Source organism: Tenrec ecaudatus, chromosome 10, assembly GCF_050624435.1.
Source record: "Tenrec ecaudatus isolate mTenEca1 chromosome 10, mTenEca1.hap1, whole genome shotgun sequence".
Lineage (NCBI taxonomy): Eukaryota > Metazoa > Chordata > Mammalia > Afrosoricida > Tenrecidae > Tenrec > Tenrec ecaudatus.
This window is the reverse complement of record NC_134539.1, coordinates 16,664,588-17,241,303: the sequence shown is the minus strand read 5'-3', so window position 1 is coordinate 17,241,303 and position 576,716 is coordinate 16,664,588. Positions and strand designations below refer to the sequence as shown.

The window sequence follows — 576,716 nt, the reverse complement described above, 5'->3', positions numbered from 1 at the left end:
CTCTTCTCTCAAGACAGATTTTTGGTTGTTGCCCCCATGGGAGTTCATGGGACAGTCGCTATTGCCGGCCCCGTAACTCAAATGTATCAATTCTTCTTCAGTCTGCCTAACCAATTATCCAGCTTTTACTTGCACATGAGGTGTTAGATCAACTGTAACAGTTAGTGCTCCTCCGTGTCAACAAGGCTGGTTGATGATGCTCAGTGCTTTAGCAGACATTGGACTAATTGTTCTTCCAAAACGCAACATCATTTAATCACCCTCTATTTTGTGACTTGGTGTGAATAACTAAGCTGTTGGAAAGCAATGTGGTCAGGCCACATCCAGCCTAGGTGGCTATGCTGGCAAAGTTGCCGCTGTCTTGATCCTACATCCGTATTGTCACCTCTCTGGCTTACAGTTTATGGAATATGAGTAAGCATCCTGTTGCCTGATATTCAGATTTTTGGAATCACCACCTGTCAGCACCCATTAACCACAGCATCCCATCTGACTAGCCGATCTGGAGTTCATCAGCCCCTGAAAGCAGACGATAAAGGAGAAGCCCCAGCCTGACACATGACTCACAGATTTAGAACTTGCCAGATTCCATAACTGCCTTTTCCTTGAAATGAATATCTTGATATCTAGTTATACATGCGCTCCTCATTTATCACCACAACGAAGCTCCAAAAACTAGATCATTATGTAAAATCAGAGTTATGCAAAAATACTACACCTTTGGTGCCAGTGGACCCCCTGGTTACTCGCCATCCACCCCACTGGACATCCTTTGGGCAAACTTTGAATGTATGTAGCACAGCGGGCCATCTTCCCTATCACCCCATGGCAGTTGTGGGTGATGGTGGTGAGGGACCCCACTTGTCCTCCGTCCGTCCCTCTTTTCCTGCCTCCCTCAGATGCTTCTTGGCTCTCAGCTGAGCTTCTCCTGTCCGCCCAATACACTGAAGCATGCTGTTGTCATCCCATGCAATCTATGGGCAACATAAGACATCACAGACTAACAGAAAGAAATCTGTACCACTTGGACCTCATCACTGTCTGGCACAGATATTGCCAAGAGCTTCCCGTATGAGCTTGCCTGTGGAAGGTGACCCTAACCTGGCCCTGGCCCCACCTATGGTGCAGATCATCAGAGAAACCACCTGGGAACTTTTTTTCAAACTTACCATAAGTTCCCATTGTCGGAAAAAGAGATAGGTTTAATGATGAAGATAAAAGACTACAACCTTCTTCGTGAATGACACCTTTACATAGAGAAAGCAAAAGCCTCGCCTCTGGAGCAATAAGTAACCCCACAAAAAGACGGAAACGGTCAAGGATTGTGTTTAACTTGGATTCACAAGCAATCTCTGTGAACATGTCAGTAAATCAAAATATGTATTGCATGGTATAAATCTGCTGCAAAATAAGGTTCAGAAAGTATTAGAAAGCAAAACGTCCCCTTGAAGAGTCAGGTATGTGTCTTGGTTTGGATCCTCAGGAGGAGAAAACCAGTGGAAACACCTCTCACTTGCCATCCATCTCTCTGTCCAGTATGTAGCGTCATCCTCCAATGATGGCTGACCTGGAGCCCATCGGTGCACCGCTGTGCTAGGCCGTCTCCTGGAGGGGCTCGCTCTGGTTCACTGCCCCTCTCCTGTACGCAACATGACGTCCTTTCTCCAGACTGGTCTCTCCTTATAGCATGTCCAGAGTATGTGACATGAAGTCTCTCTGGTCTTGCTTCCAAGGAGCATTCTGGCTGTACTTCTTCCAAGACAGGTTTGTTCGTTCTTCTGCCATTCTGGGTACTGTCAATATGGTCCATCAACACTACAATGAAAATTTATCCATTTTTCTGCAGTCGTCTTGCTCATTGTCCAATTTTAACAGCCACATAAAGCGACTGTAAATTTCACGGCTTTGGTCAGGCACCTTTATTCCTCCGAGAGATGTCCTTGCTTTTCGACACTTTAAAGACGTCTTGTGCAGCAGACTTGCCCAATGCAATGCACTGTTTGAGCTCAACTGCTGCTTCCTAAGAACTGATAGAGGACTAAAGCAAGAGGAAATACTTGACAACTTCAACCTTTCCTCCATTAATCATCTTGTTATCTATTGGTCTATTGTGAAGATCTGGACTTTCTTTAGGTTGAGTTTTAATCCCTACTGAAGGTTGCATTCGTTGATCTTCATCAGCAATTACTTCACGTCCTCCTTGTTTTCAGCAAGCAAGGTTTTATATCACCTGCACACCTAAGCCGTTGGTGAGGCCTTTCTCTGATGTGTGCTGTGTTCTTCTTCATGTTATCCAGTTCCTTGGATTAGTTGATTAGCATCGATTAAATAAGAATAGTCAAAGAATGCAGCAGTCCTGAATGTAAACCGCTCACTCTTCTCTCGTTTGTTCAACTGATTGCCTCTTTGTTCACATACAGGTTCCACATGAGCATAATTAAGTGTTCTGAAATTTCCATTTTTCTCATAATTCCCATTATACATAGTTTGTAATGGGATAGTCTTCACTATCAATAGTTTGCGATGATCCACACAGTCAAATACCTGTAGATAGTCAATAAAACATAAGTAAGCTTCTCTCTGGTATTCTCTGCTTTCAACCTAGACCCTTCTGACTAAAAAAAAAATGACATCTTTCATTCCATATTTTCTTCGGAATCAGCTAAAATTGCTAGCAGTTCCTTCTCAATTGACTGCTGCATACATTTTATAATGTCCTTGAGTATAATTTTATTTAACAATAATATTGTTCAATCATTTCTTCATTTTGTCAGATCGCTTCCAGTTGGTTGGCAAGGTAGCTTATTATTACATTCCTTTGTTGAAACATCTAAACATCAGTTCCAGGAGATTAATTTTTGGTCAGTGTCATCAATGAAGTTTGGACTTATTTCTTCAATGTCATTGATTCTTCTTCATCTTGCGCTGCTTGATGAAGTGTTTGAATGACGTCAACCCTCTTTGATGCCATGATTGTGAATTCCTCTCCTTCTGTGTTGACGCCTCCTGCCTTATTAATGTCTTGCTCCTAGAATTCTTTAATATTGGAACTTGAAGCTTGAATTTTCCTTTGGTCCTTTTTGGCTTTAGAAATGTTGAGTGTGTTCCTCTCTTTTGATTTCCTAGATTTACGTTCCTGTACATTTTACTCCTTTCTTTTTTCTTCCCCGAAATAATTTTATTGGGAGCTAATATAGATATCATATCATTCCACAGTTCGAGCACATCAAGAAGTATTGCACACTGGCTACCACGATCAGTTTCAAAACGTGCTCTTCCTTCTTGAACTCCTTGATCTCAGCTCCCCTCTATGCAACCCTTTCCCCCACTGTGCCCCTAGGAATCCTTATTCTATTTGCTGTCTCTATAAGTTCATCAACCCTGGATTTCGGTTTTTGTACATTTTGGTATAATGCTTTGCTTGGTCTCCTTTACATGCCTTTTGAAATTTTTTACTTTTATTGGGGGCTCTTACATCTCTTATCACAATCCAGACATTCATCCAGTGTGTCAAGCACATTTGCTCATATGCCACCATCATTTCCAAAGCGTTCTCTTCCCACTTGAGCCCAGTATCAGCTCCCCATTTCTTTCTCCTCCCTCCGCCACCCTTCCTCATGAAGCCTTGATAAGTTATAGATTATTTCCATATCTTACATCACCCTCCGTCGCCTCTCTCCCACTTTTCCATTATTCGTCCCACCTTTTGAAAGCTAATGCTTATCATTTTTACTTTTGTTTCCTCCATTCACTTTCGATACTCTGTATCGAAAAGCAAGTTTCAAGTCTCTTCCACTATCCCCTTTGGTCTTCTCTTTCTTTTAGTTCTTTTTCATTACCGTTTGCTTTATTTAATGTATGGCGTTTGTGATAGATAGGTCTATCATGCCAATCTGGCCAATAGGAACATGTGGGATTAATCAGGTCACAGTTTGATTGGAGGGCAAAGAGATAAATGGCTCTGCAAGGCCCACCCCCCTCATTTTGCTCTCTGGCGATTGAAGCGTTCTGAAGCATCCGTGCTACTTCTGTAGCTAAGGTCTCTGTCTCAACCTGTGAGCTACACCACCTGTGGGCCAGGCCAGGACAAGGATTGCTAGAGTTTGAGGCTCCTTCGAGACCTGCTTTGCCATGCTGCCAGTGTATACATAGTATATCACTTGAGCCTAGTGAATTCTGTCCCCTTGCAATTGCTTGTGTTTGACATCTCATCAGAGCCTGCTTCACTAAGCTCCTGAACTACTGAGGGTCGGGGACACTCCCTGCTCCTTGTTGCCTGTGGGCAGACTCTTCTTGCCTTGCCTCAGGGAGGACTCTCCTTCTTCTTCCTTGACCTTGGATCCAGAAGCTCACAGGAATTGATGGTCAGTTTTGCCGACAGCCCCTGGCCTTGGTTTCACTGAGGATACTGAACTTTTTCATTGACTCTTTCCACAGATGTTGATTTAGTCTTCTGTACTCCCTCTGAAGAGGTCCATGTGTATAGTGAGCATTTACAAGTATATTGTTGAGAAATGATATTGGTCTTGCAAAATGTTGTCATTTCTGACATCATTACTATGAACAAGTCATATTTTCCAGTTACTAATCCTGGGTTTCCAGCTTTTACATTCTAATCACCAGTAATGACCAAGGCATCCTGTCTGCATATGTGATCAATTTCAGATGTCAGAAACAGGTGAAAGTGTTCAATCTATTCATCTTTGTCATCAGTGCTTAGTAAGTAAATTTGAACTATAGTCTTATTAATTGAACTTCCTTGTAGGCATGTGGATATTATCCTATCTCTAATAGCATTGTACTTTAGGATAAACTCACTGACATTAAGTGGCTGGCTCATTGTGACCTATAGGACAGGCTAGATAATCCTATGGGTTTCTCAGACTGTTTATGGGAGTAGAAAGTCCGCCTCTGTCCTAAGGAGTGACTGGTGGTTTTGAATTGTGGACCTTGAAGATCTCAGCCCCACTCATAACCACTATGCCACCAGGGATTCAAGATAGATCTAGACATTTTATTTTTGACAATGAATGTGTAGTATTACTTAAGGGTCCATTATTGTTATTCTAGTGTCTTAACCTTTAGTTCCAAAGACAAGATTAAAATTGTCCTCAAATTAGAGATAAAAGCAACAATAAATGTTTGGGTCAGGTATTTCACCAGGATATTGAGTAATAAGAATTCTAAAATATAACATTCATCTGCTTGGGCTATAAATCTCATATGAATATCTAGGAATTCTGAATAAGATAGAAAAATTACCTTACCTAGAGTAGGAAAAGATGACCAATTTTTCTTCCAAAGGAACAATACACTGCTAAGGAAACCTTGACAAGTAGAAAGATTGGGAGATTTTAAATTGGAGGATGACAAGCTCAGAGTCTAGATTACAGAAATTAAATCCAGGTGTTTGGGGGAGATGGGGTGTCCACACCATGTTCTGCACCAAGGTTGGTCTCAGAAATAAACCCCAGAGAGGAGCAAATGACAGCTTGTCATTTCCTTTTCAGATTTCTCTTCCTCCCAGCTTTGATGGACACTTTCAGGGTAGACAAATGAATTCTGTATCCTGAGTAAATAGGACTGTGGATTACTTAGGCTGCATTTAGTATGAGGTGCCATTTGAAGGACCTGCCTCTTCTCACCCAAGCCCTTAAATACAAGCATTCAAAACCCAAAAAGTATAATTCACATGTATATCAATTCGAATGTGCAACTGGCATTTCACCTCCCAGACTTCTACACCAGGCATGAACAAAAAATTAACTAAGAAAAACTAAGAAAATGTCTTCCAAACAATAAAAAAATTAAAATAGAATAAAAGAAAATGTCTTCATTCTTGACTCAGTATGAGTTTTTGTTTTGTCATCCCAGTTCTACATACTTCAGTGGTTCGGCATCTCAAAATGCTCCCAATACCACCTGGATCGGGTAATAGTTATCCAGTAGGTTAATGAACTATTAAGACTGAGATATCTCTGGCTGTCTAACATTATTAAAAGTTCATTTCTTCCTAAGTAAACTTTGTCAGTGTACATTTGTGTGTGTGTTTCTGCTCTGACTTACAATGTCAGGGATTCCTTTAAATTCCCAAGGCACTGGTGTGTTAATGCCCTCTGAGATGAGTGTATCCTGGATCATCACCAACCTAGGACATCCTGGCAATTTTAACAGATATTACTTAGATGAGTGTTTTGGATGACCTCAACTTTCGGTAGGAAAGACACCACCTCAAGAAACAATTATTCTGTTTTATTTCAAAGTCACATTAAACCCCCTACTAAAGCTTTGCCCAGTTCAATGTGGGCAACAAGAGCAGAAAGGGCCAAAGGAGGATCCCAGCACTATGAGGGAATTAGACGCTGAATCCTGAAAAGACTAGCCAGTTGCTCAGCTAGCCTTGCTATTCCTGCGCTATTAGTTCGTGGACATGGTGAAGTGCTGAGCTCAAACACCCCATACTACAGCGCCTGAACCAAACTACAAAACATCTTTTTTTTCTCTTAAGAAGCAGTGCAGAAATAAGTGGACAGCCCTGTTCTGATAGATAACATGGACATCCTTCACGTACGACTCCCACTGTGGCTGCAGGCAAAAAGAGGAGACCTAGTTCTTCTGAAGGAAAGACTTGGAAGAGACCCACATCATCCCTTCCAGTATCTCAGCAGCCAGAATTCGGTTCCATGACCACACTCAGCTAAAGGGGCTGTAAGGGGTCTGGGAAGCTGTAAGCTCACTCAGGTGATGAAGATTCTATTGTTATAAGTTTCATATGGATAATGAGAAATAGCCAAAAGTCCACTGGCCTAGATACATTAGGATGGAACTTATCAAATTAATATTAATAAGCATAGTAATTACCTAGGGATCATGCTGCAATGCAAATTCTTACTTAATAGGTCTGGAGTGGGACTTGACATATTGCATTTCTACACTTGACCTTAGCTAAAAGGCCAAGAAGCAATGAGATATTGTATTTCTAACAAGCTCTCAGATGGTGCCAATGCCACTGGTATGTGGGCCACACATTCAGCAATAAAGAACTAGAACACTCTCTAGAAACAAGAACTTCTTTAGCCTACTTTAAGAAATCACTTCATTTATTATGCAAAGACAATCAACCATGTGGATCATAACAAATTTTGGGCCACGTCACAAAGGGGAATTCCATACCATTTGGTTGTGCTCGTGCAGAAACTCAGCATAGATCAAGAGGCAGCCAGTTGAATGTATCTCTCCTCGTAATACCAAATACTAGTAAAGCACCTGCTGCTCCTCTGTAGTATGACCTTGTGATGGAGCGGAAGGACTCTTGTCCTGCCGTATCCCATATCTGAAGTTTCATCTGGCTTACAGCGATCGTTATCACTCAAGCGCCAACTGCTACACCAATAGTAAGGTCATGCATAGGCTGAAACCTCTCGTCTGTATACTGTAGCAATAAGCACGATTTGCCAGCCCCTGTGTCGCCGATGATGATGTACTTGAAGAGATAGGCGTACGCCATGGCACATGGCTCCTCCTCTGCACCCATCGCAGCTCCTCCTCTGCACCCATCGCTGCCACGTCTCTCCACAATACCTATTAAATCTGTATGCTGAGAAAATAATGAGAGAAGCTGGGCTGCATGAAAAAGAATTCAGTGTCAGGAAGAAGGCTCCCTAAGAACCGGCAACATGTAGATGACACAACCTTGCTTGATGGAAATAAAGAGGAAAGTGTTTACTGATAAAGATCTAAAACTACAGCTTTCAGTATGGATTACACCTCAGCATACAGAAAACCCAAATCCTCACAGCTGGATCTACAAGCAACATCGTGGTAAACAAAGAAAAACACCAACGTTGGCAAGAATTTCATTTTACTTGGATCCACACTTAATGCTCATAGAAGCAGAAATCAAAAGGCATGCTGCATTGTGCAACTCTTCTGCAAAAGACTAAAATGTCAAAAAGCAAAATGTCACTTTGAAGACTGAAGTGTGCCTGGTCCAAGCCACGGGATTGTCTATTGCTTCATATGCATGAGAGAGTAGGGCAGCGAAGAAGGAAGACCAAAGAACAATTGATGCATTTGAATTACGATGTAGGTGAAGAATATTAAGTATACCATGGCTTGCTAGACAATGAACTGATTTGTATGGGAAGATGTAGCCAGAATGCTCCTTCGAAGGAAGCATGTCCGGACTTCATCATACACACATTGGACATGTTATCAGGAGCTACCATCCCTGGAAAAGGACATGAAACTGGGCAAACTAGAGGATGAAAGAAAGAGAGGAAGACCCTCGTTGAGGTGAATTAATACAGTGCCTGAAGCAATGGGTTCAAACATAACAGTGATTGGGAGGAGAGGGCAGCACTGGGCAGAGGTCCCTCTGTTGTACAGAGGGTCACGATGAGCAGGAATCAACAGGACAGCATCACACAACAATAAGAAATCATTTACTCTGAGGAAGATTGTGTAGAATCCTGACAACTCAAAGCAATTTCAACTCTCTTTCTTGACTATAAGTCTCTATTTGTCTTGGCAAGAATACACTGTACTTCTCTCAGTCCAAATGAGACCATTCTTTTCATGTTCTGTGTTCTAAAATCTGATAGAAACATCACTTCCTGCGCTAGACCATGGCCCTCCTCTCAACGTAGCAGCCTAGGAAGGGGTTAACTTTAGGTATCTGTCCACAGGTGGTACACTCAATGGACTTGAAAACAGATCCCGAAGCATATCACCTTACATTAAAGGGAAGCTCTGTAGAAAACTACAATCAATTTAGGAGGGCATTATACAAAAGTATAGAACGTAAGCTTTGTGAATAAAAAGCTGAGACTTATCAAGACACAAGATATGATGAAATATAATTATTTGTACTTGGTAAAGTCACTGTTTTCTAATTATAGAATAGGTGCATATTGTTTACTTATAGGTAAAGCAAAACCAATCATTTTAAACTTCAATTATTCATGGTTTTAAATTAACTTAGAAATGTAGCTTAAATAAGTGATACCAAGTTTAAGAAAGGGAAGTTTTTAGTAGCAAAGATACATTTCTCATACAGTATAGACCTCACAATGCTTTGTTCTCTGTTCTTATTTAAGACCACACTAGTGCAGCTTTTATACGTCATTTAAGTTGAATTTACTAAGTCTGATTCTTGATTCTTCAAGCATCTTTATTTTTTCACAAGGACCTTGGCTTCTGGGAACTCCCCTGGCAGGCGTCCCTTTTCGTTTGGGGTCTGTCTTCCTTATTTCCTCGCGGAGGAAGTATATCCCACCGTGACTAGATGCAGCTGCTCTTAATTAATCTCTTCAGCTGTGCTCCAGATAAATGACTCAATCTGACTTGGGAAACTTGTGGTTTCTGAGTTGTTGTTGTCTAGGTGTTTAAGATTTGGTTCCGAGTTGTTGGGAGCCCATGTACAACAGAACAAACACCATCCCAACCAGCATTTCTAAGTTGGAGCCCGTTGTCCTAGCCCCGCTCTCAATGCAGCTCATCAAGGCACTTCCTCTTTCTCCGACCCTCTAGTTTACCCAGCAGGACGTCCTTTTTCAGAGACTGGTCCGTCCTGATAACATGTCCAAAGTACATGAAAGGAAGTCACCCCATCCTCCCTTTTAAGGAGCACTCTGGCTGTCCTTCTTCTAAGCCAGATTTGTTCTTCTGGTACCCAGAACCACACCCACTCCCATTAGAAACCTGAGACTGTGCGTCATTACGACACCTTTGTGTGCCTCACAACGTGGCTGGTCATCTTGAACCCCCAGCTTTGTGACGAGCAGCCCAATGCTTACCCACCGCCTGTGATAGTCCTTGGTATATTCAACACCTTCCCTATAATTCAAAGGCTTCTTTTCTTCGGTCTTCCTTATTCATTATCCAGTTTTTGCGTGCCCAATAGGTAACTGAAAATAATGTGGCTTATGTCAGCGTGATGTGTTGACTTTTGAACCCTTTGAGCAGGTGTTTTACATCAGGGATTTGTCCATTGCAAGACATCATCTAAATTCTTGACTGCTGTTTGCATGGCTATTCATTGTGGACCCAAGCAAAATTAAATTCTTGATGACTTCAATGTTTTCTCTATTGACAGCGGTTTGACTTATTGATCCAGTTGTGAAGATTTTTGTTTCCTTTCTACCGAGGCACAATCTATGATGAGGATTGTAGTCTCTAATCTTCATCAGTAAGTTCTTCAAGTTCTCCTCACTTTTAGCAAACAACGTTGTTTCGTTTACATAGCACAGGTTGTTCAGGAGTCTTCCTCCAATCCTGGTGCCACAATCTTCCTTGTATAATAGAGCTTCTCAAATGATTTGCTCAGCATACATATTGAATAATTACAGGCTTGTGAAAGGATACAGCCCTGGCACACATCTTGCCAGATTTTAAAGCGTATAACATCCCATTGGTCTGTTTGAATGACTGACTTTGGGTTTATATTCGGGTTCTACATGAGTACAGTTAGTATTCTGGAATTCCAGAATGCTTCTGGGAAATCGGACATATTTGCAACACACCTACCTATATGCTTGATAAAGTTAACCCACTTTATACCAGCAGTGCAAGATGACACCAGTCTCCATCCTACTCATAGAACTCTCAATCAGTGACCTACCAGGTTGGAATGTTATTTCCCAATGAGCATCCGGGTGATCCTTCCTGTCTGCTGGATGAGAGCCTGGTAAGGTGTGAAGAGGACCTGACTGGGCTCTGTTGGCACATGGGAAAGGGCACCTTTTTTACATGACTGCACATCACGAAGATGAGGGGAAGGGAATTTCAGAAGAAGGGACACTGAATCCAGGACATGAGTCAGAGGACCACACTGCAAGCAGGAAGCTGTGGGAGCCAACGTAGGGTCAGGAAGAAAGAAGTGCCAAAGGTTGTCAAGCAGTGAAAGGACCAGAGCCTTTGGGAGAAAGTCTAGGGAGAAAGATAGCATTTGCCCCTTCCTAGGAAGGGACTTTTAATGTACTTCTCCTGAAAGAGGATGAAGGGCAATAATAAGGGAGCACAAGAGAAAGTGTCAGAGAAGTATGACCCTGCACAGTAGTAACAGCTAAGGCATCTGGCTACCCACCTAATGGTTGGAAGTTCAACTCTACCCACAGACACAGCAGAAGAAAGGTCTAGTGATGTCCTTGGAAAAGAAATCCAGTCACTGAAAATCACATGAAGCACAGTTCTATCACACCAAGGAGAAGCCAATTTTGCTCATTCCACAGGATCTGATGATTCAACAGAACGAAGGAGATCAAAAGGAGCATCTTCCCAAAGCAAAGAGGCCAGGCCACTGCCTGGAGATGACTGGTGAACCAGGCACAGGAGGAGGAGCAAGCAGCATGAAGAGCTCCCCCCCAAAAAAAACCACTTTATGGGCTTCATACCTTTTTAGGGCTTCATGCCTTCATATTACCTAGAAGAGACCCCTTCTCATGAATAACAAAGTGAAATACAAGTGATATATATGGTGAAATATAGTTAACCCACCGAAGATTACCTATAAGCTTTTTCATAGTTTACCTATTCACCTGTAGCCATTTCTTATCCAGCTTCCAACACTGAACTAAACCACCGCATCTGTGTGCAGGCAGCTATACACATCCATTCATCAGGAATAGGATCAGTCTTCACCTCAAGCTTCAAATAAAGAAAAGCCAGTTGCCATTGGTGTTGTGTGTTATGAAGTTGATTCTGACTCACTGCAACCCTGTAGGATAGAGTACTAGAAATGATCCATAGATTTTCTAAGCTATAATCATTTTAAATTAAAAAATTTTTTCTTGTGATTTGGGTGAACACTTACATAGCAAATTGGATTTCCATTCACCAATCCATACTGATTCTAATTCATGACGTTGACAGCTATCCCTGCAATATCAGGGCATTCTTCCCACTTCCTCCCTGTGTTGGCCATTTATTGTCCTGTGTTGACCACTTATGGCCAGCCTTTTTTCCCATCAATTCTTGCCTCCTGAGCTTTATTCTTGTGAAAATGTTGTCCCGCTCGATCTCAGCTGTAATCAGGCTTCTCCTGACTGGCAGTTGCAGGGCTGAGGGTTTCAGGAGGTCGGACAATGGGCTTCTGGCTATGGAAATGGTAAGTCAAGGCAGACAATCTCAAGTTCCAAGAACTGGAAGTCCGATGATGACCAGCAGGATGAAGGATCCAGAGCAGGAGAGAAACGCAGCCCGACCGTTCACATAGAGGATACACGCCTCGGTCGTTGAATTCTATTCATTCCAAGTTCGTGTGGGAACACAGAAAAGTTCCAGAACTAAACACATTTTCCCCATAAGAAACCATGGGAAAAATAAATAATTTCATTGGTTCTAAGGCCCCCACAATACTTATAAATAAATACATTGTTCCAGGACTTTAAATCACTATGGAGGCTTTTAGTCTTCTCCCATATCCCTGCCTCGGATATGCTGTCGCCGTTGAGTTATTTCTGATTTATCCAAATTAACAGTCACTTTTCAACCTCTTCCATGGCCTGAGTGCTTTGTTTTGTGGGTAATGATTTCATACCTTTCGCTCCATTAGCCACTTTCATCACATTTTTATCCCCGAAAATATTGATCATGTCAACTTAGCCATGTTGTATTCAGCCACCAAATTAGACGAGCAGCAACCTGATTCAAATTCCCCAGTGATTTCTCTTTAACTCTATCATGGTTCTCACAGGTTTCCTTTTAGCTTTACTACTGGTATCACTAATTTCTTTGGAGCCATGGTTCCTATATTTTATGCAAATAGAATGCAAAATCAAAAGTTCATGATGAATGTCTTATCGCACTAAAACAAGCACTGTACATTGAAGCGCCATGATACGCTCTCAGCCAGCCAGGCTTTTTCAAGTCAGGTTTTGGTTTAAACTATTGAGCAAAATTATGAACCCAGAGCAGGTGTTTTTCCAACTTTGCTGTTTGTGTTGTGGAAAGTTTGAGCTTAGAGCCTTTCCCTAAGGCAACCAAGGTATCCCTGTACCACACCCTCAAGGTGTGCCGAAGGAGGCATGCAAAAGAGTGATTCCATTCAGAATGGAAAGGGCAGTGACTGGGATCAGGGAAGGAGCTTGTGTCACACCCTCTAGTAAGGTAGTAACTCATGGCCAACAGCTGCTCAGTGACACCAAACTGGAACGAAACTCACGCAGACGCTATGGTCTTATTGGCCTAAACAGAATTGGAAAATCCATGCTGCCCTCTGCTATTAGGAAATGCGAAGTGCCCATCCCCACGCATATTGACATCTACCATCTGACTCAGGAGATGCCCCTTAGTGACAAGACACCACTGCAGTGTGTGATGGAAGTGGACACAGAGCCGGCCATGCTGGAGAGGGAGGCTGAGCGGCCTGTGCGCGAAGATGCAGAGTGTGAGAAGCGGATGGAGCTGTGTGAGCACCCAGGGGAGCTGGACGCCAACAAGGCAGAGACAAGGGCCTCATGGATCTTGCGCGGGCTGGGCTTCACACCCGCCACACAGCGCAAGAAGCTCAAGACTTCAGTGGAGGCTGGAGGATGAGGGGTGCCCTCGCCAGAGCCCTCTTTCTTCGACCCTTCCTGCTGCTCCTGGACGAGCCCACCAACCACTTGGACCTCGATGCCTGTGTGTGGTTAGAAGAACTCGAGACTTTTATGCGTATCCTGGTCCTCGTCTCTCATTCCCAAGATTTCCTGAACAGTGTGTGCACCATCATCATTCACACGCACAAGAAACTGAAGTATTAGACAGGTAATTGTGATCAGTACGTGAAGACTGGACTGGAGCTAGAGGAGAACCAGACGAAGCGCTTCCACTGGGCACAGGACCAGATCGCACACATGAAGGACTCTATCGCCAGGTTTGACTATGGCAGTGCCAAGTTGGCCTGGCAGGCCCAGAGCAAAGAGAAGACACTACAGAAAATGATGGCATTGGGCCTGACAGAACGGGTTGTTAGTGACAAGACACTATCCTTTTCCTTCCCACTATACGGCAAGATCCCTCCACCAGTCATTATGGTACAAAACGTGAGCTTTGGGTATACGAAAGATGGGCGGGCCTTGCATCTACAACAGCCTAGAGTTTGGCACTGACCTCGACGCACGAGTGGCTCTGGTAGGGCCCAACGGAGCAGGGAAATCAACACTTTTGAAGCTGATAAACACTCTCATGACAAGACCGGACGTTCCCATCAGCATGGACAAGAGCAGCTGGATTGAGGCCTCTCTCCTTTAGAGTACATGATGAAGTGCTACCGCAAATCAAGGAGAAGGAAGAAATGAGGAAGATCATTGGACCATACGGTCTCCCTGGGAAACAGCAGGTGAGTCTAATCCAGAACTTGTCTGATGGCCAGAAGTGCTGTGTGTGCCCGGCCTGACTGGCCTGGCAGAACCCGCACCTGCTCTTCCCGGATGCGCCTACCGATCACCTGGACATTGAGACCAGCAATGAGTTTGAAGGTGGCATGATGCTGGTCAGCCATGACTTCAGACTCATTCAGCAGGTGGCACAAACTTTGGGTCCGTGAGAAGCAGACAATCACCAGTGGCCTGGAGCTATCCTAGCCTACAAGCAGCACCACAAGTCCAAGCTGGTGGATGAGGAGCCTCAGCTCACCAGGAGGGCCCACATTGGGTGAGCCCTCTGCCCAGGCTTGGGTCAGGAGTTCCACTGCGGACTTGACAGCTGCTACCTTGACCAGGCACAAAGGATGGGACCCCAGGGCTACACTCTGCATTGCTGCAAACTGCTCCCCCGCCTCGCCTGCCCCTCAGCCGGCCTTAGCTGCACTCTATGTACAGCTGGACAGTACCTTTCTGTTTCCTGGCCTCTTCCCAGTGACCTTTGTCCGTGTCTGGACTCAGCTGGCTCTTCCCTTCCAGCCCCTGGCTGGTCACCTGACCTGTATAGTGATATAGCCAGAGGCATCTGGGGGTTAGTCCAGGGGCCCAAGCCCTGGATTTGACCCGTGAAAGAGCTTAGGATCCTCATTTTCTGGGTTTGGGTGATGTTGGTGGAAACTAACAGCCCCATCACCCCCATTCTTTCTGCTTCTCATTTAGTGCTGTAGACCAAGGCTTTAGTCCTGGTCAATTTTTAAATAATGATTTCACTGTAATCTCTAGACCTGCGTGACATCTACTAAGTGTCCAATAAAGAAAGAAAAAGGTGATAACTCAAAATACAGCCCATCATAATCTTTCCCCAGTGAAGCCATGACCACAGATATAGAGGCTAGAATTGACAGCTCATCATGAAATGAAGAATAATTACATCACATCATAAAACAGAAGACAATTACATCACCGCATAACTGTCAACCCACTGAAACCATGACCCAGTCAGGTGGACACATCAACGTCACCACCACAGGCTCCATACACTTTGCTTCTTTAGCAGCAAGCTCTCAGACACCCTTTGGTGAGCCACAAGCACTTAAGAGTCTAACCCAATCACTGTGTGGGAGTCAGAGGGTCTTGTTAAGCAATTCGTGGTACCACAATAATCAAGAGCTTCTTTTGAAAAAATTAAATGCCTACATAGGAAAACTGCTGCAGTGGTCAAAAGAAGGCAGGCAGAGATGAAATGAAACAGATGAGTAATTTATTCAGGCCCACTAAAAGTGACTATTCAAAACAAAGCAATTGTCCCTGCAAGGAAAGCACTGGGGAGCTCCCCTTCACAGCACCGAACACAAAGCGCCGACGTGGAAATTTCCAAGCAGGCCCTTCACAGGTTTCTGCAGGACACATCACTAAATGCCCCAGTCACACAACATGTGAATCCATGTTGTGTGATGCCTGGGAAAATCTAGGGCCGTCAGGGAAGTTCCATATTTATGAAAGGAGCTGAACTGAATCACTTAAGTTAGGTCCATTTTTGCAATTCTTAATTTCTGCAAGGCAAGAAGGGTTTTCTGGAGGAGAGAGAAATCAAGACCCATGAACTTTTGGATTAACGGAGTTCATCAAACATGTTCCTGGCCACTAGCCTCGTCAGTCATGCAGCGGTGCATGCCTTCCTCAAACGTTGCATGGTGTCTATCACATGACCGACAGCTTCTTTTCTATCACAAAGGCCCTATAGTCCAACTACCAATTCCTCCCCTTTGTTTCTAACTTTTGCATTCCAATCACCAACAAGTATTAATATATCCTGATTGTATATTCAATCAATTGCAGATCGAACCTGGTAGAATTCTTCAATTTCTTCATCACTAGCTTGAGTGGTTAGTGGGGAGATTCAATGAGAGTTGTATTAGTAGGCATATAGACATTACACTGGCATAGACATTAAATTTCAAGATACATCTCAAAATGTTCTTTTTGACATTGAACATGAAACTATTCCTCTTTAAGAGTAAACCATGGGTTTGTCTGATTCAAATTGATCAAAACCAGTCCATTTCAGCTCACTAATACCTAGTGTAGAAATATTTTAAAATTAGTTACTCTAAGTACATCCTGATACAAGGGGGGTTCAAAACATTTGTGGGCAAATTCCATAATATTGTGATTCCATTTTTCCATAAAGTTTGTTAAGCCCTCTCATAGACTCAATTTAATTTACAAACCCCATGCCTTTTGCTCTTCATAATATTGGCCCTTTGCTCATTGCAACTCTCCTGTTTGGCTTCTATGACTTATTTTATATCATGTCCTTGATCCTTCACACTCTTACCTTAATGTCTACTGTTTCTAAAAAAGAATCTGTTAACAGCCTTGGGAATCCTTTCCACTTCTCTTCAGCCCATCTGGTGCGATGCTCATTATAAGACCTCAATAAATAGTTAGGGAGTAAATGAATGTAAAACATCATTCCCGCATCAGCCTGTCTTGAGGCATTGCCCTTAGTATCATTTGATTCAGTCGTACATCCCCAGAGAAACAACCTCAAAACTCAAACCCACTTTCATGAGTATGGAAATTTTTCCAGTGTCACTAGGATGCGCTGCAGCAAAGCAGAGAGCAAAATTCACCAAAGACCATATTAGTAAGGAAACCACAACAGCTGGTCTTATTGAGAACATAAAAAGCATAGATTGGAGAAATAATACCCACATCAACTTTGAAGAGCACGAAACGGAATCTCACTAGGGCAGTTCCATTCCTTCTACGAATCTCTATCCCGGAATGAATGAATCAGAAAATTCTGCAAATGACTTACGATTTCCCTTATATCTGGATAGGGAATATGAGTGAATAAGAGGATGGCCCGAGAGGGTCTGTGGATGAGCGTGAACATGACAAATGGAAGACAATTAAGAGAATAAACACCGTCATACTGATGAACCCCCGACCTCCTGCACATCCTGAAGGAGACTAGACGCACTGTTGGTTAAATGGTTCCATTCGGTAATTTCAGGAATTGCACCTAAATAGTACACAAAACAGAAGCCAGCAGGGTCTGTGCCTAGCTTACAGGATGCCCACCGACCTATGGAAAACATGGCCCCTTGTGAATAAGGAAGCTCAAAGAAGAACTGATGCATTTGAAGCATGGTGCTGGCAAAGGGTATGGAAAGTACCCTGAGCTGCCAAAGAACACACAGAGCTGTCTTGGGGAAGTACAGCCAGATGCCCCTCAGAGGCAAGGACAGAGAGACTTCATCCCACACCCTTTAGGAATGTTGTCAGGAGAGACCAATCCCTAGAGAAAGTCATCATGCTTGGTAAAGTATCGGGGCACTGAAATAGAAGACGACCTTCGACAAGGGCACTGACCCAGTGGCTGCACCGATGGGCTCAAAGAGAAGAGCAGTTGTGAAGATGGCACAGGGCTGGGCGTTGTTTCATCCGGGTGTACACAGAGTCGCTATGAGTAGGCCCCCGCTCCACGGCACCCAAGCACAACTGCGTCCCAGTTGACTGGATGAGGAATGAACACTAATCCCAACCAGGTCAATGGGATCCATTTTCCAGAAACCGTCAACTTTGACACGTGCTGGTGATGCCCGCGTGTCAGAGTAGAACTGTGCTCCGTAGGCTTTCGAGAGCTGCTTGTTAGGAAGCAGACTGTTAGATCTTTCTAGGCGAACTCAGGCCTCTATGCTTTGGGGTAGCAAATGAGTGTGTTCATCGTTTGCACCACCCAGAAACCCCAGAGGAACCGGAGCCCATGCAGGAAACCCGGATCAATCAAGGATGAAGACGCAATCCAACGTCGGTCCATCTAAACTCAGGCTCTTCTACACCACACCCCAGGAAGGAGACCCGGCAGACCCAGCGAAGCTGGGCAGACGCAGAGCTGAGCAATAGGGAGCATCCCTGCCGGCATCGAGGCTTGGAGTTCTCCAGCTTTCCACAAACTCTCAGCAGAGTAGCTGCCCTAAGGTCCTTTGAACTCTGCTACTCTGTACCCTTCCAACTTTTCCTTTCTCTTTTCACTGCCTAAATGTGTTTCTTGCACCTACATCCAGCCAAGAAGATTTCGCCAAGGCGTGGGAGTGCGCACATGGTAAGCACATCTGTAACATGCATGGAGCACTGGCGTGATGCACCCCACACCCCCCACGAACTCATCTGTGAATCTGAGCAAGAAGTCACGGGCTTTGGCAATGAACAGTCGTGCTTGAAAACACATAGGAAACGATTTTTACCTTCACCGTCTGAAGTTCAAGAACAAAAAGTGTAGAGGTGAAAACTATGTTTCCTAAATTCCTCAGAGACCTGGAGGCAGGGGTCCCGGGGGCCTTAAAGAAAAAGCACATGGAAATGAAAGGATAAAGGTGAGGAACTAGTCACTGGGAAAAAATAAATAAATCCAGAATCTAACCTTTTCTGCCAGTTAGACTGTTGGGGTTTGGTGTATAATTCACATAGGATCTTGCTCTAGGTCAGGTGGGAATTCACTCGCCAGAGAGTTGGAGATAATGTCACTGTGAATATTAAATCAAGCGGCAAGAGGTGGGAAGGTGGTGACACTACAGATAAGATCAGACACAAATCCCATGAACTCATCAATAAAGAAAGAAGTGAGCCCAGAGGACCATAAACCACCACAAAGCGAAGGGCAATAAAATAGACAAGGAGAAGAAGATACTCAAATGCAAGATGCCAGATTTAGAATGACTAGTGCCTGGCATGCTGTTTTAAGGAATAGGAACTTGTGCAACTAGAGCGATTACAGATAGTTGACTGGTTACCTAAAACTCTGCCGGAATCAACATGGATGGAAGATGGCTTAAATAAGTTGGAACTGTTTGTCCTGGGACTCGAAGAAACCGGGCAGAGAAGGGTAAAGTGGTGTGGATCTGGCAGCCTTCAAGCGGGCCTTATGGTTACGAGGCTGGAGGGGGAAGAGTCCCAGGCCCTTTCCTAAGGAGGAGTCTACCTTCCTTGGAAGATAATAAGCTCTAAGGTGCATGGGCATAACACCCTACTTAGTTTGCTCCGGTCTACAACTAAGGTCAACGTGTCGGGTTTTTCCCAAGTGTCGCAGTTGGCCAGTAATTCTTACTCTACAATCAAGATTAAGTCTTAGTAGTAAGCACGTAAACTCATCCGTATGGGAAATTAAGTCCAAAGAATAGGGAAGGGCTGTGATGAAAATCTGACCTCTCTCGGGAACCCTGCTGGCATAGTGTGACACAGTTGTGTTGTGTTGGGCTGCTGACAGCGAGCTCAAGAGTTGGCAACCCCCAGTGCCCCCAGGGAGCAAGACAGGGCTTTCTAGCCCCAGAAAGAGGGGCAGTCTCAGACTCTCACGGGGGCAGGTCTACCCTGTCGTATGCGGTCTATGTGAGTCGGCAGGGACTTGAGGACAGTGCTTTTGGGGGGGGAGTTTTATAGATGAGGAGTTTGATACACGACTGTCAAATCCGCAGGCGTGGCCAGTAAGCCACACTCACCGTCATCGAATCAGTTCTGACTCAAGCTTCAGGAAAGTTCTTGACTTACAGGCTTCAACTCGAGGGTCCTTACTCCTTAACTCGCTGCCATCCAGTCAATTCTGACCCACCGTGAGCCTGTAGGAGACAGTAGATCTGCCCCTGTGGATTTGGGAGACTGTAAATCTTGACAGGAGTCAAAAAAAAAACAAACTCACCTTTCTCCAGAGCATCCAGTGGCTTCAAAGCCCAACGCGTAACCAGCTCCCAGAGTCAAACGGCTCAATAAGCAAGTTAAGCATGAGCTTGGTTGTAGTTTCTTATTAAAAGTACAAAGAAAATCCCTGCTACTGAGTGGATTCAGACTCATAGGTACCTGATAGGACAGAATGGTATTGTCCCTGTGGGTTTCTGGGAGTGGAAATCCTGGGACAGGAGTAGAAAGTGGAACCACTAACCTTTCGGTTAACAGTCCAACGTTAGTCAACAGCGCCACCGTTTCCCATGTCTTTCACTGCACCTAAGATAGTGTGAAACCCAAGTGAAATTGTTCAGACGTGGTCAAAAACATTAAACTGAGAACTACGGATTAGTAAATAAGAATGAGTAAGCCCACAATGAAGGGAGTCCTGGTGCCGGAGCGGATTGCAGTTGGGCTGGCGCTGGGCTGCTGATGTCCAGGACAGCAGTTCAAAGCCACCAGTTGCTCTGCTGGAGAAAGAAGAGGCTTTCTGTGATTGAAGACCTCAGAAACCCACAGGGGCAGCCCCACCCTGTCCTATAGAGTCACTAGGAGTCTCGAGGGACTTGGCTGCGGTTGAGTTGTTTTGTGTTTTGTTTTTTATGGAAGCCTATATTTGTCTTTCTCACTGGGTGCTGGCTCTGTCCTCATCATAGACTGTAAATTTGAAAAGAGGCTTTGATTCTGAATGAAGGTGCTGTGGGTTGAGAAAGAGTTGCCAGTCATACCTAGAATCAGCACCTTTGATGAGTAAGAAACAGATGAATTGTTCACTGCAGCTTTCTAGATAAGCATTAGGCCCGGCTACTTTGCTAATTGGGTAATTTGACACTGCCGGGTCACACTCTTCCTGCTGCCAAGATGCCCAAGAAAAAAGGTCTAGTCAACTGCAGGGACACTGAAGGAAGAGCCAGGAGAAGCTGAGCAAAATTCTCAACTAAACCTGCTCTTGTCCAAAGAAGAAACAAAGCTGGAAAGGCTAGACCTTCTGAGCAGAAAGTCCGAGCAAAAGGAAACCGGAGCCAGGGGGAGGCAGGTCAGAGCGACCAACCAAGAGACTGAAGAAGATATGCCCCCACAGAAAACAGCAACAGCCTCTGATGACAGGACAAAAATCCTATGCCAATGTCTTACCAGAGGCCCCTGGATCCCCCCCTCTTAGAAAATCCAGCAGAATTTTTTTTTCACAAAAGAAAAGCTTGTAGTTAGTTCAGGGATCGTTTGCTGGCCCTTAGGAGCGTTTTCTAGTCCAGTCTGTTGGGGCACCACGCCCTGGCCCCAAAGTCCACTTTCAGCATTCCCTGGGGACCTTGCCACTCCATTCCATTGCTGTTCCGCTGCACTCCCCCAGTGCTTTGCCTCGGCGTGGTGGGATCAGGTCAGATGCAATTCCCACACTGGGTCTCCGGTGCTGTCCCCTGTATCGCCCTTAGTCACTGAGTGGCATCATTTCTCATAGTGGGGCCAGCCATGTTGTTCTCTCTGTGGATTGGCTGCTCTACTCAGGAACATCATCCTCACGGCCAGAAGAATTTTTTTCAACTATTTTGTAAATGCAAGTGTTTTAGTAGTCCTAGGATCCTTTTGAAAAGGATCATGCTTTTCAAATGTAAACACATTTTTTAAAAGAAGCCAAATAATTTGTCGGGTGGTGGTGAAGGTCTTGGATTACTAGAAAGTAGTGAGACATTAGATGATGGGAACTAGGGAGCCCTGGTGGCATAGTGGTTATATATTGGGCTGCTAAGTTCAAGGTCAGCAGCTTGAAACCGCCGGCTCCCCAAAAGGAAGAGAAAGCTTTCTACTCCTGGTGAGAATCGCAGGCTCAGAAACCACAAGAGCAGTTCTACCCTCTTCTACAAGGTCACGATGAGTCAGAGTCCACATGGCAGGGAGTTTATTGACTTTGAGTGTCTTGGAGTTGCTAGGTGGTGCCAAGGGTTAAGTGCTCAGGTGCTAACCTTTCTTTCCACCCCAAGCACCTCCCAGGAAAGGCCTGATGACCCATTTCTGAAAAGCCAGCCCTTACGAATTCTCTCAAGTTCAGTTCTACTCTGAGACTCGAGACTGCCAAGAGCTGTAGTCAGCTCAATGGCAGCATGTTTTTTCTAATATTCTTAAATGTCAACAATTCTATAGGTGAGAGTGGACGCCATTTTTATGCAACAAAATGTAAAGAATACTAAATGACTGCTTGAAGTCCTATGAAGCATGTCGCATGCCTTGAGCATTTACATGATTTCAAGTCCCATGTTAGTGTGTGTAAAATGGTTGCCTCAAGAAAACCACCTCCAGATGTTTTTCCCCATCAGAACTGCATGCACTCTGTATCGTCTTTGGTCATGGTCACCCAGTGTTCTTAGTGACTTTGTTACATGCTGTGAGAGGTGGAAAGGTCCAGTGTGTAAGGTGCACGGTGTGTCAGAGTGAAATGTGGGGCTTAATGATATAGCAGCTTATCAAGACTGATAGTTAATATTCTTTTAAGGAAAAGTTGCTTCCAAATGTTAAACTGAACAGTCAATGGAATAGTCATTTATAAAAGAATTAGCAAAAAAGGATACTCTTATACCAAAACTAGATAAAGACATTACAAAACACAAAAACTACATCGATATCTCTTATGAATATAGACCAAAATAAATCTTCAAAACAAATGCTACCAAATCTAATCCAGAAACATATGAAAATAATTATATATTATAACCAAGTGGGATTTATCCCCAAAAATGCAAGCTTGATTTAACATCAATTCGTGAACAAAATCATATTAATCAATGTCGCTTTAGAATTTTTGTATATATATTAAGAACTATGTTCACATTATTCTTAAGGCCTCCACACTGATATTTAAATTAACCAATACAATTATAAGAGAAAATAATCTAAATATTTTATACTGATAGGATTAAAGTAGTCAATAATTTATCCCAGTTTGTTAGTGACAAGAGCAAAACAAACTGAGCTAACTTGTGGCCAGATCTGCTTTGAGTACAACATGCAGATGCTTCTTGCCAGAGAAAGAAGAAGCTTTCTAGTCCCAGAAATCCCACAGGGGCAGTTCTACCCTTTCCTGCAGAGGTCCTTTGAGTCAGTATTGACCCGATGATCGTGAGTGTGGGGTTATGAACACTTCTTGCACCTCCTTCCTAAGAAAGCTATCTTAATAAGTGCAGAGACTCTCTAAATGGTAAGAGCACTTGGTAGATATATGCCATGGCTCCTGGCCTAAAATATAGCCAGGACCAAGAGGATTTAAGGTGTACTGTGATTGACAGTGTCCTAAAAATGATAGACTCATAGTCACAAAGATTTCATTAATAGAAGCTGGAGATGCAATCTTTAAGAAGAAATATTTTAAAACTCAATTGCTAGTACTGAGATTAATTATTTGATTGATATACTAGTGACTGTTGTTCTTCAAGATTAGAAAGAACCAATCATCAAGGCAACTCCGCTCAACGTGTATTTAGTGAGTGCCCACTGTGAGTAACACAGCATTAACTCATGTATTACTAATGCATGTATGTATTGGCATCCCTTCACAGAAGTGTAATTTAGTAATAAGTAGAAATAGAATGTTTATATCTCTGAGTCACTGCTTCCACTTCCAGAAATCTAATCTAAAGCATTAATCACAGGGGACCTCCAGGTCAGTGGACAATGCATAATCCACAAAGATCGTGTTCTACAGCCTCGTTCAGTGAGCAGCGCTGGAGTCTTAAAAGCATGTGAATGATCGGTCTCTTCCTGTCTGGAGCATCAGAGAATAAAGAAATCTGAAAACTCTAGGAAGTAATTAGTCCAAAGGACTAATATTCCACATGAACCACAGCTTCTGAGATCAGAAGAACTAGATGGTGCCCAGCTACTGTTACTGAGCACTCTGAACAGGATCACAATAGAGGGCTTGGGTTAGAATGGAAAAAAAAATTTTTTAAGTAGAACAAAATTCAAAGCTACAATTAAAAAGACCATAATCACTGGCCTGAAAGACACCCACAAGACGATTGCCCTGGGAAAATCTTCTAACTTGAAACTAAAGAAATTCAGGAGGCTGCCTTCCAACCAAATAATACATGGGACTATAAAATAAACATGGAGAGCATGCTCCTTAGAACAATCATTTAAGACCCCCAACCCTCGTTTGCCTAAAACCAAAGATGAGAAGTTAGGGAGGGCTAGGGACATCTGAGAAACAAAACAGGGAACCCAAGGGAGAAGTAGAGTGTGCGCTAACACATTGCAGAAATTGCAATCACTGTCACAGAACAATTGGTGAATGAGTTCTTGATTGAGAAAACCAAATTGCTATGTAAAGTTTACCTAAGCCACAATGATTATTAAATGAAGGGGGAAAAAAATCTGATCCCTTCACGAGTTGATCTTGCCAAACATGCCAAACAAAAACAAAAACAACTCACTGCCTTTGAGTCAATTCTGAATCGTAGTGACCCCATAGGACAGTGTAGGACTGCCTCCGTGGGTTTCTGGAACTGGCACTATGGGAGTAGAGAACCTTGTCTTTCTCCCACGACGGCCAGTGGTTTCAAAGTGCTGAATGTAGCCATGATGCCACCAAGGAGCATTCATGTCAGTCATTCACAAACACTTCCAAAACTAAGAGAAGTTATACCTCCCAAACCATTCTACAGGTGCATTAATACTCTGATTAAAAAAAAACTACATAAAGACATTACAAGAAAACGACACCAATATCTCCTGTGAATATAGACACAGAAATCTTCAACAACAGCCACAGAAAAACCCAAAACTAGCAAATCTAATCCAGCAGCATCTAAAACTATTAATACATTACAATCAAGTGAGGTCTATCACAAAAATAAAAGCTTAGTATGACATCAATTCATAGACTATATTGTATTAATAAAATAAAAAGTGACAACCACAAAATCATCTCAATAGATGAAGAAGAACCATATGACAAAATTTAAAACTGTGCCATGATTAAAAACACTCAAGAAATTAGGGAAAATTAGGAACATCCTCAGCAAGATAAGTGACATCTATAGGTAACACTATACTTAATGTTGAGAGATTCAATACTGTGGTAGTTACATAATTTCATGCCAACTTATTAAATAGGTTATAGGGGTAGAGTTTAGCCTGTCAATCAGGTCATGGCCTTCTCCTGAGGATTCTGAGAACTCTTGTCTTCCTCCCTGGAGGCTGGACACATACTCTCTCTGTTTTATCTTTCTGCCGACAAATCACATGGAGCTACACTAATGGAGCCAGAGCCCTGGAGCTGGAGGATCCATGTGGAGATGCTTCCACCACCCCTGGATCCACAAGACTTTCCACCCACTGACCTGTGATCTTCCTGCATTCTATGTCATTGTATGTGTTGTGTGAGTCTGAAGAGGAATTTATTGACTGATATTGGGCATATGGGCTAATATCAGAATTATGAACTTGATCTTGACTAGGCTGGGATGCTTTAATATACAATTATTCTTTATATAAAGCTTTTTCTTATACACATATGAGTGTCTATGAATTTTGTTTCTCTAGTCTACCTGGACTGACGCACATACTTTCTACTAACATGAAAAACAAAATAAGATGCCTACTTCTATTAACATTGCATTAAAAGTTCTAGCCAGGGCAAGCAGGCAAAATATAAAATAAGAGACATCCAGATGAAAAGGAAGAAGTAAAACTCTATTTGTAGATGAAATGATATTGTAATTGAAAATATTAAGAAACCCTAAAGCAATTAGAATTAGTGAGTTTTGCAAGGTGGCAAGATATAAAATCCAATATCATTTCTATATACTTTCAATGAATAATTTAAGGATGATATTCAAAAACATTTCATTCACAATATCATCAAAAAGAATAAAATACTTCTATGTAAATATAACCCCCCAAAGTGTGCTATTGATGCTTCGAAAAACCACATACCACTGTTGGAAAAAATTAAAGCAGTCTTAAATTAGGGGAAAGGCCTCCTGTGTTTATGGATTGAATGCTCTAATACTGTTAAAATTGAAATACTCTCCAAACCACTCTGCCACCCGGGCTGCCTCAAGGGACTACCAGGATAAAAACAAATTTGTAAAAGAAAAGCAAAGTTTTAGAAATACATTTCCTGATTTCAAAACTTACTACAAAATGATAGCAACGCGCTCACTGTGGTACTAGACTAGGCATAGACAGACAGGCCAATGGAAGAGCATTTAGAGCCTGGTGGGGGGCGTGGGGGATCTTAGATATATGGTCAATTGACTGTGACGAGTGCCAAAACAACTCAAAGAGAAGACCCTTTCCAACAAGTGGTGTCAGGACAGGTAGAAATCCATCATTCACGGAATGCTATAATATAAAAAGGAAAATGTCTAAGTTTAAGAGATAAAACTTGAACGAGAAACATGGGGGGAAATCTTAGTGGCCTTGCATTTGATAGTTGATTCTTAGATTTGACACCAAGACATAAAGCAACTGCCCCAAAAGTAGATACATTAGACTTCATCGAAAAATGTAAAAATTTGTATCTCAAAGGCTACTATCATAAAAATGAAAGGACAAATCATGAAATAGGAGAAAATACTTGGAAATTATACAACTAATAAGGATTTGTATCAAGTACATATCAAGAACTCATACAAATCCGTAACAACAACAAAACCTACTTCAGATGGGTAAAATCTCTGAAAAGGAAGATGTAAGTATGTCTGAGAAATAGAGAACTGGCAACTTGATAAACAAGTATACCCATTACAGCAGTATTTACTACAGCAAAACAAATGTATACATTATCTATATAGCAACAATGTATTCAAAATAGGGAATAATTATATAAAGTATGGAACATCCAAACAATGAAAGAGGATATAGCATTAAGTGTAGGGAAATTATTAAACCCAAGCATTCTGGCGACGACTGCTTAAGGTTAAATCCTAGCTCTACCACTTTCCAGATTCATGTCCTTGGGCAAATTGCTTAACATGTCTTAACTTCAGTTTCTTCACATGGAGGTTTTGGGTAAGATTAAAGGTGATTATCTATATGAAGTTCTTAGTACATTGCATCACACAAAATGTTAAATAAGTAGTTAAAGAAAATGCTTATGGTCTACTTTAAAAAAAAGCATGTTAACATACCTAAGATACAATACGGAAACATCGACTGAGTGATTAGGTAAATGAGTGCAGGACCCAAAGCCCCAAAGATTGCCGATTGCCGTTAAGTTTACTCCAACTCAGAGAGAGCCTGGAGCACACACAGAACTGCCCCATGGGCAGCTGACTTTTCACAGACATGACTGCCACACCTTACTCCCTTCTGCGCTGTTGGTGTGTTCAAACCATTAACCTTTCTGTTAGCAGTTGAGTGCTTAACTACTGCACCACCAAGGCTCTTAAATAGCTATAAAAGATGCATGAATGCCTGGATACAGAAATATGTGATGGCGTATTAATTAATTGCCTAATATTTTTCTAATAGGAAAGTCCAGTCCTCTAATGGAGAGGTTTATTATCATTGACAGTTCATATGTCAGACTTGTTTATCAATCTGTTTCATTGAAACATTTCCTTGTTTTTGTTGGCCCTCCACTGGACCAGATGTTATGTTCTTTTGTGGCAATTAGTCTTTCCTGACCAATTGATACAAGAGCGGCAACAATGGAGGCAACCATGCCAATGATCACAAAGATGGAGCTCCAGGGAACATTCTGTCCTGTCATCTGTTGGAAGGAAAGTTGCCCTGAGTTGGAAGGGACTTGATAGCAACTAACAACAACATGTCTGGCGACCTTTTCTTTTTTTTTCCCCTTTTTAAAAGCATTTTATTGGGGGTTCTTAAAGCTCTTCTGGCATTCCATACATCAATTGTATCAAGCATATTTGTATATATGTTGCCATCATCGTTTCCAAAACATTTTCTACTTGAGCCTTTGCTATAAGCCCCTCTTTTGTCCTCTCCTCCCCCACACTCCCACCCTCATGAATCCTTGATATATTGTTATTATTTTGCATTTTATGCTGTCATTTGTCTCACTTCATACATTTTTCTGTTATTCACCCCCTTGGGGGGGCTATATACCCACCCTTGTGATGGGTTCCCCCTTTCTCCCCCCTCCCCCCCTCACCATCCCCCTCATGATATTACTACTCCCACTACTGTTCCTGAGGGGGTTATCTGTCCTGAATTCCATGTGTTGAGAGCTCTTATCTGTACCAATGTGTGTTCTCCAGTCTAGCCAGATTTGTAAGGTAGATGTGTAAGGGTCATGGTAGTGTGTGTGTGTGTGGCGGGGGGGGGCATTCAGGAACCAAAGGAATGATGTGTGTTTTGTCAGTGCTATACTGCATCTTGGGTGAATCATCCTTTCCTTAGAACCCTTCTGTGGGGGTATATCCAATTGTCTACTCATGGACTTTGGGTCTTCACTCCAAACCCCCTCATTTACATCAATATAGTTGCTTGTTTTGGAACTTTTGATACCTGCTACCTGATCCCTTCGACACCTCATGATCACACAGGCTGGTGTGTTCTTCCATGTGGGCTTATTTGCTTCCCTGATGAATGGCTGCTTGTTTAACTTCAAGCCTTTAAGACCCCAGACACTATATCTTTTGGGAGCCGGGCACCATTCACTCTCTTCACCACATTTGCTTATGCACCCATTTTGTCTTCAGCAATCTTGTTGGGAAGGTAAGTATCCAAGAGTGCCAGGTTATTAGAATAAGGTGTTCTTGCATTAAGGGAGGCCTTGAGTAGATAGCCATTTGCTATCTTAATATTTAACATATAAATAAATGTACATTGGTCTCTATCCCTTTCATTATAAATCAGTAAATTTACATATATACATGCCTACAGTTATACCTCTATAAAGAGGTTTTGCCTCCTATTTTTTCCTCTATTTCTTATCACCTTTCTCCTACCCCACTATCATGCTAACCCTCCATTCAGCTCTCAGTAATTCCTCTCGGATATATTGCACTTGATTAAACTCCACCAGGCATTATATGCCCTCCTCACCATCAACCTTAGATCTCTTGTTCTCTTATCCCTGGGTTTGTTGGTGCCCACTTGCCCTCCCCTCACCCGCCTCTCCCATGCATTTGTTTCTTTTTTCCCCTTGCCTGATTTTCCTTTGGGTTTCAACTAAGGCCCTACGCAGAGTATTCTTGGATTTCAGAACAAATAGACTGTATTTCTACTGCTCAAAAAGCATAGTTGCTCGTACTATATGCCTATTAATGCTTCCTGGTTGAAGGCAGCCTATAATTAATATGTGCTACAGATATAGCCCTTTTCAGTTTACTAAATATTTTAATTCCCCCCCTTGTTGGCAATTAGCAATCAAAATATTATTTAGCATGAATCCACCTACCTGTGTTGCATCTAATAAATCAATTCACATTGAAGGGATGGTATTTAGTGCCACATTTCATTTATTACCAAATATTATTGGGGTAAATGCAGCAAAGACATGATATCCAAACAGAATTCTTATTCTCCACTGGTTTGCAGTATGTCAGGTAAGTGGAAAATGTAGTTCATGTCTTTAATGTAAAAGGGATTTAGCAACCAGCCTCTGAAGACCAAAGCAGAAATCAAGAGCGTAGTGTACTATGTAAGCAGGTTCATCCTTCAGGTTACAACCTTCTCAGATGTACTTGATGATGTGCAGTGTCGTTCATCTCAGACTCAAATTGCATTTGCTCAGTAGAAAATAGTGATATTATATTCTCTGTTGTTGAAATAAGGGTTGCTGAATAGTGGAATAGAAGTTCTAGGGACATGTCAAGAAAGAATTCCACATAATTATACTTTGCCCCCAAGTCTCCTGGTGGGTACATAGTTAGGGAAAGAGGGCACACTTACAATGAAAAAAACCCTTTCATTTTAAAAAATCAACTTGCAGAAGGACTTTCAAAGAGATTTTTTTTCACCATTTAATCGTATGTTTGTTTATTGAAGAACTATCTTGGAAGAAATAATAATATTGTACAGAAAAATTTAATCATCAAAACAAATACTTTTGAAAGGGATTGAAAAATCTAAGTAAAATGAAATAGATTGGATTTTGAAGGAAATATTATTGAAGGTAAATGCCTGAGTTACTCAAGCATCTTCATGTTTAGACGTAAGTAAAGAATATTAATCACTAGACTGAAAGTTAAGTGACTTAGTGACCTTGAATTGTTTTGTTTTTTAAAATACTTTCATTTGGGGCTCTTACATGTCTTATCACAATCCATACATTCCTCTAGTGTGTCAAGCACATTTGTACACATGCCACCATCATCATTTTCAAAGGATTCTCTTCCCATTTAAGCCCCTCATATCAGCTCCCCATTTCTTCCCCCTTCTTCCCTAACCCCACCCTCCCCCCAAAACCTCCAATAAGTTATAGATCATTTTTTCCATATCTTACATCGTCCTCCATCGCCCTTCACCTACTTTTCCATTATTAATCCCCCTGGGAGGGGTTCTAGGTGATCCTTGTGATTGGTTTCTCTCCCCCCCCCACCCTACCCTGATTCCCCTGATATCTCTACTCTCATTGTTGGCCCTGAGGGGTTTATCTATCCTGGATTCCCTGTGTTTCGGACTCTTAACTGTAGCAGTGTGCATGCTCTGCTCTAATCCAATTTATAAGGCAGAATTGAGGTCATGATAGTGGGGTGAAGGAAGCACCAAAGAACTAGAGGAAAGTTGTATGCTTCATTGGTGTTATACTGCACTGTGACTGGCTCATTCATTCCCTGTAACCACCCTGTGAGGGGATGTTCAACTGTCTACAGATGGGCATTGGGTCTCCACTCTGTGCCCCATGCCCCATTCACCTTGGGCATGGTTTTATTCTGGGTCTTAGATGCCTGATCCCATCGATACCACATGATCACACAGGCTGGTGTGCTTCATTTATGTGGTGTTCATTGCTTCTGAGCTAGATGGCTGCTTGTTTATCTTCAAGCCTTTCAGACTCCAATGCTATATCTTTCGATAGCCAGGCACCATCAGCTTTCTTCATCACATTTGTTTATGCACCCATTTGTCTTCAGTGATTGTGTCAGGAAGGTGAACATCACAGAATGCCAGATTGTTAGAACAAAGTGTTCTTGTGTTAAGGGATTACTTGAATTAAGGATCAATATCCATCTGCAACCTTAATTCTTAACATATAGATATCAGTACAAAGTTCTATTCCTCTCTGTCTCTCTTTCTCTGTCTCTCTCTCTCTACATATATATATGTGTATATATATATACATATATATATATGTATATATATACATACATACATACATGCCTGTATTGGGGCCTCTGTAAATGTCCTCACTCATGGTTCTTTATTTCCTTTTTATTTCCCTCTTGTCCCACCATCATGTTCAGCCTTCGAGTTTAATAATTCCTCACTGCTACATTGCCCTTGATCGAGCCCCACTAAGCATCCTACAACCTTCCTTCCATTGATTTTAGTTTATTTGTGTTCCCTGGTCCCTGGATTGGTTTCCCACCCCCTTTCCTTTCTCCCACCTCCCCTTCTCCCTTATTTCCCCCCAATCCCCACCCAGGAATCATTGGTCTCTGAATTATTGATCCCGCCAATCTTATCAAGATATACATGCAGATACATTAATAAGAGAAAAATCCAGGCAAATCCAAATAAAACAACAAAGGAAGTCAAAAGCAACAAAACAATAACAACAGCAAAAAACAAAATGACAATAACAAGAAGAAAGCCACTGACAAAAATGGAAAAGCCTATATCTAGTTCACGGTCTGTTTGTTGGCCTTTACTAGTGTTTTCCAGTGGAGACAGATGGGGTGCCACACTCTGTCTCCCAAATCTATTTTTTGGTATTCCCTGGAAGCTTCATTACTCTGCTCCCCCTGCTGCTCTGCTGCATGGCCTCAGTGCCTTGCCCCAGCGTGATGGGGCCAGAGCATGCACCATTCTGCACTGTGTCTCCAGTGCAGTCCCCTGCAGCGTCATGGTTCTGTGAGGGACACTGTGTCCCGTGGTGGGGCCAGCCCTACGGTCCTCCCATGCGTTGTCTGCTCCGAGCAGGAACATAGTCCTTGGCTTGGCAGGCCATGATGTCCTCTCCTTCCTCTCCATCCCTTTTCATTTCTCCTGTGTGCTCTAATTCGACGCGTCCCTCTCCCCAAGGGGTAGCCCCAGTGCTTTCCTCTGAAGTGCATTCTTCTGAAGTGGGGAGGGTGTCCACATAGTCTGGATTGGGGCCAGCCCCACAGACCTCTCTATTGGTTCCCTGGTACATGCCGGTATGTTGTACATCTTGGCACATCGGATTGAAGCTAGGTCTCTCTCTCTCTCTCTCTCCTGTGGAGGTATAAACAATACCTTACCCTTGGGTGGATTGGTGCCCTGCTCCCCCCACCCATGTCTTTTTTTCTCTCTCTCTTTCCCCCTTTTATTTAATTGGCTTGTGTATGTATCCTTGGATTGGGTTTGGCCCCTGCCATAGTTGCTGGACCTCCCTCCAGGGATGTATGTACATTGTAGCTTCTCCCCTATGCCCCGCTTTTTTTTAAGCTTACCTCAGTGGACTCCTGTGTACTTGTCCTTTTGTGCTTGACTTACTTCACTTTGCATGATTTCCTCCTGTTCTTCCCATGTGGCAATGTTCTTCATGCATTCAAATTGCAGCATTTTAGGGTTGCGTAGTACTCCATTGTATGTATGTACCACAGTTTTTTGATCCATTTTTCTGTTGATGGAAATTTGGGTTGTTTCCAACTCCTTGAAATTGTGAACTGTGCTGCAATGAACACTGGGGCACAGATGTCTGGCGTGGTTTGTTTCTTGCCTATTCTGGGTATATGCCCAGTAGAGGGACTACTGGGTCATATGGTAGCACAATCTCCATCTTTTTTAAATATTGCCAAATTGATTTCCATAATGGCTCTATAAGCCTACAGGTCCACCAGCAGTGGACAGCATTCCTATCTCCCCACAGCCCCTCCAACACTTGTTACTTTCTGATTTTTCTTAATTGGGCTGTCTTTGAGGGTATTAGGTGGTATCTCATAGCTGTTTTAATTTTCATTTCTCTTATGGCTGATGATCAGGAACATATTCTCATATGCTTCTTGACCATTCGGATTTCTGCCCCCATGAAACTTCATTTCTGGTCCTTCGCCCACCTCCTTAGTGAGCAGTTAGCTTTTTTCTTAGCAAGCTTGCAAAGTATTGTAGATTTTAGTAATAAGGCTTTTGTCTGATGTGTCATTGCTAAAGATGTTTTCCCAGTCTGTGGGCTCTCTTACTACCCTCAGTGAATTCTTTCGATGTTCACAGGTGACTTATCTTCAGTACATCCCACTTGTCAATTTGTGACTCCTCGGTATTTGTGTCCTTCTCTGTTTCTGGTAGTCCATGTATTCCCTGTGCCAAGGTTCTCAGGTTTGTCCCGACCTCGAATTGTTTATTAAAAATTTAATTCCCCTTGATATGATTGAACAATTGAACTACTCCATTGTATGATATGCAAATTGTGTGCCAATAAAACTGTTGAAAACAAATCCCCAAAATGTAATCAACTTATTATAATGCTAAAATATGGGGGTATGATAAACTGTGTTCATGCAGAACCTATACATAGACCAAGAGATAGATGTTTGAACATAACAAGGAAATAGTGCATGATTGAAAATCAGGAAAGGTGTGTGATGGAGCTGTATACGTTTGCTACACTCCTTCTATCTGTGTGTTGAGGACATACCATATATACTGATGTACAAGCCAAGTTTTTCAGCACAATTTTATGGTAAAATTAGGTGCCTCGGCTGATATTCATGTCTGCTTGTATTCGAGTATATATGGTAATCTAAGAAGCTGGACTATATGAAGAAAACTGTATCAGAATTGAAGGAAGCCTCCAACAATCTGCAGTATGCTGGTGATGCGACCTTGCTTGTTAAAAGTGCAGAGGACTTGAAGCATTAACTAATGTAGATTATAGACTCCAGCTTTCAGTATGGATTACATCTCAACTTAAAGAAAATAAAACTCTTGACAACTGGACAATAAAACACAGTCATAAACTGAAAATATTGAAATGTTAAGGACTTTCATTTTGCATGGATCATTAATCAATGTCCATTGAAGCAGGAGTCAAGAAATCAAATGAGGAGTGTGGGGAAGTTGGTGTCCAGGTAGTCTCTTGCCTAGAACTTTCCCAGGACCAACAGGTTGATGAGCTATATTTGAAAAATATCTCACTAGAGCTGTTATTAAAAAGCTGTTCATGTGCACATATAAAAACTTAAAATTTTGTAATTAAAAATAAAATAAATCAATGACATTGCATTGGGCTAATAAATCTCTTTAAACTGTGAAAAAACAAAAGATGTCACTTGAGGACTAAGGTTCCTTTGCCTTAAGTCAGGATATTACCAGTCCCTCATATGAATGCCAGCGCTGGACAATGAATAAGAAATGCCAAAGAAGAACTGATGCCTTTCATCTAGGGTGTTGGTGAAGAATATTGAATAAACTATGGATTACCAGAGGAAGAAAACAAAATCATCTTGAAATAACTTCAGCCAGCATGCTCCTCAGAAATGAGAATGGTGAGACTTTATCTCACTTATTTTGGACATGTTTCGGGAGAGAAGGACCTTGTGTTATGCTGTATTCTCTAGAGAGGTAAAATCTCACACACACACACACACACACACACACGAACCAGGAAGCAGTAAAAAGAACCAGGCAGCAAGCCAGACTTACAGCTGTAAGATCCACAGACATTATGGCAGCTCACTGATGTCTCCCAGAGTAGGCAGGCAATATGGCACGCCTTTTGCTTATGCCCCAAGACCAGGTAAGAAATCCACACCATCTAAATGAAGAAGGAGGTTCTTCAAAGCATCTAGTTATGTACATGAAGTAGGCTATACCCCAGAGGCTGTGACCCAAGTAAGGTATTGTTGCTGTCCATCTTCACCTCACAACTGTTTGGCTGCTCCCAACAGATTCCATTATGGAGCTGTTTACATTATGTCGTTAGTCTATATCATGGGCGTGATCTCAAATGGCAAACTACTGAGAATCAGCCCAGCCAAATTGACACAAAATCTAACCATCTTAGACACTGTTCTCATTTTTACAACAGAAAAAAAATCTATTAAACCATGTCTCAAATGCCTCATGTTGCTGAGTTCCACTTAGCAAACACACACACACACACACACACACACACACACACACACACACACACTGAAATACTGAAACATTGTATCATTCAAGGAGGCGGAATGGTCCCTGGCATGTACGTACTTGGGGCTGATGTGAGATACTATACAACTGTGTTACAAATGCAGCCTTTTCTCCAGCGATCCCACCAGGTCCTCACAAAAAAGACTGGAGACAAGAGAGACTGGGGGTGGGGGGGTGTAGGAAGCCCGCCTCTCAGGTGGTGTGGGTCTGGAGGAGGAGGGCAGTAGCCACAGCTAGAAAAACACAAGGCTCAGTCCAATCCAACCCCTTCACCTTAGTGAAATAAAAGCCTAACCCTTGGGGGTGGGGGGGAGCACAGGGGGAAGGTAAATAAACACAACCCTGGTACCTTCAGGGAACAGAAGAAGCTGGAGAAGGAAATGGAAACAAACAATAAAAACCTTCTGATCTATAAGAGAGCCCCTGCCAAGGGGGAAAATGTGGGTTCCCGAGGCCCAGAGACACAGTTCCTAAGACCAAGACAACAGAAAACCCCACTGCCCAACCTCCACCATCACGCTAGCAACCTTTGAGTAACAAGCAACACCGTTTACCACTGAGGAAAGGCCAAGAGTCTGGAGAAAGTTCTCGCTCTGACCCAAAGAGAACACCGGAAGCTGAGGGCAGATCTTGAGGGGAAACTGACTCGCAAACAGCCGCCCCCTTAAGGACAAAGCAAACCAGAGGAATTTGAAAATGATGGTGGTCTAAAGGTAACCATAGCAACAATAAAGCACAAATCCAGTTCGACTTCTGACTAATTTGAGTCAGCACCCCACATTAAAGACCTAGCAAAGAAGAGGCATGCCAGGTCCAGGCAGGAATATTACTGTCATGCAAGAGATGGTCAGCTACGATCAAAACAAACCACAGCCCTTGCCCAGCCACGGCCAAGTTGTGCAGAGGATCATGCAAGATTCCACTCCACTCTTAACCTCTCCTGGGGCCGAAGATGACCTGGCTGCTGGCGGTGTGATGGGCAGTGATATACCTTGACAGGAGCGGAGGAGGCCACCATCATCCACACTGGGCTTGTACGTGGGATTCTCAAAGATGCCATCTGTGTGAGTCTGGGTAGACTAGAGAAACAAATCCACAGACACTCATATGTGTAGAAGAGAGAGTTTTATTTAAAGAGTAAGTGTACATTAAGAAAGCATCCCAGCCCAGTCCAGTCCAAGCCCATAAGTCCGACATTGGCCCATATGTCCAACACCAATCTACAAAGCCCTCCTCAAACTCACAAAACACATGCAATGACACCAAACGCAGGACAATCACAGGCCAGTGGGTACACAGTCTTTGAATCCAGTGGTGGTGTCAGAATCTCAGCACAGGCAGGGTCTCCACGTGGCTGCTCCGGCACCCAGGGCTGCAGCAGGGTAGGTCCATGTGGCCTTTCCTCAGGGTTGCCTCCCAGGAAGTGAGCCTTGCCAGGTGAGGCTGAGAACTAGTTAAGGCAGCTTCACCCTCAGAGAGCAAGAGACAAGAAAGGCTAATGGCCCTTCAATTAATCCCACATGTGTTCATTGGCCAAGTTGGCACAATAAACCTACCTATTATGCCATCTCTCTTGCATCTAAGCCCATTTTATGGTATCAAACTATGCTAAACCTTTGTATGTCAAGTTGATAGGCAGAGATCTTTTGTGCTAAACACCAAATCAACCTGATTAAGGTTGATACCAATAAAAAATCAGGGGAGTGGGTGGGCTTCTACAACATTAACAGAGGGGAAATCTGGAAAAGTGGTTTGTTACAGTGTGTGGTGGTTAAGGATTATGGCAAAGAACCTCAGGTTATGACCACAGAAAATTTCCAATGCAAAATGAACAAATAAAAACTTGGTTCTCAAAAACAAAACAAAAAGCTAACCACATGAAGAAATCAGATATTTCCCAACTAAAAGAAAAAATAGCATCTGGAATCACACAAACTTGTCTTAAAACAAGCAGAGGCCACCCTCTTGAAGTGGTGTTCCATGCTTTTCTGTGTTTGGGTACATGAAACACAGGATTTATGGATCTACAGGGACACCGAGTAGAACATGGGTCTCAGGAATAGGGGAGCAGGGCACAGTGGTAGCGCAGGAGGGAAAGGGGAGATGATGCCAAGGAGTCCAGGAAGAACATGAATGTTTTCTACCACTGATTGTGGTAACTATTGTACAATTCTGCTTGATGCAATTGAACTATGGAATACGATATATGTAGTAACTCCCAATAATAATTTTTTAAAAACAATAAGCAGCCATCTAAGAGAGGTGTCAGCTAAGTCTACATGGAGAAAACACCAATCTGTGTGATCCGAGAGTGGTAAATTATAAAACTCCAAGATCAGAGGAGGGAATTTATCAGCATAGAAAGCATGGATGACACGAACGCCCAGATCCATTCACAAAGTCCCCACATGGATTAAGCCTCCATGAAACTCCCTTAGAACACAGCCGTGCACTCAGACCTTGGAAGTGGATTAATACAGCTATAGTTAACGTCAGTGGTTTTCCCTTCTAACTTATTCTTCATTTATTCTAGTTCATATTATTTCTTACTTTCTTTTGGATTAAGGGTTTTCTGTGTTTTATTTCATTGTAGTTGTTGGATTTGGAGTTTTTTGGGGTATGATTTTATACATATGAAATCCAGGTCAGGTAAATCTACAGAGACTGTACCTGTATGATAGTTCCTTAGGGCTACAGCAGTGGAGGTTGGGGAGAAATAAGGAACTAATAATAACGAGTGTAAGAATGAAGAAAATGTTCTAACAATATTGATTATTATGATGATTGCACAACTCTCTTAAATATATTTAAATCACTGAATTGTAGGCTATATGAATTCTATGTCAAGAACACTTAAAAATAAATTTTAAAATAATAATAAATACAAGCTAACCACAAAGGAGCAAAAGTTTAAAAAACAATGAACAAACTCAGCTAAGACCCAAATGTTGGAAATAGCAGACAAAGAATGTAAAAGAATGATAATGAATATGTTAAAGATGATCATGAAAAAGTAGACAATATATATAAACAGACAATTTCAGCATGAAAATGGAAATTACAGTACCTAATCAAATAAAAAGTAGGAAAAAAATCACAGTACTAGAGATGAAGAATGCCTTCAACAGGTGACCTGGCACAGCCAAGGAAAAGATCAGGCAATAAAAATTGTAAAAACTGAAATACAAAGAGGAAAATAAGTGTTAAGAGAAAAAGAAATTAGAGTATCCAAAAACTGTAAATAATATTATACTGTACTTGTAGTTTTATCATTGAACTCCAGTAGTACAAATTCAAGAGAATGAGACAGAAGGAACATGTGAAGATGTTGTAATAGTGAATGTTCCAAAATTGATGAAAGAAAGCATCTTAGTTGTGCCCTCCTGCCATTTCATTTCTCCTTGTGTCCTATCGCTCCTGTAGCTGTATCCCTGCTATAAACCCTAGCCCTTGTTTAGGTTTCTCTATCAGCAAATGTATTATTACTTACTCGCCATTCTAAATTTCATTAATAGACAAAACTAAGTAACCATTTTACTCTTTTCCATTAAGCCCAGAGTGTCAACCAGAATCCTTCTCAACAGCATGGTGTCCCCGTTTCAAGAAATCAATGTGATCCACAGTAAAATCCAAGTCTAAAGGAGGGAGTAGCATCAGGGCTTCATTGTGAACACCTGGTTTGCAGAAAGCTATGGGTGATGGTGGAAGTTCGAAATCCCCTTGATGGGCTCACACATGGACAAAGCAAAAGAAGAAATCGATATGAGTTGGCACTTAAAATAAAACCAACTTATCATGCCCTATGTATTCTTTAATTGTAGATTATCTGAAATAATATTAGCCCAGCCTAACTTAACATGACATGGCCCTGAGCTCTCCCAAATTATATCGCAGGCTAACAGTTGGCACGGGCTGACGGTTAAAAGCTGTTAAGTGACTAGTCAGAGGTCTGCTGCCGTCCTGCAGTTTACTGGGCACTGTAATATTGCCATGGTTTTGCACACGCTGTTATTTTTGCCTGGAATATCCTTTTGATCTGAGCCAAATTCTAAATTGCAAATGTAAATTCTCATGTCCCAATTGCTTATAAACGTTTACTGCTTCACTGTTCATTCACAGGAGAAAGCCCAGACTCATCAATACGGTATGTTGCTGTTAGCCACTGTCAAGTGAGTTTCCCCCAGGCAGACTGGGATCCAGAGGGTTTTCCTAAGGAAAGCAGCTCGCAAGGCCTTTTTTGCTAGTCGACCTTAGTCTGGAAACTCCCTGGAAACCTGTTTACCATTATAGCAACAAGCAAACCTCCACTGACAGGTGGGGAGTAGCTACCATGAGATACATTGTCCAGAAATCAAACTCAAGTCTCTTCCAGGGAAGGTGAGAATTATATGACCTTCACACTCTTGTATGACCTTCTTCCTCTGGTTCTTATCCATGGCAACCACCTTACAAAGTCACGGTTTCACCACACCTTTGCTCAGATGGCCCCTGAGTCACGAAAGGACCTATTAAAACTGGTGAATACGTAATCATAGCTTTTAAGTCCCAGCCTAAGGATCACCTTCTCTTTAAAGTCTTTCAGGACCTGAAAAAAAATCACTGTTAGAACTAATTTCTTCTTTGCATTTGTTATGAGACAATTTTCCATGGGTCTCTCCTATTCCCACTCCTCATGCAAGCATTCTGACTCCCTTTCTGGTGAATGATCTTGTCCAGGATAGATGTTTATATAGCAGTCCTGGAAGACGGAGAGAGTGTCTCCCTCCAGAGCAGAGAGCAGCTTTGTTTACGGTCCAGAACAGTAAAGATAATATCTTCTTCCAAGACAAAGGAGATTCCCTAAACTTGGAGATCCTATAATCCAACCCACTGCATGTTCAGGCAACTCCTGGCCTTCTATGCATTGCCCTGTGGGAACTGGGAGTTGGAGAACGAGCAGAAATGCTGACACTCTGGCTACTGCTGTTGTCATGAGTAATGCATTCCTTTGTCTCTTATCAAGGAGTCTAATGTCTTCTGCCAAAACCCACGGAACCGGGGCAGGCCAGTGTACTCGGACCGTTCACGTGTGGTTTATCCTGTTGTCCCTGAACTCCATAACACTCACAGAATAAAACATCGTTTTAAAAAATTTATTGGACACTTACTGCATGCTAAGACCCTTGGGTAATACTAATATTTCGTGCTCAGCTACTAACCTAAAAGTGGGTCGTTCGAATCCATACCTAGGTGACACAGACTTGCTTGGTGATCTGCTTTCATAAATATTAAAGTTAAGAATACCCCCACAGAGTAGTTCTCCTCTGGAATGTATTGGGTTCACCATGGGCCAGCGTCAACTTGATAACAAGTTTGTTTTTGTTTGGGTATGTTTGTTTGTTTTACTATGTTCATGATGCAACATCTGAAGGGGGCCCTAGTGCCACCGTGGTTAAAGTGCTTGGCCATTAACCAAAAGGTTGGTGATCTGAACCCACCAGCCACTTCCACGAAGAAAGCTTGGGCAGTGTGCCTCTGTGAAGATTTTCAGCCTTGGAGACCATGGGGAAGTAAATTTTCTCCCGCATGACTCCTTGATCCTTTCTTTAAATGCTCACCAAATGATTGTATGGGACCAGGCAAGCAGCATGTGAGATATATGAGTAAAGGGGTTGTCAGGCTTGCCATCACCCTGGCATAAGAGATGGCTCAGAAGCAGGAACAGAGATTTGAATGACTGTCAAGAGAGATGGGCCACTACTGAAACCAGGGAACAGTGAGGTAGAGCGACAGGGTTGCTAACTGGTCCAAAAAGGCAGAGGTCAAGGAACCTCATGCCCGAGAGACTGAAGGCCAGCAAACACACGGCTGTTAGCTGAGCAGACGTGCTGCTGTGGACACAACACTGTATCCTTAATGTTTTCTGATTCGCACTTGCGTTAATCCGCCAGCTTCTGTAGTAAGCCCTCATAATCACAAGTATTACTTGTCTGTGAGTTTTGTGCCATTGCGATGGATTATCATGCCCCACTGAGAAGTAGATGCCAGGGAGGACTGGTTGGTGCAGAACAGGTCAAGGAAGTTGTATTGTAGAGGCATGTCTGATGACAGTCAGCCTTGAACTACTGTAGACTTGGTCTTCCTTCTCCCTCCTCAAGCCAGAGGAGGTCCCCTGGGCCCCGTGCCATTTCCTCAGAAACCCCACAGGGCAGCTTTCCTGGGTCCTACAGGTTGCTATGAGTCAGAAGGAACTTGCTGGCATGTTGGATTTTGATACGAATGCTCCAACCTGACTGGGAATAGAAGTCAAAGAACGAATTCTTAGTTTAAAAACAGACAACAAACAGTTAAAATTCTCCGGCATAATGTGGAGCTTAGGGGAGCATGGATATGAAAGGAACTTAGCTGGTCTGCGGGTTAATGGAAGGTGTGGCAAGGTGGCGGTTTTAGTCTCTACGTAGAGAGTGCATACTTTAGGGCACCCAGTGCATGCTTCAGCACCTTTCTGTTCACAGAATCAGACCACCTTCCTCTTGATAATTTTCCTCATATTAACCATTTTATAGAAAGTAGAATATAGAAAAGTAAGAACAGGATAAGAATGATTTTTTTATGCTAGGGGAAAATATTAAGGCTTTGGGGAAAAGTGTACTTCGTATTTTGTTTTGTTTTTCTCACCTCTAGATCAGCGAGTCTCAACCTGTAGGTCACGACCCTTTCACAGGGGTCACCTGATTAATCACAGCAGCAAACTTGCTCTGCTCTAGACCATGGGAAGGTTTAGATTCCAGTTAAATAGAATGTAAACACAGGTCCATTTAGAAACCGTAGGATAATAGCCACACCCCCTGCTTTCTTTTCAATACTTAAATTTTGGGAAGAACGTCCATGTGTTTAAATGTTAGGGAGGATATTTTCAGAAATTAGATATTGACCGATTCGTTGATACAAATTGGTGAGAACTGCAATACGCTTATCTCTGCCACTGTGGAAGGCAGTACAGCAGATGGGGAAAATCCAGGCTCTGACAAAGCAGAGCAGGATTTAAATCCCTGTGGATTTCTTGGAGCATAGCCCCTAAACATTCAACTGGATGACGAATGCTGCTCTCATAGGGTGTCAGCTTGGGTAAATAAGTTGGCTTCCAGTTGATTCCAACTCCGAGTGACCCTACAGGACAGAACTGCCTCCATCAGTCTTGAAGTAAATGACCAGCTCTTTCTCCAAAGTAACTGATGTTGTCTCGTCGACATGGATGGAAGCAGCACATGATGGAATGCAGTGGGTCTCAACCTTCCTAAGGCCGCGACCCTTTCCTACAGTTCCTCAAGTGGGGGTGACCCCCCCCCAACCATTAAATTATTTTCATTGCTACTTCATAACTGTAATTTTGCTACTGTTGCGAATCGGGCGACCCTTGTGAAAGGGTTGTTCGACCCCCCCAAAGGGGTCACGACCCACAGGTTGAGAACCGCTGATGTAATGCATTGAGCAAACGTGCGGTGAAATATTGCTTACAGGTGCTTGAAAAGTAAGGTGGTCGCTTTGTGGGCAAAGGTGAGCTTGAATGAAACTGGCAATCTCCATGTCCTCATCTGTGTGTGAACCCTGGAAAATGAGTAAGAATAATTGAGGAATGATGATGCTGGCAAATCAGATTGAGTGGACCATGAACCGCCAGAAAAGCAAACAAATCTGTCTTTGAAGAAATCCAGCCAGAATTCCCTTTTAAAGTGAGGGTAGTTAGACTGTATCTCATGTACTTGGGGCATGTCGCCGCGAGGAGCCAGTTCTGGAGAAGGACCTCATGGTGGGTCAGGAGGAGTGGAGGAGCAGCGAACAGGAGTCAGGCCCTCAAGGAGATGGACTGATCCAGTGGCAGCAGCAACAGGCTCAAATATGCCAGTTACTTGAGGCTGATGGAGGAGTGGGTGGTGTGTCACTCGGTGTCCATGGGCTCTATAGTCCTTTCAGTTAACAGCTGAATGCTTAACCACTGCATACCAGGGCCCTTGGGAAATAAAACCATGCATGTAATGTGTTTCCCAATGCACGACACGGTCAGCTGGCTGCTTTTCTCACCAACATCATTATGATTCCTCTTGTTCCGTCTCTCCGTGGAGGGCTTTTATGAAATGAAAAGAGCCAAACACCTACAGTGAGATCTCACAAGTTTAGTCTTCCTATGAGAGCTGGGGAACAAAGTAATCATTAGTGCAATGACTGCTAACCTGGCACAGTCCTGGGTGGGTGGCAGGGACTCAATAAGCGACACTGGACAGTTAGGGTTCAGGGTTGAACAGGACTTAGGAAATGTATGGCCCACTGCGGAAATATATATTCAAAGTACCCTGAAATAGTAGCCCTTCTTGCTTCATTCTTACTATGACCTGCATTTAAAATTTCAAAAACAAAGGTGAGCATCCTTTGCCCACATATGTTGGAAAATCACAGCCTGGGTGTGCAGAGCGCTCCGTTCCCAAAGTACTTCCATTGCACATGATCTCTGCTGAGGCCATGCTGCGGGTTTCTGGATTTCTGAATCGGAAAGTTGGTGATTTTTCTTCTTCGTGGTGTCTTTATTCTCTCAAAAGTTTTGGAGACTCCTCGTGTCCTGCGGGGAAATGACTTGTGCAAGATTGCAAGAGAAGATGGACAAGAGAACACTGGGTTACCGAGACATGTTTGATCTTGAGGAATGAAGCTCTCTTGGTTCCCAACTGGTGATATTCATATGTCACAAAGTTGTCCAAAGGAACAGACCAGACTCCTCATTGTAGATCCAAAGGATCGTGTCCAGTATGGACAGGGACGTAGAAAAGATAAATTCACTTTACGCCCAATGCTATTTAAGATCAGCCCCGAGTTAGATTAAATTTCCAAATTCAAAAAGTCTTGTTTTGACCTTCAGTATCAGCTGTCAAATATAAGTGCCCAGTCCACAGATAAAATACCCTTGTCTGATAAGCTGTTTTCCCCGATTGACAGTACTCGGGAGCCATGTACTCTGTTCCCTGGACTCCCTGTCTTCAGGTGCAAACATCATCTCCCTACATTTGGCCTCAAAACTCAGCTTGAAAGATGATTACTTGTGTTTTTTTTAACTGTGCAAAAGCATTTGACTGTGTGGACCATAAGAAACTACGGATGACCTTGAGAGAATGAGAATTCCAGATCACTTCGTGGTGCTCATGCGGAACTAGTACACGCATCAAGAGCCAGTTAGAACAAGGGAATAGTGCATGGTTTGAAATCAGGAAAGGTGTGCATCAGGGTTGGGTCCTTTCACCAAACTTGTCCACTCTGTCGGTCTGGATGATGTGAAGAACAATGTGGCATCTGGATTAGAGGAACGCTTGTTAACAACCTGGGATAGTCAGATGACACAGCCTGACTTGTGAGGGGGACTTGAAGCATTTGCTGATAAAGATCAAGGACTGCGGCCATCAGTAGGGGTTACAACTCAATGTGAAGAGTATTAAAATCCTCACAACTGGACCAATAGATACCATCATGTTGATCAGCGGGTCTCAACCTGTGGGTCGCGACCCCTTTGGGGGTCGAATGACCCTTTCACAGGGGTTGCCCAATTCATAACAATAGCAAAATTACAGTTATAAGATAGCAACGAAAATAATTTGATGGTTGGGGATCACCACAACATGAGGAACTATGTTAAAAGGTCATGGTATTAGGAAGGTTGAGAACCACTGAGCTAAAGGGAGAAAAGATTGCCGTTGAATAGGATGTTGTCTTGCTTATTTCCACAATCAATGCTCATGGAAGCAGCAATCAAGAAATCAAAAGCCATGCTGCATTAGGTCAACCTTCTGCTCAAGACCACCTTAGAGTACAGAAAAGCAAGGGTGTTCTGCATACGGTGGCTATGGGTCGTAACCAACTCTATGGCACCTAACAACCACAACTCTGATTTAGGTGCAAGCCCGTCCTCCAGGACCAAGTTCTCTCCATCAAGCTTTGTGTCCTTAGGACAGTCGGTGCAGCTTCCTATCATGTCAGGAATAGCTCCCAGGTCTTGCGTACTAGGCACTGGCCCCCCGTATGTCACGGTGATAGTAGGTACAAACCAGTCGGCCCTGTGAGAGCCATTGCTGCATGGATTACCATACCGTCCCTGAGTAGTTTAGCTTTTATCACTTTAAAAGAACCTTCGATAGGGCTCCCTATGATAATGTGCTGTTTGAATTTAGTTACAGAATTTTCCCTCTCCTGGTGGTGTGTGGATGAGGTCACCTTAAAGCTCTGTGAGAGCAGACAGCCCCATTTCTTTCTCCCAAGGAACAGCTGGTGGATTTGAACTGCTGGCCTTTGATTGAGTAGTCCAATGCATATCCACAGTGCTTTCATATTCGGCAGTATTTTCACTGAATTAACAAATAGTCCAAGCCTTTCCCAAATCAGACCAAGGCCGGGAGACGTGGTTCTGAAACTGCATGGAACAGCAGATTCCACTATGTGGAGTGCTGGTTACAATAGATTGCTGGGCCCTACCGCTAGAACGGGGAGTCCTGGTGGTGCAGTGGTTGTATTGGCTGCTAATTGCAAACTCAGCAGCTCAAAAGCAAGCACCAGCCACTCCAAGGGAGAAAGGTGGAGCTTTCTACTCTAGTAAAGATTGACAGTCTCAGAAACCCACAGCGGGGGTTTCTCCCCAGTCTTATAGGGTCCCTGTAAGTGAGCATCATTTGATGGCAGGGAGTTTGGTTTTGTTTTTATACCTCTAGAACTATAATCAAGTAAGCCAGGATTTACTCTAAAATTTCCATTTCTAACATGCTTTCTAGTGATGTTGATATTGATAGGAAATCAAACTTGGAGAACTACTGACCTAAAGAAACTTCTCTTCTTAGAGACATGTACGTCAAGAAAATGTGGTCATAAAGTCCGATTAAGCAAAAGCCATACAGAGTGGGGCTAGGAGATCGGTACACAGGATAAATGCAGACAATAGGGGAAATAAAGGCTGAAAGAGCATATGGAGTGGAGCAAGGGAAAGAGCATGTGGAATGTGACCATGAGCTACTCACCAAACTGATGGAAAAGGACATGAGACTTGAACATACAGATGTAATATAAAGACCAGGTGGGTAGGCAGGCCAGGCAAGGGATTCGTTTGAATAATGCCAGGAAGGAGGAATGTTTACAGCATATTTTGAATGGTGTTCATAAAAAATGCACCGTCCTCAGAACTCAGTCAATGTTTGTTGAATAAATGAAAAACTAAGATTCAGGTGGTGGAAGCAACCAACTCCTTCCAAGTGACAGAGTAGAAATAAAAGTTATATAGCCAAAGTATAGTTGGTGATGAATTTTTAACATGAAATCAAGAAAATCAAGATAGAAGAAAGTATTCTTGCATAGTGAATGAGGGGGGTGGTGCGGAGTGGAGACCCAAAGTCCAGTTGTAGGTCACTGGATTTCCCCTTACAGAAGGATCTTGGGGAGGAGACAAGCCAGTCAGGGTGCGATGTAGCAACGATGAAAAATATAACTTTCCTATAGTTCCTAAATGCTTCCTCTCAAACTCGCGCTCCCCGCCCCCATCATGATCCCAATTCTACCTTGCAAGTCTGGCTAGACAGAGGATGTACACTGGTACAGACAGGAACTGGAATCACAGGGAATCCAGGGAGGATGATCCCTTCAGGACCAGTGGTGTGAGTGGCGATACTGGGAGGGTGGAGGAAGAGTGAGTTGGAAAGGGGGAACCGATTACAAGGATCTACATGTGACCTCTTCCCTGGGGGACAGACAACAGAAAAGTGGGTGAAGGGAGACATCAGACAGGGCAAGATATGACAAAATAATAATTTATAAATTATCAAGGGTTCATGAGGGAGGGGGTAGTGGGGGGAGAGGGGAGAAATGAGGACCTGATGCCAGGGGCTTAAGTGAAGAGCAAATGTTTTGAGAATAATGAGGGCAATGAATGTACAAATGTGTTTTACACAATTGATGTACGTATGGATTGTGATAAGAGTTATATGAGCCCCTAATAAAATGACTGGGAAAAAAAAGAAAATCAAAAGATAGACTTTAGTTTTTAAAGCCAGTGGGGATTCATCAATGACTTTGGACCAAGTATTGACATGAGAAAATAATACTTTAGGGTATCTTTGTATGTTGCTATCTGTTGTCATCAGGTCAACTCTGACTCTTGCTGACCCCACGTGTGCAGAAAAGTACCGCCATGTAGGATTTTCATGGTTGTGATCTTTCAAAAGCAAATTACCTGGCCCATCTTCCGAGGTGCCTCTGTATGAGTTTGAACTGCCAACCTTCCGGCTACTAGTAGAGCACATTGTTTGAACCACCCAGACACTCCTATCTTGTATATTGTTGTTTTTAGGGTGCTTGAGTCTGATCTTATGCATTTAGACATTGTGCACACCAAATGAAACACTCCCCAGCCCTACACCAGCCTCACAATCATTATTATGCTTGAGCCCACTGCTGCTGTACTTGCGTCAGCCCATCTCCTTGAGGGTCATTTTCCCTGTCACTCTGCTTTACCAATCACGATGTCCTTCTCCAAGAATCGGTCCCTCCTGATGACATGTCCAAAGTACATGAGATGAAGTCTAGCTATCCGCACGTTTAAGGTGAATTCTGACTGGTTTTCTTCAAAGGCAGATTTGCTTGCTCTTCAGGCAGTTCATGTTCCATTCCATCTTATTTGCCAACATCTTCATACTGCAATTCTTCTCACTCATTTTCCAGTTTGCACACATAGATGAGGTGATTGAAATTGCCAGTTTCATTCAGTCCACAGGGTGACATCTTTCCTTTTTAGACATTTGAAAGAGGTATTTTAAGCACAATTGCCCAATGCAAGACAACATTTGGTTTCTTGACTGCTTCCATGGGTGTTGATTATGCTACAAGCAAAATGAAGTCCATGATAATTTTGATATGTTCTCCATTTATTAAAGTGTTGATTATTGGTCCAGTTGTAGCTATTTGGGGGGAGGGGTAATTTTTAAGTTGAGATACAACCCATACTAAAGGCTGTGGTCTTTCATGTTCACCAGTAAATGCTTCAAGCTGCGTTAGCTTTCAGGAAGCAAAGTTATATCATCTGCATATCACAGGTTATGAATTAATCTTTCTCCAATTCTTATGCCGTTATTCTTCATATACTTCATCTTCTTGGATCGTTCACTCAGCACAGAGATCGAATAAATATAATGAAAAGATATAACACTGACAAACTTTAAGCAATTTTTCTGATAGTAAGTCATGTAGTATCTCATTGTTCTCTTCCAATGACTTCCTCTTGGTCTATGCACAAATTCCACCGGAGCACAATTAAGTGTTTCAGAATTCTTTTTTTTCACAACATCATCCCTCACTTGAATAATCTACATAGTTAAGTATCTTTGCACAGTCAGTAAAGCACAGGTAAGCATCTTCCTGGTACTGTCTGCTATGATCGGTCTGGCATTAGCAGTGATATCCCTCATTCTGCTTCCTCTTCTGAATCCAGTTTGCATTTCTGGCAGTTCTCTGTCAATGTACTGCTGCAATCTTTTTTTTTTTTAATTCTCTTCAGCATAATTTTACTTGTGTGTGGTAGTGACACTTTCCAATCATTTCCATATTCTTTTGTGTCACTTTTCTTTGATATGAATCTCTTCCCATCAGTTCACAAGGTCTTCCAAATTTCATGGCATAGATGGATGACTGTTCCCATCAATGCATCCAATGCTGAAACATGGCAGTTGCTTGTCCATCAGTTCCTAGAGCCTTTGTGTTCACCAGCGCCTTCCGTGCAGCTTGGGCTTCTTCCGTCAGTACCACTGGTTCCAGATGGCTTGAAACCACTGTAAATGGTTGCGCATCCACCATTCTTCATGGCACAGTGACTGTATTTTTTCCATCATCTTTTGATGCTTTGTTGTTCGGGTGTTCTGTCTTGGCACAGATCTTTCCTGGTTTAAAACCACACAGTACCGTACCCCTTGTTCTGTTTAAACATCTGCCTCACGGTCTATTTACAGGTTCTGCGTGAGCAGTATCAATTTACATTCTTCCCGATATTATCCATAATCTGTTATGAGCCACACGGTAGAATGCCTCTGCAGAGTCAATGAAACGCAAGCAAGCATTTTTCATGTCTATTCTCCTTTCAGTCAAGATCCATCTGGTGTCGGTAATGACATTCCTCGTTTCATGTCCTCTGAAGCCAGCTGAGTTTTGGGTAGCTCCCTTATGATGGATTACTGCAACCACTTTTGAAATGCGATGCCATTCTTCTTTAAACTGTCATAACAGACGGAGTCGTGCATCTATTTCATTTCTTCCAACTTCCGAGGATTGTATTTCATACAACCCACTGTTCCAATTATTAATGGGTGTTACCATCTGTTTCTTCTCACTTTGAGTTGTGCAACATCAGCCAACCAAGGCCCTGTAAACTTCCCTACATCTGTGCCACTCACATGGACTCATCTACCCCGAGGAGGCAGTGCTTCCCCAGCTGTACTTTTTGTGCCTTTCAACTTGAGAGACCTGTCTTCTGACACCACTTGAGAGAAGGCTTACTGCTCTTCAGGTGGGTGTCTTTGGTCACCTTCTTAGAAGAAGATCATAGTTCCTTCTTCCTCGTCTGTCTTAGTTGGAAGCTTGGTTGAAATCCATCCATCATGGGTGACCCTGCTGGTATTTGAACTACTAATATGAGTTAGAATTAAATTGATGTCAGTGACTTTTTAAATGGCATAGTGTTCAGTATCACAGTAACACACAGAAATGCATAGTGTATCAAACTGACAGGTGAATTGTAAGTCTTTGTATACTCACTTTCTGCCATCAAGTTGATTCTGACACACAGAGACAATGTTAAACAGGTTAATACTGTCTCTGTGGGATTCTAAGACTATAACCCTTTATGAGAGTAGAAAGTTTCATCTTTACCCTGAGGAGCAGCTGGTAGTTTTGAACTGCTGACCTTGCAGTTAGTAGCCCAAGTCTTTGTATTATGGTGTGTATGCATGTGTATATGTATATATATACATAGATATACACACTCCATAACATACATTATATAACACAATGGTATGTTAGATAATATATATAATGATGTGTATATATACCATTATATATATTTCTGATTTCTTATATAGTACCTATAAAACCAATGCAACGGAAGTGTGACATGTCAAAGAAGACTTAAAAACAAATTGATGGAGATAAGAAAGTCTCATGAATTTAAGTTTTTGAACCTGGTGAAAGAGGGACAGAACGTTACTGACAGATCCTAGTAGACCAGAGGCTATTGGAGAAGAGATCATGAGGTTTGTTTAAAGTGAGACATCTTGGGCCAGTGGACAGCAGGCAGGAAGGTTGTGGGCTTGGACTTCGGTCAGAAGGAAGAACTAGAAATAGCGAGGCAATCCAGTAATGGAAAAAGCGCCCATAACACTCACTCCGGTCTTTCTTCCCTCAGTCTATGTGCCTGTGCAGCTCCTTACGACTGCAACAGCAAGCAAGATCATGGAAAATAGAGAAATTGTTGAAGTTGTCAAGGATTTAATTTATGTTGGAACGTACCCGATTAAGCTAAGTGTGTGACCAAGTACCCTGCACTTGCCCTGGGCTGCAATTAAAGCATAATCAACATATAGCTGAGTGTTCCAACAGCTTCTAAGGCATTTGTGTTATTCCTCCAGTTTGGAGAACTTGTACAGTAGGTCCGGAGAAGACACCCTGCCTGGTCTTCCTACGGGATAGCAGAGAGGTCCTGGGGAAAAACCGAGGGAGGTAGCGCCGGGAGCCCAGTAGGACTAAACAAAAGATTACATGACATAAACAGGAAGGTGGGCTTTTAAAATGTATCAGGTCCAAAGATTGGAAATCTGGGAAAGAAGAAGCCCTGAGAGAATTTGTCAGTGGAACCTGAAGTGGGAAACCAGAGAGAAAAGATCATTTGTCTCTAGAAAATGGCCTGAGCATAGGTGTGTTAGACAGGGTTCTCCAGAGAAACAAAACCAGGACACTTACGAATATATATATGGATAGATATATACAGCATGAAGGAATATAACAGGTAATTAGTGCAGACAGCAGTACAGAGGGCTCAGTTCAACTCACTGCTGTGGAACAGTTAAAATACTGGAAGTCCTTCAACTCATGAGGACTGTTGGGTTCAAGGTCAAGGAAGGAAACAGCTAAGTCTTCCCTTGGGCAATGCAAGTAGTCCAGCACAGGCAGCAAACAGCAGGGTGGGTCACCAACATTCAACAACTCAGGAGCTTAGGGAAGCAGGCCCGGATGGGATATAAAACTCATGCAATGCAAGATGACAGGATCTGACAGCCTCAAGCATAAGGAATAAGTACACTGTCCACATGGCAAAACAGGTCTAGCTACACAATCCACAGGTTGGCTGTCCCACGGGTAGTGTAGCTCACAAGTTGAGGCAGAGAAGTAGCAAAGCAGTTGGTCTGATCACCAGAGAGTAAAGAGAGATACGGGTGGGGCTTGCCGAGTCATTTATCTCTTTGCCCTCCAATCAAACGGTGACCTTATTAATCCCACATGTTTCTATTGGCCAGGTTGGCACAATATACCTACCTATCACAATAGCATCCTGACTTCACTTCAACACCAAGAAGAAGTTAAGATAGGGCTGTTTCTATCACATCTTCTCTTATGACCACAGGATGCAATGTTCTCCCACTGAAATTAAACCAGAAATTGAACAAATGCATGGGATATAGTATTATTTTTCTTCTGTAATAAGAAATAGGGGGGAAATAAAAGTTGACTGAACTCTTACATATTACTTTAAAGACAGAATGAGTCAGCCCAAAAGAGGTCATTCTTAGCTTTTCCTGAAGCTCTGTTTTCTGAAGCATACACCCAAATATGAGATGAAGAGGGGAAAAAAGAGCTTGTGATGTCCAAAGAAAACCAGCCAGAGGCAAGAGTAGCACTCAAATGTCTTTTTAATCATTACTACTTTCCCTTCTACTTCTCCATAGGTAAGGCTAACTGCCAACCCACTTGGTGCTTGGGACAAGCAATTCAATAACTTTAGTAATTGTGAGCACATCATTATCATCAATGTATTAAAATATTTCACTATTATCCAAAGAAGGAAAGTAACGCAATTGAATCCCACAAACACTACTCATTTCATTGTTAAGAGTTTAATTTTAGAATGTATTGTTGTTAGTTATTTTGTCGAGTCTAACTCAGAGTAACCCCATGAGTGCAGAGTATAAGTGTACTCCATGGGGCATTTAAGGCTGTGACCTTTCAGAAGTGGGTCACTAGGCCTTTGAACTGGTTTTGTTATGGATTGAATTTTGTCCCACAAAAAATATGTCAATTTGGCCAAGACCACGACTCTCAGCAATATGCACTTATCCCCCATTTTGTTAACTGATGTAATTATCCTGTCTGTTTATAAATTCTAATCGCAATGAGGACGATGAGGCAAGGTTAGAGACACATTAATGAGTCAGTATACAATGGATTAAGATATAAAAAGTGAAATGGAAGCAGGGATCAAGGGATCTGACTTTCCACCAATAAGTTGAGTAGGGTAGGCGGGGAGTGCATCCTTTAGCCCCAGGATTCCTCTGCTGAGAACCATCTAGACACAAAGGAAGAATGATGGCAAGACATGTGGCTGCCCAAAGAATACCAGGCTCACAGGTGCTAAAGGAAATAAGGGCCTTGTCGCAGGGCCAACAAAGAAAGCAGGTCTTTCTCCAGGACGGACATTCTGAATTCAGACTTGCAGCCTCCTAAATCGTGAGAGAATAAATTTCTGTTTGTTAAAGCCACCGACTTGTAGTATTTCTTTCCTAGCACTACTAGAGAACTAAGACAGATTTGAACCACCAATTTTTCAATTTGTAGTCCACTCCTTAACCATCGTGTACTACCTAGGAACTAGGACTTTTAGAATACACCGATGTGCCTATGTAAAATTTCTTTTTCAGTCTAATGTGGAACTGGGCTCCAGCATGTGCTGTTCATATCACATCAGCTTCCACAGCAATGGCCGTGTCCAGGTGGGGAGGAGGGGTTCTCCTTGAGATGTGAGTCCGGCCTTGGGTCAAGGTGATCTTTCAAGACCAGATGTGAAGGGGATCAGGCAGCCAGGCAGACTTGGTCATGTGGGCAGGTGAAATTCAGCAAGCTTGTTTTCATCCTCTTTGGGCAGACCCAGGGTGCCAGGTGGGAGTCTTTGGGTTTCTGCCCAGGTTCACAGGGATTCCAAGTTCACTGGCAACCAGCGAGCGCATCCCTGATCCTGAACATGCTCGACTCTTCCGACCATGGAATTTCAGTCCTAGGAGTCACCATCTGGGCACAGAACTTTGGAAGGTACCCTTGAGGGATAAAGTAAGAGACTCTTTAGGCGCCAAAGGAGAAACGTCTTATTGATGATTCATCCAGGCAAAGAATATTCATGTGCTCACTGCACTTGAATGACATGTTATCATAAATGCTAAGGCTATTCCTTTGCCCTTCTGGTTTTCGACGGCTAGCCTTTAGCATCGGGAAGTAGGCTGCTTAATTGACCTTATGCCTTCTTGGGAAACTATCATTTCCTAAAAGGAAACCCATGTTCTACTCACTACGTCATCACTAGCAATGTTGACATCAAAAAGGACTCACAAAACCTTTTCAAATGTATACGTGTTCGTTTGAAAATGTGTCTCCCTTTTTAACTTTTTGCACAATTAGGAAGAAACAAGGAAAGCAAACTGTATATTAAAATAATTAAGTCCTAGGATGATAATTCCAAAGAACAAATGCTTCACAGCTGAATAACAAAAACAGTTAAGACTTTTACCCATGTGGAAGAATATGCTGATATTTTCATTCTGAAAATACACTCTGCAAATGAAGTTCTCGAAATATACTCGAAGTTCTCAAGAATGTATGACTCTGGAAAAAATAATTACCTTTTCAACTTGATAGAAGGAAAACTGTTGGAAGAGATTAGGCAGTGCCTATTCAATAATAAAAAAAATTTAAATCTTGGACCACAATCCATTTTCTAAACCTTCAAAAGCCCATCATTTATCATTAATTTTGAAAAGAAACAGGAAATACCTGTACTAACAGAACCTTTGAAAACGAGCAGAATAATTGGCAAGGAATATTTTGGGAGGCACTGACAATAATGTAATGCCTGGATTAGCCTTTAAAAGAAACATGAAATTGTAGCTGGGAGGCATATGTAGCTAAAGACCCAGCATTCCAGCGTGAGCATTGTAACTCAGTTCTCTTCATTTTCAGACATATCCTAACCAAAAGCACATGGACGACGTTCCCAGAACGCACCGACTCCTGCATGAGTCAAGAACTGGCTGTGAGAAAACTTACAGAGACATGACAAAGGGGTATTGAAGTGCTTCTGTGATGGTACGCTTTTCAATTATGGAAAGACACATTTGAACAAGGTTACATTGATGTATTTACGTATTTATGCATAAAGGCGCGCGTCCCTGGTGGCTCAAATGATTATGTGCTGGCCGACTAAAGAAATGGTCAGCTGTACAAACCCGCCCAAGGACACAGGCTCACCGCCATCGAGTCGCCTCAAGCTCAGTAATCCTACAGGACAAAGTAGACCGACCCCTGTGGGGTTCTGAGACTCTTTACTACCCTTGCAATGAGCAGCCCAATGTGTAACCACTGTGCCACCAGGCGTCAATTTCCCAAAGGTCAGAGCCATGAAACCACGAAGGAGTGCAGCTCTCCTCCGAAATGCAGAAGTCAGAACCAGTCAGTCCTACAACAACTGTTTCGGTTTTAGGTTTGGGTCTCTCTGCATCAATAGGTACACAAGTTTTCCTAGCCTCCTTTCGTCTAAAAGATGGCTGTCTTTTAATTAAACGTTAGTCTCCCACTGCCTGTGTCATCCTTGGGTACGAAGGCGTGTGTAGGATGGTCACGCCCATATCCGGATAAGATGCTCGCATTTATGTTTTTGCTTCGACCTAGGCTTGTCCTACCTCAAGACTCTAACCACTGTTCTAGAGCTGACTTACTGGTGTTTGCAAAGGCTGCACTGGCTTCTAAGAACATCTTCCTTTTTGTCTTTGCTCAAAGTTCATTCAAATGATACCCTCTCATGTGTTTGCGAGTGGATGTGATCACGTCATTCAGTTTTCTGTCCCTTTCTTATGAGACACGCGATGTCACTTTGACTTACTCATTAGTATGTCTCTGTCTTACTTCCCTTTTTCCTGCCGCCACAAACACACGTTAGCACAATTCTTGGCAGACAATGTGATCGTTTTGTTAGATTCGGGGAAGGAAGGCGAGCTTACCTTGGACGCACAGAATAATCATGACCAGTTGAGATGCAAAAGCGGCAAAGGGAGTTTATTTGCTAGCTCGAGCTAGGGCTTTCTCCCTCTGCTGCCCAGCTGCCAGGCGCAGCGGGGACCCAGCGCCCCGAGGGCTTTGTTCATGGGCTTTTATAGGGCCAGGGACAAGGGGCAGTCCAGGGTTGCTGTTCTTTAAACTTATTGGAGAAAACTTCTGGCGCCAGCATTATCCAGCTGTGATTGGTGAGTAGGTTCGCGCGTGCTTTCCTGATTGGTTGGTCACTGGTGGGCTGTCACTCGAACTCTATTGGCTAAGGCGTCATCAGGCGATGTGTCCCATTGGTTGGGTGGGATCAGGCGATGTCAGGCGATGTCCCATTGGTTAGGTGGATCAGGTGATGTGTTGCATCAGTGACCAGGAACTTGAAACCGAAACTGAAACCTAGGCCTACCTCAAACCCAGCTTTCATACAGCGGGTTTCACCCATGTCAGGAACTCTGGCGACATTGTAGACTGTAACCAACACAGGTGTGGTTCAAGCCATCGGTCACTCTGGGGAGAAATCTCTGCTGCCGGAAAGAGTTAGTCTTGGAAACTCCTAGCAAGCCTTTCTACTTCATCTAGATCAGTGGTTCTCAACCTTCCTCATGCCGTGAATCTTTCATACCATTCCTCAGGTTGTGGTGACTTCCAACCATAACATTATTTTCGCTGCCACTTCATAACTGTAATTTTGCTACTGTTATGAATCGTCATGTAAACATCTGATGGGCAGGGTGTATTTTCATTGTTACAAATTGAGCATCATGAAAGCATAGTGATGAATCACAAAAGCAATAGGTAATTCTATATTGTGAAATATTTATCTCTAATGACAAATAAATGAAATTTTGTCTTGAATCATGGCGTAGCATGGTTAACAGTCTTAATATAACAACAGTAAACTATACTGTTCCATTTGTGACATTATGAATAAAAAGGTAATGTCAGTAGGAACGTTGGTGATAGCTTCTTTCTCACAGATCAGCATATCTGCATGTGGACGGACCCTCCTGGAGACAGATAAAGGAGCAGTGTCTCCGTTCCTAAGACCATCAGAATATGTGTTTTCTAATGGTCTTAGGTGACCCCTGTGAAAGGGTCTTTGGCCCCTCCAAAGGAGTCACGACCCACAGGTTGAGACTCATTGTCCTAGAGAATCGCTATAAGTTGGAATCAACCTGATGACAACAGGTGTTCGGTTTTTTAACCTTGCAGAATTAGCAGTGTCTTTACACATAGTACTCAGTCCAAGCCTGTCTGTTGAGTTTGAACAAGCTTTTCTGAATTGTGTTGCTAAGCATTTTACATTATTTAAAAAGGACAATTCATTTCTCATGATTCTTGGGTTTTATTTACTTAGATTTTTAAAGCATTCCAAATGAACTGATAAGTATGTCTTTCCTTTTCTTCGTCTGAATTACAGAGGCCTCTTCTTTCTTTCCTCCCTTCTCTCTTTCACCATTAATTGAATGCCTGTTAACTGGCAGACACCAGAATCAGAGAGAAATACAGGAACCTGGGTCAAAGGTGATCATTTAGTCATTTTGATGAAAGCTAAGAATCATATTCTAAATGAGGACAAAGACTTAGTTGATATGCTAATCTTAAATCAACAGGAGACATTTAAAACCTTTATCCAAAAATGTTCAATGATCAAAATTTAAATTCATCCAATTCCTAAATCAGTTGCTTTACATTTCTTCAAGTTTTCCACTGAAGCAAAATCATTCATAATATGACAGTGGCTTAATCCTAAGCAAATTTTGGAAAACACATTGGGGGTGTAATTCTGTATTGTCCTTACCCCCACACCTCTGCCTTAGTCCCTAGTTTCAAAGAGCCTGCAGCTTACTCACAATACATTGCCACAATGGTAAAGGGAGAATACCTAGGTTACTTTATTTAGATCAGGTTCTGACTCACAGCCACCCCAGGTGCCACCAACCAAAATGCTGTCCAGTCCTGCACCATCTTCACAAGCAGTGCTGTAGTAAAGCCATCGCTGTACCCACCGTGGTCATTCATCTCATGGAGGGCATTCCTCTTTTTTGCTGAACTTCTCCTTTACTGATTAAAATCTACTGTAGGAACTGTACCCTGCTAATAACACATCCAGCCTTCCTTCTAAGGAGCATCCTGGCTGTACTTCTTACAAGAGAGATTTGTTCATTCTTCGAACAGTTTATTATTCTTTGCCAACACCGTCATTGAATGCATCAATTATACATATTTACTGAGCACCTGCTATGTGGGAAGCAACATTTTAGGAGCAATTGAATAAGTTTAATAAAAGAAAAAAAGCAATATTTCAACCCAAAATAAATGGTACTGGTTCTACTCTTAAAGGAAGCTAACTTAATCCAACTGAATTTTCTGCAAATAGAGTTACCATATAAAATACAGGTCATTTGGTTACATTTAAATGTCATACAAACAACAAATAAAATTTTGTATGCTTCATGTAATTTTTCATAAATATACTTATATGCATGCTAATTTATAGATAAATCTGTACATAAATGCATTTCACATATTTGTGAAATATGTGTAGTAAAAATATTTTCATTGTTTAACTGAAATTCCAATTTCACTGAACTTTTATTTGATAAATTGATAACCTTGAAGGGGAAAGGATTCGTGGCTGCGGGCCCTTTGCAGAAGCTGGTTGGGAGCTGGCCAATGAGCTCCAGAAGAGTCCCTTCCATGCACACAGAGGAGCCCTAGGGGAGCAGTGGGTCACCTGGGGCTGCTGACCACACAATCAGCAGTTCTAAATTGCCAGCCTTTCTGAGGGAGAAAGGTGGGATTTTCTGCACTATGCTCACATCGAAACACTTCCTTACTACCTAATTCACAATTAAAATTTCATTTAAAAATTATAAGCAATTAAAATGGTGTTTTTTTTTTAACATTTTACCCACAGGGTAGTTCCACTTTGTCCAATAGAGTCCCTGAGTTGGAATCAACTCGATGGTGAGTTTGATTTTGGAATTTCAGTGGCAAACTGATGAGGCTTTGAGTATGCAAAACTAGGTAGTGTTTGCAGAATCAAGAAGTAGGAGTTACCAAACTAGACCGAACCACTGCCATCCAGCCAACGCGGACTCATAGTGACCACCCTACCCCACCCCCCTTTGAGTTCTCCAGACTATAACTGCCTGTGGAGCAGACAAGCCAGTCTTTCTCCCTCTCAGAGCTGCTGGTGGCTTCAAACTGCTGACCATGTGGATCACGGCCCAACTTGTAACCTCTCCACCACCAGGGACTTGGCTAGATATGATCCCTAAATCTCTAGAGGTGAGAGAAAGCAAATTCTGAGCAAGAAAAGGGGGGAGACGTTAGGCAAGGCAGTCGGAGGCTGGAGCTCGTGTCAAAAGGTTTTAATGGTTTGCACTCTTGTGGTGGCTGCTTCATGTCATCTCCCCAAAGCATTGACAAAATCAGTGCCCGGTTTCTGCACTGCCTAAAGGAGAAGAGTCTTGTCCTGAAAGCTCCGCATCTCCAGCCACGATGACCTCAGAGTTTCCCGTCATTACTGCCAGTTTCCCTTGATTCAGTCCTAGCCACAGCAATTCTCCAAGTGCCCAAGTAGAACTGAGCTCCATACGGTTTGCAGTGTTGATTGGGGGGAGTGGATCACCAGGTTTTACTTCCTAAGTGACTCCAGATAGACTTCCAATTATTAGCCAACTGTGTAAACTGCTTGCACTACCCAGGGTCTCCTTCCTGGCATTAAATACTTCTTCCTTCTTCTGAAATACTTAAATAAAAACCAGTTGCCCATGCAAAACTTTGGGGAAAGCAAACGGAAGTACTGGGCTATTTAGATGATATGGTTCACTTCTGTATTCAAGGTTCCAATTCGTTCTTTGGTGTCCCAGCCACTGTCAAGTCCATTCTGAATCATAGCGACCCCGTGTGTTAGTGAGTAGAACTACTTCACTGCGTTTTCATGGCCGTAATCTTTAAGAACCCACACCAGCAGGTCTTTGTGGGGCAGTATTGCCGGGTGGTTTCAGACCATCCATCTTTTATGTTAGGCAGCTAGTGCAAACAGTGGCACTCATGGACTCTTTGTTGTGGATATAAGTGAACTCTCCAAAAAGCTCACAATATCATGACTGATAAATTTGCGACCCATTGTGACCTTATGGGATAGGGGAGAGCTGCCCCTGTGGGTTTCCGAGGCTGTGCCACTTTTCAAGACAAGGAGGCCAAGACTTTGTCTCACGTGCTTTGGACGTGTCAGGGCAGACCAGTTCCTGGAAAAGGACATCGTGCTTGGTGAAGCAGAGGGGCAGCGAGGAGGTGGAAGGCCACAGGAAGATGGCTCCAACAATGGGCGCAAGCAGAGGAATGATGGTGAGGATGGCGTGGCCTGGGCAGTGTGTCCTTCTGTTGTGCAGAGGGTGGCTACGGACCAGAACGCCAGGCCTTCTGGAGTTCGATACACCAGCTAGTTATCAAATGGCAGGGGCCTGTCTTCAATGTTGCCCCTGGTCAAAGGGCTGCCCCTTTGGGCACAAGAGGCACCCAGAAGAAAGGCGCCCTGGTGTGGCAGTGGTGAAGTGCTCCACTGATGACCCAAAGGTCTTGTGATTCCCCCTCACCAGCTGCTCCGCAGGAGAAAGATGTAGCAGTCTGCTTCTGTGAAGATTTATAACCATGGAAATTCTATGAAGGCATTCCACTCAGGCTTCTAAGGTCACTGAGAGTTGAAGTTGATTTGATATCAATGTTTGTTTTGTTTACCCAGAAGGCAGTTGTCCTTCCCTGACAAGAAGCCAATAAAAGTCTGCCCAACATCATGCCAGTGACTTCTTTCAGAGTCTGACAACCCTTTCCGCCTGCACTGTGCCCAAGGGCTGAAATTGGCACCTAGTGCTTCAGTGGCACTCTCAGAAGACGTCGTCGTGATCAGGAGCCTGGCGGAGCTGTTGGGCAAGCACTGCACTGCTAACCACCACGTTTGTTGTTCAGCTCTGCCAGCTGCTCTGCCCGAGAGCACCTCCTGTGTAGGGTCACACTGAGGTGAAATGACTCAATGCCAAGGGGTGGGTTTGGTTTTTGGTTGGCTTAGTTATCTACTGCACTTATGGCAAAAATTCCACACACACATGGCTTTGACAAACTAAATTGTGTGTGCTTAAAGAAGTTTTATCACAATGTTACGGTTCCACTTGCACGCTATGTACCCTGGCCTCATTAATATATAAAGCTGTACATGGGGAAATAGACCTATGTGCATATATTTATAGGTTTAGCATTAAGGTAGCAGAAGAACATTGGGCCTCCACTCAAGTAGTCCCTCAATGCAAGAACACTTTCTTCAATTAAATTGGCATTCTATGATGCTCACCTTAAGAGGTATCGAAGTGATCAGGTATCAGGCATCATCAGAACAAAAAATCATATCATTGTGAATGAGGTGGGGAGTGCGGAGTGGGGACCCAAAGTCCATTGTAGGCCACTGGACGTCCCCTTACAGAAGGGTCTCGGGGAGTAGACGAGCCAGTCAGGGTGCAATGTAGCAATGATGAAACATACAACTTTCCTCTAGTTTCTAAATGCTTATCCCCTGCCCATGATCATGATCCCAATTCTACCTTACAAATATGGCTAGACCAGAGGGTGTACACTGGTACAGAAAGGAAATGGAAACATAGGGATTCCAGGGTGGATGATCCCTTCAGGACCAGTGGTGTGAGCCAAGATACTGGGAAGGTGGAGGGAGGGTGGGCTGGAAAGGGGGAACTGATTACAAGGATCTACATGTGACCTCCTTCCTGGGGGATGGACAACAGAAAAGTGAGTGAAGGGAGACGTCGGACAGGGCAAGATATGACAAAACAATAATTTATAAATTATCAAGGGTTCATGAGGGAGTGGGGAAGGGGGAGAGCGGAGAGAGGGAGAAAAATGAGGAGCTGATGCCAAGGGCTTAGGTGGAGAGCAAATGTTTTGAGAATGATGAGGGGAATGAATGTACAAATGTGCTTAAAAATAATTTTTAAAAATTGGCAAAAGAAGAAGAAAACGCTAGAAGTGTAAATTCGTGAGGTCAATTCTATGTGAACACTTCCTCTCTGTGCCAGCTCTGGAAGAAGATCAAGTCTCTTCAGCTTGTGTTCTGGTTCCTTGGGGATCGCTGTGCATCTTCCTCTATAGTTGTTTCCCTCACTTTCATATCACAAAACAGACGAATCCTGGGTCATTAATATAACAAAGACAAGCCTTTCTCACATGGGATTATAGCCATAGGCCTCTACCACCCACCCCTGCCGTTAACTGGAGTCTGACTCCTGTTATTGTTCGATGCAATCGAGTCAGTTACAACCCATAGCAACACTAAGCACAACAGGAAACACTGCTGGACCAGCACCATCCTTACAATGGTTCCTATGCCTGAGTCCATTGTGGCAGCCCTGCTGTCAATCCAGCTCCTTGAGAACTTTCCTCTTTTTCCTGCCCTTTCACTTTGCCAAGCATTATGCCCTTCTACATGATCTGGTCTCTTCTAATAATATGTCCAAAGTATGTAAGGCAAAGTCTGACAGTCCTTGCCTCTAAGGAGCACTCTGGCTGTACTTCCAAGATAGGTTAGTCTTTCTAGCAGCTCATGGTACTTTCAATATTCTTCTCCAGAGTCACAATTCAAATGTATCAGTTCTTTATCTGCTTTTCTTATTTGGCGTCCAATTTTCCCGTGCATGTGAGGCAATACAAGTACACCTTAGTCCTCAAAATAACATCCTTGATTTTCAATACTCTAAAAAGGTCCTATACAGAAGGTTTACCTAATGCAGTATGTCCTTTGATCTCTTTACTGTTGCTTCCATGAGCATTGATTGTGGAGCCAAGCAAGACAAAATCTTTGAGAATTTCATCCTTTTCTCCAGTTATCATAATGTCAGTTATTGGTCCAGTTGTGAGGATTTTGGTCTTCTTTACACTGAGCTATAATCCCTACTGAGGGCGGCAATCCTTGATCTTCATCAACAAGTGCTTCAAGTCCTCCTCACTTTCAGCAAGCAAGGTTGTGTCATCTGCATATCTCAAGTTGTTAATACGCCTTCCTCCAATCCTGGTGTTATATTCTTTTTCATATAAACCCACTTCTCAGATGGAACAAGTGTGGTGAGAGGATACAACCCTGGTGCACAGCTTTCCTGATGCCAAACCTTGCAGTAGTCCTTTGTTCTCTTCACCCAACTGCCTCTCGATCCCTGGAAAAGCTCCGAAAGCATACAATGAAGTGGTCAGGAGTCCCCATTCTCCTCAAGATTATCCATAGTTTATTATGGCCCACACAGTCAATGCCTTCCCTAGTCAATAAAACACAAGTAAACCTCGTTCTGGCATTCTCTGCTGTGATCCAAGATCCATCGGACATAACAATCATATCCTTGCTCCACATCACCTTCTGAATCTGGCCTGAACTTCTGGCCGTTCCCTGTCAGTGCACTGCTGCAATAGTTGTTGAATGATCTTCAGCAAAATTCTGACACATAGCAACCCTGTAACGTGTTTCTGTTGTGAATCTTCATGGAGGCAAATAGCTTCATCCTTCTCCCACAGAGTGGCTGGCAGACTTAAACCGCTAACCTTGTAGTAACTGTTCAACACTTCAAACTACAGCTGTGGAAGTTAGAATTCACCTCGCATACTTTTGGAGGGACACAATTCAATCCATAACAGATGAATCATGCTAAGTATTTTAATCCATAAATACGTATTGCTGCGATTGTTCAACAAAGACCATGTGCTTTGTATTTTTCTGTCTCAAATCACAGAAATTTCTTTTCCTCAACTTGTCTCCCCAAACCCGAACATAGTTAATTTCATTCTTCTAATATTTCTTTTTTTTCTTGGCACTAATGATTAATGAGCTTTACACAAAATGTCAGAATGGCTCTTCTATTCCAGAGAGCGAAGGGAAAGAGTCATGCTAACAGCTACTTGGCCAGACAAACTCAAACGTGGGTGTCTGCCTACTTAAGAGTTTTTAATCTTTTTTCCTTTTTCAGTTTTTAATCTTGTTCACTTAAGAGAACTGATTGTCAGCTGGCTTTTCCTCTACATGTTAATTCTGGTTCAAGAGTCCTTCCACCTCTCCTAGGATCTCAGATTTCCCTGAATTCTGTTCACGAAGAAAGAGAGAGAGGCTTAGCAACAAATGTTTGTGTGGATGTAGTGGCACTGAGAAATGCGGTACCTAACCTACCATGGAAGTGGGGCTCATGAATCCCCTCTGAACACTGTCCCTCTGTCACCAATGGCAATGCTCTGTCTTTTCAGGAAATAAACAAAGCTTTCACCCTCAGAAAAAAAATTAATATAGAGAGATCCAGAAATTAATCTAGAGAGATGTGGGAACATCTTTCATGAATTGAATTGGGTCTTTCCAAACAGTATGTTTGGTCCCCGAGGGAGTGATTTGGTAGTGGGATCTTCCTAGGTCTACTCAAGATACAATGGGATCTGATTGGATGAGTGGACCCTTGCCCAATGTAAAGAGGAGAGGGGAAGGCCCAGAGATGAGGACGAGCCATGTGATGATACAACCAGAGGCTGGAATGATGCTGCCACAAGCCAAGGGACATTTGAGGCCACCAGAGCTGGAAAGGCGAAGGAGAGACCTTCTCTGAGAGGCTTTGGTTTCAGATTCCTGGTCGCTGGAACAGTGAGAGAATGCATTTTCTGTCGTCTCAAGACTCTATCGGTTCGTGGTACTTCATGACAGCAGCCCGAAGAATGCATACAGCTTTCTTCAAAGAGACCAAACAAATCGTGAACAAAAGACTCAGGTGGAGGCAGAATTGGACATAAAATCATCTGGGATGTCTGTGAGTCCTCATGCCGATGACCTGCTGGTGCTTGTCTGTGTGCACACAGCAGGAAGCACACCTGGCCTGGAGCCGCCTCAGACTCTGGCAGCTGAACTCCAGGGTTGAGTTCTACAACCATGTGAAATTGATCTCTTAACTGCGGACAGCGAAACAGACCTGGTTGAAATAAAAGAGAACGCAAGGTTGAGAGTCCCTTGGTGGCACAAAGAGTTAAGGGCTGGACTACTAACGTAAAAGTTGGCGACTTCCAACCGGAGGTGCCTTCAGAAGAGAGCCCTGATCCATGTGCTTTGCGAAGAGCCCAGTGCAGAGGTCCCGAAGCTCTGCTCCATTCTGGATGCATGAGGTTCCGTGTGCCTGAGGGACTTGATGGCCACTGTTTTCTTAAAGGCTAGCTGAGAGTCAGCCCATTTTTTCCCTATATATTCTTTTTTTAAAAATCATTTTATTGGGGGCTCATATAACCCTCATTACAATCCATCTGTCCATCGATTGGATAAAGCACATTTGTACTTTCATTACCCTCATCATTATCATTCTCATTCGTGCATGTAGGCGGAAGCTTACAGACCCATGCACCTAAGAACAGTGTCCAGTCATTCAACACACATTTTTTTGAGCCGCTCTGCTACCTCAGACATTATGTCAGAAATAGTAGAATATGCTGGGTCTCTGCTCTCCAGGAGCTTCAAGGTAAGAAAATAAAAAGAACACGTCAAAGTGGTCTCTTTTTTGGAGATGAAATTCTGCTGAATTTATCTTTTCAAACGGAAGAGCTAAATGTCAGCATCCGCTCTGTGAAGAAAAAAGCCTTAACAAATGTTGTATAGATTAACTGTACTGCTTGGGGGTAGAATCCATGTCTTTGATGATCGGGGTTGGTCATATTATTACTGGGTGGAGAGCTGTCTACATGGTGGTGTTTGAGAGATTCTGCAAGGTCCTTGGGGAGAAAGGATCTGCCATCACTAGCCTGACTTGGAATTTGTTAATACCTGGATCCATTATTGGACCTTATTATTCATCAGTACTATCCAAAAGAAAGGCCAAGGGAATGGCTCAGAGGACCTAGCATTGTAGGGGGGGGGGGCTCTGGTCTTGTCTTACAACCAAGAATCAGGTAGGAATGAGGAACAATTTCTACCTTCAAGTCAATCTGGTTGCAAGGTAGAGCCGTGGCGGTTCTCTGACAGAATTCTCACCTTCATGTAGGAAACCCAGGTTCTGTCCCAGCCAATAAACTTGATCAACAGTCACCATGCACCTGTAGCTGGATGCTTATGTGTTGCTATGACAGTGAACACGTTTCAGGAGAGTTTTCAGACTAAGAACAAGGGAAAAACCCTAGTGACCTGCTTCTGAAAATCTTCCAGTGATAATCCTGTGACTCACAACCACCCAATCCCCAAATGATTATGGGGATGGTGCAGGACCAGGCAGTGTTTTGTTCTCCTGGGCATGGGGTTGCCACGAACCCAGAGTTGACTCAAGAAGAGCTAATGGCAACAAGGACCGTTGTGAGCCTCTGCTACTCATGGGGATACACTTGAAGTTTTTGAACATCAAATGAGAAAGAAAAGGTGTGCATCTTTCTTCAAGCTTTAGAAGTGGCATTACTGATTTTAACAAAGGTTTTTTTTCCCCTATTAAAACAACAACCCAAACCCATTGTCACTGAGTCCATTTCAACTCATAGCAACTAGAAGGTCCTCAGAGCTGTACATCTTTAAGAGATCAGAGAGCCTCATCTTTCTCCCATGGTATGGTTGGTGGGTTTGAACTTCAACCCTTGCTTTTAGCACTCAAATCTTACATGACAGCATAACCGGGCCTTGTACACCATTCTCATCCCCATGGAGTTCATACTGACTCACAGGGACTGTATAGGATGGAGCAGAGCTGCCTCTGTGGGTTTCTGAGACTGTAAATCTAAAGACTGTTACTCTTCTGAGACTATAACTATTGCTCCAGAGGAGTGGCTGGTGTTTTCAAACTGCTGGCCTTGCTGTAATCCACCATGCCACTAGGACTCCCTGTGCGCCATTAATACCATGCCATCGATCGCATGCAAGGAGCCCGGGTTACCTGCTGGCCTGCTCATCACAAAGTTAGCAGTCCAAAATCACCAGCCGCGCTACAGAAAGAGAGGCCGGGCTTTCTACTTCTGTAAAGAGTCAGTCTTGGAAACCCATTGGGGAAGTTCTACTCTGTCCAAAAGGATCACTGTCAGTTGGGATCCAGTCCATGGCAGGGAAGTGTTTTGTTTGTTTTTGAGTTATCACATGCTCACTGCCACCAAGTCCATTCTGACTCGGGGTGGACATGTGTCATTCAGCTTTGATGACATGGCAATGCACAGGGCTTTCCCAGTTTATCAAGTATACAAAGTGCTTTCACGCTCCCAAAGCCCTCTGCATCTTCAGGTTTTCCTGCCTGGACCCTGCTCTTCTCAGGAAGCTTTGCCAAGAAGATTCACTATACCCATTCCTCACTTACCAACCAGGTCGTTATGCAAAACTGGAGTTGTGTGAGAGCCAGGGACCTCACTCTGACTTTGGCACTTGTGTCCACCCACCACAGTTGCTCACTGTGCACAGGGTGCCCCTAGTGGGTCTTGTGAGACATGTGACATAGCAGACCCCTTTGCCCACTACTCTTTCCCCACCATCACGGAGCCCTCAGGGATCCCCGAGTATGGTGGTGGTAGTTGGGTATTCGCACTTCTGAGGCCCTCCTGCCACAGGCCTTGGGCAGAAACCTGCTCATCCTTGGTCTACCCTTGACCTGCAGCCTTTCACAGTTCCCTTCCCTCTCCTCCCACCCACTCCCTGGCCCTTCTGAGCCTGCCCTGGCCTGCCTGCCCTTCTGCTCTATGCCTCACATCATACCACCATCCCCCACACCCTGTGTGGCTGGTCCAAGAAGCCATGAGCAAGCAGAAAAAGGCATCCTGCAGCTGGTCAGCTGCCTTCCCTCATGTGGCCCATTCTTTGCCAGGGTCTCCAGTGTTACATTCCAGGTGGTCCACTGAGGCGGCCCTGGCCTAGCCGTGGCCTCCAGTGGGGCCCAGCCCTTCAGAAGCCCCACAGACTGAGCACGTTTCCAGGGTTGTTGTAGACGTGAAATGTCAGGGACAAGAGAGTCCATACATGAGGGATTTGTGTCCTTGGAGACATAGCTCCATTCTCCCATAACCCTTTGTTGACTGACCCCTTTTAAGACCTTCCTGTACGTTATGGTGGATTATTATTTATGGGTTCCTTGTTTCCATCACTAGATGGGAAGGTGTTGGCAGTCAAGTGTGGGTATAGAAAATAACACACTGGAGTCAAACGGATCTAAAGGAGCCCAAACTAGACCACTCAGTAACTGTGACCTCAAACCAACAGTCAGCCTCTCTATGTCTCAACTGCGTCCTCTGAAGTGGATATTGTAACTAGTGGACTCCCAATAGTGCATTCTTGGAGTACGTTGTGCATAGCAGTCAGTGAGTGCCAGCTATAGTTATTAGGCTGCTACCTATTTTAATGAACCCCAGTCCTGCAGTGGGTTACATGCTGGTCTCTAAGTACAAAGTTGATGGTTTGAGCTCACCAGTCACTCTGGGTCCAGAGATGAGGCTGTCTGCTCCCATAAAGATGTACATGCTCAGAAATGCCATAGAGCAGTTCTATTCTATCCTACAGAGTCACTACGAGTTGGAACAGTGAGTCAAGCATGCTTTTTATGTCAAGTAGACGTCAGTGGGACTCTGTGCCTGCCTCTAGGGGTGACCGCATGTGGGCTGCCCAACCCTGAGATCGGTCAGTGTCCTGCCATGTCACCGCCACACTTCAACCCACACAACTCTGCACTCAGTGGCCTGTGGTACCCCTGCCTCCCACTTTTTTTTTTTTGGTATCACTGGCCTGTAGTTACGTGAGTCTACACTTGGCCCCAGCTAGCTTGCATTGGACAGGGTTTCCACTGGACTGAGCTGGGGCATCTTCTTGTTGTAAAGCTGCTTGTTGATATAATGTCCTTTGTCTCTCTAAACGACACAGTCTAACACAATTAGTTAATTAAATAATTACACGGTGAAGAAATCCGTATTATTAAAGCCAGTTTGCAGACTCCCCATTGGAGAGGGCATAATGTTCTCGGGATTGATTGTACAGCTTATCGACAGATAGAATCTGAATTTGAACCTCTATTGTGTCTGGATGAGCTCTCTTTCAAGGACCGTCCAGAAACACGTTGCCATCGAGGTTAGAGCAGAGCGGCCCCAGAGGATTCTCTTGGCTGTGACCTTAAGGACAGCAGTTCACCAGACCTTCTTTGCTCACACCTGCTGAATGGGGCCGGACCATCCATCTTTAGGTCAGTAGTCAAATACAAGCTACTTGTGTTACCTTTCCAGGACAATAAGACTCTTCTCTTTGCTCCTAGCCTCAGGTGCCCTGCGCCGTGTCTGGGTATCTCTCACTGAAACAAACAGGCTCCATAGGAGGTGGTACCTGCCTCAAGTTCATCCCAGTGCTCATTACAGAGGGAGTTCTTGGTGGGCATTGAATGCTTCGTAACTGAGAAACAGAACAGACCATCAAAGTAGTAAAAATCATTACCATGAGGAAATACTCAAATCACTCTCCTTATATAGAAATACCTCCTGAAATCATCATGATACAGCTCCTAACAATTGTGAAAGAATAAGAAGAAAATTAATCAAACTATATGTTCTGAGTGATACTGTTAATTCTCTGTACCTTAAGAGTCAGAAGCCAGAGAACATCTAACATAATATTGTGTATCCCAAAACCAAAGCCATGACCGCCAAGTCCTTCCTGACTCGTAGTGACCCCTAATAGATAGGGCTCCTGAAGCCATACATTTTTCTGGGAGCAGCCAGCCACATCTTTCTCCTGACCAATTGGTAGGTTTGTGGTTCACAGCCCACCTCTTACACACAGCACCACCGGGGCTCCTTAATGCTGTGCCTACTTCCCCTAAAAGGGCTCAAGAAGGTGATAATAACACTAACTCATGTTCAAATCCATTGGTTAAAATTCTCCTATCCTGATAAAGCGGGCAGACAGTGGAGACTTTAAAACATGTAAACAGCATTCTAATGTAAAGCTGAATTTTTATTTTTAAATGGCCTCTTAACAAAATCAGGCCCCTGCATCAGGCAAATAGTTAAAGCTCACTGAAAGGTTGAAAGTTCAAGTCTACCCAGATGTGCTCAGAAGAAAGGTCAAGGTATCTAGTTCCCTAAGATCAGTCTTTGACCACCCTGGGAGCATAAGTCTACACTGGAACACATATGCTGACTCTGAATAGGAAGAGGAATTGACTTTACCGCAACTAGTTTTCAATTTGGGAAAAAAATAGCTCATTTTATCATTCATCTGTATTCTAAAAATTGTTTCACAATCATATAAAGGTGATTTGTTGACTTTTTAAAAGAACATATTTCCCCAAGAAAGAATTGAAATAAAAGAATAATTACTTTTAATTTTTTTCTCCTCAGATACAGACCATACTTCTTAAGTTAATTTCTACCATTACAGAAAATATTTTAGCTCTGAAATATCAGAGTATTCCTTATCCCATGTAATATGTGGAGAATTTCTCACTTGATCTAAGACATCCATTTCAATGAGCTTTCTGTTCACTCAATAATTCAACCAATGTTTATTGAGTGCCAATTGCGTGCTATGCATTTTGTGCAGGGCTGAGAAAATACAAGGCTGGAAAGATACATTCCTTACACTTACCAAACTCAAAGAGGAGATTTAATGTACAATCTCATCTTCCTGTGATAGTAAAACAAGCAGGGCGCACTCCTCTAAGCTCATCTGTCAGCTTGTCAAACTGTGGTGGCTTGTGTGTTGCTATGATGCTGGAGGCCACACCACCACTACTGCAAATACCACCAAGGCAGGCAGGTTTCAGTGGAGCTTCTAGATTAGGACAAACTCGGAAGAAAAGCCTGATGATCTACTTCTAAAAACATGCATTGTCTAAAAAATAGTGCCAGAAGATGAGCCCCTCAGGTAGAAAACAGTCAAAATGCAACTGTGGAAATACCGCCTGGTCAACCATAATGACAAAGCTGGGAGAAAAGCTCTCAGTACCCTCATTTGCTGCCGTGGCACAACTCAAAAGGAGAGGACACAACCGCAAATATCCACGAGTAACCGGAATGTAACAAAGTTGAGAGCTGTCAAAAATAAACGATCCACTTGAAGACCAATACTGGAGGCATCAGTGAACTGAACTGGACTGACAAGAAGAGGACAACTATGCTGAAAACAACAAACCGAAGAGGAGCAAATGATGCACCTACTGCCAAAAGAGGACATTTCCAGATCTGTCCTGAAGCGCAAGGCTGTCTGTGCCACGTGATCAATGCGCTCGAGATGCATTGATTAGTATTGAAGAGTGGAATGAGAAAGTTGGAAACAAACAAGAATCCATAGTTGGAAAATAAAGCTTCTGTGACAGAAAAGACTCCAGAGATTGGATAGTAGAAATTTGCAAGACCAATAACTTGTTCGTTGGAAATGTCTTTTTGCAACAACATGAATAGTAACTGTACACGTGGACCTTGCTGGGTGGAATACACAGGAATCAAGCTGACTCTATCTGTGAAGATGATGAAGTTCAATGTCATTGGCCAAAGCAGGGCCAAAGGTTGCTTCAGAACAGTCTTTCTCACATTCAAGTTGAACCTGGAAAAAATTACAGCAAAGCCATGAGAACCAAAGTGCAACCAGACTACACTCCACTTACACTTAAAGACATCCCAAGAATGCGTGACACATTAAACACTAATAATGAAATCAAGGTGAGTTGTGAAATTAGATCAAGGAAATCACACATGAAGAAAGAAAAGGTCATTAAAAAGCCCACATGGAAGAATCACACCAGCCTGTGTGATTACGAGGTATCAAAGGGATCAGTTATCAGGCATCAAAGAACTAAAAATCATATCATTGTGTGCTCATAACCCTGATCCAATTACTGAAGACAAATGGATGCATAAGCAAATGTGGTGAAGAAAGTTGATGGTGCCCAGCTATCAAAAGATATAGCATCTGGGGTCTTAAAGGCTTGAAGGTAAACGAGCGGGCATCTAGCTCAGAAGCAACAAAACCCACATGGAAGAAGCATACCAGCCTGTGGGATCACGTGGTGTCGAAGGGATGAGGTATCAGGCATCAAAGAACAAAAATTCATATCTTGTAAATGAGGGGGAGTGCGGAGTGGGGACCCAAAGCCAAGAAGGGCCGTGGGGAGGAGACAAGCCAGTCAGGGTGCAGTGTAGCAATGATGAAGCATACAACTTTCCTCTAGTTCCTAAATGCTTCCTCCCCCTACCCCTCTCACTATCATGATCCCAATTCTACCTTACAAATCTGGCTACACCAGAGGATGTACACTGGTACAGATAGGAACTGAAAACACAGGGAATCCAGGATGGATAATCCCTTTAGGACCAGTGGTGAGAGTGGCAATACCAGGAGGGTGGAGGGAAGGTGGGGGTAGAGAGGGAGAACCAATTACAAGGATCTACAAATAACCTCTTCTCTGGGGGACGGACAACCGAAATGTGGGTGAAAGGAGACATCGGACAGTGTAAAATATGACAGAATAATAATTTATCAATTATCAAGGGTTCACGAGGGATGGGGTAGTGGGGAGGGAAGGGGGGAATGAGGAGCTGATGCCAGGGGCCTACGTGGAGATCAAATGTTTTGAGAATGATGAGGGTAACGAGTGTACAAATGTGCTTTATACAATTGATATATGTATGGATTGTGATGTGTTGTATGACCCCCAATAAAATTATTTTTTTAAAAAAGACCAGAAAGAATAGAACAAAACGGATGCAGAACAGACACAGAAGCACGTTCTTGAATGCAGAATAGCTAAAGTCAAAGGAAGTCACTTGAAGCAAAAGAACGGAACAGAAGATTTCAAAGAGTGGCGCAGGAAGACACAGCAAAGAATTATCATGAAATGTGTGTAATCTCACTCTAGAACGACCTGCTTAAACTGTGGGACATGTAACTGAAGTCGGTGGGGGGGGGAGAGGCAAGGGGGGGAGCAAAAATGTTTGCCAACAGTAAAGGTTCTAAGCATGCAGTAACCAAAATCAATTCAAAACCAAACGTGTAATGAATCCAAGGTGTTTCTGAGCACCTGTAGAACACCATGCTTGGTAGAGGCTCAGGAAGATTGAGGGAAGCTTCGGTCACATATATTAATACAGTAACTCCAATAATAGGCTCCAACATAGCAATGATTATGAGGATGGGCTAGGACCAGAGTAGCTATGAGCTGGAACCCAGAGACAGCATCTCAGGCCGATAAGAACAAGCATCACTAGGTAACCTCTCCTTGTCAATGAAGCTCTCTGGTCGGAAATCCCTACCACCTAATGCTCTCGATGCACTCTGGAAGATTTTCCATCAAGTCTGGGGTTTTCACAGTTTGATGTTAATCCACATTTCAGAAGGGGGTTTTGTTGTTCATTTATGTAATCAATGTTTGAGTGTCAATGGGCAGAAGGCAGTGTGTTAGTGTCTCTGGGGACTAAAACTGAGGGGTCTGAGCAATAAGTCGATGTAACATAACGGAAGAGGTAGACATTGACCTGGGACTTTGGGTAAATAACGAGGAGAAAACATTTTCTAGTTATTGGCACATGCCTGTTTCTAATGAGTTGACAGGAAGTTATTATCCATTTCACTGGTTGAGTAGTTCCACTCTTCAAGGGACTGGCTAGCCACTGTACTGAGCATTTCTTACTGAATGGAATCTTGACCTTGTCCTGGTTTTTTTTGCTTCCCTAACTGGACAAGACGTGACAGAGGTATCTGGTTCTTACAAACTGCTTACACTTGGCAGCTCATGGAAAGCTTAACTGACCGAATCCACTTACTGATTCCATGGAAGAAAGGACTGGCAGTCAGTGTTAATAAGGTAACAGCCAAGGAATTCCACAGAACTCAATTCTACTCTATAACATGTACTGCGACACCGAGTTGGAATTTATTCCAGGCGACAAGCATCCTGCGATGGCAGAGGGCACCGCCCCCACCCTCTTCCTCAAAGCTGCTTGTCTCCCATCCTTCTCCAAAGTGGAGAGCAAATGAAAGTGATTCGGATTTCATAACACACCATGGTATGATCTTTTCACTTAGATAACCCAATGTGTATTTGCTCTTTCATTTAAAATGTTTTTAATTAAAAGATTATAAAAGCACATTCTCCAGAGTCCAAGGCAGCTCTCAGTGCCCAAATGCCCCTCCCAAGTCTTAACATTCCAAATGCAAGATACCTACATGTAAAAAAGCCCAGGGAAAGAGGGAGCTTTGATAATTCAGAATTTCTTCTCTCACCCACTTCCAGCTGCTCTAGGCTAAGGAGGCGCTTTGTCTTCCCAGTGACTCCACAAGTTCCCTTTGTCCCCAAGCCTTCTGAAAGGGGAGGTAGGAAGGGGCTTCACCATCTTTATCTTGAAGGGCAGGTTGTGAAGACACAGAGCAATTCAGAAGGAGGCCCTGCAGGGGGAACGAAGGGGTTGTTACCTGGCCCAGGTGCTAATGACTCCTCTCCTAACACCAGAGGTTCTTCAGAATTCCACAAAATCAGCAGTGAAAACCTCCTGAGGCTCCACTGTCTAGAGGTAGACTGTGCTTGACTCAAGGGCAACTAGTTGACTAGTTAAGAGAAAAACTGGTCCACGGGAAAGATGGTGTTCCTACGGAATCTTGAATATACTGTCAAAAGAATGAACAAATCAGTCTTAGAAGAATAGTATGGGTTAGGTCCGAAAGTCTTGCTACTGGTGTCCCAGTTCACACAGGTCTGGGTTTGTAGGTCTGTCTGTTGAGTGTCTGGCCAAAGACAGTTCCCTCAGTGATGCACTTGCCTTAGTCTGGCTGGAGCATCTCTCCAAAAATGTCCATTCAAGGCAGGGACTGCCAAGAGGATTTGCCAGGCGAGGTAGCTTATAGGCAGAAAGGTCAGCTCAGAACGTTCTGGGGTCCGTCTTTGACTTCCAAAAGTGCAGTCTTGAGAGAGATTCTCAAAGGATGCAGCATGTTCACGGGGCTTCTTATGAAGAACGTTTTAAGAAACTTGAACGACCATCGGATGTCCTGTAAACCAAAGAGCTCAGAATGACTTGGCAAAGGAAGCACCTAGACTTAGATGGAGGACAAACAGAGAAACAACAGCATCACATTTTGATGTTTTTGTCGGTTTCTGTGATTTGGGTTCAGGCAAAGAATATGGAAAGTACCGTGGACTGCCAAAAGAACAAACAAATCTGTCTTGGAAGAAATAAGGCCACAGTGTTCTCTAGCAGTGAGGATGGCAAGACTTTGTCTCAGGTACTTTGGCCAGGTTATCTGGAGAGACTTCAAAGTCAGACCTCAAACTCAATGCCAACCGGTCAATTGAGACTCATAGGAACCTGGAAAGGGACATTCATGGTTAGTAAAGAGGGAAGGCAGTGAAAAAGAGGAACGCCCTTGACAAGATGGATTGATACTGTGGCTGCAGCCATGAGCCCAAGCACAATGGTGAGGCTCCTGCAGGGCAGGGTGGCCTTTCCTTTGAATGTGCATGAGGCCATTCTGAGTCAGAACGGCAATGGCCTCCAGCAAGAACAATTTTGTGACAATGTTTTTGACTTACCTTTGACCAGCTAGAACGTACTTACAAATGTGTTTGCAAGAGCTAGCAAAAGATATCTTTTTGGGGGGGGGGGGCGGGGGCTGGGATAAGGGCCAAGGAAAAGGAGGGACCCTCAATGAGACAGATTGATAGATTGCCACAATAGCGCCAATGACCAATTCAAGCACACCAATTATGGTGAAAATGGTGCATTGTGAGTTGAAGCTGACTCAACAGTACCTGACCTGTGAAGAAGCGACCTCGGGCATGTCTCTCAGGAGTTCAGTCACTGGCCTGCATCATGCCTAATAAATTGTGACGACTGATCTAGAATCTGGGTTTTTATTTGCCGCAAGTCCAAGATACCGCTTGGTGGGTGTCTGTCTCAAGTGAGCTCCGTCTTATCTATGAAATACGGTCTCGAGATGTGATGGATTTATAGGTTTGTCTGGAGACAAACTGTTCCTGCCAGATGAGCAGAAGGTTCTGTGAGTCCTCTGGGAGCTGATCTTTCTCGGGTAGCCAATTTACTAATCATTAATTCAGTGTCCTGTTAGCATTCTCTGTTCTCCACCACCAGTCAGGCCACACCTGCAAATAGCATGTCCTCCAGGAGGAGCCAGTTCGCTGAGGTCCCCTTGGGAACTGGAGGAAAACCGCCTGGAAGTGTTGACCCTCCTTCTCGACTGCCTGTTGTGCTTGGTGGAAATTCTTCTATCAGGAGCACTGTGCAAGAAGTATACAATCGGGATTGGGAACTCTTCCATTTTATCTCTGCATTATTAACTCTCTTGGTCTCCGAGGCCTGCCTCAAATCTTATGTCTGGTTTTCCTGTGATCTTGAATCAGTAGTTCAAAACCACCAACCGCTTCTTGGAGAAAGATGAAGCTTTTTACTCCCATAAAGAGTTATAGTCTTGGAAATCCACAGAAGTCGTTCTACCCTGTCCTATAGGGTTGCTATGAGTCAGTATTTACTCAATGGCAGGGAGTTTTTATATATAGTTTACAGCTCAGATGATGCTTTTATCACTTTATAATAGTGTGGATTGATGGTCACACACATTACCCATGAGTTATCATAATAAAATTTGGTGGCATACCAAATATTTTTTTATTTGACATCTAAGTGGGAATGATGGTCAACCTAAAGAGCAAAAAAACATCTTTGAAGCTCCCTATCACAGAGCTAATTGATTTTATATTGATATTTTCCAGGTTCCTCGTGTGCTTCTTCTTTGCTTGCTTTCTACGGTTATTTTGAATCCATGTTGGTATTAAGTCAGACAGCCAAGTAAACAAGCTGCATGCCATTATTAGTTTATCAGTAGAAGGATGTCTGGTCCATCGCCAAGACTCATTGATCTGTTTATTATGACTTTAGCCAGCACAATTTTAGTGGCAATTGAAGAAATGGTCTTAGGGTTTCACTTACTGAAGTCCAGTGGTTTGTTTATTAACCCACAATCGAGGGCTAGCTCAGTGTATAATCTTACCAGGAATATGATGTCCGTGGTTATAAACTGCCCCCCCCCCCCCCGCAGCCAGGGAGCAATATTCTATGTTCTGTTGTCTCACTTGTGATGAGAGCACACATTGTTGATGATAATTATGTTGATTTTCAGCAGCTTGAAAATTAATAAATTAGTACATTTAGAAATAGAAATATAGCTGGAGGCTAATATGTGTACTGGGGCTAGTTAAGAAGTATTTATTGAGTGCCTATGGTGTGTGGAGAGGGCTCTAACGGGCACATTAGCATGGGTAGCAGTGGCAGGGTAAAGAAACCAGGAGCATGTTACAGTCTGGGGAGATTGAAAATGAGAGCACCACCCTGTTTTGAGTTAATTTTTACTCATAAGAAACAATCTTGAAACTTAGTGGCAAAACCCAATCTTTTATCAATTCTCAAAAAGTCTGTGAAGGGCCAGTTGTTTTCGCATGGACACCTCTGGCTTTGAAGGGCCAAGAGAGCCATACCCAGTCAAGAGTAGTTAGTGTGGCCAGGAGTTAGGTTCCTCCCTTCCCCATGTCATCTCTCTTTCTACAGCTGCCAGACATTTTCTCAGGGCAATGGCCTAAGAAATGAGGAAGCTTGAAGCCTAACACTGGAAATCATATGGTATGTCTGTCCATCCTACTGATCTGAGGAAGACACAAGGCCAGCCCAGGGTCATGGAGTTTCATATCCTAGAAACAGACTGTACTTCTTGGAGAAAGGAGAGGCAGAGACACATGATAAAGGCATGAACATACCTGCATGGGTTCCCTCTGTGGCCATATTTGGCAGTCTACCCCACTTACTATGTGAAATGTGAGACCTGAACACAGGTTTAAAAGGTCCAGGCTTTTTCAATAGATGGTCAATACTAGATTAAAACTGAGTTTATGTAGATTCCTTTTCCTTTGTCCATTGATATTCCTTAAATCTGAAGGAATCTGTGTATACGATTTTCTCATCAAAGCTTATGGTCCAGTGAGCTGCTGTTTGGTTAAATACATGGACTACTGCTGTTTATGCTTTAAAAATTGCCAGTGTGCACTAATTTTAGAGCTCAAGAAATAGACAAAAGAATTAAGTTTGTGTTTCCCAATGTTAAAGTTCATTTATTATCAGATGCTTTTAATTGTGGGCACCTGAAGGCACCAGCTTCTTTAAACATTTAAAGAATGTCCTTTGATAATAGCAGTGGGCTCTAAAGTAATATCTTGTGGATTGACTTCAAAAAGTTAATGGAAAAAGGAATTGCAAGATAATGGAATTTTCCCATGAACTCTGTGAAGCCCCCTTGTCCAGTTCTAGAAAGTAATGTAATCATTGAATAGCGATTTGGATGTATTTTGTATGGAGAACCAATTTCCTTACATATGTTTATTTGGTCCCTGAGCATTTTTTTTAACACCCAATTGCGATTTGATGAAAGGATCTTCTGAAAACACATTTTTGGGGGGATGAAGCTGAGCATGAAATTTATATATTATATAAACTATTTAGAATAGGTTACTCATTCACACGATTCAACATATAAAAGGTATCCACAGCCAAAAGTCTGTCACTCATTTCTCTTTTGGTGGCAACTGGTGCCGTCAGTTTTCTGTGTATTCCGGGATATTTTATCCATACACATCCAAAGACTTGCAGACTCTCCCTTGGTCCTCCTTTTTTCACGCAAATGGTAGCATATTACATACACTGTGGGCCACATTGCTGTTTTTTTCCTTCCTATATTTAACTGCAGTGCAGTCTTTAAAGACTTTCTCATCCGTATTTTAGAGCTCCATAGACTTGTTGATCCTGTGGGAGAAGGGTTCTTCTACTAATGGCAAAGTCAATAGTCAGAACATACCAACCATTCTCAGAAGAAAGATGCGGCTTTCTGCTCCCATAAAGATGTTCAGCCTCGGCATCAGAAGATCCCAAAATAAACAATCATATCGATGCGAAGGAAGGGGGCCAGAGTGGAGACCCAAAGCCCCTCTATAGACCACTGGACATGCCCTCGGAGAAGAGTCACAAGGAAAGGAGGAGCCAGCCAGGGTGCAGTATAGCACCGATGAAATACACAACAGTCCTCTAGTTTTTTAATGCTTCTTCTGCCCCGCCCCCACCCCACTATCATGACCCCAGTTCTACCTTACAAATTCGGGTATGCCAGAGCATGTACACTGGTACAGATAAAAGCTTGGAATCCAGGACAGAGAAACTCCTCAGGAATAGCAATGGGAGTAGCACTACCAAGAGGTAGGGGGAAGGTGAAGGGAGAAAGGGGAACCACCGCAGAGATTCACTGTATTAACCTCCCCCCACCCCCAGGGTGATGAACAGAAACATGGGTGAAGGGAGGCAGTGGGCAGTGTAAGATAGGAAAATAATAATAATTTATAAATTATCAAGGGCTCACGAGGGTGGGAGAGTGGGGTGGGAGTGGGGGAAGAGAACCTGATACCGAGGACTCAAGTAGAAAGAAAAGGTTTTGAAATGATGGCAACATATGTAAAATTTGCTTGATACAATGGATGTATGGGTTGTTTTAAGAGCTGTAAGAGCCACCTCTAAAATGACTTATTAAAATAATAATAAAATATTTTCAGCCTTGGAAAACCTAGGGAGCAATTCTATACTGTCTAGAGGCAGAATTGACTTGATGGCAGTAAGGGAGTAGTTTATGGTATACATGTACTGTGACTTATTTATTCAGCTATGGAATGAACACTTAGGCTGAATCCTACCTTTTGTTCATACGAGGCTCTCAGGAATGACTACGTCACTTCCCTGAAGTGGAAGTGCATCTAGAAGTTCCCAAATGGTGGCAGGGCATGTCATTTGTCATTTGGATAAATAATGTCAAGTTATACTTCTATTAGCAATGTGTGGGCATTCTCCAAACCGTCCCAAGGAGTTTCTTTCCAAACGGTTGTGATGCACCTAGTTACTATTGCAACTTGCTTTTCTACAAACAATTATCGGCAGAATACTTAAAGCTATTCCGAATTCACACAACAGTGGGTTGGGTTTTTTAATTATCATTCCCTGGGGATGACCTGGAGGCTCAATCATAATTTCTCATTTGCTCAAGGCCATAAAATAAATCGGGGTGAAAGCAGAACTGAAACAGGCCTTCTGGATCCAAGTAAGGTTTTTAGTCATCAAGTGAAGCAAATTTAACATTTGCCAGAATCTATGTGACCACACGATATGTAGCCTTTGATGTCTGGCTTCTTTTATTTAGCATATGGTTTTGAAGAGCCATTTGCATTAGGGTGAATATCAGTTCTTCGTTCCTTTTTTAGGGCTGAATAGTATTCCATTGTACAGATATACAACATTTTATGTATTCAGTCATCAGTTTTGAATACTTCAATTCTTTCCACTTTGAGACTACTGTGAATAATGTTGTTGTGAACCATTGTGTGCAAGTTTTAATATGGGCATATGCTTTCAATTCCCTTACACATAATGTATCTAAGAGGGGAATTGTTGGGTCATAGTTTGACAGTATTTAACCATTTGAAAAATTGCCAGATTACTTTCAAAAACCGGCGCACCAGCTTACATTCAAAACCCTGTGCGAGGGTTCTCCATATCTTTGCAAATACATGTTATTGTCTTTTTACAGTGATCCATCCGAGTACATGTGGAAGGAGTGTCTGCGTGGGCAAATGCTTGAAAGCCCCAAGCCTCCTGTCCTTGAGTTGATTGCAGGCAGCCTTCCGAATCTGTCCGTCTGTGTGGGAGCAGATAGCCTCATCTTTCTCCCATAGAGTGGTTTGTGGGTTTGAACCACCAACATCGAAGTTAGGAGCCCAGTGCTTAACCACCGGGGCTTAAGTGCTCCACTAATAATAACCCAATTTGAATCACCCACAGGCATCTCAGAAAAAAGGCCTGGGGATGTGTTTACAAAGCGCACAGCCTAGCAAACCTGTGGCGTGCAGTTTCCACGCTATACACGTTCCGTCACCATAGGCCTGAATGAACTTGGAGTGTTCTCCAGGAAGTCTTGATTTACATTTCCTTCCTGACTAACAAGGCTGAACATCTTTTTAGGAGCTTATTCGTCCTTTGTACATCTTCTTCGGAGAAATATTTATTCAACTTCTTTAACAGCCCATAAGTTAGCGATTATGCTGAAACTCAAATTCCTGGTTGGGTTTGCCTGTGATACATCTCTAGGTAATTGTCTCTTATTTCTTCCCTCTAGAATCCCAATAAGGTGCATCAATTTATCACAACCTTTGGACTAATAGAGGCTTGCTTATAATTAATTTCTGTTCATGATCACTTCTTAAAGTCCTACTCATTCTTGGGTAAGAAAAAAATATATTAATTCTATTAAATTGGTTAAAAGTCATTTTCGAATTTATATTTTTTAACTACTGTTTCTTTAAAAATGGCTGTGAACATAGAGTTTAACAAACCCTTCATTTACTGTCATATTTCATTCTAATCAATCCTGCACACTGCTGCCTGAATAATTCTCAAAATTGTAAATTCTGATTTGCATTTGATCATGTGACTCAAAAGCTCTAATAGATCTTCATTGCCTAGCAAACTAAATACTATCTCCTTTTGGAATTCAGAATATTTCCATGCCTTTTGCTTTTTTCTACAGTAAAAAATAGCATTGTCTTTGTGACCCAGAACACAAATATATACATAAGCAAACAATACTACTCAATTACAACAAATCTTTCACAATGATTCCTATCCTGATTGTAGGCAATGTATTCTGACCTCTTAAAATAAACAAAGATACTTGATAGAACTCACTAAATTGATTTCCAAACCTGAAATATGAAAAACAATAATTCACTGCCCAGCCAAATATGACAAGACTCTTCAGAGTTTGGCAAAACTTACTCCAGTGGGTCCCTAACCTGGTTGCACATTAGTATCACTTGGAGAGTTGAAATTCAAAACAGAGATGTGAAATTGAAAAACAAAACAAAAAAAGCCCAAGCAAATTGAAGGGGGGAAAAAAACCAAATCACTGTCTGGATCCTCACTCTTGAGCATTCCCACTCTTAGTCTCTGTAAAGGGGCACAGAAACCTGTGTTGTCGTGTGAAGTTCCCAGGCAGGAAATTCTATGGAGAAAACGGCTTCAGTCTGTCCCACCTCTCTCTCTGGCATCGTGTACACTCTTTTCTCTTTCCCTGGAAGTCACGCCCTATGCCCACTGGAACCTTCCCAGGCCCATCTCAAACGCCGCTGCTTCCTCCAGCCCTGGGCTGAGCAGGCCCGTTTCAGTCTCCGCCCAGATGCCAGTCTTTATTTGGGTTTTGCTGATGGCACTTCTCTTGCCCACCTTACATTTTTGTCCCCAGTTTGCTTATCTCCCCACAACATTGTATGCAACTGGGTGAGAATTGTACCTCTATGTATGCAGAGGCAAGATTTGACAAATTCCCTTGAATTGAGGTTAAAATAGAACCTTTCCTTCCAGGGCCAAGTGAGTTAAAAAGAGAGTTTAAGCACCAGTAGGAAGGGAGCAATTATATTTTAATGCGATATTATGGGGATGAATAAGTAAGTGTTAAGCCTTTCTGCATAAGATTTTGTAGCCTTGGGTGATCTCGCTCTCAACTTTACGTTGATCAGACCTCTCCATAAGTAGAGACCCTCAGCCCCCAGATCTAAATGACCGTATTCCAAACTGCTCAGGATGGAAACCTTCTCCCCTCCCTGTTTGGCTTCCTTAAGGGTTCCCAGTGTCTGTCACCCCAAGGTTTCCAGGTCAGGTCTTTGTGCTTGAAGCACTCTAAATGCTGTATTCCCATCTCATGTGGCTGAGCATCGTTACAGTATTGTGTTTTCCATTTTGCACGGGTATAAATAAAATCACAGAGAGGATTTGATTAGCTCACGGTCCCAGAGTGACTGCAGTGATGGGAATAAAGACATGCTCCCCTGATTCCTGGCCCCGTTCACTCTGTACCAAACCACGGGCCTGCGGTCTTTGTGCAGATGAGGTCACACAGGGTTCCTTGAGGGGGTGCACACTTGCTCCGGGAGACTTTCTGGAGGACTGGGAAGCTTCCAGAGAGCTGTGCTGAGAATCGCCAGAGCAAAGGCCAAGAGTCTGGCGGACGTCTAAATGAGCATCTCTGAATGTGGTCTAGAAAACACGTGGTGAGCCAATACTGGTGTTTTAGGATATTTACTTCAAATGTCAGACTACTTTGCATTTATAGGTAATACCTAGTCCTGCATGCCTACCTCTTCCTGTAAGTGCAATGTAAGCAAAATGCTAGGCCAATCTGGTGGTGTTCAACGGACACTGTTGGCTGAATGCTTAGAAAACACTAAGACATGTAGAAGGACACCAACGACAAACCAGTGTGATCGTGCGGATCGAATTGTAGAATCGGGGGTCAGAGGGAGCAGGGATGGAAATTTCTTGCCTCCAGATCTCCCTGGGAAGAGGACAGAGGAGTAGGAGTTCCTCTCATGTAACTAAGGTTCAGTTGCCTTTCCAATCCAAGTGGCTTTTCCAGTGGATAAACCTGATCTCATTGGGAACCACAGACTGAGCCCTCTGTACTGCTGTGTGGACTAATTAGCTGTCGTATTCCTTCTGGCTGTATAAACCTCTCCTCTTATGAGGGTCTCTATGCACTCTGGGCCAGGCGTGGTTGCATGCATATGTTATTTCTGTCCAGCTCCTTTCTCCAACTTTAACTTCACCCCCTACTTCCTCTCCTTCAGGACATAGCAACCCCATTAGCTTCCTCTTAAATTTCTTGGACCCTTCAGGCTCTTTTTCACTGTGTGACAATTGCAATGATCGCCTTCTAAGCCCAATGGGGAATTGTTGGATGACACACAACTTGGCTAACAGAGCTAGAATTTCAAGTCTACCAGGAGATAACTTGGCATAAAGACCTGGCAACCTACCTTTTAAAAAACAGCCGTGGAAATGTCCTATGGAGCACAGACAGAATGCACTTGATGGCGACGGGCCCTTTTTAGTTTCTTTGTTTGTATGTCTTTAAAGAAGAATTAATCTTCCAAGACTCATGCTTTTAACCTCAGCCAAATAGCACTTCCTCACAGAAACCTCATTTGACTATCCAATACAAACTTCTACCCCATAGTGATCCGCCACCACCGTCTAACCTCCAATCACTCTCGATCCTAGCACTTGATGTACTTTCATCAAAGCAAATGACGACAATCAGGATGCTAATGTGTGTACTCATTCATTGCTTCCTGAAGGCAGTTAATTCAGTGAAAAATAGTGTGTCTCCTCTGGCCGTGGCTTTATTTCTAGCACCTCGAGCAAGGTCTCAAATCTAGTAGGTGCTAGGTGTGTATGTGTTGCGTGAATGAAGCATCCATCAATGACATCACTGAAGAAAATGCCTCTCCAGGCCAGGGAGTGCTGTAAGAAATTGTTGAATACTGGTCTTTGGAATGACTTCAACAAGTGCGTTAGGTAATATCCCTAACATGTCAGCTGACTACACTGTAAACATTTGGCCGGGCTTCATGGGGAAAGATGAGCTCAGGGTTTACCTTGCCGGTGGGGGGTCAGCTTCCCATTGGGCAATTGCTACAGAGGCAGTAAAAGATGGAGGGCAGGTGTCCTGGGCTTCAGGGAGCAGCTGGGCCCAGCTCACTGAGCCTGCTGCAGGCAGCAGATGAGCTCTGATGAAAAGCAGAGGAAATTACAGTTGTCGGACTCTGTGGTCACAAGGGCATGCGTTGCATTTGCAAGGTCATCATGGGATAATTCAGGGTAGAGTTTGCACACATTCTGCTGCTGAAAGTTTTTTTTTTTTTAATTCCCTACCACATCCGACACATGGTTAGCCAGAGGAAGGGCACGAGATCAGCAGCAGCGATGAGATGGCTTGGTGTTTTCAGGCCACGATTCTATCAACCCAATGACCCCGTCTGACTCCTCTGAAAGCGCCCACTTATTTATGAGCGAATGTGAACAGCCATCACACAAGCCACCAGCTTTATCTTTGCCTGCCACGCCCACGTGCACTTCCTGATAGATGCTTGAATAATCACATCTGCAACGGGCATTGTACTGGCATCTTCGAAGGGAAGAGTGTTAGCCCACTTCTAAGCGACGGAGAAGCATGCATCTTATTCCTGTGGTGTGCTCCTAGAAATAGAAAAAGAGAGGATACGTAAAGTTACGCTGGGAAGCTGCGGTGCATTTCATGTGCGGAAAGTAGGTAGACAGGGAAGCCAACACATGCTCGGGCCTCTGTGCTGGCTGGGACTGCAAGTTCATGCTACATAAATCATAGGAACGTCTCCACGGCAGAGGGCATGAATCCACAGAGGTTAATGGATGGGTTTGTGCTGTCATTCCTGGGCTTCTTGTGCCTGGGCCTTTTGTAAAACGACTTTGTCTGAGTTACAGTTTCTGTTTGGAAAATGGAAATGGTGACTACCTCAGAGCACTGTTGAAAAAATGAAAAACCAGATAATTTGATAAACTCGAAAGGCAGGATGCTAGCTCCGCATGAAGGAAATAAAACTGGAGTCTGTGGGTGGTGCAGCGTTAACTCGCCTATCTGCTAAAGGTTCCTTGGAAGAAAGGCCTGGCAATCCTGCTTGTGAACAGACACCCATGGATTTGTCACCAGTCAGAATTGACTCTAGGGCAATTTGGCTACCCAGTCAAATAATTTTCACACCTGCTCAGAAGTCCTGGATCCTCCTAAACCTCACCTGCTTTATCAAAACAGCCAGGTGAGCACTTGTCAACAGGCTCGTGAGCAGATTATTTCCTGTGCGTTTCACTTAGTTACAAATCCAAACCTTGAGGATTTCACTTTGGCTGGTGACTTGGGGAGAGGCTCCCCACACTGAACATACGTACATTGTTTTAGGCAGGCAAACTGAACCCTGGGTCCGTAGAAAAGAATAGCATCGGGCCAACAAAATAATGAATTTCTTCATTGTTATAACGCAACATAGAAGTGGCTTCTGCTTTCTGGGTTCCAGGTTAAGGCCAGGAACAAGGCCCTAATATTTAATCACCTACATTTTCTATGCAGTCTCAAGGCAGGGCTACATATTTATATACGATGGAGCATGAAGTGTGTGATGTCTAGAGAAGACACACACTTTCTTGCTATACAAATGCAGAGAACACCGGGCTAAGAAGAACACTCTAAGGGGGGCTGTGTGGTCCAATCATGCACACAATTCAGAAGAAAGGAGCTGTCACAGAGCCCCAGAGCCCCTTTCTCCAAAGTGAGAAGCTGGCCCCTGACCTGGATGAAGCAGCAAGCGACTACCTCAATCGGCACACAGTGAAGGCACAGCAAATAGAAAGTGTCCTGGCTGCAGTGGTCATCTGGGACAACCGGAAGAAAAAAAACTTGCTTGAGTACACACAATGCTAGACTCTGTGATGGCAGGACTTTTAACTTCCAAGGAAGTATGCCATTTTGCTGCTGAAACAATATCCTATCGCAGGAGTGAGAACTTGGGTTTTAGAAATTATTTCCACACAAAGCTTTCTTGGCTTATGTATCTGTCACTTGACCCAGGGTAGCCGAGAGAGGAGGGAGACCATCAAGGCCTCTGCCCTCAAGAGCATCCTTTTTCCGTAAGGAGGAAGACAGAAACACAAAACCACCACAGATGCAGGACAGCTTGTACATAGGTGACAGAATCAAAGGACCAGGCTAAAAATGTTGTAGGAAGTCTGGGGAGAGATAGGAGACCCATGGAAAACAGACACAAGAATTGAGGAAGGATTCTGATCGCTTACTTGAAAGATCAGGTGCCCTTCTGGGCTAGGTGGGACATTTGGGTACAACCTGTGCTTACATGCTTACCTGCCTGCGTTTAGGTGAAAAGGGCAAATATAGGGCTTGCCATCCAAAAGGGAGTGCTTCAAAGAGTCCGTGGAAATTTTAACAAATTCTTGAAAACAAAAAAGTGACTAGAGAAACTAATGAGATGTAAGGCGTAGTTTACAAAGTGGAATAGTAGTGAGATTCCCTGCTAAGTCCCAAAGTAACACCTGTTTGACTTAATAGATGAATGTTTCAGTGTTCGTATTTATGTTTTGTTCACGTACAACTTGAGGTTCTTAGAGTAGCTGGGACTGGCATTGTTCAGGAATGAACTCACACTTCATGTAAAGAAAAAAAAAAGAATTTTCTCATGACTTTTATGAAGCCCCATAGATGTATATTCACTACCATTCAGTGCATCCCAACTTCAAATCACTTTGGGAAGCAGGGACAGAAATTTGGAACAGAGAAGAAGTAAATAGGAATCAAGAGAAGGAGAGAGAGAGAAAAGTAGAAATAATCCTGCCTCATTTGTGGAGAATTCAGACTAGAGGGGCAGGCCTGTGCTGGGGAAATTGGTGCAGAGAGAAGAGAGGCTATTCTTTCATTCCATTCGCGTCCACTAGCTATCAGGAGCTACACTAGGCATGGGGGGAGATAGAGGTGAGCCTGGAAAATCAGACACTATAACTGGGCTGGACAAGACAGCAATACGGTGAGAAGTAAGGTTTACTTATTTGGCTACGACAGCAAGGTAGAGATAAATGAAAAATCAGAATTGAAAAAGCTTTAGTCAGGCAGCAAGTGGATTAGAAGGATGGGAAGCAGCCCAAAGGAGAAAAAAGAGAAAGTTGTTGCTGTCGTTAACCCACAATAGTGATTACGAGCGTGTGGATGTGGACCAAGTGGGGGTAGATGAACATGAAGAAAAAACTGAGGGACACTTGTGATTTAGCTAACGATCCCAAGATTGATGCCATGTCGTGCCCTTGACTGAATGCATTCTCCTGACAGACAAAAAGAAAGCTGGGGAGAGAATCTGGAAGGACCACTGATGTCTCATGAGGCATCCTTGAACATTCAGTGACTAAGATCCATTCACACAGGGGGAATTAAAATGGACATAGAGATCTCGGGATGGTTTAGAGATCCAGCTGGGATGGCTCAGATGGCAAAGAAAACCACAGTAAAGAAAAAAGAGAAAAATAGTCAGCTTTGACCTTTGGGAGGGGCGGGAGATAGATGTTGGAAGATGGGATGAAGGCTCTCACTCATTGCCATCGAGTCAGTGCTGACTCATAATGACTCTGTGTGTTTCCAGGGCTGTCACTGTGTCTAGGAGTAGAGAACCCAGTCTTTTCCCCCCAAGGTCCTGCTGATGGCTTCTAACTGCCGACCATACGGATTACAGCCCAACACATAACCACTACACCACCAGGGCCGTGGGATGAAGGCTAGGAGGAGCCAAAATAGAAGAGTGTGAAAGAAATCATCAGAAGGAGGCGTTTTTGAAATAAAGAGTAACGATACCCAATGTATCTTGGAATCAAAGAGAACTGGGTCAGGACAATTACTGCACTCATCCATGAAATATCTGATAACATCAAAACAAGGCAGAGTTTTGCAATGCCTCAAAGTAGAAAAAATTTACATATGATATGGGAAACACAGGGTATTTCCATATTCCTGACAGATATCTTTGGAACTTCAGAATAAGAAACTAGAATTGCTGGGAACCCTCAAAATCATGTTTTCTCCTGTATTCTTAAAACTTTGTGTTTTCAAATATGAGTGGCCATAATCATAAATAGCACTTCAGTTTTTGTACCAGAGCAAGACTAAATATTTCAGGTTTTCTCTTAAAAATAATCATAACAAGCACATAGTATATTAGTATTATGAATCAATTAGAAAAAAAAGCCAACCGTACTGCCATAGAATTGACTATGACCCATAGTAACCCTCTAGGAGAGAGTAGAACTGTCCCTGTGGGTCTATGAGGCTGAGATTCCAGCCTCAGCTTTCTCCCAAGGAGCAGCTAATGCTTTTGAACTGCTGACCATGAGATCTGTAGCCCAACAAATAACTACTGTACCACCAGGGCTTCTTCACTATGAACCAATATACTCCAATAAGATTACATATATCAATAACAAGTATCTGTGAGGATGATCTGATAAAGCCCTTAAAATTTTTATTTAAAAGAAGGAATCATTAACAAAATTCCAAAATTTTTAAAGGATTAAAATTTTATAACATCTAGGCTAAATTATTTAATAATCATTCTTAAAGTGACACTTGAAAGCTCACACCTCACTTGTCTTATCACATGGCAGGAAGCAAAATCACATACACATCGCCCTGTCTTTGGATAACGTTACACGGATGAATGCACTGTGCTGACAGCTTTGGGCCTCATGTTGTTGTGGTGGTTGTGCTTAGGTGTCAATAAATTGGTTCTGACCCATTGCAACCCCATGCACAACAGAATGACACACTGCCCGGTCCTCACAATTGTTCGTATGTCTAAACTCATTTTTGCAGCCACCGTGACAGTCAATTTCCTAAGGGACTTTCCACTCTTGCGCTATCCCTCTCCCTTACCAAGCATGATGTCCTTCTCTAGGGACTGATCTCTCCTGACAACTGTCCAAAGCATATGGGATGATGTCTCATCATCATTGCCTCTAAGGAGCACTCTGGACATACTTCTTCCAAGAGTTTGGTTTGTCCTTTCAGCAGTCCTCGCCAGCACCACAATTAAAACACATCAATTCTTAGGCCATCCTTATTCAATGTCCAACTTTCACATGCCTGTCAGGCAATTAAAATATCATGGCTTGGATCAGGCACACCTTAGGCCTCAAAGTAACATTCTTCCTTTTCAATAATCTAAAGAGGTTTTACAACAGATTTACCCAATGGAATGCGTTTTTTGATCTCCTAACTGCTGTTTCTATGAGCATTGATTATGGATCCAAGCAAGACAAAATCCTTGACAACTTCAAGCTTTTTCCATTTGTCATGATGTTACCTATTGGTCCAGTTCTGAGGATTTGGGGCTTTTTACTGAAGGTTGCAATCCTTGACCATCAGCAAGTGCTTCAATTCCTCCTCCCTTTCAGTAAGGTTGTCTCATCTGCATATTGAATGTTGTTATTAAATCTTCCTCCAATCCTGATGCCACATTCTTCTTATAATCTAGCGTCTCTGATGATTTGCTCAGCATACAGATCGAACATGTATGGCAAGAGGATGGATCCCTGACAACACCCACCTTTCCTAATTTTAAACCATGCAGGATCACTTTTTCTGTCCCCACAACTACCTCTCGTTCCATGGACAAGTTTCACATGAGCACAATAAAATATTCTGGAATTCATTCCCAGTCTTCTTAAGACTATCCATAGTTTCTTATGTCCCCCATAGTCAAGTGCCTTGGCATAGTCCACGAAACACAGGAAAACATCTTTCTGGTATTCTTTGCTTTCAGCTAAGATCCATCTGCCATCAGCAATGATAGCCCTTATGCCAAGTCCTCTTCTGAAGCCAGCTTGAATCTCTGGCAGCTCCTTGTCAATGTGCTGCTGCAACCTCTGTTGGATGATCTTAAGCAAAATTTTACTTCCATATGGTATCAATGACATTGTTCTATAATTTGAGCATTCTCTGGGTCCCCCTGCTTTGGAATGGGCACAAATATGAATCTCTTTCAGTCAGTTGGCCAAGTAGCTGTCATCCACATTTCTTGGCATAGACCAGTGAGCAATCCAGTCCTTTATCAGTCCCGTGAAACATTTCGATTGGCACTGCATCAATTCCAGGAGCCTTATTGTTGGCTAACTCTTTCAGTGCAGCTTAAACTTCTTCCTTCAGCACCATTGGCTCTTGCTCATATCCATCATACCTTCTGAACTGGTGGACTGTCAACTGTTCGGGTACAGTGATTTGGTGTCTTCTTTCCATTTCTTTTGATGCTTCCTGCATCATTCAATATTGCATCTGTCAACATTGCAACCCAAGGCTCAACTTTAGGAGGTCTGGGAACCCTTGGTGACTCACAAAGTACACTGACCTCACAAAGGTCACAGGGCACCCAGACCTCCTAAAAAGAGTTTTAGGGACCCCTGCTAACCACAAAATCACCACCTGCTCTGTGGGAGAAAGATGAGGCTTTCTATTCCTGAAAAGAGTTACAATCTTGGAAACCCACAGGGACAGGGGTACTTTACCCAGCTCTATAGAGTGGTTATGAGTCAGGTTCGACTTGGAGTTCCCAGGTCCTCTGATTTGAGAATCATTAGCAGTTGATCAATAGTCTTTTATACCCCCCAAACCTTACCCCTCATATTTTAGGGAGTCAGTTTGCCCTTAGGGCCATCAGGTCAAAAGCGTGATGATTTTCACATTTATTTGGCATTTACACAGTAGTTCAAGCAGCATTCAGAAGAGCTTCTTTTCAGCTCAACATGCAAACATGTTGGTTATAGTCCTAGCTCTCATGATGATTGCATTGGAGTTGAGGCAAAAAAAAAATCAACCCAAGCATATCAACATGTAAGACTGTATTAGATATGAGTATCTAACACAGAGTAAATAATGTCATGGGAGACAAGATTGCAGGGAAGGTGGGCAAAGAGCTATTTACTTGAAGTCTCCTCAGAAGAGCTTAGACAAAAACAATAACAAGGAACCATTGGAAAACAAGAGAGACTATTCTAGGTTGAAAGAAGCTCAGAGTTAAAGAGCAGCAAGAAGCCCGGCAAGTTAAAGGAACAGAAGGACAGCCAGTTAATATAGTCAGTGGGGGAATGGGAAAGTTTTTTTTGAATGAAAAAAATTTTCAAGAGGCAGGTAGAGCTGGTGGATAGTGCAGAAAAGCTTGACCATGGGCAAAAAGACTATGGGCAGATTGAACTCACCCAGAGGCACTGGGAAGAAAGGCCTGACAATCTGCTTCTCAGAAGTCGCAGCTTTTACTCTGCACACACACTGAGTCGGAACTGACGTGGCTGCAACCTACAACAGCAGCGTGAACTCCTCAGGAGTGATTCTAGATGTACCTCAAACAGCAGGTGAAGATCATTAAGGTGCTGAGGAAAAATCTCTAGAGTAACAGGATCAATGGCAGGAGAGGTTGTGGGGTAAATGCGATGTTATTAACAATGAGTACAAGACAGAAGAAAAATGTTCTCAATTGCTTGTGGGGATGCTTGTACGCTTTTTAATATGATTGAACTATTGAATTCTATGATCTGCCAATAAAATCCAAAAGTGAACTTATGGCCACTGAGTCAATGGGGACTCAAAGTGCACCCCCTTCCCACCCTGTGGGTTTTAGATACTGAACTTTTGACAGGAGTAGAGCCTAGGCTTTCTCCCATAGAGCTGCTAGTGGTTTCGAACTGCTGACCATGTGGAAATGTGAATGATATGCCAACAGAACTTTAAAAAAAAGGAGGTATGCTCCAATTGGTGGACATAACCATGGGGAAGGAAGGCATTCTTACATGCTGGACTTGGCTTTGGATAACTCTTCCACCTCTCCAAGAATTCTACCCAACACATTCGCTATCTTTATAAGGATGGCTCTCCAGAAAGGCATGTCCAGAACCCCAAGTAGACACGTCTTGCCTCCCATAAATTGTTTGTACGCTAACATCAAAAGCAGAGCGATCTGGAACCCATCGGGGGAACGTAAATTACAGGATGCTTGATGTGGAGTAACTAGTGCGTGTTGGCCAGCGTAGGTGCATAGCCATAAATGCAGTGAGAATACAATGGTTTGGCAATCGCTGGTCTGTCACTTGTCCAAAGCGGTAAGTGTGTGAATGGATTTGTGTGGGTAATGACTCTGAAATTAGCAACCAGCTTTTCTCCTTCGCTTCACCATGCAGGAAAACACATTGGAACTTGGCTCATCTCTGGGGAATCCTCGCGATGCGATGCTCTTCGGTTGCTTGGGAGGCACATTTGGTGGTCATTATCCCTGGTGTACTCAGTTTCTACAAACCATAGGATGATGTTACAGTGGTGTTTAGAGAATGGGGGCACATGCTCCCCACCTTCATCAAATCACTGAAAGTCTGTAAGTTAAAGATGAGCCTTTTTCGATAACATGCATTGAAATGGGTGGTCATTAGAGAGCCAGGCTGGGCTCGAATTTATGCCACGGTGGTGACTCGGCGCGAGCCACGTGGCTAGGACGCTAAGGTGTTTATTTACTATAGATAATGTAAGTGTTCAGCAGACAAAACTGTCCATTCAAGGTGATGCACAGAACCCACAAACGCAGAAGTGACTTGAAGTGCTGAAAAGCAGGGCCTAGAGCGGTCAGGAATTGGGGCCCGGTCAGTACTCTGCGCTACAGCTGCGGCGGCCCCACCGTGAGACGCTGGGTTCGCGAGAATAATGAGCCTAAATCACCTCGTCGGAACAGCTGCGGCTACTTGGGCCCTGGCCTCTTGCTAGTCCGTGCCTGCTGGGAAAACCTGAGCATTCACGGTTGGGAACGTCGCCATTTCCGCGCATCTCGGGCAGCGCGGAGAAGAAAAGAAACCCGAGCCATTTCAGGGCTACCTGTGCTCAGCACACTCCAGCCCTCTCCCCTCCAACCTAGCGGTCTCCCTTGCAGCCACTTCCGGGAAGGGAGGAAGGAGGGCTGGTTTCCTCGGGTTCGTAGGAACTGGCCCCCAGGCCCCTTGTCCTGCGAGGCGAGGCTTCGCGGACTTCCCGCTTGCCAAGCGGTCAGGCGCTGGGCTTGAGCCCGTGCCGTCCTCCAGCGGCGGGCGAGCCCCAAGTTGGCCCAAGCGCCGCTGCACGGGCGCGACGCGGGGAGGTTTGGGGCCCGGGTGTGTGGGCGGCGGCGGAGGATTTGGCCGCTGTGCCCCCCCACCTTCACCCCCCCATGTTTGCGGCCGGGTGCGAGCAGTGCCTGCGTTGCAGAAAAGTCCTCCAGCTGCGGCGCGCGCGCGCCCAGCCGGCGTTTTCGCGTCTCCGGGGCAGGGCGGCTGAGTGTCACCCACAGATGTGCAGGGTCTGCCCCCGCGAGCCCGGCGGCCCGCCCCCGCCCCCCCCCCGTCTGCGGCCCCGAGGCCCCGAGCCGGGAAGGGGAAGGAAGCCCTGGCCGCCAGCCGGCCCGTGGGCCCGCACCACGCGCGCCGCCGCCGCCTCTGCCCCAGCTGCGCCCAACTTCTGCCCATTTCCCCGGCGCGTTGGGGGCCCGGCTCGGCGTCCCCGGGGCCGCGCGCGGGGGGTCGCGGCTGAGCGGGGCGCGCGGGCGGCCCGGCCGCAGCGGGGGAGGAGGAAAAGGGGAAGAGGGCGGCGGCGGCGGGCAGGCGAGAAGGAACTGGGCAAAGGGGACGGCGACGGGGCGAGCGCCCGAAAAGGAGAGGCGCGGCGGTTAGCGGCGGGGGAAGAAAGTTCGCGCCCTTTCCTGCCGCTCGGCCGCCGTCTCCGCTCCCTTCCCTCAGGCTTATTCGTATTTTTTGACAACTGGGCGCCGGCGGTCAAACACCCCCCCCCCTCCATTCACGCCCGCACCCCCCGGGGGCCCCGAAGTTGTTTTTCCAGCCGCGCAAAGAGCAACACAGCCCGGGGGGGAAAGAGCCGCGGGAGGGCGAAATAGACGGACACCCCCCCTCCAACTCCCTGAAAAAAAGAAATATCCCAGGACACACGAAACAATCGCCCCCACGCCCCCAAACGAACCTACTTTTATTTTGCAAAAGGGAAGCAACATTGTAGTCGAGCCAGTTCTGCCCGGAGAAGAAACTTGGGGGCTCGGCGGAGCCGCCCGAGGCCACCTACCCCGCGGGTCTCCACCCTCGCGCGCAGCCCCCTCCCGGCGCGCTCCGTTGCCCCCCTTTCCCCCCTCCCGGGCCCGAGCAGGCCGCGGGGGCTCCGCGGGTTCCGGCTGGGGGAGCGGGAGCGACCCGGGCGCGGGTGTAAATCAGTCACCTGAGCGCAGAGGGGCCGCGGCGAGGGCGCGCGGGCGGGGAGAGGCGGAGGCGGCGCGGCGCGGCGGCCGCCGGAGGAGCCCGCAGGGGGAGGGCGGGAGAGGCCGAGACGGAGGCGCGCGAGGCGGCCGAGGGGCTGGTCCAGGCGCGGCCGCTAAGAGGAGACCAAGAGGCGGGGGCTGCACTTGACAACCAGCATGCCGAGATGGTAAGAAGTTGCCACCATCCTTTCCCTCCCAGTCTCGCCTTCGGGCGCCCCGACCCTGCGCCCGGCGCCGCCGCCGGGGACCGTGTTTTCTCCAAGTTGAGCGGTTCCGGGCGGGGGGTGGAGGAGGACCGGCTGGAGGGAAACCCCTACCCCGCCGGGCTCCCGCGGTGCGCCCGCTATCTCTCCCTAAACTTGGCCCCAAGTTTCCGAGGACGCGAGCTCCGGGGAGGAGGCGGCGGCGGGGGGTGGGGAAGGGTTGTGGCTCCCCCCGGGGCGTCCGCGGACAGGGGAGCGGCGGCGGGCGGGCGGGCGCTCCCGGGGTGTTGGGGACGGGCGCGGAGTGGAGGGGACGTGCAGGATGGATGGGGCGCTCGCCGGGGCTCGGGGCGGAGGGCAGAGCGTTCGGGACCCACGGGAACTTTTACAACTTGCCTGCGAGCGAGGGACCGGCTCGGTCGGGGCGTGGGTGCGCTGGGTGCCACGCCGAGAGGGCACCGCCACCCGATCCCCTCCCCTGGCCTCCCCCCTCAGGCCTTTGGAAACGAAGACCTTAGGACTTATTCCTGGAGGGTTCAGGAAGAATGTGCCAAAACGCAGGGCCGGAAAACCAGCTCTGGAGATCCAACCCCAGCCCCCCTCCCCCCGGCCCAACACCGAGGTGGAATTGTGCCGGTTGGTCCGATTTAAAGACACTGGCTGCTGCGTGGCATCTAGGGGTCAGGGGCAGGCGCAGAGCAGAGGAGGGCAGACGGAAAGCAAAGTGAACCGAAATGCCCTATAAAGTGATCACTTAAAACAGGAAAAGTTCCCGAGCAGGCGAGGGCGCGGGGTGGTTGGCCACGCCAGCCTCAGCCCAGCCTGGGTCCTCGCGCCACGGCTTCTCTGCAGCGAGGACGCGGGCTCCGGCTCGGCGGGTGCTGAGCTGCTCTGTCCGCTTTCGGGGAAGCGATTTGTTAGAAATGGGACGGACTGGCCGCTCCCGGCCTGCCCCTGTGCTTTCACTCAGCGCTGCTGTTTTTACCCCTACTTGGGGAGCCCGTCTCCTCCGTGATGTGCCCGGAGCAGCAGTATGGAATACACAAGAAAAAGGGAGCTGGCGGGATGACATTTTACGTCCCTTCCCTGCCCCCCTAATGTGACATCTCTTGTTTCAGTGATCAAAGCCACTATTGGAGTGTAGGCGATGCACTGTCAGATGCAGGCACCAAAAAAAAGCATGCGCCCAGGACTGTGGTTACAGTAACGCTGACAGAAATTAAAGTGGTTTTGAAAGCAGCGTGCGATTTATGATGGTTCCCATTTACCCTACAGTGAAGCTGTTGTAAAACTGATGTGCCAAAGACGGCAAACAATAATCTTGTGTACAGTGGTAGAAAGTGGTCTTTGGGGAGGGGGCAGAGGCATGGATTTCATGGTGGCTGGAACTTGCTTTTGGGTGGGGGGTGTCCAAACACAGGAGTCACTGTATCTGTATGGAACTTGAGACTTCTTCGCGCAGCATTTTACACAAGAACTGTTGTCAGAGCCAGTTGTAGGTGTCTTTATTTCCCCATCAGCCTGTTTCCATTCACGTCTGCATTTATTCCCACAAGCTAATCACTTTCAACAGTGGCTAAACCCATTTGTTACTCAGTTGTGCTTCTTGTGATTTCAGATGTTAACTGTGCACTGACATACTTGCCCTAGGTGTAGGTGAGGGTGGATTTCTGATCCTGGCTCCCTGTGTGAACTCAGCGAGTGTGTGTGTGTGTGTGTGTGTGTGTGTGTGTGTGTGTGTCTGTCTGTCTGTCGGTTTGGGGGGAGAGAAAGGGAGAGATTGAGATTCATAGATGAACTGCCTTATAGTGGGACCTTGTGCAGATTGGTGGAACTTCTTTGGAACACCTTCTGGAAGCCCCCAAAGTAGCTCTTGTGCAGCCTGACATCTGTGCGTTATGTTCTAATTTGTAGCAGTTTCATTTAACCAGTTCAGCCTTGATGAAGTTCATAGAGCTACTCTCTCTCTCTGATCCCAGAGAGCATAGGATTTAAAATCCAGATTGCTAATCACTTTACCAAAGTACCTTCACGATGATTGTCCTCACCTGCTGGAAGTCATCTTGTCATTGACTGGGAACTTATGTAGAGTATCTTGTTGAGAATCCCGCCCCCCCACTCCCACCCCCCCCAAAAAAAAGAGATCTTAAGTGTTGTTTTGCATGTGAAACTTTGAACAAGAAACAATCATGTGATCCAGAAAAAGAAATATTAGGAAAATATTAATAGCTGAACATTCCTAATACCTGCTCCCCCTCCCCCCACTTCTACCTGCGGCACGGAGACAACTGTCAGGCAGGGATATGTGCTTACAAAAAGCAGTGGACAAAAGCAGAGCTGACTGTTGCTATATTAAAATGTAAGTGTTACAGTTTGAATTTTCAAGCGAGAGTTTTTTAGTTCATGCTTTACATAACATTTTGTCCTAATCTTGCTTGCTGTCAGGGATGTTTCATGGTGTGCAATTGCTGCAGTCAAGAATGCCAATTTGCATTCCAGGAGTGTCATTTGATTACTTTTATCTGCACAGCTCCAAGACTGGCCCAGACCTCTCGTTTCATCTTGCCATGTCACGAGTCAATGCTGTGTCGTCGTCTTTTCAAAAATCGGCCTGATTTAGACAAGAAAGAAAAGTACTTTCATGTTGCAGCCGCAGTCCCCTGCTAACTTGTCAGCAGCAGGATATGATTCACTTGGGCCCAGAAGAATGGAACAGAGAGGCGGGTTAGGCGGTTCAATAAAGCCCACGGACAGGTAGTGTGTGACATCCCCAGAGAGCTGCAGTTAATGAAGAACAGGTCTGCTTAGTTCTCCACACGCTGACCTGGTGCTGTCCCCACAGTTTCCTCATTTGATCTTTCCCAGCAAATTGATCTTCCCTTGTATTTTTTTGCCTTCCAAGTTAGTCCTTGTGGGACTGAAATTAGCAGAGCAACTTAAGTTGGATAATACAGCTGTTCAGAAAAGAAGAAATTGGATACTGGCTCCAAAGGGGTGGGAGTGGGGTGGGGGTGGGGTGGTGGCAGGGGGCAGGGAGTGATTTTTTTTGTTGTTGTTCCTGAGAAGATTTCTTATATGGAGGGAGAGTACAAATGAGGTGATGGTTGGAAATGAGTGACTTCCTCTCCGTTTAATTTGAGAGCTAAGATTCAGTGCTCCTTAGTGATGGAGAGATGGTCATCAGGAGGACCAGGGTTCAGTTCGGTGGGTGCCGTGTACACTTAGTTGAAATGATTGCCAGTCGGCTCTGTGGCATTTGTGACTATCATCAGACAGACCATCGAGGGCATGTTTCAGCTGTATTATTGATAGTCATCTAAATAATGCCCATCCCAAAACATCTAAGACCGAATTACAGAGGAGATTGAGCAGTTTTTAAAAAGCCATTACGGCGCCGTGGAGAGAAGTATGAAGGCACATGAAAATGTTTTCTGCACATGACCCATCAGCTTTTTTGTTTTCCAGTTAGACTGCTAATACACCGATTTTGTGTGTGTTCCATTTCTAAGATTCTGCCTTTAAGTATAGTTTTTTTTTTTTTTTAAGAAAAGATCAGATCACTAGTTGGCTTTTCTATGCATTTTCACACACAAGTGGTTATTTTGCAATGAAAAATAATTTCAGACAAGATGGGCAGACCTAGGTTGGGAGTAAGGTTTCATTATCAAATTTTATGTGTAGAGGAGGTTAGTAGTAATGAATAGTTTCTTAGCTTGTTGTGTGTGTCGGGCACAGCGCCTTCTGAATTCCTCAGCAGATGGTCACATTAACCATCTACATCTTAGAAGAAACTGGAGTTGAAAACATACCCTGTTAGAGGGTAATGCCACCCCTCATCTTTCCTCTGCTGCTAGATATTGGTTGGTAACCTCCTCTCTGAAGAGCTAGAGGGAGCCCCATGATTTTATTCACTGAACATAATAGCTTAAAAAATAAAGCAATCACCTTGACTATCACACTGTTGCATTAAAAGAGTAGGTAATGAATACTGGAGTCGGTACCGTAAGGTTTTAGCTGGGAGGTGGTACTGTGCGGTTTTAAAACTGACTAAAGCAACAGAACTTTCTACAAGAAACGAGTGGTCTGTTAAGGTCGCCAGGGTTCTGTTTTGCAGATGATTTGAAAAAGTGGAACCACACACGTTTATGTCTGTTTTGTCTTGCAAAGGACCGTTTGGAGCTTGGTCACCTGAAAGAGAAGTTCTGTGGTGGTAGACCGGCGATCAAAAGTTCTAGTAAAACTGACCTCCTGCCAGACAACTGAGGCTGGTGATTCCTTCTTTCACATCACAGGGACAATCTGCTCTCTGTAAATGATGGTTTTTGAGGAAGGTTTACATCCAACAGCTGTACACGGAAGAGAAGAGAAAACTCTTTTACAATGTTTGCATTATAAGCAGTCATAGTAAACCATTTAAAAATGTGACGTATTAGGGACCCATAAGTAAATTGAAAGAAACAGAATTAAATGGTAGTACATTTAATGCTGGTGGTTTAATGTCACATTTGTATTATTACCTTTGCCACCCAAAAATATGCATGCATTCCAAATCATTGCTCATAATGGCTCTTCAGTATTTATATACCAGTTTTTATGAGCATTAGTTTGGACAAACTTTTTTACCATTTAAGTAAATAATATAATGCAGTGAGATAAACTACCCAGTTTTTGCTTTTGAAAAAAAAATCTCTTGCACAGTAGCTCTTATGTCGCTAGCCAATAAAAGCCATTATTTGTTGCACATTAGAAGCCCCAGTACACTCAAGAGTTCAGCGGTAATTTAATTTAGATGTTGAGAGAGACTCCCTTGTTTAGAACATGTTCTCAATACGGTTTGGCCCTTTGTTGTGAACCTATATTCCAGCTCATGCATATGCAAAGGAACGACTTTACAGATTAGTCCTTTTTTGAGGTTTTAGCACAGCAAAATCTTAACTTAAAAATAGATATATAACAATGACACATTTCTTTATTTTAGCTTATTTTTCCCTCATCTTGGAGTATTTTTTTCTTGCCAATTTAGTAGTCTTGCTTTTATTATTTGATAGCAGTTCCTCCCAAAGTACAACCTTCTCTTAGGTGTTGTGAACAGGACATCATTTTTAAAAAAAGAAGAAAAAAGGTACTTCAGTAATAACGAATTCTGTTGAGGATATATATCTTCGTAGTTGCAGCTACTTGAAAGCACACAAAGTTTGCCCCCCCTCCCTGCACTAATTGCTAGCATGATAGATTCCAGTTCCTTCCGGTAACTGCTGGGAGCGTTTGCAGGGAGGGTTAGGTGGCTTGAGAAGTTTGGTTGTCAAAGTCACGTTCACTAAAGACTAGAGTTTGGCTGTAAAATTATTAAGAAGAGTGTTAGGAATTCTTCCACAAGGCCTGCTGTTTATGGAACTGCTAAGTGAGTCACTGCATATCTGCTTTAGCAGTGGGATTCTCAGCAGCCCAGCCCTCTGGATACAGTACTTAATAGTTGTCGAAATGTCCCCTATTGTCTTGGAACTTGTGGTTCATGAGTTCATAGCCCCCTCTTTTTTTGTGTGTTTTGTACAAAGTTGTAACAACCCACACAAAACATTTTTCTCTTATTATGACCTTACATTTGCCAAAGTGCCCCATGCTGAAATTCCTTTTCAGTATTTTTTTTAAGTCCAAAGCCAGACATGTACCCAGACACAAAAGCCTGTGTGTATAGCAAGCTGCTTTAAATATTGTGGCTCCACGACATGCTGTCCTTTCTCTGCCTGAGCTAAGGATCTCTGCGCAGTGTCTGTGGATTACCAAGCCCCTCTTTATTGTACCTCTTGTCAGCTATTCCTATTCATTTAACCTTTCATTAGTGTCTGTGCAGCTTCACCGTCTGGAATGGCAAGGAAAAACCGAAAGGCCCCACCGACACAGTTATTGGATTTCTCGGTTACATCCCAGCAACCATAAAGAAGTAAGAGTTGACACCATTGTCGTGTGTGCTGCTGCCCTGGGGTGCAGCTCTTCTGTGCACGTCAAGGACATGTACCACATGTTGATCTGCATCCCGGGGATGAATGCACAACATCGGCAACAGGCCGGCGCTGGCAGTAATGAGCGCTGCAGGAGTTACTGAAGAGACCCACAGTTGTGAAGGAATTTTGCTTAGCGGGCCAAGGAGATAGACGGGGGTGCGAGTTGCCAAGATTGGCCTGTGCGGCGCCTGTCAGTCACACCGTGTTCATCGGAACTTGGTCTGCGGGGAAAACTGAGGATGTTTGATAGCAGTGAAAAGTCTTTTCTTTTGTTCATCTTTTTGAGGACAAAAGCATGATTTCTGATGACTAGGCTATTAAGATTTTTTTTTTTAAGTACTGGCTAAGTTTATGTTTGGGAATGAATCTCTAACAATCTGTCTTGAATCTGACATGTCCCTAAAAGGTATCATGGGCTATTTCATCGAGAGTGTAATGTGTATGCTAACATCCGTGAAGATAATGGGCTAGGAGCCCTGGTGGTGGCACAGTGGTTAAGTACCCAGCTGCAAACCCAAACGGTTCATACCTGGAACCCGCCAGCGGCTCCACAGGCAAGCTGCTTCCCTGAGGATGACAACCTACACTGTCCTGCACGGTCACTGTGTGTGACAGTTGACTCGAGGGTTTAGTTTGGGGTGCTGGGGAGGGATGATGGGGTGTTTAAAGGTAATTTGATTGGTTAGCTTCCCCTTTGGGGCTTCCCTCCAGCTGCTTAGCCTGGTGCTGTTACTTGGTTCTCCAGAAACGCATCCTCCTTAACGGACGGGAAGTAAAGGATGGCTATGGGATGGTTTTAAAGTCTTCATGAATGTAAACATTTGCAGCTTGGGGGGTTGAAAACTGTTCAACATCTTAGAAGATGGGTGGAATTGCTTAAGGAGTCTCAAAACCTTCATCAAGAAGATTATAAATTATAAAACTATCATCTCTCCTTTACCTAAAAGCTGTTTTAATTTGAAAATTGCTTTTAACCACGAATGGATAAAATACTCATGTCTTTCTCATTTAAATAGCTTTTTTTCCCTGCTCTGGATGGGTGGGGTCAGTTTTACAAACTCTCTGGGGATCCTCTAATCTCTTTTTAAATATACCATCAAATCCTTTTTAAGGTGTTTTGTAATTTTCCTTCCAACCTTACTTTTTTTAGCCAAGGCAAATTTTCCAACCATTGTTTTTAAATTTTTCCTCTGATAGTCTTTTCTCAGTATCCTGTGCAAGTTTGTTTCAGGGACAAGAGATGAACAGTTTTTATCCCCCTCTCCTGGGTGATGATGACACAAATGGTTGGCACCTGGGCTCCTAACTGAAAGGTTGGTGGTTTGAGCCTACTCAGCAGCACCACGAAAGAAAGTCCTGGCCGTCTGCATCCTTAAAAGTTACCAGGCAAGCAAACCGTGTGGAACGCTATTCTCCTTTGGAACAAATGGAGTCCCTGTCAGTTGAAATAATTTCTCTGGCCTTGACTTTCTTGTTCTTGGTTTTGCCCACGTGGCATGTCCAACCGGCTAGGTCCTCGTCTTACTCTCTTGGTCATTGGATGAGTGTTTTAGGTAAATGAAATTGAGGGGAATCTTCCCTGATCATCTGCAGAGATGTGTTAGGCTTCCTGCAGACTAGATAAGAGCATGTTAATCCTGCGGTGCCCCCCCTCATGTTCATACCATGTGGGGGGGGCAAGAGGAAAAGGGGAACAATGGAGGATAAGGGCTGTGATTTTAAGCCATCTTCCTGAGAGAAATAGAATACACTAGGTCAGTGCTCACGGGGAAATAACGAGCCCTGGTGGTACAGCAGTTAAAGCACTTGGTTACTAACGAAAGGCCGTTGGTTTGAGCCAGAGAGAAAGGATGGCCCTGCAGTAGCTGTTCTCCAGTGTCCTGGACCCGTCCCGTGGTAGTTCCGTCTGGCCCGGGACTGGTCAGATCCCATTTGAGTCTGCCCACCTGTGAGAGCCCGCCTCTGTTTCCCCATTTGAAAAACCACGTGAGTTTAGTCATGTCAAGAGTTTCTTTCCAAGTGGAAATTTTGTATTTTGTGTGGTGGGACTATAATCATCCAACCTCAAATGCAGGTGCCCACCACTGTCGTGATCCCACAGGGCTGAGGAGAGCTGTAAATGACTGTAGGGGCAGAAAGCCTGATCTTTCTTCCTCTGAGCAGCCGGTAACTTCAACCCGCGACCTTGGAGATCAGCAGCCTAGAGCACCGTCTACTGTGCTCTACGTGAAAAAGCTTTACTGGAGTAGATTTGTATACCACACCCTTCACCGGCTAGATGGCACCCAACAATTCACCCATTTAGAATGTACATTTCAATGTGCTTTTTGTTGTTGTTACATTTTAAGAATTGGGGTCTACAATCTATTTGAGAGCATTTTTATCACTCCCAAAAAAGCATACAGGTACCTCTAAGTCTCCCTCCACTGCCTTATGCAAATGCTAATCTACTTCCTGTTCCTATAGACTTGCTTACCCTGGACATTTCCTATAAAAATGGATTCAGATAATACGTAGCCTTTGTGGCTGGCTGGCTTTTATTTTCAAGGTTCAACCACATCATGTATTCGTACAGTAAAGGATCAGTACATCCTTTATTTTATTTCTAAATCTTATTGCATGGCTATGCAACCTTTTAGTTGTCCATTGATCAGTTGATGGACATTTGAGTTCTTTAAACTTTTTGGCTCTTGTGAGTAATGGTGCGATAAGCATTCACGTACAAAGTTTATCTTTTTGCTTCTCTTAGGTGTAGATCTTGGAGTGTGTATACCTAGAACTTAAAATTGCTGGTATACATGAGAATTCTATCTTTAACCTTTGGAAGAACTGCCAACTTGTTTTCCAAAGAATTGCACCGGGTTACATGGCCACATGGGTGTCTGTCTTTGTCAACACTTGGGCTGTCTAACTCTTTTTCTTTAGCCATCAGAGTGGTTGTGCAGTAGGATCTCATTATGTTTTTACAGTAATACTGTGGTTTTAGATGAAAGTTTTATCACTGTAGTTTTGATTTGCATTTCTCTAATCGCTAATGATGTTGACCATCGTGTAATTCACTTAGCCATTTGTTTATCTTCTCTTTTTTTGAGAAATTTGTATTAATATTCTTTGCCCATTTTTCACTTATTTTTTGGTGGTGTTGTGAGAGGTTTTTATATATGTACGATACAAGTTCCATACCAGATTTATGGTTTTCAAATATTTTGTCCCATTCTATAAATTATCTTTCAACACACAGTTTTACATTTTGATGAAGTCCAGCTTTTCAGTTTTTTTTTTTTTGTCTTTGATGCCCTAAGAAATTGTTGTCTAATACAAGTCACAAAAATGTATTAAGAATCTTAACAGTTTAAGCTCTTTGATCATCTGAGTTGCCTTTTTTATACGGTGTGAGGAAGGAGCATCCCCAACTTCATTCTTTTGTATGTGGATGCTCAGTTGCTGCCAGCATCATTTTTGGAAAAGACCATCCTTCTTTCCCCATTGACTTCCCTTGGCAACCTCCTTGAAAGTCAGCTGGCCATAATAGACGCAAGTCTCTCCTCCTGGACTTTCCATCCCTCCCCACTGGTCTCTGTCCTTACGTCAGTAGCTTGCTGTCCTGGGTAATTGTAACTTAGTGTAGGAAGTTCTGTGAGTGCTCCAGTTTCTGTTCCTCTTTTTCAAGATTGTTTTGACTATTCTTGATCCCTTAGCAATCTACTTTTCAAACTGAGGTCTATTGAGACTTGGAAGAGTAAAGGCTACATTAAGAAAGTACATTCTATTGTTTGAAGACAAAGCTTTTGGTGCTCTTCCAGGGGACAAGAAATATGTCAATAGGTAGCCAAAAGATGATAGTGCTCCTCGTTTCCCTGGGAAACACCCTGGTTTTACTTTGATGGGTCTTAATTATCGTTGCCTTTGAAAGCATTCTAGGTGTTCTGGATGATAAGAGACACACTTCATGCCCTGCAGGGTGGAATTAAGTACCTAGGAATAATTGTTTTTGGTTTTATAAACACCTCAAAAGGAAAGGGGGAAAATCATTATTGAGAAACTTTGCCTTCCTAGACATCCCGTCATGACTAGAAAAACACCAACAGAGAGAAAAACTGAAAATTACTGTATCTCCAACTCAGAACTGACGGGGCCAGTTCAGCTTTAAGTAAATTACCATGTTTAAATCTGACAGGCACTTTTAGAAACATGAGATTATTTTGCAGTTTACCTAGCAAATTTTGTAATGCCTCATCACTGAATTAGAGAAATTCTAAAACAAATGAAAGGTGACTAACTCAGTTTGGAGGCTGTTCTGTTGTATCATTGTCGAACTTGCGTCCTGAGGGTCTAGTTTTCTTTTTGTTCATGTTGATAATGGCGTATATTTATTGCCAGAAAAGAAACTGCTTTTCTATTCTCTTGGAGCACACTTTCTAAAAAATTTTACTTCGTTTCCCAAATCAAAGGTCTCACACAACACATTAGTCAATCTTTTAATGTGAAAAGCATAAAAACAAAGTCTAACATTTCCCAATACTTGATTAGATCATAGTAGGAATTTTTTTTAACTTGTTGTAGTACAGTGCCAGTGAACGTAAGTGTACGGCTATGTGTGTGACTCCTGAGAGACTCCGTCCGGTTGGTTCTCCACTGTCTCCTTGGGGTTGACCGTGATGTTATAACCAGTTTTCATTTGATTCCAATGTGGAGTTAGGTGATTCTGAGTTTGTTTCTTGGCTAGGTATCCCTTGATCCCCTGAAGGTCTGAATAAGAAAGCTGAAGGTGGCTAGAAAAGAGCCGACACCACTCTTGCCTTAACGACATTGACTTTTGTGTGTGTGTACATGTGCTTTTCATTAATCAAGTGGGCCTGATCTTTCAATTAGAAGGCTACTTTTGACAAAATGTATGTGATGATAAATATGTGCATCTAGCCCTTAGCAGTGTTCGCATTACACTTGAACGATGGTGCTGGCAAAGGCTATTGCAGATACTATGGTGTTTGCCAAAAGAACGATCAGATCTGGTTTGGGGGAAAGACAGCAAAATGCTCCTTAGGAGCAAGGACATATTCTTGCTTTGTCTCACATGCTTTGGACATGTTATCGGGAGAGACCAGTCCCCGGAAAAGGACAACATGCCAGCGCACCCGGTAAAGTAGAGGGGCAGAGAAAAGGAAAAGGACCCTCATCAACAATGGGCTCACACCTAACAATTGGGAGGATGTGCCTGGGGTCACTGTGGGTAGGAATCCATTCAAGGGCGCCTGACAACAGTAGTGTTTACCTATATGAATAATACATGAGCCAAATTAGATGACATAGCTAGACATATTTTCAGGATTTACTTTTGTCCCAGTCAGAATTCTGCAAAGGACCGAAATCACAAAAATTGACATGGCAGAAAATTTTATATTTATCTGACAGCTGGTGATTTGGGGTTATCTAGAAATTTTTAGTATACCAAATGGCACATTGTGTTTGTATTAAAACAAAAATTAGTGCTACTTTTCAGTTTATCTTCACATGTTATGGCATGTGCCCATAGGTACAAGGGGACTTCAGGAAGATCATGGGAAAATAGAATTAAAATATAATGGGATTTTTTTTCCCCCACAAACTTTTCAAAGCCCCTTGCATATGTTGCTTTATATGGAATGACAAAAGCATGTGAACTATTACTATATCTTCTATCTTTTACAACCAATAAAGACTTGAACCAGTAATTGACTTGAATATTATAGGTACATTCAGGTTTCTGTCACATGGTTCCAAATTTTCCTTTAATGGTAGTTTATCTAGTGGATGGTTGTGTGTGTCACCTCTGACTGTTAGAGACCTTGTAGGACAGAGTAAAACTTCCCCACACGGTTTCCCAGACTCTACTCCGGAGGGAGAATGTCACCTCTTTTTTCTCTGGAGGAGCTTGTGCATTTGAAGTGCTGACCTTTGAGTTAGCAGCTAAGCCCTTAACCATTGCACCTCCACGGCTCCTTATCTAATAGATGAGGGAAGTCTATCCATAGTGTGTTTGTATTGGATTTTGATATATTTTAGGACATACATGTTGGCTTATAGTGCACGAACACCAATGACTATTAAATGTAGATGCATAGTTTTAAAACCCTAGAAAAATCTTCTGCCAGGTGTTGAACCCAACTTGGCCTTGATGAGCACCCTATGCAGAATGTGATTTTCATAGAAAGGACTTGTGCCTACGCCCCAGTCTCTCTAGCTCCTCAACTGGAACCAACCCCTGGGTGACATGTCTGCCTACCAAGGACCCTGGGGATTAGATGAAATGAAATTAATTTATATGTCAAGAAACATCCTGGAGGAAAAAAATGGGTAGTTTACAACTTCTTAAGAAGCACTGTAGCAGATAGAACCGAATGGCTAACTGAATTTCATTTAGGTGTGTGTTTTTTGGTGTGCGTGTGTTGTGGGATGAAAACGAACTTAGCAGAAGTACTCAATTTCATAAGGTGCTTATTTTATTCAGTGCATATTTTAGTAGTTTCAGTTATATGTATGGATGGCATGGGTAAGTATTGAGGATGCTAGCTCACTATTTTATGATAAATCATTGGATATTTTACTGGTAATAGGGTTGAATTATGCCTTGGAACTACTCATTCAAACTCATGATTCGGACTTAAAGCGACTGGTTAGGACAAGATAGAACTTTGCCCCTGTGTTTCTAGGACTGTAACTCTTTAAGGAAGTAGAAATTTTCATCTTTCTCCGTCAGAGTACTTGATGGATTTAAACTTGTCGATCTTGCAGTTAGCAGCCCAATGCAAAACTCACTGTCACACTATTGAGCTTTTTGAAGTACAGGTATACTAAAATAATGCATCTGTTCGTGTGCTTGCTACATGTGTGTAACAACTTGTGGCAATTTGCATAACAGTTTGGAAATTGAGGATTATGTAATCACATTAGACAATGGTATCCTGATTTGATTTTAAGATTAAAATATATATATATATTTTATGTTAAATATTTGTATTTGATATAGACAAGGAGCTCCAGTTAGTTGTCTTATGTTTTCCAAAGGATAATGTAGCATTTAATTATCTTAGAATATAAAAGTTCAACAAATGTTTAAGTTTTGGCCACATGGCATGCCAATTAGGTGCTATAAGTTTTACAGAAGAAATTAGACGCTATAACCCTTACATTAACCAACTGCAGTTGGGTCTGCTTAGACTCATGGCGACCCATGTGTGTCAGAGAACATCGTAGGGTCTCCAGTGGCTACTTGCCTGGAAGTAGATTACCAGGGACAGCCCGAGCTCTCAGAAGCATAGAATACAAAATCTGCAGAATGTGGAGGTTATCCGGTGACGTTCAGCCCCTTCCCTGAGCCCAGTCCTGTGCCATACCCACAGTGGTTAAATTTGAGCGCATTGCTGCAGCCAATGTGTCAGGCTGTCTTGTTTTGAGGGGCTTGCTCTTTAAATGACATGTTTGCACTTGAAGTACTGGAAAGTGCCTCATCAGTAGATGTGCCTGAAGTGTGATGTTCCACTTCTTGAATGTTGGCTGTGAGTTCAAGGGAAATGGATCCTTGACATCTGCACACTTTCTCTTTGTCATGATGTTGACTGTTACACCAGTTGTGAGGCTTGTTGCTTTCTTGACATTGAATTGTCATTCCTACTGAGGGCTGTCTTCGATCCTAAACAGTAAGAACTTCAAGTTCTCCCTTGTAGCTAGCAAGGTTGTGCTATTTGCATATTTTGGGTTGTTAACGGGCCTTCCTCCAATCCTGGTGGCCGTGTTCCTCAGCTAGTCTAGCCTCTTAGACGATTTGCTCAGCACACAGTTTAAGTAGGGTGGAAGGGTACAACCCTGATGCACACCTTTCTTGATTTTCTTTTTTTTCCTTTCTTGATTTTTCAGTCATGCAGTATCTCCTTATTCTGTCTAGATGACTGACTGCTTTTGATCTATGTGCAGGGTCCACATGAGCACAATTATGTGTTCTGGAATTCCCATTGTTATCCTTTGCATAGCCAATAAAACCCAAGTCAACATCTTGCATTCTCTTGCTTGCAGCCAAGCTCCAGCTGATGGCAGCATTGCTACCCCCTTCCACGCCCTCTTCGGAATTGGTATAGCTCCCTGTCCATGTACTGCGGCAACTACTTTTGAGTTATCTTCAGTAAAATTTTACTTGAGGATGATATTAATGTTACTGTTTGATGATTTCTGCATTTGTTGGGCAATTTTTGAATGGACACACATATGGATCTCTTCCCGTTAGTTGGTCAGATTTTCCACAATTCCTTGGCATAGACGAGTGAGTACCTCTGGCGTTGCATTTGATTGTTAAAAGATTCCCATTCCTGTTTCACCAGGAGAATAGACATATCTTACAGGAGAATGCTGACATTTGTGTCCCCCACCCCATGCTCCTTGCTTCCCACTCTACTCTTAATTGTTGACATATTTATACTTCTTCCAAACTCACTGCCATGAGTCAATGTGGACTTAGGTTGACCCCATCAGTTTCTGAGAGGCTCTTTACTGGAGGATAAAGCCCTGTCTTTCTCCCTTAGAGGGCGCTGGTGGTTTTGAACTGCTGACCTTGTGGTGAGTAGCCCAGTGGGTAACCCCTATGCCACCAGTGCTCCTGTTGTGTTCTTTAAGTGTGTTGACATTATCAGCAGGACTACTTTTTAAGGTGCCTGCATGTATAAAGCACAGATGATATTCCTCATTTCCCCCAGATTTCATCAGGCTACCTCATACTACGTTACATATTATATGTTTTGTGTGTGGGTAGGAGAGAGTGGTGGAAGGCTACAGAATAAGGCAGGATCTTAGGGAGATAAAATGGACACTCACATTTTTTGAAAGTTCATGGGAAAATGGAGTGGGAAGAATAGAATCTATTAGAATTGAGCAGTGTAGTTAGAGAGATGTAGTACAGCAAAGGGTCAGATGAAAAAACAGAAAGCCACATTTAAAATGAGGCATTAAACATGTGTTTTACTCCCTCCCCCACCCCCTAGTTAGATAATGATCCCTCTTTTCCCCATGCTCTTTTTTCCCTCTTGAGCATGTTTCCATTTAACAAGGGGTTGCCTCCTCAGGAACCCCTCCTTTGCTGGGTAAAGCCTAGCAGATCTTCTGCCCCAAAGTACAGCCAGTGAGCCGTGTCTGCCACCCTCTACCTGTGCTTCTGTGTGCACTGTTGCTGTAATCCTGGGATCCTGCAGTGGCTTCTCCCACTAGTGCCTCCTCTCTTGCCCACCCTACCACCTACCCCCAGCCCTACTCCACCTCCGGTCTCCTCTCCACAGAGACCTCACCCTGCATGGCAGAAAGGGCTTTGTGATGCCAAACCCTTGCCCAACCCTCAGCATCATGTCCTCCTCCTCATTCTCCAGCCACATATAAGAATGTCCTTCTCAGTGAACATGCCAAGCGTGTATAGGTACCTTGCAATTAGAAACGATCCCCAGATGTTTATGAAATGAAGAAACTTATCTATGTAACGGTTGCCCTTGTTACCCTGAACAGCTCCACGGTCCATGATCAGATCTGATCTCTTCCACGGAGGTTATTTATGGCATCTATCGTTTCCTGGACTGAGGTTTAACTTCGTTATAGCATTGGGTTTTAGGGTAGAAACAAACACCCCAAGGGGGTATATGAAAATCATCCTTTGGGACTACAATGGAAAGTCTATGATCTTATTTTGTTTGAGTGGTTTACAAGGTGCATGATTAGTGTGTGTGTGTGTGTGTGTGTGTGTGTGTGTATCTATGGGGGTGCATTGTGCAGTTGAAAAAGTTTGAGACCCTGGATTGAGTAGGATTGAGACAAGATGACTGTTCATGAAACACCAAGTATATCTCCAGAGTCAAACCTCTTCCCAGATTTTGTGCTTTTGAGTATTGTGGTGGTGATGGTGGTACCACTGGTGAGTGTGTACATGTGGTCCCACTTTTCAAGACCATTGGTTTGGAAGTGAAATATTGCTTATACATTACTTATTAGGTGTGCATGTATGTGTGTGTGTATGTATATATCATTATCTGTATAATGTTTAGCAACCTCTGATGGAATTTTCCAAACTCATCAGTAACAGGACACGTGGAGTAGATCCTAGGTATGCTTGTTTTTATATCTAGGGCAACAGATGAGTGGTAGTTACATAACCATTTGTCAATTTGAGAAGGTTAAAAGTGAAGGGGTGGAGTCTAGCCTGTCAATGAGGTCACAGCCAATGAGGCCTCTGTATGGCTTTGGCCTTCTGAGGATTCTGGGAACTCCGGTGTTCCTCCTTGGAGGCGGAGACACTCTCTCCCCTTGCTTACTCCCTGGGAGACACAGCAGCTGATGAGGCACATGGAGCTAAGCTAGTTCCCTGAGCTGGAGAAGCACCATGGAGACTCTGCCAGTGCTGAGATGCTTACAACGCCACTGGATCCACAAGACTTCCCACCACTGGCCTATGATCTTCCTGGCATCATTGCATGTATTTCATGAGGCTGAAGAAGACTTTAGGGACTTGATCTGGGCTGGGCTGGGCTGGGGTATTTTCTCAGTATTGAATTGCTCTTGTATATAAAGCTCTTTCTTTTTTTAATAAATAATTTTTTGGGGGGGCTCATATAACTCGTCACAATCCATACATCCATCCATTGTGTCAAGCACATTTTTGTATTCGTTGCCATCACCATTCTCAAAACATTTTCTCCTTAAGCACTTGGTATCAGCTCCTCATTTTCCCCTCCATCGCTCACGAATCCTTGATAATTTATCAATGATTATTTCCATGTCTCATACTGTCCGATGTCTCCCTTATGAGTCTCCCAGTATTTGTTTCTCTAGTCTACCCGGACTAACACAGGATGTTTGGAGGTGCACTGAGCTCTGCCAGTGATGATTAGAAATTGTTTCTGGATGATTGGCCTGCTTTCAGATGATCCATGTTTTGTTTTGTTTCTTTTAAAAATCCTTTTACTGGGGGCTCGTACAACTCTTAACACAATCCATACATCCATCCATTGTGTCAAAAACATTTGGACATTTGTTGCCATCATCATTCTCAAAACATTTTCTTTCTACTTGATCCCTTGGTATCAGCTCCTCATTGTATCCCCTCCCTCTCTACCTCCCTCCCTCCCTCACAAACCCTTGATAATTTATAAGTTACTATTATTTTGTCATGTCTTAGACTTTCTGACATCTCCCTTTACCCACTTTTCTATTGTCTGTCCCCCAGGGAGAAGGTTATAAGTAGATCCTTGCGATCAGTGCCCCCTTTCTCCCCCACCTTCCCCTTACCCTCCTGGTATCACTACTCTCATTGTTGGTCCTGAGGGTTTTGTCTGCCCTGGATTCCCTGTGTTTCCAGTTCTTATCTGTACCACTGTATGTCCTCTGGCCTAGCCAGATTTATGAGGTAGAATTGGGATCATGATAGAAGGGGGGAAGGAAGCATTTAAGAACTAGAGGAAAGTTGTAGGTTTCATTGTTGCTACAGTGCACCCTGACTGGCTCGCCTCCTCCCCGTGACCCTTCTGTAATGGGATGTCCCGTTGCCTCCAGATGGGCTTTGGGTCCCCACTCCCCACTCCTCCTCATCCACAATGATTTTTGATGCCTGATACCTGCTCCCTTCGACACCTTGTGATCGCACAGGCTGGTGTGCTTCTTCCATGTGGGCTTGTGGCTTCCCAGCTAGAGACACTGTGATGATCGGTGGTTCTAATTACTTTTAGAAGTGGGTTTCCCTCATTTTCAATAACTCACCTATATTCAGGAGAGATTTTTGGTTCCCGTAGCCTTTAAAAACATAGTTTTATTGAGATACACTTCATGTACAATACACGTCACTTCTGTGACTGTCAGTTTGATTTTGGAATTACTGCATGTGTACTTTGTAAGAGATTTTTATGAGAAAAGATTTGGGAAGGTCAATCTAGGTTTATATTTCTTTTCTTTATTTCCCCCCTCAATTTTGGGTTTAATGTTCTGATCATCTGTGTACTATAAATTTGATCCATGACTGCTTGACCGTGGCTTATTCAACTACCTTTATTATACAAAGAATGTAAAACAGCTTTTTGAAAACACCTTAAGTTAAAGGAAGTTTTAAAGGATTTGAAGAATATGTTACTAATGGCTTAGTAGGATGCATAAACTTGAATGAAGCATTGAAGTAATTAATAGGCTAATAAATATGCTAAGGTTACTTGAAAACCACAAATAATCAGATACAAGGGAGTGTTTGTTATTCCTTATAAAAAACAGCCTGGAAGATCCCACAGTGAATGAATGCAGTGCCGGGCCCACAGCTGAGCCCGCTTTGGGGGAGAGAGCCTCAGTGGACAGTGGGTTCAGAGAGCCTCTATCTGATGCTCCCAAGGCTTTTGCTGCTGGTAGGTTTTCTGGGATAGAACTTCAGATGTTCTAGACTATTCCCAGGTCTTTCTCTTTAATTCTGATGAACGTAGTGGGGCGAAAACTGGAGGGGTGACTCTTTTTCTTGATAAGAAATAGCACAATTACCTTTTCTGGTAGCGCGTACAAGTTGGCGATAGAAGAGTAGTCGTGAATGAAGTCTAGCAGTCCTTGGGAGCCTGGTTTCCTCTTGGAATTAGTGAAGACCTGAGGTGACAACATAATCTTCTGCAATTTGCCTGTTTGGGAGTTATTTGGGGGTTCACATAAATGAGTTTGTTTATAAAAGAATCCGTATGAAATGTTACGCCTGCTCATAGGCATCTTCCCATGTACCACACTGTGTAGTTTTACATACTTCCGTTCCTTGTGTTAAGTCTGACTTCAAGGTAAATCTTGTGGAATCAGAGTAACATCATTCTAATCAGTACCCTGAGAAGGCCCCCTGAAGGCATTGGATGTTAAAGATTGAGCACTTAAAAAAACAACAAAAACATTTAGCACTTTTGTGTAGAATTTGGCTAGAAATTACAGAGGTTAGATATAACTAAAATGTCTAATTAGTTAAGCAAATCTATATGTGTTGGGCATAACAGTTCCAGAATTTGAAATAAGAAAGCCTAGTGGATTACAAATTTGTTTTCTTAAGTTACTATAAGGCACTTCTTATAAATATTCACATTTCGGGAAAGTCAGTAGAAAATGTAGTTGCCAAAGGGGCATAGGATTTTGTTTTCTTTTTGTACTGGAAATTTACTTTCAAATTGCTAGAAGATGTGCATCAAGGTAATAACACTTTACTCTCAGGATGACTTCCTGGTTATCAGCTAAAAGAGCCATTAGTTAATGTCTTCTTGGAAGGAATTGGAGAAAAGTTCAAAGTAGATTTTTCCAAGACTTTTCTCCAAACTCTAAATTATTTTGTACACTCTGCAAATCAGCATCATTTTATTATTTAAAAAGATGAGAAAACAGCCATGAAAATCTAAGTATTTCATGAAGTAGGATCTTATCTAGAAACTTGCAGATTTTTCCCCCCTGGGATGCAAGGGTCACGAAATAAGGAATAAAATAAGTCTAACCTGGAAGTGTTCAGTTCCCTTTCTTTACTCTTTGGTGGGTTTCTGAAATGGGAACATTGTATTTAAAAGAAGATTGAAGGACATCCTGTCTTGGAAATAAACACGAGGGCCAGCTTTCCTGGCGTAAACTGCATCTGCTGGGTGCTTTTTGTTTTCCTCAAATACAAAAGTTTTTTGCATCACTAATAAATCAATCGCACATGGTTCTGTGGAAATAGGGGAAGCTCTTTGTAGGTCCTGTTAAGAGAGGGGAGGCTCTGCTGGACCCAAACCTGAGTGCATAATTACACTGTGAAGGGACCACGTGTAGCGTGTTCATGGGCCATTTGGCTCATGAGATGGGATTTTTTTCATTGTCATGTACAGTAATTCATGTGGGAGTGTATAGGTCTGGTTGCTTTACCTTGGATGGGTTCTGAATGTTTTATCTTGTTCCAGGTGGGATTATTACAGTGGAGAATGTACTTAATTATAAGCTTTATGTTTCCAACACCTATTCAGAGTACATCCTCTTCAACTCCCCCTGACTTCATCGGTGGGATTCCATTTGCAGCTCGGGGGCATCTCTGACTCGGAGGATGGAAACTGCAGGTCGACATTACTTTTCCTGTGCCTTCCCTTCACATTGGGACTTAAGACCTTTCCGTTTAAAACCTATTCTTTTTAGGATTGCCTTTTTTCTTTATTCAAATAAATATTTCTATGTAGTAAGAGGCTGAGAAAAGGGCACCTTTGATGAACGTTGAGTGTGTCTCGGTGGCTGAGAGGTTGCGGTTGAATTTTGCCGTGGTTTCTAAGTCTAATGCGTCACAGATTTCGCTTTCATAAAGTGACTGGGCCCGTGTCTGCATCAGACCCTTCCTAAGGCCAGGGCTGGTTTGGGATTTTCTGTATTTCTCTCTTTTGAGATTGAGCACAGCAGTTAGGAGGGGTTCTTGGTTTCTAGGCATGTGTGTATGTAGTCTGACGCTAACTGGTCAATTTGCCCTCATAATGAGCTGAATCACACTTGGTTGAAATCATTGCTTGACACGCGTGTCACATGTTCCTGCTCTGTGGTTTCCACAGTGCACTCTTTGTCCATCTGCCTTTATCAGGCAGGAAGTCATCCTAATGAGTTGTAAAGGGCCCTGGTAACGCAGTGGGCTAAGTTGTCATTTAGAACTTTATATCTGTTGTGTTTTGTGTTCTGAGAGCCTTCTCTCCAGGGTTTTTAAATTGTACTGCCCTGCAGATTTTATGTGTAGACTTCAGCCCTTTATTCCTCATTGAGGAATCTATGCCTCGAACCGTCAGACCCTTTTGATTTTTCTAAATATTTCTCTCAACTACAGCCTTTGTTGGAAAGAGATTCTTCTTCTACCAGATTAATTTTATAAACTCAGCCTTTAAATTATGAAAACCATAGGCTTCCCCCCTCACTCCCCTCTCCCTGAGTAATCTTTAAAGGGAGGTTTAAACTAATCAAGATAAGTTTGTAACTTAAATAATTTGATGTGGCACATTTTAAATCGAAAAACAAGGACACACACACACAGACACACACACACAGACACACAGACACACACACACACACAGACACACACACACAGACACACACACACACACACACACACTAAAGAACCTTTCTTGGAGTCTTTTGGTTTAAGTCCTGTGTCATATAATGCCAAAAACGTTGTTCTGAGCTGCGTGTGTGTTGAAACATGTATGCCTGTCCTAGTGTCATAACTAATTATATCTCTTTGGTGCTTACTTCTAGTAATTGGGAAGTAGACCTCCCGCAGCATGTGCGTCACCATTTAGTTTTATCTTGAAGATGGGCTACAGAAATCAAGTTTTCTCCCGTGCAGCAACTTGACATTGTAAACATATCACCGTGTGAAATACACTGCCTTCTTTGTGTTTTGAAGAAGCAGTGTGCCTTCAGAAGCGTTTCCAGGGGTTCGTCAAAGCACGCTTGTCTTCCTGTTAGATTGTATGCTAATACAGGGGGCTCCCTTTGCTGTTTTCACTGAGATATTTCGTCTGCAGTCGGAAATCGATGTCATGGCCTTGCGGTATTATGATTTCACAGAGTTGCCTTTTATTTTACCCAAAGCTTATCACGAGATCGTTGCTCGTGGGAATCCTGCCGATGGCTTTGGCCGCTGAGTTTTCATGGCTTAGTCTGCAATAATTTGGGGCTTGTCCTGGGAAGACTTAGTGAACGGAATTTCATATGCCTCTAGACAATCCTACCTTGGACAGGCTTGCGGCTGGGGAAGCAAGGCGTCTCTTATGTGCACCGGCAGGCTTGAAACTATGTGCTCCTTGTCCATGCCTGCTGGAAGAGGGCCTTACCAATCTCCAGTCACGGAGCGGCAGCCATGGCGCAATTAAAGTCTTAGGCCTGGGAGCAGTTAATGCTGGTGATGGATTGTGGTGTTTGGCATTGTGCAGTGTTTCAGGGTGATCCAGGTCGGGAGGCTTAGACAACGCTTGGCACAACCTGCGAAACAATAGCATGTCATTGCTTTTGTGACAGTTGAGTATATTTTAAAGTGAGGAAGCCAGTGACCAATAGATCTTTGGGGCTTGATGTAAAAAAAGAGTGAAAGGTTGTTCCACTCTGTTCGTTGATCTTTTTTAAATAAAGCAACATTGAAAATGCTAGATTCAAAAAAAAGTATTCTTGTTGGACATTTCCTTTTATTCTTACAGTGTAGACCAGAACCCTTTAGCTGAGTGTTTCAATGTATTTTTTTCATGTTATGCTAAGTTCTGATTCTTTAAAAGTGAGTTCTGGGTTATTTTGATCTGATTGAATTTGAGCATTGTGTACTCTGGAAGACATAGGGTTTGGCCTCCTGCTATACAATTTCTGTGTTTTGAAAACTGAACTCCCAGTGGTTTCTCTCCGATCAGTCTTATTACGATTTGTTACATTTAAAATGTTAGCTGGTCTAAGCGACATAACTTTTGGAAGACTGGCTGTGAGAGAAATGTACAATACGGAAAGGGTCTTTTCACTTCCTTCCTGTCGATTTAACTTTAGAGTTTTGTGCCGCCCATCAGACGACTGCAGGTGTGTACTTTTAAGAACAGCATAAGGCAGACTGGAATTTGCAGATGCTAGGTCACGGAAGAGCCAGGGCTGTTTCATAGAGTGGGGTGCCCTGGCAGTGTCAGGGAGAGGGCTGGCCTCCTGCCACCTGATAGAACAGCTTCCCACTCAGCAGGTGACTAAGGGACAGACTGTGCTCAGACTTGTCCGGTTACACAGGGGAGTTTGGGAATGTTGGGAGTCCTTACTGTTTGCCACAAATGACTGGATTGGTGGTGCCCCCCTCCCATGACTGTTCGATGGCCAGGGACCCCCCAGAATGTCCAGAGTTTAGCGGAGTTGATGTGTGCGGATGGTTGGGTCTGGCCGCTGTGGTGGTGGCACCTCCTGACACTCGTTGGATATAGGTATTGGCAGAAAATTTAAAACACTTACTTAGAGATGCTTGTGATTTTATCACCTAAAAATTAACTTTTAAATGTGATTCTTTTTATCCTATTAGGTTCACACCTAACAACCATTTTTCCTCCTAAAGAATGGTTTTAGGTTTTCATTTGTTTGTTTGTTTTTTAAGCCTATACTGGATTAAGGACTCTGATGGCACAGTTGGGTAAGCGGTGGAAAATGTTGGTCAGCTAACGGCAAAGTGTGAGCTTCAAACCCACCAGCAGCTCCAAGGAAGAAAGGCGAGGGTGTCTGCTCCCTTGGAGATTTGTCACCTGAGAAAGGCTATTTGGCTGGCTTGTCTAGGGAAACAAATCTATGGACATTCTTATGTGTGAGAGCTTTCTATCAAAAGAGCAATTGTATATTGAGGACATAGCCCAGCCCAGTCCAGATCAAGCCCCTGAGTCTGATATTAGCCCATATGTCCTACACTAGTCCATAGTTTCCTCTGTAGACTCGTTTTGCACATGCAGTGATGTCGAATGCAGGAAGATCGCAGGCCAGTGGATCCAATGGTGGTGGATGCATCTCCCGGGCTCTGGCTGCCATCAGCTGGCTCCATGTGGCTTGTCAACAGAAAGGTGAGGCAGAGAGAGAGAGAGAGTGCCTCCAGCCTCCAGGGAGGAAGTGAGGTAGTTCCCAGAATCCTCCGGATTAGGGCATGCCCACCAGGAGACAGAGTCAGGCTCTGACTTGACTGAGGGCTGGACTCCACCCTTTCATTCTTTTATCAAGTTGACATGAAATTGTGTAACTACCACAGAAACCTTAATACCATTGTTGCGTCAATCAATTCCACAGCATTGATTTTTAGACTTCTTTGATTGCTACTGTGAACAAATTGAACCTCAAATCTTACTTGTTCACATTGTTGAGTAAGTGTAATTTGTTAGGCCCTATTGGTATTTTATACCTTTAGCATAACTAAAAATAGTTAATTATATTGATCCAAACCCAAATATACCTGTGTATTCACCACTTAAGGAAATTCTCATATTATCCCTTTAATGCTTGCTAAATTAGCACCACAGATGTGTAGAAATTTGCCTCGTGTTTTGTTTTAACCCTCTAGCTTTAGAAGTTAAATTATCTTTGCATGAGAAACTGCTAACCAACAACAAACTTCAGATTAAAGAAAAGCAGATTTTAATAGAAACAAATGTCAACACTTGCTCCTAGCAATGCCAGTTCTGTCTGAAATTTTGTCTGGAAGAAGCGGTCTCAGTATAAGGCCCCTTGGTTTTGAATCCTCCTTAATTGGCATTGCTTATTTAATTGCTAGCACCGTACCCGAAGGCTCTCATCATCTTGTACACACATTCATAGCCTCACGTGGTAACTTTAAAAGTACCAGCGGTTCTTTACTGTTCTAGCTACGACTACAGTTTTTAGTTACCGAAAAAAGAAATGGCCGCCTAAGAGGGTGTGGGTTAGTGTACAGATTTAGACTGGTTCTGAGTAACATCTTGGTGCTTTTATGAACAAATCGTGACCTTGGGGGAGACAAGAGCTCAACTGGATATCGATCATGTTGCTTAACTAAGGCAGAATCTTGTGCAAATACCTTTACCTTTTCAAGAAAGCCAACAAACAACAAAAACTTTTAATTTGAAATAGTTCAGGCAAAAGCAGCACCTGGAATTCCCTTATACCCTTTGCTCAGATCCTTTACAACGTCACATTTCCCATGACCGTGTAATTCTTAGCCATTGAGATACAAGTAGTATAGCATCAAATCCACTGTCAGGAAGTGCACGTTCAGGGTTTTATAGTAATTTCACAAGATTGTGCAGCTGTCACTACTGCCTAATTCCAGAATATTTTCATTTCCCTCAAGAGTCCCATCCTTGTTAGCCATCACGGACACCTCCTCCTCCTTCCCCTCCCCAGACCATCTGTTACTTCCGAACCCTCAGTTTCCTTATCTGTAAAGTAGGTTTGATAGCATTGATCTTTGGGTATTGTGAGATACACTGGAAAATATCTAGCATGATAGCTATCTAACGCCAAACCAAATCACTGCCATTAGGTCAGTTCTGATTTCTATTGGTCTTATAGGACAGACTAGCATGGTTTTTTCCCCCAAGGCTGGAAATCTGCTTCAGACCAGGGGGTGACCCTGTTGGACTGGGCAGAACCGCCCATGTGGGTTTCAGAGACCGCAGCTCTTTATGGGAGGGAAAAGCCTCATCTGTCTCCGAGGAACAGCTCAGCATGTACTCCATCACCAGGTATCACGTAGAGTAAGACAACCTGCAGAACACCAGGAATAGGTGTGTGCAGCAGTGGTGCTAATCATAGACTTAGGAAATAGATGTTCTCCAGTGGACATAGACTGTGCACACTGATATTTTCATTATTGTTTTACTTTAAATCTTTTCTTTCCTTGAATGTGCTCTATGTGGTTTTATTCAAATGTTTTAAAACTCTGCCTTATGCCTCAGGACCAAAAATGAGAGTAGTGATACCAGGAGGGTAAGGGGAAGGTGGGGGAAGAATAGGGGAACCAATCACTATGATCCACATATAATCTCCTCTCAGAGGGATGGACAGCAGAAAAATGGGTGAAGGGAGACATTGGTCAGTATAGCCATGAAAAAAAATATATTATCCTGGTTCATGGAGGGAGGGGAAAATGAGCTGATACCAAGGACTCAAGTAGAAAGAAAATTTTATGAAAATGATGATGGCAATGTACGCACAAATGTCCTTGGCACAATGGGTGTATGGTTTGCAATAAGAGCTGTATGAGCTCTCAATAAAATGATTTAAAAAATTAAAAGAAAACTCGAATTTTTGACTTCAAAAGAAGCCATGGTGAATGCACAGGATTTCTTTTGACTTGGAACGATGAGAGACATCTCATGACCCGGGCTCCGGATATGATGGTTTGATTGTGGATCTATTTTGCTGTGATTTCTTTGTTTTGAGGAAGAATAAGTTGGTTATGGTTCTGACTGGCCAATTTTTTCAAATGTTTATTAAATAAAGAGTTGTAAGAAGTAGCCTAGGTAATGTAGAGGTAGAGAGGATAAGTCTTGCAGGCTAGTGTTTAAATAGAAACTGACAAAGCACAGAATTTCTTTAAGCCTCAATTTCCACATTTGCGAATGTACTGGATAAGTGCGTTTCTTTCATAGGGTGGGAATGGCAAATGTGTTGTTTAAAGAAAGCCCTATTAGCACTGTCAGGTAAGTGGTTCAAACCTACCAGTTGCTTGGAGGGGGAGAGATGAGACTATCTATTGGCATCAATGTTTATGACTTTGGAATCCCTGCTTTTGGTCATTATGGGTTGGAAGCAACTCGATGGCGTGGGCTTCATTTCCCCTTTGGGGGCGGGAGGGATTGTTTAAAGAAACATGTTGTTTAGTACTAAGTTGCGCACACATTCTGGTGTCATCTACTTTATTTTCCTATTTTAATTTTATCTTGCTTAAATGAAGCTGATGAGCAATGGAACTATAACCCTAACAAAGGGTACTTTGATGGGATTGTAGAATTCTGGCCCAAGGAGTTAAGTTTGTTAGCGTCGCTACTTACCATCTCAACATAGGTCTGCATGTTGTGACGTGGTAAACAAACGTACATGGTATTTAAAAACAGTACAAAGCAATGAGCTGATCTAAGACTATGCACATTGCTGCGAGCAATCTCAGACTTAGTATACAAAAGAACTGCTGGATTGAATGCAATTGGAATGATGCGTTGTTGTCAGTTCTGCAGATGAAATAACCGTTTTCGGTAATGACTCAATCTGGTTAATTCTTTAAAACATGGTGCGTCTTTCTTTCGATGGTCAGAAATCTAAATGCAAAACTCTATCAAATTTGTCACAAATGTGTCAGGTTTGGAAGAGCATTCGGACCTTGCACTATTCTGCCCCCATGACATTGAGAGGAGATTGCGTCCTTAAAAAGGGAGGAGTACTTAAGAGCAGAGGCAAAGGGCAAGCGGTGGAGCAGCGGTGCTCAACCTTCCTCATGCCGCCACCCTTAATACAGTTCCTTATGGTGTGGTGAGCCCAACCATAAAATTATTTTTGTTGCTTCTGCTTTATCACTGTAGTTTTCTGCTGTTACGAATCGGGCAACTCCTGTGAAAGGGTCGTTTGACCCCCAAAGGGGTCGTGACCCACAGGTCGAGAACTGCTGCTGTAGAGTGAACTTTTGAATGGCAGCCAATTTAGGGTGGCTTAAGGGGGAAATGCCAGGTCGACTGTGGACATCTATTAGCTACATGGATATAAAATGACAAAAGGTTCTCTTTCCCCTGTTGTGCCAGGGATGTGGAATTCTCACACAAAAAGGGGAGAAGAGCCCATGTGGCCGCCAAGATGAGGTGGTAGGAAGTCATATCAGACCACGGCCGTGTGCAGGAGCAGACAGGCTTGAGTGTGCGTGAAGAGCGTTCCAGATCTTCATTGTGGTGTAGACCAGAAACCCACAGGTCTGGGCTTTGTTTTTCTTTTAACCCAGACTCTGCCATCGACTAGCTCCACGTTCCCCAAAGCAGGCCAGACCACCCCCTGGGGGGGATGCATCGATCCAGAGGGCCTACAAAAGCAGATTCCTATACTTTATCCTGTATTATGGGCCGTTGTACATCATTTTCCGGGCCTGTGTTGAGTAATTTTTTTTTTCCTGCAAAGGGCACAGTAGGCCACATGAGATGGGAACCTATAGCCCTGTGTTGTTTGGTCTTTGTGACATCTTCGTATTTAGAGTCTATCTGAAGAGCAGACTGAGGAAGGCCATGTTCATAGACTGGTCTGTGCTACTTGAGGAGACATGGCCTTGAGAACTCTACGGAGCAGCTCTACTCGGCACACACGGGGTCGCCAGGAATCAAAATTGATTTGGTGGCAAATGGCAACAAAATTTATGAAGAAGGATTCTGAGACAGGCCCTGGGACATTGGAAAAGAGTTTTGGGCATTAATTGGGCAATTGTTGATAACTGATGGGTTGGTGGTGTAAAAAAAGCAAAAAACAAATTTAAAAGAAAGAAGAGAGTGAGAGAAGGCTTCTTTATGATATAACATAAAATGTACATGGTAGAATTTACCTGTGTATTCCTCAGCATAAGGTACGTTTAAGGGTTGGTGGGGAAGGATTTAATGATTGTTTGAGTGTAAAGATATGTATATGTGTACACATATCCAAGTCCTTTAAATATTCAACAGATGGTGAGGTGGGCATGGAAATGAAATAGCCTTTGGACATGTAGTTGTCGTTCTTAGCATAAATGGTTTGCTGTCAACTAGAGATACTGTGGACCAGACCAAGTTTGCTTTTCAAATTGGGAATTTCATTTGCATATGTAGACTGACTGAGGTTGATGCTACTTAAAAATGGAAGGAAATGTATATATTTTTTAATTTATGGGATCTTAAAATTTGGGGGGTTATGCCCTTGTACTTAGTAGCAATTTCAGGTCAAATTTGCTTCAACAAAGTTGATGCCATTGTGAGATGTGAGCTTCCTTGGGACATGGGAGGTTAAATTCAGGTCAAATGTAATCAGCAGTGACCAGTGCCATTGATGTGGAGTGGCTTCCATGGGTGGCAAGCTCCTAGATGTGTCAGAGAAGAACTGTGTGCCACAGGGTTTCCAGTGGTTGATTTTTCAGAAGTAGTGACTTCCCTGTGAGGAGAAAGGAGGCATGAAATGAGTATTTTTTTAATTTGATTTTCTAGAGTTTATAATTCTTTCCCAAAAGAATTTGGGGGAAAGTGTCAAAGACATGAAGATAAGTTCGAGAATGACCTCCCATTAATTGCCACATCTGGACTCCCATTTGTGCATAGGCCTTTACGTTGGAAGGCTCCATCACGGTGCTCCGTTTCCCATCTGACTCCCTTGTTGCTGCTGTTCTTCATGCCTTTCAGCTGGTTCTGCTCATAAGGACCCCGCCGGCCCACCACCATCTTCACAGTAAATAGCAACTATTGATTATAAGTTTTAAAAAAAAGAGGAAGAAAGAAAAGACCGCTATTTCTTTGTCCACATCAGAATATATTATTTGTGAACTCAGGGCCAGGAGGCTACCCCGAATGTCCACAGGTTCAGTCCACCAAGGAAATGATGCCAAGAGTCATGCGTTTTGTCCTTCCCAATCCTAATCTGGGAGCCACTCACTAGCAGAGCCTTCTTGCTATGTGTAGCACATCCGTCGTATGTGAGGCAGTTTCCAAAACGGCTAAAAGTAATCCCTGTAGGGCTTCAGAGATTAAACCCACCAGCGTGTTCTGTAACCAGGTGAAAGTCATTATGCAGTGCAGCCTGCCGAGCCGGGTGGAGTGGATTTCTCGTGCCAGGATTGTCACTAGATGGGAAGGGTACTGTGTTTTACTGGAGGCTCCCTGCGGTGCAAAGCTTGATCCTATTAGAGCAGGCCTCAGAACTGGTAAGACTGGGAAAAAGCAATACAACTTTAGACACCAATTCTGCTAACACCCTTCTAACTTAAACCTGTGTTTCTTAGCAAGTGACTTAAGCCAACTCGTATTTAAAGAATGTTAGCAGAACAGTGCCTTGTACAGATTAATTTTTCACTGCTAGACGTGAAGTGACAAAGGCCCTCAAGGACCAAGCCCTTCAGGCTCGCTCTCCTCATTTATAAGGAGAGGGCCATCATGCTCTCTGTCTGGTGCTTGCTTTATTGGTGTTCAGTGTTTCTTGGGTGGGCAGTGTCTTAGGCTCTGAGTTTTCAAGGACAGTGAAATAAAAAAAGAAGTAAGGGTTCTCCTTGGGGAGTTTTCACCTTTCAGAGAGGAGAGTGACATCATCTAGAGGCAACTTTGGTACATGATAGGGATAGCATCAATAGGGCCTGGTCCCAATGTGGTACTTTAAGGAAGATGTAGCATTACTTCCTATTCATACAAAACAAAATGGACCCAGAGAAGGGAGTGGACTTGCCTAAGGTCAGACAGCAGGTAATTAGCAGGTTTGGCCTCAGTTGGATGCTGCAGCTGTCAGGTGCCATTGAGTTGGCTATAGCTCATAACATAGCAGAGTGACACACGGCCCAGTCCGGCACCATCCATACCTGTGTTCTGTTTGAGCTCATTGTTGCAGCCCCAGTGCCAGTCCATCTTCTGGGGAGTCTTCCTCTTTGTGACGGACTCTCCGCTTTACCAGCATACTGCCCATTTCCAAGGACTTGGTCTCTCTTGATATCATGTCCAAAGTACTTGAGATCGAGTCTGGCCATTCTTGCTTCTAAAGATCATTCTGGATGTCCTTTTTCCAAGACAGATTCTGTATGTTCTGGCATTCCAGGATACTCTGAATATTCTCTACCAACACCAGAATTAAAATGCATCTATTCTTCTGTGCTCTTATTCATTATCTGTGTTAGGGTGGGTTGTCTAGTGAAAAAAACCAAATGACACTCTTGTATATATAAGAAAGAACTTCAAACCAATCAATAATTTTAATTGGTCTACACAAACACACACACACACACACACACACACAAAAGGAAGTATAGTCAGAAGTCATACCAACTCGAGCCAATGGGTCTGATCCTATCCAGAGCACTCTCTAGAGCCACTTAGCTGCAAGACGATGCAACAGAAAGGTGGAGTAGGAAGCAGGGAGATCACAGGCCAGTGGGTGCACAGTTTCGAGAATACAAGGTCAGGGTGAACAGAGCAAGGCACTGATAACTCCCTGGGTCTGGAACCCACATGGGGCCATCTGTGGATGTAGGAGACTGACAGGTCACACTGTCTCTTCTATAAAAATGTGACACCCCCAAGGAGATATCACCTGATGGATAGGTTGGACCCACCCCTACCTCCACAGGTATTATCAAGTTGACATAAAATTGAACCATCAAACCGTCCAATTTCCGCACACATGAAGTGACTGAAATGAACATGGCTTGGGTCAGGCGCACCTTCATCTTCTTCAGAGTGACGTTTGCTCATTAACACTTTAAGAGGTCTTGTGCAACAGACTTGCCCATTGCAATCTGTCTTCTGATTTCCTGACTGCTGCTTCCAAGAGCCTGATGTTAAGCCGTATGAATTTCTTGCTCTTCGGCAGCTGCCAGTCATTGCAGCCAACAGTGGACAAGGAGGATTAGCATGGTCACAGTTTTCAAAAAGTATTGATTTTATTTTGGGAGTGATTGAAATGGATGTACACTGGCCCAAAAAAGTGGACATGAAGATCTAAAAATGTATGATATTGAATCATTTGTTAGTGTACTTTAACTTGAGTGAAATTTCAATACTGTAAATATGTGAACTGTTTGGCTTTTCAGGGAGTTTTGAAACCATCCATGATAGACAAAAACTTTTATTTAAAAAAATACAAAGAACTTTGGGATTCCTTTTCATTTTCCAGATGGAGTGTAACTGAAAACTCCAAAATATAGGAGGATGCCAAATGTGATTTGTGAGATTAAGGATGATGTTCCTAAAATTGAGTGTCTCTTGGGTCTAAGATCTGAAGGATGAGGAGAAATTTTACTGGGTGGGTTGAGAATGAGAATGGAGGGCACTGAGTATTGTAAAGAGTCAAAGGCTCGCAGATCATTGTGAGCCTGGGGGCTCCTATGGTAGAGAAAAGAAAGAGAAGGCTGGTGGTGAGTCTGTCCCACCATGGAAGGAAGGACTGCTAGTAGGCTGTGTTAAAGACCATTGTCTTTCTCAGTGTAATGGGAAGCTCTTTGGGGATTTAAGCAGAGTTTGAGCTGTTTTTAAGGGCTCACTTTGCCACCTATCAGTCCATTTGAGGTGGTCTCCTGGTACCGAAGGCATTTCGTCCCAAGAGCCGTAGTAATGATTCCTTGTGGCAAGCCGCCAACTAACCAGCAATTTCCAGCATGTCAGGGTCCCGTGATGGAACTTTCAAGGACAATAACTTTGAAAAACAGCAGAGGGAAAAACTGCTCTCTGCCCTTAGTGTACTAAGCTCAGAGGAACAATACAGGAATATAGTCAGCCATTACTACTCCGAGGCTAAGGACCCCGACACGCTGCGTCTCTTAGCCCCGCTCTTTTCTCTTGGCATTTCACTACGTGGGAACACCTGTGCCAGGAAGTGGACGAAGGAAGGAGGTCAGATCCAAAGTGGGTACTATCTATACTTTTAAACAATCCTGGGGAAATGCTTTTGTAACAATGGGAGGTTGAAGTTGTCCAGCGTACTTTTTTTTTTTAATACTCTTGTTCATGTCTCTTTTCTTGAAGCAGAGCTTCAGAGACAGTTCATCATCTAATGAATCGCCCACTGGTTGTGTGCAGATAATGTTGTTGGCAGGGAAAGGTGGGGCACCCCATGGATCCAGGACATTTTTCTCCCGGGGTGTCCTTCAAATTCTCCTGCAGAGACAGAGCTGGGTGACAGCGGGTGAGCTTCTCTACCAGACTGATTTTGTTTTGAGAAGGGGGAGTTTGGACTAAAGACACTTCTCTCAGGTTTCGGTCAGCTTTTCTCATTTTTTTTCTCTCTCTCTCCCTACCCTCAATGCCGCATGGGAAGTACTGATCTTCAGAATGAATCCACATGAATCTCTTTGGTCTTGAGACTGAGAGAACAGTTGAGAGGCTGTTCTTTTTGTTGTTAAGTATGAGTTTGGTGTCATGGACTTCTTTTCCAGCCAGGTCACGAGTGGGGTGGAGTGTCCATGGAAATCCCTGCCTGAGTTGATGACATTTTAGTACGCAGATCAAACACTGTGGCTGTCTGTTCTAGAGAGCCCTTTTAAAGGCTCTGAAGTTGGGCCCTTCCACAGACTTGCTTGTTTTTCTCTAGAATTCTATGCTGCTTCATGACTTCTTTTTCTCTTGATAGCATGCCCCAGGAGTGATGACCTCAGAGAACCTTCTGGACTGTTTCCTTTTTTCTCTTGGCTTTTAAGTACAGGTAATGGCCTCATCGTTTTCCTTTGAAGACTCTCTCGCCGTTCCTATAAGGTTCTGTACGGAGTTCATGTGCACATCTTTCAAAGGGTTTTTTTTAATTAGAAATCCATGTTCTTTCTTCAACCAGGGTTGGAAAAACCTGATTTTAAAGTGAGACTTTGATTTCATTCATTCCTGTAGCTTTTATCCTGTTTCAACTTGCCAACAGTGCCATATGAATGAAGCCTACCAGCATGGTCAGTTAGAAACTCCTGTGACAGCAGCTTATTCCTGGCCAGCTGGAATTGTAGTAGAATAAAGAGCTTACTGGTTGCTGTCTTGGGGTGGGGTGCGGGGTGGGGGGTAGGTTTGTTTCCTTTCCTTTCAGTAGTTCTCTTCCCCAACCTGGTAGTTCAGGGTGCTGCTCTGTAGGTCTGTAAGGATAATAAATGAACTTCTGGTAAACTCCTCCTGGATGGGCATATGCTAGTTTGTCCGTGTGATAGGCATGCCCAGGGCTTGCTCTCTTTTGAATGAAATGGGACACCAACTGAGAGGTCAGCAGTTTGAAACCACAACCGCTCCACAGGAGAAAAGATGAGGCTTTTTTACTCCCGTAAAGAGTTTACAGTTTCAGAAAACCTACAAGGGCAGTTTGACCCTGTCCTATCGAGCCGCTCTGGGTCGGAACCGACCTGAGAGCAGTGTGGTGAGAGGTTCGCGGAGCCGTGCTACTGGTGTGAGACAGAGTCCGAGAGAAGCGCGTGGTTAGAGAAACTGAGAGTGGGATTTGAACACACAGTGCCCACACGCAGAGTATATGTGTGCTGCTTGGGTGCAGCCACAGGATTAATTGTGTGGCATGTAGCCAACAAATTGATCATTATGGGTGTGAACACAACTTTGGGAACTTGAACGCTCCCTGTGTTTGTCGATTCCGGGTTTCATCCCATCCCAACCTTTTGAAGCTGCTAACAACCCCCCAAAAAATGCTCACTGAAACATTCCTCTGAATTTGATGTAAGGTCCAATGCTTTACTCACCATCTTTATTCTTATGAAAGTTAACTATAAGTTCAGCGTAAGAAATGCGAGATGAATCAGACACGTCACGGGAATGAATAAAAACACAGTCTAGTCTTTTGAATGTACACGAGCTGTTCACTTATTGGTTGAATGCCCAGGTCGCGGCAAATGAAAATGGCCATGGAAGCTCGCCCGTCTTTTGGACATTTGGCACCTCATTGTACAAATGTGGACATTTAGAATTTTGGCTCCTAAAAGCTCTGTATTTGGAATTCTGTCAGCCCTTTTTGAAGTCTTTACATTTTGAGGCTAGATTAGAGTGGAATAAAATGAAGTCCGTTCTGAAAATAGCTGGAAATACCCAGATTATTTCTTTTTTTATAGGTTGCCAACACGTTTTCTACATTGGACCTTGGCAAATGATTATTTTAGGTTGTCTAACTTGTCAAGAAAGTACCGTTTCTGTTACAAGGAAATAACGACATTTTTCGTCCCGAGGATGAAACATTTTCCAGGAACGTGAGTCTGTTATTGGCTCCCTTCAGCGAGCTGCCAGTGGAATCCAATTTCTAGGAGGCAGAGGCGGTACCATTCACTTTAGTTGTTCGTACACCTATTTCTTTAAATCCTGAGACCTGCAAGCCTCCCAGCGTCCTCAGGGCCTTCCTCTGCCAGGTGAAATGTGTGAATTACAGAGTAAAGAGTGAGCGGAAGATTTGTTCCATATCCTGCTCTCAAATAATAATTTCTCATAGTTTTTTTCTTTATTTCTTTTTTTCCTTTGGTGATCCACTTTTAAAAGCGTGGTCACTAAGTGAGGTTTATCAACTAGGAAAATGTACCTGGATACTTCGGAATGGGAACGATTTCTAAGTTGGAAATCACCTTGAATACAAGGAACCAGAGATGGATGCCTTCCCTGCTTCTAAGTGATAGAATTTACTGGTTCTAATGAATGTTACACAAAAGCAATGGAAGAATTCTAAGTACTCAATGGGCATTTAAATGTCTTTAACTACTGTATCTCTATCGTATAGAGATAATTACCCTCTTGGAGCAAGGGTCTTTGTTTGAAATGTGAGGGAAAACAATGAGAAATTTTATTGAAACATAATTGTGTGAAGGCTTGAAAGAAAAATCTGGAGTATGTTGCTTGAAAAGCTTTTGACATCAATTCTAAATGTCTGCACAAACCTTTGTAGCCTTTCCACAGATGTAAGCATTTATGGGAAGACCGCAGTGAATGTTCTATACATAATTCTCTCAAACCTGTGTTCTGTCCTATAGCCGATGGGAGTAAGAGTAGGTATTCAAATGTGGGTTTGGGCACAGGTAGGTAGGTAGGTGGTTCGTGTACTATCACACGGATGTGATGTTTCCTATTTTCTTTAGGAAAAGTGTTCTGTTCCCTTGGGGAAAGAAACTGATCATTTATTTTTCTTAAGTATTTTTAAGCTCCGTTACCTACTTTTCAAGTACCTATTGCTACTATTTTTACATAGCGCCCCAGCAGCATCTGTAGTTGAATCGTGTACATTAAAAACAGGTTTCATTCAGCAAATGTTCAACAAGTAACCTACTGTGTGTGCTCTGTGTTTGTAGAACTGCTGCTTTGTTTTTGAACATAAAACACGTGGAAGCATAGATCGAAACCTTCCACTTTGCAAACACCCCAGAGAATAGGAATGGAGGTGAAAATGTGTTTTGGCCTATGGCATGTTTTCTGTGTATTTGATTAAGAAAATATTTTTAAAAACATTTTTTTCCTTTTACATTTCTGTAGTCACAATGATAGGATATATTGTTAAAAGGGTTGATTAAGCAAGGCCCCCTGTTTATCGTCTGTGAAGTAACAGGCAGAAGAAGTGAGGTAGGTTATCAGTTAACTAAAAAAAATTATTTTTTACTTTAAAAAATATTTTGGGTTAAGGGAAGCAACTCAGTTGACTGCCTGGGGGAACAACAACAAAGGCAGCATTTCCAGACCAAGAATCTTGTCGCACAGCCACCTCATAAAAAGAGAGCATAAGGGCAAAAGGGCATGCCCGTTGGCCCTGGTAGAGGGAGGGGAGGGACGTGGAGGGACAGCACACGCCCTCCCCATCGCGATCCAGATCCATGGCTTTGCAAACATGCTGCTATTAATATTTAAGACCTTGCATGTTGAACTTGCTGCTCGCTTTCCCGGTTCCCCTCTCGGCGTTCGTATTTTAGTTTGCTCCCAAGTGCTCACAAGTCTGCCAGACGGAAATTTGCAGAGGCCACTGGGGGAGGGAGGGACGCGGGCGCACAGGCGCGCTCCGAGCCTGCTCGGGGATGGGGCTCTCGCGCCCCTCTGCCCCCCACCCGCCGCCCGGGCCACATGTGCGCCCCCCCGCCCCCGCAGCCCCTCGGAGGCCATGCAGTCATACGCTGTCCATCAGACGTGTTTACTTTTTCCCTGACGGCCGACACATCTGGAGCACATATTCAGGTTAGTCCAGTGCCACTAGACACATTCCACGAGATCATTTCAGCGGTTGTTATGGCGATCTTCCTCCCTCCAGTGATTTTCAAGTTGCATGACAGAAATAGCTGGAGCTAACCAGGGGGACAAAAGTCACCGGGATCAGGAACGGCTTCTTTCCCAGAATGAACTAATTAGTGACCCTGCCTCCTTCACAGGGCAATGAGCACATGGTTGAATAAGGCGAGCCGATGACACTTTGGGCGCCCCCCACCTGCACCCGCACCCCTCCCGGGCGCAGAGTGGCCCCGCACTGCTGAGGACGTCCCCGTGGTTCCCCCCGGGGGACGGGACAGGACGGTAGGCTGCTGCCTTTCAACAGAGCTCACTGCACAAGGAGGAGATGTTTGCTCCTGGAGTGGAGCTTCAGACCTTCCTTGGCTTCTTGCCCCTGCGGGACCTCTGTCGCCGTGGCGGGCCCGGGTTTAAAGGGCCCGTGTGCTGGTTCTGGGAGGCCCGGAGGAGGCGCTGCGGGCCCAGCGGCTGTGCCCAGCGTCCTCACTGGAGTCATTGCCGCCCAGGGCGTGCTGACCCTAAGTGACACCCCGTTAGTGCCCCAGACTTCTACGGACAGTCTGCTCTTGCTCCCGAGCAGCTAGCTGCTGGTGGTTCCGAACTTCCGACCCAGTGGCTCGCAGCCCACCGCGGAACCACCGCTCCAGCAGGGCTGCTGGTTGACTAACACCTGCCGGTCCCTTTCTTGGGCACACTTACATCATCTGGTAGACTGAAAAGGTTTCATAGAGCAAGTGCCATTTTCACCAGGTGTTGGGTAACGCCACGTTCTTCAAGGGGGCTTTGCGCTGGCTTAACGTTTGATGTGCGGTGTGTGTGTAGGTTTTAGACAACTTTGCGGTGTGACCTTGCCATTGCTTGGGAGCCGAGGCGCAAGATGACGCTGGATCATGAAGTGCACATTTGCTGTTAGTCAGTGCTCTGAAATGTATCGAGCACAGGCCCTCCCCTCCTCTTCCTTTTTGACATTGTTGTGCTGGAAGTCGGTCTTCACAAATGTCCCCCACTCTGTGTGTGTGTCCCTCTTTCCCGCCCAGGCGCCCCCAGGATGCTTTCACACATGCACAACCCCCCTTTGTTCTCTCATCCACACCCCAAGACAGCAGCCCCTGAGCATCAGGAGCTTGTCATCTGCCTTTCGATTCAGGGACCCAGATGCTTGCTGACTGATGGCTCTGGAATCTGGGACTGTGACCATGGGTGACAAAAATGCAGGAAATCCGAGCTGGAGTCTTTGAAAGACATCATCTTCAGTTTTTCTCATTGGTACTGGTTGCCGCCCCTCCCCTCCCTATCCCCCCTGCTTCCAGCATTTCCTCCGTGGGTTCTGCTGAGTCTGTCTGGAGGCTGCTCTGGAGTACCTGGCTCTCTGGAGGGCTTCGGGGACACTGAGAGGTCACTTAATTAGTTGTGAATTTAATTCACAGAGACCTGCTTGTCGCTGTCTCCTTGTATTCTTGCTAGTTACACATTATTAACTGTGGGGCCTTCCAGGGCCTCAATTACTTGGGCAAGTATGTGTCACGCAGGGACTCCGCTCAAGCCAGAATGCTGAGGGGGCTTATACAATTATGTTTCCCTCTCCAGATGGAAGCTGCTGTAATTAAGCCTAATGCAATTTAAGTGTTGTAGTCGGTGTTGTGGTAGCTATCTCCAGGTCTAATTGGTAAGATCACTTAAATCATAGCTCTTATTGCCAGTTGGTAGGAAACCTGGTGGCACTGTTGGGGAAGCAATGGACTATACTAACCGCATGGTCAGTGGTACAAACCCACAGCCACTCCAGAGAATGTTGGGGCTCTATCTGCACCCCCAAGAGATTTTACAGCCTCAGAAACTTACGGTGAGTCAAAATATAGCCAGTGGCGATGGGTTTTTGGTACTGGTAATAAGAATAATTCAGAAAACAAGAAAAGATCACATGTATTTACCTGATGAGTTTTCAACATCAGGTAAAATGGGTAACATGTCTCTTTATCAAACTATGTCATCAAAATGGTATCATCTGTGGCATTATGATAGCCATTTGGGAAATATTTTCTTAGTTCTCATAATGGCTCTCTCTCGACTCCCAGTATTTCGGTTTGTCAAACCGTCCATATTTTGCACACTGCTGTGAAGATGGGTGTCTGCCACCATTATTCAAGTGCCAGCAGGCCACCCAGTTTCAGAGGCACTTCCAGACTAAGACAGTAGGAAGAAAGGTCTGGAGATCTACTTCTGAATATTCATCAATGATTATAGTAGCCAATGAATATTAGCCAATGGAAGGTACTCAAAATGCACAGTGGTTGAAACAGCAGACTGGCATATCACTGATCGGAAGGTGGTGCTAGACCAGGCAAGCTTTCGTTTTGTTATCCATGGAGTCTCCAATCCAAATCCATCCAGCCAGCCATCCAGCCAGCTACAGTAGTTGTTCATAGTTTATTACTCTATTTCTGGGGGCTTCATCCAACCCAGAGCTATGACTCAGTGGTATGCTTGGTTTTCCTTTACAAGGAGGTGAATAAAATCCATGGTAAAAAAAATTACCATGAAAGATGACAACTGTAAGGGAGGTCAGAGTAAGACGTCCTCAAGCTTAAAATCGTTTTTTGCGTTTATGTGTTCTGCCAAAGAGGATGGCACAAACTCAGTTCACTGCCACTGAGTCAGTCCTGACTCCTCGCCACTCTGTGAGTGGCTTTATTAGGCCAAGGTACAACTACTCCATTGGTTTCCCGGACTATAACTCTGCATGGGAATAGAAACCCACATCTGTTTGCCAAAGAGCAGCGAGTGGTTACGAACTATGAACTGTATGCTTTGCACCCCAATGCATCAACCATTAAGCTCCAGGGCTCCAGATAAAGGACATGGCAGTCAGCTTAATTTTAAGCCAAACACTCAGAGTCCCGGAACCATTTGCCTGTGTGCCCCAGCTAAACAGATAGTGTGCTCAGTGTGGCAGGGATCCCAGCAACGCATAGGGTTTCTTAGTTGTGAAATGTTTGTGTTAAGGATGACTTTCTTGTTGTTTTTGTTACAGTCTGACAGCTGAAGATGCTTTTAAGACCTTCTAGTCACTTAGAGCAGAGCTGTACAGCATGGGCTTGGGGGTTCTCAAAGGCAGCTCCTATCCATCACAGAAACAGCCAGGCCTCTGGGTTATGGGGAAAGATTGAAGGGTGGGGGAGTGAGGCAGAGAGATGGGGGAACTGCTCTGTCCAGTTTACATTTGTCACCAGTGACTAGCTTTTAAAAAATGTATTAGCTGTGCATGGTGGTAAGTAAAATCCAGCTGCAGGGGATTACTGCTCTGAGTGGGTCGGGGAACTTGGAATGCATTCAGTTCCATCAGGGGATTTGTGTCCCTCGTCATCAGCCTTTACATGACTAAAGCAGTCAAGATTAAGAACAGACCAGTGTCACCTGCCCTGAACTTTGAAAACCCTGAAGCCATTGAACAGAGGGAGGAGGAGGGGTGGGTGGGGGGCTGAAAATCTGCCCCTTCCCTCTGTCCCAAAGTGGTTTTCAAATGATAAGGTGGGAAGGAAGAGAAAACATACATTCAGGTGAAGGCCTATTCATGGTTGAATCATTCCTACAACATACTAAACACACCACCGTCCTAAGTTTAAATGAAAAACACCTCCATGAGTAATTGCATGTTCACGAGCCCCTCTCTCTGCATGGTTGGTGGCGAGCGGCGGCTGGAAGGGAGTGTTTCTAAAGCAGTCTGATCAGTACTTTGCAGGAATGTTTGTGAGAGACTTTCAGCTTTTACTTGGTGTTGGGTCACCCTCCTCCCCCCACCAAGTAAGAAAGTGAAGAGAACACCACACAGGTTTACTTTTTCCTGGGATTTTGAAATGCAGCATGCATGCCAGCGAGCAGTTGAGAGGCAGGAAGTCTTTTCTAGTAGTGCAGTCATGAACTGGTAAACTAGAAGCATCTGTAAAAATTTAGAGGGAATATCAGCTTTCTCAAAGCCCAGCCCAAGTGTAATGAGGTGCAAATGATAGCACTCTATAACCCTTCCCCAGCCCAACTTTGGAACGAGATATGGAGGCACGGATGTCGGAAACCGACTGCACTGAAGCAAATTTCACTTCTCCAGTGAAGCGGCTTTGGACAAGGAAGAAGAGAGGCAGCCCTTGGGCGGGATGAGTAGAAAGCACGTGCTTTTCTGCGCCCGCAGCCCTGGATGTCGTGGTTGGAAAGAGGCTGCTTTGGAAGGGTTTGGGGTGTATGCAGTGCCCTACCTGCGTATTTGGCTGAGTGTCATTAACTGGAGCTCTCTAAGTTTAGAGCAGACCTCAGCTGATTTCTGTCTTTGGCAGGCACCTCTCTCTTTGTAGAAAGAAGAGAGAGAAGTAAGTGAAAGCCTTGCGATTTGTTTGAAGAAACACATCTGGGGTGTGATCTGCTCTAAACACCAGATGGCAGGTTTAGGCTGACAACCAAACCCACCTTCGCCTGGTCAAATGGCAGCTCAGTCTGGGGGTGGGTTTCCCTGTCCAGGCACAGGAAGCAGAACAATTCTTTGCAAATCGTTGGTTTGGGGTGCTCTCTTTACCATCTCCTGGCTGTTTATACACACGGCTGACTCCCCTTGGCAACCCCGGAAACAGGTTCCAGCTGTGGCTCATACCTTTTCAAAGGTGTGTTTTGTCAGGGCAGAGGTGTGGTGCCTTGAGGTGGCTGGTGCTTGTCATGACAAGAATGGCTTTCGCTGGGCCAAGCAGTGACTAGAAGTGACAGCGATGGTTTGAGGTGCCCGGGGGCCTTTCAGTCATTGCTCTTACAGGAACACTGAGAATATATGAAAGCATTTCTGAGCACCCCGGCTTATTGGGCAGAAACCCCGCAAAAGGACAGCCAAGTGCCTTTACCCACTTTATCTTCTTGTGGAGTAGATTTTACTTGTCAGAGTGTCATCTGCATGGCATTTAAAACCAAAGAACATGAGCCATCTGTGTAGGCGGCCTCGAGGGACCTTTGAATTTCTGCAAGTTTTGAGCCTTCTGTTCGGTCACTAGATAGAGTTTCTTTGTGCATTGCCCTGTCCTGCAAGGATCAACCAAGGAGTTGAACAACAACAACAGCAAAAGACAACACCAAGGACACTTAATCGGACCCTTGAGGGGGAAGGAGGCAGTGCCTAGTCGCACTGCTTATTGTTTGCTGCATTACGTAGTCTGTGACATCAGTCAGAGCCCGCATTTGTTACTACGTGACTCTCAGAAAGCATGTTAGAAGTCTCTGACCACTGTTAACCGTTGGGTTTCTAGCAGATTTTTCCAGGAATTATTCTTAGGTTCTCACCCCTAATTAATGGGCATGCATCAACTAAGTATAGGCACTACGAAACACATGCATGTATCCATTCTGCAAACTAAGATTAATTAGAATTGTCCAGGGGCATTTTATCATAAGGTCACATTCTTGTTATACAATGAAAGTGGTTAGGTATTTGAATGGAATTGGAAGGTCACCTTGTAGAAGGAGAAGACGTTTGGGGCAAACGCGTGTGTAATCATTCGGGATAATACCTTCAAGTTACTTCCTGGGCTTCTCTTCCTTCAGAGTTCTTCTTTCAGGTTAGTTGAAGATTCTTCAGATTACACTTCATCTGTTTAAAAAATAAGCCAATAATTTTGATTTGTGTCGTATGCAGTTGCAGTTACGGAAATCGAGGCAGTTTTTTCTCTGCATGGACTAGCCTTAATTTGTTTTCCCTGAGGGCAAATTTTATTTTTCAGCTTTGTGAGCCACAAAGTCTTTTAAAAAAATTAAATACTTTTATTGGGGGTTCTTACATCTCTTATCATACTCCATACATTCATCCATTGTGTCCAAGGTAAAATTTTTGTGTGTAATTCTTACTATCTTTTGTTTGTTTACATATACCCGAGGAATATCTTAATAGAACCTTAAGTGTCTACACCTCTGTAGTATAGAATATTTGACACATAACTTTCTATTTACCATTTTAAAAGAATTTATCAGTTAGGGATATCACTTAACAATTGAATATGCGTGTTCTTCTTAGTAAACTGTTTTACATGGCTCTAATGAAAGATGCCATATACACGCAAACGTAATTTTGATTTTCCTAGGAAAGAAGCACAGTTTTCTAATATGCAGAACTTGGATGAGTTTGATAACTTGGGCTATAATTTGGTTTCATTGTGTGAAGGAGGACGTTAGATCAAAGAGAAAATTATTTCTAATTTCTTGAAATTACTTAAGCAGTTATATTAATTTGAAAAAGTATACCTCTTATGTAAATTCATGATACTTAGTTTGGGGCTTCTGAGATCTTTCTGGACTATGGTTGTATTGTATATGCAAGTGGGGGGGGGTACCTCCCCAAACCAGAATTTTCTTTTTTCCTGAATTTTATTTTCAAAGCTATATAATTATTATTGTTATTTTTTTTACAAACAGCCTATCACCTTCAAAGTACTTTCCATTGCACTGAATACATTTGTCAAATCTGTGATTCAATTCTTGGAAACATTTTTCAAACTCATCTATTTGAATGGCGGACAGCATCTCCTTCATTTTTTTCTTACCTCTTCTGTGTCATGAAACGGTTTCCCTTTCATGCCCCTCTTCATTTGGGGAAACAAAACCAAGTCACATGGAGCAAGGTCAGGTGAGTCACGTGCGTGGGGCAAGAGAGGCATACTGGTTTTTATTTTCCCCCAAACTGGCACACTGAGATGGCCGCGTGAGCAGGTATATTGCCCTAGTGGCAAAACCAGTCCCCTGTCTGCCACAGATCAGGCCTTTTTTGTCGCACACTATGAATGCAGTCTTTCCAGAACCTCTAAATAGAAAGCTTAATTAGCAGTCTGACCTGGTGGAACAAACTCAGAAATGCACTATGTGTTGACATTTTTATCTGTTTGGGAAGTTGACAGACATCCAGAACAAGGTTTGACATTAATCAACATTTCTCCTTTTTTGAAATGACAAAACCACTCATACACCGAGTTTTTCCATAGCGCTGTCCTTATAAGCTGTGTTCAACATCACAACAGTTTCTGCGGCATTTTTCCTGAGCCATACACTCTCTCTTAAAGCAGTCATCACAAAAAACTAGGTTCAAGCAAAACTGCTTTATGAAAAATTCACGGTGACCAGATAGAACCTGCCTAGGAGACACCATTGGGTGCACTAACTCAGAGCGAATTACTGGTTGCTTGCCTAGTAAGAAAACTGTGTACTATGAAAACTTTGTTCAGTGGAGCTTTTTTCTGTTTTTTTTGGGGAGGGGAGGCTACCCCCTCATATAAGTGTGTGTTTACACACACACATGCTTAAATTTACTGACTAGTAATAATTTTAGGGTAACTTTAAATATACCATCCAATTGAATAGTCATTTTGAGAGTAACATGGACCGTGTTAGCTATACTGTGTCTAGTGAGCAACACCATCTTAAAATCTTTTTTGACTTAGTGTGTTTAAATTTTTCTAAATTTTATTTATTTTATGTTGCATATATGCACAGCAAGACACACCAATTCAGCCAATTTGACAGTTTAGTGGCATTGATTTTACATACATAATATAACTTTGTATATTTTAAAGTTGGGATTTAATACATATATCATCCCATATTTCAGTCACATCGAGTAGAATTGCATAGTTGCCGCCACCGTCCTCTCCCACCCTCTTTTCCTGCATCTATTTTTCTGGTGTGCGGCTGTTCTTTCCCTCCTTTTCTAAACGGTTAGGAAGGAGGGAGACGCATTTTCCCTTTTTAATCTTTGGAATTGGCTGTTGCCAGTTTGATTCATCATAGATAGTCTTAGAGCAGAATGCTCATGGCGTTCCTGGTTACCCATTCAACCAAAATACTGCATAGTTTTTAGGTGATTTTAGAGGCTATTTTTATTTAAGGTGTAAAGGTCATCTCAGGGCAGGAATCGGGTGGGGGGTTCTCATCTGCTATTCATGGTTCCAGAAAGGCCAGAGCCCATGAAAATTTGAAATTATGCTTTATGTTTTCCTCCTTTTGATCAGGATATTGTTCTACAGAATATTTAATTAAAAGCTTTCATTAATAATAGCTGGACACCATCCACTTCTGGGCTCATGGCAAAGGAGGCGGTTCCTAGAAACATAGCCATATATTCCTCCTTCTCTTGATCCTGATGCTCCTCCTCCTGCTGTTTATCGATTTATTTATTTTTTGGTGGGAGAGACCCCTTTTTCTGCCAAGAGCCAGTGAACTTCCTTCATTGGCCATACTGGTCTACCATATAATTAACTCACTGGCCAGTGATGGCTGGAACTGGCAAGCCAGTTCTCTTTGAGGAAGGTAATGTTAGCTGATATTGATGATTTTGCAGGACTTTGTCAGGAAGAAACCTGGTAACTTAGTGTTTATGCGCTGGGGTGCAAGGTCTGCAGTTTGAAACCACCAATCGCACCGAGGGAGAAAGACAGGGCTTTCTACTCCAGGAAAGAGTCACAGTCTCAGAAACTCACAGGAGCAGTCCTACCCAGCCCTCTATGGTGTCTTTGAGTGGGCATTGACTCAATAGCAGTTTGGTTGTTTGGTATATAACTTGAAATACAGGGCCTAGCACACGTTCCTCACCCCTGCTTTAGGTGAATTGAGGACCAACTATTAAGTTTTGGTTGACTGCTTGCAAGTTTTAAGACCCCTATGCACTAAACTTAATAGCACAAGTACTAAGCAAGTTAATTAGATCAGTTAAGTGGGATGTCCTATATAACCAGGACCTTAACCCTCCAAACCACAGGACAAAATCTCATGAGGTGTTCCGTGTTTAGCGACAGGACAGGACACTAGTTCAGTTTAGATTTTGCCAGTGTAACCTTTTACAGGTACACAACTTACCATAATGAGTGTCATCAGCTGGACAACCCTCCCCTTAACCAAAACGACGTTTCAAGCGCTCTTAACCCCCTCCCTTACCTCGCTGCTTCATCCACTTATAAACTTTGGTCTCTGTGTATACCTGTCTCTCTCCCTTTTGTGACTGGCTTCTTTCACACAGCGTGATGTCTTCTTGCTCCATCCATTGAGTTCCTTATTCCAGGACCATTTCTCTTGCTAGCTTGAGCAGGGATATATGAACTACAATGTTTGTGTGCCCATCCGTCTGTTGATGGACGTTAGGATCATTTCTATGTGTGGGCCATTGTCAACAGCGCTGCAGTGAACACTGGTCTGTTGGCTCGTTTTCAGTCTGCGGAGTCTTGTGGACATATTCTTAGGAATGGAATTGCTGGGTCCTCTGATACTCCGGTTTCTAGCCTGTGAAGAATCGTTACACTGTCTACACTGTTGTCTGGCGCAGTGGCACCATTTTACACCCCCGCCAGAAATGGTCAGGCTTCCGAGTTCCCCACATCCTTGTCCACGTTTGTTATGGTGGGTTGTGTTTTCAGTCTTAGCAGCCCTCGTGGTATGTATCTCATTGTAGTTTTAATTTGAATTTCTCTTATGGTTAATGACGCTGGACCTCTGCATGCATTTGGTGGCCTTTTTTGTTTTTTAGGGGATTTTGCTTGATCACATCTTGCGTGATGAGGTAAAACGACAACAACCTTCATAGGTATTGTTAAAATGTGCCCCCATTCAAGAACTTAAGCCTTCAGATGAGTGTCCGTCAGTTCTACTAGGTTCTTGATGGACCGCTCTCCATTTCTCTGTTTCGGCTTTCAGATTGTTTGACTTGCAACTGATTTTCATGTCTTTCCAACCTTTTCACCGATTTTCACAGCAGTCGTCCCTCCGTGGGACTCGACTCCTCTATTGGGTTCATCAATGAATCCCAAGCACCCCACTCAACTCATGGACAGTACTCAGCGCCATGGAGTTTATTAAGGAAATAATGGGTTATAATTCGGGATCAGAAATGACTCAGGATACAGCTCTTCAGTAAGGATAGCTCATTGGCTATGTGTTCAGGCAGGCCTCTGACTTCAGGCTGACCTCTGTTCTGCCCAGACTACGTTTACAAAGCTGGTTAACTTCCTGATAAGTGTCTAGAGGCACCTCACTGACCAGTTAGCATCCTGCCCACAGGTACTCAGCTCTTTTGCTCTCCGGGTCAGGGAGCCTACTAGGCTTGTCTGGGATTGGGCTCCTGGATTTCCTACCATCATTTCTGTTATTTTTTTTCTCAGCTTTTCACATATTTCCAGTGTTCCAGCTCTGTCTCTTGGGCCTAGCACAAGGACTCTAGGTTCTTTGAACATGTCCTACCCTGGACTCCTTGATAGTAGTAAAGCTCCACTTTACACCCACTAGTATGACTTATTTTAAGCCTAAGCAGGATGGCAAAACTGGCCAAATTGCTCATTAGGGTTTCATACACATTATTTGCATGGCTCCACCCCAAGGATGCCATGCACTCTGTTTCTGCTGGTAGCAAGCTAACACTTCTTATCCAACCCCCTGGGTTTTCGGTAGCAGTTTATTTTCACAGTCCTAGCCAGTCATTTGGTGGGAGTTTTAAGACCAGGCTGAGAAAGGCCCAAGTAAAGCAGCGCGTCGCATTGTGATTATAGATCTCTTTGGAAGCTGAAAGGAATGATCTTCCGCATCAAGGTTCCCTTGGTATCATTGACTGCCCTAGGCCGTGAGTGAGTTTCTAACGTGCACCGCCTGCTCCTTTTTTTATAGCTGGGGTTGGACCTCTTTGCGGGGGGGGGGGGGGGGGGGAGAGGGCGGGGAGTCTGAGGATCAAGGGAGAGCTAACACTGAAATACAGGCCCTCACAGGACCTTTAAACACAGCAGAAGGGATGTAACTCTTGATAGTTACCCTTATTGCCATTTAAATCCCGTTGGCATACACCGTAATGGACCGTGCATACTTAAGGAGCGGTCAGATTCTGAGCGCAGGACTTTGTGAGGGTTGCCATCTGCAGGGTGCTTTCCTTGTGCTTCCTTCCGATTTTATCTTGTAAGTGTTACTGCCCTGGCTATTTTCCAACGTTCTCATAGACTCGGAAAGAAGAAAGTAGTTGAAGATCGTCATCATTTACATTTGTTACTCTATTTTTTACTTTCTGAGTTTATTTAGGGCAGAAGCACCACTGCCCACCTCAGCCCGCTACCACTGCATTTGTATGTCAGTTTACGTGTGCCCAGGAGCCCAGGCGATAGAGTCACATTTGAACTCACCAGTTGCTTGTAGGGAGAGAGACAAGGTTTTCTGCTCCCATACAAGACACCCGGCGGGGGCAGTTCTCCTCCGTCCCGTAAGGTTGTTGTGAGTCAGAACTGACTTGACAGCAGTGAGAGTGGAGATTGGAGGTGTGGTGGTGTGAAATTCATGGCTCTTCTACTCAAATCTGTAGAAACCAAAAAGAAACAAGCCCAAACTCACTGTCCTTGGGTTTTAGGACCGTAATTGTGCAAGGAGTAGAAAGCCCAGTCTTTCTCTGAGGAGGAGCTGGTGGTGGTTTTCAGACTGCTGGCCACACGAATTGAAGCCCACTGAGTAACCAGTCCACCACCAGGGCTCCGAATGATTGGGCATCTGTAGCACTAATAGAGGGAACTAGCCAGCTTTCATTACCACCCCTTTGGCCACTTGGATGAGCCATCTTGGAAGCAGCAGTCGGAGGAGAGACACCCCATCAACCTCGGAAGAGAAAGTTCAAGATCTCTGTCCAAAGTGGTAGAGCTGCCAAGACCAGATGCATTACACACTGTGTCATGGAGACTCCGACGGAGATGAAGTGGTACATTCTCCTGCTCTGGCCAGATGACGAAACTGTGGGGCAGAGTGACAGGCCTGCTGGCTTCCTGGTCCATGGAGGCAGAAGCCAAGGGACCATGTGCTGAGAGACTAAGAACTGGAGAGTGATTATTCATTCGGTTGTTGGCTGAGGAGAACAATGACTATTCTTATTATTTACTGATACTGACTTATTGTAACCTATCAACTTCTTTAAAAACCCCTTAATTGTCAATATTGTTGTGAGTCCTGTGTGGCCATTGCATTGAATTACGGAACCCAGCATCGATCCAGAAGTGGCATAGGAGGGACTGGTTGGTGTCAGAGTAGGTGAAGAAGGTTGGAGCCTGGAGGCCTGTCTCACCCCGGGCTCGTGGCAGTAGGGAAGCCAGAGGAGGTCAGACACGGCCTTCCCTTGCTCTATATTGTCGGGGGAACCTCTCAAAACTGTCTACTAGGATTCTGCTTTTTGAAGTTAAAGATTTGTAAATAAAACTTGAGACACCCTACCACTTTAAGTGATTGTTTCTTATAAGTTATGTTCATATTTGGAAGAGTTGTGACTGTAGCGGATTGGGTTAAACACCACTTTATTAATCAGTGTGCAGTTGTTAGCTTTGAAAGTTTTCAGATTTTTTTTTTTACTGTAGGCCATGTGTATGGGTCCATTTTCTTTCATTGATTCTAATGAGCTGAGTCCTCTATAATTTCCTCTTTATACCCAAAATTACTTACATAAATTAGCGAAAGATTTATGATGTTAATAGCGTAAGTGGTGTGTAAATTATTAGTTTTCTATTGCGAGACGGACTATGTAAACACGAAAACTACTTCAGGTGGTTTTCACTATTGGCATTCTTTTTGCATCTCTGGAGTTCAGAGCAGCTATCTCGTGGGATGGTGGTGGTTGTGTTGTGGTCCAGTAGGTTTAGTGCCATGGTGACCTCATGAGTTAGTTACCCGGTAGGACTGCCCTGGTTTGGGCCTGTGTATATAGCACAGTGGTAAAGCATGTGACTGCTAGCTGGAAGGTTGGCTGTTTGAACCCACCAGCCACTGCTCAGAAGCAGAAGTCTGGGGTGGTGATAGGCTTCTCTACAGATCAGTCTTGGAAACCCTGTGTGGGCAATTCTACTTTGATGTACAGGCTCGTTATGAGCCAGACTTCATGGCAATAGGCTTTGGACTTACCGGTTTATGAAGCAGTTCACTTTACATTTGGTTGTGTGTTTTATATGATTTAAAATGATAACTTCCATTTCAGAGTTGAGGAAATAATGGTAGTTTAAAAGCCTGGCCTCGGGTTCTTTATCCTGTCTGTACATAGAAAAGGAGCCCTGGTCGCACAGTGGGTTACAAGTTGGGCAGCTAAACAGGAGGTAAGCAGTTCAACACCAGCCCCCACTCTTGCAGAGAAAGATGAGGCATTCCACTTCTGTACAGAATTACAGCCTCAGGGTTGCTTTGAGTCAGAATTGACTTGAAGTGGGGCAAGTGAGTTTGATAAGAGCTTCCTAATTTCTTTTTCTTTACCAGACTTCCTGCAAGTGTTCCTCCTCAGCCTGGTTTCTACTCTCCTCTCTTGTGAACGTGGGTAGAAGGTGCCATCAGGGCCAGCATGGTACGGTACAGCACCGCCTCAGGAGAGGTCGGTTTTATTGAAGCAATCCGTTCCTGTTGGATCATTGCCTTGCATCAGAAGTCATTCTCTCTCTCTCTCTCTCTCTCTCTCTCTCTCTCTCTCTCTCTCTCTCTCTCTCTCTCTCTCTCTCTCCCTCTCCTTCCTTCCCTCCCTACTTTATCTCTGCTGGGTTAAATGTAAGCATTATTGAGATGAACATGTCTGTAGTCACTGCTTTCTTTCTCCTGCTTCCCTCCCTCCCGGGACTAGAATCTAGAGTGTTAACAGTAAACTTGGTGTGTTTCAGACTTGAAGGGCAAGTCAGAAAGTATTATTACTGGGATTATAGTTCATGGGAGCAGAGGTTTATTCCAAACTAAACATGTTCAAACATGTCCCTGAAACCAGTGGCTGGCTCAAGACAAGTTCTCTCAGTATTGCACTTTTCTTGGGTTTTATTGGGGTGGCTCCAAAAAAGGAAAATTCGATTGGAAACAGTGGCCGGCCTCTTGGGGGATCTGCTGGACCAGTTAGAGGTCAACTCCGAAGATCGTTGTGACTTTTTTTGGATTCCCAAGGTATAATCCTGTTAGTTGATCCAAGGGCATATAGAACTATTGTAGGCACTTAATTGGAAGAAATTTGAAGAAAGTTAAAACCTGAATTGTTGTGTAAACAGTCCGGGAAAGTTACTCCTGGGAATTTGTTTTCCATCATGGCCATGCATCTATCTGCTTGTTCATCAAGGTCAGCAAGGACTGTCCTGGGCGAACTTCATTGGGGATTCTTAGTCAGTCTACCCTGACCTTGTTCCTTCAGACCCTTTTTTGTTTCCAGAGCTCAGAGAAGTCGATTTGAGTCTCTCAAGGGTGCCAAATTTTAATTTTGATATGGTATAAATTGAAGAACACAGAATCTCCCAGGAAAGGTTACAGAGCTTGGATTACTGCCTTTAAATGCATAGACCTTAATGAAAGATGTCAAGAAACACTATCTTCATAGTTTGATATTTTTGTTTAATAAATGTTTCCATGATTTTGCAGCAATACTTTCTGACAGACAGAGTCTCGTATCAGGGCATCTTTTGGTTGCATCACTTTTAGTTCCTACTCCTCAGGTCTGGGGTTTGGCCATGCTATCTGCTTTTGGGGTTCGCCAGATTATTGTTCCGTTGCAGGCTTTCAGCATTTATAGTCTATATCTTTTATATATTTGACCATTTTAATGTAAGGTTGAGTCATTGCTGTGTCACTTTCAAAATAGGTCACTTGGCTAGGGGTCTAATTGGTATTTGTGAAAAATTTTTCTTCTCTCCTTAGGGGCCATGCTTTTGAAGCTCATTGAGAAGCTGGCTGGCTTCCTACCTGGGAAATACAGCTGCAGGAGACTTGATGAATAAAAACCATGGTGTGCACTGGTTTGGGGCCTGGCTGCCAATGGATGAACTGGCCATTCAAATTCACAGGCTACTCTGCAGGAGAAAGATAGGGTTTTCTGCTTCGATAGAGATTTACGGTCTTGGGAACCCTACGGGGGGGACCCTACTCTGCCCCTACAAGCTTACTATGAGGCGGAATCAACTTCACGGCAGTGGGTGCTTTGTTTTTAGTCTCACTGTCATTGAGCTCAGCACCCTGACAGGACGAGAGCACTGTTCCAAGTGAAAGCGAAACGTGGTTCAAATCTTGGCTCTTCCATTCCTGGCAGTGACACTACATGCAAAGCCTTTAACATGACTAGCCCTTGATAATTTCCATTTTGGGGATACTTAAATTCTGAATCTATGCTTTACTCTTCTTTTCCAGATGAGGGAATTGAAGCGCAGAAGGTGTACTGCGTGGCCCACAATATTTGAATTGGGATGTTGTCTGACTTCCAAACCTTGTATTTCCCCGGCATCTCTAGCACCATGAGAAATGAGTACGGCTGTTATGATTGGGAATCCTTATCCTTGTGGCCTCTGGGTATCTGCTGAAAGGTGTCCGCAAATGGCAGCCTGTTGTCCCACAGAGGGTTGGACATTATTTTGCTAAGTGAAAAGGACATTAAAGCTTCTGATACCAGATCCCCCTAGGACCTCTTGTCATTATAGCATAGCCAACATTAATCCAGTAGGTGACTGGTGGTTACCTGAGATCAACTGTTAGAGTGAGATTTTCACATGGGCAAGAGAGTGTCCCACCTTTGTGGTTATGAGTTTTTAGATGGGAAAAGTCTACGATATATGCAGGAAGATTTTCCTAAATAGGAAGGCGGCTGGCTCCCCCCCCCCTCCAATATTTTCCTATCTCCTTGGCAGTTGTTGGGAAGACGGTGAAACAAAGAGCACTTCCAGAGTTTGGGAGTCCTGGATGGTTGGCGGACCACGTCATTTGGTTCCAGGGAAGCTTCCCAGGTGCCCCGGATTCAGCACCTTCCTTTATTATGAGATTGAGCCGTAGGATACGGAACATGCTGGGGGCATCTGTAGACCACACATGCTTGTCTGGAGCCTGAGATTCTGGAGTGGGGCTGCTCGAGGGGAAAACCTCCCTACACACACATTACCTGTTTGTCTGTGCTGTGTTAGTTGACCATTTGTTTCCGATAAGCTCTATTTATTTCCCCATTTTCCTTGCCTTGTGCTTGTAATAATCATTCTTAAGTTCTTTCTTTTACTTTGGGCACTTATTTTACCCGTTATTTTGTTTTTGTTTTTTTTGGAGGGAGATGGGGTAGGTGGGTGTTGTCCTGTCCTACCTGCTCTCCTGACTAGGTTGTAGCCTTGTTTCTGGCCTGAGAGGGTTGTCTAGCATGAGGTCTGCGGAGTCCGGAGCAGGTTGCCTGAGCTGAGTGGGCCATGCAGACACAGACGAGGACATCAGTGTTTGATTCAGCGTTCTCCACCGAGCACTGTGTTCACCACCCCTCTGCTGCACTGAGCTTCAGTTCCCTAGTCCTTCAGTGAAGAACACCCGATTTTCCACCTGAGCCAGATGGGTGGCTTCCATCTGAATCAACGCGGGGTGAAAGGAGATCTTCGAGGAAGCACCCAAGTAGTGCTCAAACTCCTGGGGTAAATGTGTTCTGCTTTGCTTGGCGAGAGCAATGTCTCAAGCTAGTGATTAGGCGCTACTGCAGCCTTAACCTCGGGCATAATTTATGCAGTTTCCCCCCCCCCCCATTTGTCAGGTAATTAAAGGAAGAGAAGGAAAAAGGGAAATATTTGCTTAGAGAAGAAGGGTGTTTTAATTAAACACGAAAAAGAATAAATAAATGGAAGCAGAGAGTAGGCTGTAGGGAAATTGTTTTTAACTTCTCTTTTAAAGCTTTAAGAGCTTCCAGTCAAAGGCCAGTACTTTAGGCTTAGGTGTTGGTTAATCTCATACATACGCTATTCTACAGTGTTGGGAATCTGAATCTAAGATGCTTTTAGCTTTGGGTCCAGGAACTTGGCGGTGTAGATAATAATCCTTACTGTTTTCTGCTAAGCACCATCTGTGTATGAAAGGAGTACTTTATTTTAAAGCATGAGCCAGGTGTAATGCCAATAGCTGGTAGTGTAAGTCATCATGTGGGAAGCAGGAAGAGAGCAGCAGGTTTAGCTAGCTGGTTAACTTGGGTACTGGTGCAGTTATGTTACAACCAGACACTTTCCTCATCACTAGACATTTCAACCCTGTCATCTTTGTCTTTAGGCTCTAGGTTCCACGTTCTGCGTCCACATGGTCTCATACGTACTTCCTGTGTGAAAGTCAGCTGCTTCCATTGAAGTTGCTTACCTGGACTGTTTCAGTAATGTCATCTTCAGCATCTATTTCTCGTCCAGGTGTCCAGACTTCCCACTGTTTAGCTACTCAATTTTGCTCATGTCAGCGTTTGAATTGTTCTTCTCCATGGCCTTTGGTCCACTTCAACACCACGGGCGATCAGTTCATGTACTCCATGCTCCAGCCATATTTGAACCAGCTATTCTTCGAACACAATGTCAAGGCTGCGTTCTCCGTGTTTAGACCTTTTCTCTGGAAGTGTTTTAGCACAGGCTTCTTTTTTTAAAAAAACATTTTATTAGGGGCTCATACAACTCTTATCACAATCTATACATATACATACATCAATTGTATAAAACACATCTGCACATTCCCTGCCCCAATCATTCTCAAAGCATTTGCTCTCCACTTAAGCCCTTTGCATCAGGTCCTCTTTTTTTTTCCCCCTCCCTCCCCGCTTCCCCTTCCCTCATGTGCCCTTGGTAATTTATACATTGTTATTTTGCCCTATCCGGAGTCTCCCTTCCCCCCCTTCTCTGCCGTCCCTCTCCCAGGGAGGAGGTCACATGTGGATCCTTGTAATCAGTTCCCCCTTTCCAACCCACTCACCCTCCACTCTCCCAGCATCGCCCCTCACACCCTTGATCCTGAAGGTATCATCCACCCTGGATTGCCTGTGCCTCCAGCCCCCATATGTACCAGTGTACAACCTCTGCCCTATCCAGCCCTGTAAGGTAGAATTTGGGTCATGGTAGTTGGGGAGAGGAAGCATCCAGGATCTGGGGGAAAGCTGTGTTCTTCATCGGTACTACCTCGCACCCTGACTGACCCATCTCCTCTCCTAAACCCCTCTATGAGGGGATCAGTCATTTTAAAATGCCACCTTGCTTTCTTACACCCAAATTCAAAAAAATAACCCTCACTGCCTTGGAGTCAATTCCAACTCTTATCAAACCTTTAGGGCAGCATAGACCTGCCCCTGTGGGCTTCCCATACTGTAACTCTTCACAGAAGTGGAATGTCCTCTTTTACCCTTGGAGCAGCCAGTAGTCTTGAACTGTTGACCTGGTGGTTGACAGCCCAGTGCATTACCAACTATGTCTCCAAAATATCTCCTAGATTGAGAAGCACAATACACAGTTACCAAGAGAATTTACTTAAGCATGCAGCTCTGCCCGTCACATGTATGGTAACCGGATTGTAGCTGGATGGCCACGGTTTGAATTTCCTGCTCCGGGACTCGGCTCCGGCCCAGGTCCTCATCTGTAACATGGGAGGGCTGGTGGTGTTGCCCTCCTCAGCTTGTTGCAGAATCTCACTTGCATGGCACTGCAGTGGCACCTGGCATATTGTAACACCTGGTCTTCCCTTTCCTGAGTGGTGTGGGCCCTTGCGCACTTGACAGGTGGTCAGTCCACGGAGAGAGGTGCTGTAAGTGGAAAACACCACCAGGTCTCAGAGCCTTCGTATGAAAAATAGAGGGTTGAATATTCAGTTGATTTCATGTTAAAATGATAATATTTTGACTATATTGGTTAGATCAAGTATTAAATTAATCTCACTCCCTACCCTCCCCACCATGGGGGGTGGGGGTGGTTAAAAAGTCCTGTCATTATGGCTGCTAAAATTTTTTAATTTCTCAAGTAGTTCACATTATATGTCTATTGTTGCTAACTTTATCATGATGTTATTTGTGCCAGTGGTGGCGGGAGCAGTTTCTGCTCTTCTCGTTTATTTCCCTTTCCCCCCATCAGCTACTAGATTTCAGTGATTCTGGGTGAGGAAAATGAGGATGAAGCTTAGATCGAATAAGGAAATGATGAGGTAAGTCCTGGCCTTGAGGGAGCGCCTACTGGACTAGTTACTTCAGAGCTCTGCATGTGCAGTGGCTAGCTTTGTATTCTGTTTTCTTGTGGCATAGACTTTTTCTTCCCATTATAGACCTTTTACTTTACCCTTATTATAAGAAGCAGGCGGCATAGGTTATCAAAGTGGAATATTCATATATAATGATGATAATGTAAACTTGTTGAAATGATATATACAGAGGTTTCAGGACTTTTAGGACTATAAAGATGTCTACATTAGGTTTCCTTAATTCTAAGTAGCTTTCACTTCTAATGCATTCTGCTGCACCAGTTCCTTGAAATGCTTACGTTAAAATGCACATCACACGAGACGGTCTGCTCATGGACTTTGCTTCAGTGCCATGCTGTCTTCTGGCATTAACTCTTCTGCCGACTTGAGGAGCCACTGGCTCATCACGAGACTAAAATTTCAGTTTGGTTCAGGCAGCCCATTTTTGGAAAAGCTACCCTCTTAGCACAGTGGTTCAGCACAGGGTTACTTGGTGAAAAGTCAGTAGTTAAGACCCACTGGCCCCTCTGCTCCATGCAAAAGAGATGTGATGGTCTGGAAACGGATGAGGCCCTTCGGCCCTGTCCTATGGGGTTTCTGTGAGTTGGAATTGGCTTGATGGCAATGGGACCTTGCTGCTTTTGTGGGGAGCCCTGGTGGCATAGTGGGTTATGCCGTGGGCTGCTAACTGCAAGGTCAGCGCTTTGAAACCACCAGCCACTCACTCAGAGGGAGAAAAATCAGTCTTTCTGTCCTCTTAAAAGAGCTAGCCTTGGAAACCCACAGGGGCAGCTCTGTCCTGGCCGATGGGGTCGCAGATGACCCCATGGCAGTGCGTTTGGTTTGTTTGGCTGTCTTAACCTCCTTGTCAGGAGGCTTGCTCCTTACACGGAATAGTTACATTCTCTGGAGGATGGGGTGTGGCAGTGTAGATAGAGATCATCATTGGCAGTGTTGGTTTCCTTTGAGATCATAAGGTACAGGAATACCATTATCTTGCTAAGTGCCTTAGAACTAATAGGGAATGAAAAGGCACTTGCCAATCCCAGTGGACAGATGTGGTTGATTTATCTTGGTGTAAGTCATTGAAAGGGTAGATTCGTGTAATGAGGAAAAGCCCCCCTAGATGTTCTGTGGGTGTGGCCCATTAGGCTTAGCTTCCCCGATTCTATTCCAAATGAGGAGTTCTGAAGGCGACCTAGCTGACATCTGTAGCCTCAGATAGTACCAGTCCATGGTGGTAACCTGTATCCCCTCCGTGGGTGGTCACCTAATCCCCTCTGTGTGTGGTCACCTGTATCCCCTCCGTGTATGAATTCTTACAAGCAAAGAACCTATCCCCGGGCAATTAAAACAGTGGCGTCTCTGTTTGATATTACATGTGGCTTCGGCTTACATAGATCCAAAAGTCAGTAAATTCCAAACCAAAACCAACAAGCTCACTGTCATCCAGGCGATGCTGACTCATAGCGACCCTTTAGGACAGGGTAGAACTGCCCCTTGTGGGTGTTCAAGAGTAAGTTTTTACAGGAGTAGAAGGCCTGGTCTTTCCCCTGAGGAGTGGCTAGTGGTTTTGAACTGCTGATCTTGTGGTTAGCAGCCCTCTATTACCAAATATTGCCTTAGGAATGGACTTGTTAATAAATTCCTTTATGATAATAGTAAGCTTCTCTAAGGCCTTTGTACATTTGGGTTGCAAAATACCTTGTTTACAACTTCAACAAAGAAAACATCAGTTGCTTAAAGCCAGACATATGTATGTCTCTACATCAGTAAAGATACACAGCATGGCTAGGTGTGTGTGTATACCAGGTACTTAAATATGGACGTCCCTGCATTCTTTACCCTAAAGGTGTGGCAAACCATTTTTCATTGCTCTTGCGTCCACTCTCGCCTGAACAGTGTCAGAGCATCACACAACATAGTAAATGAGGAGATGGAACAGGTGAGACCAGCAAGCATGGTCCACAGCCCAGTGGTCCGTGTCACCATTCTCTGCTTCTGGCATAGATTGCATCGTCATGAGGGCTGAGACAAGGCACAGCCTTTTAGTGCACTGTGTCTGGGGAGGCTGTGGTCCCAGAGGTTTGTTTCCTGTTGTCATTGTAACAGTCTCCATTGTGACAAGGAGATCTTGGAAGTCACCCGAGGATGTCATGAAAACCACATTCCCATTACCGGAGTCTGCTGGGTACTTGCCTGGTAGGGAATATATTTATATAAAAAACACAGCTCTCCAAAACCCACACCCACACCCTCCCTACCTCCCCCCACCCCCAAGCTTTTGCAAGGAAACGGCTTTGTTTATATGTGTTTACAGAGTCCCTGAAATGGTAACTGAAGACCCTTTCCTATTCTGGTACTAATCGCTCACCCAGAAGAGTGTTTTAAGAATCCTTTAGTATTTCATATCTAACCTGATGGTGTGGGGGAAAAGTTAAGAATTCTTTGTTTTGAAATTACATTGCTTTTCCCTTTTAGATAAAAAGGGGGTAATTGTCAGTGGTGAATGGAGATTTTGTTAGTGTTGTCTTTTCTTCATGTTAATTAACATATTAAACAATAAAGCCACTGCTTTGAGTTGATTTAAACTCACTGCATCTCTATAGGACAGAGAGGGAATGCTGGTGGGCCTGTCTGTAAAGCTCTTGATCTTTTTACCAAACCAGGTTGTCCCAGCTTTCTCCCTCCCCTCGAAATAACTGGCGAATGCTTTAAACACTGCGCCACTAACACTCTTTCTAGTAAAAAGTACTTGCTGAAAAATTCCGCCTTTGTTGGTTGTGGTCCCCCCCTCTTCCCACCAGAAAATACAGCTAAATAGTTATTTTGAGTGATTCCACTAGAATGTAATAGTTGTAAAACATAAATTCTGTTTCAGTCTGTGCAGCTGTAGTTTACTTTCCAGGCAGGGGAGAGAGCTATTTTATTAAGTCCTGGGAGGAATATGTGTCACATACATTTAAGAAAAAACTACTTAGGATGAAAAATTCCAAAAAATGCCTTCCCCCTGGTGTGAAGTAAAACAAAAAGCCCCACCACATCCAGGCCTGTGGTAATGACATGGAGGTGACAAACTGCAGGCAGGTGAGGTTCCCGGGCTGATTTCACACCTGCACCTTGAGTTGGGGGACAGCTGGATTGGTAGCTGGCGGCTGGCCTCGTTCTCTGTTTGATGCAGGCCCAGCTCTCTGGCCAGGGGCCCTCAGGTTTGCACAGGAGGGAGACCCTCCATGTGTTTTATAATCGGTAGGTGGATGGCCTTCCTGGCTTTGTGAATCTTCCCTGTGAGGGAGAAGTCAAAGAAGCCACTGCTCAGTCCCGGCAAGCTCCAAGTCGGGGTTTCTGATCATGATGCAGACAGAAGTGATGAGCATGGGGGGTTCAGTCTTGGTCCGGTGGCCAGTGATGTAGTAGAGGGGCGACCCTTTTGAGGGACACCACCTACTGCTGTCATTGCCTGGCTGCGGCTCAGCAGAACTTTGGGTCAGTTGAGGGTGGTCAGCCTGGCAGGCAGGTTGAGCCTTCCTGATGTAGGTGACTTCTGATGGCCTCCTTCCGTTTCTTGTCCACACTGCTCAGAAGAAACAGGTGAGTGGACCTGGGAAGGAAGCATCAAGGATTGGCCCTGATGGACGGTGCGTTCCCTGTGTTGGGTTTCTGGGGCGGTTTACCTTGGTGCTTGCTTCTCAACGCTGGAAGAATTCACGCGGCCGAAGCACCTTTGTAAACCCAAGTTGATTTTATGAGGGAAAGAGGTTTCAGGTAATACAATTCTCAGATTCTACACGCTGTCTCCGGAAAGCGTTCAAGGCGACCTGGCAGGGGCCATGGGGACGTTCACTACTGAAAATGACCGCTTCAGGGGAGAGCGAACAATGGGGAAAAAATGGAGTCCACAGAACCACAAGGAGTCCCGGAATGGAAAAAATCATGAGAGTGTGAGTCCTGAGAAGGTGCAATGTATGGGAGAGATTCCACCCTCTGACCTGGGAGAGTCCTGCCCTCAGTCTGTGCCAGCTGTCACCTCCTAGCCCACGCACGCGGTTGGGTGGTGTGGGGGGAGGCTAGTTGAGGGTCTTGGCCACCCGTATCTTAGTGGCTGAGTTCAGGCGCCCTGTGACGTGATGTAGCTGATGTCTAGGTTGTGCCCAGGTTGACCTCCACCGGTGTCTAGGTGACCTTGGTCTTCAAATGCCCAACTTTGGATGGTCCCCCTAGGTGTCTACTGTGTGTCTGATTTCTTTCCAACCCCTGTGTTGTGGCATGGCCAGCTGGTTTTTGTGAAGCGTAGGCATTCATTTGATGGAGACCACCCCTTTATCCCTAATCTTCCTATCACCTGCATCTAACTCAACTCAAGGAAGGTCCACAGTTAACTGGTGTTTCATTCCTGTGGCCAGTCACCCCTCTCCCAGAGCCCCAGGCTGCTCTGCCTGATCTTCCCAGACTGTTGGGTCCCCTCACCACCAGTGTGGCCGGGGCCACTGCTTTGGGAGCGCCTCCACACATGGAATTTGTTCCCCCTGGACATGCAGCCTAATGTTTGGCCTTCGGGCATTCTTAAGATCAGTTCTGCAACCTCGTTTCTGTTACACAGTTACTGGTTTCTTTGACGCCAAAGATCTGGAACAGTCAGTTCAGGTCCAGCCTGCAAAAAGGTTTGCCTTGGCATGTGCACTGTTTGAAAAAACAGTTTGCGCCTTCTTGCAAAATTGTGTTGGGGGCGCGTGGAGGGAGAAGGAGAAGGGAGGCGCTACCCAACAGTTCTGGATTCTCTTGGAAAAATAGGAGGCTCTGGTAGTGAGGCACTGGAACCTAAGCAGTGGCTTTTCCTCCCGCATTATTGCCTTTAAGCTTTTTTTTGCCAATTAAACACACACAAGAAGCTGTGTTTACCCTTTGTCTGTATGTAGAATTTTTTTCTGTTCTACTTCATTAAAACCAAAATGGTTTTGAAAGCCACTAAAGCTACCTCTCAATCCAGTGATGCCTGTGACTTGCTCTTGGAGAAGCAACACCTGGGACTTGGCTGCACTTTGCCGGGGTCCTACTTCTTCCGACCTGACAGCCCTGTAGTACATCCATGTATGTGCCCCGTGTTCCTGCTGCTGGGTGTCCAGATGAAGGCTAGGGTTTGTTTTTTTTTAAGACTCCTGGACTGCAGAACTGAAGACAAGGCAGAATGAATGCCACTCTTGTGCCTCACCACAGTTGCTTAGCCCTACCTTGGTCAAGGTAAAAGAATAAGGAGAAAATAGAGAGTCTGGTTGATGGCTGCTCCCAGCCTGTCTTTTGGATTGCAGAAAGGTGGGGCCTAGTGGACCAGAATCTGGAACAATTCATGTTACAATGACTCTGTTATAAAGCAGAGGAAGGTCTTCACCTTAGTGGCCTTACATTTCCGTAACAGATATTTAATTTATCTTTAATTTACCCAGGTGGGCTGGTAAGCAAGGGGCAGGAAAAAGACTGAAGAGTTTTGTTTTTAATCATCTTGGCTACTTCTGTCATGTCACCAACCTAGTGGAGAAGCATGGTATGTGACAACACCAATCACTGTCAGCACAACCGCCACATGGAAGAGGCAGGCCTCTCGGATTCATTAGGACCATGATCCTGTGTGCATCCATGTGGAATGTGAAAGGATCCCTTTATGCACAGTGTACACTTATCTTTAGCTGTTCAGATCACATTCTTTTGTGATGCCGGTACAATAGGAAGAACGCAGAAGTGTATTCTGTGGCTTCTTGTCGGGCCACCCTGTTTTCTTACTGTGTGAGTTAGGTTAGGATTTCATGTAGGCTGCCGTATTTTATGTTGCCCATTAACCAAATGGGTTTGGTGGAAACACTATCTACTCTCAACTTCATTGATTTCTGATGATCTCATGAGACTGTGTGTGAGTGTGTGTGTGTGTGTGTGTCTACGACACTTCAAGACATTTTGTACCGTTATAAAACACCATGTCTCTATTACAGGCAGTTGCTTAATCGGGAGATCCAGGATTCTATCTCAAAATTACTTACCGTGCTTTGTGACTGTTTTCTAATTCTTCTCGTGCCCTTTTGGGGTTCGATACAGGACATCTGATCACCCCTGTCTATCTTGGGTGGGGATAAGCATTGAAGCCAAGACTGAAGCTGTGCATTACAATGCAGCAGGGGTCAGTCTAGGAAGCCAGTGAAGATCCCTGCGCTGAGCTGTCAGGACTGGAATCCCGCAGGTATCCTGGGCTGATCCGTTGATGTTACTGCAGGAATAAAAGTTACTTGCTTAGGTCAGTGACACCCCAAAACTGGATAGGGCATGTTCTTGTTCCTTATCCAGGGTTCTTGACCTGAAACCGAAAACCTTTGAGATTCTGTAATTGAAGGCATTTTGATAATTTTGTTCACTTTTTAATGTCGAGCTTGTTTCTGACTTTTTACTCCCCTTCGCATCTCTGCTAGCCTTAATGTGTTGAGTGATAACACACCAGAGACCACTCCAAAGGTCAGCAGAGAGGGATCCAGCAGGGGGCTTGTTTTTAGTTCTTATCTCATTGTCAACAGCCCTTCATCATGCATGCGTGTTGTTCCCCCCCCCCACCCCCACCCCCGCCCCCAATCGCTTGGGCTCAGGGCAGTGTACTTGTTCTAACAGAGGCCACTTAGAGCCAGGTCATATCAACCTGAAACAGAATAAACGGGTCCACTTCAGATTCTGACATGAACCAACTCTGTGTCTAACAAGCCACATTGGAACAAATGTGGTATCTGATTCCAGGTCTGAGAATGGGTGTTTTCAACTGATGGCAGAGGTGAGCCTGCTCTTTTAACCCTTGGGTGCCTAATAGAGGCTATAGGAGGAGGAATGAGGCTCTATTCCTTGGGGGGAACTCGAGTGCATTATTGTCAGTGTTTTAAGACCTGGCAGGCAGGAGATGTGGTTTGTCCTGTCCCTGTCCCCAGCATGCTGGCTTTGGACCAGTAGTTTTCAATGTCTCTGCACCTCAGAGAGAAGTAGCCGGCTTTAGAGTACTTCTAAAGCTGCCCATGCCATCGAGCTTTATGCTGGCTGTATTTAATCCCCACAACAACCCTAGGACGATGGAGATAGCCCTGCTGTCCTACTTTTATATATTAGGGAACAGGGTGGGAAGACTATGTTGCCCAACGTCACAGGGCATTGATAGAGACCAGGCTTCAACCCAGGCTAGTCTGAGAACTGTTCACCTCTGTGCCTTTCGGCTTAAAGGATTCTTCCCATGTCAATAAAGGGCGATTGGCATGGGGTGATGCTCTCACTTCCTGTGCAGGAGACTGGGGATCAGTTGTTGGCCAGTGTACTTCATCCACAGTTACCACTAACCCCCAGTGGAGGCTTGGTGTTGTTAGGATATGGAATCATTTTTCAAGGGAGCTTCCTAACTAAAATGGACTAGACCATTTAAAAAAAATCTCTGAGAATCCCCTTCTGAGAAGTCAGTCCAGGACAGCCTTAGAGTCATGGGGATGGCACCAGAGTGGGTGACACTTGGTGGCATGGTCCCTGGGGCTGCCCTGAGCTGGGGCTGATGTGACAGCAGTTAAGGACAACTAATGCTGACACCCCATGCTTTCCATCTGTGGTTTGAGGAAGAGCGACTTAGAGTGATGGAAAGAAAAGGCGTCCTAAGAGTATTGTTCTATTTGTTCAATTGTTTCTTGTCTTCACCTAGTTATACCTCGTTTTAAGAAATGAGGTTGAAATGAACTATTTTTTCTAGTACTCTCAACAATTCACAACATATTCTATAACTTTTGTTCATTTGTAAGTTGGGAATTACCCTTTGTTCATTCATTCAGTGTTTAGTTTTTTTGGGGGGTAGCTAAGCCTTAGTCTGTTTACTTATTTGTTTGAGACGAATTTTTTGTCACTTGAGACTAAAAGTCTATTTCAGTTTTACTCTTCCTCCTTTTTTTGCCTCCCCCCCCCAGCTACTCACATCACTATTTCGTGGAGTATTAAACTTTAATACTGTGCTAGGATGAGAGAAATAAATCCAGTTACATTCATATATGTGCAAGAAAGCGCTTTATTTCAAGAAGCAATCATACATCAAGAAAACATCCCAACCCAGTCCACATGTAATTCTGATACTCGTCCTAAGTCCCTCTTCAGATTCACACAGCCATAAGCAATGACGCAGAATGCAGGATGTTACAGGCTGGTGGGTGCAAAGTTGTGTGGATCCAGTGGCAGGGGAAACATCAAGTCTCAGAGTGGCCCACCAGCGGGAAGATGAAGGCAGAGAGTTAGAGAGAGGGAGGGCTCATGTGCCTTTCTTCTGAGAAGGCCACAGCCGCAAGGAGGGACCATCAGGTTGTGTGACCTGATTGACAGGTGGAATAATACCCCTACACTTTCATCTATCTTTAGGTTGCCATGAAATTATGTAACTACCACCAATACTTACACTTCACTAACATTTGTGTTTTAGCTTCATTTGGCAGGCTCTCTATTATGTAGTAGTATTCCCTTCTTAAAGAAAGTAGACTGAAGGCCAAAAAGGTTCAGTTATTTATTGGAGGTCTGCCTGCATTCTACTGCGTGACTGAGCTAGGCTATATCTATGCGGTTTCTTCTGTTCTTCAGAGTTTACAAGTCAAGTGTTAACCCCAGAAAACTCTGAAGAAATTCCAAGTGTATTTCTTAAACCTGAGAAGAACAGCAAGAAAGCTCTCTTAAACAGAAACATACTTTCCAAGGTTTAGAAATCGTTCTACCTGGGATTTTCATATTCTAAAGGACAATTACTGCATGTGAACCAATGAGTTGGTTACTAGTGGGTATTGTCAGTGGGTTTGTGAACAGGCAGGGCATCTCTTATCTCTTATTCCCCTCCCCGTTCTCTTCCCTACGCGCACAAATAGTTACTTTTCACCTTTTAGGTCCCTGCTCTCAAAGAGCGTCCCCTATTCTGCCAACCCCCTTGTTGTTGTTGTTAGTTGTCATCAAGTTGATTGTGACTCGCAGCAATTTGACGGGCAACAGAAGGATGCACCACCTGGTCCTGCGCCATCCTCACAAATGGTTCTTTTAAGCTTGAGCCCGTTTTTACAGCCACGGTGTCAATCCTGCCCATTGAGGGCCAACTCCCATCCCACCTCACCTTTCACTTCAGTTATGCCACCCTTATAAAAATGTCTTCTTTATTAATTTACATGCAAAAGACTGTATATATTGCATAGCAGAATACTTTTTGTCTGTTAGTTTAACAGTGTTTTATTTATATGGAAGAAATAGATCCCTATTCTTGTTGTTACGGGAAAACTTAAGAGACCATTTGGGGGGAAGTAATTTCATCTTCTAAAAGGACCCCCTTTGTGCAGAATCTCTTGTATTCTGTTACCTGAAAAACAATATTGGATAGATAAAATTTGATGTCTTTTCCACTATCCTAGTTCATTCTGGTCATAAAGAGATCATTGGTCATGATACTGTCTTTTTATTGGCCCAGAAATAGTAGTTTGTCAGGTTGTTTCATACAAGAAGGGAACAAGAAGCTTAACATGCCCAGAGAAAGGAAACATGCAACTTTTGGCTCATGGGAATTATTAATCCGAGATGATAATCTCCTTGCTCAGGAACTCAAGAGTGGGTTATCCCTGTCTAGCCTAAAGAAAGAGATTCCTCATCGAAGTTAATTTCTTGAAGTACACCTGATGTGGTTGAGCAGTTCCTGGGCTGCCAGGGACTAGGCCTCCCAGCTTCTCTCTTTGGTCAACACTCAGCGGGGCAGAACAGGCATTTTCAGGGTTTTCTGACACCTGGTCACTTCCTACCGAGATGCCAAGCCAGTTTCCAGTCTGCACAAAGGGAAATTCTCGGGATCCTAAAGCATTGCCCGAGGATTATCGATTCTCAAAACCGAACTCTCTGCTTTCATTCTCTCTCCTTTACGATTTTGTAGAGAGCTCTAAAATAGGGGAGCAAGAAATGCAAAGAAATTACACCAAGGCACCAGAGGAGAAATGTTAGGATAGCTTTTTTCATATTCCTCCAATCCATCTCTCCAGCCACTCCCACTGGCCCCCTCCCAGGGAGACAGACACACGTCCGCACACAGCTTTCTGTGGGTATGGAAAATGAGCACTTCTAAATGTTCCTCTCATCAGACTATTCTAAGCACACCTTGAAAGTACCTTCTGCTAAATGTGTTTTCTTTACATGTCTTGAATATTTTCACATCACTCCCTTCTAAAGTGCCAGCTAATGTGTTTTTGAAAATAGATTTAATCTTTATATATTAACCAATATTGCCTGATTCCGTTTGAGATATTCCTACAATTAGATGACATTTTTCCTTTATTGAGCCCTGGTGGCATAGAGGATTATACACTGTATTGCTAACCACAAGGACATGGTTCAGACCTCTAGCCCTCTCTCAGAAAGATGCGGCCAGCTGTCCTGTAGGGTCCCTAGGAGCTGAAATTGACTCCCTGAAATGCGGCCAGCTGTCCTGTACGGTCCCTAGGAGCTATTTTTGTTGTTGTTATTTCTTCATTTTGTTTTACGTCAATATGAGCCCAAATCCACTCCATACAGTGGGTCATTGTTGTTATTCTTTTTTTTGATTATTTTAATTAGGTCAGTTTTACATATTTAATTAGGTGAAACATTAGTGTCGGCTTTATAAAATACTTCAAGTTAGAAACATAATCTTCTGTTGAACATAAAAACTTGTCATTGGGTTCTTAAGGTTGTTTTCTAAGGATAAGCAGGGGAAATCAACCTCAATTGTTCACCCTGTGCCCACGCATATAACCATATTTCTTTTTTTATCTTATGTGAAATCTGTTTTTAAACTATTAGAGCTTTTTAGGGGAGAACCCCACCATTACCCCCCCCCACACACACACACACATTTTAAGGCAGAATTCAGGGAGGCAGCAGTGTGTGCAGGCACCCAAGTTGCACATATAAATGCATGAATTTGTCCCAATGAAACTGCCATGCATCTTAGAATCAGTTCCCTTTGAGTGCAGAAGTAACCAGGGAACTCCCATGTGTGGCGCTCACACAGCCTGGAAGACCTTTGCATAAAGTGTTCCTAGTCCTGAAGATGGCTTGTATTCTCTGACAAGACCTAGTATGTTCATGGATTATTTAGTAATGCTCATTTGAAGATTTGAGAGCGTTTTATATTGATCCTGTGGCGCTACATGCCAAACAGACCCCCACACCACTTTTAAACCGCATCAAGCTATCCCCCAAGGAATGAAAATCTGTTTTCTGACATGTAGAATAAATGCAACCTTTGCTGGCAAATACTAATATTTAGAGGCTGTTCATTCTCCACATTTCATATTCCAGTTGGTCTTCCATAATTGAAGATATCAATACTTTCTTTGTCTCTTGAACATGAAGATGGTTTTAAAGTCATTGGAAGGAAGAGGAACTGGTTCCTGGGCTGTCATGGGCTCAGACATGTTACCTTCTCGTGCGTGGCATGTGTGTGCATGCCTGCGTAGGGACATCTGCATACAGGTAAGCAACTAACGTACAGTAGTAAGGCATCATGGTTAAGACATTTAGGTCCAGGTTCAAACTCAACAGTGTGCTAGCCGTGATACCACGGCCAAAGATTGCAGTGTCCTCATCTGTAATGGAGGACAATGAGATGTCCGTGTCTTTATCTTAGTGCTGAAATGATTCGGTTGGGAATAAAACTGTGTTGATTCATGATGCATTGTGGAAAAAGTGGTCACCAGCACCCAGATTTTCCCTTAGGAGAAGGCTCTTTTCTAGCGAGCAACAAACTCCTGCGACGACATTTCATTCTGTCCGCGGGCTGCTTCTGTGCAGCAGCTTCCTTAGACCAGGGCACCTAGAAGCCTGAAAGGGTTAAAAACATTTCCTTGTTTTCCAGCCTTTAATTTAGGCTCATTGTTATACAAAAACTGTTAGCCTGGGTAAAGCTGCTCCTTGAGCGCTGATGTAAACTGAGTTTTTCAAAGTACATTAAAATTTGCCATGGTCTTCCCTTGACGATTGAGAGATTTGCATCTGGTAGCGATTCACTCGCCGAATGAAAGATCGCGCTCCTTAGAGTGCTGATAAGCGGACACATGACATTTGCAAAGAGCAGTTTGCCCACTCGAGTGCCAGGGCAAACTGGAGAAAATTCCGTGCTTCCAATTTCATCAGAAACGTAGGGAATATTGCAAATGACACCACCAAATCAACTGTAAATAGATGATAATTTGATTGACATCTGGAAGGCTGTCACCGGCTGAGCAGCCCGTAACAGGAACATTTACTGAGTGCAAAGGCAGCTTTCAAGTAAATCACTTTTTGTCCAGTGGGGCCCAGCCAGATTATAATTGCATGTCCTTCCCTTCATTGCAAATTCCCCATTACCGTTACCAGCAGTGTCTCATTTAAGGGAAGGTTGTCTTCCAAATATTCAGTGTCTCGTGTTAACTCGTCACCTCCCTCCTCGAAGGCTCGCATTATGCCAGAGATTCCAGCCCTTGCTTGCCTCTCTTCATTGTGATAGAGCTCATTGTCTCTTGCCCTTTCTTTTGGTGTACAGAGGTACATCTTATGAATTAGATGAAATACAGCCTGGCTAGACATGGGGTTACCAACATTTCCGCCAGGACTTCTTCAGCACGATACAGAATTGTCTCTACCGCCATCCATGGAAGGAAGTTCTGATTCTGGGGAATTTTGCAGTGGTAGGGGTTTCAGATGTGCGCCAAAGAATATGAAATGTGGAGAATGAACAGCCTCTAAATATTAGTATTTGCCAGCAAAGGCCCTCCCGCCTGGCCTTGTGGGACACAAGTGGAGAGCTTGGGCTAGTCACGGCCTTCCTGTGGTGCAGTTTCAAACGCTTGTTAAGAAAGGAGGAGGAAGACGCCAATGACTCCAACACATGCCCCTCTGCGCTTCACCTGGAGGTCACTTTCGAAGGGCGAGACCCTTGGAGGAGAGGTTAGGTCAGTGTTCATGAGACGGTCTGGCCGGTTTCACCAGCCAGCCATTTGATGCCGTGTTTTGAAAACAGAATAGCTTATGAATAATAAGTTCGTCCAACAGGGCCTCGCTGTCTGTCGTTAGTGACTGAAGTCAGCTTCTCTCTTTTTTGGCCAAGAAAACGAAGGGAAATGACCATGATTGCTTCTCCCATTTCCAAGCCCAGAGAACATCACTGGGCCCAACCCAGTCTCTAGGTCTGAAGGGGCTGTACCCAGGGAGTACAGAAGCCCCTAGAATCTGGGTCTTAGGCTTTAAGATTGGTGTGTTCTTTGCTAAAACAGAACAACAACAACAAAATACCCTTGGGTCCCTGCCCCCTTGGCTTTGAAAAATGGCTTGCCGGGGATGGGGACAATGAGGAGAGAGCTGGGGAGAGGGAAGTAGGCTGCCTCTGTCCTTGGAGTTGGCTCTCTGATACAGACATGGGACGTCCTGAAGCTTCTGATGCTGGAGCCCAACCGGTGGGCCTTTGCCGTGCAGGCAGGGCTTTTGATCTCTGCGCCACAAACAATCACGAACTCATTCCTTGCTGTACAAATGTGGCTGCTTATTGGAGCCTCCGTGAAAGGGCATGGCAGCCAGGGATCTCGCTAATTGTACCGAGCCTGCCTGCATTGCCAGTGTCAGATGATCTGATAGGGCTGATGCGCAGCTAAACGGAATAGGAAAAGACACTGCAGCGGACTGTTGGTCCATTAGTTTGCCCGGGCAGCTTGCTTCACTAAGGAGCCCTCTAATGGCTTCTCGGCAATAATTACTCTCGCTCTTCCGCATGCTATTCAACATGACAGGCACTTGCTGAAGTCGCAGCTGATATATTTGCACTCTAACCGGCCCCAACGCTGAGTCTCCTTCAGTATGTTTGGCTAAAAAACTGAATGATGACTATGTTATTCTGTGAGAAGATTTTCTCTAATGCAGAAGACTGTCTCATTTCAGACACTAAGCAGGCATGTGGGGTAACATGAGTGCTTGTGGAAAAAGTGGAGGCATTGGTTTGGACTGCCGGTTGCACGTCTCCTGTATTAGGAGTGGATGAAACTGAAATAAGGGAGAAACTTCAGTGGGCTGTTTCACCTCTCTAATGATAACTGCAGACTTGGGCCAGAACTAGAGAGAGGGGAGAAGTTTCTGTAGAAATGAGCCTTGAGATCAACATTCTTGAAATCACGCAGTAGATGTGGAATCATACAACAAATAACATCACTCTTATGTTTCAGTTTTTCATCGTTTGGAGGAAAATTTAGTTTTTTATTTTATTAGAGCTCTCTTCAGAGTAGAGTGCTTCAGTTTTTCTTTTCACCCTCCCCCCCGCCGCTTTTTCTTTCCCATCTTTACGAGCTGTGACTAGTTTTGTGATGCTTTGCATTTACTTGGTGTCAAACGTCACTGGGAACTACCTAAGTCAGTATTTTAGGATTATTGAAGGAGCTTAAATTCCAGCAAAGTTTGTTTGCTAAAGAACAGCATTTCAAGGTCATGAACAGCCTGCTTATCAATAGTATGATCATTATTGTTTTTGCTAGAGTCATTGGAGGATTTGAAGGTCATAAGAAGTGTTGTATGAGAGAATAAAGAGGGGAAAAAACCAACTTAGAAATACGGGCACTTGTGTGGGGAAAATTCCTTGGGTTTTTTTTTAGGTCTCTTTAAATTTGTGGAGATCATTACAACCTGGACGGTTTTCCTTCCTGTAGTCAGGACAAAAGCCTCTTTTACATGGTGTGCTATCTCATTTTTTGTTTGTTTATTTTGGAAAGGATTGAGAAAACATGAGCAACAACTAGATTCGAAGGGAATTATTTTTCCTTTCTGTTTCTTAAAGCATAATGCCTCTGCCTGCCACCTTCTAATATATCAGAAAAAGGAGAAAAGAGAACTACTTTAGTAACATTGAAAGCACCTGATAAAAAGGAGAGGGTTATTTTTAAGAATCTATTTTCTTTGTGCCAGGTACCAGATGTTGATATTGGCAGTGCTTAAGAGGGTCGCAGGGCATTTACAATTGTTAGGCAGTGGGGGGATAAAATTCCAGGTCTGTTGCCTTGAAAATTATTTAAAACTTGTGTTTACGTACCCACTGTAAGTAGTAGAAGAGTACTTTTTCGATATGAGCCCTCATAAGTAGTTACCTGAGAAGTACGTGATCGTTGAAATTGCTGTATAATACCTTTACATCCCTATAGCTCTTCTTAGCATCCAGAAGGCCGGTGGCACCATTTGAGTCCATTTTTCATGTGTGCAGAGCAAATTGCCCTTGCTCTTGGCTGATCCATTTCACATTTCATAGGACAGAGGCTGTGTTGCTGCTTGGCTAGATGGGTCCCACTTGGATTACATTTATGTCGTGTTTCCTAGATTTAGAATTTTGACAAGGAAACGCAGATCCTTTCGTTGTCCGGCCCGCACATCTTCCCCGGGCTCCTTTTTTCATGGATTGAGGAATAAGGTCAGTGATGTCGAGGGAAGGTAGCACTTTGGATACTCATCATCAGGATGATGCCGATCATAAACGTTTTGAAGAACACGACTCTTCCAGAGCTGTGTCCCTCGTATAGTCACCATAGAGCGGGTCCCTACGGCTCCTGGGGGTAGCTCTGGGAGAGGTAGATGATGACCTCCCAGGGCTTTTCCAAGGAAATTTTCTACTTTTTTTGGTCATAATTATCATGGACATTTTATTTGGTTTTATAAAGTCAATGGAATTAAGTTCTTCCCAGGCATGTTGCCTATTAGATCTTCCCTGCAGATGAGGAAGTGTTTCCAGTGGTCCTTTTGGAGTGGGTGGGGCGTGGTTGGAAGGAAACCAGCTAGTATGCTCCTGAGCTGCCTGCCTCTGGCTGCTGGGGGTCATGGCTGATTCTTTTCTACAACAAGCATCGGTTGCTTGTGAAATCGGGGAAAGAAAGGGCGTTCCAGCCGATTTTGATGTTTGTAGGAGACACGAGACAAGACGGGTTCTGATTTCAGATGCTGGAAGCCTGGTTCTCGGAGTGGGAAGCACAGCCCACTTGAAGCTGGTGCTGCTATCGAATGTTTGGACTGGCGGTGCTCGTCCTGGAGTCCCAGGGAAGTGCTTAAAAGCCCACTCTCTCAGGGCTTATTTTGAGCTGGCATCGACTCGATGGCAGCGACTGTGGTGCCCTTTTGATGAACTCTTCATGGGTATGAGAAGCCTCATTCTTTGTCTGAAGAGTGGCTGGTGGCTTTGTACTACTGACCTCGTGGTTCAAAGCCCGACCTGTACCCACCACACCGCCAGGGCTCCTTTTCCCAGGGAAGCAGCCATGCATAAAATTTCACTGACAGGGAAGGCTTTCCACTGGGCCCTTCTGCCTCATGGCTATTTTTTTTTTTTACTTTCTACTCTCACATACATACTCTGTGGGCTTATTTATCCATATTGTGTTTGCAATGTGAACTCCGTGCCGTTGTGCACCGGACATGGACATGGGTTTACCAAGAAGTCAGAAATTTGAGGTAATCTCAGCATTTACCCCTAGTTTAGTGGAGAGGTACCCTGGTGGTGCAGCGAGTAAAGCACTCATCTGCTAACCAACATGCTGGCCGTAGGAAAGCCACTAGGCGCCCTTGGGAGAAAGATGTTGAAGCCTGCTCCTGTAAAAACGCTTGGCCCCGGGGCCCTCTAGGGCAGTGCTCCTCGGCACTGGCACCGTAGGGATGGGGTTTTGGTGTTAAACACAGACTTGACATACCTGCCTGCCGGGTGGCTCATACTTACCACGATGGTCTGCTAATCCACAACATCCTTTAGTCCCCTGGAGTATTATTTCAGTTGGGCGAGCTGTCAGTTTCTTAGTTGGAAGTTTTCTGTAGAAGCCTGGTGCTTGGAGTAGAAGACTGCTATGTTACTCTGGAAGTATGGACTTGGGGCCCGTAGTTTTTAACCTCTGACCTTTGTTGTTCTTGTTTGGAAGTGGGAATATTAATAGCACCGCCCCATAGGGTAGTTGTTGGGTATGAGAAAGTCTTTTGTAAGCCCATATACATTTCATTTATTGACTAAGTTACTCTTGGCAAACTTCCTAACTCAGAATGGAGGTGATTTGGATCGAATCCCTGAGTTCACAGCCTAGAGCCAAATTGCATTTGCCCATTCTTCTTGGAAAGGGGGAGGTCAAAGATGTATGGTTTTAATCTTTTTTCTTTCTTTTTTTGTGTGAGAGGCAGTGCTCATTCTAACCCCCATAGCTTCCATTGAAAAACTCAAAAATAGTTTTTCATTTTCTGTTCTTAATTACTTGGCAGAACTCTAGGATAGAAAAAGAGAGACTAGTAACTGCCTTCGTACTTCCAGATCAACAAAAGGGATTCTTGGGTCCTAGAGACCGAAGAAAGAACCAGCAGGAAGGCCCAAGGTGAAGTAACTGATGGGCTACAGGGCCTGCCGGTGATTACTTTCCCTGGGCTAATTGTGAACTTCATAAACGGGAGCAGGGCCAGGTGCAAACCAGGGTTTGGGCCTCCTCCTCTGCTGTGGCTATCCCAGGCTTTCCTTCTGCGTCAGCCTTCTCTTTGGCAAGATAACGGAGCCTCCTTTACAGGGACTTGGCACAGAGTTGCACACCCACCCTGGTAGACCAGAGTTGAGCCTTTTCTTGTGGTTGTTCAGGGCAACCATCCATGTGGGTATCCAACTGTTTAGGCCTGCCAGCTTTCTGGGATGATGAGAACCACCAATTTCTCAAGACTCTCCAGAAGAGAAGCTTAGTAGAGTGCAGCCAAATATCAGATACTAAGAGGTAGTTGGGAGTTTACATTCCCCAAATGGTCAATGTCAAGCCTTTAGCTTTTGAACACAAACCTAGCCACCAAGTGGGTGCTGTGATACCTTCCCTGGGAAGCCAAGGAGGTCTTCTTTGAAAGACTATCTTGTCATATTGATTGCTAATGTTGGTTGTTAATGTACCATGACAGATGGTGAAGTCATAAAGAGGATTGGTGACATGGTGCAGTGGGCAACTTTGACACCTAGAGAGATAAAAGGCTTTCCAACCCTTTAGAGCCAAGAATGGACTTGAAGTCAACATTCCTGAGTTCAGGTTACGTGCACTTTGTATGTATAAGAGTAGTAGCTCCCTGATGGGACTTGGAGAGGGTTAAAACCCAAAACTTTGCATTAAGTGTTAGGAATAATAAATTACCTTGGAAAACTCTAGATAAATGATGATCACCATCATTGGCATCATCATCATTATATTATTGCTCTCACACATCATCACTCCTACTACTGCCTTACATAGGTAGAGTCATCAGACTTTTTGTTTGTTTGTTGGTGACATACTCTCGAAGCTCAACATTTATTTAAAAACTAGAGCAATTTGTCACGGTATTACCATGACTTTAAAGAAAATCCATTTAACACTTTGATTCCTATGTCCATGAACGGCACTGGTAAAACAAAAATTTTTTTAAGTAGGAAAAATTTATTATCCTAATTTCAAAAAGTGTTCCTTGTGTGTGCATGTATATGTATGTGTGTGTGTGTGTGTGTGTGCGTGTACTGATTGTGTTTCTGTTTTATAAGTCATGGAATCCATCAAGTGTGAATCTCCTGAACTACACCCCCAGGTATGTATAAGAATCATTTGGGAATCTTGTTTTTAAAAAATGTAGATTCTGATTCAGTATCTTGAATCGGATACAGAACATACAAATAGAGACTGACTCTTAGATTTGTGCTTCAGTGTTCAGCAGTCTCTGGTACTTCCTCGGTCCTTAGCCATCTATGTGGAATATGGAAGAATGTAGCTTTTCAGATGTCCTAACCCTGGCATTCATAGGGTCTAAGCTGGAACACTAGTTATGGATCATTTTTCCCCAGGAATATTTAATGGCATGGAAATAAATGAGAGAGTTTTATAAAAAGTTAGTGGGATATTTTCATTGTCTTTAAATTGTATTTTCCCGCTAACTTGTTGAGTAATTTTTATAATTAATGTTAGCTCTAACTATGCTGCAATTAAAAAAAGAGAGATGTAACAGGAAGAAATGATCAAATTAGTAATAATGTTTTCTAGTCTTGGCTAAAGTAGTTACAAATAATTTTAACCTCCTTTAAACCAGGGCTTCAATCCAGTTAATTTTTTAAACTTCCTGTTGACAATTTGCATGTCCACCCCAGATACACAGGAATCAGAACTTGTATTTTAAACAAGGTCCCCAGGTGATTTTTATGCATACCTGGGACTCTACCAGCATCACCTGGGGATTTTATTAAACTGTACATTCTGATTCCATGTCTTAGAGGTGAAAATACAAATTCTCCGCAGGAGGTCAAAGAGAACGAACCAGTTCCTAAGCTCTGCTTACAACCATCTGTTCATACATTATTTAAGACGTGAGAAAGTAAGTCATCCGTGCTGTGGTGGGCGTTCTTCCTTGGATGGCACGAGTAGTTAAGAATTCGACTGCTAACTGAAAGGTTGGTAGTTTAAGCCCACCCAGAGGTGTCCCTGAAGAAAGACCAAGTGTTCTACTATGTTTGAAAGGTCACAGCCCCTAAAACCCCTGTGGGATCATGGTGGTATGTGGTCACCGGTTTGGACTTTGGCTTTGTGTCCTACTGAGTCTGTGATGCCAGTGTTGTGCTTGGTCTTTCGCAGTCAGTATAGCTTAGTAGGAGGACCGTGGGCTCTGCGGCAGGTGTGTGTGGGCATTCACTCCATTATAGTCTGGTGGGTGTGTTCACTTTGGGATTCGGTAAGTGTTCTTCTCTGGACCTTGGTTCTTACTAAGCCGTGGTGCCATCTTCCTTGCAAGATGTCTTCATCATGACATTGACTTGCTCTTGGGAGGCACCGGAGAAACATTGGCTCCTCTTCTTCTCTAACCATCGCCCTGCCATCCCCCCTGCCATTCCACAAGGGCCGGTTCAGGGAATAAAGGAACTTGGAAAAAGGGTGACTCTTTCATTTCATACCAACATTTTCAGTGGTTTGTCTTTTTCATCATCTCTTTACTGTAAAAACTTGCTTCCTATAAATCTCACACCCTTGGGGACCAAACTCATGACAATCACGGAGTGTCTCACTTCAAAGGATGAGAACCCCAAACCACCACGGCCTCTGCGGCTCCGTGAGCTCGCGCATTCCTTGCCCCCCAGTCAGCCGGGAATGCTGAGTAACAGCATCGCCAGCCACCTCTGCTTCAGTGATGTGGAGGGTGTGGAGAGGAATCTGGGACTGAGGTAGGGCTCATAATTGCATGGCCGTCTGGCTTTCCCCAGAATTCTTTCCTCTTCCAGGATTTCTGTAATTGTCATCAGATGGCTCAGTCTGATGTTTCCGGTATTGCAGTAACTTCTGGAGTGTGTTTGGAAGGAGGGAGAAAAGCCAGAGGGGCAGCTATTATTTGTTTGTGTCTTCTGTTTTGTGTGGACGCACACGGATTCAGCCTCTGGTGTGGGAATCAGTCATGGGTGGACGACCCTCCACCCTCTGCTCCCAAGCCTTCTCCCTTCCTTTGCTGGTTCTTTCTCACCTGCACTAATTTAAAGGGAAAAGAATGATAAGGGAGGAAAGATGTAAGATGTAAGCGGTGTTTATATTTTCAATTTTTGTCAGCCTTTTGAAGTTTTAACCTCATATCTGGGGACTCCTATAGAACATCGATTAGTTGCTATCAAGTTGGCAGCCCTGTGTATCAAAGGTTTTTTCAATGACTGTGCTTTTTTCTCTCCAAGAAGTAGATTGTCAGGCCTTCTCAGGGATCCTTGGATGGTCTTGACTGCAGACTTTTGGTTTATGTAAGTGTTTGCATGAGTTAGGTAAGGCCTATCTTCTATATCCCCTGCCACTTCTGCCAGTGAATCCATTGACACATAGCCATCCTATAGGAGTAGAACTGCCCTATACGGGCTTCTTGAAGAACCTACATGTGTAGAACCATAATTTCTTGGGACAAGTCAGTAATTGATATAATATGTAAAATTTATATTCTACGTCCTAGTTTGTTGGTAGCATCTGAAGTCTTAGAAGCTTTGAGTAACCTTCTAAGATACAGCTATCAGGTTTTGTTGATGTGGAGCAAAAAATAAAGAAGGAAATCAGAGACTTAATGAAGAAACTGTTTGCAGGACAAACAATCTACACAAATCATGATCTTAATTATCCTGAGACCAGAAGAACTAGATAGTTCCCGACTACCACTATTGAGCTTTATAATCAGCAGCATAATAGATGGGTCCTGATAGAATTGGGAGCAAAATGTCGAACAGAGCTCAACATCTTGAAAAGTTCACATTTCTAGACTGTTAACGGCTTAGAGGACACCCTGAAACTATTGCCCTGGGAAATTCTTTAGACCTTAAACCAAAACTATTTCATAAGGCCCTCTTTTAGCTAAATAACAGATTGCTCTTGAAATAGGCAATATTATTTGAAGCATACACTTTAAAAATATTACATGTACTAGACCAAAGAGCATTTACTCAAAAAAGACGAGAAGACAGGGAAATGCGGTTGAAAACAGAATAACCAGAATGGAAATAATGAAAAATGTCACCAAGGTCACGGGAGAAGTCCCAAGTGTGGACATTGTTATGCAGGGACTTAATTTTCTGTGTACACTTTAACTGAAAACACCATTAAATAGATTCATAATAAAGAAATGCGTTATTTGAGAGAGTAGGTGGGAAGGTGGAAGAACTACACAACTCTACCTACCACATGGGAAAGACAGACTACGTTTGGGGAGGAGTGTGTGACTTAGTTTATTGTAAAAGAAAAGAACACTAAATTTGCATGAATTCTGTGAATATGCATCATCAATTTAATAGTTTCAGTTTTAGGAAGGATGCGGTCTATGATCTAAAGGATCAACTAGATCATAGGTTCCCAAATTTATTTATTGGCATCTCCCTTTTCAGGTAAAAATTTATTCTGTGCACCCGAAGCAATTAAAAACGCGGGTGCAGTGATCAGTAATCCAGGATAGAGTATAAGGGTAGGCTTTCTGCACACCCGATCACTCTAGATTATCAAAGGCGGACCCCGCTCTAGGTTGTGATCTTGGCTGCCACCTCTCTGTAAATGGCCTTTGACAGCTGTCATGTGCATTGATGATACTTGCCCTGCAAGCTGCCGTCCGTTCTCTCCCCTCATGGGGGGGCTGGGACACAGGAACAGGAGACCCCTCATCTCAGCAAGTGTAAATGACATTATTGAAAACAGTTATGAATGCGTTCCCTTGGCACTGGGTGCTATAAGAAGGGGCACATAAGGTCTAGCCAATAGTTTGGGGGATTTTTTTGAGGGGGGATCTTCCAGCAGGAAGTAGTCAGGGCTTCCCCTCCCAGAGTGGGGCTGTGGCACTTAGACTGTCATAGTTGCTTAGTACTGCTGTGACAGCAAGCAGTGTGGCTTTAAAGAACAGAACTGTTGTTTTCTCAGTCTGAAGACTAGAGCTTAATTTGAGGATCTCAAAGGGTAGGTTTCGTCTTTGCTAATGTCGACTAGAATGCTAGAGTAGACTGCTCCCGAGAACGGTTGCTGTCTGGGACACTGTCAGAGGCAGGGCTCCCCTGTCCTACAGGGTTATGTGACAGCATCCACTCAGTGGTGATGAGAACGCATGACTGTAAGAAACAATCATTCTCGGAGTTTTGGAGGCTTTTGAAGTCTAACTTCAAGGCACTGGCTCCCGGGGGGAGTTCTCTCTGTCTGTGTTGGTCCCAGGGGGAACTACTTGTCCTCCATCTTCCTGTTTGTCTAGGGGGCTTCTCCGAGCAGGACCCCAAGCCCAAAAGATGCTCCATGCTTTTGTTTTCCCCCAAATCATTTTATTGGGAGCTAATACAAATATTCATTCCATAGTTCAGGCACATCAAGCAGTGTTGTACAATTGCTACCACAATCAGTTTGAATACATTCTCTTCTTGAACTCCTTGATATAAACCCCTCTTTACCACCATCCCCCCCCCCAGTACACTCTTCCCCCACCCCCCAAGAACCTTTATTCTACTTGTTTTCTGTACAGTTTCATCATTCCTGGGTTTCATATACTGTAAAACAGGGAAACAACATTCAAGAGGACTATTCACAGTGACAAAAATACATCAGAGATAAACCCCAATATGGGAAATGCACACGTGTGCACACACGTGAGTACACACACACGCACACACACAGAGCAAATGAGATCAGACCCATCAGAGAGGGGAATCAAGTGACAAGGTTTATCATTTTGACCCCCTGTAGTCATCTCTAATACTCGGGTAACCAGTTTATTCCCCTCCCTTAGGGATAGAGGAAAGTCACCGGTGCTTATTTTTTGTGTAGATCTCATGACTGTAGTTGGGCTTCCACTGGCCTCCATAGGTGTATTTCCTGTCTAAATGACATAAATGTATCTTGGGCTTCCTCTGGCCTCCACAGACTTCTACAAGCCAGAAGCTCACAATTTAGACCAGTGGTTCTTAACCGTCCTAATGTGACCCCATGAAATTATTTTCGTTGCTACTTCATAACTATAATTTTGCTGCTGATATGAATCAGGCAACCCCTGTGGAAGGGTCGTTCAACCCCCAAAGGGGTCACGACCCACAGGTTGCGAACCTCTGATTTAGTCTCTAAATACTATTCTCCCCTTCCGTTATGGATGATAGGGTTCACGGATGTTGGTGTGCTTCTGCCTTGCGGACTCAGTTGACTTCGCCCTTAGATGGCTGCTCGTTTTTCTTGCTGGTGGCTCCCTCTTCTTTCTAGCTTCTCTCTCCTTTTATCTCACCAGATAGTAGGTGATCCCAGCCACACCCGCAGGGAAACGCCCCCTGTGTTTCAGTTCTGGGATACGACCTTGACCTTCGTAATGGTGTTACATCCCACCCTGAGTTTCTTAGTTCAGGGTTGATCACATCAGATCATGTCATGGGAGATGGTTACCTCATCACCTAACTGCCATATTATGTCATTACGTAACTGTCAGATCACAGAGACTCATGGGCCAGCCGAGTTGCCACGTAATTAAATCCATGACAGTAGCCCCTTCTTTCTGTTCCTTGAATTTTCAGCATTCCCCATTTTCCAGACCACCTTCATGTGATTCCCCATCTACATCCTGCCCCATGTGAGCCTTTGTGGGCCACTCTGGTCTTTCTCTAACTAGAAGGGATTTGGGTTAAGATTGTATCTTGCATAGATCCAAATGAGAGTGGACTCTCTGGACATTCACTAGCTTTTGGGTGGCGGTGAGGGCTATCTCAGAGGCTTGGGGCCATCACATGAACAGGAGGGTGAGGCGCGCATCCTTGATTACCAGCACAGGGCTACTGCTTCTGCCTCGTTGTTACAAGAGAACTTGAATTATTTAAGCTCTTATAAACGGAGTGTTCTGTCATCTGAAGTCAAGCCTATCCATCGAATTAAATACTCTTAACATGTTGACCAGTGAGCCCTGGTGGCGTAGTCTGTTGTTCATCGGGCTACTGACGATAAGGTTGGCAGTTCACAACCACCCGCTGCTCCGACGGCTATAGATGAGGCTTTCTACTTCCATGAAGATTTAGTCTTGGAAGCTCACGGAGGCAGTTCTACTCCCCCTTTAGAGTTGAGGGGAGTCCGAATTGAGTAGACGACAGTGAGCGGCAGTGGTATGTGTTAATCATATAAAGCAATTCTTAAGATACATAGCAGTCACTGCTAGGGGCTCAATGGCACACACACACACACACACACACACACACACACGTCATCTTGGCTGGGCCGAGCAGCTGTGGTTTTCCTCCTCCAGTTTCTCATCTGTTGGGAGCTCTGTGTGCTGTGAGGCTGGTGACGAAGCCATGGTGGCGGTGGGTTTGGCGTTGGCGATCGGTTGCTCTGCAGAAGGCTGAAGCTGCCCACTCCTGTGAGTTTGAAAAGTGGAATTCACCTGATGGCCATGCGTTTGGGCTTTTTGGTTGATTAATGTTGACTATATTAACGAGGCAGAATTAGAGGCAGCTAAGCTATTGAGGCAGCACACACTCTATGACATTAGGCTGAATCTCAGCTCATCTTTTTTGAGACAGTGAAGTAATGGAGAAAGTTAGCAGAGATCAAGGGACTTCTCTCAAAAAAGAAGTACAGGTAGCAGAGCCCTCTTGGACCCAGGGGAGGATTGAGATTAGGCGACTTGAAGATCTCCAAGCAATACGGGGCCCAAAGATCAGGTCCCACCCTCACAAGCAGGTGACCCAGGGATGACCCCACAAAGTTGGCCTTTTAGCCCTCTGCGCTGTCAGAGAATGCCTTCTTGTTCATTAAAGGCACCCACTTGTGGTGCTTCTGTGAGCTCAGGGCAGGCACACAGTCCTCTGCATGTAAATAGGAATTTCATGTTTCAGGACATGAAAGGAAAAAGTAAAATGCCCTTTGCTGGGATTGGATACTAAAACCGATCTTTCCCCAAGCAAGTCCACACACAGCCACTGGATCCATCCCCTTGGCCAAAAGCAGTTTTCACTACTGGGCAGGACCTTGGTGAATGGTACGATGTGAATAAAAATAAGTTTGTGCTTGGTTACTATTTGATTTTCTGTTTCCGCTCTTTAAAAACCGGGGTACTCTTTGCCTTGGCAACTTATTTGTGTTTGAGGCTGCTGTGATTGGTAAGCGAGAATAAGCACTGTATTGTCCTGTTCCATTGTAGTGTGCTTATTCTGTTTTCACAGTTACGTACTCCCTGGTGTAGAGTTGGCTTTGGTGTCTGACACTGACAACCAAGTTACTATATTTAAGCTCTTTCTCACAACAGTCTTCCCTTTTTAGTAAGGAAAACTTGCTTTATTTCCTAAAACGGATTATAATTAGGCTTGCTTGGCACTGAGAATCTTTTCTCACTTAATGAGATACAAATGTTGTAAATGTGTCTCTATGAGTGGATTATATTTGGAGAGGAATCCACTTATTTTAGTTAACTAATCCCTGTGCTTTAATATCATACGTCCTTATTAGACTCTCATCGTTCCTGCTCCATACGGAATTCCCTGTGAAATCAGACCTCAGTAAACAGTGTTGTTGACTTTCAGGGTCAGCGGCACTGAAAATGTCAATGGAGTTTGTTGGCTCTGCATATCGTATTTTTATAGCACTCTGGCTTTTAAAAAACAAAACAAACAAACACTCGTGATAAATACATTCCCCTCTCTGTTTCTGCAAAGTGTATTTTGTTTCTTAATTGGTTCTTCGGTGGTATTTTAACTTCTACCACTCACATTACATAATTGAATATATTTGAATATTTTCACTCAATTCTTTGACTTCTTATGCTGCCGGGAATGGCCTTGTTGGTCATTGTGCATCCTTGTTCCTTGTCAACAGCCTGGCGATGTCCCAACAGAACTAGGGCCCTTTGTCTCTGCTTCCTTTCACTTTGCATATTTTCGAAGTTCACTCATACAGTGGCATATAGCATCCCTTTTTAAGACGCTAAGGTTCCACCTTATAGCTAGACTCCATTTTGGCTACCCATCTATTAGACATTTAGGTTGTGTCTATCTTTTGGCGGGTAAACAGGGCTGAAGTGCACATTTGTGCACACATGCTTGTTTGAACATCTGTGTTTAATTCTGGAAATACCCTCTTTCTGATGAAGAAATAGAGCACTTTGATTCTTCGTGTTTCCAATGTTTTAAATCACAGTGACCTAAAAGTTTTACTTGTTGCTTTCATTCTCTTGCACATTCTTAACTCGAAGGTATTTTTAATGTTTGGACACATTTTTAAAGCTCTTTTAACAGTCATACGTTTCCCTATTGATTATTTGGCCATTTTTTTTTTATTTGGCCATTTTTATGGATTTGCACTAGCACACCAAGCAAGGGCTGTCTTCGTTGCGGTCGGCCGGCACACTGGGGACATGGTGATGGACTAGATAGGCCTGGGCCGTCCGTCGGGGACTTGATTCCGGGTACTTGTATTGAATGACTGTCGTGTGCCAGGCTGTATAAACACTACTGAGGGAAAGGAGCCCCTGGTTTCACAGACTCCCTGTTCAGCTGGTTGGTGGGCGCGGTGTGTGTGTGTGTGTGTGTGTGTGTGTGTGTGATTGTGTCACGTCGTATATCACTCTGTGTGAGTGTAGCTTTGTGGTGACAGTGATAGGGAAGTGTCAGACACTATAAGACTCTAGATCAGCATCTGGCTTTACTGTGGGGATGGGAGTTTGGAAGAGGCAGGGAAGACAGCCTGATGGGCTTAAGAGTTGGTTTTGGAAAGCTGTCTGATGAGAGAAACAGACATTAGAAACTTTTACTCAGAGAACACATCAGCAAAAGCTCAGTATTGCTGGAGAGGGGCAGGCAAGATTGGAAGGGGCCACATCAGCATTGGATGGAGTGGGCTGAGTGATGAAGAATGTGTGATTGAAGTCAAGCAAGAGTTTTCTGGCTTTCAGGTGGTTGGTTAGAGGGTGTGAGGTTAGGAATACAGGAGTCACAACAGGTAGAGGGTGGAGGCTGCCCTATTGGGCCCTGGGAACTCAGGTGTACGGGCTTAGCCGGAGGGGACGGCCAGACCATTGTGAACTTGTGATGGAGCCCTTCCTCTTTGTCTCTTCTCTCCAATTATTGTCGGAATTGCATTTCCTAAAGCAGTTATTTTGCAGATATTAAAGGGATTTCTTTTCATCCACCAAATCAGCAACGTTAGTTGCTTTCAAGTACATGCTTGGAGACGGGACTGCTGTTGGTGAACTTGCCACTTTAGAAAGTAATGTCCTTGTTGCGTATTATCAGCTACCTTAACATCTGCTGCTGTTTTACAGAGACCGTTGCTTTCTATAAATAAGTGACTCCAGAGAAGGTACGGTTTACTTGTTGTAAGGAATTGTCCTGAACTAGCTACAGGCTGGGGATTGGACTCTCTTTTGTGAAAGTCCTGGAAATCATTTCCACTGGGAAGGGGTCTAGTTGAACACTTGAATCCTGTTCTCTGAGGGCCCTTCTTTTTAAGAAATAATTTGAAACATTTGGGAATCAAGCAGTGACAAAGGACCATTGTACTGGGTGGCTCAACACCTCATCTTTCCTGTAAGCTCTCTGTTGCTGGGAGTTCGGAGGCTGCCTTCAGGCGCGGGAACGTTTCTATGCTCGGTTGCTAATGGCTGTGTCAGGCCTAGGAAGGGGAAGATGCTCTTCCCCTTGTGGGCAGACTATCCCTCTGAGAAGGAACTCTTCAGAAAGATACTTTACCCCACTTGTGAAAGCGACTCCAAAAAGTTTTTTGATGCCATTTTCTATGAACATTTTGACAAGCCACTTCATGCAACTTAATCCCAAAGGTATCGCATAAAATATAACCCAGTGGCTATAATTACAGTGGTCTTAGCATCTCATTCTTAGGTCATCTCCCTAGGGTATAGACAGCATTTTTTTTTCACATGAGGAAACTGAGGCACAGAGTGGTCAAGTAAGTTGCCCAGAGTCTGACAGAGGTGGCTCCAGAGTACACATTCACATACCATACATACTTGAGTATAAGCCGACCTGAATATCATCCGAGGAACCTAATTTTACTACAAACGCTGCATAAAAAATGTGCTAAAAGACTCGGCTTATACATGAGTATATATGGTATATGGGTATGTTGTGCTGCTTCTAGAGCAGTGGTTCTCAGCCTTCCTGATGCCGCGAGCCTTTAAAACAGTTGCTCATGATGTAGTGACCCCCCCCCCCAACATAAAATTATTTTCATTGCTACTTCATCACTATAATTTTTCTCCTGGTATGAACTTGGAAACCCCTGTGAAAGGGTCATTCAACCCCCAAAGGGGTCATGGCCCACAGGTTGAGAACCACTGCTCTAGCGCTTCTAGCGTTATCTCATGGAAGGACCCCTGGGCATGGGGTAGTTTCCCTACTCTCTCCTTGACAGTGCCGAGAAGAGGTACGTCTAGAGAGCACTGAGAATCTTCAAGATCACAGATGACTGGAGAGGCAGAGCTAGGTCCCCCTGCTGCCCAAGGCCACTTCTTGGTACAAAAGGCACAAATTGTTGTACCTTTGTCTTGGTTGTTTATCAGTTTCCTATTTGCTAGGGGAAACATTGTTGAAATAGGCAGACTGAAAAATCAGTGTTTAATTCCATCCTTTTCTTTAGCCTCAGTTCTCTTAATTGGCTCCCTTCCTGTCCCCTGTGCCATATTATTATTCTCCTGGGTCTCTGGGATCACTGTTCCTCTCCTCCAGCCTGTCCTGTTTAATCATCATTGTCAGCTTGCTTTCCAGGGCCTTCTTAATGGGTGGTATTTCCAGGCAGGTAGGGGAGGAGGAAGCAGCTTCCTCCTAAAGGGGTAGGGGTAGGGGTGGTGGGGGCAGGATGTAGGGAGAGGGGGCTGCGTAGGAGTGGCCTGGGGAGTGGGAGGGAGTTATTGGTGGATTGGGAATTTTTGCAACATAGGTGGAAGAGTTTCCCTGGGTAAGACTGAACTCTGTCATCTTCCTGCCCCACCTGTACCTTGCCTTCTGAAGCTGGGGTTGAGAGATAGCAAAGCAAGGCAGTATCCATGAGATTGGCTTGCCCTGAACATATTCCTAGGTATGAGTCAGTATCGACTCAATGGCAGTGAGTTTGGTATTTTGGTTTGGGATCGTACCCATGGAATCCCAGGCATCAAAAATGGGCTTCCTCCTTGCCTTGCTACCTCTTTACATTTCATACATGCCAGGGTTTATTTTAATGAGTAACATTTTTAGATTACTCATGTAATGGATTTTCTTTAACATTTGTTAATCTGCCCATGCAACAGAAGTTCCCCTTGCAAACTTCCTGGAGCAGAGACTGCATTTTCCTTCTCCCACTCCGTCCTTCCTTCTCTGTATGGGGGTGAGGGTGGGGCTCTGCCTGTGAACGTGTAGGTCCTCTTCTAGTCTCTGACCAACCCGAGAATGAGGTTGAATCTTAATGCATTCTGGTCACTGACAGTGGCTTCGCTTTCTTCATGTTTTCCATTGTTAAGAGTGTCCTTTTCAATTGTGACTCAAAATACCTGAAAAGACTCCTTGTTTTGCTTAAAGAAAGTCACTGACTCTCATTGCCATTGAGTCAAAGCCGGCTCACAGTGACCCTATATAGGACCAGATAGAACTGCCCCTGTTAGTGCCTGAGGCTGAAACTCTTTACTGGAGTAGAAAGTCCCTTCATTCTGCTGCAGAGCGGCTGGTGGTTTCTAACTACTGACCTTTTCAGTTAGTGACGCCAACTCACAGCCAATATGCCTACCAGGACTCTACTCTCACCTAATACACTCACTCGGCCCGTCAAGTTCAACACTTTGGATAGATTGTTTTTCCTCTTAGGAGAATGAATGGCTCTAATTGTAGAATTCCCTGTAATTCTGGACTCCGCGATTATGCTGCAGACAAGCTGCTCTGCCATCGTGTTGACTGTGAGGGAAAGATCCTGATAAGATCCCTGCCAGCGAGAGAGATGCTGTCAGGTTCAGGTAGGCAAGTCTCCCACCAGGAAGAGATGTGTAAGTATGCACACGGGTTCATCTTACCTAGAGGGGGTCAGCTAATGCTCTAGTTGTTTTCCTAGAGTACAAGCACCTTTCTTTTTCTAGAAAATGCACCGTAAGGTGTCTTTATGAAATGCTCTGCGGCATAAACACGCTGTGTGGGTGGTTTGCGTTCACCCCCCTCTCCACACCTATGTTGAAGTCTTAAATCCTCCTACTTGTGAACCTGAACTTATTTGGAAATATGGTCATTACAGATGTAATTAACCAAGTAAACATGAGGTCATACTGGAGTAGAATATGACTACTGTCGTTAAGAGATGCTGGAAGCTGAGACTAACATATTGCCTCTACAAACCAAGGATTGCCCTAAATCCCACTGCAAGCTTGGAGAGGCCTGGTGCAGATGGCAAAGGAACCAAGCCTTCTGACATCTGGGTTTTGAATTTCTATCTGGCTTCCAGAATTGTGAAAGAATAGATTCCTATGTGCTAAGTTATCCTGCATGTGGTACTTTGTGATGGCAGCCCCAGGAAATTAATATTCCTAGAAATCCTATTGACTTCTAGAAGTGTTCATTATGCTCCCAACTGCAAAGGCTCAATACCCTAATGACCACCTTCGGCCCATTTGCTGCCCTGACTCCTGTTTTGTGACATCCTCCAAGTAGATACTTTTCATTGGCATTGTCACTCAGAGCCGCCCCTTCTAAGAATAAGAGAAGTCTGCCTTATGCTGACTGTGAAGGTGGGCGTTGGGTGGTTTATCTAGTGATTCATACCACTCTTACCCCCTTTCTGTCTTAGGGTCCTACGGGGGGCTCATTGCACTAACTGAGCAGTCCGATCTACCTGTGAGCCTTCTGTAACTACACTCTACCCATTGGCATGTTAGGTGCTGTTCAGTCATTTCTCAATCACACTGACCCTATGTATAAACAACAGGGAAGCACTGTATGACCCAATGTTACCCTCCCACTTGTTCTTATGTTTGTAGCTACTGTGTCACTCCATTTCAGGGGCCTTATTTTTTTTTTTTTTGCTCTTCACTTTACCAAGCATGATGTCCTCCATGGCCTGGTCTCTCTTGACATCTCGTCCAAAGGACATTAAACAATAGTTTGCCATCCTTGCTTCCAAGGAACAATCTAGCTTTACTTCCAAGAGAGATTTACTTGTTCTTTTGGCAGCCCACAATACTTGTAATATTCTCTTCCAGCACCGTAATGCATAGGAATCCATTCTTCGTCAGTCTTCCACATCATGAGGTCAGGCATACGTCAGTCCTCTAAGGAACCCGCCTGCTTGTCAACACTTTAAAAAGGTCTCCTGCGGGAGGTTTACCCAATGCAGTGTCTCCTTTGGTCTCTTGGCTGCTGCTTCCTTGAACACTGATTGTAGATCTCGGCAAGATGACATCCTTGACGACGTCAATCTTTTTTCTGCTTATCATGATGTTACCTCCCAGTCCATTTGGATTCTATTTTTAAAAACAGCTTAGTTTCCCATTGCCTAAAACTGAGTCTCTAAGTTCCATCCAGTTCACAGTCAGATTGGTCAGGATTGAATCTTTACCTTTATGTCCAATGGGCCTCCTTGAGAGGAGACCTGCCCACCTCTCTTCCTCCCATTTTTTATATCTATATTTTTATATTGGGGAGTGGAAAAGCCAGCAGCCCCTATAGTGGGTTCTATTTGTGCCAGCTTCTTGTTCAATGGGGTTAAGGAAGACTGTGAGGAAATGAAAGTTGTTTGGAAAACTCTGGGTATAGTTGCTTTCTGTGCTGTGATGGGTGGAAGGGGTGGAGCGAAGGGTGAGGGGGAGCCCTCACACCCTGCATCTCGCCTCGGACTATGTCCTGGAGCCCTGGGGCTGAGTACGCCACTCTCACTCCTGCTTCTTGGGATTGTTGATAGAGAACGACCAGAAGAGCAAGGCATCCAACATGCTGGCGAGGATGGCGAGCAGCACGCCCATGATCATCCTGGTCAGCCTCTCTTCTATGCTCGCTTGCACAACCTTGCAGTCTCTCCCTGCCACTTTTGATACTCTGTTCCAGCCATGCTGCCTCCCATACATACCTTTCATTTTGCAGCCGTTTCATGAAGACCACCTATTAATCTGCTCCTTGTGGGACAGCTTTTTTTTTATGTTTGTGTGATGCTCAAAACTAGATTGAAAAATTCCTGAGTGTTATTTATTTTTCGTGGCGACTGGCTGTTTTCAAGATTGTGACCTTTTGGAAGCAGTCGGTCTGTTCTTTGCTAATAGTCCAGTGCTTCCTGTGAGCACCACTATGGATCGCACCCCTCCACCCCGGACTCTGGTAAGCCATTGTGGTGTGAGTGTGAGTGTGTGCACGCCAGGCAGGATAAATGCATTTGTGTAAGCCAAACTCATTGTAGTCAGTGCTGAATCATAATGGATGATCCCCCCTGTGGGTGTCTGAGGCTGTAACTTTTTATGGGAATAGAAAGTCCCGTCTTTCTCCAGAGGAGCGACTGGTCTTTTCAATGGCTGACATGTGCATTGCAGCTTAATGCATAACCACTGCATCACCAGGGTTCTCATGCATGCATGTATGTGTGTGTATGTATGGATGTAGTTTTTGTGTGAGCGCGCACGCGCATTGGAGGAAGGAGACTGAAATGGGAGGGGCTGAGTTATCATAGTCATCCATAGTTTGGTTTTTAATTTCTTCCCAAACCTGTACCTCTGTCTTAGAACTGTGTCCACGACCTGTCTGTGGACCTGTATCAGGGCTCACTCCCTGCCTGGCAGCAGTATGCCCTGGGCACCTGCCTACAGGAAACACTGATGACTTTTTTCAGTGGTGTGCTTGCATATCTTCATGATTTTCTAATTTGAAAGTAATTGCTGTATATTTCTGAAACAGGAATATTCAGAAGGCAGATAAATAGGGAGGAGAAAAGAACATTCAGTTGCAGCCAGTCACTCAGTGCTGCCTGTTTTAGTGTTCAGTTTTCAGACGGTCGTTTTTGCACCTTGTTGTCAGTTGGCAGGGAGTAGAGTAGGCATCATCTCATGCATGTGTGTGGGCCCTTCACCAAGTTCATGGGGAAATGCCGTTACCTTACCATTCTATTTGCCAATGAACTTTTTGAAGCTCATATAAACACAATACAGGGGTTTTTCTATGTATTGAAAATAGTACTTGATTATATTACTCATTTCATATCATACCCTTTTTGCTTGCCAATGTAGATGATTGTCAATGTTAGTAACCTTGGGGGCATTGGGGGTGCGTGATTTTTTATAGCCTTGTGGAATTCATTGATTGTCACTGGTCCTCTGAATGGGCTCTTAGATTGCAGCCACCTTTTGGTTCGATTAAATAGTTCTTTTATTTTGACATAGGAAGTGATTCTGCCATGCTTTATACCTCCTGAGTAACATTTCTCACTACATACTTTCCCCAGGTTTTAATGCTAGGCTTAGTTTCTATCATGCTTTTGTAGTTTTCTCATATTTTGTGATGCTACGGAGGCATCCTCATGGCTCAGTGATGCAGCGCTCTGCTGCTCATGGAAAGGTCAGAGGCTCAAACCCAGCAGCTCCTCCATCGGAGAACGATGTGGCAGTCAGCTTCTAGAAAGAGATCCAGGTTGAAGCTCTGTGGGCAGTTCTGCTCTGTCTTGTGTGGTCAGCTGTTTTGGGGTCAAATCAATGACAGTGGGTGTGGTTTGGTCCAGTTTCTGTAATGTTAACTGGTCCTATGGCAGAATGTCCTGATTTCTCTGACTTCTTTATTTTGCTCTCCCGGGGCGCTAGTGTTTCTGTCTCTCACAGCCCCATGTGCGCCTACTTTGGCGAGGCCTTCAGTTTCCTCTGACTGCCCCATCCCGCTCCCCTGAGTTTTCATTTTTAAAGAATTACTCCTTTATATTGGCTACCATTTCTTTCCATTTCGCTGTTGGTCCTTGTGATTAAATAGATTAATTTGTTTACACTATAGTTTCCATTGCCTTACCTCAAATTTGGAATTATTTAAGTGTTTATTAATTATTCTGTAAGAGTGCTTGTTTACTTCCAAATGAAAGAATCAATGGAGTGTTTGTGTTGCATAGCAGAATCAGAAGACTCATCTTCATAGTTAATTGTCTGTTGCCCTAAATAGGGGTATTCCTAGTTAAGGTTCTTTCAAAATCCAGAATGGCTTTTCTTCCCTGTGGTTTCGATTTTTCGGCCCATGGCTTCTGGATTATGTCCCTAAGGAGTTAAATAAATTATTGTATAGGCTAAAACCATGGGCATTAAATGATCTCCAGTTTGCAGTAGAATCACTTTAAGGCCTTGTTTAAATACATTATCTTCTCCCTCCTGCCCACCTCCCATCCCTCACCCCCAACTCCTTTCATTTGTTGATCAGGGAAGGAGCCTGGTAATTTACATTTCAATAAATTACCAGGTTCCTTGTGATGCTGATGCTGGTGGTCCAGGGACCATACCTTGAAGTAAGTAAGTGTTCTTTAAAAATAAAGAAATTCACTCTGTTGAGCCCATTCTGACTCCTTGCTACCCTATAGTATACAGCTTCCCACCCCCCATTGCTCACGTTCTCAGCAAAACTATGCATAGTCTAGTGCTGGTCCTGTGAGATCTTGCATGGACATCAGTGGGTTTCTGAGACGTGTACTCTTTAGGGGGCTGGAGAGCCTCATCTGTCTTCTTTGAAAGATCCAATGGTTTCAGAAGGGCTGACTCTGGGGAGCAGCCCTGCGCATGGTCCCTGATGGCATCCAGGCTACTTCAAACATTACGTAATTTTGGGGTTGTTTTTATACGGCATGCATTACATTGCTGAGCGTATTTACAAGAACTGACAGCTTGTTTAGAGAAAAAAGCAAAAGCATGTATTGATCTGTTGTGGGCAAGGACGATGCTAGGGAAGGCCTTGGGGCCCAGTGTAGTCTCCTGGGCTGTTTGACCCCACAGAATTTCCCTGGTTGACTTGCAGGAAAGGTGTTGTTGCTAGTTTACCTTCTCTGGACTACCTTCTCACTGCCATTTTCCCACCTGCTTAATCTGCTGGTGTACTGGTTATGCATTGGGCTGCAATTTGTAGGTTCTTAGTTCAAAACTACTAGTTACTCCAAGGAAGAAAGATGGGGCTTTCTACTCCTGTAAATGGTTACAGTCTCAGAAAGTCACAGGGGGCAGTTCTGCCCTGTCCCGTAAGGTCCCTATGAGTTTGACTTGACTCGATGACAGTGAGTTTGGTTTTTGAGTGGGTGGTGCTGTCAGGTGTGTGCTGGATTGGCAATCATGAGATTGGCAGTTCAAATGCACCAGTAGCTCCAACAGAGAAAGACAAGGTTGTTTCTCCATAGCCTCAGAAACTCTGTGTAGGCTACCTACGGTAAGAAATGATTTATGGCGGTAGGTTTGGTTGGTGTCTCATAGTGTTGGTGATACTGTGGCATAAACATGAATGGTTCAAGCCACTGTGCGGCAGATGCATGCGACTGTCTGCTTCTGCTTCAGTGAAACCCTGAAGGCATTGCTGTGAGTTGGTATGGAATCTGTGATAGCAGGTGATACAGTAGTTAAATGCTGGCTGCGAACTTCCTAGCTGCTTCACAAGAGAAAGAGCCGCCAACCTGCCTCCCGTACAGCGTTCAGCCTTGGACACCCTTCGGCACAGCTCTGTATTGTCCCACAGCCTTGCCATGAGTTAGGATCGACTTGACAACAATGTGTGTGCGTATGTTTAGAAGATAACCAGAGTGGTGTTGATGAAGGCATCCTGTTCAGGTGTTAACACAATGAAATAAAAACAATTATGATTACTCTAATCGGTTTTGGAAATTAGAGCTATATAGGACAGTTCTGCTGGATTACAAGGTTGTGATGGGTAGTTGACGTTAAATTATGACAATACATGTTTGGGCTTCTGTCCGTTCCCCAATGAAAGGAAGAAATGAGAGAGGAGTTAAATAGTGAGAACTGAAACTGCCCTCAGCTCCAGCCTCAGCCCTGTGTAGTGTGGCATCCTCTGCCACCCTATCACACGTTGAGGGGTGAAGAGTTAACACTAGTGCCCTGGCAGTCTGGACTTTTGGGGTTTAAGTTTCCCCCATTGGGCAGTAGGGAGGAGGGGCTGGGGCAGAGTGGGACCCAGTTGTTAACCCTCAGCAGCTGACTGGGCAAGCGCATCCCAGGGACAGCTCAGACATGTGGAGGCGTGCACAACAAATCCATGATTGCTAAGCTCCGTTTTCCTCACACTCAGGGAAGTTCAGTTACAGACCACCGCAACAAAGTGAAGGTTAACATAAGGCTAGCCAGACAAATATTTTGGTTTCTCTGTGCACATAAAAGTTATGCGTCACTACACTGTAGTCTACTACAGATGGGGCAATAGCGTTATGAAAAAGTTTGGAATATTTCACAAATTAGCAGATTGTAACAGGGATACGTAAGTCAGCACATGCTATTTGGAAATTGTCACAGACAGACTTACTCAGCCCAGGGTTATCCCACATCTTCAGCTTGTAATACATAGATATTAATATATTAATTAATGTTGATTAATGCCAGATATCTAAATTGCCATTTTCTGTGGTGCACAATAAAATATAACACCCCAGGACATGAGATGCCTGTTACTGTATTTGAGTTGAAAGACTATCTATCTGATCAGGAAAAAGTGCAGGATGAAGAGGACGTGGGCGGTGGATCCCTGGGTGGGCTGTGTGTATGAGGCCAGGCCAAGACTACATTCTGGCTACATGCTGTGGACCCACTTTCCTCATGTAGGGCGCCGGTGTGTTTCAACTTTAAAAAAAGCCATTAATTGAGCGAAGATGCTTCACTTAAATAGTAGAGACAAGTGCCCTTGTTGTGAGACTGGCATTGTGAGCTGGAATGGAAAACAATCTGCAGCAAGCCTTTTGCTGTTTTATTGACTGTCTCATGCCCCTTTGTTGATGTATGACATGTGGGGTCCTCATTGCTTGCTGGCAATTAGAGGAAAATCTCAACAGAGCTAGATAGTCTTAGGACCCGGAGACATTTGCCTGAATGACTCCCCTGTGGGCAGTGGGCATGGGGCAGGCACATCCTGAAGGTGGATGGGGGGAGGCTGTTCGTTGCCAGTGACAGGCAGACAGGATGAGCAAAGTTTAACCTAAATCCTTTCATTGATATTGGAAAGTCGTAAGCCTTCATGTGACACTGCCACATTCAACTCCCGGGTGATCTGGAGCCTGCTAGCTGTGCCACGGTGTGCGAGCCGTGTGTGTGTGTGTGTGTGTGTGTGTGTGTACAGGGTAAACATTTTATGAACTGCAGTGTCTGATCCATCCGTCTGTCTGGGCAAGAATGTCCCTTGATAGTAAAAAGAACAGCAATCAGGACAGAATTGGTCAATGTGGCATGTCTAATGGTGGGAAGATATTTGAAGGACTCACTCTAGACACAATAGTCTCTCTAAATAGCCTCTTTGCACCCGGAGTCTTATTGCAAACAGGTTCATTAAGGAGAGACATTCTGACACACAGCATCACAGTAATGAAAGAAGCTCTGTTTTTCTAATATTGTGTCTTGCCACTTCAGTTATGCTGCTCGTACAAGATTTCCCTTGTGTTGTTGTATATTTCTCCTGAAAAAGAATCAGTCTTCATAGAATATACAATTATTTTGTACAGGAATGTATAACTCATACCTAAGATCCAGCCCTCCCTGTTTATGTGCACTAGCGCAAAAATAATTGGCAAACACATCTTCCAGACCAAAAGATTCCAGCACCTTCAATTTGTTGGCCTGCAAGATGTTGTGACCAGAGTTATAATAAACTTTAAAAAAGTGCAATGTTCAAAATGGATTTGTGATCAATCATAAAAGGAAAAAAATATTAGGACAGCTTCCCATGAGGCAGTCTTTCCCCCACCTTCAGATTTTTTGTAAACCACCTCCAATAGGGTATCTGTCCAAGGAGGGGGGAAATGCAAACGGTTTTCATCCACCAAGCTTTACATAAAACTACTATACGATGACTTAAGCTATTGGATTTTCTGCCTGTTAGTGGACAGCATGAACATTATGAACAAGGAAAAAAAAAGGTTATATTGGTTTAAAAGTGGATATGGAAAATTTAATGTGCTCAAGTGGGAACAATGGCATATTAAAAAAAAACACTCATGACACAGATCTAATAATTCACTTGCCCCTGTAGGAGAAGGGTATCAGCTCTGATACTGGCTCATGGTTTATTTTTATATACACCTCTGGTCCCAGCAGTATACCTCGTGTGCGGGTTCCAGAGAGAAGACAGAAAATAACCTGTAGGGAAATCAGCTTGGAAACCTTTCATTAAATACATTGTACTTTGTATTGTGTCGCTCACAGAATCTTTGGGAAAGAAAGAAAGGAAAAATCTGTTATCAGTCTGCATGTATGAAATATTATATTTGATTACTATAATTTATTTTAAGATTAAGGCTGAAGCTGCAGACATGTTAGTTAATTTTCACTTAGATCATGTAGATAGTGCAATAGGAACATAAAAATTTGTTTCCTACTTCTAGCCCCCACCCCAAAAGCAAGGATACTACTTTAACTTAAAACTCTGCTGCCTGAAATATTTTAGGGTTGAATATGTTGTCTTTATTGTAGAACATTGTGGTGGTAGATATAATAAAAGCACTATTAAAATCCTTGGTGGAGTTCACCTCTCATTTAGAAAAAGATGCATTTCTAGGGAAAATTGAACAAAGTGTTAAATACATTCTCTCCTAACTGAAGTCTAACTGAATCGTGACACCTCCATCACATTGACTGTCCTTTGGAGTGAGCTTGTGTGTTGTCATTATCGTTCCTATATTGCTGTTGGTGGACCTTTAGAGCTTGTATATGTCTCACCTTTTCTGCTGCCTATTCATGCAGCATGCTCTGAGGCAAGCCAGCGGTGACACGCTTTGTGCCAGTACTTGTAGCTAACTGAATACATATCTTAACATCAAACGTTGGACACCATTAATGGGATTTAAATAAATTTCTGACATTAAGAGTTGAGGTTCATGCTCACTTTCCACTTGGCTCTCAATTCCTCTTAGATACATTGCACTTGATCAAACCCTACCAGGCCTCCTCACCATCATTTTTAGATCTCTTGTCCCAGGAGGAAGGTGAAAGGAAATAGAGGAAAGAAGTAGGAAGCAAAGGCTATTTATAGAGGCATAGGCATGTATATCTGTAAATATGTTAATATGAAATGACATGGATAGAGACCAATGTAGATATACTTATAAAAAGATAGCAGGTAGACTTTGGGCCTCTACTCAAGTCTTCCCTCAATGAAAGAACTCTTTGTTCTAATAACCTGGCATTCTGTGATGCTCACCTTCCCACACTTTGGCTGAAGACAAAATGTGTGCATAAGCAAATGTGGTAAATAGAGTAGATGGTGCCTGGCTATCAAAAGGTAGAGAATCTAGGGCAGTGGTTCTCAACTTTTTTTTTTAACATTTTACTAGGGGTTCATACAACTCTTATCAATTTTATAAAGCACCTCTGGACATTCTTTGTGGTTCTCAACTTTCCTAATGCCGCAACCTTCTAATACAGTTCCCCATCTTGTGGTGAATCCGAACCATAAAATTATTTTCATTGCTGCTTCATAACTAATTTTGCTACTGCTTCATAACTAATTTTGCTACTGTTAAGAATCATCATGCAAATATCTGATATGCAGGATGTATTTTCATTGGTATAAATTAAACATAATTAAAGCATTGTGATGAATCATAAAAACAGTATGTAATTCTGTATTGTGAAATTATTATTTCAAATGACAAATAAATGAAATTTTGTCTTGAAGCTTGGTGTAGCATGGGTAACAGTCTTCATGCTGAATATTTGTATATGGGTGGAGTGTGATAAGCAACCCTGTAATTGTAGTACCCCATTTTCCATCAAGGGCTCACCCTGGCAAGACCGCGAAGGAGATGGCCCCTAGGCAGGGGAGTCAAAGCAATCCACTCTCAAACTTACTCTGCCAGAGGGCAAAGCTTTCACGTTGCCAGCCACTGCTCAGAAAGAATTTGGGTACTAGCCTTATGTAGACATTCAAAATGGCCTTGGGGCTCCCACTGTACGCCAAGCAATCCATTTACTGTGCTCAGAGTTCACGCTCTGAGTTCTTAACCAACATCTGGGTAGCGCGGTTTCTTTCTTCAGGGAGATCCACTGAACGTAGTTCATCACTTCTCCATTGTTACTGCCACACTTTGATGACTACTCTGTCCAAATCATCTCACTGGTCCTTATGTTCTTTTTCCTTAAGCAACTAAATTATTCTAAAACTTGTTGCTCTTTTGCTTAAGATCCTTTGATCGATCTTTAGGCATTTCTTGTGAAATGATAGTTACTCAGTGGAGGAGGGGGATTGAAAGGGTTGGGGGGGGGCATGACTGACCATGAGCCGATGACAATCATTGAAGTTGGATAGTGGCAGTTGTGAAGAGTTCTTATAACTTTTTTACACTTTGAAATCTTCCATAATAGAATTAAAAACAACAAAACAAGCTGTGACCTACATCATCTGTAGATAAGATTAGACTTTCTCCCCAGTGTTCTCACATTCTCTTTGTAAAACATTTCTTGTCCTATCATCTCCCAACTCTAGACCTGACTCTCCGCCGTAGCCAGCCCTGCTCCCTGTGTCGGTGCTATTGTCTTTCATGTTTAAGCTCTACCAACAAATCCTTCCTGGCTCATATCACTGGCAAAATTTGAGTCTTCTCTCCTGTGGGGCCCCATATACCTTTGCAAGGATCACCCTTGGTGATACTAACATTGCTATGTAATTCTCTGTGTCTATCACTCCCTTCCTGCCCATCAATGAGCACTTCCCAAACCAAGACGTCAAGTCGGGAGGCACCACCTCAAGTGGCAACTCCATGAAAACTCCTACAATTATTGAGTGTCAGGAACGTATTGAAACCTTAAAATGGAATAGCTGTTTATGTCCTGCTCTATGGAGTTGTGTTGGTGCCGCAGGTTACGTGCTAGACTACTAGCTACTACTACAGTCAGCTGGTCAAACCACCCCGATGGCAGGACAGACGGGACTGGCCATCTGCTTCTGAAAGGTGCAGAAAACCCCATGGAACATGTCCACTCTGCCCACATGGTGTGACCATGACTCACTAGATTTGATGGCAACTAGCAATAACAACCATATGGAGACACTCCACTCTGCTTTTCAGGCAACGCTTGGAAGTGGAAGCGGCCTCCTAAACACCCTTGGAAAATGAGATCTGCATTGTTGAGATGTTCATAGAACCTGTGCTGCACTACATACTGTAAGTTGGCTGGTACATCATTAGCATGTCAAAAGAAAACCTTGACTGAGCTTTGGACTTCAAAAACAAACAAAAAATGGTGCCTTTTACAATGCTCAAGGAGCCTTGGGTGCTGTGGACTACTAACTACAGGGTCTGTGGTCCAAACTCACCAGCCTCGAGCATCTGTCTGCTCCTGTGAAGACTTACAATCCGGGCAACCTCATGAGTTGGAGTTGACTCAATGGCAGCGGGGGCAGTGGGTCTTACAGTGGTCTGTTCCCCCCACCCCCCTTTACACGGTGGTCATCTTTCTTCCTTCTCTGTCTACCCTGACTCCTTAAAGCTGGGGGAAGGGAGTTGCTTTTGGCCTTTCTCATGTTTGAGGGAGAGCAACCACCAGCTCGGGCTTATGCCTGAGCCCACCATAAAATCCCCTTTCTGTTCTCTCAGTGTGCAAAGTGAACCTGTTCCCCAAGCTGTGCCGTGGATTTCAATTATTCTGTCCAGTTGATAATCACAAACTCCAGTAGGATTCCAGTGCCCAGAGGTAAAAGTAGGAAGTGTCTAGAAAGGTGGAGAAATGAACCTGTTTTTGTGGCCTGGAGAATTGAAAACCAAGGTAGGAGTTAATCACTGCTTCCAAACACATGAAATAATTTTACATGGGAGATGGTGCCAGCTGTTAGCCATTTGAATGAAAATAAACAAAAGGACTCGTGTTGCAGCTGGAGGAATTTTGGTGAGATAGAGATTCCTCACTAAGTGGTTCTGGGTGGGAACTGTGGGTTCCTCATCCTAGTAGATTGTTGACTGAGGCCCAGATTGGAGGGCAGTGGGGTGGATTGGAAGAATGGAGGCATCCGGAAAGCCAGGCTGGCTGATGAAGCTTCAGCAGCTGGGAGTAGTACCCTTGCTGCTCTGAGCTGCAGGAGGCGGAGTCCCCTCCTGCCTCCCACCTTTCCCCAAGTTGAAAGAAATTAACCTCAATTAAGGAAAATAGTGACGGATGGCTACAGAGATAAATATGATGTATCACGCAGGAAAAACTACATTAAAAGAACATTAGAGTTGGGACAGAGCGCACTGAAAGTGGAGAAATTCACAGCGAAGGGTGAAATGTGATATCATTTACATCTCACTCATCCGCAGACCTAACAGGGTGCACATTAAGAAATGCCAAGTGTGCCCTGTTGTGCTAAGAAAGAAGTTTTTCGACTTGACACATAGTCTGCTGTAATCTGCGGAGTTTCACTGCCCTGTGGTAATTAAGGCCGCGTCCCTGACTGATGCTAGCCCATCGATAAAACCCGTTACTTTCTCCAGAGGAGTTCCGGTGTGGACCTCATTTTGTTCAGGGAGGGCCAGGTGGTGATTCTGTACTCTGTGTCTTTTAATCTCAATACCAGTTTTTCTAAAGTTAGGAATTTCCAAGTGGTTTAGGTGAAAATGTTAATCGCTTACCAGCAGGTGTAATGATCCTGAGTAGTCAGTGTGCAAGCAAACTTTAGCTCTTAGCTCTTCCACCCTGGGTGGATTTGCCACCTAAGCTAGAGCTGGACCTCCATTTGTGTATTTTAAAGCAAATAACTGTTGCATTTTTGAGGGGCTATATTCAGAATAGAATTGAGGCATACTCTGAATTTCTAAAATCACATTTTTATATCAGAAAACCTCCTCTACATACATAACATTCTCAGACTATTAAGACTGATCTACTCTGTGTGTGTGTGTGTGTGTGTGTGTGTTTTGGGGTACATTTGTGTGTACACATTTGTGTGGTCAGCGTATCAGGGATAAAAATCCCCTAAATGTGGCTGGACTTCTAGCACGGCTTTAATGCAGAATATGACTAAAGTAAATCATTGTATATGGTACCGCTGAAGTAGCATATGCGCTAATCCTTGATTCTACATGTTTTCTCTGACCCTCGTGCATTTTTTACCTTCTCCCTGACCATAAGCCTGGCTGTGAAGAGATTTACCCCTAAATCAAAGCTCATTGGCTACATGAGTTTCACCTGCTTTCTGACTGGGATTTGAATTACTGCTCCGAGGATTTTGAGTTTTGAAACTGGGCAGTTAGAATTGCCCTGATTCTGAAATTACCGAACTCTGGAAAAAAAGTTGAACTTTAGCAAATTTAGTTCTCAGATCCTTTTAGGAAAATTGGATTTTTAACCCTGTTCCCAAAAGTGTGGAGGTGAGTAAAGTGACCTGAAGTTGCATACTTCTGTCTGAATAAAATAGTGATAGGTTAGTAATTTTGAGGAAGGCAATACAGTATCACTGTGTTCGTTGGCTGCATTGGCTCTATTTGAGGCGAGCCTTGCAAAAGGGTTAATTAACTTTCTTTAAGTGAAGTCATTATTAGCCAGCACGATTTATGGCAGTCTGAAAGGGTGATATTAATTTGGATAATATTCATGATCTGTTGTCATTGAGCTTTACGTTGAATTTCTTCGCAGCTGAGTGAGTTTTGTTCCTCAAAAAATAAGTATTTAAATCAGGTCTGCTAAATTTAGAGAGACTTAGAACTGAAGTTGAGGCTCCTTTTGTGTGGGGTGACTTCAGGGTGTAGCATTCATGGATTCTGATTCTTAGTACCTGAAATAAAATCTGAGGGCCTGTTTGGAGTTTTAAGTATAATATAAATGTCACACATCCTCACAAGTATGCAAACTTGTTCTGAAACACGTGGTGTTGTATGGAAGCAATTACTGGCGGTGAATGAGCTACACACCGCACCCCGAGGATGGGTGGGGGTCAAAAAAAAGTTTTTAAAACAGAATTGCTTTTGTGGGGGTGGGGAAGAGAGCAAGGTTAACTTTTATTAGGAGCCAACCCCAACTCTTACTTTAATTCTGATCACATACTTGATAACTCAAATAAATACGTAATAAAGGGATTTCTTGTTACACTTAGATAGACTTCCCCTCTTCCCTTGTTACAGTTTTCTCATGGGGAATCATTGGTTTTTATAGGAGAATGGGATGGCATATGCAAATATGAACATAACCTATGGCCCCATAGGTGGCTCTATGGTTTTTAAACTTTGGTCCTTGTAATGGCTACAAAATGTTGCTGCCCTTTCTGCTAAGGTACGTGAGCATTCTTTGGCTGGGTGTGTGGTGTCATCTTTAACAGATTTAATGGGACCAGGGAAAGTTAGGCTTTACAATTTGCAAGTCATGGACTCTGCTCGTGTCTCTCCTACTCACCACTAGCTTGGAGAAGACGCTAGTGAGCTGCAGCTCTTTTTTGGTCCTCTTCATTCTGACTGCTTGGTTGGACCTCGAACGTCCCCTCCATCATCCTCACCTCAAGGTGCTTTTGCACACTGTACTACTGTTAGGTGGTGTGGGGGAGGGACCTTAAAAAGTTAGTGGATTTCCTGATGGTTTGTCTGGGGCCCTGGGGCCCTCGTTGACTGCAAGCTCAAGTGGGTCTTTCTCACTTTATTCTTTTCTAAACGTCTGTCACCATAAGCCGGCAGCCAGAGAGCCTTTTTGGTGAGACTGCAGGTTGAGTCACATAAGCAGCATGGGGACTGGCAGCCCCTGAACTGTTATCAGAGCAGCAGAATATTGATGAGTGAGGCCTGGTCAACTCACTTAACCTTTCTTCCTCGATTTTCTATTGTGTAGACTGGAAATGACAATATCTGCCTTTGATCTCATAGGGATGCTTCAATCCATTAAAGTCATTAAAGCACTTTAAGGAATGTATAAGACACTAGATGTAAGATCTCGTCATTCTTGTTATCGTTACTGTTACTTTATCGTTACTGTTATTTTATTACAGGGTCATAGATGAAGGGGACTTTAAAAATGTTAAATGATTAGTTCTCAGGATGTACACAGTGGTCTCAAAGATTTGGCAGGGGACATGAAGAGGGCAGGCTCTCTACCTTTCCCTCTTCATGTGAGGCTCTTTTCCTGCCTGCCTTGTATCAGGTAGCAGGGGATAAGAGTGGACAAGTAAAACAAAATCAAGAAGGCAAAATGAAAACAAAGAATTGGGGAGATGAGAAAGAGCTAATCTCTCTACCTGTTCTTTCTTCCTCTGGCTGATGGTGGTGAATTCTGCTGGTGTTCTGGTGTCAAGCTCCTGGTTTGTTCTGCAGAATGCAGGTTCATGAGTTTCAAAGTGGATTGCCAGGCCTTTGTGCATTCCGTGTGCAGCTTCAGTCCCCCCCCCCCTTTTTTTTGTTTGAAATGCCCTTTTTCTCAGAAAGAGAAAACCCGTTTGGATGTGGGCTGCTGCCCTTTTGCTTGTGCCTTGGGTGCCCTGGGTTGGGATTGACGGGTGGCAACTGGCATCACCACCAGCACCACAATAAATGGGGTGCTTTCTTTTTTATTAGTATGTTTTCTAACTGATTTTTCCCTTAAGATAGGAGTAGGATAACTTACTTTTCCAGCCTTCCTCCCAACAGAGTATTTGAGTCTGAGAATAGATTTTTTTGGTAATTGATTTGCTTATCTGGAAGCCTTATAGTGATTTGATCATACTTTCATATTTAGTCATATTTTGTTAAAAATCATAATTGCATGACACTGGGACTATTGTGGAAAATCAGGGACATATGGTTGCTCTGAGTATGGTGTTAGTGCTTCATAATCGAGAGCAAGCCAAAGTGAAATTACCTCTGGAGCGGAAGTCATGGTTTCCTTTTGTCTCCATGTGTTTATGTGAACATTCTGAAGTTCAGTGTGGGCAGGGCTTTGGGTCACCACTGCCTACTTTTCTCTTTTTGCAGTAGCATTACTCATCTTTCTGCTCTGCCCCTGCTTACCAGTTGGATGTCTAGTTTTATGTCTATGTTGTCTTGGAGGTCAACAAACCTTTTAAAACGACCTCCATTTTATTTCTCATGTCTACTCTTGGGGGCTTCACAACTGATGTTAATGGGTCAGTGGGACTTTTATACCCCGGTGAGGCCCCTGAGCCCATCTGAGCTGGGCTGTGGCATGTGGATGGTTGTGAATGAAGCTGGTAGTTAGTTGCTCATGCTTGTCAGGGATCCAGTAGTACATGGGTTCCCGTAGTTGGGAGCCAACCCCAGGTCTATCTTTCTGCCACCCATTTCTTTCTTTTCATGGCCTAAGGGACTTTTTAAGACCTTCCCTCAGCCTTCTAATCCTCTCTGCCCTTTGCCTTTCTCTGGTGGCAAGGGGGATGCTGAGGAATACGATTTTGTCAGGATTGAGCTTTGGATGATGACAGACCACTGGTGTCGGAGGCCCTCAAGTTGCTTCCGACGCACAGGGACCCCAGGGAGCACAGTAGAACTGCCTGCTCATCAAGTTGCCTTGCTATCATCTTTATTGCAGGCCATCACCAAACTTTCCTCCCGTGGAGCTGTGGGGCGGGTTGGAAAAACCTTTCAGTAGCAGCTGGTTGCTCAATTGTACTACCAGGACAGCTTACAAACCTTTGTAAAATTTAGAGCATTTCACGCCTATTGATGCTTTATGAGGACATTGGCCTCTCCTGCTTCCTCAAGCTGAAGTTGCATTATAAACTTTTCTTATTACAAAAGCAATGCAAAACACACAAACGTTCAGATAATAGTTTCTGCCTGCCCAAGTCAAGCTGCTCTATGTGGCTTATACTGCTTTAAATGAGGGTATGAATGCCACCTCAGATGTTGTGTTAGTCCAGGCAGACTAGATAAATAAGTCCATGGACACACGTGTGTATAAGGAAAAGGTTTATATACAAGAGTAATTGAACATTGAGAAACCATTCAATCCAGTCCAGTCCAAAGTCATTAAGTCTGATATTAGCCCATATGTCCGACACCAATCCAGAAAGCCCTCTTCAGACTCATGAAACACATGCAATGAAGCCAAATGCAGAGCGATCACAGGCCAGTGGGTGCAAAGTCAGTGGTGGTCGAAGCATCTCAGCCCTGGCAGGGGTCTCTACGTGGCCATTCCAGTTCCCAGGGCTGCATCAGGGTAGGTCCAGGTGGCATCTCCCCAGGGATGCCTCACAGGAAGTCCACCTTGTCAGTAGAGAGTCTCCAAGGGAGTGAACTGAGAGAGATAGTGTCTCTCACCTCCAAGAAGGGATTACCAGATTTCCCAGAAGTCTCAGAAGGCCATGCCCACACAGAAGTCCCATTGGCTTTCTCTAGATTGACAGCCGAGCCTCCACCCCTCCCCTCTCAATCCTTAAATTGACACCCATTAGGTGACTACCACAGATGCAATGTGTATGTAACAGTATAACCAAATGATACATAATGGGCCCTGTTAGAATGGTTAATTTTTCTCCAGGATTTGTTTTGAAGTTGTATTAGGGGTTCCTTCTTCCTCCCCATTGGATTGTGGGGGACACCAACGCTGATTCACACCATCACTGCCGTTCCGGTCGGTTTGAAACATTTTATGTTCTGTCAAAAACAATAGCGTAATTCAGATTTTAAAAACTAAAACTAGAACAAACAAACCCCCCAACTATTAAGTGGCTTCTCTCCCCGAAACTTTAGAAACAACTGTGCTGTCCCACTAACGCCCTGTCCCTGCACGTGCTCATAAAATGCACTCTTCTCAATTAAGCAGATTTCAAGTGTGGTCTTTGAACCTCTGTAGGGGGCGGGGGGTGGGAAGTAACAAACTATGAAATTTATAAAATCAGCCCCTGAAGTAAGTCTCAGGTCTGATGGCTGCGCGTTTTTCAAGAACATACTCTTTTTTGTTGGTGGGAGGTGGCAGCCTGTTGCTGATGTGGGGACGCAGCCACGCCACTCTCTCTTCTTGGATTGTGTGTCTTTGGACATGAGGTAAGTTCCGTTAGAGATGTCGCTGCTCTGGCGTTGATCATTGCTAACATGAGAGTACTTTGAAGGGTCTGTGTATGGTCTTAGCATAACTTGGGTCTGTGTGTGGTATTAGCATAAACTGACTTTGGGATGCTTTTTTTTCTCTTTCCAGTCAAATGAAAGATGAATTAAATAGTTACTCATTTAAAGCTTTATGTAATTGCTGCATCTGAGTGTAAATAAAACCAAGAGATTCTTCTAAGAGTGATATATTGTGTCTTAGCTTAGTATTAAATTAGCAGATTTCACATAATGGGCATTTAGAAATGCTATTAATTCTCTTAGCGGGAGTAATAGTCTGGATATTTCGTATGCCTTGTGGGGTGGGCAGAATGGTGCAGTCCCCAGGCCTTCCAAGATGTCTGAGGCCCTAAGAACCTGTAAATGTGCTTCTTTAAACGGCCGAAGGACAACGAGGATTTAGCAGCTGTGATGGAGCTCGTTAAGGACTTTGGGATGGGGCCATGACTTTAGATCAGGGGTCCTCAAATTTTTTAAACAGGGGGCCAGTTCACTGTCCCTCAGACCCGTTGGAGGGCCAGACTATAGTTAAAAAAAACCAACTTTGAACAAATTCCTATGCACACTGCACATATCTTATTTTGAAGTAAAAAAGCAAACGGGGCAAAAACACCCAGCAGGCTGGATAAATGTCCTTGGCGGGCCGCATGTGGTCCATGGGCTGTAGTTTGAGGACACCTGCTTTAGATTATGCCTATGGGTCGAGGCTGTGGTCAGAGAGCTCTTTGAGCACCGATGGACGTTTACACACAGCAGTGCTGGCTTTGAGGATGGCATAAAGGGACCTTCGAGACCTGGAATGTAGAAGTAGAAATCCCTAGAAGCAGAGAAAGGAGCGTGAGTGTCTCCCTGTGGGAACCTTGAGACCTTTTCCAGTCTTCCAACAACCATAGAGGAATGAAAATAATTTCTTAAATTTTAAATTTTTATTAATGGTAATTTGCATAAATTATAACAAATTGTAGAAACCATTGTGAAGAACAGAGTATTTAATTTTGCTCCTGCAGAACCTGCATCTAGACTAAGAGGCAGTATTTCACATGGACCAAGGGGATGCTCGGCTTAAGATCAGGAACAGGTGTGTCAAGGTTGTGTCTTGCACCAAACTCACCCTGTAAGAGGAGCAAAGAGTTCTAGAAGCTTGTCTCTATGCAGACTGCAGTATCAAGACTGGAGGAAGACTGATGAACAACCTGTGAGAGAGAGATGATGCAGTCTTGCTTATGAAACTAGAGAGAACTTGAAGTATTTACTGATGAAGATTCAATTCTACTACATGTAGTTTTCATTAAACCGCTCGCCTCAAGAAAAAGAAAACAAAAATCCTCGCTGCTGGACTAATCAACCATTATGATAGAGATAAAAATGAAGTTGTCAATGATCTCATTTTACCTGGACCCACAATCAATGCAACTGGCATTGGGCAAATCTGCAAAAGTCCTTTATAAAAATTTTATCTGCAAGTGATTATTTATTGCTCATTAATTTGTTTGTTTTAACAGTTTCACTGACATAAAGTTCACCTATCATACATTGTAATAGTTCAGTCGCTTTCCTAAGAGTTGTGTAGACCAAGGCCCTCTTTTAAAGTGTTAAAACGCAAGGCTGTCGCTTGGAGGACTAGGGCTGTTGGTCAATATGCACGGGAAAGGTGGACAGTGCGTAAGGCCCTCAACTTTGGAGACAGCTGCGCAGTGTAAAAGCTAGAGACTGGCTTGCTCCCTAGAGAGCGTTACCATGTCTCCGGAGGTTAGAATAAGGACTTCAGTTCACTGTGTCTTAATGGATACAGTGATCTCCTTGCCCTTTATAAATGGAGAAAACAATTCTGGTTCACTTTGTCAAAATCAAGAAGATCCCCAGGTCCAAGCCCTCAGTGGTGATGGTCCCATTCACTGAGCTGGCTGTTCTGCAGGAGAGGCAAATGCGAGGCATTCTAGGACGGCCACTATAAGAAGCCCTGGCTTAGTGGATTGTATGTTGGGCTTTTAGACACAAGGTCAGCAGTTCAAAACCAGTACTTGCTCCACTGGAGAAAGATGAGGCTTTCTGCTCTTGTAACGACTCACAATCTCTGCAATGCACAAGGGAAGTTCTATCTGTTTTATAGAGTAGCTTTGGATTAATTCGGTGGCACTGTTTGGTTTTATTGGTGGACACTTATGAGATAGAAATGTGAAGTTCTTGATAGACATTCCACTGGAGGTGACAGTGAATTCCTTTGGTGTACAGAAAGATTTGGACTGAAGATTCACATTGAAGATCCTGAAGTGGACAGGTGGTAACTGCAGTCTTGTCATGTGGGCAGGAGATGAGAATGGAGGCAGGAGAAAGGATAAGCTCATCTCCTTTGTTGTGTAAGCATAGTTTTAACTAGGTCGTTTGTAGTGAACACACAACCTCAGCAAGGGCTAATATTATAATCCTTTGTTTACCTTTTCTGACTCATCACCTGTAGGCTAGACTGCTGACTGGTTCTGTGCGTTAAGTGGCTGGTCTTAAAGGGCATCTATACACACCCACTGCCATTGTGGCAGATTGGCTTATACCTTCTCCACTTACTGACTTCCTCTAGCCTTTGGGTCCTGTCCTCTCAGGCTCTTTTGCTCTCTTTGGACATCTGCTTAGGCGTTTCCACATGTAACTTTTAGATGTCTATTCCTGGGGGTACAAGGTTGTAGTTATTGTAGTTTATGGTGAACCCATGTGGTGACAGAGTAGATCTGAGGTCTTGAAGGAAGCAAGCAGGTCACCAGCTGCCAGCTCTTTGTCTTTCTGAGCAAGCCACTGGGTGGGATCGAACTGCCATCTTTCGGTTTAGCAGTGCAACACTTAACCATTGTGCTACTAGGAGTTACACAAGAGTTAGCTCTCTCCTGGTTTATTTGGCCTGGAATGTGCTAGGTGTTGAGGCCCCAACAGAGATGGTCTGCTCTTCTTTGCGGGAGGGCACAAGGCAGTAATGTCTTCATGTGATTGGAAGAGGAGGTGTGGAGGGAAGTATCTCATTGGGAACAAAGTGTCTTGCGAAGAAAAGCAAGAGACCAAGGGCTTTGGGGATAGATGTATTTAACAACGATCTTACTGAGGCAGTTGCTGCATGTTGAAGAGACGGTTCTTTGCAACTGTAAATCCAAAACCCAAACTCACTGCCATTGAGTCGATGACTCATAGCGATCTGTGGGACAGGGTAGAACTGTTTGTATGGATTACTGAGAGTGAACTCTTTGCCTGAATAGAAAGCCCCGTCTCCTGGGGAAGGGGTGGTGGTTTGGAACTGCATAGCCACTCTGTCACCAGGACTGTATCATTGTAACTATAACGGACTGTAAATTGGTGAATACATTTCAGGGAAGAACACCCTTCCATTGCAATTTGCAGAAATATTTGTGGGCATGTTGACTTAGAGGAGTTGGTCTCCTGTGTGGGCACATCCTGCCCCTCTTAGAAGTGGCAAGGGTTCATTATTCAAGGGTAATTTTACCCACAGGCAGACAAGGAGATAGAGGTGGCCTTTGGGGACCTCTTCATTGTATGAAGGAGCAGAGACTGTGAACTGAATTGTGAACTGCACATAAGGCAGTGTGGACAGTGATGTCTTCGAGATGGCGTAAGCAGCCATCAGTGTGAACTGCTCAGTGAACTAACAGTTTCAATGGGTTTGTCTCAGACAGGTCTTCTGTCGTGCAAACGTAGGTTAACACTGTACCTTCCCTGGAGGTAGAGGCAGCGATCATGCACTGCAAGCAACCTCTGGAGCTCATCGGGGCTGGAGCAGTGTGCCTGGCAGTTTGGACACCAGAGCCAAGGGTCGGCTCTGATAAGTAGAGGCAGCAAGGCGGGTGGTGGTGATGTTTGGAGAAGATCTACTTCCGGCGGTACCTGAAGGAATGGGTTACTTTAAGTATCCATCTGCTCCTTCTCAAAAATAATGTAAGTTTAGGGTTGGTTTTGTTTTTTAGTTTACTCTGAAGTAGGGCAGGGTTCTACATGAAACAGTAGTGGTGGTGCGAAGAGAGAGGATTTTGAAGGAATACTTAGACCGCAGTTCTCAAACTGTGGGTCGCGACCCCTTAGGGGGTTGACCGACCCCTTCCCAAGGGTTGCCTGATTCATAACAGCAGCAAAATTACAGTTAAGAAGTAGCAACGAAAATAACTTTATAGCTGGGGGGTCACCACAATATGAGGAACTGCGTTAAAGGGTTGCGGCGTCAGGCAGGTTGAGACCACTGGCCAGTCGTGCTGAGCGATAGCTGGGAGCGTTTCCACCATGTAAGAGAACACTGGCAGGAGCCACATGTGCTCCTGGAAGCACAGACATCCGTGTCCAAGCCCAGAGTCCGCTGCCCCTCGCTAGCCAGTATGTTTCGATGCTGCAGTGAACTTGTGTCCCGTGGTACCTCAAAGTACCATTTATGTCAGTTTTATGCTTCTGTTGTTTGGTCATTGAATCACGTTGTAGTGTTGGCATGGTAAGCAATGCAGTTTATTTTCCTGTGTGGAGACTGTTTTTCTTCTATCGAATGTTACCCACTTCTGCATACTTTGGTTATTTCTTATTTTATTTTTCGGGTGGTGGGGTGGGGGATACAGGAGTGTGGGCTAGGCATTGTGTCATTACAAAGATTTACAGTTTATTTAATAATGATTTATCGTAGTAATTTATTCTGCCAGCTGTGGCACATTTTCAGTGGAATTTGTAAATCAAATTTATATAGAAATTTACCAGGACATGCATTGTAGGATTTAATACAATAGATTCTGGAATCTTTTCGAAATGGGTAATTTGATGCTAACACATTTGGAGGGGATGAGACTTTCTCGTAACAGCCATTGTGAATGTTCAAACTCTGGGAATGTTCAAATTCTACAGTGACTCCCCCCACCGGCCGCCATGCTACATGGGAAGGGAAAACACAGGACAGGCAGCCTCAGCTCACCCAACTTTGCCTCCAGACCAGGAGCGTCATGGCGACATTTGACCCAGATGGTCACATGAGGCCCAGGGAAACAGAAACATCGCAGGGGAGGCTCGATGCACAAGCATCTTCCAAGTTTTCATCACTGTTAGGAAGTGCCTCTGGAATCCTGACAGAAGGCTGTGTCCATCTGGAGGCCAGTGAGAGTCAGGTTTTCTCTCCGTAGTTCAGACAGAGCTCACTGGCTCCTTAGCATGTGGAATGCATTTAGCCTGGCAGAGTGGCCAGCTCGCGCTCCTGCAGCTTCCTTGTTAGGTACAAATTCCTCAAGTTAACAGAGTTACTGTTTCTTTCTCATTTTAAAGTTCACTGTGGAGATTTTGTGTTTGTTTAGAACACAAACCTATAAAATGAGAAAGCACTGATGCCTATATGCTGCCCCCCACTCCAATTATTAATTATTATTATTATTATTTAATCTGGCAGTTAGAAAGGCAGTCTTTGAAGTGCATGATTGCAGATAATTTGTAAAAAAAGGTCCAAGACTGCACGAGAATGTTAGTGCTAAGGACTAATTCCCAGCGTCAGTCAGCTGATTATTTTGTCTACAATAGCATGAATCCTTTCATTTGACTTCCTGCTGCCCCCAAACACAAGTGATATCATTGATTAGTTGTTTCACTATTGAGAAGACAGCTCAAATGTGCCTGGAAGCTGAAGTCACTAGGATTTACCTAATTATATCTAAAGCAGTAGACTTTGGACTGTGTAAGATGGGAGCAAAAGCAGTGGGAAACACCACCGCCTGATGATTTTTCACTGTAGAATGTATTCGTGTCCAAGACTAGTAATGCAGAACATCACGCAACAACATGCTCAGACGACTGAACCATCTGCAGTGTAATCCCTCCCCATTTAACTTTCCGTGCCACAAGATGAACCCATCTGTCATCTCATCTCCTATTTCCAAAGAGATTATATCTCTATATCTATTTATATAACTTTAAGTATTCTATTTGAAAGCAATTTAAAAAGACTCATTGAAAAAATTTCTCATAGTCTTGGACTTAGGAGGGGAGTACATTTTCATTTGTATACGTATTTCTAGGAAAAAATAAAATGCCTACAACTAGTGTGCTATCTGGAGAAATGAATTTTCCACTCTGTTTGATAATTATTTGTTTATTGTGAGAAAAACAACAGTGCAATTTGAAAGGGAAATTGGGAGATGAGGAGATTTCTTGATTGGGAGCAGAGACCACCCACAGGTGGCTTTTCTCAAGAGAGATTCCATTGCTGAGCCCTCAGATGTGGGCTAGCACAGGATTTCAGAGAGATGTTTCCCTGAAGGCAGTCAGCACTGTCTGCTGAAGTGATCATCAGGAAAGATAGATATACACACACAGACACACACACGTACTGAATTAAAAACTATATATACATATATAGACCTTACATATGCGGGGGCATCAAAGAGTGAAAAATTCCATTAATATATTTATACACAGTCATTTTATATACACATACACACAGACACCCAGGTACTGAATTAAAAAATATATACATATATACACCTACATATGAGAGGGAATCAAAGGGTGTGAAAAATCCCACTAATATATTTATACACAGTCATTATACACACACACACACACAGAGACACCCAGGTAGTGAACACACACACACACACACACACACACACATGCATAGTCATCTGGTACTCCAGTTCTGTGTCCACAAGCATTTGGAAAAATGTGTGGAAATTTCATAATTTTTAAATACCATTTTTATGGCTATCTTGAACCCCCTCATAGTCGCTCTCTTTACTTTATTTGCTGTGTGAGGAAAGTGAGATTTCACAGTTTGGGCAATGATGTTTACCTTAGTGATGTTTTGTGTGTTTTCTTGAAAGTTGACCTATTATTTTAATTGGTTTAAAATAATACTGAATTGGAATGAGCATAAGTGGCCTAGTCCAGTGAAGATCCATGTGGTCCATCCCGGGCGGGAAGTTAGACCAGGAGCAGCAAGGTCTGAGAGGCTCAGGTGGGCAGAGAGGGAGGAAACACACCATTCTGGGCTCTGTTTGTAAAGCCTGCTACAGCTGTGATGCTGCAGCGGCCAGCCAGTGAATGGAAACCCACCCTGGATTGATGTAATTTATGTAATGGTATATAATCATGTCTTCACCATGTGTTCACTCATTCTCCAAAATTGGTTGAACATTCCCAAACACTGTAAACAGCATGCCAAACAATGGTGTAACATAATGAAGTGGACTGGGCATGAATTTCCTCTTGAGCCTTTCTGAGTGGGAGACTTAATTGTTTATTAACAAAAATGCAAAAGTGAGCACAGGGAGGAAGTGAGATAAGTGATGGGACATGGATGGGGTTGCAGTGGCTTGAGTGGAAACAAAATGTGTATGAATTGTTGACTGTGACAGTGACCTGCTCAGTAAACTGTCACCCGATTTACAATAACATATTTGGAGAAAGAAAGAAACATAAAGTACTGCTGGCAGTATTTTGGAAAGGATGTATTGTGGTCCAATTCAGAGAGATGGAATTTGGGGCCTAAACAAGGATAGTTCCGCAGAAATCTGGCTGAATTTACAGCTTGTTTGAGTGAGGTGTTGCTTATTTTCATGGGTTGGGTATGCCAGGCACACTAGAGAGAAGCCCTCTACTATCTGACATGGATTGGTGATTCTCTCTTTTTTAAAAATCATTTTATTAGGGGTTCATACAACTCTTACCACATCCATACGTACATCAATTGTGTAAAGCACATTTGTACATTCATTACCCTCATCGTTCTCAAAACATTTGCCCTCCACTTAAGCCCTTGGCATCAGCTCCTCATTTTTTCCCCTCCCTCATGAACCCTTAATAATTTATAAATTATTATTTTGTCATATCTTGCCCTATCCGACGTCTCCCTTCACCCACTTTTCTGTTGTCTGTTCCCCAGGGAAGAGGTTACATGTAGATCCTTGTAATTGGTTCCCCCTTTCTAACCTACCCTCCCTCTACCCTCCCGGTATTGCCACTCACACCACTGATCCTGAAGGGATCATCTGCCCTGGATTCCCTGTGTTTCCAGTTCCTATCTGTACCAGTGTACATCCTCTGGTCTAGCCAGATTTGTAAGGTAGAATTAAGATTATGATAGTGGGGGAGGAGGAAGCATTTAGGAACTAGAGGAAAGTTGTAGTTTTCATTGTTGCTACATCACACCCTGACTGGCTCATCTCCTCCCTGAGACCCTTCTGTAAGGGGATGTCCAGTGGCCTACAAATGGGCTTTGGGGTCTCCACTCTGCACTCTCCCCCTCATTCACTATGATAAGAATTTTTGTTCTGATGATGCCTGATAACTGATGCCTTCGACACCTCGTGGTCACACAGGCTGGTGTGCTTCTTCCATGTGGGCTTTGTTGCTTCTGAGCCAGATGGCTGCTTGTTTACCGTCAAGCCTTTAAGACCCCAGACACTATATATTTTGATAGCTGGGCGCCATCAGCTTTCTTCACCACATTTGCTTATTCACCCCTTTGTGTTCAGCGGTTGTGTATGGAAGGTGATCATCATAGAATGCCAATTTAATAGAAGAAAGTGTTCTTGCATTGAGGGAGTACTTAAGTAGAGGCCCGATGTTATTCTGCTACCTTAGTACTAAACCTACAAATATATGCACATAGATCTATTTCCCCATCCTCATATATAGATATATTTTCATATGTACATGCCTTTATCTAGACCTCTATAAATGCCCTTTGACTCCTAGCTCTTTCCTCTATTTACTTTTATTTTGCTCCTGTCCCACTATCATGCCCAGTCTTCATTTGGGTTTCAGTAATTCCTCTTGGTTACATTACCCTTGATCACGCCCTACCAGGCCTCCTACACACTCCTCACCACCGATTTGGATCACTTGTTGTTCCTTTGTCCCTGGGTTTGTTAATACCACTACTTTCCCCTCCCCACCTCTCCCATGTTCCCCCGGCACTGTCAGTCCCGTTGTTTTCTCCTCCAGATTGTTCATCCAGCCTGTCTTATTTAGACAGACCTGTGGAGATAATAACATGAACAAAAACAAGACAGCAAAACCAAGCAACAATATACAACAAAACAACAAACCAATGACAAATAAAAAAACAAAATAAAATACAACAAGAAAGAAAAGCTTGTAGTTAGTTCAAGGATTGCTTGTTGACCTTTAGGAGTATTTTCCAGTCCAGTCTGTTGGGGCACCACGCCCTGGCCCCAAAGTCCACCTTGAGCATTCCCTGGGGACCTTGCCGCTCCATTCCCGTGCTGTTTTGTTGCATCCCCTTAGTGTTTTTCCTACGTGTGGCGGGATCAGATCGGGTGCAATTCCCTCACTGTGTCTCCGGTGTTGTCTCCAGTGTTGTCCCCTGTGAGTCAGTGAGGGACATGATGTCCATTAGTGAGGCCGGCCCGTGGTCCTCTCTGTGGACTGGCTGCTCTAATCGGGAACATCATCTTCAAGGCCTGGTGTGCCAGGATGTGCTCCACTCTCTCCTCCTCCCCCTTCATCTGCTCCCATGTGTGCTCTGATCAGGTTTGTCTCTCTCCCAGAGCTGCAGATTCAGTGCCGTGGTAGGTGATTCTCTTGTCCAACTTCTCGCCCATGTGTATTTGGTGAAGCAACATTGCTTACTGAGACTCTTCTGTCCGTGTCTGTGTAACTCCCACCAAATGATTGGTGTGTAAAAGAACAGTGGGGATCGGGCAGTTTTGCCATTCTAGAGGGAGTAAGAGTGAGCCATCTCAGAAGGAGAGGAATTCCGTGCCCTTGAAGAACGAAGAGTCCCCAATGGAGTGACGACACAGGCCGCAGCACTGCGACTGGGAGACAGCAGAGCAGCCTAGCCTGGCCCGTGGAATTCAAGGTCAGAGCCGAGAGGCTGAGGACCATAGAGGCATGCCTGTCAGCATGGATGAGCAGAGGTGCTACAGACAGAAGAATCGTATCAGTGCTACTTTGTCACCCGTTTCCCTAGTGAGCCACCGTAATCAAGGATATTCCTGTCTGGGAATTCTGCGTGGTCACTGTCAGAAAGGACAGAGCCCCGCGGAGAAGCAGGAGTTCTGTGAGAGGGATGGGGATGTCTGACCTGTGCCTTGGCGACAGTTGTCTTAGGCTGGTGTGTGGAGTTGCAGTCTCCTTTCCCTTTGGGTAGCCAAGGAGCCCCCAGGCCAGTTCTGGTGGTGTAGTGGTGACACCTGTGGGGCTGCTATTCTCAAAATCAGCACCAGCGGCTCCTTTCACCATGAAGTGTTAGTCTCAGAAACCCAAACCCACAGGGACCATTTTACCGTGTCCTCAAGGGTCGCTGCGAATCAGCATTGAGTGCGTGGTCGTTTACGGGAGGCCAGGAGCATGCAGCAAGTGTCGTCAGGACTGTCTGGGAGCTCAGCCCAGGGCTGCGTGGAGAAACCATGTATAGTTGGATCAGATACCACTGAGGGTACTGGGAATAGGCGAGAGCTCCTCCCACCCCGGTGTTCAGCCATATGTAAGTTTCAGAGAGCGTGTGTTGAGGTGTAAGCGTTTTCACGGTCTGTACACACATTGGTAGCATCCCCGGGTACCCAGTCAAATTACCTCTAACACGTACAATTGAAGACTAGTCTCAGGAAGTTCCTCTTACGCCATTTTCCAACCTGGAAATCTTAACAGTAGTTTTTGGCTCGTCCTTCCATTCTGACCTACAGTCCATCTAAGCATCACTTTTTAAAAAGAAAATAAATCGTTTTATTGGGGCTCATACAACTCATCATAATCCATCCATACATCAATTGAGTAAAGTATCTTATACATTCGTTGCCCTCATCATTCTCAAAATTCACCTTCTACTTGGGTTCCTGGAATCATTTTCCTTTTTTACCTCCCCCTCCCTCCCCCCTCCCCCCTCCCTCATGAACCCTTAATAATTTATAAATTATTATTTTATCTTATCTTACACCACCCGGCATCTCCCCTCACCCACTTTCCCAGAGGGGAGGTTACACGTAGATCCCCGATAGCGGTTCTCCCTTTCTATACCCCCTTTCCTCTCAGTGTCGCCACTCTCACCGCTGGTCCTGAGGGGTTCATCTGTCCTACATTCCCTGTGTTTCCAGATCTGTGCTGCACCGCTGTGCATCCTCTGGTCTAACCAGGTCCGCAAGGCAGAATTGGGATCATGATAATCGGTGGGGAAGAAACGTTCAAAAATTAGAGGAAAGTTTTGTGTTTCATTGTTAAGCAACACTTCTTATAGAGAATTTCAAAGCAGAATAAAGACTTTAACTGATAACCTTGATTTTTACTGTTACCTAGTTTAGGTTCAAGTATCCTCCTCCTGGGGTGCCCACTCTCTATTGGAGTCTGTAGTGCCAAGAAGGAGCCCGGGTGTTTCAATCCATCATTCTTTCCATGCGAGAAAGGTGAGGATTTCTGCTTCCATAAAGATTTACAGCCTCAGAAACCCAGGGGAGCAGTTCGCCGGTGCCCTATCTGGTCTCTGAGTTAGAGTTGACTTCACGGCAGTGGGTTTTTGGTGAATCGTGCCAAATGGTTTGATGTGTGGGGCACAGAGCTCTGGGATCGGCAAAGATCACCACTCTTCCCTTCTAAGGGGATATCTAAGTGCCACCCCGGCCCTGAATGGAATAACTTTGCCTCAATTTGCCTGAAACTTCCTGTTTGTAGTCCACGCATATGTTCAGCATTCTCCTTTCTGTTCAGCAACTTAAAGTCAACATTTCATACACCTCTAGGACGGCCCTCGACAAGATGGACTGACACTGGCTGCAGGAGTGGGCTCAAACGGAAAACCAGGCGCAGCCTGGGCAGCGTTTTGCCTAAAGTGTGTATGTAAGGCCTCTATAGGTCAGAACAGACTTTGGTAGCACCTGACAACCATAACAAGATTTGTCTACGTAGTCTCTCTGGACCCAAGGAGCAGTGATCTCAACACCTGTGTTTTCATGTCCCTCCCCCTACGTGGAATCTTCTTTTGTCTTCTCTTTGACTGTCAAGAGGGCCCCAGCAGCATTCTGCTCACATCATTCTTTGGACCAGTTGTTTTCTTGGTGGTGGAGCTGCTGTCACATGCACTGAATTGTGCTACCCCGTCTCCTTAAGAGAGAGCAGTTATGTCATTTATTCAACTTGTGTGCATATGCGCAGTCTCAGGTGCAGTTAGAGGACTTTGTCGCAGATGTTGGTAATTTACCCATTTGTGCACAGTGCAGAACCAGGCAGTGTTCTGGCCTGCCCAGGGTGGTGTCACCTGTGACCAGAGTTGACTTCTAACTCCAAGGCTGGCAGTTCAGATCCACTCAGAGGTGCCTCAAAAGAGAGGCCTGGCAATTTATTCCTGGAAAATGTGCTTTTGTTAGCTGCCTGGAGCACAGTTGTATTCGGACACACCTGGGGTGCTAAGAGCAGGGCCCACCCAGTGGCACTTGAGAAAGCGAGGAAACAAAGCTTCTGAGCTTAGACACTGAGTTCTTCTGACAGCTCCCCAGAGACAGTTCAGAACCTGGAAATGCAAGCTCAATTAGGTAGTCAAGAACACCATCCTGTAATTTTTTAATTCTTCGTGTTTTGGTTACTTATTCACTATAGATGCGTGTAATACCACCAACCAAACAAAATCGCAGACCCATCCGCAGCAGCAGACCCAGTGCTCTGCAGCCGATTCTGACTCCCTGCAGACCCCGTGGGACTGCCTGGAACTGCGCTGCATGGGGTTTCTTGGGTTTATCCTTCCGAAGACAGATTGCCCCTACCTCTCCCCCATAGCACCCCTGGATGCCTTTGAGTTGACCAGCCTTTTGATTGGGAGGTGGTTCGTACCACCCAGGGAGTGTGGCATTCAGGCAGAGAGAACAGGTTCTTACAGGTGTCACACTCTAGAAGCAGCTTAGCCCAGATATCAGCGAAGCTTCACACACGGCTTCTTTAGAGAAGGTCATTGTGGGTGATTTCTTCATTTTCTCGTTTGTTTTGACTACTGCTTAGTATTCCTTTGGGAAGTTTTTATTTTTAATAAAACGGCATTTGGTAAGTGGACAGAAAGAGAACCAAGACAGAATCACAACTAATTACAAATATGGAAAAACCATGCCTTTTTGGATTAAATAAATAGAGCATCTGTGAGAAGGACAACCTCTAGAGGCCCCCAAGGTTATCACCAGCATTAATTGATATTTGAAAGGAAAATTTTACATGATTAAGAAAGTTAGTGCCTGCTTTAAAACATAGGAGAATGTGCAACACCTTTATAACAACTAGGAACCTGGAAAGGCAAGGTGGGATAGTTTGATGAGCACAGATTTTGAAATCAGACCAACCTGGTCATGAGTCCTCACTCTGGCGCTTAAGGGAAAGCCCTTGCCCTTGGCCAAGGGACCGCATGCTCTTAGCTCCGGTTTCCTTATTGGTGAAAAGAGACTAACCACACCATTCTCCTTGGGGTTTTGAAGGGAAACATGCAAGGAAGATTTTATGCATTCCACCGTATCTGGCACACAACAGGTGCCCAATAAATTTAAAGTAACATCCCCTAGTCTCATTCTCTATCCAGAATGATTAATTTCCCAAGAGCTCTGGAAGACCAGATCTTACTGAAACGTGACACAATGCATGCTTTTAGTAAGAACTTTCAACTTAGGGGTCGATTAATTTTGTTCTAAAGCTTTAAGTAAGTGGCTGGCGTTTTGCAGTGTATGTGCTTCCGAAGCGAGCACGTAGGTAGAGTTTGTGTAGCGCTCATCAGATACTTCATCAGACCCTCAGATATGTAGTTGTTACTCATTCGGAGCCATCGAGTCAGTTTGACCCATAGCAACCCTATGCCCAACAGAAGGAACCACTGCCCACTCTTCTGCCCGCCTCACAGTTGTTCCTGTGCTTGAGCCCATTGCTGCAGCCACTGTGTCAGTCCATCTTGTTGAAGCCCTTCCTCTTTTTTCTCTGCCCCTCCACTTTAGCAAGCACTATAACTTTCCCCAGATAACATGTCCGAAGCATGTAAGAACAAAACAGAAGACAGGATCACATGTACCATGAGAAGATTCCCAAGTTACCCAGCTGTCAGAGTCTGATCAGTGGTGCACTGGTAAATGTTTAACAATGAGCTCGTGGGCTAGGAGAATTAATTTGTTAGTTGATGATTTCTAGCGTCCTGGCAGCTAATAGCAAGGTTGGAGGTTTAAATCGACCCAGAGGCACTGAGGAAGAAAAGCCTGGCAATCTCCTTCCCTCAAAATCAGCTATTGATAACTTTTTGAAGCACAATTCTTCTACATACCTGGGATATCTTGACTTGGAGATGACTCAGTGCTAGCTGGTGTGGTGGAGGTAGTATTACTGACACTCACTATGGTTGATTTCAAGTGACCAGTGTGCAGCCAAGACTTGGAGAATACTGGGAAAATGTGTTAACTGGTACCCTATTTCAGGAAGAGCCGTTAGGAGACACACTGGATTCTGAAACCTTGAGAGCTACCACTGTTTCTAACTCTGTTGGGGCTGCCGCTCTACTTCATCACAGTGTACTTGTTTGTGTAGCAAAGCAATTGGATTAAATTCATCTTTCTAAAGTCCATTTGTACAGCCCTAGGATTGTGCACAGATGTCTCAGGCTGGGGAGGCCAAGACACCCAGACTCTGTGCTGCTTGTCCTATAGGTTAATAGGATTTTCTTTGTGGAGAATTCCACTGGTTAAATATAAAAATGTGTGCGAACTGTTGGTGAGATAGCTATCATGAAAGCTCCCCTCTGTAATTGTAGGAGAGATGCTGATAGAGCCACTGGTAACAGTTTGGGCATATATATATATATATATATATATATATATATATATATATATATATATATATATATATTCTCAGGGCTTCAAAAGGTTTGTGAAGAAATTCCATTATCTTTCCATTCCATTTTTCCATGAACTTTTTGAAGCCCCTCCCATTATTAGCAAAGGGTTTTGGAAAATGAGAAAGCGGCCATAAAATAGTGCCTTTCGGTGTCTGCCAGCCTCAGATGATGGTAAAGCAGGAGACGTTTTTTCTACTTGACATCTTGTTTAGCTGGGTCGCTCATGGATACATGTGAGTGAATCCTCACTATGTGGCAGGTGGATGGGAGTGACCTCTGGGACCAGACGTGCCACTCAGAGGGCTACCATGGCCAGGCTAGTCATGGGTAGCACTGTGGGTGGCTCCAGGTTGCCATCCAGTGATCGTGATTCTTGGTGGCTCCCTCTGTGTCGGAGTGGAACTGTCCCACACACCTGTCAGGGGGTGACTTTTTAGAAATAGATCGCTAGGGCTTCTTCAGAGATGTTTCTGGATGCACCCTAGATTTGAACCTCCAACATTTTGCTCTGCAACCACCCCTTGCACTCCAGTGCAAGAGAGGGATGCCCCGTGTTGGGCAGGAGAGGCAGGGCCTCCGAGAGTACCTGCTGAGCAATTGGGTGTTTGCTCCACAGCAGCCAACGGATGCCATTCATTATCTGTAGTCCATCATGCTTCACCCTTCACTGCCTCCTGCCCCCACAGCTGGAAACTAGGAGTTTATTTGGAAAACTCTTGATTTTTACATTGTGACCACTAATTGAACACACTTGTACACTTGTACACACTTGTACACACATGGAAGTCCAATCAAAACACATCTGAAGGCCAAATCTGACCTGTAGGCTTCTACGTGAAATCTCATTACACACATCCATGTGCAGCAACAAGTATTTATTGAATGTTTATATATTGGAGGGGAGCCGCCCTGGTGGCAGAGTGGTTAAGTCCTCACCTGCTGACCAAAAATTCAGCCATTTGAATCTACCAAGTACTTGGCAGGAGAGAGATGTGGCAGTCTGCCTCCACAAAAATTTCAGCCTTAGAAACTCTCTGGTGGTGGTTCTGCTTCTGTCCTGAGGTGTAACTGAATCAGAAGCAATTCAGATGTCAGTGTGGTTTTGGGAGGTGGGTGGGTACTGAGTCACTGTGCCATCTAAAATTCTATAATGTTAACGACGATCATGTCCGTAGTACTATTGTACTATTACTCCCATGGAGAGGTAAGGTACTTTGGTGCTTGGAGAAGCTGAGTAACTTGCTGAGGTCACATGATTCAGAAAAGGGTTGTATACACCCAACTGCAGAACTTCAAACCCCAATCCCGGGGTTAAAGCACAATCCCTGGCTTATCTCTTTTCTGCAAAGAGGCTTTAAATACTCTGGAGAGGAAAGTCCAGTATCTTTTAATTCCATTTTTCCATGAACTTCTTGAAGGCCCCCTTTCGCATATGCTATAGGACAGAAAACACACACAACTGTATAGGGAGGGTGGACAGAGACTGCGGCCTGGTCTTAGCTCAGTGGAATGCAGAAAGCAAAGCCGTGCTTATGTGAGCTTACTGTGATAACGCACTGTAATACTATCTCGTTTTCACACGTTCTAAGATTTTTGTGATGACGTCCAGAGAGGCCAGCGTAAAAATGTCACAGGGAGTTTATGTTTCGTTTTGCCACATAGTAGACATCCTGAGTCTGGGGGCCAACATTGTCTCCATCCAAGGGCAAAAGTCCCCCTTTTTCTCGTTGCCACGTTTAAACCCCTCCCATAGCCAGCCTCCAGCTCCTGAGTGGGGATCACTTCTTCTGGGACAGGAGTACGGAGGATAAAAGTAAATCTAGCAGGAGGAGTAAATCCCAAGAGACAGAGATAAGTACTTGAGGTCAGAGACTGCGTCGTTTATAGTTTGTCGACATACCAGGCTCATTAATAGGAATAATCATCTTAGCAGTTGGGTTTGCAGTAGCAAAAGTAATGCAAGAAACTGGTCTTGTTCCCTGGTTTAGCACGGACTCCTTATTTTTAGGATTCGGGCAGATCTTTTTGAGGTTGTGATAGGAAACTAAGTCCCTCGCCCTCGCCCCAAAGTTTATCCTTTGCTTCCATTTATTTTTCTTGCTCATGTAAAATATTTCTGAACCGTAAAAACCCTAGCCTGTAGTAGCAAGACTACAAGAGTGTAGGAAGAAAGAAGAAAGCCGCACCCAAAATGTATTTGTGTGCCTTTTTAGGCTTGCTGGAGGTGGGGTGGATTTTGGAGTACCCTTTGACATTGCAAACCTCTTTATGGATTATTCCCCTGGCAAGGAACAGGAGAGGAGGAAAAAGAGCTGGTTCTCTCAGCAGAGTTCTTCTCAGCAGTCTGTACTCCTCATATGAATGGAAAGAACCCAACCCTTCCTTTTCAGAGCTGTATCTCCGAGGCAGGCTCCTTGAGGAAAACCAGTGTGGTTGAGATGTGGGCTGGGCGAGTGGTTTGCATTGGCATGGGCTCTGCGGGTGCTCGGGGCTGGAGCACATACTACTGTGGGTTACAGCTGCTTGCTCTCTAGTAGTAATGTGGCCAGCATGTGAAACCATGGCACCCACAATGCTTCACAAAGGCCCATGCCTCTGATCGTTTGGGAAATAACTCCCAGCTGAAGGCATTCTTTCTGAAGTGCTGGAATACACTCTTAAATGGAAACCCTTCTCTCAAAGATGCTGGGGCAAGGGAGAGATGCTTGGTGACACTAGATGGAGCATCAGGGACTATCATAGGGTGGCTTTGAGCTTGGAACGTAAACTGAAAATTGGAAAAGACAAAAAGTTCCTCTCAGCTAGAGATTCCTATATGTAGTATAGAAAGTCTGGATACTACGTGATGGTAACGTTCCTTTGGAAAGAGATAAAGTGAAACTCATGAGTGGTGGCTGTCATTTGGCCCAACTTGGAGTGACTTTGCGAGGTTTCTACCAGATTTTATTTCCTTGACTATTTGCAAGGGGCTCTGGTAGGGCTGTGGATTAAATGTTGAGCCTCTCCATGGGTGAAAGAAGAGGTTATCTGCTCATGTAACTATGTACAGTTTTCAAAACTCTATAGAGTTGTTATGAGTCAGAGTCAACTTGATGTCAGTGGATCTGACTATGTCCCCAGCAGTGGTTGGTAACCACCCTACAGAGTACAGTGTTGATTAAATGGTAACTGGTAAACACACGTTGTTGTTAGCTGTCACACGTTGATCCTCACTCTTGCCAACCCGGCCTGTGTACCCTCCCACAATTGATTGTAGACCAGACCATTGTGATCCATATGGTTTGGATTGGCTGATTCTTTGGAGACAGACCACTTGGCCATCTTCTATCTGGAAACTTCCAGGCCCTCTTAGCCTGGAAACTCAACAGGCTAGCAACACACGTGTCTCCCACTGACTGATGGGTGGTGACTGCACATGATGTGCATTAGCGGGGAAGCAAAGCGTGGTGTCCAGTCCCACCACGGAATCACCACTGCCTCCCGAGGTGGTGAGGCTGGAGGGAAGTATCGGCAAGAGAAAGTGGGCTTCCTTCCCATGTTCAAGAAGCAGGACTCTTCAGGACACAAATGTTTTTGTCCTTGTTCATTTATGAGCTCTGCCCCTGTCTAACAGTGTTTGAAGTAGCCAGGACTGTCCCATCCCCCATGTAGCGAGTGCACTAGTTCTCTCATTCAGGTACAATTCCCAATGAAGTAGTAGCTTGATACGTATCCAGAAGTTAGTTTATTGACTCTTATTGTACTTCTGAGCACCTAATAAATAATGTATTACTCTGATGGATATGTGGCTCCCTAACTATGAGGCATGAAATATGCACTGTTTTTCTAATACACTGTAGGGAGACCTGTTTATAAAGCATTTAGTATTGGCTTTATAATGCACTGTTGACAACGGGAGACCACGAAGCTCAAAGATCAATCTCATTTTGGCCCACAGTATTAATGCTGCTGTGCAACGTTCTAGGGCGGGTCACTCAGACAGTGGTCCACAGAAAGGACTGAGGAATGTAGGCTGTAGTAGCTGCCAGCAAGGCGATGGATCTCTTTGTCTAAATCCCTGAGGTGACTCCTGGGCAGTTGCTGATGTTGACCAGAGGAAGGGGCTCATTGCTTCCTAGTTCTCTATAGGGACTCAAGACTGAGAGCTCCCAGTTCTGCTAACGCTTAAAAACTCTAACCCAAAGCCATCAAGTCACTTTGAACTCAACAGCAACTCGATAGGACAGGGTAGAACTGCCCTCGTAGGTTTCTGAGACTGTTAACTCTTTACAGGAGTAGAAAGTCTCGTCTCTCTCCAGAGGAGCCCCACTGGTGGTTTAGAACTGCTGACCTCGCGGTTAGCAGTCCAGCTCGTAAGCACTATGCCGGCAGTGCGCTTCTTTGCTCACACAGCCCTCACTAGTGCAGAGTGCTGGTGTGACTTTGGACCACACCCAGAGTTCTGGAATCAGGAACCAAGCAGGAAGGAAATAAAGCTCTACTCACCTTTACATTGGTGGATGAAGTGGCGTTCTTCTCCATCCCCTATTCCACTCACTTCTGAGGGCGCTTCAAGATCTTCCTGGAAAAGTGGACTTCAAAGATAATGGAATTGCTCCACAAACTTTTTGAAGCCCCCACGTGGGTGACCTAGCATACAAGGTGGTTGGTTTCTTGTTGGCACTGGGGGATTCCATTAGCCAGGAATCAGCTCATAGACATTTACAAAACCTCACGGGCTGAACAGTTAGAATTAGGGAGGCACCCACCTAACAGTTGGTTGATGTCATCCAAAAGTATTCTCCGCGTTTAAAAGCAGTTTCGTTGACACTTCATCCACACACCGTACGCACAAGTCAATAGTTCAATCATATCGGCAAGAGTTGCACAATCTCCGTGTTTTCTTGGAAAGGATTAGCTGCTTTGGAGAATACGTTATAAAGGCCAGGGAAGTACAATGGATTGTCTCCTGCCAGCGAGCTAATTCCAAGTCTGGTGACCCAGGCCTTCCAGTGGCTGGTTTTTAGGAAAGAGATTGCGAGGTTTCGTCTGAAGCCCCTCTGGGAGGACTTACGCGGCCTGGTTCCTCTTGGATGGTAGCTGGCTGTGCATGGTAGCCAGGCGCACCATCTAGGGACTTCCTTACCGATGACGGGACATGTTTGGGAGCATACTTCTCTCTTGTCTTCACATCCCTGAGCTGGTTCTCTGCAGTCCAGTTTCCAAACCAGGAACTCTGGGCTCTCTTCCCGTCCTTGAACCCGCCGAGGCTTAATGGCCCTTCACCTGTGTTTGCTGCAGCTTTTGTTCTCTTTGCACGGCTCCGCAGTTCTTGTTTATTCTCTCCTAGTTTCTGACGCCATCCGATCTTGTCACTCTTAGCAGGCGACCTCCCTGGCTCTCTTTCTTCAGTGTGGCAATAGCGTCCCTTTCTCGAGCACTTACCTGCCAGCTAGCCACTGTTGTGGGTCCTGGGTAACCACACATGGGTCCAACTTTGCCCCTGGCCCCCTGTGAGCAGGCGGGAGCTGGGTAGTAAATTGGCTCTCTGATAGAGTTCTCTCAGTATGTATACTTCTTAAGCCATAAAACATCTTCTCTGTCTCTTACCCTTGGCTTCTGAGGAAAAAAAAGAAGTTTTATTTCTTCTCCCCCCCAGGGGCCCGCTTTTCATTTGTGCTCTTGATCACACTCCCTCCCAGGACCCTTTTATATCATTTCCCCTCTGGCTGAGATCTTCAATATCCTTTTCTCCGCTGGCTTAGTACTACCTCTTCTTGTGGTAGAAGCTTTTGCCTCTGTAGTGAAAACAAATTGTCAGTGCACCGATCCAGCTTCTCCCAGGCCCTGCTAACGTTTCACACTGCCAGCCTGTTCCTGGGCCGAACGTTCTCTGCCGAACTGCCCGCTCGTGGAGGTTTGCTCTCTCCTGCTGCTTTGTCTTTGCCTTTTGCTTGTGTCTCATGACCGGCTTTGGAGTCTGCCTTCTAAAACTTTGGTACCTGTTAAGTCCACGAAAACACTCTCTTTAAAGCACAACGTATAATTATAAAATATTTCGGTCACAGAAACATGTGAGGAATGGTATACTGGGGACCTGCTTACTTAAGCTTCAAAATGTGCATTGCCGTTGAGTGGATTCTGACTCTCAGTGACCCCGGGGACTGAGTGGGACCTCCCCCTTGGACTTGGCAAGGCTATGGCCTGTCACATCTTTCCTCCATGGAGCTGTTGAGTGGCTTTAAGCTACCGGCCACCCTGTCAGCTCAACCACTGCACCGCCAGAGTAAATTATCCAAGCACACCTGAAGCCCAGGGTTCCTATGCCAATTACATGGTGCCACCCTCTCTGAATTTCTCACCACATGCACCCCCACCCGTTTCCCATCAAGCATGTTTCTGCTTTGGTGTTTATCACTTTGTTTTCTCTTACCCTTATCCCACCCTTACTATAAGGGTATGATGTAATGCCACCCATGTTGTCTAAGGTTTCAACCCTTCCATAAACCCTGCCTCTCTTCGTCATTTAGAATGTGGTATGGGCACAGTGTGCTGTCGCTGCTGTTCCTCTGTCTCCTTCCCCAGGAACCATGGGCATTCCCCAAGGGCAGGCGCTAACCCGGAATGCCTTCTCTTGGCGTCCTGTGTGCTGATGTGAACCCCACGCGCCCTCATTAGCTTTGGAGAACATGTTTAGTGGCATGGTCGCCGTGTCTTATTCTCCGCTCACAGTCCTACTCTGTGCCTGGTTCAGAAGATAGCAGCGTTCAGTCCCACGTGTGGCCAGGTCTTCAGGTGTTCACGTCTCTGCAGTCCTTCTGGGGCCCTTGATTCTGCCTCTAGAGCAGCAGTGGGATCTTCCCCTCTCTTGCAGCCCCACGGCAGGGAGTTCATTTTGCGTGGATGGTCATAGCTTCCGAAGTGGTGTGTCTGAATTTTCACTTTGCTCTGTCTGCCTTACTCTTGCCAGCTAAATCTTGTTGGAATACTATTGTGACCATACCATGATGCTGTCGAGAAGTCTCCCGTAATTTGGATTTTGGTAGAAGGAGCGCAGCAAAGTAAATACACCAGTTGCCCTTGCGTTAATGATGCCTCTTGAGGACCCTGTGTGTTCTGGAGTTGAGCTGTTCTTAGTAAGGTTTTCTTACGGGAGATCTTCACAAGAAGGCTGCCGGGCTTTCGTCCTTGGTGTGCCCCTGGTGGGTTGGAAACCTTGACCTTTAGGTTGTCTGTTAAGTGCAAATCCTTACTTCCACCTGGCACCCCGGGTGCGCCTTCTTAGTTCTTATTGACCCTTCCATACCGTCCACTCTTCACTTGTCCACCCAGACTGTTCACATGCCAGTCAGATGAGCTCTTCGCTAGCAGTTTTGGCTCTGTCCTTTACACCAGCGTGGAGACCTGGTGTAGTGAGGCTATGCCTTGGGCTGTGTAAGAACAAGGTCAGTAGTGTGACTCAGCCACATGAGAAAGATAAGGCTTTCGGCTTCCGTAATGATTTACATCCTCAGAAAACCCACAAGGGCAGTTCCACTTGGTCACTGGGGCCAACTCCGTAGCAGTTTGGATTATGCTGTTTCAAATGCTGCTTCTGCTTCAAACTCTTTTCTTCCCACACTCGCTCCAAGGGACCTCATTTCCATCCCTCAGCCCCCAGGAGACCATTGTGGAGTCAATTCTGACTCCCAGTGACCCTGTGGGAGTGAGTAGAACTAGGTGTCCATGTGTGTTCCCAAGGTGCCAGATCTTTAGGGACGTGCACTGACACATCTTCCTTTTTTTTTTTTTGCAGAGTGGCTTGTGGGTTCCATCTGCCAGCCCAACCAAGGCTCCCTCTTTTTCCAAATCCTATATTATTCTGCTTTTCCTGCTCTTATCTGATTCCGGGCTTGTTAAGGTCGATTTATTTCTGGTTTATCGCCTGCAGTCGATTGTAAACTTCATGTGAACAGAAACTATGTCATTAACATTTCTATTTCCTGAGAGCAGCTTGGATTTGGCAAGTCAGGCCAGGGTGAATATTTCCTAACAGTGGCTAAAAACGTTTAATTTAAACTCTGTTTTTTTTAAAGTACCTCTTTATCATAAAGAGTGTTTTTAGTTGTTGCCCCTGAGTTTGTTCTGACTCATGGTACAGGGGAGAATTGTGCGCCATGGAGATTTCAGGATGGGGATCTTGTGGCAGCAGATTCCTGGGCCTGTCTTGACAGGCACGTCAGGGTGAGCTTGACCTGCCAACTTTTTTGCTAGTGGTCCAGCACAGAAGTCATCTGAGCCAGAAGCCAAACTAGTCTGGACAGAAGTATCTATGAATTACCAAATTACTCAGGTGTTCCCACTAGGTGACTTCTTTTCTCGCCACGGCGTGATTTAACTGTTGGCTGCTGTCAGCCTTAGAGACTATTAAGGCTTGGGGGTGGGAAAGTGTTTGGATGGTCAGAGATGTAAGATGTATTTGCAGTTGTTCTTGTAAAAAAAAAGTCTGAGTGTTTTATGTAACTCTGTGTCTTCAGGGTATTTGCAATTTCCTCTCCCAGTCTCTCAACAGGCCCTCTGTGTCCATCCCAAGCAGGCACAGTTTTACACATCAGAGGACAGGCTCTGTGAGCAACACTGGTGACCACTGTTTTCAAGACCCCATGCTATGTGGTCAGGGCGTCTCTACTTGTGGGATGGTGTTCTTTTTCACAGAAGCCACGGGCCTAAGCTCTCCCCCACTGCCTCATGGAGGTCTCTGTCACATCATTATTCTCACTCCCACCCATCTGCTGTCTTGCACACCCATCCTCCTCCTTACTAACACTCGTTACCACTAAAGAAGTGGTTGTAAGCAGTGGATTTCGGTGGCAGGTACGTGGATGGTTTTGATGGTGATAAATTGTCCGCCTGCTTCATTATGTTCCCACGTTTATGTTCTCTCTTCTCCATTTCTTCTCCTTTTTCACTGAGTTCTGAGTGAGTGCATTACCATTACGGCTCTTTTCACTCGTGGTGTGAGAGCAGCAGCAGAATGTGTGGAACTGAAGCATACGGTACATCCCGGCAAGTGTGCCCACGATGAAAGGTTTCACCAGGTGGGCACGCCCAGCAACCCCGACTTAGATACACAGAACATTAGCTGTAGCCCCAGAAGCTTCCTCTTTGCCCCTTCCCACTCTCTGCTCCCCGACAGCAGCATCATTCAGACCCACTAGATTTCCTGTTTTCATCTTGATTTTGCGGGGCTTCTGGCACCTTTGAGGTTTCTTAATTTTGAAAACGATCTCCAAGGTCATTCTAGTTTGCATTGGTTCAGATTCTCTCTCCACTGGCACCTGCACATACAGGGGAAGCAGAAGAGCGGCTCCTCGGCTTCTCGTTCACAAGGGTCTTGGCTTATTCCAAACAGCATGCTTGTACACGTCTTGTGGTCATCGGGTCGCTGCAGACAAGTTCTCTCAGTAATACTCTCACCTTAGCCTCATTAGCATGCCTTTAGGGAAAAAGAGGGAAAAAAAACGTCTAATCAGCTGAGGAATGATGGCTTGGGGAACCAATTGCATGCATCCCCGATGGCCAGGCTGTCTCGCCATCTTTATAACGCATGTTCTGTTGGGAGCAAAGGATTCTGATTTTTATGTTGTATTGAAAAGTATTTTAATTGGCCAACAATTTTTTTTCTGTAGATTTGGACTGAACTGTTTTGGCAGTGACTTTCCTGAAAAACTATGTGATCAACGTAAAACAACCCAGCTATATAACCCTACTGTCGCTATTGATGTTTTTCCTCTAATAACAATCTAGCTTTCTTTGGGGGGGGGGCACAGAAATTAAGTCCAATCAAAACAGTGATTTCCAAAGAGATCTGCTGGTCCAGTTAATTTCAAAGCAGAGAGTTCAGTTCACAAGGTTATAGAGGCCATTTAGAATCCCTAGAGGGTAATCTTGATAAATTTTCATGAAGGACACCGTATGATCACGGGGGCTTATTAGGAAGAAGTTTTAAGTAAATGAGAAACTGCATTGGTAAGGAAAAGAGCAGGAAAGTTGTGGGAGGAACTTTGTCCATCAGTGTAACAGGGTAGCAGAGGGCTGTCATGTGAGGATCTTGTTGAGAAATCTAAGCTTACTCTACAGTCCTGATTTTCCCCCTTCAGACTTAATTTTGTTCTCTGAGCTCAGAGAACACACCGGAGGAACCTGCTCTCAGTCCTTTGATGATGCCCTTTGAGTGTGGCATGTAGACGGCAGAGCGCACCATCTTTGGGGAAACGGTAGAGGGGTGGAACTATTAACCTTGAGAAGTGTGTAGACCTAGCTGGAGGACAAGTTCAGAGACAGTCACTTCACGCAGTGATGGTTGTAGTTAGCAAAGCTTCGTAGGGTTTTCCGGCAATACTTTTGGATTTCATTCTAGTAAGTGAAATAGCATCCCTTGCTGGTGCAGTGGTTGGCATGCTCAGCTGCTCTCCAAAAAGGCTCGGAATTCAGCCCCAGCAGCCGCTCCCCAGGGAGAGAGATGTGGCAGTCAGTGGCTGTGAAGGTTTATAGCCTCGGGAACCCCTGGGGAAGCTCTCTCTGACCTGTAAGGTTACTATGTGTGGCCATAAGCTCTGTGGGAATGAGTTATTAAAAAAATAGCCTCTAGGGATTTTTATGTAGGGAAACGGGGTGAACCCTTAGTTAGTTCAACTATGGATGCCTCATTCCCGAATGTTTTGGTTAATGACATGAATATACAGGGTACTAGCTATGGTTCCTTTTTCCTGCGGGCACCATTGGGTTTTTGAGTACAGTGAGAAGGCAGAGAGCCCGGCCCCCATTTTCATGGGTGTCTGTGAACCCCCATCTTAGCTGAGCGACCTTGCACTGTGGGGACACCATCGTTTCTAAGGTCACAGGCGTCTCAGATCATAGGAGCAAATCACGAAATAAGCGAGTCTTTCCAACTCTCACAACTTGTCTTCGTTGTCCACGCCATGCGTCCCCACCTGGTTCTTGACAGTCACCACAGGGCAGCGTAACTCTTGCTTCTTGAAGAAGTTCTCGTGTAGCACCCACTCCGGGTTGTGCAAAAACAAGATGGTTGAAAAATGCTTTGCTCTTCTGTCTATGCCGAAGCCAATTGTATAGGTAGATGTGTGTAGGTGGGAGGGTGCTTGGCCTTCTGGACTGCTTTTATACCTGTAAATGTCTAGATCCTACGGCTCCATCACTGCCTCACATTTGGTAAGCAAGCTCTTGCACCATACCCTACCCAAATCTCCTTTATTTTGAAGTTTTTCGCTGCGTCTTAAAGCATTATGGGGCTTGGGTATTTTCCCTGATCAGGCTGTCAGCAGATGCTGTGTCGTCACGTTGATTGTGGCTGTTGGTTCAGAGACACGCGTCGACCAGAGTGGTTCCTGGAGTTGCCCTCATTGGGCGGAGCTTTCGGGGTTGAACGTGACTTCACCTGGGTCCTCACCAGCCCTTCTGTTGGGTGGCCTGCTTTCCTTTCCCCAGCTGAGGTCACTTCTGAACTGGCTTCTGCTCTCCATGCAAGTGCTTGCTGAATGCTTTGGGGCCAGAGTCGTTGCACGTTGCTGCCGTCTGTCCCGAACGACAACCCAGAGCATTACGTACCCATAGTACTTCGGTCGAAAACAAACCAACGAAGAATGCAAGGCTTGCGTAGAGTCTTGCTTAGAACTTGGACTCTGCCCTTGTCCCTGAACTCTTCAGGCTGTTCTGGCGGAGCTTTCTATATGTTGAAACACCCAGCTCAGGCTGCCAGAGCCATCTGGAGAAGGCGAAGACAAAACACGAAGTAACATGCATCATTGTAACTCAAATTCTAATCGAAGAGTGATTGGGATGGGCCGTCAGAGAGGGCAACACAATTCTTCATTTTTTCCCCTCATTTGATTCCATTACAAAGATCTTGAGGTCCATTTTCAGTTAGGTAATCTGTGGGTTGTTAACATAAACGTATGTCCCAACTGTTGGGGAGAGTGAGCGGTAGAAAAGAAGCCCATAAAGAGGGACTTCAAGAAGAATGCTCAGTTTGGTTCCTCCCACACCAGGAGCATTCAGGGTTAGCCAAATCATCGACTCGATTGAAACACAAAGAGTTGTTCACTGAGAAAGCAAAGCTTTCCAGGTTCCTGAAAGTGTACGTATCTGAGTGTGTCAAGAGATCCGAGTGTGCCCCAGATGTTTTTCTCGTGATCTGCTGTGGAGCAGTGGAGTGCGGAAGAAGTAGGGATGTTTTGTCTCTTGCTAAGATGGAAATGGACATTGTGAGCTAGTGGAGAGTGCCAAGATTAGTGTACACACATAGGTGAAATCCTACCTTGGAAGGCAAGTGGCCACATCAGAACCTCTAGAATCTTCACCCATTCCTTTCTCCCCCAAGTTGCAGACTCAGTAATTTTTCAGTGTGTGTGTGTGTGTGTGTGTGTGTGTGTGTGTGTGAGAGAGAGAGAGAGAGAGAAAGGAGTGAACTTTTAAAAATTTGGTCCTCCCATTGAATTACGCATGTGAGTCAAGGGAAAACAGACAGCTTAGATTATGATATAATTATTCACAAAGGGGAAACCTCAGTTGAAATGACTGTAGGTTTTACTTTTTCTCTCTTTTGTTTATGGTGAGTCAAAAAATTCTTCCCTGAACTTCACACAAACACACGACAAAATGAAGCTTAACTCAATAAAGTAGGGATGGCAGGTTTCACAAGGGAAAAAGGTTGCTGTCAACTTTTTGCCCCCCTCAGAAATATGGAAATTTGGGTGGATTATCTGGTCAGAGAAGGTTTCCTTTATTAATTCTTTTTTTCCCCTTTTTTTCACTTAAGACATCTGTTAACATTTCACACAGCCCAGCAGATGTTGCAAAGCAAGTCCCATACTTTGTTCTCAGGAAAAATGACATTTCCTCCATAGGCTTTCCCCCACCCCACCCCATCCCACCCCCAGCCTTTAACTGCCCAGCTTGCTCCTCTGCATAATTTGCATGGATTAAATTATATCCCTTAACGCAATGTGAGTTTCAGCTTCAGCATTCTATTTCTAAAGTCTGATTTGATTTGGAATTAGTTTACATGTTACCTTCAAGTTAAGAGAGGGCCAAGATTAAAAACAAACAAACCAATAATCCTCGAGGATAGCTGGTAACCTTATTCACCATGTAAGATTGACTTCAGTTATTGAAAAAAAAATTTTTCCCCTTATAAAATAAGTCATTACAAATGCTTGACTTGTTTCGCCATAAGGAAGTGCTGATTGTCATGCGATGTGGCGCATCATTTTTATTATTTTGGCAAGAACAGGGACAGTTTTGTCTTGACAAGCCATTAGATGAATACCAGTGTGTGTCACATGAAAAACCACTGATCTTTAACCCAGCGCCGCACTTAACTGAGCCTTGAAAATGAATAGTGAATGGAAGAAGAGCCAAGGCTAGTTCACTGTCATTGCAGGTTACAGACTCTCTTAACAGCTGCAGACGGAACCAGGGGATTGCAGGTACTGCTCAGTAAACGAGTGCTGGTCCTAGAGACGCTGGCTGAACTGCTATAGTATAATCAGCTGTACACATAAGAGAATTTCTATAGCCGGACGCAGAGCGAGACATGACAATCCTGGAGCGCTTTCTCAGAGCAGGCGGTGTACATGCTTTTATCATAAAACCGTGCCTATTTACATAGTACTGTCTCTGTGAACTTTTCATGTTCTCACAAAACTTAAGAGAGCAAGGAGGTTTTAGAGGAATGGTTAGTGAACATTTAAAAGAAAAATTAAAAAGCCAGCCCCTTTATTCCCAAATTAAAAACAAAACACAACAAAACCACAGACATGCAAAACAAAATCCTTGGCTCACTTCTTCAGGTAGTAATTAGGGCTGATTTTTCTTATGTATTTATTTGAAAAGAAGGTGGAGAGAAAACCTCAAACCCATCTCAGCACCCAAATATTGAAAAAGATCAGTAATGTTTTAAAAAGTCAATTGTGGGAATTATTGCTTACAGGGCTAACAGGGAAGAGCAGACTTTTTTTTTTTAACTCTGCTGGTGGAATTGCTTTGCCACCTCCCTATAGTCTTGTTATCCCACACTAACTGAAATGCAAATTCTTGGCAACTAATTGGATCTCATTGAGGGTACATGCACAGTGTGTAGTTATATGCAAAAAAGGTTTGAAAAATAAAACTTCCCTGTAATTACAACTTTGAATTACTATCTTCAAAAATGTCATGTATAGTATAGCTGTAGGATATGTATGCCTAACTTTATTCATTTATACGTTACTCAAATATGGACACATGAAATACTTAATAAGGTGCCAACTCAAAAGTTGCTGGGAAAATATGTAGTATTTACAGCAATCTATTGGATTCATTGGATTTTAGTAAAGTCCTATGAAAAGAGATACATATTTTTTAACTTTAGGATTTAGTATTATGGAGCTAGTATATTAAAAGCTAATGGTTTAGAACACTTCTCGACAGTATTTTAAATATGAAAACATTTAAACATTCAAGATAGTTCACAATCAAAAGGAGTACCCCCACCACCACATACCCTTCAGTTGTCTATGCTATTTTAACATTGTAAAATGCATTTGTGTTTTCTAATTTGTGGAAAGTGTATTTCTGCTATGGCTCATGGCCAGCTTGGAGGTATTCACATTCCCATTAATGTCTTGAAGAGTGTGCGTGCATTTATACCGATTTGGTGTACATCATGGCTCTTCGCTCCCTTGTTGGTAAATGTGAGGAAGCTAACACATGGGCTTTAGAACTTGAGATTCTTTAACCTGAAATATGAGGAACCAGGGCAAGAAAAAAGCAATTACTGTTGAAGTGATGTCCACGTCCCTTTCCCCAAATTTTACATAAGTCGTACAAATGCTTTCAGGGAATTATTTCTTGCTCTACACACCACGTGACCATTGGGAGTGGGGGGGGGGAGGGCACAGAAAAGTGCCTTTCTGTAGGCATCCTTACTGTGTACCTGCGTCAGTACAATACTGGTTCCCTGCTTGATAATCGACAAATGTACCCTAAGATCAGGGATTCCAGATGCTATGTTATATGTGGAAGGGAGTGGCTAATTCTAATTGTGTCATTTTGAGATGTCTGGAGGGGTCAATTTTGAATTTTTTGAAGTTACCATTTGAATGCTGGAAATGTAAAAATCTGCAGAGTCCAGCATGTTGTGTATAAGTTTTAAGGATTTGGTTCGATTGTTCTTGCTTGCGTGTCATAGGCTCATGCTTGTCTCTTATTGCATGAAGCTGCCCTTTTTGTAATCTAGACCTACAATTGGTTGTGATTTTGCTTGAATGATCAAATCTACTTAAGTTCGGTATCACATGATTGCTTGTGGAAAAAAAAAATTAAATCTCAGAAAAATAACCAGGTGGTTTGGGAGGCTTGGACTGTGGCAGTTATGTTTGGGTAACAGCTATACTGCCGGGCTCTTTTTTGCTAGAGCAACCCCAGACCTTGCTACCTGAAAGAGCTTCCTTTGCCTACACTGGGTGGGTAGCATTTTGTCAGAAAATTGCTGGCTGGGCAGACCAGATTTGGATGTATTAGCTAGTCAGCCTAATAACCCTGTACAGACTGTATTGATTTTCTAGGAGAGAGTTTATGAACTAAATAAACTTGGGGTTGGTGTCTTAATAAACTGCTTCTCTCAGTCTGTCACATTTAGTTACAGAGCTGTGCAGTTTAGGGGGAAAAAAGGCTAATTCTGTTACAGATTGTTCACAGCAGGGTCTCCAAATTAGCCCTTTGTTTTGTAATGCCACCTTGCTTGGGCTCGCGTTGAGCGCATTTCTCAGTTTTGCCCTAATGAGTTGCAACACTGATAATGTGGCTGATGATCTTTCATTGATTTCACTATCACTTGCTTGTCTGGTAATTGATCCGTTGCTGAGCCTCTAGTTAATTATATCGGCTTTGACATGGCCCGGTCCATGGGGAATTTCAAGTCTTGCAGAATAACAGTTTTAATAAAAGAGTCTATTACGGCAGGTGCTTGCTGCTGCATGCCAGTTGATTTTTGTGTGTGTGTGTGTGTGTGTGTGTGTGTGAGAGAGAGAGAGAGAGAGAGAGAGAGAGAGAGAGAGAGAGAGAGAGAGAGAGAGAAATAGGCTGACTCTGTGGTGGGGGTGAGGATATCTGGGAAAGGAGGGGACTCTGCTGCAGGACCAGAAGAAAGAAGGGGTGTGAGCTGGAAGAAGAGGCAAAGGGAGTGAGAGCAGAGGTGGGGGGCTGGGCTCGGCAAGAGGGAACAGTAGGCAAAGCAATACAACAGAGCCTGAGGAGCAAGAGAGGACCCTTGCTATTGACAGTGTCCTTAAGCCTCCCACAAATAACAGCCATTAGTGGGAAGGTCAGGAGCTGAGCAGGCAGCTTGACTGAGGCTCTGAGTGCCACTTCAGAAATCAAGAGGCTAGCAAATTTTAGAGGGAGTTTAAGTGGGTAATAGCTAGCTGTAAAGGTACAGTCACTGTTGACAATTGACTCATAGGGGCTTTTCCCACCCTCCCCCCTTCAGGAATATTTTTATTGACCACAGGTGGACTTAATATATTTTAAGGCAACAATTCTTTGGGTTCTTGTTTGCTTCCTCTCAGATATTGAATTTGCTGCTTTTGAGACATTTTTGTGCTTAATGGTGGTGAACTGGAGGGAAGTTTAACAGAAAAGCTTTCAGGAGATGTCCGTTCTAGAGGGGAAGGCACATTTGTGTCAACATAGTGTATGTTTTCTCATCTTTTCTCATTGCCCACTAATGACACAGAGCTGCCATTGAAGCGCTTTCCTGTGTCTTTTGTTGTTTCAGAGAGTAAGGTTTATTGTTATTCTTGAGTTAAGAAGGAACAAGGAGAGTGGTACATTTGTCCTCGATATTTGTAGGTGGTTGAAGATTAATGTTCCTTACATTTTAAGTTTAGGAAGGATGGCTTTTTCTTGCTGACGACTTTTACAAGGTGGCATGAATTTAGCTTTCCATTTGAAGTTACTGTGTATGTGCAGTGCATTTTCTGTAGTTCTGCTTTTCCATAAATAAGGTAGATAATGTCTAATAAATAGATTGCTTATTTTAATTAAAAAGTAAAATATGCTTTATCAAGGTCATGTTTCATCAGGCAGGAGAGTGATACAGAATTTGCTATAGAGATCCTGAATAAAAAAAATAGGAGTTTTTATTTTCAATAATTTTTGGCTGAAATGGGATAGACTCCCCGCCTGCCCCCTCATTATCTTTTATGATTTGAAAGGATGGAACTTTAACAAAGATACACTTTGAGTTGGAAGCAAAGGTACACTTATATTTTTTTCTTCTCCATGAAATTTTTCACTCTTTAACAGCCAGTGTAGTAATTAATAACACGAGGTCTTGAATATTAAAAATATTTATTTTATAAATATTTATTGTGCATATTAAATGTTAAAAGAAGCTGCCAGGCTTATTTACGTTTTCGCGTGTAAAGTCCTGTCTGTCTGTATATTTTCTCTAGGAGTTTATATGTGGTTATAAATAGACCAGCACATAGTATACGGTTTTTAGTAGCTAGCATTTTGACAACAGCTGAGCCAACTTCATATTCTTTTACAGCCGAAGATTTTACTTTCTGCCAGTGTAATTAGGGGGAAAAAAACCACATTTACAAATGTGAAACTAATATTGATGTCAGATATTTTCTGCTCTATGGGAAAGCCTCGTGGGGAGATTCTTGGGGAAGGGCCCCAGCCTCTTCCTGTGTGCGCCCCACTCCTGGCGCTCCTGGCAGTGTGCATGTGTGTGCAGCTATCTCTGTATCCGAGAGGGCTTGGTGCACGGTGTCATTTGGTGCCTGACAGTAGAACAGTGTGGTACACTCCAAGCCCTGCCGTCCAATGACATGCAGTGGCTGGGAGTTTGAAGCTGATGGTTGGGTCTCCAGTGCTGCCTGCACACCTGACAGGCAGCTGTTAAACCGAGCAAAGGCAAGCTTGGGGAGTCACAATCTATGCATAAATGATAGGGGTATCTGTGCAGAAGGTGCGAAAGCAGCTCTGACCCCCCCGCTTCCCCCAAACCTCCCCCTTCCCAAATGAAATGCACAGTTCAGCCAGCTTCTTAACTACACTACACTCCTGCTACTGGCTGCCAAGAGGCTCAAAAAATCCACCTTCACTTTTCAGTCAGAAGAGGCAGAAGTGGATGTGAGCGAAAGAGACACACAGAGAGACAGAGAGCCAAAGAGGCCAAGAGACTTGACTTTAAGAGACTCCTGTTTTGACAACTCCATGCAGTTCGGAACCAGAACGACGGCGGCCGAACCAGGGTTCATGGGGACATGGCAAAACGCTGACACTAACCTCTTGTTCAGAATGTCCCAACAGGTAAGTTACTTTCTTTTCTTCTTCTTAAAAAAGAAATCGTAAAGGATTGTATGCACTTTTGTTTTCGCGATACTTCTTTGAAGTGTTTTACCCGGTTTACCACCTCCTAGTCCTGCTCAGTTTTGCCCTGTGTCACTGGAATGTGCAGGGTTACTTCATGCTTCCCCCAAGGGCTCCTAAAAAGAAAACTGGGGGGAAAGGAGAGGAAGTAAGATTGAGGACGCAAACTTTGAGGGTCCAGCCCGCCCCTCTCGGAGAGACTTCATTGATTTCTTAGTTTTCGGTTAAAAACAAAACCACGACCCCCCAACAGATGCCGAAGTGCATGGTTTGTTGTATTAACCACTTCATTCAAGTGGCTGCTGGGGAGGGCTAGGCGCCCCAGCCAAAGAGCCCTAGGCGCAGGGCCCCTCCTCGCCGCCTGCCCGCAGCCCGGGGCCGGAGCGGCCGGAGGAGGGTGTGCAGAGCAGGCTGGGCTGCAGGCGCCGCCAGCGCCCGGGAGCCGGGGAGCCGGGGAGCCGGCCCGTGGCCGCTGAGCGCGGCTGCAGCCGCCGCGCTCGCCCAGCCTGCCCGCGCCCCCTCCGGCGCCCGCACACTCGCCCGCCCGCCCGCCCGCGCACTCACTTCGGGCGCAGCTCGGCGTCCTCCCCGGAGCCGCTGGTGGGTCGGCCGGCCGGCCGCGCGGGCGGCGGTTCCGCGGACCGGCTGTGCCCGGAGAGCCGACGGGCTAGCGCGAGGCCAGCGGGCGCCGAGCATCCATCAGCGGGGCCGGCGGCTCGTACCGCGCGCTGCCCCGCGCGCCCCGCGCCGCTCCCACAGTTGCTGGCTCGGCTGCTCCGAGGGGGCGCGGGCGCTGGAGGAGGCGAAGGGGAAGCAGCCCAGAAACTTTCATCTTGGACCGCGCTCAAGCCCGGGAGGGAAGTTCCCTGGAGCCTCCCTCGCAGGCGCGAACATCTTTGCTTTGCGAAGGCCTGCACCAAACCCTCACACAGCGAGAGTCCGAGCCGGAGCATCAGCCACTCCGCTCGGAAGCTGTTCTCCAAATACTCTTTCGGTTCTGAGCTCATGGCGCTTGTTCGGAAGTGGATGCTGCTCCACGAAATTTAACCCGCAATGGCTTTCTTTTCCTAAAAACGTGTGTCTTGCAGATAAAAGCTCAGGAGCATGAGCTACTTCATTGAGTTAATTAGGTTTTTGAAAATACTGGGAATGAGGTAAGAAAACAACTTGTCAAAGCCGGTAACTCCCGCAAGTTTGGAAATGCATCTGCAGCCTGAGTTTTACAGCATTTCGCTAGCGAACAGCTGCGAGGGGATAAACGCATTTGAATAAGGTGTATTTTGATGTATCCTGTAGAGGGACCCTGATTACTGCTGATACGGTAATCTGGGATTGAGATGCAACCAACACACAACCAAATAAGCCACTCTTTATGCAAGTTAAAGTTCATTTCCTCACAGAGAAGCCCATTGTCATTGCAGAACGCTCTAAGTGAGTTCTTCTGGCACATTCCTTCTGGGTGGTTCTCTGGTGGCAGGGGCGCAGATTGCTTTCTCACTGACCTTAGGACCAAACAACTTGTGTGGCACTTTTGAAATTAGATGTCACCTTCAGTATTGTCCTTGAGTAAGTTGAGGTGTGTTGAGTGTGTGTGTGTGTGGGGGGGTGGTTTAGGGTGGGGGTGAGAGACAAGGGAGAGAGATAGAGAGAGCCAGCCAGCCAGCCCAAAATGGTTTAAGTCTCCCTCTAGCTAGAAAAGAGTTAATAAAACCAGCTAGAGATAATGATCAATTGATACATGGCTATTGAACCACATAGAAGGGGTTAGATTGCTTCTTTGGCAATAGCTCATTTCCAAGTGGATTTTGAATATTAAGGAGACTTTAAGTCTTGGAAAACATGTTAGCTGAAAAACAAAAGTAAATTATATAAATATTGGATCGGAATTGGGAAAACAATGTGAAATAGCTCTGAGAGAAAAACTTGCTCAACTATGCCATTATGGTGCCCTCTGCTCCAGCTGTTTGTGTGTCTGTGTGCATGAATGTGGAGTAGCGTGTTAGACCGTGAAGCGAATTCAAATATGGGGAAACAATTTATGCATAGTGGGTACTGTATGAAACAACTTCATATTAATTACACGGCTAACCAAACAGTGGTATGACAGAGAGAAAAAGGAAAATATTAAATGAAATGATTCAACTATTACTCTTTAAATACATAATTTATATAGTTCTTCTCCCCCTCCCCCCTTCATTCAATGTTTCTCTTTAATGCAATTTTGGAAAGCAAGCCAAAAAAAGGTAATTCGTTCATGTGCCTCCTTGCCCCTCCCCTTCAGGATGACAGTTTTAGTTTGTATAAATAAGTTAGAACTATGTGCAAATAGAAAAATATATGTGCTATACAGGTTTAAGGTGTTTATTTTCTTATCTATAGCTCACCAGCAGTGCTGATTCAGCGTGTGTGTGTGTGTGTGTGTGTGTGTGTGTGTGTGCACGCGCGCGTGTGACTTTTCTGGAGTCTGACGACACGTCTTAAAGCCATCGGTAAAAGGAATACTAGTTTCAATGTGCTCATGAAGGCAGCTTTTGTTTCACTGCAGGCAAAAGTTTGTCCAATTTAATCAATTATACCGAATTCTATACATCTTATTTCTAAGGCATAAAGAGCTTTTTGGAGATTCTGATTAATTTCTATGTAAACATTCAAATAGCTCCTGGAATAAGTATAATTCTTTGGACATATGTATTTTAATTGTGAAGTTTTCTTTAACAGTATAAAAATGATCTGACTTCCTTGACTGTGTCGTTGATGTTAGAAAAGGGAAAGCCAGCCTAAGTAAGTCACAGATAGTCCAATCCAGACCAGTCTACAACCGAGAAACGCCGGTAGTAGGAAACGTTTCCTGAATGCAGCGTCTAAACTGCGTCTGCATCTTCTGGAGGGATTCTACCAGGTGGACATGGAAGGGTTTGGTAGTTTGTTTAAAATCTAAGAATAGAGTTGAATCTGTTTACATACAAATCTTTCACTCTCGCTAATATTAACAAAAGGCCATTTAAATTTGGTGGGATTAAGTATCTCCCTCCTAAATAATCTACCAGAAGTTCAAGACATTGCCAATTCACATACCTCTCCATCTTTATTTCCTTACACACACACACACACACACACACACACACACACACACACGTCTCATATTGAGATAGGATATTCTCAGAGGAGATCATTTCTTTCTGTGTGTGGAAGAAGAGGCGATAATCTATGGGCGCTACTTTTGACTTTTGCTTTGGGCCACTTGGATCAGTGGCAGGTGGAGAGTGGCCAGAACCCCGTGCTCATTTTCTGTGCTACTCTGGTAGAGTGTGGCCTCGTCATTTGCTCATTTTCATCTCAGGAGGTATTGTTAAACACAGAAAAATAAGACTTGTTTTTTTTAAAATTTATTTTAAATAAGACTTCAAAAACATCACATTTCTCTAGTTTTATGACCATGTTGACACTTGAGAGATTAGCAAACAAAATTATTATTCCTACCTAAAGGAATGGAAGATGCTAAGCTCTTGAAAAGCCTTTTCAGAAACAAAGCCATGATAGGGTAGCCCACAAGACTAGGCCCATTTACCTTATTGTTATTGGGGGAAGTATATGTAACCTGTTTCAAATAAAATGTAGATCCCTTAATAAGGCCCCCCTTCAGAGAGAATGAAATCTAAGTTAGAATTATAAATGACTCTCTGCATCATTATGTAGTAATTTAGGATTCACCCAATGATGTAACAAAATTAACAACATAATTTCATTGTGAAACTGTATCTTATTAAAGAACAACTGTCTGACATTCTCGTACAGTTGCTTTATTTAACTTCATGCAAATATTATTAGTAGTGACATTTTTCTATTGTGCATTAGATTCTCTCATTAGCATGACGTGTTAGTTATCACCAGAGAAATCACTTCCTAGATAGGTGAGGGGCAAAGCAAAAAAGCTAAAAATGAAATCAACGGTTTACATTAAAACCAGAGCATCTGCTCACTGGAGATATGGCAGAGTAAAGCAAACTGTCTTCTCAATATAAAGTCTAGCACATTTCAGAGAAAGGATAAATAAAGTATATTGCAAGAAATACAGTAAACTGCTAGAATCCATTCAGAAACCTGCTAGATATGAGTTCCCCCCGTCAGGTCCTGTTTTAGTTCTCTCTAGTCATATAAATAAGTATACAATCTTCGATTGCTGAACCTGTATTTGAAAATGGAAATGATGGCTTGGTTCTGACTTTCTCTCTTCCCCAACATTGTTGGAGCATTTGTTCACTAACAATTTAAAAGACACACAATTTTTCTTACCAGTCAGGTGCTTAATTATATATTGTGGTTTGATTCTTTGTTGTAGTTCACAAACAGCATTTTTATTCTAAACCCTATCCTACTCAAATATACACTCCTTGAACAGAGGATGAATGTACCTATTGAATCAGAGTCCCAGTAAAGCAGGGATACTTAATGGTCTTTGGAAATGTCTTAACTTCCACAGGCAGTCTTCGTCCCTCTCTTTCCTCCGGTACGCCTTCTTTAGTCCCCTCCTTAAATGTGCGGTGTTACAGTATTCACGATTTACATGAAGAGGATTAAATTGTTCAGAATTCTGGTCCTGATACTAAAATAGGAGACCAGGAGGCATGCAGTACCAGCCTGTTGAATCACTAGGCTGCTACCTCCAATTTAAGCCCCCCTCTAGTTTGAGTGATCAGATGCTTCGTTTAGACATTTTAACCACGGGCATATGTTCTAATATAATTCTTAACGTCCACTCTGACCATGTAAACACTGAAATAGGAATATTTGGGCAATAGGTAAACTATCAATTGTAGCTTTGGTACAGGTGCCTGTGTGTTGGCCTGCACTCTCTGCAAGGCTGTTTCTAAAGAAGTATTCAGTCTTCCCTTAACAGGAAGGAATGGTAATATTCATAATGAAATGGGAAGGGAGTGGATGATGTATACGGCACCCTATGTCCATATTAATGAAAGTTAAATCACCCACAAAGGTGTTCTCATATGTATACAAGACAGTATATGTATTTTTAAAAACCCGTGCAAAAATTTCAGCTATAGTTTCACCATACTACCTTAACTGATTCTGGACCTGTTAGGTAATCCTTTAAAAATTATTTTATTTTCTCACTGTTCTATGCTCTCAAACAAGTATTGTGTGCTTACATACTTTGTAAAGCCATTTTGCTCAAGTGATTTAAATAACCACAGATGGAAGTTAACCCCTACAGGTGTAGATGTCTTACAAGTAATTGTAGTTATTTAAAAATAATAGTATTTATGAGCGTATCTCAACATTCACTGATGAGTGCAGTTATACATGCATAGTTTTATGGAAACCTGATTAATGTAGTGACAGGGTAGATTTGGGCGACCAGGCAGCACATCCTCCCACTCTGTGTCAGGGTTAAGAGCCGAGGCAAATCCTCCCTACAGAATGAGATGCTGAGTAAGGCATCTCTGAGAAGTTGGGGCAAAAGTAAATGAGTCACAGCCAAGGCAGGGTTGCAAGGACTCTGGTGACAGTGAAAGCTTCCAAGTCTGCCAGGTCGTTGTGACACCAGAGCTGATTCCAAAGGGAACACTCTGTTACAGATAGGGAGCTGGCGTCACACACATCACTGAAAACCCAACACTCTCAGGGCTGCTCCCTTGTCACGGTGTATGCATATCGCCCACGCACCCACTCACTCACAGAAAGTTACCCTGGGTGCATGTCCTGATCGATCGACCAGTCTGTAGGGCTTTTGAGGTGACTGGCTGACAGCTCTGTGGAGCTGACAAATAATTTTCTGAACATAGGAGCCTCGATTATATAATCTAAGAGAAGAGATTGGGATATGACATCGTTCCTGTAATTTGAATCGATGCAGGTCTGTATTGGCTTAGGCCTTAGCTCCTTTTGGTCTCAGAGTGAGGTCAGGGAATTTTGTGGATGGTCGGATGACATTTTCAGCAAGAGGAGAGTCGTCTCTGCACACTTTACTTGTTATTGTTCAAGGAAGAGGAACTCACCTGGCTCCAAGCCTTCTGTTCATGGAGAGTTTGCAGTGTAGCTTGTTCTGTGTGCAGAATGAATTTTCTTGACCATGTGAACCTTTCCATGCACCTGTAGTGGTATGCTTTTGTTGCTAAATGACTCCCTCCCTCTCTCTGCACCCCTGCTCAGAAGATTTTCTTTTCTTTGTTTAGGGGTTGGGGTGGGGGTCATAGGAGATGATTGATCCTCAGGTCTGTTTGCCAACACTGATGCCATATTTACTTCCAGGAAAGCAGCTGGCTTCCACATTTTACTCAGTGGATCTTCTCAGGGCCTGTGGGGAAGGGGCCAGAAAGGGTGCCAAAGGCCCTTTCAAGGAACTCTGACGTCTCTTTTTAAGCTTTTGAGAAATAGAAGACGAGGGCATAATTCATGAATCAAAGCTTTTATGCCTTGCCATATAAGCAAACCCCATTGCATGGCAGAGGGGTTGAATTTTCCCCTGACAAGATAAAAATAGAAAACATGAAGGGGAAACCAAGATGGGGGGCGTGGGGGAAATAACAAAACCTGAGCAACTAAAGCTCTTAAACAGTTTTAATATGTGCAGGTGATGTCCCAGGAATTTTGCCTGAGGCGTCCATGTACCATCTCCTCAGTGCGCATGATCAGTGCTGCCTTCTCCCTGCCCAGGTAGCAGTAAGTTTCGAGAACAGGAAGAATAAAAGTATTGATTCATTTTAATTTGCCCGTTCCCTGTAGAGGCTCGCCACATTTGCGAGTGCCCATTTTGAGCCCTAAGGTGAGAAATGTTACAGCTGAAGTTCATTTGGGCAAGGGCAGTGCACAGCCTCCTGTTACTCAAATGTTGGACTGAGCTTTCTTGCCACAAAGTGCAGTGCTCAAGCGGGTGGAAGGCCTGCATCTCTTCGCCACTCACAGAGCTTTCCCTAATGCACATACTTGTGGAAAAACAACACATTACTCAAACTGGTTAGTTTAAGAATCAAATCCTCAGCTTATTAATCATCGCTCCAATTAAAAAAAATTTGAGACAATTGATCCTTTAACAACAAATTAATATCCCTTTGTTTTTCTTTAATTAAGCCTATGAGTTTCTCATTTCTCCCTGTTGAGAAAATGAAAATAATCTTGGAACAGTAGGAAGTTACTCAGTGAAACAACTGATTCTCTTCAGCATATCTGACATCTTATTCACTCAGTATTTCTGAACTGCGATGCTATTTCACTGCTGTTTTAGAGGGTGTGTGGTGGGGTGGGGGGAGGTAAATCTCATTTCTCTTGGGTAGGCAGAGGTTTATTTAGTGTTCTAAACATCATGGTTTGTGTGTGCTTTTTCACACCCCCGCCCCACCCCCTCCCCATCACAGTTGATCTCCCTCACTTTCTTTTTCCCTTGCTTCCTCTCTTTCATTCTGATTTCCTCGCTCCTTTCACTGGCTGCTTTTGCCTGAATATAAAGGAACAGAAGGAACTGTGTCTGTAATGTAACCACGGGTGCGCAGGCCCCTTTGGCCAGTTCCTCATTCTGGGGAATGTATGGGAAGAGGTGCCCACCCACAGACGTGATCCTCTTGGTGGAAGTATTGCCAGGGGCACCGTTTTGTAAGGGCCCTTTAAGGAAGGGCATGATAAAAAAACGTGTAAGGCCGAGCCATATCAGTCACAGCCTGTTGAAAGGCAGCTCAACTTGATACTTAGCCTGTGTAAGAAAGTATATACTTGGCTGAAGAGCGAGATTTCTTTCTTTTGTCTTTTCTTTAAGCAAACAAAACAGAGTTGAATTTATCATGTTTTTTAGTTATGCTTTTATCTCTATAAGAAATAATTTCTTTTGGAGGAGGAAATAAAAAGCCAGTGTAATTGACCAAAGACCCTTCTTGAGGCAACTCCCAGTTCCTAAGTATCAATGGCAACATTTAAAAGAGGAACTGAAGTGTTGGCAGGGCCAATATGAATGGGTGACATGATGGAACAGAAGTGTACAATGTGCCGTGCACATAACACATGGGGTGGATTCAGTACTGTTTAGCGTTGAATGCATTTAACTCCTTGCCCAAGAAGGCGGGGAGATGGTTAGAATGGACAAAGATGAGAAATGATTGACGCACATGGAAAAAGGGCCGTTCCCAAGATTGCTCCTGTGCTTTCCTGGGACTGCCCTACATGTACCACCTTCATTTGGGGGCCGTTAGTGGCTATGTGTTCTTTAGGACTGATGTACGATGCTTTAGAGTGTCGGGACCTGGGGGTCTGAAGGGGGTGGGGATGAGGATAGTGATTATTTTACATGCAAAAAAATAATTACTTTCAGCTGGCTTAATTTAATAACAATCTGATAATTAAAATGGGATCCTCCATTAGTGGGTTTTACTAATACGTTTTCCCTCCTTTCTACTGAAATTTAAGCAAGAAAGAGTTCATTGGCTCAACCCATCAGGATGGCTATTTGGGGCACCCAGAGAAAGCTGTGCTCTACCGTGTCTTCATCCAGTGGCAGAGGACAGTGGACACACTGAGATGCCACTTGAAAACCACACTGAAAACCGTAGAAGCACATTCTTGAGCCACACCCAAGGGTGCTCTTTGTGGGCTTCATGTCAGAACCTCACTCAGAGGCCGCCCAGATGATCTGCTATTTGGCATACTGTGGCTTTCCTGTAATTCTTTGTTTAGGTGTAAATATTCGCATACCTGAGAGCTCTAAAGCCAGTCATTCTCTAGGCTGTGTGGAAAGGTTTACTTTTCAGCTAAGGAAAATATTAAAAACACCCCGTGGCAACGCTCTTCTTTGTGATGCATAGCTAGGCAGCCAGTGGACACCTGGCTGCTGTCCGGTGGATGGGTGGTGAATGGCCAGGGGATTTATTTCTAGGTTGATCGAGGACTTCTCAATTATTGTCTCAACTGAAGACCTATCCCATCCTCAGAATCTCATTCCCACATTGCCCTGCACTTGTTAGTTCCCCGTGAAGATTGCCTTGCGTCAGGTCCGGTGTCTTCCACTGAGAAATACCTTAATTGTGAACTTGTCATCTTCACCGACTGAGGGGCTACAGTTGTCTTCTCGGCAGAACCAAGCCTGTGAGGCGGACTCAGACTTTACCTATCTTCACCATTTCCTTTCCTGGGCTCTTCGTTTTGTGATCGGCCACATTGCATAATCTTAAAATGTACTGTCCATCCTCCTATAACAGTGGTTATGGGAAAGGGTTCACCTATTTTTTAAAACTTCATTGTGGACATTCATCATTAAATGAATGCGAAAGGGAAGGAAAAGTTACAATCCCGACATCTGGGAGAGCTTGTTTCAGTAGCCAGCCTGCAAACCAGAACCCTGGCTTGATACAGGTGAGATGTGTTATGGGAATAAAGGCCTTGTTCATTTAATGAACCCCGCCTGCCTGTCAGCTTGCTTTTTCATGCATCATTGTTGTTCAACTAAGAAAAAGAGATTGTTCACAGCCTGTGGTAAGATTAGAGTAATGAAAATTAAGTGTTAATCTGTTGATAGCAAGCACATCCCGTATCCTGCACCCAGGCGACATCCATGCATGTATAATATATTCCAGGTTTTCACTGGACCAGAGAAGCTTGGAAGTTCATTATATTAAAAACACTCTTTTGGTAAAACAGAGAAGTTGGTTATTTTTACTTGTGCGAATACTTTTTAGCAGCCCCACCTCCCCCAACCCCCAGGAAATTACCACCTCCTTTCTGAGCACGCTCATCACCTGTGTGCACTGGAATTTCCTTACTTTGGTCTTTTTAATATAACAAACGGAGAATGCTTAAATGAACGAACCTCGACATTGCCTTAATTTGAGCTATTCTTTTCTAGAAATCAGTGATTTAATTGGAAAGTGATGGCAATGGCTGATTCGTGGAATAATGCAGGTTAAATGGCGTTAGCATTCATGATCTCTATTTTTTCATGTGAAAACAGAAATAAAGTGCAGAAGCAAACAGCAAAACCAGGAATCTTCCAGAACTGCTTCCATGCTTGCAGTCAGCAATCTTTGGATGAGAACCTGAAGAGGCCAGCTTTTGGTCATTATGGGTAGTGAGTGTGCCCAAGTTTCTTGACAATATTTTCTTTAAAGTGTTAGAATAAGGAAACCAACATGAATGGAATGATCTACCTTTTTCCTATAGTTATTTTTTTAACAGTTTGGTTTTTTTACCATTTCACTCAATGATTTTTTTCAAGTTTATTTCCTAAGGTTATACCTTTAAAGAGAAAAAAATGCATTTAGTCTTAGAGTATACCTAGACCGGGCAGAGAAAAACGAGGTGAACATTGGTTTAACTATTGTTTTGAGAGCCTCTTCTATGCAGCCTACCAAGGAAGATCATTTTCAGAGATGCTTTTGAAAGAAGTGTGAAAGGGATGGGAAGAGGTAAATTAATAACGGAGTTCCAGGTGTCTGCTTCTAATTGCTCACATTTCACACATAATGGAAATTAAGGAAAAAATGCCTCCCATAAGGAATATATCATATTGTTGTTCAGATATCGGGCCTATGACTACATTTATAGAGCTTATATGTAAGGTATTTTCTCTTATTCAACTGGGATTCAGGGAATGCAATGTGATCATTATGATTTGGTGAATTGTTTACTTAAAGTTGTTAAAAATCAGCACAATTTGGGATTAAAGTCTGTTTGTGATGTGTTTGGCATACGTTCAAGGGTTCCTTTCTGAAGGTGAGAATGGAAGAAAAAGTCTTCTCTCTTAGGAGGGAAACAACTAATTAAAAGGCAGCCTTTCAAGCATGTGGCCCATCATTACAAGATATTGTACATTTGATCCAAATTTTTCTTGAAGAAATTTGAAAGTGATGGATCATAGCCTTCATGTAGTTTGCCTGGTATCTGAACAGTACTGTAGCTAAGCATGATAATTAACCTCTGTTTATATAGTTGGTTCAAATGCAAAGGTGGTTTCTTCCTCAGGAAAAAAAAATACAGTGCTTTAAAGTTGTATGGAGATTCACAGATTTGTAATATGCTGTGTTGATGGTAAGTCATGAAACAAGAAAAGATTTTTTCTCTCTGCAGGAAAATTCTTTGCAATTTTTGAGTCACGTTGTTAAGAATGAAAGCAGCTATAAAGATCAAGAAGTGCTCGGTGGTTTTGTCTTAGGCATTTGCTTTCAGGTACTGTCAGTTCAAAGAAATGGGTCGTGGCTGTTGAGGGCATTTTACTGTGACATAATGTGCATTGAATATAATTGAAAACATCAGATTGTGTCATACATGTGGAGCCTGTAAAGATGAGAATATGCTGCAATAAAATAACGTTTCTGCATGTGAAATACCGGCTTTAAAATTTTACCTTGAAGTCATCAGGTTGCCTTACTCTAGGGTTTTTTTGTATTTAAGTGCAGGCCAGCCCACAATGGAAGTGTTCGAAGTGTTAGCTCCTGCAGGAATTGAATGACTATTGAGTCTAAGACAGAGGTTGGCACTAGCAATTTCTCTGGACTACCTTCAAGAAGGTGGTTGGTTGAAAACCAGTATAAGTTTGTTGAAGCACTGTATCCTTACCTGGATTTGCTCCTCTTCAGCCTTATACTTTTCATTGCACATATGTTTTATTGAACAAAGATATATGGGAATAAAAATAGCTTCTCATTGTCTTATAGTAGATACATCCATGGAATATATATAGTCATTTTATTGGGGCTCCATGGAATGTTTTAGAGCGTAAGTCAAAAAGTACTGCAACTAGGATCTAAGTTCATACTGCACAGGCTAATTCCAAACCAGAAATGTTTAAATATGTCTGATCAGTAGATAGCTTTAGACAAGTTCTCTCAGTAATGCTCTTGTCTTAGTCTCTAGAATCCTGGACCTTTCAACTCAAGGTAGAGGCTTCGGCTCAGCAGGTATGGTGACAATATCTTGGGCTTCCAAAGGAATATTGATAGATTTTTTTTTTCTCAAAAGACAAGGGAGATCATGGGGATTTAGAAGTTTGAGTAACAGTGATAACTGCATTGGTGACACAAAGGCAGGAAAATTTGTGCTGAGGAATTGTTTTAAACATCACAATATGCCTACCTCACTCAAAACTCTCCCCACCCACGTTACCGTCCTGACCTTGCCTCTTTAAACTTGTTTGTCCTCAAAGAGCACTTGGAAGGAAGGTGATTTGAGTCCAGTGAGGGTGCTATACTGCCGGTTTGATGTGGTATAATTGAAGAGCCCAGATTTCCTTGAGGGAAGGGATAGAGATGGAAACATTGCCTTAAGAAATGGGTCTACTCATGTCAAGAAAGAATAGCCTCTCATCTTGATATTAATTATTGGTTAATAAAGCTGTCTGTGATTTTCTAATGATGCGAGTTGACTTTACAAAAAGTTTGGAAAAATTTTTATGTTGGAATTCTATTGTCTCCCTCTGCCCTAACTTTCCACCCCCCCACTAACTTTTCTGTGCCTCTAAGTATTTATGTGGATGTACGCCTGCTCTTCTTTTTCTCGTCCGCCACTTCCTTATCTTCTTTGCGGTGGCGTGGCGTGGCGTGGCGTGGCATGGCGGAGGTCATGTAATTGAAGCGCTGATGGATTTAAATGGGTATGCCCCAGCCATCGGAGGGAGCCATTCCTAAAGTGTAGCCAATTGTCAACAGGTGGGGAATGCAGGCCCTGTGCTTCCCAGATAGTCTTTTTTTTTTCTCAGTAAAAAATGAGAAAGACAGATTTTATGTGAAATCTCCTGATTTTTAAATCTTGGCAACATGTTAAAATATTTTTAAAAACTGTGTGGTCCAAGCAGAACTCATTTTCAGGCAACATTGAGTCCACTCACTGCCAGATAGAAACCTCTGTCTTAGATAATATTTTAATGGATGGAGATAATAGTTTCATTGCATGTGATCATTCATCTAGGGAATTCCCCAAAGGGTTGAACCGAATTCTTTCTTTATTTTCTTTCACTGTTTTAAAGAAAAGTTAGTAAATAGATTTCTGGTGCTGATAGTGTTGATGTATAGCTTTTCTCCTCCTGAGCCATATTGAAAGAAAGAAAAATTTGAAAAGAACACAAAATAAAGCAAACAAAACAAAATAGCTGAGTGATTTAAATAATAGCAAAAACTTAAAAGTATAGTAGGGTGATAGGAAAAGGGATGATTTTTAAGCTTTGACAAGAATCCTATGAGGTATGTTGTTCAATAATGAATATGAAGAATTGAATTCAAAAGTTTTATATTTTACTTCCAGGCAGGGGACTGTTGGCCCTGAATCTTTGTGGGATTGCTGTAATTTACCAGGCAATTGATTATGATGTCAGGAGGAGGAGATGGACCACAGGGGGACAACTGCCCCATACTCATTTGTGCACGGCCAGTGTTTTATACCTGTGTTAAGAAAACATTTATATTGTATAACGGGAGGTTTTCAGTGTCAGTATTTTTGGAAGGGGTTCTTTCAAAGAAATAATCTATTTGTAATTAAAATTCTCCAGGCAAATCAGATCTCAACATTTTCAACAGAATAGGTAATTAATTGGTTTGAATTTTAAATGGCGGGTCACCTTGTTATTGATTTTCGTGGGAACAGGAAATAAGAACATCTTGTTAAAATGATCGGCAAGAATGCCTAGGTTCTGTCTGGGGTCTTGATAAAGAGTATCCCTGGACAGTGTCAGACACCAGTCAGAACGGCATCATCTCTCATGTGGACGTAACAAGCTGTGCTTGCTTCCAGAACTGCTTAGAAGAGCCGGACTGGAGAAAAGTCCTGAGATTAAAGCCCTTTGTTTCATAGTAAGTCAGGTATTTCAACCCCAAGACCAGTGCAGCTGGTAGAGAAGCCCCTGTAAATGTTGTCAGGATGGCGTTGGTGTGCCGTCTTTGAGAAGTTCAGCATCAACACAGCTGTGATTTAGCCCTTCTCAGAAACCTTTCAACTGGGAATCAGATAAAATATCTCGAATACAAGCGGGGGGGAACCTGGCTGAAGTAAAACAAAGGGGGTGGGTGGGGGGGAAGAAAACATTGTGGCAAGAAATAGAGGATAAAATAACATACCCTTTTTAGATGCTATTAATTTTTATAAAGTAACATTTGCCCCTTGCATTGGATCGGTAGTTTTATTGTCTTGTGTGCCAGGCTGTGGCCGAGCTGTCCTTTCTCTCTCTGCTGTGTTCATGCTTTTTGAGGATGAAGGCAACACCGACTAAGTGGGTGGCGAACATTAGGCCTCTCTAAACCAGAGTAAGTATTTTAATTTTAGTTGTGTTAATCAAGTTGGAACCTTAATGCAGCAGCTTCTTATGGTTCAAAGTAAAAGTTCCTTTTTTTAAAAAAAAGGCAAGCCTTCCATGCTAAATACCCTGGAGCTGCTAATGCTGTGCTTCCCAGGCTGACATACTTTTGTGTAGGCATGACAGTCCCACCAGCCATCCACATTAAGCCTTAACATTCCACAGCACCATTTCAAGTTTATTATGAGCTTCAAAGCCTGCTCATCCCAAAGAGAACATCAAGTTTAAGCATGTCACTTTCCCGCAGTCGCAGCACACTTTCTTTCATCAAAAAGTACCTTTCCCTAGGCTGGGTGTTTTGTTTGAGGGGATCCTGGAAGTACTTTCTTGGTGGGTGGGGGCATTTGTGGGGGCATTGTGGCTCTCATCCTGAACGCTGCCCCTTGCCATCCCAGGTTGCCTATCCTGGAACCTGACCCCAAGTACAGAGTCCTCCTCACATGCTGACGTCATTTATTGTTAGAGGCTTATCTCTTCCAGCCAATTCGGTGTGTATTTTTTTTCTTTGCAGTTCTTAAAAATATCGTGGAGGGTGGAGCCGGGGAAGCCATCGAGATTTCTTGATGTTCTGGGAGTTAGTGCTCCTTGGAAGTTTAGTGATTCAGGAAAGGCTGGGGCTGTGGAGCCAGAGCTCCTGTGGTCCAGGGCTTCTTTTCTTAAGGAAAAGAATCGCCCATTTCCTAAAGGTGAATCATCTACACTGTTGGAGAAGGCTGCTCTTCAGTTCTGACCTCAGTTAATAAACCATCCCTGTCTATTCTTTGTGTTGCTGAGATGAAACTACTCGGTATTGCAAAGGTCACCCTGAAGCTATTGGCAGAATACACTGCCCTTTGTTGCTTAGTGATGATAATGCTACTGTAGCAGTTAACTGGATGCATTAGAATGTGCTGCTTCTCCAGAATTGGAAATGTTTTATTTGCTTCTTGTGAACACCTGATAGCATGCACATTCCCAAGCTGTCAATGGAATTTTAAAGTCTAGTAATATTTCAACAAGTGGAAAAATGCAACATGCTCCAAAGAGTTTCTTTGTACTACAGTGTATATGCTCTTGTTCCGTGATACTCAGTGCTATCACATGATGTGACTATTATTTTCCCAAAGGAAAAACAGAACTTCAGAAGCTTTCACCTAGTTTTCTCGTGCACTTTCTCACATATAAGAATTGTGGAAACAGGTATTTTTGGTGTCAGGCTGTAAGTTCACAAAGAGTACAAAAGCGGGTTTTGCCATGTTTGCCTTTCTTTGAGTTCAGTTCCTGGGCTGCTTACTGACGTAGTACTTAAATTCAATAATTAGCTCCACAATGCAGATAAATAATTGAGAGTTGACAAAGTACTTAATGATATTGTTTTATATTTATTTATTTATTATATTTATTATTATTGTAGTTTTATATTCTCCCAGGAAATTGCACAGTTATATCTACTTTTGTGGCAATCAGGTCAAGTTGACACAATTTCTGTTCACAGGTAGCATTTTTGACTTATCTCCTCAGAATACAAATGATTGGTGAGGAGTTTGTGACCCTCACTAGTTACCTTCTGTTACGGATGCGCCATCCATCCTCCCCCACAGTTCTGTCTTTTCCCGAGTGGGCTGGATGAGTGAGTTGGGTATTTAAAATGACTTCTTCCTAAAGTCACAATGGGGAAGAAGCAGGGAAATCCCTTCTGTTTTAAATTTAATCATTTTCTAATAGGGCCGAATTCTGTCAGTTTTCTTTCCATAACCACCATTATTACCTTGTTTCTCGCTGAGCTGGGAAGTGCATCTGAAGAACTTATTCTCTCTCTCTCTCTTAGTACATCTGAAGAACCGATTCCCCCCTCCCCCTCTCAGTACATCTGAAGAACCTATTCTCTCTCTCTCTCTCTCTCTCTCTCTCTCTCTCTCTCTCTCTCTCTCTCTCTCAGTACATCTGAAGAACCTACTCTCTCTCTCTCTCTCTCTCTCTCAGTACATCTGAAGAACGGATTCCCCCCTCCCCCTCTCAGTACATCTGAAGAACCTACTCTCTCTCTCTCTCTCAGTACATCTGAAGAACCTTCTCTCTCTCTCTCTCTCTCTCTCTCTCAGTACATCTGAAGAACCTATTCTCTCTCTCTCTGTGTACATCTGAAGAACCTATTCTCTCTCTCTCTCTCTTTCCCTCTCTTGCGCGTGCGCCAAAATATAGACTCAAAGTAGCACTCAAACGATTCTGTTGCGGTCACTGCTTGCGCTGGAATGGGCCCGCACAGATGATTTCAGATAGAAGAGCAATCATGAAGTTTAGATACTGAACAACATTGAAAACAAAGTAGACATGAGATTTTTGGTGTTGGAATGTTCTCATGCCTTAGTTGTTTATTGAAATGACTTTTTAATTTAACTTACAGGCACATTTATCTTAGATTAGTCATCATTTCATGCTGTTCATTTCCCCCCCTAGTTGACCCATTCTTCAGACCTTAACAACGTTTTTTTTGCCAGTGGATAGAAATTCCATTTTAATTAGACCTGTGCAATCTAATACTACAACTGGCCAGGAGGAAGGAACACGGTGGAAGTTAATACAACCGAAATCAACCCTAGCCAGATAACTCCCCTGATCTCTGTCACAGCCCCCTTCCCCACCTCCACAATTAAATGACCCTGTTGTCCTGGTGTTTCAACAAGGCATTTAAGGCTCGTTTGAAAAAATGATCATCCTTTACCGGTTTCTTTGCTCTAGCATGTCTCTTTCTTCCCCTTGCCACACAGCTGTCACGGGTCTAGGAGAAAGATTGGGGGAGGGGGGAGGGAGGAAGCCCTGTTCAAATCGTGTCACGTAGCACTAATTCATCTGCTCTCATTAGAGGGAGCGAGGGACAGCAGTGATGGCCAAGAACTGCACTCCACACATGACACGCGAACAGTTTGGGGAATAGAAAATTGCTTTCTCAGGAAGCCCAGCCAATTAAGGACTTGACCATATTGAATGTCAAGTGTTAATTTAGGTTTTTCTTCATTTTCCCAGTAGTAATGCGGGTCCTGTGATGAGCAAATACATGTCAAGTAAAAGTTGATTGCATGAAGGGCCGGGGCATTATATGTCACTGACAAGTCACACATGTACTGAAGTCTTTTAACCCCTTAGGTGAGTGGGGGTGGGAAGAGAAGGGGATTAACCGTGCTATAATGATAGGAATAGGTGCTTTCCGTGGGGAGGGGAGCTTGATGGCCAGACAGGAATGGTAATTCATGTAAAAACCAGGGATTGGACAAATCCTACTCTCAGGGCATAAATAGAGACCACGAACAGCATAAATATAGATGCTTCTTTATGCTAGCAGACATAGTGCATAGCATATTTATTCTGCCCCTAAGAGTTTAATGAAAATGGGTATAGCCTGCTTTTTAACAGGCTCGAACCAGGAAATCCCTTATTATTTATCTCCTTTGATAGAAATAGAGCATTCATTAAGTAATTATACCATTTTGATTTATTTTTGAACCCTTTGGCTCAGTGCATCTGTAACAGTTTCTGGCTATTTATAATGTCAGTTTGCAATCCAATATTCACTTTAAGAAATGGACCCTGCAATGGTAAGTCCTAGGAAAACTGCAACACTAAGATGGAAAAAATGCTTGCCTGCAGTCAGGCTCTCTGGAAGGTGGTGGTGAGCCAATAGAAACCAGTGTAAGGTGTAGCGTCGTCTCTTAATTTTTGTGTGCATGCCCGGTTGTAGAATGCAGGAAATTCCGGCTCAGTGAGAGTGAGGTAGCTTAGAATCCTCCTCCCTCCCCCTTTGCAATATCTAAATGTTGAGCTTTGCCCATCATGTACAGCCTCTCATTTCCATTTATCAGCATTTATTTACATATGAATGTCCCCCAGTAAGAGAATATCTGTTTCTTGTTGCAGTTGTACAACTAGGAAATGGCAATGGCCCCAGAGTTGAAAATACCGCCTTGTGTGGTTCAAGCAATCACATGACGCTCCTCAGGACATGTCCAGCTTGATCATTCTTTTTTTTTTTTTTTTTTAAATTTCTAGGTAGGACCACTTTCTCCCTTCGTATCATTACGCTTCCTTGTGAGTGTCTTTGAAATTTGAATCCATTTGCGTTTGTGTCTTGGACGCTGCCCATGCTACCCTTTGAACGTTTAAGTTCCACAATGCCTGAATCTTGGCAGCGAATCGTATAGCCTGTCTCCCTCGGGGTCAAGAGCCTTTGCAATCGTTCTATTAAAAGATAACCAAGATCACCTGAGGAACAATTAGGGGAAAATTCTAGGAATTCAATGTTTAATAAAAACGCTTTTGTTAAAAAAGAGGGAAGCAGTCTCTTTTAATGAGGTGTCTGAGAGCTGTGATTTGGAGCATCCTCTTCCCACCCCCAAAACCAACCAAATAAAGGAGCTTAGCCCTCCCTTCCCTTCCCAGGTTGATAAGCAACGTGTAGAGAATGCTGGTGGCTGAGCAAGTGCTGCTTAATTGCAACCCAGTTGTCCGCAGCTTCTCGTCCACTGGGTGTGCTGGGAGACTAAGTAAGTTTCCGTAGAGTAAATTCTGGTGATGGCAGCACGGGTTGCTGATTCAAGTTATTCCTTCTCTTCTGTGTCACTTTTGACGGATGGTACCTAATGCAATCAACCCCAGGCCGAGAGAGCCTTTTTTCTGGTTGCTTTAGTAACTGGACGGGGGTTGCCCCCTCCCTGCCACCCCCATGATGACTTCAGTTCAATACAACAGCAGTACCACCTAGAACGGTTTCCTAAAGCTCTGTCTCCTAACGGAGACGCTGAGGCTACCTCCCTTTGCGCGTGTTTTTGATAAATTTAAGAAGTCAAATCGCTGACACAGATAGATAATCCAAGTGTATAGGGTGAAGAGTTATAAATTAACACATTATTCCCTCTTAATGTGAAATACTTGAGAATGCATTTTCTCGGTCCCCTGACATCTACCCAGTGAGGGCTCGCATTGTACTTTTCAAGTGGCATTGATTTGTTAAAGCGCTGAATTAGCATCTCTGGCCAGCTGCCTGATCCATGGTTGTGTCTTGGGGCTCCAATTCCTTCATTCTCCCCAAGTCATTCTCCCTGCCCCACCCCCCATCAGCTTTCATTTTCCTCCTACCACCTCCTTCCTGAAGCTTCCATCCTAGCACTTCCACTGCACCCCACCTCCCACACCCGGTACTGTTTTATCCTGTTTCAATTTTCCTTCCTTTTCTCTTTGGTCTTACACCTCTTTTCCTTACTTGTGTTTTTGAGCCTGATATTTTGGCTTACTCTGGGTTAGTCTGTTACCTGGCTACAAGTTGGAGCAGGGTGGTTAATGTTAATCTAAGTCAATCCTGTGGGTCCTCTCTGGCCTTCTAGAAATGAAAAAAAAAATCACCAAATTTTAACCTCATGTTTCTAAGTGCCATTTAGCACTGCCCACTTTTCTTTTGGTTCAACAAGAATGAAAGTCCCTGGTCAAAGGCTGGGTCACTTCCCCTGTACCTACCCAAATCAGCCAATATTTCCGCACAATGCTTTACCATTTATGTAAATTCATTGATGGGGTTTCTCTTTTTTTGTAGTAAGATTTACATCTGGTCAAATTGTACTTCAGTTGATTGAATTTCATATGAAATATTTTCCCTGGTGGTATTTGTAAATGCTTTTACTGTGCGACACACTACTCTATCATAGCAGCGCCTGCATAGAATATAAAATTGGTTGTTATTTTGTTTAGGTGAAAATTAGCTTATCTTAACAATTTATATGAGTTTCAAAAGTCTTCAGAGGATGTACATTGTATACATTGCAATTCATAGGGTTGAACATCACTGACGTGTATCCACAGATGCGTTTGAATATTGGCCCAAGGTATCTGGGGGTCACTGTGTTACTAATTTGACATAAACAGAAAAGTATATCTGCCTAGGCTGAAATAGAAATCAGACTCAAATAGAAACTGTCCTTTATTATGTCTTACTTATAACCTTAAAATTGGAATTTGAATACACGCATTGACAGTAAATCAGATTACGTGAAAAGAATCAAATGTCTATCTCTGTGTTTTACATAGATTAAATTGACAGCTTGTTCTCGGCATTTTAATTTTGAAATGGAAGTATTTTACATAGGTTTTGATAACCTTCGATCTTCTGTGTTGGGTTGGATTACCAACCCCCTCCCCAAGAAGCCAAATATAATTCCTTCTAATTTTTTTCCTTAATTAATTGCTGACCAATTCTCCAGAATTAGAATGGCTTGGCTAAGGGGAAGGGATTAGAATGACTTTTCAACATAAGATAATGTCTGTTTAAAGGACAGAAAAAAGCCTTTTAACTAGGGCGTAAGACTAATTCCAATTACTAAGAAGACAGAAATTACGCTAAATAAGACAATCTAGTTGAATTTTATATGTGCACGTTAAACTTCCTTGGGGCACCTAGATGAAATTGTATGTTCTGCTACCTGGAGGGGACCTGCCCGCTAGGTGGTTTGAACTAGGACACCTTCTGCCTTCTGCCGGGATAGTTCGCTTGGCCAGGGGATAGTCCAGCTGACTGCTCTTTGGAACTGCCTGGAACTGCAGAGAGAGGAGGGTAAATAGGATGAGGTTGAAATTTGAAGTGGACCATATGAAAACAGTAAATGAGAGGAACGGCTATGGAAAGAAACATCTTGAAGGCATTCTGTATAGTGGGAGAGACGTTCAGGATAAAGAAGGAATTCTTGGAGAGCAATTGTGGGAAGAGGCCATTTACAAAAATCAATATTGTTGCGATTGATCATACAGTGCCACATGGGCTCCACAGCAGACTAAACTTTGAAATAATTTTAAAAATTTTAACTGTGATTTTTATCATTTGCTTATTAATTATGTTACTTGGATGCCAGGATTCTGTTTACTAATGATCAGTACATCCCACTAACAGCAAAACCTAATACAGTCGCAGCTTTTGCGATCATGCGTTAGCCATCTGAGAGGCAGAAGTGTAGGTATTTTAGGGTTCAGCCCTGTGGAGGTTTGCTCTAATTCTGTGGAGGAAACCAGAATTATTTCCTTTTTTTCTGTCCTGTAAGTCTAAGTTAAATGTCACTCAAACATGAAAGAACTGGCAGCTTTGATAAGTAGTCCCCTAAGCACACCATTTTGTTGGTAATCATAATCTAATTATGAATGCAAATGAAAAGTTTTTTTTTTAATGCCCTAAGCAAAAGAGGAAGAAAAGAATGTCCAAGCAACTCGGGGCAACGGCAGCCCTGCCCACCCGCGCTGGCCCTGCCCACCCGCGCTGGGTGGTGGAGTAGCCACAAGCAGAATAAACCCTTGGAGTCTGCCCAAGAGCTATTGAGCAGGAGACCCAGAGGGCCTGCACAGCTCTGCAGAAGCTCCAGAGTGACACCCTCATCTCCGGCGGCCACAATGCAGGGGGTCAGAGGTCATGTTCAAGAGCAAGGTGTTGCAGGAGGAGGCTGAGGAAGCCGAGATGTCCCCTTGGTGCATCAGTGCATGGGTCTGTGCACTCCTCTCCCGGCAGTGTCAGCCCAGCAAGGCCACAAAAGCGGCTCCTTGGCAGGGTTTGATGGCAGGATGATGTAGTCTGTTGTGACCAGTGCATTCCTTTCAGGTTAAACTAGGGAAATGGCATTGTGTTAAAATTCCAAGTCCCATGAATGTTTTATTGCCACAAGTGCATTTAGCCCTCTAGGGGAGTCAGTGAGTGAGTGTGTGTGTGTGTGTGTGTGGCTGTGAGTGGGGGCGGGAGCGGCTGAGCCTGTGACTTAGAGACTCAGGAACTATGAGAAGAACACTTCCCTTGGAAAATTTTACCCACTGGTGTGAAGCTGATTTGCTGTGATGGTCACTTAGAAGGGTTTCGCTTTTTCCTAAACTGCCGCTGTTTAAACTCTTACCATCTGGACAGTTAACAGCTGAAGAAAATATGACAAGACACGCACAAAGAGGTTGGGAGATAGAGAGGCGGAATGTGCCGGAATGGCACTGAGCGGCCTCCTTGTATAAACTGCCCTGGCCAGGGCCCCCGCCCCGGCCGCCGTCCCTCCCCCTCCCCGGGCTGTGTGTGCTCTCTGCCTGAAGGCCAGGAGTCATCTGTTAGCTTGCACCACTGACTGGGGGCCACGCAGCTCATGGTACTGTATGTTACCACTCCTACTCCCTCATTCCTGGGGACTGGCACTGCTGTGGGGGTTTCAAAACTATTTCTCTGTACTAACAGTTTCTATTCGTCCTCTGACTAAGACGGTTTTGAATCTAGAAGGTCCTAGTTTAAAACAAGCTTTTATTCGGTCTAAACCCCCATAAGCCTAGTTTTAAAAACAAACTCAAACTTCTTTCTATTATTCCTTTTCCTTCACTGGCATTTAAAGGGCTAACCTGAGTCACTCTGATTCAATCGGGGGCCAGTAGTTTTAGTGTGCTTTTTTAAAATCAAGAATTCTCCAAACAGAACATGCACTTCTACAGGAAGGTGGTGAACTTGACTGGGAAGACACAGAAGTGCCTGGAGGCTTTTAGCAGGGCAGCCTCTTTAGGCTGTGCAGCTGTCTCTGATCCATTTTGCAGATTGACCTCCTCCCTACCCTTCTCCAGGGGAAACAATTTCTCAGTTGTATTCACTCCTTCAGCTTGTGGGCTTGCCGTTAACTGAGAGTGTGTATGCTTTTATGATTTGGCTTCACTTGTAATTGTCTGTGTTGGATTTATTTTTTCCTTGATTTGATCTGACTCAAGTGAATTTATTACATTAAAAGGTGGGTAAGTGGAGTAACTTTTGGAGTGCGTATCGCACATTTTAGAAAATATTCGTGTGGCTGATTTTTACTCCCAGCAAATAGGAGAGAGATGGATTCTTTGGGGCATATCATAAAAAAAGTGATTGCCTCGTGGGTGTGATTTTTCTTTTCAGTGGTGAGCTGCTTTTCTGTTTTATTTCTCTTTGCTTCCAAACCTTAATAATTTCGTTGTGATCATGTTTTGTGAGGTGTCCTTACCTCCTCTTAGCGTTAGGAAGCGAGGCGGCTGCCACAAGTTTGTGGAAAATCTCCGTTCTTTTATCTTCCCTCATGCTTGCTGACTCCCCTCGTGTGTGCAGGCCGTGTTTGTTTGGTAACGGACTGCCAGGTTGTTATAAGGAAGACACACCTGTGAAGCTGCTAGTGGGAAATTGCTTGCCATTGACAAGCCATCATTTTAAACAGAAGCGTATGTAACAGAAAATTAGCTCAATAACACGTTACAGAAAAGCACAGTTCGGAGAGGGCACATGCGCTGTGTTAAAATTTCAAATAACATGATTTGTGGATTTCTGTAAAAGAATGGTTTTGTTAGGATAGATTTCCTAAGTTTAAATCTGATTCAGGTTGTGATACCAAGATATATATTGGTATCGTTTATGGGAGCTCTTAAGGCAAAAAGCAGTCAGCTCCATAGCAGAGCCAAGTTTGTGTGTAAAGGTGGCACGGAGCACTTTAGATAACATCATTCGATATGTATCTTTGTATTCTAACGTGTGCTGACTTTGAGAAGTCTTCAGTTTGGTTTAAATTTTGTTTGGTACAGCAAAATGATGGAATTAATAAATTTTGGTGATGAAAGTTGTAATTTGGCCATTTTAAAGTGGGATTCGATAAGATTTTAAATTGCTTGGTGGTGTTTGTGAGCTTTCCAATTTAAAAATTATTTCTCCAACATTATAGAAGCATTTTTATCGTGCAAAATGTAAAAATACACATTCATGCTATTTAATAATATAATTGTTCTGGTTATGGAAGCAGTTTTTTATTCTAAAAATCGATATTGTGGCTGTAGTCCGCCTTTTCCAGTTTGGTTTAGGACAAGGCGCCCTTCATGATCCAAAAGGGTAGAGTTGAATTATTTCATTATCACATCATCTGTCTCCTAAGAAAATCTCAGCTATCTTAGGCCTTTTCCTAAGTCAGGTTTCTGTGAAAATACCAACATTCCTTCCTTCCGTGTTATCAGTTCCCCACTGGGTATTTGCAACTGGGAATGCAGTGGGGTAGTCTGCTGAGAGGCTTGAGGTCTGATTGTGGTGTTGGTAATTGATTTGATGTCATCAAGTTTGGTTTTGGGTGTGGTTTACTCTCCTTGCAGCCTTGTGGATATATCATTTGATAATCCCTGGCCTCCATTTTTCAAAACAGGCAGAAGAACATTTAGGGTGACTGGAAGCTCAAATAAGAAAATCCCAGTGAAACCTTGTTGTAGGATAGTAGGTGTAGGTGGTCAGTACATTTAATTTCCTCTGAGCAATGTGACTTGCTCTGTAATTTTTTTTCTCTCTTGGAAAGCCTGAAATTTTGGAAATATAGAGATTAGTTGAAATAAGATATTTCATTTCTTTCTTTAGAGAAAGGTGATACTACGCATTGGCAAGAAAAGGTTTTTGTTTTTTTTTTTCACCCTGCAGTAGTGCTTTTTTAGAGTCTCTTAGTTCTGATGTGCAGTGGCCACGCAGACAACTGCCAAAGGAATTGTCTGGAGTTTGATCCCACTAGTTGCTTCACTGGGGACAATTGGCTGTCTGGTCTGTAAGGTCTACAGCCATGGAAACCCTCTGAGGCAGGTCCCTCCCCCTGTTGTTTGGTCTCACAGCAACCTGATGTACAATAGGAGGAAGCAGTGCCTGGCCCTGTGCCGGTCCACAAAATCGTTCTTCTGGTTGAGCTTATTGGTGCAGCCATGCAACCAGTTCATCTTGTTGAAGTTCTTCCTCATTTTTTGTTCCCGTGCTCTGTCAATCATGATGTCCTTCTCCAGGGACAAGTCTCTCCTAACAAAATGCCCCAGATCCATGAGATAAAGTCGCACCATCCGTGACTCTAAGGTGAATTCTGGATGTAAGTCTTCCAAGATGGATTTGTTGGTTCTGTTGGCAATCCATGGTACTTTAAATATGCTTCACTGGTACCATCATTCAAATGCATGGATTCTTCTTAGGCCTTCCTTATTCAGTGTCTAACTTTCACATGCATATGAAGTGATTGAATATTTGATAGTAAAGCTTGAAGCTCCATTTTGCCCCTTGTTTTGCCAAAATTCAACTGTAGTTATGAAACTACTAGTCATACAAAAGCCAGACACCAAACCTTGCTGTTGGTGAGTTAATTCCAACTTGAAGTGAGCCTACTGGACAAAATAGAGCTGCTTCCTATAAGGTTTTTGCGGCTGTGAATCTTTATGGATGCAGATTGCCTCACCCTTTTTTTTTGTAGTGACTGGTGGTTTGAACTATGAACCTTAAATCTCTTAGCCTGATGCTTAAACTACTGTATTACCAGTCCTTCTTCATGGTACATACATACCGCTCAGAAAAATGGGAATATTTAGCAAGCAGCATGCATATGTGTATGTTACACCTGGGTAATTTTATACAATGTCTACAGTAGTTAGGGGATTGGGAAGTATTTATTAAAGAAAACAATGCCTTATATGTGTTTTTCTTCATCCTTAGATTATGCTTTTGTTAAAGATAATTGTATTGTGTGGTGAAGTATAATATTGTTGTAGTCTTTAATTAGTGTTGTTCTTTTGCCTAATAATTAGTTTCCTTAAGCTGACATATGCTTGATTATACTGCATCGTAAGTGGAGAGCTAAAGCATGTATTTGGGCTAGCCGTTACCTTGACCTGTTAGGGGGAGTGCAAGAATGAGGACCAGAAGCTAATAATTTCATAGTTACCTCTTAGCCTGCAACGTGCTGCAGCCGTATGCACATTGTCTTGTTCAGTTCTTCCACAAGCAGGCAGGAAGAAGCTCCTTGTTCTTAGTTTACAGGTGAGCAAATAAAGGTTCCAAATCTAGACCACCAAAATTTACCTCAACCTTTTTTCCCTTTTTCCTGCCACGTGCATCAACCAGCCAGTAATTTAATTTGACTAGTAATTTAAAAATGAAGAAAAAGATTAGTTGTAAAACCTTGTGTTTTTTCAAATAAAATTTTCCAAGAAGTCTTCGGTAGAATGGCTACAAATCAGAGCTATTATAGATGAAAAGGGATTGAACTAGGGAATTGAGTCACATAGACCAAGAATACGTGGGCCATCAGATTAAAAACCAAAGCCTAACCACTCGAACAAATAAACAAGCAGACTCTGCCATCAAGTGGAATCTAGATTTCTGAGGCTATAAATCTTTACAGGAGCAGATTAGCCTCATCCTCCTCTTGAGGAGTGGCCTCGGGTTTTGAATCACCAACCTTGTAGTTATCAGTCTACCACTTACATAACAGCACTATCAGGATTCCTTCCCTCACCTGCCCACCCCCATCCCTCAGGAGAAGGCTTAGTAAAACCTCAATTTTCCCAGCTGGGAATGAAAGGTTTTGCTTATCTTAGGAAGTTACCCTGGTGACACAGTGGTCAAGTGCTCCTCTCACTTGGGCTGGAGACAGGTGTGACAGGGGACGCTGACAGCCTTGGAACCCCTGCAGGATACTCCGTTTTGTCTTGTGCCTGCGCTGAGCGGGACTTGACTCCAACGCACTGAGTTTGGATTTTGTTTCGGGATTATTTTATATTTGGCAGTGGTAATATGTGGAATTCAAAGGAAAATCTAATCTGTGTAGTTTACTTATAAATGAGAGAGATAGTATGGGGATCAAGACCTTAGTCTCTATTATTGCGAGGTACAGCTTTTTGCATGGTATTTTTCAGTGTACATACTTTAATTCAGAGAAACAAATTTACTGGCTCAAATCCGCACAACCCGAGCGTGTGTTTATGTTTCTATGAGTCAGTATCTGAAAGTGTGCTGAATGTCAGGGTGTCTGCCATAGATGTCCACATGCACACAGATGCAGATCTATACAGGTAAAGAATCCGGGTAGATTGAACCTTGGCAAAGCACACCATTCTAAATAAGTCTGTGGTGGGAAACAAATGAAATGACACGGTCATTTTGTAATGTCTTTGTGAACAAGTCATTGGTGGTTGCCTCGCCGGCTGCATTTATGGTGGGTTTTCACATAGAAAGAACATTTTTGTTTCATGCTCCTGGTGGGGCAAGAGCAGCTTTTTTGAACCACCTAATCTGCATGTGAATGTACCTCCTTGTGTGACATTGAGGAATCCCAAATCATAAAAACAACCCCAGGGAGTGGATTGCAACTTAGAGGGAGCTCTAGGACAGAGAACTGCTCCTCCAGGTGTCCAAGGTTACAAACGTTTACGGGGAGCAGACAGCCTCATCTTTCTTACTCAGTTGCTAGGGGTTTGAACTGCCAACCTGTGGCTGGCAGCCCAGTGTGTGCACTACTGGTCCATCAGAGCTCTTGTTAGGAGTCCCAAGATACGGTGCAACGGTCTCAACTTCTATCCAAAAGTTAATTGTTCACACCCATCCCAGAGGCTCTGAAGACAGACCTGGAGACCTGCTTCCTGAAAGTCACACCTTTGACCAAACTGTGTGGAGCGTGGTGCCTCTCTGAAATCCTGTGGCCATGATAGGGATCAATTTGATGACAGGGAGTTATTGTGTGACTCTGGAAAACCTGCGTATCCTTTGTGCACCTCAGTTAAGAGTTACATACCGCGGGGCTTAGACACGGTCTCTGGAGGGATGTGTGTGGGTTGATAACGCCAATCTCTTCTTGCCTTTCCTTTTGTAGTTCATCTGCAAGCCTTACACCATCCTTGCTTTGTTTATCAAGTGGGGGGGGGGGGCAGGCACAGAAGTTGTCATATTAGCGTTATGTATATTCTTGGCCTTTTCATTCACTAGTTTGAAAAATACTTCTGACAATCTTGCAGAAGCCTGAAGAAAATGGGGGTGGAGAGAAATTTCTCCTTTCTTACTCTTCAGTGAGAATCAGTCACTGAGCAGCATAATTCTAAAAGCTTATGTGGCTTTTGGGTACTTTATGAACCTTTTTATGGTAACCCAGAATCAAGGCGCTGATTGAATTAATACATTTCCATCAAGGGACTACTCTGTTAGCCTCTCCTCCTCCTCCTCCTACCCCATACGTGCTCCCCCATACTCAGGTTGCCACGTATAATGGAAACTTTACAGATGTGAAAGTTATGGCAAGTCGGCATCCCATGTCCTTAAAATGAAGCTAACACCACCATAGCCACACCCCACACCGCAAACACTCTGGACAGACACATGCTCGCTGGCCTTCCCAGTGTCCTGGTAAACTCTGTGCACTTAAAATGCAAAATCTAATCTTTGCAAGGCTAATTTTCATTTCTAATAGTTTCCAACATCGCTTTTAAAATTTTGCCAATAGGATACCTAGTCATTGTGCAGATCTGAACAATTCAGGAAACTACAAAAAAACAAGTGAACACATTCTAAAAGACAGCCCCCCCTCTCTAATGTGCACATAGAAATGCATGGACAGGCACTAGCCATGTAAAGCTGTATAAACTCGCTATTTCTATGATACATATCTCTCTCTATCTCTATGTATCTACCTCTCTCTCTCTTTATCTCTATCTCTATATCTACACGATTCCTCCCTCCCTTTCATAGAATAACTCAACGAAGGGGTTTGTGAGCGTAAGTAAAAATGTACTGCTGTTAATGTTTCAGTTCATTTGTGCACTGGTTTGTTCAAACAAGACCTGCCATCAGATGATGGTTATGGACAAGGCTTTTCTCATTAGAGCACCTTAAAAATGGTCCAAGCAAAGTAGAGGCTTCTGGGGGAGATCTGCTGGGCCAGTTCATTGCGAGGCAGAGAGGCCAGTCCAGGAGGTTGTGGCGACTGTTTCTTTGGGATTCCCGAGAAACAAAGTCTATTGATAGATTTTTCTTGGTGGACACATGACCGTCAAGAGGGCTTATTATGACGTTTTAAGGAAAATGGAAAACTTGCATTTATGAGAAATAGGCCAGGAAAGTTAGGTGGGATATTGTGTTCCTCACCATGGCAGTGCACTTGTGTGTTCTTCTAGAGGGGCAAGGCTGTCTTACTAGAATGGTGCGGTGCCTTAGCCGGTCTACCCTGTAATTTGGGTCCCCCCAGCCCCCTTTCAGATTTCTTCTTTTCGTTCTCACGAAAACTTAGAAGAACTTTTAATTGGGATATAATTTTAATCTGTCAAGGATGCTCAAACTGCTGCTTGGACATATAAATTGAAAGCTCAGAATTCTTTGGGAAGTGTTAGAATGAAACAGGCTCTCCAAAGTCTTTAAACTCACCTGGTCCATAAATAGTAGCTGTGTTCAGTGGCTCTTATACTTTGTAGCAGTACTTGTTGGCTTAGCCTTGTGTTTTATTTAGCATTTGTAGTTATCGGTTTTTGCTGTTTCTAACTGGGTGATAGGTATATAGTAATGCAAAGAGGCGTCTGTCAGTTTTCACCGCTAAAGGAGAAGACAAGCCCCAGGTGTTAAACGTCCAGCATCGTGCCATCTGAGGGGTGTACGAGTTGAGCCTGGGTTGGGAAGAGTGGGGAAACGTCATAGACGTGTGATGGGAAAAGAGGCCCAGTGGCTGTCAAGGTAACCCTGACTCCTACTGACCAGGTATACCAGGCAGAGCTGTGCTTCTTGGGGTTTCAATGCTTGGTTTACACCACCCTGACTGGCAGACCTTTCGTTTTTAGGGGCCTTTGGGTAGACTCAAGTTCCCCACTCTCCAGTTAGCAATGGAGTGTGTCAGAAGTTGCCACCACATAAGGACTTAATTGAGGAAATGCAGATGCTTTGAAAAGTCAAGTTCAGGGGAAGGATTCCAAAAAGGACAGCCTATGGGGCCTCTGTCCAGTTACGAAAGCCAAGTCAGTTCAACAAGCAAGAGCCAGGGAGTTTGATTAGATTTGGGCAGGTGTCGACTTGTGTTTAAAAGTTAATATTGAACTTGATCTCAGAAGTGTTTTTTCCCTCTTGGAAAAAAATAATTGGGGCAAGGCTTAGGCACATTGCTGAGAGAACTTGTCTGCAGCCATCCACTGACTGCGGATGTTTTGTTTGGAATAAATTCGTGTGTGTGACCTGCAACCCTGGTAACACTACTTTCATTCCTCCTTTTCATGCCTGTCGAATAAATTGCCAGAAACATGGAAGAGAAAGGCTGGGAAGGAAGGTTGGAGCGAGATTTGTCGACGGTCTGGAAGGAGCTTGGAGGGATGCTCTGTGTGGATTGTAAACGTTTTCTAGATGAACCAGTCTGACAGGTCAGCCGTGTATAGCACTAGTTGGTATGGATGTAATGATTAAATTGGGATTACTGCAAAGGTTTGGGGGTACATTAGCTAACAATGATCTGGGTTGGGGGCAAGGTAAGCTGAGGGAATTCAAAGGGAAAAATGGCCAGACTTTCAGGATGTACTTGGGTTGGAGAATAATGAGAGGGCATTTAATCTTGATCTTGGCTTTGAGTGCTTATCAATGAGATGATGGTGATATAAACTATAACAATGTAGAGAGCTGTGGTGAAAAAGGATCAAAGAGTTTGTTTTCTTGTTTAGTTTGAAATGTGAACTGAACACTTAGGCAGAGATTTCTAGTGGACTAAGTGTAGGTCTGAAACCTACTTGAGGGATCAAACTCAACTGCTATTGAGTCAATTCAGACTCATATCAATCTTATATAACAGTATAGAACTTCCCTGTGTTTTTTTTAAGACTGTAACTCTTTATAGGAGTAGAAAGCCTCATCTTTCTCCCAAGTAGTGCCTGGGGGTTAGTAACCCAATGCTTAACCTCTATGCTATCAGGGCTCATATTTAGGGGATTAGGAGTCGGGGTTGGGGAGCACTATTTTCATAGAGGTGATAGATGGGACCCCAGAAAGAGCCCGAAGAACTGAAATGGTACTTTGTGGTATTGTTTCTCATTAGTTAAGTTCACGATCTAAGTACCTATTGGTACCCACTACCATCAAGTTGATTCTGAACCTAGCGACCCTAAAGGACAGAGTACAATAACCCTTGTGGGTTCCTGAGGCTCTAAGTCAGGGGTCCTCAGACTTTTTAAACGGGGTCAGTTCATTGTCCCTATTGTCTACCAAGCTTGTGTTAGTTTCTGGATTAAGCCAGGTGGGCTAGAGAAACAAATCCAGACACATTCGTATCTGTACAAGAGTGAGCTGTATCTCAAGAAGTCGTTATCTATCAAGCAAACATCCCAGCTCTGTCCAGATCAAAGCAATAAGACTCCGTAAGTCCAATACTAGTCCTTAAAAGCCCTCTGCAGTCTCACACAGCCACACACAATGATGCCGAATGCAGGAAGATCACAGGCTGGTGGGTGCAGTGTTTTGTAGATTCAATGGTGTTGGATGCATCTCGAGGGCCCTGGCTGCCATCAGTGTGTCTTGAAGTGGTTTGTCAACAGGAAGGTGAAGCAGAGAGGATGAGGATGGGGGAGGGGAGATTCCCAGGACTTTCCTTATGAGGCCACACCCACAAGTGGGTACCATCAGGCTGTGACCAGATTGGCAGGCTGTCCTCCACATACATCAAGATTATGTAGCTACCAGAGCTTCTAAACCCAGTGTATTTCAGGAGTAGAATATGTTCAGTTGAGAGTGGTGGTGGTGAAACTCCTTATAAGATCCCTAAGGAAAACATAAGACACTCCCTTTTACTTAGCTTGTTAGTACCGAGAACCTCAGAGAAAGGGTGTGCCCTTGGAGGGAAAGTTAATTCTTGACCAGAATGCTGCTGCTGTTCCTGTCCCCTAGATATCGCCTCCATTGGGATCCGTGAACGAGGTGCCCTGCAGAAGCCAACTTGGCAAGCTGCTGTACACTTTCTCACTTTATTCTGGAGTCCTCAGCAGGCTGGGAGGGAGAATTTGTGCCACCACAGTATGACCTCTGTTTGGGGAGAGAGAGCTCTCACTGTATGGATCATGGAATACTATGGGGTACTACCCCCGCCAAAAAAAAGAAATGAATTTTTCCAAAGCTCTATACATTTTTTTAACAAAACAACCTTATCTTCAAAGTACTCTCCATTACACTTAATACATTTGTCAAACCTGCAATTCCATTCAATGAAACGCAGCACCTCCTTCGTTTTTTTCTTCACCTCTTCTGAATTGTCAAATTGCTGTCCTTTCATGTCCCTCTGCATCTGTGGAAACAAAAAGAAGTAGCATAGAGTGAGGTCAGGTGAGTCAGCTGCATGGGGCAAGAGAGGCATGCTGGTTTTTTGCCACCAGCTAGCACCCTGAATGGCTGTGTGAGCAGGTGCCCTGTTGTGGCAGAACCAGTCCCCTGTCTGCCACAAATCAGGCCCCCCTTTTTTATACACTGTTACACTGCCTTTTCAGAACCTCTACACAGAAAGCTTGATTAACAGTCTGTCCTGGTGGAACGAACTCCAAGTGATGCACTATGAGCTGATATTTGCGTCCATTCAGGAAGTGGACAGATGTACCGAATGAGGTTTGTCATCAGTTGACATTTCGCCTTTTTTGAAACGAGGAAACCACTCGGCCACGAGTTTTTCCTATAGCGCTGTCCTTGTAAGCTGCGTTCAACATCACAACAGTTTCTGCAGCATTTTTCCGGAGCAGGAAACAAATTTCACAGCTGCACTCTGTTCTCTTAAATTGGCCATCACAGAAAACAAGGTTTCAGCGAAACTGCTTGGTTGAAAAATATCCACTGTGACCAGAGAGAACCTTCCTAGACCATGCCACTGGGTATACAAAGCTGTTCTTAAAAGGGAGGGGGGGGGGACTACAAAAGCTCCAACTTTTCCCCTTTTATGGGGGGTGTGCCCCTTGTATGCCTTCCTATGTGTCCACGCTCGCAAACGTTACCTGAGTTCAAGCTTTGCCGCAGAGGAAACCAGGTTCGTTCACTGCTGCTCGGCGTGGTGCATGCTGGACCGCAGCGCCTCACGAAGGCTCTCCTGGCTCTCCGCTTTGCAACAGGCAGGCCGCCTCCCTCTAGAGATGCTCTGGGTGGTCCTCCATATAGTAACTACCGAGTCAGAGAGAGGACTGGGCGTCTCCAGCCAGCACTTTGCTTTTAGATCCAGTATTACTGTGTTTGCTGAATTTTATCCAGGTTTAATATAGGTATTTCAATGGTCAACAGGACATGATGAGCCCTTTGGGGAACTTTATGCTCTCACATTTTGGCACGTGTGTCCCTGTTAGGTCACATTTCATTCCTTGAGCTCCTTTATATAGATAGAGTCCCATTTACTCCTCCATTTGGGGAGGAAAAACAAAATCTTTTAAGTTGTCCCATGGAGAATTTCTTCTGGTGAAGTGTGATCAAGTTAAATGCACCCATTTTTTCCCCAAAATGAATTTTCTGCACAAATGCCATCCTCTTCCAAAAATAACAAAATAAGAAATCGGGAACCTCTGATGTGCATTTGTTAGAAGCAACTTCTTTCCCCTCGCTGGAGCTAGTGGATCCCTCTTTATCTTGGATCCTCTGTTGAAAGTCAAGTTGGGAAGCTGGGGGATCAAACCCGCTGACTGAGTTCACAGGACCTTTACTCTCAATGCTAGAGTGAATGGCTCTTTCCCCAAATCGTTACTTTGTAGGGCTTGGCGTCTCAGGAGTTGGTCATACCGCTGCTCTTTCAGTTGCTTGAGCGTTTAGGTTTTTCATCTTTTAGACTGTTTCTGTCTTGGCTTCCTTCTCCTCTGAGGGAGTCCTGGGAGAGACTGGATGGAAGGAGCTGGTGGCCGTGCCTTCCTGCTTCTCTTGGCCTTTTGGTTATAGCTTGTGATCATCTGGTTTGGTCTAGTCTCCTCCCCCTCTGGCTTTCTTAGACCATTGATTTGAAAATTTCTGTCATAGCTGAGCTCTGGTCCTGAGGATATACTTATTTCCAGGTCATGCCAGGAATGTTCCTTAGCTGAGGAATTCAGCCTAAATTACTGACCTAGATTATTATGTGTGTGCGTGTATTTTTACTTGTTTGTGTGTGTGTGTGTGAAATGGATCCCGTTTTTATTTTTCTGCAAATGAATGTGCAGAAAATGCCAGCATCATTTGTTGAAAAGACTGTTTCTTCCTTGTTGTGTAAACTTTGACCGCGTGTCAAAAATTGCCAGCTCATATGTGGAAGGATTTGACCTAGACTGTTGATTCTTCTCATCCAAGTTCCATACCTTCATCCAAGTTTCATCCAAAATGTATATGTCAGGTCACTAACATGAAAGGGATTTCAGAACATTGCCTGTATTTTCATTATGAGGCTCTCAGTTGGTGCAGGAGTAGCAGATAAATAAGGTATGCCAACTTGCTCCTAAATGAAATGTTGGAGATCAGCCCTTTTGAGCCTGCAAAGGACATGGGAATCTTTCTCAGTGCAGCATTCTCGGAGGCTTTATAAAAGTCGATTCACTAATTGAACTTGACCCAGCAGTGCTATTTAGGTATATATTTTTCTTTTCCCCAGTTTCTTTTAATATTCCCTTTGGCACACAAGAGCTGCTTCTCCTGCCTTTACATCCCCTTTCTGAATGATCCAAACTTCTCAGCCCTTGTGGGAGGTTTGTGTTGTGTGGTGCCCTCTTTGTGGGGGCACAGCTGGGAAAGTAAGTTCTATGTGTACTGTGTACCCACCCCAATCTTAGTTATATGCTATACCCCAATCAGCCATAAGAAACAGGATTATTCCCTTTCTATAGACACAGAAAGCAAGGCTGAGAGGTGGTAAGTGTCTAATCAACTTTACAGGATAAGGAAGCTGGTATTGAAACAGGGGCTTAACTCCAAAGCCAGTCTTGCTTGTCTCAGTATCTTGAGACCAGGGAAAAAGTTTGTCTGGACATAAATATACTTGAAACTTCATTCATTTTCAATTGTAAGACCTTGCAGTTGTACTTGCAGCTTGATGTGTCACTTTTCCAAAATACTGAACCAGAAGAGTGACAACACACCAATGGAAAGGAGCCTAGTTCCTTAAACAATGCCTGTCCTTTTGTACCGGTCCAAATAATTTCGTTTTCGTGTCCTCCCATCTTCAAACCCATGGAGAATAAAAACTGTAAGAAGCAGAAAACGCTGCTAAATAGCAGAGGCCTTTTCTCCTGAAACACACTAGCCTGGTAGTTGTGGGGGACTGCATCTTAATTTCAGGTCTGTTCATTCTCAGGCGTGGAGGCAAGTGCAGCGATAGGCCTCAGGTTTCCTGTTTAACAATAAAGAGCATTTGGACAAGCCCTTCTCCCCTCCCTCCCTTTCTTACTTGTCTGATGTGGGAATTAATAAATATTATGTGTCAAGTCCATTGAGCGTCCTGGAAGAGAGATGTGATGTCATTTTAGCATTGTCCATGGTCCATTAGGCTCCTCAGGGTGTCACCAGGGAAGAGAGATTTTTACCTTTTATCCCACCTTTCACAGTATAAACACAAGGTATTGTTGTTGTTGTTGATGGCTGGGAGATCTCCTGTAATTTTACTTGCAGATGCTGCTGCTAATCCCACAACTTAGGACTGGCAGTGCACCCTGGAGAGCCAGCTCCAGACACAGAGGTGGTGAGATGCTCTTGTGAGGACAACTGGGTGCCTAGCTCATCCCCTGCTCACCCTGTCTTCTCTCTGCCCACCTGTTGAGGAGCGGAATCACATACTCACATGACTCCTCCATCCTCTTGCTCTGATGTGGTCAGTCAAGACTCTGCAAAGAAGGGGTGTATGCTCCCCTTGAGCATTGTCCTCTGTCCCACTCGCTCCTTCTCGGATAGACCAGCTCCTGTGTTTATCCTGCGCTTGTTGATTGAACCCCGCCTAACCCAAGGTCTTGTGGAACAAGTGTACTCCTAGCCATTCCTTTTGGAAAGCAGGTAAACACTGGTGTGACTCAGCGATTCCTTTCTGATCAGTAAACAGTCTTTCCTTCAGATGCCTTGGCTTCTTAGTGTGTGGCTCTCAGTTGGCCGGAGGGGGTGGCCACCTGGGTGAGGTGGCTATGTCAGAGGTCTTGGAGGCAATCCAGGGCTGAGAATTTCAGATCTATGTTAATTGCATCCTAGCAAATGGGTGTACTTTTGCATTTGATTCACTTGCCATTTGCTTAGCGCAACCCCCCCCCCCCCAAAAAAAAAATCTGGGCAGCCTTGATATTCGTTTATTTCTCTAGCTCCTCTTTCTTCACTCGGGCTCCTGGCTAGCTGATTGTCAAATCCATCTTCACTTAACGGTCTTCCTGAATTCTTTGTGGGACCTGAGTCATTTTTTCCTCTTGCTGCTTGGCTTTGTGGAGCTACTGCCTGCGCTGGGATCCCTGTCTGTGCTGCCCTTGGACCTGGAATGTGGCCAGGGGTGAGCGTTTTTTGTTGGACCGTTTTGTGGTTCCCTCTCTGTCCTCTCCGCCTCTTTCTTTCTCTTTGGAGCGTCGTTTCCACTCTCATATTTTTCAAGTTCTTCTTGGGTTCAGAGAGCTTTCCCTCAACCCCTGTGCACTGAGAAACAAAAGCCACCAGAACACATGTACTTGAGACCCGTTCTGGGATTGGGGCCAGCTGGGCCTTAAGAGGCTTGAGCTGACATGGATATTTGTTTATTTAGACGCTGCTGTTTATGGTGCTTGTCAAGCAGATGCCTACCTTTCTAATGCTGACGAGTAAAATTAAATTTCACAGGGGCCCAGGGTCTGTGAAGCAGCCATTCCCTGTCCTTGTGAACATAATTCTTTCCCCAAATTCTTACTCCTGTGCCTGTTAGTTGCTGTTTTCCTGTGTCTCCACTCCCTACCCCCCTCCTTGACCCCCCACTTCTTCAAATATGTGGAAGTGCAGCTCCTGTTTACAATTTGGCCAATCTAGCCGGGGCTTTTTCTGTCTTCTTTTCAGAAGTCAGGCCCCTTCAACATTTTGCGTGTGAGCTCAGTAAACACAGAGCGTGTGCGCGTGTGCGCGTGCATGTGTGTGTGTAGGAAGCTTGCCATATTTTCCTCCCCGCACCACAGCAAATGTGTTTTCTGGAAGCCCTTTTGACACTGATGTGAATGCCCACTGGCCCTCCCTTGTGGAATTCTCCTGAGAGGAGAGAGAGAGGCCTTTCTGCTTGTTGTCATATCTTTTGTTTCTGCTGATTATACACAAAGTAAGTTGTAAATAGCTCTCTCGTACCACGATTCCTCTGAGGTTCGCAGGGGAGAGCAGCCGGGCACTCAGCCCTGGCGCACCCTGGGGAGTCTGGAGGGTCCCTTCCAGGGCCTCTTGCTTCCTGTGGCAGCACCAGCAGAGGGAAAGTGGGATGACTGCAAGACAATTACTTTCTCATAATTATGCCTGCTTGGAAGTGGCAGCCCGTTCGCTTAGCATTTATTATTTTTCCAGACGGAACTTTTTATTACGATAAAAGCGAAGCCTAAAAACAAAAGTCCCCCTAGCTTCACGATGGTTGCTCAGGTGACAGCCCATTGCCACCACTTCATGAAGAACACTTGGGAAAATTTTGCCTTTTAGTGAGGCGTCGAAACCGACCTTAGGACAAAGGTGAGTGGGGAGATCGGATTTCCCAACATCAGTTTAAATTGTGTGCTCTAGCGAAAACAGAGATTAAGGACATCATATTTTATTTTCTTATTCATAGGCAAGTAGTAATAAGGAAGCAGAGCATTTGTGTGTACAACTTACACCCCATCAGTCCGCTTTTGACCAGCCTTTCGCAAGCTTGCTAACTAATGACCAGGACTTCTAAATCAAAAGGCAGGATGAGGTGCATTGAATGACAACTAATTCGTTTATGAACTTATTTATCCATTGTTTTTTCCTGGCACATTTTGATGAACGAGAGTAGAGGCTATATAGCATGCCTTTCTCTTGAACGTCTTTTTCCTTGATAATTGACTGTACTTTGAGGCCTTAGATAAGACGTTAAAGAAGGGTAAGTGGTATTGTTAGTATCCAACCTTATCACTGCTGTATAATTTTGGTTTGAAAACCTGAATGTCCACCTAGAAATAGAGCAGTTATAGCAAGCACTGGGTCTCCAAATCACTACACCCCAGAATACACCCCACCCAATGTTCCAGTTGTTTAGCTTTTTTTTCTTCATCTTTTTAGTTTATAAACTATTAAAGATTAATTCCAGGAAAGAGCTTATCAAGAGATAAAGGGATGTCAAAATGTGTATACATTCTGTGAAATATTACTCTAGACATAAAGAGAAATGGAGTCTGATACATGCTACATAGCATGTATGAATCTAGGAAAACATGCTGAATGAAATGAGTCAGTCACAACAAGGTCAGGCTTATATGGTCCTCTTGAGCAAATGTAGAGAGCTGTGTTTAGTGAATAGTGGTTCCTGTTGGGGAGCAGGCTCCCTGGTGGCTCTGTGGGACTGCCAACTGCAAGATCAGCAACTCAAGCTGTCTGCGGTCCCGCCGGAGGAAGAGGCGATCTGTTCTAAGGTTTGCAGTCTCAGAATCCCTGTATAAAGCTGATAGGAGTTCAAGTTGATCCAATGGTGGTTTGTTTGTTTTTGTTTCACTGCTACAGGGTAATTGTGAGTCAGAATTGTCTTGATGCTAGGGCGTGAGTATGGGGTGGACAGTTGTATTGGGGTATCATTGCTTAGGGGACTGCTGAATTTCTGTTAATGGTGATAGGATAGGATAGTGACAAGCCACATGATGAGTGGCAGAGAATCAATGTCACAGAATTAGGTATGCAAAAATGTTAAATTGGTGATAGTTTTGTTTCATATATTTGGACAACAATTTTTTAAAACACCAAAAAGTACTCAACTCTGTGACCTTCTTCATAAATGTGCGACACCCCCTCCTCCCGAATCATATTGAGAGCTGAGTAAGTGCCAGAAATTATGGGAGATAGGGAAGATGACTGTAATCCTAATTTTTATCACACGCTTTTAAGGGAATAGATGGGGTGTGTGTATGATAATTCAACATGAAATGTGATCCTTTTCAGACCATGGTGATGTAAATAAGAAATTGGTTTTGATATATCTAGAGAGAATTTTAAATAACATACTTTGGGATTTATTTCAGAGGTAGGAAACAGTACTTTTATGTGAAGTAAAGTTAAGTTGTTTGTGGTTGGATTGGAAACTAACTCTAAAAACTTAGCTTCAATTTGTATTTCATTATCCTGAGATGAGTAAGCGTGTATTTTACACCAATTTAAAGGTGCTCAATTTTCCTATGATTGGTTTTTAACAAAATCTGAAATCTTTGTTTTGTTGAAATTGGTCTTATTCCTTCACCCAAAGACTGGGTTGTAATGGAGTCTGGGCTTGTGCATTTTAATCTTGGTTCTGCTACCAGCTGCTTGTGTAATTTTGAATAAATCACTTAATTTCCGTAAACCATAGTTAACTCTTCTATAAAATTATGGACATCCACATTCCTGGATCTTTACGGGTTGTACCCCCCAAGCTCTGAGGTTCTAGGGTTCTAAATTTGAAAGTGCTACTCACGTCCATGTAATCTCTTTTTCTTTTTTTGTAATTAGAATTGTTGAAACTTATGGTGGACTAGCACAGTTTCCTTGTAATTCATTCACAAGACCTTTTTGTTTTCTTTCAGGAACTGTGTGAGTGTGTCTGAAGTTGTAATTGAGTATAATTGTGGTTAGACTTTCGCCTTCCCTCAGGAGCGTGTTTATAAATCGCATTCTATGACAGTGAGGGCAAAATGGAACCAGAAACTCAGTGACACTGTCTAAAAACAGTACAGGAAATGAGCACTGGTTATATGTACATGAAACACAGCCTTGCAGTGCACGTAATTTGTAATGTGTGTGTGTGTACACACACACATACACACACACACATACTTGCTGAGGGGTTCAGCTTTCATTAGTGATGTAGTCACGTGTATTACGGTTTTATAGAAAGGTGTAGCAATGGCATATTGTTTTTGATATGGATGGACTGTTCTAAAATTAAGTTTTAAAAATTCCTTCTCGTACCCCTTTAGGGAAAAATTGTTGCAGAATTTATTGTCTCGACTTTCATTGCCCCATTTCTGCCCTAGGAAACCAACAAATACCTCTAGAATGAATGCCACTAGACACAATTATTACTTGCTTGTAATTAATTTCTTGTAATATGTTTTCATCTTTCTCATTTCTTCTGTTTGAATCTTGGCTTTGCAACTTAACAAAGTTTTTTTTTTGGTGTGTGCAAATAGGCACCTACACCAATAACTTGTATGGTAATGTGCTTCTGGAAGAAAGTCATGTGTAAGTAGGCCATTGTATCAGAAGTGTGAGCACGCATAACCCATATAACATGCATGCTTTATTGTGAAAATGTGGTGTGTTATACTTGATTCTGTAGTTGCCTACTGTAGGCCTTAGCTTTTTCATATGCAACATGGAGATGTTGATGTCTTGAATGATAAAGGAAAAATGAGAGAATCTGCATACAAAACACTTACACGGTGACAGAAACATGGTGAGGGGTCAGTAACTGTGACCTCCCTTTTCCTCCCAGCATGGACTGCACTGGTGAGAATCCATTGATTTGAAAAGGCAGAGGCTGTTCTGATCATTGCACCTTATGGAATTAGCCAGAAAGAATAGGAACCTGGCATGTTGAATCTGAAAATGGTTGACAACTTTAGGTGTCTAATTGGATGCCATATTTTAAGTAGTTGAGCTTGCAGAGTGAAATCTATTGCAAGTTATTGTTAAGTGTAGAGAAGGGATCTGATTTGTGGCTTAAACGGAAGAAGGCAACGCCTTGTTAGGCATCAAGCAGCATGCTGGCTAAGAACTCTCCTGAATGAAGAGACCTGATTAGTCCAGAAGGCTCACACTGGAGTGAAATGCCAGCAGAACAAAGAGCCCCAGGGGAGACTGGGAGGGAGTTGAGTGGATGGTGCATGCGGTAGATGTAGGATTTCTACGAACATCATATGCTTGGAAGTGATTGTGGTGTGATGAGAGGAATTAAATTTAAATGTTGTATTATTTAAGTGCTTTCGATTCATCTTGAAAATCTACAATGAATTAAACTAGTGACTAAAGATAGTATTTAAGGATGATATGAATTAAAATAGATAATTGGTTTGGAGAGAGTTTCATATTTGCTTTTGATGAAGAATTCTAGAAAGAAACGTCACTGAGTTATAGTGTTCTGTTGGTATTATTTTTATTAGGAGAGACTCAAACACCATAGAACAGTGGACATATAACTTAGTGAAGGTAAGGGCTGGGTATGCTGAGGAGCCCTGTGGGTAAGCATTGGACAGATGACCGCAAGGTCATTGGTTTGAAGTCAACAGCTGCTCTCCACGGGAGAAAGATGAGGCTGTTTGCCCCCATAAAGACCCCATAAAGATTTGCAGCCTCAGAAGTCCGGTGTTGGGTCACGATGAGTCAGAATCGACTAGCTGGCAGTGGGGCCTGGGATGCTATGGCGACCACTGGTGGCTCAGTGGTTAAAGCACCCGGCTGCGAGCCTAAAGGCAGGCATTTTGAACTCGCAAGTTGCTTCCTCTGTGGGAGAAAGGTGAACGGTGAGTTGGAATCTGTTGCATAGCAGTGGCTTGGTTTGTTCTTTGGTCCACTGCTGTCCTCCATCAGGGACAGGGACAGGGACAGTGCATTGGGATCCAAAAGTGGGAAAGAACTTCTGGCGTCCAGGGGGCAACAGTAACCTTTCTCAGAGAAGAAAACAAAAGGGCAGAGGGAACATGCCTGTCAAGAATGTGAAGCAGAGATTCCAGGTTTCTTTTGCTCTCCCCTCCTTTTGCCCTCCCTTGTTTTCTTCCTTTTTATCTGCCTCCCTCCTCCTCCTGGCCACCCGTATATTATTAAATGTGTGATTTGTGGTGGATGGTGTGGAGGTAAAGCAACACAAAATTTATGCAGTAGTCCTTTCCTCCTTGGCATGTAGTTAATAAATATGGGGTCACTGGGGATCCTTGTAGGAAGTCTTGCCTTTGATGCAGGAGATCTGGCCCAGGTACCACTTATTAGTCAGTAGTGACCTGGGAAATGCTGTGATGGGTCGCCTCTTCCACCAGAGCTTCCAGATTAGGAAGAAAGGACTGCAGTCACTTTTGGGGGGGATTCGGGTGGGGTGTGTGGGTGGGATCTACCTCAGAAACTCTGTCAATCATACAAATAACTGACTGTGGGGGGATGGTACAGGACTGGGCAGCATTACATGTTCATCTATGTGTGGGGTCTTCATTAGGTGGGGGTGGAGTTTGACTCCTTCACATTCAACAACAAGAGGTTAATAAATGTGATTGATGATCTTCCCAGCGTAGTTGACATCGTAAGCATTAAAGCATGAGTCAGGCCACCGCTCGGGTGTCACTGCTTCGGCCAGGGTGGCTTGTGACTGCAGTTCTCAGCAGCCCCCATACCCACCATCTAACGTGACCATGTTCCCCCAGGTCCCAGTGGCATGTGCTGGCAGAGTGCTGGGGGCAGAGTTTTGCCCAAACCTGGAGGAGCCAGAGCAGAGGCTGGACGTCCAGGTTGGAGTCTTACTGTTTTATAAGGTGGGGGTGGTGTGATAGTGACCTTGGGCCCCGAAGGCCTTGGTTTTCTTCTCCATCAGAATGTGTAACAGAGGGATTGATGTGTAGTGTTTTGTGTCATGAAATGCCCATTGCACCAGGATGGGCGGCCCGTTGCTTATAGAACGAGGTGTTGCAAGGATGAGTGCCTCTGTTGACCAAAGTGGGTGTGAAGCATCTCACACAACCCCACGCATTCCTGGGAGGTGCGTCCTGGTAAGCAGTCGACAACTAACAGTGGGTGTGACTTTTCAAATCCATCCAGAGGTGCCTCCCTAGCAAGAGCTGTGTCTGAAAACCCTGTGGAGCAGTTTTCCTCTGCAGCCCACGAGGGAGGGCGCCATGCGGTGAACATGTCAGGGCCCAGCGCTTCTGCTCATCAGTGGGCCCTTGGCTTTCGAATGATTTATGGAGCGTTTCCTCGAGAGGGAGAATACGAGGGTTAGCCAGTAGGATGCATGTGCAACACGGAGCACAGGACCTGGCACCCGGCAGACAGTAATCATCTCATGTTCAAAGTGCTGTGCTTCCCGCGGACACTTGCTGCGGGCACTGTGGTCTCCCACCCCAGAAGGACAGCAGCAGTCAGCGGGGCACATTAACGGAAAAGTAGGATAAATGTCTTCTCTCTTCCTAGCCTGGGAGATGTGTAAAGTAATATAGTAGAAGCTTGGTTAACTAAATACACGTTGCAGTTCATGGCTTGCAGTGGAATTCTTTTTTGATGAAGAATACAGTCTGGCACCGTGGCCAAAGGCTGGTCCCCACTTCCATGTGTCTTGTCATGTGTCTTGTCATGTGTATGCCAATGGCGCCACAACAATGGCTGGAGTTAAAAACACAGATGGCATCCCCTGAGCATGAGCCAACCTCATGCTTTTTAATTGAATTTTAATTTAGTTTTTAAAAAGAAACTCCATTGGACATCCTTTCCTGAATTTTCATGGGATGAGCCCTGTGTGTTTCACTGATTTAGACACCCCACATGAGAAAAGGGAGCCTTGTTTTAAAAATGAGCTTCTTCACCATGGGTGGGAAGTGGTGCCGGGAGGAGCTTTCTGCTTTGATGGCACTCCAAGGGAAGGCCATCTCTTGCACACCTGCTCTTGGCCTGCGGAAGGCCACCTGGGCTCCGCTGGGCCACAAGCTGGTGCCGTCTGGGTGGTGCATGGCTGTGCTACAACAGAAGAGCAGGTGTGACACATATGAGACCGGCTCATGCATTTCCCAGGCTTCGAGAGCTAACAGCTTGTGTGTGACATGTGAATGCCGAGTGATGGAAGACCACGGGTGGAGAGTAGTGTGATCCTTGACCTCTTTGGGTGGGGCGAGTGATAGTGATGTTCTTCAGATATATCACCTGGCCTGGTCTGTCACGGGTGGTTGTGTTAGATGATGTGTTTTTGAACCTAGAGTTAGGTTGCAAGGAGAGATGAGTTCTGCAGGCCTGAGGGTGTCATAAAACTGAGAAAGATCTATGGAGCACATCACTCTGATAGAACAAGGGAGACACACACACACACACACACACACAACATTGACCTAATTTGAGTGAAATTCTGGTTGGAAGGTAGTGAAGTAGATATTATGGAGCTGACAGCGAAGCCTGGCTCTTGCAATGAAGATCGAGTTCTTGGGCAAGGTTCTGGCTCTCGTTCTCAGAGACCATCGCTCTGTATTGGCATTTTGGTGGACTGTTGGGGAAGGTTCAATCTGGTGAAAGCTGGCTGGCTGTTGTGAATTTGGGCGGGTTCACAGAGACTCTTGAATCATTCCTTCTTCTCTTCCTCTTTTATACTTCTTAAATCTGGTTTTAATGAATTTGGAAATGTATGGTAAACATCCCTGTTATTTGAAATCCAACATATAAAATGTTCTTTATCAACTAACAACTTTAGAGATGGACTTTCAGGTTGGATTCCCTTCTTTCTTGCCATGGCATATGTCTTGGTTCCACCCCTAGGAAATGAGCTGGTTCTTATTTTTAAGTCCACTCTGCACCCTAGAACTCCCTACACGGACTGCCAAGCCTGTGCTTTGCTTGGAGCTGAGGTCTCCCAAGAGCAGGCAGCATAATTCCTGGAGGATTTGCTGTTTGGCCTCTCGGATCTGAGAATTGCCTCTTGTACTCTGTGGCTCAGGAGCCCTCCCCACCCCCGCCCCTGCTTACAAGGCTGCCCCTTGAGGCACATTGCTGCAATGTCTGGTGTACTCTTAGAGTTTTGTGAGCATGAGTTCACATGACTGCTGGAGGTCTTGCCCGCTCTTATCTCCTTTTAACGATTCACCTTTTATCCCTGAAAATTTACAACTTCTTAGCAACTTTATCCTTTCAAAATCCACATTCCCTGACATTCTCCCATGAGAACATCTGGCCATCCTTGAACTGCTCGTGCACTGACTTCTGCAAAGGCAGGCGTCAATGTTCGATTGAGAGAAATGGTTGGACATCAATGCTCTGGTTCACCTTCTCACGTTCTATTCCTTAATGGATTTTGTGAAGTAGATGCAACGCTGTGCTTTAGTGTGGGTGGGTTAGTACCTTGTTGTCATTGTCGTTGGGTGTCTTAGCGGGATTCAACTCTTGGGGACTATGTCACTAAGCAGGACTGCCCCACGAGGTTTCCTGGGCTGACCTCTGTCTCTATGGGTGAGCAGATTGCATTGCAGGTCTTTCTACTGTAGAGTCTTGAGGTGGGTTCATACTACCAAGCTTTCCCTGAGCTAGCCAAACCCAGTGTTCTGCCACCGAGTTGATTCGGACTCATGGCAACGCTATCAGACAAGAGTAGAACTGCCCTTGTGCATTGGGTTGAGGCTGTACGTCTTTACAGTAGTAGAAAGACTCCTCTTTCTCTTTTCTGAAAAGCCAAGGACTCCTTAACTGCTATGTTACTGTTAGGCACCGTCTACTTAGTTTCAACTCATAGTGACCCAATGTATGGTAGCAAGAAATTCTGCCCAGTCTGGCTCCATCCTCACAATTTTTATGTTTGAGCCCATTTTATAGTTACCCGAGAGAAACGTGTGGCCTGTGCAATCATTTTGTAAGAAATGATTATTTTCATTCAAACCCCCTCCAGCTACTTTCAACTTACTTCAAGCACTCAAAAGTAAGTTACTTAATCCGGCCTGGCTTCATCCTGTAGGTAATTGTTTCAGTTAGCCCAGCAAGAGTTCGCTTTTTGCTTGGGAATTGCAAATGTGGGGTCTGACTTGGTATGTCTCACCACCGAAGTGCTTAGAAAATTACAGTAAATAAAGAACCAATATTTCAGTACCAGATTAGACGCCATTTACTGTGATGTTTCATAAACCACAGACTTCTGTCTTCTGTGAATGTGTTAAGGATCACTTTTTTTTCCTTTTCTTCAGACATACTGGGGTGCAAGTGTAAATTTCCATAAAATTTAAATGAGGTGCTTCCTATAATTAATGAACAATTGTGGCTGCTCTCTGGTCTGCATTGTAATTAACCGTGATCAGGCTTGTTTAGTGATGACACTGTTTCTGTAATAATTTGACAAGCTACTGTGAATTTGCCAGGTTATTAAACAACCTGCAGCATTCGCTTACAGGCACACAGGGATGCGCGTTGCGTCTGCTGCTCGTTAAATGCAGCAGAAGGGGGAACCCATTGAAGGGTATCTATCACTGTGAACAGATCGGGATTTTTTTGTGATTTGGAAGGCGTTTAATTAATTTTGTAGGGGGTATCTCAAAACTTTTATTCTATGATAAATCTGGTGCAAGGGAGCAGACCATTTGGGTGAACTCACATTGGTACCAGCAAACCCCTTTATTGTTACCACCATACATTAAACAGAATCTGAAGTTCGCCGTCTCCCACCTAGAAGCACAATGGTTTTTAATGGTTTCCTTTCAAAATCCATTCACAATTTCCCTCCATTATCAGTTCATCCTCCCTAAAAAATCAACCAACCAACTAGCCAGCCAGCCAACCCGTAGATGACCTTGTGGCCCACAGGAATGCAGAACAGGTAGAATGATCTAAGAGGACCCTTAGTCTTACATCTACGGTCACTCCTGTGGCCTCCCCCAATGCGCACCCTCCCCCCCTTTCAGGTTAAGTACTATTCAAAACTTTCCTGTCTAGTTACTGTGGTGTCTTTCATTCAGATTCTGTTTATTGACTAAACCACAAGGATTCCTGCCCAAAGTACCAGGCGGGTTATGCTTGACTGATTTTGATTTTGTAACATCAACCATGGGGTTTATTTGGAAAATGTACATACACTGCAGCGTTAGCAAGTCAAGTGACTGCGTGTTGTTGACCATCGAGCAGAGTGTGTCTGAAGATCATTAAATGTAGCTGGGCAAGGGGTGGGGAGGGTGGAGAATAAGCGTAGTAGGCACTGTCCTGCTGCAGAGTGTGTGTGTGTGTGTGTGTGCGTGTGTGTGTGTATGTGTGTGTGTGCGTGTGTGTGACACATGGTTTTTGTCTTTTCATCTTCTCCAAGAGCCAGAAAGTTTCCTGCCGTTCTCTTTCCAGCGATTGACAAATGATTGCCAGATGTGAGATCTTTGCAGTGCTCTTTCCCGGAGCAAACCTGCAGCGATGGGATATTTGATTCCCCCTTGCCCATTTCATCTCCTTTCCACATCTGCCAGGGACACACAAGCAATACATCCCTACATGAGAGTTTAAAGTTTACTCAGCTCCTTTTCCCCCTCCAATAAAGTGTTTGGAGACAACACAATGAGGTCCATATGACTCCCTCCCAACCTCACTGTCTGAAATTAGTTGTTTATTTTACTTATCTACCTCTCAGTAATTGCACGATTTCATGTTAGTTTTGGTGCATGGAAAAACTGACACAACTCAGGGTGTGCTATTGTTGCCTGCTTGCTGCAAAGTAGGCTGCCATTCCCAGCTTCCCTGAGATGGTCCCAGTGCTGCTGATTTTTTTTTTTAAACCAAGACTGGAGATTTCATAGGATTTTATGCTAAAGTGATTTTTAACAAACAACTGTCAAAATATTCATTGTGGCCTGCCTGTAACAATTCTGTCCTCATTTAAGATGAACAGAGCTCTCTGTGGGGGTGGGTAGGGAGTAGGGGTGGAGGTTGCATACAACTCCCTTGGCTTGACTAACTTACAATGAGTTTTGTGTCCCTTGTCAAAGACAACACAGACGAGCCCTGGGTTTTAGTCCCACGCAGTTTGTAAAGAGAAAGGATGCTGAGTTTTGGAGGCATCTGAAAGTAGCCTGTGGAGACCACACTCATCGCCAGCAATGTGCACAGAAGCTGTTTGCATCTGTTTGGAATCTCTATTGATATTGATTTTTTCCTCTTCTCATCTCAGCTTAAAAATATTTTCTGAAATGCCCTTATAGCTCGTGTACATACTATAGGGTGGGCTGACACAGGTGGCCTTTCTGTTTTCCCCTTACACTTTTTGGCAAACCCAGAGGCCTCTTATTCCCTGAATAAGATCAGCATTAAAAAAAAAGATTAAAAAAATAATCCATAAAATGTCTGCCACATGTTTTCTAGTGGATGAAAATGTTTTTCAAATTAGAGCTGTAGTATTGGAGTCTCGTTGCGAAAATGCAAGTGCTTGTAATTTCTGGCACCCTCCGAGCTACCTATGAATTCCGTCTGAAAGTCAAAGGATGGATAGCATCCTGATGTTTAAGTTCTGTGTTTAGCAGAAGTATCTTTCAGTCTGCCATTGCTGAGTCAAGATAGGAAGTCTCCCGTGCCCTCCCCAATGTGTTCTTTAAAACGGCAGCCACAGGGAAAACCCAGGATGCACACAAATGGACAGCCACAGCCCCGTAGGGAGTGAATGCAAACACACCCAAGACCAAAGGGTACGGTTGATTACCATGAGTTGCCAAAAACAGTGTGTGTTTCTGGGGGAAGTGCTTACTGAGTGGGTGGAAGAGAAGCACAGGTAAACAAGTAGACAGAGATGTCACGCTGCCCATGAAGGGGGTGGTCCTGCACACCGTGCGGGTGGTGGTAAGAGGAAACATCAATCCCCAGTGAAGACGACCCAGACGAAAGAGAGGCGGTCCGTGGAACCGTTTCTTGTTAGTGTTGCGCTCTGACAGTCTCTGAGGAGTGATGCCATGCTGGGCACGTTGGCCGATGCCAATGGTTGGGAGGTTGGAGGCGAAGAGCTCTTTCATAAAATAACAGGGTTCGGAACTCCTGTGGCAAGAGCCAAGTTCCTCCGAGCTGAGATCACTTCACACAGTGTGCACTGGCTAACGCGTTTGCTGGGTTCTCCTGCCTCCCTGCCTCCCCTCACCGCGGCTACTCTGGGAGGCAGAGAGGTGCCAAGCAGTGGAGGTGTCATCAGGCCCGCGCACCTAGGGAACGTCCTTCAGAGGACGACTTGTCACCAGCCGTCAAAGAAGAGAGTGGCTTTGTGGTCTCTGAACATCTGGCGGCACGGCACAGGAAGCTGAGGGGGTGTCATTAATTGTGATGAAATAATTTAAACCATCAGGAATAAATGAGGCTGTTAAGCTAAGTTCAGATTCCATTTGCCAGGCACATGTGTCTAGCAGCCTGTGTGCCGTGTTTTAGAAAACAAGTAAATAGAGAAATAAGTGGAAGTATAGTCAGATAACTGGGAATGAAACACGTTGCTGTGTGGGGATGCCCATGGGTTGAACCACATCACAAGTGTTTCGATTTGTAGGATCGGTGTATAGAAGATGGTATACTCTTTAATATACTTGTGCATAAAAGACTTCTCAGTCCTATTAAGAGGATGGTATGGGCTGGTGGCTTCTCTGGCGTGTTGGGGCCCAGGGAAGGTTGGTGGGTGGGTGGGTGGGTGGGTGGGAAGAAGCCAATCCCCAGGTAAGGGCTTGCTTCTTCAGTCTGGCATGCTGGTGGGATGGACGCTGCAGCTGCCCTTTCCTGGGCTCTGGCTGGAGCACAGTTGGAGATGCCAGGGCTGAACTGACAAGCCTGCCGGCTGGAGGGTTACTTTCTCGCTGGTGACCTGCCACGGGCCACCCTTGGAATGCTCTTTGCCTTCCTGAACACATGTGCCCGGTTTTCTTCGGCTTGTGGACATCTAGTTTTGGCGAGAGGAGATCACTAGTGCGCATGGTTCCCGCTAAGACACCCAAGTCACGCACACGGGCGTGGAAAACCGAGTCTGCACCGGGAGTGAAGGTGCAGCCCCAGTGGGATTTTTCAGGCACGGTGGGAAGACCCAGCCCTCCCTTTCCGTACAAAAGACGGATCGGCAGGTTTTGCAATGTTAGAGAGCTCAGAGGCTCTGCACTTCACCGAACAGTAGTGTGTCAGTCCTGAAGCACATTTCTGCCTGTGCTCAGAAGCAAAGTTTGCGGACTTAGGTGTTTGTTTAAAAATAAGCATGAGGATTTTAAACGTAAAACGAGAGTATTTAGGTCTAGGACATGTTGTTATTGTTACTTAACTATTGGAGAAAATGGATTCTTTTATCAGAAAACAGGCTTGCCAGCCAGTCCTCAGGGCTCAGGCCAGCCCTGGAGGTGAATTTTCTTACCTCTCTTTACCCCACCATGCTTTCTTTGCAGCTTGACGCCCCCAACCCTAGGATTGCCTTTCTTTGGTCCATTTTCTCTCTCTCTTCTTGCGGTACCTGCTTTTAGTTTTCATGATTTATAGTGTACTCTCATTCTCCAGCTTCCTCAGCTAGTTACGAGATAGAAATGAACCATGTTTCTCTCCTCACTTCTAGTCTTTTAGTTTCCGTGTGATTGAAAAGTTAATGTCCAGGATCACTTAGATGGCAAAATTTAATTAAGCATGCATTTACATACATTCACATAATTTTTTGGGGGGGGGGATGGGTGGGAAACCAGGAAAAGAAAGTTGAATGAAGAAGCTCACCAAGTTCTCCCCTTTCTCTGGACTCCTGAGTAACACTGTTGATGGTGGAACTCAGCTGGAAATGCGTGTGTCACACAGAGCCCCGCCTGTCGCAATTCCATTCAGGAGGGAAGGCAGAGTGATGGAAGTACCTTAGTTTGTTAACCTGAGTCTTGCTGGCATGGGCATCTTCCAGAATAACCAGTTGTCAAGCTGTTGCTATTCTTTGAAGTTCTCTTTAATTGGTGCAACAGAATAATGCAGGTTCTTAGAACCTGTAACTCGTGGCATTTTTGTATGGATTGAACAAGATAGTACATTTGTGTGAGCCAGTGCCTAGCACACAGCAAATCATTATTGAATGCGGTTTTGTTAATGTTATAGTGAATTTTTATTAATTTCTGATGACTGGAAATAGCTTTTCAAATGCAGATAAGTGTTAACTTTTTCCTCAGAATTTCGCTTATCAAGATACTATTCTTTGCAAAGCAGCTTATAGTTTTGTTCTTCCTAAGAATAAACAGTCCAAGGTGAACCTAAAAAAAATTAGAAAGATAATGGTGTTTTGTTTTCTTTCCTTGAGAGAAGTCACTGTATTCTATAGTGCTCTTGTTTCTCAAAATAAACAGTAAAATTATGGGACATTCAGCAGTTCCTTCATTTTCTATTTGAAATGTTATTAGCACAGGATACAAAACAGTCTTTTGAACTTTAGTTTTGCGTTTTGCCTTTACTTGTTTTGTTGGCGTGTGAACTGGGTGCCCCAACACATACTCAGGCCCCTCGTTGCTCATGTATTTAACTAATATTCTTGTTCTCCTAAGGGGCATAAAATTAATGAATTCCTGTATCTTGTGTACCATACGTTTCATATATATATATATATATATATATATATATATATATAGAGAGAGAGAGAGAGAGAGAGAGAGAGAGAGAGAGAGAGAGAGAGAGAATCAAAGTGGGTTGAGAGAATTTAACAACATTCCTTATTTGCGATCTTAATCCCACTATTTCTGTGAGAAAATGTTTAGATTTTAGACAACCAAGGTAACGCATGGTAGCCTTGGTGAGTACTGGAAATGCCTGAAGGAGAAGTATTGAGTAAGATACTTCACAACCATAGCACTTTCATAGAAGAAGGAAGAAGAGTGAGGAAAATGGAACATATTTTAATTCCTGGATTGAATGGGAAAAAATGAGGTGTTTGGGTGTGTGCATGGATTTTGTATGGATATATGTGGCTTCTCGTTATATCTATATATATCCTTATTTTACTGACTTAGAGCTGCCCATCAATGTAAATATTTTCTGAGAAATAATCTTAATGAATAAGATTGGGAACATACAGTCTTTAGCTTTTGCCCAAGGGAAAGACAAAAACAACAGCAACCTTTTCTTCAGATAGATGATGGAAACCAGTTTGTATGTGATACCCTTTCGGACTCACAGTTTCTCCCCCCCCCACACCCCGCATGTGGTTCCATCCTGTAATTCCAGTACATTGTGAAGTTATGGAACCTGGTATCTTCGTTTCACAGATTTGGAAACCGATGCCCTGAAGTTTTAAGTGGCTTACCCAAAATTACATAGCGGGTAAAATCTTTAATTCTTAATGTGTTTGAACTTTTAAAATACTTTGTGCTGCTCATAATTCTCTTAGAGTTCAGGGTCTATCTTCTGTAGCAGTGTGCTGCATTTTTCCCTTGTCTCTGAAAATCATCAGACTTGGTGCCTCTTGTTTGAACTCGTGAGTTGATAGTGATAGAAAAGGTAAGGAAGCCCATGGAAACAGCGGACCCTTCTGCTGCCTAGGAGAAGCACATGGCTTTCTACCCACCGCCCGACTCATGTCAGTGTGTGCAGCGCAAAAGCGAACTCTTGAACATTAGGAAGAGAAATAGGCCCATTTAAATAATCTCTGTTTCCCAAGAAAAAATGCCCTCATCCACATGTGAAGAACTGGAATGGCCCCTACAACATGAAAGTGTTCCTCTTTCTTGTTTCGTAAGTTGAGTTTCAGGGAGCATAGAAACAGACCGGGTCCCCTTGGAATCATTGTTATTATAAAAACCATCCTGAAGTGTTTTTTGGGGGGAGGAGCAGGTGGTGTCATTGCTGTTTGCCTCCTATAAAAAATACACTGAAAGGATAGGGTCTCAGCCCTCGTAAGAGTCTATAATCTAAAACAGAAAAACGTAGATACCATCTGTTACCGTCTTAGGGTCCAAAAGTAAACGTTCATGAAATACACAAATAAAAGTTGTATATTAAAGACAAGTAAAACCCCTTTTTGCTGGGCTGACGAAGTAAATAGACATCCTCATTCCCATACTGAGCCCATCCGAGGATATTGTAAAATGGCTAAGCCAGAAAGAGCCCCAAACCAGGCTGCTTGTTTCTTTCTTTTCCCTTTTTTTGAAAGAGTCCTGGAATTCCTGTGATGTCACGATAGCTTATTGTAAGTAGGTCTGGGTTCAGAGATGAATGTGGTTTGTATCTTTCTGGTTCAGAAATTAGGAAGAATTAAATTTCTTTCCATCTTTGGGATTTACTCTTTCCTGTTGACTGGTGGTCCTTGCTGTTGTAAACCAACATCTGGGGTGCATTTAAGAATTTTTTTTATCCAAGCCCCCAATGATAGTAGGAATTACATACATTTAAAAAAACAAGCAGCCTCTTCCCATACCCCCCCTTCTAAACTACTAGATATGGCATTAAAATAAAATTAGGGGGTCAAGATCAGTGCCATAATGTGGTGTGCCTATTTCATATCCAGAAGGGTTTGAGTAGACTATTAGTAAGAAGAGTTAGGTTCACAACTTTGGTATGACGAGACCTGGGGGGTAGATTTGGTTCAAACTACGCCACCGAAAATTCAAACATCTACATGTTGGCAGGGGGAGATAGTTATTGAGTCTGATAAAATATTTTCCTTCTGCATGCTTCAAATTTAATGCAAGACATTTCATTTTTGAAGTGTGGGGGAGCTAAAACAGCAATGTTGAGAAGACTAAACATGAACCCGTCTCAAAAGTTCAAGGCCTTAAAAAAATGGCTCTCCCTACCCCATTATAGGTGTCTGCCTGTGTAAATTAAAGCATGTGAATGCATAAATTAATTAGAAGAACAGTCACTGATATAAATCAAACTTATATGATACACTGATGAAATGAGCATTGTTTATAAGATTATCTTGTTATTTAATCTCTTCCCTATAAAACTTGGCCGGTTAGCATTATGAAGTAATAATACAATTAATGTGATGATGGTATAGGTTTCCTTGGTACAGGCCTAATCCGGCAAGTCCTTTTGGACTGTGATTTGTGTATATAGAAGGCCATAAGAACTGGAAATTTTAATTAGCAAGAATGTTTTCCCCAATGGAATTTTCTTTCCTTTCTTCCTTTTTTTTTTTCAAAACTCAGGATGGTCCCTGGGACTTTTGTTCTTTTTGAACTACTCATCTACTGACCCCAGAAGAACAAACTGCCTTCAAATATTATTTTCTCCAAACTGTGCAAAGTTCATTATGAGAGCTACCTGCTGTCTTCTAGCTGCACTCTGCTGTGCGACTGGGCCTTAAATAAAGAGAAAATTTTACTTATAAATGAAGCCATTAGGAATTTCTTGAATAAACAAAGTCTCCCCCCTTTGATGTGCACAGGGATTTGGTTTGCAACTATTAGTCATATGAGCCCATGTCCAACACATGCAAGCAACATTCGTTATCTTTCGTATGAAATGGAAAACAGCTCTGCCAGCTGGAGAGCCGAGAACACAAACTCTTAAAAGCAAACCAGAAATCCGAGTGCAGAAGAAAATGGTTCGTGTTAATGTTAGTGTTCTTATTGAGCGTTGGATTCAGAAGTTTAGCATATTGTTTTCTTCTTTCTGGTCACTCTGGGCTCTTTCCCCCGCCTCACTCCTCTGACTGGCAATGCTGATTTCTTTACACGCCCAAAGGAAAGCTTGGCTTTGGAGAAATGAAAGCAAAGGCGTGCATTCCATGGACCCTGCTCTCCTGTTGAGATACGATTCTGCCACTCCTGGTTGTCCAAGAAAGTGTAACATCGGTGTCATCATGATCCAACTAGTAGATTGCAGAAAAATTGTCACAGGTAACTCCTCCTTGATTTAGCTTTCATGAATGGAACCTGGTGGCTGGAATTGGTGAAGCTTCCAGAGAATGGATTTAAGACCACCAATCTCCTTTTTTTTTGCTAGGGTAATAATGTGACTTAATAAAATCCTTAAAATATTCATTTTGTTGGGGGCAGGTAGGATCCTCTGTTTCTTTCCTGTCTGCATTGATGGTTAAACATTCTCAATGGGACAAACTAGAGATTTGGCTGTATTACTTGAAGCGTTTTGTTTTGCTTTGTGGGGGAGCACTGGGATGCCCCTTTTTTCAACAGTGATTATTTATGATGTCATAGCAACGTCCCTGGCTGTTAGCAGAGTATGTATTATTTTTGTGGTTTTGTGAATCTGTAACCACTAAAAGATTTCAGACCAATCACCCATGAATGATGTGCTCAGAGTTTGCTTAATGAGACGTGGTGGCGTAAGACAACCTCATGATGTGTGTCAGGGTGCATTTTCACTGTTGCACTTGGCTCTGCTCGCTGTTAGGCAACTCGGATTTTCAGTCATTGTGGAAGTATGTAGATACATAGCACGGAGGTGGCGTGGCTTCCTGGAAGTCTTTCAGGACAGCACTTGTCAAACTGGTGTGGAAAGCAGGCCATCTGCTGAGTGGAGCCCAGGCATCTGGTGGGACCAGTACCTCTGATGGCTTGAGTGCCCCCCTCCCCTCCTCCTATCTGATCGGAAGCAGGCTTTACACGAGCTCAGAAGATCATGAGGAGCTACAAGTTCTGCTTCTCCATGTCAAGTGTCTGACCCGAGAATCTGAGAAACAGGAAGTGGGTGGGGGTGGGTTGAAACTCAAATCAAAGCCCAGTGGCAATGGCTGTGGCCGATGTGGGGTAAAGGCCGCACAATTTACCCATCAGGGTTTTCCTGATGAGTTTGGCTTCTTTGTAGGCTTCTCAGTCTTCAGGACAAGAAAGGCCTAGCCTTCTTGCATGTTCCTAATCCTCTTATTCCCATTGATCTTTTCCTTTTTTTGGTGGCAAATTATGCCACTACCTCATTTCTTCCTTCATTTTGATGTGAGCAAGCTTTTTTCCCCCCATACATTTTAGGCTTTTTTTGTAAGGAGTGACTTGCCTTGGGTCTTACTGCAAAACAGATCTGGAGACAGGTTGACACGAAGGTTGCTTGTTTCAGAAGATCTGTGTCGAGCATGAAGCAGTAGGGAATGGAACCGGACAAAGGAGCACTAACACAGGGTCAGTTACAGAGGGATCTCTGCTGTAACCAGTGCAGTGATGTGAGCTCACTGGGGAGGCCTGCCCCTAAGACGCTTTCTCCAAAGAAGGAACGTGAGAAATTTTATGCACAGGCTCACATTCTCCCATGAACAGTGTGGCCCTTGGGATATTGCCGCCTACACCTTTGGCTTGTGCATAAGCACCCTTTCCCTGGCAGTCAGTCAGTGAAGGCATGAGGTCCAGGGAAGGTGCTGATTAGCTAAAGATAGGAGGATTTGGCTGACAGCGCTGGAGCGAGAGGCTAGGAAAATGGGATTTCCCATCGTGTCCTGGAAGACGCCATTTCAGGAGCCCACTCATTCTTTTCGGTTTGCTCCTGGATGCCTAGAAATCTCTGGAGTATGGGCAATTCGGAATCCCTCGTTGTTTTGCAGTATAATTCTCAGATGTACCTGAGAATTCTCAGGGTGCGTGTCACCCCCCCGCCCCCCCCCCTCACCTAACTGAAAGGATCATTGACATTTTCCTCCTTCCTAGGTTTCTTTTGTTCTAGGATGTTGGATAGTTTTCTTAGCTTTTGTCTAGTCTGACCCCATAGCAATCAGGTGATTGCTATCCTCAGGGCTTTTATTAGCTGGCCTTTAGAGGCAGAGTGCCAGATCCTTCTTCTTAACTTATCTTCCTTAGTCTGGACACTTCACTGAGACTTACTCAACATCGGAACTGCTGACAAGTCACCACTGACAGACAGGTGACAGATACACTTGAGCCTCATTGGTCAAGAATTAAATCTCACGCTGGAAGATGAGAATTCTCTCTCTGGACCCTGAGCTAAAAAACTAAACCCACTGTCATCAAGTTGATTCTAACTCATAGCAACCCCAAAGATTAGGTAAATTTTTATAGGAGCAGAAAGCTCCATATTTCTCCCAAGGAATGACATGTAGGTTTGAGCCTCCACCTTGCAGTTAGCAGCCCTCTGTCATCCAGGTTCCTTCACTGGGTCCTCCTGTCCCCTAATTCCACCATAACTGTTGGAAAATGGATCATTTCCCGCTTGGACCAGAACACTCTGGATAGGTAATGCATTTCCTTACGATGGATTGGAAGCCCATTGCTGTCTTTACGGGGAAACCCACAATGTTGGTGCACACTATCGCCATCATTTCCTGTCTCCTTGAGTGGAGCAGAGGAACATTGGCAATGGTCCTGATACTCCTCTGTCTTTTTCTGGAAAGCAGTTCTATATAAGCAGAATTCTGCCATGGGGTGATTTACGTTTTCCAGACTTGCGAGAGTATACCCACATCTGCTCTGCAATTTTCCAGTTGACTCTTCAAACATCCGATAGGTACAGCCAATGCTTCAGTCCCATGGTGACATCTGACAGATTTAGAAGAGTGTAGTGACAAGCCATCGGACAGAGGTCTCCAGACGGACTGAAACACTGACGTTGTCATGCCCTCGGTACTTCTTTCCACAGACGAATCAGCGCCTCACAAAACAATGCCTCTCAAAAGCGTATGTCACACACACTGACTATATATGTGGGGTTTTTTTTTACTGTGGTTATAACTTTTTATTGGTGGCCCAGTCCCAAAATTAGGAGGTTAGCTTATAACTTGGATGATATAGAGGGGTTCAAGCAGCTTCCAAATTTCCTAGCATTTTCTCCGAGTTTGTGTTTCTAACACCTTTTGCTTCTTATAAGCGGAGAAACTGATGATTAGTTTCTCCCTCTGTGATATCTAATGCCTTCCTTAACTGTTTCTACTTTTCAAGAAATATGTACTACTTACAAGGATGGTTCTTAGGAGATGGTAGAGATTAAAGAAAATGTCTTTTATGTACTGATAGGCGAAATGCACAACACAGTGTAGTTAACCTCTCATGGACGTCTATGTTTTAAATGTTAAAGACATGGGCAGGAAAACCATTAGGAGGCAGAGTCTGATATGAAATTATGGTGTTAGCACACTGCCAATCAATTGGGAGTTGTTGAGTGAGACATTCTTCTGATGGGCATTTTTTGACCAATCCCTAAACGCCCGGCTTCAATAAAGGGAAGCTTTGGCTTAATCTCTTGGAACTTGGTCTTGATGTGAGGAAGTTGGACAGTGAGTGGCCTGAGCATAAAGGCTACCTGAGCACCTTGATAAAACGCAGCCTTATATCTAGGATTCTTATCAGTAGATGGGATGGTCTATCATACTCTAAGAGTCTTAGATGATACACAAAGTGACTCCCTTTGGGGGTTCTTCAGGACCATTTTCTGTCTTGTGGCTGGTCACTTTTGATGTATGGCAATTGCTTTCCATTATAATCTTAAACTACAATCAATAAGTACAATATCATGCAACTTATAGTTACATTAATGCCAAACTATGTCTAATGTGGTTTCTGAGTGGCTGATGTACAGTAGTATTCCTTCGTCTCCAAAGTGGGCTTCATTACTAATTTGAACTCTCATAGATGGAGACACTTTTCTCGATATGAAAATTATCGGTGTGTGTGTGGGGGTGGGGGGGGTGGGGGGCTGCCCTAGAGATAGGAGGAGCCATACACCACTGTCAACTTATTCACATATGGATTGATCCATTGTCATCTCCTTTGCATCTACATGGGTTCTTATGAATTATCAGCTCACTCGGGGAGAGACGTGCCCTGAATTCTAATCATTTGAAATCTGTGAATCTATTAAAACCATATTTGTAGCTCTAAAAAAATTGATATCTGCTGGGCAGTTTGCCCAACAAGAGTAAGTCAAAGAGATTATACACTTATCCTAAGTAACAGCAACCACCCTGCCAATTCTTCCTTTGAAAGAATACAGCAGACCCAAATTATACATCTATGCATAAGGGGAGACAAGAAAGGAACTCAATATATCAAAATCAGAGAGTAAATTCCACAATAATGGTTACAGTAATGTTTCAAGATGTGATTTCTTCATAGGCCTAGTTATTGAACTAATCTTGGGGTAGATGGGTTGAGAATTGTTTGAAGCACATCCTGAAATTGTTAAGTATGTTTATCCTCCTTACTTGAAATCAGAATGTTCACTCAACCACCAGTAGACTCTAGAAATACTCTGTGACAGTGACAAGGACCTCATTCTCTAGGAGAACATGAGGCCCAGAGCGTCATATCATATACTGTGGTCAGTACCTTCTCCTGATTGTTCATCTTACAGATATTTCATATAGAATCAGCATGTATCGAGTTACTATAGTATGCCAGGGACTGTAGCATAAAGATGCATGAGATGTAGGTTCACAAGGAAACGGGGTTAATTTTAGGCTGTCTGTTATAATTCACAAGATTCTGAGTACAATAAACAAAGAAAGGTACGCTTGAAGATATACAGAAAAACAACATTGCACAGTTTTTCAGAACGTGCCAAGTATCTACTAAGTTCTAGATACTGAATATATAAAGATGAGTAAAACCTGGTTCATTCAGGGGACCATACCATGTCTCCGCTCTATTAGCCACAGAACATTTTCCATGAAAAAAATCTAGCTTTCTTCCTTGGTTGGCCTATACTCTGACTCTCAGGCACATAATCCCACATTTATCCCCCGCATTCGTTCAACAAACAATAATTGGGTACAAGGCGTGAGGGTAATATGGATATCGAAAAAACTAGGGCTTGCCCTTGAAGATGTCACGGTACTTCTCTCAGTGCCGCTGTGGTGTCATGCCAACAGGGTCGTGAGTTGCCGTGAGCTTCTGAGACTGTGACTCTATGGAAAAAGAAAACCCCACTTTTCTCGCTGGCTGCTTTCAAACTACAAGCCATGCGGATCTCAGCCCTACTCGTGGGCATTCAGCAGTCTCACTGTAAGATTTCGGTTATGATCATTGATGATCACATCGCTGATGATCTTGTTTGCTAATAATACTTACGTTGTCAACATTACATATCTTGGTCAAAGACAGCTTGAAAGCAGCATGAACCTGGTGTGCTGGATTTTATTCGTAGATGTCTAGGTTAAAAGGTTGTCGATTTGCAATGGGGGAGGGGGGATCCTTGATTAACACTGTGCTTCAAATGTTACTTAAATGCTTCATAAACGGATGCTATTGTTATAAAGGAGGGCTTGGCTCATGAAGGCAGGGAAACGTTTCTCATTACCATTCCCAGAAAAGCAACCAAAGTATATATTCTAGTGAGTTTCATAACCTAACGTGTGTGTGTGTGTGTAATGCTTCTTTAGTGATAGAAAACTATACTAATCATTGCTGACTCAAATACTTTAACACAGAGATGCCCCTAACACTAGTTCTTAGTTAATTGGATTTGTATGTGAATTTTGTAGTTATATTTGAACAGGAAACACACTCACTCACTCACTCACTCACTCACTCACTCACTCACTCACTCACTCACATTTATGTGCATAAAGTATCCAGGCCGGAGTGTAGTGTCACTTTCTTAAAATGTCAGAATGGTTTTGACAGGGCATCATACCATCGACGTAACAATTCATGAGAACATGACTTGTTGGAGATGAGTGTGGATTATTTTCACCCGGACAGCCAAGCAGATAAAACTGCGCTCTGGATGCCCCCCTTCTGAATGGAGAAAATGGAAGCAGAGCTGGGTGTTTGCTGACATCACCCAAGGAGTCCCAGTGATGAAAGCTGGCCTGTGGCTTCCTGAGAGATGTTTGAATTGCCAAGCTAGCGTAGGCATTCTCTGCTGAATTGCCAGTGCGTGGTAGGATTTAGACATTGGAGTATTCGACGTTGTAGGATTTAGTATTTAGACATTGAAAGCCTTGGTCAGTAACCTTTGTGCATACTTTAGGCTGTTCTTTTTTAACGACGAGTGTGAAATATCTTTAATACCACCCCCATTTTAATGACGGTTCATGGTCTTTAGAAGAACAAAACAGAACATCTATCGAGTTAGTTCCAGAAACATTTGAAACTGAGATGGCCGAGATCAGGGAATGCACATTTAGCAGAGTGCAGAACAAACACAGAGTTGGAGTTGAGGCCAAAGCAGGAGCTAGAAAAGCCCTCTGGCCCCTCTCCTCTGGAGAGGGGTGGGGGGCTAGTTAGAAAGTGAAGCTTCACAGGAGAAAGAGTGCATTTTATGTGAAAACAGCCCCCCCAAGGCACATCATTTACTGATACAATTTATTGAAATAGAAATTCAGATTTTATTCAAGACATAGCCTGGTCAAATGAATGGGTGATTATTAAAATTGCTGTAAAATTACTACAGAAACTCATGGAATTCATACACCAAATTCACAAATCGATAGCATTTTTACGTAAAAAATGTTCCCTCATTGCTTTCAATCCTGCAAGTCTTTAATGTAAGTAGAACTAGAGCACTAATCATGGTAGTATATATCTTTTGCATCAGTTAATGAAAACTTCCAATTAAGAGAAGTAGATGTTAACCGATTTCTAAAAGCTGGTTAGTTTTTCAGTCTAATACTAATTATCAAATAAGACTTGGGGAATTCACATCCGTGACTTTCAAAGATGCTACGAGGACATAGTACAGTGGAAGGGTGGTCACAGGGCTCGCTAGTGATTGTGCACAAGAATGCAAATCTGATTCTGTTGGTGAATGGCGTGCTCGTTGCCTTGATCTCAGAAGCCACAGAGTATATTCTGACGAGAGCATTAGCTGGCCTTGTGAATTTTGGGGTCTTCAAATTAGTCGTCGGTGAAATGACAGTAGTCAAGTACTAAATAGTGCGTTTGTGCTAGCTCATGCAAGCCAGTTTGGAATGGAGACGTCACGAAGGGTTAAAGCTAGAAGGAGTTTACATGGATGTCAGGTTTGGAAACATTCTCTGATTTCTGTGGCAATTCCAAATTGTAAACCTTTTCTACACACACACACACACACACACACACACACACACACACACACACACACACCAAACCAACATGTTTACGGGCAAAGCCATTAAATTATAAATATTTGTTAAACACAGGACTCACCATGATGTATACTAGCGGACTTCAAAAAGTTCTTGCAAAATCTTTGCAAGATTTTGAATTCCATTTTCCGTTATCTTTGAATTCCATTTCTCCATGAACTTTTTGAAGTCCCTTCGTGTATGAGTCAATCCTAGGATAACTCACCTCCTTCTCAGAGTTCCCTGGTAAGATTTCCTTCGTTTCTGTCCTTCTGCCTGGGTTCCTTAATCCGCCCTGTTTCCCCTGTGAATGATGATTTTTCTTCTTCTTCTTCTTCTTGACATTTACTTTTAGCCCCCCCCCCCTGTGACCTCGTGTTAAATGATAAATCATTACTATTTTCATATCTTATACTGATTGCTGTCTCCCTTCCCCTATGGTTTCTGTTGTTCATCCCCCTGGAGGGTAGTGGTGGTGTAGTTACGTGTCAATCTTTGTGATCAGTTCCCCCTTCCTCCCCTCCTCTCCCCACCATCCTCCTACACTTCTGATATCGCTGCCCCCATTCCTGTTCCTGGATTCCGTGTGTCATGAGCTCTTAACTCTTATCTGTACCTATGCACAGGCTCTGGTCTAGCCTTTACTTTAGGGAAAGGCAGGACTGGGGTCATGGTAGTGGGGGGTGAGGAAGCCTCAAGGAACCAGAGGACTATTGTGTGTTTCATTGATGCTTTATTGCGCCCTGGTTGACTCACCCCTTCCTTGTGTCCCTTCTGTGAGAGGCGTCCTATTGTGTACAGATGGGTTTGGGGTTTCTGCACCGACCCCCCATCATTCTCAACAGTACGTTTTTTTGTTTTTTTGTTATGGGTCTTCTGATGGCTGTTACCTGGTCCCCTGACGAAACCTAACAATTGCACAGGCTGGTGTGCCTTTTCCATGGAGGGAACACTCCCCCCGGAGCTCACCATTCGTGGTGATGTGGGTGCTGGATTATCCAGTTGTTCTTAGGCTATTTCCCTTTCCATTCGGAAGCAAGAAGAATGAGGCTTCAGGACAGACAGCAGGACAGAGGTCCAGTGTTGATAACAGATCTCTAACCGGATTGGCTAGCTTAAACTGTTCTTTTGTGCCTTTGGGTAGATGCTAATTCATAGCAACCCTAGGTGACAGAGTAGATCCCCTTCGTGTGGGTTTCCTTGAGCGAACTCTCCATGGGAGCAAGCTGCCAGTCCTTCCCTCCTTAGGAGTTACTGCTGTGTGCAGAGTTTCCGTTCGCAGCCAGGCACTTCACCATTGCTCCCTCAGGCTCCTTGCTAGATTGCTGGGCACAGTTAAAAGGGGGCACCCCCCAAACCAGAATTGTTCTGGGAGGAGCACAGCTTTTGTAGTAGGCATTTTACCTTGTAGATGAGCATTGAACAAGAGCATCCAGCAAGTTGCTTTCAGTCAGTGCGCCCAGTGGCATCACCGAGAAACTTCTGTCTGATCCCTGTGAGCTTTTCCGTAAAAGCAGTTTTGCCCGAACCTCATTTTTTGCAATTGCTGATTTAAGGGGACAGTGTGCGCCTGTGCCTTTTTGTGTCTTGCTTGGGAAAAGTGTCACGGAAACTGCTGTGATGTTGAACACGGCTTACAAGGACGGTGTTATGGGAAAAACAAAAGTGTATGAATGGTTTTCTCATTTCAAAAAAAGGTAAAATGTCTTTTGATGACAAACCTCGTTCTGGATGTCCATCAACTTCACGAATGGACGAAAATGTCCACTTGTAGTGCGTTTGTTCCACCAAGTTAGACTGTTAATCAAGCTTTCTATTTAGAGGTTCTCAAACGATTGCATAACAGTGTGGGACAAAAAAGTCCTGATTTGTCGCAGATGGGGGACTGGGTTTGTTACCACTACAATGCACCTGCTCACACACCCATCTCAGTGTGCCAGTTTTTGGCAAAAAAAAAAAACTGCACGTCTCTCTTGCTGACTCACCTGACCTCATTCCTGTGCGACTTCTTTTTGCTTCTGTGAATGAAGGGGGACGTGAAAGGAGAGTGGTTTGACAACGTAGAAGAAGTAAGGAAAAAATGAGGGAGGTGCTGTCAGCCATCCAAACAGATGAGTTTTAAACTATTTCCAAGAACAGAGTTGCAAACTTGACAAGTGTATTAAGAGTAATGGAGAATACGTTGAAGGGGATAAGGTTGTTATGTTTTTAAAAAAATAAAGATGTAACTGGGGGGACTCTGGGATTTTATGTTAACCCCTAGCTTTCTTGAAAGGACCTTCTTTCCTGTCCATCTGTAAGACTAACACTGGATTTTTATCGCTAGACACCAGATAAGTTCCTATGGATTTGAAAATACATTTGCTAAAGCAAGAAACTCATTACTAAAGCAAGGTTTTCCTTGCAAACCTATTTTCACGAGAATCCTTTTGATCCATCTGTATTTATTAAGGACATAATAGTCAAAACGTAGGTTTCCTTTATAGTTGTGTGCCTTTGATGGGAGATTATTCTAGTAGGTTACAGTGACATGCTCCTTCCTCTCTGGGATTTTAAAAGAACCTGAATGTAGTTGCAGAGAGACACCATTTTTGGACAGCTTTTCTGAAGACTAGAACATGATTAATTTGCCCCATTTTCAGTTGTTCCTGATGGCCGGTGCTGTTGAGTCAGTTGTCAGTCATAGCAGCCCTCTGTACAGCAGGGAGACACACCGTGTGATCCTGCCCACAGTGTTTCTTATGTTTGAACCTGTCGGGGCAGCCCCTGTGTCAGTCCATCTGGCTGAGAGTCTTTTCACCGCCCCTCCGCCTTTGCAAGCATGGTGTGCTTGCTCCTCTAGCGCTGGTTTGTTCTAACTCGTCCAAAGTACGGGAAACCCAGTCACGCCCATCCTTGCTCCTAAGGAGCAATCCCGGCTCTCCTTCTTCCAAGACTGATCCGTTTGTTCTCTGAGAAGTCCTTGGCACTTGCAATATTTATTCGTTGGCCACCCTACAGCTCAAATGTTTGATTTTTCTTGAGTCTTAATTATTCAATTTTCAACGTTAACATGCATACGAGGCTATCAGAATCACCATGGCTTGGGTCAGGTGCACCTTCTAACTGATAGTAGCATCCTTGCTTTTCAACATTTTAAAGAGGTTTTGTCCGTGAGATTTACCTATTGCAATGTGTTTTTAGTGCTCTTGACTGCTGCTTCCATGAGCATTGATTGTGGATCCAAGTGAGATACACTCCTTGGCAGTTTTAATCTTCTCTCCATTTATCATGATATTACCTGCTGGTCCAGTTATGAAGATTTTCTTTTTCTAATTTACATTTGACTTTTAATACATACCGAAGGCTGCAGTCATTGATCTTCACTAGCAAGTGTTTCAAGTCCTTCTTACTTTCAGCAAGCAAAGTTGTGTCATCTGCGTCCTGCAGGTTGTTAATCCTCCTTCGTCCAGTCCCAAAGTTGCAAAGCCTAAGTAAATGGCACAGTACATCAATACTGTGGCCCCCCTGCTGATAGCAGTGGGCAGATCTGTGGACTTGTTCTGAGATCTGGGACCTGCCATGGGTGTTCCTGCTAGAATTGCTTCTTTTTAAGATGAAACCAGGCAGTTGTAACAAGATGAGATGGGGACCTCCCTGAGGGCAGACAGGGCTTTGCTCCTCCCCGATCTTTCTGGAGAGGGTTCTACCTGACACTCGACAGAGGCTTGGGCACAGTTGGTTGGAGTCTGATTAAACATCGTTTGATGGTGTTTCAGGAGGAGAACCAGTGGAATGTGTTCTCTGCTTTCATGACAGCAAATTTTCATCCTGTTTTTACGTTTTCCCTTGTATGAGTCTCCTCCTCTGAGAATTACAATCTGGCCAGTTCTCTCCTACCCTAGACCCTTTTGTACATGATGACTCTCTCAAAGTACACCATTTAGAAATTAAGGAACTTTGGGGGAGATATGGTAGAATCAAACAGAACCTGACCCTGCTGTATGCCTTGTACACTGTGTCTGCTAGTTTGAGCCCTGCCCTCACCCCCTGAGCTGTAAAGTGGTTTGAATCCCCAGCAGCACAACGTTTTCCGCTAAGCGGACCAGGATGTTTCTCAAGTACACAGAATGACACTCTTGGACTAATATGTGAATGCTTTCCCCCTTTCAGAAGAAATATTCAGTTTAAGTTTCTTTTGAACAGTTTGCTAAATTACTATCACTTTGTAAGCCTCTGAATCCCAGTCTGTTATTTTAGGGAAACACATTTGCGCTGTTTTAAATAACTGGTGGTTTGAAGACAGTTGCTGGTGTGGTTTTCTGCGTGCCCTAAACTCAGACCCTGCCCTGATGCCTGTCTATGAACCCTTTCCATGGCAACGGAGTTAAGTAATCTCAGATATATTTTATTCATGAAGTATTTTGATTTAAAGAGCCCTGCTACAAATATCCAATTCTATAGTGTCCATTTACAAATGATTTTCTTGTGTGCATTTCTACATAAGATATTTGAGGCATTTTCAGAAATTAATGTATCGATATTTTTAAAAATATGTGGTGAGTTTTGTCGCACAAATCACTTTGGCATCTTCTTTGAAAATAGACAAGACAATGAGATGATTACAACTCTCTGGCTGCTTCACTTAACCTCTCCAAAGCAAGAGGACCATTCTAGTTGTGACAGAGGAATTCTGTGGCGAGGAAAAGGGACCGCACTAAGCTTCAAGGCCCTCCAACTACGAGACAGAGAGCCATAACATTTTCTCTAATAGGAACCCAAACTTGAATTTCACCTTGGCGGAAGTAACATAGAACTATAGTTTCCTCATCGTTTTCCCGTGTGGTATTGGACGTTGGTCTGCCAAATACCCTTGTGAGCTAGCCAGGGCAGGTGGGACTGCCTGTGTTCTAAATGAGGACATGGGTTTAGCGATGTCATGTGGTTTACCCAAGTAACCTCACCCAAGCAATAAAAACCAGAACGAAGTCAAAGTCCTGGGCTCCTCATTAAAAGCAAAACACTATCCATTGCGTTATGCCCCTGTGTTGATATAGGAACGAAGTCAATATCTACCCCCAGTCATCGTTTTAGTATTGTAAAAAATCTCAGCTATGCCACGTGGGTTTTAATCTCAGTTATGCCACGCGACTTTGGGAAACAGCATTCTTGAGCGTTAACTTTCATATCTTTAAAAATGGAACCAATCGGGTCTGCCTGCCAGAGTGTCTGAGTCAGTGAAGCAGTGTATACCAGTCGCACTACCTGGCTCATTGTGTAGACACCCAGATGCTGCTTCCTCCTTTCACTTTCCTGTTCCGGGGAGGAGAGAACCCTTGCAGGAACAAAGAGAACGGAAACCGTGTGCTAAGCGGTGTAGTTGTGCTTTGTACTAAGAAGTAGGGAAATACAAATGGACAGCAGCAGTGAGCTTCTTACAGAGAGAGATCAGGCTTGGTAGTTGGCCTTCGTTTTCGGGGGAAGGCATCGTGGCAAGAGTACACGTTTGGGCAGCAGCTAGTGAAGGGGTTCCTGGTCAATCTCGGGAGATGAGGTGATAGATGTATACCATGATCTGCCCCGAGGAATTACGCTTTAGTTGCTCTTCATTGAGCATCTCGTTCCGGTGCAGGCACTGTTTTGGTTGTGGAGAGCACAGCGGTGCATTGCACAGCCTTGCCGCCTCGCACTCTGCTTTCTCCTTCCATAACAAACACCAGACAACCGGCTGCACAACAAGCAAGGGCTCTCCCAACAAAAAGCTGAGTGAGAGGATAGGGAGGGCGGGGGCTCAGGGGAGGGAAAGGCATGCTGTTGCCTGGATGAGGAGGAAATAAGACAGTGGGAAGGTCATATTTCAGCAGAGACCGAGCCCTCCACGGATTGGGGGTGCGGGGTGGGGAGGGTGATTACCCCAAGCCCAGAGAGCAGCCCTTACAAAGGAAAGGTCTTGCCGCTCTTTCTGAATTTGGGACTCTTGAGGAGCAGCAGGGCTGTCCATGACACGAAGGAAAAGAACTCAGAAGCTTCCAGAGTGACATTAAAGGACAGTCTGTATTCAGTGGAACCTGACTGTGTTAGTGTTGGCGATAGGAGAGAGAGGAAACACGGTGCCTTCTTTCAGCCGTGCACCATCTATCCAACTCCGTCCCACCATCTATCCAACTCCGTCCCACCACCCCGCCACTGCGTGACTTCCGTGGCCCAGGCACCATTCTGTCCAGTGAGCCCGTGCTTAAGTTTCATAAGATGCCCATGCGCTTGGTTATTCCAGGTGTTTTGCATTAGCCAATGGTTTATAGATTGGCCGCATCTACTACTTTCCTGACTCTAGTTTTGATGATTTTGAGACAATGCAGACTGCTACCTTAATTTCTTCTGTCAGGTGAACAGGTTATTTGTTCTTCAGCTGTTACCAGCATTGTATAAGCTGTCTGGTTTTTCAAAGGGGCCAGGAGGATTGTGCCTGCACCCCCTTCCCCCCCCCCTGCATAAAGGGAGATCTGGGTAGGTAGAGGTTGCAGTGTGTGTTCAGGAATCTGCAATGAGGGAGGAGGCTGCGTGGCAAAGTGCAGCTTTCCCCTAAGGGACAGACCACGTTGTTTATTGATATTGGGAAGGAAAAGGGTTGGGCACATACTTGCAAGACCTATGATCTTTCCCAGAATTTGGAAGGATAAGGGAATTGCTAAGAATTTGACATTGGAACTGTTCCCTTTAATTGTGGCTTTGGCTGTTTGAAGAGGGGAAGAAGTAAAAAAGTTAAGGAATTCAGAGGTGATCTGCTGAACCATGTGGGAGCTATGCACGGCACGAACAACGTGTAGCCAAGCCGATGTGCGCTTTAGTTTAAGCCGTATGCACTGAGGTGGCCTTGCTTCACAGTGACATTTAGGAAAATTAACTAAAATATACCAGGTTCAAAGTTTTCTTTTCTTTTCTCCCCCTTAAGCTCCCCCATGCCTACTTTTAAGCCTGGCTGTCTTCTTCCTGTGCTTCATTAAGTATTCCTGAAGAAATTAATAGCTCACAGTCTTGAACATGTTTGTTAATTCCAGATCAACAATTAACAGTGAAAATCCTAACTGAAATTCCGCAGGTATTCCTGGTTTGTAGGATTTCTAAAATGTCAAACTTTCCACATTGTAAGACAGAGATGCTCAACTCCCTCATGCTTCCAGCTCTCCGGGTCAAGGATGCCATCCCATTTGCCCCAGGGCAAGGATCCTGGGCTGTTCATCTAGTTTTCCTACTTAGTAGGTAGATTGTCTTTCAAAATATAATATTGCCTATGTGCATGTGAATATATTTGACTAATTATATGCCTTGAAAATGAGCCTGATGCCTCAGTGGTTAAGTCATTGGATGCTAACAAGTAGGTTAGCAGCTGGCACCTGGACTAAAAAGATGAAGCAGGCCGCTTGCTTAAAATTCACATCTTCCCTTCTCACGGCCCTTGAGTTGATACCAACTCATAAAGTCCCTGTAGTCCAAGGCAGAACCAGAACTGCCTTTGTGAGTGTCTTAGACTGTATAAATAGCTCTTAAGAAGAGTAGGAAGCAGAGCGCCTGGTGGCTTCAAACTACTGACCTTGCAGTTAGCAGCCCAACACGAAACCGTTACGTTGACGATAGCCTTGGAAACACTATAGGGTAGTACTGCTCTGCTCTGTAGAGCCTCTGTGCCCAGAATTCTGCTCGGCCATGGTGGTAGGTGAGAGACAGTTGATTATTTATGTGTCTGCCTAATATCCGTCCACCATTTTAAAGGGCTGTACACCGTTCCATCAATAGATAAGACCATTCCGTAGTTTGTTTCCAGTTTATCACAAAGACCCGTTTCTTTCCTTTGGTCCGCTCCCGCCACCCCCCCCCCCCGCCCCCCCAGCCTATGTAGCTGACCAAGCCACACCTCTGTTGTTCCCTGGGGGCTCAGAGGAGCGTCCATAATGGCTTGTTACTGGCTCCTGTCCTGCTTTAGCTCCCAGGCTAGCTTGTTTGTTTTCTTCTCCACAAGGGCTCCGGAGAGCTGACCTATCTTCTGACACGTCTTGGAGAAACACTTCTGGTTTTCATGTGTGTGGTTTATCTTGTTTATTTATTGTTTTATTAATTTCTCTGTTATATCATACCACTAGTTCATTTCATTTTACTTATTATTTATTTTTTAGCTAATGTCTCTATCCCTTCTCTCTGACATTTCACAATGCTGACCACTCTCCCACCGCCTTTGAAGTCTTCGGCTTTTGTGAGTTTTCTTCTCCGATCTTGCTTTTTCTCATTCCTGATTTCCTAGCCCATCTTGTAGTGTTGTTGAAAATACCTTTCCTGGATATTGCATAGTGGATTTTCTTCTACACACTTTCCCTAGACAGTTGCATTCATTCCATTGTTTTAAATTCCTGAAGATTTACTGCTGACAATCTGAGCTCTTCTCCTACCCTGAATTCTTTGTAACCCCAACCAGCCTATTACCATTCAGTTGATCCTGACTCACAGCAAACTTGTAGGTCAGAGGTGAACTGCCGGATCAGGTTTCCATCTTTACAGAAACAGACTTTCACACCTTTCCCCCTCAGAGTGACTGGTGGGTTTGAACCGCTAACCTTTTGGTTATAGCCGAGTGCTTTTGTCATTGTGTCAATAGGATGCCTTTGATGTCTTCATTGAGTTCCTTGGTAGTTTGGTTCTCTTGAATGACCTGCCTTCAAACTCGGTCAACTCATTGCGGAGTTGATTCTGCCTCTGAGCGACCACCCTGTGTGACAGCATAGCAGCTCAGTGGGTTTTCCCAGATTGGCATCGTTAAGAAAGACACTGCTGCCTCTTTGTCCCTCGGAGCTGCGATGGGTCCAACCCATGGATATTTCCCTTAGCAGATGAGCACTGAACTCCACCAGGAGGGAGGGGTCCTTCCAAATCAACCAGCCATCAGCCAAGTATCTACACTTGTCCTTCTTCTGCTTTATCGTCTGCCTAATGGCCTCTACAGGGCGGCGCCAGGGGCGTGATGCTGTATATACAGCAAGGTGAAATGCCTGGTGCTGCACCATCCCCATGGCCTGTTAGGATTGGGGTTTCGTTGGCTGATTTGGGCAAGTATATCACCAGACCTTTCTTTTTGAGTCTGTCTGAGTCTGGAAGCTCTGCTGAAACCTGTGAAGCAACACAGCCACATGCAGGCCTTCCTCTAGGTATGAAGCTCAAGGCGAGGTACGAGGTCTCTTGGGTGGTAATTGAGTCTTTAGAGTTGTATCTGGTAGTACATACAGCAGTGTGCTATTATATTTGCCTTCCTTACTGTCAGAGGTCAGTGGGAGCATCCTCAGCTTCTAGTCTGCTCGGTGCTGACACCGGCCTGGCCTGTGGTAACCACTGGACCATTTCTCGTTGATCTGTGCCGGGGGTGGCAGGCCCCTCATTCTTCCCCCAGATCAGCGAGAAAGAGCAGGCAGCAGCATGGAGCATTTTGTTGTTCTGTGAAGGATGCAGTCTGATTATTTCAGCTTACTTTGATCATGTGTGGCTCTTTGCTTTGTAATTAGTGCACTAAAAGTAATGAATGATCTGCCATAGGCACCACGAAGGAAGTGGTACACTTTGTATTGCTGGAGTGCTTTTATAAAGAGATGAAGTTTTTGTCTGGGGTAAGGTTCATTCATTCGCGACACGAATTTGTCCACGGTGGCTGAGCATCTGCTCTCTCCCAGGGACTTTGTTTAGTCCTGAATGAGACCAGCTCTCCATTTTGACTGTTTACTAAGAGTGCCAGCGAGTCATTTTAACAGCCAGAGATAAAAAGCAAGCCATTGCCTCATGGATTTCCACGAGAATAAGCTGCGTCCAACACTCCAGGCGGATAGGCTTGTGGGTGTGCCGAGGATGAGGGGGGAGCCTGTAGACTTTCTGAGTGATCGTAATCAGATACTGCTTTGCAAAATTTAGTAATAAATAGATACCTCCACCCTGTGTCTTTTTTGTTTTTGCGTGTCTCCAACTTCCTTCTGGCAAACTTCAGAGAATTACAGTCTGAGAGAGTTGGCGTTTCCTTTACGCGTGTCTTCAGGACTCTTCCCCTCCGTGTTTTCTCCTCCTCGATGTGGATTCTGCGGAATGAAGTGGCAAGTTACTCTGAGCTCCCGGCCCAGCCTGTCTGCAGAGGCGTATGGGAGCCGAGACCCCTTTTAATCATTCATACAATGATTGGTGGCTCCCTGTTGTTAAACCACAGTTATTGATCCATCATCGCTGAAGTACATGGCTGAAGGAACTGATGTTGTCAGGCATTGATTGACTGGGAAGGAAGTGTGGGGCTATTCTAACTCTTTTATTTGCAGCAGCAACACTTTCAGTAGAGACTTGTGTAAGACCTCCATGCTGGGACTTCACTTTTCCTCCGTTAAGAGGTGTCTGATGTGACTGAAATTGCCGGGATAACTCAAACGGCTGCATTTAAAATATTTAGAACAGAAGAAACTGTCCAAAACCTTCTCTTTATCTGACTTGGCTGATGGTTTGGGCTCCAGAAAAAGAAATTTAGGGGTGGGTGGTGGGTGGGAAAGGAAAGCTCTAGTGGGAAAATGTTCCAAAGCAAATTGAGCAACACTTAATGCATGCTAACATTTTATCGAAGAGATGTTTCTGCACAAATTATGGAGGCCGAGGCAAAGCCAGCATGTTTTGGTGTGAGTTAAATAGCTTTGTGGCTGTTCAACTAATTATATCTAAGACATATTTAATAGCTGTCTCTGGGTGCTGTTTTTGTAATTTGGGGAGTTTCAGGAGGATCTGGGGGACCCTGCATGCACATCTATTTTAGAATGAGTTGCAGAAGGAAGATGTTCAAAGGTACCGATTGGATGAGAGAGCCTCTGTCTTCATTCTGTACAGCTTTCGGACAAATGGACATCGGAGATGATGCGAAGGAGTGTGTTTGTTTTCTTGGACACGCGAATCATGCTTATGATCATGCTTTCGCTCTCGTTAGACTCCAGGAGAACAAGAACCACACAACTAGATGCCGGGGGGCTGGGAGGGAAAGGGCAGCAGGGGAAGGGGTGCATGAAAAGAGGGAAACCAAAAACAGGGGGAATCGCCGTGGTTCCTGGTGCCATTTGATCCGTGCCCCCGGAGCCTGTGTGTTTGTCCTCCCCGGAATGTTTCTGCTTTTGTTCTAATTACAGCATCTCTTCCTGCACGTTGTCCCTCTGATTCTTTGTTCGTGCCCGGATCACTCCGGGCAGACAGCCCCGGTAGGTGTGATTTATTGAGTGACAAGTAGCTGTAGGGTAGAACACCCGCCTCAGTACCTGAGCAAAGCATTAGACATCACAGAGTTGGGGCAGGCGGGAGGGGGTCTCCAGGGGGGGGCGGGGAGGCGAGCAGCTGAGAGCAGGAGCACAGCAGCTCCTGGATACCGATCAGACAAGAGGTTCTGCCACAAATCACCTAGAAACATGTCAGACGCTGCATGTTTGTTGTTTTACACTGAGGGCACAGCGTAGTCCAAAAGTATTGATTCTTTTCTTTGTACGGAGACAGAGACTGTCAGCCCGAGCGCGCTGACCTTGGGATGGCGCAGACAACTATTCCCCACCCTGCCGACCAGATGACCCCTCAGGGAAAGCCCAGGCAAGATACGCCAATGCCCGCTTCCCGGCCACGCAGAGCAGCCCAGCGTGCTGATAGGGCCCCTTCTGCTTGCCTCCTGCAGCCCCCAGTGCTGGTGTGACAGAGGGCTGGAGGGAGGCAGGATCTTGGCAGTGCAGCAGCCGGAGCCCTCTCCTTGCTTGTCTCTAGGAGAGAACCTGGGGGGTGGGGGTGGGGGGCAGAGTTCCAAAGGATGAGCATGAAGTGTGCCCCTCCTTGGAGCAGGTGGGAGTTTTTTTTCAGGTTGTACATATCAAAGGAGGAAGCCTTGTGCGTGGGGGCGCTTAAAGTGTGTTTTGACTTTTTCTTTTCTTAAATGAGTTCTTTGCCCCTCATTTTCCGTGTGCACAACCGTGGTGACAGGTGAGATGGGGAAGAGAAACCAACTCCCCCCCCCCCCACGCCATTTAGCAGGGATTCGTTTTTTAAGTTCTTGAAAAGTAGAATTACTTCAGCATACTTTTTAGAGGGATGCATGGCTCTCTCTCACCTTAACTGTGGCCCGACCGCCTTTGTTTTGTAAAGAAGACAATGTTTAGTTGTAAATCCAGTTTGTCCTTAAGAATCCTTACTCTTTGTGGCCAAAGAGGAGCCCTAGGAAATGCACAGCCTCTGATGATGTTTGCTTGCCCTCCTGGGCGGTAAGAGTCAGGGGCTGTGAGTCATGTGGGGTGCCCTTCCGAGGACTCCTGGGGTGGGAGGCTGTCAGACCACTCCCTGCCAAAGCAGGCCCTCACTTTTAGGGAGCAGTATCAGGGAGGCTGTCTTCTCCCTCCCACTGCGTGACCCCTGCCAGGGAGAGAGGTCCATGAGGACACCCCATAGCTTTTTGCCACAACGGAGAAGTGAGAAACACTGACGGGGAGACTAGGGGGACCATCGCAGACATTTAAGGATATTTAAGAGCAACTCTCCTCTAAAATAAGGGTGTGCTTTCTCCAAATCCAGTCACTCAGGTCTCGTATGTATGCGATGGGGTGTTCAGTGTGCATAACCCATCTTACTCTTTCACGGAAGGGAGTGTTTGAAAGAGTAGACCCTTGAAGATGTACAGCAAGCATGTGTGAGCCATGTTGAGTTCTTTATGTACTTGGAGGAAAATCTCCTTTCGAAATCTGCATTTCCACGTTCGTGCGTTTTGCTAAAGTGAATCTCTGGCAACCTAAAATCCAGTGCTTACAAGTGCTACTGGTTTTATTGTCTTTTCTAACTTTTTGAGGTGAAAGATCTCTTTATAGTGTTAGGGGGTTTCCAGCTTCCCAACAGGTAAGAAATTACTAATAAAAGTCATATTTTCTGCAAAGAATGAGAACCAATGAAGTGTTTCTCATGCAGATTCTAATCCTCATTCTCTGCCTTGGGTCTTTGTCAACCCAGACTGTTTTAGGGTTCAGTGGTGACTCTGCCTTTGGGCATATGAAAAAGCAAACTCTTTAAGGTATATCTGTGTTTTTGTGAAAGGATATTTAACTGATAGAGTGGAAAATGAATAGTACATATACCAGGTGAGGAAAATAGTGTAGACAACAGATTAGGAATGGTTTAAACTCTGAAACTATCGGTGTTGGACTTTTTCTTCTTTTTTTCCTTTTAAAATACCCTTCCTTTCTTTTAATGTATACATGCCAATCGTCCATCTTTCTCTCCCCCCTGGATGTGTTATACCCACTTGATTTACTACCAAAATTATATTGCTTTTGAAAGTGTCAGTTGAGTTATCCCTTGTCTTGTTAGTATCATGTTTGATTTCTTGGACAGAGACATAAATCACTATCTAATATGCGGGTCTTTGGAAGACGCACCCAAGGTTTATTGCCAGTAACAGGCTAGTGGCCTTATGTGGACTTTCCATGAATAAAACAGATTGATGAGCCATTTTATAGCATTGCAGCTGTATTATAAATACATCACCCCTTTCAGTAATTTAGTGTGAGGAACAGCCTAATGAGCTCCCAGCCAGGAGCAGCCGGAGAGCTGCGAGTTCCGCTTAGCTTCCAGGACGAGCGACTGGAGCAGGGTAGGAAACCCAAGCCCGGGATTGCTCTCCCAGCTCAGTGACAAAGTCCTGTAATCGGAGTCATTTGAAGCAACAGTGAAGCCGAGCTGCATTCAGAAACTGTCAGAGTTAAAAAGTGAAATATTCAAATGGGTCTGATTTTGCTTCTAACTTGACAAGCACGGCAAGTGGGCTTTTCAAGTTGCCTGTTTTCTCCCAGTTTACTTGTTCTGTGTGAAGCCACCAGCAAACGTGGGTCAGGCAGGGACCATGTTTAAGTGCCCCAGCAGTTCAGTATGATCATTGTCTTTGTATTGGCGTCTTCTCTTGCACAGTGCCCTGCCTTTAATACTGAATTCATCCTTACACGGTCCCTGCCTAATGGGCTGGGGGTGGTGGGGGTGGTTTTGACTGAGAGTAAATCATTATTTTCGGTGAGGAAACGGAGATTTCTGGAGATGGTTGTTTTTAGAATGAACGGAGTTAAGCAAGGTGAGTTCCTTTTCGGGGCTGAGCTCTAGTTACATGGAGTAGATGTGAACATTTAGATAACACCAAACATACCCACCCCAGGAGACGTGAGACTGTCGTGTCCCCCACCCCCCCTTGGGAAGACCGAGAAGAACATGGCAGGGTGCTAAAGGCTGAACCTTGGGGATGGTTCCTTGCCATCGCAAGACATTTTGAACCGGAAGGTTCTAGATAAACGTGCCTTTTTATGAGTGAAATTAATTATACCATGGGACACAGTGCTACCATCGGCACATACCCAGTTGAAACTGTATAAAGGCTAAGAGTCTAAGACATTTTTAGAAGATGAGTTTGGGTCTGACTTGATGTTATTATAAATATAAATTCGTAAGTTATTATAAAAATATTTATAAATATAAATAAGTGGGTTTGGGTCTGACTTGATGTTATTCGAAATATAAATCGGTGAGTCAGTAGGCTATTGTAAAAAACAAATTAGTAAAAACAACAACATCCATACTCCCTCCTCCCGCAATCTTTCCTGCTCCAGAGGAGCCAGGTAGTTTAGCCAACTTTGCGATTTATACTTCAGGCATGGGTGGAGTACCTTGAGTGAGCCAGGGAAGAATGAAGAGCTACAAAGGCTTTAATTAATCTGAAAAGAATTGGTAAAGACAGAAGGTTTGACCACCGAGGTATACAATCCACCCTCAGTGGCTAGACCTGTCGGGCCCAGCCTGACCCACGTTCCCAACACAGCGCTCCTCCAGTGCTGGTTGGTGGGTTCTTCAATCATTTAAATGGAATGGGCCTATGTATGCCCGCTGTTCCTTACTAAAAATGGTTGCCAGGTCAAATTCCATTTTAAAAGATACGTGCAGGCAGTCACTATTGGTTTGAACTTTAAATTAGAGTTCCTGTGTCTTGTGAGTGACGTTGCACATCTCGTAGTCTGTGTGGTGGGCAAAGTACTTGAGAAGGCAGACGTGAACTCATCTGTGTTAACCTTTTCTCTGAGCTCGACATGGGGACTGCAGTGCGGGTTGCTGGTCTAAACTAATCTCATTAAATGAACCTCTGGTCCACAGGCTCTCCTGTTCAGAAACTGTCTAGCAGAATTTAACCTCCCGGAAGGTGTATTTGGAAGGAAGCGCAGGAATAAGTGGGGATGTAAAGATCCCCATGTTCCCATAGCATTCACTATAGATGTTGAGTTCTCTTCTCTCAGGATCCCCCCAAAAAGATTACTGCTGGTGGGTGAGGTTGATAATTTAGTGCAGTCTGAACCAACATTTGGGGTCGTATTACATGCCTATAGCTTTGTTTCCCAAGTCAATGAAGTTTGCGGCAATAGTTTACCTGAAAACAAAAAAAATGTTTTTCTAATTCTTATTTTAAACATCAGAAATAAATGTCCTTCATTTATGGATTGTGCCACCTGACTATGAAACTATAGATGTTTTGACCTTAAAAATGAATCACGGGTGCCTAGCGAAATGGCTTTACAATCATGAAGTAATTGATTTCCATGTTAAAAATTCCTTTGTAAAAAAATCCCAGGGCAGGAAGAGTGTGTTCTTGTCCCCTCACCATGTACCTCAAACTCACTTGCTCACCTGTCTGCTCGCTCACTCACTCACTCACTCACTCACTCACTCACTCACTCACTCACTCACTCAAGCCCGTGGTGCATCCATGCTCCTAATTTTCCTTTCCGAGATCTGTGATAGTTTTCATAAAAGTATGAGGCTCATGGAAAGAAAGACGTGTCACTCATGAACTTGATTCTCCAATTTGATTGAAGAGGGTCCTCCAGGATTTTCTTCCCAGACACTTCTGGGAAAGTCTTGTTAGAAGCTAATGGTTCTTAGAAACTAGCTGAGCTGCTGAGCCCTCCTTGCCCCACAGCAAATGAGCGGGGCACAGGCCCACTGCTGTGCTAGTGGCCAGGCGCTGGTGCACGTGCCGCTGCCCTCTGCTGCTGTCGGTGCTGGAGCAATTTTGACTTTCAGGCTTGCCGCCCATTCGTTCTCTCCCCCAATGGCAGTGTAGGCAGATTAGGGGAAATCATACCTTGATATTCCATCAATGTGCAAAATGTAGGATGAAATTGTACGGGCCTACTCACAATCATATGAAAGGGGTACCTTAGTAGATTCATGTGTTATTGCATGGTCTATGCATGAAGACTCAGTAGGTATGCAGGCATCACTGATTTTAAACTAAAGTGATGACTGACACTACTTCTTCAATCTCCATGCTCCTTACCTGTCCCCGCATTTGCTTGCTTTCAGAGGGCGTCATTCTGGTTGGAAATGGTTCTTGGTGCATTGCAAATGGAGGTCCGTTGAGTATGTTCGAGCCTGTTGTGTCAGTGATGTCACTTGTGAGAGTGCCTAAGGTGGAGTTGGTCAAGAGACAAGAAACTATTCATCAAATGTTTCCCTTAACTAATGTCATATTTTGTGGTTTGCAAATGACACAATCCACATAACATTCAACGGAACCTCATTAACCTCCCCTTAGTTTGCCTCCTTAGCAAAATTATGCCATTAAACATTGCCAAGAAAGGCTTGTGTCCTCATTACTTTGCATGCAGCTCGGTGGATCGTGTTTGTTTTGAGGTACCTATCCCACAGTCTTCTAGGAAGCCGGGGGACTCTGTGCTTCAAATCATGTTTTCAGTGTGCTTTCCAACATTAGGCACGTCTAATCTGATCTTGGCTGCCAGAGTCTCGACGGATACTCATCAGTGCTGTCACTGAAAGCCTGGTGCGCTCTTCTCACCACCTAGTCTGCACGGAGCCCTCTCTTGGCAAGCTCTGCCACCTCCCTTCTCATAGTTTAATATCCTGAGATACTGCTAATGGCTCGAATAGAAATCCAGGAAAGCTCTGAACCATATAGTTCCAGTTTAAAAAGCCAAGTGTATGGCGGTCATAATTATGACAGTAATTGCCACAGTGCAGTAATTTTCACCCTTGTCACATCTGTTTCCTTTAGGAAGTATTTGCATTCGAAGTAGGGCATTTATCTCCTCAACAAGTAGCCCTGGGATTTTGTTGTTGTTGTTCATGTGGTCTGTCACAAATTGCTGAGAATTTAAAGGCCATCTCTCTTAAAAAAAATAAACATTGGGGTGTATTGGTGATTTCTTTTAATTCTACCTTCAGTTGGATCAGTCCCAGAGGCACTAATTACAGTGAATACTTTTCATTAGTTTGTTTTCTGTCACTTTAGTGGTAGGAATTAATTTCTACAGTGAAAGCATATACTCTTTCATAATAAGTTGGAAGATAGTTGAACGGGTCTGAGAAAATGGTCCATGAACTTTGGAAGAGAATCAGGTGACCCTCCAGAGAGTTTAAGTAGCATATTGGTCTAAATGTCTAGAATCCCTTTCAGCCTGCCTGAGAAGGTCAGATTTAAAATTTGCATTGGGTCACGAGCAGCAGTGGATTCACTGGAATGACGGGGAGAGGACATATGTTTGGATCTCTTATGTCCTACTTGAGAAACAATATTACAGGCCACTTTATCATTTAACTTGATGGCCTTTCTCCAGCTCTTTTATTATCAGAGATTATCACGAGGTAATCAAAGATTCCATCATTAAAATCAAGCCTTTTCATAAAGCCATGGGCATCATAGGGTTTGCCCCAGGGGAAAATTTCTGCTTCGTAGAAGAACCAAATCTAAATCATATACGTTGACTCTTCATTAGCCCTAATTCAGCTACCCTTTGGCCTTCTTTCCCAGAGCCCAAAGCGGAGGAGCCTCTCTCTGACAATCTCTTTTCTCTAAGGGTGTTACTCTTTTTGTGATCTCCCATTTCTTCCTGGCCCTGCCAGCCCCAGCCCATACCACACACATCACTCCAACACTCTGTGTACACTTGGCAGAGGAGTCCACTCCAGTACTTGTTATGTAACCCACCACCTACCCCTTTTTGGCAAGGACCACCCTACTTAGCAAGTTGCAACAAAGAGTGGAGTTAATTGGAACATGTACTATGTTCAAGTCTGCAACAAAGGGCTGACAGACATCAGGAAAACACAACCATATGTAGATTTTCCTTGAGAAATATGAGTGTCCATGGGAAATGTAGTCTGAAACCAGGTCGCATTGAAATAAAATTAGCTACCATTCTTCACCTTTCTTCCTGAATCCCCTCCCCCATGCCCTGTGAGCCCCTATGTATGTAATGCCTGTGACTTGTTATCTCTTGCCTACTCATGGGTGGGCATGGCGCGCTGCAGCTGGCAAGTGAAACAGGACTGTCTTTGATGCCTCATAGGTTATTTGTACCTGAGAATCCACAGTGGTTAGCATGTGCAAAATCATTTGATATGTTTTCAGATTTTGCAGTATTTGCAGTAAGTTTCATTGACCTCCACCCCAGTGAAAAGGAGGAAGACGATCAAGGAGCCGGATTGGCGCCGTGGCGGCAGCAGCGGGCCCAAATATAACAAGGACCGTGAGGCGGGCGCAGGGCCATGCCGTGCTTCATTCTGTTGTACCTTGGGTTGCTGCGAGCTGACTTGATGGCACCTAGTATCAGGACCTCCTTTTTGTGTTAAATTTTATATATAATTTTGATATGATTTAGGTGAAAGTTTACAGTGCAAATTGGATTTCCATTGAGCAATTCATACATGTTTGTGACCTTGATTGTAATCCCCACGGTTCCTTCCCACTTGCCCTTCTTTACTGTGCCTTGGATGCTTTATCTTTGGGCATGTATGTTGCCTTTGGAGCTCACATGGTTGATTGTTCCCAGGAGTGTCATCCTCCCTGGGGTTTCTGCTCCCCGATGAGCTTGTCTGCTGTCTGGATTTGGCTGAATGCAATGGGGTTTAGTCGGTTAGGCACGAGGGACTTCCTCAGGCACCCAGTCGTGGGGGTTCTAGCAGGAACCCCGGTCTCTTAGATGACTTTGAGTTTTGTTCTACGTTTTCCTATCCCTTTCTCTAGGACCTTCTTTTGTGATCTATTTTGGAGCGAGTGGTTACTTGTGCTTAGCAGGCACCAACTAGTTCTGGGTTGGGACTCACATGGCCCATTATTCGTTTTTTTGGACTAATGATTTCCATAACCACTTACAAGCTTTTATGTAGGACTCAGGACATTGTCGTGGTGGACTGTGTTATGTGTTATGCCAGGTGATCTTCATGTATCCCATGAGAATGTGGTCCTGAGCTCTTAGAACAGCAATTCATTCCTTCATGTTGGTTTTGAAAATTTTTATGTCTTAAAAAGTTTTCATAATTTTGCCTCCTGTATCCACTACTGTATACGTGGATATATTTGCAGCATTTGTAAATACATATATAGAAATATTCTTTGTCCAATATATATGTATACGTGTATATATATATTCCATGGGTAGAATTCTATCCTCTTTCTCACCCCTTTATAGCTTGAGTGGCAATGTGTCTACTTGTAACTTGTTGCTGTTGTAGGAAGAAGCCTTGGTAACATGGTGTGGACTACATATTCCTTGATGGTCTTGGACCGATCTGACACTGGTTGTACATGGCCTTTCCTTTTACAAAGTTAATGGGTGGCTATCCTTTAGTTAATTACTTATCCTTTATTCCTTTCATTAAAAAAACTTGATGTAACTTATATGAATAAAATACATAGATGTTAAGTGTAAACTTTTGCAAGCTTTAACAAATATATTCACCTGTGTTAACTATTGTCCCAAAAAAGTTATTTGCCTTACATCATTACGTTCTCTTTAGACACTGTCCTCGTCATATCTCCCCAGAGACTGCCTTTCCTCCATTGCTTGTTTCCATAATCTTGCGTATTTTAGAACTTAATAATATAAATGGAATCATACAGTATATCACTCTGTTGAGTATGGCTTTTTAAAGTCAACATGCTGTATTGGAGGCTTTCTATGATGTGTGTGTATCAATAATTTCTTTTTGTTGCTCAGTATTGTCCCATTACAAATCACATCTATTCATAAAAAGTATTATGAGACTGCTGCAAAAAAGATCGTGGAAAAGCACTTAGTCTCTTTTAATGCTATTTCTCAAATTTGGATGTATGCTCTTTTAGTTGGCTTTATAATACAGAAAAATCCTGAAATTGCACCTACCCTCGAGCTTTAGAAACATTGACTATTGCTGTCTCTCTCTCCGGTGTTTCAAAAGGGCATTCCCATCTCTATCACCCAACTCTCTGTACGACCCCAAACCCCACTGCCATTCAGGCCGTTCCACGTCTCAGCAACACTGTAGGAGAGCGTGGAACTGCTCCCAGAGGGTTTCTGTGGCTGTAACGCTGTACGGATGCTGACTGCCTCATCATTCCCCTGTGGAGCATCTGGAGCGACTGAAAGTTCTGTTAGCAGAGTAACCCGGTGCTTAGCCCAGTGTTCCACCAGGGCTCCTACCTCCCTGCAAAAACCACCACCGAGTCGACTCAGCCTCTCAGTGAATCTACAGAGGAGGGCTCTAAGACTAAGTCTCTACAGCTGCACATAACCTTATCTTTCCAGCTGAGCAGCGGGTGGGTTTGAGTCACCAACCCCGGGCTTAGCCAGCGTAACGCCTAGCCAAGAGTGTACCACAGAGGGCCACAAAGGTCCTCGAATTGTTGAACTGATGACCCACTGCCAACCAAAGGCGTCTAGGTGTTCTTCTTCTACGTCGCTGGACTTCAGAGCCAGTGGTGGGTGGCCTGCATCTTTGGCTCAGACACAGGCAAGGGAGGCCTGTGGAGCTTCACTTCTTGCCTTATGAAACACTCGGGGAGCGTCACATACTTCGGGGGAGAACTGCTTTACGTCCGGAAGGCAGAGGCATTCTCTGCCAACACGGGAGTCTTCAGACAGTTGCAGATGTCTCTAGAACTCGGGAGTGGGGCAAGAACACTTGTCATTTGAGTTCTTTGCAGTGTCTTTGGACGGAACCCTTCCCTCAGTGTTTTCTTCTGTAATGTTGAAGGGATTTGGGACTTGAGCTGCCGACCCAGAGGTGTCTGTAGCCTCTCACTGACCCAGATACTTTCAGGGGGGTCAAAAAAACACACCCAAACTACTGGATGATTAAGTTAATGATTGTTGCTCTTCATCCAGTTACTTAACCACGACAGGCAATTGGCTAAGACTCTATATATGTTATCTCATATATAATCTTTCTAACTGCCTGTTTATCTAAATACTCTCATTATTCCCACTTGATAGCTGAGTCGTTAGTAACTTACCCAGAGTTACCCCACATCATCAAGGACGGGACACGCACACAGTTCCAGATCCCACACTTCATTTCTTAAGCCGTCTGTGCTCGTGTGCCATAAACTTTGTTGTTTGTTTGACCTCTTCTTCCATGTGATAAACAGGTATTAGTTTAATGAAGTGTCAGATATTTTGATAAAATGGCTAAACAATAGCATATTTTCTCAAGTATAAAAATGTGACCCAAATTGGAAGCATCAGCATGATGGATTCCTTTTATTTAAGGATCTCACTGCATGTGGAAAGTGGCTAAGCAGTAGGCATTGTCTTGCCCATTTTAAGGATGAAGGATTTAGGGTACTATTCTTCACTCTTATGGCAGCACAGGGCCAGCAGAAACCGAAGACTGCTCTTGCTTCTTATCCTGCTCTTAATTTTTTTTTTAATCTAAGCCAAGTTTCCAGGAACAGTGGTATTAGGATTTTACAGTAATCTCTTAGTGGCAGACAGGGACATGAGATGTTCTTCTTCTGTTTAGAGTATATCTAAGAAAAGATGATGACAGCAGTTTGTCATGACTTCTACTCAGTTGTTGGATCCGGCATCTTCATTACAAATTAAATCTACAGTATCTACAGTGTTGAACTTTTTTTGGGGGGGGCGGGGGGGGTGAAGGGGCGAGGGAAGCCCAGATAAACAGCAGAGATTTGCATTACATTTTATGGTCTGCTCTCTGAACGGGCTGTTTTTCTTCAGACTTGTCGAAGAGAGAAAAGGCAGATTGAACTACCCAAATAAGCACTAGGAAAGCAAAAATGGAGGACAAGGGGAAGCGGAAAAGGCACTGTCGCCCCAGTTATGACAACCTTGTTGTTGGCAGCTCCTGCTGAACCCCTGCAGCAGCAGGGCTCCGTGGGACAGTGCAGTTCTTTCAGGCAGCCTCCCCATGGGCTCGCATTTCTGTCATTGCAGCTGTTAATGTTGTTTATTCTATGGGGTTGCATTCCCTCCTCCTTTCTGTCTAAGACTTCACTGCTAAGTTGGAATGCCAACCTATTACTGGGCTATCTTTTGATTTGATATGTGTAGCACACCTTGATGTCATGGTAGAAAGGCAGAATAGAAATAAACGGTATTTCAAAGACTCGAAGTAGGTTACAGTTTGAGAATGGTCGACTCCATCCTTTGACTTATCAGAAGGATTCAGAGGGTGTTTGAGGGGTCTCTTGGGGTACATTTTACAGACACGCAGGTCTTTGCACACTCCGTGCCTCCTCTACATCATGCAAGTTTCCAGTTTCCAGAAAACTCAAGGTTTTGAAAACCAACTTTTTCTTGCCATTGTTCTCAAGGAAAACATGCTGAAGAAAACGGTTTGAAGATCTGCCCACAATAAAGCATTTGGATAGAAAAAGAGCCCGTGTATGCCTTCATTTACTCCCGAAGAGTCTAGAAACGTTGACTGAATACTTGCCAGCCTCAACAACATCAACAAGCACGAGAGCTGATTACTGCTCAGAATATGCTGAGAATGTTAGTTTTTCATAAAGTCTTCACATCAGCAACAATAGTTAATTCTAAGAATTATCTCTTTAAAAGATAGAGACTAGAAAAAAACCCTACCTGGCTCTCTAACGTTACAGGGCAAATATGGGTGACTCTCTTGGAGGGCATTCAGATAATGTAGTCAGAGATGAAAACTCCTGATCCTAGATTGTAGACCCACTTTTTCTTATTTGTATTGATTGAGACTTATAGGAAGTTTAATGATCCCATGAGATTGGACAACTAATTAATCGGACCCTGATATCAGAATGTTAGGCTCTCAGATTTGATCCTGAATTTGCCTGCTCAGTGTGTATATTTTAATCTCCACTTAATGCCAGCTGTCTCAGAAAAGTTAGGTCTGAGTTATTCAGCCATTAGTTTTGCCCCCTCTCTGCCATGTTAAGAGGGACCCAATTTGTTGAGCACTTCTTGTGGGCCAGGCATTGTTCCAGGAGTTTCTCAGGGGTCATGTTTCGAGGTAGGCTTTCCACTATTTCTGTTTTAAAGATGAGGAATTGGTCCTTGAGAGAACGCCACATTTTTTGGTGTATGATGTGCCCATGTATATAACACGCAGACGCAGGCAATGCAGAGTATGCATGGGAAACCAATATTCAAAGCGGCTGTATAGTTTGCAAAGAAATGTGTAATATCCACATTACTTGTGTAAAAGAATGGTTGCTTGCCTACATTTGTACAGTGAGATGAGGGCAACCTAGTGATTGATGCCAGAGTTTATACCTTAGAACCACGGTATCTCCCGGAGAGGATTTGTTTATTGCTTTCTTTCTTTTTAAAATTTGTCAACTGTTTAAGCCACGGGGCTTCTGACGGCCTTTAGAAGGGCACATTTAAGGAGACAAGAGATGGGCCTGATGCCAGCTATCCTCTACCTTTCCTTGTTTCTTTAGCGAGTCCGCTATAATGAGGACGACTGTCTTTATACCTGGCCACTGTCTGTACATCTGTTTCAGTGCTGTTGCATCTTAAGAAGTAAAAGAAACATTAGTAGGGTGGATACCATGGGGACAGGTTGTTTGCTCATCAGGCTTATTTATTTATTTTTTAAAAACCTATTTAAACTGTCAATTTGGTGAAAGTTTCCATATCAGATCATCTTTTCTCTTTATTAAGCATTGTAAGCCTCCCAATGGATTGCCCTGTTTCCATAATTTCCTCCTCCATCTCCTTCTTGTTGGATAGTTTCTCCCTCCTCACTCAAGTTACCCTTGTCAGTCTGCTAGCCTGTCACTCCCCACCCCCCACCATCAAAGTCTGTTAATTGTTTTTAAAAGTACAGTGACCTCGTACAATATTTGCCTCTTTTGATTGGCTGAGCTCACTCAGCACAGTGCCTTTCTTTCCCTTCTGCCCATGCCATGAGGTGTTTCACAGATTCGTTATTCTTTAATGCTGTGTGGCATTCATTCCATTGTGTGTATGTGCCTCCGTGGGCCCTCGAGTGGCTTCCGTCTGTGTTCCATTGTGAGTGGTACTGTGATGGACATGGCTGTGTGGTCCTTGGCTTTAATGAGTTAAAAAGTGACCAATTTATATGTCCTCGTTGAAAGGTTAAAGATTTTAAAAGGCTAGTGTGGTTGTATTATTTTATCGGCATGGGAAAATATGTAAAGGGGAGTGTTTAAAACCATGTAGCCTGCTCCAGAGAAGAGGTCATAATGCCACTTCAGAACAGCCGGAGAGAGGATTCTAAGGTTAGAATTGGAGACCTTACAAATGAAAACGTTACTCAGACTTGTTGAATGTGCATAAGCATTGTTTTCTTATGCCTGTGCATTAAAAAAAATCCTGTGTATTCATTTTAAAGCACAAAAGCCAATAAACAAAACACTTATTGTGTGAAGATGTAATTTCGGGTTTGGGATAGGGAATTGGAAGGATCTTGCTGGCAAGGTACTATTTTAGTGACACGTATGATGCATGTTTTAGAAGTAGGGTCACTGTCTTGGCTTATGGAACAATATGTGGTAAGACTTAACTGATGAGTGGGTGGAATCGGATGATAAATCTTTCCTAGTAACTTGCTACTCTGGCTTTTGTTTTTTTTAAACAAATCCTTAACCAGTAAGTTAGTAGAGTTTGGTAAAGTTATATTAATAGCAAACAGAAAGATAGCAATTCTGTGAAATAGCCTCTTCTCCCATATTATTGCTTTTATGTCTCGGCTTGTTCCATAAGTAGGCTTTAAGGCAGTTTTGTGTAAGGAGTCCAGGTGGTGACACTGCGCCGTAAGCACTGGATTGCTTACCTGCAGGTCACAACCTTTAGTAGCCCTCGGGGCACAGGTGAGGCTGTCTGCTCCCTAAGGTTTCGAAGCATAGGAAACCCTACTGAGAAGTTCTACTCTGACCTGAAAGGTCCCTGTGAGTAGAGATCCTCTCCAAGAGAGTGGGTTTGGCACATCATTGTGCATGCACGGTTATAATTAGTACTCACACCCCATTTAAGTGGGATGCGTATTGCCTTGCCTGGAATTACTGTTTAACAGAAGTGTTGGAAATCTGAGCTGGAGACCTACTGATAGCACACCCACATGTGCTTAACAGATATCATGAGTCTGAACATTTTCTTCACTTGAATTATAATACCTTTGTAAAAATCCCAGAGTTTTAGGGGTTACAGTTTACCTTTGGAAACTTTTTAGTAAATTAGACAAACAACAACAAGACCCCAGAAAATTAATGAAATCCATTCTACATCTTGAACAGGAGCCATTTTCACTACGGTAGTAAGGTGGTTATCCAAACATACTGGGCTCGGCCTTCACACATTTATTTAATGTAGAGTTTATGTTTTCCAGACATTGCGGTGGGAATGTCCTCCCAAGGAAGAGCCTTCCCACCATCTGAACATTTGTTTTCTCACACACTTTAAGTTCTTCTCCTAGATTTTATATCTCCCTACTGGCTTTTTTGAATGACTTGCAAAGTAAAGGATTTAAATAATGATTTAGAAACCCACCCTCAAATAATGTCTGATTCCTTTATGAAATGATACACGTTTGCAAATAACCTGGGCTTCTTGAAGGAGCTGTTTCCAGTTACTCATTTCATCACTATGGGCTCAAAACCTTGCTTCTTTGTAACCTCTTGGTCGTTAATTCAGAGAGGCCTGGTGCCATAGTGGTTGTCCATGGGCCTACTAACTGCAAGGTTTTTCTACTCCCATTAGGAGTTCCCGCCTCAAACCCACAAGGCCAGTTCTGTCCTCCCCTGCAGGGTCACTCTGAGTCTGAATTGACTCTGTGGCAGTGAATCCATTCATCTAGTAACCTCCACGTGCTTCTTCTCAAAGCGTTTCGACGTCTTGTCCTGGAGATCTAAAATGCCTGCGTTTGCGCCGTGGTCTTTCTGTAAATTGCTGATGGTGTCATGATACTGTACCGTGGCTGAGCTGTGGTACAATGCTTCATTTAGTTCTTGGACCACTTCTCTGAAACAACAGGATCAGGAATTGTTTTCATTGTAAGAACCAAGCTCCTGAAATTGAAAGGCTTGAAGTCCTATGGCCACAAGGCACATGCCGGTGCTGGATCTGTGCCCAGTTTGTGTTTCTCCCTGTCTTTCTTAGGAGGTTGAAAACTGAAGTTCACGTCTTTGATGGTTCCTGCTGGGTCTTCCTGAAGGGGATCTCTTGTCAGTTATTATAGATGCTAAGGAAATGGATTCAGACTTGGAATTTTTAAATCCTTTCCAACAGCTACGTAGGAGTCAGATGGGATTCACAGGTAGCCAGTCATGGCAAAAGTTTGGGAAGGTTTGACTTGTCAACAAGTTTGCTGAGCCGAGAAGCACAGCTGCTTTATGGAGTTGAACAATTTGAATGTCAAAAACCAAAATAAGATCAAGAGACTCTTCTAAGGAAACGATTAACTTGTGAATAAGAAATTAGTTAACTAGTAGTTAATGATTGCCAATTTCTTACATGGAAGGATTCTGTGGCGCATGCATTTTGTTAAAATTGTAAAGGTGTCAAAATTAGATGGATTGGAATGTATTTGCATTTAATGCAACATATTCAGGTGGTCTGGATGTGGGATGTGCCGTGAACGATGTGTGTGACTTACACAGTGTGTGTGTGTGTGGGTGCTTGCAATTAACCATCACTGACTAGCTGGTTTTCGGATTCAATGAAACATAACCAGTGGACTTATTTTAATCATATACAAGGTTAACATCTGGTTTTCATAGTTGCTTCTTTTTGGTCAATTTTCTTAGGAGCGTGGTTTGGAAAGATGAGAACTGAGGAATAGCAGAGAAAGTACTTCAGTGGTCTTAGCTTTTTAGTGAAGGTGATATTTGTGTCATTGCTCTTTACTTTTACTCATTAAAAACAATATAATATGAATGAGCTAATTTAGCATCCAAAGTCAAATCGTTCTTACTTGTGAAAAACCAACCTTAAACTGTCCTTCCTGAAGGCTGGGAGGAAAGGACGCAGCCCCACCTCTTACCCCCACTCGACAGTTTAATATGTAGTCATGTAAGGTTTGTTTTTATTATCATTGCTTTTGTTGCTATGGAAATAACTTTTGATGTGTCAATTAAACTAGAGCTATCTACTAAAAGAGACAAGAATAGGCTAATTGTATTTAATAATGGTGCGTTGAGATGGGAATTGATTTTTAGAACCTGAAATCATGATGGAACTATGTGTGCAACCTGTGTCTGCAGAAAGGAACAGACTTAGTAAGCTTTTTGTTCTTTCCGAGGTGTTGGTAATTAGTAATTGGCAAGTGATAAAATTCAATATTAGAATAAACGATCATGCTTTACGCCAATGCTTAAAAGAGATTAATAGTAGCCTTGCTATGAATATGAATTTTCATTATTACTGTTATTTGCACTAAAATTTATCCCGGCCAATTGCCTTCTTTCGCGTTATATCAGAATTCTTTATTAATGTCTGCTTTTAGTTTTAGAAAAATTATGTTTTTTAAAAACCTAACTCTGAAACTTTTAACTTCAGCATTGAAGAACAATGAAAAAGAAAGTAGCCTGACATTCTCCTTACTCTCTTTCGGTGAATGTTTCTTAGCTGCAGGCTTCCAAAATCTCCTATAATTGAAATCTATAATAACCAAATCAGCATACTGTAAGTTATGGATTTCTGATTGTCACCTTTCACTTTTGAAATTGAGACCTTCAGTGTGTCTAGTTACCCAGTGGCCTGTTGAATATCCAGTGGTCTTTAGTCAGGCAACTTAACCCGCATTGAGATGAACATTTGGGCTTTTAGAATTACCTTGACTTAAAGTGAATTTTGAACAAAGAAAATATTTTAAAAAGAAAACTGTATCTCGTTCTATTCAGTTTGTGTGTGTGTGTGTTTCTAGAAATAGCACTTTTATGAATGGAATATGGAAATCGGGTCACAAGGGTACCTTGTGTAGTTATTGTGGCCGGACAGGCACTGTGGTTACTCAAGTATATGCCGAGTGTCTCAGCACAGTTTTAGTGCAGTTTTTGTGGTAAAATTAGGTGCCTCGGCTGATATCCGGTCACCGTACACTCGAGTATATGTGGTAATTCTCACTGATCGTGGCCTCATGTGACAAGGTTGAGCTGCCTCAGTGGGTTTACTGAGAGTGGTCTTTGTAGGAGGAGGTTTGCCCTGTTTTTGTTTTCCCTTTTGAACCACTCTGTGGATTCAGAGTGCCAACTCGTTGGTTAGCTAGCATCCTAGGCTTACGCGTGGTGCTGCTTGGACTTCTTTCCTGTAAATAAGAATCTCAATTGTCATTGGAGACAGACAGCCTGCTTCAGGGATACAAGTCAGACTCGGAGGCTGAAGAATCATTTTTTGAAAGGGCCTTTGTTATTTACTTTTGGGTTTTCGTGTGTGATTACTTGTAAAGTGTTAAAATTTATTAATGCTAGCATGGTTCAGCCAGTAACCTTTTAAAAAAGGTGAAATCATTTCATTCTCTTCCCACTTCCGCATTTTCTGTTTTCCTCAATAATCAGTACTGCATGAGCCGCCTTGAATTTTCAAGATGCCCTTGAGGAACTGATTTGACTGGATTCAGAACCAACCTTGATAATGAAGGGTTTACGGGTGTGTATTTTTAACATTTTCATCCGCATGCACTTGGTTTCAGCTGAGATAGGAAATGGAAATAACAAGACACTCTTAGAAAATCTCGTTTCTGTAGACTGCTCAACCTTGCCAGAAACCACGAGGCAGTGGAAATACCACGAGAAAGAGCTTGTTCCTACAAGACTCCCAGACTGATTACCAGACCAAAAGGAGTTCCCAGAAATTTAGCTCGAAGCAATCATTTAGAATTTAGGAGGTGGATCTCATCCAGCTGAGAGACACCCATTGCCAGTGTAGCTGTTGCCCACCGCAAAGATGTCCTGCTGGCGCAGTGGTTAAAGCACTGTGCCGCTAACCCACGGATCAGAGTTCAAACCAACCAGCCGCTCGGCAGGAGAAAGAGTGGCAGTTGAATTCTGTAAGATTTACAGCCTTGGGAACGCTGTGGGGCAATGCTACACTGTCCAGGGCTGCTTGTGTCAGAATCCTTTAGATGGCCATGTGGGTGTCTGCGTGTGTGTTTTAGGACAAGATAGTCACCAAAAATTGTGTTAAAAGCCACAACTTAATCCGTCTGAGATGTTTATTTTCTCTAACAAATATTTCTTGCCAGAACTTTAAAATGTGTGCATTGCTGCGTGTAACACACTGAGAAATGCACACATTTAATCCCCTCCCCTCCCTCCGTGTACCCTATATAATTTTTTCTCCCATGGTGCATCAGATAAATGTTTAGTCACTTCTTGTCTTTTATCCTTTTTCTGTTTGTCTCGGAATTTCTCACAGCCAGAAGCGCTCCCAAGTTCCCTGAGACCCATTCCGTTTTGCGGATATATTAGATGCTTTGGTACTTAAAACACAGGAGACCACCTTCTTTTTGATTTTTTTTGGTCTCACTGGTTTTAGTTCTAAAATAAGTTTGGCAGCCTCAGAACTGCAGCGATGGCTTTGAACCTGTAGAATCAGACAGTGAGATAAAGCCATGGTGTCTTATGTATTGTTATGATTTAAATCCCAACACCGAGCTATTTTGGGGCCTGAGCGGTCCGTTTGCCACAGGCAGGTCCTCCCTGATGGAGGCTTGCCGCTGCTTGTTCTGGGCAGGTGGCTTTGATGCTGGGCGAACGTCAACACTTGGATCTCCATGTTTACACGATGGAAGTTTGCTGAACCTCTTACCCTCTCTCTCACAAGAAATTCTAAAGCCAAGCACAAGACTGGTTACTTCTGCTTAGATGTCAATGTAGGCGCACTGAAGGTGGTAGTTTTCATGTGAATTTTACTCCCAGTAGGGCTCTTTATAATTGTTCCTTTGTGTATTTTTATAAGATTTCTCAAAGAGGACTTGATCTCGAATAACTTGGAATGAAGATTTTGTATGCCCTTTGTCTGCCTTATGGGTTGTGAGAAGAAAAGATGAGGAGAACTCTTTGTTGTTCCTTTCTAGACTGTCAAGGGAAGCTCTGGTGGGGTAGTGGGTAACTCATTGTGGTATTGCCCGTAAGGTCTCCAGTTCAAAGCCACCGGGCACTCTGGGGCAGGTTAGGCTGTCTGCCCCCGTGGATTGGCAGTCTCAGAAACACAAGAGAGCAGGTCTGCTCTGCCCCGTGGGTTTGCTGGAAGTGGGATCCAGTGATGGCTGTGGGTGTGGTGTGGTTCCATTTAAATGGCCTCGGAGGAAAACCAGAACAGTTGGGTTTCAGTCACCGCAGGATTTGCTCTCCATGCCACTCGAACCTGTTTTTCCCATCAGCTAGAAAAGCCATGCTTTTCAAAATTCAAATCCTGGAATAATTATGGAGCAAATGACTGAAAATTGTATCCAGATTTTGCACCAACCCACTCCCCAGTTTGCTAAGTAAACAATAGTGGGAACTTCAAATAACATCCCACCTGTTGGGCTTGTGAGAAGCCCTGCTAGGTGAGATCTAACATTCCAGTAGCTTGATTCTTAGAGACAGAGGGCGGGAGAGAAGCGAAGAAGACGAAACAACCCAGACGCGCATTACAACCCTCCATATACTTACTCGCTTGGTTTCCTTAGGATCTGGCGTCTGTCGCTGTGTTGCTTTGCTCACGAGTGCTTTGTGCCACTTCTTATAAATGTAGGTGATCAACAGGGTGCTTCTTCTAAAGCATCTATCTTCCCAAGTAATGCACTGCAGCGAGTCAGACATTCTGATAGTTTGGGTCTGTGCCTGTGTGTGTGTGTGTGTGTGTGTGTGTGTGTGTAGTTTGGGTCTGTGCCAGTGTGTGTGTGTGTGTGTGTGTGTGTGTGTGTGTGTGTGTGTGTGTGTGTGTGTGTTCTCTTCCTCTTGGTAACCTTTCCAGCATTCCGAGTTAATGAGCATCTTGCCAGTACACTTTCAAGACTTAAATTTAGCCTTTGGGTGTATTGTTTCACTCACCTAAATACTCTGATATCATAGCCTAAGTTGTAGAATCGTTTAAGGAACATTCCTGCAATTCGTTTTTATTTGTTTATGCAAAGTTTTTAGCTTCCCTGTTAGCCACCTTTGTGACTACATTGTTTCCCATGATTCAACATTTAAAGGAATCCCTAATAATGCATTCCTTTTTGTTCTCTTCTCCTTGACTGCATTCTGATACTCCTTGCCTCTGGACCCACTCCTCTCCGTGAGCTGATTATACAGCATGCTTGTTGTGGTCTTTACAATAACCAATTGCCCCCATTGTTGTTGAGGAAAGTAATTTTTAAAGCCTGCTTGATGACATTTAGGGGAGCACATCTAAAAAGTCTCAAGATACTACATCAGTTACATCTATGCATTATAAGAATATGTTAAAAAATACATTTTTGGAGCCCCCCCCCCCAACAAGAGTGGGTCATGAGATTCATGTGCTAGGTTTGTCGTTTTCATTTTGGAATGGACAACTTCAAAGTATTATGACTTTGAACTGTCTTATCCACTACTGATATTTTTGTTACTCTTGAGTAAAATTGTATATGTACTCCTGTAAATTTGTAATGTAAAACATGTGCTTATTAAATTAGAAAAATATTTGCTGTTATCAAAGTACTGAAAGGTAATATAAAATATTAAATGAAACTGGTTAGTACTTGTGGCACATTGGCCAATAGACTGTACATGACAGAGACCAAGGAAAAAGGACGTAAAACTGTAAATAAACAAAATTAATCAGTAACTTCCCCAAAAATATATGTTTATACAAGGGCGTTGTTACCTACCAATGTTCAGAATAATTTTTGGTTCAAGATAATTTACAGTGGTGCCTTTCAAAGTGCCCAATTATCTTGTAAGTAATACAACATGGATACAATTAATCCCTTTCTAACTACAGTGAGAAAATTCAAAAGCCTTGGCTTCATGAGCCAATAGCCGAGCAGACCAAGTGCCGGAATCGTGTCGCTGAGTAAAAGCACACAAGAAACTGCCACAGATACTCAAAGTTAGAGTGTTTATTATGAAACGTTGGTTGCTGTGAAAATATGGTTTCCATATGGGGTATGCTATATGTAATTTATACAAACCACACTAGTAATAGATTCTATCAAGTGGCACTAAACTCACCCTGCAACGTCCAGAATGGAATGTGTAAGGAAATCGCTGCAGTTACTGCATCGGATTAACAGAACAAGGCCTTGATGACGCTGTGCCCCTCTGCCTCTCATTACCTTTGCCTGCTGCTCCTGGACGCAGGGGTCTTGGACGCAGACTCTGGTATTTGAGCAGGAGCGGTTTGAAGGGCTAATTATAGGATAAATTTGGTAACTAAGTGGCAATAATTCCCTGAGGTTAGATGTTTGGATTTACTACTCTTAGTATAATAATCATACTTAGTTTACTTAACTACTTATCACTAGACAGGTATCCAGATTATTTGTGACTAATAATAGCAACTCTCTTTGGAGAAATTGGGAAAATAATCCAAGATGATGGTGTTACCCTGAGATTGAAATGTTTTAAGTAGGGGATTAGGTAAAACAAGGTTAGAATTTAGAGAACTGAACATATTTGAGGGGGTGGGTAAAATGGCATTCAGGGAAAGGAAAGCTGATATTTTTTGTTCGGTGGATAAAATGGAATTGGAGATGTAATTTATGTAACTAGTACTATCAAAAGGCAAGGTAAAAAGACTTATATCTTCAACAAAAACCCTTTTAGGGACGAGAAACATGAATAATGAGCTTGTTAGAGATCAGCTTTGTTAGCTGGTAAAGCATAACAAAAATTCAGTTAGCATAATTTAATAAACAGTGCCAGCACATTGCAATGTTTTGTTTGACATTTTGAGTGTGTGTGTGAAAAATACACTTAACAAGGCTTTTCCAATTCAACAATTTTACATGTACAATTCTGTGATATTAAATGTATTGTTAAAGTTTCCCTTACTAGATAGTGGCAACAATTTAATAAGTATGTCACTTGTTGACATTTAGAGGATCTTTGTTCAGTTTGCTGCCATAAATTCATTACTGATTTCGAGAACCATTCATGGAAATGTGTAGTGTAGGCATTTTCTCTTTGGGATATTTGTGCTACAGGCTTCAGATAAGTAAAAATACTTTAATTCAGAGACCACAGTTTTCTTGACGCCCGGAAATCACTGGTAGGATGTTATGATACGCCATATTTCTGACTAATGTAAAAAATTATCAGGCAGGTCAAAACTAGCTGTGTTGTCTAGGCTCTAGACAATAGGGTCACTAGATAAAAATTTACCTTTCAGAAACCAACATTACTCATTGCGCCACCTCCTCCCCCGAAGTCATTAACTTTTGTATTGCATCCCACAATCTTGGATAAGGTGTAGTTATCTGCTCGTCCAGCCCGCTGGGTCGTCCAGCCTCCCCCCCCCCCCCCCGCCCCCGCCCCCAAGGGCGATATCATCCTTAGGAAACACGGGAAAGCGGTAACTGCAAAGTAGAGAGAGTGGCAGCACTGGAGAAAAAAAGCAAAAAACAAACAAAACTATCGGATGGTGGTGGGGATATTAGAACTTCAATGTAGCGAATTAAAATAAAACACATGAAGCCCGTGAGTGGAAAGGAAGCAGGTTGCACTTGGTGGTGGTCCTAGGCTTCCGTGGGCGCTGAGACCATTTAGCGAGAGCAGGCTTCGATCGTAAGGCCTTCAGGGTTGTCTGTGTAGGTCAGCCCCTGGGTAAGCATTCTCTGAGATGCCTGGCTGGCTTGCACACTGGAACAGAACCAGAACCCAGTCTCCAGTTTGCTTTTATCCTTTTGGCAAAAGGGCATTGTATTTCAGTAAATAGAGTTCTGCCTTTTCTTCTCAGATGTCTAAACAATGGCAATAATCTGTAACTAGCTGCTATTCGTTATGTGGCAGAGGCAAATTGCGCAGAAAATTATGGATAATTTTAAAAAGATGAAATACAGGTGGCTCATCTAAAACAGACTCCAATTAAAACCACATTGTATTAAACAGGGCCTGCTTTAGATAGGCTCCTCTTCATGCTAAATATGAATGAAGCAATGATTTTAGGTATAATAGCTGGTATCTGGATTTTAATATGATCAGCTCTCATACTTCAGGGCCCACATATTACCAGCGGCCATTAAGAAAACCTACCCTCTTATAAAACTTTGCTTCTATTGTATACTCCAAGAGTATTATGTTGGAGGTTATTGACAAAATGACTTTTGTGGAGTATAGACTTTTGCATAAAAGTTGGTGTTAAAATGTGCTTGCTGTCAATATTTGTATCATGATGTTTCATATGGAGTCTTATGCAGCAGTGTACTGAATGGGACCTTGTGATAGTGTTGTGCACACCCCACCCCCCAAGATAGGGCGGCCATTCACCTGTAGAATGCACGTACCAAGGTGTGGCCTAGATTTGTGGAGCAGCTGCTGTGTTGTGGAACACAGATAGAAGGTCCTGTGACCCCATCAAGAGAATAATTTTTTCGAGGTTGGATTGGTCTGCTGGGCTAATATGTGCCATTGCAGTAGCTTAATTTTTTTTAACAAAACAAAGCAATATTTATTGTAAATTGCATGGGGCTTTACGTTTAAGCAGTGCCTGATTTTTATTTCATCACTGACATAAAATGCCAGATAAGATAATTTTGGAATAGGATACTTTTTTAAGAGATGAAATTCTTCTCCATCCTACTTTTTCTTTATGCTCATGCTCCAAAAGATATGGCTGGCCGTGTCAGTTATTAAGTTTTGCTTTTAAAGACATGCTTAGCTACCAGGGTCTCATCAGAAGGCCAGGGCTGTTTGCTCGTATGGAGTTCTCTGTGCTGCTAGCTGTGTGCCTGGTCCATGGCAGATGTAAACACTTACTTGAAATACAATAAAAGTAAAAGGAAGGATGGGTCAGAGTCTCCACAAGACGACCTGAGTCATTACTTACTCTTGGGAGAAGAGATGAATGGGAACTTAGAAGCTCCTGAAAGAGGACAGACCAGATTTTCTGTGGTTGGATCTTGTCTCCTTCTGCTGCCTCCTTTCTGCTTGATGAGCTTGGAGGCCTGCTTTTAAGCATTTCTGGGCTCTGCATCCCTGGTAAATTAGTGTCTCTCATCTCGTCGGCTGCATTATTCCCTGTGGATTTTCACCTCTTTTCAAGGGTGGGCTAAAATCATTGGTGCTTTCCACATGCACTGGGTGGTTTTTCCATCAAGAGGCTCACAGTAGCCTCTCCTTGTGAAGCCAGACATGGACACCATGCTTAGCCATCATTAGTCAGCAAATACACATCGAGTGAGTGGCCACGGACTTTGATTACATCTTTAATAATACAGCCTTTTGATTACTGAGTGAGAGTCCAAGAACCTTATTCTAGGAGTGCGGTAATTGATTTTGGTTTGGTTTAGTATTTGCCGTGTTTCCACCTGGATAAGCATGTAGAACATTTGTTTTGCTGCATTTATCCGATTACAGCACCACATACTATTTCAAGCCCTGGCCTGGGTCCTGCAGGTCAGCTGCTGTCTCTCGTAGTGAATTCGTGTTTTGTAGGGTAGACTATAGGTTTGTATTGGATGGGAATGGGTTGGCAATTAGAAGTGTTATTTAGAGCCATTATTTTTGTTATAAAGGTGGATATTTATATACGTGGTTCACTAATTTTGTAAACTTTGAATTAACAAAGACCAGTGCACAGCTCAAATGAAAGCATACTCTTGGGAAGTTTGGGGAGACAAGGTCCCATAAGGAAAACAAACACACGTAGTATAAATTTACTTAATACAGAAAACTTCAGAGTAAAGCAATGTTTGATTTCGAGAAAAGCGATGTGACTTTCATGGTGAAGAAACCTCCAGTTACACCTCCCTCCCAGTTGTTAGGTGCCCTGAAGGCGTGTCCCACTCAGGGCCGCCCTGTGGACAGCAGAAAGAAGTGCCTGCTCCGGGCCGGCTCACAGTGAGGGATGTGCCCATCATTGCAGCCACCGGGTCACTCCATCTTGTCTAGGCGCTTCCCTTTTTTTTTTTTAGTCCTTACTTTACCAAGCACGGTGGCCTTTTCTAGGGACTCAGCTCTCCTGACAACACGTCCAATGTACGTGAGACGAAGTCTTGCCGTCCCTGTTTCTAAGGAGCGCTCTGACTGCACTTCTCCCAGGACCGTTTCCTTGGTTCTTTTGGAAGTCCGTGGGTCAGTCTTTCCATACCTCCTAGCTAGAGACAAGAAATGGAGCAAGTAGATTCCTTAATAATCAACGTTTGTCACGTTGTTTAAAAAACAAAACAAAACCATTTAAAAAATACAGTTCGCAAATCCCGGACAAACTTGTGACGGCAGCTAGAAAACCATTGCCCCCAGTTCTTTTTCCACAGAGGAGTTGGTCATTTTAGAGTGTTTTTTTCTTGTCCCTTCTGTCATACTCATTTTAAAATTAAGTCGAGTCTAGAGTCATACTGTGAATACTGCTTTACAACTGGTTTTAGATGTTTCAATATAAAATGTTTTTTGCTTATCAATATATTGTGATAGTCCCTTGTCCTTACGTGTGTTATCAGTTAAATTCAGAGGAAGTTTGATGTAATTTTGGCTCTACTGTATTAGTTCTTTGATAGAAGTCATATGTAATCTTGCAAACCAGTTTTAAAAACTTAGCACAAATATGTGTGCTAAAAATCGGATGCTAGTCCTTGAAATCACGTTTCTTTGTCATTGTAGTGCTTTGCACATAGTGTTGTGGCCAGGTGTTCGGAAGGCCTCGCTCTAGAGGCTAGAAGACATTTGTTCTTTGCTCCACGAGCCCTGGTGCGTTCAGTCCTCCTTTCCGTCAGCTGGATCCAACCAACCACACATGGGCCCAGGGTCTGGAGAAACTTCTGTAGGTACCCCGAACCTGCCTCTCTACTCTGCTCTGGCTCTGCAGTTGCTCCTTCTCCCCTTGTCCTGCACAGCCCATCCCTGGCCTCTCCATCCTCATCGCCCCACACCCACCCCTTCAGAAAATGTGAACCTTGGAGAATAAGGTTTTCTCTACTTGTGTAGTAAGTAGTACGTCTTCTGACCAAGTCTTTGATGTCTCCAAGCAGTCTCTGGAAAGATCCAGAGTTCATTCATAGAACGGAGGTCTAAATGGAGAGAGCAGGGGGTGAGGTATGTACCGATGTGCAGTTTGGATTAGATTGTTGTTAAAGTTGGGCGGGATTGGGTTATCTGAGGTGGTCAAGGTAAAACCACATCAAAGCAAACCCTTTTCTGTTAGCGCCGGGCCCTTCCAGGTGACTTTTCTGAACTGGGAGCACTCTGGAGAGACAAGGCTAATTTCACTGTGATGTCATCCCTCCTCCCAAGCCAGTCGAGACCTAGGCAAAGCCAAGCATGATAGCCATAGTATGTCTTTTTCTCAGGACAAGTCTGAGGTAATACTTTGGAATCAAAGAAATATCACCATCTCTCTTAATGAAGTTGGTCAAATGTTGTTCATAATCCTCCAACCAATATAAAAGTTACACCCCGCCCCCACATACACATACTCATGTCCACTTAGCATATGGAGTCTCCTTGGGCTGGTATCTCATTCCCTTTCACAGTAATGTTTATCCATTTGACTGTTGTTTTACAGAAAGGAAAAGTGCATTTGTGTAAAAATATCTAGAGCTTGCCAGGGAATTTTCTCAGAATTCTCTGTGGTTACAAGCGAAGCTTATTGTTGTATAAATGGCAAGTTTAAATCAGACAAGTTTTTTGCAGTAGCTCGTGGACTGAGTTGTTAATCTGTGACTGGCTCTGCGTGTGTGTGTGCGTGTGTGCGCGCGTGCACGCTCACTCGGGTACATGCGTTGGCCTGTCCCTGGCTGGCTGGGTCTGTCCCTGTCCCCCTTCCCCCACCTACGGCCTCCCTCCCCTAGACCATGAGTAGGAACATTCCTTTCTCAAGGCCGACCCAGAAATGGCCAGTGGTGGGTGACAGGGTGGTGAATGGGGAGAGAGGTCCATTGGTTTTAATGTCCTCTTGTGGAACTCCACTTCCCACAGTGACAGCCGTGTCTTCAAACTTCAGCTGTTTGAATTTGTGGACTTTGCTCTCTGCCCCTGTAATTTCGGAAACTTTCTCTAAACAAGATGGTTGGCACGTTCCGGGGCCGGAGCAGAGACACGGCAGAGACAAAGCCGCCCTGAGGAGGCAGACACACTTGTATTGCTTGTGGTTTTCCATACAGCTGCTCTCGGATGGGCCGGCTCGCTCCGCGCTGGCTCTCCTCCCACAGCGAGACTGCCACACAGCTGGTACCACTTACTGTACTTGCGGGAAAGTATGTGATTCATTAGTTGGAACCGTATGTTTTTCACCAGTTCTGGTCATGTTTTTGTTAGGATGTGGTAAAAACATAAGCAGGGGGTGAAGGGACAATGGAAACATGTGACTTGCTAAGGGTTGGCCCCAACCCGTTATTAGCTCAATTGTACACCATAAAATGTCCTCTGTACCTCATAAGACAAATGACTTAACTTTTTATTCCTCAGTTGAGGTCATTTAGCCGTAAGTAGTAAAAATTATCAACACGGAGCTCTCTCTCTCTCTGTTCTGTAAAGTATTATGATCCGTTCAAACCCCAAATTATAATATGAAGAGAAGTCATGCAAGTAAAAGACATTAATTTGCTGAAAAATGCCCATGATGGGTGAAGAAGCGTCACTGGAGTGAGCTCCCGCTGCTGATAAAATATGAGGATGGCGTTACAGCTCATCAGCAACACTTCTTGGGCTGCAGGGTGGGAGGCGAACAAGCCAGCGAGTCCCTTTGTCTACGTATGGCCAAGCCAAGTTGTGTGCCATCGAATGGGGGTTCGCTCTTTCAAATATTCTCGGGGTCACTGAGAGGCTTGCATCCGAGTCCCCGAGAACGGGCACTGGGGATGGCAGGTGTGCACTGCATGGAGCATCCACGTTCAGACATGGTTTGCGCTTTTGAAGATGGTACGACCGCCCAACCCCAACCACACTCTCGACAGCGGCCTTGCTCTGTGTTGTTTCTCTTGGCATCGGGGTTTGCTCTAACACGCATTGCCCTGTACTTCTCGACGACACTGGGAGGCTTTCCCTTTGTCCCCCGCCCAACGACCTACCCTTAAAATATGTGACACTGCTCACAGCTGACACCTCTACCCTCTCACTGTGTCCACACCCGTTTGGAGTTCCCTGCCGGCCATGCCTCACCGCGTGGACGCCTGCGGGCCTGGGCGCTGGCGAATCAGAACCAGGTCTGTCTGAGCATGAGCTCACCTGGCTGCAGCCTAAATACAGAAATGCGCTCAGGGCTGTAGCCGGTGACGCGGTTTAACAGAGCGGAAAAGGTGCATCTGTTCCGTTCCCAGATCTAGTCGCCACACTGTCACCGGGAAGTTATGGACATGGAGGCAGGCCCAGGGTGCTTGGTCAACAGGCGGCGGGGATTAAATGAAGCCGGCTGTGAGTGTGCAAAAGTGCTGCTTTCTTAAAAGGCCTGCTGTCTTACTCATGGCTGGTCACAAGCAGTCGCTAGTGCATCTATTAAGAGGACGCTTGGTACCTGTCCTCACTTTGGAGAGCACCACCAACCTCTGCCAGCCTGTGTGAGCGGGAGACAGAGAGACAGAAAGAAGGGTGTGTATGCGTGCGGTTGCCTGTTACAGGGTTATAGGAGCCCGCCGGCCCGTGGAGGCTCTGAGCAGCCCCGAGGAGGGAGGTTTGCTTTCAGCCGGGTTGCGGGTTGGCTGCACAGGCCACCTGTTTGTTTGTTTGTTTGGCCTTTCTTTTTACATCACTGTTGTCCCCTGCTCAAGGCCCCTGCTTGATGTGAGGTCTGAATTAACAGGAGGCTCTCTGGGATCAGAATCTCTCTCTGCCTACCTGAGTTGGGTAGGCCACAGACATCTTGGAATATAGGTACGTGCAGTGAATGCCATCACACCTGTGGGCTGTTCTTGGAGCTTTTATCTGCCTTTGCATTCAGTCTTTCTAGTAGGCGAAGCAGACTCAGTTCTCTTCCAGAAGGCCCACTGCTGTTCTGCGGCCGCGCAATGGCTTCTGAGGTCTGTGTGTCCTCTCGCTTCAGGAAGGCTTGGCAGAGGGTCGTGTGTAGTTGCATGTATTGACATATTGGTACAGACTTTGTTTTATGTAGGTTTACAGTCTTTGGGGGCCATCTGCTTAGGATAGATCAAGGTCTGTAGGCAAGCATCACAAGGTCATTTTCGGCACACACATCTGTGCTACAAGAGAGTATTTCTGAACTGTCCCTGCTCCCCTCCTACTTGTGTTTCTTGTTAGGGCCCTGTCGTGCTCCTCATCCGTAACGCCAGTGGGACCTAGCCCCACACAGCTTGAGCCGAGAAACGACTCCAGTTGGCAGTTCTTGAATGGGAATGACCAGGAGTGACATGTTCTGCGCTGTATTTGAATTGCTCACCGTGGAGGTCTCTTGGTCCTCCTTGGTCTTGCAGTCCTGCAGTCCAGAGCCATCTTTTACCGCTAGCGAGCTTTATGTGGGAGTGTCTGGGTGAGGCTGAGTGAGATGGGGAGGGTGGAGTGGAAGCATCTTTTCTCCCTGTTGTCTTGGAGCAAAAGGGCAGGAGAGCAAACTGTCCCACTCTCCAGGGCTGACCATGGGGATGTCTCAGAATCTTTAACTTTGTGCCATCTGAAGTTTAATAAACCGGTGTGTATGTCTTCTTTTAAGCCTGTAGAGTCCAATTTTCATTCAATCCCCCAACCCCCATTTTTCTCTGAGACTTGACTTCCTATTTCTTTATCCCCCCCCCTCCCAGCCCCTCCTTCCCTTTTCCTTTATCTCAGGGGAATTTTCTGAGTAGCAAGTCTGAAAAAGAGCCGAGGTTTATGTAGAAGAAATTAAGGTTAATGATCATTGGCTCATTTTCATATTCTGTGGGTGTGGGTGGAGGAGTAATCAGTGCAGGTGGCCCTGCCAGTTGGGAGTTTTTCTTTGTCATCAAGAAAATAAGGAGAGTGCAGGGATTGAATTACCACAACTATTTCAGGACTAAACATATTTCATTTCCCAATCGGGTCTGGTTTAAGGACACAAAGCTGACATTAATTTTATCCGAAGAAAACAGAGCAAAAAATTTTTTTAAAAAATAATTTGACTGAATGCATGGGGTAGATGCATGTTCAAATTTAATTCTAGTATAATCTTACAAATAATGCTCAGAAAAGCAAAGGGGTTTTGATTTAGTTTGACAGTTTATGTTTCTGTCCCCAATTACCACTTACTTATTGAATGGGAAAGAGCTGCTTTCTAAACGTGCCCTCTGACTGCACCAATTGGCTCCCCAGCTGCCTGCTATTACCCACGAGGTACTCCTTTCTAAGGTTTAAAGGACAGCCACATTTGAAGTCGTCCTGTTTAGCAAGCAAAGGAAGTGGGGGATTTGGTTAGGAAGTGGTGCTGGCCTTGAAAGATTATTTTGTGTGCATTCTAATTTCAGGTGCATGAAGACCATTCTTTAAAGAAATACTTGGTAGATGAAAAACGAACAAACAAAAAATAAAACCAACCCAACAAACAAAAACCTCAAAATGTAAATGACCACATACATTAGGGAAATAACTTTGCTTTTAAAAATAAGTGAGGGTGAGGGGCGGGGGGCCGGGAGAGCGGAGGAGAATATCATTCATTGGGAACTACTTCTTTTAAGTGCTTATGTGTTCTTGTGTTTTTAATGCCACTGATGTAACTTGCTGAAACCAAAGGGTTCTTACTCAAGACCTCTGGGCTAAAGAAAGGTTTAATGCTGACCTGAGACAATAAAAGTCATTGATGAAGAGTGTCACTTGCCATGCATGGTGGGTTTTGCTTTCTTAGCAGATTGCAGCAGGCAGCCGGAGTCACCTGGCTTGTTTGTAAAGCACAAGGTTTATTTGGCCATTGCAGTGTGAGTATAATATTAATGATTCTGACGTAAAATTAACTTTTCTGTTGTGTGAGCACATTTTCCTGCCTCCTCTCGGATCACAGGTATGTCTTTGTGTGCCTAGTTGGGTGGCCACAGTGAGCATTTACATAATATTGTTTAGGCCACAAAAATGTCTGGTGGAGAGGCAAGGAGGATGGGTCAGGCAAGTGGGAGCACAAGTAAAAGTAGGCTTTGGTTTTCATAGGCCGCCTGTTCAAGTTCACATCCAGTTGAATATTCATTGTGTGGACATTAATATGTATACTGTGTCTGCTGCTATACCTTGCAGTGGCTTATTAATAACACATGAGGAGACCAATCTGAAACATTCAGAAGGCAAGAATGTTGTAGTGGTTTCTGGGAACTTCTAGCTGCGAAAAAATAAGATTGAGCTAAAAAACAACAACAACAAAAACTCCAAACAAACATGGTCACAACTAAAAATATTTAAGCAACAATAAGATAGCATTTAAGATATTTTCACTAGCACTTAACTTAAATACTTGAATGTTTAGAGCCTGTTTTAAGGTATTCTTAACTGACCAAGCTGAAACTCAGTGTAAAGGGTGAAGTGATCTTTTGATTTTCAAATATAACAAATCATGTTACTTGTTCCAAGCAAAAGAAGAAACAATACACTTTTTTTTTTAAGTTAAGGGCCCTTCCTGTTTCCATTTAGATTTTCACCCAGTCCTTTTTCACAGTATCCTTCACCACATAGTCTTAATCACTGGAGTTTTGCTAGGACTTTAGATAAGCTCTATTTGAATTCTAACATACACATCTGGCATTAGCCTAGAAAAGAGGAACTGTAAATTCCACGTCATACTAGTATTAATCTGTTATACATTAGAGATACTTATCAAGGCACAGAAATTTAATTGGTATTTTTCTACATGTGACAGGACCTTAAAACCAACCACATTTAGACTCTTCAGATAAAATATCAATATCCTTCACAAAGGGTATTTGCTGACGCCGCTCAGGGGCGCTGCTCGCAGACTCGTGGGCTTTAGGCACACAACCCTGCCCGTTAGCCAGTGCTCATCATCTGTGTTTTGATTTCTTCTAGAAGTTCCAAGGTCTTATGTTTTCTTCACTCTGGATACACGAGGTGTAATAATTCATCGATAGCGCTTTCCTGTACGTGTTAAGGCAGTGGTTCGCAACCTACCTGACGCCGCGACCCTTTCATGCAGTTCCTCATGGGGTGACCCCAAACCATCAAATTATTTTCGTTGCTACTTCTTCACTGTCATTTTGCTACTGTTATGAGTCGGGCGACCCCTGTGAAAGGGTCGTTTCATCCCCGCCCCTCTGAGGGGTCGTGACCCACAGGTTGAGAACTGCTGTATTAATGCATTGGGATTAGGGCATTGAAGAATATTGGAAGTTCCATGGAATCCTGGTAGAACAAACAGATGTCTTGAAAGAAGAGCCACCACAGCGTTTTCCCTTACTTGCTAGAGGGATGAAACTTTGCTCATGTCTTGGGGGACATGTTACCAGGAGAGACCTACCCCTGAAAAAGGACATCATGCTTAGAAAGGAGAGGGTCGGTGGAAGAGAGGAAGGTCCTGGGGGATGGAATGCTGCAGTGGCAGCAACAGTGGCCCCATCCACAATTGTCAGGTGGCACAGGAGAGGGCGGTGCCTGGTTCTGTCACGCAGGAGTTGGAACGGACTCGACAGCATGTGACAGTAACAATAAGGATTCTTACTTCAAACTGTCCTGCCCAAGAAGCGCTCTGAAGCCTCTCTCAATTGTAAACTCCTGAGTTTTGTTTGCTGTAATCCCAACCTCGTGATTTGACACGTTTTCCTGGCCCGTTCTCTGATAATCCATAAGAGCGGGTGCCTGTGCCCATGTGTTTTTCACACTCACTACACATGCTTCCAGTCAGCTTACGCGGTTTGGCTCAGTCTTACCATCAGTTTAATAAGAACACATGTATTAAACTGATGTTGCACTTCTGTCCTGCATTTAATCCCCACCTCCTATTTTCTTCTTCCGGTCTTCACTTCGGGCAGCAAACGGATTCAAATCCTCAACAAACCTGAAAGATGAAATGCTTATTCCTATGAAGGAATCCTAAGGAATGAATTTGCTCTTTGGGTCTTGACAACAGATAAATAGTAGCGGGCAGCCCAGCCCAGTATCAGACTGGTCACCTGAACTTGTTCTCAGGAGGCTTCCTCCTGAACCCTATTATGATAGGCACACAACACGGTAGGCAGCGTGACCCTTGGAGCTGCAGACTTCTAAATCATCCTCTTGGCCTGGCGCTCTAGCTGCTGTGTGAGGAGCCCTTTTAGAAATTACCAGCAATGCCGTAGTCACTGGTGCCATCGCTGTTTCAACTGTGCCCCGAGAGTTATCCACCATACCTGGTAGTTTAAGATACACTCCTCTTGTTTAGTGAAGAATATTCTCAATAACACTTTATTCTGTGTTTTTTTTTGTAGGGAATACCTGCTTTGGGATCACTGTAATGCAGGAATAACTCAGTGGCAGCCAATAATAAAAAGAATCTACTTTGGTATTGTCCTTAACAAATGGCTTGTAATTAAACTCAAACTCTGATGCACCCAAACCAAGCTCATTGCTGTTGAGTAGATACTGGCTCATAGCAACCCCATGGGGCAGTGTAGAACTATCCCAAAGATTCCCAAGCCTATCGATCTTATAGAAGCCGACTGCAACATCTTCATCCTATGAAGCAGCTGGTGGTTCCAACCACTGACCTTCTGGCCAGTGCTGCTCCACCGTGGCTCCTTATACTTATGTTAATAAGCTTTAATTCACAAAGCAAAGATTTAATTCCTTCTTAAACTCAGTATCCTTACAGGGCATAGGTGCTCTTTTAAAAAAAATATCATCTTTAATTCTTTTTCACTGAGGAGACTCACATGCTTATTGAGTTTTCCCACATTTAAGACCATTGTGCAAATCCTTCTGGAAAAAAAGAGTTAGAAACAGTTCATCAGAGAGAACTTTACATCAATGTAATTGATTCTTTCAAGATGGCTGTGACGGAAATGGGCTTGTTGGTTTTAGGGTGTAAAGACTGAAAAATAACTAGAATTTTAAGGTATTTAGTGCTGTCAGATAAGGAATCTAGATACTTCTATGTGTTTCATTCGATAATGGTAAGTTTTAAAAAAAGGCCTTTGGTCATACAAGTCTGAAGAAAGCTGAAGTGGGTGGTAATCTTAGTGTCTCGACCCACACTCTACTGAGCACATCATACAGGGCATACTTAATTTTCATATACTTTATTTAAGCTAATATATAAAATTGTAAAAACACCAAATTACTAAAGGCACATTTTATAATATCCAGTATGTAGTTTACAGTGATAGCTCATCTCAATGTGGAGTCACCGCATATGAGGTCCCCAGTATTTGCATGTGACCACTGTTTACGATATCGGGCAGTGGGGGTCCTGATGCCGGCAAGCGTTCTGGTTACGTCTGTTAGGTGTAGCTTTGAAAGCACTGACATGGACTTTTAAGGTCTCTATTGAGATGAATATATGTGAGCTGCTGACTTTGATGTCTAAGTGAAAGTAACAATCTTGGGAGCCACACTTCTTTGTCAGAAGCCTGCTTTGGCAGGCATCGCCTTTCTGTTCAGCGTTTCTGAGCCCTTGGTCATACTCACCATTGCTTCGCACATGTAAATAGTTTCACGTTATTTGTTGACTTCACCCCTTCCCGACGATCCTCCCTGGCAGGCGACCCTGCCTCGTCTCGCTGACCACAGACACGTTGTAGGCAGTGTGGGGAGACAACAAGCTCCTCTTTCCCTCCATTTCTCCTTGTGGAGGCTGAAGGAAGCCGAGTCTGGGCTGCTCTGGGCTAAGGCTGTCCACCATCTGTGTAAGGAATTCTCAGCCCAGACAAAAGAAATTGGCAAAGTCTTCCCTCAGTCTGTTCTCCAGATCCTCAAGATAGCCATAAAACACCTGGACAAAATCAGCAGGTGATGGCAAGGGAGAGCGAATGATCAGTCACAGGCATTGTCGAATCCTTTGAACATTACTTATGGCCTGGACATTGCTGTCACCAGGCACAGTTTGATCTTGGGTGAGTTTTCTGGAAGAGCTTTATTCCCTGGCTCTGTGACAACAGCGGAACCAAATAACATTGTGCAGAGGGGAGAGAGGAGGGAAGCTGAGGCGTCCCGTCCTGTCCTGAAGGTACAGCCCCTCCAGGTGCTGCTACCTCCCTGTGCACACGTCACCATGCCAGATGCAACCATTGTGCTGCAGACTGGAGTTGCCCCCGTGAAGCCTGGGTATTTATTTAGCTGTTTGCTAGCGGAGCGAAACGACTCTCGTCCGTTTATGCTCATTAGTAAATTGTTATCTGGATGCAGGCAGTTGGTTAGCATTGTTCATATGGCTAATTTATTAGTATACTTTCAAAGTCTGTTTTCCTGCTCTCAGAAAGAAGAACTGTCATCAAGACATTGGTAGGCTGCTAAGACATCTCTTGGTCCGGTCCTGTATGCTTCCTATATGCATATACATGCCCTTACACATGTGTCCACCGAACTCCTTTGCAGGACTTTCAGCAGGGCAGGGCAGATGACGCATTAGAACCCTGGATCCAGCCCCTGTGTTTATCTTCTCAGCACAGTCTTTCTGGCCTCGGGGCCTGCCTCCACTTCCCTTTGTTTGGCTGTCTCCACAAAAGCCAGAGGACATGGAGGTATTATTTGAGTTGTCTGGGTTGGGGGGGGGGGGGGAGAGGAGCTCCCATTTAGCTAGCAGCAGGAGTGCATGGGATCTGGTGGGGACAGGACATCATTTTTAACGGGACAGGAATTTAGTTCAGAGAGGCGCCACATCTCCAGTAGGATCCTCTGAGTCAAGTCCTGTAGCCGTGAGTTGTTTATCAGTAAGACTTAGGACTTGATACGGTTGGTATTTCGTTCTGTTTGCCGCCCCAGTTTTAAGGGTCGTGTTTCTTTATTTCCAGTGAGAGACTAAACCAAAGCAGAAGCTGGAGTGTTTAATTCAGCATCCCCCTCTCTCCCTTTGGCTCTGTCTACAAACGTAGCCCTTTTTCATATAAATGGCGTCAAGCTCCATTGACTTTAGCTATGTCTTGTTAAGTGCATTAATGCTGTGTTCTGTCATTCATTACATGAGAATTAGTTGTCTATTACAAAGTGGGGGTTTTTGTTTGCGAGTCTTGGGAAGAAGGCCACACACCACACGTGGCTACATTTCCCTAATTCATTCAATTCTGGACTTGTTTATCTGTGACTTTTTGTGTACCACCGTAAAGGGCATGCCAATTGCAGATTGTCCTATTGGAAGACCCTGTTTACTTAAAGCAAGAAAACCCAAGAGACATCCACTTAACCACCTTCCTCTCTGCCCTCTCCCATGTACTTTTTTACCTTGTTTCGCGAGCGACATGGCGTTCTTCGAGCGTGTTTCAGAACGTGTTAATATCTTGGAGCAGCGGTGATAATAAGCCTTTTGCTCAGGGTAATCATGTGCTAATCCGCTGGTAAGTCAGAAGTATTAGATCATTTGAAATTCATTGTGTCTGCTTCGTTGAAATAACTGGTACGGCGCTGTAAACATTTAGAGAAAAGGGAGCCTTTGAACCCAAATAATCAGTCAGATAGTTTGTTAGTGTTTCATGCTCATGCTCAAGGGTTTCATAAGCCCAACCCACGGACAAAAGCTTTTCAGTTTATAGTCACGTGTAATGGATTATTTTAACTGAAAGTTTATTTTTATTTTGTTATTTGGGGAAAGTTTCTTTTCCTCTGGCACTTACACACTGGGTTTTCATGTTACAATTTTCACCTGGTGGTCACAGGGAGCCCTGTTTTATATACACGTGTGTGGCAGGGTGATTGATAGATACATATGTATCTATTTTATTAATTTTAAGCACACTCTGCTTGTTCTTCAGTGATGCTGCATTGAGGTTGAATTTTCCCTGTTGCCACGCTCCTCGTAAGCACTTTGCCCTGATTGATCCTGTGCACATTAATGTGGAGAGTTTTGCTTCCTGTATTCCACCTTTTCTCATTGAAACTTAACTGTTTGCATCTGAATTATTCCTTTTTTGATTTCCTTGTTGAGCCCCTCCTCCCCATTTGATGGAGACATCTTATGAGAATAATCATTTTTTTAGTTATTTTTTTCAGGGGTGGGCATGTAGATGTTCAATAAACTTTGTTTTGAAGTGTGTAATTTTTTTGAAAAAGCTTGGAGTTGGACAACTAGTTCACTAGAGTTTTTGCTGTCTCAGTTGATGTGTCAGCCTGGGTATTTTAGAGAAAGCCACAGAAACTCTTGTATAAGAGAGCGTTTTATTTAAAGGTTAAGTGCACATCAAGAAAACATCCCAACCCAGTGCTGCCCAAGCCCACAAGTCCAACATTAGCCCATATGTCCAACACCAATCCACAACGTTCTCCTCCATCTCAGAAAACACACACTATGATGCTGACTGCAGGAGGAAAGCTGAATCAGTGAACATGTAAGCATCTCAGCGCTGGCAGGGGTCTCCACACAGGTGCTCCAGCACCCAGGGCTGCATCGGTAAGTCCATGCTGCTTCTCCTCGGGATGTCTTGCAAGAAGTGAGCCTTGTCAGTTGAAGCAGGGAACTGGTTAAGGCAGCTGCACCCTGGTCCAATCATCAGAACGCAAGAGACCCGAGAACTAGAAAGGTGAGGCTCACTGAGCCATTTATCTCTCTGCCTTCAATTAACACGTGTTTATCGGCCATGTTAGCACAAAAAACTTTAGCTAACTCAGTTGATGAACATTTTTGGTAATGTCATTCTTATTTCCTTTTCTTCTTTCTGGAGAGTCCATTGAGCTTTGACTCTACACCCCTTTCTCCAGAGCATAAGCCTGTTGGAGGCTGCATCTAACAATGTTGACTTTGAGACCAGTTGACTGTTGGCCCAGATGGCTGACTCTAGAATACAGTGTGTTAGATCCTCAGCAGGCACTAACTCAATGAATCCATTTTCTGTTAATAAGTAACATTATATAAGTAACGGAACAGTATGCACTCTTCCTCCACCTCCTGTTCCCAACTCTTGCATCAACCTGAAATTTGATTGCATTTTAGAGATTATTATGTACTGTCATGTGATACTACCTGCCTCTTCATTGAGAATGGATCTCCTAGCTCCTTTTTGCTGATGGCATTCTCTAAATAAATGTAGAGCCTGGAGCATGTCACGATGACTTGACCTACCACTGTCACACTCCACGTGTCTTTGCTCCTGCTGAGTCATTCTGGGAAACGGTTGGTTATGAAGAGGCTCGTTTCAATGAATACAGCCCCTTACAGGGTAGCTCTCTGTATCCCATTGCTGAGTGGACTGCGGGGTGGTGTGTGTAAGCCAACCCTCAAGGTAGCAGAGAGAAGAGAAAGCTGTGAAAGGCAGCTGGAGCAGTTTTTGGAACAAGATAGCCAGATTTTCTGGTTTAAATTACAAAGACAGTACAGCCAATGAGTAGACTACTCCAAATCCCAGCCAAGTTAGGGGTCTCATGGCAGGACAGAGTCAGAGTGAGTGTCTGGATGCATGATGGGATTACTGATGAGATTCCCTAAAGACCATAGCAGGGAAACTACCTTCGTAAGGTCAGTCCTGAGAGCTGCTTTCCGTTACTTTGAATTGAAAATTTGAGGTGGAGAGCCTAGCCCCGCTGGACAAGGGCAGCACGTGGCGGACAAACATGAGCTAGATCTGAATCCTGCTTCCACCATTGTTCTAGCTGCGTGCTACTGAGCCAAGGTACTCAACTCTTTCCACCCCAAGTTCCTCATCTGGGAAATGGGAAATTACTTATTTACACTCATGGTAGTGTACACGAAGTGTGAGGACTGTGAATTTCAGTGCTTAGAACAGTTGCTGAGACATAATCAGTCCTTCGTGTGTGCTTGGATAAGAAAATAAGACAGAGATGATGACTGATGGAGCTTCAGAAGACCAGCAGTAAAACAAACCCCTGAACTTGATTCTTCTTTAGGGGAGGAAGGCTTTACTGATCCTTGAGTGTGACAGAAAGGCTGGACTGACAGGCTTTAAAGGTAACTGCTTCAGAAACTTGGGTAGATAACCATAAGTATTTTTTGTTTTAATTCTATTCAGCGGCAATTGACTCTAAAGGGCATTGTGGGGATTCCCTTGGCTGTCAGTGTGGGCCCAGTAGTCTCCAATGATCTGGGGACAGAGCTGTTTTTGTTATCCTTTGTATGTATTGTTTTCCTTGTAGGAGAGATTTGTCATAGAAGGATATGTGTTTTCTTAACTAATATTAACAACTTTTATATCTAGGTTCTAATATCCATTGCAATGGCTAAACAGAGCACAACAGACTGTGTTCATGATTACAGGGCCTATTAAGCAGGTTAATGTGTTGTTAACATACTGTAATGCAAATCAGACACATACCAGAATGTGTTGTTCATCAGGACATGTTACAAAGTTCTTTCAGAACTGCTAATAGATGCCCCAAAGCTATACCACTCCACTGCCGAGTCTCACCCCAAAGACTCAAGCTCCTTGGATCATCAAATCCAGCTCCCAGAATTGAGTGCACAGAAGCACTCTGGTAAGTTCTAGGCCAGTGGTTCTCAACCTGTGGGTCTTGACCCCTTTGGAGGTCACACTACCATTTCACAGAGGTCACCTAAGACCATTGGAAAACACATAAATATTTTACCATATATAATTACATATTGTTTTGTGATTAATCACTATGCTTTAATTATGTTTAATTACGTTCAACTTGTAACAGTGAAAATATACATCCCGTATAGCATATATTTACATTACCAATTCATAACAGTAGCAAAATTATAGTGATGAAGTAGCAACAAAAATAATTTTGTGGTTGTGGGTCACCACAACATGAGGAACTGTATTAAAGGGTAGAGACATTAGGAAGGTTGAGAACCACTATTGTAGACCAAAGGCAGTCAGCTCCAATTGGGGTGGGTCAAGTCCAGCTCCCTGGACTAAGTGCTCAGAGCACCCCACTCCACAAGCCAGCCTACTGCCCCCAAAACACTCCACTTACTCCTTGAGCTGGGAAATCTACCACTCTGCTGCATGTTTTCAATCCTGTTCTGCTGCTCTGATATCACAGCTGTCTTCTGGATCCAGGGGGTTCACCACCCAGGATCTTGGGGTCCAGCAGATAGGGTGTGCTTTTGGCTCTTGTTGATAATATGATCACACCTCCTGCTTCCTAGAGGGATCGATTTATACCCAACAGGATGGTGTAGAATTCTGGTCACAGTCACTCACAAGTGAATTTTGATATTGTCCCCACCTTTTGACCAGATCATACAAGAAAAGGTTGGTTGTTAGGGGTTAGAGACTTTGGATCGGCGGGCCGTGCGAAATACTCGCTGCCCATAGAGAACATTGTAACTTCCATACTTAAACGAGCACACTTTACCCTTCATTGTGTCGCTTTAGTAATCCGACCGTCCATTTTTGTTCAAGAGCCAGATCTGTTTGTTTTCCTTTGTTGTGTTGTTGGAATGCTTTGTTGACGAACCCTGAAAGCAAGTTATCTCCAGGAAGTGTGATTGGGGGACTACATGCCTTTACAGCAGATCAGACTTGGTTTTGAATTCCACTTTTACCATCGAGCAGCTACGAAGCCTTTGCCAAGCCTTATTTGTGAAGTAGAGATGGTCAAAGTCTTGTCGTCTTCGTGGAAATCAGCTCATGCATGTCAAATATTTACGTGAATGTGAAACACTGAAGTTCAAGAACTCATAGCTCGTAATAAGTATGAAGGATCCAGGGTAGAGCAGTGGGTTGGGCTGCTGAACTACAAGGTCACCCGTTTAAAACCATCAGACGCTGTGCTGGAGAAAGAGGTTTCCTACTCTCATACGGATTTATTGTCTGGAAAACCTGCAGGAGCAGTTCTCTTCCGCCCTACAGGCATACTGTGCATTGTAATGGGAAGTGAATTTGGTTTGGCTCTTGGTTTAAGGTTAATGGTTTAAGGAAAATAAGCGGACGAATTGCTAGCTCGCCGGCAGTGTGACTTAAGAGCCGATACATGGTGCATTAATTCTGGTAGTAACAGTGAGTCTCTTGGTTGCGCTGCAGCCAGGGCTGCTTGACCAGTGATGTGACCACAGACTTTGGGGCATGTGTGATAGTAACTGGCCCACATGACCTTCCTCCTCCTCTTCCAAAACAAAGTTAGCTCCTCTTTAGTACCACATGTTAATGAAAGACGAATCAAACCCAGAAATCGCCTTGAAATGTTGACCTTCTTGTCTTGTTTGTTTGCTTTTTGGTGACGTTTTATTTTTTAAAATCATTTTATTGGGGGCTCGTACGATTCTTATCACAAGCCATGCATCCATCCGTTGTGTCAAGCACATAGGTAAATTTGTTGCCATCATCATTCTCACTACACTTGCCTTCTACTCGAGTCCTTTAATATCGGCTGCTCATTTCCCCCTCTCCACTCCCCCCTCCTAATGAACCTATCATCATTCATAAATTCTTATTATTTGTCATATATTACACTATCTGACGTCTCCCCCTGCCTTCTTCTCTGCTGTCCCTCCCCCAGGGAAGAGCCTGTACGTAGATTCTTGTAATCAGTTTCCCCTTTCTAACCCACATTCCCTCCACCCTCCAGGCATCGCCACTCTCACTACTGGTCCTGAAGGAGTCATCTGTCCGGGATTCCCTGTGTTTCCAGTTGCTATCTGTACCTATGTACATCCTCTGGTCTAGCCAGATTTGCAAGGTAGAATTGGGATCATGATAGTGGGTGGGGAGGAAGCATTTAAAAACTAGAGGAAAGTTATATGTTTCATCGTTGCTACACTGCACCCTGACTGGCTCATCTCCTTCCCACGACCTTGTCTCTTTTGCTTAAATAAAAGCTGTATTCATTTTTTTTGTTATTAATACTTCATTTTAGTTCTCATCGTTCCCCCAAACTCTTTATTTCACAGCAAGACTATTTTAATAATTTTTTCTCTGGTCATTCTTGTCCTTTTAAAAAATTTTTGGTTTTGAGAACTTGATGCAAAGGGCTTAAGTGGAGATCAAATGCTTTGAAAATGAGTAGGGCAAAGAATGTACAGATGTGCTTTATACAATTGATGTATGTACATGTATGGATTGTGATAAGAGTTGTATGAGCCCCTAATAAAATGTTAAAAAATTAAAAAAAAGAACAAGAGCCATAAAGCTATTCAATAAATGCAAACAAAACACTTTTAAAAAGAATTTAAAAAAAGAATAAAGAAAAAAAGCTGTATTCTTAAATGACAGTGAAGCCATTGATTTCTTGGGATTCATTTTGGAACCACCAGTACAGGATTTGAGCGAAGAGCAGCCCTGTTGGCTCGTGTCAATAACATAATTTGATTGTGAAGCACACACATAAGATTGCATGGCACCTTGCTAGTGAGAGGGCGATACCCAGAGGAGTGGACTTCACAGTGTTTCTCTTGTGCCACGGCTTCCAGGTTCTCTCCCAGTCTGAGGACCTGGGAATCTCATGATGTCTTGCACCTCCCTCTTCCTCCACTATTGCCATGCTTCGCCTTGAGTCAGAGTTGCCACGTTTGGATTTTCATTCCAAGCATTAATTGTTGGTGTATTATGTGGAAATTTGGTCTAGAACCATGTTCCCTTTTGCTTGGCTTCTGAGTCATGGGAACCTGGAAGCCAGACCTATTTTTAGTCAACTTTCTTTCTTAGGGAGCTGTTTTCCATAAGGTAGTGCTCTTCTTCCTTCTATGACTATTAGCTTCCTTTGTTCAGCCAGATGTCACATGATGTCATCGGGACAATTACAGCAACAGTCTGTCGGGAATTTGAGACAACTCGGAAAATTGAGCAATCCTGCGCAGCACGCCTCCATGACAGTTGTGCTTGTCACCATTCCTGCTGGGAAATCTCAGAGAGTTGTCCCTGCTGGCCATCCTGGGTCCCGAGGATTTCTCGGTTCTCACTCAAAGTTGTACTGGTGGCAGCATGTGCGGGAGCGTGTAGGATTTGTAGACCGTGGCGAGATGCCTAGGTCCTGTCCCCTCACATGTAGTCATTGTTTACGTAACAGGTAGCAAGGGGTGCTTCTTGACCAGATTTGGAGCAATTACTAACTACCCAGTAATAGCCCAGCTCCTTTGTCCAGAAACACTTGTGTTTTCTATCGGCACCTATCTCAGGCAGCCTGAGTAGCCTGAGTAGTAACAGTGCTGAAGGGTTACACACTCAGCTACTGTCTCCCTTTTGGAATAAGATGTTGATTTCTTTGGATTCAAAATCTGTTAAAGCAACATCCCCCACCCCCGCGTTGCAGACTGTTCTTGGCTTTCAAGGCACCATGTCACTTCACAGTGGTGAGAGAGAATGTACAGGTTTCTAATTAGTCCTTGAACATAGCACTCTTCCCTCGTGTTCTGCGTTTAACAATTGGAAAAGTACATGGTGTCTCTTCTTATTTAAACTGGCCCAGTAGATTCATGACTCCACTAACTATATTCCTCATAGGATTAGAAATGCTCCATGTTCCCCCCAAGGCCCAGAAATTTAAACTCAAACTTGGGGGCTACCTTTTATTTTGATCTAGTTTACTTTTCAGTCCATCATTCTAATCTCAGGTCCTAGGCACTAGCTTTTGTCAAACTCACATATTCTTTGGTTGGGGGCAGGGGGATGCTCAGTGCTGTGGCATATCACCGCCACGACCACCGCCACCGCCACCACCACCAGTCCCCTTTCCTTCTCTCGGCTCAGATTCAGTTGCACGGCTTTTTCATCGTGCTAACCTGCCCAGCACGGTGCTAGGTGCCAGGATCTGCCAAGTACAACAAGGCATGATCTCTGACCTTGATGACCTTAAGTTCAGTGTCTCTTGAAAGCCCATCCATCATTGAAGCCACTTCATGGAACCGCTTCTCATGACGGCAAAAGAAGCAGTCTCTCGCTCCTGAACTCTAAAGTGTTTTGTTTATGCCTCCCTCGCCACACTGATCACATCCCACCTGATACTACAGTTATTTGTGGTCAGGTTTATCGCCCTACTCAGGTGTAAATTCCTCTAGGACACGTTTATGTTTACAAGTCGGGATTTACAGTTCTTCTTTCCAGATAGTAGGTGTTTGCTAAGTATTCATTGAATGGAAGGAGCCCCGAGAAAAGATGTTCTTGTCAGAGTTTGACTAGGCAATCTTGTCACATTTTAAGATTGGGTACTTCTTCAACACAATTGAGAGAATTGAACTTTCAGAACCCAGGCTATGAGACGGAAGGAAAAGAGAAGACCAAATGCCTGTTCCTGCTAGTTTGATACGATACGTCTTGGGGGAGGGATGGATGGGGACCTGGGAGCCTGTTTAATATGTACAGTATTGTATCACCAGGCAGATACTTAATTTCAGGAAACAGTCTAATGAATATGAACACTTGGAAAATTAGCTGCCCATTCCATTAATTGTGCATTTGTGAATGAAAGGGCCTAGTCAGGCTGGACCATTGCTTGGTTTCTGGAAACTGATCTATTGAACTGTCTCCAGATGTGCAGGGTCACAATGAGTAACACTTTGTTGCACAACTCACAATTTGGCCGGCCTTTTTTCTTTCTTTTCATGCCTTTATTTTTTTGGCTTCTGTTTTCTAACACTTTGTTTTTATTTTGAGGTTAGGTCCCTTTTATTTTCCACCTACTGTAAATGAACTAAAATAATTAAAAAGGAAACATTTACTAATGTTTTCTTGAAGTTTTGTGGCTTGGTGAGAAGAAAGAGGCTAGGCTATTTTTAGTATGGAGAAGTCATTTTTCCTCTTGGAGCTTTTTTATTGGCAGGGAGATTTTTATGTGATAAATATATTTAAACAGTAATTTTGATAACTATTTAGTGGAAATAAATTAGTAGTTTTTCCTGTAGCAGGCAGATAGAACAATTTTAAATTGCGCCTCTAGCTTGGTATCTACTAGGCTTAATTAAACTGGGATGATCTGTGCCATGCTTTAAGTTTCTGATCATTCACCTTGTCCTCAGTGACTATACTCACAGCTATGGATGGCTTGCAGTACCAGATTATGAAGTGAGAATACTCATTTACCTCGAAAAACGTTGAGTGTTTTTGTAATAATCAAAAATCAGGGTTTTTTTTTTCCCAAGTGGGTGATCTCGCCCCCTTCAGGAGCACTGGATCCATCGAGGAGCCTGCCCAAGCAGATCCCGACACTTCATCCTGCATGACGGGCAAGCATTTTTACTTGTTCCAGGATGGCACCGAGTAAAACTTTTTTTCTTCTTCTGAAAAAGGTGCCCTGGGACAAATGCATTTCGGAAGCCATAACTTAAACAGTAGCTTCTGGAATCACATGGTGGATTTATCAGCGTCACCTTCCCCGGAGCGAATCTCTCTAATCCCCTTCTCAGAAACTACTTGGAGCTTGACTTTTGATGGTTTATTCGGCCAAAGATAATATCAAATCAACATTCAGGCTTGGATTTCTACATGGTGTTTAAAAATGGACACTGCCACAGGTCCCTTTACAGTTATTTTCCAGATAATTCAAAATACCTAAAAAAAGAATGGTTCTGGTCTGCCAGAAGTGCCCCCTGAGCCTTCCCAGTCATTCGCACAGCGTTGAGGGAGCTCTGGTGAGAAGCTGTAGCGACTGCCAGGAAGTATAGGGCAGCACACTTGCTGGTGCCTTTGTGTTGTGACAAATGCATTTCGGCTGCAGTTTATTAGCATAATTCAACACAACCACAGACATATTGTACATATTAGAGCATAGAATTAGAACCATTTTTTGCACATCACAGTCTGGCTTGTGTTTTTTTTTTTTTTGACAAGGATCTGGATAATTGCTTCAACAAATGAACTGCTGTGTTCAGTCTGTTTCTATAATTTCATAAATTGTTTTCATGCTAAAACCAAGCAAGCTTTCACTGAGTTAATAGAAAGAACCACAGTGTAATTACAGGAGCCATCTCATTAAAAAGTATGACAGAAGTGACAGGCTAACTGGCAGCCCCTTTCTCTATGCTGTATCACAACAAGTTAGCCATCCCTCCGAAGTGCCAGTCAGCAACAGAGGCTGGGATGGAGGAGGCATCATCTTCAAGATGGAGCGCCCCTCCTGGGGAACCCAGGTGAGCATGGCATCGAGGTGAGCCCTGGGCAAGGCTCCTCATATCAGCAGACTTATGCCGCGTGGCTCTCTTGGAACCCCAGGCCAGAAAAGGTGCCAAGTGCTGCACCAAGCTGAATTGCACAGGGTGTCAAGTTGGCGACTTTGAAAATGAAAGCAGCAACATCTCGCAGGAATACCGCTCCTTCCGGTGGTTGACTCCTTTTAAGTTTTGTCTGGTGAGATTACCAGAGGAACGTAGCTTGTCAGTTCACAGACACATGCAACGTGGATGAGTTATCATCTTCCGACTGGGTCATCAGTTTCGCATACTGCTTTGTGCTCCTTCGGTCTCTGATGACTGCAGTCTACTTTCTTGCCATACGTGAATTGTTGGGAACCCCGTCTCCCTTCTGGGAGCATTTAGGAAAAATGTTACTCATCGGCCATTCTTTTCAAGTTTTCGTGAATCTAATTACAGTAGTGCATCTGGCAGGCACGAAAGCCATTAAACAGCAGAGAGGGCTCCCAAACGCCACTCCTTGTGTGTAATTTAAAATGCTTTGGATTCAGCATATCCTCCTGAAGTTGCATGATTAGGTACATTCCCTTGTACTGTAATCCTCCTGGTTGTGGTTGCACGTGCCCTGGATCCTTTGCTACCCTCCACCCTCCCTCGCCTGTGCTGTGTGCTATCTGTATTAGGTTACTGGGCCTTTCCTTCAGAATAGGTAGAGGACACACTATACCTGTCCAGAGAATGGGTGACACATACCTGATTAGGTACTCAGGGATTAAATAGAGGCCACCCACCTACTGAAGATCCTGGGATCATCAAGCAAAACTGAATGTAAGCAACTGAGCAGGTAACAGAGATAACCAGAAGCAAACATTGCTTTCTGTCTCTCACTTAGGACCCAGGGAAAGCAGACGGATGAGAGGTAAGGGCTCAAGAGGTAACAGGGAGGTGGCAGGAAAGAGCAAAGACTGCTGTGAAGAAAGAAAGGGGCCACCTGCTTTTCTGGGAGTCCTATGTGTATGTCCTTATGGAAAAGACTCTTCTCAAATGAAAGTTGAATGAAGAACAAGATTAGACATGCTGGATGGCATAAACTCCTTTAAGGCAGTGGTTCTCAATCTTCCTAATGCTGCGACCCTTTAATACAGTTCCTCATGTTGTGGTCACCCCCAACCATAACATTATTATTGTTGCTACTTCATCACTATCATTTTGCTATTGTTATGAATTGGGTGACCCCTGTGAAAGGGCCGTTTGACCCCAAAGGGCTCGCTACCTACAGGTTGAGAACCGCTGCTCTCAGTCAGGGTTTCTGGACAGGACTGAGCCAGGTTCCCTAATAGTTTGTAACGATGCATCTTTCTAGCCTGCAGCACAAGCAATCAAGGCAAGGGAGACAGCCCCTATTTTCCTGAAGATGGAAGCATAAAATACAAACAACATCTTAGCAGGGTGCACACGATTGGGTGTTTGTGTCTCTATCCTCCTTTTATCAAGGTTGGTGAGCTGGGGCTCCCCAGGTCATGGTCCTTTCTCAGCCCTCGGGCTCTAACTGGGGACGTGGGGTAGGCGGTGTCTTCTCTGTATCACAGTGCTCCTGGGTTACTATCAGGTGCTTACTCCCTTACCTTGTAGCATGCATTGCTGGAGGGCTCCCTTTGCTCTGGCGTATTTTGATGGACCGTTTCACAGTAGCTAGTCAAAGAAATATCTGTGGAACTAACTGCTTCATTTCTGAGACTTTTATTATAAAAGGTCTCTGAGACCTAGAGTAAACAAACAAGTAAGCAATTAAACCCCACTTCCACAAAGTTGATTAGAACCAATAGCATTTCTGTATAGGGATTCCTAGACTGTAAATATTTCTGGGACCAGATGGCTTCATCTTTTTCCCGTGGAGCAACTGGTAAGTTTGAACTGCCGACCCTGTGATTAGTAGTCCCAACACGTTTACCCAACAGCGTTACCAGGGCTCTTTGAGTTCCAGTTTCTCCAGCCAACCCCTGATCACATTTAGCTTAGCATGTACATACTCTTTCATTCACATACCATTTGTTGATTATCTGCCTTTCATGGGGATGTGTGCAAAGCCTCAAAGAAAGGAAGCATTCTGGTCCTTTCCTTTATAAGAGCATTGGTTTGCGGAGGTGTATGCTAGTTAAGAAGCACAGGCATGGATGAATAGCCCAGCACATTATTATAAAGCACATAAACTGCAAGCTTTGAGGGAAACGAGCGTATGCCAGCTCAGACATGCCATACGAGAGGAAGCAGAGGTGGTGGTCGATTCCGACCTTTTGAAAGTTCACCACTAGTGAATGAAACATTTGGAAGTGGTCCCTCAACTTTCCAGAAACCCTCAAGCGCGGTTCCATCGCGCCTCCCTGACTCTGTGGTTTCCTTTCTATGGCACCAGTTTGCGGATGCCTATGTGGCGGGGGCATGTCTACACATACACGTTAGCTTGCTTGACAGCCACATATTGTTGATATCAGAAATGGATTTTCTTTTAGTACGTATCTTCTTTGGAATATAGATTAATACTCATAATAATCTATCATTTACCTGGTGTAGGGGACTGAGGGGACAGTTACTGCTGACAAGTAGATTTTTCACCACATGTGCTGGGTTCAATTCCCAGCCTGTGCACAACCACCAGCCTCTGCCAGCAGAGGGGTGTGCTCTGCTATGATACTGATCACAGTCCAATCAGGGATCTAGAATAAGGTGGGCTAGACAAAAAGCTTGGTGATCTATTTCTGAGTACCAGCCCTTGAAAAACCCTATGACCCATAACAGTCGGACCACAGTGCATTGTGGGTGGCACACGCCTGCAGTGTTTCCTTCAGTTGTGTATATGGTCGCCAGGAGTCAGCCAGGGGCCAATTCCACAGCAACTAAAGACCACAGCATGTGTGCTGTACCATATGAGCTCTTTAATCAAATGATCTCTTTATCTAAAAGGCAGTGCTATTTAATGCTGTAGATGAAGAACTTGGGACTCAGAGAAGAAGGCTAACTTTGCACAGGGTCCCACAGTAAGTAAGAGGGGTAGAACTACCTTTAAGAGATCTTCCTTGCTCATTGAAAATGGAGGGAGAGTGTAGATTGATTGGATCACAGGCTTTCTCTAGCCCACCTTCCCTTTAATCAGAGGAATCGCATGTCACAAAATTCTTGAAGCTTTCTTCACAATGAACAGAATGTTGTGCCGCTTACTGGCCATGAGGCTGCCGTTCCACCTTCAACCTGACCGAACCAGGAAGCAGGTAACGGTGACTTGGGTGTCCCAGGAACCCATCCTCATGAATTTAAAAATGTACTTATTCACTAACCTCATGGGAGCAAAATTTTCTGTTGCTTGCTTTACCTTGTCAGTTTTACAGTATCAGTTTTGAATAATTTATACAATTTGGTTAGGAGAGCTTGTGACTAGATTTCAAGAGGGGTTTCCACCTGGATTGGATTCCTTAGATTCTCAAAAGGACTTAAAAGAGAGCCTGATCTGATGATAAAGCGTCTGTATCAGGTACACACGGACACACCAGCACACTGCTGTTCGTGCCGTTGCGGTCCCACTGACTCCTGGACACCCCGCATCCAACAGAACAAGGCACTGTGCCCTGGCGACGTGGGGCTGTTTGCGTTTCTGCACATGAAGCCACCTTTGTAAGGTAGGGTACACAAAACTACTTAAATGGTTTTTTAATCAAAGAAATTTTATTTCTTAAGAATATATAAGATTTCATATTCATCCATGGGGATCCATATTCATCCCTTTCCAAAGATGACTTCATTTAGGCCAAACAACTTTCTAATATTACTACTGAGTTGAAATGGTTATAACCAAGTTTACAAGTGAATACTTGGTCTTGTGTCTCTTTCAGTTGGAAAACTTTGCATTTTGTTGTTCCTTCACTACTGCCTCCATCTCCCCTTATATTCTCATTTATTTTTCTTTGAGATCACATAGTTTGTTTTATTCAAGGAAATCCCCCTCTTTTTTGGCTTATCTATTTCTTCCTTATTATCAATCCATCTTTTACAGACTTTGCTAGAGGGATCTTTTGTTCTGATGCCATTATCCTTTGAAAAAAACTAATTCCTTTAAAACTATTTCTCAGTCTTACTAAACTTATGTCTACTAACCATTTCATTGTCCATCATTCTAAATGCACATGGAAACGAATTTATAAGTAATTACATCTCTAAAGACCCAAGCAGTGTCCATCATTTTAAGCCCTTGCTTCCCCTAACAGTGTGTATTCTGAATAACTGGGAGGAAATCCCAACAGACAAACCAACAAGCATGCAAATAAAAATCTTGAAAAGTTGAACTACATCCTTATTAAAGGACATAAGCTATATTGCTGTGTATTTGAAATTTCTTGGTGGGGGGGGGGTGGCCGAGAAAGGATAAAGAAAGCCCGTTTTCGTTGCTCTATTCGTCATTAATCATTGGGCCCTGGAATTTGCTCCCATCTCTTATTTCTGAAAACTGCTGCTTTGGGGTCTGACTCTTTGGCAGTGAAAGAAACTTTTATTCAGTCTTCATGACAAGTTGAGGAGCCCTGGCCGTGCCCCACAGGGCCTGTTTTCCCTCCTCTATAGTCACTGTGAGTCAAAATTGACTCAATGGCTCTAAGTGATGCAGACGCGCACAACATTTTATTTAATGTAACTTAACCAAAGTTGCTAGTGCTTGGTTAGACTCTTTAAAGATGAAAATGACAATTTTCACAAAATTCCTCTGGAGAATATTGTCTTATACCTGTATTCATAAAGAGACTCTTAAGCGTCTCAGAGATAATCTTCAGGTCTTAAAGCCTAACCAGAAAGACTTCCTTAACAAAATGCATACTTCTGTATGAGTTTAGGAGCAGAAACAGCGGATTTAGAAATGTGCTCTCAAATGAAAATATTTTAAGATGTTATGCTGTATTCTGTTTTTATAACAATTTAACCTTTTATTTTCTTTTGACTATGTCTAAATTGAAGCATCTTAGACCTGCAAGGCCATTTTCAGACATACTCCTCTTGAGAGTGTTTGCGACGTGCTGTTTGCTGACAAGTAATGTCCGCATGTTTAATATTTCACAGTGATGTTCTGCATCGTCACAATTTGGTGCACGGGTGAAGAGGTCTGACTTTAGTGACATTAAAAACAACGCCAACGATTAATTACAATAGTAGCATTTCACAAGGAGTCCTTTTTAAGGAGAACATCCATTTGGAGGGCTGCAAGATTGCGTGTGCAATTGAAGTACACTCTGCCTTTCACGGCAGCGTTACGTGTGGCCTGAACGCAGCACGCCTCTGTGCCTTCTCGTGGACACTGTCTGCCTTCAGGAGAGCTTTGGCTTCTTCCAAGAGTGAGTCGAGTTTAACACCGACTTGGTGTTCGGAGGCATCACGTGTGCACCATCATCTTTTGAAATCATGGAAGACTGCTCCCGAATAGTATTCCAGTAATGGAATTTAACGGATTTTGGATTCCCTGAAGTTGTCAGTGGCTGATCCATAACTTGCTCTCAGTACACACAGTAAAAGGTCTAACCCTCTATTTCTAAAGTATTTCATTAATCATTTTACTTGGCAATGCTAAGTGTGTGCTCGTATTACAGAAAACCATGGAATAACACTGGGGAGAGAAACAGATGCAAGGAGAATTGGTAGCATTTAAATGATAAAGCCCAACTTCCTGGATGCAGTTAGTACAGAAATGGAAGACTATTCCCCGTCTGTCTCAGCCATCAGTTTCTTACGTAGTCCCTGGAGGAAGTGGCTGAAAAGTCATTTCCACCTAATGGGTTGTTAGGTTGCGCTGTACAGTAAGTTGGTGGTTGCAGACCACTTCCTCTAAGAGAAAGGTCCATGTCTCTAAACCCCCATCACAACTGACACTAATTGGCATTGCTGTCGGCCTGGGCTGTGATGGCAGGCCTGAATGGGCAGGGAGTGAGTGAGCACGCTGCTGGTAGGGGAGCGTGGCACCAAGGGGAGGCTGCGGTCTGCGCTGGATTGTTCTTGGGCTTTGCTTGTGGGGTCGCATATTTTGATTCCCCCTTTTTGAGCCCTGTGTAATATCATCCTTAGCAGCGTTAGTTACCTCAGCAAGTGATTATAAAAAACACTGCTGAATGCCAGGTCATTGGCAGCGGTCCTTGCCATCTACCGTATATAATAATACCAGGACTTTCCAGCATTCACTCTTAACTCATGAAAATCTCCATCAAGTACTAAAATGATGAGTTACAAAAATGGTGAATTCGTAGAACAGTCTTTGGCTCATAGTTGTATTCCGTGATGAACTTAGTAATTTTGTTTTGTTTCGTTGTTGTTTTTTTTCTTTTTCTTAAATTGGGAGCCAGAGAGGGCATATTAGTTTTTCAGAAATCTATTTGGGAGCCAATTGGTTCATTGGATTACAATTATTATAAATAAAACAAAGAATCTGTTGCGGATTCATAAGGGCCCAGGAGTGAGGTTATTCCATTGCTACAAGTAGTTTGCAAAATGGCTCAAAAGAGGAAAGCTGATTAGCACCTGTCTCTTAGAATTTAAAAAGTCTTACTACATCAAAACTTGATAGCTCCTTTTGGCTCTCTTACTTTGATGTGTACGTATACGGGAGAGAGTTCAGAGGAGGAAAGGAACCTTATTGGGCATGTACTTTATATATCATATACATTCTCCTTTGGAATTTACAGATACTACCCTGCTTTTCTTGATAGCAAAGTGTGATTACTGTTCTTTCCAGTAGTAGACAAACTCTACTCTGAAATGCACATTGAAAAATTGGTGAGGGTTGGCAGTAGGGAGGAAGGGAATTACAGACTAAGGGGATTGATTAGTCATATTAATCATTCATGTTTCTTCCATGCATCCATTTAAAATGAAAATGGATAGCCCATTTAGGTACACATGCGCTGGTCCTCCCTAGCTTCCTCTTCCCTCTCCCATCAGTTTCAGGCTCAGCAGCATGGGCAGGGGATCTTGCTTCAACCCTGGGCTTGAGCTGCAGTTCCCCATGTGAGGCTCTCCTTTCTAATGCAGGAAATACTCAGGAGGCTTCCTCAGGAAACTGCTCACTTCCCCCTGCCAGTCCACAGGGATGTGGAAAAAGCTCAGGATTTCCCTTCCCTCCTGAAGCCCATTACCTAGTGCATCTTCTCGCATTTATGTCTGTCATGTGGCCTTCTTGTCATGGCTCCACGCCTCTGACAGAAGTATCACAATAGTTTTAACAATTACAGACTCAGGCAGCCAGGCATCCCTTACTTCTCTTGTTTATGCTCCATTGGAATCTGATCACAGCGACCCTGCAGGGAAGAATAGAACTGCCCACATTGTGTTTTGTAGCCTTTGTGGACCTCAACGTTGGCTTTTTTATCCCCCAAAAGCTGCTGGTGGGTTCGAACCACCCACTTTTCAGTTAGCTGCTGAACCCTTAATCACCAGGACTCCTCTAATAAGCCACGGAGGGTGCACAGTCTATGAGGTTACAGCCCCATATGGGAGGTCATGCATTTGAAAGTGAATTCTAGAAAGCGAGGCTGTGCGCCTGTGCTTTTAAAAAGTGCCATAGGGATTCAGATCATCTACGTCGTGTTTCTACATTTTTATAGTTAAGGAAAAAAAGGTCCCTGCCCCGTGTGCGTGCTTTACTTTTAAGCTGCGAAAGCATTTGGTTCACAGCTCAAAAAGATGAGTTTGCTGCGTGAAGCTTTGTTCTCTCAGAGGATTGATAAGTCTTATCTTCAGCATAGAAACTCCTGGTTGCCTTGCACCATCAGAAATGTTTGACTAAGAAGAAATGGACCCTCACGGTTTCCTCTAATCCTGTTTTCCAGGTAGAAAGTGTATCCCATGTGAGGCTCTATGAGCACACATTTGACATTTCTCGAATCTATTTATAGGGAGACGGGGGTGGGGGGGGGTACAGTGGTTATGGCCCCAGCTGCAGAGCGAAAGGTCACCGATTAGGGCCCACCAGCCATTCTGCTGGAGGAAGCTGTGGCATTCTGCCACATAGATTTACAGCCCGGGTGCCCCGGGGGGCACTTCTGCTGTGTCCTGTGGGGCTGCTATGAGTCAGAATCGACAGATCAAGCTCCTGGTTTGGGTGATGGTGGTCGTTCTTCTTTTTTTCCGAAGTAAAGGTAACGTATTTTGACACCCGGGTGCACAGAGGTCAGATCTGCTTGCATCGTACACAAACCCGCTCAGATCTACTCGCATCTCACACAAACTCGCTTTCTTTGCTGACCTAGTGCTATCACGTCATTCTCCTCAGGGTACCAGAGGTTCCAACCATGCCCGCCACTAGCGCTTAAAGCCAGGCAACTCAGTTCATCGCCTCCTCCCTCAGAAAAAGGCAAACAAAAATGATGTTAATTAATTGATACATAGACTTTGAAATAATTGTCATAGAGATAAGTATTTAAAATTGTATTTTGGCAGCTAGAATATTAATAGCTGCATGTTAGTGTAGCCTAACTGCAAAGTGTTAAATCACCTCTAATTAAGGCACAATATAGCTGAATTTGCCAGTAGACCAGGAGTCAAAAGAAACTACTGTTGCAAATACTTCCAATTCTAGCATTCCCACTTTTAGCTGAAACACACCGTCTGGCAGCTGTGCTTTGGTGTTGAACAACTTGAACGCAGGTAATATATTTTACAATTAAAATAATAGCCTTCCATTTCCTGCGTATGATCAAACATAAAATATTAAAACATGCTCACTGCCAGCCCTGTGGATGTTCAGATGACATTTCGGTGAAAATCATGCTGAATTGTGCTTTCTGGGGCCCTGATCGGTTTACGGTTCACCCAAGTGGAACATACTAATTGCCCAAATAGTGTGGGAAGCCGCCGCCATCTTACAAAACAACGCAATGCTGTGTGGGAAGACACCTGGTTCTCTGGGGTTTCAGTTTCTTCCCTGGTCTGACACGGATGTCAGGTTTCTCACATAGCAGCGATCTCTGTGGTCATCCATACAGTGGTCCCTCTTGTCCATAAGTCAGAACTGACTTGAAGGAAACTTTCCCCCCTCTGAATTATTTGAAATACACAATGCACTCTAGGTGTGGGCTTCTCCTATGCGTGCCTTCTGAAAGATGAATGATGTGTTGGTTGCTCCCTCCCCCCTGCATCCCTCTTCATGGACAGGCAGAGTTGGCTTGCATGCATATGGTCATTCACAGGACAAAACAATAATAATATATACGTGAAATTCATCTGGATGAGATGGGAGCTGTACAACATACAGAAATACTCCTAAATCGTCAAACAAAAAGACACGTGAGCTTTGAACGTAACCTTAATATATTGCTTAATTTTTATGTATTAACTAGCTATCAGCCACACTTCTTTCATAGTCTATTCAGTTAATTCCTTTTAAAGCCTTGGGAAGCAGATTGGCAGGGTTTTATCGGTCCCGACAGGGAATTCAAACCTACTCCCCAAACTACTCTTTACCGTTCCTGAAAGAATGGCCCAGGAACCCCTTCATTTGGAGAAGGCACTAGAAGGGGTGTGCTTTGCTTCACAGGGCTGCTCTGTCTGCTTTCGCAGCTTTCTCTGGGCCTGGAGACAAAGAAAATGGAATACTGAATTTCTATTTCTTACTCAATCTGTATGCTGAGCAGATCATAAGAACAGCTGGCTTATTTGAAGAAGATTGTGGCATCAGGATCGGAGGAAGGCTCATTAACAATATGCAGATGACACAACCTTGCTTGCTGAAAGTGAGGACTTGAAGCACTGTAGATGAAGGTCAAAGACCGCCACCTTTAATATGGATTAAGACCCAATGTAAAGAAGGACCCAACTTCTTACAAATGGACTGACAGGTACCATCAAGGTCAATGGAGACAAGGTGGAAGGTGGCAAGGATTTTGTCTTGCTTGGATCCACAATCATTGCTCATGGAAGCGTGGTCAAGATCAAATGACAACTACTAGGTAAATTTGCTCTACAAGACTTGTTTAGAGTATTGTTACTTGGAGGACTTAGGTGTGCTTGACCCAAACCTTGGCATTTTCGATTGCTTCACGTGCATGTGAAAGTTGGGCATTCAATAGGAAAGACCAAAGAAGAATCGAGACATTTCAATTATGGTGCTGATGAAGAATATTGAAAGTACCATGGACAGCTTACAAGGACACCCCAAGCGGTCTTGAAAGAAGTATGGTTTAGAGTGTTCCTTCGAGGCAAGGATGACAAGACTTGGCCTTACATCCTTTAGACATGTTGTCAGGAGAGAACAGTCCCTGGAGAAATTTGGCCTGTCTGGAAAAGTAGAGGTAGATGGACACAGTGGCCGCAGCAATGGTTCGATGGCCCAGGTCAGAACAGTGTGTTCTTCTGTTGTGCATGGGTGCCGTGTGTCAGAATCGACTCCATGGCACCTAACAACAACGTCTTTGCTTTTGATCCTAAAAGAGTTAAAATCACTATAGCACATGCCATCATGCTTTCAACCCTCCAGATCACATGATGTGAATGTGTTCAGCATTGGGCTCATATCCTTACTGACTTTGTTTTCAAAATTCAGTTAGGAGGCATAGGTGCTTAGGGATGAGGCCATGGATGCTCTGTCTGTGATTAGGCAACATACATTTCAGAGATGCTGTTCATTAATCCTCATTCGTGTTTAGAAAGTTGTGTGTGGAGGTTTCAGAGGGTAAAGTTTACATGTGTCTGTGGTGTGCTTCTGTGTCACGTTCTTGGTTTATTTGCTGACATCACCTTAAAGTCACAACTTATTTGATAGTTAAAATAATACTTGAGCCACAGAGAAAAGGGATAATGAAGAAATTGATTTTAAGGAAAACTTTAATAGAAAAAAACACATATTTTCTCTGACTTTTAACGAATGAGAGAAGTCAGTCGTTTCATTGGCAGATTCGTGGTGTGTATATGTGCCTTGGCCGAACAATTGAGTAGTAGTTCAAATGGTAGCTGAGAAGTTAGAGGTTCTAGTCTACCCAAAGGCTTCTTGGAGGAAGGCCTGGTCATCTACTCTTGAGAAGTCAGCCATGGATACCCTGTGGGCTACTCGGACCCCTGGAGGAGCGTGGACAGCCACGGTGCTTTCTCATCTGTTTATTGTGTTTCTGCTGTGGAAGTAACCTTTGGGAGCCCAGAGTGATGTTGGAGGGGAAAGTATTCTTCCCCATAATACAGGGTCCGGATGTACTCTTGTTTTGAAGAGGAGGTGGGCAGGTGGCCTTGGAGGAAGGCACTTATTCTAGGACGGATGGACTGTCTCTTTCCTGTAATGGTGACTTGGTTCTGGCACAGCCCAGGTGGCTGAGAATATCCACCTCTTGTTTCACTTTTATCTGAAGGTGGGGGATCAGGCAGTCATTTTCTGTGCAACCGCTTCACATCTTCCAGCAGTGAATGACTGTTGTATGTTTAATGATAATCTCGCAGTTTCCATTGTGGGTCACTTACTTCTGGGGTGTTTAGATACTAGCCCTAGACGAGACTTTTTTGCCACTTTATCATTTGAAGTTGAAATTCTACAGAAGTTATATCTACTTAAAAAGGTTTATTAGCTTTTCAGTTAAGTATTATCATGCCAAAACTTAGAAAGGTAAGTTTAATATAAATTAGGCTTTGATATCTTGTTAGCAGTTTAGCAAATTTCAGTTTCTCAGAAAGTTGTTATAGAACCAAGCATTTGATAGGTGAGTATAGCAGTGTGTAGGAAATAATGTGACTGGTAACAGTTTTCCATATCTGTCAGTGATCTGTTACTAGTGATATTAATATTTACAGGAAATGATTCTTGTTCTCTGAAGCTAGGAACATAGGGTCTCTATAGTTTGGGATGTAGTACACATGCCTATAGTGAGAGACAAATTAGTGATTTGAAGTCTCTAATTATTTAATGATGATTTCATCAAACTGCAAAGTATGGATTTAACATGCCCCCCACCTTAGAAGAAACAATATAAGAAAATTAATGCACAGAATGTGGTAGACAACTTGTGATACTTAACATCACACCTAGATTTATACAAAGGGAGTGGATTTATTCTGTACACTTAAGATTATAGAGAAAATGACACAAAACTCAATGCTGACGAAGCCTTGTGCTTTCTAACAAGTAAAGCAAATATCTAACTGTGAGTGTGTGTGTGTGTGTGTGTGTGTCCGTGTACAGAGCTAACCGACGCTCTTCCATAAACATAACGCCTTCCTTTAGAATTGCTGTAGATTTTCATGATTCTAAAAAAACGCTCCTATTGTAACCTACATCAAAAGGGCAGCCAGGGTTTTTTGTGTGTCTGACTCTACGTATGCATTATAAAAAAAGGGAGTCTACTGTAATTACCAGTTTGCAGAGCGAATTCCTGCAGGGTTTGTACTCTCCCCATTAGTAAAAGAGATAAGTTGAAATGTATTAAAATTTCACTGTACAACTGGGAGTTTTTGTTCACAGTAAATGTGTTAATGTTTCTTCATTGCTTGACTGTTTGTGTTTAAATTTAGGCAGCGTGCCCAACAGGGACAAAATTATAGGATAAAGCTATGTATAAAAGAAAATCCTTCAGAGCGCGCCAATAAGGCTCTTTTTAAAAATAAGCAGTTACATATAACATAATACGTGGCCATAGCTACAGAGAGAAACTTTTATCTGTCTATTTCAGAATTATTGGGATTTTTCTTCCCTTGAGTAAACGTTAAGAGGACCGAGCTTATGTCAGTAGCTAAGACACTTTGATGTAAAAGCATCTATTATTGTACTCAGTGTTGAGAAAGAGAAAGGAATGCATCCTTCTTGTGGTCCTTAAGATGAAGCGGGGCTCCTCGCATTTTGAGAGGGAGGTGATGGATCACATTTTCTTTTCCTGCCGCGGAATCCTTTCTGCTTAAGAATTCTAATTACAGCCTGGTATATGTTGGGTGCTGTTTTCTCGGCTGTTTCTTTGTTGCCATGAACTTGGTAAATACAATTATTCACCTAGAAAGGCTTAAGTTTAAAAAAATTAATCTGCAGCCGCTATCACCTGGTGTGCATGTGTAATGCGATTCACAAACACAGGATCCGGCCTTCTGCTTCTCGGCAGTTACCAGAAAAGGGCAGGATTGCAGTTATCTCTTAGCACTAAGCATGTCAGCTTGGCCAGGGAGTGGGCCCTCTCCTCTCTCTCCCACACTGAAAACCTCTGGTGGTTTTTCCTGCTCACCTTTTGTGATTTCCCTTAAAAGAGTGGCCTTTATTCACATCCTGTCACCAATGTCTCTGCTGGTCTCACTCCTCAGGCTCACCAAATACCAGCCACACGGAGAAGGAAACATGAGATGTACATTTTCACCTATACATTTGGTTAACCCAGAAATAGCACTTTGCCATTTGCAGGACTGCAATGTGGAGATAGCTGATATTTGTGTGTGTTTTGGTTCGAGTCCTAGGTCCACGTGCCTATAGGGAAATGTTCAAAATGTTTTAAATCCGAAAAGCCTCTGTGCATTAGCTTTCCTTTTGAAGTTGTCGTTTTCTTCTTAAATAGCGTGGTTCTTCCAACCATATGTATATTAAAAAAGTGTCATTTAATTCTCCTACCCTCTCCTTTAAAAAGTGAATTTTTAACTGATCGACCTTGAAGTCCTTCTGAGCCATTACTTAGTCTGGGCTAATTTGTAGAAAGGCACCACATGAAGATTGGATTTTTGATCTGATGGAGTGATTCTTGAGTTCTTATGAGCCATTTGTAGTCTATCAAGGAAATCCTTCTTAGTTCACGGATTATTGACCCAATGGACCATATTAGCTGCTTCGAAGCTGTTATAGCCCATTATGTTGATTCAGCTGACACTCTCGTGAACCCAGTCCACATGCCCAGTATGACATTAACATTGTTCTGGAAGACACCCAACCCCTGCTTTTTCCCCACGAGGCTATTTATTTCCTAATTTTTGAGAGTTAGCTCAGTTACCGAGACCCCTTCTCAGTTCTCGGCTTGCTCAGTGATGCCGAAGTGTTTGTTAACAGCTCCATGGTCTGCCCTTCGCCATCTTTCTCCATCCAGAAGGGTCCCTTTGCCTTTGATACAGCAAGGAATCCTTAAGGGAATAAAGGGAGGAGTGTTTTTCAGCCCCTGAGGGTACATTTTTACCCCCAGGTCAGTATAGAGTCTAGAGAAATGTGTGGGCTTTCTCTGTGCATCTGAATTTAGTCTCTGGCATTTAAGGGGGAAAACTACTTTTTAGAAGAAATGATTACACGGTATGTGTGTCTTTAAAACAAACAGAGAAAGCAAACCTTGAGAGGTTTCACTTAAAAAATTCAGTGACTCTAGCCACTGGTCAAATCAAGTTGCGCCTTCAGTGATGTAACTGAAGCTCTAATGAAGGCAGTCCGGGTCTCAGCACAGAACCCTGGGGAGCCTGTGACCTAACATAAATAACGTATAAGGGGCATGTAGACGCTCCATCATCTCATTATCATTATTTGCAACTAGTATGATTCCTGAGGTGGTGTCCGCTCTTGGGCAAAGAAACATACTCTTCCATAATCAGGCAGAATTAGGATGCGCACTTATGGGTACAATGGAAGGAATTAACATTTCTGCTGAGGGAGTGCTACTGATAGGCAGCTTGGAAATCCCAAGACAGGTAGAAGTGAGATGCTATTAAAAAAACAAAACAAAAACACACAAACGTTCCTGGGACTTCCTTGTCTCCTGCTCTTCAGATTGTGCCATTTTTACTGCAGCCATTTACAGAATCTGTAGATTCCTCAAGCTGCCTGTGTAACTCACTTATCTAACATTTCACCACACCAGGTTTCTTTTATAGAAAATTCTGGTATCAATTGTTAACAGCTTACTTAGCAGTTTCCCTGCCTTTTTTCAAGTTGCTTAAATCTTCACCCATCCTTTCCTCCTTTTATGTAGCTTCCTCCACATCTGCCATTAGGACTGGAAATGGGAGAGGGGAGGCCAGAATCCCAGGAAATCTCACAGAGGATCAGGGAAGCAGGAGGGACTATTCAGCTCCATGCCTCTGATACCCTGGCAGAGTAGAAAGAGCCTCGGATTACTAGCCATGGTCATTTAATTTAAGGACGTAGCAGAGCTTCCTTTGCTGCTGCGGCGAAAATCTCTAATTTCAGGGATTTTGATGATTAAATTTGATTATCTGCTTGGAGTTTCAAGCAGGCGTCCTAGCACTCTGCAGACCTGGGGTTCTTGGACCTGCTCACCTCATGTGGCCTGGACAGAGTTGTTGCTTGAAATAATAAATTCAGAAAGGCAACAACCCTTTCCCTGATTGCTTCACGGGGGATGGGGGAGGGGGGAGGTAAGTTCTATCAACAAACATCCAGGAGTCAGTTTCGCTAGATGGTCGCTCACCTTAAGCTCTTGCCCAGTAAAGGTTTTGATTGCTGTCCTTGGGCATGTGACATAAGGTACAGGGATGCCAGTTAGAGAGAAGAAAGATTCAGAGGGATTTGCTCACTTAAAGCTGCGTGGGCAGGGGAGACATCTCTGACTAAGAGGGGTGTCATTCACTAGCACAACTTCAGACAAGCCTAAGGGGGGGCCCTTGTGGTGTGTTGGGTTAGACAATGGGCTATGAGACTGGCTGTTCAAATCCACCAGACGACTGGAAAGGTGTGGTGGACTGCTCCCATAAATATTTACAGCCTTTGAAACTCTATCTGGGGCCACTGTGAGCAGAATCGACTTGATGACAATGAACTTGGGACACAGCTTGGGCTTCTCCTACGTCTTTGTGCTTGGTCACGTAAGTGTAGCAACCTCATGCAAGCTGATCCTTTTCCTCAAGACTGAAATTGCTTCTGAAAATATCAGGACTTTGGCTTTATCTTGTGCTGTTTCCTGCTTTTTGAGTTAGTAGTGTCTTTGTAAAAGTGCTTGAAAGATTTACAAGTCTTCCTGCGTTTCATAATAAATCCCTTCCTTATTAATGTTGCCCCCATCATAGTATATTAGCCATTGTTTTCATGAATGCCACAGCAAAATGTAATCACATTGCCACCTTTCAAAGTGCATTAGTGGAAATGAATAAAATGTGTATCAATGGAATTTAAAAATTGCTGGTTCAACACTAAGGTGAAAGAGATGAGCATTGCTCGGCTTTAGAGAATAGCACGTAGGTTCAGGCTCTTCATAGAAAGGAACATGTAGTGTCAACGCAAACGGAGTTGATTTGTGAAAATTTGGTTGATTTTCATGCCATGTCCTTGTTTTCACGTAGGCAATAGGTTTATTAATGGAGCATTTCCTCTTTTGGTAATGCCTATAAAATTCATATGCAGCGCAGACAATAAAGAGAGCACCATCTTACTTGTTGGCTGTTAGGTGAGAAAATAAAGTGTTTCTTCCCAAATTGAGACGCCTTTTCATTTCCTGTGTCTCTAATATTACTAATCACCTAACAAAATAGCTCGTATTGCCATAGGCCTGATTTAATTGAAAGACCCGCACGTGCGCTGAAGCCTGCCTCTTGCATATGCTCGATGCCTTAGAAGCGAGGGTATTTTCTTTATATAATTGGCTCTATCCCGCTGTTGATTTTTACTCTGAACTCCTAAATTATTTAAAGGGGGTCTTCCTCATGTTGATTTATGGTCGGTTGTAGTCCTAAGGTAATGAGGAGAGATACTTACTGGATCCATGTCTGCAGAAACGAATGAGGCTCTGTGCCCAGCAGCCCCTTTCCCTGGGTGTGCTTGGGTAGGCCGCAGTGCTGGGGACGTTCACGTGCACATAGAAACAGAAACTCCCCTGAAGTGGATTGTTTCTGCTCTTCGCTCCACTCTCGCAGACTGCAATTTGTTTCTTTGCTTTTGCTGAAGTAATTAAATTGAGGAATGTTTTCATTTGTATTTGTGACAAGAATTCATGGTTTTCCACTTTCTGTGACGTGTCGGAGGTGTTTGTTGATATCTTGATAAAAGTATTCTGAATTCCTAACCAAGAGGCTTTATTTTTCCTCAGATTGGCCATTCATTTCCTGAATCAAAAATGGTCGTACGTTAATAGCTGTCAATTGTTGGCCAGGCATATTTGATGTTAATCTCTTTGTAGTCAAACAGATTATCAAATGTAAGCAACAGTGAAATATCTTTGTTGCTCTTCATTTATTCACTCAGCACTTGTGTATTGCAGTTGACGGAGTGGAAGTCAGACAGTGTACTGTAGTATGCCCCCCAGGAACTGATACGTTGAGAATTAAATGGATTAACACCAATAAAAGAAAGCAGGTGTTGCAGTGGAATATTGTCTTTTAAGAGAAGCTCAAGATGAGGTTTTAAATCTTTCGATTTTTAGCTGTAAATGGTGTTTAAGGGCCACCTTTTCCCAACGAATCTTTATTTCAATTAATTTTCTTGTGTTTATTATGAGACTGGCATATTGTTCTGGTTAGTCGGGCCTACAGACTTAGCAGTAAGTTTTCTCTCATGATGGTTTGTTGAAGTTTGGACATTTATGAATTACCGGTCATTTTGCCCTTCCTGTATGGTTACTGCCACCGGTAGTGAGTCTGGACTGACCTGGGGCTTGCAGATCCTGTAACACAGTCCATCACAAGGCCTCACAATGGGTTTTATGTTGAAAAGACAACCAAGAAATTTCATAGTATTTGGGTATAAGAAACTTTTCAATCTTAAATCACATTTTCCTTTCTCTAGATGACAGTAAGATAATTTGATAAATAAAAATGAATCTGACATTGCACATTTCATGAAGTTTTCAAGGAGCCCTGGTGTCGCATTGGCTCAGCTCTTGGCTAATAGTGCGATGCCGGTGGTTCGAGCTCCACCCACTCCCTCGTTGGGAGGGAAAGAGCCGATGGCCGGCGCCTGAGAAGGCCCCTGGGAAACCTTTCCGGCAGGTCTGCCCTGCCACACAGGCCATGATGAGCTTTCAATGGCCCAATGGCACCTGACAGCAACAGCAGCAAGTAAGGGTCTTACTTATTTTAACACCACGGTAAGGTGCACGTTTTTTGTCTTGATAGCCCGTTAAATGGGTGTTGCATGATTTTCCAAAGGGCTTGTGCTCCCGCAGAGGGTCCTTGGAAGTGACGGTTGGCAATCTGCTTCTAAAACCAGGAGCAGGAGGTCCCCTGATGATAAAGTTCTCCTCTCACATGCATTGGGTGGCCCTAAGTTAGAATCGCCCTACAGCAAGTGGCCCACGGGATTTTCGGTAACACTCCTGGTACAGTTACCATCACCATCATCACACACCCCCCTTTTTGAAGATAGAAGTCTGTAGAGAACAATTTTCCTACCCAGTAAAATCTGTATTTTGACTTTCGATAATGATGCATACTTTACTGCTGGTATCTGTGTGTGCATTCAGAAGTGAATAACAGATACATGATGAAATAATAACAGGTAATTATACAAACACATTGTATGCATGCATACCCCGTGGCTTAGTGGTTATGTGTGTGGGCTGCAGTCCACAGTTCTAAACCACGAGCCACTCTTTCTGCTCGTGTGAAGAGTTAGTGTCAGAAACCCACAGGGGCAGTTCCACCCTGTCTTACAGGGATGCCTGGAGTCTGCATGACTCGATGGCAGTGAGTTTTTTTAGTTCATTCTAGTATGGACTACTTTCATAGACTATTTGCCAATTTCAAAGCAGAAGATTACTGATCATCATTACAGGTATTAATTTATACACCTAGATCATGCTATACAAATTTATATAGAGACTGATGTGGTAGAATGGATGCTATTTTAATGACTAGATTTATCTATAGTTTGGTTTGAATGTAGGTCATGCACCCAAACTTTTAAACATTGAAAAATAGTTCAAGTAAAATTTCATAATGTGATATCCTCCTCCAAACCAAGTAAGAAGCATGTGGGTTTAAGGCGGATTTGTAGTTTTAGGTCTGAAATTTGCCAGGGTTAGGGAAGACGTGAAGAAAGCTCCCTGGGAAAAGGGCTTTTTGTTTAGATGGTTACAGAGTGGGTGGTTAAACCTAGGGATGAAATCCGTTTCATTTTAGCAGATTTTTTTGTTGATTCTCTCTTGGTCTCTTACTGTGACTGCTACTGTGGAACAGGGATTTTTTGTTTCATTGTTACCTTTTTTTTGCCTGTTGTTATTGTTGTGGGGTGACTATTGATTGTTTCCATATGAAAACAGCTAATAGGACGTATTAGCTGTTTGTATCGATCTTGTAAGGAGATCTGGTGGCACCATGGTTACGTGTTGGGCTGTGGACCTAAAGTCACTATGTTGAAAGTGTCCTGTAGGAGAAAAGGCCTGGCAATTGGCTACAGCCCTACTGTCCCAGAGGGCCACTCTCCGTTGGAATTGACAAGATGGCACACACCAACAGAGACATGCCTTTTGTGAGGTATAATCAGTATGTGCTTTTCCAAGAAGTGGCGCTTGATGGAAAGATGGATGGGTGTTTCGTTTGCATGTACTGACAGCTCACGTCACCTGTCGTGATTGCAACAAAGGAAGAAGACTTCAGGTTCAAGGTCACCATGACCTTGAACAGTGCTCCCCATTCACATATTAAAGTGAAACAGATTCTTGATAACAAATTTTTTTCCTCCGAGTTACTCTATTTTATGTACCGTGGAGTATAGTTAAGCAGGAATATTAATAATTGTCTCATTTTAATTGCATGCTTTCTTCCTTTTTCTGTAGTTACAGAAAATAGACGAATCAGCAATGGGGAAACTTGACTTCCTGCCCACCATATCATTTAAAAGCCGTGTAACACACAAACAACCATTAAAATGGAAAGCCTAATGCTTGCGGTACTCACCGTCAAGGGAAAGATGCGTTACGGTCTTGGACACCCACACGGGCGGTTCTCCCCTGTCTTGGTAGGATGCCCATGTGTTGGAACTGACTTGAGGGCAATGAGGTAGTTTTGGAGTGCCCATCATCGGGGTTACAGGATAGATACTTTGTTGCTGTATCCTTTGTTACTCACTAAGGCCAACTATGTGCTACACTGCAATGTACTAAAAAAGTAGTGTTTGCAGCTGGGGGGAGGGAAATAGAGGGGCCTTTTCCTGAGGGCATAAATGACTCATTTCTGTGACTTCTTATTGTCACTCAGTGACATACGGTTTATATTTATTATCTTTATTCATTTTTCATTCTTGTGATAGTATTATTCACCTTTTATAGATGAGGAAATGATTAAATATTAACTTAAATAATTTGTTTATTACAATGGTTTGTAGACTCATTTGTTCCCTTAAATGATTTCTGAGCATCTGTTATTTGCCATTATATATTGTAAAGGAGTCCTTGGGTATGTAAAGGGTTAACTATTACCAGTTGCTCACTCGGAGGGTGTTGGCGCCCACCTAGAGGCCCCTGGGAAGAAAAGCTTGGTGTGATCTACTTTGAAAAAAACAAGCCAGTGAAGATTCTAGGGAGCACACCTAATCCGATACAGACGGGGCCACCCTGTGTAAGAATGGGCTGAGCTCTGCATTGTAATCTGAACAGATGTGCCCCCCCCCACCCTCTGTGAGTTTAAATTCTAAAGGAGAAGAACCCACCCTAATCAAGTCATCACCCAGCCAAGGGCATTGTCCACAGCCTGGGTAAGAGCTATTACTAAAAGATTTATTGAGATACAGGGATTGGTGGGGTCTTGCCCTGAAGGAGATGAGGGGGAAATGCCTTCAGGTGTAGAATCGATACTTGAGTTGGAATATGAATTTTAAACACGAAGTAACAGCCCAGTGGAGGCTGGAAACTTTGCATGTGGGAAGGTCCAGTGAGGTAAAATGTGAGGGACGGAGCTGCACCCATGAAGACTGGGCCCCCCTACTTGTATCCATACGTTCTGATTCATAGTGGCCACATCTATACAGTGTTTCTGAGACGGTCTGTTTCTCCGGAAGCAGCCAGCATCGCCTCTCCGTGGGGGCAGCTGGTGCTTTTGACCCGGTTAGCGTCCCACTGCCTACAGTGGAGCTTAGAGGAGGAGAGCAAATGCCGTGCCTCCAGGAGTTGTCCTCCCGGTTAGGGGTGAGGAATCCTTCTTTCTGGCAAGAGCCATTTGTATACTTACAACATCATTGGCTGATCATACTTGTTGAGCATTTAATTAACCCAGTCCTAATGTGATGGTCAGGACAGCTGCTCTTTGTTGAGGTGTGTGATGTTAGCAGATATCGATGACTTTATGGGCCTTCTAGGGCAAATCAATAGGTGAGTGGTAGAATTCGCGCCAGGAAGGAGACTGAACCCAGTGTTTGATGCCAAACCAGTGAATCTCTGGTGCAACCACCCCGCATCTGTCACTACAGGCTTGCATGTTCCCATGATGCTAAGCAGTTTTCAGCAGAGCTTCCAGACTAAGATGTAGTAGCAAGAAAGGAGTATCTACTTCTGAACATCACTTGGTGTAAACTCTACAGCTCAGAAGGTTCTGGTCTACCACCAATCATTTCTACATAAACTGTTTTGGGGAGGAAAGCAGAATGTGGCTGATGAATCTGTCCCCCATGACTGCCTAACGGTGGATGAAGTTATAATTCAAGATTCCCAGTGAGAAGGTCAAGAACTCAGCACAGACTCGGACTTGATCCTGGATGTGTCTTCACTGTGCTAGGGAGTTAAGCTTGCATTCCAGTTTTCTATACCCCACTTGCCTTATTTGTGAAATTAAGATGACGATGCTGCCCATGAATGAAGGGGACCTACGGGCTTGTACTCAACCGTGTCTGGAAATGCTAAAATACTTAGTAAATCTAGCTATTTCTAATAACATGGGATCCTTTATTTTTAAAAATAAATGGAAACTCTAGGCTTTGGGAGAGGGAACGTGAGAGAAATAAATAGGGAAATCTAGTGCTTCTGATATTTTTGTAGGCCTTGGGCTTCAAGGTCTTGCCTGGAAACCTGTTACCCACACATCTTGGGCTGTGAGGATTTTGAATACTGGGCTTCTGCCACTTATTTTCTATCATGTAACCAGTGCCCGAATCCAAAGTCGAGGTTTGGGTGCTGATAATGCTTGAGACTGTGGGAGGACATGAACTTAGGGAAATGAATGAGCAGGCAGGTGTGGGGAACACCTGTACTTGTTGACAGTGTGGGGGGAGAGTGAAGTTGGTCCCCAGCTAGGACAGTCCGTCTCCAGGCTGGAACGAGAATCTGCTGCATGCTGCATCGGGTGCTGGAAGGGACAGGGAGACTCCAAAAGCCCCCAGATGTCAGGGGTGCATTGACTTTGGGAGGAGAATTTCAGGGAAGTGCGTCAGCAGAACCCAGATTGTGAAGTTAAAATGTACGTGATGGCAAGGAACTGGAAATGCAGGGAGCCGTGGGGCTATGGATGTCTCTTCCAAGAAACCCCTGGTGATGGTAAGCAGGAGGGATAATTACTGCTTTTAAGTTGCATTGTTGTTAATTCGATGTACACATGGCGGCCTTATATACAGATTTAGCACCATATGCAAAAGTTTGCTTTCTACTACTTGGCTCTTAAGAAAGACCTGCATCAATACCTATGTCTACTGATGGAAAGAAGTCCTGAGGAGTTGAGAGCCCCTGTTAGCCACACTCTTGTGCGGAAGGATGAACTCTTGGAGCTCAGTGGTCTCGGCCTACAAAGGTATAGCACTGTGAGCACCCAGTGTCTCCTCCTGGTGTGTGCCTGCTGCTCTCACTACTGATCTCGTGAGCAGCTTCGGAGAAACTCTCTACCTCCCCGATGACACGCCTTCTTTTCATTTTACGTAGTACTTCTCTCAGAGTTAGCATAAATCCGATTTCTTAAGCCTCTGCTCTATGAGTTTTTATGCTTGTTGCTCAGAGAACAGAGTAGTCACAGCCAGGTGGGTGTTGGGAGTAGTCAGCAGAGAGTGGGCGGTCCTCCAACACTTGTCCAATGAAGAGAGTGGTGAGTACACTTCCTGAAGTGCAAACATGCTGCTTTCTGCTCTTCCCAACAGTCTTCCTGTCAAACATGGACCATTTTGAGGCGTAATACTGGCTTTGAGAGTTTTATGATAATTAATTTTGGGGGAGTGTGGGTGAGTTGGCAAGTGATCACGTTGATTTTGTTTTGTTGTGAATAAATACCATGTCAACGTTTTATGCAGTTTCAAAAACATTATTTAGAATAAAACTTCCTTTGAAGCCACAATAGTGTCTTACTCAAAATATTTATTTAGGCCATATTGTTGAAATACATATAATTCCCATAAGGAACCGTTGTAGTCCGTGTAAATCTGAATTTAAAACAAAATAGACCTTCTGGAATTCATAGAAATACAAAATTGATATTCCAATACTTACGTGTTTATATACAAAAGGACTTGAGGTGTTCCAATGTTTGGATGTTTAGAGTGGAAGTTGTAAAAAGGAGTGATCTGAAAGCCATCATTTCCAAGTGTACCGGATGCATAATGTTGTTTAGGAAGAGGTAAATATTAGAATATAAACTACTTTGTAGAGCAGGTGAATGAATGATTCAACCAGAGAACAAATAAATATACATAAAACAAAGCACATCTGTAGTCTCAATTTCTTCTGGTCTTTGAAAATAGCTTTGAATAAAGGTGGTAAGATTCTGTTTTAAGTACAATATAAACTCAGGCAATTTATGTAACGTTATTTGATATTATCATGTGAATGATGTAAAGTATGCCTATATATGATGTTTTTGTGAAAATATGGTCTTTGAAAGGTCATCCCTCTTCAATAAAGCGGGTGGGCTTCCATTTGCATTCCCGGGAGCCTTGATTATTGTACAGTTAATGTTAGCACAGCTACCATATTTATATTTGAATGTGTTAGTCATTATTTTAAAAATAATGTGTGTGCTTGGATAACGTAAATCTGTGTGGATGTTAAAGTTTACAAAGCACCTCGTCATTTAATAGAAACGTTGTTTGCTCTACTTGTTTTTGTCATAGTCCACTTGAATTAAGAATTCATTAAGAAATGAATGGGCCCTTCATTTAAAGAACTGATTACCTGAGAAGATCTGATATATTGCTCAGTCAATAAACTATTAAAATGGAAATAATAACTTTTGGAAGCCCTAGCTCTTCTTATCATCTCCATGTACTTATTATTCGTGCTTCAGTCAGCATATCTTCTGGTATCCTTATCTCATTATGAGTTCCCTTAATCACTTAGAGATACAGGAACGTTTTACATAATTATGCTTAGGACATTGGGAGGGAGACCCTGAACCATTCGGCAGTTGATACAGTTGAGTGTTTCCCTAGAAGTAACCGAAGAACAAATTAGGGGAGGGGGTGAAGAGCAAAAGATACAGGGGTGAGACTGAGAACACCCGAAGCTGGTGGGACTTAAATTTAAAATTAAAGAGTGGTAAAGAAGGCTCCTAGGCCTGATTCAAGTGACAGGGAACTCGAAGAGCCTCTCTGGTCCATTCCCTCCGAGGTGAGGATGTTGGCCCACACGGTTCTCCAAAGCTAAAGCACCTCCTTAGGGTGATTGCTGATGAGAACTACAAGTGGGCCCAGGCACAGATCTACAGTGCGGGTACTACCTGGCTCCTGATCCCCAAAGCTATAATTGTAGGTTGCGCCCATGTCTGTATGGAGATCTTTTCCTGGCAGTTCAAGGGGTTACGGTAGATTGCTAATTTGTGAATGATCGGACTAAGTCCCTCCGTCTTCAGAATTTCCATGCAAATGCGAACTAAATGCATGAAGTGAATTTATTAACTACCGCCTCAGACCGTAGGTCAGCCCTAGCACAATTGTGAAGCATAGATTTTCATACATAAAAAGTTATGCTACATTTATGCTAATTTTCTGAGAATTCACCTTATAAACTAGTGAGGTAATTGTTAAAGTACTTGTAAAGATTTTTAGTGTGGTTTTCCTCCCCCACCCCTCCAATTTTTTTTAAATGCAGTTGTACTCTCCCAGCCAGAAAATGTGAACATTAATGCCTTTTCTGTACCACATAAGATGCAAAAAGGGAAACTTACATTGATTTTCATGTATCACTCTTCAAATAAAAGGAGATAGTTTTTATACTTTTGCAAATAGAATCAGATATTGAGGGGGAAAACCCAAAGACATTGAAAATAACAATAAATAACAATAGTCTGGGTCTTTGGGTCAATGGAACTGTCTTCCCCAATATTTCTGAAAAGATAAATACATTAGTTCAATGAAATCCAGGGGAAGGACAATTACATTCTAACATGACGTTTGTATGCCACCTCTTTCATTTGCAGAATGCGTTCACCAGCATTTCATTGAATATTGCATTAGAATGGATGCTTTTGTGGGGGTGGGGAGCATAATGCCGAGTGGATAAACTTAAATGGGCAATGTGTATTAGCAGCAATGTGTTTTTATTTTTCTTAGCTGCCTGGTGCGACAAATCCAGCTTCCTGTAGTCCATGAGAGCCTTTCTTCTTGTTCCGCTGGGTCTGCATTTCTAATTGAACGCTTACGTAGAAATGACATAAATAATTATATTAGTAAATGGATTTTGTTGCTGTGTGTGTGTGTGTGTGTGTGTGTGTGTGAGAGAGAGAGAGAGAGAGAGAGAGAGAGAGAGAGAGAGAGAGAGAGAGAGAGAGAGAGAGAGAGAGACTTAGTTTAGATGGCATGGACATTTAAAAGTCTCCAGGCTTGTCCAAGCGTATAGCTTCCAAAAAATGGAAGCGGGTATTGTTTATTGAAACGGTGGAGAAAAAAAAACCCTGTAAAGTCCACTGGACTGGATGCTGACCCTGCGCCTCCTGCTCTGTTTTCCAGGCCATCCGCTGCACGCTGGTCAACTGCACGTGCGAGTGTTTCCAGCCGGGGAAGATTAACCTGAGGACTTGCGATCAATGTAAACATGGCTGGGTGGCACACGGTAAGGAGAGTCCGGGCATTTCTTCCCACCCTTGTTCTACCCCCGTGAATGCGCGTGTTGTTTTAGAGCAGTCACTGGCCTGGAATCGAGAGGGGTCAGCTACGCTCCGAGTTCTGGATCACACTCAGCCTGTGACTTTCAAAGAGCATATTCTGGGCTCCAAGAAGTACTGCCGGGGAGCTGGGCTCGGCACGAGGGTGAGATGTTTATAGGCCGCCAGGCCATTGGGGCTCCTACAGAAGGAGCGGCAGCCAGCACCGGGCCTGGTGGAAACTCAAACACACCACAGTTGGCCTTTCAGAGCCTGGACCTCAGGGAGAAGCTGGCAAATCCTCTTTGCTTAGGAGAACTCCTGGATGACTGCTCACCCTTGTCCATGTGCCTTCAGCGGGACTTGCCCTTCCAGAGGTGGTGTTTCCTATGGTCTCAGGTGGGAGAGTGAGTGAAGGGGAACATTATTTGGCCAATATCTGACAATCTATAAATCCCCCTTTCATCAGACAGGGGGGTGGGAATTGGATGGTGACGGATGAGGGTGGAGGTGACCCTCCCAAGACTGGGAGTGTGTTGAGATGCGTTGTCCCCTGCTCCGTGAGGGGACCTTGCTTCGATTCTAACGTATGGTTTAAGTTTATTCCGTTCAGGAAATCGTAGACTTGGGAATAAACAGACATTATCTTCACCTCTCAGAGCCTTTTTCTTTACTTCCTAGACTGCGGAATTTAAAAATATAGGTAATGTTTTTAAAAGAAGCCCTGGCTGGAGAGTTTCTGACAGCCTGGGGGTATTGGCTCTTAAGTGGACATATTCTTCATTCCCAAGGTTTGCCAAATATCCAGTGGGTTGCATTTTTATAAATGTCATGTTATTCTAGCAAGACCTGAGGTAACAACACAAGGCAGGCCCTTGAAATGCTTTTAACTTATCATGGATCTTGCTTGTTAGGAGATGTGTGTTGGAGTCACCGGGACATTTCAGCCCTGTGTCCTTCAGGAAACGGGACAGTTACGGTCATGGGTGGGGAACACACAGGAAGGTGAGGTTTTACAAACCTACCTACAACGTATTTATTAACTCCTCAGTGCCCCTGAGGGTGGAACACTTTCCGGTACCAGAAAGGCCTCAGACCAGCCCTGAGCCAGCACTGAGCTGTTTTACTTCCGTGGTACATTAATGCATGCTAATGTACTCAATGATGCCATTTCTTCACACACGCCCTTCTTTCTCTGAGTCAGTACTGGTTCTTCGAGACACTAGGGAAACGGCATATGCCCCAACCCTGTGTAGTCTCACATAATGTTACTAGAGAGTCAATATTAACATAGATTGTTCCGGAAACAATTTCTTTTTCTGCCATTTATATGATGTGATAACATTTCTGAAGTGTGTTTGTTTTAAAAATTTTGTTTTGAGTCTGCTAAATAGAATTTTCAATATTGACCTTGCAGGGTTATTATACAAAATGTAAGGATCAAACATCTGAGGACTTTAATTATACATGTTAACAATAACCAACACAACACAGATGGGCACAAAAGGTCGGCCAGTAATTAAACAAAGGACTTTTCATTTATTCACTCAGATTTTCCAAACCATCCTATCTTCCCCCCACCCGTCTATCACAGTAGCCTTGTGAGTATAAAAGTTTACTGTGTCATTCAGCGTTTGTGTCCAGCCAACTTCCATGTGCATATTACATTAGTGCAGTAATGGGGCGGGGTGGGGTGGGGAGAGCAATATTTCTTCCCTACTGAACAACATAAATTATTCCTGGTCAATGGCTACTATTTCTAAGCTTTCCGAAGGATGTAATGCTGACCCACTTTGAGCAAGAGATTTCTGTTTCGCTAGACTTGTGTTTTTCCTACTGAACCATTAGAAATGCTTACGTTTCTGGGATATTCATGGTGGGGTTTCTTAGATAAACAGAATCCAATTCTTCTCCCCTCCTGCCATCACCCTCTCCCCCACCCCCAATTGGAGCCCTATCTGCACACAGCTCCAAATGCACGCACATACAGGTATGCAAATCCCCCTCTTCCCCATTCATTAGGGCCTACAAGACCGCCCGCTTGGGCTGGCTTTTAGCCTTGGAGTTTGGCAGTGTGCTGAGAGCACCTACTTCTTTAGCCCCCAGCATTTCAACTAATTGCTTCATTCCCTCCCCGTGTACAGAAACCCTGAAATCATGTCTCCAATTATTTCTTCTCAGAGGGGAAACAAGCCGTCTTCTTGGCTGCCACACAAATTACAATGTCTTATGTGTGGGGCAAGGAGGAAGTGACTTTTTTTTTTTTTTGGCGTGTAATTTTTCTCTGAAAGTAGATGGAAAGTAGCCACAAGACTAGCAGGATATATTTCATTGAATTATTTCAGAGTAGCTCGAAACACACTTCACCTCTTACAGAGGTTTAAAAACGTAATACCAGCTACTAAAAAAAATACTCACATGTCCAGTTCAGGTGTTTTTTCAAAATGAGTTTTTAATGTAAAAGCATCTTTAGAATGCTTGTTCTCTTTTGAATAAACGGCTTCGTGTGTCTCCTTTGTTAGTAACATTACTTCTTAAGATTTTGAAGTTCATGGGTTTTTATATCTTAAATCTGTTTCATCAATATAAAATAATGAAAATAAACCACAACCTACAGCCATAGCTGTGGAGGACGAAGCAGAAGCGTGGAGTTTCTGAGATTAAAATGCTATCTGGTATCCTCATCTTCATCCTGAGGAGCGCCTGGTGGGTTTGAAGCAGGTGGTGGGTTCAAACCACAGACCCTTTCATCAGCAACCTAATGCCCTACTGTGCCCCAGAGCTCCTCTTTTAGTACATACACACATCCCTTTCTATGTGTTATCTGTATGTGTGTATGCATGCATGTCCACCACTTGTCACTTTGTTATGGTATCATGGTGGCTTCTGTGCTGTGGTGTTAGAAGCCCGGTTACCGCTCCTTCATCTGCCATCTCCTGAGACACATACCTGTCTCACCATGGTGGACAGATTTCAACACAGCTTCGAGTTAAAGAGACTAGTAAGTGGGGCCTAGTGATTGATGTGCTTCTGAAAAAACATGGCCAATGCAAACCTTAGGAATAGCAGCAGCACATTGTCTGATAAGAGTTGCTCAAGTTGAGTGTCTCAGGATGGGTCACAGTAGATGGGTTATAACCCAGTGGCGGCCACAATGAGCCCAGAGGTAGCAGCAGTTGAGATGATGGGGCTGGTGGTTTCCTTCTGTTGTACATAGGGCCACTATGAGTTGGGATTAACACCTAACAACAGTATGTATGTTTACACATGCACACCATACTTCATAGCTTTACAGGTTGCTTCTCAAGCCTCCTTGAATTACTGGCATTCGTTGCCTTCTAAAAAGATTGACAACAAATGTTTTTAAAATAAAATAGAATGGATATTTTATTTCACACATTTTTCACAACATCTAGATTTTGAAATTACTCATTGGGACATTTTTACTTAGATACTTCCTTGAAATCTTTAGAATCATTGAATTAGGGGAGAGGGCAGGGTACTTCTTGAATACCAAGACATTTCCCATAGAATAAAGGCATGCTTCCTGGGACACCCCGCTCCTCCCCCCTCAGGTTAATGAATGTTAGCTCTTTCACTTTAATATTGAAAGAATGCTTTTTAAATTTTAATTTGATGTAAGACCAACCGTTTGTTGTTTTCTGTTGTATGGATGGCCATGTTGTGGTGTGTAAAAAGTTATTGGGAGACTCCGGATAGGGCAAGATATGACAAAATAACGATGTATAAATTACCAAGGGCACATGAGGGAGGGAAGGGAGGGGAAAAAAAAAGAGGACCTGATGCAAAGGGCTTAAGTGGAGAGCAAATACTTTGAGAATGATTGGGGCAGGGAATGTATGGATGTGCTTTATACAATTAATGTATGTATATGTATGGATTGTGATAAGAGTTGTATGAGTCCCTAATAAAATGTAAAAAAAGAAAAGAGGAGAAAAAAAAGTTATTGGGTAGTTCAAAATTAATCCAGAGTTGCAATTTTTAAAAATGTTGTCATGTTTCTATTCAGAGCCTTTTGATAGTGGCATCCAGAAAATTGCCCTTACTTCACATAGTTGTATTTTTTTCAATCTCTATTTCTCTGATCTTTTCAGTGCTCTTTTTCTTTAAACGTAAAATAGTCTGAGTGAGTCTTAAAAGAGGGAAAAATGTTTCCTACAAGTTAAGTTATTCTGTTTTCAGGGGCCAAATCAAGACATCAGCATACGTTCAAGTTCAGCATTGGGCTTTGTGTGTGGTCACATAAATGTTTATGTTGGAAGAAATTTCATTTTGTTGAGTTTTGAGGCATGCAAGTCCCCGGCCCCCCGCCACCCCAATATATGAACGGCGGTTTTACCTGTCAGAGAACTGAGGCTTTCATCAAGAGTTTTTCATCATAAAAACGGGCAAGTATTTCCAGTATCCATTCAGCAATGGGCCAGGATGGATGGGAGGAAGAGTATTTCTTATTCATTCTTCTTGGAGAATCCCAGGTTATAATGAAAATATTACCAGTAAAAATGCGTTGCCCTATGACAGATAGGGGTGGGTTGTAAGGCTTGAGAGCCCCTGACTCAACCATTTTTATTATCGATTATTTTCAAATTAACTTTAACTTTCTTAGAGCCGATGAAAATTTTATTTCTAGACCATTGAATTAAGTTAAATAAATGGCTTAAGGAATCATTTAATGACAACCCAAGACAACTGGAAAATTGCTGTTTTTCCTGTATTTTATTTGTGTATCTGACAAAAGAGATGGGTGAATATTTGAAAGGTGATTTATTTTCCTTATGTAGATCAATTCTATTTCTATATCTTAAAACTACATTAACAGCAAATATTTCTATGGCCTTGGGTATGTAAACATGTGAGCATATGGCAAGGATAAGAGATCAGTGACTACAAGCATATTAAAAAAATCAAAACTGTTATTAAGTCAGTGCCAACTCAGAGCAACCCTATAGAACTGTCCTGGTGGGTTTTGCAAGACTGTAAATCTCCATGGGAGCAGATAGCCTCATCTCTCTACTGTCAAGTACCTGGTGACTTTTTAGTCAGTAGCCCATTGTATTGACCCACTATCCCACCACATGGTTTAAGTGAAACTCACAACAGCTTTCTTGGTGCAAATAACTTTCATTATGAAATGCTTTGATTTCAAAGCAGAAGGATATTCCCTATCCACAAACCGCGTGAATGCTGGAATTACATTCACTGCCCAGCAGTGTGAAGTAACATTAGCATTTCCTTTGGGTTAGGGCAGGAGTTGGCAATCTTTTGAGACCGAAGCGCCAGTCCTGGCCCTCACAACAGTTAAAAAATTAATCAAGAGCAATAAATATGTTTTATAAAAATGAAATCACCATAACCTGATTAATATTCTTTAATTTTTTTTTAAATAAATGAAGCCATGATCATTTCAAAGAGCCACGTGTGGCCTGAGAACGGCAGGTCGTCCACCCCAGTCCGGAGCTGTCGCTGCTAGTGTGCTTGTTGCATTGAAATTTGTGAGACCCCTTCCTTTTCCATAAATGTTATTTCCCTTCATTCTTTGCAGCTCATTGATGACAAAGGGTGTAGTTTAATAATTACATTCGTGTTTTTAAAAATTAGTCTGAAGAGCTGCTCATCCTGCCAACTGTCTTCTTGGTTGCATTTCATCGAAGCAATTCAGGTTCTTTTGTCCTTTATAATGTAAACTGTGCAGGCTTAGCCTACGTCATCTTCCAACAAGAGATATTCATGAAGTAGATGCGCTGAGCTCTGTGACAGGTATCCTTTGGTTGTGGTTCCATGCTACAGGAAATAGTGAGCACTGTCGAGCTGATAACAGTATCCAGCCTGTGGTTTCATGTATTCTTTGTAAGACTTAAGTTTCATATATTCAGATAATGTCAAACCTTTCTATAACCCTCACTCCTGTGTCATTGCATTTGAATTCTTAGTTCTTACTTGGTATATTTTCTCTGACTTAGCGTTTGTTTGTTTTTTTTAAAAATAAAATCCAAAAAAACCAATGCCCAAGCCTATTGCCATTGAGTTGGTTCCATCTCACCGTGAGCCTGTACAGAGCTTCTGAGATTGCACATCTTTATTGGGGCAGACAATGTAATCATTCTCTTTCATGGAGGCGCTAGCAGGGCTCCTCCAGCTTTTTAAACAGGGGCGCAGTTCATTGTCCCTCAGACACATTGGAGGACCGACTATAGTTTAATAAAAAAAACTGTGAACAAATTCCTATGCACACTGCACATATCTTATTGTGAAGTAAAAAAAAAAAAAGGGGGCAAAAACACCCAGCGAGCCGGACAACTGTCCTTTGAGGGACGCATGTGGCCCGCGGGCCATAGTTTGAGGACCCCTACACTTGAGGGCTTGAGCTACTGGTCTTATGGTTAGTAGCCCAATGTCTAACCTACAGGGCCACCAAGGATCCTTCATGGTCTTTACAGAGACCCTCATTTAAATAGAGCTATCAGGTAAGATAGGGCATATCTAGTTAAATTTGAATTTCAGGTAAACAATTAACTGAATGTCCTGTTTTTGTCTGTATTTTTCTCAGTTAATTCTGGCAACCCTACACCTGAAAGGCTCTCCCAGTCAAGTCTCAAGTAGAGTAATTTAGTCATAGGTTGGGACCTCTGACCCTGAGTATCCTCTGTGAACATGTTTCTTTTGGAAACATTTCATTGTGGTCTGGCTGGAAGTTTACATAGCACAGAGTTCCCATTCGCACGTCATACACATGTGTGTTTGACATTTGTTGCTCCCCCCCCTTCCTCCTTAGGTTCCCCACGTCCATCCACCCAGTTTCCCTGCTTCTTTCTCCTCCTTCCTTCGGAATTTTGCTTTCCAGCAAGTATTGCCCATGTTGGTCTGAGAAACCTCTGGATGATGTAGGCCCACATGTAAAGCGCTGAGATTTCAGGACTTCTTCAGATTCTCTTCAGTGGTGTCAGCGTCATAATGGTACCTGATCAGGGATCGAGCTGGACAGGCCACAGCCAGTCATTTTTGTTGTAGGCTATATAAAATCATGTCTTCATTATTTGTCCCAATCTATGGGTCACTTGGGAAGTAGCTTGTGCTCCATGGTAACTTTAATGCTAAGGTGACCAGATTTTAACGTTGGTAAAGCGGATGCCATTGATAAAACTCATATCCTGGCGAAATAGCCACACGGCAGCCGAAAACTGTGTACCCTAGCTTGTCATGCATTCTTTCCAAAAATCGGGATTTTTTTAAAACGCCACGGGACGTGGGAAAAATTGTTAAAAATTGGGACTGTCCTGCCAAAAGCGGGATGTCTGGTCACCCTATCTGAGGCGCTGCCTGGAAAGCGAACCACCACACACAATAGAACGGAAGTCATAACCTATCCTCCCGCCCCTCCCTGCGTGTTTCTTCTCCAGTCTAACCCTGTCCGTACCAGACAGACAGTACGCTGTCGCAAGCAAGGACGGGCGACATTTCCAGGACTTCGTGCGCTTTTTGAGCACATTGGTGGCAGCTTTTCTGTGATCATCTGTCAGTTTTCAAAACAAGGAGACGGGGCCTGAAGGAAACTTGAGTTCCTTCCCACGGAGGAAGGCTCTTCTCCCAGATGTTAGCCTGCCCGCCACAGCGCTGGCCCCTCCTAGGGACCTGGGATTGACCCGTGAGAGTGAACGATGCAATGGGGACAATGCTTCCACAGGGCAGAGTGCTGCGCACGTGGTGAACACTGCCAGAGGTACCTGTCCAAGCCCTCCTCTCACAGGCAAGGACACGCAGCCCAGCCAGGCCAAAGGAAGAAGGGGACCGCCCAGGCAGGTGGACATGGGCTTTGATCAGATCAGAAACAGGTGGTCACAAACTCCTCGGTCCTCGGCCCATGCAGGGCACTCTGGTTTAGAAACGCTGGAACGTTGGCAACTCCCACAGATGTCTGGCTCTTCGAAGGAACGTGTCTTTCTGGTGGGCTTCATACTTTGAGATTCTGATTCTGAAGGGCTGTGCCTTGTCCAGAGAAAGCAGCTTGTAGCTGTCACCCAGCTCTGCGGAGGCTGCTTCGGGCCTGGTATCTCCAGGGGCCAAGTCCTTGAACATTCTCACGTTTATTTGGGAGAGCAAGCACAAGGCCGGGTTCCTGCCTGGCACGGGAATCTTCTGTGTTTGACCCGAGGGCATGGTGTCCTCTGGGGCGCTCTCCTCTACTCCCTGATCATGGCAGATAAACTTGTGCGGGAGGACAGCCTCGCGAAGGCAGGGGTTCGCAGCTTGATTAATAGAAGCAACCAGGTTTTTCTTATTGTGTCCCTGGGCTGCATATTTTGATTTGTATTTCAGCCTGCCCAAGTTTGGAAAGGTACTTTGAACTCTTTTAAGGTTTTTTTTTCTTTTGGGGGATCTGTGTGGGGGGGAGTGTTTTCTTTTAAATCTTAATCACAGCACAAACAGTTCCTTACCCTCAAAACCGTAGGTTCCCCTTCTAGATTAAAAAACAAACCAACAGCTTTCTTGGCATGAAGTTCACATATATACTTCAGTCGTTCTTCACATCAAGAAGGGTTGTACAGTCTCACTACACTCAGTATTAGAGTGTTTTCTTCATTTATGTACTCATCGTTCTTAGCTCTTCCCCCCACCCCCCAACCTCCCAGCATACCCTTCTGAGAACCATTAATCCATTACTGTCTCTATCGCTGTACCTATCCTGAATTTCATATACCGAAAAACATGTACAAAATCAAATACTGCTAATAAAGTCAAACAGATAAAAACCTCAGCCTAAAAGAAAGCAGAAAATATTTTAAAACTAGAACCAATTTACAACGGATCATAAAGGAGTCCCTGTTTAGATTGTATCTCATTTATTGTATTCACATGGAACCTAAGTTGAGTTTGGCAAATCCTGGCCACTACCATTGCCTAATTAATGCCAGCCTACTGCTAGCAGTTTCTGGAGAGGATCTTGGTTAGCTGCTGTTGTGTGGGCCTGACTTGTGGAGCCCCACACACGATGAGATGATAACACCTACTGCGCGCTCTTGGCGCATCACCCAGAGCAGCTGCAGAGGGGATCCGTAGGATTTTTATTTTTTGTCTTTGGACATGAACAACTTGAACTTTCTGCCTAGTCTGCCTTGGCCTGGAAGCTCCACTGAAGCCTGTTGAGCACAGTAGTACCGCACAGACTTTCCGTGACAGACAGGTAGTGGGCTGCACATGCAGCCCTTTGATTGGGAGTTGAACTAGGCCTCCTGCGCGGGAATCCTGAGGGGGCCCCAGCAGAGGACCTGGTATTGAAAGACACGGCCTTGGCGTGAACCGCATTGTGCAGAGAGCTCAGGTCTACCGGCGGGAGGCAGGACAGAATGGTGGTGCTTCGAAGGAGACTGACTACACTTTGTAAGGCACCTTCTGTGTCCTTTTCTGTGAAATGCAGATCGCTAGGTCTAATGCCCTCGGGAGAGTCCTGTGAGCAATCCTCCAGCCTTATGCCCCTTCCACAGATAAGGAAACAGAGTGCATCACTTGGCAGTGGATGGTAGAGCAATAGGAGGTGCTGTTGGCTAAGTGTCGGACCACTAATTGCAAGGTTGGTGGTTCAAACCCACCAGCTTCTCTTAGGGAGGAAGATGAAGCTATGTGCTCCTGTAAAGACTTAAACACACCGATAAACCTATATTCTGTCCATTGCTATGGGTCAGAAAGCGTTTTGTTTGTTCTTGCTTGGGGCACAATACATACTCAACCCATGCTCATTGTAATAACAAAACTTGCGGACAAGAGGACTACTTCCCCTTGAAGATAGCAGAGTTTGGTGGCTCAGTGCTGGATGTGTCCAGGTCAGTGCTCAAATCCCATCTCTTCCACTTGTGAGCAAGGCCTTTGCTATGGCTCATGCCTTTTCTTGGAATTCAAACTGTGACTGTATCTAAAAACCAGTGAGTGAGTGAGTGAGTGAGTCTCTCTCTCTCTCTCTCTCTCTCTCACACACACACACACGCACACACACACACACACACACACACACAGCAGAGTTCAGGGCACTAGTTCTTTGGGTCACTAGCGTCAGCATTCCTTAGATGGTGTTGCTCTCAGTCACTGTAGCAAGTCCTGGGCTCCACCCCCCACATAGGACATTTGAGCAGATGTGTGCACACTTCACCCCAAACGTCACGTTTTGAGAAATGCCGAGCAGTGGCATTGAGTTTTAGCCATTGAAATACGACCCACCAAAAAACAGTATGAAAAGCTAGATTTGCCAAAATCTCACACCTATCTCCTTGCCCGTGAAGTGCTTTGATGGGCTAGCCACTGTATTACTTTATTGCACTTTATTACATCATAAATTTTTATATCTTGCTAACGATCCTACAGGAAGCTTAATTGTTTATAGGAACATCTTAATTAACTGGAGTTCATCAGGTTAAGCTGAACACAAATTGAAGGGGTTATAAATGAAACACACTCAACTCCTCTCCTCTTAGAAGGTACTGTTCAGATAGTCTAGGAAAGTCACCGGGACCCGCCACCTCGGCAAGACTACGGTGAGGTGCTCACTCATTCCCTTTTATAATCTTGATAGTGTGAAGCAAAATCAGTGGATGAGAGGAGTATTTTTGTATTATCCTTTTTTAATAACTTGATCGTTATTAACTGAAGAGGCAGTGTGTCAAAGCTGGCCAGGGTTCAAAGTTTTGCAAGGGGGGGGAGGGGAAAATGTTAGCTAGAGCTTTCATTTGGGGTGAGAGGTCGGGAGGGGGGCACTGGTGGTGTGGCCCAGTAAGCATCGGAAGCCTGCCCGCTACTAACACAACTCATCCACTCCAAGGGAGGGAGAGGAGTCTGCTTGCTCCCCTGAAAACAAACCGCCTCGCAGATCCCAGAGTGCAGTTGCCCCCTGTTATGTAGGCTTGTGATGCATTTTAGAATCCACTTGATGGCAGTGGATTTGGGTATGGTGATAATATTTTCTATGTGCGGCATTAACAAGCCTATTTTAAAACTGAATTTCCCTTTTTTATTTCTTATAGATAGCCACTAGGAAATTCAAAGTCATAGCATGTGGACTGTGCTCTTTTTCTCTCAGACCTGTAGACCCAGGGTCTGAGGTCGTGCCTCGGAGACCCGGCGCTTGGGCTACAGTGCAGCGGTGGCAGAGCAGTAGGCTTGGTGAGAGGATCCTCAGAGGAAATCCCAGGCTCTTGTGGGCCCTGCACGCGGCACAGTGGACTCTGGTCATGTGTCCCTGAGACTTCCTGCTGGCTGCACTGCTGATCGTGCCCAGTCTCTCCTCTGCCCTGGTCACGGGGGGTGGTGAGAGGGATCCTGCAGGGGCAATTAAAGAGTTCCCTGCTGTATGCTCTTGGCACACTTGACTGAGATGGCGAGGGGGCAGTCTCCCTGCAATACTTCACCCCTCTCCTCCCAGTGTGAGCTCAGACTGGGCATCTCTTTCTCTACCTTGTTGGGTACTTACTGCAGCATCTGATCTGCCACATCCCCCACCCTCTGAACTAAAGCTCATGGAACTGAGTGGTCTATGGCCTGATCCTAGTCCCTTTCTGCGTGCCTCTCTTCCAGCCCTGTCCCCCTCTTCGCGTTTGCTGTACCCTTCGATGTCGTCAGGACACCCGAGGAGTGAAAGGCTGGTGGGAGGTTTTAGTAGCCTACCTAACCAGGAAGTAAATCCTAGAGAAGTCAAATGTGCCTGATCATTCGCAGATGTTGGCATTTTTGTTTTATGCAGACAATCTGGTCTTCAGTGAAATACCTTCCACTTCTATTTGGGAGTGCTTCAATGCTGCTTTGCCTAAAAAAATCCGATGGTAGGAAATTTCCCCTCCCCTGCCCCATTTTGGCTCCTCATGTTTCCACTATCAGTAAAAATTAAAAAACAAATCAACCTCTCACATAAAAGAAAACACCTGTTTGGCTCAGAGAACCTGGCTAGGGAGGTCTGTTTTTTTTCTTCTTCTTTCTTTGCCCTGACAGGCCAGAAGGGACCGTCCTAGGGCCCCTTAAAAAAAGTCTCAGTCTCTCTCTCTCCTTTTTTTCTTCTTCTTTATTTCATGTGAGCATTGGCAGGAACTCTGACAAGCAGTTCTTCATATTTTATTATGTTCTTGTCTGCAGAATCTCTGTCAGGCAAAAACCTTGTCAGCGGAAAACCTGTCGTGGGATCAGAGGAGACAGAAACAGGTGTCATACAGGCAGTCAAAACTGAAGGGAAAAAAAGATTAGGCTAAAGAGAGGGGCAGAGAATTACATTAATGCCATTGCTTTTATCTTATAGATGTGTGTTATTATCTCGGGGTGCTGAGTGCGCAATTGCCTCCGAGAGAAGTCGACAGGAGACAAGGGGAAACTTGATCGTTATTAACTGAAGAGGCAGTGTGTCAAAGCTGGCCAGGGTTCAAAGTTTTGCAAAGGGGGGAGGAGGGGAAAAGCCCAAACTTCAGGCAGTAGCAAAGACTGTGTGGTTCTGCTTGTGGCTATATCAACCTAGTAGCAATCTAACGTTTGCGACTTGGAAACAGATCATAGAGAGAAAAATTCATGAAAGATTTCAGCAGAGGCTTGGGGCAAGGGGGGGGGGGCATTTATCCTATAGACATGCAACGGATTCTTAACATTTCCCCTCTAATAAAATCTTGCCATAATGTGAAACACGGCGAGGCATTTGTCAGTTCAGCTGTGTTGTTTGGATATGTTTAAAACACCTATTATCAACACACTTTTAATTAAAAAAAGCTATTAAGAAGCCCTTTTACTAAGTGTGAACATCTGTACGTGCAAGCTGTAAATTAGAAGATCGCAGGAGTGCCTCCGTCAGGCTCGGTGAATTTGGCAAGTGTTTTCCATTACTGGATTTTAAGTACAGTGGTGCACTTAAATATCGAAAAGAACAATCGAGGCATTTTAAAGTGTCGTCGTTCTCTGCCTTGTTGCCCACTTGGTCATGATTAGTGGAACTGTCGTCGTCATCAGAACTTACAGAGACCCTGGTTTTCGTTGTTGCTGTTGAGCGTTTTTAGGGGCGAGTTCTTTTTGCAGTGTTTGTACTCCCCTGAATGTGTCGTGTGCCAGCGACCATTGTTGGTAACCCAGAACCATCCAATGTCCAACGTGCGAGGGTGGAATGGTAACCTTTAGGTTCCCGTCTGCCCAGCCCTGTCTGTGTTGCTTATCCTGGGGCTAGTGGGAGAGGCCGCAGGCATTGCTCTAATCTTTGACATTTTCTGCTCACACATTGAAGCCCAGGCTCCTTTAGACTCTTCCTAAGGGGGAACACTGCCCTCTTAGCCCTTTTAATGAGCAGATCTTCATCCAGGGTCTTTTATCCCACCAGTCAGGGATGCCGAACAGTTGGTACCTGCTCCATATATTAAGCAAATCCAGCAATTCAGAAGAAAACGCACGTTAGCGTCAAACGTGTGAGAGACAACCCAGCCTCTTAGGGGGTTCCAAGGCGGTGCAGGGAGAATGGATACCGGTCTGCAAGGACGTTGGTAGGCTGATTGGCTGGGGAGGGAGCGGAAAATACCCAGGATACAAAGGTGATGTCCATAGGAAAACAAAAATTGAACACGATCATTTCTCTTTGGCGTTTCTTACCAGATGCTGATGGTTTTGTCTCATTGCTTTTTCTCAGTTTTAAAGTACATGGGGGCTTCAGAAATTTCATGAGGAAAATGGAATTAAAAGATAATGGAATTTTTTCATGAACTTTTGGAAACCCCTCCAGTACTTTTCCATTACCCCTTGTAGAGGGTTAAGCATATGGTTTACCAAATCACACATAGGCCTGGCGTTGGCAGTGCTACGTGGCTGAAATTCTCCTGTTGATGATGCGGCGGCAAGGACCCCAGTCTTGCAAGCTAATAAAGCTAGGATGGGGTGGTCATTTTCGTAGACTAGTTCATAGTTTGGTGGGGTTTTTGTTTGTTTGGTTGGTTGGTGGTTTATTTAATAAAAGGGCTTACATGATACGTTTCAGTTGCAAATCTTGGTCGTTAAACAATTTACCCGGTGATGCTTTATCGTTCACAACTTCTGTGTCACCAACTTCCAGCCAACATCAGCAGGGACCGTCATCATCCTGAACTTGTTCAATTACCAGATCTCTTCTTAGGTCTGCTGACAAGTTTGTAGGTTTTATTTTCTCTTCTGTTACCCATCTTCTGGTAGGGTTGCTGTCAATGAGCAAAGACATGCTTATGAAAGCGGGCCATGTGAGGAAGGGTAAGGAGGAGAAGAAATACAGACTCGGGCCTGTTTAATCAGCTAGTCAAGAGCGTGAGCTTCGAATAGCAAGCGTTGACAGTCAACTGTTATGTGTGTCCCAGTCGGGCTTTAATGATTTCCAAAGTCTGTTGTGAAAAACTTTATTCTGCATAAGGCCATAGGGGGGAATGCCAATCAGTTTGCAATATTAGCAACGCAGTCTCAACTGGAGCTCCGGTTCCAACCCACATTAATTGTGCGGTCCGCCTGGGCATCTTCCCTGCTGTCAAAGCTGTATGCCAGCCCCAAGTGACCGGAACGCCTTGGGCAGTGGGGGTTTGGGGGCACTGGCTACCTTTGTCCCCTTCTCTGTAAGGGTCAGAGCCACCTTCATAATGGACCATGAGCCTATTCACAGGCTCTCTTTCACGTATGACGTGGCATAAAGCAAAATCTAGGACCACTCACCTAAGCGTACATAAGGGATAGTATAAGTAATGTGATCAGGGTTTCTGAAGCCCTAAGGTTAAGTTTTCAACTTAGAAACAATGATGTATTATTTGTGCAAGGTGGGTGGGGGTGGGGGGGAAACCTTTCACACATTAAGGGCTGACAGTTTATATCACCAAGCTTGGGGATCAACTCTTTCAGCGACATACCAGTTCTTTATTTCTTAAAAAAAAAAAAAAATCTTAGAAGCAAGCCTTTTCTCTTCTTGGTATTAAATATCCTAATTAATTCAGCCTTGACAGTCACAGTTAGAAAATTGTGACTTAAATGGAACATGAGTTATTTTGTACTTAATTTGCTCCCAATTACATAGTTCTCCCCCCCCAAATGAAATAATAGAACACACAGATCTAAATATTACTTCAAGTCACACACGATGTTTCTCTTAAACACAGCCATTGCCCTCCTTCAGGATCCCCTGAAATCACTGAGTTCTTTTTATTATGTCATCAGCGCCATTTATTAATGTTCTCCCCAGGTGCTCAGGCTTTTATTAGGATCTGGCTTACAACTTCAGAGTGGGTTAAGCCTTTGCCTTGAGCCCTGATGGTCTTACCTAGAAAGGGAGCTGACTCTTATAATGGGAAAGGATTGGTGCTATTATGATTCCAAAGGGCCTCTTTATGATCAAATTCTAACTATACATAATCCTATTAAATCTGTAAAAGTTCATGGGCTAGCTACATTGAAGTGACATATCACTATAGTGGATATTGTGTGCGTATTATAAAGTGTGGTGTAATTGGGAATTATTGGTGGCATTAGCAAGAATAAAGAACCACCCACCCTCATAAACTGAGATGACATGTATGACCTAGGCATGTAATGTCAAGAACAACAACACTCACGGCCCGAGAGTTGATTCCATCTCACAGTGACCCTGCAAGACACAGAGCTGCCCCCGTAGGGGTCCGAGACTGCAACTCTCTAAGGAAGTGGAAAACCTCAACAACAATATTCTTTTTATAAGTAACCGAAACTTCAAACCCGACCCTAGAAGTTGCTCCAGGAAACTCCTGCCATTAACAACTTTATTTTAGAGCTCTTAAAGTGATCGTGGAAAGAATTCCATAAGACAGTCTCTGTCAAGTGCATGTTAATTGATAACCTATTGGAATTAAAATAAAGTTCACGGACCCAGGACTCCTCCAGCTGACCATTAGATGCTGTTAGAACGTGGATTCTCAGTGGAGTTTGAGGTCAGGGACTCTGTTCTCCAAACTTTGCAATTGAAATAGCTTTTCAATTGAAAGTTCTCTTGGCCTGAGGGCAGGAGCAGATACTAGGGGACAGGGGGGGGGGGAGTGTCCTTTTAGACCTTAGCACAAAATTTTCAATGTTTTAGTGTGCAAAGTAGGTGGTTTTGAAAAATTTCCCCATTCCACTTGTCTTACTGACTGCCCTGCAGCCTCACACACCAGGCCAGCAGTGAAACCCACCAAACCGAGGGACCTGACCTGTAGTCGGAATTTTCTCTGAGAACCCGGCGTCCCTTGAATTCAGCTTGTACAGAAGCTTGGGTTTCAAAAAAGAAAATTTGTGGAAAAGTAAGACCTGTAGACTCTCACAGCCAATTGTCTAGGATCAGTAAAAAGCACTTTGATATGCCAACATTACGTCACCCCCCCAAAAAAAAAAAACACACCAACTGAGTATGATCTTACTGCAGTGACCTTCACAGGACATATTGGAAGTGAAGTCTGCCGACTTAGAGGTTTACGTACATTAGCTTCCTCGGAGGTAGGAGAGTAGTGCCTGCTATTAAGAATTGACATGAAAAAATATTGATGTCCACATTTCACTTACTACATGCGAGCTCTTTCTCAACCACCCCTCCCCCGTCCCAGCTCTACTTCACACATTTGGACCATGGGTTTCAAACAGGACATCACTTTGTTCTCGAAGTTAGCAGTGTGGCCGGGCATGCAGTCTGCATTCATTCCTTTGCGTTACATTTCATACTTCTGGTTCCATTGCACACACGGCCGTCTAAGTGATTCTGACTCACAGCAACCTTATCGGACAGAACAGAACTGCCCCACCGGGTTTCTGAGATTCTAATTCTTCACTGCACTAGAAAGCCTCATCTTTCTCCCTGGGAGAGGCTGGCCATTTCAAATTGCTGTCCTTGGTGACAGCAGCCCAGCGCAAAGCACTGCACTAGCAACCACAGGCAACTCAAACTGCCGTCCTCCTGCAATTCTTCTCTGAATAAGGATGAAGTGACAGACCCCATCCACCCATTTATTGAAATTATATGCCGTCCTCCATTTCCCCGTTGATTTAAAAATCTCCTCCTGGTATGGAAAAGACATCCAGGCGAATTATGTTCACTTCAGTCACCTGATCACAGTTTAAGAAGATCTCATTCTATGACTATATTTTTCCTTCTCAAACTATTGCCCCATTATGTAATGTCAAAGTCCCTTCTCTTAACAAGTAAAATTGTGGCTAGTGAAAGGAGTGACTATAACCCCCCCCCCCCCCGATATTTTACACAGTAAGATAACGCTTTGTAGAAGTGTCTTTATTGGATTACTCTTCTCGGACCCCATTCCACGTCTCACACTGTAGATGGAAATCCGATCCATGCCACAGTAAGCACCCTGCTGGCAGAGCAAGCTGTGCACTGAGCTGCCAAACACAGGCCAGCAGTTTGAGACCAGCCAGGACCCTTGGCAGGAGAGAGAAGAGAGTTTCTATTCCCATAAAGGTTTTTTCTAATTAAATACTTTTATTGGGGGCTCTTACAACTCTTAGCACAATCCACAAAACCATCCATTGTGTTAAGCACATTTGTAAATATGCTGCCATCATTGTTTTCAAAGCATTTTCTTTCTATTTGAGCCCTTTATATAAGCTCCTCATTTTTCTCCCCTCTCCCCCCCCCACCCTCCCTCATGAACCCTTGATAAGTTATAGATTATTATTTTCATAGCTTACATCATTCTCTGTTTCCCTTCACACACTTTTCTGTTGTTTGTCCCTCTGGAAGGGGTTATATGTTAATCCTTGTGATCGATGCCCCCTTTCACCCCCCACCTTCCCCTTATCCTCCTGGTATGTCTATTCTCATTGTTGGCCCTGAAGGGTTTATCTATCCTGGATTCCCTGTGTTGTGGGCTCTTACCTGTAGCTGTGTGAGTGTTCTGGTCCAATCCGATTTGTAAGGTAGAATTGAGGTCATGACAGTGGGGGGGGGGGAACCCCCAGGGGGATTTCTGCCATGCCTTTAGATGGTCACTGAGTCTGAATCAACTCGATGGCATTGAGTTTTAAGGAACCCTGTGGCATAGTGGCTTAGTCATTGTCCAGTCTGTATGTGTAATTCAAAGGAATTAAGCCTATTTCCTTAACCACGAGATGTCCAACTTTTTAAACCCAGAGATCCATGGTAAACACCCAACAGTTTGAAGTATCAGGAAAGGGAGTAAATTGTTTATGATTTAACCTTACCAGCAACCCCATCCTACCCACCACGACTCTCTACCCCCACTATTCCTGGGAGGGGGGTAAAGAGCAGGAGAGAAGATAGTGAACACGACATGGTGACCCTAAGACTTTGGTGGTACCGCAGAATTACAACTTTCCCCTTCTAGTGCAAAAGCAGGAACGCTCCCGCCCCCACTGATTAGGTCCACGTCAGGGGCCTGGTGATGCAGCAGTTAAGTTTGTGATTGCAGGCTGTTGTCTGGCAGTTGAAATCCAGCACTGGTTCCACAGGAGAAAGGTGGCGCAGGCTGCTTCTGTAAAGACTTAGAGTCTGGCGAACTCTGCAGGGCTGTTCTAGTCTGTCCTTTGGAATCAATGTGCGGGTAGCATGTGTTCGGGTCTCACATGATTGGGTCTCACAAAACCATCCATTGCTGCGGAGACAGCCTGCTTAGGTCATAGGAAAGGAGAACAAAATACGGAAAGGAAGAGTGGTCAAACCGGAAAGAAGACAGACACTGAAGAAGGGCATTGCAGATACCCATTACCTGCAAGTCCATTCTGGCACACCTTCACCTCTCACAGGTTAGAACTGCCCCCATGGGCTTTCGAAGGCTGTGATCTTCAGGCCACAGGCAGTCACAGCTTGCACCCATGAGCCGGGGTGGGTTTGATCGCTGGCCTACTGGCTAGCAGACCTTCACTTTAACTGCTGAGCCGGGCTCTTCTTCCCATCGATGAGACAGCTGAGAATGCCGGGTCTCTAGCCTCCTCTTGTTCATGCCCCAGCCTGTAGTCAGGCAGCCTACTGAGCTGTCACATGTGGGGCTGCTAAGCACAAGGCCAGGAGTTCAAAACCACGAGTCACTCCGCTGGAGAAAGAGGCTGTGTAGTCCCATTCATAGTGACAACCTGGGAAAGGCCCAAGGGCAGCACTGCTCTGTCCCCCAGGGTCACTAGATGTTGGAGGCGACGCAATGGCAGTGAGGTTGGTTCGGGTGTGCACCTTGTTAGCTGCCTCTCAAAGCTGGAGGAATTTAGTATCCTTCCTTTTTGTGACTCCTGGAAAACCCCTCTCCTTGTTCTCACTTTAAACGCACAGTTTCTATTTCTGTTATTTCGGGGCAGTTGTAAAAGGTTGGCTTTCCTCCCTTTACTCGTTTGCGCACGTGCACAAGGGCTTGGCCTGCGTCTTGTTTTGCTCTCCACTCAATTCCTAATCTGTAGGGAACTTAAAGCCTGAGGGAGCGTTGGAGGACCAGGGCTGTCTGAAAGGCAGTGGGCAGCACTCTAGGGCCAGAAAGGAGGCTCTGGGCAGAGTGATTAGGGAGTAATCCATTAACCACAGTCTGCTGTGCCACACTTGGAAATCTTGACCGTGTGTGCGCGCATGCACGGGCGGGAGAGACCGGCAGGGTCGGAGGAGAGGTGGATGGGGAAGCTAGTATCTAACATTAATTAAGAAAATCCATAACATAAAAAAAATTGTGTACAATGTGATCCCACCCCAACCCCGCTCACTGCCATAGGGTCAATTCTGACTCCTAGTGACCCTGTAGGGCAGGGCAGAACTGCCCCCTGTGGGTCCTTATTGGAGTAGAAAGCTGCATCTTTAGCCCATGGAACAGCTGCTGGTTTCAAACTGCTGACCTTGTTGTTAGCAGCTTAATATATAATCTACTGCAACCTAACATAGAACCCACCATCTAGTAAATTATGGATCGGCTCTTGTAAGATTGCTTAAACTCTCAAAGATACCAGGGCTCCTGGTGTGCCCAAGCCTACAAAATCATACATTGAAACTGTAGATGTTAGTGCATCAGCATGTGTACCGTGTTTGGCGTTTGGGTGGTGGGGTGAGGGATGATTTTTATCTTGATTTCCATTTTCTCTAGCTCTTCTCATTATTTTTTTGAATAAGCACCTGTCCTTTCAGAAAATAACAAAAGTAGAAGTCTAATTTTGAGCATGCAGGTTGGCTATTTAGGCCCCCCCACACAGCTGCTGCAGCGTAGCTGCGTGGTACTCACATAAGCTAACAAGGAAAGGAAACTGTGCGTCCTTGAAATGGTGACAAAGTTCCTATGTTAGCGCTGTAGTTGGAAATAGCCGGATGTGTGGAATTGCTGGGTTTGGGGATTGGCTGGAACTACAGTGATCAGTTGTGTCATGGAGGAGTAGTGGAATTCACAGGACGGGATTGTCTCAGTAGAGTAGTTGGAATTGGTAGCTGGTCTGGAAGCCAATGTTTCCTCTGAATGTCAGTTGCCTTGACCCTCTCAATTCCTCAAACTAGAAAATGTCATTCTCCTATAAATCTGGCTCATCGTCAATTTAACACCTAACTCTTGGGGGGTGGTGGTGTTCTTTTCCCTATCAATGTGGTCTTCAGTGTAGAGCAGGGGTTCTCAAACTTTTTAAACAGGGGGCTGGTTCACTGTCCCTCAGACCTGTTGGAAGGTCGGACTATAGATTAAAAAAAAAAAAGCTATGAACAAATTTCTATGCATGCTGTACATATCTTATTTTGAAGTAAAAAAACAAATTGGGCAAAAACACCGGGCGGGCAGGATAAATGTCCTTGGTGGGCTGCATGTGGCCCGCGGGCCATAGTTTAAGGACACCTGGTGTAGATTCTCCTTTCCTTTCTACTTAAGTAATTTATACAAAAGCTGTTTGCTTTCCTGCTCCTTAGAAGAATTTTTGAAAACAAGGCATCATCCTCACACTTGTACGTTGGGCAACTTGTCATGTTACACATGAGAGTAGGTGGCAAAGCAGGGATGAAGCCTTTGAGTGGAGCTCAAGGGACTCTGTCTTTCACCACTCGTTGCCCTTAACCAGAGGACAACAGGTACCGCTTCACCCAGGGTGGACGTGAAGGCATTCCTTTCCCCTGGCTCTCTGTGTGTAATATGCTTCCCCAATAGCATGTGTGTACCTATAGCGAGCCATTCAGGAGAAAGCTCTTGGCCATTCAGCATCTCAGTCCTGTCTGCAGTGGAAATTAGGGCATCTCTAGGTATCAGTGGAAGTTGTACTTTAATATTTGGAGCACCGTAATGAACAAGATCAAAATCAATGCCAATGCTACCTATTTGCATACATTATTAAATGCAAAGTAGGTTTTTATTGAAGGGCATCTGTCTGTGCCATGTATCGGGTTGGGAGTGCTTCTCCCCAGACTGGTGCATGTGTTTGTGAGTAAGTGTTAGTTTCTGTGAGAGCTAAGTGTTGCTCTTCCTGGTTTCCATGGTCACAGACATGACTGCTCTAGTGCTCCTTGAATAGTTGGGACCAAGAGCTTTGTTACCTCCTTGTTACTCGTTTCTTAGTCATTTAAAATTCTGCGCCAAAAATTGCACTGCAATCGATTGGCTTCGTTAAAAGCCAAACTTTGGAAATCACTCGCCTTGTTGCTCATGTGGTACAGTCATTTACCTTCTCCATGTCTGGGAAATGGTGTTAGCTAGCTATTACATGAATATTTATAAACTATGCCTCTTTCACTTAGAGGCACCTTATCTACTTCAAACTACACAGGACATTTTGAAACAAAAACGCTATATTCTAAGGGGCAATAGTTTTTGATAAAGGAAATGTTTTCATCACTGCAGATGTATCTATCTTAATTGATGGAAAACTCACCTTCAAAGCCTATTTGGAAAACCAGAACCTCATAACCTTGGAGTTAGCAGCCCAGTGTGGAGCCCCTCTGCCACGAGGGCTCCTAATACACTATATATAATTATAGAAACAATAATAAATGATGGAATGGATCTTGTAAGATTACTTAAACTCTCAAAAACACAATGTAGAGCTAATAAAATGTCTTTGGTTGACAATAGAAAGGCTATTTTCATCTCTGAATTTATAACAGTAGACTACATTGTCTAGCTCACAGGAATTATACATAAAAATGAGACCCACGTGTAAGTCATGATATTACTCTAATAAATGTGTGTCTGTTTCTGTATCATAATTTGGTGTTGGACTTAGGAAGAAACTAGATAAAAAGCCACCCAAAAAATCACAACCAAACTCATGGCCATCAAGTCAATGCTAGCTCATAGTGCCTCTGTGGGACAGAGTAGATGTACCTTGTGAGTTTCAGGCGTAGAAAGCTCTGTCTTCCTCCCTTGGAGCAGCCGGTGGTTTCAAATGTTGATCTTGTGAGTTGCGGCCCAACTCCTAACCATTTGTCACCAGGGCTCCACACTGTTAAAGCATTGGTTATTTTTTCTAAATCTTTCTGGCATCTTGTTTTTCTGTGTTGAATGGAAGACAAACTTACAGTCTGGTGAAAAATGAATTACTTTCAGATTAGTTTACAGTTTAATTCTAAGTTGTTTGACCAGGATATCGATAATAATTCACCATTTTATCAGCTCAAACTGAGTTTGATATCAAACATTAATATTTTGATATTGTTTGATAAGTTACATTATGACGACCTTATTAAGTGATGCATCTCATTTCTTAAATCGGGTGCAGTTTCTGTCCGTGGGTTTTCTCTGGCGTACCTTGTAAAGTCTGTAGACAGAGGAAAGTAGTCAACCTGCATCTAAAGAGCGGGCATCTTTACATGGGCGTAGCGGCTTTTTGTTCCAGGTGATGATGCTTCTGAAAGATGAGCATTGAGAACAGTTAAAAAGAATCACTTAGTGCCCTTGCATATGTAGAGGGAAGACGGTTTTCGGTGTTGGCACCTTTGCTTTGCTCTCATAGGATACATTCTGAAAAGTGAGGCATTGTTGAAATAGGGTAGCAATGGCAAGGCCATTCCATCTGAATTCTAAATATTCCAGCAGCGGCTCCAACCCCACGCCCTCACCACCTGAGCAGTCGGGTTGCTGGTGCCTTTCCTGATCATTTGGCTCTTCAAGCGGTCAATTGTTTTGGCACAAAGAGAGTTTTACACCCTGGGCCAGTGCATCGTAGGAGGCAAGAGGGGACTTGAGTTTCTAAAGAAGGGAGGCGCGTTTTTCCCCCTAGAGGAGATGACAGTGACTCACCTGTGTGAACCTGTAGCCATTTTCTCAGGAGGAACAATTTTAGGAAAGAGTAAAAAGGAGAGCTCAGCACCTAGAAACAGTCCTTGTGTTAACCGCCTCTCGGGAGGCTTCCTCCAAGCCTGGGTTTGCTTTCAGCCCTGTTGGAAGTCCACTGGGTTAAGGCATCTCTCACCAGGCTCTTAGAGAAATGGCCCACTCTGTTCTGAGCATCCTGCCCCTCAACTCCATGGCACATGTGGCATAGGTAGGAACGGTGTGTCTATGAAGTCAACTCTGGTCATTTTTCAAACCAAATATGACCCTCTTGCCCCTTTGGCATTCTTTTCTAGGGGTCTGTTATCTGTGGAGGTTCTTTGAGCCCCATTGTGCTGATGTACAAGTCCCCATCACTGTGCTAGACAGCTTTTGACTTAACTTCTGAACTCTAGTCAGAGATCTATTTTTTTAAACCCCAGAATCCTTTTTAATTCCATGAAAAGTTTAATATATTTGTCCCCTCTTAACAAGAAATAAAACAATAAGCTTCCAATAAGTTTTTGCTTGCAGAATTAAGATTCCTTTCAGGCTGTCCATCTGACATCTGCGCTTCCTTTCCACATCTTTCGCCCCCACGTTGGACATGCTTGGGCTCCTCACTTCTCCTACTCACCAGTCTCTGCTTCCCCAGGTGGTTTTCCTTGACCAGCAACCCCAGCACCATCCCAGGGCCTTATTAAAAGGGCAAAACCAAATAGAACAAAGAGTAATATATAGAGAAAAAGAAAATGTTTAAAGTGCAAATCCTTCGTCCCTACCCTGGCCCTGTGGGATCAGAAATTGTGTGCTTCAAGGAGGCTCAAGGGGATCGCGATGGATATACAGTTTGAGGCGCACGCTCTCTTGGTTCCTTTCCACAGTGCGCTTCCCTCCTCCCCTGGCTGCCAAAGTCCTGGGCATCTGACAAGGAATTAGACGCCTTTCTACGAGGGTCTTGCTCCCTGATGTTCTTCATGGTACCTGATCACCTCTCGGGTGTTGCACTGATATTGCCTGCCCCGCCCGACTTCGCTTTTGACAGGGAGACCACAGTATCAATTACTTCTGCACCTGCAGGCAGCACTTAAGGCAGTGAGAAGTTGCTAAGTGCCGGCGAGTAAATGTATGCCTGGCGGAGGGGAGAGCAGTTTAGGGGGAGTGGTGATCGATAGGGTCACCTGCTATGAAGAGATCAGGGGAAATGATGACAGTCAATTGAAGTCATTGGATTTCATAGGAAAGCTGGTATTGGTGACCTTTGAAATGCTTGTTTCAGCAGAGCAGTCGGCAAGAGGCCCAGATTCTGAAGTGCTGGGGGCTTCTTTGAGCATGATGAAGTCGTGCAGGCTTCCAGGGTTTCTTATTGATGGTCTAGCTGAACATATGGAAGAGGCAGAATTCTCTTTGAGTGATAGCTGAGTGGCCTCAGGCCACTTACTTTCCCTCCTAGATCCTTCGATCTCTGAAAAGGTAATGCTAGTAATGTCATGGGGGTTCATTTTTTTTAAAGGAGTAAATGAGAAGGATACATGACACATAGTTGACACTTTGGTCATTTCTTTACTATACCTCTGTCTTTGATGAATGTGATTTAAGGCATCCATCACCCCGTGTAAATCTGTGTAAGATACGAAATTGCTTATTCTATTCCCTGGAGAAATTAGAGATTGGAAAAATTTGGTTTGGAACTAATGTGATAGTTGAACCAGGGTTAGTTACATGAAATTCAGTTGGAGAAGTTCCCCAACTTGTGGTTATTATTATGCGCTGATTGATCCATCCCAACTCATAGTGACCTTTATAAGGATGGAGTAGCATCATCTATAGGGCAGTGGTCCTTAACCCGTGGGTCCCGACCCCTTTGGGGTTCGAATGACCCTTTTACAGGGGTGCCAGATTCATAACAGTAGCAAAATTACAATTATGAAGCAGCAACCATAAAAAATAATTTGATGGTTGGGGGCTCCCCACAACATGAGGAACTGTATGAAAGGGTCGTGGCATGAGGAAGGATGAGAACCACTGCCATAGGGTTTCCAGGGCTATAATCTTTGTAGGAGGAGTCCTGGTGGGGGAGTGGGTTTCCTGTTGAACTGCTAACTGAAAGCTCAGCAGTTAGAAACCACCAGCCAGTTTGGGGGAGAAAGATGAGGCTTTCTGCTTCTTTAAAGATGTATAGCCTTTCAGACTCAAAGAGGCGATTGGACTCTGTCCTGGGGGGTTGCTGTGAGTTGGATTCTTTGAGCATGGTGTGGTTTCGTCTATGCAGCAGCTGACTGCCACAGCTTGCTCCCACAGAGCGGTTGGTGGATTCAAATCGCTGCCCTAACCACTGCACCACCAGGGCCCTGTGATGTGTTGGCTGAACTCTTCTACAAGGTACAGAATCCCAGTTCAAACAGACCCATGGGCAAGGTGGGGGGCCCAGGGGGCCCTGGTAGTTGGCTTATGTGATTGAAAAGTCTATGGAGAATACTGGCTGCAGACACTGCCAGACCTTCTAGCTCAAATGATATTCTCAGTACATGGCCTTTCAGCCAGACGCCCCTAAGGGTTGGTTGCATCCTTGAGCATATCTAACAGATGGCGAGGAGCGAACCCTTCTCAGTAGGTCTCACTGTTATGTTGGAGTCATTCGTACTCTCCAGGTTTAATTTATTGGCCTGCCTTTGAACCAGCAGTGTGGCCAAACCAGTGGACCGGGGAATAGCCTGGTAAGGGAATACATAGTTCTTGGAAATATTTGTTCCAAGCACAGGGGAGGAGTGGCTCCCAGAAAGAAAATCCTTCTGCTGTTCCAGAAGGAAAGAGAATAGACACAGAGCAGGCAAGATAATGGGTATCATCTGAGTGTGAAAGCACATCACAGGTATAGGACAATTTAGTAGGTGAAGGAGCGCTGGTAGTACTGTCAGGTAAGCATTGGACTGCTAATGGCAAGGTTGGCATTTCAAACCCACCAGCCGCTCCATTGGCTGTCCATTGGGTAAAGATTTACAAGGCCCCAGAAACCGCTGCATAGGGAGGGCCCCTGTGAGTTGGAACGGGCTGAATGGCAGTGGGTTTACTTTGACTTTGGTTAGGTCCATAGAGTATGAAAAGTAAATGCCCATCCTGATGAACAAGTTCTCGCCTTGACATTCCATGCTTCCGTTGGCTCCAGTCACATCCCTAACCCTAGGGGTTCTAGATCCAGACCTGAGCGCTTTACAATCAGACACATGGAGATCCTGAAATTAGGCGGATGTCCAGTCAAGATACTTCAACATACTTGCCCTTTGCATCTGCCAAGGAGATGCTACCACGTTGGTGCACCTTGGTAACTCATGATGATCAGAAAAGTATAAATCAGAAAATTTGGATACATTGGAGGAGTTCATTGGATCATAATCTTGGGTGTGCGTTTGTGCTGAAATTTTCAAGCTCGGGAGTTTCCTGTTCAGTGGCTTGGCTGGCTGGTAATTGATGTCTCAGCAATGAGAACCTCTGCATCACCATCTCTTGCCTCTCTTTAAATAACTGGCCTACCTTTCCATCCTCCATAGGACGTGTTTTCAAAGTACTTCCCAAATCTGGGTCCATTCACCTGCTTTTGAGAGCACAGTTTTATCTGAACACCAAATAAGCCGTTTGTTTGTTGTGCCTGTGGTGCTGTCCTGAACCACTGAAGAGAAGAGTGTGACCCACCAGCCATAAGATAATTCCTGTCTGGTCCCTTAAAGAAAAAAGGTACCATCCCCTTACCCTGTATGAAAGGACCCTGGTGACGAAATGAGCCCCAAAATGAACTACTAACGACACAATCACCAATTCGAACCCACCAGCCACTCCATGGGAGAAAGATGAGGCCGCCTGCTCCTGTAAAGGTGTGAAGGCTCAGAAACCCCATGGGGCAGATCTCCTCTTTCTTAAAGGGCTGCTAGGCGTACTGAGATGTACTCTGTGACTTAGAACAGTACCGCCGCTCATGGACGGAAGCCACACATATGAAGAGCTGGGCAGTGTGTCCTTCTACTGCCCTCACTTTCTAGTGGTAGACAGAGCAGATCTGGAGGATGGGTCATCTTCCACCATTGCTCTTGTCGGAGCACTTTCTTAACATTTATTTCTGTACCCGGGACAGTTTGTCTTCCTCATCTTCTAAAATCACCCCCCCCCACGGACCCGCCTTCAAGAGTGGGAGAGAAGATCCGACTTCCCACCCAGCACTTGGACACATTGGCACAAAGACAGGTCTGGGTGCCGTGCAGAGAGAGAACGGACCAGAACAATGTGCGAAGCCCAGGACTTCGTGTCATTTTATTCCCCCTCTTCTGAACCCTTCCAAGCGCGTGTATGTGTTGTGCTCTGAGCAGGGTATTTTGTGTTGATATCTTTGAGATATGAGCCCTGAGCATCCACAGAGGGAGGGAGGAGAGTTCAGCTCTCGTGGTGTGTGTACACACACACACACACACACACACGTCACTTGACTGTGTGCGCGGTAGGCCCAGTCCCTCTACAGAAGGCTGTGTAGTGAAGCTGTACGTGAGGAGCAGGAATGATAATACGCCTCTGCTGCTTTTCTGCAGTCTAAATGCCCTGCGGAGTGAGAGAAGACTTCAATCCCCAGGCTTGTGAATTCCTTATCTTCCCCAAACGTTAAATTAATTTTTAAGGCTATTTATTCAAAGTTGACTTAACCACTAGAATAGGAAAGATCAGACAAATCAGCTGCGAGAAATGAAGTATGAGGAAATCCGAACTCTTTGACAAAGTATTCCTAGGAGTCACGGTGTTGAATGAAGCCAGCGGGTAAATGATAAGGGCCTTTACACCGTGGAGTAAAGAAAGCAATTTATCAAGAGTACATGGACTCTCTGGTGGCCACCAGTCAGGAGGAAACGAGTGTGGGGGAAGAGCCCTGAAAAATACATTTGAGATACTTTTTTAAAAAAGTGTGTGTGTGTGTGTGAGTGCACTTTGAAATACCTCCATTCTCATATAGAAATATTTTATGTTAAAATTTGAGTGGCTTGTAGTGTACTTGTAACTGTAAATCATATTGGTATGGGATAAGACTTTGGGAGTAACAATTGAGAGAAGAAGGGTCAGGTGTAGTTAAAACTTGAACTTGGATATTGTTGTCTGATCCTCCCTCATTGACTCCTGAGATTAGGGGACTATCTATCAGGCTCAGATTTTTATACTTTGTAATCTCTAGAAGAGCAGATGTGTGTAATTCAGACAGATAATTTCTAATGTCGTTTACGTTCCGTCACAGAGCCAAAAGTCCACTTACTCATTATCTCCCTCATCTTGGCAGCCTTTTTTGGTTGAGACAAGCCTGCCCACATTATTTGTGAAAGGAAAACTGAGGCACCGTGTAATTGGCATTGTCTTCAGTAGGGTTCTCTGATCTCAATGGGCTAGAACTTGTGACCCTGTCTTGACTTCCAGTCCTAGAGGAGAGCCGTGATTTCTTAGACTTGAGGCAGGAAGAGTATGGCTGTGAGATGCTCATTTCATGAAAAAGATCTGTGCAGATACGGTTAGTCCTCAATCGTTGGCCAATACACAGCAATTCCCCTACGTATTATTTCAGTCATTTCTCCCCACTTTCATCTGATAACCACCTTTTGTTTGGGAAGTTCACAAAATGTCAAAATTAGGACTTGCAATTCTTTATCTTAAGTAACTTCTAGAGGCCAGGTGCACTCGTTCCCTTCGCAAAGCCGCCCAGTTTTCAGACGCAGGCCCGGCCATTTAAAAAGCATCATCAGCGGCTGCATTCTGAAGGGCGAGTGTGTTTTGTATTTGCCATAGTCTGCAGTTCACAGAAGTGACCCCACAGCAAAACAAAACTGGAAGGAGGTGGGAGGGAACTCGTGGAAAATCCTGCTTCCATCTCTGTGGGCCTCCACCCCTCGGCAGTGGCGCTCCACTAATGTCTCTTCTGTGTCTCCTCTCTCTCGGTCCCCTGGAACCTGATGCTACCATCCAGCCTTGGATAAACTCAGCACGCAGCACCTGTATCACCCCACCCAGGTGGAGATCGTGCAGTCCAACGTGGTGTTCGACATCAGCAGCCTGATGCTCTATGGAACGCAGGCGGTGCCCGTGCGGCTCAAGATCCTGCTGGACCGCCTCTTCAGCGTGCTGAAGCAGGAGGAGGTGCTGCACATCCTGCACGGCCTGGGCTGGACTCTGCGGGACTATGTGCGCGGATACATCCTTCAGGTAGGGGAGGGCGGCGAATGCTGCTCCGGAGCAGCTCGGGCTGGGGCTGACTGAGCGCCTTTGCTCCTCTGGCCTCCTTCCACCCTTCGCAGCACAGCACACACACCCTCCTCGGGCCAAGTGGTCCTATTTGCTGGCAGGTTTCTCAGGGCACTGGAGAGAAAAGCAGAAGTCCCAGCAGGCCAAGAGTGGATGTGGAGGGCAAATGACCTCGTGTCAAGTCATATTGTACCTTTTCCAGTGCCACCCAGTCTAACTGCAACATGACTGTCTAGCTTCTACAGGCCTCACTTAATGTACGGAGATCAGAGATCAAGCTCCTTCTGGGGTTATCAGAGCTTTTGTCACTGCTTAATGTGCAGACATGAGGTTTTCTCTGTCTCTGTCGCTTCACCATTGATTGCTTCTTCAACCAACTCAAAGGAAGCCTTGTTACTAATAAAAGCTCCTGTTTGTATGGCCCGTGGGCCTTCCCATCATGGCCTTCAGAGTTCTGCACTCTGAACGGGGCAGACATAGCTGCAGGTATGGCCTTCTCGGCACCTGTGTCCAGCCTTGAGCCCTTCCTGTCTGTCAGTGGCACTTGCAAGCTGGTGAGGACTGCCAGACTTTCCCAGGGCATCCAGCTCCCGACCCCCCGCCTCCTGCACCATCTCCCCTTTACGGTATGCCATGGACCCCGTTGCATTGTGTTTTTTGCTTCTGAAATGTAGTTGTGGCTGTCTGTCTTGATTTGGGAAACCCCACAATCTAAAAAGGACTGCTCCAGACATTGGAAAAATAACCCTTCCCCACGAGGAGAATACCGCCGGAGAAAGGAGAATACAGGGTAAACAGCACCATCGTAACAGTTTCAATTGCACATGGTGGTCCTCTTTCGTTCGTTTCCCCAAGTCCACCCTAGTGGTGGATGGAGGGTCTGCGACCCCAGCTTGGAATGTGATGAGTCACCCCTTTTACACCTGGAAAACAAGGACGCGCACGCACACATTTCTCGTACTCCTGTCATTTACCTTCCTGTGTGGCACCTCCAGAAAGCACACCTCTGGGAACCAGGCTGGGAAAGCTGGCGAGGGTGGTGGATAGACTCGGAGGAGAGCCATGGACCCCCTGTCTGCTCCCTCACAACCACTTCCCTTCGCACCCATGCCAGACTCAGGTCTTAATTGGAAGGCACAGGACACCTGATCTTTAGGAGGTGAGCCGGTGGTGATAATGATCACATATTACGTTTTCAGTTTACAGAGCACTCCCACAGGCATTGCCTCATTTGCCTCGAGATTGGGGCGTTTCAGTAGGGTGGTAAGGTAAGACCTGCGTGTCCAGGGTCATGGGGGTGGGGGGAGGGTGTAATGTGTCATGTAAGGTTTAGGAAGGTAGGAGCCAGGAAAAATAAAGTGGGAGCCAGCTTGGCAATTCCTGGTGTGGGGCGCTGAGATGAACCCAGCGCCACCTTCTCCACAGACGTACTAGCAATGAGATTGTTAATGGCCACATTGGAGGGCCTTCAACCAGAGGACTGAGCTGGTGTCGGTGCCTGCCTGGGATTGCGAGCTGGGTGAAGCCCACTGTCCTTCATTAAAAACCCACCAGTCTTCCCGTCCCCAATTGTGTAGCTTCTTTTCTCTCCCTGCACTGTGATGCTTAGTTCCATCGTCAGTCTTGCATTTCTCGTTCACATGTATGTTTGTATCGAAGGTACCTGGAGCAGGTGCATTATCATTTTCTGTCCAAACAAATAGATGTGTGCGTGACTGTGCTGACTTAACAACCCCGCTTGCGGCTGCACTTTGACAGCAGCAAACACAGAACCTGTTGGGTTTTCTGTGTTTGCCTTGACCAACACGTGCCTGCTCTTTAGTTCATTTGAAATAATACTTATGTGTTCATTCCTTTGCAACACGTTAACATCTGCTTCCCCCAGGAAAGTACAGGAAGGTGGGCTCTCCTCAATTGTACCATGTTCATGATCACTTCCTTAATTTTTCCTTTTCTCTAAAGGCTGTAGATTCAAAGGCACAAAATTCCAAGTATTAAAACTGAGTATTAAAAGAAAAGTCGGTAACAATGGCACAACAAAAGTGGCAAAGCCTCTTGTTCAGGGGTGAGAGATTGCATACAAAGAGCGTTGCCATTTATCGTGATCCTCAAGTTATAATTAATTTCCATTAATTTTGATGAAGCCTCAGATTTAAGAATTTAGTTTGATTTGGTTCACCATCCAGAAGGTAGAAATTGGCCTTTTGAGAAGAAGCATTGGTGAATTTACATGGGAGGAACTCTAGGTTTAGTTTTTCTTGTATTATTGATGGGATTGATGTAAGATCGATTTTATTTAAATGATTCTTTTTGTCATTTGGCATTAATTGTCCACTCTTTCCCTGCAAAAAACAACTTTGCTTGAAAAACAGCATGAAGTTAAAAGACTCAAAGACTTGTGGTGGAGAATATTCTCATCAGCATAGAAACTAAACTGCAGAGTACTTCTCTAAAGTACTGGATTATTGGTTCCTTTGTTAAAAATATTTTTGTGTGATCATGATAGGTATGCAGGCAGGCCTTGGACCGAGATGACATGAGCGCCTTGGCGCACACATAGGCTATGAAAAGTGCATCTGAAGGTTGTGGGTCCTTCCATGCACCGTTAGTGCGCCAGTCATTTTATCTGGCTAAAACTCAATTGTCTTGTAGCCCTCAAGGCATCAATTTTAGCATTATTGCTCTCAACAGCAGTATATTGAATATTATGTCAGTTAAAGAAGAATAATTATCAAGGCAAGTTAGGGTGGCTGTTAGCCTTACCACATATTGACTCGGTTAACAGTTGGCTATAGATTGTGTTACTGGGCAAATGAAGATGTACGGTAAGTTGAACTGGTCAAGCCAGAATATTAATTTAGCTCTCGTGGACCCAAACCTGCATCCCATACGTTCAGGCAGTTATTCCTGCTTTCGGAGACTCTTCAGAATATGGAAGGACATGTTGTTTTTTTTTAAATTTGGGACGGGCTTAGAGGTGGGAAGCAACCTATTTACCATGATCATTTGAGAGGGTGTGTGAAGAAATTATAAAAAGGAAAAAGGAGATAACGATCTCAAAGAATCACTTGAAAGTCTGGCCATTGGTCAAGTATCCTGCACTGTTTTGATTTTTTTTGTAAAATATTTTTCACTTAGGAGACTTTTTTGTAATTCTTAAACTAGCCAGCAGGGCAGAAAACGCATAGCAGCATTTGAACTAGGATTATTTAAGGAGCCAAGTGCTGTTGTTTTTAAAGGTTAAGAATCTGTTATCCCATTGTAGATTTATTAAAGTGTTTGTTCAAAAGTACCGACCATGTGAGGTTTATTGTAAAGTGCTATTTCTTTCCCCAAAGAGAGTCTACTGGTAGATGCTATAATCTGAACATAAGAGAGTATCTACTCTTTTATCTGCTCCTGACAAATACTTCCTATTTCAGGTCTTTGAAGCCTGGTGCCTATATTTGACAGCAATGATAGTATGATAGCATCCTCCCAGCCTTCCCCCAGTTCCCCTTCCCTTGACCCAGGAAATAAGAATATAGGCGATTATCAGTGTTGAACCGAGGCATGGTAAAAGAATCACTTTTTCACACCGCCGTCCTCTCATTTGTACGTTCAAGCGAGTTGCCTGGACTTGTTCACCAGCCAACCTGCGGAGATCTCCTTTGTCCCGGGAGCCCTGCCGGAATTCAGTGAAGCGCATCAGACATTCTGAATAATTAGCTGAGGGTCCGCAGCGTGGTGCGGGGCGCATTTGTCGTCCTCCCTGCCCTCAAACAGTCAGAATCGCAGGGACAGTGCACGCTGCCCAGAGGATTGTGGGACCCGGGTCTTCCCGTGGGAGCGGTAGGGCGGGGTCTGGAGGGAGCTACACGCTGGGATCATCCTCCTCAAAGTCCGTGCGTGCGGCGCGCTCGCATCAGGACAGCGCGGGGATGTTCTGGAGAGAGTGGACTGTGGGCGCAGGGAGGCGGCTTCCCTCGTGCTCACGAGATGAATTCAACCCCTGAACACAGCTCAGCTCTTTGCCTCGGAGGCTTTCCCCCTAGCTGGAATGCCCAGCGCCTCTGCTTCCTGCAAGCGGAAATTCATGGCGACCAGGTGTCAGCTAAACTCTGTTTCTCGTGGAGAGCCCTCCTGACTCTGTTTCTCGTGGAGAGCCCCTCTGATGTGGGTCTATCCCATGGCTTACAGCCTCACAGCTCTTATCACAATTTCAAATCAATCGATCGTCAACTCTTACATGTTTTTCCTGAAGTGCCACAAAGGTAGGGCCCGCAATAAATGCTTGTTAAATGAATGGATAAAGAAACTTGTTTTAACTTGGTATAGCCTGATGGTTGCACCCGGGAGCTCAGGAACATTCAACAAACTCCAGTGCCCAAAGGATCCTTCATCTTTCTTCTGGCTCCCCGTAGCAGCAACTGGTTGTTAGGGCAGCAGAAGAGATGGAAGGACGCCCACGCTCCAGCTCCCAGTGGTCTGCTGAGTGTTTCGTGGTCTACATGTGGTAGAAAACATCAATATTGAGCAAACACTTGTACCTACACTGTCCTTTACAGAGCAAGTCCACATATGTTAGTCCTTTAAATCCTCTTACACCACCCTATCATTGCATTAATATTTATGATAGTTGGGGCTCAGAGAGGTTAAGTTACCTTTCCATGATCACAGAAAATATTGTCATCAGGGGTCCTCCTGTTATCATGCATGCTTCAGTTTAGCACGCATCCTTTTCCAGGGACTGGCCCCTCGTGGTAACATGTCCAAGGTGCTTAAGACAGTGTCTCGGCATCTTCGTGTACAAGGAGCCTTCTGCCTGTGTTTCCATAACAGAGTTGTTTATTCTAGCTGTTCATAATATTTTCTTCACCGCCATAATTCCTCTTTGATCTCTTGTATTCATTGTTCAGGTTTTGCTCATATCTGATGTGACTCCGAACACCGTGGCTTGGATGGGGCATACAGTAGGCCTCCGTGTGACAGCTTTCTATCCCTCTAAAGGGGTCTTTGCAGCAGAGTCGCCCCATACAGCAAGTCGCTTGATTCCTTGACTGCTGCTTCTATGGGCAATAATCTAGGATTCAGTAAAATGAAATTCTTGGCAACTTCTATCTTTTTCTCCGTGTATGATGGTCATGTTTATTTGTACATTTTTGAGGGTTTTGCTTTCTTTAGGTGAAGTTGTAATGTAGACTGAAAGCTGGAGTCTGTGGTCTCCATTGGCACATGCTGTGGGTCTCTTTCACTTTTAGTAAAGCAAGGTCTTCTCATACGAGTTTCAAACGTTGCCCAGGAGTCTTCCTCTGATTCTTATGTTCTGGTCTTCTCTCTGGTTCAGCTTCTCAGTGTATTTGCTCAGCACACAGACGACTCACACCTTTCACTGAACCACGCTGTACCCCCTTGCTCAAACAATGGCTTCTTGATCGCTACACGGTCCACGTAAGGACGGATACATATTGTAGAATTCCCATTTTTGAAATGCTGTCCATAATTTGTTGTGATCCACACTGTTGAAGTGCTTTTGACTAGTCATTAAAATACAGGCCAACAACTTACTGGGATTCTCTGCTTTCAGCCAAGAATGGTTTGACAGCAACAGCGATATCCTGGTTCCAATCCTCTTCTGAGTTCAGTTTGACTTCCTGCAGGCTCCATGTCAACCTACTACGGCAGCTTTTAAAAAACCATCTTCAGGAACATTTTATTTGGATGTGATGTTAGGGATATTGTTGGATAATTTTCACATTCTATCAGGTCACCGCTCTTTAGAATGGGCAGGGAGTTTTTGCCCAGTAGATTGGTCAAATAATTGTATTTCAAATTTCTTGGCATAGAAAGGTGAGTGCCTCCGGAGTGGATCCATTTGCTGAACTATATCGATTGGTATTACTCCACTTTGTAGAGTCTTGTTTTTAGCAATACGTTCAGTACAGCTTGGACTTCTTCCTTCAATACCATCCATTCTCAATGCCAATCATTCCTTTTTGATACAATGATTCTGTGTTCCTTCTCTCTTCTGCTACTTTGTTCATTGTTCAGTATTTGCCCACATAATCGATCAGTATTACAACAACAGACTTGAGTAGTTTCTTCTATTCTTTGTTGAGAAATGCTGAACATGTACTTCTTCCCTCTTGGGTTTCTTACACCAGGTCTTTCATACTAATCATGTCTTTACAGTACTGTACTTTGCCCTGGATCTTGTATAGCTTTTGTTCAGGTCTTCTACTTTATCATTTCAGCATTATAGCATTCAGTTTAGATAGTTTACATTTTAGACTAATTCTCAGAATCTTTTCTGACAACCACTTTGGTCTTTTTTATTCCCTTTTCTTTCTTGTTGTCTTCTTAATGGCCTTTTTGCTTCCTTCATGTTTGATGTCCTTGATGTTATCTCACAGCGTAGATGGTCTTTGGTTATTAGTTTTCAATCTAATACATTCTTGAGGTAATCTCCAAGTGCAGGTGGAATATAATCAAGGTCCTACGTTTGCTGTTGTGGACTTTTTTTCATGGTCTCCAGTTCCACCTGTTGTCAGCTCCTGTCCTCTTCTGATGGATTATCTTGAGCTACTCTGTTGTCTCTTCTCACAGATATAGTTGATCTGATTCTTGTTTGTTCCATCCAATGAGTTCCACGTGCATAATTATTATTTAGGTTGTTGAGAAAGGTGTTTGCAACCAGTAAGTCGTTGTTCTTGCAACATGTTATCATACAATCTCTGGCATCCTTTTTATCGCCATTCATTAACGTTTGCAGATGCTTCTTCTTTGGTTCCAGCTGTCACGTGCCAATCACCAGTAATTGTCAATGCATCTTGGTGATATGTTTGATCCATATCGGATTGTGGAAGGTATCTCATGGGCTACCCCTGGAAGTGGCATGGGTCACTTTTCCTGCAGGCCACTCCTCTGAAGTTCTGTAAGTGGGGCTCTGGGCGTCAACAAAGCTACAACATGTACCCCCTAATTGGGCAGCCATTCCCATCGGGACTCTACACCATGGAAGAAGAGCACGAGTTATGCCACACTCAGGGTTGTGGAATTGCTTTGATTTTCGTTCTTTTTATATAGTTGGATTACGGAAGCTTAGAGTTGCAGGGTTGTGTGGTGAAGGCAGATTCATGAGTTTCAATCCTAACTTCGGTTTCCACTAGATGTGGAAAGTAGGCCTGTGATTTGCATCTACCTAAGCTCCATGAGTTAGATTGACACAGTGCCACAGAGGGGCTGCTGCTGCTACACAGTTGTGAGTATGGCACAGCCCGGAGAGCAGGATTTTGTTCTCTTGTACGTAGTGTGGTTGTAAGTCAGAATGGACTGATGACACCTAACAACAGCACGCTTTGGTTCACTCATATGTAAAATAAGAAAAAGCAGTAGTATCTCATGAGACACGGCTCAGGCCAAAATCTATTACGGGAAGAAGCAGCAGCTCATGAGGCCGAGGAAGCACTTGGAGACAAAGATCAACAAGCACACGGATTCCAAAGACCCATGGACTCCGGGTCTGAGCCCATAAAGACTTAGTCCTTCACTGGCAAAAATTTTAAAAAGATACTGCTCATAAAGCTTTGCCACGTGTGATAAAAATGATCTTAATGCTTAAATAGCCACCCACACGAGGTCACTGAACACTTAACTAGGTCACTTAACTGACTTTGTATTATGTAGGGAGCCATCCCACAGGGTTTCTGGAAAGATTAGAAAAATTGTATTTATAAAGCCTATAATATAGCATGTAGCTCATAACATTCTTATTAATGTTAACCATTACTGTATTGTGTAAGTGTGAGTAAACCCATTCAAGTAGTCCTCCCAACAGCAAATGTTATTGATGAATTATTCTGTGCGCAGGAGCCCGGGGGGTGTGGTGGGGTGATGCGTTGGACTGATAACTGCAAGGTCAGCAGTCTGAAACCATCTTCTCCTTGGGAGGACTGGGCTTTCCATTGGCCTAAAGAGTTACAGTCTCAGACACCCACAAGGACACTTCTGCCCTGCCCTGTAGGGTCGAAATGAATCTGCATTGATACTATGGAAGGGAATTTGGCTTTGGTTTTTAATATATAAGAGCCAGATTCTCAGAACCCCCACAGTCTAACCGAGAAGCTCCTATTAACAAGTGGTGTGTCTGATCACAAACAGAGGAGTCTGCAGCTGACTCATCGTGTCAACACTGGCAAAGGTATGACCTGGGACATGTTTGGAGTTCTTTGACCTAGACTGAAGGCTGGATTGTCAGCCCCCGGGCATAGAGTGGCAAGCATCCTTTCATCATGTCAACGATGCGTGAATCTTCTCCCCCCCCCAAACCCCCCCAGAAGAGGATCTTATCTGTGAATGGTCCAAATCTCTACCAGAGATTTACAAAAGGTAGCTAGTTTGGGGCACTGTTTGGTATCTACAGTGTCTGTTTTTCCAGGTGCTTGGGGGTGCTCTACAGACATTGTCCCCCAAATCCTCCTAACCTGCCTCTTAGAGGGGGTGTTTCTGAGAGTAGCATCCTGGATCTTCAAGCCACTATGGCTCAAGGCCTTGGGCAGGGCCAACACTGGAAGTGGAATAGGGGATTTTGAAGCCCTGTAACGATTTGGACAGCAATGAAAAGAAACACTTTGTTTCTGAGACCATAGCTTGATGTTTTGTGCTGAGAGTTTACGGAAGTGAACCCCCTTTACCCTTGCAAAGTAGAAGTAGATGGCTCACTAGATTCCTGGAAGCAAGGCAGAGACTCCTGTAAGAGGATTTGTGCTTGTTGGGCATGAAAGAGGGCATTTGCACTCCCAGTGAGGAGCCAGAAATGAGCAGAGGGTACACTAGCCAGTCACCGTTTGCTGAAGAATTAGGTCAAATGTCCTCGGAATAGACATGTCTGTGATGGCAGTAGTGAAACCTAATTGTTTCCAAACCAGACTCTTACTCTCCTCCTGATTAAAGGAACAATGCAAAGATCTCACATTGCAGCCTCAGACCCCCCTGTTATCACCAACTAGCTCTCTGACCTTGTGTAGAGAACATACTTTCTATGAGCATCATTTTTCTGGTGCCTCTTCCGATGGAGGTTTGAGAACAAAGGGAAGTGATTTGCTAAACTCTCCAAGACATCATGGAATTTGTCATTTTAAAAATTGGAACTTGTAATACACAGTCTGTAAATTGTCCTTCAGTCGAACTCTCAGCCTCACTAACTGTTCAGTTTCTAGAGTGACGGCATCTTTATGATTCTGTGAATGTATGTAGATTTAGCTTGAACTACCAGGACCCTGCCTCAAAGTTTCCCAATTTTCCTGGAGGAGCAAGTGGATGACGGGAAAGGCCTGCATAGGAACGGAAGTCTTTCTGGCTGTGGCAGAAAAGGCACAGGAAAATTCTCAAGAATCAGCACTAGTCTGCCAGGTGTTCCTTTTGAGAACTGTAGGGAAATTACGAATGCCTATGAAATGTCGAGTGTCAGATGAGGATTTGTGTGGGGTTCTGGAAAATTGTGCTAAATTCTTACAGATGGGACATACATACATGAAGACATATTTATTATGGTTCATGTGTGGTATCTGTATGTGTGTATGTATATGTATATATATTATATAATTCCACCAGCAGTTGGAAAACAGGATATAAGCCAATACAGTTGCCAATAGAATCAAAGTGACCACATCCAAATATAATTACTTGAATAAGATGTATTGAAAGGGGAGAATCTTAAGGAAGAAGGTGTTGATGAGCGTTTTTCAGAGGGGAGAAATGCTCTGTTGGCAAGATCCAGGGACAAGCTTCTTTCTGGTGGAGAGTTCAATCTGAGCTGGTTGAGCAGCTCCGAGACGGAGTGTTGGTGATTCTTTTCAAGGCAAGCCCCAGGCCTGTTGATCAAAAGCGCCTCTTGATATTTACATATCACCCCTTTCTCTGGAAGCATTGCTAATTTATTTCCCCAGCCAGTGCACCTCACACACAGCCCGCCACCCACCTGTAGATGGAGTCTTGCATATTATGATGATGCTGAACAAGTTTCTGCAGAATTTCCAGACTAAGACAGATTAGAGAGAGAGATCTACTTTCACAAATCAGCTGATGAAAAGCCCATGGAATACGAAGGTCCCATTCTTTATCAATCCTGGCCGTGACATAAGACAAGTCAATAGTCCATTCCTTTAGGCCTGGACCATAACCACCACTCCATTGAAACTTTGCATTTGTTGCCCATTGCCACCTCTGGATGATCAATTGTTTCATAAAACATTGAGGTCTTGTTGCTTTTTCTAGGATGTGCTTTTATTACGTGGAGGCAGCTGGGTAAACACTTCTCTTCATTGATAGACAAGGGAGACGTAGAATGGGTGACTTGGAGAGTAAATGGTAGATTTTTTATATTTGTGCTTCCAACAGTGGAATGCCTACAGTAGAACATAATGTATGCTTCGGGCTCCCCAACACAGGAGAATGAGCTCTGCATTATCGCTCCTAGATCTCGCCCTCTCTTTGTGGTGCATGTCTCACCTGTTCCTCCCAGGTTAGCATTTCCCAGAGACTTGTAGACCCACAGGGCCTCTTGGTGAGGAAGTGTTTTAACCTGGTTTCCATGCCCTCGTGTAATTTCCCCCTCCTTAACAAAACCATAATAATAGTGTCAACGGCAGCTTTCTACTTCGTATGAGTAATGTGGTTGGTGCATTTTCTATTTTTCTTTTAATATGCTTGTCCTGCTGCAGAGTAGGGTTTTTGTTTTTAATTTTTTCTTGTTTGGCCTTAGAAACAGCCGTTGTGCGAATGTGGTCATGCTCAGATTGTGGGGGGTGCTGCTGCTCTTCCCGATGCATTCCTGCAGGAAGGCTCCATTCGTACCAGGTCTTGGCGCAGGACTCGGGCGGATGTATATTTGTGGAGCGTGGCACAACCTGGCTGATGGTGAGCCTACGCCCAACTTCAGAGAAATTGTTATTTAAAACCGAGGACCTCACCCAGGGGTTTTGTCTGGAGAGCACCTCTTGAAATTCAGACATTATTTGGGGAGTACCCAAAATCGGTTCACCCATTTGCTTCTGTGCCAGTGTGTAAGGATTCCCAGTTTGAATTAACAATGAATAGGAGTGCACACACACACAGATTTAAATTCTCCTTGAAAGAGTAATTAAGAGCTACTTGTCTCCATGTCCTGTCATCTCGCCAGAATTAGGGTTCCTGCTGAGCATTTCCATTGAGTCAGCCATCATTCCATCACCAGCAGGGATTGCTTTTCCACCTATTGACATGCGAGGGAATGTCTGCCTTGCAGTAGCCATGGGCTCTTGCCAGGCGCTGAGATCCATAGGGGCAGTGCTGGGAGCTTTTCAACTCCAAATCCAGGTTCCAATTCTTAATAGCTGAGCCAGAGAAACTGGGTTGAATCTGTGGCCAAACCCACGGTAAAACAGGCGCATGCTCCCACACACACCAACTTTTTTTCTCCCCCGTTCCCCGTTTGCAATGCTTTATTGCTTTAAAATATGAGTGTCTCTGTCCATTGATCCTCCAGTGACTTTCCATTGGATTCAAATTGTGATCTTTGAGGTGAAAAGGTCAGGGTGTCACTCAACCAACCACACATCAATGGAGATTCACTGCACACAGGACAAGATGTTTGGGCTCTGCCAGACCTCCGTCCCCTGCAGGAAGTTTCTTTTTTCATTCCCAGCCCTCGCCTCAGCGGCCTGCTGTGGGAGAGGCCAGCCCTGTCTCCCCCTGGGGGTGGGGGAGGGATTGGATGGGCTGTGTGTTAACGGCCTGCAGTCCGTGACCGTAGGCTGGAGCGAGAGCCCCTGAGAATCAAACATGTCACGGAGGCAGCATCCCCTGATTTAGTGCTGCTCCTCCGGTCGGAGATGTCTCCGGGGACCGCTTTCCCTTGCAGCGCTGATCTTTCAATGAGGTGCTGGTGTCTGTCCTGAGCAGTAACAAGGAAAAGCCATGAAGTGTGAACGGCTCTTATTAGGGGGGTAAATGTCATTAGCGCCTGAGCAGCCTTCTCGGCAGTCTGAGTGCTCTTGTCAGGAGCCTCGACTTGCTGAGCCTCCTTTGAAATCATAGAAATGGAATTTAAGATGCTGATGTTGTACATTTTAATCAAGCAAGCCCTTCGGCCCCCTGTGCTTGTGCTTTTTGAAATTTTTGGTAGCCAATTAATTTAGAAAGGCAATCATCTATAAGAAAGCTATTTTGAAAAACAGGCTATAAAAATTAGGGTGAGGATTTGAGATCTACCCGGTCCACTATAAACCAGAGTTTCGGGTAATTTGGAGTGGTATCTGGGATAAGTCTAGCTAGTGTCTCCATCACAGTGTGCATGCGTTCTTGTGTGAGTGGAGAAAACCCTAGCCTTTCCAGGTAACGGGTTGTTCAGAATCATCGATAGGCAGAAACATAAATGGTTTAAATAATGATGTTGTGATGTTTTTTGTGCATAAACAGAAATCTCTCCCACCGTGGATTCTCCTTCTTTCTTCTTCCTAGGGGAAATGTTTGTGTACCAAGATGCGCTTCTCTAAGCCTCTTACAAGCTTTGGAACTTCAAATTAATAGCTAGTTACTTGGTGTTTTGTCTTTGAATTACAAAACAAAAACACATTAAATCATATGATGGGACGGTTAAAGGCAGGAAAGAGTTGCAACATACTATGCATATTAAGTTTTAATAAAGAACAAATGAATTATTACATCTAGTTGAAATAGAAGCGGAGATAAATTCTGAAAATTTACAAGTTAGAGGTGTTGATTGAAAATTAACTACCATTTATACTCGAGTATAAGCCTACCTGAATATCAGACGAGGCACCTAATTTACCACAAAGATTGCATTAAAAATGTGCTGAAAAACTCAGCTTATACACCAATATTTACATGATATGGTATCCGTATTGTTATTAAAGATGTGGAATTTAATTTGATATGTTTATTTAGTCTTTGTTTCAAATTTAAACCAGCTTCTCTTTTAAAGATAATCCCACTCAGAAGTTTGATAAGTTGTTTAAATTATTGCAATGAAAATGATCATCTAGAATATAAACTTCTACCTAATATATAATAGTTTTTTTAGGTCCCATCAGTTCCCTACTAGTTTATGATGATTCGTTACTTTATTTTCTACTTCAAATTTTCAGGAAACATACTCAGTCAACAATTACTTGCTTGCGTGACTGTTCGGGGCCCGTGTGCTGAGGTCTGGATAGATAAGTGGTACACGGATAGACCCATGCATTGTGCAGACCACAAACCAAACTGAAACTCTTAGTCCCCCTACAGGATAGGGTTTCCCAGACTGTAATCTGAAGGAAGCAGACTGCCACGTCTTTCTCCGCGTAGTGGTTGGCTTACCATGCCAAGCACTACACCATCGTACCACCAAGCTCCCTGCCCACCCTGGTAGGGCTTTCCATTTCATGGAGGTTGAGGAAGAAACTATCTTAGTTGCTTCGGCTAAGCTGAAGGGAAGCGGAGGTCCTTGGAGTTGCATAGTCTAATGAATATATAAGTGTGATCTATAATTAGTACAATAATGAGTGATAAGTAAGTAGACTCCTTGGACATATTTCTACCTAACTTGAAAAGTTAATGCTTTAAAGAATTTTAAATATTCCCCAGAAGTCTTGGCTGGAATACTAATTAAAATGCCGAGTAAAGACCGATTAAACCACAGTCATTTTCAGACCTACTTCCCACTCCTTGAATCAAAACATTTTTAAAAGTCTGGATTGGATTTTGTTATTAATTATGGAAAACCCACCTGTTTACTACGACATCAGAAGTTAAATGGTAAAAGATGCATTTCCTGTACTCATGAATATCTTGATCAGCAAATGAAACCTTGTTATTTTAAAATCCCCTTTTTGTGGAATCCTAAGATGACCATTTTTAACCTCATCAGGAACATTTTTTAAAAACCTGCCCGTGAAGCCACTCTCTTAGAACCAGATGATCTTTGTGGAATTAGAATCATCAAATCCACTGGGGAGGATTAGGGCCAATTAAAATATAGATGTCTTATATTAAATTGTGGGGCCTCCTGCAGGAGGAGTATCAAGTTCGGTTTTCGTCCCTTTGTTTGTTCTTTCATTGAGTGCATGGCACTGGACCCTCAGCCCCATGCCTGTGCATTTCAGAAGGTGATGTTCTTCGAGCGCCAGTGGGGTCTTCCTCAGCAGAGAGTCTGGTAGGGTTGAAAGAGGAGCCTCTTCCCACCATCCGCTTTGCCTGTTTCCCCCCCCCCCCCACTCTTCTACCTTACACCTGGAGCCAGGCTCTTAATGTAAATGATTATTTCTAAGGCTCACTTTTGGGGGTAACTTTGACTAAGAAATGTCTGGAGTATCAAAATTATCAAAGATGTACCATAAAACGCCTTCATAAATGGTTTCCAAGGCGCCAGACGGAGGAGGCGTTCCTGGGGTGATATTTCCCAGATGGAGAAGGATGGGGTCCCGAGCGAGGCGCACCCCAAGGAGGGGAGTCCTTAAAAAGGAGCTTTGGGAAAACAAGGCTGCAGCATCGTGTTTGCCTGTGCGATTTATTCACTCGAGCACATTGCTCTGACGGTCCAAATAGCATCCTGGGTCTAAGCGGCTTTTCCCAGCCCCTAGGCACACCTGAGAGTTTCAGGCTCACAAACTTTGTAGATTTGCCTACGCAACAGGCAGTACTTGCCCCACTGGGGGCTGGTTGCCATTTATTTTTGTCAGCGTTTGGCTTTTGTTAAAATTGTGTTCCATTGGGTTTCCCTAGGGAAGAAGAAGTGCCACTCTCTAGGAATAAAAAACCAAGAGGGTAAAGTAGTCACACCAGTGTTACCTGGGGGCAAAGTTTAAAGTGTTCTTATTTACTTACTTACGGTCCTTGCGTGGTTTTTTTTTTTTTTATTTGCATTCTTACCATCCCTTTTTAGGGACTTACAGCTAGTAATTTGTTTCACTTAGAAATAGTGTCTAAATGTTGAGGGTTGACTGGCGGAGCATGCTGCTCCTGGATAATATACAGAAATAATGCTGGTGTAAAGGGTAATGTGTAGATGTTAAATATTAAACAAAGGCACCTTTTAAAGGTGTGTTTTCAAATACTACCCTCATGCTCTGAGCAAGATGCAAGGAACTTGAAGGGACTGAGCAGTTGGATGTATGAGGCTTACAGAAACGAGAACCCCTGCTCTCATGACCGAGAGCCTCCTTTTGAAATAACTCTCACAAAATTAAAGCCTGTTTTCCTGCAGGAATGACAAATGCATCTAAGTGTACAGATTATATGACAGTGTCTTAAATTTAAACCTTCTAAACATGCTTCCAAAGTGTTTCCATGCTTAGAATGCCTTCTAACCAAGGCAGGCCATTTCCCTCTGTAGCTTTTGTTAGCAAATAGATGTATGTTAGCCTGATAGCTGCTAATAGGTTAGGTCTTACGTAGATAGCCTAGAGATAGGGATATTTTACATGTAATTGTATTTACTAATAGAAGGAGTTATCTCGTTTGGCTGAAAAATCCTTGACAATTTTACAGCAGGCAGTACAGACTGGCAATGCAAACAGGTGGCTTTTGTTAATAAAAATGTAGTTTAGGACAATAACCCAGGTTTGGCTTAGAAAATCTTTCCAAACATTTCTCTTGTCTTAGTTCTTGCCCAAATAAACCAGGAAGATTCATCTGAAAGATGATTGCATTTTCTCTTTTCCTTTAAAGCAGAATGCTAGTCTGAGTAAGACTTCTGTTACATATTTATGGGCTGCATGCAGAGCGTTATTTAGTGTTGTAGTTGGTGCAGGCAGGACTTAAATATAAGCGTGAAGGTGGGAACCACTTTTTTTTGTTCCAGGCTAAGTAGGCCCGGCTATTTGTGCTTATGAGAAGAACAGATACAAATGCACAATTAAAACAGCAGGGGCTGTTTTTGCAAGTTTTTAATTGTGCTGTTCCAAACAATGTCAATAAGACAAAAGGAGCTTTTTAGTGATCTTCTTTTAAGAAGTGGCTCCGCAGCAAAGAATTCTGTAGACCCACACCAGTCGGTTTACTTTGTGTACTTCAGATGGCCCGTCTTCAGTGCCATCAGCACCTTACTCATGTTTACGGCATTGCATGCCTTTAGCCCGGCCAGGCTGCTCCGTAGAAGAGTGGATGGAATGAGAGCACCGATGTGTGAATTGCTAGGTCGAAGAGTTTTGTTTCGTTGGAAGTTGAACATAGGCTGTTTTTCAAAGGTAGTAGTAAGAATATTCGTTACCTATTGCTGCATAAGAAACCACCCAAACATAGTACCTTAATTCAACTACCTTGTTTTAAAAAAATATTCATAAACCTGTGAGTCACCTGGGTAGCCCTGCAGTTAGCTAGCACTTTCACGGGGCTGGGGAGTAGACATTTCTCTATGATGGCTTTGTTGACGTAATTGCTACTTGAGTTGGTATGGCAGGTTGCTGGGGCAAACCTGGTGATGGTAGTGGTGGTGATGGTAGGAGCTCTCGGGTCAGTTCTGACCCATAGACACACTATGCGCCACAGAATAAAACCCTGCTCAGTCCTATGCCATCCTCACAATTGTCTGTGTCCAAGTCCATCTTGCAGCTACTGTGTCAGTCCATCTCATTGAGGGCCATCTTCTGTTTCACTGCTCCTTCGCCATACCAAGCAAGCATGATGTCCTTCTCCAGGGACTGGTCTCTCCTGACAACATGTCTAATGTACGTAAGATGAAGTCTCATCATCCTTGCCTCTAAGGACCACCCTGGCTGTATTTCTTCCCGGACAGAGTTGTTCGTCCTTTTAACAATCTGTGGTACTTGCGGTGTGCCCTTCTTCAGCACCAGAATTCAAATGCTTCCATTCTTCTTCAGTCTTCCTTATTCAAGGTCCAACTTTCCAAAGCATAAGATGCCATTGAAAATACCATGACTTGGGTCAGGTGCACCTTAGTCCTCAAAGTAACAGCCTTGCTTTTCAGTACTATAAAGGGGTCTTGTACTTCACATTTACCTAATGCAATGTGTCATTGGATTGCATGACCACTGCTTCCATGAGCACTGATCTTGGATACAAGCAACCTTTTCACCATGTCATGATGTTACCCAGTGGTCTGGTTGTGAGGATTTGGGACTTTTAGATGGAGTTGTAATCCATGTTGAAGGCTGCAATCCTTGATCTTCATCAGCAAGTGTTTCAAGGCCTCCTCTCTTTCAGCGAGCACGGGAGTGGATGACAGATTGCTCATCCTTCGGCAAGTTCATCTGGTCTTGTCACATGTAGATGGTTGCAAGGTTCTGGGTTCTGAAGAAGTGCAAAAGGGAGAAAGACCAAATGTACAAGCACTGGTGAAATGTCTGGTTGTTTCGTATTTGCTGGATCCCATTGGCCAAAGCAAGTCACAAAACCCAACCTCAGAGCCGGAGTGGGAGATGACTGACTCAAATGGCACCAGGTACTCAAATGGTACCAGGATGTGTGAGCAATTTGGGAAGAGGGCTGCAACAATAAGCTGCTGAATTCCCATCCTAGGAAGCTTCATTTGCTTAGTGGTGCCTGTCTGGAGCTTGGGATGAAGAGCTCCTGAGCCAGGGGGCCTGGTTTGGAGACTGTCACAGCAGCTCACTCTCAAAAAACTAATCAAACAAAAACCACATAAACATATTACCATATAGTCGACCCCAACTTACAGCAACCCTATAGGACAGGGTAGAACTGCGCCTGCGAATTTCTGAGACGACTGCTCACAGGAGTAGAAAGCCTCCTCTATCCCCTCTGGAGCTGCCTGGTGATTTCGAACTCCCGACCTTGTGGCTAGCAGTCCAGTGTGTAGCCACTGTGCCACTGGAGCTCGTTCAGAAGGGTGATAGGGGTGAGAAAAAGACTTTTTTCTCATGAGAGAGAATTAAAACCATTTTCAACAGTAGTTGCAGGGAGCTTAAACTTCAGGGTCAGGGAAACCACTTGTTCACTAGATGCAGTTGGTAAGAGCAAAAAGCTCCTTAACACTGAAGTACCTGCCAAGCTTTGTAGCTGGATATTTGGAAGCTTAGTGAACTGGTCAGGTTTAACCCCAACTGCGTTTGCCTCAAGCTCAGGACATTGATGGGACTTTTAAAACTCTTGTCCCAAAATAGTCATACAGAATGAGATGTCATCGTTGGCATTCCTTTTGTTTGTTTGTAGGTTGGTTTGCTTTAAAACCCATGGCTTCTTCCCAGTATTGTGTTCACCACCGACCTTGTAAAAGACGAGTGAGTGACAAGAGTATCATCTCATCCACTTACACACACAGGCTGTGTCGCCATAAACAAGAAACTCCAGAAGTTTAAGTTTCCTCCTTTCATCTATCAGAACCCTGCAGGTACTTGGGTTTTCGAAAATTTAGGATTTACAGGTGTTCGTGCGAGATCATTCTTATATTTAGAAACCTTGGTCAACGTTACCAAAAGTTTAAAAAAATGCTAATACGTTCTTTTGTAAATCATACCATTCTCCAGGGTTCCGAGCTAGAGTTTCTAAACTCTAAAACTAAGCTCAGAGCCAGAGTCTTGCTTCTTTGTCACTTTTGGTTTTGGTGTTTATCTTCTACAAATTGTGAATGTTTTCTGAAGATACCTGGCTCGCCTAGGTTCTTTGTTGGAAGTGTGTGAAAGCTGCCTTTCTGTTAAATGAACAGAAAATTAGCTTGATTATTTTCGTCTTGTAGTTACTACACATGGTTAGAGAGCTGTTATGTGGACTGCTTACAGAAGGAAATGAAGAGCAGGATTTGAAGATAAAGCAACATGGTATGTTGCTTTGGAACAAAAACATGCTATCATTTAAGAGCTGGGTATATTATAAAGTGCTACGCATAAAGCCACGTTCCAACTTTAAAGAAGGAGGAGAGTGACCGACCAGGTTTTATAAATTTTATTCTTTTTTATAAACCCACTTATGGTTAAAGCAATGTATACAAGTGGGTACAAAGCAGATAACATGAGGTAACATAGTTAGACATTCCATTTCTGCATTTCTGTTGTGTGACTTTTCCTATCCCCTCTCATGCAAGGCCAATCTCAATGAATGTAAAACAAAACAGGATGACTTTCACAATCTTAGAGCAGGAGAAATATTCTCCTCTCTCAGAATGAATGCCTTGCCCAGTCACTGGATGAAAAATAGAATTGCCAGGCCTTCTTAATTGGCCTGTTGTGGTCCATATCACTTACAGTGTATAAAAGGATTGCACACAAGCTGATTCATCGAATATGCTGATCTATTGAGTAGTTAGGAAAGGGTTTATTATTTTTGTCTTATAGGTAGGGAAATAAACTGAAATCTAAACTTGATAGTGAATGAAACTTGTACAGTAATTGGGTTCTTCTCATCTATCACCTAGATTTGTTTGCATTATATAATGTCTTCTCTTTTAATTTATAGGAATTGGTATTGTCCAAGAGTGGTTTTTCTCAGCAGTACCTGACAGCAACACAAGAGTAGTTTTGAAAGCATTTACGAAACTGTTGGTATATTTGATAGCACAATCAAATAAATAAAGTCTACCTGAGTAAGGTAGATGGGTATTTTAAAAAACAAATTTTAGAAACCAGATTTAATCATTCCTATAGTTACATTGAAATCTATATTGCTCGTAAACGTGCCATCTTAAAAGTTGATGTTGAGACTATATTTCTCGCTCATAAAATCCACTTCTATAAAATTTTGCCAGCTGCTATATGAAGACCTATAAAACATACACTCTAACTTTAGTAATATTTATTTTACTCTCTTTCCCTTCTCATTGTTAGCATTTGTAACATTTCTGAGTGGTTTGCCGTGTTTAGTTCTAATATAGCTCATTCTGGTAGATGATTTACAAATAGCAATAATGTTGAAAAACACATCATGTTTGTTTTAAATTTACAAACCAGACATGGAAGGAATATTGTTGTGGATGAACCCTGTAATGGAGGAAGGCATGTTTTATTCCGATCCCGATTCAGCTTTTAGAAATACATATTTGATTCATCCTGATCTCCAACCAGAAGTAATTTATCCCTAGATTTTTCTTATATTTTAAAACCTATAAGATGTCTTGTTTTCCATTGGCTTTGACTCAGAATCATTTTGTTCTTCAGTGCTCTATTCCTTGTGGTATAGTTTTGTCATACAGCAAGGTACAGTTAAAAAAACAAACACAAAACAAATTGCAATATTTGGAATAAATCTGCTAATTTATTATGAATGCATGATAATTTTGACAAAGCGTGTGTGCCTGCAACTCCGTCTTTGTGTTTGCTTCCAGAGGCAGTGCAGGGTGTTTCCTGTGCAAGACACAAGCCATATATTTCATGTGTCATAGCTAATGTCTTTCATATCCGGAAATCATGCTCCACGTTATGGTTTACAAGGCTTCGTAAAAACAAGTGATCCAAAAAAATTTATGGTTGTTTTTTTGTCTTTTAAAATCTGTTATAGCAAAATTACCTCTTCTTCTTTCCACCCCCGAATGGGATGAGACAGTTTAAATGAATACACATTCCCCAATGAGGTCTAAGTTTTGAAGCTACACCATCAGCGATTATTCAGAAGGAGCGAGTGCTATGCTGGTGAATGCTGTGAATGTTCAACAGCTCGCTGGATGAAACAGCAAACAACCCTTGACTGGCAGTGTTTGCTGAGAACCCCACTGTGCGCGCACCGACACGCGTCACTGTAGTAGGAGTTGGAAAACTGTGCTATCGCTCTGCTCACGTGGCCTTGTCCCCAGGCGGACACCAGTGGAAGTAGTTCATCTCGACGGCACAGATTTCTGTAAAATGCTGCCAGTGGGTTATAAGAGATGAGTCTTGTACACTGCCTTTTTTTCCAGCATGATTTCTTTTGCTGTAAATTTAATTTTTAATCATGTTTATGTTTAACAACTAGCTTACAGAAATTCCTGAGCCTTGAGCCATCATCTCTGGTGGGCTGGTACGAACTGGCTCCCTCACATGCTTGCAACAAGTCATTTCCTGTGATTGGTAGACAGGACAGATAAGCTCTGGTTGACTCCTACGCTGGGGCAAGGTCTCGCGCCCTGTAATGAAAGGCAACCATTTTGCTGTAAACTCAAATTCCTAACTATCATCTGGTTCCACAAAAGTTGGGGCTTATCCTTACACAAGGCCTGGAATGAGAATAAATTGGTAGAGGGACAGGGGGAAATTTTAAGACTTTTCTTGTAAGAATTTTTCTTCTTCTTTGTTCATGTCTGTGTGTCTTAGAGATTGCATACTTCTCAGTTGAGTATTTAAAAAAGAAACTCCTATCTTGGTTTTCTGTTGACAGATTTTGTAGTCATTATCTCCAAAGGGAAGAATAAGTTCTGTAGATTTTCCAGTCAGGATATGTAGATCGTGTGTGTGTAATAGGAAGTACTAGATGTGCCATTAGAAAAGAAAGTGGAATCTCTTAAAATTATGAATAGATGCATTACTGTTGAGATATCAAACTGAACATTGTACAAGTTGAGAATCTGATGTAACAAGTTTTGGTAAACTGTCCTATGATTTAAAAGAGAGAAGGGGTACCTCTTCCTGATTTGCAATTGGCAGTTTATTGATGGCATTTATCAAGCCGTCTGAAATAAATTATACGTGAAAATAGAATTAATTCCTTTAGGGGAGTACAAGAGATTTCTCAACAAATTCATGTAGATAGACTGACAAAATTGTGGGTTTACATGGTTTTGAAGAGAAATTGTACATATGTTGTGTCTGACCCTTTGCGTATTAATTCTGACCAGCTCACACTGTAAATAATGTGAACTGTCATAAAATAAACACAGCCGGGGTTTGCACCATATGTTTTATCATTATTTTGCGGCTTCTTCTTTTTGTTTGTTTTTACTGAAATGGGACCTACTGATAGCTCTGTGAAGTTATGTTTATGTAAAAGTAAATTACACTCGTACTTTAACAAACTTGGCTTCACACACTAGTGTCTCTAGGACGTTTTTGTATTTAAAAAAAAAAAAAGTTTACGTGAAAGCAAAGCTCCTCTCTCCCTCCCCGGCTCTTGTTTCTCTTCTTGCTCTTCTCTGAGAAACGTCTTGGGCAGGAATCTGCTGCCCGGCTTTGGTTCTGATTTTTGCACCTGGGATGGCACTGCCCGTGGCTGGGCCGCGTGCCCCTCAGAGGTGGGACCCTGCTGACCGCGGAAGGTGCACAGTTTGCAGCCTTGAGTGGCCCTTTCAGACTGAGGCTACTGTGGTCTCCTCGTTTGTTTTTGTTTTGTTTTTTTCTGCCTCCTGCTTGCAAGTGTTTAGCACTGTGTCAGAGTCCAAACTCCCTCAGAACATTTAGGTAATTTTGAAAATGGTTATATTATCTTCATAATCACCATCTCCTCTTGATCTCCGGGGAGGCTGGGCACCCTTGATTGTCTTTAATAAAGCATAGGAAACTGATAATGCCAAGGGGAGGTGGGTGGCAAGTTTCATAACTTGCCAGCCTCCCCACTGCCCCCCCCACACTCCTTGCTTAAGTGTTTCTCTTGGCAGATCTGACAGTGTCCATAATTACCAAGCACCAGGATCCTAAAGTGTCTAGCTGCTCATGTCGGACAGGGCCCTGGATCTTGCTCTCGGGCGTCTTCTCAAGCCTGGGCTTGCTGGCTCCCCTCAGCCTGAGCCACGTCCTGCCTGTGGTGAACTCACGTCTCTTGTCAAAATCACAGACACCTCACGTTCCCTCACACCGCTTACAACCGAGGCTCCATGGTTCCCAGTGCAGCCCTCACACAGTAGGCACTTCATAAATTTGTTTGGTTGAACGAGGGAGCTTAATGGGGACTCTTATCTTGGCAGGATGCTCTCCAGGTCCCCAGAGAAGTGCTTGTCCAACCCTAAGCAGATGTGCTAAGCAGAAGGTGTCCCTTTCTCCAGAAAAGCTTGTCGTCAGCGTCACCTCTTCCGTTGGACGGCAGTGGTGCCATGTTTGTAGGAAGAGGTAGGAGAGAGCTGCAGCAGATTTTCCCAGAGCCCCTGGAGCGAGCCCTGCCGACACTGGCTTCCAGAACCGGGATCATACACTTTTGCTTTCAGTCACTCAATGTTTTGGTCATTTGCTAGGGCAGCCCCAGGACATGTAGACAGATACCTCTTTCCATGTTGCTATATATTAGAGGTTCCCAAACTGACTTGGGCTACCAACCCCCTTTTTTTTGGAAAAAAATTTTTTTTTATTTGGCTCCCCCTGGCAACAAAATACTTTTGTACAGTAGCTCATAATCTGGGATAAAATGTAGGTGTGTGCTTTTGCAGCCACTGGTCATTCCCCGAGGAGCACTGTCACCCGCTTTGGGAAACACTGATATGCAGAGATCTTCTCCGGTCTTTGTGCATCACAGAATTTGTTGTTCTATAAGCTCCGTTGTATAAGTAAGCAAGCCTTTGTTGAAGGGTACTTGGCCAGACAGCATCAGAAAGGTTCATCTTTCACCCTCGCAGGGCTGGCGGGTTTGAACTGCTGACCGTGTGAGTAACCCAGCCAGCCACCAGGACTTGTCAGTATGCATTTCTAAAAGGCTTCTAACCTGAATTGGTCTTACAGGAAGCTTGCTACCCTAGCCACGCAGCGGCTCGGTTGCCCACCTTGGATGCACTCCTGGGTGCTCGTGTTCTGAGTGTATCCTGACAGAGACAGTCCATTTCTTATTTTCTTCCGCTCGACCATCTGTCACGGAAGGAAGGGCTCGGAGGTTCTATTATCGAGCATATCCGATGTAGCCTCCAAAACTGTATCCTTATCTGCATACCATTAACTAACTAATCGTGGCTTTTTTTAAAGGAGGCTTAATCTTTGTATCAAACCGAGTCGCCCTTTTCCTCTTAACTTCCTTTTTATTAATATAGCGTATTGCCTTCCTGGAAGGAAAATAGTCATACTTGTAGGAATTCTTCATTTTATAAAAAAAAGAAAACAGAACTGGGTTGAGAACATTCTTGCCCTGCTACAGTTTCAGCTAGATGCATATTATGCTCCCGAGGCCCTTCCACACCAAATGAAATGGAGGAAAACGTACACCGTAGATTAGCTTAAGCGTAAGACCTCAACTAGTTTCCTAGGAATCTTCGTTTGTGTCGTTCACTCATAAGGCGTCAATACGAATTCAAATCCAAGTGCTATGCTTCATTTCTTTTCTCGTATGGAAAATGTGGTAAAACTTTTAAGTAATGATGCTTCCAGTACCTTTATTTTCTTCAGTGGAACCTCCGTAGTCCCTCTGTCACGTTGTCGGGGTTTTCCTTCTCTTTCGGGGAGACCTCCTCAACTCCTCAATCTTCCCTTCATTCCCAACGCCAGTTCACTTGAGGGCACACGGCGTGTTTGCCATCTGATCTGCTGTCAAAGCTCTTGGAGGGAAAAACAAGAAGAAGCCGTTCATGCAAATGCATCATATTTATGAAGCCGCACAGCTCAGCTCCTGGCTCTCTCCGTCTTTCTCTACCTCGTACCTGAGCTCCGGGACGACATTGCCTTCCTCGGTGAGGCGGTGGTCAGGCGTCTCATCTCTCCCACCTTAATTTGTAACGATGCGCTGTGTTTGGGTGACAGGCAGTTGTTCGTGCTTGAATGACTCGGGATTTGAATTCTCCTGGTTGTGGCATCCCTGTAATGCTTAGCAGTAGGTACAGCTGTTAACTATTCGCTTATAAATAATCTTTTTCCCCTCGCAACCTGTCTCCCAGGTAGTGTACCTGTCACCATTAATAACTCCTGGGCAGCTCCCCGATGATTTGACCCATCAGTTGTCATGCACGGAGGAGAGGAGTTCTGGCCTGCTGTGGAAGCTGACACAGGTTCCTTCAGCTGCTCTGCCTCCCTAGCAGTTGGATTTGTGTTGAGTCCTGGCCTGTGTGGATGGGCTTCCCAGGCAGTCAGAGGAGCTGCCACTCAAGAGGATTCAAGAAAGAAGGCATTGTGTTGTGAGTTCTAGATGACTAGACCTCCCACTGAGTCCCCACGAAGAGGCCACAGGGTTAGAGAGGGGAGTCTGGGGTCTGCAGTGGATAAGGACCAACTGCGAATTCACCTTCCTCTCTCTTTGATGCTACACCTGCATGTGTGTACCGATTATGGCAAACTGTGATGTTTGCAGACTTGGGGCTAGTCTATTTGATCTCACTAGTGGATCCATCAGGTGTGGCGCACCGCTGAGATCTAAAGCTGAAGCACGTGAGTCAGTTTGCTGTAAATTTGGAGAAGGGAAGGTCTTGGGCATTTCTGCAGTTTCTTCATTTGGACCTGTTTCCAAGAGGATTCCTACCACCCTGTAGGTCTCAACTTTGTTTTAAACGGCTGCTGAATCCATTTCCATGCTCAGGGCCCATGTGTTGTAGGAACGGAGCCCAGTGGGGTTTTCGGAGCGTTGACCCTTCAGCAGCAGGTTTGCTTCGCAGGCATTGGTGGGTGGAGTCAAGCCAGCAACCTAGCACTTAAGCACACAAGTCTCAACTGACTGTCACTCTTTCAGCAAATGCCTCCTCTTCTCTTTCTGGGTTGGCTCTTCCCCTACATGTCTACATGACCGTTTGGGCTTGTATGTGACAATTATCTGTTGACCTGCCTGTTTCTCTGACCAGCATGTAAGTTTTGTGGTAGATGGTTCCTCACCTTGCTTGCAAACCTCCACCATCACAGATGCACCATAGAACTTCAGTCAGATTATGTGCAGAGAATGCAAACCGTGAATTCTATATAACTCAATACAGTTATGTTGCTTTTTGATGAGCTGGCTGTCCGCTGGCATAGCGTGACACAGGGGGCAGTCCAGCAACTCGTTCTAGGTCTGTCCTATCTGCCGTCCACTCAGCTGAGTGTCACAACAGGTACAGACCTGACAATGCTTCCATTGCTGGGTTGCCCATTTCCTGAGTAACTAATGTCCTGAGTAACTGCTGCTTTGTCTGCCAAAATGTCATGGCAACCCAGGATTACTTCTGTCTCAGGAAATGGCAGCGTAGGTAGGGTGTCACAAGGCAAAACACAAAAGCGTTATCCTGAGAATTAACACAGACCATTGTTTGAAAATACCTCCTGCGAAATGAATCAGATACTACGACAGATTCCCAGATTTTCATTTGGAAAATAATTTATTCTTCCATATGCGTGACTTTTGCTGTTCTTAACTCTGCTAAGTATAATGAATTCAAAAGTGGTCACATATCTAAAACTGAGAACATAGCTGTAATACCATCTGCATACATATACACATGTATGTATTCATACTACATATATAGACAGTTATGCATATTAAAATTTAAACATGAATACTACTCAATGGGCCAACTGAAATGAAAACTTTTACGGGTGTTCAGAAACAGACAATCACTTGGACTCTTGATTTGTCTTTCGAAGGGCAAGGAAGACTGCATATGCCAACTTACACATCCTGGCTGGTGGGGAAAAAAAACAAAAAACCAAGCTCCTTGCCATCAAGTCAAAGCTAACTCGTAGCTACGCCCACGGCAGCAGGTAGAACTCACCTGGTGCATTTCCCAGACTTAACTCTTTACAGGAGTGGCAAGCCCAGCTCTCTCCCACAGAGCAGCTGGGGTTTCCACCTGCGAACAGCAGTTAGCAGCCCAACTCGTCACCACTGTGCCACCAGGAGGAGGGGAAATTGTAAGGTAAATTACAATAAATGACATTTAGTAAGAAGATCAAAAACACAAAGATTTTAATTTGGTGTGATACAGATGACGTTTTAAAAATAGTGCGTATTATAAAGGAATGCCTTTAGTTAAGAAGCCTAATTCCACAAAGAAACGTTAGAGTTGACAGCAAATCCCTTGCACGGTGGATCTGGAAACGGTGGAGACCTACAAAGCACGCATACTCTTCGTTGTTTAAGAAAAGTGGCGTAGAAGGATACAAGGGGTGTTTGTCCGTTCTCGGGTCGTCTGTCTTAGAAACAATTTCACAGCAGCCCCTTAGGAGCCTTCTGAGCAGCTGCATTGAATGGTAGGCCACGATTATGTGCAGAGTCGCTCACACTGTAGCCTTGACATTGACACAGATCGTCTGACCGTCTTGCATTGGAGTAGGTGGTAGGAATAGATGGTATGTACCTCAGTATCTGCTTTTGCATTTAAGTATGAGGAAAGCTTGCTATCTTTTTAAGATTATCGGTCATCCCTCACCTTCCCCGTGTCTTTTCAAGTCGTCTGTGTTTAATTATATATTATTCATTGTATCCCCATCTTATGACTTTAACTTCATGGTCGATAGATGTTACAAATATTTGTTCTTAGTTGGGTCTCAACTCGGCCTGTTGTTAGTTTTTTTTTTTTCTTTTGCTGTGGCGCTGTGCTAGTTTGGGGTGCAGAGTGTGTGGGTTGCCTGTCACCTGGTTTCTATGACGTTTTCATTGGCTTCTGCTTATTGAATGTGCTGAGGAAGGTCATCTAGGTTCAAGACAATGGCACGTTTATTTCATCTACTGGTAATTTTACAGCGCATTTGTGTTCATTGAATTGCAGTCTTCCTGAATAAGTCTTTTCAGCAAGGATTTTTATATTTCTTGAGCAAGTTGTAATACGCCTTTTTCACCCACCTATTTTTTTCATGCAATGGGATGTTACTTTAATGACATTTTATTATTTAAAGTCTGAAAGGAACCTTCAGTAAGCTGTCACACGTGGAAATCGCTGAGTCCTAATTAGTAAATGCATTACTTAATTTCAACTTGAAACCTTTTTAAGTGCAACTGCGAACATATGTTCAGAATAAGAAGTGACTTTAAAAACAAAAACTTAACTGGGTCCTGGAGATTTCATTTTTGTTTGTTTATCCTTTTAAAAATCACCATTGGGAGTTTAGCAGAAATGGTGACTTAACATTGTTCCCCCTCTGGGTGAAACCTGGCCTGCCTCCCTCACTGGACCTTCTGGCAGTACAGGGGCCTGGGCGAACGAGGGTCCTGAGAAGTTCACACCTCACTCACTCCCTGGCAGCCTACTTGGGGGTGTCGGGAGGTGGAGTAGAGTACTCTTAAGCCCTTATTAATCCCCTCCATAGGTGACACCGCAGGCCACCAGCCCCGGGAAGCACGGCCTCCAGTTTCCTGGTCATTTTTCCCCATTTCGCCAAGGTGATTCCCTTCTCTTACCAGGCACAGGCTTCTGGCCCCGAATGCTTTCAAGTGATAAAGAGGAAAGCCAACACTTAACCGAAGCAGCCCCATTCGCAGCCCAACCCCACTCTGACGTGACTTTAAAATCCACAGCAGTTAAAAGATTCTTGTACCCTTTTTGGAGTTTTTTTTATTGGAGGGGGGTTAGTATCCTTGTACAATTTATTTAATTTTTATGTGTTCTCTTATTTGAAGACTGCTTTACAAGATTCAAGCCAACAGTGGCTTCCCAGAGAGCCTTATCTCAAGCTCTTGGCCGGCCAGTGTAAATCCTTTCCCCATTGTTTGTCTGGGAGCCACTGTTCTGTTTGTGACCAGGAGACACCGCTTAAGGGAGCAGACAGAAGTGGCTGCAGGTTCCCCGTCACCACCTCTGCAGCCATGTTGCTTTTTTCACTTCGGCCCATCTCTTCATCACAGGAGTTATTGAAGGGCCACCTGAGGGTGTGGTGGAAATGAGTTCTTGGGGGCATCTTGCTCTTTTGATGAGGTGTAGCCTTGCTTCTTATTTCCTCCTCTGGTTTTCGGCTTGCTGTGGTGACTCGACTTCTCCCGGGCAGCTGGGGGTTAAGAGAGGGATGGTTTCCACTTCTGGCATTTTTCAGCTGCTCCTGGAGAGAATATAAAGTGCCTGTGGAGCTGGTCCAAACCAGTGGATGTTTAAAAAGAAAGAGGGGGAAAATTAACCGAAGAACATTCTTCAGTGACTTGGTTTCCTTGTTGTGTTAATAGACAGGAGGAATCCGTGTTGTTCTTTATCGTATTTTATCTTAAAACTCAACAGCAGCACCTAAAAGATCCCATACCCTTAAACCAAACCAAACAAACGACAGTAACAACAAAACATAACATGAAGGCCTTCAGGCCTATTGGCTCCCACTGTTTATCAAGTCTGCCACACCCTCCCCACCCCTGTAAAAATCCACAGGGGAGTGAGAAAGCTTCAGAAGGCCTCCTTTATGCCAGCTCAGCCTTTGAGCTCTCTGCCAGCACCTTCATCTCTTCATATGTTTCTAGCGAAGGTCTAACATGGAACAAACGCCCGACAGCAATGGAGACCAGATGCCGGTATTTCTTCTCTGTCACTTGGCTGCTGAGCAGATGGAATTTATATCAGTCGGGCATGCTAGGAGGAAGGGGCCGTGGCAGCCAACATGTGGAACTGGGGCTGAGTGACATTTCTGCTAATGTTTTGTCCTTGTAGAACATTATGCTTCCTCTTTGCTTATGAGCTGTGGTTTTCCTGACTCAGACGCGGTTCCAGCTCCAGCTGGAATGGCTGTCCTCCTTCCCCTCTCCCTCTGGTCCCCCTCTTGGGGAGTGCTGGGAGCGATGGAGGAGGAGTGGGCCGGCACAATGGAGCTCTTTATTAAAATACCTGACATCTGTATGCAATGCACCCAGATCTTCCTCGCCCAGGCCGAGGAATGCAGCAGGCATCACCAGCCAGTCACTGTTCGTCTCGGGCCGTGTGCTTGTTGGATTTGGACAACGAGAGAATGCCTCTAGAGAAAGAGGAGGGCCTAGAGCATGTTATTGGAGGGGGATGACTTTTAATCCCCCCTCCCAGGAAGCATTGTCACAGACAGGCCTGAAAGATGAGTGTCTCAAGGCAGATGCAGCCGTCACATGGGTTTCTTCCTGTGGTTTCAAAATCACTATCCCAACTTTCTTTCCACACACATTAAAAAAAAAAAGGTGTTTTTTTTTTTAATGGTCCCATCAGAAAACACAAAAAGCCCATTGGCCGTGACACACAGCTATAATATTGGTGACTACTTTTGGTAGAATTAGCACTTTTTAAAAAATCTCAAAATTTCAAAGACTCTACAAGAAAAATATAAAAGACAGTTTTTAAATGTATAAATATGTATATTTTTAAAAGGACAGTTGTTCAGTCCCTAATTCTAGTCCCTCTTTAGAGAAAAGTACTACATGACTGAATAAATGTCCACATATACAAATCAATCTTGTTCGTTCCTCTGATGGCATGTGAATCATTCATATTCTCCGTATGAAGGGCGTGTACATAAAACAGTGCTATGTTAACACATTCATTCTTAAAACACTAAAGAGATCATGAGATTGCAGCTCACATTGCAAAATTAATAGCTTTCCCCACTTCCACGTAGTCGAATCCCTTTATTTCTTGGTGGAAATGTGAGGTTTCGACAGGGGTGCCCATGAACGTGGGAGAGGTGATCATGCAAGTGAATGGCCTACTTTCACCTCTTCATTTTAAGGAACAGCTTTGGCCAGACTTTCCTGGTCTCTCCCAAATATATTGGCCATGTATAGAATACTGCGAAGGTTCTAGAAAATTTTAGATTGGCATGGCCATTTCTTGATTTTTCAGGCAACCTGACCCCTGACATTTTGGTATTTTAACCCTTCCTTACTAGAGAAGCTCCTCCTGTGTCTCACTTCTCAGTATGCTGTGAAACTACCCCCGTGTCCCCTGGGCTTGGAGTAAACCCACGGAGGTAAGTGGAGCGCTCTTTGAGAGTCCTGAGTCTGTCTTACAGCTAACTCTTTGAAAGTCTGTACTCCAGTGCTGGTTTGTTATCTAGAGCCGCATGTCATCGCGGGCACAGAATTGTTTAGCTACAGAGTGCATCAGCCAGGTATAAGGACATCCCGAAACCCAGAGTGTGTATGCGTAGTTTCTACATGGAGCGTGGCATCTGAACCACACAACCAGCTTTCCCTTAGCATTCCAGCGCAAGCTATCTTTCTTAGAAACGAAATACCGCATAGACTCGTGTATAAGCCGGGGTTTTCAGCGCAAAAAAATGTGCTGAAAACTGGGGTTCGGCTTATACACGGGTCAGTGGCATGAATGGATGTCATCTGGTCAAGCCCAGCTAACAAAAGGAGGAAATCTCATGAAGCCTGACACAGAGTGAATAGCAAAGTGGGTTCGAGATGCATGGGAAGACATTCCAGAAGACATGGTGCGACGTGCCTTCCAGAAATGTAGTATTAGTAATGCTATGGATGGCAGTGAAGACTGCGCTTTGTATGAAAATGACAGCAGTGATGGTGATGACGGCGATCTCAGTGAGGACTGCGTCTATGATGACCTCACACCAGCTGAAGCTCTGCATTGGGATACGGATGATGTTGAGGAATCCAGTTTTGAAAGATTTTTTTCTTTACATTTTAGCTTGGTTGCTGATTGAGCTCAGGGAATAGTACTCTTAAGGTATCATTGTTGATACCTTCTTGTTTTTGTTGAACCTATTTTCCACTTACTGTGCTGGTTTACTAATGTTAAATGACTTGTCCTTTTATTTATGTTTTTTATTTAAAATAAATATTTAAATACATTACCCCACTGGCGTCTCAATTTTTAGTAATTTTATTTTCATTTGTTTTGATTATTGAAACCCACCCTAGGCTTATTTATACTCGAGTCAATCAGTTTTTCTGGTTTCTCAGGTAATAATTAGGTACTTCATCTTATACTTGGGTCGACTTATATTCGAGTATATACGGTAAATCTAATTACTTAGATCAGGCTGCTTAGGAGACAGGGCTATTTCTCTCCCTTCCATTGTCTCTCCTCCCCCCATGTGCTGTTCTGATAATATCCTACTCCTTGCTCTCCAAACTCTTGTCATCTGAACACTCACTGTCCAAACATAGACCGAGGTAGATTTGGGAGGAAGAAATGTCTGGACACCCAACTATGCCTGCTTTCCAGAGGAATGGGTGGGGTTGCCGGGGGCATGGTGTCTCTGCTCTCACTGGAGGCTGATCTACCAATCTTTCCTTGTTTAATTTTGTACTTAACCTTGAGCCCATGGCTTTTCATCTTGGTCAAGATTTTTCCTCATCTCCTCTCTTCCTCTCAAGATCTGTTCACATAATGAACACAAGTCTTCTGTGTTTCTTTCCTGTGCCCATCAGATCTGATCAGGCTTTCTTCCAGCCTGGGGAACTCATGTCTTTTGGAAGTGGAATTTTGGAGGTAGAATTGAGGAATCTGTCAGGGAAGTTAGACTCTTGGCTCAAAGTTCCTCCAAGGATCCTGGAATCTAACCAGGTGAGCACATCACACTGAAGGGAGAAGGCCCAGAGGCTGTTGTGCAAGAGTCTGAGTGTAGTAGCCACGACCTGCGAGTGTCTGTGTAGACTTCCTCCAGGAAGACCCTTGAGTGTGATTTGTTTGGTCCAGAGACTTATGGTACCAGGCCCAGGCCCACCAGCTCTGTGACTGTTGGCTGGGCAGAGTCATCTTTCCTCGATTGTCCCCCAAGAAGTCTTTGGGATCATATGCCAGTGTCTGTGTCTTTCTCTTACCAATTGCAGGCTTGGTATGCATTTGAACAACTTGTTCAACCTGAGTTGAAGCCCATCTTTCTCTTTTTCAAAACAGAAATAATGTTTTGGCTTTTCAACCCCAAAGAAACGAAGATAACACTATATGCTGTGGGTAGTGTTTCTCTTGATGGCTGACAAGGCCACTTTTAGGGATCATCTCCTCCATCCCTGGACCTAAGTAGATGTGCTGCGTTTTGAGCGCAATCCCTTTGACTAAATTGTGTTGCTGCCTACGGAACAGAATGTCTCCCTGAAGTACCATTCTCCATTCCCATCAGAAAACAAGAGACTGTCTTCACACTTTTGAAACCAGACATCCCAAGAGGACATCATGTAGTAAATCCGCAGCCAAGAGCGTTTGCCAGGAACACAGACCTTCAAATCTTCACCCTTTGGAGATGGCAAGCTCCCATCTTCAGGGACTTGACTTCGGAACCTTGAGAATCCATTTCCCTGTTCTTTGACTCCATCCATTAGAGCACTCTGCCTCTGGCTCTAGATTAATAACTTCCAGGAGAATCGCACGTGGTAGACCACCTGTGCTCCCCTCTGGTGGCATCATATTGCCCTAGGAGATGGATTCCCTGTTCACTCTCTGCTATGTCGTTTAATGACAGACGAGAGCAGGGCCAGCAAAGAGAAGGCTGAACTGAGCTCTCAGATTAAAATTAAGCTGAGACATTTGGGCAAGCATGGTTTCTCTTCTCAGTATAAGGACATGCTGATAACGTGTGTCTGTTTTGCTTGTGTGGCCAACCAGATGAGATGACAGGCACTTGCTTTCTGGTTTCATTGAAATAGGATTTCTGTACCTTCCCATCTGCATTCTTGTGTAATAGAGATCTTAGGGAAGAGGGGTAAAAAGTATAGTGGGCTCTTTCCTTTATCCAAAAAGATGAATTTTTTATTTTTAAATTTAGTTTTATGATAACAGTTTTATAAACAATTCAAGCCACACAGAAGTATATATATATATGAAATTGAATAGTTATACTGTTTCCACCCCCTGTCCCAAATTTTATTCTCAATAGGTAACAGGTGGGGCCTGCTCCTTCCAGATCTGCAAGTGAAAGGGTTGGGTAGAAACTCTTAATGTAAGGGACTTGTCCCAAATGCCATCTGGCATCTGCAGGATCAGGTATGATTGAAAGTCAGTGTTGTCCATTATTCCGCACAATAACCAGCAAAGAGAGAAGGACCCCCGGCCCCTCCACCCACTGCTGACATCAATATGCTTCTGCTTCCATCAGTCGTACACTGCACCTCTGTTTCTAGAAATACAACCCACCTCTCTTCCCAACATTAAATAAATAAAACGAATTTTTGCCTCCTCTGAGACTTGTAGGAAGGAAGCAAACTCGTGAACTGTCGCACTGCAACGAAGAGTAAACTGTGCATTGCTTCACAGACATTTTTTTTAAACGTCTTTAAAAACAGTTTTTTGGACAGAGAGATTGATTTGCTAGTTAAAATCCAGAGTCTAGGACTCTGCCTCCCCTCTTATCTCTTCCTTTTCCTGGCAAGCAGGTCAAGTTAAAACACACTCATGGGCAGATCTAGACTGTACTTTCTGGCAAAGATAATATTTAATCTGAGGTACCACAAAATCTCGAGTACAGTGGGTAAACACTGCAGTCAGTGCCAGTATCTCAGTGTACAGTAACATATCCTTGCCTTGCATTTTGCTAAGACTGACTAACTTTTAATTGCCTTGCCTATGTTAAAATCAGAAAGAAATGGCCTTATAGGGGTATGTTAAACTCGGTCTCACCGCTGCAAGCTGGGAGCCAGGTTGCCCTCCTCCCACCAGTCCCTTTCCTCCTTCACAGCACAGATCCTTACACCCAACAGCGAAGAGCCCTCCATAAATTTGAGTCTTATCTCCATCTGAAGGCACCACCCTCGTTGTGGGGGAATGTGGCCAGTCTGCAACCTCAGTCCCTTTGGAGCAGCACAGAGTGCCCCATCGTTGGCCCTGCCTGGGTATCATCACTGCATGTGTCACTGTGGCATTCCTGGGCGCCGTTTATAGAGTGCTGCCCCGGACACGGGTCATGTCACCGTGGAGCTGGCCATCTTAAACCAGTTTTGCTTTTTCCCCTCCGAATCAAAGAACCCAGGAACATCTTGTTATCGTTGCCTTCGTTTAGCATTAGAATCACCTGATCTTGCTTTTCTGCATTTAGGGCTAAGTAAAGGGTTATATATTTCACTGGGCGAATGTAGGGTTTTAGACTTAGCCGAGTCGCACAATTTACTAGGTGTTTGTTTGTTTGTTTGTTTGTTTTAACAGAAATTCAAATGTAGCTCCAAAGTCTCCACATGCTGTTTTTAAAATGACTTTGCCATTAGGATAACGGATGTTGTTGTGCTTGCTTACTGGCATAACAGGAGGGTGTGCGCCAGACAGAGGTGGCTTTTAGAGATCTCTCAAGCATCTTGGAGTCCTCGTTTGGAGTGCTGAGTTCGCAGTGTGTGTTGTGGACACCAGTGAGCAATAAGTAATGCCTGTTTGAGTTTTGTCCAGACAAGGATGAGGTTTTCTACTACACAGTCTTGGGACCATTCTTCTCTACCCTCTAGGGTCGCTGTGAAGCCGAAGGGACTGGATGGCAGTGAGTTTTTGGTGTTACCCTAGTTTGCATTAGATCTCATGAGCTATTTGGAAGCCTGCATAATGGTTACTCATTGTAAAATAGCTTTGGCCCAAAGCAGGGTTAGAATGCTCAGATTTTTTTATTTAGTAAGTTCCCTACAGTTGGGAGACATCTGAGCATGTGGCTTTGCAAGCATGGACCTTGCAGAGCAGCTTCCTGAGGTGGCCTTGCCCGGACATAACACACATTAGCTCAGCCTTGGGAGGGTTTAGGGGGAAAGGAAGAAAGAAAACTGCACAAAGAAAACACATTTTAATATCACTGAATATTCATAAGGCCCCTGTGGCCTGGGGGCTGGAAGCACAGAGAAGCCGTGTGTTTACCAGGCCACCCGAAAGGCAAGAGGGCATGAGGCACTTATAAACAGTGGCGCTGCACAAGCAGTGTTGTCTTTGAAAAGTTTTCATTTCCCCTTGAATCAGCTACAGTCTCTTACTTACGGTCACTGCAGTTTGCAATCTCTGGCAGACGGCTTTTTCCTTTTTTGGTAGTGGTAGTCTGACTCTGCACCCCCCCCACACACCCCCCTTTTGGAAGTGTTTTCCTCTCAAACTGCCATTATCTCCCAAACCTGTTTCATGTTATCATTGTCAGATGCCTCTTCTCTGTGTTTCTTAGAACAAAATGTGATGATGTATATATACATATATATATGAAAAATTTTAAAGCATGGAATTGAGAGTCATATGGTTATAATTTAAGAATGTCAAGCTTGATATTTTCCCCCCTGAGGGGTGGGGGAGGGCGGAAAGCCGTACCTTTTTCTCTGGGCAGTGAGCTAGTTGTAGAGACATCAAAGCGAATGTGCACTGGATCACCCCCACCCCACCCCACCCCACCCCCCAACCACATCATTGCCAGCTGTGGCGTTTATGATCAGAGGCAGGAGTTCCAGACACCTCCGAGTCCTTGCTAAGCGTCAGATCTTTAACGGGACCCATCTCAACTGAGTGACACTAAACAGACAGCCAGAGGGGAGTTGGTGGGACGGACCCAGATAGGGGGCCGGGGTAAGGGAGGCTTTGTTGCCTGGTGCACTCGCCAGCCAAACTTTGTAACACACTCTGCTAATGCCAGGCTGCAGGCTGCCCAGAGGCCCTGCAAGATGCCTTTCAGTGCCACTTTCATTAGCCAAGGGGTGATGAGAGCCCAGCAAACACAGCCCGATCTGCGTCTCACCCAGTGCAGCGATGCCTCCTGGAGGTCGCAGCCCAGTCAGCTCTGACACCGCGATGGCCAGCACCTACTCCCGGGTTCCTAGGGCTGAGGTAGTGCCTGTACTTCCAAAGCGCACGGCACATGCCACTGCGCAGAATCCCCCACGGGTGCTTCCCCTGTAATGTTACCACTGATCACTGGTCCTGTTGATGAAGGGAGACTGCAAAGCGTCACCAGGACGGAGAGCAGCCTCTGGGATGTTCTTTTACCCCACCGTCCATTTCCCCCTGGGTCACTATAGCAGCGGGGCCGCTTTAGGAGTTTACAAAGCAAGATAGGATGGCAGACTTCGAGATCAGTGCGGCGGACTTGGGGTTAGCTATCTGGGGGTTCATACTCTCGGGAGGACAGAGGTTGTTTCTGTTATGACCACTAGCAGGAAAGGAGGAAATAGTTGGATTGACAAGGAGGAGCATTTCAGTACAAAAGAATGGTTGGTTGGTTGGTTGGTTGGTTGGTTTTCCCAAATCATCATGAGATAGACGATTTGCTCATGGTTCCGTGTGACTATAGAAATTAAGATGCTTCAGAAGAAAACTGTTACTACAACTGCTAAAAAAAATGTTATCCGTGGGAAGGCAATGAGATTTGTGTACCAACTCAGATGGTAAGTAAAGAGGAAAGGAAACGTGTGCATTTCATCTCAAAGAGACGGGTAACAGATTGCAAGCACAGGACTGCTTTTAAGAACTTCTCCTTGATTACCCGTCTCCCCAGCCCCCAAGAATTCTCTAAACAGTTAGATGTCAAGGCCAGTTGAAAACCAGATGAGGAAGGTATGCATATAAGAGGCCAGCTTTGCCTTGTTGTCTGCTCTCCCAGCCTGAGTTTCCCCCGGGGGCCTCCCAGCTCCTCCGACCATGGCCATCGATGTTTAAGCAGCCGTCCTCCTTGCATGGTCAAAGGCACAGTGGTTCTTTGTGACACTTTTCAACCAAGTCATTCTCAGGCTGTGTGGTTTGGAGGCAATGGAGGTAGCACATCATTTGACCACGGGTGATTTGGCCTGGGCAAGGGTGTGCAATTGGGTCTGTTGTCTCACTGGGAACCTCAGTGGTGTCAGGTTTCTGCCAGAAAACTGTGATCCCCCAGCTAAGTGAGTCTTGCTTACCTCCTGAAAAGCATCATTCATTTCGGACCTTGGCAGATGCTAATCGTTCATCTCACAAGCCTGAAGCACACTGTATGGTACAATAGTAGCCTACTGTCGGAACCTCAAAGGGTCAATGAAAACTTAGGCCTCTGGAGGACAAGACACTTGGGCTAGATCTTGGATCTCAGCCTTTCCCAATCACTGACAGTCAGGACAGCTCTTTTCTTCTTCTTAAATCACCTCCAGTCTTCAGTCTGCTGTTCTTTTCCAACTGCAACTGCTGGACAACTCTAAATAGCATCACGCCCTTCAGGGAAGATCTTGCTCATTGTCGGCTCCTTTCTGTCCTTCCCTTTGTCAGCACTTGATGAATCTCGTCTTGGGGACTTTTCCTCAAGTCTTAACACTCACCTCTTCATGAGACTCCTTTAACAAGATTCTCAGATTTTCAGGGAAAGGCAAACAAAAATGTCACCATTCTTCAGGAGCTTTATCTTACACAGGGAGAGTTAATTATGCCCTAGGGTAGTGCTATATCCTTCCCCAGGCAAATGTGCCCACTAATTGATGTTTAGGATGTTTTTTCCCCCTTTGATTTAAAAAATAATAATAATGTTATGTTTTCATATAAAACTATTCTTAATAGTTTTTATAGAAACCCTTAAAACTTCAAAGTTTTTCAGGATACTTAAGCTGTGCTATGTCCCCATACTAGCACTGCGAATAAAGGTATGAAAGCAAAACAACAAAGTGGTTTTATTTGATGTGCCTGTGGCATCCCGCAGCAAGTCGGTTCAGTCTGTTTAATTGTGCAGTTGCCCAGCGAGGTACTGCTTGATTGTTTTCTTGACCTTTGATAGTCGGCCTGGTTGCTCTGTGTCAGCATTGCCCATTTTACAGCTTATGTAACTGAGGCAGGAAAGGAACCTCATCACTCTGTGAATCTTTGGCCTGAGGAGGATGACTCCTGGATGCTTTTGTGTCTGCAGTAGCACCTTCTTAAATTACACAGTTTATTTACCACAGCTTAAAGTGATGTCACCTGCTTTTTAAAGTGCCCACTTCTTCTCCTTTGGAGCCAGCTACACCAGCAGTTAAGAGTCCTAGTGCCCTTTTGAGCATTCCATGATCCTACCACCTCGAGGAGGTAGACAATGTCTAAATAATGAAGAAGATAAAGTTTTTCATCTATTGTTTCGTTTTTGAAGGTGGGTGTGTGCACTCGGGTGTAAGTGTAGGTACAGCTGTAGATTAATTCACGGGCTTAATAAATACAAGTTCCCCCTTAAATCTTGACTCTGACTATTTGCATCAGTAATCCTAAATAGTGTGCCACAATGAGGCTTTTAATGAAAGCACAGCTGATGGAATTGAAAGTGTATGTCTTAGTAGGTTTGAGGTTGATGGACACACAGGCACACAGATGCATTGATGTAGTTGTCTTATGCTTGTTTAAAATGGTATTTGTGTAATGCAACAATAAATATCTTTGTTTATTTTTGCAGCTAGAGGACTTGGGCTATATTTTTTAACTTCTGGAGATAAGTCAGAACAAACGTACTGATCACCATTTTTAGAATTTCTGAGAAAGTCTTTCTGTCATAGAAAAGCTGGGGTTTGAGTTAGCGTCTCCCTGCATGGGTGGAGGAAATGAATGATTCCTGACAGTCCTAGAGCACAGCAAATGTGTCCCCCCCCCCCGTCCCCCCTATATTATAGTATGCCTCCCATCACCACTGCCCAGACTGAAAGAATGGTGGGCACATGTGGTCAGTGAAGTTCCCTGCCCTTCCATTTGATACCAAGGCCCCGCCATGGCCCTGAGCCATGTCCACCAGCATTGATGACACCGATAAAGGTGTGTCTGCCATGATCTGTCTTAGAAGAAGTACAGTCAGGATGCTTCTTCCAAGCGAGGAAGGAGAGACTTCATCGCACGTACTTTGGACATGTTGTCAGGAGACACCATTCCCTGGAAAAGGACAGCATGCTGGGTAATGCAGAGGGCCAGGAGAAAGAGGGAGGCCCTCGGCGAGCTGGATTGGCACAGTGGTTGCAACAATGGGCTGACACATAAGAACTGTGAGGGTGGCGCACGACCAGGCAGTGTCTCATTCTGTTGTACAGCGGGTCGTTATGAGTTGGAACCCACTCCCTAGCACATACCACCACCACCACCTCCATCATCACTACCACCACCACCACCACCGCCACCACCACCACCGCCATCACCACCACCACCACCTCCACCATCACCGCCACCACTGCCACCACCTCCACCACCACCACTGCCACCACCGCCACCACCTCCACCATCACCACCACCACCACTGCCACCACCTCCACCATCACCGCCACCACTGCCACCACCACCACCTCCATCATCACCACCACCACTGCCACCTCTACCACCACCTCCACCATCACCATCACCACCACCACCACCTCCACCATCGTCACTACCACCACCTCCACCATCACCACCACCAGCGCCACCTCCGCCACCGCCACTGCCACCGCTACCGCCACTGCCACCACCACCCCCACCTCCACCTCCACCAGCACCTGCCAAAGGCAGTCAAGTCAGTTCCAACACATGACAACACCGTGGTGTGTGTGTGTGTGTGTGTGTGTGTGTGTGTGTGTGTGTGTGAGTTAGAAAGAACTCTGTAGCATCATTCTGATTTTTTAAAAGTAGATTGCACTGATATTTTTTTGAAGTGGATTGCCTGGCCTCTCTTCTGAGGCATTTCTGGATGGGCTTGAATTGTTAAACCTAATAGCCCTTCATACTGCCCTGCGACTCCGATAATGCATGGAGGTCAGTTCATTTCCCTGGGGATTTCATGCACACCTGCCCTATCCTGTCCCATTCCATGGGTCGAGAGTCATATAGGATTCAGAAATCAGGAATACTTAGCACCTATTTATTTCTGACTCAGCACACGCTATTAACCGAGTGTCAGGCCCTGTATTTGGTGAGCTCCTCTGGAGTTTGAGTCTCCTAGCCTTACTGACACGAGACTCGGCGTCTGAGACCAACAGCAGGAAAGAAGGCCCCTGGAAGGAGGTCTGGGAAACGTGTTTGCAACCAGCCCATAACTTGCTTCCTGCCCTTTCATTCCCTGATTCCATCTCACAGTCGTACTCAGCCGGCCTTGCTTTCCTTCCCTAACCAAGTAGGAGCCTCCCCTTTCAGTGTCTGACTCTGCACCTCTAGGAAAGCACCAGCCAGGCAGAAAGGAAGCCAGGATGAAGGCCCAGCAGGAGGGTTTCCACCCAGTGAGGCAGTTGGGCACTTTCCCCTCAGTACAGATGATTGATGACCTGTGGAAAAGACAGTGGGCACTCGGGCCGGCCTCTCGAAGGCCACTTGTGTGGCTAACACTCTCTTGATTGCAGCGGTCTCCGTGACCTTGGCAGTGTGGTGTGACTCACAGGCTGGCTGGGAGGAATTGTTCCTGAACAGTTCCTCCAACATCTGAGGTACAAGCAGGTCTTTGGAGTCCTTTGTTTAACACCAAAAGGAAGAGACAGTGTAATCCACTTATGACCTCCAAACAGACATGGCTATTCATGAATGCCTCACACTAGAATTCACGTTAATTGCAGGACTGTAAGAAAGGTCTCAGCAGGTCATGGCAGGTTAAACACTCTGTCCAGTCACCCCATGTCTTAGAAATGCGTGCAGAGGGCTGAGTAGTCCTCCTTCAGCGAGTGACTGACTCCACTTTGATCTCCAGAGGTTCTTCTGAGAAACCAGAACTGCTGTTTTGCTTGGTCAGAGTACACTTTTCATCTTTCCCGGATTAGAAATCTGGGCGCTTTTTGGAATCCCTCCTCTTTTATCGGAGCCCTTACACGTCTGTAAGGCCAGGTTAGGCACGTTGCCCTCTTCTCCATGATGTGCCGTCTGGGTCGTCTGTAACTGGGCAGGGCAGCCCCCGAGCAGGCCCTTTCTTCCTACATAATGTTTCAGGAAATGTTTGAGAGGCTCTGGATTGTCACACCGATACTATCCATGAAGTGTATTGAGCAACTTGACGTCTGCAGGGTCCTTGCTCCTGAAGATGAGAGTGTGCTGTGCTTCCAGCTCCCCAGGACTGCAGAGCAGCTGTCCTGGGAGAAATGCCTGCAGGCCTTGTGCCAACGTGACACAGCACCCAAGCCGAGATGTACGTGTTAGAATCTGAGGATGTTGGTGGGGAGGTGCGCCAGACCCGAAGCTCCAGGGCCGATGGCCTCCTTGGGCATGGCTTCCTGAAGGCAGTAGGGTCTGTGATCGATCTCCAGGGTAGGCCTAGGAGAGGACTTGGGAAGATGGAGTGGTGAGCATTCTGGGTATGGAGATGAAGGAGATGCAAAGCATATACGATGTTGCTGCTGTTTTTGTTGTCAGGTGCCATTGAGTGGATTCCGACCCATAAGCACAACAGAATGACACACTGCCTGGTCCTGCGCCATCCTCACAATTGTTCCTGCCCTTGAGCCCATTGTTGCAGCCCCCATATATCGATAAAACAAACTCGCTGTCATTGAGTCAGTGCTGATTCATAGTGAGCCTCTGTGGGTTTCTGAGACTGCACTGTGTACAAGAAGAGAAAGTTCAGTCTTTCTCGCAAGGAGCTGCCGGTGGTTTTGAACTGCCGCCCTTGCAGATCATAGCCCCCGCTCTTAACCTCGATACCACCAGAGCTCTTCCACCAAATACAGATAGAAGCAAATTCTTTCCACACGTAGAAGGCAGAAGCTCTGGGTGGGGAGAAAAGCTGCTTTCTGAAGGGGGGGCTGGTGCACCGTCTCTAAGATCGGGCCCTGGGCAGTGAAGAGCCGATGAGAAAGGAGCTGTAGATGGCTGTGATAATAAGACCTGCCTGGGAACTAGCAGTCAGGTGTGAAGCTCATTCAGGTGTGGAGAAATTAGGGGGACTCTCTTTTTCAGTCATCCAAGCCAAACACATACATGGCAGAAATAAAACAGAAAAAGGGTAGAGGTTGAAAGACTTGTAGTGAGAGAATAAACAAGGATTCTGGTGGCGTTTTGTAGCGTCACTGCGAAGAGATGTAAGAAGGATGTCTATTATCCTTTGTATCATGAATTGCAAGATGTTGATGATTGAGTCTACAGGTTCCCACATACATGGTAGGGATACTACAAACTAAAAACTCTTTAAGACTTGCCTGGTGGGTTGGAAAATGTCTGAAATAACAAGTCCAAGACGTCTTCCACAGGAAGATGGAAAGAGAAGTCAGCCCCCCTCTAGGTTTTATAGCGGAACGTAAACATTGGTTTATGTGCTGAATTTTGGGCCAAGGCGCAGTGTGAACTTGGGGCATAGCACCTAAATATTAATTGACATTATCAGTCTCCAGTTTCACCTCTTTCAGTAGGCTGTAAATTTCCCAGGGACAGAGAAACTCTCTCATTCATTGTGGTATCTTTTATGCCTGAAAATATAATAGAGTTTTCGTGCTCATTGGGGATGCAGTGTTCCAGTAATGAAATGTTATCATGGTTGTTTTAAGAGCCCTAGTTGTGCAGTGGTTAAGTGGTTGGCTGCTAACTGCATAGGTTTATGGTTTGATCCCACCAGCTGCCCTGCGGGAGAAAGATGTGGCAGTCTGCTTCCATAAAGCTTTACCCACTGTCTTCTGGGAAATTCCAACTCATAATGACCCCACGGCATGAAGTAGGAATGCTCCACTGGGTTTCCCTATGGAAGCAGCTTGCCGTTACCTGTCTCCCACAGGGCACAAAGGGTATTTGAACCACCGCCCATTCTGTTAGCAGCCAAGCTCTTAAGCACTGCCCCACCAGGGCTCCTCCGTAAAGATTCACAGCCTTAGAAACGCCGTGAGCTACAGGCCCACGCTGCCCTAGCACATCCCTCTGAGCCAGAATTAGAGTCGACAACAGTGAGTCTGAGGTTTTGGGATTGGTCATGGTTCTTATTGTGTAACTCTGATTTGGGAAACTATGATCAGTTCTGCATCTTTGCGCAAATAAGGAAATATCCTCAATTGTCTTTGGGGGTGATCCTGATGCTCCAGGTAACTTAAGGCTTTTTATTAATTCCATAAGTGTCTATTATAGGCCTGCCGTAATCGAGATGTTGAGTAGGAAGAAAACAGATCCTGCCATCTAGCTTGTAGACTGAGGGAGAGATGAGATCTCGCTGTGAGAGAGGTAAGGCTGGGTAAAAACTATAAGTAAATACAAACAAGGACAGTGTTGGCTATCTGGATCAGTGCTGTAGCAGTGGAGCAAGTTTCCTTCTACTCCAGAAGATGAGGAGTTTTATTCAGGAGGCTCTCTGTGTCCGGGCTGACACGGGTGGGTGGATTTCTACTTCCCAGGTGGCAGGGGACAGGAAATCATGAGACTCCTATAGGAAAGTGCAGGCATTGAGTTTGGCTTGTGCATGGGGCCGTGATTAGTCACAGGGAAAAAAAGTGTGTTTTGTCCAGGACATTTCTTGATAAATGATGATGTCCTGCTGAAGGTCTTTTGAGATCCCATCCAAGGCTTAGTGGGTGGCCTGCACGGCACCTTCTTGCACATACTTCTGACTTTCCAAAAACTTGTTGCACATGTAAAAGTTTGTGCAATTCAGCATGTATTTTTAAACTTACACTTGACAGTTAAAAAGGTTGGTTTTGAGTTTTGTTTTGTTTTGCTGGGGGCGGGGGCGGGGGCGGGGGGGGGCAGTGGATCTTCCGTTTTCTGCCAAGTTTTAATGGGGGAAAGTTTGTGATCGATTTTTAAAAGCTTTCATGGACCAGTATCTGTGCCAGTGTTTTCAACTGGCTTTTTTTTTTCTGTCTGCAACTTACTAAATCTTTGGAATAAAAGTGAAAAAAGCTACCAGAAAGCCGCAATTAGACTGTTGCCTGGGGGATGGGTTTCTGGTCACAGCTCTTCAGAATACCTGAAAGAGATTGCAAATGTGGTTAATGAGCCTGTGTGTACCTGTGACCATCCTACAAACCTGTTAAAATCCATACCATGCCTCACAGCCTAAGGAATGGTTGTTCTGCTTGGGATGTTAGTATTATTTCAAGGCTCAGAGGCCATTTAAAAAATCTCTGATGGGAATTCATGGTTCTGTGCTTCAAAAGAGAACTTTCAGGAGCCTAGGGAGTATGGGGGCCATTCTGCCCTGCCCTAGCAGGTCCGGGTGAATCAGAATAGGCAACGGGATTTTCTCCTCCTCTTTTTTGTTTTTTTAGGGGAGAAATGTGTATCCATTTTTTTGGCGGGGGGTTGTCTAGAGTGTAACTTACAATATGGGACTTAGAACTTTTCTGATCGTCTGTCGGAGATTCTCTACTGCCTTTTGTAAACAGCTTTAAGAATTTCAAGCTTAAAATGGTCTCTCTTTAAATCTTGGCCTGCTTATTCTCCCTTTCCGCCCTCCAGGCAGTGTTCTGTAGATCTGGGTTGACTCTGAAGCCCAAGAGTTAACACAGCTTCGCGTCTATAAATCAGGGGACAGCTTCATTTTCAAAGTTATGTGTTTCCACCTTAACAGATAGCTCATCCTGGGGTCGGTGCCAGGCCCTGCCTTATCATGTAACCATCAGCGCTGCATACTGGAATGTTCTTTGTTTGGATTATTTACTCCTCCTATAAACAAAGATTAGAGTAAAAAATGTCTGCACTGGGGCCCTTGCAGTGCTGGCGTTTAGTTGAAAATCCCAGTAGCATGATGTAGGATGAAGTTTGCTACTTACAGGCAGGACGGCCTGACCTGATGTAAGAGTTGCATTCAGTGCCCGGGCCGCTTTACTTCATTTAGATGCTCTCATTTGACCTTCACAGTAGCCCTGAGAGATACAACTCTGTTCTTCCCATGCTGTAGATGAAGACCCTTATATCATTTCTGGCGTGATTCACATAGTTCCTGAATGGTGGCCACCAAGGATCCCGGGTTGGCGTAGTGGTTACATGTTGGGCCACAAGATGAAAAGTCAGCCAGCCCTTTGCAACCACCAGCCGCTCCTGAGGAGAAAGACGGGAGCTCTACTCCCATACAGACTTAGTCTCAGTGACTCACGGGGACACCTCTTCCCTGTCATATAAAGGTCACAACGAGTGAGCATTGGCCGGATGGCCGTGAATTTGGTTTTGTTTTTGCAATGGCGAAGAATTAGGTTTCAAGTGAAAGCTTTTAGCTCCAAGTCCGCCTTTGCCCTGTAGTTGATTCCAACCCGTAGTGACCTCGTAGGGCAGAACAGAATGGGCCTGTGGCGTTTCCAAAGCTGCGTGGGTCAGAATTGGTTGGATGGCAGTGAGTTTGATTTGGTGTCATCTTTATGGAAGTTGACCACATCATTCTGCAGAGTACCTGAGTGCTTTAACCTCATTGTCACCTGCTGGTTTTTAAAACAGCTCCCAAGTTGCTACTTGGTAACTCGTTAACTTCCCTAATTTAAAGAAAGAATTTGCTTCTCAGAATGTAAAAACGGGGCAGAATTACCATTGGCCAAGTCATCTCAAGATGAACTACATCGCAGAAGCTCTTCAAGCCACTTGTCTTGTTTGGAATTGCTGTAATCATGAAAAAGTAAGATAATTCTTACATAATATTTGGGATCGATTCATAGAACTAAAACAGTTGCTTCTAGGACCTCTAAGAAATTTGATTCTCACTAAATTTCCCAAATTACTGATTTCTTTTGAAAGATAGCTATCATGCAACTTTATGTGCATTTTCGAATGTAAGACAAGCACATAACTCCCATGGATGAGGAAACAAAGACTTTAAGGGATGTTGCCAAGGTGACATTCAGTAAATAGCACGTTGTCTTTGCAATAGCAACGGCTATAGATCATGTGCTACCACGTGAGTATTTGCCCCCTGGATTCTAAGGCTTGCCGGTACACGCTGGGTTTGTTTCCAAGGTGGGGTCTCTTCACTTCCTGACTGGAGGAAGTGCGTTTCCTCACGTGCTCCGAGGTTGTTTTTCTTCTGGAACTATATTTCCTGGATGAAACCCCTTGTACTTCATAATTATCACCATAAATATGCCTAATGGGCTTATTGGCATGTTAAAAATTGTGTCGTGTGGGCCCTTGAAGAGTGCCACATAGTTGCTAAATAGTGGTGCTTAAAATATTTATAAAGGGACCATTGATTTGTAGTTTGTATATCTATAGATAGATATTTATAACATTCTGGTCACAGATAAAAAGTTGAATAAATAATATCCTGCCTACAGTCAGCAGTGATAGTAAACCATTGCCAGGTATAACCAGATAGGCCTTACCTAGCCAGACTCCCTCAGATGATCTGGAATCAGGTGGTTGATGATGGGCTTCTTGGCCCTGGTTCACTTGTCTTTTGGGGTTTACTTGTTCCCCAGCTTGGAGGCTTCATTCTCTGATAAGGCCTAGTGAGTGTTGACAAATGCATCATTTTCCCTTCCCCTCTCCACTGGCTTTCCCCTGTGTATTTTGCATTTCTACTTTTGAAAATCAGAGTCCTTTAGCGTGGCAGTTAGATCTTAGGCCACCTTGTACGTGTGTGGGGGTGGGGTCTAACTTGTCATTTGGGGCACAGACTGATGATACCTCTTGGGAGGTTTGACTTTTTTGTGAGAGACACTTTGGACCCCTTTCCTCTCTCTTATGGAAGCCTTCCTCCTTGCTGGAATTCTGCCGCCAGGGGATGCTCTCCAACCCTCCAGGCTACTGGCCCTGGAAACCAACCTGGGAACGTTCAGTACCCTCCTCTGTTCTCACGAACCCTGGATCGAGACCGCTCTGCACCAGCCACCAGTGATTTCCCTGCTTCTGCCTCCCCTTTCCGAGTCATCAGCCTGCAGCTATGTGCGTCTGTGTGAAGAGGGCTCAGGTTTCCACTGGACCCAGGACTTGTGTTGGGCGAGGCATGGATGCTTCTTGGAGATAACATGACTTTTTGATAGAAAGGTCATTCTTATACATGTATGAGTCTCACTGGTTTTGTTTCTCTATACAACCCAGCCTAACACACTTCGAAAACCAAAAAAGAGTACAAAATTCTTGGGTGCAAGAATTGGAATTGCAAATTGGCCCTGGGTTCTCTCTCGTGTCCTTGGTCGCATTCATCGAGCAGGGGCCAGAGCTGGATCCTGGGAAAAGGGACATTTTGCCTCCTCTTTGGGCTTTCTGGAACATTCATTCTGTACCACACCTAGAGCTGCTAAGAAGTGGCGTTTGTCTTAATGATTTGCAACCAAACGGTGGGCGGACACTTGCATGAATTTCAAGAGGTCCCTCTTGGCTCAAACTTTCCCTTCTGTTCCTCCCTGCGCCATGAGTAGGAAACCATGGGCTCACTTCTACTTTGGATACAAAACGTTTATCTTGGGGCAAGAGATCATTCATTAAGCTGTCATGACAGTTTTCATCTGTGCTTTTGCAAAATCCTGTTGGTAAGGCTTCATTGATTCCGTTCCATTCTCATAAATCTGGGGTGTATTAGAATGGGCTTGCCATTGTTCTTACTTTAGGTCAGTTTGTGGGGCCACCGGAAACCACCTTAGGATATTGATGCACTTGTTTTGCCCGCTGTGGGATTAACCCCACCTCACTGTTGTTAAGGGAGGGCCTGGATTCCCATGTGCATCCGCTTTCCCTTTCAGCAGCGCGGCTCTCTTACTACGGATGCAAATCTTAGGAGAGCTTATGAAATGGAACAGGCACACAGCAGCAAGTGTGTGTCTCCCACAGTTCTGGTTAAGGCTGTGTTTCGAGCTTCCTAGTTGATTCTGCGGACTCTCAGACCTGCGGAGGGAACTGATTCTAAGTCTTAGCAGACAGCTGACTATCACAATGGCTTTCTTCAAGTGGGTGTCAGCCCAGAGACGAGGAAGGCAAACTCAGAGCATAGTGGGAAAAGGTACACCTGGACCAGTGTTCCTCAAGGTGTCCCACAAAGCATTCAGTCCACGGGAGGCTGGTAAAGGCAGGGTTCTATAAGGGTCCAATGGTTGGATGCATTTGGGAAAAGCTTGGGTTAAAAACAGCGGCTTCCAACTCCCTTTAAAATTTAATTAAAGAACCACTTGAGCTTTAACTATCCTAATAAGATTGTGTATTACCAAAGTTCTCAAACTCACTTGTTCATTGGGGTCTTTCCTGTGGCTGATATGTTACACAATGCATTCTAGAAAAATGTAGAGTCAAAATGATTCCCTTACAAATACAAGTAAGGCATGTAGGAGGGGCCTTCAGAGTTTATAGAAAGTCCCATTATCATCTCCTACTTACATTTTTTAACAAGCGCTTTACAGCGACCCCTGATATTTTCAGTATATAAGAAAATGGTAAAGTTTCTCCATAGCCCTCAGTGTTGCCTCATTTATTCTCTGCCCTTTAGCAACTCATCCCACAAACGAGTGGCTTTTGTTTTCAAGGGCGGTAGCCCCGGAGCGTTGCCAGGCCCCTCTGAGCAGCTGGTCATTCATCCCTTCTGTTGATTCCCTTTAACACAGAGAAGCGGGGGTAAACCCACTTAGCCATTCACAGTGGGATCAACTTCTTCATCTGAGCAAATAGGGAGAAAGGATTTATAAGATTCCTTTGTACTTCAGGAACCCTTGTGGTACAGTGGGTTAAGTGTTGGACTGCTAACCATAAGGTCAGTGGTTCAAATCGACCAGCAATTCCACAGAGCAAAGGTGAGGCTGTCTGCTCCCATAATGATTACTGCCCTGACAAACTCTGTGGAACAGTTCTACTTGGCTCTATAGGATCAATGTGCTTCAGAATCAACTAGATGAGCAGTTTTCAACCTGTGGGTCAAAAAACCCTATCATAGGGCCCCCCAAATTCATCACAATAGCAAAATTACCGTTATGAAGTAGTAATGACAATAATTTTATGCTGGGGGGGGGGTCACCACAACATAAGGAGGAACCGTATTAAAGGGCCGCAGTATGAGGAAGGTTGAGAACCACTGTACTAGATGGTAGTCAGTTTGACTTGGGCTTATTGTGTGAAGCATTGGTGACTCAGTGGTAGGGTTCTCACCTTCCATTGCTGGGATCCAGATTCAGTTCCTGGTGGTGCATCTCATGCCCAGCGACCATCCCTCTGTCAATGGAAGTTAACGCCTCTTTTTGATGGTAAACAGGTCTCAGTGCAGCTTGCAGATTAGATGGATTGGCAAGAAAGGCCTGTTGGTGATCTACTTCTGAAAATTAGCCAAGTAAAACCCAAGGAGTACAATAGGCTCAGGAAGATCGTGGCTAAGAAAATGGGCCTTCGTTTGTTTAGGTACCCTGGTGCTCCTAAAGATTGAAAATGGAAGCATGTCATCCATAAGCCTGTGTTCAGAAAACCTCAGTATCATAGGAGTTAGTTAGGTGGGTGGTTTTGAGAATGAAGATATTATAGACAGGGAAACTGAGCAATGGCTTGCTTTTCATATAAGATAATTCAGGAAGGAGCTGCAGGCCCACAGATGTGTCAAAGGAAGGAGAGATGGACTTGGTTTATGTAGGATGGACACCTGATGGAACGTTGTGTGATAAACATAAAACATTGGGTCATTTGAGACACTAATATAATTAATTAGCAATTAATTAATGCCCAGTTAGAGGCTACAAAGTCAGACTGCCTGAAAAGAGCACTAACATTTGTAATGTGAGAATATTATTAATAACAGCCACCTTAGGTGGTACATGAGCATTAAATGAGCTCACACGCAAGAGCTTAGCATCATACCCAGCAGTGGGGTTGCAGTAACCTTTAGATTACCAGGAGGTACCCCCTACAACCCAGAACTGCCCTGGGCAGAGTGGAGCTTTCATAATCCCCATTCTTCCCACTAGGCTCTGAGTTAGTGCTCCCTGGGAAGTGGCATCACCTGGGAGGCTTCTCTGTTAACAGTCAATTTTTTCATAAAAGTATTTTTGCTCAAACCATGTTGCTGTGATGGTCAATTTAAGAGAACAGTGTGCGGCTGTGAAATTTTGTTTCCTGCTTGGGAAAAATGCCACGGGGGAAACTCAAGCATACGAGTGGTTTTCTGTTGTAGAAAAAAAGGTGACGTGTCGGTTGATGAGAAACTTGTTGTGTACGTCCATCAACTTCTCAAACAGACAAAAATGTCGACCCCTTAGTACATTTGGAGTTCATTCCACCAGATCAGACTGTTAATCGAGCTTTCTACTTAGAGGTTCTTAAAAGATTACATAACAGTGTGCAACAAAAAAGGTCCAATTTGTGGCAGACGGTGGACTGGTTTCTCCACCACGACAATACACCTGCTCACTCAGCCATCTCAGTGTCCAAGTTTCTGGTAAAAAACAGCATGCCTTTCTTGCCCCACACACTTTACTCAGCTGACCTCACTCCATGCAACTTCTTTTTGTTTCCACAAACGAAGAGGGACATGAAAAGACTGCGATTCGACAATGTAGAAGAGTTGAGGGGAAAAAACAAACAGACGGAGGTGCCATCAGCCATCCAAACAGATGAGTTTGAAAAATGTTTCCAAGAATAGAATCGCAACTTTGACAAATATATTAAGTGCAATGGAGAGTACTTTGAAAGTGATACAATTGTTTTGTAAGAAAATTTAAATACATGTGTGTTTATTATGATCTGTTTAATAGCATTTGAATTTGTATACATGATGATTTTTAGAAATATGAACATGCTTGGGTTCTCTTCCCGCAGGTAAAGTGGTTCCATTTAGTAATAAATTGTCCCTAATACTGTCTTACTTACAGGTTGTACAGTGTATCCACAGGTATTTCACCTTTGACATCCATTAACCGGGGCCAGATGGTTGGAGTCTTATTTATAGAGCATCTTCCTGCCACAGAGGGGCCAAAGGGGACATAGGACACAACTTCTTCTCATTGTCAGTGACATTCCGATTCCCAGTAACGGGCATTGTGGTTCAAGACAGGAGAGAATTTTTGAAATTCTATTTGCAAATTCATAGCCCATGACTGGTGAGCTGTTTTCCCTGTGTATAACAGCTTTCCAGGTTCTCCAGTACGTAGTCCAGACTCTTCCCCTGGAAAATCATTGCTTGGTTCTCAGCTTAAAAGTCATCCTGCCTGCTGGCATCTCCTTAAACCTCAGAACTAACAAACAAACAAAAGCCCACTGCCTACTTTCAATTCTGACTCATGTTAACTCTATACGGCCCCTGTGGGTTTCTGAGGCTGTAACCCTTCATGGGAGCAGAAAGCTTCATCTACTCCTGAGGGGAGTCGCTGATGGTTTCCAACCTTTGACCTGCCAGTTAGCAGCCCAGTGTGCAACCCACTGCATACCGGGCCTCCCTTCTCCTTCTTGTAGCCAATCTAACTGCGGCTGCCTCCTCCTCTCTCTCAGGTCCCTCCTGCAGTTCCTCTCTGACACCTTCCACACTTGGCAAATGTGGAACCGCATGTCTGTTTCTATAATGGCCATGTCTCCCACGAAACTAAGCTGCAGAAGAGCAGAGAGCCTTTCTTTATATTATCATCTCCTGCCTGCATATTTAGCTCCAGGACCCGCGTGGCATGGTGAAGACCATTACTAAGTAGTTCCCTAGTGAATTAGAAAATCCATTTTCTCTGGTCGAAGTCAAAGGACGTGGTCTTTCATTTCCATTGAGAAACTGCGTTGTAGCTGTTGTTCTCGAGTTGATTCTGGGTCCCCGGGTATTACAGAGCCCACACTGTCCAGTGTCTGTCTTCTTCGTGGTGGTTAGTACGCGCACGTCGTCGTTGTTACCACTGATAGCAGCGACTGCTGTGTAGTCTTATTTAGTGTTCTCCATTTGTCCCCTCTGGGTTCTAATATCTATTGCAAAGGCCACGGGGAACCCACAGACAAAACTCACGATTAAAGGGCTTATTAAGGAAGTTAAGTTGCAATGTCAATGTGAAATGTTCAGGGGTGAGTTGTTATCAGGACATGTTACCCAGTTCTTTCAGATCTGCTAATTGATGCCCGGAGGGACATATCACTCCACTGTGTGCTTCAAACGGAAGGCATTCAGCTCAAGCTCAGTGGGTCAACATGTTTCTCTGAATTAAGTCCCGCCTAGGCACCAAATTCCCACAAGCCTCAGCTTAAAGGCATGTAGCTGGACTTCCATGGGTCAGCAAAGGCAATCTCACCAATTAGTGCCCAGAGGCACCCCACTCTGCAAGCCATTCTCCTGCACAAAAGTACTCAACTCGACCTGCTCATGGGTTGGGAAGTTCATCACGCTGGTCCATCCTCTGATTCCCGGGTCTGCTGGTGCTCCTCTCTCATGTTATGGCTCTCTTCTGGACCCAGGGAGTTCCTTTGCAGGGAGCTCAGGTTCAGAGGACATACTCCACTCCTGGTTCTTGCAGGAGTGAGGACCCCCCCCCAACCCCCGTGCTTCTCAGAGGGCTCATCTTATGCACAGCAGGATGGCATGACTGGGGATCCTGTTAGAAATCACTCACACGATCAGTATCTTCCCCTGCCTTTTTACCAGACCTACGGAGGGACGGTCCTTTGGTGGGAGTTGCAGAGTTGGACTAGAAGAGCCACAATAAATAACTCCCTGCACCGGCACCTGCTGTTTGGCCCCTGGGGCTTTATCTCTCAGCACCTGAGTGGACCTTCTGAAGCTCAGTTTTCATTGGCTCATTTTCAAAAGCAGATTGCCAGGCTCTTCGCCTCGACCTAGACCGCTGGAAGCCCCAACATCCAACCCCACAGCAACCTGCCAGCCACCACAGTATGACACACTGACAGGTGAAGTGCATTGCCAGTGACCGACACCATTAAAACCCCGAGTGCTGCACTTTGGTCCTCTTTAAAATGGACGGAACACCAGCTGTCTGCATCCACTTGCCTGGGACGTATGCCGTATGCATGAGTCGTCGCGACTGTGTGATGACTAACAATTAGACCGGGCTCTAAGCTGGGCACTCGGGGCGCCAGCTTCTCGCTCACTCTTTAAACCCTTCTCGCCCCAAAGAGTTCCGCTCCCAGCCTGCCCTTGGACAGTTGCTGGAGTGGTTTCTCATGGTCACCACAGGTAAACCGAACTCCCTGGACACCCTGCTCCACCACTAGAGGTGTCTCTGAGTGCCTCTGAGCAGCACTGGGCCACAGCCTCATCTGCATAGGCATCATTCTATTTTCAGAACCAGTATCATGGCAATCTAGTGCCACACTCACAATGAAGGCGGTGGTCACAGGGTGAAGCAAATACAGTCCAGTAAGTGGGGAGACGTCCATGGTTTTGTTGGTGGTGCTAGGTGCGATCGCGTCTATTTTGACACATAACGAATGCATGTAACAGGAGAACTGCGCCACGGCATTCTCCGGGCTGTAATTATCCCTGTGGGAGCAGGCAGACAGGTCTTTCTCCCACGGAGCTCATGAGGGGTTCACATTGCACAATTAACAGCCAACGTGAGCCCTGAAAATTTACCATTCAAGGTAGTGGCTTCTCTGGGCTTCTGGGAAGCATTTGTTTGAATGATCATCAATTTCTTTGATTCTTAAGTGCTTGGTAAGACTCCCTCCCTACCCCCCTGCTCCAATGGAAGGAGCTCCCTCCCCGTCTCTGTAAAGGACCTCCTACTCCTGATAACAGAAGGAGGGAAAAAAATCACACACCTGGCAGTGTTGTTACCATAAAGATTTAGATGATGAAAATTCTCTTAAATATTTAAAGAAACTGCTGAGCCTAGCTTAATCATCTTATTGAGAAGCTTAGATTTAAAACTGGAATGTCTGTTCTTAGGAATGAGGCAGGTAAAACTGCCTTAGAAATAAAGTGCTTCACAGTTGTATCGTAAAATCTCACCTGACATTAAGGTAATTGTGCCTAAGCACAATTTAGAGCCCTTTGGAATGTTGTGTAGACACAATAATGATGCTATTTTTAATAGTCAAATGCTCTTTCTCAAGAAATAAGTCTGCATTTTATTTATTTATTTATCTAGTTATTTACTTTGGTGGAGGTGTGTATGTCCTAAACAAATTCACGTGGGGGAAATGTCTCGGAATACTTTCCTCAACACCAGGAACATGTCAGCTAATGGGCGCGGTGCCACCCCGTCTTTCAGAGAGACAGCATAGTAGGAAGAGGACACTGCGTGGAGGGAGCTGGCCGCCCGGAAGTGTAATCCTGCAGGACTCAAAGCTGATCCATGGCCTTTCAGGCTTCTAGGGAGTGTGTTTTACAAGCACATGTCCAGGCCGCCACCCACAGGGCCCTAGCTGGCCAAGTTGGGTCTTTTATGGGAATTTTCAAAGGTTGGGGGATAGATGGATCCCAAAGGAGAGCAGGGCTGGACCCTAGCGATTCAGATCTGAGCCAGAATCAGAGCCCTTGGCCACCAGGGCTGGGCACTATTAGGCAGGACACACACTGAGCACCCTGCCTCCCAGCATTTAGTGAATCTGAATCCCCAAGCAAGGTGCCACTGGCACTGCCAACAGGGACCTGGGGAATGCCCAAGCCACACTTTGCATGGGGTCTTGTTAAATCCAGAATGAGCTGAAGGTATGCCCTGAATGGAAGGTGGGGCTTGCTGTCTGGGGCAGAAAAGCAATTTCTCTTGATCTTGAATTTCAGCAGTATTCAGGAACCTTTGCTGCTGATGGTTCCCTTTGTGTAGCTCTCTATCTGTCCGGTCAGGGGAGCCAGATCATCCACTTTTATAGTGTCTGCTAATCGTTTAGATAAGAGTTTATGTTCCATCCCCGCCTTACTCAGCCCCTAATCCTTTCCCTGCCTTGGGATCGCTGCAGTGGAATTCTGCCTCCTCCAGCCCGCCCTCTCCTGCAGGACTTCATGCAGGTAATGGTGCTTCTGTGGCCGGGTCCTGCTTGAGGGAAAGCCCCTCCTGGTCCTCATGGTGTACCAACCTTGACCACCCTGGGATCCCAGGAGTGAAATACAGAGCCTCCGGGCAGAGCTTCCTCCTGTTTCTCCCTCTACCCCTTCTCATCCTACCTTAGGCTCGCTGGCTTGTTCATTGTTCACTAGAACTCCCCCAACCCCATCTCATATCTCAACTCCAAAGACTATTCAAGGAGCCTGGTCTTGGCTAGTAGATGTGAAGTTTTAGATGCCTCTATCATCTAAACATTTCACATCCTCTGCCCCCTAATTTGCTCCACCCCACCCCCACCCCTGTTTGAATATATTACTGTCTCATTTACGCTCAGATCCACAATCAATGTCCCTGGAAACAACCTCCAGGAAGTAAATGACACATTGTGTTGACCAAATCTGCTATAAAGAGTCTATAAAACACTAAAAGCCAAAGATGTCATTTTGAAGATTTAAGATGCAGCCTCACCAAGATAGGACAGTTTCAATTGCTTCACATACATTTGAAAAATGGGCAGTGAGTAATGAACACTGAGGAAGAATGGATGACTTTGAATTATGTTAATAATGAATAGATCAAGGACTTCCAGGAGAATGAACCAACCTGTCTTGGAAGAAGTACAGCCAGAATACTCCTTAGAAGGAATAATGGCGATATTTCATTTTGCGTACTTTAGACATGTTAACGGGAGGGACCAGTCATGGGAGAGGGACAGCATGCTTGGTAAAGAAGAGGTCAGTAAAAAAGAAAAGACTCTTCCTGAGATGGGTTGGTACAGTGGCTACAACAGTGGGCTGACACCGTGACTGTGACATAGAACCAGCAGCTTTTTATTTTGCTCTAAGTACAGTCACGGAGACAGATCAGGCTTGATGGATTGACGGTGCATGTTTTATTTCATTTCTTTCGTGGGCTCTCCCACCGGCGTCGAAGCTCCAGGAGGACAGAAACGTGTGTGTATCGTTCTCTTTGCCTCGAGTAACCCAGCATGCAGTGTACAGCCAGTCACACTGCGTGACGCTGGAGGTAAAGGTGGGCTTGCTGCCTGCCTCTGCAGCTGCATTTCTGAGCACGCCTCTGTGTCTGTGCCCTCGGGCTCGACACCCTGTGTTTCCCACAGCATCTTTGGCCCTTTCCCTTGCTGCTGCCTCTCCAGAGATCTCCGTCCCCACCTGCTCATCCATCCAGTCTTGGCTCAGAAATCACCACTGGGGCCCTCCTCAGTTCAGGCCTGGATACCCTATACCAGTGGTACCCATCACGCGCACTGCCTGTTTCTACCTCACTGTCGGACCCTTCAGTTAAGTGCTTTAAGCTCCACCTTTGTGGCTCTGTGTTCACATCCCTGACTCGGTCTGAGTGCGGATTGACTCTAGGGCAGTGAGGTTTTTGGTTTTGGAGCACAATGTGGATATGAGTGGTGTGTTACCGACCGAAGAAAGGGGGGGTGGAGGCTCCTGCAGAGCTAGACAACAGTATTGTCCTCTTCATAGTCATACCAATCACAGCAGCTGACCTAGAGGTGTGGCGGTTCAAACCCAGCCAGCTGCTTTGTGAAAGAAAGACCTGGCAAAGTGCTGCTATAGAAAGTGGTGGTGGGGTGGTCAGGGGTGCCTCTGGGTGGATCCCGGTCGAGAGTGATTGTACATGAGAGTAGAACCACCCCCCGTAAGAGTTCTTCTGAGGTTGAAGTCTTCACGGACTACAGTCTGTAGGGTTTCTTTCTCCCATGAAGCTAATGGAGGGGTTGGAACCGTTGAACTTTTCTGTAGTAGAGGAGCATAGGGCCTATAGTGCTTCTACAGCCAAGGAAATCCTAAGGAGCCTTTCTGCCGTGCAGCACTTGGGATCAACAGTCTTGCTGATGGTGGGTGCAGTGGTCATAATTTCTTTGAGGATAATTAATACCAAACGAATCCCAAGGAGTTGGAAACCAAAGACATCCCAACAGTCTAACTCCTGAGCTGCTGTTCTGCTCCTCCACTCCCATTTCCCCTTTGAATACAGTCCCTCATGTCCCCGGGCTCTGTGATTCACTGCAGTGTCCCACAGAAATCACCAAACTTAAAGGAAATGTCTCACATGGTGCTAGTCAGCCCCACTTCCGAAGGTCAGGCAGAGACGAGACTCTGCAGGTCTATTTGCTTCTACTGAAGCCGGTCAGGAAGTAGAGGTCTGGCTTTCCAGGTGAGCTGATGTGTGTCAGAGCTCTCTGGTGCTTTAAGGAGCTAAACCACGGATGGTGTCAAGTCACACCCTCCACTAAGGGAGAGTCAAAGAAGCCCCCAAAGAAACAAAGGGCGTGATGGGGTTCCAATCTCTGCTGAGATCAGGTCTTAATCCCTTCCTAAATCCTGTCCATTACTATACTAGAGAATGCCTCCAAAGTGGGACTGCAGCCACATACATATATACAGAGAGACCAAGACTTAGTCACATAAGGAATTATGCTCGGAATTAATTGGCAGGATGCGTCCTCTTGCATGTCTCCAAGGCTTCTTAGAATGCAAATAGTCTTGTTTTCACATTGCACCTTGAAGAGATGCTGGCCACATTGCTTGGGGAAAGGGGGTTCAGAGGGCACACGCTTGCGTGCCCTTTTCTGAGGAACACAGACTAATGGCTTCGTGCCGTCAGTGCTTTCTCTGCATGTCTACTTCACGTCTTGAAACCTGAATTTATATAAAGAAGTGGTTTAATCACTCAATTGCCATTTTCCCCATGAATTTTTTTTACATGAATTTCTTTTAACTAGTAGAAAATGTCTCCTGTGAGCAGTGTCCTCTTATTTTTATTAATTTAAAATTTTTCATGAATCATTTGACATTTTAAAATAGAAATGAATTTGGAATAAAATTAAGGGAGCTCTAGAGCTCTTTCCTACCCTTTAGGAGAGGCGTGCTTCCTGGGTGTCAACATTCAGACATGGCTAGTGAAGGAAAACCTAAGTAGACCTGAATTTATAAAATGTGGGTGAACCAGAACGACAGAAGCAGGAGACAGTACAGGTCAGCCCCTGCTACAAACTGCACTCTCCTCGTGGAAAACAAGGGGAAGTCGGAAACAGCACAGTCCTGCTCCAAGATGAGGCCAGCCACTCCGCTTGGAATGTGTTCTCCATAGGCCTGCCAATTAGCCAGTCTCCCCCAGGGGCTCCTGAAAAGACTCGGTGCTGCTGCTGAGCCTCCAATCCCGGCTGCTACCCTTCGTTCTCCCAGTTCTGGCTATCATTCTGCTTCCCCAAAATCTTAAAACAAGTCTGCCGCAATTGTGACCTGGTGGCCGTAACTGAACCAGTTGGAAGCCCTGCGCAGACAGAGCTTCATGTTACCCAGGAAGATGTTAGTAGCAGTTTGCTGCACCTGACTTGGGATGATGCTTACACGAAGTCCACTTTATAGGCAAGAAACAGTGGGACTTTGCCACACCCCCAAAGGGTGGAGGTTTTTTTTTGCTATTTATCGGATGGCCGGCACGTATTCCACAAAGATTGGAAGCCTATATTGTGGTTTTCCCATGGATCCCAACTTCTCAGCAGGATTGCCTTCAGAACCTACTACGTAAGTACATATGACTGGGATCTTCAAATTGTGCTTCCATTGCTTTGAGGAAATCATAGGCAATACCAAACCCCTCCTATCTTTCACAAGCCAGACCAGTATTTAGCTATTTAATTGGCTCAAATGGGCAATCCTTACCATTCAACAAGCAAACAGATCCCATGTCTTAGGCATCTTTAAGTATATAAATGTCTAGACTTTTGAGGTTAGGCCTTTTACCTTTGATAGATTTCAAGAGTGATAGATGGACCTTTGATCGATTTGAAGGTACCGCGGCATTGGGTAGCTCAGTGATAGGATTCGCTCCTTCATAGCAGAGCCCCAGGACTGATTGCTGCCCACTGCAGGTCATTCAATACCACCTCTGGTGGTGGAAGTTTGCATATTGCTCAGGAGGAGCTGTAGTGGTGTAATGAATTACACATTGGGCTCTGAACCACAAGGTCAGTAGTTTGAAAACTGCCAGCTGCTTCTCAGGAGAGAGGTGAGGCTTTTGCTCCTAGGATGTTTGACAGAGTCGGAAATGTCTGGATGGCAGTGAGTTGGAAAGATTTTTTTTGTTTTGGGTGTGATGGCGACCAGGTTTCAGTGGAATTTCCAGACTAAGACAAACTAAGAGCAAAGGCACGGCGGTCTACTTCCTAAGCTCAGCCAGGGAAATCCCTAAGGATTGCAATGGGTTCATCCACAGCCTATCCTGGGATGGCAGCGGGCAGTAGTCCGTTCCACTGCTCATGGATTTCTGTGAGTCGGACTGGCTGGAGGTCCACGAACTGCAGGCTCGGAGACAAGTAAACTTGGGTGGCATCGGAACTCTGCCCCGGCTGCTCTGTGCACAGCAGTGTCACAGAAAGGTTGTGTTTTTGTTTCAGTTTTTAAGTGGCTCATCTTTCATCAAGACTTCTGAAAACATTCAACTTAGTTTTAGTTTATTTAACTTACTTCCTTTACAATCATATTCCACGGGTTTGTCTCGTATTTTGTGAAGTTGTGAGACTTTCATTGTCGCTGAAACTGTCCTAACGAGGCCTAAGAACAAGGAACTGGCCCTGGGTAGAAGTTCAAGTGACAGGCATCCTGGAGCCTGATTTACTCCTTCTGTCTATTTAGTGTGATGTGAACATCAATGTATTTTATAGAGGGAATAAAGATTTTGCTTAATCTGGCAGCATACCCCACTTATAATCATTTTTCTTTAATCTTGTTTTCCTATAACTTTAAAAAAGAGTTAAACTTCAGCAAAGATGGTCCTAAGAGAAGGGTTGGGTTTTTGTTTGTTTGTTTGTTTGTTATACCTCCAACACAAACACGCTGCCTGATATATTGTCAGTCGAGGTTACAGATAGTTCTTAGAGACATGCGTTATGTTCAGGTGACAGTGTGAGGAAAGGTTAGATTTGCTCTCACCATGGGAGGAGATCTTCTGATTTAGAGAGGGTGCTTTTTAAATTAGCTATTAAGTCACACGTATCCATTTGAGTGCCATTGGGAGGATAGAGCATATGCTTATATTTTTATTCCTTGCCCAACATTTTTTTCAAGAGGACGAGAAATGATCCTTGTTAATGAAGTGGGCATTAATTAGGCCACCTAACACCTCGATGAGTCTCACCCAGCCCATTAGGGGCAGCAGTTCCAGGACACTGAGATAATCTTCGTTTGAGCCATGGGAACAGCTAGAGTCTTCTGAGGTTTTTAAAGGTGATAAGCTTTTCCAGCCTCCTTTTGCGCCCTGCAAGTCCCTCGAGAATGTTTCCTCCTGAAAGTGCTTCAAACCTGCTGTGGAGTTAGCCTTTCAAGAGGACAAAGGTGGGTAACGTACAATTCCAGCAGAGAGCCTTTGAAGATGGATGACGTGGTTTTCCTCCTTGGGATGCTCAATCACACACCGCCACACATGTGCACGGAGAGGGGAAATGTCAGAAGGGCATTTACGTAAACGGTGCATCATCTTTGCGTATACAGCTTGGCTCTCATGTGCCCAGACTAGTAACAAGGAATGATTTATGCGCTGCCTTCTGGAGCTTTCTATAGCCCTAGCCTGTTTTGAGTTCGTCCCTCCACACACAGTGAATTAGTAGTAGTTTGCCTGGCCATTCAGGTAGCCACTAGCCAGATGTGTCAGCTGAAATAGAAGTAAAATTGCAAATTGATTCCCTAGTTGCACTAGCACCATTTCGAGGACTCGGTGTGTGATAAGTACAAGGAACGAGGATGCCCTAGAATTGAGTGTGGTCACCATCACACAACTCTGTTACTGTGACTGAACTACTGACTTGTATGACCAGGTCAAGTCTGTGTGACAATGACACGGTTTAAACATGTTTAAGGCAAACTCAATATTTTAGATATCAAAACAAAGTCTCAAATGTTGTGAATGTTTCCTACTGGTTAAATGATGCACTGGAAATACCTCACGACATTTTGGTTTCAATGTATTATTAAAATTTAATCTAATTTTACGTCGTTTTACATTACAAACATAAAATGTAAAATTATTTCTGTAGGTCACATTATGCTTTTCCTGGGCAGCACCACCTTAGAAAAACCCCATATGGTTGTCTGAAATCACTTTGTTTTAGTGTGAAAGTTACACCAAATGAGCGTGCCTCGAAGTGTTGGAAAATTGGATAATTAGTAATAACTCACACAGCATGTCAGTGGTTTGGGGACTGCGAACGTGCATCTCATTTTGACTATGCGTACCAATGGGCATGATTTATTTATTTATTTGGCATCATTATGTTTTTAAGGCTTCAAAAGAAAAAGGTGTAGGCCATCCCGAGCTAGTGAAGATTTTACTCCCTGCTCTTTGATGGGCATGGGGCCACGGCTGACTGAAGGACGGGGATTAGGCGTCACATGTTCATAAATGCTCCCAGCACAGGAATGTGTCGCCCTGGTGGCACTGCGGCTTAAGCACTGGCCTACTCACCCCCAAATCGGCCATTCAATCCCACCAGCTGCTTGCTCAGCAGGAGAAAGGGGCTGGCTGTTTGCATATTAAAGATTTGCATTCTAAGAAACCTTGTATTGGGTCACGCACCATGTCAGAATGGACTCAGTGGCAGTGGACTTACAGGCCATACAGAGCCCTGGTGGCACATTGGCTAAAACGCACGGCAGTTAACTGAACGGTTGGTGCTTTGAACTCACCGGACACACCCTGGGAACAAGATGTAACCATCTGCGCCTGTGAAGGTCCACGTCCTTGAACACCATACGGGGCTGGTCTTCTTGGTCGCCTCGATGGCAGTGGACACTGAGAGTGGCCCAAAGTCAAAGGAAAGTAATACTTCATCTGCACTATGGGCAGCCGGAAACCAGGTCAGGAATTTCGGGGTATGAAACCATGTCCAGCCAGAACCATTCACTTGACAATAGAATTTGTGCCGCCCACGAAAAGGATTTCACTTGGTAGCTTTTGTGTAGCACCACCGTAGCTGCTCCTGCGAAGTTGCTTAATTTATTTATGTGAGTTCAAACTGGGTTCAGTGTAATTTTTTAGTTAGGTTAAATGCAGGCCTGTTAGTGTTATGTAAACCTTGTTTAGTGCTGTTGTCATTCATTTGATTATTTAAAAAGAGTTATCTAGGGCAGAACGCGAGTTTCCAGACTTAAGGGTTGTTTATGTCTTGTTTTGTGGTTGTTGTTTTATTTGGATCATCAAGATATAGTAAGGTGGAGGGGAAACCCTTGTGGATTTGCAAAAAATTCAGAACTCTCTTTTTACAGGCAAGACCGTTGCTTTGGCTGTGGCCTCTCCTTGTAGAAATCGTAATGATGCACACTGAAAGAGCAAGTGATGGAGAACAAAGCCTTTGTGCTGTCTGCTGTGGTTTAGGGGTGCTAAGGGTGAAGCAAGGAGTGGCCACTGGGCTGAGTTGACTCAAACTGATGCCTGACTGTTTTCCAGGACTAGCCCTTCCCAGGTAAACGGAAGCCATGCCCCTTCCGGCACCAAAGCCTGGTTTGCTGGTACTTCCCCCTTGGTTGCTTCCTGATGTGTCTGGAGAGGCTGATTCCGGACCTCTGCTGTCCTCAGTACGGGGACCCTGAGAAATGACTGTTTCTGAAAGCGGGCCCCGGGGCCCATGCCACTGTACAGATGGATGTTAACTGGCATCTCAGGGTGACAAGAAAGTACTGTTTCTGAAGCTAACACATCACTTTTCCGGCAGGACTTGGGGTTCGGGCCTCTCTTTGGTCGGTTTTGAATGGTGTTTTATCAGTCAGACAAAATAATATTCTACTATTAATATCGTTCTGCTAAAACAGTGTGGAATAAAGATTTAATGTTCTTTTCTCAGGCAAGGGCTGGTGCCCACCGGGTAGGACTGTAATAAACGAGAAACAAATGAAGCAGCTCAAAGTTATGACTCTCCATGGCTTTTAGGTCTCTCATACATTTTTATAAAACATATATCAGAACTTCTGGATTGTTAAATTAGGTTATTTTTTAATGCAATTGTATTCAAATACGAGCCCGGGAGTAACTGTTAGGTCTCAGTTCGCAGCACTGACTTTCCTGGCTCCCAGGTTTTTTGCTGTGATGTCCACGGGCACAGGACAGTTGGCCCCGAGGCTGTGCTGCTGGTTGAGCTTCAAGCAAAGCACTGGCCCCGCCAGCCCAGCCCGGGGCTCCTCCTTGTGCTGACAGGCAGGCAAACAGGTGACAGGGCAGCCCCTGTTGCCTTTCCTATTGGAAAAGCCGAGTATGGAAGCTGTGCCTTCTGCGTGTCCCAGCTGACTTTAAAGGCAACGATGCTATTAGCAGTGTCCTGTGAACCTGCCCTGTCGCTACTGGTTAATGTGCGCTCCCCAAAGAAACCCAGGAGGGCCTTAGAGAACAGAATGTAAACTTGAGCTTAGATGTGCGTGAGTCTGATGTGTCATTAAATATTGGTGGCAATGAGCAAGTGGCACAGAGCTGATCATTAGGGTTAGATTAAGTAAGCCTCCCTCGGAATTAGGCACGACAAGAATTTGACCCCTGCCTGTAAGTGCCGGAGGGTCCTTGGGTTCTCCCAAACCAGGGTGATCTGACAAGAGTAACTCAAAAAGTATTGTTATGAAAGCATAGAAGTAAGCAAATGAAAAGCTGTTGTTTTTCAACGTCTCCTCCCTCTAGGTCTTACGCCCTGCCGAAGACGGTGTTTCCATTGGTCTCTCCAACCCTTTCCCAACGAATTCCACGCTCTGCCATTCACGCTGTCAGGGCGCCTCCTCAGGGGACTCAAATCATGTCCCCTTTGCCGGCTCTTGGAGCTCAGGCAGCAAAAGGAAGTCTGATGCAGGAGCAAGTTCCCGAGTGATGGGAGGCTGGGGTGAGGGTCCCCATGCAGTCCTCCTAGCCCAGGCCTGCTGCCCTCAATGCGCACAGGCACCACCCTCCGGCCCTTTCCTCACCATGACGGTTTTCCATTTTCGTAAAACGTTTTCCTAATGAGCTCCCATGATCCTCCTATGTCTTTGGAAAAAAAAAAAACTCTGCCAGAATTACCTGTATGGAATGCCAAAACTCAGTCACGGTAACCTTCTGAGCCGACGTCCTGTCTTCGCTTGAACTGGCTCGCTGGGTGCCCGAGAGAGCCGCTGCTCTGATGGGGCCTGTGCTGTCAGCGTGGTACGGAACCAACTTCTCCGCAGCCATCTTGAGCTAGGCCTCAAGTAAGCACATTCTGTCCCTCAGATTACGCACAACTCAAGCTGCCTCGCAGCTTTCTTGGCTCTGAGCAGCAACTCCCAACACCCAGCTCTTTCCTGTGAGCCACTTCCTGTCAGGGTGACACAGCAGGCTTGGGAGCGGGGAGCTTGGAGCCATTGAGGTCGAAGGATGAGTTGCTGTGACAGGTCTCCACTCCCGAAGTCACCCCCAGGTTATGAATGAGATTTGTTCCTACTTGTGTCTTTCAGAATTTCTAGGTCAGTTGGACTAGGTGTATACGGTTCTTATGTAACCTTATTTAGTGCATACGTTCCTGAACGTATTTGGCCCACCACCTCTGATTTACAAAAACTATTAGCTCAATGCCACATACACCACCACTACCACCCCAGCAGTGAGCAAACTTTTGTGCCACAGCCCATAAACCAGGATAAAGTGCAGGTATCTGCTTTGGCAGCCCCCTTGAATTGTTTCAGGACCCACTTGGGGAAACAATGCTTTAGTGCAATGAGCCCTGGGCAACTAACCACAGAGTTGGTGATTCAAAAACCCACCAGGCACTCTGAGGGAGAAAATGAGGTTTTGCTGAGCTGATAAAGATGTGCAGTCCTGGAAACTATATGGAACAGTTATCTCTGTCCAGTAGGGTCACTCTGAGTTGGAATCAGCTTGACAGCAAGGGGTGATGGTTCGTGCAAAGCATTTTCAATCATTTAAAAGCTGCACATGCAGCAAGTGCAGATGATGTTCATGAAGATTTTGTTGGCAGTAGGAATTGGTTTAATTCTTCCGAAGTGACTGCAAATCTGCATAACGTGAAAGCGTTTTAACAGGCTGATAGCCTGGCTCAGAGGTGGTGGCTGACCATCCCTTTGAGTGTGTGTGGCTGTGCACATCCTACAAAGAATCCAGTCTCCTACTTCCAGCTCCTGACAGAGCTCTCGCTGCCTCCTCCTACTAACAAGCCCAAAGCCCTTCCTTGTCTCTAAGGAGTTTTCTGGCTGTACTTCTTTGAAGACAGATCTGTTTGTTCTTTTGGCAGTCTATGATACTTCAAAATTCTCCACCAACACCATGGTCAAAATGCATGAAAATTTCCGTCAGTCTTATTCGGTGTCCAATTTTCACACGCATACGAGACAATTGAAAATAGCCTGGGTTGGGTCTGATGCACCTTAGCCCTCAGAGTAACACCATTGCTTTTTCAACACTTTAAAGAGGACTCGTAAAGCAGCTGTAGATAATGTAATGCATAGTTTGATCTCTTGACTTCTGCTTCCATGGTCATTGGTTGTAGATCCAAGAAAGATTAAATCCTTGACAACTTCAATCTTTTTTCCATTTGTCATGAAGTTACCTATTGATCCACTTGTGAGGATTTTAGTTTGGTTTACATTGAGTTTAATACATAAGGCTGCAATCTCTGATCTTCATCAGCAAGTGCTTCATGTCCTCCTGCTAAGCAAGCAAGATTGTGTCATCCGCATTCCATAGCGTGTTGATAAGCCTTCCTCCAATCCTGATGCCACATTCTTGATATAATCCAGTTACTCAGATGATTTGTGCAGTGTACAGTTTGAATAAACATGAGAGGATATAACCCTAATGCACACCTTTTCTGATTTTAAACTATGCAGTTAGCAATTGCTTCTTCTCTTGGTACAACGGCCTCTTCATCCACGCACAGGTTCTGAGGGAGCACAGTGAGTGGATTCCCATTCTTCTTAAGGCTATCCACGGTTTGTTATAATCCACACGGCTGGGTGCGATTGCACACTTGATGAAGCACAAGTAAGCATCTCTCTGGTATTCTCTGTCTTGAGCCCAGATTATCTGACATTAGCAGGGATAGATCCTTTGTTCCATGTTCTCTTTGGAATCCAGCCTGAACCTCTGTCCTGTCAGTGTACTGTTGCAACCAATGTGGAATGATCTTCAACAAAACCTTACTGAAGGTGAAAGTAATCTGTAATTTGTGCATTCTGTTGGGTCACCTTTCTGTGGGATGGGTACAAATAAGGATCTCTTCTAGTCCCAGAGCTGTCTTCTAAATGTCCGGGCATAGACAAGTAGGTGCCTTTAGTGATTTTCAGTTGGTATTCCCTCAATTTCTGGAGTCTTGTTTTGGGGTAATTCTTTCAGTGCAGCTTGACCTTCTTCCTTTGGTACCATTGGCTCCTGCTTCTGTACTATCGCTTGACCGAGTTGAATATCCTCTGGTTCTTTTTGGTACGGTGACTCTTCTTTTAATGTCTCCTGCATCTTTCAGTATTTTCCCCTAGAATCTTTCAATGTTGCAATTTGAGGCTTGATTATTTTTTCAACTGTTGTCGAGTCGTTTATTGAGAGGGAATGTCCATTTTAATCTTCCTGGGCTGGTTTTTAATTTTTTTTCTTTTTCTTAGTGCTGTTGCTCTTGAGCTTAAGATACGCTGAGCAAGTTCTTCCATTTCAGTTTTCTAACTCCCAAGTCTTTGCACATTTTATTGTAATATTTAACGTAGTCTTCTTGAGCAGTCCTTGAAATTTTCTATTCAGCTCTTTGACTTTATCGTTTCTCCCAGTTGCGTTAGCTACTCTGTGATTAGGAGCAGGCCTCAGAGTCTCCTGTGACATCCGTAAGATCATTTAGCGTCTTTCTTTTCAGAGCTTTTGAACTAGAGAGAGCAAGGGAAGATGGGAACATTTAGCCTGATGGGGAAGCAAAATTATTGACTCCTTTTCTCCTTCATTACCATCCCAAGTAAATGTTTTATTCTACTTTTATTTGGGAGTGAGGCTTTGGACCGCCTCTTCTAAGCCTCAGAAACAGGAGACAACCTCTAAGTGAGGACTTGTAGAGACCCTTTATGAAGTCTTATCTCAGCCCGTGCAAAGGTGGCTTCTCAGCAAACTAAGTAGAAATTCCACAAGGCTGGTGACTTGAGGTAGACGTGGTCTCCAAACTTAGAATCAGTCACAAACTAGGTTTTTTTAGGACCTTTTAGTAATCGAGGCTTAATGAAATCAGCCAATTCAAGTTGCCAGTATGCACCGAGCCTGCCTTAGAGATGTATAGAGGTCTTGGGCACCGTACTTTGAAATGGCTTTGTTTTCCCACTCAGACTAGATTCTGTTTATCAACTGCTTGGTCTTTAGACAAGCACCAAGCTCCCCACAGACTCTCATTGAAAACGAAATGGTTCCATAGGTACAGAGAAACGGGGATTCAGAAGTACTATTAGTGTATGTGTTGTTCTTTAGGAAGCAGCGGACTGCTGTGTTCCTCTTTGTTACGGGACATTAGGAAGCCTCCGCTGCCTCGTTCGTACAGTCCGTTGTAATTGTAACCACAGGGATAGCGTGTTCCCAAGCATCCTTCAGGCTCCCTGATACCAGGTTGCCCGGAGCCAAGCTTCACATAAGGATGTGTGTAACAATGCCTCTTCGTAATCGCGCCCATCACTTGTCATCGGCCTTTCTCTTAGACAGGGAAATATCTTCATAGTCTCCGCCTGGCATCTTGCTTTTGTTCACCTTTGGCTCGTCGTGTCTGTTTGAAACAGGGAGCGCCGTGAGCCCTTACAGAGTGATGTGTAGCTCCTGAAGCTTCAGGGGCCGGCAGGCTTGTGCATATGTAGATATTAGGGCTCTCTCATGGAATTCCCTTCACGATGCTGATGCACGCCACAGGGAGAATTGGGGGAAAGGGAAAAAACGATCCCCTTGCATGCCAGCCAGCTTGCTTTTAGAGACATGATTATTTTATTGGGGTGTACATTAATTAATCCTGAAATAAGATCCTTTGTGACATTCAAAGTTGTGTTGAGTAGCACGGAGTTTAAATATTTTAGTTTTACAACTCCGTTGTGCTGGCAGCCAACAGTGGTGTCTCGGTGAAGTCAGCATATGAGCCCTGCTTGTGATGACATCTGGTAGGCTTGTTTTATCTATACGCACAGTTGTAGACAAATGAAAGCAGACAGATGTAAGGCCGGGGTGGCATCTTCGCCTCCAGCGCTCTCCGGCTGTACAGTTTCCAGTGTGTCAGAAGCAGGGAGCTTCTTTCCAGGGGTGGAATGAAAACATTCTGTCACACCCGTGCAGCAGCTCCTGTGCTGCCTTTTCCCGGAGTTGAGGTGTAAAACAGCATATATTGTTCAAAATTTAACAGGGAGGCCGTGGGAGGTGCCTGAGTGTTCAGGACTGGACCCCAGGGCAGAAGACGGGGTGCCCTTTTCAGAGTCCACTTCCTTCTCCCAGGACAGCGTTCTGGGCACGCTCTTTTCTGCCTTTGTCGTCACTCGGCGGAATGTAGTAAGTGCCAGAGTGTGTGGGTGGTGCAGTGATTGAAGCATGCAGCTGCCAACCGAAGCGTGGCCCTTTGGAAGCCACCGAGAGAGTAAGAGGTGGCAGCTGCTTCAGTGTTAGCCGCGCCCGCGAGTTGGTGCTGACCCTGAACATGCCTGTGTCCGAACAAAACGCAGCATCGCCTGGTCCCGAGGCTTCCTCATAACCGCTGCGGTATCTGAGGCCATTGTTGCGGCCGCGGTGCCAGCCCATCTTACTGAGGCTCCCCTAGACTCGCCCGCCTCTCCTGTACCGTGGGGTCCCTGCGGGCATTGAGTCCCAATCAGTGGACTGCACAGCAGTGGGCTTGGGCTTGGGGTTGGTGGGTGGGAACTCTGTGTTACAGTCTGGTGGGTGGAGCAGAAAGAGCCGTGGCACAGGGCTGCGCTTCTAGAGATGAATACTTAGTCTGAAAGCCACTGACATTGGGTCCTGGGTGAGGCTCCCGGCAGATTTCTCTGGGTCCATTTTCAGGCTGTTTTGTACCAGGGCAGCTTAGCTGCCTTTGAAGGTCCCCCATTTTTAGTTGTGGAAATGAGTTATACACAACACACACACACATTTTCATGCATGTGTATTTCTGAGATTCAGGTTAAGGCAGAGACTTTTCAAAGTTCTTGACACCACAGTAGCCGTAGAATTAACTACACCTCCCGTGGAATTCTTAGTTGCATCTCTGGGGATTTTTGGCAGTGTTTCATGGCGCACACACCACGCATCCCATTTCTAATTGTTGTTAAATGTGCTTAACTGTACATTAAAACACCCCAGGTATGGTCTAGTTTAGCATCTGTTTAAGGCGTGGACTGACTGCTCATATGTATCCCAAAGACAAAACTTTGATATGAAGTCTGTCTTATCCCAAGAAGCCACTCAAATGCACATAATTTGAGAGCAATGAAATCATGGAAATGGGGGTGAAGGGAATGGCATTGTCTCAGGCATGGAACTACCCCACACAAGTGTTGCATTGTTTGCCTGTGAGAGGAGAGAGAAAGTGAGTTTCCTCCCAGTTTCTAAAGGTGGTCTCAAGCATTCGCTTTCTTTTCTTTAGCAAGAAAATTGCATACTGCTCTTACAACAGTTGTCTATTTCCTGTCCCATCCCCACCAGCCCATCATCCATGCTGGAGTACGCAGGTGTGACAAGCGCCTGAGCTCCTCCTCCGTGTCGCTGTGTGTCCAGAATGGCACTGTGTGTTCTGCGTGCTGCTTGGCACGGTGGGGAAAATGTACAGCAAATTTCCCTCTATATGTACCTGCAAAGTCTCCGTGGCCCAGCCAGCTGGGCTGTTGAGGTTTTAGTAACAGCTGAGCATACTGACGGGCTGGCGAAGGGCAGCCCCGGACCTCCGCATGGCTTTTCACTGAGGGCTTCTTAGGGCGCTAGCGACCATGCCTTTTCCCTAAGACCCTGTTCTGGTCCCAAGAGTCCAAGTTCTAAATACGTAGGCCTTGACCCCTGTAGGTTTATTCCGTGGTAGCTGGACACATAGAGCGGAGGGACCTTTGTTCGATGCTGGTGACTCCATTCTGGCTGCTCTCGTAAATACCACAAGTGAGTAGCTTTGACCACAGCCTGCCTTGTTCTCTCGCAGGGTAGAAGGCTGGCCTTGTGAATCCCGGAATGGCTCTGTCTCTTGTCAGTTCTGGAGGGAGGTCCTTGTCTCTTTCCTACCTTGGCGCTTATTTCCTCCGTGATGTCATCTGGTGTGTGTGTCCCCTCCTGTCTTTCTATCTCTATGCCTGATCAGTTCCCTCTATCTTGCAAAGGTGATTCACTTAAGACACACCCTGCACTGGCATGTTCTCGTTAAGAGCAAAGAGAACCTTGTTCCTAAGTGGGATTACAGCCACAGGTACAGAGGTTTAGGTGGGCGGGCGAGGGAGGCGCAGTTCTATCCTTAACCCATGCTAACATTGGCGATCAGGGAGAGAAACATTCAGTAAATTATCTGCAGGCTGGGGGGTTAAGCAGCCATGACCGTGGCATGTCTCATCGTCCATCTTCTCTATCTTTATTGAATGACAGAGAACAGAGTCTGAGGCCTGGCATTTGCAGTCCTTCATGGGCGCCGGGGGCCCGCCGAGCTGTTGGGAGAGAGAGCATCCTTTCTTCTGGTGCCCTCCAACGCGTCCTGAGATTTTCTGGTCTCACGGCTTGAACTTCGGCAGTTGACCATTGAGAGCAGTGCTGTTGGGTTGTCATGGTGGATGTGATAGGTAGCAGGGACTTCTTGCTGATTCTCTTGGCTTTACTTTATAACTTAATGATTCTGTGAACTATTGTTGTAGCATGTAGTCATCTTGATTCAGTTAGCAATGCAAGTCACCATGAGTCAGAACTGACTCGAAGGACAGTGAGTTTGGAGATTGTTTCTGTGCTGCTGTGCCCCAGAGGACTACTAAAGACCAAGATTAAAAATCATCCTTTTGGGAACACGAAGAAATAGGGCTCTCTACTCTTCGCTCCGTACTTACTGCTCTTGAGTTGGTTCTGAAGCATAGTGACCTTATAAGATGGAGTAGAACTGCCTCAGGGTTTCTGAGGCTGTACCCCTTAACTGGTGTAGAAAACCTCAGCTTTCTCCCATGGAATGGCTGGTGGTTTCAAACTTCTGACCTTGTGGTTAACGGTGCAACATGTAACCCCTACGCCACAAGGGCACCACTTTCACGCCATAGTGCCACTACAAACGAATTCTCTTTGCCACACAAGATTTTATCATACATGACTATCATTACTATTACTGTTATTCTGAGTGTCCCTCCTATGGAAGAAGCTATGCTATGTGCTTTAAATGGGTTTGTAGATAGCATGTATTGATAATTATTATAGTACTTTCATTTTAGGTCTTAGATTATCATTTAGCATCGTCACCCCCCTCACAATGACCATGAAAAGCCCATTTCATCAGTGAGTATGCAGGATCAGAGAAGCTGAGTAATTGGTCCATGATCACACATCTTGTTTGCATAATGGACAGTGTTGTGTGTGCATATATGCACTAGTTTCTTTTTTAGCATATATACATTGTCTTCCAAATATAATGAAATTATACCTTTTATATGTATTGTAAAGATTCTCGCCATGTCAGATGCTGAGGCACTCAGCTCCCATCTTGCATGAGAAAGATGTGACGGTCTGTTTCCATACAGACTGACAGCCTTGTTGCTACTCTGTCCTGCAGGGCCATTCCGAGCTGGAGTCCACTCATTGGCAATGAACTGCATGTGTGTTTTTAATAAAACCAAACTAATAATCAGTTATTTTCCTTTTTTTAAAAGAAAGGATACATTAAATTGAATATTGTTTCCAAGATGAAAATAACCTATTGACAGGTTTGAAGGAATGTCTCTTTACTTAGACAGGTGGTGCAGTTTCATTACTGGTCCACTGTGGTGGGTGAAAGTTTAGGCTGCTCACCAGAAGGTTGGTGGTTCAAACCTACTCACTGCTCCATTTGAGAACAAGAAGGCTCTCTGCCTTTGTAAAGATTTTCCATCTCAGAAACCAACCGTGAGGTGCAGCCTTAGTGCTGCTCTGCCTTAGAAGGTTGCTCTGAAGCAGAATTGACAATGGCCTTGACCAATGGCCTTGGGCGTGGACTCTACCAGCACTAGGTCTTTGACCTTTTGTTTCGTGCTTTTTACCCTTAGTCTTATTCTTTAAAATGGAAGCATCTATACTAATAGACTTCTGTCCCCTCACTGCTGTTGAATCAAGTCTGATCCATCTAGAGCAGGATAGCGCTCTCCCTGTGGGATTCTGAGCCTGTAACTCGTTAGGAGAACGGAAAGCCTCGTGGTTCTCTCAATGAGCAGCTGGTGATTTTAAACTGCCGACCTTGTGGTTAGCGGCTCAACACACATCCGCTTTACCACCAGGGCTCCTAATATGAATACTAATAGGAGCTATTTAATAAAGATGCTACTTGTATTAAATGACTTAACATATGTAATTACATAGACTGGTGTTTGCGGCACAGTGACTACTCCGTGAGCGTTAGCTGTGGGAGTTAGTTTAGGGCTGTGGTTGTTAGAATAACTGCAGGTGACATGTGAGGACATCATAAGCAGCTTGAAAATAATTTTCAGAATTTTAGAAACATTTGGAGACTGTCAAAGGTGGTAAATATCCCTCGAGTTTAAGTTATTACAGGTAACATTTTACAATGTTTGTGCTGAGCTGTTAGAATCAACAGATAACCCTGGCCAATATTCCACCCAGAATGCTAAAGAATTCAGACCTCATGCAAACCAGAGTATAGTAGCCCAGATTAAACACTTGAAAGAGTTATATCAATATTTAAAAATACATATACCTATATACTCGAGTATAAGCTGACCCGACTATCAGCCGAGGCACCTAATTTTACCACAGATATTACATTAAAAATGTGCCGAAAACCTCAGCTTCTACCAGAGTATATATGGTCAATGTACTGACTCAATACCAGAAATTCCCCCCGCCCCCAAAGTGTAAATTTTGTGACTATTGTCTAGTACTAGTCAATAATACATAAAAAGATCTTCACAATAAAAAACAAAAAGCTGCTAATGACAAAATATAGATGGTATTCACTGCACACTTACTCAACCATTTTTGTGTGTGTGTTTGAAGTTTTAATAGTAAAATATGAGGAGGCTTCAAAAAATCTGTGGAAGAAAGCTGCTCTCTTTTTGTTCCATTTCCCATGAACTTCTGGGAGTCTCCCATATTATTAGCAAGGGTGACCCATTCAGCGTTTCCCTTACATATGACTGGAGGGAAATAAACATCTTTGAAACTTGAAAATATTTCCTTGGTATTGTATTCTTTGGCATGTTAGATTGCAGTCAGAATCCCATGGGACATTCACACAAACATACCTTCCATCTAACACGGGGGCACATTTCCAACCAACCATGAAAAGCTGCTCTCTCTCTCTCTCTCTGTGTGTGTGTGTGTGTGTGTGTGTGTGTGTGTGTCTCTTTTGCTCCCTTGTGAAGTCATGTCTGGTTCTGTGACTTGAATTCTCGTGTACGGGTTGGTCATCAGTTTCATATCCGTGTGATACCTCCTCTCTTCAGTGTGATCCTGGAAGATGGCTGAGAAAGCCCGGAGTGTAGGGAACCATAAGGTGGCTATTTCAGTTTAATGACACTGTTACACAATGGCATTCCTTTGTGACCTAGGGGAGCTTTTGCCAGGAGTTACATGGTTAATGACAAGCCCAGTTTCTGAAGCTAATAAACATCTGTACATTCGATGATCCATCCTTATTACATCTAACAGTCCTTTCATCTTATAATTCCTGTTAAAAGAGGCTTTAAAGCTGAATATTCTGTGTTACATTAGCACTGTTCACTGAAGAAGAAGATCAGAAATTAGGTTATAGATGGCTGTCTAAGAAAAAGGCATCATTTTGTAGAATGAAGGTTACTTTGAAAACCCTTTGTATTCAGTGCCATTTATGGCATGTGTCTTCTGAATGATAAGCCCATTTGCTCATTAACTACAGAGCTATGATCAAGTTTTAACAAAAAGAAAGAAAACATGCCCTTCTTCGTGCTGCTCTGTCCACATCTGGACGCTGGCGTTGAATTTTGGGTTTCAGGGGCATGAAGGGCGCTGAGCAGCAGTAATTGTCCCAGGTGTGACCCTGGTGAGGAGAAGGGTCTTCAGACAGATCACGTGGGGATCATGAAGGCCCAGAGGGTTGTGTCTTTGATCTGGAATAAAAACCTGCCAGAGTGATACCTACATTTCTCCAATAAGGGCTTCAAAGACCAAGGATGCTTCCAAAGCTGGCATTTGACAGGAAGACAGGCTTCAGCTCCAGGGAGGGAAAAATGTCCAACAGTTGAGGCCATGAAACAATGGGATGGTTGATCTCGTCATGGAATGAGCTCGGCGCACCTGGGGCGCTTCTCTGCTAAAGTCCTACTGCCATCTGTTTACAGAACACTGAAGGGTGCAGGGACCCACACAGGCCTTTCCCTAAATAGACCTGAGACATGGCAGCTCCTGAGCGCCATAAAGAGACGTCTGGGGAAGTTTGAGTGGAGAGCAGTGTCTGCCCTATTCTGGGAGCTTTCAAGAGGAAAGTTGGAATGAGTCTCTTCCTCGGGGCATGCCTGTCTTTTTCTCGGTGCTCAGGGGAGCGCCTTTTAATTCAAGACTTTGATCAAAGAAACATAGGCATTAGTCACTTGATACCGAGATAGGACAGAAAGTTCTATTATGGTATTGGTGAACAAGGATCCTAGTTGGGACAGTGGGCTAGGCTGCTCACCGTAAGGCTGGTGATTCCAATCTACCAGCCTCTTGGAAGGAGAAAGATGGAGCTGCCTGATCCCATAAAGATGCATAGCCCTGGAAATCCTAAGGAGCAGTTCTGCTCTGACCGATAAGTCCGTTCACGCTCAACTCACTGCCATTGAGTCAGTGCTGACTCATAGTGACCCCCTGTGGGTTTCTGAGACTGGACCTGTTTATGGGAGGAGAAAGCCCAGTCTTCGTCGTGCAGAGCTGCTACTGGTTTTGAACCACCGACCATTTGGATTGCCACCCAACTTGTAACCCCTATGCCGCCAGGGCTCCATTAGGAGTTGGAATTGTCTTGATGGCAGTGGGTTTGAGGAGGTGGTAGTGGTTGTATATATTAGTAGCTGATAATAATAACTCAAATACTAGAAACCCAAGAAAAGTGAGGAACATAAACGTGGACAATTCTTAAGCTGCCTTCCCTAGTCGACCGCCGTGGAATAGAATCTAAGGGTTTGGGATATTCACGTGTGTTTATGCTGTGCTGAGTAGTGGAGTCACTCTGGAGGGCTTGTGCTGCTTCTTCAGAGTCATCTGTTACCTTGAACAGTCCCCAGTTCATTCTAATCCCATTACAGAGAACTGTAAAACCCTACTGGAAAGTTTTGTAAAGCCACTGCTTCAGCTGATACCAAGGGCTGAAATAGTATGGAAATGTTTAGAAAAAAATGATGGCAACTTATGTACAAATATGCTTGATACAATTGATGTGTGGATTTTTATAAGAGCCCTAAGACCCCACCAGTAAGATGATCTTTAAAAAAATAAGATTTTCAGAATAAACTGGAAATATAAAAAATACTTGAAAAGAAAAAAATCATTGCTTCATTATAATTTCCTTTATTTAAAAAAAATAAGAGTTCAAAATGAATAGATTTCAAGGCCCATCACCTGTTCACACAGGATATAGGATCCACCATGAATCTTTTGGATGCCTTCAGCGATCGAAAATGACTTGAAGTGGGCAATTTGGACAGGATGCTAGATAGTTGTGGCACATTAATGTAGCAGTCTGTCATTTAACAATTTTGGTTTAATCTTCTAAGTGCCAGGCATAGAATACCCTTAGAGAGTAGATCCAAGGAGCTAAACTGGTGCACAAGACTCAGTTCTTTTAAAAAAATCATTTCATTGGGGGCTCGTACAATTCTTATCGCAATCCATATAAACATCCTTTGTGTCAAGCACATTTGTACTTTTGTTGTCATCATCATTCTCAAAACATTTGCTTTCTATTTGAGCCCTTAATATCAGCTCCTCGTTTTCCCCCTCCCTCCTTGCTGCCCCTCCCTCACGAACCCTTGATAATTCATAAATTATTATTATTGTGTCATATCTTACACTGTCTTAACGTCTCCCTTCACCCACTTTTCTGTTGTCCATCCCCCAGGGAGGAGGTTATATGTAGATTCTTGTTATTGGTTCCCCCTTTCTACCCCACATTCCCTCTACCCTCCCGGTATCACCACTCTCATCACTGGTCCTGAAGGGATCATCTGTCCTGGATTCTCTGTGTTTCCAGTTGCTATCCCTACCATTGTATATCCTCTGGTCTAGCCAGATTTTTAAGGTAGAATTGGGATCATGGTTGTGGGGGGGAGGAAGTATTTAAGAACTAGAGGAAAGTTGTATGTTTCATCGTTGTTACCCTGTACCCTGACTGGCTCATCTCCTCCCCATAACCCTTCAGTAAAGGGGTGTCCAGTTGCCTACAGATGGGCTTTGAGTCTGCACTCATCCTCGTTTACAATGATATGCTTTTTTGTTCTGTGATGCCTGATACCTGATCCCTTTGACCTTTGTGGTCACACAGGCTGGTGTGCTTCTTCCATGTGGGCTTTGTTGCTTCTGAGTAGATGGCCGCTTGCTCATCTTCAAGCCTTTAAGACCCCAGATACTATATCTTTAGATAGCCAAGCACCATGAGGTTTCTTCACTACATTTGCTTATGAACCCATTTGTCTTCAGTGATCATATCAGGAATGTGGGCACCCACTTATATGATTTTTTGTTCTTTGATGTCTGATACCTGGTCCCTTCTACACCTCGTGGTCACACAGGCTGGTGTGCTTCTTCCATATGGCCATTGATGCTTCTGAGCTAGATGGCTGCTTGTTTATCTGCAAGCTGTTAAGGCCCAAGATGCTATATATTTTGATAGCCGGCCACCATCAGCTTTCTTCTCCACATTTGTTTATGAACACATTTGTCTTCAGCGATCATGTCTGGAAGGTGTGCATCATGGAATGCCAATTTAATAGAACAACGTGTTCTTGCATTGAGTTAGTAGTTGAGTGTAAGTCCAATGTCCATCTGCTGCCTTAATACTAAATCTATAAATGTATGCATGTTGATCTATTTCCCCACCATCCTATATAAATATATTTACATATGTACATGCCTGTATTTAGACCTCTATAAATACCCTTTGTATCCTAGCTCTTTCCTCTATTTCCTTTTACTTCCTCTTGTCCCACTATCATGCTCAGTCTTCATTTGGGTTTCAGTAATTTCTCTCAGTTACATTGCCCCTGCTGAATCCCTACCAGGCCTCTCACACCCTCCTTGCCACTAATTTTGGATCATTTGTTGCTCTCCTGTCCCTAGGTTGGTCAACACCACCTCCTTACCCCTGCCTTCCCCTCTCCCATGTCCCCCCGGAACCATTGGTCCTGTTGTTTTCTCCTCCAGACTGTTCATCTAGCCTATCTTATCTAGATAGATCTATAGAGATAATAATAGGCACCAAAAAAACAAAGCATAGCAAGACAGGCGACGAATGAGAACACGGCGATGACAACAAAAAAAGAAAACCAATGACCTGTAAAAGAATAAATTAATTAGTAAGATAAGATAAAATAATAATTTATAAATTATTAAGGGTTCACGAGGGAGGGGGAGCAGGGAGGGAGGGGGAGGGGAAAAAAAGGAAAATGGGAAGTTGATTCTAGGAACCCAAGCAGAAGGTGAATTTGGAGAATGATGAGGGCAACGAATGTATAAGTGTGCTTTACACAATTGATATTTGTATGGATTGTGGTAAGAGTTGTCTGAGCCCCAATAAAATGATTTTTAAAAAAGAAAGAAATTAATTAAAAGAAAAAATTTTAAAAAGAAAGAAAAACCTGTAAATAGATCAGGGTCTGATTTTTTTAACTCTAGTCGTGTTCTCCAGTCAAGTTCGATGGGATGCTAAGCTCTGGCCCCAAAATCTCTCCTTTGTGTTCCCTCGAGAGCTCCCTGCTCTGCACCCCACCCTCCACCCCGGTTGCTCTGTCACACGCCTTTAGTGTTTTGCCTCGGTGTCGTAGGGTGAGTCCAGGCTAGTCCCGACACGGAGTCTCCAGTGTTGTCCCCCGAAGGGCCCTGGGTCAGCGAGGGACGGGGGACATACGCAGTTCTTAGCCACATGAAGTTAGCAGACTGATAGAAGGAAACTATGTCAGCTAACCATTATGGATACAATTAAAAAACTATACATTCTTTACTGCTCAACACCCATGGAAGCCCACAGTTAACAAATCAAACGACAGATTTCTTAGACAAATCTGCTAAAAAAAAAAATCTTGAAAAGCCAAGATGTCACTTTGATCACTAAAGTGTGCCTGACCCACCCCCTGCCGTTGAGCTGACTCCACCTCAGTGCAGCCCTCTTGAGTTTCTAAGACTGTCAGTCTTGAGGAGAGTGAAGTCCCTCGTCTTTCTCCCGAGGACTGGCTGTTGAGTTTGACCTAGGACCTGGTCAGTAACAGCCCGATGCATAAACCATATCTCCATCTGGCTCCTTGTGCCTGACCCAAGCAATGGTATTTTTAATCGCCTCATATGCAGGCCAAAACTGAGAAATGAAAAGGAAGACTGAAGAAGAACCCATCTAGCTTGGAGGCAGACCGCTCCTGAGAAGGGAGGCTGATGATAGAGCATCATGCTGGCTTTCACCACATGTTGCCAGGAGGGACCAATCCTTGGAAGAGGAGCCTTCTGCTTGGGAAAGCAAAGCAGCTGGACGAGATGAACTGACTTAGTGGCTGCAACAAGGGGCTCGCCGGCCCTTCCCTTGTGAGCCTGGCACAGGACCACACAGTGCTTCGTCCGTTTGTAAGGGAGGTGCAAGGATGGCTTCTTGGATAAGTGTGAAGGATGGATTGATATTAAAGAGGGAGCCGGGGATGTACAGACAGAAGGACGAGATACCCACTGGAAGAAAGGGCAGCAGAGACCTCGCTGGGGGGTGGAATCTCAGGGGTGCAGGGAAACTCCCGGCCACGGAAGGGTGAATCTCCACATGTAGACACCTTTGCCTCACCTGCTCTGCTGCTGTCTTCACGGTTCTCCCTGAATTGCCCTATGAGAATCACCGCAGGGGGAGAGATGCTACGATTGTAATGAGCCCGAATCATCTAGTCTTTCGGGTGATGAAGGCTGCTGGTTAGCAATGCAACCAGAAATGGTGTCTGCTCTCTGCCTGTGCTGGCAGATCCGGAGGGTGAAGTGAAGCCTGTTCAGGTTTTCAGAGCGAATAAAGCTAAAGTCTTGCTAGTCAGCTTCCACCACCACCCCCTCACCCCCAGGCTACCTTGCAGAGGGAGCCGATAGGTTTGGGGACATGGGAATTGCTTCACTGTTGACAGAGAGACATGGTGCATTTGATTAAATTAAATTAGGAGCATGTGTATGCTTGACAAAGTGAGCTAACGAAGGAAAATGCATCAAAGGGATTTATGGTGAATTGATTAAAATTTTTCTTTGCAGAAAGCGTTTCCGGCTTAATGCCTGGAACTCTAAGGTTATCAGTGCTGCGAGGCCCTCCTCACCGCCGGCAGTTCGAAGGCTCGTCTTGCCTCTGAGCAGTCGTTCCGTCTGTCGCATGCTCTGTTGTTGGCAAGAGTATTCCCAACCTGCGATCTGAATTGCAGGGAGGGAAGAGGATAAAAGACACTATTTGATTTATTAATTTCTAGGAGATTAGAAGTACAAATGTTTGCTATGTTTTTAATTTGAGAAGGAGAGAGAATCACAGCAGCTTTTAATTATGCATTTTGTGTAACCAGCTCTGAATAGAGCAGAACAAAATTAAGATTGTGGATCAAATACTGAATCCGAGTGGACGCTAAAGTGAGCTATAGTGTAATGCTAATGGTTTTGCATCTCCCTGGCATTATGTCAATAACGGCTCTAATCACATTAAGCAGAGAGCCCCTTAGCTTTTTTCCTTGCAGCAGAGTGCACCCAAGCAACAGACGGTGCACTCTGAAACAACGTCTCTGAAAGCATCGGCATGTCCAGGCTGAGGGGCATGCGTCCAACATGCTCATGTGTGAACGAACACAAGCATGTTCCCATGCTCCTGTGGGCGATGCTCTCCTTTCCACAGGACAGGCAGAGTGGCCAGAGCTACCATCCATCCCAGAGAAAATTCAGCTCCATGCGCTTCACGTCATCAATTTAACAGATACTCTCCTATGTTCACGAGGCTGCGGTGTTCCTGGAATTCACCGCGGTGTGAAATCAGACCGGCTGGTGTAGGATTGCACTCAGAGGGGTGAGAGGCCTTCAGCCACCACCCTGTTCTCACCCGGCTTGGCATTTTCCAACTCTCTGGCTCCGTTTCCTTCTGTTTGGCTGTTGAACCGGGAACAGAGAAGTCTGGTGGCGTTGCTTTAGTGTCATTTGGGGTTCGCTTGGCTACAGTGTGCTGAGCTTGCTGTGTTGCTTTTTCTGTGGGTTTTCTTAGGAACTGGGGAGGCTAGATTGTTGCAGTGGGCAAGCAAGTGCTGCTGCTTTTAGTAGCTTGGTCTTGGGTGAAATACTCAATGACCGCTTGAAAAGAATCCTACCAACTTTTAAACGAGGGCAGAGAGAGCTTCAGTTGTAAATCAGTGCTGTGAGTTTTCCTGTTAATCAAGCAACGTGAAGACGTAAACAAAGTAGTCCGTGAAGACAAGACATATGCTTACTAAGAGTGTCACAGAAGTCCGTTAGTTTCAGCGTGACAGTGCTTCAAAATGCTTGTGGGAAAGGGTAATCAAATGATCATGGGATTTTTCCCCAAAAGTTTTTTGGAGACTCTTGGCACATTATCATTGTCCTCCAGCCTCTAGGCCAGCATACGCCCAGTCCACCAGCCCTGAGCATGTGAGAGGTTCATCTTTAATGCTGTCCTCTTTCTTACTTTCATCCAGTTGTGTGTTAGTCTGGGAACTAGAGAAACATCCACAGAAACTCATGTGTAAGAGAGAGTTTTATATAAAGTGTAAGTGCACATCAAGAAAACATCCCAACCCAGTGCTGCGTAAGCCCACAAGCCCAACATTAACCCATATATCCGACCCCATTGCACAAAGTCCTCCTCCATCTCACAAAACACACCCTATGATACTGACTGCAATAGGAAAGCCAAATCAGTAAATGTGTAAGCATCTCAGCACTGGCAGGGGTCTCCACACGGGTGCTCCAGCACCCAGGGCTGTATTGGAGTAGGTCCATGCAGCTTCTCCTTGGGGATGTCTTGCAGGAAGTCAGCCTTGCAATCTGAAGCAGGAAACTACTAAGGCAGCTACATCCTGGTCCGGCCATCACAAAGCAAGAGACCCGAGAACTAGAAAGGCGAGGCTCCCCGAGCCATTTATCGCTCCACCCTTCAATTAACCCCACATGTGTTAATCTGCCAGGATGGCATAATAAACTAACTACCTCAAATTGTCTCTCTGCCCAGACCCCCACACAAAAGAAGTGACCTGACCTTTTCCTAAATGCTTTGCTTCTGCCTTCTAAATAGCCTTCAAGACATCCCTGCTCTTTCATTTAGCACACATTGTCTCTTACCTGTTTCCACTCCTCTCGGTCCCCACTAAGTCAGTTCTGATTGCTGATGGCCTGTGTGTGCTCAAGAGAACTGCACTCTGTGGTTGTCGTGGCTGTGAGTTTTCAGAAGCAGATTTCCAGTGATTCTTCAAGGGGCCTGTGTATGGATTTGAACCTCTAAATCTCTCTGTCAGTGGCTGAATGCTTAACTGTTTGCACCCTCCGATAAATTCCTCTATTCCTCATATCCCAAATGTTCCCCTTTCTGTACCACTCTGTCTGGTTTTTCAAAAGCAACACGACGTGGTGCATACATAAAGGTAAATGCTTTGCGTAAGAAGTGTTCTTTTAAGATAAAATGAGTAATCCTAACTTGTATCCAGGTTGCGTAAACTAGGGTAGTGACCTGCATAATATTTGCCATTGATCAATGTGCATTGTGGAATTGTGGTTACAAAGAGTCAGTTTTCGTATGAACTTGTTCCGTCAAGACTTGGATATCTTACCCGTTTGATATCAAAGACCCAGAGAATTTGGAGAAACATCACACAAGTTTAAAAATTATTCAGACAAGTTATAATATCACAGACTGTTCCCCAAATGGAAAGACATTACCCAATGGATCTTAAAACACTTTTAAGTGCTTATTCATACTAATACCTTAATGAGATAGACAGGAACAGAATTTAAATTGGGGCCTGGAAAGGGGAAGCGACTGCCCAAGTTTGCTTGGATAGTGGTTAAGTTCGAATCACCTCCACAAGTAGTTGTCCTTTCATTTTGCATATTTGTAAGTTATACTTCTTAGCCTTTCATTCAGAAGACTCACCTCAAGTTCTTTAATAGAATTCATAAATCCATGAAGTCCCTGAATAGTGCCAGTAGTTAATGCATGTGGCTGCTCCCCAAAAGGTTAGAGCCCACCTGCAGGCAGGCACTTTGGTGATCGCGTTTTCAGGATACGAAGGGAGGGGGGTAATTTGATAAGAGTTTATCAGAGGATGGAGGGGGCCTTCTCAGGAAGAAGTTGTAAGAAATGCAAAAACTGCCGTGTAAGAAAATGCCTGGAGAGTCCTGTTGAGGGATTTCCCCTCCCCATCATGACAATGGACCTGCTCATTCTCCAAGGGCAGCAAGGTGTCCTATGAGAATTGCATTGGGAAACTTGGCCTCACCCACCCTCCTGCCCTGATCTTGCCCCTTCAGGCTTGTTTTTTTGTTCCCAGACTTTAAAGCACATGTCACAGGAACACAGCGAGAGGATGCTGTTTTGACAGACCGTAAACTGAAGAGCATAGATTTCCTCTCAGAAAGGTTAGCACGATGCAGACACTGCCTTCAGTAGCGCATAAACCTAGATAGATAGAGAATATGTCAAGAAACCGTAGCGTCACATTCTGATATTTTTGTTCAATAAAGATCTCTAGGGTTTTGTAACATTACTTTTTCACTTGCCGTCAGCTGTCAGAGTTGGATATTTTCAAGCACTTTTGTTTATTTACTTATGTTCAGAACCCAATAATGGAAAAAGAAGTAGGAGGATCCCCTTCTAAAAATGAGAAAACAGAAGCATGGGCAATGACAGAAACAAAATTCTTCCAACTCTTCGCCTAGGTTATCTTCTTTGTTGCCAGTAAGGTGGCCCAGTGTCAGGTGATGTTCATCCAGATGTTTTGGTCCCTAAACCCTTCCTTGAGAGACCAGCTCACAGGGAAGGAGGTAGGAGCATGCAGTTCACCTGCCCTCCTTCTTACTGAGCTCTGATGTGGTCTCCTGCACATCTGTGCTGTGCCACCAACAGCATCTTGTTCCAGATCAGCTGACTAGAGAAACAAAATCATTGACATCAATATAGGTATAAAACGGCTTTAGATCAAAGAGTAATTATGTATTAAGCAAACATCCCAGCCCAGTCCAGATCAAGTCCATAGTCCTATATTAGCCCATAAGTCTGATATTGGTCCATAAGTCCTCCTTCACACTCACCCACTCCCATGCAATGATGCAAAATGCAGGAAGATCACGGGCCAGTGAGTGTAAAGTCTTGTGGATCCATTGCTGGTGGAAGCATCTCAGTGTGGGCATAGGTCTCCATGTGGCTCCTCCAGCGTTCAGTGTGTCTCCTCAACAGGAAATTGAAGGCAGAGAGAGAGGGGAAGTTTCCAGAGTCCTCGCAAGAAGGCCATGCCCACAAGGAGGCATCTTCAGATTGTGACCTGATTGACAGGCTAGGCTCCACCGCTATACCTATTTACCAAGTTGACATGCGAAAATCTCAGGTACAGCCTCCACCTCTGCATAGGTGACCCACATTTAATGTCCACACCTGCACCTTGGTTTGAACCACAGTGCAGTCTTTCATGTCCCCACTGCCTTTAATGCGTCATACACTACCTGCAAACACAAATCAACTTCTGTTACTCACTCACTGTTTCTTGTAACTCCCCCTTCATCCTCTGATTTAATATGTGTGAGTTCCTCCAAAGGTGCTGCGGTGTGTCCCCTGCCAGTGTTAACATTCAATAAAACATAGTCTTTGCCTCCATAAGAGGGTAAGCACAGTAGGAATATAAGATGTGGATCGTAGTGGTATCTCAGAAGATTCGTTGTGTTGGAAGGCTGGAGACTGGACTGGGGCTCAGGGGATTGAAGAGCCATGCCTTGAGGGCAGTGACTCAGTTAAGTCAGTGAATCTGAATTTTTGTTCAAAAACCTCACTGTCTAATAAAAGACTGTGCAAGAATCTACAGGATAAAGCTATGTGGACTGATTTAGAAAGTTTAGCTCTCAGATTCCTTTCCCCCGCCCTCCATTTCCATCATTCTCTCCAATTAGACAAACGCAGACAGCAGCTTGTGTGGAGAAAGAACTGTTGTCATCCACCCCCATCCAGTAATTCCCAAATTTACATCCCTCCCTCTCTCACTATCTGTCTCGGTCTCTCTCCCCTTGGGAAAGAAGTGAGTGAGGTCTTGTTACTGTGGCTGTGCCTTTCTCCTTACAGGACAGTGTGGGTTTCATAGTTGTTTTGTAGGACTTTAGGATTTACCCCTGGAGACCTGGAGAGAATCATTAACCAGATTTGCACATCTTTTATTTTTTGAGCTTCCCATTGCTCTTAAGTTGAAAGTAAGGTAGACTACCTTATGAGCTATAATCTAGTCATGTTTTAGACCTATTTTGTCAAAAAGTACTTAAAATTTAGAAAGATCCTACAGTTGTAATATGTCATATATATAGCAATAGGCTGAGTGACTCAAAATTCAATGTTAAAATCTGAGGTCTTAAACTACCTGAACGTTCGCCCAGCAGACATTTATCATGTACTTGCCGTGTGCAAAGAGCTTTGTTCTAGAAGTGATAAGATACCGTCTCTCTTGTCATGCAAGCCCACGGTTGCAGTCTTCTGTGATACACTTGACATTAAACAGTCCAAGTGCTATCTCAGGGCTTCCCCCTCTGAGGGGGACCGTGTAAGAGGAGAACTGCCCACTGGGGTCGACACCACAGTACATTTTTACTGAAGCCGATTGCCCCACCTTTCTCTCTGGGAGCGGCTAGCGGCTTTGAACTGCTCACCTGCTGGTTAGCAACTGAGTGCTCTTCACCACCACACTTGGGCCCACGATCTCCCCTCTTTTACATGAGCTGGTTCACCTTGGACAAGATGTTCAGACTTCTAAGCTCAGCGTAGCAACAACCATGGTAGTCATCTTCACAGTAATTATGGGATTTACTTGTGGTTGTTGGGGAAATTATCCAAGGTAGTGCAGGTAAACTGCCTCGCCGGGTATGCGGTCTAAAGCAGACGTCTCATACACTGTAACGGTTGCTGACTGCTCTTCAAACGCAAATCCACTGCCATCAAGTCCATTCCCCTCCATCGTGACCTTGTAGGACGAGGCAGACTGTACTCTTTGTGGGGAATAGAAAGCCATGTCTGTCTTCCTCAGAGTGGGCTAATGGGTTGAACTGGTGACCGTTCAGTTAGCAACAGCATGTAACCCCCATGCTACAAGCCCACCCTCTAACTATTCTTAGTATTGCATCAAAAGGGAAGGGAACCCCTCAAGGTAAGGCGCCTTGCAATATCAGGATGTCGGGGTGACTTCCCAAACGCAATGGGTAGCGTTTGAAATGACACTTGACAGATGAGCATGAGACTTCTCTTAGGACTAGACTTTTGACCAGGCTAACAATACAGCCTCTGCTCAAATAGAATTGTGAGAAGGAATTGTACATTCTCGAACTTTCTGAGTCAATCCTACTGAAGGATGGACAGCAAAAGGGTGAGTTTCGCAGGAGATAATCCTAGAATATAGGGTACAGGTCAGAAAAGGAAATTTTCCTCTGTCCTGCAGGGTCACTGTGAGTCAGAGCAACTGGCTCGGCTAGAAAAGATGCTAGCTATAATTACCCTCTGTTATGTGACATGCACCCAATTTTAAACCATTCTCTATCCTCTTGAGTTGTGCGTTGTATACTTAGAAGAATTAAGAAATAACCTCTCATCAATGTTGATATGTGACCCTCATTTTCAATGTCTGGAAATTTAAGTATTATTTTGTCAATACCATAAAAATGTATTGAGAACATATTTGTGTAGATGAATCAAAAGAGTCAGTAGATATTCGTCGGCTCAGTGACAAAATTTCAGTGTCAAGTTTCTTTGTTTTCCAAGAGGACTTCAGAACCCCTTACTTGCCCTGGCTTGTCCTTTAGAAAGTTACCTTTATTTCATTCACCATCGTTTCCTGGGGAACAACGTGTGGTCAGCTGTCACCAGTCTATCTGCACACCCTCCGCAGTACCTCCCTTTTCTTAAACGAACATGGAATGAGTGGAAAATGGAAAAAAGTTACTCCAACGGAAGTGAACATCGGATGAGAGAGGCACGTGAGCCAGGGAGGGGATGTGATTATTGTCAGCAAGCGGCAGGCCACCCTCCGGATGGTTGCTGTGCTGAGCCGCTTGGTTGCTGCGCCAGTGGGAGCAGATAGAGAATGGGAGCTGTCCTTTGGGCAGCAGTCATTTCTGGAGTGGGCGGAGGCTTCTTGTCCTTACAAGGTGCCCTGCAGTTGCTTTTCACCGACTCCCAGGTCCCTGTGCACAACAGCCCGAACGTCTTCACAGCATTGTTGTGTGGGGGACCTATTGTTGCGGCCTCTGTGTCCGTTCACCTCCTTGTGAGTCTTAGACTTCCATTCTACAAGGCACAATGCACTTCAGCAGGGGCAGTCCTTCTGACACGTCCTATGTCTGGGAAGGCAGAGTGTTATCAGCCTCCCTCCTGAGGGGCATGCCAGCTGTACTTCTTCCAACTCAGTCAAGGGAAATAGAAGAGAGAGCTAGGAGGCAAAGGGCATTTATAGAAGTCTCAATAAAGGCCTGTACATATCCAAATATGTACATATGAGGATGGGGAAATATAACTATGTGCACATATTTATAGGTTTAGTATTAAGGTAGCAGAAGGACATTGGGCCTCTACCCACATACTCCATCAATGCAATAATACTTTCTTCTATTCAATTGGCATTCTATTATGCTCACCTTCCCGAAACATCCGCTGAAGACAAAGCAAGTGAATAAGCAAATATGGTGAAGAAAGCTGATGATACCCGGCTATCATAAGAGATAGCATCTGGGGTCTTAAAAGCTTAAAGATAAACAAGTGGCCGTCTAACTCAGAAGCAACAACGCCCACATGGAAGAAACACACCAGCCTGTGTGATCATGAGGTGCCGAAGGGATCAGTTATCAGGCATCAAAGAACAAAAAATCATGTGTGCTTTGCTTTTGAGCACTGAAAAAGGCATCTGTTGTAATATAATTGCCCCTTGCAACATGCCATTTGATGGACTGCAGATTGCATGCCATTGGCTGTGGAAACGAAATCCATGCCCATGCCCATCTTTTCTCCGTTCATCGTAATTGGGTTTATTGGTCCAGTTGTGAGGTCTTCCTTTTACTTACGTGTGATTTCCACAGTGAAGGCTAGAGTCCTTGATACCTGTCCGCGAGAGCAGCGCGTCTTGTTTGCTTTCACTAGACCAAGTCATGTGACTGCACAGCTCGGTTGTTTACAAGATTTTCTTCAATTCCTAGGCCTCATTCTTCCTCAGATTATTTGCTCAAGCTACAGATTACATAAATTAAATCAAAGGATACCACCCTGCCATCCACCTGTTCTCATCTGCAAGCACATTTCATTCTTGTTCTTCTGGAATGGTGCCTCTTGTTCTATGAGTAGCTGCCACATGAGCACAATGAAGTGTTCTGCCGGTCACATTTTTCACATTGTCCTCCGTGAATATTCGGCTCCTAAACTACACAGTCAGACACCTTTTCATAGTCAGTAAAACGCAGGTGGCAATCTGTTCAGTGTCTTCTGCTTCCAGTCAAAAGATAGCGACATCAGTCATGACATCCCTGTTTCCTGCCATCCACTGTGTCTGCTGGAGTCTCTGGCAGTTCCCTGTCGATGGACTCCTCCAACAATTTTGAGTTATCTTCAGTACGCGCTTAATTTGACTCTGCTCTCAATGATGCTGCGTTCTGTTGGGTAGCCATTCTTTGGAATAGGCACAGGCAGGAATCTCTTCCACTCAGTCAGTCAGATATCTCTTCCAAATATCGCGGTGGAGAGGAGTGAGCAGTTCCACCATTGTATCCATCTCTTGAAACATCTAGTTGGTATTTTCTCAATTTCTGGAGCAGGCTTGTCACCAGTACCTTCAGTGCAGCTTATGAGTTTTTTTTAAATATCATTGTTTTTTTAAATTGTATGCTACATCCTGAAATAGTTGAACATCAACCATCTATTTGTGATACGGTGATTTTTGAATCTTTCTTCCATTTTTTTATGCTTTCTCCATAGTTCAATAGTAGGCTCCTAATCATATGGTAGAGGAGCCTTCAAACCACAAGGTGACCTTCAAACCACAAGGTCAGAGGTTCAAACTCACTAGTGGCTCCAAATCTTAAAAGGGCGGTTCTGTGTTCTATAGGGTCTCTGTGAGTTGAAATTGACTCACAGTGAGTTTTGGGGTTCTTTATTAACCACAAGGTTGGTAGTTCAAACTCACCAGCTGCTCCATGGAAGAAATGCATGGCTTTTTGCTCCCACCTGGGTGGTTGCAACAAGTCACAATAAACTCAACAGCAGCAAGGGTTTATTTTAATCCTCCAGCAGTGTAACTTGAAGTTTGATTGTTTTTTTCTGCAGCGTCTTCAGCTTGACATCTGCTGAACATGTTCTCCGTTTTGGTTTTCTAAGTCTGTGTTTTTGAACATTTCATTATAATGCTTTATGTGATCTTGCTGGGTCACCCCTTAGAATTTTCTGTGTAGTTCTTGTAGAAATTTGGGGGGAATATAGGGAGTTCAGATGAAGGGAAGAAACACCAGACAGGTCTTTGGATCTGAAATATATGAGAAAACCCATTGCCATCGAGTCAATTCCAACTACAGTGACCCACCCTGTATGATCGCATATAACAACTGCATGACTGGTTTTCCATGGCTGTAAATCTTTCTGGAGATAAAGTGCTACACGATTCCCCCACCAAGTAGCTGGTGGGTTTGAACTGCTAACATTTTGATTAGCAGCTGACCATGGCACCACCAGGACTCCTAAGAGAGAGAACCTTCACTAACTTGAACATCACAGATGGAAACTAAGAACAGAGAGCGGGAGGGGCATTTTTGAGTTGGCAAAGGAGGAGGATGTGCAGACCAAGAACAAGCAGTCATGGAGATAGTGACCTTTTCTTTGGCTCCCCATCCCCCTTGCAGATTGATGACTTGCTCTCTCTCCTTCTCGTTTTCATTGGGAAAGAGGGAGGAGCAGAGCTGGGAGACAGACCAATGCCTCCCTGTTCCATGACTGAAGCCCATTGCCCGTGAGCTTGGACCCCAGAAACTCTGGTGTTATGTCTGTCTTTTATTGTTATTTTTGTCCCAAGCAGTCTATTTACTCTTGCCATCAATTCATTTTACCCCATTGAAGCATACCGCTTGGTCTTGGTTCTTTCTAGTTTGTGCTTTAAGGCAAAGGTTTAGTTGAAAGTTTAGAGAAAGGAGAAGGTATAGGAAGAATGCTGCTTGGCGTGTGGGTTACAGGCTGGGCTGCTAAGTGTGAGACCGGCAGTTCAAATCCACCAGCTGCTCTGAGGGAGCGCGAGGGTGCTTTCTACTCCCACGAAGAGTTACAGTGTCTATCCTGTCCTCTAGGAACTCTGTGAACTGTAACCCACTCGGTGGCAGGAAGTAGACTACAGTATGTAGGGGTAAGGGTGTCTTCCACTCCTCCTTTGCCGAAACTTCATCAGGTTGCTCTTGAGCTTTTCCTGAGGTTGGTCACTAGAGATTTTTATAATAAAGCCATCTAGTGTACAGTGGCATGACATGGTCCAATTAGCATGATTTCATTTTTTGGTTGGTTTGCGGAGATGGCTTTTAATTTGTTTTTTTTAAATAAAGGGAGTGAATGAAGAAACCCAGGTTAGCTCAGAGAGGGCAGGAGGAATTCTGAGGGAGGGAATGGAGAAGCAGTGCATGGACTTGCCCGTGGACACTTATGAAATGTTAATAGCAAGACTGCATGCGATGGAAGGCAGTCAGCTCTGAGTGTATCTTGTAACTCTCTGTCTACCTCTGGAGGTAGGTGAATGAAATCGAGGCTAGGTAGGCTGGACCTTCTCTGTCAGGAAACAGAAGTAAGAATTTGTCTACCTGCATACTTTGAGTAGGACTCTACTAGTGTCTGTGCCCTGCAGGTCCAGGAGAAGTGAACGGACTTCCATCTCACCGGTCAGCTAGAGGAGGAATAGGGTGGGAGCCTTAGTAGGTGTGTAGGCGTGTAACCTTGTAGCTGCTGCACTTTGCAATCTCCTTGAAGGACTAGACTGGAGGTGTCCCTGGAGAAGGGACTGTGTCCTTGCGTCTGGTGTCTTTAACAGAGAATTGCACCTCGGATACCCCAGATACCCCAAACTTCACTGGAATGCAGGTGATGCACAGAAAGGTTTATTCATAGCAGATTAAGAATATAAGTGTCTGGGAGGCCTCACTTAGTGGGCTCTTAGAGGATTAATAAAATATTTACAAAATAACCGATATGATTGCTTCATTTTTGAGGTATTTTGGCTCTAATCACATCATAAATCCTCGTTCAAGTGGCTGCTGTGTTCTGTGAAGGATACGCAGCACTTCTGGAGAGCAGAAATGGATTCCTGCCATACCTGTCTTAAGCACAAAGACGCTCCCAGATCCTCCGCCACGCATACTCCAGCTTATGCACACACCGAGCAAGCACATACACAGAAGGATGAAATGATCCTGCTTTGAAAGTTATCACTGAACCACATGAGTGGCATTTGTATGCAAGATGTCCAGAAAACACCTCCTGTTGAGGGAGGGTACAGGTTTGCATCTCTGCATGTTTATTTAGCACCAATAGCCAAGGGACTTTTAAGCGCATCAAATAACTTTGTCATTTGGGGGCAAGAACACTTAGCAGGTATTCACAGATACACAGTCCAGGTTACACTCCCCCTCCACCCGCCCCCAGCAAACGGTGCCATTCTTCCCTGGTGCGTTCGTTTTTGTGAATGCTGCCTGTGCTGTCTCCGTGTGTTTTCGTCCCCTTCCATCCAGTCCTTTCGGACTCCTCACAACTCTGCAGGACAACTGCCCCTAGATGTCCCCGACTACAGATCTTTCAGGGAGCAGACAGCCGCCGCCTCCTCCTGAACCACCGGTACCTGTCAGTTTGCAGCCCACCGGCTCACCCTGTACCCCAGGCTCCTTGTCATGCGCGCATGAGATACAAAACTGACAATAACTACATGTAGATGGAATCATTAACCTCTGTCCCTAAACCATATGTCTTGTCATTTATTGTTTTACTAGGTCTTATGCTGTGTAAGTAGGTCCTACAATAAAATCAGAATTCCAGGCTCAAGGTAGAGGTTTGAGTTTAACCATCAGAGTTATGCTGACATGTCAGCAGCTGTTTACTGAGTGCCTGCTGTGGGCTTGAGCTCGGTGAAGTGTTGGGTGTAGATTATTTCTTCTTTTCATCCATTTCTAACAAGAGCCCTAAACGGCACCACAGCCTGGCAACTAGACGAGGGGGAGCCCCTACAGTACTGTGGGCTGAGAGGCAGGGCTGCAGGTCCCTGCTTTAGGCTGGGTTGGGTTGGGTTTTTATTTGATTTGATTTTTCTTAGCATTCTATACAGTATCCTCTTACTTCTATCAGTAGTTCAGGAATTAGAGCCAGAGATTGACCTTTTCCCCCCAGTGGTCAGTGCTTAGTAATCACATTGCTCATTCAGTAGAAGTTACCTTTAATTGGTCATGGTATATTGTTATCTTTTTAATCTGTCATACATTTTCTATACTGTAACTTAGATTTGGGCTCTTGATATGTGTTTTCAGTTCCAGTAACGTCCTTGTTAGATGTCTGTAGCATTTTCCAGTTAATCATGTTCAACAGTCTCTAAGGATAAACTTATTTATCAGAGTAGAAATAGGTTTTCTTTCTTAGAATCCTATGGAAGGATATCATGGAGCTGGCCCCTGTGACCTTAGGGAGTCTGAATACTGTGTAGTTCTGCAGATATTGTAGGGGGAGCCCTCACATTCAAATGTTCTTCGGAGAGATCCTGTTTATTAGGTCCTAGATAGGACAAAAGCAAATCAACCGGATGAGGGAGACCATATGAATGAGGCCATGATGGCGGCCAAAGGATCTAATTACAGAAGAGACGGAACTAAAGATAGCCGTCGTGGAATCACACGCCGTGGCAGATCAGCCCATCACTGCTGCTGTGGAGCTGGGAAAGGCACTGTGATTGGGCTACGCCCGTTATTGCAGTGAGGGAAGTTTGCAGAATTGGTCCTAGGACCCTCAGACTGCCTTGTTTTGTGTATGACTCATGTCTTGCAGGCCTGGTACCCCACTTTTCATTAAGAGCACCTCCGGCTAAGTTCCTGAGGAAGAGACTGTTGGCTGAGAGCGGTGGTAGCAATCCACTTTCAAATACATTCTGCCTTTTTCCCTGTCTGGTTAATCCTAAACCCAACTCACTGCCATGGAGTCAGTGCTGACTCATAGTGACCCCCTGTGGGTTTCTGAGACTATACCTGTTTACACGAGTAGAAAGCCCAGTCTTTCTCCCGTGGAGCTGCTGGTGGTTTCAAACTGCTGACCATGTGTATCACAGCCCAGCACACAACCACTATATCACCAGGACTCCCTGTCTGTTTAATGGTCAGAACAAACTCAATGGAGGCCAAGTTGATGTCAGGTCTCCTGCAAACCATGCGCTTAAAGAACAGAAGCTCTGATGCACACACATGAAAGAAAGAGGGCAGAGTATATGTGTTTGTCACGGTTTTTCATGAATTTTTAATAGGTGCAGAAGCCCCAAGTCCCCACTTGAATTTCTTGTGATTAATCAGGGGGTCCTTGTTCTGTGCCCGTGTACACTCTGAAACCCAGCTCAGCCCTCTCTGTGTGTCAGCGCAGCTGCTCTTGGCAATGCTGTTTGCTTTGTTGCTGTGCTCTTGGGCGCCTCCGGCCCAGGGCCTCCGTCCCCATCCCCCTGCTGTGCAGGCTCTGAGTTTCTTTGGGGAATGGTTATGTTCTTGGATCAGGGGCTTTTACAAAACAGGCATGTTCTTCCTGGTCGGTTTGCGAGGATCAAAGACCACCAGGTTTCACTTGGCCCAGAGCTTTCTGCCCTCTCCCCCCACAACTCTCAATAAAACCCATGGCAGTGAGCTTTACCCTGAAGACGCGGAACACAGATCCAACACCTGTGACCTGCAAACCCTGCTGACAAAGGCTTGGAAACTCCCTGCGGGGGGTTCATAAAGTGCGCCCTGCGGAAAACCATCCTGGGGTCCATCGGGACCACTGGGCCTCCCGTTCTCTGACTGCATGGGAGCATCACCAGCGGTTTGTAGTGAGAGAGGGGAGGCAGACCTTGTCAGAGCACACTGCAGACGCTCCGAATTCTGACTCATCTACCTCTTCTTTTTCTTTCAAATAACTTACTATCTGACTTGATCAGTGGTCCTGTTCCCACGAGACTGGGGTTTTCTGCCCATGGGTTACTGGGAAGAGTACAGGATGTGTTTTCTTTTGCCCCGCCCCTACTCAACAGGTCTGTGCTTGGGAAAACGGGGAAACTGAACAGGGCAGTGCAGGTGGCGGTTCCTTGTTCGCCTTCCCTGGAGACTTGAGTGCACATCCCCTTTGTTCCTGGCACAGGAGCCCTGGGGCTCTCGTGGTTACTTGTTGGGCTGCTAACTGCAAAGTCAGCTCTTTGAAACTATCAGCCACTCATTCTGTGGGAGAAAGATGGGGCTGTCTAGTCCCGTAAAGAGTTGCAGCCTCAGAAACCCAGAGGGCAGTTCAGCACTGTCCTCTAGGGTCTCCGTGAGTCCGCCTCGACTCGAGAGCAGCAAGTTAATGGAGAGAACCCCGTCCAGTAGGACTGCAGACCTTTATGCTGCATGTCTTAAGATAGACTAGGGGGCTTGGTTTGAAAGAAAAGTGCTCACCTTGATTCCCACTTCACCAATGAGCTTGTGGTTCTAGCCCAGGGCCCTGAATAAATCGGAGGTATGCTATTTGTGGGGCCAAGATTGACAAACCAGTTTCAGCCAACAATGAAGTTTTCTCTCCTCTTATTCAAATATAAACACAAAGTCAAGAGGTTTCTAAACACCCCATGTTGATTTTCATTATTAGAAATGATTGTTCAGTTGAATCATAAAAGCTACTTTGCCAGCATCTTCCAGGCAGGCGGGCTCTGGGCAGCCAATAGTTGCATCTTCCAATGAATGACGTCTGATGTATTATTCTGATCTACTTGGAAAGATGCTGTGCGAAGGCAGGGAAGCTAGCTAGCATCGTCGTGTGCAGCTGAAAACAGTAGGATTCCTACACCCCCACCCTGGAGGCTGTTTTCGTCAATGTTGTTGAACTTACCTGAACTTGATGTTGTAAAGGGCACTAAGAAGTCATACCTAGCCAGGCTCAGATAAGGACCGGCATCTCCTGCTGTCCTGCACTGCCCGCCCCTTTCTGGGTGGAATGTCGGGACTGAGCCTCTGCCCAGTCTTGAATGCAGACTCTGCTTGTGTGTGGGTGTGTGTGGGGGGGGGATGATGGTGGGGGGGCAGTGAGAGTTCGGTGTGCAAGAAAGAGGTAATGCAGCAGGCAGGAGACTGCTGCCCTTAGACAGAAAGCTTGCAAAGGCGTAGCTTGCAGAGCCGGCCCTATCCAGGTATCTGGAAACGTGGATTAGGGGAGTATTTCCATCGGAAATGTTCCCACCGCAGCCTAACTGGCGAGAATGACTCATGTGCCAAACAGTATGGCAAACACTGGGGATCAGTTTACCCTGAACCCAGCGGGTTAGGTGCCTTAAGCAGATGGCACCTGTGGAACCGAAACAGCAAGCCTGCCCCTGCAGAGGCCCTGCAGAGTAGAACAGCCCTGTGGGTCTCCAAGGCACTGAGTCTTTGTGGAAGCAGGTTGCTACACCCCTCTCCTGAGGTGTGGCCGGTCGGTTCAAACCACTGGGCTTTGCTAAGTAGCTCAGCACTTTAACCACTGCACCACCAAGCACAGCTTTTGCTCTAGTAGAAACCTTGGGCCCGAGTCTCTGATGAGCTTCCTGGGTAGGCCACACTGCACACAGATCGTAACTCTTACTTGCTGTGGGGCTTCGCTGGTAAGAAGCCCCCTCTTGGAAGTGTGCTCCCTATTTCATCTGTGGTCTGGCCCCGGCCATTTGCTCTGCTGGTAGCTCTGTGTCCTTCGTGGTAATCATGCCTCACCATGGGTGCCATCCGTCCTGAAACCCGTGGACTTGGGGCTGGTCTGGGTGATGCAACCAGTGGTGGAGAAAGCCCGGCCTGTGTGGCATGGCCAGTGAGGAGACAGGACCGGGGTCTGATGGGTGTCTCTGAAGGGTTACACTCCTGCCCCTGGCCTCGTCGCCCTGAGCAACGTCTCATTTCTGCATTACGTCTAAGAAACGTATACAGAACAGACTACGTGGCAGAGAGCACATTCAGAGATCTCTGTTGACTTCTCTTTCTCCACTCACTTCGAAACTGAGAACTAAAGCAGTGGGAGGCTTAGCCTGGCGGTTTCTGGCTCTCCGTGAGTGTGCACACATGCACACTCAGACATGCGTTCTCCGTGTAATGGAGACAGGGGTTCCTGACTCTCAGTGATGGCTGCAAAATAGCCTAGAACCTGAAAACACTTCCTGCCTTGAAAACATAAGGACAAAACATTACCTTAGAGACAAAACATAGCAAAACATTTCTGTTTGGTTTTGACATTCCATTTGCACTTTGGGTGTTTATGTGCTGTGTGTTCGGCCAGGTTGACTAGAGAAACAGATCTAGTGACCCTCATATATGTCCGACTCAAGTCTGTAAATCTGATACTAGTCCGTAAGTCCTCCTCAGACTCACACAACCCCATGCTTTGATGCAGAATGCAGGCAGATCACAGGCTAGTGGGTGCAGAGCTGTGCGGATCCAATGGCTGCATCACAGGTCTTAGGGTGGTTTGTCAACAAGAAGATGAAGCCAGAGAAGGGGTGGGGGTGTCCCCAGGGCCCTCCTTATGAAAGGGCCACACCCACCAGGAGGCGACATCAGGCTGTGACCTGCTTGACAGGTTAGACTCCACCCTCTACTTTCATATCTTCAAGTTGACACAGCCTTCTCTAACTACCGCACACGATGGACTGTTCCTCTGCTTACGCCCATTGGAGAGTGGCCAGCCTTTTAAATGTATCCATCCATCTCCGTCCACAAGGACACTTGCTCCCTACAGGAAAGAAATGCCGTCTCGAAGGACGTAGGGAGAAAGGAGATGACTGACTAGAACCGCATGGACCAGTGGTGACCACTGGCCACCTTCACCGCACCTCCTGGTTTTTGACCCTGAGTGTCTCTTCCCATCTGTCTACAGGAGTTCGTGTCACGCTCTGAATTGTGGTCAAAAGCAGTCACCTGCAAACATGTGAGACAGAAGAGCCAATCCTGGCCCTCACAACAACTTATAAATTATTCGAGAGCCACAAACATTCTTACAAACAAAGGAAATCACAGTTATGTGGATAATACTCTTTAATTTTTTTCAATTTTACTTCAGAGCCACATGTACATACAGAAGGAGCTGCGTAGCTCGAGACCCCCAGTTTGCTGACCCATCTGAGGTCTAGAAGGACAAGCTTAGTAAGGTGCTTTGCCCCTTCTTCCTGAGAAAGTTTAAAATAGAGATAAGAGAGCATGCAAGTGTACAGGCTAGGTCTACTGTCATACTTTATCAAGAGACTCCAAAAGAGAAAACTACGTGGATCCCAAGAATTTTGTATTCTTTCTTGATGTATCAGAAGAAAGGCCAGGCTGTCTGCTCCTGTACAGCCCCCAGAACTCAATCCAGGTCTGCTGGGAATCAGAATGGACTCAATGATAGGGAAGGGGGGGATTAGGGGAGGTCTTGATAGATGAATCTTTTAAATACAGAAGGAAACATTGTTAATATTTCCTCCTGTTTCTATGTTCTTCAAATAAACAATGGGTAAAGAACAAAAATTCCTCCTGCTGATTCCAAAATTCAAATAGTTGATTTTTTTAAAAGTCATCTTATTGGGGGCTCATACAACTCTTACCACAATCCACACATCCATTGTGTCAAGCACATTTGTACATTTGTTGCCATCATCATTCTCAAAACATTTTCTTTCTACTTGAGCCCTTGGTATCAGCTCCTCATTTTCCGCCTCCCTCTCTGCCACACCCCTCTTCCATGAACCCTTGATAATTTATAATTTTAAAACTTGCATTTTTTAACCTAAACTGGCCTGTAAAGCCCTTATGATTTTCTTTCCAATAGCAATGCAAAACTAAACTCATCGCCACCGAGCCGGCTCCAACTCATGGCGACCCTGTAAGGCAGGGCAGAACTGGCCGAGCCAGCTCCAACTCATAGCGACCCTGTAAGGCAGGGCAGAACTGGCCCTGTGAGTTCCCGAGACTAGCTTTTACAGGAGTAGAAAGCCTTGCCTTTCTCCCGTCTCTTCAACATATTTCACATGAAATCATCAGTTCTCCTCCATTTTCTATGATTTTTTTTTTTTGGCTTCTGTTCTAAAATGTCCTTGTACACAACTAGAACTTCATTTTCTTGTTGCTTGTTGTCAGGGGCCGTCAAGTTGGTTCTGAATCACATTGACCCTAGAAGAAAACCCTGCCTGGCCCTGGCCCAGCCTCACACCGCTGCTGGACTTCAACTCCTGCGACAGCCACTGGCTACCTCCGCATGGAGCTCTGGAGGAGGAGAGACTCCAAACTGACTCGACTAGTCTATATCCAAACACCTAGGTTTTTTTCCTTTCACATTTTATTTTTACCAAATCTGCGATAAAAGAATACTTTCCGCATGCTTTTCTCGGCCTCTCTGATGATCCTGATATAGCATCCAACTCCGACCATACATGAGCACTTAACCCTTCAATTACACTTTCAAAACACGTTCCAGTTGTCTTTTTGCCTTTGAGTACAGTTCAATGTAGTGCCAACATGGGCATTTAAAAAATAGCAGTTTGTGACTCTTGTCATCCGCCCTCATTTCCCACGTGTGTGATATTTGTTTCCCTTTTCCCTGCTCAGATCCCTGGTGGCGTGGTGATTACTCCTTGGGCGGCTCACCACAAGGTCAGCAGTTCGAAACCCCCTGCCACTCCACGGGAGGAGGACGCTTTCCCCTCCTGTAAAGAGTTACCGTCTCGGAAACTCGCAGGGGCAGCACTGCCAGCTCCTAGAGGGCTGCTGAGGTGGGCTTGGACGCGAGAACCGCACGTGTGGGTTTTCTTAGTCAGCCGCTCATCTCTTTAAGTTTTCTTTGTTCCTTTTGTCCTTCTTTCCCGTGACTGTCACCTTTTCCTTATACTGTTGTTTTATTTTCACATCTTAGAACCGTTAGGTCTGTGTCCCTAACACTGCTGACGGTTTGTGGCTGTCTAAACCCGAGGGCAGAGGCCCGAACAAGGTCTTAAGCCAGCAGCAGACACATGGGCTTTCACGTGCATCATAAAATAGTCCCACGTTTGTGCTTAAGGTTTGTAAGGTCAAACTTTGAGATAATCTACCTGAACAGACTTTATAAAACTTAGTATGTGAGCCCACCCTGGCTATTTTCTTAGAAATCTGGTGAGTCAGTCTCTAGAGAAGAGAGTTGGCTTAAAGACATGACAAGGGGTCAGTCTAAAGGCAATGATTTCAGGATTAAAGCCAGCACAGTTTGCCACAGGGGCGGGAAGATTAGTGTTCTGGGCCTTCTCTTCACAAGGGGTTAACTCAGAATGTATGTGACCCAAATATAACAAGGAGTGTGGCAGACGCCGCGGCAAAATAAAAGGGGCATTCTGAGCAATTCTCAGGACTCCGAGCAAAGGTGGCAGTTGAGAGAGGGTGGCAGATAGTGTGTGATGGTGGCATTCCAAGAGGAAGGGACAGGATCATAAAAATGATGGTGCACAAGCACAGTGTGTGCACCGCACCTTAAGTTATGGGTTATCTGAAAGAGCGCGTGTTCCAGGAGGAAGGCTTATGAAGTGAGAGTGCGGACAGTCCTTGAGCGCCGAGGAAATCTGTGCTTACATCACGTGGCAAAGCCGATGGAGTTGACTTTGGAGGGAAGGGGCATAACGTCATCGGAGGTGCACTGTAGAAAACACCCGTTGGCTTCAAGACAGAGTTGAAATACGAGTGGGGTGAAAGGGATAAATGGGAAGGGTGAATGGGCATCATGAAGGCAATCCAGTTAGGAAGAAATGTGGGTTCATACTGAGCTTGGGACAGTGAGAATAGATTTAAAGAGACAGGCGCAGGGGACAGGTGTGCTGTGTGACTGGACAGCTGACTTAAGATAGGGATAGAGGGGTCACAGGCCACTCAGGTGTTCAAGTCTGGATTCCAGGAGAATGAGGTTTCCATTAAGGAGAATAGAGATGGCCAGAGAAGGTGCCAGTGGGAGCAGGAGTCTGTGGCTTGATGTCATTTCAGTACAGCTCTAGTGTCAGGCTGCTGATTTAAATCTTGACACCAAAAGAACTGGCTTTATGCCTACAGGCAAATGACTTTGTGGGACCTCAGTTTCCCCATCTGTAAAGTTGGGTTCAGTAATAGTACTCCCAGGCTCCTTCGGGGAGTAAGTATATAAGCATAACACACAGCCTCTAGAGTTCTGCCTGGCTCAAGGGAGGGCTCCACACAGTGTAACTATCATTTTTCTGCAATCCACCTGCATCTAGCACCTAGCCTCTCTCCCCAGTTTCTCTCCACATATATAGGAAGCCAAGGCACAGAGAGTAAGTACATTATTCTTAGTAGTCCTCTGTCATGAAAATAACATTTCTGAAAGTGAGATCTGACAGATCTCTCGGGCCTTTGTGTTCGGGTTTCATTTTGTTGTTTAGAATTCAGGTTGTGGATATTTTTGAACAGTTGGGTTGTTACTTTGACCTACAGGCAAGTCCCTGAAGAAAACCTGGATGTTGATGTTTTCCTCCTTCAAGTGGCACCTGAGCAGGTGCTGGGCAGCAGTGAGTAAACGGTCCGATAGCGGGGAAGGGCAGATAGGGAGTCAGGGGTTGATACATAAGTAGAAATCGATTTATAAAAGATAAAATGAAGTGCATACTTTTATGTATTTAACCAGTTTTTGTGGTTTCATATTTCTGCATCTGATATTAAACTGGTTGTCTGATTTCTTTATTCATATCACAGATAATGATAGAATGCCTTCTATGGAAGAGAATCTGTAGTATTTTGTTCTCCAGTTCTTTGTACACTGCGGTTTAATTTCAAGCAAGAAAGTGTCCACTGTGAATGTGTTATAATCTCTTCAAAGTGTTTTCCAGGAAACTGTGTATAGTTTCTTCCTTGCTCGCCAGTCTCTCTCATCCATGTGTGTGTGTAGACACACACAGTTTAATAGAAACGTGCTTTCTCCTGTGGTCTTCGGGCTTGACTGGACGTTGATGTTAGCCCCCCCCATTCGTGGGGGTCAGAGGACAGTGCAGCACAGGGACAGGCCTGTGAGGGGAGGGGAAGGGCCCCAACTCTAGTCGTCTACCCTGACCCGGTGTGGGATGAAATGGAGTGGGTATTTGCTCCCGAGTCAAGAACAAACTGCCAGGAGAAAAGACTGGTGGGACACACTCTGGGAAAATCACAGGAGCAGGTCAGGAAAGTTAGGTGTCTGTCACAAGCGTCTGTCTCATAATGCATCCTCATGCTCCCAAGCAAACTGCTTCTTTGTCACGTCCCCGTCTGCCAAGTTACAGGATAGCAGGAGAAGATCTCCAGCTGCCTTCCGTTTCTTACCTTCTGCGATTCATCGTGTGCGATGACTTCAGGCTGGAGCGATTGATCCCGGCAGTAGGACTAAAAAGTGCAATGCGACACTGATCGATGTACCCCCCCCCCAAGGGGACAGTCAGCAGAAAAGTGGGTGAAAGGAGACAGCGGGGTTGGGGGTGGAGGAGAATGATTTGTAAATTATCAAGGGGACATGGGGAGGGAGGGAGGAAGGGAGGGAAGGGAAAACTCGAGGAGCTCGTGCCAGGGGCTTAAGTAGAAAGAAAATGTTTTGAAAAAGATGATGACAACATATGTACAGATGTGTTTGATGCAATGGATATGTGTATGGATTGTGATAAGAGCAGTAAGCCGCCAATAAATAAAATTTGAAAAGCATCCCAGACAGAGAAGCATAAGCGTTTCACTGACGGGGCAGCAATATCAAGGGTAAGACGAGGGAGGAGACTGGGCAGATAGGAAAGGCTCACCGACAGGTTTCCTTGGAGTTTGCCACTCAAGGATGAGAATAATTTTCTGAGAGAGATTCAAAACCTAAAAGCTACACATTTCATTTGGGGTGTGCAGCTATTGTAAATGCCATTGTTTTCTTGGCTTCTTTTCCCGATGTTCTCCTCCTTAGGATACAGAAGCCTGGTTGGTTTTTGTACGGTAATCTTGGATCCTGCCACAGTGTCAGAAAAAAGATTGATGATGAAATGTAAACCCCACTGAATTTAAATTTTTAATGTTTGAAGAAATACTTGGAGGAATTGAAATGTATTTCAAGAGGATGTGACTATATAGTTACTTTCCAATGTAATTGGATTGATACTAGTGAGCTCATTCTTTTGTCTTTTGATAAAGTTTTGATTTCCTATGATACTGGTGTACAAATGAATGCAGAAGATTTCAAGCTGATAGTATGCCAACCATTTAAAAGAAAAAAAAAAGGCCACTTGTTTCACTGTCCTTAGTACATATAAATCAATATTGAAGTGACAAGTAAATCTGAAAATATATCTAGCATACATGAACCGGCTGTTAAGTGAATCTTTCAAAGTATAATAATAGATTTCTGCCAGTAGGAACATTGAAAAAAGAAGGAAATGCTGAGCCTGCTGCTGGATTGGTGCAATGGCTGTAACGAGGGCCCAGCATAAGAACCGGCAGATGCACAGGACCGGACAGGGTTTCAGTCTGGTGTGCACAGGTCGCTGCGAGTTGGAAACAACTTCATGGCGTCTAGTAAGAGTCCCACACACCCACTGCCGTCAGGTTGATTCTGACTCATGGCCACCCTCCAGGACAGAGTAGAGCTTCCCCTTTGGGTTTCCAGGGCTATACATTTTTATAGGAGTAGAAAGCTTCATCTTTCTCCAGCAGAGTCACTGGTGGGGTTGAAGTGCTGACTCCCTGGGGGCTCGAAACCAGTAGGAGTGTGCTGTACCTGGAACCACGGATGGATGGCGTTAGCTCTTGTCCGCCGGAGCACAGTGTTGGAAACGTAGGTTGGTTGACGTGTAGGGAAGCCAGGATGCCAGGCAAGGATGTTGACCAAGTTTCAATGGGCATGATCCATTCAGTGTTTCCCTCTTTCTCTAATCCCCTTGGAGCTTAGATTGGGCCCAAACTCAGCCACATAGTATGTATGTCTACCTTCTGTTGAGGCGGTAGAGAGAATTCTCTGTCTCCCACCATCCTCTAAGCAGTGCTTAGGACAATTCGTTCCCATTGCACCATTGCGGAGATTTTGCATCTCCTCCTCAGATATCAAAACATCCCTGGAAAAATGCCATTGTTGTTGAGTCCCATGTTCTCCCTCACTCTCCGAACCGCCCGTCCTCCTAGAGCCACATTCAGTTTTCTGAGATAGAAAAGGTATTTCTCAGCAGGGGGTTAGACCTGGAATGAACCAGCTCAGCTGAGGCAATGAACCAATGAACACAAAAGCCAAAGCCGCTGCCGTTGGGACTGACTCTGGCTCGTGGTCACCCTGTATCGCCCACTAAAAGAGCTCTGTGGGGTTTCCAGGGTCATACATCTTTCTGAAGACAGCCGTCTGTGTCTTCCACAGTGAGTGGTTCATGGGCTTGAACTGCCACCCTTTCTGTTAGCAGCCAGTGCTTTAGCCTCTGTGCCACCAAGGCTTCTTTAAGACACCAGACGCCAACATTCAGGGTCAAAATTTAAATTTATGATTTGGAAGTGAACTCTCCTTATGTCCATGATCGCCTAAACCCAGGCATGCCATGGAGATCTTGGGGGCTCGGATCCAGCTAGCTCAACAAAGTGCACCTCGCCATAAACTTGAGCCTCCTCGTTTTTGTTGCTCTTCAGTGCCTGTGAAAGCTAGCTCTACACTATATTGTGGGCTATTAGTGTGCAGTCCACATTAGGAACGTGTGAAAGAATGGTCCAAACGTGACACACCGACACGGAGGGAGCACGTGCGGTTGGGGAAACGGTGCTGATAGACTTGCCTGATGCAGGCTGGCTTCAAACGCTCTATTTGTTTCGTTGGCTTTTGTTTGTGTTGAAGGCAAGTTCCGCACTAAGCAAGGGGTGCCTCTAGTCGGAGAGCCAGGAGGAGCGCTCAGCTCCTCTGGGTCACGATGATGTCAGTCTTACCTGAGGCTCTCTAGACTCAGAAGGGAGTGCTCCATCCACGGAGCTTTCATTTTTGCTGGCAGCACCTGCGCTGACGGAAGGCAGGACAGACACTCAGCATCCCTGGGGAGCCAAGCCCTGGGGCTTGTGCTTACACTGCAGCAGGCCCCTGGGCTAGGCCTGTCAGCAGGGCCTTTCATGTTCCCCTTGCCTTTTGCAGCCTCTGCTTCCAGCCTGTTGATCGAGCGCACCCAGAGATGCTGTATGTGCAGGCCTGCATACTGCTGCCCGAAGGCTGCATCCACCGGGCCACCAGCCCCTCCCCGCAAAACCGTGGCCATCGGAGGACTGCCTCATCTGAGCCTTCTGCACGCCCAGCTAATTGAGAGCTGAAGGCCAGGCTGCCATTGGGGTGGCCACTTGACCTAAGCTTGCCGATTATGAGCCACCTTGGTGTCATTTCAATGGAGGCTCTGGATGCTCTCATCAAACGGAAGTGCTCTCTAGGAAGCCAGATGTTTCCGCATGCTCACTGCGAACAGTTATGCACCTGATGCGCTGTAGAATCACAGATTGCAGACTAAAGGCAGATTCCTGCAGATGACCGGCTGCTGGCTCGAGCGGTCTTCTTTATTGGCATCGTAGAAAGAAGCTCATGTTCTAGCAGAGCAACTGGTCCTAGTGGTGCAGCAGTGCGCTAAGCCAGCTGCAACGTTAAACAATTTCTAATGCAACTTTGGAAACAGTGTTTCTGAACCTGTTTAATAATGCTTAAAAATGCATCAGTGAAATTGGCTTAGCCCGTGTCCTTTATTACATGATCTGTTCCCAGTTACACAGATTTTGTATTTTATGTCTCGACTGTTTATAAGTAACCAAAAAAAAAATTATCCCAGCTGAAGAGGGTGGCTTACCCTTAGTCCACTTAATTTGATTTAGATTTGATAAACCTTGGAAAATACTTCCAGAATCAGCTATTAAAATAATAGGAAATCCATTCTAGAGTTCAGACGGACATTATTATGTCAGTTCTTTCCTGCCTTCCCCACCCCAATTTTAATTTTACCCCATTTCTTTTTGCCCCCAATCATGTTGTGGATCTGCTGCTAGGTTTCAAACTCTGGGCCCTGAAATGTAACCGAGAACTTTCTAGCTGTGTTTGCTAATTATGACCGGGTAAAGTTAAGCCCTATGCCTTTGCATATTTTTTTTTCTAATTTCAGGAGGAGTATGTAAGCGATGACATGCAGTAATTTGTTCCTTCTCCTGTAGTGTAATTTACAAGGCAGCGGCAGATAAACATAGCAATACAAGATTCATTTACGGTGACCCAGTGGCAGATACACAGAGCAGAACCCTGCCTATGAGATAAAGTGGACCGAGTGACTTATGCAGTAATTAGGGTATAATTGTCATTAACCTCACAAACAGTAGTTTACCCATATTGTTTAAAAGGCTCCAGGATGCGTAATGACAAGGTAATCTGTCAAAGCGCTAGGGGGAAATATTAATAAGATTTGTGCAAGCCTGGATAGAAAATATGCAGAAAGCGGCCACATTAAGCTAATTGGTGGATGAATATACACTTGTAAAAGTGCTTCTAATGGCACGTTTGCTGCTCTCCAAATGACTCGCATTAATGTGGAGAAGTGGGCTGCTCAGAAAGCAGGACTGCTGGGACGGGGGTCTGAAGACGTGCAGACGTGCTTATTGCCTTGTGCTCTGTAAGGCAGGCACCCCTCTGATCCTTCTGGAGTTTGAATCTCTGGGATTTTGCTACAGTAACACATAGCAATCACTCACCCTGATTTTTCCGCTTTTGCTCTTCTCTGAGTGCCCAGCCAACGGCCAACCCCAAATCACCTCTTATTTTGTGGTCAAATAAAATGGGTAATATCTGTGTTGATAGCTGCTTACAGTGCACACACACACTCACAAATACAAACTGTTAATGTATGTGTGGATTTATCATTATTCACACATGTACATGTGTGGGTGCCTTTGAAAGGAACACGGCTAATCTGGGCAATCAGAGGAAAATATATCCATCAACAGCCTTGTGGATGTGTTGCCAGTAATAATGTGTTGTTCCCTGGTGAATGCTCAAGCAGGAAATTAATCTTTGTGTTACATTGCTGTTCTTCTACCCAGAGAAGCACACAGGTAAATCTCCCAATAAATACATCTTTCTGCTCAATCACACTCTCGGTGCTCACTGCGGTTTGCAGCATACTCCATCGTCTCTGGTCCTGTCCCTCTCTCCCCCTGCTCCCTGACTTCCTAATGGATATGTTAAGTTTCCTTAGGATTGTTCAGTCATCTCCAGTCATAGTACAGGGAACAGAACCACCCGTTCGAGCCTGAGAAACGCACCAGTGTTAAGAGTGTAGTTTGCACAGAGATACAAGACCCAAGATGTGGCCTTGAGTTGTACCAAAGTTTTGACCTTTACTCCATGTGAGAGATCATCTTGAATTGGTGTGCATGTGCTTGCGTGTGTGCATGCGCACATGCATGCCCATGCTTCTTGCTGTTTTAATCAGCCATGATGTGAAATCACATCGGGAAAAGTTGGACACACAGACTCGTTAAGGGTTTCTACAGACTCAATGGCAGAAGATTGGCTATGGAAGGAGAGGCAGGTTATAAAATGTAGACCTCAAAGCAGGCACGGGCATCGTGTGTGGTAAAGTAGAAGGCCAGGAAACAGAATAAGACCCTCAGTGAAATCTATGAAATTAGTGCAGCAACAGCTGGTTCAATAGCAACAATCTTAGGGGAGGGTTCTTGTGAATCCAAACTCGCTTCCACTGGATCAGTGTTGAGTCATAGAACCTATGTACGGTTTCTGAGGTGGTAAAAATCTCAGTGAGAACACACAGCCTCATCTATCTCCCCTGCAATGACTGGTGGGTTTGAACCACTGACCTTAAGTGAGCAGTCCAGTGCCCATGCACCAGTGCCCCCGGGCTCCTGGTTTTGCAAAGCAAGCAGATTCTTAGTCTTCCTAGAACTCTCGGATTTCTCTTTGTCTTTAGTAGAGAAGGATACAAGAGCACTGATGAGCTGTCATCTCCCTCTTGTTTGTAGAATTTTCTCTGATCGTTTCAAATGCTTCTTTGTTGTCTTGAACCATAAAATAACTTAGCTCCAGGAGAGGGGTTGTCAGCTGTTAGGAGGGATGAAAGATGAGCTCTGCTCCTGTAAAGATTGGCAGACTCAGAACCCCAGTGAGTACTTCCGCTTTGCCCACAGGCTCACTAAGGGTCAGCATTGACTCCATGGCCATGGGTTTGCTTGGTTTTGTTTGTTTGCTTGTTGTTTAACATGCCAAACAAACAAGTCTGTCGTGGCAGATGAAGGAACCAGTCACTGGAAATGACATCGTAAGAGGAGACGCTCAGAAAAATGTATTGACATTGTCACAGAGAGAGCTGGCTAAAACACAGCAACAATTGTGAACATGGCGTAGGACCCAGCGGCCTTATGGTCACCCTGAGTAGGAGCCAGCTCTGTGACATCTAACCATGACAGCTTCTCCGTAGTTAGTGATCCTCTCTAAGTCAGTCACCTCTGATACCTACAGGGTTTGGTTAGTGCAGGGGGAGGGCTTTGTGTCCAAATGTGGCTGTTGATCGAGTGCTCTGGACAGATCTCTGGAGGGCTCTACGTGTATTTGCATAGCTTGCAGTGGAACCCAGGGGCCGCTTTGTTTTCTAGGGTCTCAAGTTTTTCCGCCTTCCACAGGTGCAGTCCTGTTTTTCGGTAGCTCACTTAGGTGGAGAATACGTCCGTGTTCCTCCTTCTCGGGTGGCTTTCCACCTTACTCAGCTTCTAGCTTTTGCAGATTTTATGTATTCATTTTGCAGCGATTGAATCCTCAAGTTACACATTTTTCACAAACCATCTCAGCGTGACTTGTCAGGTTTCCAAGGTTTCTTAGGGAGTTCTTGAGCTGTGGCCCTAGTTTTCAAGATGACCCGCCCCCTTGAAATTGTCATTGAATTGTCCAGGAGTCCAAATTCCTCCAGCAGAATCAGTACCTCTAGTCATGTGACCAATGCTTAACTGGAGCCAGAAACCTGCAGGGGAGCGAGAACCCAGCTAGAAAGCATAGTGCAGAAACCCTCAGGTGAGGGCGTGCTTGCAGCCGTGAACACGCACACACATAGTAAGATGGTTACATTGTGGTTAAATGTGAAAGTAGCTGTCTGCAGCCGTGAACACACACACACATAGTAAGATGGTTATGTTGTGGTTAAATGTGAAAGTAGCTGTCTAGAGCAGTGCTCCTCAACCTCCTCATGACGCGACCCTTTAACACAGTTCCTCATGTGCTGGTGACGCCCAACCATATCATTATTCTCGTTGCTATTTCATAACTATAATTTTGCTACTGTTATGAATCGGGAGACCCCTGGGAAAGGGTCATTTGACCCCCAAAGGGGTTTCAACCCACAGGTTGAGAACCACTGGTCTAGGCTTTCCGACGTTTTCATTCAATTGCCCTTTTGGTCAACAACCCCAATTGTAGGAAATTGAAATTTTATTGCTGGTTTAATAGACTTAAGGACTCTGGTGGCGCAAGGGTTAAATCACTCCACTGCTAACTTGGAAGGCTGATGGTTTTATTATACTCACCAGCCACACTGCTAGAGAGATGCGGCAGCCATAGAAACTCTATGGGGCAGTTCTGTGCTGCCCGGTAGGGCTCTTGTATTTTGGAATCAGCTCACTGATAAGGGGGCCGCTTTTTTTTGGTTTGGCTTGAGTGAAGCTTAAAGAGATCTAGCAAGACTGTTGGCTTTTCAAGGGAACTTTAAACGTGTTCTTGGAAATCTTTGTTCCATTTGTTTATGAACTTTTGAAGTGAGAAAACAGACATTGGTGATTTGCAAGGTGATCCTGGCACAGTGGGCTGTGTGCTGGGCTGGCAGCCCCGAGGCCAGCAGTATGAAACCACCGGCTGCTCCTCAGAAGGGAGGAGGCTTGGGCTCCCCTAGTGATATTCAGCCTCGGAAAACCTATGGAGCGGGTCTGCTCTGCCCCATGGGGTCGCTGTGAATCAGAATCGGCTCGATGGCAGAGAGTTTGATTTCCAGGCAACCATGGACAATGCCGGGATAGAATAGCTGCTTCTCACCTGCATTCTCAATGCCGAAATTCTCCTAAAGTTGAGTGTAATTTACATGAAATATAATGAAAACCTTAAAATGTAAATTCTGTTGTAGTCTGAAGATATAGAAATTAGGTAATCTGTGCTTACATTTTTATTAAGTGGGCTATTTTATATTAAAAGTTGATAGGCTAGGGATAGCAGGCAGATGTAGGATTTTCTATTTTGAAACCTGAATGATTCCTTAGATGTTACTATTAAGTATTAGAAGTGTCTTGTCTTTAAAAGTTTTTCAGGTTTGATTTATAAGGAAATTGGATAATTTGAAAAATACTTTTGAATCTTTGAAGTGCAATTTCAGACATTGCGAAAACGTAATTTACTCCTCTAGATTCTATTCATATGGCAAACTCAGGCACCTGCTTTATTTATTTGCAAACAAATGCCCATAGAGGAAATACGGATGCCCAGTTTTAAGCTAGACAAGCTAAAATTCCTGGGTACAGGAAAGAAATCCTGACAGGCCTTTAATAGAGCTTAGCTGGGGTTTCTATGATGAAATACGTTGTAACCCCAGAGTAATCTATCATAATCACAGTTTTTAAAATAAAAATGCTGTACAGACTGTTAGTGAGGGGAGGGGGAAAAGTGAATTATATATTCTTCTCTCTCTGAATTAATATAGTCTTATATATTCTTATCTGGCCCATAATCAAGAACATTCTATAGCAAAGTGAATAGTTTATCAAAAATCAGATGGCATGTTTTCAAATCACAGAGCCTTTTAAAGCCAGTGCCCCAGCATTCCGGGAATGCTTCTGTGGCGAGAGCGGTTATGTTAGGAGCAGAGTATACTGTTCAACTTATCAATAACTTTGTTGTTATTGTTCCCTTTTTAAGATACTGTTTATGGATTGGAAAAAGAACTTGTAGCGATTGATGTCAAAGCCCGCGCCTACAAGCCACATACAGGTTCATGTTCCTTTAAGAGGCAGCTTCTCAAACACGGCCATTGGGTAGTGTCGGTTCCAACTCACAGCTGTCATCCAGGACAGGACTGGGTGGACGTGGCCACATGGCTTTCCAAAACTGACTCTTTGTGGGAGTAGAAAGCCTCGTCTTTCTCCCGTGGTGTGCCTAGTTGTGCGGCTGGTGGTTTCAGACTGATGATGTAGCGATTCACAGTTTCAGGATTTCTCATGTGTAACTGTTACAGCACCGAGGCTCCCTATACACAGACATGCCATTGTATGTGTCTCACCTGTAGTCCTGCCGTTCTCCAGGCTCACGCATTCTGAATTCTAGACTAAGATGGCATTGTAATGAGGTTAATGTGCACCATTAGAGGGGGTCAGGAAGACGACGCGCGCGCGCGCGTGTGTGTGTGTGTATGCCTGTGTGCTATAAGTAACTCGTACTGCATCAGTCCCTTTGTGCTAGCCAGGGAGAGAGAGGTGTCAGTGTGAGCACGGCTACTAAGAAGGATTTTTAATGTTTCTAATCCTAGCAGAAAATTCATTTTAAGGCAGCATTTTCTGGGAGCTCCAGTGTTTCAATCAATGATATAGATATTCCTGGGGCATTCATTTTCCCCTTCAGAAGATAAAAACACAAAGTGGAAAGAGATTTCAAATCACAGTTTTGTTTCTGTTTTTCATAATCTGGACGTACTGAATTTAACACCCACTTCTGTCATCCCAGCATGGTAGTATATACCGAATCCCGATGTTTGCAAACTCCTTTCATCACGGAATTCTGGGTTGGCGAGGAAGGCATATTTGTTTTCCAGAACGAACGAGTCAGTGTTAACAAGCAAGATCCAGTTGGGACTTTTGTTGAGAGATCGTTGTAGCTCTCATTGCCAGGCCCGGATGCTGGGAGAGAAAGCTACAACCCTCGTCTCTCCTGGCGAGGGGAGGAGAGAGGGGGTCATGGGCGGGAGCAGCCAACATCCTATTTAGAAAGGAAGGTGACGCTTTTGAGAAATTCTGCAAAACACAGTTTTTACAAATCATGGAAATTGAATAGGGTTTTCTTTGCCCAAAACAAATGTTGATTTACTTTTTGTGTGTGAAGTCTAATTTGAACCATTTGGTGGCAATCATGGTATGAATGAGTATGCTTCAGTCTGCCTACAGATATTACAGTTGTTTCAGCTGGCCTCCTACTGGGAAAGCACAATTGCATAAAAGGGCTTTGTGTGAACAGGGAATGCCATGACTCTGTTTACTTACACAGCCTAAAGTCGCCTATGTACATTGTATATGCTAGCAGTATGTCTGCAAAGAAAGATGGGTTTAAATGTAAATTTGCTAAACAAATAAGCATGCCAAGCTATTTTCCCACATAATTTCAAGTGTTTCTCAGAAATTATCACAGCATAGCTTAAAAAAAATTTCCCTAAGTACTTCCCAGAATCTATTATTTTTAATAAGATTTTTTTTTACCATTTTGATCTATTTCCCCTCTTTGCCAGCTTACATACGAATGCTCACACACAAGCACACACTTAGCAATGCCAAGTCATGTGCACCCGAGAGCTAAACAAAATCTCACAAAAAAAGGGAAACAACTTAGCTCCCGAGTCATGGAGACTATACAGATCAGTTAAATTCTTTGGTTCAGGGAAGAATTTTAAAAATGGCTTGACTTGAGAATGACAGCTCACTGTTGAATTATCTACTTGTCACGTATGGAATCAACTGAGAGGTAACAGGTAAGTTTCACTAGGCTCTCTTTAGATGGTGTAGGTGCTGATTAGTGGCTCGAACGCACCCAGTAGAAAGCCCCACTGATCTTCTTCCAGAAAACAAACAAAACAAACCCCACAGCCCTTGGCCACCCCGTGGAGCTCGCTTCTACTCTGACACACCGTGACTTACAGCTGGCTTAAGGACAAGTGGTTCCGTAGGCAGCCGGAAGTCTGAAAGGAAGCATGTGGGCACGGTGGGGGGGGGGGGGAGGAAGGGTAAGGCTGCTAACTGCAAGATCAGTGGTTCAAACCCACCAGCACTGTGGGAGATAGGGGGAGCCTGCCTGCTCCCCTAAGGAGGGACAGTCTCAAGAACCCTGTGTGAGTGCTCTGAGCCAGTGCCCCTGGGTTTGGTTTTAGAGGTCTGAAAGTCTGAAGATGAATAAAGCTTTCCTCCTTAGAATTTACACAATGCTCAATGGCTCCTTCCACAGAAGGCCTCCTGCAAGGCCACTCTCAGTATTCACAGCCAACTCCCCCTAGACCACACAGGAGGGATGAGCTCTCTGTGCACGTCTTCCACCCCGTGAGTTGATGGAATGTCCCCGTACCTGTCATGCGTGAGAACAGTCTGAGTGTATCACTTGGTCTTGAGGTGGCCCAGAAATTAGAGTTCCTAATTTGGGAGCCACGTCTTTTTTTGTTTTTAAGTATTTAAACTTTTAAAAAATCATTTTATTGGGGGCTCATATAACTCTTATCACAATCCATCCACCCCATTGTGTCAAGCACATTTCTACATTTGTTGCCATCATCATTTTCAAAACATTTTCTTTCTACTTAAGACCTTGGTATCAGCTCCTCAATTTTTCCCCTCCCTCCCTCCCTCCTGCCCTCGCTCACAAATGCTTGATAATTTAGGAATTATTATTATTTTTTCATGTCTTACACTGACTGATGTCTCCCTTCACCCACGTCTCCCTTCACCCACTTTTCTGTTGGCCGTCCTCCTGGGAGAAGGCTATAGGTAGATCATTGTGATCAGTTCCCTCTTTCTCCCCCCACCTTCCCCTTATCCTCCTGGTATCTCTACTCTCATTATTGGGAGTCAACATCTTGACACATGCCCACTCCACATAGAGGCCAGCGCCAAGGCAAGTGGAGGCAAGTTAGTGCAGCATAGCTGACCATCCCCTCAATGAGGTGCATGCCTACACATATTTCATCTGCGCTAGCCCTAAGCGATAATACTCTGCACACGTTCAAGATTATCCACTGGCGGTAAACGTACACGAGCTTTCACTTGAAATACGTACATGCCACCCTCAATTCACATAGAAGGGAGCAACCAAAAAATTCTCCTTGTAAGTGAAATCCCAATTCTAACGTGGACTCCCTCTATCACAAAGGATTGTTGTGCACACCCCACTGCTTGCAAAGAAGGGGGGTGTGGAGAGCTGCGCCCTGGCCTCAGTAAAAGACGGCAGGAGGCACAAAGTCAGAAGGGCTAGAAATAGGAGTGTGAGGTTTCAGGCAACTGGTGTGATTGAATTCGGTTTCGTCACTTTCCCTGATGCCCCTTTACACACAGTAACAAAGCAAGAGCACATGTGCACAGTCACAGAAACCGCAACCTCCCGTGGTGAACGAAGGGAGCGCTTCCCATGCTCGTTTGAAGCCCATCCAGTCTCCCCTCCCAGCGCCTCCAGCACACTGACATCTGCTTTCTTTTCAGGTGGTTTTGCCTTTTCCAGACTGTCATGTGGGTGGAATGGTAGTGTGTGGAGTCAGTTGTGTCTGCCTTCTTTCACACTTATGTCCATGCTTTAGAGATTTCTCTTTTAGTGCCCAGTAGTATATCTGAAAACCAAACACAACTCAGTGCCACCGCATCAGTTCTAATTCATGGTGACCCTAAATGACAGAGTAGATCTGCCTCTGTGGGTTTTGGAGACTGTGAATCTCCATGGGATGAGCATGCCCCATCTGCCACCCATGGAGTGGGTCCCTGGCCCTGTGAACTGCTGACCTGCAATACAATACCCACCCACCATCGCAACAATATTCTGTTATTTTAGATAGCCCACAGTTTGTTCATGCTTATGACTTAAGCATCTAGCAGTGAGGAAATCCATGGCTTACGTTTTGAGTAGCGTTGTTTCATCCATTTTTAATTTTTTTATTAAAAGGTCATTTTATTGGGGGCTCTTACAACTCTTATAACAATCCACACATCAATTGTATCAAGTACATTTATACATATGTTGCCATTCTTTTCTAGACATTTACTTTCTGTTGAACCCTTGGTACCAGCTCCTCTTTCTTCTCTCCCTCCCCACCCCCACCCTCATGACCTCTTGATAAATTATAAATTATGATTTTCACATGGTTCCTATTGCTTGTCCCCCTGGAGGGTGTGTGTGTGTGGGTGCGTGTGTGTGTTTTATGTCAATCATTGTGATCTGTTCCCCTTACCTCCCCTCCACTCCCCACCTTACCCCTACATTTCTGGTATTGGTAGTCCCATTCCTGTTCCTGGATTCCATGTGCCGTGAGCTCTAATCTCGTACCTGGGCACATGCTCCAGTCTAGCTTGCAGTGAAAGGCAGTTCTGGGGTCATGATAGTGGGAGGAAGTCTCAGGGAACCAGAGGCAGAAGTAGGGAAAGTGTGATGGGGAGGCAGGAGGAAGGTCAGAGGAAACAGAAGAAAGATCTAGGAGGCTGTGGATACAGATATAAGAATAGCTGTGTATGTATGTAAATACATTAATTCATTAAAGTAGGGTCTTGCATATGTACATATATTTATATGCCAAGACACTGAGATAGTGGGTGGACTACGGACCTCTGCTCATACCGTCCCTCGATGCAAGAACCCTTTGTTCTAACAACCTGACATTTGGTGATGCTCACCCTCCCAGCACAATCTCTAAAGACAAAATGGGTGCACAAGCAAATATTCTGCCCATTTTTAACTCAACAGTTGTACCTGATAGAGCGGCACTCTGCTTTGACACTAAGGAATGTGCACACCTTCCAACTAGCCCATTCCTCTTGCCTTAAAATTGGAATTAACCATGGAGAAGAAATCACAGAAAATTCAAATGGGAAAGTGGCCACCAAAATAGATTGACAATAAGCTGTGATGGAACTGTTTCACAAGAAGCACACTGCGCAAATCTGACATGAACTCAAAGTCTTCCGAGGTGGCCTGAAACCCCTATAGCTCAGGTGTGTTCTCAAGCATCTGAAATGATAGCAAAGGGGAAATTAGCTTCAGCTTGGTTTTTGTTCTTGTTGGGTTTTTTTTTTAGCTCATCATTTAGGGTTCTCCTTTAAACTCTGCTCCTATAATTAAGTTTGTATAATGGGCTAGAAACTCAGATCGCGCTGTGCCTGGCTGTTACAGGTACACTGGCTGCTTATTTCCCAGTAACGTGAACCCTGAAGGAGCAAATAGGCTCTAGATCTGCCCTGTAATCTGTGGTCCTTTCTCACGGCCACTCACGGACAGAAAGAAACCCATTGCATCTCCTTAATGCGACATGGTTATCTCCCCACCTAGAACACAGGTGGGCTCCTTCTTGGTCTGGTGAGTCTCTGGTCTTGGGGTCACCTGACAATCTAGCTATCCCCAAGTTTTTACTGTGATCTGATGTTTCATCTCTTTTTGTTTTTTCCTTCTCTTCTGTACTATCACTCTGCCCCAAATAAAGTAATCCATGAACCACGTTTGACTCTGTTAAGTTACAAGTCTCCGTTAGGTGTTTGATGTAAAGAAAGGGCCCAACTGAAACTGTTTAGCTACCACAAAAAGATTGTCTAAAATCTCTCTGCAGCGGCAGATAGACAGAAGCTGAGCACCGGCTTTCTACTGAGTGACCATCACCCACTTCAGCAAAATAATGACAGAAAATCTTTTCATGCACAGTGCTGAGATGTAGATATTTTTAAAGTGTGATACTTTTTCTGAACCCAGTAAAGTGTGGCTTCCTGGGAGTTGGCCATCTTTCAGTTTAACAGTATAGTAAGTCATTATCAGAGAAAATGAGTGCGTTTTGTCATCGTGCTTTACATTCCACTCAGCAGGGCAAGCCGTGCTTTCCTCCTTCTATAAAGACCATGCCCCACCTGAATGGCTGGAGGTCGCTGCCGCCTGTTCCGAACAGGAGAGCCCAAGGACTCGACTAATAGGCTGCACAGGAGTGACCAGGTTCTTTTTGATCCTCCCTGGCTGATTGCTGACTCACAGAAGACCGGGGCCCCAGGAAGGACTGGTTGACAGCCTCTTCACACTGGCAGCTCCAGCGTCTGCGTGTTTGACTGCATTCTGTCATGGCACCTTATCCTTTTTGTGGCCCTCCTTCACCCTGGTAATCTAGTTGGCAAGGGGGCCCAGAGGGTAGAGCACCAGCCACCTCTTTAATCAGTCTTGGCTTAGTATCTGAATATCCCCTAATAAGTCGGTGAGTACAACAGTGTCCAATTGCTCCAAAGGTTTCCAAAGCATTCATCTCAATTACTTGCCGACTGGCCTTCTTTTGGTGTGTGTAAGTGCCCAGACTGACGCTGGTCTGTGTTGACCATCACGCAGGCCCTCCACAGAAACGCCTGCCACAGCAGATGCACCTTAGGGTTGAGCCGGCTGCTTGATGCTACCGCAGGGTCTTCGGAAAAGCAGCACCCGGGCTCCCTTTGCACGGGCTCCGAGGAGGCGCTGCAGCTGTGCGCACGCTGTTGAGCGAGGAAGTCAACTGTCTGCAGTTTCTCGGCTTGCTTGTAAAGCGGATTGCCTTCGCGATCCCTGGTGGAATGCGGCCAGTGGCGGCTTTGTAAAAGCCCTGGGTGGCACCCCAACGGTAGCTGGGTTCAGACAACGGCCCCCACTCAGTGACTCCCTAGATACATCTGTTTGCAAAGAGAGTGTGCTACATGTATTTATAACCTGCCGAGTCTCTGACCGCTACCAGGGAAGCCTCTTCAGTGCTAAGTCTTGCTTACCTGAACCTCTTCCACCGGGAGTTCAGTTCTTCCGCTTAGCCATCTCCATTGTAACCAAGACAACTACTGAGAACTAGGAGGGGCTGGAAGGAGGTGGGTTTAGAGAGAGCAGCTGGCCTTGTGGCAGGCCAGGAGGAAAGAGAAACCATATGGGTATCATATCGGTGCATCACGGGGAGAAGGAAGACGGAAAGGTGATGGAAATGAGATGCCGCGGGTGGGTTTGATCAGTTGCTATGGTTTCCAGGGCATATTTTAATACCAGCGGCCTCCAGCTGTGTAAGTACATTATCGATGTGCAGATTCAGTGCAGGCTACCTGGGAAAGATGGGACAGCTCAGATAGGAGGAGGGGAGGGGAGAGAGGGGAGAGAGCACAGCCAGAGGACACAAAGCTTCAGACTGGTCCTTCATCGCCAACAGTGAGACTGGGATAGGCACGGATTTGTGAAATGAATGAACAAAAACGGGGAAAACTACAGGTTTGCTCTCAACTAGCATCTAAATCTCCCTTTTTAAAAGCAAGGTCTGTGTACACATTGCGTAGCAACTGTCTCTTGAGCAGCAGAGTGGTGCCCTGCTTAAAGATGGCAGCTGACCGTGCTGCTAGTAATCCAGTCTCCTGTGTCGGGCTCTTGAAAGGGCCCAGTGCACCTCTTCAGAGTCTCTCATCCCAGGATTTTGACCCGCAAATTTTCAAGTTCCAGATATTGTTACACTTCTCCTAGTTTGTAAAATGTTAGGCCTTTTCGGATTTTGCTTCATCAGCGATAGCTAAACCAGTTCAAACCAGTTTGGAGCAATAATCCACGGTGAAGAGAATTGATGTAAAAAAAGAAAGATGGTGTAGAACAGAGCAATGACACAGTGCTCTAGAGAGCAGCCCTGGGCTACACCTTCTGTCATAACTCAGCGTGCTCACCTGGGAAGTAGGGTCGCAATGTGGCAGTCGGCACAGGTACCAACCATGGAGACACTCAATGATGTTGGAGCAGGATCACTAGGTTCAAGTCCTGGGTCCCTAGCGAGCATCTCGGCAACCTTCACAAGCCATAAGATTATATAAAATCACAACTTATTTCTCTGTTGACCTAAACATCTCTATTCCCCTCACTTCATCACTTAAGAAAGAGAGGGAGGGAGGAGGGAGGGAAGAAGAAAGAAGGGGAAGGAGGAGAAGCAGGAGGTAGGGAGACCTTTGGTATCGGTGAGAAGTGTTCTCAGATGGCCATCACGGGGTCACTTGGGTGAGCCAGTATGCCCGTGTTATGATGTCACTCTCGAGCAGAGTCAGCTGAGAGTCCGTTCTTGGAGCTGAAGAACACTTTATTTCCCAGGTTGGGGAGGGGCATCTGCTTGGCAGTTCATGCAGCGATACACATCTACAGTGCGTTGTTTGTTTGTTTGTTTTGTTAATGTCAATTTGAGTCTAACGCATGGTGACCTGACTGCGCGGAGTAGAACTGTTTCATAGGAGTTCATGGCTGTGGCCTTACAGAAGCATGTGGCCAGGATGGACGGATACACTGTACATGAAATGATTGAGAGTACTGGGGCTTAGCTAAGAAGAGCGACCACTTACCAGTCAGTGCATCTCTTTAGATTCAAACTCACTGTCATGATTCAGACCATTACAGATCAGGGACACTCTTCTATCCAAAGCCTGAGAAAAGCTATCCACTAGGAGATAGATTTTTTATTTCAAAACTAGTATAATCCCCTTAGTTCCAAACTCTACTTCCCCTAGTGGAAGTTTATAGGCAACCTTAGTACAATTGTTGTAACCAGAAATTAAGATTGCTGCACTATTAACTAATCTTCAGCCTTGATTCAAACATTATGTTCCCCCCCCCAACTCATGTCCCTGGTCTAGTATGTCTAAGACGGATCTTACACTTATTGGTCCTATCATTTTAGTCCCTGCTAATTTTTAAAAGGCCTATTAGTTATTATTTTTTAAATCATTTTATTGGGAGCTCGTACAACTCTTATCACAATCCATCCATTGTGTCAAGCACATTTGTACATAAGTTGCCAGATATTACATGTTATATAAATAAATAAAATAAATAAAAATGTTACAAGTATGTATTTGTATATTATATAAATAAATGCAGTGAAGAAAACTGATGGTACCCAGCTGTCAAAAGATACAGAATCTGGGTGCTATAGACTGGAAGATAAACAAGGGGCCATCTAACTGAAAAACAACAAAACCCACATGGAAGAAGCACACCAGCCTGTGAGATCACAAAGCGTCGAAGGGATCAGGTATCAGGCATCAAAGACCCCCCCCCCCCAAAAAAAAACCATAGCATTGTGAATGAGTGGGAGTGCAGAGTGGACCCAGGGCCCATCTGTGGGAAATTGGACATCCCCTTTCAGAAGGGCTGTGGGGAGGAGCCGAGCCAGTCAGGGTGCAGTGTAGCAATGATGAAACATACAATTTTCCTCTAGTTCTTGAATGCTTCCTCCCCCCCACTATCATGATCCCAATTTTATTACAAATCCGGCTGGCATAGAGGATGTACACTGGTACAGATAGGAATTGGAAACACAGGGAATCCAGGACAGATGAACAAATTACCAGTGGTGAGACGTAATACCGAGAGGGTGGAGAGAAGGTGAGGGAAAAAGGGGGAACAGATTAAAGGATCTACATAGAACCTCCTCCCTGGGGGGCAGACCATGGAGAAATGGGTGAAGGGAGACAACATATGGTGTAAGATGTGACAAAATAATTTATGAATTATTAAGAGTTCATGGGGGAGAGAGGGTGAAAATGAACTGATACCAAGGGCTCAAGCAGAAAGCAAATGTTTTGAGAATGATGATGGCAACATATGTACAAATGTGCTGGACACAATAGTTATTATTTTAATATTATAAAATATTTTAATTTATTAATAATAACAAATAAGGATGTTTAAAAGATTCACAGGGCCTAAAATGGTCTGACAGTTTCTTTTTTCTTTTTAGGGCTACTATCCACAAGGTTAGGCTGCAATCCACAAGGTCGGCAGTTTGAAACCATGAGCCACTCCATGGGAGAAAGTTGGCACTTCTACCCCCTTACAGAGCTCCAGTCTTGGAACTCACAGAGGCAGCTCTCCCCTGCCCTATCTGGCCATCCTGAGTTGGCATTGACGAGATGGCAGTGAAAAGAAAGAAAATTTATCTTTTACCAAATACTGCTTGGTTTCAACCCTTTGAAGTGTTCTGGCCACTGTTTTGTATGGGACCCTTCGATTCCGGTGTGTCTAGTGTTTTCTCACAATTACATTTGAGGTCCTCCGCTTCCTTCAAGAGTGCACCACAGTGGAGGTGCTGGGCCCTTCCTCATAATGCTTGAGTCTTACTAGTGGAGATGGTAACTTCTATCACCTGGTAAAGGTGCATCTCCTGGGTTTTCCCACGGGAAGGTTACGACGCCTCCAGCTAGGAGGAAAACCTGCCTTGCCATTTTTGTTCCTGCTTTCTTAAATGGATGGTCGAGGTGGGCACCAGTGTCGCTCACAGAGGGCTGCCAAGAGGTTTGTCCTCTTGGTTGAAACTGTGCCGTAGAAAATGTCGGAGACGTTATTTAAGTGCTTGAATAGAGTGGTCTCAATCCATGCTGAAATGGATTGCCTGACATTGCATTGTAGGATTTCTGAGTTCTACCTCCAGGCAAATCTCATAGTTACTAGCAAATATGAAAGTGTAAAATGCTTTTTAATGTATATTTAACAACACGTAGTCTGGTGATTACTGATGTGCATTCTCTGTGGACTGCCCCTGCTACCAGAGGAGGATGCTAAAGAGACAACATTTTCACACATTTATTCTCTCTAAATCCATCACACAGTTACTCTCTAAACATCTATACCTGTCATTTATAACCAGACCATAAAAAGCCACATACTTTTAAGTCTAAATCAAACTTGGAATCCTAGGATTCCAATCAATTATCAGGAAGAGCTCAATGACTTTTCTCAGGCGCATTTTGCCTTGCTATACCTTATACAGTTGCCTACTGTTAGTCGATACTCAATGGTAGCCCTTACAGTGGAGAGGAAGAAAAAACCGCTGTGGAGCAGGGGGCTAATGCTGCTGCATTCACCTTTGGACTCAGAAATGCACATCAGTCCTCCGGAAAGGACTCTGTCGCCAAATCCAGCGTCACGTCTACTTGTGTTGAAGAAGTAAAGTTTGCCAAATGTCCTCAGTCCTTTCCCATGGTGTCCCTCTTTAATAAGGCTGAAGGCACCCCCTATGTTTTTTTGCACCCAGCGTGGGTGGCTCAGCGAACGCTCACATCTTATCCTAATGTGTGCTAAACAGTTGCCTAGGACATAGATCACTTTTGTTAAAGTGGCAGTATTGGAGGCGTTTTAGATCACAGAGCCCCGGCGGTCTGTGTTTTGTTTGCTCTGGCGTTATCAAACTCAATCTGTTTCCCTAACTGTGACTCTAATTACTGTATTTGCATGGCAGAAAAGTTTGCTGTGTGGGTCAGCGGGTATTAACAGGGCTCGCATGCCGTTTTCTGCTCTCGCAGAGGCCCTGCCTTCCAGGAGCAGGCAGAGCACCTTCAAATGCACGGCGAATAATTATGCACCATCAATAAGTTTTTGTGTTTGTCTTTGTTGTTTCTTTGATGTGGCCTCTAGGATGCTGCCGGCAAGGTGCTGGACCGCTGGGCTATCATGTCTCGAGAAGAGGAGATTATCACCCTGCAGCAGTTTCTGCGGTTCGGAGAGACCAAATCCATTGTGGAGCTGATGGCAATCCAGGAGAAAGAAGGGCAGGCGGTGGCGGTGCCGTCTTCAAAGACAGACTCTGATATCAGGACTTTCATCGAGAGCAATAATCGCACGAGGAGCCCCAGCCTCCTCGCCCACCTGGAGAACAGCAACCCTTCCAGCATCCACCACTTCGAAAACATCCCCAACAGCCTTGCGTTTCTGCTTCCTTTCCAGTACATCAACCCGGTCTCAGCGCCGCTGCTCGGGCTGCCTCCCAACGGCCTTCTGCTGGAGCAGCCGGGGCTGAGGCTGCGGGAACCCAGCCTTTTGACGCAGAACGACTACAATGAGAGCAGCGAGTCCGAAGTGTCGCCCACCCCTTATAAGAATGACCAGACGCCCAATAGAAATGCCCTGTCGAGCATCACTAACGTGGAGCCCAAAACAGAGCCAGCCTGTGTGTCCCCCATTCAGAATTCTGCCCCCATCAGTGACCTAACCAAAACCGAGCACCCCAAAAGCTCCTTTCGGATTCACCGAATGAGAAGGATGGGGTCAGCCTCCAGAAAAGGCAGGGTCTTCTGCAACGCTTGCGGCAAGACCTTCTATGACAAAGGCACGCTCAAGATCCACTACAATGCCGTGCACCTGAAGATCAAGCACCGGTGCACCATCGAGGGCTGCAACATGGTCTTTAGCTCCCTGCGGAGCCGGAATCGCCACAGCGCCAACCCCAACCCCCGCCTTCACATGCCCATGCTAAGGAACAACCGAGACAAAGATTTAATCCGGGCCACGTCAGGCGCCGCCACCCCGGTGATAGCAAGCACAAAATCAAATCTGACGCTCACAAGCCCTGGCCGGCCCCCAATGGGCTTCAGCACCCCCCCACTGGATCCTGTCTTACAGAATCCTCTCCCCAGCCAGTTGGTGTTTTCTGGGCTGAAGACTGTCCAGCCAGTCCCTCCATTTTATAGAAGTTTACTCACTCCGGGGGAAATGGTGAGTCCCCCAACCTCCCTCCCAACCAGCCCCCTCATCCCACCCAGTGGTCCCATGGAACAGCACCCACCACCACCCTCTGAGCCAATCGTGCCAGCAGTGATGATGGCCACCCACGAGCCTGGTGCCGACCTGGCACCCAAGAAGAAGCCGCGGAAGTCGAGCATGCCCGTGAAGATCGAGAAGGAAGTCATCGACACGGCTGACGAGTTTGACGATGAGGACGACGACCCCACTGACGGTGGGGCTGGGGTCAACGACATGAGCCATGACAATCATTGCCACTCCCAAGAGGAGATGAGCCCAGGGATGTCTGTGAAGGACTTTTCTAAGCATAACAGGGCCCGGTGTATTTCAAGGACTGAAATCCGGAGGGCCGACAGCATGACGTCTGAGGACCAGGAGCCTGAGCGGGACTATGAGAATGAGTCTGAGTGCTCGGAGCCCAAGCTCGGCGAGGAATCCATGGAAGGCGATGAGCACCTGCATGGCGACGTAGGCGACAAGGTCCTGATGGGCAGCGAGCGGCCCGGCGGGGACCACAGCGAGCCCTCCCACCAGGACGTCATCAAGGTGAAGGAAGAGTTTGCAGACCCGACCTACGACATGTTTTACATGAGCCAGTACGGACTGTACAGTGGCGGCGGGGCCAGCATGGCCGCCCTGCACGAGAGTTTTGCTTCGTCTCTGAGTTATGGCAGCCCCCAGAAATTCTCCCCGGAAGGGGACCTGTGTTCTAGCCCAGACCCCAAAATCTGTTACGTGTGCAAGAAGAGCTTCAAAAGCTCCTACAGTGTGAAGCTCCACTACAGGAACGTTCACTTGAAAGAGATGCACGTCTGCACGGTGGCTGGCTGCAATGCTGCCTTCCCCTCTCGCCGCAGCAGGGACAGGTCAGTAAATCCCCATTGGCTGCTCCTGCTGGGGGTGGGGAGGGTCCCAGTGTCGGTCATGCTGAGCTTCACGTTCAAGACCGTGACGTAGCTGGTTTGGATGCATTGTGAGGATTGTCCACAGTGACCGTGATAACCAAGCTGCCATGCTCGTGAAGGATCGGTGCTTGTGATGCTGAAGCATGCAGAATCATATGCCATCCTGTCCAGTAATGCACGCCATGTTTCCCGTGTGCTGTGTGTCCGTGCGCGCGCGCGTGTGTCCATGCATCGAGGTGTGTAACCATTAACTACACCGTTCCCTGCTTCCCCATGACCCTTCACTTTAGAAGCCGCAGTTTCTGTTATTGAGAGAGAGCTATTTCTGCTTTGACATGTGGCTTTTTAAATTAAACCAGTGTATTTTCTTCATACACACATATTTATCCAATATAGAAACAGAAATTTACGGATGGAAAGAACCATAGGTCCAGGACATCGAGACAGCCTGCATCTCCGTAGGTATACCCAGAAATGTTCTCATTGCTTACATGAGTATGTAGCGTGTCCTTGCATTCCTTTAAGGATGAGAAAAGTACCAGAAGAAACTGTGACCAGAGACGTTGTTAATGGGGAAGTGTGTGGGGTGGGTTTCTTGGTTTCATGTCCCGGGGTCTCTGAGCACATCTCTAGAATGGAGTCTCCCGTGGGAACTGTGCATGCAAGGCGAGGCGAGCGCACACGTATGTTAGTTTCATGTCCGGCCCTCAGATGACATCACACCCAAGCTATGCTAGCTGTGGGGCAGAAAGTCGGGCTTAAACGGAAGCAGCTGGTCTCAAACCTACGGCTCTTTTTTTTTAAAATCCCAAACAAAACGTCATAGGAATGGAATGTGTCACGGTTGTCTGGTGGGGGAGCAGCGTGGCTGGCCTACACGTGAGATCTGCGAGCAGAGCGCTCTGTTCACGTCAGAGGTGGCCGACCAGCGCCGCACGCACGCCAGCTCATCCTTTCTCCTGTAGCCGCTGTGGTTCTGTGGTGGCCCTTTGTAGAGTCGCGGTTTAGAGCAAAGAGGAATAACATGGTGCGACCTCAGCCGCAGCCATGCAGTCCATCCTCACTCATCAATACCCACTTCTTGGTGCTTGTCCCACCTTAAAAGTGCCTCTAAAAAGTACCTGTCTATTTTAGAAAGGGCAACCCTTTCCTAAAACAATAGTTACATATCTAGATCCACATAGATATCCTTTCATTGACATCAGAGAAGTCCAAACTTTCTAAGAAACATGAATTGCGTTCTGTGTCCCATTAGAAATATCCTGTGAAGCATAATATGCTGTCGGAAAGGTTCTCCCCACCCCCGCCGCAGTTGAACTTTATCACTGACAGCCCCAGAGCACGTCATATGAGCTAGTTGGACTTTGAATGACAGAGCATACTACTAGATGCCACCTCCTCGCCCCCAACGTTTGTGAGTCAGATTTGTTCTCCTAAATTTGAAATAGTGCACAAGGGATAATGAAGTTAATGCATTGGATTTTTAAAAAACAAAAATAAAAGACTCATGAAATCTGGCATAAAATATTTATGGAAATGGGATGTTTGAAGGCAAGCCAGAATTTGTGCTTATTTTCATGGATTCCTATCACGAGGTAGTTGGTTTGCTGAAAATACCTGAAGTCCTAACACACCGGGATAAGTAACTACCAGACCAAGATGCTAACCGCCCGCGGATGGCACTTTCATTTCTGTCCGACCACTAGCAAGCACAGTGTTGTGTTTTTATGTCCTCGAACATAAGGAGATGCTTCGATAGAGTGGCTCGTTGGAGATTTAAAAAAAAACTCCATCGATAGCAGAGGGATTTTTCGATCTCCCTTTTCATTCTAAGGATTGTGAGCTTGGCAGTGAGCAGCCATTTGGACACTGACTCGTTCTTGGTGGGAAGAAGAGGGCAAACATTCTCATGGGTTCACACACAGAGCAGAGTAGCCCTCAGAAGACGGCTACACACCGCACCTGAATTCTTACGTCTGGCGTTTTATCACACATGGTAAATGAAGATAAAGAAATGGAACCATCGAACACTGTTGAGTGGCTTTATTTTTAACTCTTTGTCTGCAAGCTTTACCTTTAAAAAAAATTAGAAATCCTAAAGCCTCTCTTGAATACTCAGCTGTTTTGGGTCCCAGGTCGAAAGCTTTGACTTGGCAAACATGCGTTGAGTCGGTGGCTTGAATTAGTCCACGGTGTCATGCAAGCACAGCTGCCACAGACAGCAGACTGACAGTGACGCACGCAGGGGACCAGCCTTGGCTGGTCGGAGTAGATGCTGACATGTGATGGTATTCCTGTTTCAGCTCTTATCATGATTTCATCAACTAATGTGAGCCTCTAATCGAATCTCCTCCGCATTCCCTGAGCCTCCTGGGCCACATCTCTGCTTCTCCCGAAGCATGTTTGCGTTGGTCACAAGGACCCCAGGAAGTTTGTGGCTCGCCTTTCCCCCCCTGCTGATTCACCATGAAGCTGAGAAAGGCTTCCTTCCTTTTCCCTGAGACAACAGGCTTTCCCAAACAGAAGGCCTGCTGTCCTCAGTCCTACGTCGTTCCTTGCCCCAGAGCCTCCGTCCATCCATTCTGGACACCACAGCACCTTCCTTGGGCAGGTAGAGCCTGGAGGGGGTTCTGGGTGGGGCCTGGTGTGTGCAAGAGCTAAGGGAGAGCGCCTCTTCTTTCTTTATAAAAGCACCACCACCCCCCGCCCCCGTCTGTGTTTACAACACCTCACAGGAATAAGCACACAGGCCTTTCTCCAATTCCACCCCGTGGCTATACCTCAGTGGGTGGTATGCTTGCTTTCCAGGTAAGCAGAATGGGAAGGTGGCAGGAGAAATAGGTGAAGAGCTGGGCTTTAGATTTGGCAGTTAGTGTACAAAACTTCCCCGGTCTCTGCTGACAGTTTTTCTGGATTTTGTAAGCTCCAGATGAAGGCTCCTGTGTGGTCTGGTGAGGAGTCATGCTTTCATGTTGTTCGTGCTGAGGCGTCTAAACAGGTTCAAAGGTGGCCTTGCATGCGGAGTTATAAATGGGAGTGAATTCAATCAATCCCGAAGCAAAGGGGGGCTGACACGACAGGAGCAAGGTAACATACACAAAGTCCAGTTCGTCCCATTCCCTAGGTGTGCGGTAGACTGATTCTGAAGTATGGAAGTGACGCAGAAACGATTTTCTCTCTCTAAAGATTGAGGATTCTAAAAGGCAGTTGCTAAAGGAGTCAAGTGGATGTCCATAACCTTTCCTATAGAACACCAGACTTGCAGGTCTCTAACTATTACCTTCCTCTTAGCTCCTGTCTCCTGACTTCTCTGTTACTGGGGTGCTGATCTGTCAGGGGAGAGGAGGCCGGCCTTGACCACCTAGAATAGAAACTTCTGTTCTAGCCCTCAGTTTTGAAATGGGCATATGAGTGCTCCCTGGGGAGGAGAACCCCAAAGTAGCTACCCTGAAACCTATCATCAAAGCAATGGTTTTGAAGGCAGTGCCGTAGTCACAAGTAGCCGGGCTTCCAGTGGGGTTGCCTGGGTGGTGCAGTTGGCGAGTGTGTTCAGCTGCCGGCAGGGCAGGCTCCCTGGGAAGCACCTGGGAAAGAATACCTGTCAGTCGGCTTCCCCCAAACCAGCCACTGACGGCCCCAGGAGCGCCCTACTGCTCTGAGATGGGGTCACCATAAGGCAGGGGCAACTGACAGCCACCGGTTTAGTTTCCCTGTAGTCCTTTCTCATCTTCGGACTTGGTTTGTATCCCAAGAGGGTTGACTGGCCATGGATCGCCTATCTTTGAGTGGGGAATCCCATTTATCAATTTCTCTTTCTATTTAGAAAGCATCTAGGTACCCTGCTGTCCTCTGGCCTAACGGTCCTTATCATTGGGTAATACATTAAAGTTCATTATGCCTACTACAGTCATTTCACATTGTTAAAATCCCTCTGACCAAAATGAAGATGCTGTGCCCAGAAACTTGGACGATCTTCTTAGAAAGAGGTCGCCGTCTCTGAGGTTTTCACCGTAAATGAGTTCCACCATCCTCGTTCTGTTCTGCTCTGGAAATAGTGACCACGGATTGGTTTCGCGTTTGAGGAGAAAGTTAAGTTGGATGTGTGGATCGGTGATTCCTCCCCATGAACAAATTCAAAAAGAAAATATTTGCTTAGGGTGATTTATAAATAAATATGAGGCAGCCATTGGTGCTAGGTGTGAGCCTTCTCTTTGGATGCTAGTTAAGTCAGTCCAGATTTAAACATGGAAACTTCTTGATTTGTATGGAGTAAGACATCTGTATTTGGTTTATTAAAACCTGCTGATGTCTTCAGAACTAAATTTGTCCTTCTATAGGCCTCTGGGTAGCTGTAGCTAAAAAGCAGAGACGTATAGTTTTTGCTTGTCTTATTACCTGACTTCCAGGCCTGTACAGGTGTGCCGTCATAAATTAGCACGAGCTACCTCTGATGAGCCGATGCATACATTAGCAACAGAGGTGAGGATGCGGAAGCAGGCGACGCGCGCGACGGCCTCGGGTTAGCACCTTTGCAGCTTAGCAGCAGCCATTCCCCCCAGTATTCTCTGCTCTGAAACTTACAAGGGAAACTTTTTTAGAGAGAGCTTTTCAGTAATTGCACAGGATTTCACCAGACAATCGCTCCAAGAAATGAGCCACTTAACACCAGCTGAAGATAACTATTAGTATATTTTCCCTAATATAATTAGCTGTCAAATACAGTTCATTAATACTATCCGCAAGTAAGAGAAGAGCATTTCTTTGTAAGACCTCAACAGTTTCATCTTTTCTTTTTTTGAAGTCAACCCACAGCTTCCTGGCCTCTCAAATCCTTTTAGATACAGTGAAGTCCCCTGGATTTTAAATGAGCGGGAAGACCGCGTGTGCGTGCACAGTCTGGTTTCCCAGTAGAGCCGGCAGATCAGTAGGCCGTTCGCACTCACCTCCGTTACTTTCCCTCAAAAGCATGCAAACCGAAGAAATCCCTCTCCTGAGTAATTGCTGGTTGTGCCCTCTTGAAGCAAAACTTTGGTAGTAAGATAAACGTCACCTCGTCCCTGCCCCTGGGGTTCTCCCTATCTGCTGGGCGACGGGCATCGCGCAAATCGGTCTCCTTGTACCCGGAGGAGAGAGACTGTCAGGCCTAAGGGAGCCTCAGACCGAGGCCTCGTGGCCGAAGCCTCTGCTGACCTGTCCGTCCTCCACTACAAGACCGACGCCCCTCGCTTCCGCCGCCTTCCACACTGCTGGCCAAGGAGCCAACGCAGCTTCCTTTGCATGACACAAGGAGCACTAAATATTTCTTGTGATGGGCGCTAGATTCCAGGGGGCGCAAGCCTGCCATTGCACAAAAGCACGATGCTGCTGTGTGCCCCTTATTTATTCTTCTCTTCCCTAGAAAGTCACAGGCCACTGCTCTCGCCACCGTCACCTTACAATCTCGGCCACAAATGATCCGCCTGGGGGTCCGCGCACTGAGTGAACGGGCGGTGGTGTCTCTCCCCAAGGGGTTCTCTCCCTGCCCGCCCTCCGGTGGGCTGTATTGTTGTGCATCTCTCTGACACACAATGCGTCATGAGAAACACTCATTTGGGAAGTTCATTTTCCTCGGATTGAAAAAAAAGAAGCAGCCGTTTTCCTCGAGGAGCCGCTTTGGGAGGTGCCCGGCATGCCATAGACCCTGGTGGAGGCTGGTTCTCTCTACCTGCACCCTCTCCATGGAAATGGGGTTCACTGCCCTGCTAAGAGGAGAGGCGTTTCTTCTTAAATTTCTTACTGAAGATCGAGCTGAACACTTTCCTTTTTCTTTCAAAGCCTCAGAAATAACTAAATCTTTTTGCCGAAAGTCTCCCACAAGCTTCAACTCAGTAAATGTGGCAGAATATGAAAGGCATTTGCACTTGCCAACCAAGTGCAGTGTCATAAAGAAGAGATTCAGGAACTTGGACTCGTGAGTGCCAAGGTGTGTGTGTGTGTGTGTGTGCCAACCAAGTGCAGTGTCATAAAGAAGAGATTCAGGAACTTGGACTCGTGAGTGCCAAGGTGTGTGTGTGTGTGTGCCAACCAAGTGCAGTGTCATAAAGAAGAGATTCAGGAACTTGGACTCGTGAGTGCCAAGGTGTGTGTGTGTGTGTGTGTGTGTGTGTGTGTGTAAAACAGGCTGAGAGGGAAAAAGAAAGAAAGGATACTTTTTAAGGAAAGGATAATTTTTCTTTTGTTACTTAACATTTAGAACTACGCTTTTAAAAAATACCTAGATTTTATGTCCTAATGTAAGCTGCCTGAATTAAAACAGGAGCTGTAAATTCCTAGTAAAAAGCTGCGCTGCCTGGAGTCTTAGTGATCTTAACTCCAGTACTTTGTGGACTTTATTACTTCTTTTATTAACTGGGGGAAAATGTTACCCACTTTGAGTTTAATTCTTTTTCTTGTTTGCTCTAATTTCAACTTCACCTTGAGGGGAAACCAAAAAAAAAAAAAAGAGGCCGTTGTTTTTAACTGAACCCGCTACCTCCATTTTGCTGTTGTATATGTCTGTGTGCGTGCCTGCCAGCCGTTCCAAGAGCAGCCCGGCATTCTGAGTTCAGCACACCCACATAGTGTACCTGCGTGGGCTATACACTCACACCCACACACGTAATGAAATCGAAAGACAGAGGGCATCTTTGACCACCAAAGCGGACATCTTCTTTTGGGAGGAGGATGCAGGAAGCTGCTTTCTGGCCCCGATGGGCAATAACAAGAGTTTGCCTGTGAAGAGAGCCTGATTTGGGTCGCCCGGGTCCAGCGCAGCGCCAGTGGGAAAGTGAGGCAGCCGCTCTGACTCCCTGCCCGTTTAGTCTGCTCTGTCACCGAGGGGCACTGGTGGGTCAGCCCGCTCACTAGTAATTGTGTTTTACAGACTTCTAAAGCAATTGGCTCAGTCAGTCCCAATTCAATAAAAGTGGAGAGCAAGAGAGAGAGCACTTTTGTTCTATTTTTTACTTGAAATTATTTCATTCAGCAGTCTGTCTTTTTTATTACCAGGACTTGACATTAGCACTCCAAGCTATATTAGCATCCATTTCAGCAGTTCAGTAATGGTATTAAAAAAACACTTAACTTCAACGGTGAATGGTTGTATGACAGTACCATAAAAAATCCACATTAAAAAAAACTTATGTATTTGTCCTAGCAAATTATTTTTCACTTGTTTAACCACTTCAAAACTATGGTCCTGTGTGTCGGCTCTTCGTGGGGACCTTCTTGTTCTCAGAAAATGGCAGCGGCGATGTGCTGCTGAAGAGGGTAGTAGGGGCGAGGAGACGGAAGCCCAGCAGGGAGAGGGGCGGGAAAGATGCTGCCCACCCTGCGGCTAGATTGCCTCCCATTTATCAGCAGAGGTAGAATTGGCAACCTCAGAGCACCCAAGGTGAAATTCTTGGATCCTCGCGCCGGGCTGGGATTTGAGTTTGAACCCAGTACTCTCCAAACTTGGGAGCAGAGCCTAACTACTTTGGCACGGCAGCGTGCGTCTAAATGACTGCATTAGGTTCTAAATTTTGATTAAACATTCGGTAATTAATCAATGGTAGACATGAAGCAGTTGGCAAGGTCCAAAGCTGCAGAGTGTTTAAGACATAAAACATTACGGAGTAATTAGAATATGCTCCTTCAAGAGAAGGATTGCCTTCAATAAAGAGGTAAATGATTGCATCCTGTTTATTGTGGACGTAGGCAGCCGGAGCAATATGATAGACTGCTGGAGGTACACATATCAATAATCATCCACATTATTAGTGCCATTAATCATAATTCCAAAAATATGACAGCAGCAGCCAACTTTTTGACCAATTTTGCTTCTGCCTGTTGGCCATTATAACTTCCCTAATAGACTGCAGAGCGCCTGAGCCTGGCAGTTTGCATTGCGAACGGAAGGTTAATTATATTTGAGCTGCTGATTTCTTCTCTCCTTGGGAAAGACAGCACTTTGACACTCCCAGGAGCTCACTGTTGCTAAACCAGTAAAAGTACTTTATTGAAATTTTCTTTGTTGGTCAGGAATGAGGAGATGTTTCCAGCGAGATCTAAGTGCCAGGCTGGGACAGCCGCTAATGTTTCTTGCCCCAAAATGATCCTTGGGCAGCAAGATGAACTCCACGGTTTCTCGAGACCACTTCTCCCTCGCTCTCCCTTGCCTGTGGATGGTAAAATGTTCAGTGCTCTGAGCACCTGGCGGTGATGTGCTGGGACGCTCCACACGATGAGGGGTCTTTTTAGTCCGTGGATGAGAAGTAGGACCTGCGGGAGAGCGGCCAGTAATTCCAAGTGGGAGACATCAGCCCCTCTTTAATACACAGTTCGGTGTCTCCAGCTCTGACTGTGTGGCTAAAAGTCACAGCAGCCCAAAAAGCATCAGATTGGCTCTCGAAATTCTGTTGGGATACAGCGCTGGTCGATGACCTGACGTTTCATGTTTTACACAGTAGGGTTGACATTACGTCTTCAAAGACATCGTTTCGGTCGTGCGCATCCTCCTTTGTTCCTGTCGCTGTGGTAGTTTCGTCTCATAATAGGATTTCTAGGGAAGGCCGTAGCTAAAAAATATATTGGTTCTCCTACAAAACACTCTCACTTTCCCCCTGGAAAACTCACCTGTCCCTAATAACCTTTAAAAAGATGCCAGGTTAGCCTGTTTGGGGATGTGGGTAAGCCGTTCTTGGAAGATAGACCATCTTTGCAAAAGGTCTCCGGTAGCAAGTGCCGCCCCACGGCTGTATGTGTTGGGAAGGAAAAACTAATTTTAAAAGAGCAGGCAATTTTTGGTTATCGAGGAAAGAAAAAATGCCCTCTGATTTTGGAAATACGTCTTTTAAATGTTTTATTAAGACAGTGAAGCGAAGGAGACTCGTTAGCTTATCCAAAGTACATACAAAACTCAAACTCTGCCTTAAGTTCATCTGGGATAAATGCTTACAAGATGCCTGGGTCCGTGATGCCTGCCCTCCGCCTGCCCCAACCATGGTAACAAACTGAGCACCACTGGAGGAGATGCTTGCATGAGGAACTAGCCAGCTGCTGTGAAAACACGGTTCGGTTCGCAGCTAACACTCATCGCCAAGTACAGAGCAACAGGTCTCCCCTGAATAATCGGCACCCTCAAGAAGCCTCTGCTTTGTCAGATACCCCTCAAAAGTAGGCCGGCGAGGGAACTGGAATGCTGGGTAGCAATTCTCCACTTAGCCTGAGCATCCAGCAAACCCGCTTCCCACCTACCAGCTTGCCTTTGCAAATGCCATGGCCGCACTAACATTTTTTATGCATTCCGCAGCAATGACAAATTGTTTCCTAACTGCAGTGCCAGATTTAGCATGCGGAAGACACGTTTGCCTCTGCCAGCAGACCAATAATTCTCACTAACATCTTCAGAGTTACAACATTTATAAAGTTGCAAAGTGGAGTAAACAAACCATCTGTTTGGCTTTTCCATATATGTCATGCTTTCTTATTAGCATATTACGATTCATTTAGTAAACCAATTTGGTGATTTCGTTCACGTCAAAGTTAGCGCGGAAGCTTGAAGCTGATTAACATTCCTGGGACAGGCACATTAATACATTGCTTCCTCGGCAAAGTAAAATGCCTTCTCCGGAGAATCGCCCCTTGTTGACAAGATGAGACTGTCAGTTTTGTTTGCCTGCCACATTAGGGGCTGTGAGCGGGGAGTCCTGCAGGCAGCATAATGCACTGTGAATTGAGAAAAGAAGTCTAATTCTGATAAATGGTCGACCCCAATGCATCCTACCTGTTATTACAACAGACGTATCTGTGCAGTAAATTAGCCAAACCCCTACAGAGTTTGGTGGGGGCTTATCTTCAAGTGAATAATTTGAATGTAGAAAGGAAGTGTCTGCGTGACCAGTGTGAATGATGTGTCTTATATTAAAGCGAATGGAAGTGTCTGAGTTTCATACTTTCAACTTGCAGGGATTTCCTCAGCTTTATTTCTTGCATCTAATGTGTTCTGTACGCTGCAAACATGTTGGTTGCACTTTATCGACTAGAATTCTATGTCAAATTGTCTTCCCAAGCTAGAGGGTGCTTTTCAAATCTTCTGGAAAGAATCATGAAATATAATAAGTTATCCAAAATGATTGCTGTTGTCGGTGCTGACCTGGAGGCACCCTACCCATTAACACACAGTACTGCAGGCTTTCTGAGACGGTAAGGGCCACAGATAATATATTAACATCAGTCAGGTAGGAAGAGACCAGATGAGCGGCAGAGGTTTTAATTTCTCCATGTCTCAGGATTGGAATGGCAGGCTTGTATTTTTATACAGGATTATTGTTGAATCTGTAAATCACAGCACACTCTACTCTGCCATCTGGATTAACCTAGATGTAAATTGTAGATTCATCACACTCACACTCAACACACACACTCACTCACTCACACTGGGCAGAGATGTAATTTAAAAAGGATGTGTGTGTGTGTGTGTGTGTGTGTGTGTGTGGTGGCAAAGATACAAAGATAAGGCAAAATCCAGATAAAAACTGGACCTCAATTCTATTTTCCAAAGGCATTTAAATATTAATTATATAAGTACGTACTTTTGATTCACTAGCTCTGAATTGCCCCAACCAGATTCAGACTTCAGAATCTTTTCTCAAAAGCTCGTTCAGTCTTCCAAGGCTCGATCGACTCCTTCGAAATAAATTGTTTCGTTCTGAAGCGTAAAGGCCGTAGGTAAAAGTGCGGCGTTAACCTGGGCATCTGGACGAGGGGCAGAAGGAAAGGTGAGGAAGCGGGGAGCAAATGCCGAGGGAGGCTGACTTTGGCTCTTTCCCTCCAGGTCCTCTACAGGCGTGCTTGGTAACTTTGGTGCGTTCTGTGGTTGTAAAGTGCACCTTCCATGAAGAAATGGAAGAAACCAGACCGTAGTGTCCAGTCTAGCCAGAGCACTTCCGCGCAGTCTTTCAAAGTTCAGGGGAAAATGGTGGTCTTACTTCCGAACTTGATTCCCTTCCTTGCTTTTAACGGTGATTTCAGCCTTCAGGAGGAAGCTTTTGGAAAATACAGTATAAAAAGAGTACATGGACTGCGGGAAATGTTCATTATTGCAAGAGTAGTCCAAGTCACAGCAGTTTGCCATGTCCTGGCTAGGTGGCCTTCCACTCTGGCTCCCTGAACTATGGACAGAGTCAGTGTTGTCCTCTGCAGACATTTCCGCTTTGGGCCTGGGGGTCTGCCTGCCCTCCTGCAGTGGGTTTTGGGAATAGCTTCTTCAAGACTTGTATGTGTCATTGCTCCGAGGCAAACCTATTTTTATGGCTCCACTCCCATCAAGTGGAGTCACCCACAGTGACCCTAGAGGACAGAGTGGAACTGCTCCCTGGAGAATTAGGAATGGGTCACTTCGTGAAATTCTTTGGCTTGTGGTGGTTCGGTGCCATGAGTCTGGATTCAGACTTGGTTTTCTGGACTCTGGCCTTTTTGGAAGCACGTGGTGAGGCCTTCCTTGCCCTGAGCTTCTGGGTGAAACCAAATCAGCAGCCTGTAGCTGGACCCCCAAGGCCCCTGCTGTGCTCACTGCACACAACCCAGTTTCCCGAAGCCACTGAGCTCACGTCCCTTTATCTCCTCATACTCAGGGCTCTCTGTGGCCCTTCCATCTCCTCCTTTCACCTCTTCATTTATGCTCTTCCAAATAAATGGGTAATAGCCTTCATGTTTCCATGCACCCTGAATTTTGCTACCTCCTACAGAGGGACGGTAGTTAATAGATGTTAGTGATTTAGGTTGCTGGACTCAGCGTCCTGACACGGCTGCGTAAAATACCAGGGCTGCCTCTGTTCCATCGAGGCTGGAGCCTGAGCTCTCGAGGACAGGAGCCGAATCACAACCTACCTTTTCCCCACAGGCCTCTTGCTTGCCCTCTTGTCCGTTCCAGTAATACCATTTGCCACCCAACCTCCAAGCCAACAATCATGGGAAAGGATCAGACATTCTTCTCAGTCCCACTTCAAGTGTTTTGCATGTGGCATTTAGGAGGATTATTAAACAGAAATGAAGTAGATTAAGAAAGGAGCATAAAAGAGTCAATTCTCTTGAACTGTGGTTGCATAATGGGAATCGACAACCATGAATGAAGCCGTGTACCAAAGTTATGACCAGCAGAGCTAATGTACTGCCATGAGTTCATCTTTATTATTGCATTACACCTGAATCAATTGATAAAGCTTTTTTTTTAAGCAAGGGATGGCACTTAATTGAATAAAAGTCAATGTAATTAAATTAGGAGAGGCCAACAGGACTGCTGACAGCGGAAAAGGGACACTGTTGAGCAGAGTGCCAGAGCGGGTCTGTACATTTCTGCACATCGTTTGGGTTGACAGATATTGAGGGCTGGGACGTCATCTAATTAGATTACAGGTTTCTACTGTAAGTGAGAATTGAAGAGAAAGATCTCTTCCTGGTAACTTATCAGTGGAGATGTGTAATTTCACAAGTCATCGTGGGCAAGACGTGTCCATCTGGGAGATCAGCGCGTCCGTTTGTCAATGTTAATTTATGCTCCCTTCTGCATTGAGTCTTGATGTGACTGCTGTGTGTCTGACTGCTGCCGCCTCAGCCGTGAACCCAGGAAGTGGTAACTGCAGATGTTGTGAGAAGCGACACAGAGTTCTAGATTGCTGTCATCACCAAATGTGCGCTTGTGACGTGAAGAAAGGGGAAGGGTGTTGAAAATCATGAACTGGGGCGCTTGGGGTGGGGGGCTTGCAGAGAGGAGGGGGGACCTGAGCTGCTTCTAGCCCATGTTACCTAGAAGAGTGTCAGTGCACACAGCAACTCGCTCTCTGCCGCCTCTTCCCTCTGGAGGTGTTGTGCCCACATGGCAAGCTAGAGACTTCCCAGTAGGCACTTCCTGCACTCTGCTTAGCAATCTGCACTTGAATCATGTGCCATCTGACACCAAGGAAACGGGGAACGGCTGTGTCAGGGCAGGACCGTGGGGACAACTTCTGTTTATCATCCCCATTTCCGCACAATGCATGCATCTGTTCAGAACTCATTTGTGGATGATGATGATGATGATGTGAATTTGGTTTGTCTTAATTTGATTTATGATTTTTGGATTATGCAGCTGATCTGAAAATCATCAAGACAGCCTATAAGATGATGGCTTATGACAGAAAAAAAATGATTTTGTGATCAGAACATTTTAAATCCCTATTTTATTGTTTTAAGTTAAAAACAAACAAACCAGATGTCTAGAATGTGAATATGTTTTCTCTCTCTCTCTCTCTCTTTCTCTCTCTCTCTCTCTCTCTCTCTCTCATTCTCGCTTTCTTTTGTGATCGATTTAGCAAAAGATTAGAAAGCTGATCTTATTATCACAAGGTAAGCTCAGCCTTCCTAAGTGCAGTGTTGGGGTGGCGCCTCCTGCCCCTGTGACCGAGACCAAGGGCTGCTGGGTATTGTCTGCTGTGGAAAAGAGGCGGGCGGTCCCTGCCTACTTGTCTCTGAGGCACATACCTCTCCACCACCCCAAGAAGTACGAGCCAGGCCTTTCATCAAGGGGAGTGACTTACTTTGGTCTCCCGTATTTTTTAATTCTAATCTGTTGAACTCTTTTCACCAGCCCCTTAGATTATTTCTAACATCACAATTAACTTCTCCATAACGCACAGCTTCCATTATTACTGAGGAGCTTTCATCTATGTTTATTTTTATTGATCCGGTTATATTTTTGGAAGGGTGAACTTCAATTTAGGTACTTGTCAAACATGTATGTATGCCTTTGAAAGTGGAGAGAGGTATATGCCCAAGGGCATTTAAAAATACATGGGAGATATTAATACAAAGGCAATGTTTTCAGATTGATGGGAACATGTATCAGACGTTATAAATCATGACGTTCTTAGGGGGACTTGGGGCAAATCCTTTTTGTTTTTTTTAAAAACACAAGCAAAACTCTCAGCAAGTCGAGTAAAAGTTCTGCTTGTCTTAAGAAATATAGGGCCCAATTGTTGAGACGGAGGGAACCATACGTTATTGTTGTGCTTGATTTTTTTGTACTTCACTATGTTTTAATGTAGTCCCTTTGAGCTCTTTCTGTTATCTTAATGTGACTTTTTTTTTTTTTAGGGCGGTAGGCCTTATTTAAAAAAACAATTCAGTTTCTTCCTTTTTATTTGCAGATTTGAATTTTAAGAGCCTAAATACTTAGCAAAAACTTTGTTGCAATAAAATACAGCAGCTTCTGAAATTAAATGCATTTTATGACCAGATTTAACCAAGAGACCACGTCTTTCTTTAAAAGGGGGGCTTGTGGGGTTAGAGACCATCTATAACCCCATTTCCAGTCCCTCCTCTGTACAGCTCACCCAGTCTTAAGGGGGTGAGGGAGAGGGGTGGGCACAAGCAAGGTTTCACTGTTCTTTGAAATTCAACCCCGATTCCATTCTCTAGAGCAGTGGTTGGCAAATGGGGCCTGCAGAGCCATGTGTGTGCTCTTTCGGTATGTTCGTGATTCAGAAATAGGGATTTCATCTGTTTGTAAAAATATATTTATGGCTCTCGAGTAGTTGTTAAATTGTGAGAGGCAATAAAATTTGCCGACCCCTGATCTAGACCATCCGCTTAAGAAAAAATCGGGACCTTTACCTTTAAAGTGTACCTGTAGAAAACAGCCCTTTGCTTGTGCTGTTGTCGCGAGCTTTGTTGTATTTACAGTGAATCTGGCCTATTTACTTGAAATCTAGGCAAATTTACTTAAAAAGAAGCTCGACTTTCTGACCAAAAGAAAGTTGCCCTCCCTTTTCCCACTTAGCATGCTGCCAGGGAGACTGCAACAGCAGCGGGGGTGGCTGTGAGTGGTGCATAAGAAACCACCGCCATTGAGAAAAGGAGCTGGGGGATGGGGGGTGGGGGGGCGTGGTAGCTAGCCTCCCATTGAAGAATTGCACACTCCTATCAAAATGATGCTACTGGAACGCCCCTGGCCCCGCCCCTGCCACTCACACCCAGATCCTGAGCATGTAGCAAAATGTTGTTCCAGTGCGGTCTTTAGCAGTGAATGTGCTTATTTGGTGCCCGGTGGAAGCTGAACCCATTTTAAAATGCTCTCCTTTTTCTCGCCCCTCCCCACCCTCTCTTCATCAATACCCCCACCCCCACCCCCCAACTCTTTCTTTTTCCCAGACACAGTGCCAACATAAATCTGCACCGTAAACTGTTGACCAAAGAACTCGATGACATGGGCCTGGACTCGTCGCAGCCCTCCCTTAGCAAGGACCTCCGGGAGGAGTTTCTGGTGAAGATCTATGGGGGCCAGCACCCCCTGGGGCTCGACCTCCGGGAGGAGGCCGCCTCGCCCGCGGGCACGGAGGACTCGCACCTGAACGGGTACGGGAGGGGCATGGCGGACGACTACATGGTCCTGGACCTGAGCACCACCTCCAGCCTCCAGTCCAGCGGCAGCATCCACTCCTCGCGCGAGTCCGACGCGGGCAGCGACGAGGGCATTCTGCTGGACGACCTGGACGGCGCCAGTGACAGTGGCGAGTCGGCGCACAAGGCCGAGGCCCTGGCGCTCCCTGGCAGCCTCGGGGCCGACGTGGCCGGCTCGCTCATGTTCAACAGCCTGTCGGGGAGCCACGGCGGGATCGTGTGCAACATCTGCCACAAAATGTACAGCAACAAGGGGACCCTGCGGGTGCACTATAAGACCGTGCATCTGCGGGAGATGCACAAGTGCAAGGTCCCTGGGTGCAACATGATGTTCTCCTCCGTGCGCAGCCGGAACCGGCACAGTCAGAACCCCAACCTCCACAAGAACCTCCCCTTCGCGTCCGTAGAATAGTCCCCGGATGGACACGACCAATGCCAGCTCTCACCCGATGGCCTCCGAACCCGAACTGCCACAGTCAGTGTGTGTGTGTGTCTGTGTGTGTGTGTGTGCGCGCGCGCGCACGCGCGGGCGCCTGGATGCCTCTGTGGGCACGGGGGACGCGCACAACATTTCTCTAGCTAAAACGAAAAGGAGAGATACACTAGGTGCTTTTGGATTACTTTTTTTACCCCCTTTTTCTTTACCGTTTTGGGGAAGGGGGTCTTTAATCGGGGGATGTGGAAGCCAGTACCCTTTTACGCACGCACGCACGCATGCACGCACACGCGGGCACAGCCCCGGTTTGGCACGGCGCTCCGTGGGCATCTCCAGAGAGTGTTAGCCAGGACTGGTTACCTGCGAAAGGACAGTAATAAGGGGGTGGGGGGGCTGGACAAAGGAACTAATTAGCGTTGTCTTTTGTGAACTTTAAGGTTTTGAGAGAATCTTCAATTAAAGCATGGCAGATTCACCTGTAAATATTACGCCTCGAGAGGCCAATGATGTAAAACAAGTGTATTGATGGTTGTTTAACTCGTTTCATTTTTACAGTTACATCCAGCTGTTAGATACACAGGCAAACAAAAATAGTTTGCTGGCTAGCTCTATTCATTTATGTTAGCATTAATGCAGTTGGTTTTTGTTTGTTTTGTTTTATGAAAACATGGTCTTGTTTTTACTACCTGCTAGATAGAGTGGTAAAGAGGTGCTGGCATGCGTTACAGCACAACCCTGATTTTTTTTAATGCCCTGAACTATTACATAAATCCAGTCATGCACTTTTTTTCATACACTACAAGGGGATGTGTAATATCCATGCTTCTTTTTTTTACCCTTAAACTATTGCCATACTTCAGTAAGTGTCTTTTAAAAAAATCCACTTGTATAAAAACGGTCTGGTCAGTATAGGGCACAGATGCCAAGCAAAAGTATTAGTGTTAACACAGAACTGCCAGCTTTGCACAAGTTTCCAGAAAAGAAAATACAATTAGTCACTCAACATAACCACAGGCCAATTTGTCGGCCACCAGAAAACCGCTTTTTACAAAAAAGAAAGAAAGAAAAGCACCCTCGGAGACGCTCCAAGTGCCGAATGTCATTAGAATAGACACAGCACCCTTCTGGCTTCTATGTTAAGGTACATAAACGGCAGCCCCAGTCGTGTGGCGTGAGAGGGCCAAGGCATTTATTCTGTGCCGGCAGGATAATATTTCAGGACACACACGGCCCAGCCGACTCACTTGGAGCAAAGCTGCAGACTGAGTTGAGTGCTCATGTCCAAGGACCCGGCCTTTGCCTTGACTAGGAAAGGAAAGCGCCCTCCACGCTGAGGTGGGGGGGGGGGTCCCCTCGCAGGGCTGTCGTGTGGTGTGGCAAGCTCTGCTGTAGCGCTGTGGGTCAGGCCTGTGTGCCGGCCGAAATCCAAAGCCGGTAGCCACGGCAGCCCTGGGAAGCTTTTGCAAACATGTGCTGAACTTGAATTGAGCAACACTCTTCTCCGGAAAGCCCGAAGAAGGGGCGCTTGCAAACCGTGTTCTGGGTTGTGTGTTTGACGTCAGAGAGGAAGGAAAGCAAGCCTGAAACGAAGCCATTGCGGGTGAGGAGGGGGGAGCGGGGGAGGCGCTTCTCCGATCATTGTTTTGTTTTGTTTTCTGATGTTTACACATGTTGCCTGAACTGGTCAACCACATCGGCGGTCTCGGCGACCACAACATACTGACCAAATGATGATATTTATTCCTGTTCAGTCTGCAGCCCAGGCCATGAAGGGAGCAGGGGTGTCGGGACAGGTGGCCTGTCATCTTTCCTTTTTTTTTAAGTGTCGGGGGAGAAAAAGTGAAAGAAGACTATCTCTTCAGTGCACACACAAGTCGTTTAAAGGGATTGTATTTCTTTTCCACATCAAATGGCCTCAAACATTTCTCTCCTCCCATCGCCTAAAGGTTAGGAAGACCCCCAAGCCCCTTTGTTTTCACATTTCCATTTTTTTTGTTTTGTCATTTTTTTCTATGTTCACATCAGCATTCACTTCCGTTAAATTTGCCAAAGGAAACTGTTAAGACGTTTCTGTCCTTGTCGTTATTCCTGTAGGATTTATTGTACCTCACAGTATTTATTATTTCCAAAAGGAGAGGGAAGCATCGCTACTTGGGGGAGTCAGTATTTTTGTTTGTGAACATTTCAGAAAGGAGAGGTTTTCAAAGGGAAGCTAGGCAGAAGCTTCACCTTTTCTGTCGCCTTCTGTGGATGCTACGGGGCTCAATTCTTCATTTGTGCTACAGGAAGGAAAGGCCAAAAGTATTTGCAGTACAAAAGAAACTGTGTCCGCTCAATGACAAATGTTTACGGTAAAAAGCTGAGGAATTAGTAATCACCAGTTTTGTTTCCTTGTACTTTTTTTAATTCCCCCAAAGTCTTAATTGCTTTATTTTTGGTGTTGTGTTAAATTGAGTAGACAGAGATGTGTTCATTTGTTTTCTACCTTATACGACTCTGTATAGTATGTTTGTGAAAGACCAAACTAGAACAATGAAAAGTTTGTTTGCAAACACTTGGTCCTCTTAGCCTTCTGTCTCGCTCTGTTGCCTCACTGCTAAGTGCTTAGACTCAAAGAGGTGGGAAATGCTTCTAGCATCTCTCCACGTTCCAGCCCCCCCCCAAAAAAAAATAGATGATAGAAACACTGGGTTTGGGGCTTTACACAGCCCAGAAAAAAATTACACCTAGTTTTATTAAAATAACACACCTTTATGTTGGCAGTTCTTAGAAGTTAGGCCCTTCGTTGAGGTATCAGAACTCATCTTGTGCAAAAATCAATGCTTGATCTCTATAATGTGGAGTAAAGGTCAACTGGCCCTCGTGAGTGAATTGCAGGGCTCTCAGCAGGTCACATCAGCAAATGAGCCAGACGGAAACCAAACGTAGTGGGCACTTTCCACCAATCTTGTGTACAGCCGCTAGAGAAGGTCCCGAAGTAGGAACGTGACGGCGACAGGGTTTCCCTGCTCGATGGTACAAAGGTTCACCCGTGCTTTGTCGGAAACGGCCCGCAGGCCTGCTCCACTGGCACGGCAGCATCACCCCCCACCACGACTACTGACTTGGCACCTCTGACCTCCACTGGTGAGGTCAGCCTGGTAGCAGGGGAACATTTTCCAACACAGCCTATTTGCTTAAAAGGGGAAGGGACGGCAGGAGGTGTACTTCTCCTTAATGAGCACCTCTCCCGCCCCAAGGCGAGCTTGTTGGTGGGAGCAGACAGGAGAGCAGTGTTCTGACTTCTCTGTAAGCCTGGGAAGCGGTGCCCTGCCAGTCTCCTTGCTGATGGGAAGGACGGAGGGCTGGGCATTTGAAGGCTAGCTTCCCGCCCCCCCCCCCTCCCTCTGTCCAGGTGTTTTCTTCTCCCCAGGAGTCTCCTCCCACTACTCGGCGTCTGTCGCTCTCTGGCTCCATTCACCCTGTGCGGGCTGAAAATTACTAATGCGGATTTCCAGCATTTTCTTATTTCATCGATGGTAGCCAGTTTCCTCACAAGTACAAAACCCACTGTTTCTTTGTGGGCAGGGCCCCTGGCTGGTGGTGAAACTGTTGCCCATTGATAACTGAATTTTTGTAACCCTCAGAAAGACTAAGCCCGTTTCCAGGAATTGTCGGTATGCTGTGGAAGGGCCAGGTCATTTGGCTTTAAGGGTGGTCTAAAAATGTGGGCGTTATTTGCTATCAACTCTTTTCAAAAGGGGAAACACAATGGAAGGCATTGCTGGTCCTGGCCTAGGCACCCACTTCCCGTCTGGTGTCTCCTGAAGTCCGAGGGGTGTCATGTGCTACCTTCAAAATTAACAGCAACAAGAAGACTTTTTTTTTTAAACACGGGAGCACAATGGTCAGGATTTTCCTGTCCTTCCAGTAAGAGAACAGCCCCTACTTGGGGAACAGCCCCATGCATGCAGATAACTGCGCTTAGATCCACAGGCTTCCGTCCTGGGCACTCTTCCCAAGCCACTTTCCCCACTCAGGAGAAACTGTCCCATCAAATCAGACATGACCTTCTTCCCCGTATCAGTGCCAAGCAAATGAGAATAGGGACGCTTGGCAATTAAAACACAAAGAAGCCAGTAGCCATTGGGAGCGGACATGCTGCCGGCTGCAAACTGCTTCATCGAAGCAGTGCCGACTTCCACTGGGGCTCTGTGCACTTGAGGAGGCCGTGGGCCAGTAAATAACACCGTTGCGCTGCAAACGCCAACTACCTTCCCAAACAAACCTCCTTTCCTCCCACGCACACACCTAAGTGCTGCTTTGGACAATTCTGACAAGTTAGATCTTAAAATAAGGAATTGTATTTTTCCCCAATCCTGAGAGTACTAAAGTTAAGGAATTTTTGTTTGTTTTTAAAAGTTTTCCCCCAGGGGCAAAAATACATACAGTTTTTTTAAGGGCTCTAAAGGACTTAAGAGGACGATCAATGGTGAATGGACCCCAGTTTGTCAATCAAGAGAAGATAGGAAACTGAGCAGAAACTTGGAAGCTGCTTGAAAAACAGATACAGGCAGCCCCTGGCTAGGAATGCCTGACTTATCAACACCCCGACTTCCCCTTAAGAGTTTATACATGTGGCCTCGCTTTGAGCGAGCTGAACCGGCCCTCACAGCAGATCCATCCTAGTCAAAGGCAGCTCTTCATTCCTTGCAAAGAGTAAGCATTATCTTGCACTAATGCCGCGCGCAATGCAGCCTGTGCACCTGATCGGCTAACCTAACAGAATCTGACACCAAAGCAACGCATTGTTACCCGGAGTCTGCATGTGACCTACACAACCGAGACATTTTCGCAAGAGCGAATGCTACCCAGCAGCCAGGGGATGGGGGTGACAAGGTATCGCCCAGGTGGCCTGCAGAGATCTCTGGGACCAGGTGCGCCCCTGAGCACCAGTCGGGAAGGACAGCAGCGTGGAACAGCTCCAGTTGTTCCTCAGGAGTCGCGAGTGCCACAAGACCGGGTTCTCTGGTTAGTACTTTTGCTTTTGACTGGGGAAAGAGCTCACAGTCCCTTGGTGCTCAGAACCAGGCACAGATCCCTGCAGGGTGCAGAAAGGGCAAGGAGCGGGCAACTCTGATGGCGAGGAGGTGCCAGCGTGTACCTGTCATGCACGGCCACATCACTGCCAGTGCTACGAAGCCCCCAGTGGTACGGCTGCTTGGCCAAAGATCAGCTCCAAATGGCATGTCCTCATTCCACTTCCAAGAGACAGCAAAGGGGCTTAGGTGTGCACCATTTCAGAGTCACGGGCTTGTTCATGCTGCTTCAGATTGCTCTCAGAAACCTTGACCCCATATTTTCTGCACTTGAAGCGTGGCTTACCATGAAGGGGGAGTCTCAGTGACTGATGGAAATGTAGCTGCCAATGGATCTGGCTATTAGCAACACACTGGCCCAAACACCCGTCTCTGTCTCCCGAGTTGCCCTCCTTGTTCTCTCGATCTTGCACAGAGTGACTTGACAGCCACTGGACAATAACTGGGCGACAGTCACTATCCGTTGGGCAGATGCCTTAACGGGGGTTGGGGGGGTGTGTTGAAGTTTGAAGCCTTTTCACAAGTACCTGGAGTTGGACTGACATTCGTGTTCATTATAACGCTCTATATTTAAAGGACCTCGCTCTCTATAGTTGTCATAAAACCATATTCTTCTCGAAGGCCTGCTGTGAATTCCTTTGACCTTTACCTTGAAAGGGAAAGAAAATCTTCCTTTACCCAGGGCCTGGAGACAAGGCTCAGTGTGTAACACACATCGGACCATGACAAAGGAGGGGAAAGGAAGCAGGCAGGCCAGGAGTTGCAGTTCAATTTCACCTCATATCTTTCTAATAACTGACTTGTCACTTTATTACCTTCCAGTAATGTGAACGCTGCTGACAAGACTGTCACACTAACAGCAGACAACACCCTCTCGGCTTCAGCCCAAGCTCTGCTGGCTACTTATTGCCCTGGCCCTGAAGGGACACAAACTAATAGTGGGCTTTCCAGTTTAGCGCTCGCCATCAACTATAAAAGGATGTGTGATTGCCTGCTTATCCCTTGTGAAGGGGAAATTGAGTACAAGGGCTAGGCTTCCCCCCCCCTACGGGCCCTGACGCTCCCTCTCTCACACTCCTCACATCCCCCACCCCGCACGCGCACACCCGAGCCTGTCTCTGTCTAAGCACTCAGCGTGCCCTCCAGCATGAAGCAGACAGTAAGGAGATGGCTCCTTCAACTGCAGGCCAGTGGGGAGAGGCGGCCTGTGACCACATGCTTTGCCTGCTGCTGTGGAATGCCCACTTCATGCCCATCCACTCCAAGCCCTGAGGCCGGCCCTACAATAGCAGCCGGGTCTCCTGCCTGTTGGCAGCATATGAACGTAGGATCGGGTCGCTTGGTATTGAGAGGATGACAATATCCACACACACACCCTTTTTTGTAAGGGGATGAGTTGTAAACCGCTTCGCTGTGAGCCCATAGTGGACAAGGGCAGCAAACCCTTAACATGTGCATTCCCTTCTGGTGGCAGTCCCCAAACCCATTGTGTCAGGCTTTGTTCGTCTGGACACCCTGTAGAGAGGAAAGGGCCAGGCTTTCAGCTGTAGCAGACATCTTCTGATCCTTAAGGGGAAATCATCCTTGCACAATTTGGAGAAGGTTGCTGCATACAAACACGGCAAGCTTTTCAAACTCAGGTACTGACAGGACAAAGGAAGAACACGCAAAGGCGTTTCCAAATAGGCCACCGACACCGCACGCAGGGTTCAGTGACACTAGGTTGCCGTGTAGCAAACTGCTTAGGTGACAGCCGAAACCCTGGCTCTTTGGTGACTTCCTTGACACTCGGGAACCACGGGTCTGTCATCCTTCAGCGAGTAGGTGATCCCATCCTCCCTCAGCAGGTCTGACCACACTACCGACCTTGCTGTGAGCAGTCAAGCTTCAAGTAAGAGTAGTCAACCAAACCGGGCGCACTTTGGGAAGACAGGTGTGTTGACAAACCTGTGCTAGGTCGAGGCGCTGCCCCAGTCAGGGCTCCGAAGGAAAGCACTTTGAGACAGGACTGGGCGGGGGGAGTGTTCGAGAATAGGCCATTTGGGAAGTGTTTGCAAGTCCCCAGTGTGGATGTTACAGTCACTTCACCTTGGTGGCATCACCGCTTCCCTGAAAACTCAGTTGCCAAAATTGCACAGGTCCTGTTGGCTGATAATTTGCTGCCTCTCCTTCACGCTAAGCAAGAGGAATGTTGAGAGACATTTCCAGTTCTCTGAGGGTAATGCTTTTGTTGGTTTCCTCTCTCCTTTAGAAAATCTCTGAAGGGGTGGAAGAGCAGAAAGGTATTTTCTCAAAATCAGAGAAGTATATATATATATATTTCTTGAAGAGAGTGTATCTAAGTGCTATACCAAGATTTGACACGGCTTCCGGTTGCCAAATGTGCTGCTGAGATAATGCACAGCTAAGATGGCAAACCATCAATTATTAAGTGGCTCTGCCCACTCGGTTACAGATTGCAAGGCTTGAGACGATGCTCTGGGGAGCCCAGGGTGGGGGAGTGCTCCTCGAAGTGTTTTCTAAGATGGGGAGAAGGCCCCAGCCCACTGGGTAGTCCCCCTTCAGGAGCAGCTGAGCGCCCAGCTGCTTGCTTTGAGCTGGGAGACCCAGCACGAGGGCCTGTGCGGATGGGCCAGAGCGCTTGCAGCGCTGATTCTTCAACTCCCAGATGGTGTGCTGAATTAATAGGTGCACCTGAGATGTCTAAACTAAGGCCGGCCACTGGCGTCTCACCTAGTACTCAATTTGGAATTTTTTTTTTGCATGCATGCATGCCTGCGTACAGAGTAAGCCGTTCCTCTCATTGCCCGAACCTCCCTGGCCCGGGCGGAGTGCACCTCACTTCTCTTGGCGCTTCTGATCTTCCGTCGCCACTGCCCCCAATCTTTTCTGAAGCAAGAAGGGCAAGCCCGCCCTCCTTCCCCCTGATTTGGATAGCTTTGGAAACTCATCGCGGTCTGCGCTCCCCAGGGTGTGTAGAACCTAAGTGACTGAGGTGCCCCGGATTCTCAATCAACCGGAGAGGACTCCCATGTGAGCTGGTGCATGTGTCTGTGCACAGACATTGGTCCTCTGCCCTGGAGAGAGCGTTTGCTGCCAGCGCCTATGTGGAAGGGACCTGCAGGCTGATCAAGTGCAAGGTTGGGGGCTGCCCAGGGTGTGCGTGTGGTCAGCATTCTCGCTCTGGGTGCAGGTGGGGGGAAGAAAACCTCTCCACTGCTAACTGGGGCATTGCCCTTTCGAATGAGCGAGACCTGCCCCCCAAGACCCCTCTGAGCTGGGTCTCAGAGACAAAACCCCTGGGCTCTACCTGCATGCAAGTGCCCCCCCCCCCAGGGCACGGGAATAGCGAGGAAGAGCAATGTTCTCGAGATACGCCCTCTCCCTCCCCCAGAGTGAGGGCATTGGGTTTCCCTTTGCCTCAGTTGCTCTCATGGGTCCGATGAGGCCGTGGCAGAACCACAGTCGGCACCCAGAGGCAGCTGCTCAACACGGGGACAGAGTGCACCGCTCGGATCAGGTTCTGCTGTAAGTAGCTTCACCAAGACTGTACCTGAACCAAGGGTTTTGTGTTCTGTTTCGTTTTGCTCTTTTTTTGTTTTTTAGTAGTCTGAGGGAATTAAAAGTCTGGATTTGCTCTCTCCTCTGTTGTATTTTCTGTACTATAACTGTCTACGGTATGTCTTTTGCATAAAATGCATAAGGGTTTGGGGGTGTAAATGGAATTTTATTCATATTTTGTCCAAATACCTCTTGTAATTTGTATCAAAATTCTTGTACAATTTTTATATTAAAGATTTATCGGTCTCTGGTCGTGTCTGACCTTGATGATTTGCAGAAGGTAGACCTTTACCGAACACCCTGAGGAGCCATCAGCCCACAATGCCACTTGCCCAGTTTACGCTTCCGATTGGGTGGCACGGCAACAATCTGCTGGTATTTAGTAGACTCCAGGCTAAGGTCAAACTCATCTCTGAAATCCAGGTGGGAAAGCCAGATTGGAGCTGCTAGGATCCAAGTCAGTCCCAGCGGAGTCCAGGAAGCTCCCACCCCAGTCCTTTAGCAGCAGGCAATGGGAATACCTTTTGGGTGCCAGGGGCAAGGGGGGGGCTGCCTTCTGGCTCTTCTGTTGTCTTCCCCCCTCTGCTTCCTGCAAGTGCACTTCCTGCCCTCCCCTCCCCGCCTCCCATGCCAATTTCCCCATGAGCCAGCAGGTACATGATGCGTACAGGTGGTTACATAGAGAGGCTTCTGCTCGCCTGTGCATTCTCTCTCTGCTCCTGCTCACAGCAACCCCGTAGGACAGTGAGAATAGAAAGTCTAGTCTCTCCCTCGAAGCAGTGAACCTTTTAAATGATTGCATATCACCAGGGCTGGGTGTGGGTTACCCAGATGCCACAGCAGCGCCCAGGTCTTGGGCCACAAGGAACCTGCCAGCTAGTTGGCACCACCACTCCCCTGCCCCTGGCCACAGCAAGGAGCTGACCAGCTCCGGACACCACGGGGTGGCAGAGATGGAGGTGGAAGGCCCAGCTCCCTGGGTCCATGCCCCCGCCCCCACCAAGGACACCAGAAGGGAAGAAATAAAAAGACCTCAGAGGAGGGGTTTGGCTATGAACGTGGTTGACATGTGAATGTATTCCTGCAGGAACCCCAGACCTAATTAGGATCTTTTCATCTGTCACAACGGTGCCTGTAACTGGCAGAAATGCCCCCTCACATAAAACAACAAACCTGCTTTTACTGTTTTACGTGTTAGTAAATAGCGGCGAACCCTCCTGTTTAGCCAAGAGGCACCCAGGAATTCAGCTCCGGGCTCTGAGCTCCTCAGAGCCGGTGCTGCTGGCTCGCCGGACGTCATTGACAGTATGACAGTCGATTAAGAGCTACTAATTTAATAACGCCGCTCTGAGGACCAAGCTGCCCGGTCCGTGAAGCCAGGAGTGGGTCGTCTGGGTGGGGGCCTGAGGAGGGGCGTCGGAGAATATTGAATTGCCCGAAGTCATACTAGGGGGAACAGCCATCGATCGCAGTTATTTTTAAGTCACCTGACTCTCAGGCACCCAATCATTACCCGGATTCATCAGAGACGCATAATGAACAGAGGTATTGATTAGCACGGGCAGCGGCCGAGATTTCCCTACAGTGCTAGTTCATGTTGATAGGTCTCCGATGGGATTCGGGCCCCAGCAGCCGGGCGCATAACTGATGGTGTCCTAGGCCCTCACATTGATTTCACCTGCGGGCGGGGGGACAGCCTTGTGCACAGTGGCACTGCCTTGACCTTTTCCTGAAGCCTTCCTTGAAAAGATAAACAGCCAACCCTGGGCCACAGTCAACAAGTACCCAGGCAGCGGCAGCTGCTGCCCAGGCTCGGTGCAGCCGCCTCGCAGACGGGTGTGCCATCTTGATTTACAGACGCGTGCTCGGAGCCAGCTGTGCCAGGCAAAGTGCAGTGCAGAGCCTCCGGCAGATGAAGCCCCGCCCCTACACACACACACACGCACGCACGCACACGAAATCCCTATATGGCTTCGGGATTGTGTGAGGCTAATAGCACCGAGTTGGCATAGCAGCAACGCCAGGCTGAGTGCCAGTGTCGGCACGCTGACTCCAAACCCAGGAGAGGCCAACTCCAGAAAAGTCCCATGGCTTTTGACACACGCCAGGAGCTCGTGGCTCTGGCCTTTGCAAAAGGGCCTGTGATTGGATTTCTAGCTTGCGCCCTGAGCCCGCGTCGCCGAGAGCCAGGCGGACGAGGGAGTTTCCCCGTCCTGGTCGCCTACAGGCAGGGCGGCCCGCCGCTGCCATCGTGGGCTGCACATGCCCTAGAAACGCAGCCTTGCTGCAGGCCCTGGAAGCGGGGAGGAGGAAAGCTAAGCCTGGAGACCCGGACGGTTGTCAGGGATCCGGCTGCATCCGATGCGCTGCCCGAAAGGAGAAATCCACAAGGCGCAGCGTGTGCACACGCCCCATCAGGTAGCACCCCCTGACCGCAAGTGTGGACGGGGGAGCAGGGGCAGTTCCCGCCATTGCAGCCTCCTCTGGCCGAGCCCAGCTTCTGATGGCAGGGCCACCGCCAACCTGCCTTCAATCCATCTTACCTTGGTCGGGAGACGTTTCCGTTTGCATCTGGCCACGCCACCTGCAGCCTTTCCTTCGCCCTTCCGTCACTCCCTCACCACGGTGGTGATCAGTCCAATTTCTCTTTTCTTGGCTGATAGGAGTTTTAAAAAATCAGTTCAATATATTTTTATCCTCTGGGGTTGGTTCGACTGTACCCTGACTCCTTTCCAAATGTTAGTGCTTGTAGGGAAAAAATATATCTAAAGGGCTCCGGTGCTTTTAGATCCTGGGTCCTGGGCGCTGTGCAGGAAGGCTAAAAATTAAAAATAAATAAAACACCGCTCATGAGCATTTGGATTTGGAGGTTATCAGGCTTGGGAAGGGACATGTGCTGGCTGAGGTGATTTAACATTATTAGGCCACTTCCAAGTTTTCAGAGAGATTCATTTTTACAAACATAAATGCTATTAACAATTACAGGCACTTTCATCGTTTCCCATCTGGGTTCTTCCCTGGGATCTCAATTTCAATGTTTCTCCCCCTTTCCTTGTTTAATTTTTTGTGTTTTTCTTCCTTCCTTAAGTGGAGAATTTCCTGGCAAAGTTTCGCACAGTCATTTGCAGACGGCAAGCAAAACGCTTATTGGATGGGTTTCCGAGGTCACGTCCATGGGCCTTTAGCAGAAAGTAATCCTGCAAGATGTTAGGCTTTTAGGCTTTCTGTCCTTTCCCAAACCACAACCTGCATGAAAACAGGACCCTTCCCAACGCCCTCACCGTGCTCACTGTGGGAAGCCGCCGTCAGGCTCGGAGAAGGACCTCGCTTTCCAGGGAGCGAGGCAACCAAACCCCGTTCCCTTTTTTTACTGAGCGTGCGCAGCAGGGAGAGGGGAAGAGAGCAAAACAGTTCGTGGGAAACGGTTTTGTTGCATCTACAGCTCATAGGGAAAGTGGGCTCTCACCACCTGAAAGAGGGGTGTTTCTAAGTGCTCATAGTGGGGGGCACGGCTGTGGCGCCCGTGGGTGCCGCAGAATGGGACGTACTCATAGTCATCTGGTGGGGCAGATGGATTTTGTAGGCTGGCCTCTTTAGAGGTCTTTCTCCGGAAAAAGGGCTGGAGGGGTTTGAACTGCCAACCTCTGGGTTAGCGCCTGAGTGCTCAGTCTTGAGCCAGCAGGGCTCCTTGATACCTCCCACCCACTGCCCTCAAATTGATTCCAACTCAAAGCGACCCTGCAGGACCAATCGGAACGGCTCCGTAGGGCTTCCCAGGATCTAAACCTTAACAGGGACTGTCCGCCTCCATTGTCTCCCCCAGAGAGGCTGGTGCGCTCCCCACCAGGCTTGCAATCCACTTTCTGGGCGCGGCAGGAGTTGTTTAATTGACAATTTTGGAATGGACAACTGGAGAGGGGATCGAGGGGTGGATGAGTCCTTCAAGCCAAACTCAGAGCTGGCCTTGAGATTGGGTTCAGTTCTGGGTCCGCTGTGGGCAGGACATGTTGACGCCAAGAGCAGCTGCAGAAGCGGGTGAGTGCCCTCCGGGCCTTGCCCCTCCCTCCCCGATGGGAAAAACCAGTGGCAATTGGAGGATGGAAGAAAATGGGAATTCAGAAGGTCACCAATATGGCAGGGACGCTGCCGTTTCCCCCCTCCGAACCCTGTTTAAAGGCACTGAATTGTGGTGGCATTGGGAGTTTTTGTTTTTCATCAGAAACTTTGGTGGGGGGAGCTTCCTCCCGAAGGCAGGGGACTGGAAGACGCTCTCAGGGGCAGGACCCTCCGTCGGGGCAGGAAACCCCTGCTCAAGGCATGTCCTGCAAGATCCGCAGAAGTGGCTCCTCAAGAAATGCTAGACAGGAGCACGTGGGAAAATCGAATAGATCCACTTTCTCGTATGGCCTTTTTAATGCTGTGAAAGCCGAGCCAGTAAAATACACACTGTCACCTGGTGTGCTGATGCATGGGGGTGTCACACAGACTGTTGGGCCATCAGAGCGAGAGGCCAGCCCATTGACTGGCTTGAGCTTCAGGTCATCAGCTGGTTTCCAGCGATGTATTGTGAGAGAAGTGAAGCCACAAGGGAGTCAAAGGGCATTTTGACGGCAGCTGCCAGCTGTCAGCATACACCTTCGGGTGCCCAAGATACACCTTCGGGTGCCCAAGAGCCTCGCTCTACTTCGAGCAGTCCTACTGACAGACACGTCCTGGAGAACACGCACGCGCACGCACACACACACACACACACACACACGTACAATTTTGTGATGTTTTAACCAGGAATCTTTCCTGTAGCAAAACTGAAATCCGTCTCTGCCCCTGTGGGCTTCCAAGACTGTAACTCTTTCAAGGAGTGGAAAACCTCATCTTTCTCCAGCCGAGCTGCTGGTGATTTCGAACTGTTGACCTTGTGGTTAGCAGCCCGATGCGTAACCTGCTACACTACCTAGCACAGCAGGTAAGGCCTGAGCATATCACCAGAGCTGCTCAGTAGCCTACAGGTACAGGTCCTGATGGGACCTCAGACATACCCCAGGGGGTGGGGGGGGCAGAGCAGGGATTCAGGTAAAGAGAGCATGTAGATATCAAGTCTCCGTTGGACCCTTCATGGGTTAGCTGCTTCTTCAAAGGGGCATGGGGTGAGTAGGGCAGAGAAGCCAGCAAAGGAGATCAGGCAGGGGGCTGAGGGGAGAACCAGACCCCCCGAGGGACAGCAGGACAGTAGAAGTTTCAAGGAGGGAATGCTCAGCCAGAGGACCGGGCGGCAGAAGGCAGGTGAGAGACCATCGATGTCCACAGGACTTGGGGGTTGACACCGGTGCCATAGCACATGCCATCCCTGTTTTTTCTCACCAGCAAAAACCTTGGCCTCTACGCAAGGAAACCTTCCGACTGTGGTTTGCATAACAGTGAGAAACCTAGAGACCAGTCAGAGCCCAGGTACCTGAGGCAGGGACAGCCTACCCATCATCTGGCAGGTGACCCATGAGACAGCCAAAGATAAAGCTAAGAACATGATTACTTGCCCTACGCCCACTCCAAAACAAACCCAAAATCCCACTGCCATCAAGTCAATCTGACTCACAGTGACCGGATAGGACAATGTCGAATGCCCCCCACTTTGAGTTTCTGAGGCTGGCAGGCTTTATGGGAGCAGAATTTCCCCTCAACTGGTGGTGACCTTGAGATAAGCAGCCCAGCTCGTAATCACTGTGCCACCAGGGCGCTCACCGTGAAGCTTAGCTAAGATATTGAAACAATGTCTGCCCAGGATCTGGATGGTCAGGTATGGAGTACAGTGGCCAACTGAGCGGGAGAGAAAAATAGTGCAGACGGGAGACAAGTAAATCTGATGAGACAAGTAAAGCTGACGGGAGAGACAAGTAAAGCTGATGAGAGCAAGCGCAAGGAGCAGAGAGGTGAGCCACAAAGGCTGCGTGTGCAGAGAGAGGCGGGGAGGGGGCAGGGGGCAGAAAGCTGGCCCCCGCCCCTGCTCTTGAGGCAGAAGTGCAGAATGAGGGTCAGCATGGCTTTTTAAGGGTATTGAATACAGAGGTCCCCAAATTGACCTCACCTGCCGTCCCCTTTTCAGAGAAAATATTACTCAGTGGCCCCCTGACAATTAAAACCTTTTGTGCTATAGTTCATCATCCGAGATAAGTGTATCTGCTTTACCATCACCTCTCTCCCCTGGATTGGTCCAGCGCCCCTAAGAGGTGGTACTGCTCACTTTGGGAAACACTGATATAATGACAAAGGGACGTAAACCTGTGTTGGATGCACAATGGACGAGAAGTATCAAGTTAAAGGTAAGCTGTTTGTGTGCGTGCACATGTGTGCACATGCTCAACATGGTGAAAGAATCATGAAGAAAAATATGTGGGAGGAGAGGTCTGCTGACTCACCCAAGTCCTAACTCCTGACTCAGCATTACAGTTAGGGAGCTCCAAATAGACCAGGCATTTTACTGACATGTCCTCACATCAGCCCCACAATCCCCCTGTAGAATAAGCATTATCACTCAGTTTTACAGCTATGAAAATTGAGGCTCCACGAAGTTAAGTACAGACCACTGCAACTGACAGATGAACCCAAGTCTATTTGTCTAAGAAGGAGCCCTGCTCTCTCCACCCTCCACCCTCCTCCTCTCCAGGAGTCTCATGCCCTATGAACCAACCAGCAAACATTCCGGGGTCTCAGAGCAGAGTGAGCTGACTGCACACAATACTGAAGTTGTCAAGGCTTTCCACAATCAACACCCATGGAAGCAGCTGTCAAGAAGCCGGACGCGGCCCCTCCTCAGCAGCATAAAGACCCTAGCAAAGAGCTGAAAACACACAAAGAACACACAGCACACTAGAGGACAGGGATCTCCTGAGAATGGAACGTCCGTGCACACCCAAAGACTTCACAGAAGAGTCCAAAGGAGCCTATAGCCTGGGGAAGAGTTTTCTGGCCTCTCATGGTAGACCAGGGAACCATCTCTAAAAACTATGGAAAATTCCAGCACACCAACAATGGAAATCAATTTAATCTAAAAAATGGGCAGACAACATGAACAGACACTTCACCAAGGAAGGCATTCAGATGGCCAACAAATACGAAGAAATGCCCTTGACAATCAGCCCCCAATCCACTGCCATAGAATCCATTCTGAGTCTTAAAGACCCTATACCTACTACAACTAAGTTGCTTCCAACTCCCAGTGACCCAATATAGGCATCAAGCTGATGCCAACTTTGAGTGACCACTAGTATAGCAGCCATGCAAACGTTTGTACACAGACACCTTCTCAGGAGGTGACCCTAGCACCAGGCGGTACACAGCCCTCAGCACCATCAACTGCAAGGGCTCCGAAGGGCAGCCTTGGGGCCCAGGAACGATGGAAACCTCAGGCAGAGCATGGAAAGAGCAAGCGTGAGAGCTGTGACGTTGTGGGGTTGCAGTCCATGCCATACAACAAAAATATGTGTGACGTGTTGAAGGAAAAACCAGAAAGAAAGACATCAAATGGCATACTACCATATTATATAGTGTAATAGACCATATTACATGGTCTATTGTAAAAGACCTCTTTTTTAAATGTTGCAAGGCAAAGATGTCACTTTGAAGACTAAGGTGTGCCTGGTCCAAGTCATGAGACGTTCCGTTGCCTCATGTGCAAAGTTGAGCAATGAGGAAGGAAGATCAAAGATAAGCCGATGCCTTTGAATCAGCCTGTAGGCGAAGAACAGGACGCATCCCATGGTCTGTGGCGGAAGAACAGCAAATCGATGTTAGAAGCACAACCGCCCTGCTCCTTAGAAACAGGGATGGCAGGACTCGGTCTCAAGTCCTTTGTACATGCGATCAGGCAGGACCTGTTGGCCCCAGAAGGACAGCATGTGTGGTGGAGGGAGGCTCAGGAGAACATCGGAAGGCCCTCCAGGAGATGGCGTGGCAGAGTGGCTTTGTGATGATGTGGTGGGACTGTGCAGCATGGTATCTGAGGTTGCTAGGAGCCAGAACGAACTCTAGAGAACACAGCAACAACAACAACCACAACATCGGGGGTTTAATAGGAATCTCAGTGGCACAATGATTGAACACTCCGCTGCCAACAGAGCAGTTGGCCATCAAAACTCCCCAGCGGCTCCAGAGGGGAATACAGGGCCGGGAGCTCTCTCTCTGGAAGGAGACTCAAGTGCAGGAGACCCTCAGTTCTGTCCCGTCCTATGGGATCGCCATAAGTTGGCATTTACCTGACAGCACTTAACAACAACAACCTAATGTGGTTAAAAATGCGATAAAGAATGTTCAGAATCACTGAGAAAGAAAAATACATGGAACAAGCTAGTAGCAATTCATGGTAGATCAGTCAACATACACTGGGAAAAATGGAAAACCCACTGGGTATTTCAATAGAATTTAATCTAGGATTTTAGATAAACGAGTCCTAGAAGCTTGAAAAGAAAATGCATAGTATATATATATATACACATATGAAGTAGCTCCTGTCTCTTAAGAGATAAAGGGAAGAGGTTGAGTCATCAAACCTAGAAGCTTAAAGGGCAGCCATTACTGAACCAGGGCTTCGATGTGTGAAGAAGAGGTGCTGTTACTTACCGGTGGTACCCCAGGAGCGTGAGGAAAGTGCCTCATGGAGCTAGGGGCTCAGATTTGGGAAAACAGCGCAGTCTAGCAAGGGCTCTGGTCACAGGCGCTTGAAGAAGCCAAGAAAAAAAGCATTTCAGACTTCTGAGGAGAGGGTTGTTGGTACTTTGGATTGTGCCATGAGGCCGTTTCTGGGAAGGAGGAGAGAAGCTGGGGGTTGGCACTGACTGTTACTGCCTGGGGCAGCATCCACAGCGCAGGCCGTGCAGGAAGGAGCAAGCCCATTCTCTCTCCCTCCGGCCTTCTAATCTCTCTGGAATTACCACTACTGGCAAAATGTTACAGGCAGCCAACTGGCAAGGGAAAAAAAATGCAGGTGGCCGGGTCCTAGTCTCAGCTTCACAGAGCAGAAAGAGAAAGACAGGAACTCACAAAGAACCAGACACTGACTGACAAGCAAAGGGTGTCGGCAAAGTGCAGGGTGCAGGTTGGGGTCATCTTCACAGGCTGTGGCAAGTGAGACCAGGCTTACAGAAGAGGTGGATCATGGACTGGATGGAAAAAGGTGACACAGAGAAGGTGAAGGACCCCATGAGAGGAGGCAGAGCTACAGGCTAAAAGCTAAAACGTACCTTTGAGGACTGATAAGAAGCTGGAGACTAAAATGGAAAAGTGGGCTACAGGATATAAAAAGGGAACAATTAAAATAGAGATGTGAATGCCAGCGTCACTGTATGCAACTTGTTGACTGGCAAGGTGAGTTTGGTGTTTGCTCACTAAAACCGAGGGAAGCAGCTGAGATGTGAAGATGTCGCTCCTTCCTCCTATGACTCCTTCCTTTCATGACCACCAGTAAAGCGAGCCTTAAGAACCTTGCACTTTGAAGGGGAGGGGACGGGGGAACCAACCAGGGACAAGGGAACAACAAGTAAACTAAGATCAATGGAGAGAAGGGCGTAGGATGCCTAATGGGTCTTAGTCAGGGTCTATGTAGCATCGAGGAATTACCAAGCCCGAATGAAGGCTGAACATGATGGTGGGACAGGAGAAAAATACAAGGAAATAGAGGGAAGAACCAGGAGGCAAAGGACATTTATAGTGGTCTAAATACAGGCATAAACATAGATAAATATATATATATATATAACAAGAGGGGGATAGAACTATGTACTCATATCTATATTTAAGAATTAAGTTTGCAGACAGACATTGGGAATTTGCTCAAGTACTCCCCCAACCCAAGAACACTTTGTTCTAAAAATCCAGCATTCTGTGATGCTCACCTACCCAACAGGAGCACTGAAGACAAATGGGTACATAAGTAAATGTGGTGAAGAAAACTGATGGTGCCCAGCTATCAAAAAATATAATGTCTGGGGTCTTAAAGGTCTTAAAGGCTTGAAGATAAATAAGTGGCCATCTGGCTGAGAAGCAGCAAAGCCCATATGGAAGAAGCACACCAGCCTGTGTGATCATGAGGTGTTGATGGGATCAGGCACCAGGCATGTAAGACCCAGAACAAAATCATTCCCAAGGTGATGGGGGGGGGCATGGAGTGGAGACCAGATGCCCATCAGTAGACAATTGGACCTCCCCCTACAGAGGGGTCACAGGGAAGAAATGAGCCAGTCAGGGTGCAGTAAAGCACCAATGAAACACACAACTTTCCTCTAGTTCTTTGATGCTTCCTTCCCCCACTATCATGACCTCAATTCTACCTTACAAATCAGATTAGACCAGAACATGCACACTGCTACAGACAAGAGCCCAAACAGGGAATCCAGGACAGATAAATCCCCCAGGGCCAAGAAGGAGAGAAGAGACACCAGAAGGATTACAGGAAGGTGGGGAGAAAGGGGGAGGGAATGGATCACAAGGATCAACTATAACCCCCTCCCAGGGGGACGAATAATGGAAAAGTGGATGGGGGGCGATGGAGGACAATGTAAGATATGGAAATAATAATCTATAAAGTAATGGAGAGTTGCGAATAGATCCACAGCAGTGGGGCGCTGAACTGTCCCGAGCAAACCTGGACAGAGGGTCACCCCACTGAAGCCTCGCAGCATGTGTATACTTTAGAATTGAATCCAGAATGACAATGGTTTAAGTTGGTTTGGAACTCAAGATTAGCCAGGTCTCTACCTATGACCAAGCCCTTCCCACAATGATTCTATGGGTAACCTCCGGGACCCAAGACCAAGCTGTACACACCCCAGGCTTTCTTTTCCAGTGCTGTGTTGTGTGTCAACTGCCAAGAGACTGAACTAGACCTATCTTAGCCGAGCCGGGGACACAGTCATCAGTGATGGAAGACAGAAGTGAAGTGAGGGGACACTTGGGTTGGCTAAAAACCTTGCTCTGTGTATCAGAGTCTTAGTTCAGAGCAACAGAGAATGATGCTGGCTTGTTGGATGAAAAAGAGATGTGCGACAGCACTGGAAGGCTCACAGACTGGCTAGGAAGACTATGTTACTTTGCCCATGAAACAAACAGGGACAAGAGAGACAAATCATGTTGGGAGAAACAGGCAAACAACAGCCAAAAGCTTGTCATAGAACCAGCCCAGAGAGGACCCAGCAGACGTCAGCTGCACTGGGCATTGATACTGCAGCCAGCTCTGCTTCCCTAGAGACCCAGATGACTTCTCCACAGACCCTGGCTTCTCTGTGTAATCACTCCACAATTCAAAAGGTGCTAATAGATGAAGCCCATGGGCCAGCCCTAGGCCATTCTGGCTAAAAAGAAAAACAAAACAAGGGTTGTCCAGTTGATTCGCACTCACAGCAGCCCCGAGGGAGCGGCTCAGAATAGAGCTGCTGTCCCTGGGGTTGAAAGGACGGTGACTTTGTGAAAGGAGATGGCCAGGCCTTTCTGCAGTGTGGCCATCCTACTCCTATAGAGGTTTGAATGAGGATTCCGACTTCCGTAACTATATCACTAGGTCCAAATACTCACGGCCTTTCCCTAGCTGAGGAATTAGACTTCTCTTGGGCTTGAGAAGACCATTTGATGGATGAAGAAGCAGAGAACCAGAAAGTTTATCGGGTTAGCTCAAGGTCACTTTAAAATTAGTACACTAGCCACGAAGTGAGGCTTAACTCAGCCGATGCACTTTGGTCAGAAATGGGGTGGGCATTTCCAATCAGAAGATGACGCCCCTGGGTGTACTTGACCATGTATTTCCCCTGTGCTCCTAGCACAGACAGCCATGCGTGAGTTGGGACTCCTGCATCCACTGTCTAGAGTCAAGATGGTGGGGAGCTGAGCCGCAGCCAGCCCATGATGACACACACATAGCCCCAGCAGAATTCAACCTTTGTCAGCTACTAAGTCTTGGGGGTCATTTGTTACCACATCATAATGTTGCTCAACCTGACGGATATGTATTTGCACCAGGATGGAGATGATGGAAAATCCCTGGAGACAGAAATGGGTTCCGGTGCTTGACAAACAAGTAAAGATTAGCATATCATAGGGATATTGCCTTTAAAACACTTTGTTGTTGCTTTTCATTTTCTAGAAAATTCTTCCAGGTGTATCATTGGAAAAGAATTGCCTCTTTTTTTCAAGGTCTCGCTTACCGGAGCTTTCCCAAGGGCTGTCCTCATAGCACCCCAAGAGTACTAAGTTTGCTTGGGCAGAACCCTGGGGGTCAAATCAGAAAATCCTCCACAATCTGTTCTGTGTATCCTAGGGAGATTATTTATATTGATTTTACTTTTAAAAAAATCACTGAATGTCAAAATTGATCAGGGAAGTCTTCTACTGGGAGGGAATGGTTTTTGAAAAACTACTCAGGTTTAGAAAATAAGAACTTGTTCAAATGTGTATGTGTGTGTGTGTAGATGTGCATGTATGTGTTTGTGAGTGTATGTGCGTACGTGTAAGGGTATGCGTGTGTGCACATGTGTGTGTGTGTGTGTGTGTAGAGGTATCAGATTTGTTTTTAGGTAGTTTTATTTCTAAAAGTTAGACACGTGTTTCATTTCAAAATCCTCCATGCAAACTGGGAACTCACTATTGTGCTCTTGTCGATCGGTCAAATAAAATAGCTGTGACCGTGTGCTATAGAATTAGCTTTTGTCTTCTCAAAAGAGTGAAGTTCACCCCAATTTCCTGGCATTCTCTAAAGTTTCAAGGTTCTGTACTTCCAGTCACATCTGCTCTTGACACATTCCAGTTGTTAGGACTCGTTGCTAGGACTTGGTACATAGGCTAAAAAGAATCCTTAGTGAAAAAGCCAGGCAGCTAACAAATTCCAAAGAAAACTTCCCTTCCAGGCTTTGGAGACGAGCCCGAGCTGGGCTGGGCGGAAGGGCCAAGTGTTGGTTAAAACAAGTCATGGGGCTTCTTTTGGGATCCAGTCTCTTGCTACCTAAGATGTCATCTAAAATGATGGGTTTTCACCTTTAAAAAAAATTTTTTTTTTTTTTAGGATGAGACCCATCTCCATGGTAGTTACATAATCTGGTGTCAACTTGTAGAGGGGTGGGGTCTAGCTTGTCAATCAGGTCGCAGCTTGATGACCTCATCTAGAGGTCCCACGGAGATAAATAGCTCACTGGAGACTAAATACATATTCCCTGCAAGACATTCCTGTTGACAAGACACATGGAGCTGAGCTAGAGTCCTGGGGCTGGAGGAGCCACATGGAGACCCACACCAGCGCTGATATCCTTCCACTGTCACTGGAACTACACGATTTTCCACCCACTGGCCTGTGATCTTCCTGTATTTGGCATTATTGCACGGCTGCATGAGTCTAAAAATGAATTTATGGACTAGTATTGGACATATGGGCTAATATCAAATTAATGGGCTTGATCTGGACTGGGCTGGGATGTTTCTCAATATACAATTGCTCTTTTATATAAAGCCCTTTCTTGTATACATATGAGTGTCTGTGAATTTGTTTCTTTAGTCAACCCGGGCTAACACAATCTCTGAAATCCCACCCACTGCCTGCCCACCATACTCCCATCAATCCATCCATCTTGTCTTTCTATGGTGCCACCATGTGTCGACAACTGGGTCAATTTACAAGTATCTTTTGAGTGCCTGGCAGGGGTGGGGACCCTTTATCTTGCCAAAGACCATGTGGGCATTTATAACATCATTCTTGAGCCATCCTGGTGAAGTGTTTTGTTAACTCACCCCTAATGTGATGGCTCCTCTTTGGTGAGGCATGTGATGTTAGCTGGTGATGCTACACCACAGGCTGGACACTACCCTGAGCCTCTGGTACAGTGAGACTGTCGCATTTCCTAGGACAACGATAACAACACAGTGTGGATGGCATTCAGGGACAGACAGGTATTGCCTCATGGTTCTGAAGGACTTCTAAATCCAGGTCATTGCCAAGGCCATTCTCTTGTTTGCCAGTTCTTAGAAAAATCTGTCTTGAGCTATTTGAGTTTCCACCATCTAGGACATTGCTCATGTGCTTTGACTTGACTTGTAGATGCTGCCTTCCCCCATGGGTCTCTCCTCCTCTTTTATAAGACACCATGGAGAAGAAATTAGGGCTCGAACCCACCCTACTCCATCCAAACAGGATCACATATAAAGGTATCCTGAGTTAGGAGCTAGATCTATATTTGTACCACTGTAGCTCTACATCCATCTATCCATATATCTATCTATCTATCCATCTATCTATCCATCCACCTATCTATCTCTAATCTACCTATTTATCTATCTATCTATCATCTGGGGATGCATTCAGTCCCAACAGTGACCTTTGGCTCTGCACCACGTTGGGCATCATTTGGGACTGTGCCTATCTGTGTTAAGGTTTGAAAAGTGGCCTCAGACTTCCTCTTTTAAGTACCAGAAAATGATTGTTTAGGGAAACTGTTCGATTTGATTCCTGTATATTCTGTCTGGAAAAGCAGAGTCTCCACCTATGTTGCTGGAAAAAAGGTACCTGGAGTGAAGTCATTGATATGACAAAATTCTATCACAGAATCTTCAGTTTTGTTTTTATCACCAAACCAAACCAAACTCCCTGTCAGTGAGTCAATGCCAACTCATAGCAATGCTGTAGACTATAGAATGGCTCCTGTAAGCTTCTAAGACTCTAACTTTTTAAGGAGTAGAAAGCCTTGTCTTTCTCCTGCGGAGTTGCTGGTTTTGAACTTCAGACCTTGCAGATCAAAGCCAACGAAGTAACCAGTATGCCACCAGGGCTCCGTTTGATCACCAATAGTATTTCCTCATTGTTTCCAACTTCTGCATTGGGATCACCAGCTATTCACAATGTGTCTAAGTGCATGTTTGATCTCATTTCAGGCTGAAGAAGTTGGGAGAATTCTTTAGTTTCTTCATCATTGACTTCAGTAGTTGAATAATGGTTGTATTAACTGGTCTTCTTTGTAGGCATATAGATATTATCCTATCACAGATAGTGTTGTACTTGAAGACAGATCTTGAAATGTTCTTTTTTGATGTTGACTATAATGGCATTCCTCTTGAATCTGTCTTTCCCAGGACAGTAAACGATATGATTGTCCACGTCAATATGGCCAATAGCAGTCCATCTGAGCTCACCATTTCCTAAGATACATGTTCGATTTCATTTTTGACGATGTCCAACTTTCATAATTTACACATTCCGTATTCCAGTTATTAATGGACAGTTACAGCTGTGTCCTCTTGTCTTGACCCATGCCTCACCAGCAAATAAAGGTCCAACAAGTTTGGCTTCATCCACTTCGTTAAAGTCAACTCTCCTTTGAGGAGGCAACTCTTCCTTAGACGTATTCTCAGTGCCTTCCATGCTTAGTGACTCAACTTCCGGCTCTACATCAGACAGCGCTTGGCTGCTATTAATAAGGTTTTCAGTGGCTTGTCCCTCAGAAGCGAACCATTTATTGCTTCTTCCTAGTCTGTCATAGTCTGGAAGCTCCACTGAAACCTGTCTATCACGAATGACCATGCCGCTATTGAAAATACTGATGACATACATAACTTCTGGCATTGAGCAATATGCAAGCCACTAGAGTCGGACAGATTGCACACAATGAAAGCGCCTTTTACTAAGTTACGTAACACGGCAGGTTTGGCATCCTGATGTCATTCAGGGTGTGTTTCTTTTCAATGTTCCTTGAGTTCTAGGAATAAAAAGAGGTGTAAAGGGGCAAAAGGAGGATCACAGGGCGGCTGGGGTGAGGCTTTCCAAAATCAGTTCTCATGGGACAGTCCTTCTGGCACGGGAAGAACGAGCAGGCGCGTGGCGCTGATGAGAGAAGACTCGTTGGCACAATGCCATTGGGCCTTCCTCACAGATGCAGCTTCAAGTCTTCTTCAAATGCTTCCCTAACAAGTGCCTATGTCACCTCATCCTTCAAGGCACTGTGTCAAACAAGAGTCCCACAAGCCCCGGCGCTGACCTCTCTGCCGTGAGTTTCCTGGGTCCAGCAGATCTCCTCCGAACCACTGTTTGGAACAGACCTTGCTCTCTGGCTTGTGTTGACAAATCCAAAACGCGTCCCCAGTTACAATTCACACTATGAAATTGTCTTCAATGCCATTGATCTTGCTTCGCAGTCTGACTGGCGGGTGCATAGTTCAGCTCTTTGGGATAGCTAACCCTTTTGCCACCCATTGAGTTGAAAGCTTGCTGAGGCCACGATACTCGCTTAAAAGTGGAAAGGTTGAACCAGGATGGAGCTCAGCTTCAGTAGTTACAGTGTAAATGGAAACTCTACGGCAGCGGTTCTCAACCTTCCTCAGGCTGCGACCCTTTCTTATGGTGGTGACCCCCCAACCATCAACTTATTTTTGTTGTTACTTCAGAACTGTAATTTTGCTATTGCTCTGGATCGGGCAACCCCTGTGAAAGGGTCGCTCAGCCTCCAAAGGGGTCACGACCCACAGGTTGAGGACCGCCGCTCTACGGCCTCCGCCTCTGACTGTGGGCTTCAGCCACCGTTTCTTATTCGCTCAGGTTGACGGTCTTTTTGTTCTTGGCTCATCTTTAACGCCTCGCGGGCTTTCTGAAAATGCTTTGTCCATCGAAAACCTTCGGTTTTACGGGGTAGCATTCTTGCACACAGCTGGCAAAGCTTCCTTGTCTTGGATGGCGTCCACTTGACTAGTGTTAAACATGTAGTGCGAGCCACGGCACGAATGGAATCCTGTGCTGTGAAGCCGTCCTAAGGAAACGAAGACGAGTGTATCCTGGAGAGAACTTGTCTCCAGCCATCTGCTGGAGACATAGGTAAACTTCTTTGGTTTGGAATTAACCGGTACACGTAGGTAGTGGAACCCTAGGAATGATTATTTTTGACTTACCCTTGTGCTTGGTGAACGGTACTGAATTTCCCTCTCTTCCCAGTTTCTCCTCCAATTAGATCGTGTCTGTCTTCACACCCCGGCAAGGGTTGGCATTGTCTGTGAGCACCCCCAAGCCTCATCGCACTCAGGACTCTGGTGGGTGCACAGTCTTGCAGTGGCTCTGGGTGTCTTGAAAATATCCCTCGCTGTGGCATGGACTGCTGGACTCACTGACTCCTGGGGACTGAGGAATGAAGGCCTCCCTTCCCCCGAGCTTCGAGAGGACGATCCCACTCCTGAAGCTGGCCCCGGGGTTCAGCCTTCTCGTCTCCTAAACTGCAAGAGGAATAACGGCTCTGTACAGTTGCCCGCTGATGGATGATCTGTTAGACCTGCAACAAGTCACCAGACAGGCCTCACCTCATTCACGACTTTGAGCAAGTTATTTAAGTCTTGGTATCTCCATCAGCAGGGAGGTGATATAATAGCTCATCTCGTACAATTGCAAGGATTTGCTGCTTTATAATAACAACAAAATCAGGATTATGATTGGAGTGCAAATACATGGCTACCTTTTATCCCCCTAACCCAAACATATTTTTGTTTGCTTGTTTTTAATCAGCAAAATATTATTCCTAAGTGTTTTTCTAGTCCATAGCCTACTCATTATTAATTCATTCAATATTTATTGATAACTTTCAGCACCAGACATCGTTCTAGGTTCCGGGGGTATCTGAGTGACCCGTCAGACAGTGCCGGCGACTTCATGGAGTGCCAGGGGCTCGGCACAGGGTTGGCTGCCTTGGCGCCTTGTTGGGCTGCCTCTGGCTATGATGAATCTGCCCTGGTCCACGTGTGCTCCCAGCCGGCAGAACGTCATTTCATTTCCCCATTTTCTTTGACTTCGATTTCTGGTCTTGCTTTCCCATGCTCATCGCTTGTGGCAGTACATGGTTTGGAAGGAAATAATCTGGAAACATACAAAAATGTTTAAAGGTGTAAGAAGGTTTGCAAAAGCACACTCGTGGTGCTTGAGAACCACCGGAGCTCCAGAGAAATAAGATGAAGAGCTACGCATGTGGAACCAAATGAGCCCTCGATCTCACAGGCCGTAAGGTTCTGAGAGCCGGAGCGACTTCTAGGTGTTCTGACCAAGCGGCCACACTGGCCAGCGTATTCTCCTCCTGGTTTCACCCTGCTTTGTGATCGCCACTCAAGTGACTTGGGAACAAATGACGTTGGACCAAATTGGCTCCATCCACAAGGACATGCTCCTCTGTGGGTCTCTGGTTTGAGGCTCAGCAAATTCTGCAATGATTGGTCACTCTGTATGGGTGATGGAAACAGTTAGCTCACCCAACTGCTAACCAAAAAGTTGGGGGTTCAAGGTCCCCCAGAGGTGCCTTCGCAGAAAGAGCTGGTGACCGGGTCTTGAAAGAGCAGTTTTGAGAGCCCTGGGGCGCACGGTTCTCCCCAGACAAACAGAGGGCTGCCCTGCGCTGGGCTCAACGTGGAAGCTCCCCAGACACACAGAGGGCCGCCCTGAGCTGGGCCCAACGTGGTAGCAAGTGCTATTTTTCGATATTGGGAGTTCCTTAGAGGACGGATCAGAGGGTTATTTGTTTTCTAAGTATGTTTAGGAGGGCTTGGCGTGGCGTCCGTTTCTCGCTAACGTGAGGTTGGCTCCTCATTCACGGTGAACCTGCACACAGGAGAACAAGAAGCCACCCGGCCCTGAGCCAGCCATCCCCAGGGTCGGTTACAGATCATGCCACTGGGTGCCAGGGTTTACATGGGCTGATTTGGGGTTTGGAAGGGGATCACCCAGGCTTTCTGACCCGTCCTTTCTTTCTCATCCTTCTTTCTCTGGAATTTCCACTGAACTGTTTCTGCACCAGAGCAACACGCAAGCTTCCACTGCCAGGTGGGTAGGATTGTGGCCTATGGGCATTTATTCACCCTGATCTGTGGCATGGAAAGCCACCGCTGCCCTCCTGGTACCGCAGGCGCTCAAATAAATTGTGCTGCATGAACCAAGGCGTGGACAGAGAGATGGGGGAACTTTCAGAAACGGGCTGTCAGCACTAGAAGCCTGGAAGCCCGAGGGCGGGGGTGTCTGGGCTATTGGGGGCCGGGATTCCAGGAGGCAAACTAGAGCTCTCAAAGGACGGAGGACCCTCTTCAGGGTCTCTGCCCTCCGGATGGCAGAGGGGCATGTCAATGTGAGGCCACCTCCCCTCCTCCATCTCTTAAGAGAGGCCTGCCTGCTCTGCTCAGCCTGCTTTGGGAAACGGCGGCACCTGGCCTGGAAGAACACAATTAAAAGACGCCGTAAAAATTGACAGATCCCTATGCGGAGCGCCGAGAATACATTACAATTCCGATCGAACTATAAATAAAGCCCCTAAATTAAATAAATCTCGTACAATTATGGATTAAAACATGTTTAGTGGTAATGGCCTTGCGCAGGGACCCTGACTCCTGGAATTGTTGCTGAGGCTGCAGCAGCTGGGGGATTGCATCATAATTAACACCAGGCCACCCCGGGAAGGGCTGGCCCCAGGTTCAACTGGGGGCCTCCGGGAGAATAGGGGCCGGCAGCTCAGCCGGCCTCTCCTGGTGCCAGGGATTCCCGGCAAAGAGAAGATGCTCAGAGATGGTGGTCTTGCTCAGCCCCTGATCTGAGCGCAAATGCACATTCTGGCCTGGCAAGCTTGCCATCCAGCTGTCCATGGGCACCAGGCCAATGGTCCACCGCCGGAGAGAGGACCAGGTCTTCACTCCCCTGCAGGCCGCTGCGCTGAGTCACAGTGGGCTATGCAAATGGTCAGCCAGCATCTTGTGCGTGAAGTGATGTAGAGCATTCTGCGGAACGTCTCCAGCCGGGATGGCTGGCCACAAACAAGGTTCAGGAGTTCTAGCCAGACCAAACCGAGTACCCAACCCCCTGCCATGGGGCTGATTCCAATTCGTAGGGGTCTGAGGTAGGGTTTCCAAAACTGTAGCGCTCTACGGAAGCAGATGGCCCCGGCGTTCCCTGACGCAGCAGCTGGTGGGATTCAACCGCTAACCCTGCTGTTAGCAATCCAACGTGTCAGCCAATAGCACCCAGGACGCCTTACCCAACCAGGAGGAGGTCCTGAAAGACTTAGGAAAGAAACCCTAAAGGAAATAGGCCTGCAGGCTAAGGGCTTTTATTTGAAGCCAATTCTTGCCTCTCCTTAGAGGCTCAGCAAGTGAATCCTTTTGCGTTTACTCTGCCTGCCTGTTCCTCCCAAGCCAGGGGTGCCAGGTGTAAGCGTGGGTGGGCTGAAAGTCAGACTGTATGGGTCCCTGTATTTCAGGTGCCTGGTGTCCAGAAGGGCGGAGCCAGTAGTTCTTGCTTCTTGGAGATGCAGGTCTCACACACACCAGGCCCCATGGAGGGCTCCCTGGGACTCTGATGGCCCCAGTGGCTCTGTGTGCCAGTGGGGGGTGGACCCGGCCCAGGCCTCAGTTGTGAGCACATGCGGGCAGGCTGCCTGGGTGATTGGCATGCTTGGGGGAGGGGGAGGCGCATGGCTTCCAGATTGACCAACATTGTCCCCGTTAGCCTGTGCCTGCAGAGATAACTTCTCCAAAGGCCTTGTCAGAAAGGGAAGATAGGAAATTTCTAGGTAACAAAACCTCTGGAAGGACAGCATTCCTTTTTAACGAATGCCAAAGAATCTTAATTTCCGAATACAGTAGAACCCCGTCCTCGGCCGCATCAGTACTCGATGCGAAATGTGGAGAAAATTTTGCATCGGAGCGCAAACAAAACATCAGAATCTGACCCGATGCACGTGATTTTTGTAAACAAAATCAATTTGTGTTTCTGTCACTGGGTGTTAGTTAGCGTTGTTAATATGCGTTGTTTAAACATTTTGCAGCTGTGTTCCAAGCGTTTTGCTATCATTTTCTTAGTTTTTGTGGCTTTTTGTACTGTTTTATGATTTTAAAAAAAAGGGTCCTAAGAAAGATTTTCTGAAAAGATAAGGAACTGGTTAACCATGTTCTCGACATTGTTGATGATAATTTAGTTAACCCTTTTAGAAAACAATTAAGGAAACACCAACAGCAGACCCTATTAGACAGATTTTTTTTTTTTAAGAGAAATCCAGCCAGGTCCTAGTTTAAAAAGGCAAACAAGGGGGAAAACTCCTGAAAAGCAGTTACCAGTTGATTTCATGGAAGGGGATTTCCTTTCCAAACACTGGCTCTCTGTCCATCCCTCCTCTCATCCCTGTCCACAGATGCAGATCCTCATCCATCGTAAGGTATGGGCCATACTGTAGTTGTTAAAAACTTTTTAAATATTGTGTTTCTTATTTAGATTATACGATTTAACTCTAAACTTATTTACTTTGAAGTTCCTGTGTAATGTTTTATATTTTTAAAAAAGGCAAGGTTAGGGTAAAAACTTGGTGGTCGAAAATGGATGAATCCGTTTGCAGTTATTTCTTGTGGGAAAATTGCTTTGGCACTTGACAGCATCGCATCTCGACGCTCCTTCTACAATGGATTAGTGCCGCGTCCCAGGCTCTACTGGACGTATCACATTTAGCCTCAGAGAAGAGGGGTCAAGAGTCGTTCTCTGGGCCCAGAAAGTAGGTGGCAGTAGGACTTAAGGTCAGCTTGGACGGACCAGTATGACCATATGGGTGTCTGGTCCTGGCCTCCGCTCTGAGCAAAGGTGCAGTGCTGTGTGGATTGTTAAATATTTTGACAATACGACAGAGGCGAGAGTCTCCTTGGTCAGCATGGTTCAGGCATATAGCCTTTAAAATACAGCAAACAGCTTAGCGAGTCAAGAAAAGGTATCGATGTTTGAGAGTCTCTAAGTCACTAGCTCCTTTTTTAATTCTAAGATGGAAGCTGGAAAGTTGTTGCACCCTGAGGTAGTAAAAGTTGTTTCATAAGGTTAATACTTCAGAATCTTTCTGGGAAGACGTCTGGGAGCAAAGAGTCTCTTCGTAATTAGTTAAAGTTATAGAGCGACTGTAAAAGTGCTGGTGAGATTATTGCTTGCAGGGATGGGGACCAGATTCTGAACAAAGAATTGTTCAGCATGAAAATCCTGCTTGTGGGAGCTGGGAGGAGCCTCACAGGTGACCGTGTATAATCTTCTCACGACAAAAGTCAAACTCCTGAGTTCTCAAAATATGTTTCATAAGCTCTTGATGAGTGCTTCTTTCATTCTCTCTCTCTCTCTCTCTCTCTCTCTCTCTCTCTCTCTCTCTCTCTCTCAACATTAAATGACCCAAAATGCTGAAACAAGAAACAATAGAATTATTTTCTGGGGGATTTCTCATTCTGAATGTGCAGGGCGCGTTGTCCCCATCCGTGTGCTTTTCCATCACAGCTCAAGGCTTCTGTTTAGAGATTCCTGGTGGGCCTGATGAAATTTTTTCTAGGGAAAGGGCCATGATTGTGAGATTAAGACAAGAATGGAAGTTAATCATATTGTGTGTAGTCATGGAGACCTTGTAGGGGAAGGACCTTGCTGCTGAACACGCTGTCCTTGAGATGGTACGTTTACCCTCCCACCAGCAGGAA

At 44.6% G+C, this 576,716-nt stretch overlaps 1 protein-coding gene and 1 pseudogene across 15 annotated transcripts; both read left to right on the top strand.

Moving 5' to 3' along the window:
- The first annotated feature begins 13,050 nt into the window (after positions 1–13,050).
- Positions 13,051–14,638, top strand: LOC142457757 (ATP-binding cassette sub-family F member 2 pseudogene; annotated as a pseudogene).
- A 79,755-nt stretch (positions 14,639–94,393) lies between these two features.
- Positions 94,394–554,508, top strand: BNC2 (basonuclin zinc finger protein 2). 15 transcript variants are annotated; one of them, XM_075559959.1, is made up of 9 exons: positions 94,448–94,599; positions 231,560–231,760; positions 274,371–274,454; positions 376,760–376,862; positions 406,069–406,304; positions 527,743–529,712; positions 530,148–530,209; positions 543,101–543,134; positions 544,938–545,053. In XM_075559959.1, exons 1-8 carry the CDS (start codon positions 94,597–94,599, stop codon positions 543,109–543,111), a joined length of 2,670 nt encoding a protein of 889 aa, XP_075416074.1. In that variant the 5' UTR covers positions 94,448–94,596; the 3' UTR covers positions 543,112–543,134; positions 544,938–545,053. The 15 variants fall into 15 exon arrangements, with proteins under 15 accessions (XP_075416069.1, XP_075416074.1, XP_075416073.1 ...); XM_075559954.1 differs by lacking the exon at positions 543,101–543,134 and having other exon boundaries at positions 94,394–94,599; positions 530,148–530,213; positions 544,938–554,508; XM_075559958.1 differs by lacking the exon at positions 543,101–543,134 and having other exon boundaries at positions 544,938–545,087.
- Positions 554,509–576,716: the final 22,208 nt, after the last annotated feature.

What these genes read in the sequence shown, in the direction of transcription:
- BNC2 (XM_075559954.1), top strand. An exon ending in AGCAGAGGCTGGACGTCCAG is followed by an intron (nt 274,455 to 376,759) that starts GTTGGAGTCTTA and finishes TCTGTTTTCCAG; the next exon opens with GCCATCCGCTGCACGCTGGT. An exon ending in GACAGCCTGCATCTCCGTAG is followed by an intron (nt 530,214 to 544,937) that starts GTATACCCAGAA and finishes TCTTTTTCCCAG; the next exon opens with ACACAGTGCCAACATAAATC.